This window comes from Capra hircus, chromosome 15 (genome assembly GCF_001704415.2).
Source record: "Capra hircus breed San Clemente chromosome 15, ASM170441v1, whole genome shotgun sequence".
In the NCBI taxonomy this organism is placed as follows: domain Eukaryota; kingdom Metazoa; phylum Chordata; class Mammalia; order Artiodactyla; family Bovidae; genus Capra; species Capra hircus.
This window is the reverse complement of record NC_030822.1, coordinates 54543896-55120611: the sequence shown is the minus strand read 5'-3', so window position 1 is coordinate 55120611 and position 576716 is coordinate 54543896. Positions and strand designations below refer to the sequence as shown.

At 44.3% G+C, this 576716-nt stretch overlaps 8 protein-coding genes, 1 non-coding gene and 1 pseudogene across 12 annotated transcripts; 2 read left to right on the top strand and 8 right to left on the bottom strand.

Annotated features, from left to right (window-relative positions):
- BUD13 (BUD13 homolog) lies at positions 182004–208613 on the bottom strand. The gene is made up of 10 exons (XM_018059751.1): positions 208408–208613; positions 206361–206454; positions 204461–204545; positions 200761–201489; positions 198817–199121; positions 196876–196981; positions 196378–196516; positions 195891–196075; positions 195569–195650; positions 182004–182410 (listed from the first exon to the last, which is right to left on the bottom strand). Exons 1-10 carry the CDS (start codon positions 208548–208550, stop codon positions 182317–182319), a joined length of 1962 nt encoding a protein of 653 aa, XP_017915240.1. The 5' UTR covers positions 208551–208613; the 3' UTR covers positions 182004–182316.
- Positions 210534–219564, bottom strand: ZPR1 (ZPR1 zinc finger). The gene is made up of 14 exons (XM_018059750.1): positions 219345–219564; positions 219001–219162; positions 218508–218598; positions 218093–218163; positions 217057–217143; positions 216788–216910; positions 216519–216566; positions 216277–216343; positions 215799–215869; positions 215021–215110; positions 214443–214553; positions 213669–213755; positions 211958–212023; positions 210534–211151 (listed from the first exon to the last, which is right to left on the bottom strand). Exons 1-14 carry the CDS (start codon positions 219513–219515, stop codon positions 211017–211019), a joined length of 1380 nt encoding a protein of 459 aa, XP_017915239.1. The 5' UTR covers positions 219516–219564; the 3' UTR covers positions 210534–211016.
- On the bottom strand, positions 221648–224344 carry APOA5 (apolipoprotein A5). Its single transcript, XM_018058993.1, has 4 exons — positions 224333–224344; positions 223763–223819; positions 223528–223633; positions 221648–222801 (listed from the first exon to the last, which is right to left on the bottom strand). Exons 2-4 carry the CDS (start codon positions 223809–223811, stop codon positions 221850–221852), a joined length of 1107 nt encoding a protein of 368 aa, XP_017914482.1. The 5' UTR covers positions 223812–223819; positions 224333–224344; the 3' UTR covers positions 221648–221849.
- Positions 233511–234813, bottom strand: LOC102179579 (annotated as a pseudogene).
- APOA4 (apolipoprotein A4) lies at positions 257316–260252 on the bottom strand. Its single transcript, XM_005689482.3, has 3 exons — positions 259937–260252; positions 259446–259572; positions 257316–258439 (listed from the first exon to the last, which is right to left on the bottom strand). Exons 1-3 carry the CDS (start codon positions 259983–259985, stop codon positions 257473–257475), a joined length of 1143 nt encoding a protein of 380 aa, XP_005689539.3. The 5' UTR covers positions 259986–260252; the 3' UTR covers positions 257316–257472.
- On the top strand, positions 265368–268017 carry APOC3 (apolipoprotein C3). Its single transcript, XM_005689483.3, has 4 exons — positions 265368–265454; positions 266080–266147; positions 266296–266419; positions 267719–268017. The coding sequence occupies exons 2-4, from the start codon at positions 266093–266095 to the stop codon at positions 267831–267833; spliced, it is 294 nt and encodes a 97-aa protein (XP_005689540.1). The 5' UTR covers positions 265368–265454; positions 266080–266092; the 3' UTR covers positions 267834–268017.
- On the bottom strand, positions 269815–273149 carry LOC102179867 (apolipoprotein A-I). Its single transcript, XM_018058922.1, has 2 exons — positions 273090–273149; positions 269815–270654 (listed from the first exon to the last, which is right to left on the bottom strand). The coding sequence occupies exons 1-2, from the start codon at positions 273147–273149 to the stop codon at positions 270070–270072; spliced, it is 645 nt and encodes a 214-aa protein (XP_017914411.1). The 3' UTR covers positions 269815–270069.
- Positions 280244–282289, bottom strand: APOA1 (apolipoprotein A1). Its single transcript, XM_018059749.1, has 4 exons — positions 282108–282289; positions 281847–281909; positions 281511–281664; positions 280244–280911 (listed from the first exon to the last, which is right to left on the bottom strand). Exons 2-4 carry the CDS (start codon positions 281887–281889, stop codon positions 280311–280313), a joined length of 798 nt encoding a protein of 265 aa, XP_017915238.1. The 5' UTR covers positions 281890–281909; positions 282108–282289; the 3' UTR covers positions 280244–280310.
- Positions 288277–552443, bottom strand: SIK3 (SIK family kinase 3). Of its 4 annotated transcripts, none has more exons than XM_018059745.1 (25): positions 552171–552443; positions 408050–408166; positions 404400–404463; positions 370343–370504; positions 339914–340038; positions 339158–339281; positions 320660–320778; positions 320003–320113; positions 319640–319783; positions 319180–319257; positions 318629–318738; positions 317111–317264; positions 316730–316885; positions 313353–313423; positions 310982–311125; positions 307103–307253; positions 306254–306379; positions 305901–305986; positions 305373–305482; positions 304012–304351; positions 302362–303239; positions 293463–293626; positions 292436–292568; positions 291200–291370; positions 288277–290493 (listed from the first exon to the last, which is right to left on the bottom strand). In XM_018059745.1, exons 1-24 carry the CDS (start codon positions 552441–552443, stop codon positions 291213–291215), a joined length of 4098 nt encoding a protein of 1365 aa, XP_017915234.1. In that variant the 3' UTR covers positions 288277–290493; positions 291200–291212. The 4 variants fall into 4 exon arrangements, with proteins under 4 accessions (XP_017915234.1, XP_017915236.1, XP_017915235.1 ...); XM_018059747.1 differs by having other exon boundaries at positions 302362–303059; XM_018059746.1 differs by lacking the exon at positions 310982–311125.
- TRNAE-CUC lies at positions 296350–296421 on the top strand. The gene has a single exon. It is a non-coding gene; the product is annotated as a tRNA-Glu (tRNA).

Sequence of the window (576716 nt, the reverse complement as noted above, 5' to 3'; positions counted from 1 at the left end):
GCTGGGACATCTGAGCTACAGCCTCCATTATGCACCAAGAGCATGGCCTCACCCAGGCTCCTGTACCTATATGATGAGAGGAGCTGACTTTAATTCCCATGGTCCCCTCCCACTCTCCTACTCTCACACCCTGCATGTCCCGGACTGTCTGAAATCCCAGCCTGCTGGGTGGTTTGAGAACCAAACACAGTGTGGCTGTGGAGGTGGATGGGTGGGGATGATGGCTGATGGCTGGGGAACAGAAATGACCTTAGGAGCCCCACTGGGAAGGAGAGGACAGATGCCCGGGTGCAGCCTCAGGTGGGACATCAAAGAGCCCTGGATGGCTGAGCCAGGCTTCTCCCAAGGGCCTGAGGCCACCTGCACTATCAACTTTGTAGCTGTCTCCATTTGAGTTGGAAATGGTGGGCTTTTTGTAGTCTTGACTTTAAGATCTTCAGACCCCTCCCTCTGCTCTTTTCCTTATGAAAGTTTTCCTCGCCCAGCGTATGTAATATCCAAAAATCAATTGCTTATTTTCCTGTCTGTTTAGAAATGAAAGTGGGATTAGAGGGGGAGCCTGCAAGCCGGGAGACAGCCCCAGGCTGAGCCAGAGGCACTGGAAGAGAGAAGGCCGAGGCAGCTGGCTTCTAAGCTGGGTTGTGAAGGAGCAGAGTGCTTGGGGTCTCCGAGGGCCGCAGGGTTGGAAAAGGCCCCAGAGCTGAGCTCTCGGTTGACAGGGCCACCCACTTGTCTCCCCTGCGTTCCCCCACCCCCAAACAGGGCCTGGAGCACCAAGCTCCCTTGAGGCCACAGCTGAACTAGTAGCTGGGCTAGATTAGCTGGCTCCAGCAATGCACATGCGTGCTCAGTCACTCAGTCGTGTCCGACTCTTCACGATCCTGCAGATTGTAGCCCACCAAGCTCCTCTGCCCATCAGATTCTCCAGGAGTGGATTGCCATGCCCTCCTCCAAGGGATCTTCTTGAACTCGCGGGCATCTCTTATGTTTCCTGCATTGGCAGGGGGGTTCTTTACCACTAGGGCCACCTGGGAAGCCCAGTTCCAGCAATAGTTGGTCTTTGCTGCTGCTGCTGCTGCTGCTGCTGCTAAAGCAAATCAAACTTATATGTAGGCTGCCCATATGCCCTCAAACCAGCTCACCAGGAAGGCTGCGTCCCAAGAAATCTCTATGACTGAGTATGGTTGGGTCTAGGGAGCCATGAAGGGAGACTTCCAGAAAGTTCTAGAGAGAAGTAAATAAAAGAGCTCTGGAAAAACTGTGGGGACAGTTAAAAGATCAATGGTTGGCAGAGGCTAGGAGGGAAAGAGGGTTATATAGATAGAGCACAGGGGATTTTTAGGACATTGAAGCTGTTCTATATGATGCTGACATATATTTGCCAAAACCTGGAGGAGGTTCAAAGCCAAGGGTGAACCTTACTGTAAACTGTGAACTTCATTAATAATAATAATGTATCTATATTGGTTCATCAATTGTAACAAATGACCCACACTAATGCATTATGCTAATAATACAGGCAACTGGGTGAGAAGGAAGTATATGGGAACTGTCTGTACTTTCAATTCAATTTTCCTGTATATCTAAAACCACTCTAAACAATTAAGTCTATTTATTCATAATAATAATAACCGGCAAATCTGGAAACGACCCAATTGTCTATTATCAGGTGGCTAACTAATGGAACATGCCTACCATGGAACACTGCTCACGCAGAAAAGGACCGAAGTGTCCCCTCCCCCTGGGGACACACATATAGCCCTGGGTTCTAGGACAAAGCCACTAACATGCTGTGTGGCCTTAGTAGGCAAGTCACTTAAGGGGTCACATTGAGGCCCCATGTAAACCTCCTCACTCCCATCCATATCCTAGCCTCACTCAATGTGAGATGAAGGATGAGATGAAGCTACATTTGACCTAAGAAGGAATAAGCTCTCCACAGTGCCTGGCTCCTTGGAGCCCTGATGACTTCACCCTCTCAGCCAAGTACCCAGGTTTCCCTTGAGCCTGGCTCAGCCAGCACCCAGATCAGCAGGACCACAGGCCTGGCATCAGCAGTAGCAGCACGTGCCCCTCCCCACAACCCCAAGGCATCAGCTGCTCTGGAGTCCCAGCTCACCTCTCCCTCCCACCCCAGCTCTCCCCCTGCTCTCCCGACTTGTCCATACATCACCAAGAATGCAATACCCTTTAAAAAAACCATTTTGCTCTGAACTAACAGAGTCAGGCCTCATTGTTCCCAATATCACCAAGCAATTTCTGAGCTAGAGGAGTATTGAATTGGAGCAGGAAGATAGGCAATTCGGCAAGGTCAGCTGATGGGGTGCTGAGTGGGGGTCGAGAGCCCCGGGGAGGTGGGAGGAGGGGCTCAGCTTGGAAGGTGGGAAGAAGGACGCTGGGGTCTCCGGAGGTGGAGGCAGAAATGACACCCTCATATTTTCCATCTCTGCCCTTCCAACCCCACTCACTGTGTTCAACTATGGGTTCGCCTGGAACGTAACTTCTTCACCAACTGACAAAATCTCCTTTAAATTATGCCCTGCCCTAACAGCTCGATTCTCCTTGCTGCAAGGTTTTATAGCAGAAATCCAGCCAAAGAACCATTTGAGCAATTCCAGATCCTGGAAAACATTGGTCTGGCCCTGCCTGCTCAAGGACTACAAGCATCCTTCTGGGAACATCCCCAGGGTCCCTCTTCTAACCCAACCCCTCGCCTTGCCTATCCTGACATTTGGCTCTTGCACAAATTCAGTGTCTCCCACATCCATTTAGTTCCTAGATCACACACTACAAACACAGCATGACGCTCTGTACGTTAACAACCTAACGCTATTACAAACTACACTTATGAAGAGGGACCATATCTATCTTTATATCTTCAGTCCCAAATACGGTTCCAGATACACAGTAAGGTCTAAACAAATGTAAAATGAACAGAATACTCTAGAGGTTGTACAATTCCGGGCACAGAGTTGATTGAATGCCATCAATTATCTAAAGAGACATCCAAAAACTCATAAGGGGAAGAAATCCATTTCCCACATCACAGAGTAGCGCTGCCCAGCAGGATTCTCTGCAATGATGGGGATGCTCTATGTCTGAGCTGCCCCACTGCCTAGCCACCAACTACCCAGGGCTATTGAGCACTTGAAGTGTGGCAAGTGTGACCGAGGAACTGGATTTTACACTTTAAATAGCCACAAGCTGGATAGTGCGATCCTAGAAAAAGGCGTCTCTGGAAATGGGCTCACAAATGAAATGAATGTGAAAGCTCCTATTAAGAGCTTGGCGCCATGGCATGGTGTGTGACACAGAGCGTGGTCTAGGGTTCGGATCCCTGTCCCCATGTTTCTAGTAGCTTATTTAACTCTCTGCGCTTCTGTTCCTTGTCAGAATAACAAGAAACACATTTGCCATACAGGATCCCTATGAGGGTCAAATGAGTTACTACATCTAAACAGTATCTTGAATATGCTGCTGCTGCTGCTGCTGCTGCTGCTGCTGAGTCGCTTCAGTCGTGTCCGACTCTGCGCGACCCCATAGACGGCAGCCTATTAGGCTGCTCTGCCCCTGGGACTCTCCAGGCAAGAACACTGGAGTGGGGTGCCATTTCCTTCTCCAATGCATGAAAGTGAAAAGGGAAAGTGAAGTCGCTCAGTCGTGTCCGACTCTTAGCAACCCCATGGACTGCAGCCTACCAGGCTCCTCCGTCCATGGGATTTTCCAGGCAAGAGTACTGGAGTGGGTTGCCATTGCCTTCTCCGAATATTATGAGTACTCTACAAATATGAATGGTTCCTATTACTGGCATTAAAAACGTTTGTTGAAGATACACCTCCTGGGACTTCCCTGGTAGTCCAGTGGCTAAGACTCCATGTTCCTAATGCAAGGGGCTCGGGTTAGACCCCTGGTCAGGAAACTAGACCCACACGCTGCAGCGAGGAGTTCGCATGACACAACTAAAGATCCTCCTGGATACTGCCACGAAGATTGAAGAGCCTGTATTCCGCAACTAAGACCCACAGCAGCCAAAAAATAAATTTTTTAAAGATACACACTACTTACACACTATATATAATAGATAAACAAGAAGGACCTGCTGTATAGCACAGGGAACTCTATTCAATATCTTGTAATAACCTATAGTGGAAAAGAATCTGAAAAAAATAGAGACAAATATATATGTATATATCACTTTGCTATACACCTGAAACTAATACAACATTGCAAATCAACTATACTTCAATCTTTAAAAAGTGTGTTGGTCTGAATGTGCATCTAGCAGAGAATCTTTGCTAATGTTTATCCGTCAATTACCAAGTGTCAAGCACTGTGCTAAGAACTTGACAATCACCCTAAGAGTGAGGTATGATTGTCAACACACTAAAGGTGAGCAACAGAAGCTAAAAGGAGGTCAAGTGAGGTTCCAGATCCCAACAGACAATATGCCTGATTCCACAATCCCTATTCAACCAGTTTCCTCATCTACAGAATGAGTCTTAGACTAGTATCTGTATTACAACTTCAGCAGGTGGATACATAGGATAATGCAAACGACCTGTGCTTAGCCTAAAGAATGGCCCCCACTAGGGGCAGTTTGACCCCCAGTGTATGGAGATGTTTGCGGGTATCACAACCAGGGGCATTTGGGGGGTGCTATTTTACTGGCATCTAGTGTGTGGAGGCCAGGAATGCTGCTAAAATTCCTTCAGTGTGTGGGACAGACCCCACAACAGAGAGTTATCTGACCCAAAATGTCAGTAGTGCCAAAGATGAGAAACACTGAGCTAGAGCCTCATAGTGTTCAAGACAGCACTGTCAAGGAGTTGAGAGAAGGCAACTGAATCTGCAAGATTTCAGAAGATGCACTTTTTGTTCGGATCCTGGAACAGCGGTGCTGTAGCAGGGCGGTGGGTTCTGGAAAATGGCTTCATTCTTCAACTCACAGACGGTTACCGCTGGCCACAGGACAGAGCAATGTGCCTGGCACCATGGGGGCTTGTGCTTAAAAAACAAGATCCCCACTCTCTAGACACCCGTGATTAAGTTTTACCAATGCAAGGTAAGGAAATAGAGGAGGAAGAACCAGGGAGCTGTCATCCAAGACTACCGGGGCAGGGGTGGGGGGGCGAAACTGTTACTGAAAGGAGTGTGTGGGGTCGGCTGCCACTCCATCGCACGCCCTCGTTTCCCCAGTGAGGAGCGCAGAGGGTAGAGAAAGGGTCCTGAACCACGGACAACACGGACCAAAAGCGTGGAGTTCCTGAAGAGGCCAATCACCCCCTATAGCCCAGTTTTTTTTCTATATTCAAAGTATGAATGATACATTCTGCCCCTCCATTTGACTGCAAGCTGCCCAATTTCCAACCAGGTGAGCATGTCCACCAAACACCATCGTCAACCTCAGTACCCTTTACTGAGTGTTTACCATGTGTCCTATTGCACTGAGAGAAAAATCTCATTTAATCTCATAACAAGCCAGTTTTACAGATGAAATAACTGAGTCCGGCCCCCAGACTACCAGACTCTAAAGCAACAATCTTAATGCTATATTTGATCTTTATGCTATACTTCCTCTCTTGGCATCAGACTGGGATCTATACAACCACGGGCCCATTTCACGCTCTGCCCCTCCACACAACACAACTGGACCACCAGCCCTTGCTGTGCCCTGACCCACTGCAGAAATCATAAGGGTCTATCAGGTCCCAACATTATCTCCTGGCATCCAGGACTGACATGGGAGTTTGGCTCCTTTGGTCCGTGGATAAAAGCCAAAGTCACAGCTTCTCCCCACTGGGCAGAGGACCTGTGCATGGCACTCAAAATCCAGCCCATGGAGATAAGAGGTAATGAAACAGTAACAGTGCGTGGCAGCATAAGTGCTGGAATTAACAAAACTCTGTGGGAGTTTGGCGCTCTCAACCTGAGTGCTTAGAGATCAGGAGACAGACAGAGAGCAGAGAGGGTTTCATCAAACCCACCCACCTGCCCTGGAACTTGAAGGAAGGGGAGGAATTCTCTTGACAGAGTAAAACGTGGGGGGAAAGGCATTCCCAGCAGAGCGACTGGTGTGAACAAAGGCAGACATGGGCAAGGCAGCGAAAGTGGACAAAGGAGGATTCAAGTTCGGTGGGAACAAGATAGGACGCTCTTGTGATTTGGACAAATGAAGAGGGACTAGACAGTGGGCATCCCAGAGCATCCTCTAGAGGGGGGCGGGTTAGTGTGAGTGATGCTTCAAAAGGGATTTGCGAGTGAATTATTTATGGTGGTAACAAACAAGCACTCATTTAGCTTATATCCCACATTATACAAACATGGCATTGCACTGCGCAAGTTAAGGCCCTAATGCCACTCTAAATTAAATTCATCAGTGTCTTAATTAAGATCTATATTTAGTTCTTAATTAAAGGGGAGAGAAAAATCCACGATGTTGCATAGCAGAGATTTGAAATGGAGATAAACCGTCTTTCTGTCAGTATACTGGGCACATGCCCACCCACTCTCAAGACTCAGCCCCCTACGGGGGGTTGCAAACCTTTAATCCTTCCTTCGTTCCCTCTTTCCTTTCTTCCTCTTCCAGTTCTTTCTTCTTTGATCTCTTCTACATCTAATTATTGAGCACTTACTATGTGTCCGGCACTAAGCTTTGATTGTAGGGCATAGTAGGGAATAAACTAGAGACAGTCCCTGCCTTCATGAACTTGCATTCCAGAGAAGATGGATACATACATGTCTCAGCTTTGAAAACTGCCTGGGTCTCCATTGCTCTCCAGGCTTTTCGCCAGGAGAATCCTGGTGTTCAGACACCCTAGGTGATGCCATGACTGATGCCTCCACGCCGTCAGACAGGGAGAGCTGAAGAATGGCCATGTGGATCCTCCAGTCCACTACCTCCACCATGCTGGCCAAGCTCCCACGTGGACCAGTGGCAGGGCAGGCCTTCAGTACTGAATTCTGCTCTCCCATCTCCTCTAGCAAAGGATGGAGGCTTGTCAGAAGGATAAGGAAGGGGTCATGAGCTTCCCTTCAAGCCTAAGATTCTAGGATTCCCTATACCAAGTGGGGCGCTTTCCTCTAGGAGTGGCTTCACTGGACAGGGTTTCTGAAAGAAGATCACAGAACCCAGAACATTACAACCACACAAACCCATGCACCTTGGCGATCTGAGTTTCTGGGAGGTCAAGTGACTTGTTTAAGGAAACAGAGAGTTAGCCAAGGGCAAGAGCTAGAATTCACATCTGCTTTGGGCCAAGGACTGTATCCAAGGGGACATAAGAACAGATAAGGTAGGATTCCTGCCCTCAGGATGAGGGGAGCTAGTGCAAATTGGAAGGAGGAGACTTGAAGTTGGAGGGGCAGCCATGTGGATCAGCAATCAAATTCACCCATCCTCATCCCCCAGAAAAGGGCGGCCTGGGCCATGCCAGGGCACAGAGCAGGTCTGCTGGGGAAGGGGGGTCGGATCAGATCATGACAGCACAATGCCAGGATGCCAGGACAGCGGCTCCCCTCGCTGGCTGAACCCCTGGAAGCATGAGGACAGGCTTTCACCAGGGCAAGAGGCACGCGGGCTGTGCTAAAGATGTCAGAGTTGGTTAGAGAAAAGAGAGGGGGCACAAGGGCATCCCCGTCGGGGAAACAGACTGCACAAAGGTACAGAATCAAGGAAGCGGGGCGAGCTAAGCAAACCTCAGCGATTTTTGTGTGGCGGGAGGGGATGGGGCTGGCGAGGTGGAAAGGGTTGGCTGGAGCTGGCCTGGGGAAGGCCTTGAACGCCAACATTTCACTCCTCGGCTCAGCCTCAGGGCAGCCTCGGAAGGACTGCTCACGGCTCACTCTCAGAGCAGAGATACCAGGAGGCGGGCGGTCCCTCGCTAGAGTCCGGCTCCCGCGCTGGCCAGCCCCACAGCTCTCTGCGCCTCCAGAGCAGAAAATCGACAGGCAAGCACTCCGCTTCACAGCACAGCCTAGCGCTGTCACGGAGAAAGGTGGCGGTGGATTACGTTAAAGGTAGCGACTTGCTACCCGGGAAATGGCGCTAAAACCCAGAGACTCGGCGGCGGGTGCAGTGGATCCAGGGAGCGGCCAGGGCGGGTGCCGAACGCGCCGGGAAAGTGAACTTGGCACAATCCGCGCATCAAAGCGGCGCAGCTGTGGCTCGAGGAGCCGGCTCAGCTTTCTTCTCTCAGCTCTCCTCTCTCCGATTAATCAGCGGCTACAGCGCGGCGCTTTGATCCCCGAAATCAAACCCTCCGTCTGATGGGTGACTTGATGTTATGCTAATCCGAGCTGATTGAGCTGAGATAATTACACTTCATCCAGGTTTCCTGGGAGTTCCGAATAAATATTGATGCACATCTGTCCCCGGCTCAGGTGTAGCGGGGAGCTTTGCGCTGGCAACAGTTTCGGCCGGCCGGGGAGCGCGCGCGCCGCCGCCAGCCGCCCGCAGTCGCCAGCCTCCGCCGGCTTTCTCCGCTGGGCGGGGATGCTGCGAGCCAGGCGGGAATCCCAGAATCTCGCTGCGCCCGGCCCGTTAGGTGCCCGGGAAGCGGGGACGAAGATCTGGCCCTTTGCGGTTCGGGGCCTGGTTTGAATTTCAGCGCCTCCTTGTAGGCTGTGTGGTCTTGGACGTGTCACTTAACCTCACTGAGCCCCGGAGCCTACGCATTTCTCTGGATTGCCAGGGAGACTAAATGAGGTGCTTGCGAAGAGGCTGCCGTGTGCCAAATTAGGCTTGGCCTGTCTGCAGGGCCCTGCCCACCGAGAGCCCGGAGGCGCTGGGAGGAGACATCCTCCCAGACAACACTCGCGCGCCAAGGCTGCGCGCTCCAGACTATAGAAATGAATAATAATGCAAGCGTTTCGGTGGCGCCGCTCCTCCCCGTGGGCTAATTAGGTCGTGTTTGTAAAGCACTTCGAAGACAAAACGCGCCCCAAGTGTTAATTATCGTTAGCCCCTTCCCAACACGCTTCCTGAGCAGCTCGGGGAGCCGGGAGAGACCCCTTTGCCAGGTTGCTCCGCAGGAGCAGGCTGGGCAGGAACCGAGCCCCGGATCGCGGGAACCACCGCCGGCCGCAGCCCCCACCCCTCTGAGCTTTAAATCCCTTTCCCAGGCCCTCCAGAGATCTGGACGCAAGAATAAAGACGGGAGGGTGGGGCGTGGGGGGATAAGGCCGGCTGGGGGATGGGAAAGCTTCGGCTCCCCTCTACCGGGGTGACGTGGGTGTCAGAAGCTGCGCTGAAGACCGGCCAGGCAGAGGCTAGGGACATGGCGAGAGGGGTGCGCAGAGCTAACACAAGCTTCCTCTGAGAACTGCAGGGAGGAGCAGCGCTAGGTCCACTGGACACCCCCGCCCCCCAACCGCCCAGCCCTGACCCGATCTGTCACTAGGTCACTGGGTCAGGGGGTGAGGAGGTGTGCAGTCAGCCAAGAGCTCTGGGGGCGGGGGCAGGTATGACAGGGCTGCCTCATCCTTTAGTCACGGGGGGCACAGAGCCCATTATACTTTCAGGGGCCCGAGGAAATGTTTTAATTTCTTTTAAAATCAGAAGAGAACAAATGAACTTTCAGATAGAATAAAATGTTCTAACACATAATATCAATTTTTTTTTCATCTTTATACCAATACAGTTGTAGAGTAGAATTTTTTTTATTTCTTGTTGATGAAGGAAGAGACCCATGAGTGCCAGGGGTCACAAAAGTTGGAGTGCAGCCTGGGCAGGAGGATAAAGGATGTGAGGAGGGAAGGTGGTAACAGGACCCGGAGCCTAGGATGCCTCCACCAGGAGATATGACGACCCGGGGAGCAGCCAGAGCCTGCAGTGGACCTGGCTCCTCACTGGGAGCGCCCAGAGCCCTGTGGAAGCAGCCTCTGAATCAGCCCTAGACTTACCATGGTGATTATGATTGACACTGAGGCAATGCTCCCTAAAGAGATGGAGCCCCTGCAGGCTGGGCCCTGCCAGGAATTAGCTGGCTGGGCTCATAATGGGAAAAGGGAAGAGGACCCGCCTCCTGTGCTTTGGATAGAAGTAAAAAATGTAAATGAGATTCAGGTGAGTGCATTTATTTTATAGCCAATATTTGGGCACTTTTTGATCCTGAGTTGGGAATCTTCATTCTTGTCCAAAAGTGCAGAGGAAGAGAAGAAACAAAAGGAGAAGGACCACTCTGGCCAAGGCTCACTCTTCTCCTCTTGTCCTATCTCCCTGCCATTCAGATGCGCTACAAGGTCCCAGACTCTGTGTGTGGTGAGCAAACGGCCCCACCTGTAGTCAGAGGCCCCGTTCACTAATCCAGAAATTAAAGCGCCAGGAGAAAACAGACTAATCAAATTATACATTCCTGAGAACCATTTATAAGCCGGGTACATTCTTTAATCTTAATTAGAAATCTGAGCGGCTCCCACCGTCTCTGTAATCAACATTTAAACAGTGCTGACCCCCATGGCGCTAACCTTGAGAGCCACACACGGGTAGGTAAGGAGAGCTGGGGGCTGTTCCTGCCCGCTCTCTGGAGAACAGGTATTTATGGGGCTGCAGGCAAGGTTGAATCACTTGGCTGGCCCCATAACACCCCAAGTCCACCCCCTAAGAACACACATACAGAGTCTCAATCCAGTTTACCCCAAATCACCCCCACTCTGAATCAAGACCAGGTTAAATCTCTCACCTATCAATTACAATACCTTTCTAATTGACCTATACGCTGGACTCCAAGCTGATGATCTTTCTACAAAGCACACTTGACCATCGGAATTCCTTCAAAACTCCTCCAAGATTTTTTGGAGCCTTCAAAACACAATACAACACCTCTCCCTCCCCAGCATAGGCTTTGTGATCTAGCTCCTCCCTACCTCTTTATCCTCATGATACTGAAGGGGTTCAAAGCATACCACCCCAAAACACACAACTCTTCCATAAGGATTATTTTGGGCTGAAGGTAATTTTTAAAAAGCAGACACAGACTTCCCTGGTGGTCCACTGGTTGGGAGTCTGCCTGTGAACTCAGGAGACACAGGATCAACCCCTGGTCTGGGAGAATCCCACATGCCACGGAACAATTAAGCCCATGTATCACAAACCCTGAAGCCCACAGGCTCCAGAACCCAGGAACCGCAAGAACTGAGCCCACATGCACCCTAGCCTCTGTGCTCCGCGAAAAAAGAAGCCACCACAATGAGAAGCCCAGACACAGCAGCTAGACTGTCGTCCCTACTTGCCGCAACTAGAGAAGAGCTGCACACAGCAACGAAGACCCAGCACAGCCAAAAATAAATAAACAAACAAATAAATAAAAAAATTTTTAAACCAGACACAAGGTAAATTCTCTGGCCTCCCCTTCTCTATCAGGAAAAGCAGGATGATTCTTAATCACTGGAGACAACTCTAGACTCTTATCAGCCCAGAGATGACACTGGAGGAATCTACATAAAAAATCTTGCTAACACAACCTTCATCTTCTATTAGTTTCCTCCATCTATTTACCTTCCCACAGTTTCTGCCTTCAAAGGGCTAAACCCTTGTTTCTTTGTCTTATCACTTCTCTACAAATTTATCGTCCCCTGTCAAGATGCTATGTAAGTCCAAGTTCTAACCACCCCTTTGAGTTCCTCATCACTGAGTTCTCCTACATGTGGGCATGATGAAAACATCAATAAGCTGTCTTTTTTCTCCTTAATCTGTCTTCTGTCAGTCTAATTTCCAGGGTCCCAGCAATGAACCCAAGATGGGCAGAGGAAAAGAAAGTTGTTTTTCTTTCCCTACAATACTGAACTACCATCATTCTCTGTGTATACCAGGCACTTTAACTTTCTGTGCTTTTCCTCATATTGTGCATCCCACCAAAAATATTTTCCTCCAGTTGTAACAATCTAGTTAGCTGCTACTTAGCCTTTAGAATCTCGCAAAGAAAACACGTATCCACACAAAGGCTTTGCATAGGAAGGGTCACAGTAGCATGATTCATAATAGCCCCAAACTGGAAACAATCCAAGTGTCCGTCAACCAGACACTGTATAAATGAAATGTGGTATATCAATCCAGTGAAATACAGTTCAGCAATAAGAAGAAACAAACTACTTCATATGTTAGAAGAGTGAGCCTCAACAACATTATGCTAAGTGAAAGAAGCCAGACATACAAGACTGTGGATTGTATGCCTCTATTTACTTGAAATTTCCAAGATCCTGGATCATCTTCACTACTATTAGTCTGAATTCTTTTTCAGGAAGGTTGCTTATCTCCATTTCATCATTTTTCTGGGATTGTATTTTGTTCCTTCATCTAGGACACAATCCTCTGCTTTTTCATTTTGTTTAACTGTCTGTGATTATGGTTTCCATTCTGAAGGCTGTAGGATTGTAGTTCTTCTTACTTCTGTGGTCTGCCCTCTCACCTGAAATTTCCAGAAAAGGCAAACCCATAGAGGCAGAGAGCAGACTGGTGCCTGCCTTGTCCCGAGGGAAGGGGTAGTCATAGACAGTGTATAGGGGCCCTGGGGCTGGTGGAAGTGTTCTAAATGGACTTGTAGAGAGAGTTTCACAACTGCTTAACCTTACAAAAATCACTGAGTTGTATACTTACAATGGAGGAGGCTTTATGGTATAAATGAAATTAACAGTAAAGCTGCTCATCAGTCAAGCTAATTGATGGTTGGATGCAGAGATGAATGGATGGGTTTGTAATGAAACAAGCATAATACATGGTGAGAGTAGAATCTAGGGGATTGGTGGAGTGTTCACTGAATATTCTTTCAGCTTCTCTGTATGCTTAACATCTTCCATGATACAGCGTTGGGGGTGAGGAGTCCTTGCTGAGGCCTCACTTTTTTAAAGCCTTTCTCTTTTGTCTCTCTTCACTCCACACACCCACCCTGGAAAGAACTCATCACTCCCTCTCATTACTAACCTTGTTTCCCTTATGAGGTTCTACCCTTGTAAAATTGATCTTTGTCCTGCCCAGGGTCACTGGAGGAATTTGCAAAGATGAAGCCAGAGGATTTCACTGCTTTAGAGATCAGAATATAACAAAACCTGTACGGGGGTGGAGAGTTGTTTTGTCTTGTTTCAGTAGTTTAGCAAAATTTGCTTTACCCTTTCATTTCTGGGGCAGATGCTCAGTTTCCAGAACAAGACAGCACCCCTTGGGATGAAAGAGATCAGTGAACAGCTAAATGTCTACTCCCCAAGATGCAGCAATCAGGAAGATCTGTGGCTGGACTCATAGCCTGCAAAATGTAGGTCCCTAAAATAGAATTATCTTAGGATTTTCATAAAGAGGTGTCCACATGAGTAACCTAGGCCCAAATCAAGGACACAGAAGTGCCCAGGAGAACGCTAGCTTGGGCAAATTATGTAAGTGGTGCAGAACTTCCTTGAGATCCTTGGGCAGTTTCTACTTCTGGTAACAATGGCAGAGTGTATGAGCTTGATCGGTAAGTATGAAGGGTTGAAGACTAAGTCTGGGGCCACACTGTTTTCTGGCAGGCGCCTGAGGAGTGGAGGACAGGAGCTTGTGGGTTCTGCAGGGCACTGTCAGCTGTGAGAAGCCACAGCAAGCCACAGCAAGTCACAGCACTGCTGGCCGCTTGGGATGCAGCTCTCTGCACCTGGCAACAGAAAGAGGACAACCCTATTTAGACTTACATCACCAGGATTACTATACAGTTCAAGACGCTTGGGGGGACCTCAAGACAGAGGCCTCAGACTAATTGCTAATCAGGAAAGTATACTAATGGCAACCAGATTTTAAATTGTGCCCCAAGTTTATGCAGTGGTTCACATCAGTTGCAACAGTATAGACCCCATGCCTATGTTTCCTCGTGTATCTCTCCAACTGGAGAGTAAGGCCTGCGAAGACAGGGACGGCATGTCATTGGTCTCTACATTCTCAGCACAGGTCCTGGCACATGGCAGATGCCAGTCTGGAAGCCAGGAATCCCAATCTGTGGGCCCTGCTCAGATACCTGCCCACTGCATGACATCTAGCAAGTTCCTAGAGCCTGGACTTTCTCCATCCTGTGTCAACAATGCCAAGAAGGGAGCAGGGACAGAGTGCTTGTGGAGGATCTGACATCTCAAAATGCCACCACATCTCCCAAGCAGTCAAATCTGAAACTCCAGAGGTCCTCATGACACCTTACTCTCCCATGTTCTTCCCATCTAATCAGTAACCAAGCTTTTCAGCTCAGTTCAGTCCAATTGCTTAGTCGTGTCCAATTCTTTGCAACCCCATGGACTGCAGCACGCCAAGTTTCCCCATCCATCACCAACTCCCAGAGCTTGCTCAAACTCTTGTCCATCGAGTCGGTGATACCATCCAACCATCTCATCCTCTGTCATCCCCTTCTTCTCCTGCCTACAATCATTCCTAGCATCAAGGTCTTTTCTAGTGACTCAGGTCTTCACATCAGGTGGCCATAGTATCAGAGTTTCAGTTTCACCATCAGTCCTTCCAATAAATATGCAGGACTGATTTGCTTTAGGATTGACTGGTTTGATCTCCTTGCAGTCCAAGGGACTCTCAAGAGTCTTCTCCAACACCACAGTTCAAAAGCATCAATGCTTAGGTGCTCAGCTTTCTTTATAGTCCAACTCTCACATCCATACATGACTACTGGAAAAACCATAGCTTTGACTAGATGGACTTATTGGCAAAAAATGTCTCTGCTTTTTAATATGCTGTCTAGGTTTGTCATAACTTTCTTTCCAAGGAGCAAGCGTCTTTTAATTTCATGGCTGCAGTCACCCTCTGCAGTGATTTTGGAGACCAAGAAAATAAAGTCTGTCACTGTTTCCATTGTTTCTCCATTTACTTGCCATGAAGTGATGGGACCAGATGCCATGATCTTAGTTTTTTGAATGTTGAGTTTTAAGCCAGCTTTTTCACTCTCCTCTTTCACTTTCATCAAGAGGCTCTTCAGTTCTTCTTCACTTTCTGCCTTAAGGATGGTGTCATCTGCATATCTGAGGTTATTGATATTTCACCCGGCAATCTTGATTCCAGCTTGTGCTTCATCCAGTCCGGCATTTCACATGATGTACTCTGCATGTAAGTTAAATAAGCAGGGTGGCAATATACAGCCTTGACATACTCCTTTCCCAATTTGGGACCAGTCTGTTGTTCCATGTCTGGTTCAAACTGTTGCTTCTTGACCTGCATACAGATTTCTCAGGAGGCAGGTAAGGTGGTCTGGTATTCCCATCTGTTGAAGAATTTTCCAGTTTATTGTGATCCACACAGTCAAAGGCATTGGTGTAGTCAACAAAGCAGAAGTAGATGTTTTTCTGGAACTCCCTTGCTTTTTCTATGATCCAGTGGATGTTGGCAATTTGATCTCTGGTTCCTCTGTCTTTTCTAAATCCAGCTTGAACATCTGGAAGTTCATGGTTCACATACTATTAAAGCCTTGCTTGGAGAATTTTGAGCATTACTTTGCCAGTGTGTGAGATAAGTGCAATTGTGCGGTAGTTTGAACATTCTTTGGCATTGCCTTTCTTTGGGATTGGAATGAAAACTGACCTTTTCCAGTCCTGTGACCACTGCTGAGTTTTCTAAATTTGCTGGCATATTGAGTGCAGCAGCATCTTTTAGAATTTGAAATCCTAAAAATACTAAAATTTTAAAAATTTTAAATTTAAAAAATCCAATAAAGCCAAGGTTTTAAACTCTCACAAGTCTGATATTTGTCATGCTGCTACTGCTAAGTCACTTCAGTTGTGTCCAACTCTGTGTGACCCCAGAGACAGCAGCCCACCAGGTTCCCCCGTCCCTGGGATTCTCCAGGCAAGAACACTGGAGTGGGTTGCCATTTCCTTCTCCAATGCATGAAAGTGAAAAGTGAAAGTGAAGTTGCTCAGTTGTGTCCGACCCTCAGCGACCCCATGGACTGCAGCCTTCCAGGCTCCTCTGTCCATAGGATTTTCCAGGCAAGAGTACTGGAGTGGGGTGCCATTGCCTTCTCTGATATTTGTCATGTCTCAACATAAATATTAATGGTTCCCCATCTATCTGTCAATAAGGCTGAAATTCCCCAGCTTGGCATCCAAGGCCCTCTGTGGTCTTCCCTAGACTCTCCTTTCAGCTTTGTTCACTAGCACTCTTCTCTGGGTACCTCCCCGACTTTGTTCTTGCCACCCTCTTCTCCTGAGTGGTTTCCCTCTCCTGAATCAATTTGTCCATCCTTTGATGACTGTTTCAAATATCAGCCCCCTCAATGGGAACACAAAGAGCCACCAGCTTTAGTGCTAAAAGACTGCATTGGAAACACAGCTTGAGTCTGCATCCATGGATGGGCTCTTAATACTTGTGCTTGGAGATGAACTTTGCCCTCCAAACCTAGGTCTTTTCCCTTTCCCCGACTGAGGAAGAGAGGAATGCAGGCTTCCTGCAGACAGGGCAACCCTGACAGCAGAGAGAGGGAGGGTGCCCAAGCCTGTCCTCCCATCTCATCAACTTACTGGGAGAGACAGAGTGATTGTGAGCACAGAGGGAAGAACAGAAACTACTCTTATCATTGCTGCTGAAAGAGTCACAGTTCCCACACTGCAGGCTGGTAAAATGCTGAGTGAGGGAGAAAGCGATTCCTCCCACACTGCCATATGCTCGTTCCAGGGCAGTGAGCCAGAGCCGCAAGACACATCAGTCTGTATGGAAGTGGATCCATGAACAGCTCCCTTGTGAGGGGCACATTCATCCGTTCTCTGCATGTCATAAACAACAGCTTCATCTACATGCAAGCTTGGCCACCCTGTGCTATTTCTGTAAATGTTCTAACTATGACTCAGATCTTTCCCACTCATTCTCTCCCATACTCAAGTTTCCAAAAGAAGATGGCTAGTACCAGTGATTCTAGAGCTGACTGATCTCCAGTATCTGGTCCTGAATCAGCAGCCAAGACCCAAGGGTCTGGCCTCAGATGATGGTGCAGGACGAGCACCCAGATGCATCTGCATCTCTGCCCTGACCTCTTCTCCCCTTCAAAAAAAAAAAAAATTAATAAACTTCCTAACAAATAAGGTGTCCTCTGAAGCTACTCTTTTTTTTTTTAATTTTCCAGCTAATAATTTCGTTTTTAAAAAATTTTAGGCCTTTTCGTTCTACTGCTCTCAGCTGAGAAGTTGGGCTCTTCGCCGGGATCATTCTTCCTTCCCAAATTGCAACGTCAGTCTCAATGTGGGTGTTCAAGTCCCTGTGACTTTCTGGGGGTGTTTTGTGGCTCATGCTGACTCTGCCTCCATCCCTTAACCAAATCCAGCATTTAGATAGTCACGGTGGAACCAGAAGCTCAGCCAAATGATGTCAATCTGCAGTGTGGAAGGGCACTGCACACTAGGTCAAACCCCCCCAAAGATAGCTCCCTAATTGTTACTGTTAACTGTGATCTTACCAGCTGGAAGCAGAGGAAGGTCAGCCCATTATCAGAAAAAAGTCTTCTACATAGAAACAACCTAAATACCCATCAACAGACAAATGGATAAAGAAGATATGGTATACATATACAATGGACTACTACTCAGCCACAGAAAATGAAACAATGCCATTTGTAGCCACAGTGATGGACCTAGAGACTATTATACTAAGTGAAGTAAGTCAGAAAGAGAAAGACAAACACCATATGATACCACTTATATGTAGAACCTAAAATATGACTCAAAGGAACATATGTATAAAACAGAGACAGACTCACAGACATAAAGATCAGGCTTGCGGTTGCCAAGGGGAGAGGGTTGGGGAGACGGATGGATTGGGAGTTTGGGATTAGCAGTTGCAAACTATTGTATGTAGAATGGATAAACAAAAAGGTCCTACTGTATAGCTCAGGGAACTATAGTCAATATCCTGTTCAGTTCAGTTCAGTTCAGCCGCAGGGCCATGTCCAACTCTTTGCGACCCCATGGACTGCAGCACGCCAGGCCTCCCTGTCCATCACCAACTCCCAGAGCTTGCTCAAACTCATGTCCATCTAGCCAGCGATGCCATCCAACCATCTCATCCTCTGTCATCCCCTTCTCCTCCTGCCTTTGATCTTTCCCAACTTCAGGGTCTTTTCCAAGGAGTCAGCTCTTCACATCAGGTGGCCAAAGTATTGGAGTTTCAGCTTCAGCATCAGTCCTTCCAATGAATATTCAGGACTGATTTCCTTTAAGATTGACTGGTTTGATCTCCTTGCAGTCCAAGGGACTCTCAAGAGTCTTCTCCAACACCACAGTTCAAAAGCATCAATTCTTTGGCATTCAGCTTTCTTTATAGTCCAATTTATAGTCACATCCATACATGACTACTGGAAAAATCATAGCTTTGACTAGACAGACCTTTATGGGCGAAGTAATGTCTCTGCTTTTTAATATGCTGTCTAGGTTGGTCATAGCTTTTCTTCCAAGGAGCATGCATCTTTTAATTTCATGGTTGCAGTCACCATTGGCAGTGATTTTGGAGACCAAGAAAATAAAGACTCTCACTGTTTCCATTGTTCCTCCACTACTTGCCATGAAGCGATGGGACCAGATACCATGATCTTAGTTTTTTGAATGTTGAGTTTTAAGCCAGCTTTTTCATTCTCTTTCACTTTCATCAAGAGGCCCTTTAGTTACTCTTCACTTTCTGCCATAAGGGTGGTGTCATCTGTGTGTCTGAGGTTATTGACATTTCTCCCGGCAATCTTGACTCCAGCTTGTGCTTCATCCAGCACAGCATTTTGCATGATGTACTCTGCATATAAGTAAATTAGCAGGGTGACAATATACAGCCTTGACATACTCCTTTCCCAATTTGGAACCAGTCCGTTGTTCCATGTCTGGTTCTAACTGTTGCTTCTTGACCTCCATACAGATTTCTCAGGAGGCAGGTAAGGTGGTCTGGTATTCCCATCTGTTGAAGAATTTTCCAGTTTGTTGTGATCTACACAGTCAAACGCTTTGGTGTAATCAGTAAAGCAGAAGTAGATGCTTTTCTGGAACTCCCTTGCTTTTTCTGTGATCGAACGGATGTTGGCAATTTGATCTCTGGTTCCTCTGTCTTTTCTAAATTCAGCTTGAACATCTGAAAGTTCACGGTTCACGTATTGCTGAAGCCTTGCTTGGAGAATTTTGAGCATTACTTTGCTAGTCTGTGAGATGAGGAGAAAAGGAAAGATATACTCATTTGAATGCAGAGTTCCAAAGAATAGCAAGGAGAGATAAGAAAGCTTTCCTCAGTGATCAGTGCAAAGAAATAGAGGAAAACAATAAAATGAGAAAGACTAGATATCTCTTCAAGAAAATTAGAGATACCAAGGGAACATTTCATGCAAAGATGGGCACAATAAAGGACAGAAATGGTATGGACCTAACAGAAGCAGAAGATATTAAGAAGAGGTGGCAAGAATACACAAAAGAACTATACAAAAAAGATCTTCATGACCCAGATAACCACGATGGTGTGATCACTCACCTAGAGCCAGACATCCTGGAATGCAAAGTCAAGTGGGTCTTAGGAAGCATCATGACGAACAAAGCTAGTGGAGGTGATGGAATTCCAGTTGAGCTCTTTCAAATCCTGAAAGATGATGCTGTGAAAGTGCTGCACTCAATATACCAGCAAATATGCAAAACTCAGCAGTGGCCACAGGACTGGAAAAGGTCAGTTTTCATTACAATCCCAAAGAAGGGCAATGCCAAAGAAGGCTCAATGTCCTGTGATAAACCATAATGGCAAACAATGTGAAAAGAATGTATAAATAGGTGTAGTGGAATCATTTTGCTATATAGTAGAAATTAACGCAACATTGTAAATCAGCTATACTTCAGTAAAATAAATTTTTTTAAAAAGAAAGAAACCCAAAAGACCCATTCCCTGGCACCACTCATGGGGGAGCCCAAGTCCTTCTGATCAAGGTCCCCTCCTCCCCAAAAAGAAAGAAACCTTCTCATCAGACAGTCAAGCACACAGGCTAGAGGCGAGCATAAGGCAGGTTTCTCCTTTGCTCTGTGCCAAGTCCCACTTGACTAACATCTGGGATTCTGTCCTGCTCCCCTTCTCCTCTCAGGCTTCAGGCCTCTCTTCTTCCCTCTCCGAGCCCAGCTGCTTCTTCCTCTGACCTCTGGCTCAGAAACTCAGGTAATAGTTTCTATCCAGTTTTCCCCTAGATGGAAATCAAAAGAGGGTCCAGGTTCTGCAAGTCTTACATGTAGGATGAAGACACTAGCCCTCCCAGAAACAATACCCAAGAAGAGAAAGCTTCTCTAGCTCCACAGGTCTTAACCTTCACTATGAATCAAAACCACCCAGAACAAAAATGACTGAGGTCCAGGTGCCACCTTCAGTCTCCAGGTAATTTTGAAGTTGAGAACCACTGTGTTGATATTGATCATCATTCATGGTGTAACTGCATAATGCAACGGAAATACACGATTATTGCTAACAGAGTCTCTGCCATTTTCTCCTCTCTAACCAAAGTCCTCTTCTGCTGGATTTAATCCAGGTGCCCAGGATGGAGATAGGTCTCCATCCCAGGAAAGGGGTCCAGATCATCATCAAACAGCCTTCCATTTCATGCAGCTATACTAACTTGGGGCTAGAGGGCAAGAGTTTATGGGTTGTTTCTTTCCAGCTCTCAATGACAGAAAGTAATACGAGGCAGTGTACAATGAGATGGTAGAAAAGAGATCACCACTGCTGGCACCTCCTCTTGCCTCTCGGCCTGTTAGAATCTGGTCAAAGACGCCCACTGACCTGGGGGTTTCAGCCCAGCAAAAGGGCTGCCCCTCTGCTAGAACTGGAAGGTGGAAGAGGGAAAGAGAAGTAGTTTAGGGCCTGAACAAAAGGCTGAGGAGGCAGGCCTAGAAGGCTAGATTCTCACTCTTCAGAACTCTTCCAGGCCCCTAGGGGAACTCTGGATTGCGCCCTTGGCCCCAGGAGCTCAGGGTTCTCCCATACAGGGTTCTCAAGTGAGCAGCCCTGCCAGGGGCCCCTGTTTCCTGGGAGAGGACTGAATGCAAGGGGACCAGCTCAGGCGTCCTCCTCCATCCTTCCCATTTACTTCTTGGTTCTCAGCATCATAAATCTGGCCCAGGCTCCTGCAAATACAGTTTCTTCTCAGTTATTTGCTGACAGACTCTGCTCCAGGGCTGCAGCAAGGAGACCAGAGTGGTGCAGGAGGGACCGCAGTGTGTCAGATGAGTGTGTGTCTATCTAGGGACCAAAGTTAAATACAGATGCTCGGGTTGTGTTCCTGGGTGTACTGATGCTCTCGGGCTCCTTTTCTCTGCAGCACTTTTTGTTCTGTTCCCCCTGTTGCCTCTCCCCTTGTGGGGAGGCAGTTGTGATCAGTTCCGTCCTACAGACAGAGACTCCAGTAGGCAAGGTCATTCTCCCAGTTAATGGCAGGGCTAGGATGATAATCTGAGCTTCCTGACTCCCATCTCCACACCCTCCTTCATCTTTTCCCTGGAATATTCTATTAGGCTAAAGCGGTGAACACCAACACCCAGTCCAGAAGGTTGTTTTCCCAGGGCCATTTCTCCCCATGCCCAACCCCAACCCCACCCCGATTCTAACTCAAGGATCTGCCAGACAAAGTCCTCCACTAAAAAACCTGATCAAGAGACACAAGTCTTGGGTCTCTTTGCAAGAAGGCAGTCAGTGGCAGACCCTGTTCTTTTCCTGCCCCACCAGTGGGAATAGTCACTGTGGCTTCTACAAACATCTAGTCAGTCTTAAGGAAGCTGCTCAAATGTCACCTCCTCTGAGAAGTCTTCCATGCCTTCAAGTACCTTCCTCTCTGTTCCCTCTGCCCTGGATTCCTGCTCCTCAACATTTTATTATTTCTTTTTCTCCAGTTATTTTTTTTTTTAGATTGACCTCTACCAGACCGTAAGCTCATTAGATAGGATACTGCCTTACTCACTCTGATGTTCACTGTAAGATAGGCCAGAAATATCCCCAAACCAGCTCAGACTGGAGGTCTTGGCAGCCCTTCTAGAACACTTGCCCTGGATCTGCCATGCCATCTCCCTGGAAAGCTCAGGATGTGGACATTTCCCAGTGGGGAGGGTGACCCAGGTCTACCCTGAAGCCCTTCTCCATCACTAACAATCTCATCCAAAGCAGACATCCCCAAGTTGAGCCTGTTGGATCTCAGGGTTGAAGAACAACATGAGGCAGGAAGGTGCCACCCCCAGGGCCAGCCAGGGAGCCACCTCCCATCACAGATCAGGTTAACTGCTCAGTTCAAGGTGAAATGAGGGTAGAGGACCCTGATGGGCAGTGTTATGATGATGTGGTACCATGCATGGTCAGAGGCGCACGAAGAATCAACTTTTGCATATATGTCTACCCAGAGCCTCCCTCTTCCCCATCTCCCCCATAAGGTCAAGGGCAGGCTGTTTCTAGGTGAAGATAGGGACTCAGCTATTGGCAGCGTGGCCTGTGTATAACAGATGCTGGAGCCTTGCATGCTGAATAAATGAATGATGAATGAATGAAACCTCCACCCTCACCGAGATCCAGGCTGAGCACCTCAGCAAGGAAAGGAGGATCAACCATGGGATCCAACCCTGAGGATGCCCTGCCTGGGCTGAGAACAAGAGCACCAGGCGGCTTATTGGGAAATCAATAAGGAGGCGGGCCCCGTCTGGGTGGCTGACGCGCTGTATACAGGCCTTGTGCAAACACAATCATCTCCTCCGTTATTAATGGGCCTGCTCGCTGCCTCTTCATTAGTGCTCAAATATCAACAGAAAAGCGTTTACTTACCATGGGCTCCTGCTCGCGCCGAGCAAATTTGGACAGGGCTAGTCAAACAGGGAGCTTGTTGTTGGGCTAATGACAGAGCCCAGTGTAAAGTTTAGCAGCAGCAGGGGCAAGCAGGGAAGGCACTGGCCCACGCCTGACCCCAGGGGCCCCCACAGGAACCGGCTTGGGGAATGGAGCGGGGCCGGGGAGAAGTATGAGCCACACGGCCATGGTTCTCCTGAGCCCCTCACACCACACGGTCAGTTGTGATCTCCTGGGATTGTCACCTTGATCCTGGGAATCAGACTTGGCAGGGATTGCAAGGCACCACAGAGCAGTGGCAGAGGGCATGGGCTTTACAGAGAGACAGCAAAGCACAAATGCCAGCCCCGGCTAACAGCATGGCTAATGTGTGGCTGTGCTTGTGCTCAGTTACTCAGTCGTGTCTGACTCTTTGCGACCCCATGGACTGCAGCCCGCCAGGCTCCTCTGTCCATGGGATTCTCCAGGCAAGAGTACTGGAGTGGGGTGCCATTTCCTTCTCCAAGGGATCTTCCTGACCCAGGGATGGAAACACATCTCCTGCAGCTCCTGCATTGGCAGGCAGATTCTTAACCACTGAACCACCTGGGTATGGCTAGAAGCGAGTTATTTTCCTGGGCCTCAGTTTCCTCATCTGTAAAATGGGAAATGTGACAGTGCTTTTCTCCCAGAGTTGCCATGAAGATTGTGAGATGGTGCCCAGCCCAGTGCTCAAGCCCCAGCATCCCATTTTGAAGATGAGAAAACTGAGGCTTGAATGAATTTGAGACTTGCCCAAGGTTGTGTGCCTAGGAAGTAGCAAAACCAGCCTGGGGACCACAAGTTTCTGAGCTCAGGTTCAAAGAACTGTCCCCAGGCATCTCCCCCAGGTTCTCTGCTGTCGACGTGCACCCAGAGCCCAACCCCAAGACTCCATCCCACCTTGGGTAGCCTGAGCTGCCCTGAGTGCTCAGCGTGGACCAATCTAAGCTGATCTTCCCAGACAGTCCTATTCCCTGCTCTGGCCCCCATTCTCTGTCTCCCTGCTAGAGCACTGACTGAGAGTGGGGGTCTCTGGAACTCACCTTTCCTTCTGACTCGCCCTGGCCTCTCAGCAAGTGTTGTTCCTGCCCGGAATCTCCCAGAACAGTCCACCTTGTTCCTATGAGGGAGGAGCCTTGCAAGCGTCTTAAGTGGCCTGAGTCCCGAGTCCCTCTGCCCAGTGGCCCAAGCTCAGGAGAGGTGTCCCAAGCACATGCTTAAGGTCACAGACACCCATTTAGTGTCTTCCCCAGGGGCATCAGAGGCTCTCAAGCTCAACCCTGGAGTCACCAGGAAGAATTAATCTCTAATGGCTGCAAAATCAGGGAGGGCGAGGGGCGTGGGCAGGGAGCAGAAGAGTCTATTCTCAGAGCTGCACTCTCCCCCTTCCCACTGGACCTCGCATCACATGCCTGCTTGCACATCTGCCGAGCTTCTGTTGGGCACCAGGGCACCCCCGTGCTAGGTCTTACCCTGTCTGCGATGTTTGGGTTTGTCCTGGGGGTGTGCAAGCAAACGTGCAGAGTGCTCAGAGCTATGAGGCCCAGAGGAAGGGCTCAGGGGGCAGGGACAAAGCAGGGACTTGGTTCTGCCTAGGGGAATTGAAGACGGCTTCCTAGAGCTCGAAGGGTGAGAACGAGCTTCCAGTCAAGGAGAGAATAACACCTTCCCCCTGACCTGGTCACAACAGCAGCAGTGCTGATGAGAGGCACGAAAGAGCATGACACAGACAGCTGTGAGGCTAGGGGAGTAAAACGGGACCAGTCCTCAACGACCCGCATATCCCACTTGGGTGGTAACTCACAGGTGTGCGAAGCTAACAGCATTCACTCGGGCTTGATGGGAATGCTTTCCGTGACAAGGAACTCATCCTCTCACCCGCCAATTTGCTCTGAGTCAGTGTTTTTGCACTGAAGCAATACCCACCCCCACCCTACATCAGCCCCTGGGCAGTGCAAGGAAGCAAGTCCTCATTCGTTCTACGGAGCAGCGACTGAGCGCCTGCTGCATACTGGTGCTGGGTACAGAGACGTGAAGAAGAAAGACCAGCCCTGCTCTCAGGGAGCTGCATTCTGCAGGGGACAAAAGGAGACCATCCTCGTGAACAGACACACAGCAGGAAAATTTCCATCAGAGAGAATGCTGGAAAAGTAAGGAAGTGTGTGCTGCAGTGGAGAATGCTTGTCGAGGGGACGAGGGAGCAATTTTGGCTTTTGTGGTCATAAAAGCCCTCTGTGAAGAGGAGAAATCTAAATGTGAGGTGAGAGTCAGTGAAAGGACTTCTGGGTTTGGGGGCTTGTCAGCTGGACGTGGGGTGGTACCCAGTACGGAGACGGGAAGACAGTGGGCAGGTAGGGATGAGCAGAAGCGCGAGTCAGTTACCACCCACGCCTCAGACAGACCACCTGTCCACCCATCCACACACACTCGGGCGCTGATGGGTGCCTGCCTGCACACACATGTGCACACATTTCCATGCACACCTGCTCACTTCCTTGCTCTGTGCCTGCACTCACACACAGACCTAAGTGTGGGTCTCTGTCCCTACAGTAAGGAACACACTTGCAGGGCATGTGTGCAGCCCAGGGCTGGCCATCGTCACAGAAACCAGGCGGCTCAGGTGCACAGCACACAGACACGCACGCTTGTCATCCTGCGTGCCCTCATGCCCACACCCTAGTCCTCGCCACGCTCACCAGTTCATCTGCTTTTTTAACCTCAGCTAATGTGAAAGTCCACCCCAGGGTGATTGGACTGGGTTTCTCCTCCAGAGGGAAAGAAATCCTGTTGCCTAAGTCATTTGAATCTGTGGCAATGAAAGGTCTCCTGACCAGAAAGAACAAGAAAATGTCACTGGCTGATGGGAACAATTTTAATGCAAAATGCCACCTTCTAATGATTGCACCTCTTGCCGCGGCTGCCAGCAGAAAGACACTCAGCTCTTTCCCAAGGCCCAGGCTTTGATCAAACAGTTTTGTACTTCCCTCTGCCTCCCCTTTCCCCAGAACTGTGAGTGTCTCCAGCCAACCCTGGCTCCTCCCAGCACCAGCCCAGGCCTCCACCCGGAGGAGGCAAAGGATGCCCCCTGGATGGCCCGCCATGGGCCCTCTGTAACTCCCCCACCTTCAGATCCCTAGGCAGGGACGAGGGGCTCCGGCTCCATCTACTTTGACTCAGGAGCCAGGATGAGGGGCTCTCCTTAGGGCTCTCACAGTCCCCCCACCTCCCCTGACACCACACTCCCCTCTGGACAGAACCTCCTCTCGCTTCCTCTCCAGACTCAGCTGCACTTAGAGAGGTGGGCTGCTTCCCACCTTGTTCACCACTGCGTCCTCAGGACCGAGCCCAGGTCTGGCACACATCATAGATGCTCCATGATATTTACTAAATGGGTGAAGAATAATGGAATGAAGGAACACAGGAACCACGCTCCCCTTACGCAGGGCAAGGGCGAACACATCCGCTTTTTCCCAGACTGCTCTGGTCCAATGGGGCCCGCGGGGTGCACTCAGTCACTCCCTCTTCCTAAACCATCCCAGGTGGTCCCTCCCGCCCTTCAACACTCTCAGAGCCCTCCCCCTCCCCTCAGCTCAGCAGGGAGCTTCATCATTTCCCCTGGTCCCCCGCAGCCCCACCTCACCTCTCATCACAGCAACTCCACTCCACAAACATTCACACTTCTCATTCTGGGTTCTCTACCTGCAATGCCGTTCTTCACCCTGAGAAATCCTGTTTATCCTTCAATCCTCAGTCTAAGGATACCTCCTATGGTATGCAGAGTTCTAAAATGTGCCCCTTTGATATTTCAATGGCACCTCAACCTAGGTGTTGCTATAAGGAATTTTGCAGAGGTAGTTCAAGTCCCTAATCAGTGACCTTAAAATACAGAGATTATTCAGGTGGCCTAATCTAATCATTAAGCCCTGTGAAAGCATAGCTTCTTCCCACTCATCCCAGGAGGGAAGTCAGAGAGATCAGAGGCATGAACGGTTGGCTTGACAGCAGAAGAGGTCTCAGGGACTGGACCAGAGAGCAGCCCCTGGGAGCTGAAAGTGACCACCGGTCAATTGCCAGCAAGGAGGTGGGGGCCTTAGCCCTACAGCTGCCAACAACCTGAATGAGCTAAGAAGTAGATTTTTTTCTAAAGTCTCAGCTGAGAACTCAGCCCAGCCAGCATGTGAGTTCAGCCTTGTGGATACTCTGAGCCAAGTTGGGCTTCCGACCTCCAGATCTGGGGAATCATGAATAGGTAGGTGGGGGAGGTGCGAGCTTTTCATCATTTCTTTTAACGGTGGTAAAATACACGTAACATAAAATATACCATCTTAGCCACTTTTTGACGTTCAGTTCAGTGGTCTTAAGCACATTTACATTGCTGTGCTGCCAATTTCCAGAGTGCTCTCCACCTTGCAAATAGAAGCTCTGCACCCATTAAACAGCAATTCCTGGTTCCCCCTCCCGGCAGTCCCGGGTAACCACCTCTCTCCTTTCTGTCTCTGTGAATTCATTTGTGCTGTTTTAGAGGACTCAGCGTGTGTGATTTATCTTGCAGCGTGAGAAGAGCAGTCCACCTCCTCTCTGAAGCCACGCTGATCTCTCTGATGATGCGCGTGACTTTCTCCTCCAGGCTCCCCAGCTATGCAGACACTAGTAGGGGCAGCATCCGTGTCCAGGTCCGGGTGGGGAAAGAGAACCTGGGAGTCCCCTTGAGAGTGGGGCCGAGAATGTATTCATCATTGGTCCCCCGTGGTGCCCATTACCACGTGTGTGCTTAGTCACTCAGTCGTGTCCAGCTCTTACGGACGGGAGCCCACCAGGCACCTCTGTCCATGGGATTTCCCAGGCAAGAATATTGGAACATGTTGTCACTTCCTTCTCCAGGGGCTCTTTCCAACCCAGGGATCAAACCCACATCTCTTGCATTGGCAGGCGGATTCTTTACCACTGCACCCACCATGATGCCCATTACCGTAATAGCTAATAAAAAAGACAGCTACCATTTTCCCATTTGTTAGCCATCTATTGTGTTTGGTAATAAGCTCTTATATAAACCTCACTAGAAAACACCAAGGAGGTAGTATTCATGATGAAAATAATAATCACTGTCATTTACAGCATGCTAAGTAAAATGTTTTATATATATATATATATATATATACACACACATATATTCTCATTTAATTCTTACTGCCTTATAACATCAAATTTATTATTATCCCATTTTAGAGATGATGGGAAAGACTCAGAGAGATTAAAAATAACAGTAATAACTTGTCCAGGATGACACATAGCAAAACCAAGTAGTAACCAGCAGGTTGCGCTTCATGGAATTATACCCGTCGGGACCAAGAGAACAAGGCTGTGTGGATGGGTCTTGTGGAGTGTGATCAGAGATGCTCAGGGCTGGAAGAGACCTTGGAATTAATCTCTGGAGATTGGGCAAGACCCAGTGAGAATGCCAGAGGGCACAGCAGGGCGAAATCAGGGTCAGACACTGAAGCTGGGCCTGAAACGGGCAGGATCTATGGGGTCTTCCCAGGATAGAACCACAAGCTTCCCCATCCTCTGCCTACCTCTAGTCTGCAGAAAAATTTTACCCAAAGAATAAGTTTAATCAGAGGAGTAGGAAAAGGCAGAAGCAAATGAAAGCAGTCAAACAAGACCAAATAATAATAGTTTAGTCATTAAGCAAAGTCAAGGACCTTTAGTTCCTCCTGAAGGACTATAGATAACATTCTGAGCCTTTGAGCTGTTTTGTAGATACTGAAACCCCTACTGGGTGAAAGAAGTGAACTGCAAGATGACCAGACTGTAGCTATGACATACACTGCCACAATTCCAAGAACTGGCCTCAAAAAATGGGAACAAACTGACCTTGAACTGAAGATTGTGTGCATGTGCTAAGTCGCTTCAGTCGTGTCCAACTCTCTACAACCCGCCAGGCTACTCTGTCCACTGGATTCTCCAAGCGAGAATACCAGAGTGGGTTGCCATGCCCTCTTCCAGGGGATCTTCCTGACCCAGGGATCGAACCCATTTCTCCTGCATCTCCTGCCTTGGCAGGCAGGTTCTTCACCACTAGCACCACCTTGGAAGCCCCGAAATGAAGACGAACTGTACTTAACACAGTCACAATGGTGCTGATCATACCCCTGCATGACTGACTTCAAAATGATTGTGGACCTGATTTGCCACTCTGCAGGTAGCACCCTCCCCCCATATTTACACCCCTGAAACTCCCCTTTCAAAGCTGTTGTCCCCTGATCAACAGAAGGGTGGCTGGCCTTTGGACACAAGTCCGCCTTTTCCCCCAGTTGCCAGCTTCCAAAGTAAAGCAAACTTTCTTTCCTACCAACACTTGTCTCTCCAACGTTGACTTTCAAGTGATGAGCAGCTGGACCCGAGTTCAGTAACAAGACCTATAGTTTCAAACCAGGTGGAGGGAGGTGGAGGGAAACTGAGAAGATGGCCATCCAACCTCCAATCCCCTTCTTCAATCAGAGTAATTCCTTTTTAAACTATCCCAGGTGGCACTAGCTGTAAAGAACCCGCCTGCCAATGCAGAAGACATAAGAGACTTGGGTTCGATCCCTGGGTCAGGAAGATCCCCTGGAGCAGGAAATGGCACCCCACTCCAGTATTCTTGCCTCATGGACAGAGGAGCCTGGCGGGCTCCAGTCAATGGGATTACAAAGAATCGGACATGACTGAGTGATTGAGCACAACATCAACCAAATGTCAGAGTCCCAAATAAGGTTCTAAAACAGTTTCCACTGCTAAAAACATAGTCTACTGCTACTGCTACTGCTAAGCCACTTCAGTCGTGTCCAACTCTGTGCAACCCCATAGACGGCAGCCCACCAGGCTCCCCCGTCCCTGGGATTCTCCAGGCAAGAACACTGGAGCGGGTTGCCATTTCCTTCTCCAAAACACAGTCTAAAAACCACTAAACTGTTCGAAACCTTACTATGAAGACATTATACTTAATTACCAAGGTTCAGATTGGTGAAGTCTCTTGTCTAAGCTTATAGACTTTGTGTGATCAAACCAAGACTAGACAAGTCTTCTCGCATCACCTTTTGAGTCACCAGGAAGACCTTGCAGTAGACAACCAATTTTCCTAAATTCCCTGGGGTTCTGCCACTGGACTTAAAGCTGTTCTTAGCCAAAAAGACTGATAAGCCAAAAGGACCCCATACATAGAATGAGAGGTGGCCTGGGAGTGAGCACGTGAGGTGCCAGTCTCAACTCTGTCCCCATCCATTTGTGTGACCTAATGCAACTCACTTTTCTTCCTTGGACCTCAGTTTCCCCTTCTGTGAAATGAAGGTGTAGGCTGGGTATTCCTATCATTTTTCCAGCATCGATGTTATATGAGGCTGTGGTTCTGTGGTCACAGGAAGGCCAGCAAGGAAGAAGCTCAGGCCAGCGGCAGTGACTCAGCACTCCCTTCCAGCTCTCTCTATTGCCACCCCGCCCCCACTAAAAAAATGACGAGAGACATTAAAATACAAAGCAGCCTCAGACAGGGAAGTGGAGCGCAAGTACACAGACCCAGGCTGGAGGTGTCAGCACCAAAGGAAGTAATTTAATAAGGGCCCGCTTGGAAATTATATCACCCCAAATAATATAATAAACCCTAATTTACTCACATTTATCTCCCAGAGTTTTTTGGGGGAAGCATAATCTTGCCTGCTCTACAGTGATGGATTAGCGCAATGGAAACTCCACTGGGAAATAAAAAAAATACATCTTGTAGTTTTTGACGCGTTATTATTCAGTGTTATCTCATATGCCTCATTCCAGGCCCATTACTCATGTTCACTTTTTCCCTTCTGTTTTTTCCCCCCTCCCTTCCTTGGAAATCGGGGCCAGAGGCACGGCTGTCAGCACATAGCATCACTCAGCCATTCGCCTGAGCATCCCAACAGGGATTCCTGGGTTGGGCAAAGGGTGGTAGGAGGAAGCCGGGGTGACCTTCTGGAAGATTCTCTGGGGGATGAAGGACATTACTGGTGGTCTGTGGTGACATGCTGCTTCATCTTTGCTCCCTTCTCCTAGCCAGGAGTCAGAGCTGCAACCACAGTTCTCCACGAGCCCAGCTGACCCCAGCAGTCTGAACGGACACCAAAGCCCTCTAATCTCCAGCTGACCACCAGGCCTGGCCTCGGATGGCTCTGTCTGAGCTCACTAGGGGAGAGGAAGCTACCTCAAGCAAGTGAGGGGATCTTATCAGAAAGATACAGAGGGAGCCAGAGGGGAGGAAGCAGAGCCAGGCCTTGTAAGGAAATTAAGCAGGGTAAAGAAGCAGGGATGTGGACCTTCTGTCGTTCCCCGTTCTCTTTGCTGTGGCTTCACATTCATATTCTCTGTGTGTGTGTGTCTGTGAATCTATTTCTAGCGTCACTCTCTAGAAACCGGCTTTCTTTGTACTTGATTTTAACTGGTCCACCCAGGTTCCTGGTTCTCCATCATCTCTGTGCCCAACCAATCATCCTTCCCCATCTCCATTCAACTAACTGGGTCCTGGCTCTCCATTTCCAGGAAACAGCCTCTGGGTGGCCCAGCTTGGGTCAGGAATCCAGCCTGGTCTAGGCAGCTATGGAGGCAGAGAGGGGAGGGGTGGGGGAAAGGGAATATGGCAGTTTCTTGACAGTCAGGTCCAAGGCTTCAGGGGGCAGTTCTGTAAGAAGGAGATGCGCATCAGGTGGGCATACTAAGAGGTGACGGCTATTACTTAATCTTTCTAAGGCTCACTGTCCTTACCTATAAAATGGAGCTGGTGATAGAAGGAAAGAGGTAATATTGAAAGAAGGAAAAGAATATTGTAAGGGGAATTGTGCTGTGCAGCCTGCCCCACTCAGGTTTTCCCAGTATGTACTGGAAGGCCCTTCCCTTTCTGCCCTCTGAGAAGAAGCAGATGGCCCTCTTTTCTCCTAAGCAAGTCCAAGCTGGGCTTCCCAGGTGGCGCAGTGGTAAAGAATCCGCCTGCCAATGCAGGAGATGTAGGAGACGTGGGTTCGATCTCTGGGTCAGAAAGATCCCCTGGAGAAGGAAATGGCCACCCACTCCAGTATTCTCGCCTTGGAAACCCCATGGACAGAGGGGCCTGGGGGGCTACAGTCCACGGGGTTGCAAAGAGTCGAACACGACTGAACATGCAGGCAGGGAAAAGTCCAGGCTACAGGGGGAGCGACAGGAACCGCCCGTGTGGTTAGTGCTGCTTTGGCAGGCGCCTGAAGGCAGCAGTCCGCAAACGGGCTGTCCCCAGGAGAAGGAAGAAGATCGGGAAGGCCCACGGCACCCTGGGAGATGCCATGCATAATTGCTAATAAGCAGGCGTGACCGAGTCTTAACAATAATTAAAGTTACCAACTGCGAACTTGTCCATTTCGGGGTCTAATGGTTTTTCAGCACATTAAACATTAAAGGAGTAATCACCTCACACACACCGGTGCCTATGCAGCGGTCCTGTGTCTTGCCTGCTGATGGCAGAAACGGCTGGCAGAGCCCCAAGCAGAGCTTGGTGGGGGTGTCTCTTCACCTACCCGGGGATTCCAGGGAAAAAAAACCCTATGAGACCACCCCCTGCAAGCCCTGGGTGCTGCCTGCGAGAGCTGGCCTCAGCTTGGATGGGACATCTCCATGTGGTCCTCTGAGGTCTGAAAGAAGTCAAGCCCCTAGGTGAGCAAAGACCCTCCAAAGTCCCGTTGCCACCACCTCTCCTCCCCTACCACCAGTCCACTGACCCTCACAACCATGCAGACCTCATCCCTCGTGGGACAGGACAGGGCCTCCTGGACATTCAGATAGACAACCCTCTGTAACTCTGTGCACTGTGTTAGGTTCTCATGCGTTTCCTCTTATTTCATACAATTTGTGGGGTAGATTCTGTTATTCCCATCTTGCAGCTGAGAAAATGTTGGCTCAGGGAAGCTGATGAATTTGCCCAAGGTCACACAGCTACGGAGGAGGTACAAACGTTCAAATCAAAGTGTAACTTCTCCAAGGTCTGTCCTGTTTAGAGAAATTCTCCCAAACGCATTGGTCAGACTCCCATTGGGCTGACTCTTCATGCGCCCCGAGAAGTACTTCTGGCCACAGGGGTGAAGGTGCTGGAACTCTTTATTGGGCTTCATCTGAGGTGCAGTAGAAGAGACTCTTGACATGGAGTTAAAAGACCTGGGTCCCCCGAGTTCCAGTTGTGCTCCTATTAACACTACAACCTTGGGCAAGTTGTTTAACCCTACTCATGCCTCAGTTTTCTCATCTGAGAAATGGAGAGAATATTTTCTGCCTCATAGGATTTTTAGGCGGGATCAAAAGAGGAGGCTGGCATGCTGCAGTCCATGGGGTCGGAAGAGTGGGACACGACAATAACAGTGAAAAGAGATAGTACATAAGACCTAGAAAGCTGAAAATCATCACCACTCTTGGCCTTCAGACACCATCCTGTAAGGACCAGACAATAACACATATGTGGATTAAAGTGCAAATAGGCCCGCCCTCCATACATTTCTCTGCATGTATGTACACGTGTGTTCTTCAGTTCTACTGTCTCCTAGCATGTGTATGTACAGCCCTTGCCTTTTATGGAATTCCTGGGAATGGGGAATTCAAGACCAAGATTTCCATCCCACCCTGGCTCCAGCACAGCTTCCAGCCAGAGGCAAAAATTCCTCCCCACCCACTCCTGGCCTCCCACGCTGCTCCTCAGTTGCCGCAGGGCCCCTTACTCCAGCAGACCCCCAGCCCACCCTCCCTGGGCGGTGAGTCTTCAGACCTTTCCTACTTCCCTTCTGAGATGTACCTAACCTGTGGTACTCTCCTAACTAATATATTTGCAAGTTACAAGGTCTTTTAAACTTCTCCCAGACTCTCAAAGGCAATATATCTTTGGGAAAATGGGGACAAAATGGCCTGGAATCTCTCAGAAACACTTTTTTTTTCCCTGGCTCGCTACATGGCATGTTGGATCTTAGTTCTCTGACCAGGGACTGAATCCAAGCCACAACAGTGAAAGTGCTGAATCTTAGCCACTGGACCACCAGGGAATTCCCAGAAACACATTTCTTAATCCCCTCTGCTTCCGCGGATCTGTACCCAAACACCATAGTCACAGACCAGCCTAGTGGTCTGTGAGCTGATTCACTGGTACCCCAAATTATATCATCTTAGAAATGATAGTGTCCACGCCATGGTTCCTGGGTTTTGGAAAGGTCCTGCCCATGGTCCTGGATTATATCAGCAGATATCTGAGTTCTGAACCCTGACTGGGCCCTTGGCCCTATCCAAGGTGCTGGTATTTTTCTTGGTTGCTACAGACCCTTCGTGGGAAACAAATGCCCATTTGGACAAGAAGACCTATTATCATGAAGCTGTTTCAGACAGTGGATTGAGGTGGGAAAGCCACAATCCACATTTTCTTGTTAGTTCAGTATTTCCCTCTTGAAATGGGGGCAAGAATGATGACTCACGAGAGCCACTATGAGAACTGTATCTGGTAACATATTGAAACACACAGCAGACATCCCTTTCTTTTGGAAGAAAACTGACCTGTATCAACCCCTAGAAATCAATCTCTCAACTCTCTATAGAAGCAATTCCACCTCTTCTGTGAAGCTTTTCCTGGCACCTGTCCCATCGTCAGGAACCTAATCCATAGCTTTCCCCTGGGATTCCCACAGTGCCGTGCACACGCCTCCCCCCACCCCCAGCGCCGACTCACTACATTGCATTATATTTATCCATGTGCTCTTGTGCTCGTCTGCCTTCCCCTCTGAATTGCAAGGTCCTCAAGGGTGAGGACCATGCCTTACTACTTGGCATGCCCATGGCGCTAGGTACATGAACACGTGAGTCCAGCCATAGAGGACAGTGCTCTTTCTTTGCAGAGAATTTCTCATCCATGCCCTATCTGTCCCACTCAGTTTGCACTGCCCTTGCCTGCCCTAGCTTCTCTATGCTGAGCCCACTCATCTCCCACCCTTGGAGCCTCAGCCTACCCCACTCACTCGCACTGAATTTCTCCAAAGCCGTTTCTTCTGTCATAAGGTGCAACTGATAATAACCTTGGATAAAACCTCTTAGAGTTCTTGGGGGTGTAATTTTCAGTTCATAAATGGTATCCAGCAGGGCACAGTGGTAAAGAATTTGCCTGCCAATGCAGGAGATGCAAGAGATGTGGGTTCAATCCCCGAGTCGGGAAGATCCCCTGGAGTAGGGAATGGCAACCCACCCCAGTATTCTTGCCTGGAGAACCCCATGGACAGAGGAGCCTGGTGGGTTATAGTCCATGGGGTCGCAAAGAGTCGGACACAACTGAGCACACGCACACTATAAAAACACTAGGTGTCACCCCACCCTTTTCACTCTCTGCGTTTCCCCTTCATCCTGTTCATCTCCTAGTGCCTGGAACCCCCACTCCTTTGCCCAGGACCTTATGCTTTCCCTGTGTCAGGATAGGCTGGATCCTCCTGGAAAAATTCTTGATCAGGCCTCTGCCACCATCCCCTCCACTTTCCCTGAAAATGGGGCAGAATCTCTTGAGAAGTGCCTAGACGTACACTGACTTCTGTGCAGAGAATGGCATGCTGAAGCTAGCTCCAGGGCAGCCTGAGCCTCCTGGTCTCTGGGAGGCAGCGGAGCTGAAATTTCCTAGCATCACATCCCCCGACTTTCTCGGCAAGCTGCATTCTCAGCCCGGCAGTGCCCCCTTCCAGCCTCGCCCACTCTGGCTCGGCTGCTTTCTGCCACTGCCGTGGCCACTCCTGCCCAAGAAAGCCTTTAACAGGTCTGCCCTAGGTCTGCCCTAGGTCCAAACAGCCTCAGCTCTCTCCCGGTCTCTAGCCTCGTGCCTTCCTCCCCTTCTTTCTCTCCCCATTTCCTCCACCTGTCCCTCCTTCTTATGCAAAATCCCAGTCTTGCTCTTAATGCAGAAATGGAATTATCTACCAGAATTTAAAAGGACAAAGGCATAGACAGCCAAATGGCAGCAGGCTTTCCTCTCCTTCCCTTTGATAAATTCCCTGCCTGATCCAGCAGTCTTTCAATTACGTGGATTAAACTGTAACGGAGAGCTCTGGGGGATGGGGAGGAGCTGCCTGGAGGAGGCTATAAGTTCTATCAGAGCGAGCTGATGGCTCCAAGGGGGCTGCCCCGCCCACCAGAGGCCGGACAACTTCCTTCAGTGTCAGCATCTCATGCACCTCTTATTACCACCCAGCAATTTACAGCCTGCAACCTCTTTTTCATCCTCATTACCTCATTTGCTCTTAACCGGACACTCTGAAGTATCTATCATAATCCCTATTTTATCAATAATAAAGCAGACTTAGAAAGTAGTTGACCAGAAGTCACACTACAGAGCTTAATCCTGGGAAGTCAGGGTACTCCCCATTGCTCCCTGCCTTGTCCAGGCTAATAGCCACCCCATCACACTGGCCATGAAGTCCCCAGGGAGCTGGGAGGGCAGAGAGCTTAGAGCAGAGGCATCCTTGGACATGCATAACTGAAAGTTTGGGCAGGTGACTCCACGAGACTTGAGAAAACAAGCAGAATTCAAAGGCAACAAAAAATTCTTTTCTGTAGAATTCAAAGGCAACAAAACCCTAGACTCCACAGAGAAAGCATCCTTGGTTTTCCAGGCTCCAATACTAGGGTGAGGCTATAGCCGGCTGAAGGATGATACATGGGGTAAAGCTGAAGTAGGTGATGTTGCTATGGAGGAGGGTTTTTCCATGAGCTCCACCTAGGTCTTTTCTGATGAGACTTCTGCATGGAAAATGATCTCTTGGAAGCAGATGGTTGGCACAGATGAGAAAACAAGTCATTACCTAGGCAGAGCAAGGTAACTGGGAAGTGACTTACCCAGGATCAAACAATAGAACTATCAAAGATCTTGGAACAGGATCTAGGTCTCCCAGGATTCAGTCCTGAATCCTTCCCACAGCATCTTATACTGGGTCAAACTGATGAGCTCTGGGGGAAGTGACTTAGCCAGAACCTAGGAGAAACTCTGGAAGATTGAGAAACCTTAGAAATATAGATATTATTTAGTTAAGATCTTTTAAGTATTCTTTATTATATAAAATTAAATACCTTCCAAAATTGCAGGGACAGTTTGCACTTAATTAACTTATATGCAGAGTACATCATGTTAAAAGCCAGGCTGGATGAATTGTAAGCTGGAATCAAGATTGCCAGGATCAATATCAACAACCTCAGATATGCAGGTAACACCATTCTAATAGCAGACAGCGAAGGGGAACTAAAGAACCTCCTGAGGAAGGTGAAAGAGAATGAAAAAGTTGGCTTAAAACTCAACATTCAAAAAACTAATATCATGGCATCTGGTCCCATCACTTCATGGCAAAAAGATGGGGAAAAAATGGAAACAGTGGCAGACTTTATTTTCTTGGGCTCCAAAATCACTGTTGATGGTGACTGCAGCTGTGAGATTAAAAGCTGCTTCCTCTTTGGAAGAAAAGCTATGACAAACTTTGCTGTCAGTCGATAGTCATGTACAATTCTTTGCGACCCCATGGACTGCAGCACTCCTGGCCTCCCTGTCTTTCACTATATCCCAGAGTTTGCCCAAATTCATTTCCATTGAAATGGTGATGCCATCCAACAATCTCATCTTCTGTCACCCTCTTCTCCTTCTGACTTCAATCTTTCCCAGCATCAGAGTCTTTTCCAATGAGTTGACTCTTCCCATCAGGTGGCCAAAGTGACAAACCTAGACAGCATATTAAAAAGCAGAGATATCACTTTGCCAACAAAGGCACATACTGTCAAAGCTACGATGTTTGCAGTAGTCATGTACAGATATGAGAGTTGAATCATAAAGAAGGCTGAGTGCCAGAGAATTGATGCTTTCCAACTGTGGTGCTGGAGAAGACTCTTGAGACTCCCTTGGACTGCAAAGAGATCAAACCAGTCAGTCCTAAGGAAATCAATCCTGAATATTCATTGGATGGACTGATGCTAAAGCTGAAGCTCCAATACTTTGGCCACCTGATGCAAAGAGCTGATTCATTGGAAAAGACCCAGGTGCTGGGAAAGATTGAAGGCAGGAGGAGAAGGGGGTGACAGAGAATGAGGTGGCTGGATGGCATCAATGAATCAATGGACATGAGTCTGAGCAAACTCTGGGAGATAGTGAAGGACAGGGAAGCCTGGAATGCTACAGTTCATGGGGTCGCAGAGAGTCAGACATGACTTAGTAACTGAAAAACAACAACTGTTGCATGCAGGGTGCTTTATAACAGATATTATGGGAGATAGAGAAAAAGAAGAAGACAGTGTTCAGTCTTCACCAAGTATACTCTATAGATGCACACTTAGTCATTCCATCAGCATTCACTGACACTCCACTAAGGATGTTAAGAAGATCAATATGGAGAGGATCCCTGTCTTCTGGGTGTTTATATTCTGGTGAATAATCATAGCTTAGTGAGGCTTCCCTTCCCCAGTGGCTCAGCAGTAAAGAATCCACCTGCCAATGCAGGAGATGCGGGTTCAATCTCTGGGTCAAAAAGATCCTCTGGAGAAGGAAATGGCTACCCACTCCAGTATTCTTGCCTGGAGAATTGATGGAGAGAGGAGTCTGGCGGGCTACGGTCCATGGGGCCACAAAGAGTTGGACACGACTTTGGAAGGAGTGATGCTAAAGCTGAAACTCCAGTACTTTGGCCACCTCATGCGAAGAGTTGACTCATTGGAAAAGACTCTGATGCTAGGAGGGATTGGGGCAGGAGAAGGGGACGACAGAGGATGAGATGGCTGGATGGCATCACTGACTCGATGGACATGAGTCTGAGTGAACTCCGGGAGTTGGTGATGGACAGGGAGGCCTGGCATGCTGCGATTCATGGGGTTGCAAAGAGTAGGACACGACTGAGCAACTGAACTGAACTGAACTGAAGCAACTGAACAAGAACAATCATAGCTTAATAAGCATTTACTACATGCTGGAAACTCTGCTGAGTGCTTTACCTCTAGTATCTTACATAATCTGCACAAGAGATCTGTCATTGCTCATTTTACAGATGATGAAATTTGAGATTGAGAAAACTGAAGAAACATGCTGGAGCGCAGTTACTAGTGAACTTAAACAATCTGGGATTTGAAGCCCAGCAGTTTATCTTCAGTGGTCGTACTTATACTTGCTTTACTACTGTGTTTTATTAGTGTGGAAAGGCTCTGAGGAACGTATATCCTCCCAAACACAGCCGTGCAAACCACTTGGCCCCTAGGCTGACGATGTTCCCGGTCATTGGTCCCCGGGGGCCTAATGAACATCATCATATCATCACTATAATTTCTAAGCCTATCATGTTCAGCTTTAGATTCAGCCCTCTGCAGCCCCTTTATCCTGGTAATGATTTGTTGTTGTAGAACTCATTGCCGCAAGCATGAGGGATTCCAAGCACCCTCCCTGCAATATCCAAGGCCAAGGTTGGCCCAAGCCAGCCCTCTCTTCCTGGCCCTTCTGACTACAGCCATGGAGTGACAGAAAGCTGTAAGCAGCCCTGGGGCGGCAGGGGTAGGGGCATTGGGGTGGGGGAGGGGGAGATGTCCTTCCAGAAAGACAAATGGCCTTGTATTCTGTAGAGATGGCCCTGATGCTCAGTGGCCTTTGGCTTAGTGAGTGAGCACAGCACACAAATAGGTCAGTGCTGTCAGGAGGGCGAGTAAGTGGGGGCCCAGGTAGGGAGAGGTGAACCTTGTCACCGCAGGGGAGCAAGCCTGTGACAGTAGTTTAGCAGATCTAATGAGCAGCCCAGCTACCCCCCATCAACCCTGACACCTCTGTTTCTGCAGGCAGCAGCACCTGTCTATCTGTCAGGCCAGGCCCTACCCCTACTCGTCCCCCTCCCTGGCCAAAGAAGCAGCCGTGTGACAGTGAGACGCAGAGCCAAATCGGGCGCTGAGCCAGTCCCCCACCTCAGAAGGGCACTTCTGCACAGTTGCATGGGCCCTGGGCATGGCAGAGGCCAGAGATGGGGGGTGGGGGTCCTTTTGATAAGCCAACACTTACCAAGGACCTACTATGTGCAGGCGCTGGGCCAGTCTGTTTCAGGGATTTGGGAATGAACAAGACTCAATCCTATTAGGGCTCCACTACAGCCAAAAGGCGGACTCTGATAGCTATTCTCTACCATGGGAGTACAAGAGAGAGCCACCACTCCAAGTTCAGAGACATGGGGAAGGTTTCATGGAGGAAGCAACTCTGAGATGAGCTTGAATAACAGGTAGGATTTTGATAGGCAGAAAAACACCAGAACCAAGGAGGAGTAGCAGGAGAGCATGGGATGTCTGGGGATGCTAGGAAATCAACTTGGTTAAACCACAGGACAGAGGAGGTATACCTAGAAAGGTAAGTGGGAATCCAGTGATGGAAGGTATTGTACGCCAGGGGAAGAAATGTTTTTTACAAGATAAAATTATTTGATTTGGGTAATGACTTGGTGAGAACTGGGGGGAAGGACCAGATGCAACCAGGAGAGAGAGGTTTATTGGAGAAAGAGCCACTGGACTTTACTACTCCCCAGTAAGGGAACAGAGAACAGAAAGAGCAGTGTATCCCCTAGGATTAGGTATGGCTGAATATAACAGAAACCCAAGATAAAGTGCTTGTCCCTAAAAGAAGTCTAGAGGAAGCCAGTCCAGGGTTGACATGCAGCTCTAGATAACTATGGACCCAGGCTCCTTCTCTTTCTGTTCTAACATCCTAGCATACAGTGTTCATTTCTAAGATTACTTCATGAACCTGAATAGCTGCTGAATCTTCTCCCATTGTTTCTACATTTTAGGCAACAGGAAGAAGGAAACAGAGAAGGCAAAACTCTCCCTCTGAGACAGTTCCCTTGAAAGAACCCTCACACTTTCTCTTTCATCACTTCCTCTTACTCTCATTGACCAGGATATAGGCAAATGGCCAATACTAGCTGGAAAGAAGGGTGGAAAGGGAACCTTTTGGATGGAGCCACTGTGCCTTGAATACATTTATGATCTGTCACTGGGGCAAAAGGACAGATGGCTATTGGAGGCCAAGCAGTAGCCTCTAGCACAGGAATCAGCAATACCTCTGAGACTGTCAGAGCAGGGACCTGGGAGGATGATGAGCCCAGGGCCAAAACAGGGGAAAAAAGAAGTTTTGGAGTGAAGCTAGAGCCTGGTTTTGATGCTAGAGAAAAGATAGTTGCTTCAGAGTCTCTGCTTTACCCTAACAGCCAGGGTCTCCTACTGAGCTCCCCACCATTCTTGGGGTCAAGCCTTGGAGATAACCCTCAGCTACAGAGGATGAGTGGAGAAGAATGGGTGGAAGTGAGGGCTTGAGAGGACCAGAATCCCTTGTCCAGACCTGACCGGGGAAAAGCATCATCATCTGGGGGTTGGCATGTGGACAGGCTGACAGCTCATGCCAGGGGCTACCAACTGCAGGAGGAAAGCAGGTAAAAGGGACTCAGAACTGAGTCACAGGAGGAGGCAGATGCAGTGCGTGAGATGGGAAGCTACCTCCAGGAGGCCTGTCCTGCAGGGAACTTACACAGGGGGCTACCCTGCCTAGCGGGTTTGTCCCAGTGAGCTTGGGACAGGCAGATTCCCCTGTCCCAGGACATCAGGCCGGCCTTCCAGGGCTTGACTTCTGGACTGAGTCACACCCCATGTGACATCCCTGAGGGAGAGTTGGGATGTGGGGAAGGGAAGGTCTGGATAGCTGGCTTCAGTTTGCTCTTCCCTCCCTCAGTCAGGCAAAGGACATGGGGCCACAAGCTGAATGCCTTCTAGCACATGTGTGTGCTTTAAGTACAAATGAATGGGAGTATCACCCCTTCTTCCATTCCCATTAGGATCAGCTATTTCTCTTTCCAAATGTACTCACACCTTGAAATATTTCTGTTCACCCCAACATAAATTTATGTCTTACAACAGAAATCTCTGGGTTTCCCCAAATGTCTAACATAGGGACGGGAAACAGATTTCAAATCACCTTCCAGTGCCAATAACTCCTTAGTCGCTGTCTGAGATGCTGTGTTGAGAAGGCTTCTGAGGACTCTTCTTGACTCAGTGGGGAAACGTGCTGTAACCTAGTTTGATGTCTGCCATGGGAAAGTAAGATGGGATAGTGCGGCAGACTCCAGCTTACTACCACCCCTGGTGTAGCGCATAACAGGCACTCAGTAAGTGTTTAGTCAATTAATGCATGAGCTCCAGAGGGTCAAAGGAAGGGTCATCCTTTCTTTCTGTAACTGCCTCCCCCAACCTGGGTCTGGAGTAACCTCATACCATTTCGTCCCAAACCTCAGTCAGGTGTCCAGGCAGAGTGACCTCTAGAAGGAATTTTTTGGACTACTAAGTGCAGGGTTCTTGGTAGGCAGCTCAACTTTGTCTCTCTGAGACTTTCTTCCTGCACCCAGGGCTTAATACCTTGGCCCAGAAACCCATGTCAGTCTAGGGGCGTTCTGAAGCCAGAAATGGTTGTTATAGGAAGGGACAGCCAGGCCTCTGTTCCCTGAGACTCTAAGTGGAGTCAGGCAATTCTCAGAAGCCCAAATCTTGAAGGTTCAAGAGGATACTTCAACTAAGGTGGCCCAATTCTCATGCCCAGATCCAGCCTGCAGGACTATTAGAAGAGGTCATCAGGTTTTCCCCCAATCCTCTCCTAGCAGACACCCAGATGGACCTCTCTGCTAGCAGGGTTCTGTTCCCCAGCCTCACAGAGCTTCTCAGCACCCCTGGTTCCAATCACCCAGCCCTCCCTTCCCCTGTCCAGGCAGAGCTCAGTCTCATGCTCCACTGGGCAGCCTGGCGCCTCTGCCTCAACTCTCCTGAGCCCTCCGACGTTAGCCAGCTAACGAGAATGGATCTGACAGAGCAGGATTACCCACTCGGAGGGAGCCGACTGATTGTGTTTACTCCCAAACCTGGCCCTATTTAGTGGTCTGTGTGCATCATTAATCTTCTTCCACAATCCGTTCCCCATCTGCTCCCACTTTTTAATGAACTGCCACTTGTCGCACTCAATAAAATCAGCACTTTGCGAGAATTTCAGCAACGATGGACGGACAGGGAAAGGCAGGAGACAACCAGCAACAGGCAGTGGGGGAGTGGGAGGGAAAGAAGGCAGCGATAGAGATATCCCTGCGGGTTCGGAAACAGCATCCGATCTGCATGGGCAAATGAATCATAGCACACCTGGTGCTCTGGGCAGCCTTGCCCCCAACCAAGGCTCTAATAACCATATCAGACCAGGGCACTGGCAATTCTTACACCACACCCTGTCAGGGTGGGTTTGATCTGAGCCAGCCTGCTTTACACAATTATTTTCCTGGTCGTGAATGGCGTAGGAGGCATGGGGATGGAGTTTTCCAGACGGGGCTGCCAGCTCTGGGGATTCATCCGATACCAGGCTATTACCTCCTGATTACCTGACTTGGCAGTCGACCCACTCTGAGCTGTGAATCAACAGCAGGAAGGGTGCATGGGGAAGCTTAGGCTGCAAATTGCACTTTTCAATCACGTGTCAGAGGTGTAATGAGCGCTCCATCCAGGGGCTCCTAGGATGGGGAAGGGTGGACGGGGCTCATGAAGATGGGTGTCCCTGCTCTGCTTGGGAATCTCAGGGCTGGAGAAGTCACCACCAGGGTTATCTAGTTTGAGGTTCAAGAAGAAACCTGAGGGCTAAAAAGGTGCTTCCCAGGTGGCACTAGCGGTAAAGAACCCGCCTGCCCGTGCAGGAGACACAAGAGACGTGAGTTCGATACCTGGGTTTGGAAGATTTCCCTGGAGGAGGGCATGGCAACCCACTCCAGTGTTCCTGCCTGGAGTAGTCCATAGGCAGAGAAGCCTGGTGGGCTACAGTCCATGGGGTCGCAGAGAATTGGACACAACTGAAGCAACTTAACACTCAAAAAGGTGAAGGAACTTGCCCAAGGTCACTGCCTCAGTCCCCAGGGGTGGCTCTAACAAACTACTAAAAACAGGTGCCTGAGAAACAACAGACATTTGTTTCTCACAGCTCTAGAGGCTTAGAAGTCCAAAATCAAGGTTCCAGCAGATCTGGTGTCTGGTGAGGGCCCACTTTCTGGTTCATAGATGGCCATTTTTTCCCCATGCCCCTGAGTGGCTGAAGGAGCAAGGGAGCTCTCTGGGGCCTCTTTCATAAGGGCACTATTCCCTTTATGACCTAGTCACCACCCCCCAAAGGCTCTAATCCCATCATCTTGCAATACCATCACATTTGTCGTTTTGTTCAGTCATGTCTGACTCTTTGCGACCTCACGGACTACAGCATACCAGGCTTCTTTGTCCTCCACTAGCTCCCCGAATTTGTTCAAATTCATGTCCACTGAGTCAGCAATGCTATCTATCTCATTCTCTGCCACCCTCTTCTCCTTCTGCCTTCAGTCTTTCCCGGCAACAGGGTCTATTCCAATGAGTCAGCTCTTTGAATCAGGTGGCCAAATTATTAGAGCTTCAGCTTCAGCCTCAGTCCTTCCAATGAATATGCAGGGTTGATTTCTTTTAAGATTGACTGGTTTGATCTCCTTGCAGTCTCCATCACATTGGGCATTAGTATTTAACATGCTGGGCATTTAGAATCAGGGAATGACCAAAAGAGTCAGTCTATAGGGGGGACACAGTGGCAGTCAGCATGCGGACCATTTGGGGAGGGGGAGGTTGGATCCCAGGGCTGACCTTCTCTCACATGAGGAGTAAGGCGTAGGAGTCAGACTCTGCCTTCTTGGGGACCCTTTCCTTTAATATCAGAGGCTCTAATATCCTCTTCCTGAAGGCTCTGTCTCAAATAGTTTCTGGATATTTGCTGAGCAGGACAGAGAAGTATTGGGATCTAGAAGCAGTCTTGGCCTCACTGGCCCAGGTGTCTAAGAAGCCTGGGCCTCATGCACCCACCGAGTCAATGGCTGCCCCACCCTCTCAGTCTGGGCCACAGAGCTCCTGTTTCAGAGTTTGGTCAGTCAGTGAATCTGTACACAAGTATGAACACCTATCATACCACAAGCTACTGACAAATAGGCCAGATGTACAGTCTGCCTGCAGCTCAAGGGGCTTTGGACTTGCAGTTCAAGGGGTTTCCCATCCAGAACTTGAGTTCCCCATTGGGACCCTGGTCATCCCCTCCCTGACAAATAGGATTCTGCTCCTGGGGCCTGCCAACACCGCGTGGCTCTGCACCCCGCACCCCACCACCACCACCGCCACCACTGGACTGCCAGCTCCATCAGGCAGAGTCGTGAAGTGTCCTGTTCATGCACTATCCTCAGCATCCCAAGCAGTGCCTGCCAGGGGCCCAGATAATTATTTATTGAGGAGGCAGATGACCAAGGGCTTCCCTGGAGGCTCAGTGGTTAAGAGTAAGCTGACTGCCACGGCTAATGAAGAGTTCACATAGCAGTGAAGACCAGCGCTGTCAAAAATACACGATTAAGTTAAAAAAAAAAAGCAGATGGCCAAGTAGATGGATGAAATGAAGGCCCAGAACCAGCTCACTTTGCATGTCGCCTGCCTTTGGGGTCTTAGAGGCTCCTTCCTCCTCTCTCATCCCCTTGGTCTCTCTAAGGCTGCTCCCATAGCCCTCTCAGTATTGAGCCGGGAAGGGCTGGAGCTTGGGGGTCCAGCCCTGAAGCTGCATCCTTCTCCTGAGCCCAGCCTGCCCTGGACCGCTTTCTCCCATGCCTCACCCACCAGTGCTCCCCAGGTCCCCCTCGCTCAAGGTGGAGTCACCAGGAGTGTGAAAGGAAGATGGTCCTACTCACAGTGTTTGCTCTGGTCCCCAGAGCCGCCCTAGCCTGGCTGACACTGCACAGCCCTGTTTCTGCTCCAGCCGCCCTCCCTCTTCAGCACAGACGCTCTGGGTTCAGAAACAGTGTGCCTACCCCCAGATTTTGCCCACATCTGTGAAAGAAAGTACCACTTGAGACAAAGAGTCCCTTGAAAGTCACAACTGAGAGAGAATAGAAAGGAAAGTCAGAGTGTCAACTTCCCATTTGCAGAAATGTAGGGAAGAACCAGAGACCAGTGGCTCCCTGGTCCTTCCCCAGCCCGGGGACATCAGAGAAGCAAGAGGGAGAAACAAAGGCAAGAATGAAATAGTGACTGTGAGACAGATGGATAGTGCCCCACGGTGCCTTGGGAAGGAGATGCCAGCTTACCCCGTCACCACCATGGGGCAGAAAATTCAGAGCAAGCCCAGGGTGGGCCATCAGGAGAGTTACATCCAGGCGGACATTGAGAGCCCCCCCACAACCACACACACACACACACAAATACACACAACCACACACACCCATACACACACACCATAAAGACTAGGATTAAAACTTCAGGCAGTTCCCTGGGGGTCAGGGTCACCTAGCAGAGAAGGGGATGGTGGTGGTTCCATAGATTGGACACTGGCTATACTACCAGGGTTCTGCACATTGATGTTCACTTATCCATCCTCCCACCACCCCCAACAAACCCTAAAGTTACCTGAAGCGGCACCAGGTGGGGGCGAGATTCACCTGCTCCCTGCTCAGTATGTGTAACAGACGACTGACACCTCTGGAGAATATCAGTTCACAAAGGAAAATGATAAAGTATCTGAAGAAGGCAACCCCTTTTTATTAAAAAAAAAAAAAAAGACAAGAAAGTACAGCAGACAAAAATTGAATTAAAAGAATAAACAGAACAAGAATTTAAAATAACTTTACAATAATGATTCTCTAAGAGATACGGGAAGGCACTGGTGAATGAAGCAGGAACACACAGCTTCTAAAAAGAGGCAATTGAAAATTCCAGCAGGATAAACATCATGGTTGAAATAAAGAAGTCAGTAGATGAGCTGAACCGCAGAATAGATTCAGCTAAAGAACTAGAAAATGAGATCAATGTTAAACAGTACCATAAAGGGATAAAGAGTTGTAAAATGTAAAATAAAAGTAAAGATATACGAAACACAGAAGTAAAAATGTCAATATATATTTAATAGGAATCCTCAAAAGAGAGAAAAATGAACAGAGGGGAGAAATATTTCCAAGGAATAATGATTGAGAACTCATAATTAAAGGAAGTTGAAACACCTCAGATTGAAAAGGCTTATATAGTGCCTCATACAGGATGAATCTGGGTGGGGGGGAGTGTGGAACTCTAGACATTTTATTGAGTAACTTAAGATCAAAAGTAATAGGTAAAAGTTTTAAACCTTCCAAGAGAAAAGAGCAGATAAACTACATATGAACAAGAATCAAATCAATGTCAGACTTTTCAATAGTGATCCTAAATACAAAAGAAAAAAAGAGCAATACAGTAATATTTCCAGTGTGCAGAAAAAAAAACTTTAAACCTATAATTTCATATCCAAGTAACTCCTATTTAAAAATAAGATCAAAATGAAGGATAGTAACAGGCAGGTGAGATCTCAGACTATTCTCTTAAGAAACTCTTGGAGAGGGTCAGTCAGTCAGTTCAGTCGCTCAGTCATATCCAACTCTTAGCAAGGCCATGGACTGCAGCACGCTAGGCTTCCCTGTCCATCAACTCCCGGAGCTTGCTCAAACTCATGTCCATCAAGCCGGTGATGCCATCCTACCATCTCATCCTCTGTCATCCCCTTCTCCTCTCCTCCTGCCTTTAATCTTTCCCAGCATCAGGGTCTTTTTGCAGGTGGATTCTTTACCACTGTGCCACCTAGGAAACCAGACTGCAACCATCACAATCTAGAAGTAAAATTTTAAGCAAATCTAACATGGTAAGACAAGCTTCCCAGATGGCACTAGTGGTAAAGAACCCACCTGCCAATGCAGGAGACACAAGAGACACAGGTTCAATCCAGGAAGATCCCCTGGAGGAGGACATGGTAACCCACTTCAATATTCTTGCTCAGAGAATCCCATGGACCAAGGAGACTGGTGGGCTACAGTCCAAAGGGCTGCAAAGACTCGAACACGACTGAAGCGACTTAGCATGCACGCACGCAACACGGTGAGACAAGGTGAGAATCACCACTCAAGTGAGAGATACCTGTTAAGGACTATATTCAGGGGAATGGAAAAATATGAATATACTTCAGAACTTAAGGGGGAAAAGGTCATCAGAAGTCTTAAAAGGGGATTTCCCTGGTAGCACAGTGGTAAAGAATCAGCCTTCAGTGCAGGCGATGCAGGTTTGATCCCTGGTCCAGGAAGATTCCATGGGGTCCGAGAAGATTCCACGTGCCACGGAGCAACTAATCCCTCATGCTGCAACTAAGACCAAATGCAAATTTTAAAAATAAATAAAGAAGTCTTAAAAGGGCAACCGACAGAAAAATTAAAAATAGAATGAATTACTTTTGACCACTCAGCTTTTACAAGGTTATGCTACAGTAACAAGCAACTCCATCTCAGTGGCTTGCAACAATAAAGGTTTATTTCTCATTCAGGTGTTGGCTGCAGGCCAGCTACTGCAGGTGTGTTTGATATATCTCCCCATTCCAGAACCTGGCTGACGGAACAAGCCTTATCTCAGCCTCAAGGCAGAGAAAAACGTGCAGTAAGGGAACCACATGATGGTACTTAATGCTTCTGCTCAGAAATCATGGTCAGATCTTTCTGACTCATATTCAATTTGTCAAGTAAATCTCAAGCCATGCTTGATGTTAACAGAATAGGAAAGTATAATCAACTCATAGAGAAAGGCAGCAAGTCACGGCACAAAAGGCAGGAATGTATAATCTTCCTGAGGGGAGGATGGTCACATCTTTGAAACCAGGAAAAGAAAATTCACTCTAATTCATATAAGGCATAAAATGGGAGAGGGGCTAGAAAAGTATATAAGTCATGACATAAGACAGCAGAAAGGAGTACTAAAATAAATAAAAATTATAACAGAGATAGGGGGCTTCCCTGTGGCTCAGTGGTAAAGAATCGCCTGCCAGGGCAGGAGACACAGGTTCAACGATCCCTGGTTTGGGAAGATCCCACATGTTGTGGAGCAACTAAACCAGTGTGCCACAACTATTAGCCTGTCCTCTACAGCCCATGTGGAGAAGGAAACGGCAACCCACTCCAGTGTTCTTGCCTAGAGAATCCCGTGGACAGAGGAGCCTGGTGGGCTGCTGTCCATAGGGTCGCACAGAGTCGGACACAACTGAAGCGACTCAGCATGCATGCACGCAAAGGAGAAGGCAATGGCAACCCACTCCCGTGTTCTTGCCTGGAGAATCCCAGGGACGGGGGAGCCTGGTGGGCCGCCGTCTATGGGGTCGCACAGAGTCGGACACGACTGAGCAGCAGCGGCAGCAGCTACAGCCCGTGAGCCACAACTGCTGACGCCCATGCGCCCAAGAGCCCCCTCAACAAGAGAAGCTCCTCAACAAGAGAAGCCATGCAATGAGAAGCTCACGCGCATCAACAAGGAGCAGCACTGCCCCCTCAGCACCCACACGCAGCAACAGAGGCCCAGCGCAGCCAGAAATAAACAAACACTTTTTTAAAAAAGAAGTAAGTGGTGACATTCAACTTTTTTAAAAAAATAACAAAGATATGGAATCACATATGTGTTGAATTTTCTTGAAAAAAGCAAAAGCCAGTAATATATTTTCTATAAGGGATATGTTTAAAAACAAAATTTAGTTCTCCAGCCTGGATAAGGTAGTGTAGACCCATTTTCCTGCTCTTCCCCAACTCAGTGCTATAAAACCTAGAAATCATGTCAGAAGCAAAGGTGCTGAAAGGCTGAGTTCACATAGGACCCTGAGACTCCTAACAGAATATATAAAATGTCCAGGAAACAATTTAAAAGTCAACCGTCATACCAAGAATCAAGAAAAATCAGTTTGAATTTTAAAAGGCAGTCAACTACGCCAACACTGAGATGAATCAGATGTTGGAATTGTCTGACAATATATTTCTAAAGAACCATCATAAAATGCTTCAGTAATCAATTAGAAATTCTCCTGAAACAAATGAAAACAATAGACAATCTTAGCAAAGATTAAAGTGATTTTTTGAGAAAACCAAAGGACATTCTAGAGTTTTAAAATGACAGAAATATTTTTAAAGAAAACCTCAGTGGATGAGCTCAGTGAAAGAGTAAAGATGATAGAGGATAAAATCAGTGAACGTGAGCACAGATAAATAGATTTCACACAATTGAAATGATGGAGAGAAAATACAAAACAAAAAACAACAAAAAGAAAATGAGCAGAGCCTCCAGGATGTGGGGAATAATAACAAAAGATCCAACATTCAAATAATCAGAGCCCCAATTTAAAAGAAGAAGAGAGTGTGGCTGAAAGATTATTTAAAGAAATATGGCTGAAAACTCCTCAAACATGGCCAAGGAAACAAACCTACAGATTCAAGAAGCTGAGCAAACAGAATAAACTCAAAAAAATTCAAGCCAAGAAGCATCATAATTAAACTTCTGAAAACCAAAGACAAATCAAATTTTTGAAAGCAGCCAGAGAGAAATGGCACATGACCTACAGGGGAACACCAATTCAAATCCACCAAATGACAGTGGGTTTTTCATCTGAAATCACGGAGGTCAGAAGGATGTGGCGCAACATTTTTCAAGTTCTCAAAGAAATGAACTACCAACTACAAATTCCATGTCCAGTGAAAATACTCCTTTAGGAATGAAGAGAAAATAAAGATATTCTCAGACAAAGAAAAACAAAAAGAATGCTTTGCTACCAGAGCTGAGACCTACACTTAGAGACCGACGAAAGAAATTTTTTCAAACAGAAAGGAAATTATTTTAAAAGAAGAATAATCTTGGAGCATCAGGAAGGAAGAACAAAAAATAATGGTGCATACAAAATACTATCTTATTCCTCATACTTGATGACTGAAACAGAAATTGTAACATCACCTGATACTCAAGCTCCTGAAATTTGGAGAATTCATGCAAACACTTCAAAAATAATTTACACCACTTTTACACAGCTCTACTAAAAACAGAAAAGGAGGAAATTTTCCCCAATTCGACAAGGCCAGTTTTGGTAACAAAACTAGACAAAGAAAGTACAAAAAAAAGGAAAACTATGGACCAGTATCTCTCACAACTAGGAAAAATCCTTAATAAAATGGCAAACTGAATCCAACAACATATAAAAAGAATTATACATATGACTGAGTGGGATTTATTCTAGATTTGCAAGGCTAGTTCAGTATTCAAAAATCAATCAAAAGTCCACTATCAGTGAGCACTCAGAAGCAGAAATTTAAGAGCACAATACCATTTACTTCAAAGAATGAAATATTTAGGCATAAGTTTAACAAACTATATGGAAAATCTGTATCCTGAAATATACAAAATGCTGGTGAAATACATTAAAGAAGATCTGAAATAACTGAAGAGACACACCACGTTCACAGACTGGGAAGACTCAACATAGTAAAGATGTCAATGCTCCTGAAATTGATCTATAGGTTGAATGCAATTCTTATCAACACGTGTGTTTGTAAACAAAGAAACAGTAAGATGAGAGAGTGTGAGATTTATTATAAGGAACTGGCTAACATGATTCTGGAGGCTGATGAGTCCCAAGATCCACTGCTGAGAGGGAAGCTGAGAGGGGGACTTCCCTGGTAGTGCAGTGGCTAAGACTCCACGCTCCCAATGCAGGGACCCAGGTTCGATCACTGGTCAGGGACCTAGATCCCCCATGTTTTTCCCCAGCTTTGGTTTTCAGATGTTTAATTATGATGTTTCTTGTACAGCTCCTGTCTGAGTCCATGCCTGAAGACAGTGGAAGATTGATGTTTCAGCTTGAACACCGTCAGGCAGAGAGAGAACAAATTCTCCCTTACTCAATTTCAGTTTTATTCAAGACTTCAGTGCTTTGGATGAGGCTAACCCGCTTTAGGGGAGGGTAATCTGCCTTACTCATTCTAGGGATACAAATGTTAATCTCATCTGGAATATCCACACACCCTCACAAACACATCCAGAATAATGGTTAATCAAATATCTGGGCAAGGTGATATATGAAAAAAAGACAAAAATAAAATTTAAAAATTAACCATCACAGTAGACAAGCTTATTCTAAAATTCATAGTTGGCCCTCCGTATGCACAGATGGGGAACCCACAGATATGAGGAGCTGACTATACGACACCAGTCGATATAAGAGAGGAGCATCTGAGGATTTGGTACCTGCTTCACGGGTGAGGGGTGGGGGGGGGCAGAACCAATGTCCTGTAGATAATGAGGGATTACTGTATGTGAAAGGGCATAGGCTCTTGAATTGCTAAAACAATTTTGACAATGAAGAATAAAGTGAGAGAAATCACTCTTCCTGATATTAAAAATTACTTTATAGCCATAGCAATCAGGACAATGTGGTATTGACAAAGAGATAAACACATAGATCAATGGAACACAAGAGAGAACCCAGAAATAGATCTACACCAATATACTTAACCGATTTTTGACAAAAATACAAAAGCAATTCAATGGAAGAAGAAGAATGTTCTCAACAAATGATGCTGGAACAATTGGATGTCCATAAGCAAAAAAATGAACTCTGACCTAAATCTGACAGCTTATAGAAAATTAACTCAAAATGGATCACAAATTTAAGTATATAGTTGTAGAACTATAAAACTTTTATTTGAAAAAAAAAAAAGTATGAGAAAAATCTCCTGGTTCTAGAGCTGGGTAATGTGTTCTTAGATTTGATACCAAAAGCAAGATTTGTAAAGGAAAACCCTGATATATTAAATTTTGTAGATATTAAAAACTTTTGTTCCATGAAAGTCTACATGAAAAGTTACACAATGGAAAGAATATTTGCAAACCACATCACAATAAAAGAATAGCATCTAGAAAATGTAAAGAAAATACACATGTACAATTAGAAACAACTAATGTTGGAGAAGTTGGATGCCCATAAGCAAATATACACTTGGAAAATGAGCATCCTACATGAACAAACACTTCAAAGAGGACAAACAGATGGTAAACAGGTACAGGGAAGATGTTTAACATCATTAACCATCAAACAAACGCAAACTAAAACCACAATGAGATGTCGCTGTCTACCTCTCATGACTAAAATAAAAAACAGGAACACCACCAAATGCTGGGAAAGATGTGGAAAAACTGGGTCACTCATACATTGCTGATGAGAAGTAACATGGTACCACCACTCTGGAAAATAGTTTCTTGTAAAACTAAACAAGCAATTACCATGTAGCCCAGCAATTCCACTCTTGATCTCAGAGGGGGGGAGAAATGTATGTTTACAAAAAAAAAAAAAAATTGTATCAATTTCAGTCAGTGTGCCTCCCCTAACACACTGATATTAAGACACACCATTTTATACCATAGAGAATACATATGGCATAAAACTGAGTTCTTTATCACTTAGAATTTCATTCTGTGTTTACTGAAAGTGCTTTTTAAGATATATTTAAACATACAGATTTTTCTTACACCGCATTTGCAGATACAGTAAGAAATTTAAAGAAGCTAAATAAATCAGTTAAGTTATTTCTAAGACTCTTTCACATTCATAACCTAAGTCTTCTGAAATGCTTCCTTGATTCAGAATTGTGAATGTTTGTGTTTTCCCACCAGAGAAGGCAATGGCACCCCACTCTAGTACGCTTGCCTGGAAAATCCCATGGACAGAGGAGCCCGGTAGGCTGCAGCCCATGGGGTCGCTGAGGGTCGGACACGACTGAGCGACTTCACTTTCACACAAATAACAGCTTAGTTGGTAATAGCCAAACAATGGACGTTTCAGATGTCCTTCAATAGATGAAGGGCAAACTGCAATGCAGACACACCATGGAACACTATGCTTAGCAATTAAAACCAATGAACTATTGGGACTTCCCTGCAGGTCCAGTGGTTAAGACTCCCCACTTCCACTGCAGGGGGCACAGGTTCGATCCCTGGTTGGAGAACTAAGATCCCACATGCCACATGGTCTGGCAAAAAAACAAATTAGAATATCAGTATATCATTTTAAAAAAAAAAGAATGAATTATGGATATATACAACTTGGATAAATCTCCTGAGAATTATGCCAAGTGAGAAAAGTCAATCTCAAAATTTTACATATTACATGATTCCATTTAAATACCATCTCTTTCAACAACAAATTAGTGGTTGCCAGGGATTAGGAATAGTTGGGGAGGGAAGATGGAGGTAGATGTGACTGTGAAAGGACAATAAGGATCCTTGTGGTAACAGAGCTGTTCTGCATCTTGACTGTGGTGGCGGACACACAAACCAACAGGTGTGATGAAACTGTAAAGAACTAAATGTGCACACACAAAGATATAACCATCCACACCCACACAAATGAGTACAAGTAAAAGTGAGAACATCTGAATAAGGAATAAGATTGGTGGATTGTACCAATGTCAGTATCTTGCTTGGGAAATTATACTACGGTTTTATATAACATTATTATTAGGGGAAACTGGTTAAAGTGTAACACTGAATGGATCTCCCCATATTTCATATAATCTATGTGAATCAACAATTATCTCAAAAATTTTAATTAAAAAAATCTATAGAAAAGTTGAAAAATAAAGATATGATATGGCAGAAATGGAAGACTGTCAATTATATTCATTCTTCCCCTCTTCTATATAACACAATTTCAACTGGACACATGGGCTTCCAGGAATAGACTACATTTCCCAGCTTCTTTTGAAACTAAGAGTGGCCTATAACTAAATTCCAATCTTGGGATGTAGGCAGTAATAATGTATTCAACTTCCAGAAAGTATTCTTCTTCTTTTTTCCAGGAAGTATTCTTAAAGAAAGGGTGGCACTTCCCTGAGAGTCCAGTGGCTAAGATTCCGTGATCCCAATGCAGGGGACCCAGACTCAGTCACTAGTGGGAGCTAGATCCCACACACTGCAATAAAGATCGAAGATCGTGTGTGCCATAACTAAGACCCAGCACTGCCAAAAAAAATAAATAAACAGAAATTAAAAGAAGGAAAAAAAGAAAGCAGGCATGCCCTTCTCCTTCCCCTTCTTACTAAATCATGAGCACAAAGGACATAACCTAGGAAGGACTATGTCCTTGCGGAAAGACTCTGGGTCCCTAAGGACTTTATGTAGTTGCCATAACTGGTCTCATCTGCCTGTGCTTAATTAAAAAGAAATAAACTTCTATTGTGTTTAAGCAGTACCAGCCAAGGTTTCTTCTGGCTTTTATGAAATAAATGTCTACATTTTTGGGACACTGGTATTTTAGGCTTTCTCTGACTACAGTTGAATCTGAACCTAATTAATACAAATAAAAGAGATTCCATGGAGAAATAAATCACAGGTTTATTTTAAGACCAGGTAGAATTCCAGGCCAAAAAGAAAACTACAAGAGACAAAGAAGGAAGTTATAAACTGTAAAAGAACAACCAGTTCAGTTCAGTCGCCCAGTCATGTCCGACTCTGCGACCTCACGGACGGCAGCACGCCAGGCTTCCCTGTCCATCATCAACTCCCGGAACTTGCTCAAACTCATGTCCATCGTGTTAGTGATTCCATCCAATCATCTCATCCTCTGTCATCCCCTTCTCCTCCTGCCTTCAATCTTTCCCAGCATCAGGGTCTTTTCTAGTGAGTCAGTTCTTCGCATCAGGTGGCCAAAGTATCAGCGTTTCAGCTTCAGCATCAGTCCTTCCAATGGATATTCAGGACTGATTTCCTTTAGAATGGACTGATTCCTTTAGAATCTCCTTGCAGTGCAAGGGACTCTCAAGAGTCTTCTGCAACACCACAGTTCAAAAGCATCAATTCTTCAGTGCTCAGCTTTCTTTATAGTCCAACTCTCACATCCATACATGACTAACAGAAAAATCATAGCTTTGACAAGATGGACCTTTGTTGGCAGAGTAATGTCTCTGCTTTTCAATGTGCTATCTAGGTTGGCCATAGCTTTTCTTCCAAACAGCAAGAATCTTTTAATTTCATGGCTGTAGTCACCATCTGCAGTGATTTTGGAGCCCCCCAAAATAAAGTCTCTCACTGTTTCCATTGTTTCCCCATCTGTTTGCCATGAAGTGATGGGACTGGATGCCATGATCTTAGTTTTCTGAATGTTGAGTTTTAAGCCTACTTTTTCACTCTCCTCTTTCACTTTCATCAAAAGGCTCTTCAGTTCCTCTTCATTTTCTGCCATAAGGGTGTTGTCATCTGCATATCTGAGGTTACTGATATGTCTCCTGGCAATCTTGATTCCAGCTTGTGCTTCATCCAGCCCAGCGGTTCTCATGATGTGCTCTGCACATAAGTTAAATAAGCAGGGTGACAATATACAGCCTTGAAGTACTCCTTTCCTGATTTGGAACCAGTCTGTTGTACCATGTCTAGTTCTAACTGTTGCTTCTTGACCTGCATATAGATTTCGCAGATGGTAAGGTGGTCTGGTATTCCCATCTCTTTCAGAATTTTCTACAGTTTGCTGTGATCCACACAGTCAAAGGCTTTGGTATAGTCAATAAAGCAGAAGTAGATGTTTTTCTGCAATTCTCTTGCTTTTTCTATGATCCAACAGATGCTGGCAATTTGATCTCTGGTTCCTCTGCTTTTTCTAAATCTAGATTGAACATCTGGAAGTTCACAGTTCATGTACTGCTGAAGCCTCACTTGGAGAATTTTGAGCATTGCTTTGCTAGCGTGTGAGATGAGTGTAATTGTGTGGTAGTTTGAACATTAATTGGCATTGCCCTTCTTTGGGAGTGGAATGAACACTGATCTTTTTCAGTCCTGTGGTCACTGCTGAGTTTTCCACATTTGCTGGTATATTGAGTACAGCACTTTAACAGCATCATCTTTTAGGATTTGAAATAGCTATAGCTCAACTGGAATTCCATCAATATATCAGGACAATAAAGATCATGAATATACGTGTGTTTAATAATACAGTTGCAAAGGCTATAAAGCAACAGCTGACAAGTACTATGGGAAAACAAGACACATGAAAAATGCAGTTAAGGAATTTAACATAGTCCTCTCAGAAACCAACAGATCAAGAAGACAAAAACGATAAGATAGACTTGAATAATAGAACTGATCATTTTGAACTGAGATATAATGAAGACCTTTACACCCAAGACATGAGGAATGTGTATTATTTTTTAGTTCACATGTGCGGTGCTGTGCTTAGCCACTCAGTCGTGTCCGACTCTTTGTGAACCCATGGATGGGAGCCCACCAGGTTCCTCTGCCCATGGGATTTTCCAGGCAAGAATACTGGAGTGGGTTGCCAAGCCCTCCTCCAGGGGATCTTCCTAACCCAGGGATCAAACCCAGGTCTCCCGCATTGCAGGCAGATTCTTTACTGTCTGAGCCACCAGTGAAGCCCTTAGCTCACATAGGACACTCCAAAAAATACACCTTGAGCTAGGCTACAAAGGATGATGATTCAACTATTTCCAAAGACCATAATAAAAATAGGAATCAATACAAAAGACAGGCTTTTATTAATCTCAAAGGTATAGAAACTGAAAAAGCAAGCTACTTAATAACACTTTATATTAAACAGGAAATAATAGGGGAAATTACAAAATACTTAGAACTGAATGACAATAAAAACACTACATGTCAAAATTTGTAAGACTAAAAAAGACTTTAGGAAAATCAATGGCTTTAACTATACTTACCAGAAAACAACAAAGATGGAAATAATGAGCTAAGTAACTCAGGAATTTGGGAAAAAAAGATCACCGAGTAAACTCAAAGAAGAAAACTATAAAAGAAAAAAAGGGATAAAAATCAATAAAATGACTTAAGTTAAAATGTCACCTTATTGCAACTCCTAATGAATTAATTGATCTAGCTGTTTATCATCAATGGCTCCTAAAACCAATAAAAGAGAATCAACCAGACACTGTCATTATGTTCCTCTTAAAGGGAGAACATAACCCACTTACAAGGCAGTCATGTAAAAAAATGTGTGTATACATAGATATCAATATGGATAGACAGGTTAAATGTAGATAGAGATAGATTTAGATATACGTGTATAGACAGATAGGTCAAATTTGATCGACTTTCTAGATCTAACTGCAAATTTGATGGAAATTTCATGAAAGCTCAATCACCTCTAAATTCAATGAAAGTTCAATCAAAATTCTAACAATTTTTTATAAAGCTGATAAATTGATTCCAAAATTAATATGTAGAAAAACGAAGGTTCGAAGTCCACAAATAGCTAAATCAATTTTTTGAAAGAGCAAAGCATGGTGATTTGCTGTAGCAGATATTAGTACATAATATAGAGCTATATAATTTTTAAAATGTTTGCTTATAACTCAAGAACAGACATAAATCCAATGGAGAAGAAGAGAAAATGCCTACATATATATAGGAACTTAATATATGATCAAGATAACATCACAAATTAGTAGGAAAAGGATGACTTATTTTGTTGATAATTTTCCAAAAAAAGCCTCTATCTCATACCATATACAAAGGTGAATTCCAGGAAGATTAAAGACCTAAAATTGAAAGGCAAAATAATAGGTAAAATAGAATAAAAACAAATACAACTCTTCTTGTGATCTTTGTCAGGGATGAAACTTCATCATCAAAACCCAAACAGCAAAAACCATAAGGCAAAAACCGACTGACTTGGCTATAACTACCAAAGATTTGTACTAACTGAAAGGATGCTGCATTCATTTTGAAGGGCTGCCATAAGAGAATACCACAGCTAAGGAGCTTAAAACTGAAATGTGTTGTCTCATCATTCTAGAGGCAAGAAGTCTGAAGGCAAGGTGTCATCCAGGCTTTTTCCCTCTGAAACTTTTAGGGGAGAATCTTCCTGTGCTTCTTCTCGCTTCTGGTCTTTGCCAGCATTCCTTGGCATTCTTTGATTTGTAGGTGATCACTCCAACCTCTGCCTTTATCACCACAAGGCCATCTTCTCCCTGGGTGTCTCTGTTTTTGTATGGTATTTTCCTCTTCTTATAAGACAGAAGTCATATAGGATTTATAATCATAAGACCTGATTTCCAAATAAGGTCACATTCACAGATACTAGGGGATATGACTTCAACATGTCTTTCTGGGGAATACTATTCAACCTACTACAGTCTACCCTATACTCTCCACCCCAAATTTACATCCTACCCACATGTAAAATACATTCACCCCATCCTAACAACTCACAAGTCTTAACTCATTCCAGCAACAATTCTAAGTCTAAAACCTTATCTAAACATTATCAACTCACCAAGTTCCAAATCTCATCATCTAAATCAAGTATAGATGAGATTCTGGGTATGATCCATTTGGGGACAAAATTCCTCTCCCTCTGTGGACCTGTGAAGCTAGAAAGCAAGTTATCTGCTTCCAAAATACAATAATGGGACAGACATAGAATAAACACTCCCATTCTAAAAGGGAGGAATTTAAAAGGATAGAATGGAGTAGGAAATGACAACCCTTCCAGTATTCTTGCCTGGAAAAGTCCACGGACAAAGCAGCCTGGTCAGGTACAGTCCTTCTGGGTCTCAAAGAGTTGGATACAACTAAGTACATACATACAAAGAAATAAAAAGGCCACCACTCTCAAACAAGTCTGAATCCCAGAAGAACAAACTCAAGGTCTGAAATTAATTCTCTGTGGCCTGATGCTCTGTCCTCTGGGCCTATAATGATAGCTGTTGCCTCTTTGGTCGCTGCCTTTGTATCTCTGGATCTGTGATCTCAAAGTCACTCATCTTTTTCTTCAAGAGTAGCACGTTTGTGGTTGAATAGCTCCATCCCCTACTTTCCCTTCTATATTAACAGAATCCCAGAAGTCTGACAGCTTTCTTTGTGTTATGTAGTCTTTGTCCCTTTCAGTGCAAGCTGACAGTGTTTCCACCAGTATAAATTTTCACAAACCTTGTGTGTCTCCTGTGTATGTCAAAGACAACTATGCCATTAGACACAACTGTTTCCCACAGAGACTCTCCGCGTAATCCTGCCTCTATTCCTGGCTTCTGCTGAGATCTGGTTTGACCCATTAGTCATCTACCTAACTCTTTTCAGCAAAATGCTGTCCAAGGCACACCCTTGGTGTGCTCTGCAGAGTGTGCTTACTCAACATTGAATTTTCTAATTTTGACAATCAGGAGGAGCCAAGAAACTCCCAAACCATCAGGTTCTGGTTCCTTAACTTTGAACAGTTTCTTTCTCAATTTATCTCTTTCCTCTTGGAACTTGCTATCAGCAGTAAAGAGAAACCAGGCCACACCCTCCACAATTGGCTTGGAAATCTAAATTCCTAAGTTGAGTCCTGATTTTTGCCCAACAACAGAACATAAATCAGCCAAATTTTTTTACTACTTTATAATAAGAATTGCTCTTTTTCCAATTTCCAATAACATGGTCCTCATTTTTTCTCAGGCCTCACCAGAAACACCTTTAATGTTCCTACTTCATGCACCATTCTATTCATGATGATGACTGTGTTCTCCAAAATGATAGAAGCTTTCTCAACTGCGCTCTTCTCTCTGAGCCCTCACTAGAATAGCCTTTAACATTCATATTTCCACCAACAATCTCTTCCATTTAATATAGGATTTTTCTATAATGAACCCCAATTTCTTCTAGCCTCTGCCCATTACCTAATTCGAAAGACACTTCCACATTTTTAGGCTTTTTTTATAGCAAATACCTCACTACCCAGTTCCAAAATCTGGACTAGTTCCCTAGGGCTGTCATAAAATAGTTAAATAAACTAGGTAACTTAAAACAACATAAGTGTATCCTCTCACAGTTCTGGAGACTAGAAGTCCGATGTCAAAATGTTGGCAGGACCATGCTATCTCTGAAGGTTATAGAAAATAACCCTTCTTTGTCCCTTTCAGTTTCTGAGGGCCCCAGACATTCCCTGGTATATGGCAGTGTAACTCCCATCTCTGTCTCTGTCTTTATGTGGTTTTCTTTTACATCTTTCTGTGTCCTCTCCTGTTCTTATAAGGACACCAGTCATTAGATTTCATCTTAAGATCCTTAACTAGTTACATCTGCGCAAAGACCCTATTTCCAAATAAGGTCACATTCTGAGGTTCCAGGTGACATGACTTCTTGGAAGACACAATTCAACCTACTGCAGATGCTATGGACAAAGTTAATAAGCAAGTGATTACTGATAGAAAATATTTTAAAGTCTAAAATCATTAAAGATTACTATCTCTAACACATAAGAAGACTGTGAATCAACAAAATAGAAAACCCTAAAGAAAGAGGCAAAGGATATGAGTAGGCAATCCACAGAAGCAGAAACTCAAATGAATAAAACTTTTATAAAGAGCTATTAGATCTCATTAATAATAGGAGAAATTAAAACAAGTACATTCTACTTTATGTCCACAATTTTGGGTAGAAAAATCAAGCTTGGTAATACAAAGTATTGGCAAGAATGTGGAGGAATGGGACGCTACGTAATTTATATTGGCTTTCAATCTTGCTCAGAGTAAGACCCACAAAGCCTTCCATTTCCTGGTCCAACTGCTTCTTCAGCCTTATCTCCAGCCATCTTCTGTCTCCCTCTCTCTGCTGCAGCTCACCAGCCTCCTTGCTGTTTCAAGTGCGCCAAGCACACTTCAGCCCCAGGGTCTTGGCACTTGCTTCATATGCTGAGAATATACTTACCCATTCACAGCATGACTCCTCTTTCCCTTGAAGTTTATGCTCTAATGTCACTTTTGAGGGGGGAGGCTTCCTTGACCACTCTGGTAACAGAGGTCAGAGGCTCCCCCTTTGCCTGAGGTTTATTTCTCTCTATCGCAGCACCGACTCTCTGACACTATGTTTTGCTTGTTTGTCTGTTTATTGTCCATCTCACTTTACTAGAATGCTCATTTTGCTTTGCTCACTGCTGCATTCCAAGTCTAGAACAGTGCCTGGCATAGGTGCTCAATAAATGTGCTGAAGGAACAATGAACTATTAATATTTATCGAGAAATTACTGTGTATCAAATGCTTTCATTGAATCCTTTCAACAGCCATATAAGTTAGTCATTATTACTTCCATTTTACTGACTTGGAGACTGAAGTTTAGAGGGTTTAGGCAATCTATGAAAGGTCAAAGAGCTAGCGAATGATTGGGCTGAGACTTGAGCTCAGCCTGGTTGATTCCAAAACCCAAGTTCTTAAACACTTCATCATACTTCAGTCAATCACCCACAGGGTTCATAATTCTCACTTGGTGGCCGTGAATGTCCATGGCTCAGATCTCCTGCTGTGGGAAACACAGCTCCCATTCCTCTAGATCCAAAACCACATTCATGCCGAGGGCCTGCAGCCAAGCACAGCTGACGGGCTCTTCTCTTGGTAGCTTTGGCTGGGAACTCTCCATCAGCCTAGACAACGCCTTTTTAGAGCTGTGCTGGGTCTCAGATTCTTCCTATCCAGTCCTCCTTCCTCCCCCCTCTCCTTTCCCACAGTCACACTACCTACTCCTGCTCTCTCCTCTTTGTCCTTCACAAAGTATCCCCTAGGGAACCTCCTGCACCCCAAATCCCACCTTGGCTTTCACTCCTAACATACTCTTGGGGATGATCATGAGTCAGCCAGCACAGTACCTACCATAGCTGGACATACACCCTCCCCCAGTTCAGTTCAGTTCAGTCGCTCAGTCGTGGCCAACTCTTTGCGACCCCATGAATCGCAGCACGCCAGGCCTCCCTGTCCATCACCAACTCCAAGAGTTCACTCAGACTCACGTCCATCAAGTCAGTGATGCCATCCAGCCATCTCATCCTCTGTCGTCCCCTTCTCCTGCCCACAATCCCTCCCAGCATTGGGGTCTTTTCCAATGAGTCAACTCTTCGCATGAGGTGGCCAGAGTACTGGAGTTTCAGCTTTAGCATCATTCCTTCCAAAGAAATCCTAGGGCTGATCTCCTTCAGAATGGACTGGTTGGCTCTCCTTGCAGTCCAAGGGACTCTCAAGAGTCTTCTCCAACACCACAGTTCAAAAGCATCAATTCTTCGGCGCTCAGCCTTCTTCACAGTCCAACTCTCACATCCATACATGACTACTGGAAAAACCATAGCCTTGACTAGATGGACCTTAGTCGGCAAAGTAATATCTCTGCTTTTGAATATGCTATCTAGGTTGATCATAGCTTTCCTTCCAAGGAGTAAGCGTCTTTTAATTTCATGGCTGCAGTCACCATCTGCAGTGATTTTGGAGCCCCAAAAAATAAAGTCTGACACTGTTTCCACTGTTTCCCCATCTATTTCCCATGAAGTGATGGGACCAGATGCCATGATCTTTGTTTTCTGAATGTTGAGCTTTAAGCCAACTTTTTCATTCTCCTCTTTCACTTTCATCAAGAGGCTTTTTAGTTCCTCTTCACTTTCTGCCATAAGGGTGGTGTCATCTTCATATCTGAGGTTATTGATGTTTCTCCCGGCAATCTTGATTCCAGCTTGTGTTTCTTCCAGTCCAGCGTTTCTCATGATGTACTCTGCATATAAGTTAAATAAGCAGGGTGACAATATATAGCCTTGACGTACTCCTTTTCCTATTTGGAACCAGTCTGTTGTTCCATGTCCAGTTCTAACTATTGCTTCCTGACCTGCATACAGATTTCTCAAGAGGCAGGTCAGGTGGTCTGGTATTCCCATCTCTTTCAAAATTTTCCACAGCTTATTGTGATCCACACAGTCAAAGGCTTTGGAATAGTCAATAAAGCAGAAATAGATGTTTTTCTGGAACTCTCTTGCTTTTTTCATGATCCAGCAGATGTTGGCAATTTGATTTCTGGTTCCTCTGCTTTTTCTAACATCTGGAAGTTCACGGTTCACGTATTGCTGAAGCCTGGCTTGGAGAATTTTGAGCATTACTTTACTAGCATGTGAGATGAGTGCTATTGTGCAGTAGTTTGAGCATTCTTTAGCATTGCCTTTCTTTGGGATTAGAATGAAAACTGACCTTTTCCAGTCCTTCAGCCACTGCTGAGTTTTCTAAATTTGCTGGCATATTGAGTGCAGCACTTTCACAGCATCATCTTTCAGGATTTGAAATAGCTCAACTGGAATGCCATCACCTCCACTAGCTTTGTTCATAGTGATGCTCTCTAAGGCCCACTTGACTTTACATTCCAGGATGTCTGCCTCTAGATGAGTGATCACACCATCGTGATTATCCAGGTGGTGAAGATCTTTTTTGTACAGTTCTTCTGTGTATTCTTGCCACCTCTTCTTAATATCTTCTGCTTCCGTTAGGTCCATAACATTTCTGTCCTTTATTGAGCCCATCTTTGCATGAAATGTTCCCTTGGTATCTCGAATTTTCTTGAAGAGATCTCTAGTCTTTCCCATTCTGTTCTTTTCCTCTATTTCTTTGCATTGATCGCTGAAGAAGGCTTTCTTATCTCTTCTTGCTATTCTTTGGAATTCTGCATTCAGATGCTTATATCTTTCCTTTTCTCCTTTGCTTTTCACTTCTCTTCTTTTCACAGCTATTTCTAAAGCCTTCCCAGACAGCCATTTTGCTTTTTTGCATTTCTTTTCCATGGGGATGGTCTTGATCCCTGTCTCCTGTACAATGTCATGAACCTCCATCCATAGTTCATCAGGCACTCTATCAGATCTAGGCCCTTAAATCTATTTCTCACTTCCACTGTATAATCATAAGGGATTTTATTTAGGTCATACCTGAATGGTCTAGCAGTTTTCCCTAGTTTCTTCAATTTCAGTCTGAATTTGGTAATAAGGAGTTCATGATCTGAGCCACAGTCAGCTCCTGGTCTTGTTTTAATTGACTGTATAGAGCTTCTCCATCTTTGGCTGCAAAGAATATAATCAATCTGATTTCGGTGTTGACCATCTGGTGATGTTTCTCTTGTGTTATTGGAAGAGGGTGTTTGCTATGACCAGTGCATTTTCTTAGCAAAACTGTGTTAGTCTTTGCCCTGCTTCATTCTGCATTCCAAGGCCAAATTTGCCTGTTACTCCAGGTATTTCTTGACTTCCTGCTTTTGCATTTCTGTCCCCTATAATGAAAAGGACATCTTTTTTTAGGTGTTAGTTCTAAAAGGTCTTGTAGGTCTTCATAGAACCATTCAACTTCAGCTTCTTCAGTGTTACTGGTTGGGGCATAGACTTGGATTACTGTGATATTGAATGGTTTGTCTTGGAGACAAACAGAGATCATTCTGTCATTTTTGAGATTGCATCCAAGTATTGCATTTTGGACTCTTTTGTTGACCATGATGGCTACTCCATTTCTTCTGAGGGATTCCTGCCTGCATTAGTAGATATAATGTTCATCTGAGTTAAATTCACCCATTCCAGTCCATTTTAGTTCTCTGATTCCTAGAATGTCGACGTTCACTCTTGCCATCTCCTGTTTCACCACTTCCAATTTGCCTTGATTCATGGATCTGACATTCCAGGTTCCTATGCAATATTGCTCTTTACAGCATCGGACCTTGCTTCTATGACCAGTCCCATCCACAGCTGGGTATTGTTTTTGCTTTGGCTCCATCCCTTCATTCTTTCTGGAGTTATTTCTCCACTGATCTCCAGTAGCATATTGGGTACCTACTGACCTGGGGAGTTCCTCTTTCAGTATCCTATCATTTTGCCTTTTCATACTGTTCATAGGGCTCTCAACGCAAGAATACTGAAGTGGCTTGCCATTCCCTTCTCCAGTGGACCACATTCTGTCAGACCTCTCCACCATGACCCGCCCATCTTGGGTTGCCCCGTGGGCATGGCTTAGTTTCATTGAGTTAGACAATTCTTTTCCTATATATATATACACACACACACAAAAGAAATGCATAACGTTTCTCAGAGCAACTGCCAGAAGTGACTGCAGATAAAATAGCAGAGGCTGGAGAGTTTAGAGTGTCTGTGTTAGCTGCTACTTTCATTGTGAAAAATGCTGGGTCTGGCGACCACAAGCCCTATCTGCCCCATTGGAGTCACAAGAAGCCACTGCGCCTGCCCAGAAACCAAGAAAGCAGACGGTGAGAGCATCACTGAGCAAGAAGAGCACTGTGGACAGTTAACTGAGGCCCACAAGGAGTGCATGAGAGCCCTGGGACTTAAGATATGAAATGCTGGGACTTCCTTGGCGGGCCAGTGGTTCAGAATTCGCCTTCCAATGCAGAGGACATGAGTTCAATCCCTCATCAGGGAACTCAGATCCCACATGCCGCATGACAACTAAGCCTGCGAGGCACAACCAGAGAGCCCACCTGTCCTAGAGTCCACAACAGAGAGCCTGTACACAGCAATGAAAGATTCTGTGTGCCACAGTTGAGACTTGATACAGCCAAGTAAATAAACGTTTCTTTAAAAAAAGATACGAAATGGAGGTCTGCTCTGGAAATGAATAATTCCTGAAAAATGAAGAAGATTCAATATGTGGCGGTTCTTTGATCAACAATGATAAATGAAAAAGCATCTAAAGTTTTTTTTTAAAGGAAAATATCCTTGGTCCAAAAAAAGAAAGAAAGAAATGCATATATATTGTCACCAAAAGACATGCACAATAATGTTCACAGCAGCTCTATTCATAATAGCTCAAAACTGGAAACTACCCAAATGCTTATCAACAGTCAGATGGGTAAATAAATCATGGTATAGTCACACAATATGACCTTATACAGCAAGGAGACTGGATAATCTACAATTACTCACAACACGGATGGATCTCACAAACAGAAGATTGACTAAAGGAAGCCAAGGCAAAAGAGTGCAAACCATGAGATTCCATTTATATAAAGTACCAAACCAAGCAAAACGAATGCACAGTGTTAGAATTCTGGACACTGCCTACCTTCGGGGGCTGGGTGGGGTGAAGACTAGGAGAGTAACAAGGATTTCTGGGCTGCTGGGGATGTTTTGTTTCTTGACCTGGATAGTAGTTAAGTGGTTTGATTAATTTTTTTTTTTTTTGAGAATTCCCCACTTACAGTATGTGTGTTTTTCTCTATGTACATTATACTGCATTTTAAAAATATTAACGAAAAATAGAAGATAGGGCCAGTGTTGAATAACACTCACCAGAAAGACAAAATCACAAGCCTACTGATAACCTCTAACCCTGTTCCTGTCAGGTATCCTCCATTCTTAGGGTCACTTCCAGACTCAGAAATGTCCCTTTCTCTTATTCTTGATGGCCAGTCTGCCACCAAGTCCTGCTGCTCACTTCTTCACAACATCTGTCGACTTTGACCTGATTTTTCGTGTGTTCCTGCTGTCACTGCTCCATCGGATGCCAAGGCTCAGCAGAAGTTAGCTTCTAACTAGTCTCCCAGCCAGGGCAGGGACTAGGTGAGGCCAGCAAAGCACCCAGGGGGCAATATGTAGGGAGGCATCATTCTCAGGGTGCTGCAAGCATGCAGTTGACAGCAGAAAGCGATGTTTCTTTAAATTCTCCACCCAGGCACCTGGCTCACCTCCCACTAGTCCCTGCCCTGTCCTGCTGGATTAATCTTATTTTCATGTCCCGCCCCTGTCCAAAGGTTTGCCATTGTTGCATCCTCATACTAAATTAAGGATGATCCTGGGCAGGTCATACTATCTCCCTTATCCTCAGTTTCTTTACACATACAGTGAGGAGCGTGGATCTAAAGACAGCAAATAGAGCTCCTTATTGAGTACCAAATCAAATTGTTGTAACAGCCATCTGGAGCATTTGATTCAGAAAAATTCTGAAGACAAGTACAGATTCACTGAAGAAAGGTGCTGTGACCAAGTCCTGATACTTGGCATGAGTGAGAAAGAGTACAGTCTTGAGGGGAACTCCTCCGGTGGTCCAGAGGTCAAGAATTCCCCTTCCAGTGCAGGGGATGTGGGTTCGATCCCTGGTCGGGGAACTAAGATCCCACATGCCACAGGACAACCAAGCCTACACGTCACAGCTAGAGAGTTTGTGCCTCACAACTGCTGAGCCTGCACTCTAGAGCCCATGCTCTGCAACAAGAGAAGCCCACAGGTTGCAAGAAAGACCCAGTGAGCTGCAAACAACCAAAAGAAAGACTATACGGCTGTGATACACGTATCGGGCGCTTGCCTTCAGTAACTAAGAACAAAGGTTTTATCCTGGCATTCTAGACCCTCCAGGACCTAGTCTCGCCAGACAATGGTCTTATTTCCTAGAGAATCAAGTCTAAAATGTTCAGCCTAGTTTCAAAATGCAGTCGGGAGAAGCACCCGGGGCAGCTGCGCTGTGCCAAGTGGCACACGGTCACCTGCGGTTGTCACATCACTCTCAGGCCCACTCGGGCAGAGCTCCCATTGGTCAGCCCTTGGGCTCCCGCTGGGCTCATCTCCATTTCCAGAACCTAATTCCAAAATATTGTTCTGAACTCCCTCCAGAGAGCTGATTTATGCCCTGGTTAAGGGAAAAGGAACCCAAAATATTGTACCCATTTGTTTGAGCCATGGATGGTTAAACAGGGTCATCTCTCACCCGCTGGCCAGCCTGGTCCTCTCAGCTCCTCCGGCAGCTGGATTTGATAGCTCGGCCCAGAAGTCAAAGGCCAGCCTACAAGCCCAGAGAAATGTCAACCCAGGGCCTCTGGAAGGTGCTCCCCCCTGCCCAGGACTTGCTGACTTGCTTACGGAGCTTTCTGAATTCACAGCGCATGTGCACACACACACACAAGCCCAAAGCGCATGACTCACTAAATGGGGAAATCTCCCTAGTCCTAATTTTCTTTTTTTCCCCTCTTTCCACTCAAAATGGAGGTGGCTAGGCTCTGCCTGGTCTGGCACACCCAGCACTCTCTGGTCAGAGAGAACCCAGCTCCCTCCAAACCCTTATCTCTCCTGAGTGGACACCTACACACAGCTACCCAGAAGGCAGATATACCTATAGACATGTAATTCAGAGAGATCTGTGCTCTGCTTAGGCCATATACCAGGAAAATGCAAAACAGAAGTGGTTAATTCTCCACAGTGAAGTCTGGATGGCTTCTCAGAGGAGGTGACTGAGGTGGGTCTTACAGGATAAGCAATAGCTGGCCTAGAAGGGCAGAAAGGGAAGGGAAAGCTTGTGCCAAAGATGTAAGCAGGAATGAAGTCAACATATTACCCAGCACCTACTGGAGCTCAAAACCCCAGGACAGGGATTTCCAGTCCAGGACCTCATTTCACCTGCTTAGGCATGAAGGGCAGAAATCTTTGCTCTGCCTTCACCAATCAGGAAGAATTTCCAATTATTCTAGGAGCTCCCTAGGGTCCACTGTCAGACCCTCTCAGGAACATTCCTAACATCCCTGTTCAGGGCAGACCCATGCGGTACAACACGGTGGGTGAAAGAGTAGGGATATAAGATTTCTAGAGGTTGGAGGCCCCAGAGGAGAATGAGCATCTCTGCATCCCTTTCCCCTGGCCATGCCCAGCAAGTGGTCCTGTCCTCTCTGCTTCCTGCTGAGCTCACCACTGTCCATCCATTCACGGGCCATTCCTGTCTGCTTCTTGGTTGACACCAGGGGATGGGACATGTGATGGAGGAAACAATGGGAAGGAAGAGTGATCCTCTCCTGAGGCCATGTGACTGGTGGGTAGGGGCCCATGGCCCTCCTAGTGAGGGAAGTGAATAACCTGATTCTCAGGAAGAGACTCCAGTAGAGTCAGCTAGAATGAGGAGAACTTGGAAACTGTGTGGAAGTAATGTCTGAGCAGAGAGGGTAAGAGGGACAGCGGGGAGGGATGAGGGAAGGGGAGAGGCAGAAAACTCCTTTACCACCATCCAAGAGTTCTAGCTACTGGCTCCCCACCACCAGCACACAACTACAGGCACCCCTCAAAGCCCTCTTCCTCCACAGAGCCTTCCCAGAGTACCCCAGCCAGAAGTGCCAGAAGCACAGCCAAGGTTGAGGACCACTCCCTCCAGACAGGTATCTTAGGAAGCAGAACCCTGCAGTGGAATTAACAAAGGCTCAGGAGGCTCAATCTGGGTTTCACTTTCAGTTTCACATCAACTAGATGGGTGCCCTTGGGCAGCGTACTCATCCTGAACAAGGACGACCTTCGCATCTGCCAGAGAGCAAGTGACCATGATATGCCTTTCTCTCAATATTAAGAGGATTACATAAGATATTCACAAGGCCCCAGAACTCAGTAGATGCTTGATACATGTATTTCTCTTGTAATATGCTTCATTTTCAAGCGCACACCTCACCTTCTCATCTAAACTGCAAGCTCCAGGAGGGCAGTTTTATAAAACACACACACATACACACAGTGCCAACACAATGCCTGGCACATGGACGGCTCAATATATGCCTTTCAGAAATAACTTCCAGAGCAAGAGGGAGGGAAAGGAAGCAAGGAGGCAGAACCTTGAGAAGAGAGCTTTGCTCCCAGCAAGGCTGGGCGAGGCTGAGTCCCATCCTTCTCATCTAGTTGTAAAGCGTCTGTGTTCATTATTTTAACAGTTATTCGTGATCAAACGATTTGGTGTTAATGTGGATCTAATGTATAAATCCATACGGGTCCCACAGTCATTTAGCATTAATTAAACGAGGCCATTATAAGGCTGGGATTCCGCCGGGTTTATTGCGCTTAGCAATTAATGGCAGGAACCACTTGGCCACTCTGCTTTCGGTCTGGTCCCTTTTACCTCGAGTCACGGCTGCCCTGGGATGGAGAGCAGCGCCCTGGCTGGGGTGCAGAAAGATGACTGACAGGTGGGGAGCTCCCTAGAGGCCCAGCCTTGCCCTGGAGAAGCTGATATTTCATTAAGAAGAAATGAGGGCTGCATTGGCACAGCACTGGCCTGGGAGCCTGCTCTAACACTGCTGACTGGCTGTACAACCTTGTACAAGAAATATTCCCCCTCTGTTCTGCATCAGTTAATTCAGGAGCCTGGACAAGCCAAGCTCATTCCCTCTGCCTGGAACATATCTCCTTCTGCTTTTCCCTGGCTGCTTCATTCCACCATCCAGGTCTCGGCTCACATATCCGCTTATCCAAGAAGCCTCCCGACCACCTATTCCCGGCCACCCCACTAATCTGTAGCATGCTTTCTCGTTTTATTTTCTTCATGGGACCTGTACATGAGTGCTCAATTGCTTCAGTCATGTCCAACCCTTTGTGACCCCATGGACTGTAGCCCGCCAAACTCCTCTGTTCATGGCGATTCTCCAGGCAAGGATACTGGAGTGGGTTGCCATGCCCTCCTCCAGGGGATCTTCCTGACCCAGGGATCACACCTGTATCTCTTGCCTCTCCTGCAGTGACGGCGGGGGAGGGGGGGGTGGTTCTCTACCTCTAGTGCCAGCTGGGAAGCCCCATAGGACCTATAACTACCCAAAGTACCTCAGGGGACTTCCCTGGTGGTCCAGTGGCTAAGATGCCTCTCTCCCAGTGCAGGGGGCCAGGTTCGACCCCTGGTAAGGGAACTAAATCCCACACGCCATAACTAAAGGGTTCACATGCCACCACTAAAGATCCCACATGCCGCAGTGAAGACTGAAAACCTGCGCACTGCAACTAAGATCTGACGCAGCCAAATAAACATTTTTTTAAGTGTCTCACCATTTGTATTCATTTATTTGCTTGTATATTATGTCTGTGTCCTCCCACCATAAGCTCCACAAACCAAGGACTTCACTGGTCTTATTTATCACTCTAACACCAACTTCCCGAATGGCACCTACTCTGTACACAGCACGTGTGTCTCGTACATGACAGGTACTCAGAAAATAATTTCTCCATTGAATGAATCATTAGGTGACCACTCAGCGCCCTCCAAGATGGACACTCAATGGCTCTTGACATCTGGGCCCAGGAAGCAAGGGCAGATTGGGGGCAGATAGAGATGGGTTAGTCAGGAAGGCTGGTGGGGGAAGGGTGGTTGGGATAAGTCCTAAGGGGCTGAGCAAAGCCGGCCTGGAGGGGAGGAAAAGATGGGTGTTGCCTTCAGCAGAAGTCAGACAGGATCCACGATGGTGGAGAGCGCTGAGTCTCAGCAGCCGCTACCCCTTTGGGCTTCCAGCCAAGACCATTTGGTGAAACTATATTCATAATCACAATAAGGAATCCTCTGTGGACTGGGACACTTTCTCTTCAAGGCACCAACCACCACGCATATCACTTCACATTATTCTCCTGCCATCCTCTTATTTTCTGTTGCTTACAACACTTACAAAATTAAAAACATTAGTTTTCGATCTGTATGTCCTAAGTCGTGTCCAACTCTGTGCGACCCCATAGATGGCAGCCCACCAGGCTCCCCTGTCCCTGGGATTCTCCAGGCAAGAACACTGGAGTGGGTTGCCATTTCCTTCTCCAGTGCATGAAAGTGAAAAGTGAAAGTGAAGTTGCTCAGTCGTGTCCGACTCTTAGCGACCCCATGGACTGCAGCCCACCAGGCTCCCCTGTCCATGGGCTTTTCCAGGCAAGAGTACTCGTGTGGGTTGCCAGGCCCTCCCCCAGGGGATCTTCCTGACCCAGGGATTGAACCCGTGTCTCCTGCATCTCCTGCACTGGCAGGTGGGTCCTTTACCACTAGTGCCACCTGGGAAGCACTTTCCAATTTCCAGAAGACCTTTTCCTACAAAAGAATCCAGTACGTTTCCGATTTTGCAAAGGAGAAGACTCAGGGAGATGAAGTAACTTGTCCCAAGTCACTCAGGGAATAATGCTGCTGCTGTTACTGCTAAGTCGCTTCAGTCGTGTCCGACTCTGTGTGACCCCATAGATAGCAGCCCACTAGGCTCCTCTGTTCCTGGGATTCTCCAGGCAAGAACACTGCAGTGGGTTGCCGTTTCCTTCTCCAATGCATGAAAGTGAAAAGTGAAAGTCAAGTCGCTCAGTCGTGCCCGACTCTTAGCGACCCCATGGACTGTAGCCCACCAGGCTCCTCCGTCCATGGGATTTTCCAGGCAAGAGTACTGGAGTGGGTTGCCATTGCCTTCTCCGAATAATAGATAGCCTGAAAAACTCAAACTCAAAACTCAAAAATTGTCTACAACCCAACAGCCTGTTTTCCAGATGAGGAAACTAAGGCAGAGAGTACCTGGTGAGATTACGACCACCCTCACATACACCCAGGGAGGCTAAGCTATTTGGAGGGTCAGGTGAGGCCTGATGAAGACAGGGGGAAGGGAACAATCTCCTTTCAAACTGTAGCATGGAGATGGAGATTAGCCCAAATGAAATATTTCATTATTCTAGTTCAGGGAGAGAGCATCAGAGAATCATGGTCTTACAGATTCCAAGAATTTTTAAGCTGAAAAGGATGATGGAGATGTCTCTTATCTCTTTATACTAAGATCAGATATAGGGCTCAGTTCCCTGTTCTAAGCTCTTTGACTTATCATTTCTGAAATGAAAAACGTGACATCATGCACAAAGTGGGCCGGTGAATATCTGATGCAGGGTCGAGTACTGAAGGGAGACGAGCGAGGCAGATCAGGGCTAACAAGGCAAACAGCCGCCTCCACTCAGTCTTAGTGTTAGGGTCTGATAGGGAGTGGTGGGGACTGTGGTGGAGAATATAAACCTGTCTGAGGTGGGTATCCCTGTAGCCAATCATTGCTATACAGGCATGCAGGCTCAGTGTTACCAATTCTTTTTTTTTTTTTTTTTAAGAAATGCCAGAAATAAAGATCTTTACAAGAAAAAATTTTACACGCAACATAGCCCAAAATTAAAAAAAAAAAAAAGAGTCTAGAATTTTAAATGTTGGCACGTAAATGTAAAGCACTGTGTGGGCCAGACAAAATATGTCTAACAGCAAGTTCCATCCGCTGACACTTGTAGTTAAGGGGATAAATCAACCCTGTTCAGACCCTTCATTGTACAGAGGGGACAACTCCAAGACTTAAACCATGGTCCTGAGATCACAAGCAATTAGGGGCAAAGCTTAGACCCTACACCTCCAGATTTCTAATCCAGTTCTTAAACTGTAGACTCAGGGAGCAGACATCTGAGAATCCAGTAGGTTTGGAGACACATGACTATGTGGTTTGATGCCCTGAATCCACACATTTCCATCTAGCCCAGTTCCTGGTCCAGAAGTCAGGTCCAATCTCCCACCTGACCAGGAAGGCCTTGTCCACAGAAGATGGGCAAGGGTTGGAGGCAGCACCTCCTGCTCTTCTTCCACCCTACATCCCGGGAGGCGCCCCCACCCTCTTCACAATGCCCCAGCCTCAGGCCACTTAGGATACAGCACTGTGGCACAAGCCAGCTGTCACTTGGGCACTTACAGGCAGAACCGTGGAAAAACCAAACCACTGTTATTACACTTAATAGCCAGTTTCCACATCATCAACTCACTGGAGTCTGAGAGGCGCTGTTAGGGTGTCAGCTCCCTCAGCCTCACAAGTCAGCACTAGTGGGGGACACAGGTGGGCTGGGCACCAGCCTCTGGGAGTTATTCTGTCCCCCCTTGCCCATGCACACAGAGGACACTCACCCAAGGGCAGCCTGAGTCTCCGTCCTGCCCTCTCCCTCCACCCACAGTGCTCAGAAGCTTAACAGCTATACCAACAGCACCCAGGGTTTGGAGCAAGGCCAGAACCCCAGAGAAGGGGTCTCTGGGCCCTGACCAGGATCTGAACAGGAAGAAGGAGCGAGGCTTAGCACATGGGGGCCCAGGGTCCAGAGGAAGAGTGTCCAAGACTGGGACTCCTGGGGTGGGATCATGATTCTGCTGTGTGACTTTGAGTAAGTTACTTCATCTTTCTGAGCTCCTGTTGCCCCATTTGTATAACGTGGTGCCTCAAAGCTTTCTTATAAGGGATCATTAAATAGTGACCAGGATGATGTACATACTCAGTAAATGCCAGGTGGCCTTGATGGTAGAGAATCTCCCTCCAATGCAGAAGACCCAGGTGTGATCCCTGGGTTGGGAAGATCCCCTGAAGAAGGGAATGGCAACCCATTCCAGTATTCTTGCCTGGAAAATTCCATGGACAAAGAAGCCTGGAGGACCACAGTTTACAGGGTCACATAGAGTTGGATACGACTGAGCAACTTTCTCTACTATTGCCAAACTATGATTGAGCAGAAAGATGTAGTTTGGCTGTCCTGAACCAGGGGAAAAAGGACAAGCACAAGGATTAATTAGAAATAAGGGCACTAAGAAATGTTTCTGAAAAGTTTATGTTTCTGAATTTCTAAGCTACTGAGGAGAGGAGGTCTTTTAGAGCTGCTGTTAAAACAGCTAGCAATAATAAAACCTAACATTCTTCTCAGTGCCTCCTTTCAGAGAGGAGAGACTTCCGAGAGGTTAATTTACTTACCTAAGGTAATCCAGCAAGCAAGTCGCAGAACTGGGCTTGGAGGCCAGGCAGTGAGACTGGAACTGAGATTTCAGCCATCCTTGTCCACCCTCCTCCCCTCTCCCCTCCCAGTCCTGGTATCAACAGGGAAGCCCTGCTGGGATGTGGGGTTGGCAGAGGGACAGGACAGCAGATGGGCCAGGCTACAGTTATCCGGGGACTTGAGGTCCTAACCCCAGACTGTTCTGCACTGAAACAGTAAACGACCCTGGAGGTTTAGGGAACAAGTCTGGGATAGAGGCCAGGGCAGAGGCCTCCAGAATGCAATGATCTTCCTGTCACTCTGGATCGAGCCCACATGAGCCACACCTTCCGTGAGGCCCAGCCAAAGCAGTAGTCCCCACTGGGAGCCCCGGAGAACAAAGGACCAGCCTCCTTCCCAGACCCTGGCGCACACACACACACCCTGCTGGATGGGCCCCTCCAGCAACCCGACTGTAGCGCAGGCCTGAGGCAGTGTAGTGCTGCCACCTTTTGGCCACATGCTGCACTGCAGCCCTGCGTGCCCTACGGGGTGAACTCAGCCAGAACCGCAGCCCCCAAGGGCACAGGCCACCAGCCTGTCTTGCAGGATCCGCGTCTGGAGGGGGGTCCTCCTCTGTGAGCCCTGGTAGGATGGCTTCTTAGCCTCAGCCATGGCCCAAGACTCCAAACCAGCCCAGGCAGCCACAACGGGGCCCTCTGCCCTAGGAGAGGGACCGGGTACTCACTCAGGCCCCAAGGGGCCCAGGGCACCCTGAGGTTGCCCGTGCCCGACCAATGCCTGGACTTGTGCTGGGAAAGGCTGAGAGGGAGAGAGATCACCTCTGGAGACCTAGGGCAGGGGAGGTTCATGCCAGCATCTCTGAGGTGCCCAGAGAGCCAGGTGCCCTCACCTCTAGCGGTGAGAAGGGATGGCGGTTAATTAATGAGTATGATTTTGTTAGTTTGTTTGCCTATTTATTTGTTGGGCTGTGTTTATTTCTTTTTCTTCTTTATGCTTTACTGGAATTTTACATTTTTCTACAATGCCCAAGTAAGCCTCAAGAAATAATGATATGTTTATAAACTTGTATGTGTTAGTCACTCAGTGGTGTCTGACTCTCTGCGACCCCATGGACTGTAGACTGCGAGGTTCCTCTGTCCATGGGATTTCGCAGGCAAGATTAGTATTCTTGGCCTGGTTAGCCATTTCATTCTCCAGGGGACCTTCCCAACCCAGGGACTGAACCCTGATCTCCTGCATTGCAGGTGGATTCTTTACCATCTGAGCCACCAGGGAAGCCCGTTTATAAACTTACCTGAAAGTAAATTGGCTTTTAAGTAAAGACACAATAATTCTAAAGCAAAAAGCAACCTTTTTCCAAACCCCTTTCTTTCACAGGTAAGAAAAATGAGCTCAGAAATGGTGACTTGCCCGAGGTCACACCAAGAGTCAGTGGAGAGTCAGAATTGGAACTTCTTTCTCAGGACAGGCTCATTCCTCCTTGAGAGTGGACTGTGGCTTGCAAGACCACTCCAGTCATGGTGTGATCCCCTATTAATCTCACAGCACCCATTTTTCTGTTTACTGTCTGCTCCTTTCATGTAAGCGTTGTGAGGACAGAGACCTCACTTGCATTGCTCACTAAGGTATTCCCAGCGTCCATTTTGAGTCAGTGAATGGAGTTAATCAGGGAAGGCTTCCAGGAGGAGGTGAGTTATACACCCATTTTTGCAAAGGCAATGGTAGGAGATCAACAGAGATGATGCGAAGCATCCCAGGAGGTGGAGGATGGCTAGAGCTGGCACCCAGTAACTGTGTGCTCCCAAGTTCTCATGGGGGAGGAGGAAACGGGAGAATGGCACGGACTGTCCTCCCACACACACAGGTTGGGGAGGGATGTTTTTGCTCATTCTGGGAATCTGGGACAGAAGTTGGAAAGAGCTCCTCTCTGGAACCAGGAAGGACTCACTAAGAACTGAAGCTCAGGGCAGCCTAGCTCGGGGCCTGACGGGGCCTGGCTGAGCCTGGTTGACGGCACTGTATGGGGTCTGACCAGGTCTGAGCAGCTGGGCCTGGCTGAGCTGGCAGCTTCTTCCTTGCTCTTGTGCTCAGGAGCACCTAGCACCACCATCTCAGTCTCATCTCCCAGGGCTTTAGCTTACAGCAGGGGTCCCCAACCCCCAGCATATAATGCCTGATGGTCTGAGGCGGGGTTGATGTAATAATAATAAAAATAAAGGGCACAGTAAATGTAATGCACTTGAATCATCCTGAAACCATCCCCCCACCCCACCCTACCCCTCAGTCCATAGGAAAACTGTCGGCCACAAAACCAGCCCCTGGTGCCCCAAAACTTGGGGACCACTGGTTCAGAGACACATGGGAGAGAAGACCAGAAATGCTGAAGCTAAGGGGAAAACAAGAAGGGGTCCAAATTTATGCAAGGTCTTGTTTTTAGGGCCCTTTATAATATCACTATTAGTTTAGGAACATAGCTGCATTAAGATGTAATGATCATGTTGAAATATAGAAGCCATTTACTGTGTTTTAGTACGGATATGAAAGTCTGAGAGAAAAATGGAAAATTTTCAACAGAAGGAAATGGACACTTCCTAAAGGATAAAAAATGATTCTCTTAATTCTTCTGGAAAAGTCCCTCGGCGTGTTCTTTTTTGGAATAAAGAAGCTTTACTTCCCCTCTAGAATGTCACATGACACCTATAAAGAAGGAGGCGGAGGGGCCATGCAAGTCTCTGCTCAGGAGACACAGGTAGTAGGCACTGCCGTGCACCCGGGCTCTCACCAGGCTCGTCCTGTGCACCCCCTGACGTGACAAAAGGGACACGTGCAGACTACAGACACATGCCGAACCCAGGGAAGGCGGGCTGGCCGGCCTCGACGTCGCCTGGGTGTAGGTGAGTGCACCAGCTGCTGTGGGTTCCTGCCCACGCCCCTCCCCTACTCGCCTCGGGCAACTCTGGCTTCCACTTTACATATCCTCCCGCAAAGCCCTGTAACACCAAAATCTGAAGAGATGGGGTGCTGGTAAGGGCCCCTCGGGGGTGGGCAGGGGTAACTCTCTTTCTGTTTCTGATTCAAAACCGTAACTCTGAAGACGGTACAAAGGCCCAATGATAGAGATTCAAAGAAACCCAGAGAGAGATGGGAAGTGAGAGACAGGGAGAAAAGGAAAGATGGAGAGGAAAAAAAAAAAGAAGTAGGGAAAAAAGGAGAGAGAGGATGAGCCAGAAACAGGAGAGAAGCCTACAAAGCAGGAGCGACAAGGAAGCTTCTTGCGTAGGGGGGTTGGGGGGTGGTGGGGAGGGTGGTGGACGGGCTGCGGCAAGAGAGGCCGGAGAAGGAGACAAAGGGATGAGCCAACAGTGAAAGCAAAGGACCAGGGAGGAGGAAGCCCGCACCATCTCTCCAGGAGGCCCCAGCCCCTCTTCCACCCTCCCCGCAGGCACAGTAAGAAACAGGAGGCGGGAAGAGGAGGCAGAGCCCTGCAAAGTCGCTGGGTAACCTTGGAGACGAGAGCCAGGGAGCCAGGCGCAGGGTGGGGCGCCGCAACAGGAGGGAGACAGAAGACCCGCAACAGGTCCGGGCCGCCGCGGAGGGGTGGGGCGGGGAGCAGAGGCGGGGGAGGGGCCCTTGGCTGAGCTGGGGGAGGGGGAGCAGAAGCTCCGGGAACAGCCCACAGAGGCCTGAGGAGCGGAACAAAGAGAGGTTTTGCTGAAAACCAATTTAGGGAAGAAAGCGCAAGGAGTTTTGGGAGGCAGTAATAGGAATGGAGGAAACACAGTGGAGATGAGGCCAGAAGAAGCCAGAGCAGATGGCTGTTGAGCTGAGCCAGGAGGGGCCAGGGCCCTGGGGCTGGGCAAGAGGGGCGCAGGCAAAAACACTCGCTGCCAGCTGGCCGGGAGGGGCTCCGATTTCTGACCCTTTCCGTGAAACTGGGGGCATCCCTACACATCCACCCCCAGCTGGGGACGCAGGCTCTCCGCATCCCAGCGGGTTGGCTTGGGGGCCATTCCACTCACCGTGTCCTAAATTCTTGCTGAGCTCCTACTATGTGCCAGGTGTGAGCCGGGCACTCTGGGGACGCCCTGAGCCTTAGACAAACACATGCCCTCACGCACTCTCATTGGCTAACAGACACGGGCGGGTACTGACAGCTGGGGGCACATCCCAGAAAGCCTCCCCTGGATGCTCTTAAGCCTGACTTCAGAGGCTGGAAGGGCCTAAGATAGAGTGGAACCGCTTGTTGGCTGGAGGGCCGCAGGAGGCAAGAAAGAAAAGCCTGCTCTGAATCCACAGCTGCTGCCGAGCTGTGTGTTCTTGCGCAAGTTACCCAAGTTTTCTGAACCTCTTTCTCCACCTTGCAGAATTAAGAATTATCGATAACATCTGTATAGTGCCTGACACACAGATGCTCACTAAATGTCAGCCGTTATTGTTATAAAGAATAAATAGGAAACCTGTATTGTAAACTCCTGCATTATATGCTAATGTGTTACAAAGCAATGGCGCATACAGATACAGGGGCTTGCGGTTGGGTCTAGAGCCACACTCCCACAGTGGCCTCCGGGGACCTAAGTTATAAACCCAGGAAAAGCAGGTCTCCATCATCCCCTGCCTCTTCCCACACTGACACAGCCATGTGGCTTCTCCAGGTTAGCAGGCGGACACGACTGAAGTGACTTAGCAGCAGCAGCAGCAGCAGGCAGGTCAGAGGCAAATGGCATTTGCCTCACCTGGCCTTACCTCAGTCCACCACTTACTACCCGGCTTATCTTGCATAAATAACCTTGAGTCGTTGCCTCCATTGCTCATCTGTAAAATAATGATAAGCCTGGCTTCTTCAGGTATTATTCTCGTGGCATGGAAAAGAGTTTCACTGCATGAAAATCAAATGAGAAATAAATACACGATATCAAGTTCAAAGCTGAAGTCCTGGAACACCTATCCCTTAAAGACCGGAGAACAGGTCTGGCTGAAGCTCTCCCATTTTTTATTTACCTTCTGACTCCCAAGTTGCCCATTTCCTTTGAGACCTGAAATAATTTGCAGGAGGAGCTTAAAAGAAAAGGTTAAAAGTAAAAGGCAGGGGGACACTGATCCCTCCTGTCCCGTGACAATTCTGAGTTGAGGGCTTGTCTACAGAGCAAACTTTGATCTTTGGCTTTGATCTCACTCATCGTCTCACAACGCTGGGTTACTCATCAGCTACCTTTGCTCTGCTAACCTCTCTAAGCCTCAGTTTCCTTCTCTGCAAAATAGGGGTAATAACATAATGAGGTCTACAGTGTTCTGCGAGAGTTAAATGGGATCACAGGGGACCAGGCCTGGTGGGCCCTCTTCAGTGTGCTGGATGATTGAGATGATGATGACATTAGCTCCAGGGGGGCGCACACGTGCTGAGTCGCTTCAGTCACGTTGACTCTGTGCGACCCTGTGGACTGTAGCCTGCCAAACTCCTGTCCATGGGATTCTCCAGGCAAGAATACTGGAGTGGATTGCCATGCCCTTCTCCAGGGATCTTCCTGACACAAGGATCTAACCCGGGTCTCCTGCATTACAGGCGGTCTCCTGCATTGCAGGTGGATTCTTTACCTACTGAGCCACCAGGGAAGTCCCGGCTGTGATACCAAATCAGGTCATGTTCTTGCAGCACAGAATATAAACAGCTCAGATGGAGGTACATTCTTCTGAGGCCTTCTCCTCAGGTAATAATTGTAGGGAACCTCAAGAAATTCTGACATGGGGTAGACTCTATCCTCCTCCCTACACACCTATGTCCCTCACTTTCCAGCCTTCATTCATCTCTGTACCCATGAATACACCTCCCACCACAATGCCTGCACAGAGTGGGGTAAGGACATGTCAGATGGATGTGTGGGCAGGCAGATGAATACATGGATGGGTGGATGAAAAAATGAATGGATGGGTGGATGGATGGATGGGTAAATGGGCAAAAAAATATGGATGATTAGATAATGGATAGATGAATTGATGAATGGATGAATAAATGGATAGATGGATGGATGGATGGATGAATAGACAGATATAGGGATGATTAGAGGATGTCCTTCACCCTAGGCCTCATGCCAGACGTCATTCTAGCCCTTTCTTGGTGCTCAGTGTGGACAGAGAGAATTCCTCTCTTGCAGAAAAGAGACAGAGGAACATCAACCATCCCACAATTTGTTCTCAATCATAATTAAACACATCTCTGATGAGTTCATCAACCTCACCTAATTAGGCTGTCTTAGAGCCGTCTCTGCCTTAGGGTGTGCTGAGGGAGGCTGGGCATTTCTCCCCTAGAAGCGAGGAAGGAAGGACTCTAGTTAGATCTAGAAGCCTGTGTCCTTCACAGTTCAGGGGGCCCAGCAGCCTGAGGGGAAAGCCCAGGCAGCAAAGTGGGAGACTTACACTGTGTCCTCAGTCTCCATGGAGTCTTAGAATCCTCTAGGGTGAAGGCTGGGAGACAGGAAGGGGAGCAAAGATTCCTCACTGGGTACCCCACCACTGCCCTCGGCCCAGTGACGCCTAGAAGTCACCCAGAGAAGAGATGGGGCTGGTCAATAGCTTTTGGTGTCATGGAAAGAACCTGAACTTGAGAGTTGGAGGCCTTGGCCTGAAGACTCAACCATGTAAATGCTGGCTGTGGGCAAGTCATAGGACCTCTTGGAGCCCCATTTTGGTGAGGAAGTTGGATTGGCACCTCTCAAGACTCATGAGTCCAGGAGATAAGCTTCAAGGTCACTCAGGAACTCATGATCTGGACACCAGGATGGAGTAAGGAGACTTCCACCCCCTGGCTGGCTGTCCAGGGCCTCAGTGACTCAGCCTTCTGAGCCCCTTCTCCAAACCTGTAACTAGTGTTAGGAAAGACACCTTAACAGAGCCTGCACCTCAGACCAATGGGGAGGCGGATAAGGTGCAAGTTGGCAAGGAGGCTGTGACAGTGAGGGGAGCCTCTGAACAGGCCACACACCCTGCTTTCCCTACAGATGTGCTGCCCTGGAGGGAGCCGGTACCCTCCCCTCCCAGCCCTGCACCTTCTGGGAGATGGAAATGCGGGCCACTGCCTAGTGCCAACAAGGAGCTCTTGGTCACATCCTCCTCCACCAAGTCCTCAAGGGCCAGGCACAAGCTCCAGCCACAGGGAAAGAGGGCTGAGCTGCCAGTGTAACCCCGTCACCACCTTGAACCCTGAGCCCCGCCCTCTCTGCTGTGAGTGCCACCTGGCCAGCGCAGACAGCCCTGGGAAGGACATGGAGCCAGGCCAGATCCCCAGCACGGACAGCGGCTCAGAGTGCTTCAGCTCCACCAGGTCAGACTCCACCAATCAGAGGACGAGTCTCTCTGAACCGTGGCCTCAACAGCTCTGAAACAGATCCAGGAAGGTGGAATGAGCAATGCAAATGGCTAACCCTCACCTTCCGCTAAGCCCAGGGAAGGACGACAGGAGGCCGGCATCGCCCAGGCATTTCTGGGAAGGGTGGAGACAGTATCTGTTAGGACACTTTGCCTCCTTCTGCGCGCCAACCCAGGCTTCTCACTCTGTGGCCGTGAGCACTCCCTCCGGGCCACAGGCACAGCTCCGAAAGCCTGGTCATTGCAGAGAGAAAGGGCTGAACCCAGGGAGGGGCAATGGCTTTTTCCAAGAGGCAGCAGTGAGGAGCGAAGAGCTCTTCAAGGCCAACTGGGCTGTGAGCCTCAGGGACAGGGGCTGACATGCAGGCTGCAGGCCACCGCATCAGACTCGCCTTGGTTTTGCTGATCCACAGGAGGGTCTCTAGGCAGACAACGGATGGTGGCTTGAGCTGTGTCTGGCTTGGGACTGGCGCCACCTGCCCTCATCTTGCTCCTGCCATGAACCCGCCATGTGATCTTCCACAGGGGAACAAGCCCTTCTGTGTCTAAGTTTCCTGGTCTAATTATGTGGGGCATCATTTCTGCTCCACATTCCCCTCAGCTCTTGGCTTCCTGGGAAGTAATGGCTCTGTGTCAATCAGAGACAGCCAGAGCTGCCAACAAGCCAGGGGAACACCTGCCCCTCCCAGTTTTGCAGCTGTGGAAGAGGCTCAGATAAGTCAGGTGACTTCTCCAAGGTCACACAGTTGTTGTACTAGAATGTAGATCCAAAAGCTCAGTTCAGTTCAGTCGCACAGTCGTGTCTGACTCTTTGCAACCCCATGGACTGCAGCATGCCAGGCCTCCCTGTCCATCATCAACTCCTGGAGCTTACTCAAACTCACGTCCATTGAGTCGGTGATGCCATCCAACCATCTCATCCTCTGTCATCCCCTTCCCCTCCTGCCCCCAATCCCTCTCAGCATCAGGGTCTTTTCCAGAGTCAGTTCTTTGCATCAGGTGGCCAAAGTATTGGAGTTTCAGCATCAGCCCTTCCAATGAATATTCAGGACTGATTTCCTTTAGGATGGACTGGTTAGAGCTCCTTGCAGTCCAAGGGACTCTCAAGAGTCTTCTCCAACACCACAATTCAAAAGCATCAATCCTTCAGCACTCAGCTTTCTTTATAGTCCAACTCTCACATCCATACATGACTACTGGAAAAACCATAGCCTTGACCAAAAGCTCACCACTGTACAAATAACAGAAACAATGGTTCCATAACAGGTGTTTGCCCCAGTGGTCATCTGAAGCAAGTTACAGATCTTTCCACTGAAAAGTACTCATATGCACCAACATGCAGACTGCTCATGCGACCTAAGGAGGCTTGCTCCTAAAGCTAATTCAGGGATTAGCTGGTAGTCGAGGATTCCAGCTCTGCCACTGTGTGACCTTGGGAAATTTACTTAACCTCTCTGTGCCTCATTTTTTCATTTTTTTATAATCAAAGAGGTCAGTAATAGTACATGCCTCCTGGGTTGTTTTGAGGATTGAATGAGTCCTATACACGTCAATACCTGGAACAATGCCTGGCTCATAATAAATGCTAAATTAGTGTTTGCTATTATTACTCCCTGAATAGTTTCAGTTTCCCAGGAGCAGCCATCCTTCTTGGGGGGTGGGGGTGGGGAGGGGGCTCTTTCAAATGTCCAAGTGTAGCTGCTCAGGTCTGTTCCAACTTCCAGCCTCACCTGGGCTGGGTCAGTAAACCTGTGGGGTGAGGATCCTTCCACCACCAGGTAAATCCCACCCCCCCTACACCCAGGCCTTGACCATCCCTCACTTGCCCAGTGCCCACCTGAGTAGCTGCTGCCAGCATTTCCAGGAACCCAGCCTTTTTCCTCCCCTGCCCTCCCCACTGCCCAAGAATCAATGCAATCCCCTAAAAGCTCATAACTCGGAGGTAATTATAAGAAGCATCAATTACCCAGCAATGTGGATTTCATGAATTCAATTAATTTGCATGGCGATCGATACGGGAGGGTTTGCTAGGGTCCCCGGGGGAAGTTAGGACATTGTTCTGCACGCTATTGATTTTACAATGTAAAACAAAACCTCTCTCCTCGAATTCATAGATGCCCATTCATTCATATTAACTTTCAGATCATTTATTTTTGTATGTCTTTCAACTCTGTTTGTTGCTATCACACAGATGCAGAGTATTACATTGTAGGGAATAATTGAATCAATATAGTCATGCTACGCCAGGCTTCCCTGACTTGAGGAGACGCTGGTCGGCAAGCTACTCTTCCTCGTACTCCTGCCCTCTGCTGTCCCCAGCCATCCCCTCACCCCACCCCACCCCAGCCAAACACTCCCTCTCCCAACAGGCCACTCCCTGAACCTCCATCAGACTTAACTGCTTGATTCAAAATAGAGTGTAGCTAGAGGGATGCGGTCAGACAGCAGGCAGAACTTCTCAAGCCCAAGAAGGGTTGGCAGGAATACAGGACTCCCTTTTCCAAAGGATCTTTGGAACCAAAAACATTCAAGCAGGATGGTGGCCTCAGTCAGGGGTGTGGACTCAATAACCCCTCAGTGACCTGTGTCTCTGCTATTCAGAGGACAGGCATTTATATCCTGAGCTGAGGGAAGAGTATTTCGTCTCCTTCCCCAGAGGCACTGAGATCGAGGAGACAGCATTTCCCCCAAGTTTTCCCACCCTCATCTCACAGAAGAGGCCAAGTTTAATAGGAGGGGTGGCCATAAAAAAAGTATCAGGCTGGCTTCTGTGGTGGCTCAGTGGTGAATAATCTGCCGGCCAACGCAGCAGACATGGGTTCCATCCCTGGTCCGGGCAGATCCCACATGCTGAGAGGAACTAATCCCGTGCACCACAGCTATTGAGCTTGTGAGCTACAACCCGGAACCGCAACAACTGAAGCCTGGAGTCCTTGCTCCACAACAAGAGAAGCCACCCCAGTGAGAAGCCCAAGCACAATTACAGAGCAGCCTCGCTCGCCGCAACTAGAGAAAATCGCCCACGGCAACGAAGACTCAGCACAGCCAAAATACCAAAAAAATACAATTATATATACAAAAGTAAGGGGCCAATCAATCTTAGGCCCCCATTCTCCCCAACTCAGGTGTCCCCAGCCCTGCTGTGCTCCTGAGACCCGGCCCCTCCCTACCCAATGGCCAGCCTCCCCCAGGCCTCCCTGAAAGAGGCCAGGATGTATTCTCAACAGCATCCAGAAACTGACATGAACACGCAGGTGTGCGCACACACAAACATGCACACACATACACACCAGTTCCAGATACAAGGCTGGGGGCCCCCAACCCAGCCACACCCTCGCGGAGAGCATGAGCTGGGGCTACCCCACCTTCCTCCACAAAGCTCCAACTCAGCAAAGCGCCCTCAGCACCCCATGTCTGGAGAAGAAGAGAAGCCTTTTTTTAATTTGTCTCTGTCCCCCGCCCCCGTCAGGATATTAGACAGCTAAACAGCCCGGCGCCTGTTTCCTTCAGATAACCAGTTCCTGACGAGCCCCCTAATTGTCCCCAGAATCTCAGCGCCAGTGTATAGAGTAGGTCATTTAACCAACAGTACACACAACTAAATAAAAATCCATTTTCCAAGAGAAAATTCTATTCTTATCAGAGTTTTGCAAGAGGGTTGCAAGCGGCCCATGTTAATTGAAGCTTTGATGTTTGTAGGAGGAGGCCTCTAATCAACGCCACAAAGAAGGCTGATTCACAGCAGTGGGCCCACGGCAAGGACCAGACTCCAGGGAGCCAGTGACGGGGCCAGGGAGAGGGTAGAGGGCTCAGGTCAGTCACTGGACACCACAGGACCCAGGTAGTGCCCCAGGCCCAGGGCCAGCATGAAGACACCAGGAGGCAGGCAGCTGGGTCAGAAAGATCACTGAGGTTGGAGGTGAGCTGGGGCCCAGAGTCAGACAAGCCGGGGTCAGGAACTTTGGGATTGTTCACCTGTGGCCTAGGGTAAATCACACAACCTTTCTGAACGCCAGTTTCTCCTCTGGATGATCAGAACCCTCTTCACCTTCCCTGAGACCCATTTGATGATGATCAAATAAAAATAAAATCCAGAAAAGGAAGTTTCATCTTTGAGGATTCTGTCAGCCAGCTAACCACCACTTTACAATCTAGAATAGGGGTCCCCAGCCTCTGAGCTCTGAGGTGGAGCTGACGTAATCATAATAAAATGCACAATAAACGTAATACTCTTGAATCATCCTGAAACCATCCCCCCTTCCGTGGGAAAATTGTCTTCCATGAGACCAGTCCCTGGTGCCTAAAAGTTTGGGGACTGCTCATCTACAGAGTACACAGTCACGTTAAGCTCACCGCTGACTGCTCTGTGCTTACTCCTTATCTCCCGAAATCTTCAAAGTGGGGAATCGGAACCTTTTTTGCAGGTAAGGAAACTGAGGCTCAGAATAGCTAACTGTCTTGCCCAAAACCTCACAGTAGAAAGCGGCAGAGCTGGGATTCAAACCTGCTATCTTCATCTCCAGCAGATTTCTCTTATCTGAGCTGCTTCTCCTTAAACGAGGTGGGAGGACTCGTCCACCCTTCCTCTGTCTCCCCCGCCCCCGCCCCCACAACCCCCCGACTGCCCTCTCCTAAACCTGGCAGTGATTGACATAAAGGCATGCACATGCGTCATTTCCCTGGCTCCTCACAGCAACCTCCAAAGTAGGCAGGAGGTACCTGGAAACAAGAAGAGGAGCCTTGCAGGAAGGTGTGCGGGTTAACGAGGTGATATTCGCAGGGAGTCAGCTTCGTCTGGACCACAGCAAGCTCGCAAGGACTGGCAGCCCCAGCACTGTGATGATATGACGACGCTGGTGGTGACGCCAGTTTTCATACCTAGTAACCCTGGTGGCTCAAGTGTAAAGAATCAGCCTGCCAATGCAGCAGATGTGGGTACAATCCCTGGGTCAGGAAGATCCCCTGGTGAAGGAAATGGCTACCCACTCCAGTGTTAATGCCTGGAGAATCCCATGGACCAAGGAGCCTGGAGGGCTACAGTCCGTGGTGTCACAAAAGAACTGGATATGACTTCGTGACTAAATAGCAACTGAGCGCACCCGGTCCCTTCCACACAAGGCGCAGAGACCAGTAGCAGCTATATCACCCCCGTTTTCCGCATGCAGAAATTGAGCGCAGAGGATGTCAGAGAGTTTTCCAGGCCACATAGGCAGAGAGCGGCAGCACTGAGATGTCTGGAACCTCAGATTTCAGCCACAAACCCAAGACCAGGCCACTGTGGCCCTATTGCCCAGTGCCTTACAAGGCTGCTGCCAATTAGGGTTGAGGTGGGAGGGAGGAGGAAGAAACCCAAACACAGGGCTGCCTGGATGCTGTGGATGAAGTCATGTCCCCCTACCAAGCGCCAGGCCCCCCAGTGTGATGGTATTTGGAGGTGGGGGGTCTTCAGGAGGTGAACAGGTTCAGATGAGGTCATGAGGGTGGGACTTTCTTGATAGAATTAATGCCCTTGTAAGAAACACCAAATCTGCAGGCACTCTGATCTTGGACTTCCAGTCTCCAGAACCATGAGAAATAAAGTCTGCTGTTTAAACCACCCCATCTATGGTATGTCAACATCACAGTTCATGCACATGAGATGTGACAACTAGTCCTGGGGACCAGCTGAGCAGTCAGGGGTATGGATGGGACAGAAGAGAGGACTGTCATCCTCAGGGGCCTCAGAGGCTGGAAGAGGGCAGAGGGCACATTAGAGACCTATAGTCATGCTCAGGCCCAAGCCACAGAGGCAGTGGTCCCCAGGGGGAGAGAGGGTGGGAGAGAAGGAGGAGGTAAGCTGGGGGGCAACGAGGTGGAAGTGTCTTCAGAAGAAGGAAGAGGGGATTGGATGAATTTTCCAGGCCAGATTCAGTGAACAAGAGTTAACACTCATTCCTTCAGCACCGCTTACCCTGCCAGCTCTACACCAGGGCCCGGGGCCTTAGACATGAATAAGCATTGATGAGCGGCACTCACTCTAGTGCGAGTCGTGTTTCAAGCTCTACGAGTTTAGCAGAGGTCTCCCTGGCCCTCAGGAAGAGGAGGTCACTTTAAGCTGTCATTTCAAGGCTATGTAGGGATGAGCTCGGCAGGGAATCAAGAGATGAGAGGTTGACCAGGAACCTCCACACCCATGACATCATTTAACGATTTTACCTGCTGGGGTAGACCAATCATGAGAAAACCAAGACCCAGAGAGCTCCTATGACTTGTTCAAGATCACAGGGCTTGCAAGGAGCTAGACTGAGTCCCCACTCCAGGTCTCTGGACCCTGAGTACAGAGTTTTTCTCTACTGCACCAAGGCTTTTAGGTATGGAGTGCAAAATGTAACGTAGCTAGTTTATAATCAGGAGTTAAAACAAGGTGTCCAGACATGGGCACTGGCCTGAGGCTTCCCTACAGGGCCCTGGGACCCTAAATCTCCAGCAGGAAGTCCTGTGCCCAGCTGTGTCTACAGAGTGTTGTGATCCCAAAAGGGAAGGGAGGAGGTGAGATCAACCATTGTAAGGCGAGCTGAGTGATTTGTACAAGGGTAGAGGCCTCTAGCTTCTGGCTGTCCAGTTGCTGGTGGAGCCTGGAGAAAGATGATGGAGATTCAGTGGACCAACTGCTCTGAGTCAAGGCCAAGGTGGGTGGGATGCCTCAGGACACATAAACCTCCTTATGCTTAACCAACTCAGCCTATCTACTTGCTTTGGTAGCAGTGAAAATTTTTGCTATGTGCTGATATGCCGAGAGATAAAGATTGCCCCACGAGGGGCTTCCCTGGTGGCTCAAATGGTAAAGAATCCGCCTGTGATGCAGGAGACACAGGTTTGATCCCCGGGCTGAGAAGATCCCCTTGGAGTAGAAAATGGCAACCTTCTCCAGTATTCTTGCCTGGAGAATTCCATGGACAGAGAAGCCTGGCGGGCTACAGTCCATGTGTTCACAAAGGGATGGACACAACTGAGCGATTAGCACTTTCAAAGATTGCTAAGTATTTGGGAAAACCCTTGTAAAAGCAGTGGAGGGTTCACGATCTGGGGCGCCTGATTATGAGATCAACTCCCAAGGAAGCCTGAGCAACTCAAAGTCTCCTGACCGGCCTCCTGACCCTCTCTGTGCATCCCCTTCTCTCTGTTTCCTCCCTGAAGCCAGAGCAGACAACTCCGGTCACGTCACTCCCCACTTTAAAATCCATCAGTGCTTCCCTCCTGCCTAAGGGATAACAACCCCAAGCTTTGCCCACAGATAAGACCCTTCCTCATTTCCTCCTTGATGCCTTTCCAGGAGCCTCCAGTTTGTAAGCCCTCCTCATAATCAATGCCCCTATCAGACAGTTCAATGTGTGCCCAACCTGATCCCCTGTATGCTGTTCCCTGACCCCACAACAGCCCACCACCACCACTACCCTTCTCCACCCATGCCTGATAGATTGTATTAAAGGCCACCACTCTAAAGAGGCAGAGTATGATGAGTGTGTGCTAAGCCACTTCAGTCGTGTCTGACTCTTTGTGACCTTATGGACTGTAGCCTGCCAGGCTCCTCTGTCCTAGGAATTCTCCAGGCAAGAATACTGGAGTGGGTTGCCATGCCCTCCTCCAGGGGCTCTTCCCAACCCAGGGATCAAACCCGCATCTCTTATGTTTCCTGCGCTGGCAGGCAGGTTCCTTACCACAAGCACCACCTGGGAAGCCCAGAGTATAATATTACCCCACTAAAGAGGAAGAATATATTTCTTTTCCCCTTGATCTTGAGTTCAGACATATGACTTGCTCTGGCCAATGGAATGTTAAAGGGAATGACATGACTAAAGGCATGAAAAGTACTTGTACAATTCAGCTGACTCTCTTGTGCTTTTTCCATCATACCTGCTGGTCCCAGGAGAAAGAGAAGAGACTCATGGAGCAGGACTGCCTGACTAGGTCCAGCCCAGATCAGCTGACTCTCAGCCAGTTCACAGAAGCATGAACTAAATAAGTGGTCATTGTTATATGCCATGGAGATATTATAGAGGCTTGTTACACAGCAGATGGTAGTAACAGCTAATTGATACATCATTTTAACCTGAATCATTTCCATCCATTCGTCAGACCTCACCTGAGGTAGATGTCATTTCTTCTCAGAAGTCTGACCTGAACCCCTCACCAATTTAAGGTCAGGTGCTCCCCCTCTACTCTTGCCTAGAAAATCCCATGGACGGAGGAGCCTGGTAGGCTGCAGTCCATGGGGTCGCTGAGAGTTGGACGCAACTGAGCGACTTCACTTTCACTTTTAACTTTCACACACTGGAGAAGGAAACGGCAATCCAATCCAATGTTCTTGCCTGGAGAGTCCCAGGGACAGGGGAGCCTGGTGGGCTGCCGTCTGTGGGGTTGCACAGAGTCGGACACGACTGAAGCGACTCAGCAGCAGCAGCTCCCCCTCTGGGCTCCCCTGGCACCTGGCATTTACCCTTTTTCCAGCACTTCAGCACAAACTGGGTGACCATTTCCATTTCACTTTCCTGTCTCTCTTCCTGAAGTCAGAGATAGCATGCTATCCACAATTTCTGACACAGAGGAATTCAATGACTATTTGCTAAAAGAAAAGGAGAAAAAAAAAATGGAGCTGGCCTTTTCCGAGTAGTGGAAACACAGACCTCTCACTTTTCCACCCCGCCCACCATCATCATGGAAAGACTCATGTGAGCTCTCTGCTCCTCTGATGGCCACTTGCCCACAGGGATGTGCATACTCAAGCCCCACAGTTACTCAAGCTACATGTTTCTACCCCTCTGCTCCCTTAGTGACGAAGCGCTTTCTGAACCACTTTGCTCCATCTTTCTGCAATATCCTCCAGCAAATCAAGCATCCCCTTCTTGGGATGTTTTCAATCTGTTTTATGTTGATTTTAATTAAAGAATTCGAAACTGAACAAACAGTTCCTAGCAGGTGGCCATACAAGTGTGAAATAAGCAAACTGTTTTATCTGCCACAAACTCCGCTAGTAAATTTCTTCAAATTAATCCAAGCCTCCGAGAGTCTGCTGATTCCAAGGAGAAAGTTAAGCAATCCCAGCCTCCAAATATTTGCTTTTGTTACAGCTCCTGGAGCCAACGATGAGTGGTGTCCACCTTACTCCATCCTCATCTACCTTGTCTCCCAGGCCCATCACTGGCACTCCATTGGCCCAATCCATCTACCCAAAACAAGGCTGGTGTGCACACACCACCAGGTTCCACGGCCAGAGCTCCAGTGAGTGGTCAGATCCCAGGGGAAAGCTCCAAGCCCTCTCCCTTCTGAGTACCAGCACCTCCCAAACAGCCACACCCCTGCCCACCCTCCCACTCGAGCTTGGTCCATCTTATCAAAGCTTGCCCACCCCCAGGAGGAACAGACTTGGGGGCTCAGGACAAGGCTTGCTTTCCTCCCCCTGGTATAGCCCAGGAATGAAAGGAGCCCAGGGAAAATTATATTATCCAGTGCTGACAAGGGCATAAATAGATGGGCCCTCCCCTTCACCACTGATGGAAGTATAAATTCACCCAGGCTGTCTGGAGGCCAGTTTGTTTTTGTGTATCAAAACCAAAATTTTAGGCTTTTTTTTTACTTTTGGATCCAAAAATTCCACATGTAGCACTTTATCCAAAAAAAAAAAAATCACCAATGTGCAGTGGCAAATGCTTACCTCCAGAGCTTTTTATAACAGCAAAAACTGGCAATAATTTGTTGTTCAACAATTAGAGACAGGTTAAACAAATGATAGTACAGCCATACAAAATAGTGCAAAATAATATTTAATAATATACAAAGTAATCATGATTTTTGTGGGAAAAGCAGTTTACAAGGCAATATGTACAGCATGAATTCATTTTCCTCTTAGTTTTTATGTATATACACATATATATGTTATACACATGGTATAAATATGTTGTATATCTACTGTTCCACATATGTAATGTGTGTGTGTAAACAAATATGAAAAAATGATGGAAGGATATAAACTAAAATGTTAACAATGTCTAAGTGTGAGGATACGCGGCACCTCCCTCATTTCTTTTTTTTTAATCAGTATACTATTAATTTCCTAATTTGGAGAACCCTGGCTGTGGAGTCAGGAGACCTGGGTTGTGACCAGCAAAGACACTAATGCAAATTTAGTGTCATGCCATCTCCTAGTTTAACCTTAAAGCAGACTCTAGAGTCATTAATACCTAACTCACTGTGTCACATTCCTAATCCACATACAATGTGGAAAAGAAACCTGGTCACAAGGCTGCCCGGCTTCCATCTTATAGTTCCACAGTCTGTCTGGCCCTACGTCTGGAAGAGAAAGACGGGCGGGGGGGGGCATAGAAGGTACAAGTTCAACAGCACAGCATCATGTGTAACCTGGTTTCCCTGGTCACACCAGCTTCAGAGCCATCAGCATCTACACTGAAGAAGCATCCACTCTGTGCCAGGCACTATCCTATTACACACTTAATGCAAAGGGACAGCACTAGCGTGATAACTTCCACTTCTGCCCCACTGCAATTGCTAGACCACCCCTGGGAAACAGTGGTATTTCTGACCATCCCCAAGAAATATGTCACATGTGCTGAGTACAAAGTACTGGTCTAGTTGGCCACCCACGGGCATCCTCTCTGCCAGGTGGTGCCAACCTTTCCCCTGGATTCCTCCCCACTGGCCAGTCCTTGGGACTGACACTGGTCCCCTCTGCTCACTCCAGGCTCTCAGCCCAAGACGGGTCACATCTGCAAGGCCATTGACCAGCAAGGAAAGAAAAATCTCTGTATTAGTTGACACTAGCTGCTATGCAGATAAATAACTAAATCTCATGGACCAAACACAATAAAAGTTTATCTCTTGTTCACAGGACAGCCCAATAGGGAGTTGGCTCCCTGCCAATTCGTAACCCCAGGCTCCATCTATCTTGTGGTTCCACCTTCCTCTAGGACTCCAGAGTCTTCCCTGTTTTACAGCAAATGGAAGAAGAGAGCAAGGATTGCACAAGGGAGGTCCTAAGGGGCCCTGGCTGGAAGTGACCGCATTACCCCTGTTCACATCCCATTGGTCAGGACTCAGCCATATGGTCACATCCAGTCACAGTTCAGTTCAGTCGCTCAGTCGTGTCTGGCAACCCCATGGACTGCAGCACGCCAGGCTTCCCTGTCCATCACCAACTCCTGGAGCTTACCCAAACTCATGCCCGTCGAGTCAGTGATGGCATCCAACTATATCATACTCTGTCATCCCCTTCTCCTCTGGCCTTCAGTCTTTCCCAGCATTAGGGTCTTTTCCAATGAGTCAGTTCTTGGGATCAGGTGGCCAAAATATTGGAGCTTCAGCTTCAGCATCAGTCCTTCCAATGAATATTCAGGACTGATTTCCTTTAGGATGGACTGGTTGGATCTCCTTGCTGTCCAACGGACTCTCAAGAGTCTTCTCTGACACCACAGTTCATCAATTCTTTGGTGCTCAGCTTTCTTTATAGTCCACCTCTCACATTCAAGGGAGGATCACATCTAATCGCAAGGGAGCCTGGGAAATGTAGTCCAGGCACCTGCAGCCCAGAGAAGCGTGGCTGTGGACTCTGGTAAGCAATAGGCGGTTCTGCCCCTCTTCTGTCCCCACTTTCTGAGTGACACTCTTGGGGGTTTCCCAGCAGTGCAGTCTCACATTTCAATGCCATGTGGAGTTTCTCAGCAGCGGCTCTTTCTCACCAGCCTCTTCATTCTTCCTTGGGGCCCAGACACATCCTGGGGGGAAGGGGAGACCAAGGATGCAACATATCACTGAGGACACAGTGGGCCCTCCAACCCACCTGCTGAGAAGAATTGAATAAAATGTCCCCCTCAGTCCCTCACATCCCAAATACTTAGAAATCGTAGGTCTCCTAGGACCACAAAGTTGCCAGGAGCAATGACTTTGCTTTAGTCTTTCTTCTGGGCTTCCCAGGTAGCACTAGGGGTAAAGAACCCTCCTGCCAGTGCAGGAGATGTGAGAGACGCAGGTTCTGTCCCTCGGTCAGGAAGATCCCCTGCAGGAGGGCATGGCAACCCACTCCAATATTCTTTCCTGAAGAATCCCATGGACAGAGGAGCTTGGTGGGCTATGGTCCACAGGGTCACAAAGAGTCGGACACAACTGAAGTGACTTAGCATGCATGCAGTTTTTCTTCCAGGCTTTCCTCTTCTCTTGGCTGCAGGACTTGTCCTTCCTGGTTTTCCTTCTGCTCCTCCGACCTCACCTCCTCTGCCTCCTGTCAGGGGTCCTTAGCCTCCTCCTTCAGTGACAGTGTTTCACAGGCAGCAACTTCTACCCTCTCTCCCTTCCTTCTCCTCTTCCAGGTCTTTTTCCCTGAAAGACTCACCTCCACCCCCACCCCAGGCAGTGCCTTTCCTCAAGCCCTCATTTCTGGCCCCGACCTCTCTCCTAAAATCTGGACCTGAATTTCTAACCACCTGCTTGTTACATGCACCTCCACGTTCCAACACAGCATATCCAAAGTTAGGCTCACCATCACCTTCCTGAAGTCTCCTGTCCTTCTTCTCTTGGTTAAGGAGTTCACCACAGACCCTTGCACCTGGGAGAATCCTGGGAGCAGCTCTGTCTGACCCCACAGCCAGGTGGCAACAAGCCCACCAGGTCTGGCTCCAGCTACCTCTAGACACCATTTTCTCAATACCCTGACCTGCACTTTGACCCAGAACACCCATGAGACTCCTGTCTGGTGTCTTCCCTACCAGCCTTCTCCCTCTAACCCACCCTCTGAGAGAGACCAAAACACAAATTTCACCATGCCACTCCTTCCAAACATACAAGATGTGGGGATCTCCAGGAAAGGCCAAACTCTAGTGAGGCAGGAAACACAGTCACCATCTGGACACCCTCCCAGCTTTCCACTCCAGCTCACCTCTGTCAGCTTCTCCTTCTCTAACTGCATCCTCCACCACACCCTCCCTGAGGCCCACTATACCCAAGACCTTTTTAGTCCTGAGCCTCACATCTGCGCTTTCCTGGTGGCTTGATGGTAAAGAATCTCCCTGCCAATGCAGGAGTCACAGATTTGATCACTGGAGGGATCAAATTGGGTCAGGAAGATCCTTGGAGAAGGAAATGTCAATCCACTCCGGTATTCTTGCCTGGGAAATTCCACAGACAGAGGAACCAGGCGGGCTATTGTTCATGCGATCGCAAAGAATCAGACACAGTTGAGCACCTAAACAACAACGCACCCCTACATTCACGCCTCCAGGACTTTACATGTGGAACTGTTTCCTTTCCACCTGGAAAAATTCTAAACATCCCCCTAAACAGATTCCCCAACACACCCTAATCAAACAAGGCAAGTACTCCTAGCCCTGTGGTCCCCCCATACTGCTCTCTTCCTTGCAGCCACTGTCATCACTGCTTGTTACACTTGACCATTTCCTGTCTAATTCTACCACTGGACAGTGAGTCCCTGGGGGCCCAGCACAGGGGCCAGTGTTTGAAAGGGCACATGAGGCTTTCAAAGGAAATGAGGTCCCCTCCTGAGGGCAGGACACTGATAGGAGCCACACACAAACTGGGAAGTTTAGGGAAGCCTGGATTTCTGCCTGGACCCTGTTTCCCAGTGGGGCCTGGTGAGGCCTGGCTAACACCCCTCTCTGCTTCCCTGCCAAAGCCACCTTGGCCGTAACCTTGAAGGCACAAAGCCAGCAACAACCCTCTCAAATCAGCAGGCACTGCGTGTTGATGAGCAGCCAAGGGGCAGGAGGGGCAGGTGGCCCACACCCCCCTTCCTCCTCCTGGGGGGAGACAGCAAGAGGGGATAGCAAGGAACAAAAGAAATCCTTCCCCTTCATCTCCTGATCCCTGCCCTCTCTCAGAACTGCTCACTGGCATCTCGCAAAGATCACTGAGCCAACAATTTCCAGGACTACTGCTCCGATGTAGTTGCAGGCTGAGCTCGGAAGCCAGACCCACCATCCTCCATGAGGTTGCCAGGCTGCATTCCCAGCCCAGGGGGTCCAGACCCTGCACCCAGCCAGGGATGGGGGGTGGGGCTGCTCCTTTCCCAACCTGGAATCAGGGAAGCTTAAGGATCCACGGGGGTGACCCCACAGGTGCCACGCAGGTACACAGCATCGCCCCCACATCCACACACGCATACTGGGGTCCCAGGTACGGACATTTATTACCTCATCTATAGGCAGCAAGTACAGAGGCAGACACACACCCAGGATGGGATTCCGATCTCCCCACTCACCTGGAGCGAAAGCCTTTCTGATTTTCAGTTTCTTCATCTAAAATATGTGAGTAATCATACCTCCCTTGACTCAATAGTAAAAGATGTTTAAGAAATGAAAGTTGGAACTTCCCTACTGGTCCAGTGGCTAAGACTCCACACTCCCAAAGCAGGAGGCTTGGGTTTGATCCCTGGTCAGGGGACTAGTGCCCACATGCCGCCACTAACAGTTCATGTGCTGCAACTAAAGGTTCTACATGCTCCAAGACCCAAGGCGGCCAAATAAAATAAACAAATAAATATTTTAAAAATAGATACCTATATATGATAGCATCCTATTAAGCCATAAAAAGTGAAATACTGTCATTTGCAACAACATGAACAGACCTTGAGGCTATTATGTCAAATGAAATAAGTCAGATGGAGAAATCAAAGATTGTATGAATTCACTCATATGTGGAATATATTAATAAAAAACAAACAACAAAAAATAAAATACATAAACCAATCAAACCATACATAAACAAACACACAGATACAGAGAACAGAGTAGTGGTTACCTAAGGGAAAATGGTAGAGAGGGTGAAATGGGTAATGAGAATCAACAGGGTGGTGATGGATGGAAACTAAACTTTGGTGGTGAACACACTATTGTGTATATAGAAGTTGAAATATAATGTTGTACATATAAAACTAATATCTTATTCTAAGTCAATGTTACCTCAATGAATTTTTAAAATTTTAATTCAAATGATATAATAGAACATAGAATAAAAATTAAAAGTCCCACACAAGAGAAAATGGAATAGGCAAACAGAAACTCAGAGTAATGCAATGTGAGAAGAACTCAACTTCCTTTTGCTGGCTTTGAAGACAGAGGAAAGGACCACAAAGCAAGGAATGTGGATGACCTCTAGAAGCTGGAAAATTCAAGGAACTAGATCCCATACACAGCTGACAGAAAGGAATGCAGCCCTGCCAACACCTTGATTTTAGCCCAAAGAGACTTGTCAGATTCTGACCTACATAACTGTAAGATAAAGAATTTGTTATGTGGGCTGCGGAGCTTGCAGTAATTTTTTACAGCAGCCACAGAAAACTAATACAGTCACTCAGTCTATGGGGCAGTCAGGATCCCAACCCAAGTTAGAATGAGTCGACAAGAACTGCTGACTTACAGGATGAGGGGTGTGAGAAAAAGAATGAAGTCAAGGATGACCTCAGGGTTTTTCCTGGGAGCTGCATTTAGGAAAGTAAGAAGACTGTGGGATGAGAGGGTTTGGGGGAGAAAATTAGAAGCTGAGTTTTGGACATGTCATGTTGACAACGTTAAGTGTTGAACTGGAGATATTGAGTAGGCAAGTGGATATAGGAAGCTAGAGATCAAAGGTTAGAAATATAATGGGAACCATGGTCATGAAGAAGGTGTTTAAGTCCAGAAACTGAATGAAATCACCCAGGAAGAAAGAGAAGTCCAGGGACTGGGTCTGAGAGTTTGGGGAGATGAGGAAGAATCATCAAAGAAGATGAGGAGGGGCATTGGAGGGCCGGATGAGGTTCACTGGAGCCTGAAAGCCCTCTTCTTTAGAAAACAATCTAAACATTTTGGAAGCTAAAAGCTGAAAGGCAAGATAAGTGATGAGTGACTTAGTGGACCCAAGAATGCTGAATCCCCAGCTAGCAACTGGAGAAGCTGAGAATCAACACAATTTACACTGCAAAAGCCTCAACTGACACCATCAGATATCTTTGCAACCAGAAGTTGGGGGTTGGGGGGGGACACCTAATATAAGAAAGATTAGATAAATGCTGTTTTGAAAAGCACCTAGCTGTGAAGCCATCAGCACATTCATGTAAACCTCTCTGAGACTGCTTCCTAAACTTCAGATCTACTCAACAGGAATGACTGCCTATCACACAGGGTTATTTTAGGAGGAATGAATCAAATAGAAAGAATTGTCCACACTCAAGGTCACCACGTGCTCTCCTACCATTCTCTAGAACTCATTCCAACCAGGCTCTTGTCCCCAAGTCCAGGAGACAGCTCTCATCAAGGTCACTAATGACGTCTGCATTGCCAGGTCCAATGGTTAGTTCTCTGTGCTCATCTTACTCATCAGACTATTTGTCACAAGTGATCCACTCTCTCTTCCCTAAAACCTCTTCTTCACTTGCTTCAGGGCTACCACTCTCACCTAATTGTCCTTCAACTTAACTGGGCACTCCTTCTCAGCCTCCTTTTCTGATTCTTCCTTCCCCACTCTATGCTGATATGCTCCTGCCCCACCCCCACCTGTGGCAAAACACTGGAGGTTTATTCTCTGGAAACGGAGTAAAACACAATCTCTGAACGAGGGGTCAACCAGCACAACTGAGGGGATGAGCACCAGACCATAAACAATGAAAATTACTTATTATGTAATGTTAAATATAGGGTCCAGAGACTTCCAGTCCTGATCATCCATGTGGTTCCAAAATGCTGACAACTTTTATCCTTCAGGCAGAAGTTTGGTAGAGACTCTCTGGGGACCAGTCAGAGGACAGACCTAAGACACTGACATTCCCCAACAAACAACCACTGAAGCTGACAAGCAATTTCCTCAAACTCAAAGCTTCTAATCAGCTCTTTGATTTTGCTACTGGAACCTGAACAGACAGTAAAGGATTATTAGATATTTGAAAGAAAAAAAAGCCTCTAATACAAAAGATAGAAGCCAAAGTCAACAAATGGGAAAACGTAACTCAGAGGAAACTATGTGGAGAAAGAAAGAAAATGTTTAAGCATTAATATTCTCAGAGATAAGAGAAGATACTGCACCCACAAAATAAGAATAGGATGTTAAAAGAAAAAAATATTGAAAGGGAAAAAAAGACCTTTTGGAAATTTCTGATAGCAAAAATGAGAAATTCAACAGAAAATATTGAAGATAAGATTGAGGAAACAGCCCAGGAAGTACAGCAAAAATGATGGAAAGCAGGAGAAAAAAATAAGAAATTTAGAACACTGTTTCAGGAGATTCAACATCAAATAATGAGAGAACAAGGAAAAAAAGGAGAGAGAAATTACCAATAAAAGAATTTATGAAAATTTGCCCAAAGAGTATGAATTTTCAGACAGAAAGGGCATACCATACACTGAGCACAACTGATGAAAATCAATTCACACTAAGACACATAACTGAAATTTTGGAATACTAACAAGGTTAAAGAGAAAACCCAAAATGGAAAAGGAAGGGTGGTCGCAGTAAAAGTTTCAGGAATAAGCATGGATTTAGACTTCAATAACACTAAACTCAAGAAGACAACAGAGCAATGTGTTTAACATTCTTACTGTTCAGTCGCTAAGCCGTGTCCGACTTTGCAACCCCATGGATGCATGCCAGGCTTCCATGTCCTTCACTGTCTCCCAGAGTTTGCTTCAACTCATGTCCATTGAGTAGGTGAAGCCATCCAACCATCTCATCCTCTATGGTCCACTTCCTCTCCTACCTTCAATCTTTCCCAGCATGAGGGTGTTTTCTAATGAGTCAGCTCGTCACATCAGGTGGTCAAAGTATTGGAGCTTCAGATTTAGCAACAGTCATTCCAATGAGTATTCAGGGTTGATTTCCTTCAGGGTTGACTGGTTTGATCTCCTTGCAGTCCAAGGGACTCTCAAGAGTCTTCTTCCGCACTACAGTTTAAAAGTATCAATTCTTTATCATTCAGCCTTCTTTATGGTCCAACTCACATCCATACATGACTACTGGAAAAACCACGGCTTTGACTATACATACCTTTGTCAGCAAAGTGATGTCTCTGCTTTTTATTTGAAACTTAGAATATTGCATCAGTTGGGATGGGCTTAGTTATGCTGTAGTAATAAAAAACTCCAAAATCAAAGATGATGCATGTCCATTTCAGTTCAGCAGAACCTAGGTTGTTGTCAGTCAGTCAGTTCAGTTCAGTCACTCGGTCGTGTCTGACTCTGTGACCCCATGAATCACAGCACGCCAGGCCTCCCTGTCCATCACCAACTCCCAGAGTTCACTCAAACTCATGTCCATCAAGTCGGTGATGCCTTCCTCTGTCGTCCCCTACTCCTCCTGCCCCCAATCCCTCCCAGCATCAGGGTCTTTTCCAATGAGCCAACTCTTCACATGAAGTGGCCAAAGTACTGGAGTTTCAGCTTTAGCATCAATCCTTCAAATGAACACCCAGGACTGATCTCCTTTAGAATGGACTGGTTGCATCTCCTTGCAGTCCAAGGGACTCGCAAGAGTCTTCTCCAACACCACGGTTCAAAAGCATCAATTCTTCGGTGCTCAGCTTTCTTCACAGTCCAACTCTCACATCCATACATGACCACTGGAAAAACCATAGCCTTGACTAGATGGACCTTTGTTGGCAAAGTAATATCTCTGCTTTTCAATATGCTATCTAGGTTTGTCATAACTTTCCTTCCAAGGAGTAAGCGTCTTTTAATTTCATGGCTGCAATCACCATCTGCGGTGATTTTGGAGCCCCCCATAATAAAGTCTCCCACTGTTTCCACTGTTTTCCCATCTATTTCCCATGAAGTGATGGGACCAGATGCCATGATCTTAGTTTTCTGAATGTTGAGCTTTAAGCCAACTTTTTCACTCTCCTCTTTCACTTTCATCAAGAGGCTTTTTAGTTCCTCTTCACTTTCTGCCATAAGGGTGGTTTCATCTGCATATCTGAGGAAGTGCGCTGGCTGCAACGGACTGCGCGGAGAAGCACGGGGGAGAGGAGCTACCCCTCGCCCAAGGTCAGGGGCAGCGATGGAGAGTGCCAGGCTGCGTCAGCACAGGAGCAGCCGAGAGGAGCTACCCCATGTCCGAGGTCAGGGGAGGCGGCAGAGAGGAGCTACCCCATGCCCGAGGTCAGGGGAGGCAGCTGAGAGGAGCAACCCCACATCCAAGGAGCGGCGGCTTCATGGGCACAAGAGGGCTGAGAGGAGCTATTCCACGTTCAAGGTCAGGAGGGCTGGCCGTGAGGAGATACCCCTCGTCCAAGATAAAAGAAACCCAAGTAAGATGGTAGGTGGGCAGATAACACTGAAACGATAATCACAGAAAACTAGCCAATCTGATCACATGGACCACAGCCTTGGCTAACTCAATGAAACTAAGCCATGCCATATGGGGCCACCCAAGACATGGTGGAAAGGTCTGACAGAATGTGGTCCACTGGAGAAGGGAATGGCAAACCACTTCAGTATTCTTGCCTTGAGAACCCCATGAACAGTATGAAAAGGCAAAATGATAGGATACTGGAAGAGGAACTCCCCAGGTCAGTAGGTACCCAATATGCTACTGGAGATCAGTGGAGAAATAACTCCAGAAAGAATGAAGGGATGAAGCCAAAGCAAAAACAATACCCAGTTGTGGATGTGACTAGTGATAGAAGCAAGGTCCGATGCTGTAAAGAGCAATATTGCATAGGAACCTGGCATGTCAGGTCCATGAATCAAGGCAAATTGGAAGTGGTCAAACAGGAGATGGCAAGAGTGAACGTCGACATTCTAGGAATCAGCGAACTAAAATGGACTAGGTTGTTGTAGTTACTACCTATTTCTATGGCAGAAAAGAAAACATGACAAATGGGTCACACCTCTTTAAAGAACTCTATAGTAAGCGCTATACATCATACTTGTTCAAGTTTCCTAGGCTACATGGATTTGCCTAATTCCATAAAGAACCAGAAAGTGCAACACTACCGTGTGCCCAGAGAAAGGACTAAATACACATAATTACCAGTCTATCCTCTGATCTCTATCTAGTGAGCAACCTCACTCTCCTTACCAAGCAACCTTACTCTCCTTACCAAGGAACATATACTGACCATCTCCCCAAAGGGCAACAACCCAAAAGTTCCAGGTAGAAATAGTAACAAATACAAAGCTCCATATCTCTCAAAGTACAACCCCAATATATCACAGGGGTTACAAGATCCTCCTTTCTTAATCTATAGGCCCATGAAATAAATAAGTTTTATGCTCCACATATCCAATATACAGTGGTGGAACAAGGATAGGATAACCCCAATAACCAGTACCACTCAGAAAGAGAAAGAATGGAATTAGCCAGAACTCTGAAATCCTGCTGGGCAGACACTTTCAGGGCCCCATTCCTGGGAGCAAGGCTGTTGCTGGATTAGGCTCCCATTATGCTCCCTGTGAGTAAGTCTTTTGTCCATTATACTCCATTGCTCTTTCCTCTATAAAATTCTTTTCCATTATTTTGTTTGACCACAACTGAAGTAAATATAGGAGAATATGAACTTTTTGAGAGTTAAGCCTCTTTCTCAGATCACTTCCTACTGATAGAATTATTTTAGGTTCTTAAATAGTCTTTCTCAGAAAGACAAATGCCTTATGACATCACTTACACATGGAATCTAAAATATAATACAAATCAATGTACCTATGAAACAAAAACAGATTCTTATGGGGCAGCCAGAATGGGAAGGGAGTTTAGGGGAGAGTAGATACATGTATATGTATGGCTGAGTTCCCTTGTTGTCTAACTGTTAATATGTTTTACTCCAAAATAAAAAAGTATTTTTAAAAAATGGACTCAGACAGAGAACAGACATGTAGTTGCTAAGCAAGGGGGCAGGGGATAGGTTGGGAAGGAAAGAAGTGGGAGTTTGGAATTAGCAAAGGCAAACTGTTATATATAGAATGGGTGGTATTGTACAGCACAGGAAACTGTATTCAATATCCTGTGGTGAATCATAATGGAAAAGACTGTGAAAAGAATATGAAAAAACAATATATATAACTGAATCACTTTGCTGTGTACAAGAAATTGACATGACATTATAAATCAATTATATTTCCATAAAATTTTTGAAAAACAGTCTTAATATAGACTGGTATTCTTTTGGCAATACTTTTTATTTTTTTTAATTTTAATTATTTATTTTATATAAATTTATTTATTTTAATTGGAGGCTAATTACTTTACAATATTGTATTGATTTTGCCATACATTGACATGAATCCGCCATGGGTGTACATGTGTTCCCCATCCTGAACCCCCCTCCCACCTCCCTCCCCATCCCATCCCTCTGGGTCATCCCAGTGTACCAGCCCTGAGCACCCTGTATCATGCATCGAACCTGGACTGGTGATTCATTTCACATATGATAATATACATGTTTCAATGCCATTCTCTCAAATCAAATGCCCTCTCCCACAGAGTCCAAAAGACTGTTCTATCACCTGTGTCTCTTTTGCTGTCTTGCATACAGGGTTATCGTTACCATGTTTCTAAATTCCATATATATGTGTTATTATACTATATTGATGTTTTCCTTTCTGGCTTACTTCACTCTGTATAATCAGCTCCAGTTTCATCCACCTCATTAGAACTGATTCAAATATATTCTTTTTAATGGCTGAGTAATACACCATTGTGTATATGTACCACAGCTTCTTATCCATTCGTCTGCTGATGGGCATCTAGGTTGCTTCCATGTCCTGGCTATTATAAACAGTGCTGTGATGAACATTGGAGTACGTGTGTCTCTTTCAATTCTGGTTTCTTCAGGTATATGCCCAGCAGTGGGATTGCCGGGTCATATGGCAGTTCTATTTCCAGTTTTTTAAGGAATCTCTACACTGTTCTCCATAGTGGCTGTACTAGTTTGCATTCCCACAAACAGTGTAAGAGGGGTTCCCTTTCCTCTACACCCTCTCCAGCATTTATTGCTTGTAGACTTTTGGATAGCAGCCATTCTGACTGGCGTGAAATGGTACCTCATTGTGGTTTTGATTTGCATTTCTCTGATAATGAGTGATGTTGAGCATCTTTTCATGTGTTTGTTATCAATCTGTATGTCTTCTTTGGAGAAATGTCTGTTTAGTTCTTTGGCCCATTTTTTGATTGGGTCGTTTATTTTTCTGGAATTGAGCTGCAGGAGTTGCTTGTATATTTTTGAGATTAATTATTTGTCAGTTGCTTTGTTTGTTATTATTTTCTCCCATTCTGAAGGCTGTCTTTTCATTTGGTTATAGTTTCCTTTGTTGTGCAGAAGCTTTTAATTTTAATTATGTCCCATTTGTTTATTTTTGCTTTTATTTCCAATATTCTGAGAGGTGGGTCATAGAGGATCCTGCTGTGATTTATGTTGGAGAGTGTTTTGCCTATGTTCTCCTCTAGGAGTTTTATAGTTTCTGGTCTTACATTTAGATCTTTAATCCATTTTGAGTTTATTTTTGTGTATGGTGTTAGAAAGTGTTCTAGTTTCAGTCTTTTACAAGTGGTTGACCAGTTTTCCCAACACCACTTGTTAAAGAGATTGTCTTTAATCCATTGTATATTCTTGCCTCCTTTGTCAAAGATAAGGTGTCCATAGGTGCATGGATTTATCTCTGGGCTTTCTATTTTGTTCCATTGATCTATATTTATGTCTTTGTGCCAGTACCATACTGTCTTGATGACTGTGGCTTTGTAGTAGAGCCTGAAGTCAGGCAGGTTAATTCCTCCAATTCCATTTTTCTTTCTTAAGATTGCTTTGGCTATTTGAGGTTTTTTGTATTTCCATACAAATTGTGAAATTATTTGTTCTAGCTCTGAAAAATACTGTTGGTAGCTTGATAGGGATTGCACTTAATCTATAGATTGCTTTGGGTAGTATACTCATTTTCACTATACTGATTCTTCCAATCCATGAACACAGTTTATTTCTCCATCTATTTGTGTCCTCTTTGATTTCTTTCACCAGTGTTTTATAGTTTTCTATATATAGGTCTTTTGTTTCTTTAGGTAGATATATTCCTAAGTATTTTATTCTTTTCATTGCAATGGTGAATGGAATTGTTTCATTAATTTCTATTTTCTCATTATTAGTGTATAGGAATGCAAGGGATTTCTGAGTGTTGATTTTATATCCTGCAACTTTACTATATTCATTGATTAGCTCTAGTAATTTTCTGGTGGAGTCTTTAGGGTTTTCTATGTAGAGGATCATGTCATCTGCAAACAGTGAGAGTTTTAATTCTTCTTTTCCAATCTGGATTCCTTTTATTTCTTTTTCTGCTCTGATTGCTGCGGCCAAAACTTCCAAAACTATGTTGAATAGTAGCAGTGAGAGTGGGCACTCTTGTCTTGTTCCTGGCTTTAGGGGAAAGGCTTTCAATTTTTCACCATTGAGGATAATGTTTGCTGTGGGTTTGTCATATGTAGCTTTTATTATGTTGAGGTATGTTCCTTCTATTCCTGCTTTCTGGAGGGTTTTTATCATAAATGGATGTTGAATTTTGTCAGAGGCTTTCTCTGCATCTATTGACATAATCATATGGTTTTTATTTTTCAATTTGTTAATGTGCTGTATTACACTGATTGATTTGCAGATATTGAAGAATCCTTGCATCCTTGGGATAAAGCCCACTTGCTCATGATGTATGATCTTTTTAATATGTTGTTGGATTCTGTTTGCTGGAATTTTGTTAAGGATTTTTGCATCTATGTTCATCAGTGATATTGGCCTGTAGTTCTCTTTTTTGTGGCATCTTTGTCAGGTTTTGGTATTAGGGTGATGGTGGCCTCATAGAATGAGTTTGGAAGTTTACCTTCCTCTGCACTTTTCTGGAAGAGTTTGAGTAGGATAGGTGTTAGCTCTTCTCTAAATTTTTGGTAGAATTCAGCTGTGAAGCCGTCTGGTCCTGGGCTTTTGTTTGCTGGAAGATTTCTGATTACAGTTTCAATTTCCAGGCTTGTGATGGGTTTGTTAAGATTTTCTATTTCTTCCTGGTTCAGTTTTGGAAAGTTGTACTTTTCTAAGAATTTGTCCATTTTCTTCCAAGTTGTCCATTTTATTGGCATACAGTTGCTGACAGTAGTCTCTTATGATCCTTTGTATTTCTGTGTTGTCTGTGGTGATCTCTCCATTTTCATTTCTAATTTTATTGATTTGATTTTTCTCCCTTTGTTTCTTGATGAGTCTGGCTAATGGTTTGTCAATTTTATTTATCTTCTCAAAGAACCAGCTTTTGGCTTTGTTGATTTTTGCTATGGTATCTTTTGTTTCTTTTGCATTTATTTCTGCCCTAATTTTTAAGATTTCTTTCCTTCTACTAACCCTGGGGTTCTTCATTTCTTCCTTTTCTAGTTGCTTTAGGTGTACAGTTAGGTTATTTATTTGACTTTTTTCTTGTTTCTTGAGGTATGCCTGTATTGCTATGAACCTTCCCCTTAGCACTGCTTTTACAGTGTCCCACATGTTTGGGGTTGTTGTGTTTTCATTTTCATTCATTTCTATGCATATTTTGATTTCTTTTTTATTTCTTCTGTGATTTATTGGTTATTCAGCAGCATGCTGTTCAGCCTCCATATGTTGGAATTTGTAATAGTTTTTCTCTTATAATTGACATCTAATCTTACTGCATTGTGGTCAGAAAAGATGCTTGCAATGATTTCAGTTTTTTTTAGTTTACCAAAGCTAGATTTATGGCCCAGGATGTGATCTATCCTGGAGAAGGTTCTGTGTGCACTTGAGAAAAAGGTGAAATTCACTGTTTTGGGGTGAAATGTCCTATAGATATTAGGTCTAACTGGTCTAGTGTATCATTTAAAGTTTGTGTTTCCTTGTTAATTTTCTGTTTAGTTGATCTATCCATAGGTGTGAATAGGGTATTAAAATTTCCCACTATTATTGTGTTATTGTTAATTTCCGCTTTCATACTTGTTAGCATTTGTTTTACATATTGCGGTGCTCCTATATATTTATAACAGTTATATCTTCTTCTTGGATTGATCCTTTGATCATTATGTAGTGTCCTTCTTTGTCTCTTTTCACAGCCTTTGTTTTAAAGCCTATTTTATCTGATATGAGTATTGCTACTCCTGCTTTCTTTTGGTCTCTATTTGCATGGAATATCTTTTTCCAGCCCTTCACTTTCCATCTGTATGTCTCCCTTGTTTTGAGGTGGGTCTCTTGTAGACAACATACATAGGGGTCTTGTTTTTGTATCCATTCAGCCAGTCTTTGTCTTTTGGTTGGGGCATTCAACCCAATTACTTTTATGGTAATTACTGATAAGTAAGATCCCATTGCCATTTGCTTGATTGTTTTGGGTTTGAGATTATACACCCTTTCTATGTTTCTTGTCTAGAGAAAATCCTTTAGCATTTGTTGGAGAGCTGGTTTGGTGGTGCTGAATTCTCTCAGCTTTTGCTTGTCTGTAAAGCTTTTGATTTCTCCTTCATATTTGAATGAGGTCCTTCCTGGATACAGTAATCTGGGCTGTCAGTTATTTTCTTTCATCACTTTAAGTATGTTCTGCCATTCCCTCCTGACCTGAAGAGTTTCTATTGAAAGATCAGCTGTTATCCTTATGGGAATCCCCTTGTGTGTTATTTGTTGTTTTTCCCTTGCTGCTTTTAATATTTGTTCTTTGTGTTTGATCTTTGTTAATTTGATTAATATGTGTCTTGGGGTGTTTCACCTTGGGTTTATCTTGTTTGGGACTCTCTGGGTTTCTTGGACTCAGGTGACTGTTTCCTTCCCCATTTTAGGGAGGTTTTCAACTATTATCTCCTCAAGTATTTTCTCATGGTCTTTCTTTTTGCCTTCTTCTTCTGGGACTCCTATGATTCGAATGTTGAGGGGTTTAACATTGTCCCAGAGGTCTCTGAAAATTGTCCACATTTCTTTCATTTTTCTTTTTTCCTCTCGGTCTCATTTATTTCTACCATTCTATCTTCTACCTCACTTACCCTATCTTCTGCCTCTGTTATTCTACTGTTGGTTCCCTCCAGACTGTTTTTGATCTCATTTATTGCATTATTCATAATGTATTGACTCTTTTTTATTTCTTCTCTGTTCAGTTCAGTTCAGTCGCTCAGTTGTGTCCAACTCTTTGTGACCCCATGAATCGCAGCACGCCAGGCCTCCTTGTCCATCACCAACTCCCGGGGTTCACTCAGATTCACGTTCATCAAGTCAGTGATGCCATCCAGCCATCTCATCCTGTTGTCCCCTTCTCCTCCTGCCCCCAATCCCTCCCAGCATCAGAGTCTTTTCCAATGAGTCAACTCTTTGCATGAGGTGGCCAAAGTACTGGAGTTTCAGCTTTAGAATCATTCCTTCCAAAGAAATCCCAGGGCTGATCTCCTTCAGAATGGACTGGTTGGATCTCCTTGCAGTCCAAGGGACTCTCAAGAGTCTTCTCCAACATCACAGTTCAAAAGCATCAATTCTTCGGCACTCAGCCTTCTTCACAGTCCAACTCTCACATCCATACATGACCACTGGAAAAACCATAGCCTTGACCAGATGGACCTTAGTTGGCAAAGTAATGTCTCTGCTTTTGAATATGCTATCTAGGTTGGTCATAACTTTTCTTCCAAGGAGTAATCGTCTTTTAATTTCTTCTAGGTCCTTGTTAAACCTTTCTTGCATCTTCTCAATCCTTGTCTCCAGGCTATTTATCTGTGATTCCATTTTGACTTCAAGATTTTGGGTCATTTTCACTATCATTATTCGGAATTCTTTATCAGGTAGATTCCCTATCTCTTCCCCTTTTGTTTGGTTTGGTGGGCATTTATCCTGTTCCTTTACCTGCTGGGTATTCCTCTATCTTTTCATCTTGTTTATATTGCTGCATTTGGGGTGGCCTTTCTGTATTCTGGCAGTTTGTGGAGTTCTCTTTATTGTGGAGTTTCCTCACTGTGGGTGGGGTTGTATCAGTGGCTTGTCAAGGTTTCCTGGTTAGGGAAGCTTGTGTCGGTGTTCTGGTGGGTGGAGCTGGATTTCTTCTCTCTGGAGTGCAGTGAAGTGTCCAGTAATGAGTTTTGAGATGTCAGTGGGTTTGGTGTGACTTTGGGCAGCCTGTATATTGAAGCTCAGGGCTATGTTCCTGTGTGGCTGGAGAATTTGTGTGGTATGTCTTGCTCTGGAACTTGTTGGCCTTTGGATGGTGTTTGGTTTCAGTGCAGGTATGGAGGCATTTGAGGAAATCCTATCGATTAATGTTCCCTGGAGTCAGGAGTTCTCTGGTGTCCTCAGGATTTGGACTTAAGTCTCTTGCCTATAGTTTTCAGTCTTATTCTTACAGCAGCCTCAAGACTTCTCCATCTATACAGCACTGATGATAAAACATCTGGGTTAAAGATGAAAAGTTTCTCCACAGTGAGGGACACCCAGAGAGGTTCACAGAGTTACATGGAGAAGAGAAGAGGGAGGATGGAGATAGAGATGACCAGGAGGAGAAGAGGGGAAATCAAAAGGGGAGAGAGAGCAAGCTAGCCAGTAATCATTTCCTATGTGCTCTCCACAGTCTGGACCCCTCAGAGATGTTCATGGAGTTACACAGAGAAGAGAAGAGGGAAGAAGGAGAAAGAGGTGGCCAGGAGGAGAAAAGGGGGAATCAAAAGGAGAGAGACAGATCCAGCCAGTAATCAGTTCCCTAAGTGTTCTCCACAGCCCAGAACACACAAAGAGATTCACAGAGTTGGGTAGAGAAGAGAAGGGGGAGGGAGGAGATAGAGACGACCTGGTGGAGAAAAAGGAGAGTCCAAAGAGGGAAAGAGCAGTCAAGCCGGTAATCTCGCTCCCAAGTAAAACCGGGTACTTAAGATTGGGTTCTTAAAGGTACAAAATTGATAACAAATACCAAAAAGCAAAGATTAAAAATCTAGAGTAGAGGTTGGATTCTCAAAAATACAATATTAAAGAAAAAAACAAAGTCACAAAAATTATAAAATATATATATATGAAGTTTGCTTTAAAAAATAGGGTATTTTTTCTTTGCAAAGTAATAATAGGTTATAAAAATAAAAATTAAAGGAGTAATAGAGGACTTAAAAATAAAAATTTTTAATTTAAAAAATGATAATAGTAAAAATATATCTAGGACTTTCTCAGGTGTTGTTGTGGACAGTGTGGGGTCAGTTCATTTTCAGATAGTTCCTCGATCCGGCTTATACTTCTTAAGATCTATAGGCCTCTTCCTATGCAGTCGGTGCTATCTGCAGGGTTTTAATCTATCACACCTGTCACTTCCAAGGCGGTTCCCTCTGTTTGTTTTAGCTTCTTCTGTTTGCTGGTCTCTTCGGTGTCTAATTGCCACCCTGACACAAGGGGGCGGTGGTGGTCACTTTTTAAGGCTCACTTGTTCAGTCGTGCTGTGGGGAGGGAGGAACACTGCAAACAAATAACACTGGCGTGTGCTCGCAGTGTCTCGGCCACACTGGGTTTGCCCCTGCTCACTGCGTGTGTGCTTTCCCAGTGTACACTGCTTAGGCTCTAGGTTGCTCTGCCAGGAACTGTCTGAGGCCAGCCCTGGGTTGTATGCACTTCCCAGGTCTGAGCCACTCAGGTTCAGGTTCTTGGGTACTCCACAAAGGCGCAGACTCGGCTGGGCCTGTGTTTTGTGCCCTTCCCAGGTCCGAGCACCTCAGGTGACCAGGTGCTTGGCAAGCACGGTTGCCCCCAATTAAAAGTTGTGACTTATTGCCTCCTCCATTCCCGCCACTCAGTTTTCTGGGTGTGCAATCGGCACACCTTCTCAGGTGTGCCATGTTTCTCTTCTGGGGAGCTGATCTCTGGTTGTGACCCTCCTGGCGGATGTCAACCATCCAGAATCCCAAGAAGTCTTGGTTAGCAACAAAGCCTGCTTGCAGTTTGGTAGATGATGCCTCTCTGGGGCTGCGATTGCCCCCTTCCAGCTCTGGCTGCCCTCGCCTGCCTGTCTCTGATGGGTGATGGGCCGGTCTGCAGCTGTCTAGCTCTGCTCAGTTCTTTGTTCTGTGAGCCAGCTTGGCGGTGTCTTAGGGCTTTTCACAGGATAGCTATCCCACAGTTTGGGTTGCTATCTCAAGTTAGTTCCCTCAGATTGCCCTTGGGGCATTCAGGCCCTGTCCTTACCCTAAGCAATGCAGCCCGTGCCTCCCTGTCCAGCCCCGGCTTGCTAGTGGCGGATGCAGGCATCTGCACTGCTTCTCCACTGGGAGTTGCCATTAGGCACGTAATCTGTGGGTTTTAATTATTTATTTATTTTTTCTCCCGGTTATGTTGCCCTCTGAGGTTCCAAGGCTTGCCACAGACTCACCAGTGAGAGTGTTCCTGGTGGAACTTCTCTTCCAAGTTCCTTGGAAACTTGTCTCTTTTTTAAGACTCGCTTCCCAGGATGGATCTCCGCCCCTACTTCTTTTGTCTCTTTTTATCTTTTATATTTTTCCTACCTCCTTTTAAAGACAATGGGCTGCTTTTCTGGGTGCTTGATGTCCTCTGCCAGCTTTCAGAAGTTGTTTTGTGGAATTTACTCAGCGTTTAGATGTTCTTTTGATGAATTTGTGGGGGAGAAAGTGGGCTCCCCACCCTATTCCTCTGCCATCTTAAGACCGCCAATACTCTTTCAATATCTTATATTTTTACCTATTTGATTCTTTCAGCAGTAGAATCCAGTAATCATGCCCACATTCTTTTAGAGACATAGTTTCTAAAGTTTTGGTCTTTTTCTTATCTCCATATTTTCTGTCTTTACCTAAAGATCAGTGCACCTTGAGCCTATCCAGATTTCAAGGGAGATCCATGGTTTTACTATTTCCCTTGAGACATTGGTCTTATCAAAGTAATAACTGGGTGCCACATCCTTGAAGGATCTTTATCTTAAACATCTTACCCTAGTCAGTTTCTAACAGAGGGAGTGAAGACCATGCCCTTATTTTGGCCTTTTCCATAACAATCAACTTTAAGTGGCCTTTCTTATTCAAAACTTCTGTTAATTTTATCTCTTATTATTTGGACTCCAAAGTTAAGTGGCTTTCCTGACTATTTCAAGGCTCTAAATTTTTGGAGGGGCTTCCCCTGTGGCTCAGTGGTAAAGAATCTGCCAGCAATGCAGGAGCCACAAGAAACCTGGGTTCAATCCCTGAGTCAGGAAGATCCCCAGGAGGAGGAAATGACAACCCACTCTAGTATTCTTGCCTGGAGAATCTGATGGACAGAGGAGCCTGGCAGACTACAGTCCATGGGGTCGCAAGGAGTTGGACATAACTAAGTGATTAAACAGCTACAGCAGCAAATTTTTGGAATTCTCTATTCATTTTTATTTCTGCTTCTATATTGGACAATTCTTTTTTGAGAACACTCTAATGATTTTGCCAAACATAGTCAATAATAACCAATCATATGCTAACATATTGTTTTCCCACACCTTCATCTTGAATTTAAATTTCCTTAAGAATGTGATCTGACCCCCAGACAATTTTATTAAGTATCTCCCACTGCATAATGTAAACTGTCACCTCTGTACCCTCTAATAAAGTTCTTTATAGTTCACTGTTCAACCCCTAGGCCGGGTTATTTTTTATATAAAGGGTTCTTTTTTTTTTTTAATAAGTACCCTGTTTCTAAGCATCTATATTGATCTGTCAGGATGAGCTAGATTATAACATGACAACAAACAACTCCTGAATCTCAATGGCTTAAAACAATGAAAGTTTTACTTCTTTTTCTACTATATGGTGGGAGATATATATCTCAATTCATTCTCACTCAGGGACCCAGGCTGACAGCATCTCCAGCATCTCAAATGTATCAGTCACAACAGCAGAAAGGAAACACAGTGAAGTACATACCATCTCTTAAGGCCTATGTTCAAAGACAATCTTCTACTCACATTTTGTTTTCTAAAGCAAATCACACTGCAATGCCTAAGTTCAAGAAGATAAGGGCATGCAATCCTGTAATGAATTTGTGAATGACATTAAATGCTAGTGTAAATTCTATACCCAGCTAGGCTGTCATTTGATATGAAATATAATAACTAAAATGTTCAATTCTGTAAAATCTCAGAAAGTTTATCTTTCTTCTATACTGTTTCATAAGGCTTCAGAGCAAAACAATAGAGTAAGTCAAAAAAGGGGGCAGGCATAGACAAAGCAAAGGGAATCTCCTAGATGGAGACAGAGATCCTAAATAATAAGTACCCACAACACACAGAGTTCATATTGGAGAAGTATGAATCAAGAGATAGAATGTCCTCACAATACCTTTCCATTTGCACCATGGATCCAAAATTACCAGAGGATGCACTTTATCAAAACAAAGAAGAAAAGCAAGACAGAAAAAGACATGAGATTTGGAAACAATTAATCTAATCCAAGAAAGAGACAAGGAAAACCAGAATGGGGGCAAAAGAAATACCCAGGATGATTGGAGAGTAGCCTGATGACCTTAAGAGTCATCAGCCCAAAAAGAAGGAAAATACAGGTCTGCAGAAGGGATGTCTCTAATTATTTTTAATGAAAGTAATAGATTTCCTGATGAGACTGGCCTTGTGGTAATAATACTGAGAGGCTATAATGAGGGGTAGAAGAATTAATAATGAGTAAACATAAAACTACATAAATTAAAAACCAGGGCAACTTTAGGAGAAATTAGAAGAAAGAAAAAAGTATACAGCTATTCAGTTGTGAATAGCTGTATAGATATATGATGTATATACTAAACGTTGATATATTTAAAATTGCAAATAGTGATATTGGTGAGTTAAGTAAACATTTATCTATCATAAATAAAAGTGGATGGATGTCTAAAAGTAGTTAATTAAAAGATGCCACCCCACTCCAGTATTCTTGCCTGGAAAATCCCATGGACAGAGGAGCCTGGTAGGCTGCAGTCCATGGGGTCGTGAAGAGTCGGACACGACTGAGCGACTTCACTTTCATTTTTCACTTTCATGTACTGGAGAAGGAAATGGCAACCCACTCCATTGTTCTTGCTTGGAGAATCCCAGGGACGGGGGAGCCTGGTGGGCTGCCGTCTATGGGGTCACACAGAGTCGGACACGACTGAAGCAACTCAGCAGCAGCAGAAGAATGAATACATATATACATAATACAAATATAGTGTGTGTGTGTATATATATATGTGTGTGTATATATATATTAATATATATATATGGAAAAAAATGTTAAAACAGAGATGTTGCCTCTGGGGAGGAAGATTGGGGAGAGGAGAAAAGGATGGAAGAGGAAACCACTATATTTGATTATAAACTTCCTGGTATTATTTGACTTTGTAAACTATAGGCATATACTGCCATCAAGAAAATTAAAATTAAAGCCAAACAGAATCCCACACATTTAGGTAATTCTGATGTGCAGGTAGAGATTCAACCAGTCCATTCTAAAGGAGATCAGCCCTGGGTGTTCTTTGGAAGGAATGATGCTAAAGCTGAAACTCCAGTACTTTGCCTACCTCATGCAAAGAGTTGACTCATTGGAAAAGACTCCGATGCAGGGAGAGATTGGGGGCAAGAGGAAAAGGGGACGACAGAGGATGAGATGGCTGGATAGCATCACCGACTCAATGGATGTGAGTTTGAGTGAACTCCAGGAGTTGGTGATGGACAGGGAGGCCTGGCGTGCTGCAATTCATGGGGTCGCAAAGAGTCGGACACAACTGAGCGACTGAACTGAACTGAGAGAAATCTCTGTCCCATCCACTTTTTTTTAATATTTATTTATTTGGCTGCGCCAGGTCTTAGTTGTGGCATGCAGGACCTTCGATCTTCACTGCAGCATGTAAGATTTTTAATTGCAGCATGTAAACTCTTGGTTGCAGCATGTGGGATCTAGCTCTCTGACCAGGGACTGAACTCGGCCCCCTTGCATTCAGAGCTCAAAGTCTTAACCATTGAACAAGCAGGGAAGTTCCTGTCCCATCCAATACTGAAAACTGTGCAACTTTCCTTGCTAAGTAATTGTTTGACTCCAACTTGAATATCTCCATAAAAAAAAATTCACTATACAAAATTCTACCTGTACAATGTAATTTTTTACAACCCTAATTTTTATAATATATCTGTTACAGATACTGGAGGATAAAAATACAGAGATCCTACAAGGCTATACTGGCCCAGTCCACTTCCAGGGGTTAAAGTAGTTAGAAAAGTAACAAATGTCTCTTAATTCTCCCGCAGTGAGTGATTATTCAAGAGGGTGGGGATTTTCATTGGGCTAGAGCCCACTGCCCTAGCAATCACAGTGGAAACAATCTCTCTCAGAATGGAAGGGAGGGCTGAGGAGTTCTAGGAATTTCACATTTTAGGTCTCTTCCTCTGGCTTTGACTAATGGCACAGCTTATACTACCCTGAAGACTCCCAGAAGCTGAGGTGGTGAGACGTTTCAGAAGAGAGGGAGCTAGATGAAAGACTTATAAATTGTACAGGCTTTTGGATCTAGAAAGTAGATTTCAAGCTGGGAGACCTGTTTTTAATGCATCATTTCCCTCGTCATATCCCCAGGCAGCCTACTCCATCCCCAGGAGCTGCTTGAAGGGTTTCATGACAGAGGAAGTAGTACAGCTGTTTAAAGCACTGATTTTCAATACTGCAGATTAATGAATTATACTTTTTAAAACTCAGTCCAAAAGAAACTAGGGAGGTAGTAACAAATAACAGAAATGACAGAAAAACAAATAGCAAAGATGTAGATTTAAACCCAACTGCGTTGACAATAACATTAAATGTAAATCATCTAAATACCCAAATTAAAAGACAAAGATCATAAAGCTGGATGAAAAAGCAAGACCCAACACTTGAAACATAAAAGACACAGCTAGATTAAATGTAAAAGAATGGAAAGAGATATAGCATGTAAACACTATTCAAAAGAAAGCTGAAGTGGCTCTACTAATATCAGACAAAGTAGTTTGTTGGGCAAAGAATATTAACAGGAAAATAAGGACATTTCATAATGATAAAGAAGTCAATTATTCAAGAGAACATAGCAATCCTAAATGTGTCGATCCCTAATAAAGGACATCAAAATATATGAAACAAAAACTAACAGAGATCTTTAAGTATAATACACCATATTAACAAAACAAATACAGACAATACCCAACATATAATTCAACTTAAGATTTTTCAAGTTTAGGATGGTGCATAAGTGGTATTCATTCAGGAGAAACTGTGCTTCTAATTGTGAAGTCTGATCTTTTCTTGGGCTGGCGATGTGCAGCATGCTACTTTCTTGTGATTCAGGGCAGTAGCAGCAAGTCTCATCTCATAGTCAGCCACGCAATCATGAGGCAAACAACCATTTACTATGATACAACTAATCCGTTTCTCATTTTTGGTACAGAATTCAATAAATTAGAAGAGACACTTAGTAGTTTATTATAAAATATGCTCTGTCAGATTGTTTTTTCCCAGCTGTAGACTAATGTAACTGTTCTGAGCACATTTAAGATATGCTAGGCTAAGAAGAAATTCCTTAGAAGAAATGGAGTAGCCCTCATAGTCAACAAGTGAGTCCAAAATGCAGTACTTGGGTGCAGTCTCAAAAATGCCAGAATGATCGCTGTTCGTTTCCAAGGCAAACCATTCAATATTACAGTAATCCAAGACTATGCCCCAACCACTAATGCCAAAGAAGCTGAAGTTGAACAGTTCGATGAAGATCTACAAGACCTCCTAGAACTAATACCAAAAAGATATGTCCTTCTCATCACAGGGGACTGGAATGTGAAAGTAGGAAGTCAAAAGATATGTGGAGTATCAGGCAACTTTGGCCTTGGGGTATAAAACGAAGCAGGCAAAGGCTAACAGAGTTTTGCCAAGAGAAGGCACTGGTCATAGCAGACAATCTCTTCCAACAACACAAGAGATGACTCTACACATGGACATCACCAGATGGTCAATACCAAAATCAGACTGATTATATTCTTTGCAGCTGAAGATGAAGTTCTATACAGTCAGCAAAAACAAGACCAGGAGCTGACTGTGGCTCAGATCATGAACTCCTTATAGCAAAATTCAGACTTAAACTGAAGAAAGTAAGGAAAACCACTAGACCATTCAGGTATGACCGAAATCAAATTCCTTACGATTACGCAGTGGAAGTGACAAATAGATTCAAGGGCATAGATCATATAGACAGAGTGCTTGAAGATCTATGGACAGCAGTTCGTGACATTGTACAGGAGGTGGTGACCAATACTATCCCCAAGAAAAAGAAACACAAAAAGGCAAAATGGCTGTCTGAGGAGGCCTTACAAGTAGCTGAGAAAAAAAGAGAAGTGAAAGGCAAAGGAAAAAAAGGAAAGATATACCCATCTGAATGCAGAGTTCCAAAGAATAGCATGGAGAGATAAGAAAGCCTTCATTAATTATCAATGCAAAGAAATACAGGAAAACAATAGAAGGGGAAAGACTAGAGATCTCTTCAAGAAAATTAGAGATAACAAGGGAACATTTCATGTAAATATGGGTACAGTAAAGGACAGAAACAGTATGGACTTAACAGAAGCAGAAGCTATTAGGAAGAGGTGGTAAGAATACACAGAAGAACTATACAAAAAAGATCTTCATGACCCAAATAACCATGATGGTGTGATCACTCACCTAGAGCCACACAACCTGGAATGCAAAGTCAAGTAGGCCTTAGGAAGCATCACTATGAACAAAGCTAGTGGAGGTGATAGAATTCCAGTAGAGATATTTCAAATCCTAAAAGATGATGCTGTGAAAGTGCTGCACTCGATATACCAGCAAGCTTGGAAAACTCGGTAGTGGCCATAGGACTGGAAAAGGTCAGTTTTCATTCCAATCCCAAAGAAATACAATGCCAAAGAATGTTCAAACTACTGCACAATTGCACTCATCTCACACACTAGCAAAATAATGCTCAAAAGTCTCCAAGTTAAGCTTCAACAGTACGTGAACCGAGAACTTCCAGATGTTCAAGCTGGATTTGGAGAAGGCAGAGGAACCAGAGATCAAATTGCCAACATCCGCTGGATCACAGAAAAAGCAAGAAAGTTCCAGAAAAACATCTACTTCTGCTCTATTGACTACGCCAAAGCCTTTGACTGTGTAGATCACAACAAACTGTGGAAACTTCTTCAAGAGATGAGAATACCAGACCATCTTACCTGCCTCCTGAGAATCTGTATACAGGTCAAGAAGCAACAGTTGGAACTGGACATGGAACAACAGACTGGTTTCAAATTGAGTAAGGAGTACATCAAGGTTGTATATTGGCATCCTGCTTATATATGCAGAGTACATCAGGCAAAACGCTGAGCTGGGTTAAGCACAAGCTGGAATCAAGATTGCCGGGAGAAATATCAATAACCTCAGATATGCAGATGACACCACCCTTATGGCACAAAGCAAAGAGGAACTGAAGAGACTCTTGATGAAAATGAAAGAGGAGAGTGAAAAAGCTGGCTTAAAACTCAACATTCAAAAATGAAGATCATGGCATGTGGTCCCATCACTTCATGGCAAATAGATGGGGAAACAATGGAAACAGTGAGAGACTTTATTTTCTTGGGCTCCAAAATCTCTGCAGATGGTTACTACAGCCATGAAATTATAAGACGCTTAGTCCTTGGAAGAAAAGCTATGACCAACCTAGACAGCATATTAAAAAGTAGAGACATTACTTTGCCAACAAAGGTCCATCTAGTCAAAGTTATAGTTTTTCCAGCAATCGTGTATGGATGTGAGAGTTGGACCATAAAGCTGAGCATTGAAGAATTGATGCTTTTGAACTGTGATGTTGGAGAAGACTCTTGTGAGTCCCTTGGATTACCAGAAGATAAAACCAGTCCATCCTAAAGGAAATCAGTCCTGAATATTCATTGGAAAGACTGATGCTGAAGCTGAAGCTCCAATACTCTGGCCACCTGATACAAAGAACTGACTCATTGGAAAAGACCCTGATGCTGGGAAAGATTGAAGGTGGGAGGAGAAGGGGACGACAGAGGATGAGATGGTCGGATGGCATCACCGATTTGACAGACAAGAATTTGAGCAAGTTCCAGGAGTTGGTGATGGACAGGGAAGCCTGGCATGCTGCAGTCCATGGGGTCGCAAAGAGTTGGACAGGACTGGGCAACTGAACTGAACTGAGGTTAAGCTATGATATTTGGTAGGTTAGAGGTATTTGACCACATTTTCAACTTAAAGTATTTTCAACTTACAATCAGTTTATCCAAATGCATCCCCATCATAAGTCAAGGATGATCTGTATATAATCATCTCAGTAGATACAGAAAGAGTCATTTAACAAAATTTAAATCTATTTCTGATATTTTTAACTCTCAGCAAATTATAAATAGAAGATAATTTCCTAAACCCAATAAGGGCATTTTAAAATTCCTGTATTTATATAGTGGTGGAAGACTGAATGATTTTCTATTAAAACCAGGAACAAAGCAAAGATGTTAGCTCTCACCACTTCTATTTAACATTGCACAGGCAATCCAAGCCAGTGCAATAAGACAAGAAAAAGGAATCATGGCACTCAGATTTGAAGTGAATGTTAAAACTGTCTTTATCACATGGCAAGATAGTCTCTGTAAAAAAATAAAATCAATTTACAAAAAAGCTATGAGATTAAGAGAGGCAGGATACAAGGCTAAATATAAAATTATATTTCTTTTTTTGTGCGTGCAATAATGGTCACTAATTTTATTTCTTTAAATCATCGCCATGACCCTAAATGGTACCATGACTGAACTATTATTTGCAATGAACCAAGGCTTAGAGGAAACAACTGTATTTCTATATACTGAGAATAAACAACTGGAAGATAACACTGAAAAAGTAATTGTGCTAAAAAAAAAAACTTCAGGGACAAATTGAACACATTGCTGAGAGATATAAAGCAAGCCTAAATAAATAGAAAAATGAAACATGTTCATGGATCACAATACTCAGTATTGTTAAAATGTTACTCCTCCCCCAAAAGACCTATAGATTCAGTGAAAGCCTTATCGAAAGACCAGTGGGATGTTTTTAGAAATCAACAGCCTAATTCTAAAGGAAATGCAGAAGACCTAGGATAGACAGGAGGGACACTTGGAGGACTTATACTACTTGACTTCAAGACTTATGATAAAGCTACAGTAATCACGGCAGTGTAGTAATGGAGTAAGGATAAACATACAGTTTAATAGAATAGAAGAGGCCAAAAATATCACCAGCACATATGGCCAACTGATTTTTCACAAAGATACCAAGTAAATTCCATGGGAAAAGAAAGTGTTCTCAACAAATCGTGCAGAAAGAGAGACAGGAAGACTGAGGGTGAGATTGTGAGAGAGAACCTCAACACATATCTTATACCTTATATTTACAAAAGTTAACCTGAATCATGGACCTACATGTAGACCTAAAACTATAAAGTTCTAGAAAAAAAATATGTATTACCTTGAGTTAGGCAAAGAGTTCTTAGGGCACAAAATCTAACTACTAGAACTGAAAGACACCTTTAAAATTAGATCAAGGCTTGTTGTAGGCAAATAAAAGAGCTACTTTACACAGTTGATTCCAACTATTTTCAGTCCCTCTCTGCTGTCTCCTGTAACACCCTCCCCTCTTCCATTATCCAAACTTTATCATAACCAACTCTTACTTACGGTCCTGTCTCAGCTTCAGTGTCATTTCCTCCAGGAAGCCTTCCCTGACACCCTAAACTGGGTCAAGCACTCCTCCTTTGATTACCACTTAGCCCTCTCTATTGTATTGGCCTGTATCACTCTCTAGTTTGGAAGCTCCAAAGGGAACTCAGATGGTATTTGCCTTGCTTACTCTTATTCTCAGTGCCCAGCACATGGTAAATCCTCAGTACATTTTATTGGATGAACAATTGTGTGATCATATTCCTTTTTTCAATTTTTATTGTTATAGAGTAAACATAACATAAAAATTACCATCTTAACCATTTTAAGTGTATAATTTAGTGATATTAAATACAGTCATAATGTGCAACCATCAGCACCATCCATCCCCATAACTATGTACGTATATAGTGATATACATAGGTAGATATACCAGCTTTCATTCACTGATGGATACTTAACATCGTTTCTTGGCTATTTCAAATAACCCTGCAATAAACATAGGAGTGCAAATATGTCTTCAAGACTCTGCTTCATTTCTTCTAAGTATACACTTAGAAGTGGAAGCGCTAGATCACATGGTACTTCTATTTCTGTTAAGGAATTTCTGTACCATTTTTCCATAGAGGCATACCAATTTACATTTCCACCAACAGTGCACAAGGACTCCCTTATTTCACAGCTTCACCAACACTTGTTACATCTGGTATTTTTGATGAAATCCATGCTAATTGGTGCAAGGTGATATCTCATTGTGGTTTTGATTTGCATTCCCTGATGATTAGTGATGTCGAGCATTTTTTCATGCACCTCTTGCCCATTTGTACGTCTTCTTTGGGAAAATGCTTATTCAGCTTCTCCATCCATTTTTTTAATTGGATTGTTTGTGCTTTTGCTACTGAATTGTATCAGTTCTGTATGTATTTTGGATACTAACCCCATATGAGATACATGGTTTACAAATATTCTTTCATTCCCTAGAATGCCTTTTCATTTTATTCATTGTTTGTTTTGCTGTGAAAAAACTCTTCAGTGTGATGCAGTCCCACTTACTAATTTTTGCTATTATCGCCTGTGCCTCTGGTGTCATATCCAAAAAAGAAAAAATAATGGCCAAGACTAATGTGAAGGAGCACATGTCATTTTCTTATAGGAGTTTTATGATTTCAGGTCTTATGCTTAAGTCTTTAATCCACTTAGCATTAATTTTTATGGATGATGTAAGATGGGAGTCCAATTTTATTCTTCTGTATGTGGGTATCTAGTTTTGACCTACTGTCTTCTAGCCTCCGAAGTTTCTTATGAGGAGTCTGCTGATAATTTCATTAAGGATGCCTTTGGATAGGCCATACTTTCTTATTTTTTTGTATGTCTTGTGATTTTTTGTTGTTGTTAAACACTGGACATTTAAATCTAATAATGTCGGAACTCAGAATCAGATTCTCTCCTTACCCCGGGGTTTGCCGCTTCTGTTATTATTTTGTTTGATTGTTGCGGGTTGTCTCTGTGTCAAGGATCACCTAAGATGTAAACTTATAAAGTTTTCTTGGGTCTTTTCTGAGCCTTTCCAAGGGCAGGCACTATTGCTTTCTAATTTTCCCCATATATGGATTTGTTTCTAAATGGCCTCATTTTTAATACCTGGCTCCCAAAGGGTGGAAAAAAGGAAGATTAGAGCATAAAAGGTACCAGCCCCTTAAATACCCGGTAAGTCACTTCGGTCAGAGGGGAGGGGCTTGAAACAATAGAAGTACAACAAAAATGGCCACCAGTCCTCTTGTTCACACCTCCGTGATCAGAAGCAGCAATCAGAGCACAGAGCCCCAGTTTTTGGAGGACAGGGTCCTTCTGGCCCACTCTGGCTCCTGCAAGCTGTGTGCAGGCTATTCCAGAAACATGTGCACAGCTGCCTGTTGAGACTCTAAGAAAGGTAAGGTGATTTGCCCAAAGCCACACAGCTAGCAAAAGTTAACCTGACTTCTCATCAGGTTCTCCTTCTCCTTGGTACACTGCACTCTCTCTCGACTCTGGCACCCCAAGCTGCCTCCAAGATACATAAGGGTGATGGGATGGACACCCAGCCTCTGTCATCCACTCTCTTACCTCTTACTCTCCTTGCCTCACTCACCCTGATCCCCTTCTTCTTAGCCAGAATGCCTAGGTAATGTGATGGGTAAGAATAGACATACAGGGTTTGTATTTCGTAGTCATTGGCTGTGCAATCTTGGGCAAGACAATCAACTTCCCTGAGCCTCAGTTTCCTCAACTCTCAGATGAGGATCAAATAGTATTTACCTCAGAGGGGTACTATAAGGACTTGGCACAGTGCCTGGCACAAATCAGCTCTGGTTATCTGCTTCCTACTGTTTCCCTAACACATGGTATCTTCACGTCTCTCTTCCCTGGTGCCTTTCTCTCTTTTCCTCCCTCTGTATGCCTGTCTGCCTACCTCCCACACAAGCGGCAGTTTCCTTCAACATGCTGGGCCCTGCCCAGGGGATGAAGATGGGCCTGTGGCTGAGACTTCCTGGATCAGAAAAAGAACTTATTCCAGGCAAGGAACCACAGTGAAACTGTACACATGAACACCTTCCTCACCTGTGCCAGGTAAGGCTTTGGAAGAAAGGTCGGAAAAAGCTGTGCTGTGGGGCAGAGAGGGGCTGAGGGGTGGGGACAGCCCTGAGAAGACTTGACGTGAAGTGAGCTGGGGGTCCCAGACCTGGGTGAGGAGAAACAATATGGGATGAGAGTGGCCAGCACCCAGGCATCAAGGGCACAACCGTCAGGAAGCAGCAGAGGGTAAAGGTTAGCTCCCTGGCCAATGCCCAAGGGTCAGCTCATCCACCAGCAGGCACTAACTGAGGGACCTCTATGCCAGGCTGTTATCAGGGTGAACTACAGGAGCTCCAGGCCTCCTATAGGTGGAGGGTCATCAGTCAACTGGAGAGGCATCATGACCTCAGCATCCCAGGGACAAGGAAGAACTAGGATTGGTCTCAGAAGACCGAGGTATGGAGGAATGCACGGCCATTAGTAGTCAAGAGACATAGAAACCATACAGTCACTCTGAGCCTCAGTTTCCTTATCTATAAAATCTAATAACAACATCTGTCCCCCTGGATTGCTGTGGAAATTAAATATGGAGATAACAGGTAAGAGAGCACATGGTAAATGACAAGAGGCTCTGTGATATTGGGTGTTATTATTGGGCAGGCTGGGAGGTCGAGCTCCAGAGCTTCCCTTCTGGATTGCCAGTCCACCACCATCTCCCTGTCACACAGGACCCATTCTCAACAGGGATGCCAGGACAACGGACACACTCCAACTCAATGTGGCAACAAAGTCCGGCTGAGCCCCTCGGCGACTTGCTGCCTGACCTGGGGCTATTCCACCTCTGGGCCTCCATACCTTCTTTATTCCAAGGTGGCTGGACCACAATGTCAAATGTTCAGGACGTCTGCCAGCCCATTTTGTCTTCATGTAGACTGCATGAAATCAGCCATGGTGGGAGTCCTTACACCACAGAAATGGGCAAACACTTCAAACCCAGGTACCGTTGTTGAGACTGGCGTTCCAGAAGCTCCTCCTCCTGGTGGCTGCACACGAACAGGCAGCTGGCCCTGACAGCTTGCCTGGCGCGCTCGGCATCCACTGCTTCCCAGGGACTCGCCCCTGATAAATATGGATGCACACCTGGCGGCAGCAGGCTCACTCCCCACAGACACCCCCACCCTCCGCCCGCTGGATCGCTGGGTGCAGACCAGGAGGAGAGGGAGGGAGGAAGAGCGGCGGCCGTGTGCTTGTCACTTACAAGCTCTGGGCCCCGCCTGGCTGTGTACTACATGAGCCCCTTTCTCCCCCTGTATTCCTGATCTCGCCTCTCTTCTCTGCCAGCGTCAAGACAGGAAGGGAGTTGGCCAAGCCTGCAGCATCCCACCTGCTCTGTAACTGAAAGGTGCCACCAAACAGAGCCCTGTCCCCTCCCTGCTGTCCCCTTCAGGACCCCCACAAGTGTACGAGTCGTGCTCAGAAGGCGTCTCCTGCATTGACTGCAGTGTGCCTGCTGCTCCAAGAGCTGGACCAGAGACACTTTGTCCCCCTCGTGTGTTGTCCCACACCCCCCACCACACCCACATGCCCCTAACCTGGAAGGCGAACCAGCTCCAGGTGAGACAGCAAAGGGAGGGAACTGCGGCAGGCGGAGACCAGGCTCAGCCCGACTCTGTTTCCTTCCAAGGTTTTGCGGGGCGGTGGGGGTTTGTCCTTGCTGCTCTTTTCTGAATCAAACCCTTGGGCACGTATTCACTCCCTGTGACACATTGAACTGTGTCCCTTAAAACTGCCACATAGACATTCCAGCCCCCAGCACCTCAGAAGGTGACAGTGTTTGGAGATAAGCACTTCACATGCATGCGTGCCCGGCCACTTCAGTCGTGCCAGACTCTTTGTGACCCCGTGGACTGTAGCCCACCAGGCTCCCCTGTCCATGGGATTTCCGAGGCAAGAATGCTGGAGAGATCCCCATTTCCTCCTCCAGGGGATCTTCTCAACCCAGGGATCGAACCATGTCTCCTGCGTAGGCAGGAGTATTCGTTACCACTGAGCCACCTGCTCTAAGAGATAAGTTGGAATGAGGTTGCCGGGTGACTTCCCTGGTGGTCTAATGGTTGAGGGTCCACCTGCCCACGCAGGGGACACAGATTCGATCCCTGCTCCCACTCACAGTGGAGCAACTAACCCCAGGCACCACAGCTCCTGAGCCTGAGCGCTGCAGCTACTGAAGCCCGGGCACCTGGAGCCGGTGCTCCGCACCCAGAGAGAACACGCTGCAGTGAGATGCCCGCACAGCACAGCCAAGGGCAGCTCCCCGCCCCGCTGCCCCGGTCTCCACAACTAGAGAAAGCCCAGGGGCAACAGCGTAGATCCAGTGCGGCCAACGATCAATTAACTAATTTTGAAACACTGAGGTCACTAGGATGGGCGCTAACCCAGCAGCACACGTGTCCATATACAAGGACATAGAGAGACGCACTGACGAAGAGGTTGCGAAGACACGGGATGAGACGGCGTCGAAGTCGGTCGGCCTGGAACGGCCCCCACCCACACACACACACACAGAGCCCTCCGAGCAGCCAGCCCTGCCAACACCCTGGTCTTGACTTCCAGCCTCCAGAGCCAGGAGACAGCACATTTCTGAGTTGAAGCCACCCCATCTGCGTTACCACAATCTTAGGAAACTAATTCAGTCCTTTCCTCTGAAAGGGGAGCGAGAGAAACTGAGTCTTGGTTTCACGGTTTCCAAGCGTGCTCACTCTCATGTCCATGTCGGATCCTCACGTCACCTGACTCCTTAGGCCCAACAAGTGCTCCTCAGCCCATCTGATGGATGAGGTACCTGAGGCCCGGAAGCAGGGGCTTCCCCAAAAGTCTGCACCAAAGTTAACCACCAAGCTGGAACTACAACCCGGGCCTCCTCACCAACACCCAAAGGGCCTTCCTACATCAAGACAAACATCTAAGTTTATACAGAATTCTGGGAGGCTGCAGAGTTGGGGGCAGGGAGCACCTCCCTTCACCTGGCCCTCCAGCCTGCACTCACTCTCTGTGGCATCACCCAGGCAGCCTTTAATCACCATGATGTCCGGACACCACCCCAGACCAAACGAATCAGAACCCAGGGGGTGGGGTTGAGGCAGTGATAGCTTTTACAGCACAGTAACATGATTCCCATGTGCAGCTGGGGTGGAGAAGCCCAGCCAGAGGGTTCCAAGGTGGGTCCTGGATCAGGAACAGTGGCTCACAAAGCCGGCAACCAATGATGTGGCAAGGGGGATGCGGACCACTCCATGGCCCCACTCCATCCCAGAGGGGGCCCAGCAGGCAACGACACTCAGAAAATGTGAGATATAAATTAAGGTTTGAATTGGCACTCACTCATTCTGTACAAAGGCGAGAAATGGTCAGGGTTGGGAGAGATTCTTTCAACTCTTTTACTTTACTGGGTTGTGGGGGATCCTTTAAATATCAACAGAAAGAAAAACAGTGTTTTTGCTTTAAGTCTGAGGCCTTTACTCTTCCATATAAATCAAATGTAATTGCTTGTTATGAAAATGAAAGAGCTGCCCTGAAGTGCATGCTGGGCACGAGTTAAGTGGCCTTACAGTGTCTCTTCTTCCAATAACCCTACCACACAGGTACTATATGATTCCCATTTTACAGAAAGGGCAACTGAGGCTTGGAGAGGTTATTTCACCAACCCAAGGTCACTCAGCAATTAGATGGTGGGGCTGGGATTCCAACCAGGAGGTCTGGCCCCACGGCCCATGATAGTGACCACTAGATACACGCTATTCTACAGTCTTTTAATGTTCATACCCACTTTTGTAGAAGATACTAAAATAAGTATCATGTTAAAATGTTTAAACAAAATGCCTTTTTCCCATTTCTTCAAAATTTCCAGAGGTTTTTTTTCTTCCCTAACTCAGGACTGAGGAGCTCAGGCACTCGTAGGACCCAACCTAGACAGGCAGCAGTACAGGCACCCCCATGCACAGCTCTAGGAACCCAGTATGTCACCCCACCAGCCCCAGTTCCCATCCCTAGCTGGACCCTCTGTGGTCTGGAAAAGACGGAAACGTGAGCTGGGACTGCCCTCTAGTGGCTGTGAGACTAACTGCAACCAACACTTTTACATTTTCCAGGTCGGGTGCAAGTGCCCAGAGCTCAAGAGAAAACGGGAACCTGCACACCCCATGTGGCAGCACTGGATCCCCAAGATACCAGGGACTGGAGCTCGGAGGCCTAGATGATGCGGGCTCAAGAGGCCAAACCACACCAGACTCCCACTCACCCCCTCTGATGTGAGCATTGGAAGTCTGGAGGACGGCTTCCCTGGAGGGCAGGATTCTGGCCCCAGGGCAATGATGGAAACCCTGAAGGGAGGTCCACAGCATTCCCCAAACGACCCTGCCCTCCGTGCAATGTTCTCAACCACTCCTCTCCAGGAGAGAACTCAACCCCTCACCTAAATCCTGCTGGCCCAGCACTCCCCGCTCCAGGACACCTGCTCTGAGCCCTTCGTCCCCCACCCTCCCCTAGGCTGACAGTTATCTCCAGAGGGGACACCAGGTACCTCTCGGCAATAGGCCCAGAACACTGTTAATGACATCAGTCTTCCCCTCCCCCAGCCCTCCTCCAGCAGACTGGGAGCCCCTGAGGGCAGGGCTGAGACTTGGATGTCTCTGGTATCCACCTAGCCACAGGGGGGAACACCAGGTCCATGGGCAGCCACATGGCAGGCTCCTGCCCCACCCTCTCCATGACCCAAAGGAGGGAAGGAGGGTTCCCACCAGGAAGCTGGAGGAAGAGCTGGCTCTCAGGGCTCTGCTCCCCGCTGAGCTGGTGGGGGGCAGGGCGGGGGAGCTGTGCTGGCTCCGACCCGGTAGGGCTGTGCCTGAGGGCTGGGGGGCAGATCCCTCACAGTTTCCAGCAGGGGAGGGGAGGAGTCCCAGGCCACCCCCAGCCCACCTGAGGCAGCAGGGACCCCCCCAACCTCAGAAGCAAGCAGACTCCCAGAGTGTCTGCTCCCACTCGCCAGCCTGAGGTCCCTCCCACCCCACCCCAAGGCCTGAGCGCAGGAGCGGCCTTCAGGCTGTCGGAGCAATGCCAAAGGCCCCATTGATATTCCCAAGTAGAGGACTTGTTAATATGGAGCCTGCCTCTGGGGACATGGGAATGCTGGGGTGAGAGATGACAAACTGGCACCCCGTGGCCAGGCTGAGAGCATGACATTCACTTACATCTCGATCATCAGGGCCTCCTCCACAGGCCTCCCAGCCACTGGGGCCCCGACCATCATAGGGGCCATGAGGGTCGGGGGTGGGGAGGTGTCGTCAGCCCTGAGAGGCCCTTCTGGGCTCCAAGAAGCCCTGGGATGATGGAGGTGGCCAGGCAGTCCTATGTGCAGCCGGGGATGGGCCCCACAGCAAAGGGGAACAGGGGTAGGGGGCAGAAGGGGGACCCAGGCCCCTACGCAGACATGTGCGTGCATGTGTGGTAAGTTGCTTCAGTCGTGTCTGACTCTTTGCGACTCTGGACTATAGCCCACCAGGCTCCTCTGTCCATGGGATTCTCCAAGCAAGAATAATGGAGTGGGTTGCCATGCCCTCCTCCAGGGGATCTTCCCAACTCAGGGATCGAACCCACATCTCTGAAGTCTCCTTCACTGCAGGTGGATTCTTAACCGCTGAGCCGCCAGCAAAGCCCACGAAGACATGAGTGAGGCCCAAACCTGAACATTCCTTGGGACAAAACCCCTGCTTCTGGTTCCTGTGAGAGAACCAAAGAAAGCCACCAGGCCCGTCTTAGGCCCAGCTGCTACCTAGGGAAGGACATCCAGTGTCCTGCGTCTAAAGAGGGTCAGGATGGTTTCTCCTTAGGTCCCGGCCCAGAGGACAGGCTCAGAGCTCTGCACACACACTCAGACACACACAAGCACACGCACACACCACAACTCAGACACTGGGCAGGGCACACAGCCCGGCACTGCAGAGCGGCGGGCGGGGGTGCGGTGTGAGTAATGGCGGGTGCAGGATGCACCCGAATCCTGATAAGGGAGAATAATAACTTGTCAAAGATATATATGATATGTGTTTGCTTTCCCGACGGAATATCTATGGGGCTAATTCATCAAGCCGGCGGGCTGGCTGGAGACCCACGGAGGGAAGAGAAGAGCAGCACGTGACCGCAGGCCCCAGAGTGCCGGGTGCTGGGGAGGGGAGCTGGCCCGCCCAGGCTGGACTCCCACCAGGGCCCTGAGAAGCACTGAAACCTGCCTGGGCATGGGTCCCCCGGGGCCCTAATGCTAGCCCCCGAGACAGTGGGGTTGGAATCCAGAGCAGACGCCCTGCACTTGGCAAGCCCACTGTTTCTCCCATGCTTCTTCTCGCCTCCCCTTCTCTCCTGCTGTGCAGCCTGCGGAAAGCCTCTGGTCTGAGAAGTTGGAAGGTGATCAGAATATGTCTCCATTCTTGGAGAGAAGATAACCGAAAACGCTCTTGGGGAGAACAGAGCTGAGAGGGGGGTCCTAGCTGGTTCTCCCTGCCCTCCTCATTACCCACCTCCCAGCCCCACACTCCCCCATAACCCTCACACACCCCCACACCCCACCAACTTCTCTAGGCTCCCACAGAAGGAGGGAAAGAAAGAAAGAGGGGCTGCTCCCTTTGCCCAGGTCGTTTCAAGGACACTGAGGCCAGAAAACCCACCTGGAAGCACAGGATGCTCCCCCAGGAGGCAGAAACCTCCTCCCCAGAGAGGTCTTTCATCCATCTACACCTTCACATCCCCAGGGATTAGGGCTTCCTCTCTAATCCCATCTCTTCCTTTCCTTCCTCCTCTCTGTCACAATAATTTTAAAATCTGAATTAGCGTGCCTCATGGAAGGCCTCCCCCGGGCCTCTGCCCAGCCCCTGCCCTCACCCATCCTCTGCCCTGCAGGCCCTCGGGGGGCATCTTCCCTAACTCGCTGTCACAGGGCTGTGTGCTGTCATGTCCCACTGAGGTCTGCCCCCTCCCCCCACCCCATCAGCTCCAGGCTGACATTCACCCTCCCCGTGTACCTACTCACTCAAAGACTAGAGCAAACAGACGGAGAGCCCAGCCACTGCAGAGCTGCTGCTGTGAAAATACCGAAACACCTCACTCGGGGCTGGTGAACTTCCCAACACCAGCTCTTCCCTCCCCTACCTCCCCATGATCCAGCAACTGAAGGGTTAACTTCTGGCACAGCTCAGGGGCCTCCAGGACCCTGCCCAGCTCCTGGCCCGCATCCATCCCAGCTAGCAGGGCTGCTGCTCAAGCCTGTTAAACACTGTGGCTCCCACCCTGGAGAGTGCACCTGTGGTCCATCCTGCGGGGATTATGACCTGAGAGTTCCAGCAAGAATCTCCACTGGCCTCCTCCCTTCCTCGCTCGCTCCCTCCCTTCCTTCCTTCTCTCCCCCTCCATCACTCCTTTCCTCCTTCCCTCCTGCTTTTTTCCCTCCATCTCTTCCCCTTCCTGTTTGAAGCCTGAGGTCTTCCTGCCGGCACCTGCTCCTGGCCCTCGGCTCTGACACAGATCTGAGAGGCCTCCGAATAGTGCTTACAACAGCCCCTGTCCCATCCGTCCCAGGACCACTCTGGCAGCGTCTGGCATCTCCCAGATCCCAGAGGCCAGGAAATATGGGGACCAGGCTCCAAGAGGGCCAGCCCCGCTCCACTTCTCCCTGATGGACAGCGATAGCCGACCCCCTCTCTGCTCCTCGGACCCTCTCCCCAAACCCCCGCCCTGTCCACAGAGGGCAGGCCCTGGGCTAGAGACTTGTGGCCTGTCCCCCTCCCAGGTCGTGGGGAAGGGTGAAAGAAAGCGGTGGGGGGGGGGGGGGGCAAGCCCCTGCCAGTGCAGCTTGAAGCTGGAGAGCAATTAACTTGGCGTTTTCAAACAAGGGCAGAGGAAGCGGGAGCCACAGGACTGAGTCAGCACATCAGAGAGGCGGGTGCCAAGCGGCTGGCTCAGCTCGTTAGCAGGACAGGGCTGAGCCAACGAGAAACAAGGTCAGGGAAGAGGGGGTGGGAGTCCCCCAAATGGAAAAGGGAAGGGGAGCGAGGAAGATGGCTGCAGGCCCCTCCCCATCCCCACCTGCAGCCAGCCTGGATAGGTCCGGGCTGCCAAGGCCCTAAGACCAGCCCTCAGCTCCTTTCCCCACCCCCACCCCCGCAGGCCCTTCCACCGTCCACAAATCAGCCAACATTCTCCATGCACTGTATGCGCTCCATGACTGGGAGTAAAAGTGACAGACACTCCCTTCCACGCTCCCCCCAACAACACAAACACACAAGCTGGCTTCCCAGGGGGATGTCACCAAGGGCCTGGGGCTGAAGAGCAGCACAGGGCTACAGAGGATGACTTCGTGGAGGAGGTGGACTTTTTAGCAGCTACATTTGAAATAAAGTCTGCACATCCAGTCCTTTTCCAGAAAGGAAACAAAGCCGCTGAATCTGGCCATCTGCTGAGTGCTCTCTCAGATGCCAGGGGCACGCACCCGCATCACCTCTGAGCCTCACGTCTTCCCGCAAGGTTCCTCCCACCTACGGGGAAGCATAGCCCAGGGCTTACGTGACTCGCCCAAACTCGTACAGAAAAGGGCAGAGCTGGAGATTTGTACTTGCATTCATCCACGCCAGAGGCTGTGTTCTTTCTGACTCGGTGCTTCCACAGGTCGGACTCAGCTAAGCTCAACAGAGGAATGTACTGGAGCAAAGGCCCAGATGCAAGAGTGAATAAAGTGAGTTCTAGCAACTAGGCAACCCGATCCAGTATTCTTGCCTGGAAAAATGCCATGGACAGAGGAGCCTGGTGGACTACCGTCCATGGGGTCGCAAGGAGTCAGACACGACTGAGTACTGAGCACACACACAGCAACTAGGCTGTCGACCAGGCTTGAAGCTGGGCTGAGCATATGTGATGGTTGATTTTATGTGTCAACCTGAATAGAACCAAAGGGCAGAGGAAGGGAGAATTTGCTCTTAGCTTGAGCTGGGACGTCTGCCAGTGCTCCTGGTTCTGGGGACTAGACGCAGACTGGGACTTGCACCATCGGGTCCCCAGTTCTCTGACCTTCTGACTTGGTGTGAATTACACCACAGGCCCTCCTGGTTCTCCTGCTTGCTTACGGCAGACAGGGGGACTTCTTGGCCTCTATAAGTACATGAGCCAATAAATACAATAATTAAATAGATACATTTCTATATCCTATTAGTCTGCTTCTCTGGAGAACCCAGACCAACATAGCATCCCCAGGACAGGGTGCGGCTCTCAGAGTTACTGACACTGCCCTATGGGTGTGTCACAATTTGGGGGAAGGTAGATCTCCTAAGCTACCCAGCAAAGCATCCTTGTAGACAGGATCCAAGAACTTATCACGAAGAACTTATATCACCATGACTGCCAATTCTACTGGCCTTGACTAATCTTGACCCTTGAGAGAGGGGCTATTTCCAAGAGACTGTGTGTAGTTCTCTCTGGTCCTGATACTACTGCTTTTTTCAGGAAGGTTTAGGGAGAAGGCTCAGGGGCCACAGCCTTGGGAGGGGTGGTGGGGGGAGGCCAGTGATGGTCAAGAATGGGGCAAAATCTGGAGTCAGCCAGGCCACAGCCATGTCAGCCATGAGGTGCAAGGTCTCAGCTAGATGAAGGAGCAGGAGCCAGGGGGCAGGGGACCTGCTGCTCGGCTGAATTCCTGGCCTGAATTTCCCATCAGCATCAAGCTAAGAAACTGCCTCCTCCAGGGCTCCCAGCAGAGCTCGGCCCCCACTCTACCACTGTCCTTTGTCTCATGACTCAACCTGTCCCCACAGCCCATCTCTCCTGATCGAAATGTGGAAGGATTTTCCCTTTCCTTCATAGTCTGCCCAGGCAAGGTTAAAACATTCTGCAAAAGACTTTTACTAGAAAGCACAGGGCAGGTAAATACAAAATCACGCAACGGACAAATGCCCCAAACATGTGTTGAATGATGAAGAAATCTCACAGGGTTTTGGCAGAGTAAGTGTCCGTGTCCGGAGCACTGTGAATGCTGAGTGCACCTTCGCTCAGTGAGCAGGTTCATGAAGGGATGAGCAGGCCACCTGAACATCCTGCCTGATGCTAAGCATGGCTCTCCTCTTCACCCAGGCTCATCCTTCTCACTCTCAGCTCCACACTACACTGACCTGTTAACCCCCTGCTGCCCTCCACCTGACTGACAGACAAGCCTTGCCACAAACCCACCTGCCCTCCTGCCAGACTCCTCCCTCCACATTCTGCACTGCGCCCCCTCCCACCTGAGTGACCACACCCCCCAAGCCCCCATCTGCGGTGGACTGAGCAGTTCCTGGCATTCACTATGTGCCAAGCACAGTGCTGAGTCCTCTATGTGACCCATCTCATCTGATCCTCATGCGCTGTACTCAGGCACCAAAGACACTCAGTTTGGAGATGAAAAACCTGGAGGTTAGAGAAGGCCAAGGTCACACAGTAAATGTAAGAGCCAGGACTCAGACCCCTACCTGTTTCCAAAACCCATGCTCTCTACCACCAAGGGTAGTGATGGTGGACCCCTGACACCACCAGCCTGCCTCCTCAGATCTTCACCAATCATCAGATTCAATAATACCAATCACACTGAATTTGCCCCAGAGACACTTGTTCAATAAATACTGAGCACCAACCACGTGTTCGGGGCTTCCCTGGCAGCGTGGTGGTCAAGAACCATCCTGCCAAGCAGGAGACTCAGGTTCAATCCCTGGGTCAGAAAGGCCTCCTAGAGAAGGAAATGGCAATCCACTTCTTGCCTGGAGAATCCCACGGACAGAGGAGCCTGGCGAGCTATAGTCCACAGGGTCACAAAAGAGTTGGACGCGACTTAGCAACTGAACAACATCCACCATGTGCTCAGTGCACACATACATGACGGGCATCAACTCCCTCTCCCGGACTCGTCACAGTCCTTGAAGTGGACACCACCTTGCCTGGGGCAGGTGGTCTCTGACCAGGGACCTCCCATCTCCAATGCCGGGTTCTCAGCATCAAAGTCAGGAGAAACCCCTCTTATTTGGCCCCGCCTCTGGTAATCTGCAGTTCCCAGCTTGCTCACAAAGCTCATCTGCCCACCAGGTCCTATCCACCAAGAACAAGCAAACACAAGCGACCCTGCTTCCCCAGGGCCTCTCCAACAAGTCCTCATTCAGGCAGCCCCCAGGGAGAAGGCGCCCTGAAGCCCTGACACTGTCCTCTTGCAACATCAAAAGCATTTCACTCACTTCACCATTGAGACAGCATCTTCACCAAGACAAAGCAGCATGGTTTCCTGAGAATGGTACCCAGCAGGCGAGGGTCAGAGGTGGGCAAGCCATTCCCCTTGGAAGGGGCAAGCTGTTCTACGTGGAACATTCTTGTGTGGTGACTGTTCCACCCCTGACTTTGGAGACAAGGACACCTCAGACCCATCAGAGAAGGCTGGAGACTTGTCTCTCCTCCAAAGAGATGGAGCCAGGAGGTGGACCTAGCCTCTCTGTTCCCAAGTTCAGGCCTCCTTCCCTTATCATCACACACTCAAAGTTACAGGGAACAGGCCAGTGTGGGGGCAGGGCAGGGCAGGGTGAGGCCGTCCTGAAGTCCACTAGAGACATCCTGGCCAGTGGTGTCCTAGCCCCAGGAACTTTCCAGAGGGTGTTGCTGCCACACACACCTGTTCTGGCAGCTGGCTGGGATGGGGCTTGTCTGGATGAGTGTGGGGTGGTGGATACCTCATGTGCCTGGGGCCCAAAGGTTTCCATCTGAGGGAGGGTCTTTTTCTCACAGCCTGCCCAATGCAGAGGCCCGGGGCTGGGTGGGAGGGCAGGGGCGGTATGTGGCCCAGATTGTCTTGAGAGGCCCACAGTCTCGAGCAGCAGGATCTTGTGGACGAAGTGGTCACCTACACCCAGCACAGGCGGATTAGCAGCAGCACCTGATTCACTCCCTCTCCCTCTGCCCCACCCCTGCCCTCAGCTGGGCCAGCTGTCCTCTTCTCTGGCCGAGTCTGGGGAGTTTCTCGTTGTAAATATCATGCCTCGGCCATCCTCCACACACACGCTTCTCCAAGGACCTCTCCCCTTGACGGCACTGAGCCTCCCCTTCCTCACTCCCTCCTTCCCTGTCTCAGCCACTGGAGATCTGGCCCATCATTTAAGAACCAATTCAAAACTCGCTTCCTCCATGGCCATCTCTCCCCCAGCTCTGACCACTTCCCCAGAGCCTCTCTCATCACACCGTGCCCTTCCAGGGCGCTCACCTCGCTCCATCCTGAGCTTCCGTGACATCTGTACGTGACATCTGTCCTCCGAGCACAATGTCCCACACAAAGCTCAAAACTAATTTTCACTTGAATAAGTCTAATGCATTCATCGTCATGCTACAGGCAAGGAAACTGCAGCTGGGAGAACTTGAAAAGCTCCTCGAGGTCACATGTTGGCCAGCCGGTGCTGGAGGCAGCTTCGGAACCCATAAAAGCCTGATTCCCACCCTGTCCTCTTTCCTCGACCCGACACTGCCTCTTATTACCTACTCGAATCAAGCCAGGACCTCAGGCTCAGCATGGGTGATTTGTGATCGTAGGCACAGCACATACAGAAGAGTATAAATATGTATGTGCTTGAAAAAAGCAACAATCACCTGATTCTCCACCACCTGGGTTAGGACACACAATGTTATTAGTGCCTTAGAAGCCCTCATTTCCCCAGCCCCGTCTCTTGTGACCCGCCCCATTAACCACTGGAGTTAAGCACTATCCTAACTCTCATATTAATCATCCCCTAGCTTTACTTTACGGCTCTGTCACTTTTATGTGTCTCCCTAACAACGCACTGCCCTTTGCTTACACAGCTAGGTTTGTGCTTGCTACTCGGCTTTTCAAAACTAAACAGGATCTGTGATCTCTTCAATGATTAACAGTGTTATATTCAAGTTCGCCCAATGTGGTGAACTCTGAGAAGACGCCTATTATAAAAGCAGACCACACACACACACAAAATAAAAAATCAGACCACAAAAGCATGTATAGAGTTCTCCTATCAGATAGCACCAGCTCTCTCCTAAAACCCACTTTATTTTAGGCACTGAATTAATGATATACAAACGACATTCAGAGTAAGATGGAATTAGCCTATGTCTTGAATTTTTTTTCAGGATTTTGTATGTGTGTGAAAGAGCCAACTGCTCAGACCCTTGCCTAACAAGGCTGTTTTGATCCCAGCTGTCCGACAGCAGGGACCTGCTCTTGTGTTTGGAGACAGAAAAGAGGCTCCAGAAGGATGTAGAGAGAAACAGGCTCAGAGGGTCCCCCAGACCTCTCCTCGCTTCCCGCACAGCCAGCCCTCACCACAGTGGCTTTGGCCCACAGCTGCCCTAGCCCAGGGACCTGGTGGCAGACAGGAACAGACCTACTTTGGTTTCCATGGCAACTGCAGGCATCGGGAGGCTAACGGAGTGAGCCGCAGCCAACAAGGCAGCTGGTTTGAAGGGTGTTGATCTCTCTGCGGACCAGCAAGGCAGAACCACCAGGGACCAGAGGCAGCAACCAAGCCAGCAGGAGCTGCAGGAGCTGGGCATTCAGAGTCTGCAGAGACCTGTCTTCAGAGCTTGCATATTGGGGAGTGCACATGTGTCCACTCACCCATGACCATCTCTCACCTATGACCTCTCACCCACCCACTCAGGCAGAGGTATGTGCTGAGAAATGCACATCCACACTGCACCGTGAACACATGCTCACAAACTCAGACACCTGTTCACACCAAACACGCCCCACTTCCACCCTGCACCATTTCCACACTCAAAAACATAGACCCCTGCATACAAACGCACATTCGTCTACAATATATAAGCTGTACCCCTAGAAAGATCCAGACTCACCCCAATGCACATTCTCTACACACACACACCTGCACAGATGGCGCACACACTCACCTTTAGATGCACACAGCCCACATTTACAGGGAGAAATGCACACTCACCTGTATGCTTGTGGGGACATTCACAGCACACACACGTGGACTGAGATCAGAGCCTCTGGATGCTAAGACTCAGAAGCTGAGGAGCCCAGACTCCCTGCACCAACTCAGAAATGAGATACAGTCCCAACTCAGCAGCATCACAGAGCCCCAGCCACAACTCTCCTTGCTTGTTGTCTCATGAATGGTGCCCCCCACTGAGGAAGTCTCTAATCTTCTGTTTATTTACTCAGAGTAGCTCTTTTTTATGAGCTCCATAAACACCAAAAGGACAGAAACCCGACAATCCTCTCGTCGTGCAGACTTGACATAAAAATTCTGATAACAGACTCAGAGGCGCATGTTCCTTGTTGCGCTCAGCTCTGTGAAGGGGCTGCCCACCCCTGGTTCACCGCCCACTGGCCCCAGAAGGCAAGTAGACGAGGCCTGCTGGTTGCACTCCTAGGAAAAAGGGACACCTCTACAGAAAAAGGGACAAAATCACAGAGCTACTCAGTGCTTAGCTCCTGAGCTAGTGGGGAAAGCTGACAACCGCAGCCTCCATCTACGGAGGCCCTTGACAGCCAGAGGTCATGTGGGCACTTGGGGGAAGGGTGGGGGACGTTTTGTAGAGAATTTCTTGAAGCATATGTGAATATTTGTGGCATTATTTCAATGCTGCCCTAATGATCATTTAAATAATATAATAGAGAAATGGAAAAATTATATACCTGTGTATATATTTCTGGCTTCCCAGGTGGCACTAATGGTATAGACAATGCAGGAGATGTAAGAGACTCGGGGTTCGATCCCTGGGTCGGGAAGATCCCTTGGAGAAGGAAACAGCACCCCACTCCAGTATTCTTGCCTGGAGAACCCCATGGACAGCGGAGCCTGGCGGGCTACAGTCCACTGAGTCGCAAAGAGTCAGACATAACTGAAGTGACTTAGCACAGGACAGCACATATATTCCTATTACAATAATGGTGGCTAATGCAGGCACAAAATGCCAATAAATGCTAAGCTACTGCTATTACTGTGATTTTAAATTGATACTGAAAATCATCTAGAACTCAAAATTTTGGGGTTGTGGAGATGAACCTCCTTATTTCATAGAGTTTTAAACACTTTTCAGATTTAGCGGCAGCAGGATTGGCGCCGTGTGGTACTTTACAAAACAGTTTCACACACACCGTCTCCTTGGTGTCTCCGAGCCTCTCCTGTGGGATAGGCATCAAGCTGGAGTGTGTGCGGGGTGGGGGGTGGGGGAGGTGTTGGGGGAGGGTCACAGATTAGTAAAACCCAGACCCAGATATTGGGAAGCCCACAGTCCATCAGGGAAGGAGTCGGGGAGCCACATTGAAACCGCAGACTCTGCAGCCTTGTGCATCACAAAGGCCAATGCAAAGGGCATTAAGCATAGGGAAAGGGATCATGTGTTGATGGGGAAGAATCAGGATGAATCAAAGAGGACTGAGGGGAGGAGGTCACACTTAAGCCAGGCTGAACTCACAAGTGGGTTTAGACAAGCCATGTTCATGGCTAGAAAGGAGAACTGAGGCCCGGGCACAGCTGTAGAACAGTGCGGTGGTCGACGTGGGCAGCTAGACTCAGGGGTCCAGGAGGGTATGGAGAAGAATGGAGCCACAAAGGTGTCAGCAGTAAAGAATCGGCCTGCATTGCAGGAGACGCGGGTTCCACCTCGAGGTCCCAAAGATCCCCTGGAGGAAGAAATGGCAACCCACTCCAGCATTCTCACAGGTAGAAGCCCGTGGACACAGGAGCCTGGTGGGCTACAGACCAGAGTCAGATACAACTGAAGCAACTGAGTATGCACAAAAGTAGACTCAGGTCACATTCAGAAAGGCCTTGCACCACAAGCCAAGGAGTCTTCCCAGTGAATCATTACCTGTGTGAACCCTCCAGACCTGCGGAGGTACCTGGGTGTCCGACACATGTCTGACGCAGGGTTGTGGGATATGACTGGGAACCTCGGGGCCAAACAGAAGGGTTCAAACTGCACCCTCCCAAGAACAGAGCCAGAGCGCAGGTCTGCACCCTCGCACCCAGCGCTGCGCCTGACCCATACAAGGCCCTCCATAAATGTTTGCTGAACTGCGCGGTGCCGCGGGTCACGCAAGGAAAATGGAATTAAGAGTCGGGTGACCGGGAGGGCTGGTTCAGGCCCATTATTGACTGGCTCCAAGACCCTCGACCAGAGATTTAACCTCTGGTTCTTGATTTCCACGCTGGTAAAACGAATCCGATAATGCCCTGACCTCCCTGGCTTAGCTGTTCTGTAGCTCACAGGCAGGAACCGGCTGAAGGCGCAGGAAGGCGCAGAGGGTGGGCCCAACGGGGGACCAGGCGGGCCGCTGCCGCCGCCCGGGAACCATATACTGGAAGAGCTAGCTCAGCCATCAGCAATTACCTGTGCTCCAAACCGACACCTGCGCTGCATTTCCGTTCAGGCAGATGGTGCGATCTGGCCGCGCGCCCACGCAGCCCCGACCTGGAAGCTCGCGAACACGCCCTACAGCCGGCTGGGCACCAATGGGAGGGGCCCCTGCGGGAGCGGCTGGGCCGGCACTTGGAGAGGACTGGAACCAGCCAGACCACAGGATGCCCAAGGCACCCTTTCCCTTCCTGGAATAGCGCCCCTCTGCCACGGCCAAGGCAGCGGCAAAGCCAGCCTTTCCCCAGTTCTCTGAAAGCTGAGCAGGGAGTGAAGCTCTCTGTTTCCCACGGTTGGGGGGAGAGGGGAGGGGGCAACTGAGGCTCGGAAAGATTAGGGGACTTTAGGCGGACACAGAGATGTTAATAAATAGAGCCAGATGGAAACCCAAGTCTCCCAAGCTCCAAGCCCACCGTTGGCTGGCACTGCCCCAGTTCCTCAGACCACTTTGGCCAATATCTGGAGAGGACAGGAATTATTCCTTCACCCAAGGCTAGTTTTGCCTCTTTCAATCACAACTGCCTTGCCATTTCCCGTGCCACCCGGCCGACTCCTGAACCACCGTACCACCTCACATCCCCCAAGGTTAGTGGGGATCTGAGCTAAGCATAAATCAATATGTTCCCAGTAAACTACCCAACTGTTCTTGTCCTGCTGCTGGAAGTAACTGGGAGCTAACCCTACTACTATGGAATTTTAGACTCTGCTATTTGGAAAGAACATTTAAAGAAATCTCATCTAAATGCCGAGCCGGGGTAGTATCACCACCACCAAGGGCTCAAAGGGCCTCAGCCTACATAGCTCCCAGAACGCTGAGCTCATCTTTGCCCAAAGCTGGTGATTAGAAAGTTCTTGCTTTTCTTCAGCTGAAACCCACCAGTCTCCCTAAGAATCCAGCTGTCCCTCTTGAGGCCACAGGGTACAAAGCAAATCATCCTTTCTTTTCACAACCCAGCCTCCATTAGGAGGCCGCCTTCTCTCTTCCTGATTCAGGGGCCCCAGTTCCTTCAACAATTCCTCAAAAGGCATGGTTGTGAGTTTCTTTCTCAGGCTCCAGACATACACCTGTCTGGTCCTGTCCTTCAGAGCTCAGCACAAACATGTGTTCTCATCACGTCAGACACCATGTTGAAAGGGCTATCAATGTCTTTCCTACGGCATCTCACTTACTTCATCAGTCATCTCGCCAACTCCTGAGGACGACCCCATCATTATCCCCGTTTTTGCAGACAAGGAAACTGGGGAGTGAAGAACTTGCGGATGCAGACAATTAGCAGAGCAGTCCCTGCTGCTGTCTGTTGTCCTTGCAGCTCCAGCAAACGAGAGCTCTGGACCTGGGGTGGGGACTTCCGGCTTTGCATCCCATTCTCCCACTTAGGACTGTGTGCCCCGGGCGAGCCATGCATATGATTCTCCTGGTCTGTAAAATGGGGGCCATTACAGTGCCTACCTGCTAGGCTGTTTGGAGATTAAAACAGATTTCCAGATGTGTTCCTAGGCCTGATACTCCCCACTACTCCCCCCACCCAGGAGTCCTATGTGGGGACTCACAGGGACCACAGCAAATGAGGGAACCCACATCCTATCTGGGGGTGCTGGGGCTGCTCTCCAGGAGGGAGCCAGGTTCAAATCTCCAGGTCCCCCACCCGGCCTGGAGTCACTCTCTAAAATGATTTGTCAAGTGACAAGCAAAAATATATTACCAATTTAAGAGTGTGATTTGCCTGCAACTTTTTAATCCTCGGGCTGTTGTTGAATAGATTAAAGTGTCTGCTTTGATCCATGCATTTAGATGGAAACATAAATATAGCCATCACTTATTCTCTCAGCTGCCAGGATGGGTGTCACGCTGCATCACGCCAGCTTCCGACCCAACCAGGGTAATGTATGAGAATGACCTTTTTGCCATTCAAATCCCTCTTGACTTTTCTGCTCTGACTGACCTGAGCTGGCCGCTGCTGACTACTGTGACCACTGCTCAGCTGGGAAAGGGTGGAACAGCAGCTACCCAGACGCCCCAATGCCCAGAACTTCCCCCAGCTCGGCAAGAATAAATCTCCGGAGAAATAGATTCTGAAGAGGAATTTGGTACATAGATCTTCTGTCAGCGGAGCAGACTCTGGCTCAGCCGTTTTTCAGGCTCACTGCTTATCCAGAAATACATCTATTTTTATGTGGATCTCTAGCGAGATTTCCTCTTCCCTCCTAGGGTGGGAGGGGGCGCAGGCAACCCAACAGGTCTGGGAGTGTGGGGGCGGGGCATGCGGTGGCCTCAGGGGGCAGGCCAGGCCCAGGATCTGTCTGGGGAACGCTGGGGCACAGGCGGAGGGAAGCGGTGCTGAACCCTGGGCCTCCAGGCCTTCCTCCAGCCATCCGCAGGCATCCTGCCCCAGCCCTTCTTGGAATGTGGGCCAGCCTCCTGGAGCCTCCATCACCACGCCAGCCCCTCTGCACCTCCTATGCCCATGTCCCAACCCCCGATCCTGAGGTCCACTGAGATCTGAGCTGTGGACACCTCCCAGGCCCACAGGGCCGCGCAAACTCGCACTGACACGCACACATCGAGGGCCCGCGTCGGCGCCTGCGAAGACTGCGCCCGTCCTTTGCTGCTGGTTTATTCCGGGCCTGCCTGTTGGCATCCGGCCACTGCAAACAGTGGGAGCCGGCTCTGAGCAGCCCCGCGGACCAGCGGGTGACATGGCTGGCGGGGGCTCTGAGCAGTGTGCTGTGGCAGGCAATTAGGCCTCAAACAATGGCTCTGGAAATGTCAGAAGTAGCGGGGAGGCCGGGATTCACACGGATGTTTGGCACATGGAGGGCCCAGAGGGTTGACACTGCGCTGATGGAGCCAAGAGGAAGTGGGGAGACAAGGGTGCTCTCCATCTCCCAAAGGTCCCTTTGGCCTCCTTTCCCCAGACCCCTGGAATCAGATAACTCCTTTCACTCCAGCAGCTTTTGTGCTGTGGAGAACCACCCCCTCACACACACCAGATACTCAGGGGAGAGAAGATGGTTCCAAAATAAGAAGGACCCCAGGATGGCTACCTCTGCTGCCCTACTTGGCCTGTTCTCTGTCCCCAAATTCCGTTCTAAGAAGCCCGCAGCCCATGCCCAGCCAGGCCCACCCAAGGCCCCGGCTCTGGACTCCAGCCCCTGCCACTTTGGGGACCTTGTTCCTGAATCATGCCCCTCCCTCTCCTCCAGCAGTGCCAGTTACTTCCTCTGCTCTGTTTTCCTGGCCTTGCCCCACCCCCCTCCATGCTGACATACAGTGCCTGTGGGCCCCACTGAGCCTGGTGGGTGTCCCCACTCTCTCTCTCCACACCACCGAGTCTCTCCTCCTGGTCTCACTGAGAAATACCTGTCCCCCGTAGAGAACAGATTTTGGTTGCAAAGCGGGAGAGGAGGCAGGGAAGGGATGGATTGGGAGTTTGGGGTTAGCAGATGCAGACTATTATACATAGGATGGATAAACAAGGTTCTACTGCATAGCACAGGGAACTGTAGTCAATATCCTGTGATAATAGGAAAAAGAATGTGTGTGTGTGTGTGTGTGTGTGTGTGTGTGTGTGTGTAACTGAATCACTTTGCTGTACAGCAGAAATTAGCACAGTATAGTAGTGGAAATAAACTGTACTTAAAATAATTTTTTTGAAAAAGAAACACCTGTCCCCGTCACCACAATCATCCCATCACCGACTGCCCAGCGTTCATCCCACTCTCCTGCCCACCCTCTGCCCTTTCTAACCCTGAGCACCAGTGCCGCCTGGCCCCACAGATGGGCCCTCTCCTAGCTCGTCTCCTTCCTCTCCAGCTGCCCAGCTGTGCCTGCTCTTTCACTCTCTCCAGCTCTTCTTCCTCCCCCCATCTCTTGTCTGGTAACCCCCCAGTACTCTAGTCCAGTTTCCTTTCTATCCTGTCTCCCTTAGACATGACAATCTACCCCTACACCCCCTCCCCAAGCCTTCAACCACAGGTTTCATGGGAATAGTTCACAAATGAGTATCACCTGGTCTAACATTTCTGGTGAGTGTTCCTGACTCTGAGATATAGGGGCCCATGTGCAAGAGCTGGGGAGGGGCTTCCAGGACATAAGAGTGGCCCCAACTTACATACAGCAAGGGAATGGAAGGGGGGCTCAGTCCTACAACCACAAGGAACAGGATTCTGCCTACCACCTGAATGAAGCTAAAAGTGAATTCTTCCTAGAGCCTCCTCATAGGAGCCCAACCAGCCGACACCTTGACTTCTTGTATAACCCAGAGCAGAGAAACCAGTCAAGCCAACCTGGACTTCTGACCCATAGAACCATGACATAATATGTCTGTGTTATTTTAAGCTGCTGATTTTGTTACAGTAGCAATGTAAAACTTATACACCCCACCATTATCCATTTAGCAAGCCACTGCTATGAGATCACCCGCACACTGGAGTACCTTTCAGGATTCCCAACCAGATATCACATATGTCCCAAATCTTGAGATGTTCAAGAGTCAGCCTTCAACTATACACTAGCTACATTCACATCCTCCAAAACTGCCTCAAGCATTCCTACCTCCGGGCCTTTGCTCACACTGTGCCCTAGTGAGGAATTCCTTCCCCTGTCTTCTCCCCTCTGTTATCCAAATCTGAGTCCCCCTCCTCCATGAAGCCTCTGAAACCTCCCCCCTGAGAAGCCTTGCTCCCGTGAGGCTCTTCTCTTGGCCTCACCCACTGGGCACTGGGTACACACAGCCTTGAGTTAGTGTCTGTCCCTCCTCAACACCCTTCCCAACCTGATGGCAAAATGACGCCTGTCCTTTCTCTTAGACCCCCATGGTGCCTGGCACAGTTCTGAGTTAGAGTAGAGGTCAACAGAAACTTGCTGAGTAACAAACAAAATGGAAATGTTCCAGCCACTGTCCTATTGAGCACTTAGATCCCAGGTGGAAGGACACGAGGGACTGTCCAGCCTGGACCTAACTGCCAGGGACCAAGAGAAAGGGGCAGAGCCCTCAGGCCAGGTAGAAGGGCAAGAACAATTCCAAACTGCATAGAGCCAGGCAGAAATGATCCTGTGTCAGGAGCAGGTGAGCCAAAAAGAGGTCCCCAGGTCAGACCGGGGAGGTCTAGGGACAGGGGAGGAGAGCAGGAGGGAATACCCAATCTGAGCTCAGTCAGGACCTGCAAACTAGCCATCACCTACCTCCCTGGCAGTGCAAGGGGACAGTGTGGGCTGTCACCAAGGGCCAGTCAGACACCCACAGAGACCATCAAAAGGCTGAGGAGGGAGGGAAAAGAGGAAAGAAGAAATTAAGAAGACTGGGCTGGAAAGGGAAGCGGGAGAGAAGACAAGGAAAGGATGTGAGGAGGAGAGAGAAGAGAAGTGGGAGGAGAGACCTGGCCTTCTCCCTCCATGGCCACTGTGGAAACACCACCATCCCTAGAACACCCCTAGCCCATGGGGTTAAGGTGAGGTGAGAAGAGGGCCACATCCCACCCCCTTGGCCACCACAACTAAGAAATTATGTAGAGTAATTAATCAAAAGCTAATGAGAAATGTGTTTTCTCTCCCAGCCTAGCCCCACATCATATTCTTATTAGCTGAGGTTATTACAATAGTAATCATGCATGCTCCAGGCGCAAATTGGGTTTTTTGCTCCACTGCCACCAATTTAGAAAACCATTAATGGCAAGATAAAGCCCCCATGGCTCACACCAGGCCGAGCTCAAGGAACTGGCTGCCGGTTCCTGCTCCCACTGCCACGCACCCACTGTCCAGAGAGGGTACCCCCCCACACACCCAGGGCAGCCCCAGGAATCAGAAGGTCTGACCAGCAGACGGAGCCAAATATTGGTGGGCTGGGAGGGGTTCTGGGCCTGGAATGTGAGGACCTTGGACTTTACACACACACCCTCCAGTACAATCACTAAGGCAGGGACAGTCCTCATGAAACAAAGCATAAATGTGAATTTGCCTCTGGGGTCCAGGTCATCCCAGGTCATCACCATTAACAACCTGTTCTCTAGAAAGGGTTGACCACATTTGTGATTCTGAAACACAGGTAGACAATCAGGTATGGACTTTTAATGAAGTTTCCACTAGTAAAGACAAGGGTAATGCCTGGCCTAGCTATTTTTTATCACTTACGATTTAAATGTTTGAACCTGTTGTCTGTAGACGTCCCCTCAAATAATAAACTACCTTAAAACAAATCTGACTTTGAAGTCTCTATCTACTTCTCATTATCTGTTCAGCTTTGAGCAGAACTCTTTGCCTCTCTGATCCCCAGTTTCTTCATCTGTAAAATACACCTTCAAAGACATGCTTGCATCTTTTGGTGAACTCTGTTGAGCACGTACTAAGTGTCAGGCATGGTGTGATGTGCTGTTGATGAAGGGAGTCTCCCTAAGAATGCTGGAGACAAAAGAAACACCCAACATGTGTGATTCAAAGCAGAACAGAACATGTGTCACGAGAGAGGTATGAACCAAGTACTGTGAGCATTGAGAGCAAGAAGGTACTCCTTCCAGCTAGGAGGGAGGCCAGATGTGTTGGAGACGATGTCTGCTCTGGTTTGGAAGGACAGATGGAATGCAGAGATGAAAAGATAGGGCATTTCTTGCAGAGGAGATGACCCAAGTAGAAGTCTGCAGACAAAAACACTAAGAGTGAAAATGATACAATAGACCAGCTGGACTTAATTGGTAACTATAGGGCATTACATCCCCAAACAACAGAATACACATTCTTTTCAAATGCACATAGAATGTTCTCCGGGATGGGTCACATACTAGGACACAAAACAAGCCTCAACAAATTTAAAGTGACAAAAAAAAAATTATATCAAGCATTTTTCTGACCACAACAGTATGAAACTAGAAATCAGCTACTGAAAGAAAAAGAGAACAGAACAAACACATGGAGACTAAACAACATGCTACTAAAAAAACCAAAAGGTCCATGATGAAATCAAAGAGGAAATCAGAAAATACCTTGAGACAAATGAAAATGGAAACACAACTTTCTAAAAGCTATGGGATGCAACAAAATCAGTTCCAAGTGATACAGTCCTTCCTCAAGAAACAAAAGAAATCTAAAATAAACTACCTATCCCACCTAAAGGGAGCTTCCCAGTGGCACCAGTGGTAAAAAAAAAACCCACCTGCCAAAGAAGGAGCCATAAGAAAAGTGGGTTAAATCCCTGGATTAGGAAGACCCCTGGAGGAGGCCATGGCAACCCACTCCAGTATTCCTGCCTGGAGACTTCCATGGACAGAGGAGCCTGGCAGGCTACAGCCCCTAGCATCATAGAGAGTCAGACATGACTGAAGCAACTTAGCATGCACACATGTATATTACCTAAAAGAATTAGAAAAAGAAGAACACACAAAACCCAAAGTCAACAGAAGGAAGGAAATAATAAAGATCGGGAGAAGTAAATAAAACAGAGATCAAAACTAGAAAAAAATCAATGGAACTACAAGCTAGTTTTTTGAAAATTAAACAAAATTGATAAAACTTTAGCCAGAGTCACTAAGAAAAAATGAGAGAATGCAAATAAAATGAGAAATAACAAATAATAAAGAGAAGAAATAACAGCCGATACCAGAGAGATACAAAAATCATGAGAATACTGTGAATAGCTATATGCCAACAAGTTGGACAACCTAGAAGAAATGGACAAATTTCTAGAAATATACAGATTGCCAAGACTAAATCAAGAAGAAACAGACAATTTGAACAGACCAATCACTAGAAGTGAAGTTGAATTTGTAACAAAAAATCTCCCAGCAAACAAAAGTCCGGGACCAGGTGGTTTCACAGGGAATTCCACTAAACATATAATGAAAAACTAATACCTATCTTTCTCAGACTATTCCAAAACTGAGGAGGAGGGAACACTCCCAAATTCATTCTACAAGTTCACCATTATACTGATACCAAAACAAGACAAAGACACCACAAAAAAGTTATAGGCCAACATCTTTGATGAATATAAATTATTAGCAAACTGAATCCAACAATACATAAAAAGGATTATACACCATGATCAAGCTGGATTTATTCCAAGATTACAAAGATAGTTCAACATTCACAAATCAATGTAATGCACCACATTAACAAAACGAAAGACATACATCACATGATTATCTCAATAGATCCAGAAAAAGTATTTGATAACATCCAGACGGCCGGATGGGCATGAGTCTGAGTGAACTCTGGGAGTTGGTAATGGACAGGGAGGCCTGGCATGCTGCAATTCATGGGGTCGCAAAGAGTCGGACACGACTGAGCGACTGAACTGAACTGATTCAGGGTAAAAATTCTCATCAAAGTGGGTATAGAGGGAACATATCAAAACATAACAAAGGCCATTTATGACAAACCCACAGCCAACATAGTACTCAATGCCAAAAAGCTAAAAGCCTTCCTGCTAAAGTTAGGAATGAGATAAGAGTGGCCACTCTCACTGCTTCTATTGAACATAGTATTGGAAATCCTGTCTACAGCAATCAGACAAGAAAAAGAAGTAAAAGGTATCCAAGTTGGAAGGAAAAAGGTTAAACTGTCACTATTTGTAGATGACATGATAGACACAGACAATCGTAAAGTCTCCACACAAAAACTATTAGGACTAATAAATGAATTCAGCAAGGTAGCAAAATAAATATGCAGAAATCTGTTGTGTTTCTTTATACTAGTAAAGAAATATCAGAAAGAGAAAGTGAAAAAAATCCCATTTTAACATCAAGAAGAATAAAACACCTAGGAATATATTTAACCAAGGAGGTTAAAGACCTACACTTTGAAAACTGTAAAACATTAGTGAAGAAAACTGAAGATGATTCAAAGAAACTGAAAGATATCCTATGCTCATGGATTGGAAGAATATTGTTAAAATGGCCATACTACTCAAAGCAATCGACAGATTTAATGCAGTCCCTATCAAAATACCCATGACATTTTTCATAGACCTAGAACAAATAATCCTAAAATTTATATGGAATCATGAAAGACCCAGAATTGCAATAGCAATCCTGATAAAAGAAGAACAAAGCTGGAGGTATAACCCTACCAGACTTCAGACTATGCTGCAAAGCTACAGTAATCAAAACATCATGGTATTGGCACAAAAACAGACACATAAATCAATAGAACAGCATAGACAGCCTGGAAATAAACCTACACACCACAGCTATGGTCTATTAATCTACAACAAAGGAGGTAAGAATATATAATAAAGGAAAGACACTCTCTTCAACAACTGGTGCTGAGAAAAACCTGGCAGCCACATGTAAAACAATGAAATTAAAACATCTCTGGGGGAAAAAAAAATTTCCTCACACCATATACAAAAATAAACTCAAATGGTTTAAAACCCTAAATATAAGCCCTAAAACTACAAAACTCCTAGAAAACAAGATAGGCACAATATTTTTTGACATAAATTGTAGCCATATTTTCTTGGCTCAGTCTCCTCAGGCCAAAGAATAAAAGTATGGAACCTAATTGCATTTAAAAGCTTTTGCACAGCAAAGGAAACCATCAACAAAGCAAAAAGACAATCTATGGAATGGGAGAAAATAACTTCAAACAAAGAGACCAAAAAGATGTTAATATCCAAAATATACAAACAGTTCATACAACTCAATATCAAAAATAAAAAATAAATTAAAAAGGACCCAGTTTTAAAAATGGGCAGAAGACCTGAATAGACATTTTTCCAAAGAAGACATATGGATGTCTAACAAGCATGTGAAAAGATGCTCAACATCACTAATCATTAGAGAAAAACAAATTAAAATCACAATGAGGCATCACCTCACACCTGTCAGAATGGCTATCATCAAAAAGTCTACCAATAACAAATGTTGGAGAGGATGTGGAAAAAAGGAACTCTCTTACACTGTCGGTGGGAATGTAAGTTGGCACAGTCACTATGGAAGACACTATGGAGGTTCCTTAAAAAACTTAAAATAGAGCTACTATATGATCCAGCAATGCCCCTCCTGGGTATATACCCAGAAAAAATAAAACCACTAACTCAAAAAGATATATGTACCTCAATAGTCACAACAGCACTGTTTCTATAGCCAAGACATGGAAGCAACACAAGTTCCCATCAACAGACAACTGGATTAAGAAGATGTGGTATGCATATACAATACAGACTGTAAGCCATAAGAAAGAATGAAATACTGCCACGTGCAGCGACATGGATGAACCTACAGAATATTATGCTTAGTGAAATAAGTCAGACAGAGACAGATGAATACTGTTATCACTTATATGTGAATCTAAAAAGCCGTACAAATGAATACATATGCAAAACAGAAACAGCCTCACAGATACAGAAAACAAACATAAGATTACCAAAGGGAAGAGGGGAGGGGAGAGGGGCAAATCAAGGGTATGGGATTAACATATTCAAACTCCTATATATAAATAGATAAGCAAGAAGAATATACTGTATAACACAGGGAATTATACCCATTATCTTTTAATACCCTATGCTGCTGCTGCTGCTGCTAAGTCGCTTCAGTCGTGTCTGACTCTGTGCGACCCCAGAGATGGCAGCCCACCAGGCTCCCCAGTCCCTGGGATTCTCCAGGCAAGAACACTGGAGTGGGTTGCCATTTCCTTCTCTGAGGCATGAAAGTGAAAAGAGAAAGTGAAGTCACTCAGTCGTGTCCGACTCCTAGCGACCCCATGGACTGCAGCCCACCAGGCCCCTCCATCCATGGGATTTAATACCTTATAAGGGAGCCATGAAATTAAAAGACGCTTACTCCTTGGAAGACAAGTTATGACCAACCTAGATAGCATATTCAAAAGCAGAGACATTACTTTGCCGACTAAGGTCTGTCTAGTCAAGGCTATGGTTTTTCCTGTGGTCATGTATGGATGTGAGAGTTGGACTGTGAAGAAGGCTGAGCGCCGAAGAATTGATGCTTTTGGACCGTGGTATTGGAGAAGACTCGAGAGTCCCTTGGACTGCAAGGAGATCCAACCAGTCCATTCTGAAGGAGATCAGCCCTGGGATTTCTTTGGAAGGAATGATTCTAAAGCTGAAACTCCAGTACTTTGGCCACCTCATGCGAAGAGTTGACTCATTGGAAAAGAGTCTGATGCTGGGAGGGACTGGGGGCAGGAGGAGAAGGGGACGACAGAGGATGAGATGGCTGGATGGCGTCACTGACTCGATGGATGTGAGTCTGAACTCCGGGAGTTGGTGATGGACAGGGAGGCCTGGCGTGCTGCAATTCATGGGGTCTCAAAGAGTTGGACACAACTGAGTGACTGAATTGAACTGAAGGAAGTACAATTTGCAAAAATACTGAATCACTAGGCTGTATACCTGAAACTAACACAACATTGTAAATCAACTGTAATTCAAGTATTAAAAACACTGAAAGTGAGTAGGCTCCCTCCCCTGAATCTGGAGAAGACCACTGCTGGAAGGGTCTTCCCTCTGGACCATCCTCGTCTTCTACCATAGCTCTACCCTCTACACTGCGCATTCACGGGTGACACTGGCTGGACACAGCCAAGGGTGGCATGGGAGAGGGGTTACATCAGGACCAGTTCCTAGAAAATCTATGACACCCTCAGCAGGAGCACCCTCAAACTACACACACACACGCACATGCACACACACGCATGCACACGCACACATGCACACGCACACACACACATGCACACGCACACACACACACACACATACCTCCCTTTATCTGCCTCTCCCGCTTGGCCAAGGTTCAGTACAGCTCATCAGTATCAGTCAGCTCAGCTCTCCCCCTTCCCCCCCTGCCAGGACTGGGACACAGCTGATCACCAAGGCTTCCTTTCCCTCCCACAGGGACAGCACAGCTGGAGTGGCTCCAGGGCTTAGCTGAGGTGGATAACAGGGAGGGAACGGAGGAGTATGGGACTAAACACTTTGAATCACAGGCTCAATGACCCGAAGGCCTCTCTAGCTCTTGGGCTTCCCTGGTAGCTCAGATGGTAAAGAATCTGCCTATAATGCAGGAGACCTGGGTTCGATCCCTGGATTGAGAAGTTCCTCTGGAGAAGGAAATGGCAATCCACTACAGTATTCTTTCTTGGAGAATTCCTGGTCATAGGAATCTGACAGGCTACAGTCCATGGGGTCACAAAGAGTTGGACACAGCTGAGCAGCTAACACTTTCACTTCCACTAGCTCTTGGTTGGACTGAACCTCTGTAATAACAAGAACTCCTACCAAGAAAGCACTTCATGATACAAAGCCCCTTCCCACTCTCATTACTTTAGTCTCCAAACAACCTGGGAGACAGACTTTTTTTTTTCCCATGTCTTTCTTCGTTGGCCTACTCTAACATTCACAAGGGAAGCGACCATGTCAGCTTTGTCATGCCTATATAAGCCCACTGCTGCCTACAGCACCCATCCTAGAGCTGGCATTCAATAAATGTTGCTGCCTGGATGGATGCATGGATGATGGATGGGACAATAATGGGTGAACAGGCAGATGGATGGTGGATGAATGGATAATTATCCCATTTACAGTTTAAAAAACAGAGGCCTTAAAGAGAGAAAGTAACTTACTGAAGACCTATATCAGACAGCTACCAGCAGGCCAGCACCAAGCCCCAGTTCACCAGCTCCCCATCTGGCACACTTCCCAGCACCCAAAACTGTCTCTCTCATTTGGTTTCTTGAATGTGCTTAGCCAAGAAATGCCATCCTTCTGAAGCTCTTATTCTAATCCTTTCTCTGGCAATTTTTCAGAAACCATGCTACTGCCAACTGGGCTCCCACAGTAACAGCAGGGTCCCCAAAGCCCAGTGACCGTGGATTAGAGACAAGGAAGCCCTCTGACCATCTCTGTGAACACACCTGACTACTGACTATGGAGGAAAGATAGACGGTGGTGTCTGGAGCATGAGGCCTCACGGAAGAACCAAGAACCGAGTACAGACGGTGCAGGGTGGACACAGCACGGCTTGCAATCACATAGATTTGACTCAAAATCCAGGCTCCTTCCCTCCACAAGTGTCTCCCCTCCATCTCACTGAATCTGGTTCCTAACCTCTCCAAGTCCATCTCCCTGTCCACACTTTTCACACATTTCTCTGAAGTGTGAATCAGTGAGGAGGTGAAGTCATGGGCTTGTCTCAGTTCCCTGGTTCCCTCTGGCCTCCGGGCCTCTTCACTCTGAACGCTGCAGCCCAGCTGTTAGCTTTCCAGGCCTTCCCCGCCCCACTCTGGAGGCCTTCTCACCGCAGCCTCATGGCTCTGCCTGGGGTCTCACCCACCATCCCAAGGTTGGGGCGTTCTTCCTTGATCCTGCTTCCATCTCCACCTCTGCCCCCACGGGCCACATCAGGGCCCTTTCTCCTTCAGCTCCTGTGTTTCTGCTGCAGCAGCCTGCTTGCCCTTTGCCCCCAAGGGCCACTCCTTGGGCTTCCGAGAAAACTTCCCATGGTGAGTTCTGTCCCTCCCCAGGAGACCACTCAGATCCCCACAGAGACACTGGGCAGGCCCTCTGGCTCCCATTGTACCTGTTGTTCCCTTTGTTTTTCTAAAAACCTCAGATGTTTTTTGCCAAGACCAGAGTAGAGTCCTTTGCCTCGGGTCCAAGAGCCCCAAGAAGGCCCTCAATATACTTTTGGGCTTACAGCAACAAATACACATTTTTTAGGAATAGAAGTCCATAGCTGAAGGGTTCCCTGATCCCAGAAAGCTTAAGATTCACTGCCTGGAAACCCCAAATTCTCTTCCATCTCATCCATGATAGCACAGATCCCATTCTTCGTAACTCAGTGTGAATTTTGCCCTTCCAAAGCCCACTTGACAAGATTCCTCCTACCTGGCCCGACATCTACATGAATTTTGGGGACATCACAGACTCTTGGTCCCTTCTCCATGGCCTTGGCCTCAGCACAAGCCATGGCCTCTGCCACACCATCCTTCCTACTATATCTCCCCCCAAACAGAGTCCTCTGGTGTGTTCTGTCCCTGGAGAGTCTCCTTGTTGAGGACGGGATTCTAAAACAGTGGATGCTACATCAATGCTGTGACCATTAGAAGTTAAAGGGCCTTTGGTTACAGCAGGTGGGAATGGGGACTCTGGTACAAGTGGGGATCCCATGGAACCCTGGAATAACATCTTAAAGAGATCCCAAGATCTGATCCAGCCAATCATTCAAAAACCCACTTCAAGTAGCTTGTTCACTGTACGTGACACCAGAGATAGACAGACACACGAGATATGGCCCATTGGGATGGCGTTAATGTGGCTCCCACTTTACAGAAAAGGCAACTGACATCAGAGGGGTTGATGGCTTGTCTAAGGCCAAACAGTTGGTAAGTAAAGGAGAGCAGCCAGTAAGACCCAAGCACCCCATCTTCTTAGGTTCAAGAGTCCACAGCACACACCCCGACCTGGAGGCCCCAACTGTGACCCTGCAGTCCAGCCTCTGCCACCCACTGTAGATACGGGGTGATGGGAGGTTGGCCTGGGAGTGGGCAGACACTGGAGTTACCAGGTCTCCCTTTTGCCTGAGACTCACAGAGGGCTGGTGGGAGAGAAGCTGGAGAGACACAGCCTGTGCATGCAAATGGGGCAGCTGCATAATTAATCAACATCAAACAGTTTCATTAAGAGATGGAGCTTTGCGGCTGTTTGTCTTGAAAAAAAAAAAAACCTGAAACAGCAGGAAGGGGGACAAGAGAGGGGAGGCTCAGACTGTTGAGGCTCCACTCAGAAGATAATGACGCTGCCCTCCGGGGGCCACGGGGTCTGCAAGTGGTGACCAGGTCTGTTGGGAGAGCAGGCTGACAGCCCCCAGGATGGCTTTAGCCCCCAAATCTTAGGCTTGGAGCTCCCAAAGGTCATCTTACCCCTCCTGGACAGAAGTGGTATCCCTCAGCAGTCAACCTGCTAAGAACTGCACCACCCACCTGCACCCAGACCTCTTGCCAGAGCTAAGGAAAGTGGGTATCACCAGACCAAGCTCTGGGACCCATCTTGGAATAGCAGATTCTCTGGAAATAGAGAGTCCCAGCTTCTGAGCAGTGGGTTCCCCAGGCAGGGAGCAGAGGCTCTCACACACCCTGGGACTCACTGTTCAAAGTCTCCAAATGATCGCAAAGTACTGTGTGGGACAGAGAGAAACCAAACCAGGGGACCTATTTATCCCGAAATCTCTAGCTGTCCCCTCACCCCATGTGCCAACCTCTTGGCAGGGCAATGAGAGCAGGGCAATGAGAACTCGCCAAACCTTCCTGGAGCTAATGTCACAAGGCTGGAGTCTCCCTAGGCATCCAGCTGTGGCTAAGTGGCGCCCCCTGGCTAAGTTCCCACAGGCCAGGAGGTCACCTCTCAGAAGAAATCCTACCCACTCTTCATGATCTGGCTCTGCTTCTCTTTCCAGCCCCTTCCTCATCCCTATATTCACTGTTCCATCCATATCAAAGCACGTTCCCCCAGGAGCCATGCCCTCTCCTTCCATACTATTCTTTCTGCTGGAAAGGTATTCCTGTTCCCTATGTTCCCCGCCTAGCAGACTCTTCCTCACCCGACAAGGTCCCTTTCAAATACCCCTTCCTCTGTAGAGCCTTCCTGGATTCCCATGCCCTTATACAAGGTCAGGTATCTTCCTGCCTGAGCTCTACATAATTTATGTTCTAATTATGTGTTTATTTGTCAGATTCTGGCCATGAAACCACAAGCTCCATGAGGACAGGACCATATCTTTCCTCATCTTTGTATCACTAAGACCTGGGCTACACTTGGTAAGTTGTCAAATGAATACATCTTTTGAACTGAAAAAGATCACAGATTCCTCATCCAGATGCCTGACTTCTGACAAATGTTTAACCAACCAGAATGAGAAGGTTATTCTCTTTCTGAATAGATCTCAAATCCCTAAGATTGGGAAAAAGTGGAGGTGGGAGAAGAGACTGTCACTTAGCAGGTTGTGTTTCCAGGATCATGAGTGACAGTTCCTAAGAGGTCACTGCCTTAGGCTGAGTACTGGACCATAATAAAAGCCCAGTTTGCTGGGCCCTTGAGCTCTCTTTCCAAGCCGAGTGCTGCTCTGGGGTGACACAGGGTGTCATCTGGGAATGTGGTGGGGGGAAGTGATTTCAGTGCCCCTGGACTCCCACGGCCACGAGGCCTCTCCCGGTAAGGAGCCTCTCCTCTCCTGCAGGCTGGAGCTCTGACCAGGAACCAGCTCTGTACACCTACTCAGGTCCTCTTACCTTCTCTTCTGCATCCCCTTTCCTCCAAACAGCTGACTCTTTGTGACTTAAGTCTTCCTGAGATGGCCAAAATGGAGAGGATCCATTTTAAATTAACAAGGTTATTAGTAGTTAATTACCTAAGATATCATTGTAACTGAAAAGAAAAAGAGAAGCAAGAGGCTCATAAACATTCCCAGGCGCCTGTTCTCTTCACTCTCACTGAGAGGAGGAGGCGGCGGGAGCAGAGCCCCCTACCCGACGTGGGTGCTGCCCACACCATGGCCTTTCTTTCTCTCAGTATTTCCCCAAGTGCTCCCGCCCATTTTCCAGGGGTATTTGGTGAGGGAACCAGACCTGGGGGGAGTAAGCTGCCTGCCCCACATGCACTTCTTCTGTTGAGAAATGCTCAGCAGAAGCTTTACAGGTACAGGGAGATGTATTTTATATTGAGGGTGTGGGAAGGAGGCACAAATCTGAGGACTCCGGTCAATATTTTTAACGATTTTTTAAAATAATTTACTTATTCTTGGCTGCGCTGGGTCTCCATTGCTGGGCAGGCTTTTCCCTAGCTGCAGCAAGCAGGGGCTACCCTCTAATTGCAGCACACGGCTTCTCACTGCCACAGCTTCTCTTGTTGTGGAGCCTGGGCTTAGTTGCTCCACAGCATGTGGGACCTCCCCGAGTCAGGAGTCAAACCCATGTGCCCTGCATGGCAGGCAGACTCTCTACTACTGAGCCACCGGCAAAGCCCCTTTCGACTGAATTTTTAATCTCAGATTGTCCCTAGTTATTCTGTAATTAAGCATGGCTGGCATACATCAGCATTATTGATTTTTAGTCCTGAATTCACTGTCACCGGAGATACCACCGTGGTCAGGGAACATCTCCCTCCTCCCCACCTTCTCCTGTCCCTGTCAGGGCAAAAGGCCGCAGGGAGGAGTAGGGCGCAGAGAGGACACAGAAGGAGGAGCCCGTCCCTCAGACTGGCCAGCCAACCCCAGCTCCTGAGGCCAGGATGCCCCACCCCAAAGCCTCTTAGCAGAGATGCCTCTCCTGCAGAAGCTCCCAGAGGCCATCCTGTCCCTGACACCTCCTGGAAGGGGCAGAGACCCACAGACTCCATCAATGCTTGCCTCACAACTGTCTCCCATTCTCACCAAATTTTTCCCTATTTAGGGTAAACCAGCTGGAGGAGCTAAACTGAGAGAGCCCAAAACCCTTCTACCCCTGCAAAAAATCTCCCCCAGAGGCAAGCGGCAGGTGCAGATGTCCACACACCCCTGGGCCAGGGCCCTGACAGAGGCACGGCTGGGTCTCCCGCAAGGAGGATGGATGGGTGAGCTCCAGAGGGAAGGCAGCCACCCAACTGCTTCAAGTTTCTGCAGCCTCGAGATGCCTGCTACACCCCTGGCCACCCTCCCAGTCCTCCTTCCTCCCCACCCGCCCCCCAACCTCCCTGCCAGACCCTGGCTCCCCTGCCCTAGGCTAAGCTCCCTCCCCTCTGAACCTGACTCTCCTGAGCAGCATTTAGCGCCTCCAGCCCCCAGGAGCCACAGTGGTCAGGAGATTCCCCACCTCCACCCAACCCTCTAGAGGCAACAGGAAAGAGCAAAGCAGGGAAGGGCAGAGCGCATGGAAAGCCCACACACCACATACACATGCAGGTATGAGTATCTGGAGTGTAACATCCATGCGAAGAAGCGCACCTTCCACCAGGATTTTTTTAACAGCATTTACTATGTGACAAGTAAGTAACATTATTGGTTGCAGTTTATGAACGAAGAAATTGGGATTCCGAGACTCTAATGTGTCCAAGGTGAGAGAGAGAGAGATGAACCGAGAGATATGAACCTAGCAGTCTCTCTCTAAACTGCCTGCTGCTGCTGCTGCTAAGTCGCTTCAGTCATGTCCGACTCTGTGCAGCCCCATAGACGGCAGCCCACCAGGTTCCCCCGTCCCTGGGATTCTCCAGACAAGAACACTGGAGTGGGTTGCCATTTCCTTCTCTGAGGCATGAAAGTGAAAAGTGAAAGTGAAGTCGCTCAGTCGTGTCCGACTCTTAGCGACCCCATGGACGGCAGCCTACCAGGCTCCTCCGTCCGTGGGATTTTCCAGGCAGGAGTACCGGAGTGGGCTGCCATTGCCTTCTCCTAAACATCTCTAAATAGCCTAAACTGCCTCTGTGACATGCATGGTGTTGTGGCGGGGAGGAAATGGTTAGGGAGCCAAGGTGTAACAAAACGTTCCTCTGTCCATTCCACGCGACAAGGCCACTGCCCAATATAGGACCTGAGTCCTTTCTCCTCTCTTCCCCCTGCCCCAGGTGGGAGCGAGGGGTCAGAGCCCCTGGTCAGGGGGAAACCAACCCACCAGCAGGTCCATCCGTTCTCAGCTGCTGAGTTGTGTCCGACTCTTTGCCACCCCATGGATTGTAGCCCTCCAGGCTCCTCTGCCCATGGGATTCTCCAGGCAGGAATACTGGAGTGGGTTGCCATTTCCTCCTCCAGGGGATCTTCCCGACCCAGGGATCCAACCCAGCTCTCCTATGGCTCCTGCAGTAGCAAGTGGGTTCTTTACCACAGACCAACCGGGAAGCCCAACCCGCCAACACAGAAACCCCAGTCATGCCCTCAACCTCTGGCTCCCTGTCCTCTCTGCCCTTCCATCCACGCTTCCAAGGGCAGAGGGACCCAGTCTGGCCCCCGTCTCCCTACCTGCAGGGCTGCGCTCCCACTGAGTCTGCACTGTTCAAAGTCACCTTGCAAGTGTCTCCCGAGTTGGGGAAGGCAGCCAGTGGGAGAAAGGCAGACGGGCCACTGATATGGGCAGCAAGGAGGAGCAGCTACAGTGAGCAGGGGGGAGGAACGGGGAGGCCACCACACCATCTGGAACCTGGACTGTGGGCAGGTTCCAAGGATGAGCCCAGAACCTCAGCCTGACCCCGGGACTGGCCTGCGGGTCTGGTGGGCCATGGCTGTCACATCTGGAACCTGCAAGGGCCTGGGAAACTGGAAGGAGTGGATCTGACACCTGCAGCTTGCCTGAGAGGATCGATGCTCCCAGGAACCAGAGCTTCACTCCAAAGAAACTGTAGGCCCCGCCCTTTCTTCCCTGGGAATGGAGACAACAAAGTAAGGAGGGCAGGAAGGAGCCTAGAGCCCATTGCCCCACCCTGCCCCCAACCCCCACCCATCTCTGGTTGGGAACTGCCTCCTCCCTGGTTCTCTGAGGCTCTGGACAGGCAGCAGTGGAGTCGGAGCCCACAGATCTGCCTTCAGATCGCTCCCTGCCTCTTACTGACTCTGAGAAAAATCACTGAACTTCTCCAGGTAACAGTTTCTCTAACATGGGAAACCACCCACCCTGTGGTTTATGGCAGCAGACAAAATGCTTAAGACACAGTTGGCACTCAGCAAATGTTAGTTTCCACCCCCTCTCCTTCCCACGCCTTCCCACTGGAGAAACTCTCTCCCCCTTGGAGGGCAGGGCCGGGCAGTGGAGGGGCTGCAGACCCTTCTCTCGGCACCATCCCTAGCTGGCACTGGCACTCTGGGAGCGAGAGTCTACCGGAAACCCTGCAGGAACAGTGGAATCTTGGGGCCCTGTGTCGGCACATTCTTGGGAACATGCTGGAACATATGAGGGGAACACCACATCCCCCTGGGCACACGCTGAGATACTGTGAGGCATCTGGGGTCGGACCAGCCTGGGCACAACTGGGAGCTTCCTGGCAGGTACTGGAGTGTTCCTGGGATCCCCACCACGAGTGCTGGAGGCCTTATGGGGTCTCCACTGGAAAGATACTAGGGCACAATGAGGACACAAAGGGGCCACTGGAGACACTGAAAGGTTACTGGGAAACTCTCTGGGGTGTCACTGGGAGCAAAAGCACAGCCCCAGGCATCCCCAGGGCAATCTGGGACCACAGGGGCACAGCGCCCACTGGGGCCCTCTGGGGGCCACCAGGGGCTCCTCATCACAGCTTCCACAAGGCATTCACTCTTAGCTGCTCTTCTCTTGATGGGGAGCCTGGGGTGGGGGGTCGGAGAGGGAGTCTACCCGGGAGCCAAATTCCACCTGCGCTGCCCCAGAGAGGGGAGTAAGCAGCTGGACCTTGGGCAGCAGTCACCAACTTGCTCTTCTGCCCCAAAGTCGGACCCCTACAGCCACCCCTAGGTGAGAGAATACCCAGGGCTCCAGGAGGCGGGACTGCTGGCGGCAAGGACCCTCTCAGGGCTGAAGCCATGAGACCTGCAGGGTGGCTGGGAGGGGCCTCATCAACCACAAGGCCTCCTCTGTGTTCCCAGAGCTGGAGCACAGGGATCTGGAAGGTACTCACAGAGAACGGCCTCCCTCTCTGTGGCTGCAGAACTGGAGGGAGGTTAACAGCAACCCAAGCCAGGCCACAGGCTCATGAGTGGGAACCCACGACCCCACAGGAGCCTGCGGAGGAGGCGATGGGGACACAGGCACAACTCAGCGTCAGAGCGCTAACCTCAGAGTCCTGCTACACGCAGGCACACAGTGCAGCTGCCCACTAACAGAAAGGTCGGAAGGGGAAGGTTGAGGTCAGCTTGCAGGAAAGGCTCAGGCTCCTTTTAAAGATCTAGATGTGATCAGACAGAGGAAGAAAAAAAGGCAAGACAGACAAAGCCCTGAACTTGAGCACGTTCAATATCAATGAGCAGGCTTTCAACATCTTCTACGTCCCAAGTGACTTCATCAAACATAGTCCTCACCCCCAAGGTGTCCCCAACAACACCGGCATCTCTCCTTCTGCCCCACATCCCTCCTCTTCTCGGAGAACAGCACCCCTCCACATCAGAAGCCTGGACCCCGCTCTGCTCATGACCACTCAAGAGGCCAGATCCTGCCTTTTCTGCCTCATGATTTTTCTCTCCCCTCCTGCTCAGGCCCCACGCCACAGCTACAGTTCACTTGCAGGCAGATCGCCGAGGGGTTGGGACCCTGCCTCTGGCCTTGCCCATCTCCACAGTGTTGGAAAGCGGTCTTTCCACAACCATTCTGGTCATCTCTGCCTCCTGCACAAAGCCCGCTCTTGCCACCTCAGAGCTCACAAAATACTATCAAAATTCCATGGAATACAATGCCCTTCAGCCCAATGGCTCCCTAACACAACCTGTCCTCCAGTCCCTCGTAACTCCTTGTCAATCTCTAAATTTCTGTTCCTCTCGCTCCCCTGGGCCTCTGCGCATGCTCCTCTCTTGTCTGTCTCCCACAAATCCTCAAAACTGTCTGTAGCTTTTCATCGCCAGCCCTTGGAACACGGAAGTGACTGAATGAATGAGGGGGTACTCATGGGAAAGGATAAATTAAAAATCTCATGAAAGGACAAACTGATCTCTCGGGAGGTTGTAGTATCTTCCCCATCATGACAACGAAGAAACAGATGCAGAGAAAGTAAAGCAACTTGCCTGAGGTCACACAGAATCAGCAGCCTCATCAGAAAATCCCTGATGGAAATGCCCAACACAAAGGGAAAAACAGAGTAAGAACCCAGGATAGGGGACTCTCCTGGCGGTCCAGTGGTTAAAACTCCGTGCTTTCACTGCAGGGGGCGGGGGTTTGATCCCTGGTCGGGGAATCAAGATTCTGCAAGCCATGAGGTACAGCTAAAAAAAAAAGAACCCAAGCTGGGTTCAGGAGCATCACAGACAGGTGTCAGTAGAGGTCAAGGAGCTGGGGGGCTAGGGTTGTGAAAGGTCAGGTCAAACAGCTCCCAGTGAAGGAAGGGGCTTCAGAGACTAGGAGGTTTCAGAAAGTTATCACTGGAATGCCAGTAGGGAAACAGTGTCCTTCTCCAGGAATCAGAATAGGGATGGAGTGAAGACAGGATACCAGGATGGGGGACATCAGCCAGTGCTGCCCGTGGTGACATGGCTGTGAGTGGGGCAGTCACTAAGCTTGCACTAATGGGGACTAAGCCCATGCGGGCTGGGGGGTGGATATGTATTCATTCAGAAATTTGGGGGCACACAGACCAGACCTCCAGCCTGTGCAAAGCAAATCTCAGCTTCTTAGCCCTGCCTGGAAATGGCTACTGGGGAATCTGGGATCCTTGGGAGGAAATGAGAACTTGGATGACCCTGCTGTCTCTTTTCCCCACCCTCTTTCTGCATCCTCCCGACCCCAGCCCTCCCCAGGAGCCTCCCCTGTGTCCAGCATGCACTGCCCCTTTGTGTGATCAGAGCCCCTCACCAGGCCCTTGACCTGCTGGCCTGTTCTGTGGTCTTTGGACATGGAAGACCACCTCCTCGAGGCCTATGGTGACTTGGGGAGAGCAGCGGGATGGATCAGCCACCTGCCCCAGGCCTGGCTCCAGCCCCGTCCACACCTGCTCAGGACTCCGGGCTCCAGAGGTGGTGGGAGGCGGCTGTGCTTCAGCTAGTGGGCATGTTTTGTTAAAGGGAATCCAGCCGCTGCCCTGTTTCAGCCGATGGAGAGCGGCCTGCCCTAGAAAGCTCCAACGGTGCTGCCAGGCCAGAGGAGCTTGGCCACTGAAGCAGCTGTTACACATGCCCGTCTGGGGCGGTGTGGACTTGGAGAAGAGTCACTCAGCTCAAGGCACTGAGTTAGTTCCTCCATGCCCGCCCCCAGAACTGGGGAACCCTGGACCCAGGCAACACTGTGCACCTGCCCACCCCCACTGGAACCTCCAGGACTGCTCTGTGTCCCTTCACTAGGCCTGTGTGGCTGAGCCAGGATATGCCCACCACCCAGAGGCCTGCTCTCCATCACCTCCGACCCAGACCTGAGGGAGCAGCTGGTACAGGCAGCAGAGGAGCTGTCGGCACCCATCCTTTCAGGGGGACTGGCCTGCGTCCCCAACCTCCACCGCCGTCCAGCCAGTCCAGCACGGCGCTGAGGAGGAGCAGGAGGAGGCCTGCAGATCAGCACGGCCCCCACTCCTTCGCCCCTAGCAGCACTGAGCCCCATCATCGGGCGCTAATTAAATCCTCCTAACGAGGAAATAAGGATGCAGGAGCCGGCTCCACCATGGCCTCCCCAGCCCACCGCCCTCGCCTCTCCAACGGACTTATCGCTCGTCACAGGATGTTTACAATAATTTTTAATTTGTGCAATTATTAATCACTTTTCTATCTGCCTCATTTGCATAATAATTAGTCATCTCACTGTTTGGCATGCCCGTGAATGACAGTGCTTTAAATTGAATTAAGATTTTAATATTCTATTTTCCTGCTTTCTTCCCCCTCCACACACTAATCAAAGTCAGATTTGGCAGCCAGAGGGAGGGTGGGGAGGAGGCTGGCACGCACTGGACTTGGCCCACTCTGTGCTCCTGAGAACGGTCTGGGAGGAGGGCTTGTCTGGAGAAGGCAACAGCAGCCACCCCTCACCACAGACCCGACACTTGAAGGGTTAACCCAGTCTTGCCTAAACTACAGAGGTAATGAATGAGGAGTGGGCAAAGGCACCGTGGAGGGAGGGGTCTCACTGGCCCAGTGGCCCCAGAGATCAGAAAAACATTTTCTTTCCTTTTATTTTTCCAAACAGGCTGCTTTTTGTTAAGGGGTAGTTGCAAAGCACATTACAGGCATGTAATTGATCCCCGGTTGCTAGTCTAGGTTAACTTTGATGGCTCAGGGTCCCCCAGATAGGAAGCCGGCTGGAGCAGTCTAAAACCCATGGCCATTCTTCAGATGGATCTAGAAAACAAATCTCCGCTGCTGAGTTTGGTTCCCCAACTCCCCTCAAGATTAGCCACCGCTCCACACACCAGCAGACCCTCTGCCCAGGCTCAGCGGGGTGCCTTTGTGGATAGAGCGTGAGTTCTGGTGGGCCAGGGGCAACAAGCAGGGGCACACTGCCCTCTGTCAGGAGGCTTTGGGGGGTTTCTTTCTCCTTCTTACCCTCTAGCCCCTCTCTGACCACCCCAGGAATTCAGCTCCAACCCCGCCTCCCCACCACTATCGCTTGTTGCCATGGTAATCCCAAGGCTGCCCTGGATACCCATTGCTGCTCCAGAATTCTCTGCTTAGGCTGGCAGCGCACCCCACAGCCTGCTGAGAACGCCTCCCCTTTGCCGTCGCTGAGCACAAAAGGGCGAGGAGCAGGGGCATGATCACCCACACGCGGTCTGCAAAGTCAGACACTGGCCTCTCCCTTCAGGTGGGTGGGGAGGAAAGATGGAGTGGGGTGGGGCTGGGAGGCCTTCCCCAGGCCAGAGTAGGGGGAAGGACCCTGTCCCACCACAGAAATTCCTTCCTCCCAAGGAACAGGGTCTCCCAACCCTGCCCTTACAGTGCAACGGAGGGAAGTCCCCCAGACGGAAAAGAGGGAAGTAGGGTCTTGCTGCCAGATTTCAAGCTGGGTGAGAGGAGGGAGGGCTGCATGTTTCCAGGGGAGCCCTTCTCCTTCTCGGGATCCCACGCTGCTCTGTGTTCCCCAACTCCAGGTCAGTCAGGCCGGTCTGGTAGAGAATTCTAGACATCCCAGGGTCCCCCCCATCAACCAGCCCAGGGTATCCATTGGCCCTCCAGTCAAGTGCTCATCTACCTAGGAGGGCACCAGTCTCTAGGACTGGTAGCTCCAGAAACCACTTGCCCAGTCTTTGCCTGAAGGGGCAGGATGAGAGTTGCCAGGACTCAGGGGAGGTACAGTCCAACCCACAAACTGCAGGGAGAAACCGGGCCTCGGGGCTTTGGGCTTCAACACCGAGAGGGTGCACACAGCCCTCTCATCACATTGCAAATCAGGCTCAGATGAGCCGGATGGACTTCACTCTCTGTTGCCCTGTCACTCAGGGGCCCCAGCCCTTACCACACCCAGCTTCCCCCACCACATCCAGCTCTCCGCTCCCCTTCAGCCCAAGAGGCCAAGAGGGCCCCAAAGACAGCGAGACCTGCACATACAGCTAGTGCTGCAGCGCCCTCTGCCGGCCACCCTCACCTCCCACACCCGACCTTGGCAGGAAGAGAAAGCCCCTCCGAACCAGGCCCACCAGGAATGCCAGTCATTGACCTGGGAGAGGCCTGGTTTACACCCGCTGTCTCAGCACAGTTATTAAGAGCTCACATGCCGCTCACTCTCACAGTGGTCCTGGTCGGGATGATAAACTAAATGCTCTCCCTAATCACAGCCCAGTCCAGGTTCCCAGAGAGCCTGGGGAGACGGTAGAGAAACTCCAAGTATGGAGATAAGCAATTTCTCTACCCCCTCCCCGAGTTACTCCCTTTTAGGCTCACAGGAGCCCTGCCCTGGGCCAGAGGAAAGGCGTCTTTTGACAGTCCTGCCTGGAGAAAGAGGGAAAGTAGGTCCTTTGCATCAGAGGAAATGCTTGACAAAAGGAACCTACAGAAGATACTGTAGAAAACTCAGCAAAAGCGTAGGTAGCCCGAGGGAGTAAAGTGTTGTTTCCACATGTGCCCAGCAGGTGGCAACACAGAGCAGTCTGCATCCGCCCATATCCAGGGCAGCAGGGCAGCCTGACCCAACAGGTTGCCTTCTCCGGTTCTGAGATGTGGCCTCTGCCCTCTACAAAGCCTCTCTCTCCCCTTTACTTTACACCCGCTTTTCCCCAGCTGACTTCTAGCCTGGACTGCAAAATTCAATAAATGAAGACACGACAGCACACACACACACACACACCACCCCCCCCCTCAACCTAAGAAATGGAGGGAAGTCAGAGCCCAAACCGGGGGTCACAGAACTCCTGGATCCCCTCCTCTCATGCCACTGCCCGGCTGATACAAGGTTCCTAGGGAAACCCTTCTTCTCTACCCATCTGGGTTAAGATACCTATGCACCGAGGTATAGAGCCCACTGTGTTTCTTTGGGATGGGAGTGGAGTCAAGGAGCTTCCCCAGTGGCTCAACAGTAAAGTACCCACCAGCTATGCAGGAGCCACAGGAGATGGGGTTCAATCCCTGTGTCAGAAAGGTCCCCTGGAGGAGGAAATGGCTGCCCACTCCAGTACTCTTTTCAGGAAAATCCCATGGTGGCCTGGTGGCCATAGGGTGACAAAGAGTCAGACAGGACTGAGCTACTAAACACACTGGAGTCACAGAAATCAGGGAATTTCTATACCTCTGTCATTTAGAGAAGTTAATACAAATTGGGTATAAAGTAATATACAACCGCCCACTATCTACACCAGGAACCAAGAGTGGTGGCATGAGGGGGACTCGGACAGCAATAACTCCGCCACAGAGCAGTGTGATCCGTGGGAAGAGAGAACCCGGCAGGCACACAGGGCTTTTCCCGCACTGCCTTCCCACTCTCAGGCGCCTGCCGCCTGCCCCCGCGTGAAGCACATGGCCCGACCCTGCTGGAGGCAGCTGAAGTCACGTCCTGCACTCAAGTGCCTTCTGGTCTGGCTGGTTGGCCCTTGGGCTCAGTCCCACGCCTCCACCAATGCCAAGGCTCTCCCAGCATGTATGTGCGTGCTAAGTCCCTTCAGTTGCGTCCGACTCTTTGTGACCCCAAGGACTGTAGCCTGCAAGGCTCCTCTGTCCATGGGATTCTCCAGGCAGATACTTGAGTGGGTTGCCATCTCCTCCTCCAGGGGATCTGCCCCACCCATGCGTCACACCCGCACCTCTTGCGGCTCCTGCATCGGCAGGCAGGTTCTTTACCACTAGTGCCACCTGGGAAGCCCTGGCCAACGTGGGATTGTTCCCCCTTTGCCTCCCACAGGAGAGGATTATGATGAAAAGGAAAAATACGAATCACAAAATCCTTACAAAGGTTTCCAAAAATGCTCTACCTATACTTGCATATCACTTGTTGAATTCTGGAAGTTCACATTTGCCCAGGTCTTCTGAAACCTCAACCAAGCATTTAGTTGAATTCAGCAAGTATTTATTAAGTGTGTTTCCTATTTAGTAAAGTCTACGCCAGGTTTCATGTTGGATGCTGCAGACTGTGCTCTCTGACTTTAGAAAGCTCTAAGTCGGGCTGGGGGGGAAAGCCACATTCACTATCACATAAAGAGATTAACACTAGAGTCAGATATGAACAAGTGTTATGGGGGGTACGCCTGAAGAGGAGGCATTTCATTCTGCCTCTCTGCCCATAGCTAGGCGGCCAGGGAAGACTCCACAAAGGAAATGACATCTGAGCTTGGCCCTGAAGGAGAGTAAGGGAGGAGGTTCTGCTTGGGGAAGGAAGAACAGGGCAGAAATGGCAGCGTGGAAAAGCACGGAGGCCTGAACCAGTGGCACTGGAGCAAAGGATGCGGCAAGTCCAGACGGTACAGGGGAAGGGCTCACAGGTCAGGCCCCAAGGGCCCTTGGCAGAACACTGAGGAGACTGGACACATCCTGCAGGCAAGGCTTCGTCCTCAGCCGACCTCCCACGTGACCCCAATATCCTCCATGGTCCCCGCCAACAAGGGGAAAATCATGCTTCCCATCCCTGGTTCCCACAAAAGCTACAGGCTCCCGGTCCCTGGGCCTGGGATGGCTGGCAGAGCCACTCCATGGATATATGACAGGAGGTCCGTGTGCTAATCAGGCATTCACCTCACGTTGCAGACATGACCGTCAGTTAGCAAGCTGGTCAGAGATTAAGCTGCGTGAGGGTACCTGAAAGCACCAAGCCCGCTTTGGCCTGTTCTCACCTAGAGCAATTCCCTCAAGACTCATTCATTCAACTGGACAAGAGAGCACAGGCTTTGGTAGCGCTGTGGTCTTTAGCCTCAGCTTCCTCATCTGCAAAATGAAAATATTAGCATCAGATTTGTTCAGTTTTTATGAGATTAATGTATGGAGAGGCCTGACGCATAGTAGCCCAAATTAATGAAAGCTATTAGTTCTGAGGGGTAGTGCCTCAGGATATAAGCTGGAGATTTGAAAGTGGGTAAGAGACCTGAATAAGCAAATAATAAATAATAATCAGAAAATGAGTAAGAGTTCTGGCCAGAGGAGCTCACGACTCATAAAGCAGCATGATGAATGTTGGGTCCAAAGTGCCATTGAGACCCAGAGAAAGGCTGAGCAGGCGAGCAGCAGCGTGCCTGGGAGCGGGAGCGCGAGTCTGTATTCTTTTAACATTTTATTTATTTGGCTGTGCTGGCTCTTAGTTGCAGCATACAAGATCTTTGATTCTTGTTGTGGCATGTGAAATCTTTAGCTGAGGCGTGCAAACTCCTAGCTATCACATGTGGGATCTAATTCCCTGACCAGGGATTGAACCCAGCCCCCCTGCCTTGGCAGCATGGAGTCTCAGCCGCTGGACCTCCAGGGAAATCCCATGAGTCTGCATTCTGAGTTCTGAAGCAGAAGTGGGAAGACAGGCCCTTCCAGCCTCTGCCCCATAACCTGGGGGTCTCCCAGCACCTCAGGAGGTTGCTTGAGTTTGCCTTTGTCACCACTTTCTCCTTAGTACACATCAAAAGGCTCCTCACATTGTGACTCACAAGTTAGCTCCTCTCCAGCATGAGGCCATACTGGCCGGGCTAATCTGTTGAATAGTTCCTCCAACCTATTGAGTTCCCCCTGCTCTTTATGGCTCTGACCCAGCCTGAGACCACCCTTCCAGGTTAACTTGAGCAGGCCTCCAAACCCCTCCCATGACCCGCTTGGTCCTCTCCTCCGGTCCTTCATCCTCTTCCTCCCACCTCCTCCTCTCCTGTCAGCCCCTAGCTGACATGACAGGGTGGTCATGCTTAGTTCTGCTGCTGGACGGGGTGTGAAGGGAGGGAAGAGTCCCTGTATAAAGCATCTGTAAACACAATTAAACCCTCTAAGTATGAAGAGTAATTTCCTACCATCTTATTATATAAAAATTGTTTTGTTTCCTTTCTTACACAAATTTCAATACAGAACTCTCCCTCCTGTTACCTTAACCTTATGGCTCCAGGGAGGGAAGCAAGTAGGGCATGGGAAACAGTGTGTCCCAACACATTCAAAGTGTTGTCAGGTAGAGAAGGGGTTTTGAGTCTATTTCTGTAAGCCCCAAAACGGAGGATGCAGACAAATGGTGAAGCCACGGGAAACGTGAATGAATGTCACTGGAGCTGCCCACGAATGGAATACATTCTGTCCCAGGAGGTGGAGACAGGGAGGAAAGTGCTTACACACAGGTGGGTGTGGCCCTTCCCACAAATATGACTTGCCTTTGAACTCCGGCAGTAGAGTGGGTGTGACGGTTAGATCTCTTTACTTTCCAACACTGATTCTAGGATTAAGACAAACAGCACTGCCCCTTCACGAGACCAGAAATTGGGACAGCAGTTGAGCTAATAAACTGAACTGATGGAAAATACTTTTAAATTAATTGGTGTGATAGAGGGTAGTGTATGAAGTCCTTTAAGGTATCTTCCAACTCTGAGATTACTCTTTTGTGATTACAGGTTCTGAAAGAGTGTCAGCCACTGGCAAATCCATACAGCTAAGATGCCAGTCAATCTTCTGTCTCAAGATAACAGCTGGTGGGTGTGTGTATGTGTGTGTGTGTGTGCACTGGGTGGAGAAGGGAGCAGGAAAGGACAGGCATCTGAAGGGCCAGAGCTTGGGCTCATATACCTCATACACTCAGTGGAGATCCAGAGTGTGTGTGTGTGTGTGCAGAAGGCAGGAAAGGACAGGCATCTGAAAGGCCAGGGCTTGAGCTCACACACTTCACACACAGAGTAGAAATCCAGAGTGGGACTTGAGGCTGGCAGCAGACACCAGGCCTGAGCAGGCCCACGCCTTCTCCCCCTCAAGCTGCAGCCTTCCTGTGTTAGGAACACAGCAGCCGCCGCTTGCCCTGCAAAGCCAGTGCAGCGGCGCTCACATTCACGGAGGCAGACACAGCACTCCAAGTCACCAGAGCTCAGAACCATGCCAATGTGCCAAAGCATGGGCACTCAGGCGGGAGCGAGGGACAGAGGACAGGGTCAGGCGCAGAAGCTAGTGGCAACACAGCCCAGAAAGCCAGTGGGCCCAAGTGCCCACCTGCAGCCTCTCTGTGGGCTCATGTCACTGGGGGTGAGGGTCCAGTTACCCGCCCCAGGACTGCCATCCCACTTTCATACCTGTCCCCAAAGCACCCGCCTCTCTTCTGCACTCTGATGTAAGGTTGACAGAAGAGGACACAGGACACTCCGTCCTGGGTATGGTTCTGGCCCAGGACTCACCCGGACCTTGACGGGTCGAGGGAAGTCCTCTCACAGAGTTCTCCTTACCTGCTCCCCACTACCTACCGGAGGTAAAACGGCCCTTCAGCAGCCTCTTTCTCCATCCTAAGGACACCACATACCCTGCCCTGCCTCCTCCATCTCACTCTGGCCAGTCAAAAATGTTCTTTCTTCACTCATCAAAAAGGTGCTTAGAATGAGCAGCAGCGCACCCTTTCCTCATCTGCCACCCTCAAAATTCAAATGCTGAGTCAGTGTAGCTGGAAAAAAGGCCACCTTCTGCCATCTCTGAGGATCTGGAGGGCTTTCCGGTGGCCCCATGGGGGTGTATCCTTACTCACAGCTTTAGAAGCAGGCAAGGAACAAAACCTCTGGGGTTCTCACCTTCCTGGGTTCCTAGATCACTCTTTCCTCTGCCCCTTAGGAATCACAGACATTACCACAAACACATCAAGCTCTGGAGCCGGGTAACGGCCTATCTGGGGCTCCACCAACCTTTCAGTGAGTCCACCCCTCCTGAGCCAGCACTACTCCCAAGGCCAAAAAAAAAAAACAAGAGAGAGACAGAGTTGAAATACTAATTAAAAAGAACAGCTTTTGAAATGCTGTATCTCCTCAGATGCAGAGAAAGCCCCCATCTAGTTCTTACTGATCCAACCACAAATAAACTAAATCTGGGTCCTTGCTGGACATACGACCAGCAGCAGCCCACTCCTTCCCTTAACGCAGTAATGGGTGAGGGACAGCTGGCAGGAGGTGGATGGGGAAGAATCATGGGAACAAGTCAATCACGCCTCCTCCCCTTGATCTAGACACTCCCTCTCCTGGGGACAGAAGACCCGACCCATTTCAGTACCTTGCTTCAAATGGCCTAGCCCTCAACCCCACCCAGCAAGAGATGCTGGCTCACCAAGCCCTGCCAAGGAAAAGCCATCCTGCTGCTCAGGTAAGGTCAGGAGTGAGGTGAGAGTGGAGTCAACAGGGGCACGTGCCACTGATGCAGCAGGCACCTCTCGAAATATCCTAACAGTAACATTTTAAGAGAAGATACTATCTATGAAGCACCTACTACATGCCAGGCACTATGCTAGGTACTTTATTTCAGATCCTCTCAAATAAGGACATTGTGGCTCAGAGAATTTAAGGAACTTGCTAGATAGGAGCACCCGCCTAGTTTCTGCCAACCTCTCACTCTAGGAGACACATTCCCACCAACTTTCACTATTAATGAGCGGAAGATAAGAAGGACCCTTCTGAACAGAGGCGGAAGTGAACTTCCCGCGATGGAGAAGCAGTAAGAGGGGGTTGCTTTGCAGGAGTCAGAAGCCCAGAATGAAATAGCCCCAGAAGATATTAAATACCGCCTGGAGACCCTTCCCGAGGCTCCACTCCAGCTACAACACCTAAGCTACTTCGGCGAGCCCAAGCCTCCATGGATTCCCCTCAGTACAACCTATGGAGAAAGCCACAAGCCTTGGACTTACCATGGAGAGGAGCCCTCCCATTCAGGTGAGACTTAGCATGGTGGGGTGCAAGGTAATAGGGGGCAGAGTGGTACTCTGCATAAAGCAGAAACGGATCCCTCTGTCCCCAACCTAACCAGGGCACCCCTGTCCCCTAGGCAGATCCCAGGCATGGGAAATACCAACCCAGCAGAACGCAATAAGTGGCAAGTGACCCTGCAAGAGGCTCGCAGGCCATACCTAGCCACACTGTTGGGCAGGACCCCTCTGGAAGGGCACCCACTACCCTATCCCAGCCAACTCTCCTCCTTCCGGTTTGGCTGGACCAGCAGCAGCTCTGTAGTCCAGGCTGACAAAGCTCAAATTACCTAAAAGGGGCTGCAAGGCCACTCTGAAACTCCACACGAAGGACTCTCTCTCTGGTCTCGGGGAGATGACTCTAAAGGTCAGGGGGTGGAAGGGGCAATATGGGTATACATCTGGGATCTGCGGTGCTTGTGCTCAGTCACACAGTCATGTCTGGCTCTTTGCGACCCCATGGACTGTAGCCTGCCAGGCTCTTCTCTCCATGGGATTCTCCAAGCAAGACTACTGGAGTGGGTTGCCATATCCTCCTCCAGGGGATCCTCTCAACCCAGGGATCGAACCCAGGTCTCCTGGGTCTCCTGCATTGGCGGGCAGGTTCTTTACCCCTGAGCCACCTGGGAAGCCCTCTGGCATCTGCTATTTCCATATAACAGGCTTGGCTCAGTTGCCCAGCTGGCATCCACATCCCCGCCTTTCATCTCATACCCTTCCCACAGACAGGCGCGCTGCACACTCTCTCACTCCCCTTAGGTGACCACTACCTGACCGCTCATCAGATTGCCTTCCAGAACTCTCCCCTGGGTCAGTCCATGTTCCCGGTTTACATCCAGGGGAGAAACATTGCATCAGTAATGCATCCAGACTACAGGGACTGTGTCAACCAGCATCAGAGAGACTTCCAAGCTCCAGAGTGCAATCAAGTCCTCAAACCCGACCCAGACAAGAGCAGCCAGGGGATCAAGTGAGTGACCCGAACTATGGGCAAACTAGTAATTTTGCTATGGGGGGAAGGGCCAGAGGAGGGCTCTGTCTCCCGTAGGTAGCAACTTCAGAACTTCTGCCAGTTGAGGGACGTAACTGGAGAAGGCAATAGTGCGAAGGACTAACTGATAATCTTGCATCTGCATCTAGTGGGACCTCTAACCTCAAATAAGTGTTGAGCAAGGACAAGCTGCATGCTGTTCATAACCAGGGGTGGTCAGCTCTTCTCTTAGGCATCTTGGGAGATGTGAACTCTAATTGCAAGCCAGGAGGTAGGGCAGCCAGGCTTATCCAGTGCCTGTGAAAGTATTGAGAATCGAACATTCCACTTGTCCAATCTTGTCTTAGCTTCTCCGCTATTAAAGCCTGATTCTCTAGGGGCTTGGAATGGCCCTCTACATACCTCTGACTCACTCCTGAAAGTTAGAAGGCCCAGCTCCAACCGGAAGCCAGTAACATGCACACAATGCAATACAAATGTTACAGAAACAGCCATCCTATTCTAAGCTGGTAGTCACTTCAGTCTTGTCTGACTCTTTGAGACCCGCCATGGACTGCAGCTCACAGGCTCTGCTGTTCATGGGATTTCCCAGGCAAAAATACTGGAGTGGATTGCCACTGCCTTCTTCAGGGAATCTTCCCAACCCAGGGATCAAACCCACGTCTCCTGCACTGAAGGTGGATTCTTTACTTGCTGAGCCATTGGGGAAGGCCTTCTAAGATGGCAGATGAAAACAGAACCTTCACCCCAAAGTGATCAGGGACACCAGCCTAGCAACAGAACCCCCCCTGCCCTGCCCCCTCCAGCAAACATACTTCCAAGCTCTTGTTTCCTAAGACCACATTCTCTAAGCTGAAGCCTCAAACTACCTAACAGGGTGATTCAGAAATTCCCTCTCTTGCCCTATCCCTCAGCTGCAGGTGTCACATCCTCTCTGCCGGGTCTCAGCCTGATAACCTGGGAGTATGAAAACAAATGGAGACAAAATACATTTTTGTTTCCAGAGAAGAAATAATTGTTCATTTGAAATGACCTGAAAATACACTGCATGATTTAGGCAGGCACACAAATGACCAGCAAAGCAAGCTCGCAAAGGCCCCATTGCCTTTGTATTTGGCATCACTGGACTGGCTCAGAGTTACAGACTCAGACCGACAGAAATATTTTTTACCCCATGCAGCAAATATATCCAGACCGTGCGGAGGCTCCTGGCTCCTGTCTGGCAGCCCACTACGCATAGGCATGAGAAGCTGAGCTGGCCGAAGCAGGAGACGCCCATCCTGGGTGGGAAGAGGGCTGCCAAGTTTGATGGAGACACAGTGACCAGGGTAAAGTGCCCAAGCTCTCTGTCAAAAGGAATCACATAAAGATCCTAGCAACTCCCTCATCCCAAGATGGCGTGCAGGGAACAAACAAACAAAAAAAAAGAATTTACCCTGCCAAGATACCCCCATGCCACTTTTCTTGAGAAATCCAAAAACTTGGCCTTCCCAAATCCACAGCCACTTACAGACATATGCGTGACATATGGTAAGAACTTAACAAAAGATAGCAATTAAAATCATTGTTGCTGCTGTTATTATTTCCCCAGACATACATTCCTCTCTTCCCAGATGTCTTATCTACCTCCTCTCCAATCCCTGGAAAAAAGAGTCAAGGTTAACTGCCCCTCTAGTACATTCAGGCTCCTCAAAGCCAAGCTCCAAGCCGGAACTCGCAGCAAGCAATGCTTCCAGGACCGTGGGACTCAACCCAGAGCGCACCATGGAGACCCTCGTCACAGAGGTGATGAGAATGCGCTGGTAAGCGCTCCTTCCGTTGGAGGGGACTGTCCCGGGACTCCCCCTTGACCTCTCACCTGGACACCAAGGTGAGGAGGGATGGGGGAAGAGCTGCTGAGCGAGGAGTCTGATGTTTAAATCCAGGGTCCTTTGCAGTTCAGAGAGATTCTGGGCAAGTTAATCTCTCTTGCCAAAAGAAAGAGGAAGAAAACAGGCCCTGCTTATTAAGCACTGCTGCTGCTACTGCTAAGTCGCTTCAGTCGTGTCCAACTCTGTGCGACCCCATAGACGGCAGCCACCAGGCTCCCCCGTCCCTGGGATTCTCCAGGCAGTAACACTGGAGTCGGTTGCCATTTCCTTCTCCAATGCATGAAAGTGAAAAGTGAAAGGGAAGTCACTCAGTTGTGTCTGACTCTTAGCGACCCCATGGACTGCAGCCTACCAGGCTCCTCCGTCCATGGGATTTTCCAGGCAAGAGTACTGGAGTGGGGTGCCATTGCCTTCTCCTATTAAGCACTAGACATTGCATTTTGACCTGTGACTCCTTTCAGTTCCTCAGCTGACAGAGGGTGCTGAACACAATATGCAGGAAGAAGACTGATTCCTTTTTTGGCACACTGCTCTCTGTCCCCTCCCAAGGGTACGGCTTCACAGGCACCAGCTGAGGATCAAACGACCACCAGGACCTCCTACCTGCCCTTATTTTCCGAAAGGGTGAACCTGTGTAAGCCCAAGGTCAACAGCATCAAATGTGAGACACACATACTTCCTCTACTGAGCAGAGGAAAACATTCAGGTACAAAGGAGACGCTGAGTCATTCCCAGGTAAGTAATGTCACTGGCACGTGGCAAAAAGGCCAGCGCCATGGGAGACGAGACTTGGCTCCAGCCTGGCCCCATGATATCTCTACTTGTTTTCACAGGTCAGTCCAGCTGCCCATGAGCCGGTTCCAGACATATTTATGCCAAAAACAGGACTCAACACTGAAAAAAAGAGGGAGAAAGAGAGAGAAATTGGAAGAAAGAAACTACCCAAATAACCTACGCAGAAATGCACAGTTCAGAACACACATGTCTTAACAAACTCAAACATAAAACTCAGGCCTCAAGATAGATACCTCACAGCCCAGACTTGGCCTTCTCACTGGCATTTCCCAGGCAAACCCTAACCCTAGTCCCGCTCTTTGACTAGGGTGAGTAATCTCTTTAGACAGGAATAATGCCCTCTGTGTCCTAGAAGGTCAGTGCATTCCAAGAAACTTGAGGAAAAAAGAGATCAGAGTTTTTCCCTCTTGCTAATGAGCCAATGGCAAAGCATTAAGGCTTCTCAAATCAGTATCATCAATTAATTATATTCTATTCGGGATATGGCCTCTGCTCACTACTAATTATTTCCCTTCATATTTTTTGAGATATATTCCACATAATATAAAATGTACTCTTGTAAAGTGTACAACTCTGTAGTTTTTAGTATTGCTCACTGCTCCTTAAATCTAAACTTCAAACTGAAGAAGGACTAGGAAAAGAAAGAGAACAAGAAGGTCTGAATATGATTAAAAATTAAAAAAATTATAAGTCTTCCATGTAGAGAAAGGTTTCCAAAGCTCAAGTAAGGTAGATTCTGTTCAAAATCTAAATAGTAGGTTTGTCTCTTGAAAAGAGTTACCAAATTGAAGTCAGGATTCTATTTCTGGATCTAAGGTAGGGATGAGAAGTAGAGGAATCTGCAACTGAATTTAGCCATATATATCCTTGAAAGATTCTGTGTGTGTGCTTAGTCGCTCAGTCATGTGTGATTCTTTGGGCTCCTACAGACTACAGCCCACCAGGCTCCTCTGTCCATGGGATTCTCCAGGCAAGAATACTGGAGTGGGTTGCTATTCCCTTCTCTAGGGGACCTTTCTGACCCAGGAATCAAATCCAGGTCTCCTACATTGGAAGCAGTTTCTTTACCATCTGAGCCACCAGGGAAGCCCCTGAAAGATTCTACAACTTATTATTTTGAAAAAAACCTGCATGGACCCAGGGCCCTGCTTCCCTAGTCCAGAAAACATGTACCACACTGCCCTCTAGCAGCCAGCCTGGGGAATCACATACAGCTTTCAGCTGAACAGATCTCTGCTCTAAGGATGTACTGTGCTCATACATGTAAAGGCAGAGAAATTGAGGGGAGGAGGAATTCACACATTTTCACCAATGTCCACTAAACATAAAGCTTATCTGGGATAGACTCTGCTTCCCTTCTACCTCAGTCTCTGCTTGAAAACAGGTGATAAATTCTTTGGTTAAGGAGAAAAAATTTGATTAAGATTTTCAAAGCATCTGAATCTCTCGGTCCATTCACCCTGCTGTAACAAAAATACCATAGCATGGCTTTAAAAACAAGTATTTCTTACAGTCCTGGAAGCGAGGAAGTCCAAGATCAAGGCACCAGCAGACTTGGTAACTAGTGGGGCCAGTTTCCTGGCTCACAGACAGCTAGCTTCCTGCTGTGCTTTCACACGACCAAATAAGGCAAGAGATCATTCTCGGGTCTCTTTCATAAGGACTAATCCCATTCTCAAGGGTTCCACCCTCATGACCTAATCACCCCCTAAAGGTCCCACCGCCTAATACCACCAGCTTGGGAGCTAGGGTTTCAACAACTCAATTTGGAGGGGAGGGGGAATACAACATTCAGTCCGTAACAGCCTCTTAAAGTGAGTTCTTCCCAAGAAACAGTGCAGGGCCTCACAAAAATGAAGTTAAAACCTGAACGCATATGGAAACAAAAGCCAGCTGCAGACAAGAGATGTGACGACAGGCTAGAAGTTGAATGCACTTGCTGCCACTCAGAGGAAAGGGACTGGCTTCAACACAGCTTACGAAAGGATAGACTCAAAAGGTAGTAACTTAAGAGTGGGATCCAGTGTCCACAGCCTATACTCCCTGGGGCCTTTTTTAAAAATAAACTTTTTATTCTGGAAAAATTTTAGACTTATCGAAAGCTGTAAATACAATACAAAGTTACTCGTTACTCTTCACAAAGATTTCTTGACAGCAAATTTATATGCATTTTTCAAAACTAAGATTAACAGTGGCATAATTCTATGAAGTAAACTCCAGACTTTATTTGGATTTTACCAGTTTCACCACAAAGTTCTAGCCTTGGGCCTTTTAAAAACAGGTTTATGGCAAGGAACCAGAGGACCAGATAGTCAGCGAAGAGCCTAGTGTTAACACTGGGTCCTAGTTCCAACTCTGCCCCATGCTAACTACAGAAACTTCAAGTTTATTTTCTGAGCTGTTTCCTCTCTAAAGTACCTTTTCTCACAAATGCTGATGCTAGACACAAGTTTAGCCTTCATCTCCCTACCTAACCTCTTGTCTGACAGCCACTAACCAACTAGAGAAGAGATATTCCTCACTTGGTAGTGACTTCAGCTGAGACTCCCCAGTTAGAGAATGGAGTCTCCCTGGGATTTTCAGATCTTAAAATTATTTTAATAAAATCCATGCATCTCTCAAATGCCTGGGAGGGCAGAGAGCCTTTCTTCAGGACTGCAGCAGAGAGAACGGCTGTCCCAACAACATTCAATTTCCCCTTCTTCCTGGGTGTACATTTCTCAAGCTCCTTTGCATTAAGAGGCAGCCATGCAACTGAGCTGCAGCTAACAGTATGTGAGGGGCAGTATGCCACTTCTAGAGCTTGCCCATGATATCCACCAAGCAACCCTCCAAGCTCTGCTCAACTCACCGAAATGGCGATGCCCCAAGCAACCTTGGAAGCCATGTTAATGTTGACATCAGCCTGGTCCCTAAATGACTGCATGGAGTAGGGATCCCCCCTCCCTCTGCCCCAATCTGAAACTTCCCTGGACATGAGTGAGGAGGGAAAACAAACTTTCACTGTTCAGGCCGGTCCATTTGGCTGTCACATCCGTTTAGCCTACCCCAACTGATACATGTACTAAACGTCAGTTCCATTACAGTAAGATCTTGCTTTCGGATGTATGCTTAGAGCCGCAGGCACAGGGAACAGAGTGGATCGCGTGCCTGAGTTTAGGACACATTATCTCATTCATCCTCCTCTGTTTCTCTTTCCCTCTTTCATCCCCCTCTCTAGTCCCATTCTGTTCCCTCCCACAGATCCCATTCTAGTGAGTTAAGGTATAAATTCTCCTTTAAAACTGCCTTCTGTGTTTCTGTTGTTTTCTGTGTTCAATTCACTTAGCTAATTTTTGCTGTAAATTCCATTATTCCTTCCTTTCCTCACCTGGAGTCTGTCATGTCCTAGTAGCTGCATCTGACTGCTTTTTATAATATTTCATCATATGCATGCACCACACTTTTTACTAATCAATTCCTTTATAGACAGGCATCTGAGCTGTTTTCAGCTTCTTGCTACCCAAACTACATATAGATAAACATCCTTATACCTAACTCCTTGTGGATCCGTGCAAGTTTCTCTGAAGGCTAAAGCCAGGAGTGGAACTGCTTTGATGAAGGGTATGCACAAACTTAATGAATCAGTTATCTACTGCTGTGTACAAATTACTTCAAAATTTAGCAGCTTAAAACTAATAACAGCCACAGAATGAGAAGAAATATTTGCAAATCATCTGATAAGAGAATTTTTACCAGAATATATAAAGAATTCTACATAAGAGTGTGTGCATGTATGTGTCTGTGTGTGTGATAAACAACTCAGCTGAAAAAATGAGCAAAAGATTTAAATAAACATTTTCCAAAATATATATATAAAGATATTCAACAACATTAGGCATTAGGGAAATGCAAATCAAAAACACAATGACATACCGCTTTTATCAATACTTACTGTCTTTTTGATTACAGCTAGCTTTATACCTTTAGGATAGCTATAATCAAAAAGACAGAAAGTAAGTATTGGCAGGAGTTCCCTGATGGTCCAGCGGTTGGGACACGGCACTTTCACTGCCACGGCCTGGGTTCAATCCCTGGTTGGGAACTAAGATCCTGAAAGTCATGCAGTATGGTCAGAAACAAGAAACCAGAACTGGCAAGGATGTGGAGAAACTGGAACTTTCTTACGCGGCTTTGGACGTATGGTAGTTCTTCAAAAAGTAAAACATGGAGTTACCACGTGTGCCTGTGGCTCTGTCGCTTCAGCCATGTCTGAATCTTTGTGATCCTATGGTGTGAACCCCACCAGGCTCCTCTGTCTGTGGGATTATCCTGGCAAGAATACTGGAGTGGGTTGCCATTTCCTCTTCCTGACCCAGGGATTGAACCTGCAGCTCCTGCATTGCAAGCAGGTTCTCTTCTGCTGAGCCACCACGGAAGAAGCCCTGGAGTCACCATATGGAACCAAAAATTCTACTCCAAGAAAAGTGAAAACATAAGTCCATACAAAAACTTGTATATGAATATTCACAGCAGTATTATTCACAAGAGCCAAAAAGTGGCTACGCAATGCATGGAAAATTAAAGATGTGTTATACCCACACAAGGGAATACTATTCAGCCATAAAAAGGAATGTAATGTGGATACATACTACGACACAGATGAGCCCTGAAAACATTATGCTAAGTGAAAAGAGCCACATACAAAGGCTACATGTTATATGACAGTCCATGCACACATTATATGAAATGGACCTAAAACAGAAAAACTGCCGGTTGCCTAGAGCTGGGGGAGATGGGGACACGTAAAGAGCGACTGCTAATGGATACATAAAGTTCCCTGAATCCAAAATGTTTCAAGATTAACTATGATGAAGTTATAGTTCAACTCCACCATCTACTAAAAACCACTGAATTGCTGTACACGTTAAACAAGTAAACACTATAGTTATGTGAATTACATCTCAAGCTGTTAATAATCAATAACTACTACCTCAGTTTCTTTGGGTCAAGAATTTGGAGCTGGGTGATTCTGACTCAGGATCTCTCACGACATGGTGGCCACGCTGTTGATCAGAGCTATGCACAGCTCAACGCCTGAATGCAGTTGAAGGACCCACCTGCACAGCGGCTCACTCACGTGGTTGATAACCTCGTGGGTCTACCGGTGAGGCCTGTTATTCTCCGCATGAGTCTCTCCCAAGGGCCACATAAGTGTCCTCATGACATAGTAGCCAGCTTCTTCCACAGCAAGTGATCCAAGAGAGTACAAGGCAGAAGCCTTTACTGTCTTTTTCCCACTCAGTCGCAGGTCTCCAGGACATCCTGTCATGTACCCAGGTCAGTCCTATTCACTGTAGGGAGGGGACGACACAAAGGCTTAACTACCAGGAGTCAGGGATCACTGGAGGGCCATGTTGGAAGCTGGCCATCAACAGGTGATGGCTAGGAAGACAATGACAGCGACAGCTAACAATTCTGTGACACATACTATGTTCCAGGCGCTGTTCCAGGTGCTCAATAAACCTGTAAGGTGGGTAACATCTCCATTTCAAAGATGAAGAGACTAACACACAGAAGAGTGGCTTACCAAGGTCGCAGTTTCAATAAAAGACATACCTGGGATTCAAACTCAAGACAGTATTCGATCAAAAATTCTGCAACACTGCATCCCAGATATTACTTACTTTCAGTTAAGTGCTGCCCATTTGTTCTCCAGAATGGAGGCCCTAGGTGAAATCTCCCATGAGTATTGATTCCCCATGAGAATCCAGTCCCTTGCTTACTTTTACTAATAGATACAAAGTAGAAACTCATTAACGTTTGATTTCTATTTCTCTAATTACAAGTGGTAATATACTTATTACCCATTCTGGTTTTCCCTTTAGATTTCACATATGCATATCCTTTGCCTGTTCTTATTTTGTGTGTTTTCTTTCCAATCTGCAGTAGTTCCTTCTATATTCAATCTCTAATAAATGTAATCCTTTGTCAGTTTTAGACATTAGTATATTTTCTCCTAATCTATACCTATCTTTAGCTTTGACTACTGGGTGATTTGGTGACTAGAAATATTTAAATATGAATTAGGCAAAGTTATCAAACCTTATGGATTGTGATTTAGAGATCTAACTTAACAGATTTATCCTTATTCCAAAGTCACAAATACATTCTCCATTTTTTTTCTTATTGGCCTTAGTATTTTAACTTTCATTTAGGTAAATTCACTCTGGAATTTGTCTTTGCTTTATATGGTTTAAGGGAGATATCCAACTTTATTTTTGTCCATATAATAAGCCAATTTTCTGAGCACCATTATCCACCTCTTCCCCACTAATTTGTGACACTACCTCTATCAGATACCATGTCTCCAAATATCCATGTCCATTCCAAAGTCTAGTTTAGCAATAATTCTTATTTTCTAAATGGAATGATCTATCACTGTGAAAGTTATTACTCATCCTGCCTCCTAGATGAATGAAAAATCCAACTACCAACCCCCAAAACAGAATATCCAATTAAGAAAATTATTTTAAAAAAATAAATGTGTGTTTATTAAAAAAGGAATACCGTAACCAAGAACAAGCCCTGGGACACAGAGAAATCAACACTTCCTCTGAAAGCCAGCATCCGGCAGTGTCAGCACACCTGAGATGTATGGGTCCTTAGTCCAAATATTACGTCTCAAATATTCTTCTGTAGTCAAAATTGGCATTCAACAAGTTGCTGGTCTGTGTGGCCCTGATTATTAGCATAGACGACTGTTACAGCTGAATGTCTGTAACAGCTGCCCTATGTCCACTACCACAACCCACAGTCACTCCCACAGCCTCAAAAAAGTTACATATCCTCAACACTCCACTTGTAGGCAAGCTCCTCCACCGCCTTCTTGCTGGCAAGCCTGGCAAAGCGCTTCTGTTCAAATCCATTGGATCTGCAATCAAGAGATACTGATCAGCCAGAATCCTGAACTGAACATGTACGTTTGAAATAAAGAACTCATAATCTAATGAACAAAAAGGAAAGTGAAAATATTTAAGACATAAGCAACAGAATCAGAAAGACAAAATACATAATCCACCCTTTTATTAGTCCTTGTTCAGAGCTTTTTCCCCTCTCATTTTGACAACTGTTTCAAATATGTACCACTCTCTAAAGGTCCAACTCACTCTCAACTGATGTCTACATATTATACTTTATCCATGCATTACACAAACATTTAGTGACTTCTTATTATACTCAGTACTGTGTCATGAAAACAAGTATAACATAGCACCTGTCCTGATATACTCATAGACTAGTGGAGGAGACTGACATTTAAACAAATAACTAAAACAAAAGGCATAGGTTATGGGAGAAATATGCACTGGGTATCAAAGATGCAGAAAAGGGACCTTGCTCAGCTTGGAAGTAGGGTGGACAAGAATGATCAGGAAAGGCTTCATGGAGGGGGTCCTTATGCTAAGTCTGAAAAGACAGAGTGAAGCAAAGAGTCAGAGGGGTTAGGAGGGCATTTCAGCACACAGCACAGCAGAAGCAATGAGAGCAAAGGCACAAAAATAAGAAATGGTATGGTACACGCAAGGAACCAAAGTCCAGTTATGTGGCTGGAGCTCAAGTACAAACAGCAGCACGAGCCACAGTTAGAGAGGCAGGCAGAGGCCACAACATAGTAAGCACTACAGGACAGAATGCGAAGCTCAGATTTCACACCATGAGCAAATTCTTTTAAAAACTTTTCATTGGCATATAGCTGATTTACAACGTTGTGTTAGTTTCAGGTATACAACAAAGTGAATCAGTTATACATACACATATGAAATGAAAAATGAAATGAAAGTCGCTCAGTCGTGTCCGACTCTTTGTGACCCCATGGACTATACAGTCCATGGAGTGCTCCAGGGCAGAATACTGGAATGGGTAGCCTTTACCTTCTCCAGGGGATCTTCCCAAACCAGGGATTGAACCCAGGTCTCCCATTCATGTATCATGTATCACCTCCTCGAGGTAGCATTCATTCCCTGATCACAATCTCCCAGGGCTGAATCTAGTCTTCCTTTGTGCTCCCAAGGCACCCTGAACACCCTCTGTAGTAATACTTAGCAAGTAGCACTGAAATTATTTACTCGTCTGTCTTCTGTAGATAGAAAGTGAGTTGGTGTGCTCCAAGACCGTCTTTAACTAATTGTGAGACCCTGGCACCTAGTACACAGCTGCTTATGTTATAACGTGTGCTAAGCGTTACTGAACTGATAGGGATGACAGGTTTCCCCCTTTCTTCAGGCCTTACCTAAGGGATGAGTTGGGTGAGTAATGAAAGGCTCAGGAAGAAGTGAAGCTTATTAAGAATGGCATCATCTCCAACCTTAGAAGCATGAGCGGTGTTCTAGAGCTCAAGGAAACCACTTATTCCTCTTGCCTGAGAAATAAGTACTTAAGAGAATCAACACTACTATGATTATACAAAAGTCCTATGAATAACAAACCAAACTCTAAATAAAATCAAAAAAGCAAACTGCAAAAGAACTTACAGTGGAAAGAGCTTTAGACTAAAGAATCAGATGTCCCAGATCTTATTCCAGCCTTTTCAGGTGAGCTGAAAAACTCTAAGTAAGTTGTGAAGTTTATCAGAGGCTCAGTTTCTCTTTAAATACTGTTAAGTTAGATTAACTGACCTTATGGGTTTTTCTAACTATAACATACTATAGATTTATTCTAGAAATATTCACTTCCAAAAATAGACAAGAGTAGAAAAGGCAATGAAAGAATTAATAATCAAAAATAAAGCAAGGATGAGAAAGAAAACTAAAAAGGAAAACTCTAGGAGAAAATATGAAAAGTGTGGGATAACTACAGGGAGAGATGGAGACAAATTATACCAGTAAAAAACCAGGTCAAAGAGAGTTTCTAAGTTTTGGGTCCAGAAATTTGAAAAAAAGAAAGAAAAGAAAGAACTCAATATAGCAGGGATTATCTTTAGGGTTGCGGCTATAAAAAGATCTACTTCTGGCTACATAGCAAATGAGTATTCTGAAAAATCCTGCTACCAAAGAGCTGACATACAATATCCTGCAAACCAAAGCAGGAAACAAGCCTGAAGCCACAGCCAACCTGACAGCACCTGCCAATATCAGGAACTAGTGCTCTGGATTTAGATGGCAGCTTGAGGGACAGAAGATAGTGCCTTGGGCCCATACACAGCAGCACAGTAGATTCCAATCATGGCAGAGAACTCAAGCAGACTAACCTACTCTCAGGGAACAATTATAAAATCTGGACAAAATACAGTATGTGAAATATTTGAAGGCATGAGTGACCAAAAGCAGGCAGAACTTGAGTGGGCATTTACTGTGGGAAGAGATTTGTGAAGCTTTTCAGTGGAGGGCACTTCCCAAACTGCACAGCTCATGCAGGCAGAAGGCCACAGGCTTACTGGCTTTAGGTATGAGTGCAAAGTGGGCAGAGCAGCCAAAAAATCAGAGGCAAAATGGGAGGAAGAGACACTGAATGGGAGGAAGCTTCAAAAGGGACGAACCTCCATATCTATATACAAACTGAACCCAAATTTTTGGCTACCTGCTAACCTGTGCTCGTGCAGGGGAAACCCCAATGGGCCCACTGAAAAAGCAGCAGCTAGAAACTAAAACTGAGCAGGAATTCAGTTGCTGCCACTATGAAGGAGATAAGTGTTTGGAGTTCAAATACACTCAAGTTAACTGTCTGCTGGAATAAAAATCAACACGCCTCAAAGGAATTATTAGAATTCAAAGTCTCCACAATGTATCATTCATAATGTCCAGTATAGCATTTTTAAATGACCAGGTATGTAAACACAGTAAAATGTGATCAAACTCAAGAAAAACTACGAATAGAAACCAATGCTGAGATAACCCAAATGTTGCAATTAGCAGATAGGACTTCAAAGCACCAATTATAAATATTCTCAAAGGAAAATAAATTGATTCACAATAAATGAATAGGTAGGAAATCTCAGCAGAGAAATATGTCAAATGGAAATTCTAGAGTTGAAAAATATAATACACTAGCTGAAACAAAAAATTCAGTGTATGAGTCTAATAAGCTAAAGATGGCCGATGAGTCAATCAACTTGAAATGAGATCAATAGAAATTATTTCATCTTAAGAACAGAGAGGAAAATCATGATAGAAAAATGAGCAGGGATTCAGACAACTGTGGTATAATATCAAATAGTGGAAACAGTACAATTGGAGAAGGGAAAGTGGTTTTAAAAAAATAATAAATGGGCAAAAAAATAGCCAAATGTGAAAAACATGGACTCGTAAATCCAAAAAGCTCAACAAACTCAAAAAAGGATTAACACAAAGAAAAACTATATGTAGGTACATCACAATCAAACTGCTGAAAACCAAAGACCAGAAGAAAATTTTGAAAGCTGCCAGAGAAAACCAATATATTATAATGTGTGTATGTTGAGGTTGGGGGGAGTGGGACAATTAAACAAACTGACTTCCAACTGGAAACAATGGTGGCCAGAAAGTGATGAAAGATCTTTAAAGAGCTGTCACTGAAGTCTGGAACTGTCAATCCAGCGTTCCATGTGTTGGTTTGAAGCCTCAGGAGTTTCCTGGGTGCAATCTGAAATTGGCTCCAATACACGGAGGACAAGGAAAGACCAAAGAAAGAGACAGACCAGTCCAGATTGGCAGGTGGCAGGTTTAATAAGCAAGGGAATTTACATAAAAGGTTTTTTGTCTTGGGCAAGCCCACAAAAAAAACAGATCTCTGCACCTGCCTCTCAGAACATTAAATGTTTATATAGAGTCCTTATGGGTTCAGTCACATATTCAGTCCAGACGATCTCAACACCCTACTCTCTCAAGGCTGCGTCCTTGAAAAAGCTGCAGTATTGGAAGAGTAGGCATGATGCACATTCCAAGGACAGGGGAGAGATAAGGGCCTCCAACTGCCTGGGTCCGGTTTATGGGTCAACCAATGGTCACATCCTCTCAATAACCTCCTCCAATACTGCTAGTGAAACAATCCTTCAGAAACGAAGGTGAGAAAAAGTTCTCTGATTTAATTAACAGAACTATGCCAATGCCAACTCCTGCCTTTGATAATGTACTATGGTTATGTAAGATGTTATCACTGGGAGAAACTGGCTGAAGGGTACACTAAGAGTATATTTTTCAGGTTTTTCTGAGGCCAAGACTATTCCAAATTAAAGCTTTTAAAAAGTAAAGGTGAAATAAAGACATTTTCATTTCAACAAAACTGTATGTGTTGCCAATGGGTCTGTACTGAAGGAATATTAAAATTTCCTAATTTCTTTAAGAAAAAAAGAACAACACCAGAAATGATAACTATATGAGTAAATACTAACAACTACAATTTTTTTCTTTGGTTTTCTTAGTTTCTTTTAAAAATACACAACTGCAAAGTAAAAGTTTTACCACTGTATTATGAGATCTATTATATTTTTTAAATAACATGTACAAAAAATGTATTTTTTAATGCACAGTTTCAAAGAATAGCAAGGAGAGATAAGAAAGCCTTCCTCAGTGATCAGTGCAAAGAAATAGAAGAAAACAACAGAATGGGAAAGCCTAGAGATCTCTTCAAGAAAATTAGAGACAACAAGGGAACATTTCATGCAAAGATGGGCATAATAAAGGACAGAAATGGTATGGACCTAAAAGCAGCAGAAGATATTAAGAAGAGGTGGCAAGAATACACAGAAGAACTGTACAAAAAAGATCTTCATGACCAAATAACCATGATGGTGTGATCACTCATCTAGAGCCAGACATCCTGGAATGTGAAGTCAAGTGAGCCTTGGGAAGCATCACTACGAACAAAGCTAGTGGAGGTGACGGAATTCCAGTTGAGCTACTTAAAATTCTAAAAGATGATGCTGTAAAAGTGCTGCACTCAATATGCCAGCACATATGGAAAACTCAGCAGTGGCCACAGGACTGGAAAAGGTCAATTTTCATTCCAATCCCATAGAAAGGCAATGCCAAAGAATGTTGAAACTACTGCACAACTGCACTCATCTCACACGCTAGCAAAGTAACGTTGAAAATTCTCCAAGCGAGGCTTTAATAATACATGAACCGTGAACTTCCAGATGTTCAAGCTGGATTTATAAAAGGCAGAGGAACCAGAGATCAAATCGCCAACATCCACTGGACCATAGAAAAACCAAGAGAGTTCCAGAAAAACATCTATTTCTGCTTTATTGACTACGCCAAAGCCTTTGACTGTGCGTGTGGATCTCAACAAACTGTGGAAAATTCTTCGAGAGACGGGAATGCCAGACCACCTTACCTGCCTCCTGAGAATCTGTATGAAGGGCAAGAAGCAACAGTTAGAACCGGAATTGGAACAACGGACTGGTTTCAAATAGGGAAAGTAGTACGTCAAGGCTGTATACTGTCACCCTGCTTATTTCACTTCTATGCAGAGTACATCATGCAGAATGCTGGGCTGGATGAAGCACAAGCTAGAATCAAGACTGCTGGGAGAAATATCAATATCTCAGATATGCAGATGACACCACCCTTATGGCAGAAAGTGAAGAGGAACTAAAGAGCCTCTTGATGAAGGTAAAAAAGGAGAGTGAAAAAGCTGGCTTAAAATTCAACATTCAAAAAACTTAAGATCATGATATCTGGTCCCATCACTTCACAGCAAACAGACAGGGAAACAGTGGAAACAATGAGTTTTATTTCCTTGGGCTCAAAAATCACTGCAGATGGTGACTGCAGCCATGAAATTAAAAGACACTTGCTCCTTGGAAGAAAAGCTATGACCAACCTAGACAGCATATTAAAAAGCAGACACATTACTCTGCCAACAAAGGTCCACCTAGCCAAAGCTATGGTTTTTCCAGCAGTCATGTATGGATATGAAAGTTGGACCATAAAGAAGGCTGAATGCCAAAGAATTGATGCCTTTGAGCTGTGGTGCTGGAGAAGACATTTGAGAGTCCCTTGGACTGCCAGGAGATCAAACCAGTCAATCCTAAAGGAAATCAATCCTGAAAATTCATTAGAAGGACTGAAGTTGAAGTCAAAGCTCTAATACTTTGGCCACCTGATAAGAAGAGCCAACTCATTAGAAAACACCCTGATGCTGGGAAAGACTGAAGGCAGGAGGAGAAGGGGACGACAGAGGATGAGATGGTTGGATGGCATCACTGACTCAACGGACACAATTTTCAACAAACCCTGGGAGAGGGAGAAGGACAGGGAAGCCTGATGTGCTGCAGTCCATGGAGTTGCAAGGAGTCAGACATGACTGAGTGACTGAACAACAACATGAAAATAATAGCAACAAAAATAGATTAAGTGGAAATAATACAGTGTTGCAAGATTCTTACATTTCATGTGAAATAGAACAATTATAACTATCAGTAGGCTATGATAAGTTAAAGATATATATTGTGAATCTTACAGCAAAAACTGAAAAAAAAAAATTGCAGAGGTGTAACTAAAAGGAAAACAAACCAATTAAGGTTCAAAACTAAATCCACACACCTGAAGTCTAAAACACTGACAATATCAAATTCTGGATAGGATATGGAGCAACAGAAATCCCCACCCTTTGCAGTAATGTAAAATGATATAGCCACTTTGGAAAACAACTGGCAGTGTCTTATAAAAGTGAACGTGGTCTCAACAAAACAAAATAGCAATTGTTGGGTATTTACCCAAGTAAATTGAAAACTATCTCCACATTAAAAGCCATACACAAATGTTTATTGCAGCTTTATCCACAACGTTAAAAACCAGGAACAACCAAGATGTCCTTCAACTGGGGAATAAACAGGCTGTGGTATACCCATACAATGCAATACTCAGTGATAAACAAGGAATGAAGTACTGATTCATTCAAGAACACAGATGAATCTTAAGTGCATTTTGATAACTGCAAAAAGTCTGACTCCAGCATTGGTGGTATAGTGGTCAGCATAGCTGCCTTTCAAAAAGTCTGACTCAAAAGGTTACATACTGTATGATTCCATTCATGGTAACATTCTGGAAAAGATAAAACTACAGGGATGGAAAACAAGAGCAGAAATTGCAAGGCGTTGGTGGAGGAGGAATAAGTAACTAAAAGGTAACTTACACAGGAAATTTTAAATGATGAAACTATCCCATACAATACTAGGGTGGTGAATAAAGGACTATACTCGCTTGTCAAATCCAATAGAACTTACACCAGAAAGAGTAAACACTGATATAAGTAAATTATAACAGAAAAAAATTACCCAGGACGTCTGGGGCAGGGGAGGGGACTGATTCTTTATGTCTACACATGGAAGAACTACACATATATTCATGCTTAGATGGTAAATGAGTTTCTCATTTCTAAAGTTCTCAAGTTTGAAACTGTTTTATGTGCATCTTGGGATGAGCAAAATGAATAGTGGATGGTGGGTGCCCCTTTCTCAATGTTGGGGAGGGAATTTATAGTAAGGAAAAAAAGAAAGGTAATACTTGGTAAGAGTCAGTTACATCAGTATGAACTCATATTTATATATGCATATACATAACATACTTCCAGAGGGACACAGAAACAATTATAGATACGTGTGTATACACACATACAGACTACTATACATGCATTACTAAGCTCTGTTTGCTGAGAGGATCTAGAAGCAATGACACTCCAGTAATAATAAGCATTCTAGCAGTTATATCTTGGTTTCCAAATACCATTCTCCATTAAAAGCTGCCAGGTTTCTTAGAGAAAAGGCAATTCCTTAGAGAAAAGGCAGAGAAAACACAAGGAAGTAAAAGAACGCTCAAAAAGGAAACGGCTGGGGCAGTGAAAGGGACACCCGACATAATTTCCAGTATTCAAGGCATGGAACAAAAAAGATAACATGAGCAACAAAATAAATAACATACTAGATTACAGTACAAAGTATAACATAAAACATACATGAGTCCATACTAATATAAATAAATGACAGAACGAATAAATGGGAGGTAAAACAGATCTTCCTTACAGAAAAAATCTAAATAATACATGGAGATACCCTTCCATAGTTCTTCTGAGTATAAGCTGAACTCAGCAACTCACTTCCAGAGAAGAGAGTATAAAAGAAAAAGAAGAGTAATTTTAAAGTTGAGAAACCCGGCAAACACTCACTACCTTAACCGAGTGATTCCGGTTAACATTACTAGTGAAGTCATGTGGATATCATGTAACCCCTAAAATGACGTGATGAGAAGGACATTTCACTACTGTGGAATTCTCTGCAAAAACCCATAACATCCAGGCTAACCATTCAAAAAACATCAAACAAAGTCAATTTGAGGAACGTTTCACAAAAATACCTGACAACACCCCCACAGAACTGTTAAGGTTACAAAAAGCAAAAAGACTGAGAAACTGTTACAGAGCAGAAGAGACTGAGGAGACAGGACAACTGAGGAAACAAGTACAATATGGTATACTGAGATGCATCCGTGAGCAGAAGAAATTAATAGAAAGCTGATGAGATCCAAACAAAATCTGGTGCGTTAATAATATGCTAATGTTGGTTTCCTAGATTTGATTACTGTATCATGGTAATATGGTAACAAAATTAGATAAGGTATGTACAAGAATTGTTTGCAGATTTTATATATATATATATATATATATATATATATAAAACTATTCCAAAACAGATAGAATACAAATACTTTTTCAAAACACTGCCCCGAAATAACTGCAAAATACACATTATCTTCAAGTGCAAATGGGGCATTCACCGAGGTAAACCATATACTGGGCCACTAAACATGTCTTAACAAATTTAAAAAGATCAAAATATTATAGCATTAATTTCAAAATATTAGAGGATATTCTCTAACCTCAATGGAATTACATTGGAAATCAATAAGATATCTAGACTAGTTTAAATGTTTGGAATTCTAAAATACACTTCTAAGTAATTCATGGGTCAAAGAGTGAACCAAAAAGAAAATCAAAAAATATTTTGAACAAAATCCAACATACATTTCTGATGAAAAGACTTTCTTTAGCCAACTGGGAATAGAAATTTCTCAACTCAATAAAGGAAATTTATCCCCCCACCAAAAACTGTAGTTTACAAAATTTAAAGGTGAAAAGACTGAATTTTTTCCTCCTAAGGTTAGCAATAAGGTAAAAGATGTCTGCTCTGACTACTTCCACACAACATATGCACTGGAAGTTCTAGCTAGTATAACGGCAAGAGAAAGAAACAAAAGGCATCTGGATGGGAAAGGAAGAAATAACACTGTCTATATTCACAGAAGACACAATCCTCAAGGTTCAAAACCCGGTAGAAGCTACAAAAAGCCATTGTATGAAGTGACCTTTGCTTCAAGGCAAGTGGCTGATATAATATTGGGTTGTTGCTAATGATAAAATTGTAGCTTTTGAGCATAAATTAGAATTTTTTTAAACTTTAGCTTTGGTAATATGGTAACAAACTACCACAGATTCCTTTAGCTTCTAGTTATTTAAAGATTTTCTGTGATGAGATCAGAGTTAATGTTAGTATAATAATTATCTGATATTGTACATGAAATATGTCAACATTTGAAAGGCCTGAAAAACTCAACAAACTAATGAACAGTATATGATGCTATAAAGTCACATATGAGTAAAAGATCAAAACAAAGTAGAAAAAAAAATCAATACATTTTAATCTAACAGAATGAAAAGATTTTTGATGTGGTTTCTGATTCCATATTATAAGTAATCTTTAAGAAACTTACTGAGTTTTTGTGGAGTATTAAAAAAAACTCTAATACACCTTCCTTTCCTAACTACCTGTGTATAAAGTTGAATTTTCTTACTATATTTCAACTAAACATATTGCAACAGATTAAATCCCAATGTATTCTATTAGCCCAGACATTAATGAGAGTTGCAAAAATGCAAATCAAAGCTATTCTTCTCACATTTTCATTCAGAAAATATAATTATTTTTCTTTAAAAGCAGGGTAACTATGCTATTGTAATGGCTTTTTAAAAAGAATACTTTTAAAACTACTTAATTTCTAATAATTTGGCCTTAGAATGTGGAATGAAGCAGGGCAAAGACTAATAGAGTTTTGCCAAGAAAATGCACTGGTCATAGCAAACACCCTCTTTCAACAACACAAGACTCTACACATGGACATCACCAGATGGTCAACACCGAAATCAGATTGATTATATTCTTTGCAGCCAAAGATGGAGAAGCTCTATACAGTCAACAAAAACAAGACCAGGAACTGACTGTGGCTCAGATCATGAACTCCTTATTACCAAATTCAGACTTAAATTGAAGAAAGTAGAGAAAACCGCTAGACCATTCAGGTATGACCTAAATCAAATCCCTTATGATTATACAGTGGAAGTGAGAAATAGATTTAAGGGCCTAGATCTGATAGACAGACTGCCTGATGAATTACGGATGGAGGTTCATGACAATGTACAGGAGACAGGGATCAAGACCATCCCCAAGAAAAAGAAATGCAAAAAAGCAAAATGGCTGTCTGGGGGGGCCTTACAAGTAGCTGTGAAAAGAAGAGAAGCGAAAAGCAAAGGAGAAAAGGAAAGATATAAGCATCTGAATGCAGAGTTCCAAAGAATAGCAAGAAGAGATAAGAAAGCTTCTTCAGCGATTAATGCAAGGAAATAGAGGAAAAGAACAGAGTGGGAAAGACTAAAGATCTCTTCAAGAAAATTAGAGATACCAAGGGAACATTTCATGCAAAGATGGGCTTGATAAAGGACAGAAATGGTATGGATCTAACAGAAGCAGAAGATATTAAGAAGAGGTGGTAAGAATACACAGAAGAATGGTACAAAAAAGATCTTTACCACCCGGACAATCACGATGGTGTGATCACTCATCTAGAGCCAGACATCCTGGAATGTGAAGTCAACTGGGCCTTAGAAAGCATCACTATGAACAAAGTTAGTGGAGGTGATGGAATTCCAGTGGAGCTGTTTCAAATCCTGAAAGATGATGCTGTGAAAGTGCTACACTCAATATGCCAGCAAATATGGAAAACTCAGCAGTGGCCACAGGACTGGAAAAGGTCAGTTTTCATTCCAATCCCAAAGAAAGGCAATGCCAAAGAATGCTCAAACTACCACACAATTGCACTCATCTCACATGCTAGTAAAGTAATCCTCAAAATTCTCCAAGCCAGGCTTCAGCAATACGTGAACCATGAACTTCCAGATGTTCAAGCTGGTTTTAGAAAAAGGCAGAGGAACCAGAGATCAAATTGCCAACATCCACTGGATCATGGAAAAAGCAAGAGAGTTCCAGAAAAACATCTATTGCTGCTTTATTGACTATGCCAAAGCCTTTGACTGTGTGGATCACAATAAACTGTGGAAAATTCTTCAAGAGATGGGAATACCAGACCACCTGACCTGCCTCTTGAGAAATCTGTATGCAGGTCAGGAAGCAACAGCTGGAACTGGACATGGAACAACAGACTGGTTCCAAATAGGAAAAGGAGTACGTCAAGGCTGTATACTGTCACCCTGCTTATTTAACCTATATGCAGAGTATATCATAAGAAACGCTGGACTGGAAGAAACACAAGCTGGAATCAAGATTGCGAGGAGAAATATCAATAACCTCAGATATGCAGATGACACCACCCTTATGGCAGAAAGTGAAGAGGAACTAAAAAGCCTCTTGATGAAAGTGAAAGAGGAGAGTGAGAAAGTTGGCTTAAAGCTCAACATTCAGAAAACGAAGATCATGGCATCCGGTCCCATCACTTCATGGGAAATAGATGGGGAAACAGTGGAAACAGTGTCAGACTTTATTTTGGGGGGCTCCAAAATCACTGCAGATGGTGACTGCAGCAATGAAATTAAAAGATGCTTACTCCTTGGAAGAAAAGTTTTGACAAACCTAAATAGCATATTCAAAAGCAGAGATATTACTTTGCCGACTAAGGTCCATCTAGTCAAGGCTATGGTTTTTCCAGTGGTCATGTATGGATGTGAGAGTTGGACTGTGAAGAAGGCTGAGTGCCGAAGAATTGATGCTTTTGAACTGTGGTGTTGCAGAAGACTCTTGTGAGTCCCTTGGACTGCAAGGAGATCCAACCAGTCCATTCTGAAGGAGATCAACCCCAGGATTTCTTTGGAAGGAATGATGCTAAAGCTGAAACTCCAGTACTTTGGCTACCTCATGCGAAGAGTTGACTCATTGGAAAAGACTCTGATGCTGGGAGGTATCAGGGGCAGGAGGAGAAGGGGAAGACAGAGGATGAGATGGCTGGATGGCATCACTGACTCTATGGACGTGAGTCTGAGTGAACTCTGGGAGTTGCTGATGGACAGGGAGGCCTGGCGTGCTGCGATTCACATAGTTGCAAAGAGTCGGACACGACTGAGCGACCGAACTGAACTGAATTTCTAATATGGTAAATATTAACAGACATAACCCACATAAAACTTCCTGGAGTCCTAACTAATCTTTAAGAGTATAAAGGGGTCTTGAGATTACAAAGTTTGAGAGTCACTGTGCTACATAATAGAACAATGTCCTTTAGCAGGGAAGAGAGGGAATCTAACAGGAAGAGGCACTGACTGCAGATAGGGGCACATACAATTCACCCATGATAGCATACAGAAAGTTAAGTGTATGTGGGCACAGACGTGGGTAGGTGAAGAGATAAGGTGGTAGGGATCAGTGCGACATTACAAGTGACTCACTCCTAAGGCAGTGAAGAAAAGCTTCAAGAGCTACATTTTAAAGATACAATATACAGAAGGCTACAGACTAGCACCCATCACTCAATCCCCTCTAAACCTTAAGAGAATATCACCAGAAGTGACCAACATCAAAAAAAAGGTATCTATCTGGACCATTTCGGCTATTTACCCAGAGCTTTAAAAAGCTTTGAAAAGGGAAAGAGGAGAAAGAGGAGTGATATGAGCATGGGAAATGGGATTTGACAAACAGAAGCAAGTACACTGCACATTACTAACCTTGTGGTTAGAGCAGAGAATGAGGCAGAGTGTACAATGATTTGAGAACAGTCAGGGAAGGTTAGGGTTACAAGGAAGAGAAAACAAAACTGTAGGAAATACTCAGGCTTACCTGTCCACTCCATCCCAGCGATACCCTGGCCAGATATTGAATCTATTGGGAGGGGGCGCAGGGCCACTGTAGCGAGGTCTCACTAAAGATAGGAGAGAGAGAAAAGTTAGTTACCTACATAATTTAATTCAGAGCTGAACAGTAGTGAGGAAAAAAAATTTTATACAGAAATCTCTGATTGAGTTCAACTTAAATTCCCAAATACAAGGAATTTGAAATTATACAGGAACACCTTCTTTGCACATATTTAGTATCATCATTCTAATGATTCTCTCTCTTCACATACATCACCTCTATCTCTGATGATTCCCAGAAGGCTCACCTTTCTTATTCTTGTTCTCCTTGGCCGCCTTCTTCTTGATGAAGTTGGCCATGGGGTCCCCCTCTCTTTCCTGTTCTCTCAGCATCCGATCCAAATCTTCATCATCAATATAGCGGGCCAGAGGCTTCTGCATTTCCTTCACTGCATCCTCCACATTCTGTTGCTGCTGCCGGGTCTGGGCAAGCCTGGACAAAAAGAACCAGGAGTGTCTGCTATCCTGTGTAACATCTCTACTCTTACACTGAGATGGACCATACTGCCTCCTCTTCCTAACAGTCTATGGCAAATACTGAAAAAGGTAAACTTCCCAGAATACCAACCAGAAGTGTGAAACATGTCAGTATTGTAGGAAGCAGACTGAGCACACTGAAGCTCCCATTGCTGAAAACAGCTTTAGAGGCAGAACAATGAACTAACTGTCAGGAGAGGAGAGAAATTATTTCCTCCAGTAACTGCAGTCTTGTGTGCCTTTCAGTGGCTCTCTTACCCTTTGCCCCACTGAGCATACAGCTCTTCTCTCTTCGAGTCCTTCTCTGCTTTTCGCCTCTGCTCTAAACGTTCCAGTTTCAAATTCCTCTTACGACCAGACTTATCTCGAAATACAGTTTCAGCATGTTGGAATTCAGCTGCAAAGGAAAAGTACACTTTTAAAGATAAACGAAAAGGTGTCAAAATCAGAAATAACATTCTAACAGCTGAAGTCAACCAATTAGTGTTCTGATGCAGGATAAGAACTTTCACAGCCAGACCACAAGTAGTCCTTACCAACATCTAAGTGCATACTGGTGATGATTCTGAAAATTAACATTTTTTAAGAAGGAAAAGATTCACTTGAACCCAATGAGAAGTTAAAACAAAGCAGAAAACCAGAACTGAAATTTGATAGCAATTAAAATTTTTAAATATCAGGTAAATTAGCTATATATTTTTTTAAAAGTAAAAGCTACATAAGCCTCAACTGGTCTCTGCACTTTCACGTTTTTACCTTCAAACGCCATGGTCTCTTGGTCCCGTTTCCTGAGCTCCTGCTGCTCTCGCTGTATGTCAGTTAACACCAACCCAGTTTTAGCCCCAGAGTACATGTGCGCAGCCTATGCAACGGAAAAGGGAGCATCCAGCATTAATGAGACAATGTGGCAACAGGCCCCGTGGTGTACAGTTACGTCTGAGGATCAGCAATTACCAAACCAAAAACACTACCTTCTATTCTCAGTATCAACCATAGGATTGGCAAAATAGAAGATATAAAACTGAATTTCATGGAAAATTAACAGTACTGCTAAGTTTAAGTGCAAACAGAAACACAAACCAACAATCTACTAAAGGGAAGGCTGAAAAAGGTTAAACTTTTAGTCGTTCAGTCATGTCCAACTCTTTGTGACCCCATGGACTGTAGCCTGCCTGGTTCCTCTGTCCATGGAATTCTCCAGGCAAGAATACTGGAGTGGGTAGCCATTCCCTTCTCCAGGGAATCTTCCCCACTCAGGGATCAAACCCGGATCTCCTACACTGCAGGCAGATTCTTTACCATCTGAGCCAAAGGGCAGGCTAAGCATCTGTATTTCTGACTTTTCAGCATATAAATTGCATACATGAAGACTCTCAGGTCACCTGATCAGAAACCTCTATCAAGCTCTGAGCCCTTCAGTAGAGATCAGCACTGATAAAATATTCCATTTAAATCACAAAGTCAAGCAAACCTATCAATTTCAAACCTGAAATTGTGGCTATATGTCAGGATAATGACAAGATATGACCAAATCCAACCTTTTTACTAAAACCCACCCTGTATCAAAATAACAAACCACCCCACAATCGATGTATATAAATTATATCCTAATATCCTTAAGCAATGTGCTAGGTACTTCCCTGGAAGTCCAGTGGTTTTCAACCCTTGGCTGGGGAACTGAATAAAGATTCAGCATACCATGCGACATGGTCAAAAAAAAGCAATGTGCTAAATCTGATTCATATTAAATTGTCCGTGGACTAAGCAGATACATAAAAAAGACACTGGGTCCAGCTGAAACACTGACCTCAGTCCGTTCCCTACATCCTGGGTTAGGGACTGACTGGTTCCTACCAGGACTACACGGACTACAGAGGAGTCTGTGTCGTCCCGAAAAGTCTGTGTTGAGGTAACATGGACATCACAGCCTCTTTCTTAACCAACTCACTGGAATAAGAGTTCTTTTTTTGTTTTTGGAATAACATTTCTGTACTAGTACTGGTGTTCTTTACAACACAATTACTTGGGGTTCATGTGGATTTTGTTAAGTCAGCCTTCATCGCAGATTTAAAATAATACAAAACTCTTACTTCCCAGGCGATATGATTTTTAAAGTCATTTTATATTTTAAATGCCTCTCTTTAAGCTCTGGATACACAGACCTACAGTCCAATTTATAATAGTAAATGGCTTACACTAAATGGTTACTTTGTCCCAGGCCCTGGGCTAAGAGTTTTACTTACACTACCACATTTAATTCTCAAAAGAACCTGAAGTATGTACTACTATCACCTATATTTTAAAGATGAGGAAACTGAGGTTTAGAGATATTATGCATCTTGCTCAAATCTCACATAAGAAGTAGAATTCCATGTGTGATCTGTTTGATACAAAGTTCGTGATCCTAGGTCCACTCTGTAAACTACGTTCTCAGTTTGTTCATAAAAAATAGGAAGTTTTGTTTAAGCTATTAAAATGAGATTTGTGGAACTGAGAGAACATAAAGGCAAATGCTATTTAGGAAATCTGCTCCTTGCAAGTTCCCCTGGGCTGAGTTAGACAGTCTTGCCTTCAGAGAGAAGAAAAGCGCTCTAGAGGTCCTGTGAGCTAGATTTCTCTGGCTTGGATCTCTGAGACCTGTACAGAGCTAGGAGATGAGTTACTCCAAACCAAGACATGGCTCCTGAAAATTCTTACCTTCTTTCCCAGAGGCTGGCTCCTTCGAGGTGGAGACAGATCAGAATCAGAAGATTTGGCCCTCTGCTTTCTCCTTGGTGGAGAGAGGTCAGAATCAGAGCTCTGATGCCTAGGTCTATTCCGCGGAGGTGACAGATCGGAATCGGAATCCTGGGGCCCTGAACTCTGTTTGTGCCGTGGAGGAGAAAGATCTGAATCAGAGGTTTTCCTACTGTCCCCTGGGTAGGAAGAAGAGTCCAATGTGTGACTCTGATGTTTCCTGGGTGGAGAGCTTGTGTGATGTTTCCTATGGGTGGGGGAAGAGCCTAGAAATTGAAGAGTAAAGATTTTAATCCCCTTGGCAGAATCTAAAAAATAATGTACCAGGCTAATGTTCAACATTCATTTAGTCCTCTTGTGAGGAACTATCACTAACCTAAACATAAGTATAAATGACAAGGGGGAAGAGCAAAGTCAGAGATAACTTTTAAAACCAATGGGTGCGGTTCTATTCCCAAGTTACTAGTTACTAGCACTAGTTACTGTGACTAGCACAAGAAATCTCAACATCCTCATCTGTGCCCTATTTACCCACACACAGAGTGGCCAAAACAAACTGAACTCAGGGCTCAGTGGCGTTGTTAGTCGCTCAGTCGTATCCGACTCTTTGAAACCCCATGGACTGTGGTCCTCCAGGCTCCTCTTCCATGGAATTTTCCAGGCAAGAATACTGGAGTGGGTTGCCATTCCCTTTTCCAAGGGATCGTCCTGATCCAGGGATTGAACCCAAGTATTCCACACTGCAGGCAGATTCTTTTACTATCTGAGCCACCCAGGAAGCCCTAGCAAGTTAAGATGACCTAGAATATATTAGAATATATTCTGGGTTTCCCTGGTGGCGCAGATGGTAAAGAATCTGCCCGAATGCAGGAGACCCAGGTTTGATCCCTGGGTCAGGAAGATACCCTGGAAGAGGAAGTGACAACTCACTCCAGTATTCTACTGGAGAATTCATGGACAGAGGAGCCTGGTGGGCTACGGTCAGAAAGAGTCAAACACAAGTGAGTGACTAACACACACACACAGAATATATTCTGAGGTCTTCTGACTAAAACATAACAATGTATTTGAATTAAAAACTAAAGCAGTACCTAGGGACAAACGATGGAGCAAACAAATTTCATCGCACAGGTGAGCTGTAGACATAGGCATCACAAATCACCTCCCCCAAAGGCAATCTGCAATACCTATCAACAGTCCTATAAGCAAAGAACCCCCCTGAGCCAGTAAATCAATTTCTACTTTGTACCCTAGGAAACGTATCTTGAAGCACTTCAATTCCCAGAAAGTCTATCTAGAAATAGATACAGAAATCCAGAACAGAGCAACAGTTTGTGTATAAGGATGTTCATTACAGAATTACAGAGGAAAAGGTTTAGAAATAACCTAAAATATGCAATATTAGGGGAATGGTTACTGGAACACCAACAAAAACTATATTAACAAAGAGATATTTTATGACTCAGGAAAGATAATGCTAAGTGAAAAAAGCAAGCAAGATTACACATGCAATATTTACTTACTGCCTAGACACGTCCGAACTGCATCAAAAATTATTAGAAAAGAAGACTAAAAGAACACTGGCTACAAGAGAGAGACTGCCTCTGACTGGACTGAATTGTGTGTGATCCTTTTCTGCATTTCTATACATTCCAAAGTTTCTGCAACAAACGTAGTATTTTCATGAGGTGGGGAAAATGAACAAAAATATATATATATAAACTTCTACCCTACTACTGTTAATTTTTAACTCTCTTCAGCCCAATCTCTCACTATTTCCCTCCAGTTTTTAAAACTCCAAAGCTCCATTCTCATTTCTAAAGACCACAAATACCTAGTAAAGCAACTAAAAGATCCAAAAGAAAGCACTCTAGGAACAAGTCCCTCTCATGGACAAATGCTCACCTTTAGAATCATGTTGCTTACTTCCAACATGGGATATTGCCTGCTTTTTTCGTGAAGGAGAGAGGTCTGAGTCATACTCATATTTGCTATTCTTTGGGAGTGATGGATGAGAAGGTCCTGGCCCCTTCCAATGTGGAGAAGTTTTGCTAGAGCTTTCTGGGGCTTCACTGCTTTTGGTTCTGAGCAGTGAGTGAGGAACATTAGCAGCCAAGTCAGTGGAATTATGATGGGCCCTCCTGAGCTGTGATCTATCCACAGAGTCAAGAGTCCTTCTAGGTTGAGCTGTGTCAGGGGAGCAATTACGGGCCCTTCTGGCAGGAGAGAGATCTGAGAAACTGTGGTAGGTCCTCCTAGGAGGAGATGAATCTGGGGTGTCATGACGGGTCCTTCTAGGAGGAGATGGATCTGGAGTATCATGACGAACCTTCCTCGGAGGGGAAGAATCCGGAGTGTCATGACGAACCTTCCTAGGAGGAGATGAATCCGGGGTGTCATGACGGGCCTTCCTAGGAGGAGATGAATCCGGGGTGTCATGACGAACCTTCCTAGGAGGAGATGGATCCGGGGTGTCATGACGAACTCTTCTAGGAGGAGATGGATCCGGCGTGTCATGACGAACTCTTCTAGGAGGAGATGGATCTGGGGTGTCGTGACGAACCTTCCTAGGAGGAGATGACTCCGGGGTGTCATGACAGAACTGTCTGAGTGAGGGTATATCTTCACTCTGGCCTAAACACAAATAGCAAAGAATCAGATTCCCACAAATGCTCTGCCACCCCTACAACCAAAGTTTCAAAAAACACCCCAGCAGGATACATCTCAAAACTACTAAGAAAGCCCAAAAGGTATGCACAGCTACTTCAGGGCAGTAAAGTAGCACTCATGAATATCCTAAGAAAAACCACTCACGTTTGCCTAACAGGTCATAATCTGCAAGGCACTTTAAATGTATTTTTCATGTTGTATCTTGTTAGGCAAGCAGGGCAGGTACCCTTGTTTTACAGACATGAAAACAGAGACCCTAAGAAGCTGAGTGGTTTCCTACCTAGGGGTCACTGCTACTAAAATGAAGAGACAGGCTAGAACCCTGACCTTCTAATCCCAATCCAGTGCTCTTCCCCAAACCTTATTTGTATGGAATTCTCCATGAGAAGCTCCCACTGATATCTAACTTAGGCAATTCAGTTTGCACCCACTCTTCTCTCAAAAGGCAACCTGAATAATTCCATGCCACATCAAAACGAAATCCTGTGAGCTATTTAATCCATGCCATTGTGCTCCTTATCAAAAGCAGCAAGAGCACCAGAAAGAAAGAAGGATCAGCACTTTATGATCACCTGCTGCATGCCCATGTCTATACAGATTATTTCACTTAATTCGCACAACAAGCCTAGGAGATAAATATTGTTCTCTTCATATTATAGATGAAGAAGCTGATACCCAGAAAGACTAAGTAATTTGCCAAAATCATACAGTTAGTAAGTGGTGAAATGAATATCCAAATCCAGACCTGTGTGACTCCAGAGTCCACAATCTTTAAAATGGAAACAGTTTGAGACTTTTGATATCCAAAGACATAACAGAATGAAATGTTTATAGCAAATCCAGAGAGTGACAAAATCCAGTTTCTCTTCTTCTATCTCTTATCCCTGAGCTCCCTAAGCAAATATAAACTACTAAAACTTGGGTGAGATCCAATGAATATTTGTTAATGGGTGAATTAAAAAGTCACCTCCTTTACTTTGGAGAATAGGCTCCTCTCACCAGAATCCACCCTTCAAAGAAAAGTAAAGATACCTGTAGGGTGTATGCATGCGAGTTAAGTTGTTTCAGTCATGTCCAATTCTTTGCAACCCTATGGACTGTAGCCTACCAGGCTCCTCTGTCCATGGGATTCTCCAGGCAAGAATACTGGAGTGGGTTGCCGTGCCCTCCTCTAGGGGACCTTTCTTCCTGACCCAGGGATCGAACCTGCATCTCTTGTTTCCTGCATGGCAGGAAGGTTCTTTACCACTTGTGTCACCTGGGAAGTACCTGACAGTAAATCTAATTCACATGGTTGATAAATCCCCCTGTAATATTTATAAAAAGCTGGAGGTATAACCCTCCTGGACTTCAGACTATACTACAAAGCTATAATAATCAAAACAGCATGGTCCCAGTACAAAAAGAGGAATATAGATCAATGGGACAGAACAGAGAGCCAGAGATACACCCCTATACCTATGGTCCATTAATCTATGACAAAGGAGGCAAGAATATATAATGGAGAAAAGACAGTCTCTTCAATCGGTGGTGCTGAGAAAACTGGACATGCATGCAGAACAATAAAATGAAAACATTCCCTCACACCATATATAAAAATAAACTCAAATGGTTCAAAAACCTAAATGTAAGCCCTAAAACTACAAAACTAGTAAGAATAAATATAGGCGGAACATTCTTTGACATAAATCATAACAGTATTTTCTTGGCTCAGCTTCCTTAGGTAAAAGAAATATAAGCACAAATAAACAAATGGGACCTAATTACACTAAAAGCTTTTCCACCACAAAGGAAACTACCAACAAAATAAAAGACAAGCATACAGAATGGGAGGAAATATCTGCAAATGAAGCAACCAACAAAAAATAAAACCCAACCCAATCAAAAAATGGGCAGAAGACTTAAATAGACATAATTCCAAAGAAGACATACATATGGCTAATAGGCACATGAAAAGATGCTCAACATTGCTCATTATTAAAGAAATATAAATCAAAACCACAATGAGGTAACTTTCACTGCAGGGGAGCATGGGGCTGACCCCTGGTCAGGGAACTGAGATTCTGCAAGTCATGCAGCATGACCGAAAAAAGGAATACAAGATATTTTTTTCTTAATTACTAATAAATGTTGGAGAGGATATGGAAAAAAGGGAACCCGAGTGTAAACTGGTGTAGTCACTATGGAAAACAGTATAGAGGTTCCTTGAAAAACCAGAACAGAACTACCATGTGATGGAGCAATTCCACTCCTGGGTATACATCTGGGAAAAATAAAAAACACTAATTTAAAAAGATATATGCATCCCAGTGTTTACAGCAGCACTATTTCTATAGCCAAGACATGGAAACAACTCAAGTGCCCAGCAAGACACAACTTTTGGTTTAAGAAGTTGTGGGATACACATACACACACACACACACACACACACATACACACACACGAATATTCTTCAACCACGAAAAAGACTGAGATATTGCCGTTTGTAGCAACATGGATGGACCTAGAGAATATTATACTAAGTGAAGTCAGACAGAAAGATAAATATTATATGACAGATTTTACATGTAGAAACTAAAAAATAACACAAATGAATCTGTATACAGAACAGAAACACACTTATGATTACCAATGGGGAAGGGGGAAGGAATAACTTAGGAGTATGGGATTAACATATACAAACCACTACACATAAAATAGATAAGCCATTAGGAATTACTATACAGGCCAGGGAACTATATTCAATATCCTAGAATAACTTATATGAAAAATTATCCAAATATATATATACACACACATAACTGACTTTGCCATATACCTAGAACTAACACGATATTGTAAATCAGCAATACTTTAATTTTAGAAAAAAGAAAAAAAAGATAAAAGTCTTCCCCTATTAATGAGAAATTCAGATTTATCTGTTACTGGAACTCACTCCCCAGAAGCTTCCATTTAGCACTGGAACGAAAGGCTTCCATCTGCTTTACCTCTTCTGGCCGCTCATCCACAAACTCAGCCACCTGTGGAAGTGAGAACAACATTTTAAGGAAATCCACAGGACCCAGCCAAGTTGCAGTGCTATCTGAAGAACCTGAAGCTATGACGATTCCACTCCTAACAATACATGGCTCACAAAGACTCAAAACAGCCCTGAAGAAACAGATAATGGTCCTCAGTTACGTGTGCTCCATAAACATGTGAATGTCACTGAATGGTTTAATTATAGATCTTTCTCGGACTCATCAATTTCCCTCCAGATGTTCATTTCTTTTATTACAAACCTTGTTATTAACCTGCCTGGTATAACAACTGCCACTCAAAGTTAAAAGCTAAACTCCTTTTACCTGTCTTCCACTCCATTCAGAGTAAAAACACAGGCAGGGTTCCTGTCATACTTATCATTCATTAAGGAATCTGGACTCCTCATGAACGCTTTACAGTAGATCACAATGATAGTTTTTCTAGAATCCCACCAAAAGAAGTCATTAAAATGTACAAAGACTCATAGAATCTTTAGAGCATAAGACCATATTTCCTATTACCCCAATTCCCAGATAAATCTGGAACTTCCCTACAGTATCCTTGTTAAATGATCACTCACGTAGTCCCTCCTGACAGAATCAATTCACTGACAGGGAACTCACGTTACTAGGTGGTCCGCTATATCTGGGGGCTAGAAAGTTCCTCATTGTATTGGACCCGTATCTACCTTCCTGTAACTCCTATCGAGTTACAGGCCTCTGATGCAAATGATCCTCTTTCCCCATGACAGACCTGCAGCTATGAGCAAAGCACTGGTTTGCGCTTTACTTATATGATCTCACTCAGTCTTCACAGAAGCCCTGCAAAGAAAGGCTCCACGCTACCAAGAGCAAGTTATGGCTCAGAGATGTAACCATCTCCTTTCCACCTTGTTTCGCAGCAATTCTGAGCAGAAGTCCCATGGCCATACCAATGCTAACTTATTTACCTATGCTTTTGACCACCTGGCTCTTACTTATCCTTCAAAACTCAATTCAGGTATCTCCATCCTTCAAGGAATCTCCCATCTTCATGGGCTAAACAATGTGCTCCCTCCCTTGGGTTCTAAGAGCACTTGGCACGCATGTGAGGGGCTTCCCCACTGGCGCAGCTGGTAAAGAATCCACCTGCGATGCAAGTGATACAGGAGACACAGTTTAATCCCTGAGGCAGGAATACCCCTGGGGAAGGAAATGGAAGCCCACTCCAGTATTCCTGCCTGGGAAATCCAGGGACAGAGGAGCCTGGCGGGCTACAATCCATGAGGTCGCAAAAGAGTCAGACACAACTTAGAGACTAAATAACAATAATGTATGTACACTATATCTCCGACACTCATCATACTGCTGAAATTATTTGAAACTCCGTCTCCCATTCTAAGGGTACGACCTCTAAAGTATAAACACTATATTCTATTAATCTACATATCTGCTATACCTAGGCAAAAGTATACAATTTTAAAGTTTAGTTTAATCAGTAAATAAAAGGAGCAAATAACGCTTCCTTTCACTGAAACTAAACAGTGTTTTTAAGGTAAGTTCCAACAAATTGAACCATGGCTAATTCTAATCATGACTCTTTATCACTGACACTGAGGAATCTTTGTGATCAGTTCCCACTTCTAGACAGATGGAGCCCTCCATATACAAAGACTGTATATAGGCATCATCAAAGAGAACTATTTTAAAATAGCTCCTGGAAAATGTCACCTCTTCTCTGACCTTAACTTTCCTCCTTACTATCTACCCTGCATTGGGAGCCGAGATTAAGAGGCTTGCATTTCAAAGTCCTCAGAGCCTCAAAAAGATACACACCACAGGCAAATCTCCATCATCTTCCTCTTCCTCCTTTTCTGCTTTAGTGGTTGAGATAGATGTCCAGCTCACGTCATCATCCACAATTCGCATTCTAAAGGTGAAAAACAAAAGACCAAAACAAGAAGAATCATTCTTGGGTAACAGCCTACAAACATTCATCTCTGGTTTTAGGCTAAAGTTCAAAATCCTACAAGATCCTATGGTCCATTCTTTGCCAATATGGCCAGTTTCATCTTGCACCACTGTCTCCTCAATTCACTACTCACTAGTCAACTTCTGATGCCTAGAATAAGCCAAATTCCTTTCCATATCAGTTTCACATATTTAGTTCCTTCCCTCTGCCTAACCTACTCTTCTTATTCTTTACTGGGAAAGTCTTAGTCATTCTTAAAATCCTAGCATATATATAAATTCCTTGAGCAGACCTTACAAAACTATTCCCCTCACCTCTCCCAACTAAGAAACCGTTACACATTCTTGGAGTACTTTCATTTATCACAAAGGAAATAAACCAACTAGTTGCATAATTAGTTGTTTAAAGACTATATCCCCATTAAACTATAAGCTCCGTCAAAGTAGGGACAGTGATATCTCATTCACAGTGATAGCCTCACTGTGATAGATGAAGTACTCAATAAATGTTTGTTACACGGATCAACTATGGATGAGTTCAAAGAATAATGACTGCCATGACGTAAACCATTATTACTAACAGTTATTATTTGAAAAGCCAGATTACTAATCACAACAACCATTTAACATAAGTGATATAATTCAATATTACTCTGACTTTAAAGATGAAAACACTGAGGCTTAGAGAGATGAAATACCTTGTCCAAGGCCACACAACTCATAAAGTGGCACAGCTAGGGCTGAAAGACTGATCAATGTTACTTCAAAATTCAAGACAATTTCACTACAAGGCACTGCCTCCAGAAAATCCACACAAGTCAGAGGGGTCAGAAGACAGCAAGAATAACGCAACAACCAAAGAGTTAACTAACTAAATCGGTTAGTTCTTTGGAACTATTTGACTTTACAGAGTATATTAGTTTCTTAGAGCTGCCTAACAAAGGACCACAAGCTGAGTGGCTTAAAACAACAGAAGTCTATTCCCTCACAGTTCTGGAGACTTCAAGTCTGAAATCAAGCTGTGTGCAAGGCAATGTCCACCAAGAAAGGCTCCAGGGAAAGATCTTTCCTTGACTCTTCCAACTTCTGGTAGCCTCTGTCAGCTGCATAAATCCAGTCCAGCCTCAGCCTCCCATCTTCACCTCGGAAGTTTTCCCTCTAAGCCTGTTTCTGTATCCAAATTTCTCTTTTCTTAAAAGGACACCAGTTTATACGGGACATCTTAACTAATTGTATGTGCAAAGACCCTACTTATAAATAGTGTCACATGCTAAGGTTCTGGTTTGGAGGGGAGGGACAATACTCAACCCAGTACTCTAGGCCACAGAAGTTTTCTCGTTTGAAAAGCGGAGATAGCAAAAATATTTACTTCTTAAATACTGTTATGACTCTCAAATAAAATCAGGTCTAAAGTACTTACAATGTTACCAGGCACATGACGAGAACGGTATAAACGTTAGTTGTTATTGTTGACAGTACCAAGAGTAACAGGAAGTGAGCATAGGTCGCGACCAGAGTCCTCGGCTTAGGCGAACCCGCACGGGCAGGTTCCGGCCGCTAATATACCAGCACAGAGCCTTGGGATTCGTTTCACCTTTATTCTCAGGAAACAGTATCCACTCTCTGAGGGAGAACGGAATGCTACAAAGGCGGGAAAAGACTAATAAAAGTCACACACTGAACACACTGAGATACTGCCTGAGATACTCCGGCCTGAACACACTGGAGATACTGCCCAGGGGCGCGAGCGGCGGCCTGAGGGCTCCGAGCCCAGGCAGGGTCAGGCGAGCCGGCAGGGGCGCGGGGCCTCCGGGGCCGCCGGCGAGGAGCCCAGCAAGCGCCGGGCGAGGGCGGAGCGGGAAGGTGAGGGGCGGCGGGCCGCGCGGACCCCACCCTGCCAGGGCCAACTCACCCCTTGCCGCCGGCCCCGCTGGGCTTCGGCCGCTTTTTGCGACGCTTGCGGCCGGACTCAGGGCCCCCGTCGACGCCGGCATCTGCCCCAGACAGGTAACGCTTCAGGTACTCGGCCTTGGAGAGCGGTGGAGCTGCCGCCATGGCAGCGGAGGGAGACGGGTCAGGGCTGGGGACAAAACTGTTGAACGCGAAACGGAACAGCGGCGAGCCGGGGGCGGGGCCAGGGCCGGAAGTGACGGTGTGTTTGGAAGTGCTGGGCAGACTTGTGCGAGTCTCGGAAACTTGGAGGACTGAAGAACAGGAACACGCACAATTCTGGGGCCCACTCTACATCCCCTCTGACCCGGCAATTTCTCTTCGTCCTTCCATCTGCTCAAACAACTGTGCAGCAAGTGCTGTAGTTGTCGCGAGGATACATCCATGACTCCAATAAGACTTCTGCCCCCAGCAGCTTCAGAAGCACCAGAGTAGGAATTACACGAACGTGAGCTCTGGAGTTGCAGTCCATCTACGTTAGAGTTCTGGCTCAATAACTTGCTAATGTGAGAGGCCTGGGGCAAGTTACTTAACAAAATGGGGATAATAATGACATGGAACTCAAGGATTAGGTGGACTAAGATAATATTACTGTGCAAAGTGCTTCAAACAACAACTGACACATTGTGTTTAAGTAATTTTTATTAATATGTTTAGGAGGAGAGGAATCTGCTTTAAGGGGCTTTCAAGAGAGGAATTCACGATTCCAAACCCAGTATAATTATGATGAAAAATATGGTAGTTTCTCACCTATGTAACTTACCCGCATTTGATACCGGTTGTCCCTAGATTTTGTGCAAACTCTTCCCAATGAAAAGAACCTAGATCTATTGATGTTTTCAGCATGGCAAAAGAGAGAAGCTAGAGAGAATGAATTCTAACACTCAAGTTTGGAAAGATTTTTCTTCTTGAGGTTTTAAGAGCTGTGCTTGAATTATCTCATTTAACCCTCACATTTCTCACATGGTTTTATTACCTTTACCTTACAGATGAGAACACTGAAGTTTGGAGAGATTAAGTTGCCCAACTTCACATAGCTAGAACATATGACCCTTGGGATCAGAGACGCAAGAGGTAATCCAAATTTTTTGAAAAATAAGTTAGTTTGTATATTTACCTATCTCACCATATGCTCAATTTTTTGGTCACTGTTTTAAGAGATATATATTAGTCAATGAGGCATTATTATACTTAATAAATAAAAACGCATATCTTGGGACACAGGTTCAAAAAATATACATGATAGACCAGGTTTGAGATTACTGCCCTGACGCCTGAACTTTAAACCTCTGGAATACTGAGTGGTCACAGCACAGCCTAAGGAAGACAAGAAGGCTGAGTCTCTTAGGGCCTGTGAGAAGGGGGCACTGGGTTGATAGGGCCTCACTAGCTGGAAGGCCCCACAGGTCCATTCACAACACTGCCTTGGCATCTAGTCCACTTTAACATATTTCCAGCTGAACGCCACAGCCCAGCGTCCTCCCTGGTGTCAGTAGGCATTGGGAAAGTCTCACAGTTTTGCTCCAGGAATGTTACCAGTAGAGTCCTCTCAACCCCATCACCTCCTGCCCATTTCTGTCTTCAGTTCCACCTCTAACCATTCTACTCACTACCAAACCTTAGCCTGACAAGACCAAGCTCAGGTCTTAGGCCTACCTCACAGGGCTCAAGGATCAAATGAATTCACAACCAGTGGCATGGCCAAAGAGGGACATGGATTCAATCCCTGGTTGGCCCTTTCTCTGCAGTTCCATCTAATAAGGCAAATGCCCTGCCTTCCCTGGCACTACCCAGACCCCTTCCCTGCTTGACATTCCTCCATAACATGGTCAGTCATCTGACACTGGTCTCCTTATTGGCTCTGACAAACCCCCACCCGTTCTGTCAACTCTCCCCGCTACACTTGAAGCTCCATGAAAGCAGAGCTTTATTTTCTTCAGTTCTATGATGTACCTGGCACAAAGCAAGCACTCGAACATCTACTGAAGGAGTGAATGAAATGCCAGCTCCACTCCCCAAGTTACAGTTGCTCCACTAGAGAAAATTTTCTTCAGGAGGTTGAATTCTACCAGCACATCAAACAAAGAGTGAATTCAGAGGCCAGTGCCACCATTTTAATGAGAACTTCTTCACCGGTCCTAGACTCCCTCCCCTCAGAAGACTCTTACTGTTGAAAGTCAGTATTTTATATACCCAACCCAACTCCCAAACTCCAGATGTAGATGTCATCCACCTTCTCCCAACTCTTGAGAGTTCCAGCCCAATATGAGAGAGCACTGTGTGGAGGGAGGGTAAACACTTGAAAGGAAAAAAGTGACAGTGACATGCCCGATGGTTCGTTTCTGGGTTTCTTTCCACGCCAATTCAAATCCTTCAAAGTAAGGTCAAGTAACCCAAGAAGTTTGTATTTCCATCACAAACTGTTCAGAAAGTGTGCCCAGATCTCCGACAGACCAGGTGTCCTCCCTGCATGGGCAAGGCCTGGTAGGGGGGCAACTCCAGCCTTTTCCAAAAGCAATAAATAACCCCATCGTCTGAGTAGCACTGGAGGCTGGCCAGGAACCGCCACTGCTACCGCTGGGCAGGCAGCCCTGTCTCATAGCCCTCTGTCTTCATGTCGTTGAGCCCCAGCTCCTCGTTTTGGTCAAATGTGCGCTTATAATGCTCTACCTTCATCTCAGGATCATCTTCAGGTGCGTACACATTCTGCAAGGCCAAGGACAGACCATCAGTGCCTCTGCCATCCTCCCATCCCCCTCCCCCTGGCAACTTCCAAATTGCCACTTTATCAAGACCTTAATGAGTTTTTATTCTTTTTTTTGCCAAGCGGCACGCAGGATCTTAGTTCCCCAACTAGGGACTGAATCCATGCCGCCCTGCAGTGGAAGCACAGAGTGCTAGCCACTGGACCACCAGGGAATTCCCTTCGTTGTTTCGAAGGGCCTTCAACACCCAACAACTAGGCTCAACTCATGGGCAGCAACAGAGCTCACATGAGCTGGGAGGGGGACTGCAGGGAGAAAAACTTTCTATATGCACCTTCTTACAAAGAAGGTAGCATACTCTTAATTGTGGAGCAATCTTAGAAAAGTTTTACCTGATCCATAATAACTACTCAAACTACTTAAAGTTACCATCAATCACCAGAATATCCCCCTTGTCAGCTTAAAGTTTCCCATCTTGGCCTCTGGATGAGGCACCATTTCTCCTCACTCTACAGCCAGATTTACAAAATGAAAACTCCATGTTGTACTGAGAGCTGGGACTCCAGCTAGACTAGAGAAAGAAGGAACCTGGGAATCTCCTTTTTTCCCTCTTGACACACAGTCCCTTCTACCTCCCCCCTTCCTCCCTTATGTTCCAATTTCTGCTAAAAGCTTCCCTGATAAAAAGCAGTTCTATTTAGAATTGAGTGTCTCTGTTTCTGGAGAAGTGATATATATTTAAGGAATTATATTTAAGGAAGGTTCGAAAAGACATCTCTATGAAATACCAGGGAAGGTCTACTATACCTGCAAGTAGCTATTTCCTGCTGGATCATCCATAATAAAGTGAGCCTTCAAAATACCCTCCAGGATCTAAAGGAGAGAGAATTCAGCATGATCATGTAAATCTTACATAGCTCCTTACAGGAAAGAGCTGTGTCTGCCAGCCTAATTTACAAGCAACCTAATTTACACTGCAGAATCCCCCAAAGTTTTAAGAACTAGTGAAATGAAGGTACCTCTAGAGGTGGAGTGGAGAGGATCTAAAATAAGAGTCTTTGTCAGTTATTTAAGAAGCATCCCTATTGCCTCTCTCACCCCAAACAGATCAACAATTGTCCCTCCTCCATCCCAAAAGCAGATAGAGGATGCTGTGGAGAAGTGAGCACAGAGCACTATGGCCTGGGGGACACTGACCCAGTGGAGGGTAGGGCAGAAGGAATCAAGAACAGGAAGTTAAGTGAATGCAGCCTTATTGGAAACATACACACCCCCAGTCCTGTTCCCACACTGGGTTCTCAGAACACTGCCAGCCAAGCCTTCACCTGCAGGCCAGGAAATGGAACATGCACTGCTGGGAATTTGACCAGCACAAGAGGAAACACTTAACAACTCAAGCATTGGAGTCACCTCAACAAAATGGCTAAGCTGAATCCTCCTCCAATGACCCAATGTCAACAAGACTCACCCCACTCGGGTGGTTTAGTCCTCTACTTTTAAATAGACAACCAAGGATTACCAGACATCTGAGCAAAGCCCCTAACACTGAAAGATAGAAATCAAATGGGGAAAAAAAAACTTAGGGAGGAAATGGAACCTATGCAAGAAAAATTAAACATAAGAAAAAAATATTAATATTCTCAAAGAGAAAAAAATACTACATCCTTAATACAACAGGATGCTATTTTTCTTTTTTTAAACCTGGCAGAAAGTATTGAAAGACCAAAAAAAGCCACTTGGAAAATCAAAATGTCAGTGGAAATGAAAAACTCAATTAAAGGGCTGGAAAATTATTCTCCGACAGTAGAGCAAACACACACAAAAAAAAAAACAGGACCAAAAAAAAACATTACAGACAACCAGACAAGTCAGTCTAACATCCAAAACATAGGGATTTCAGAAAGAGAACAGAAAAGAAGCAATAGAGCATTTTTTACAAGCTCCCTAGTACTGAGCCACATGACTTTCCAGATTTAAAGAACCCACCAAGTGCTTAGCAACAGTGGTTGAAAACTGACCCACACCAAAGCACATTCTAAAATCTCACATCACAGGAGACAGAAAGGTATCATAAGATAGGTCACAAACAAAAGATCAGGAAGCAGAATGCCTTCCAACCTCTCAACAGCCAAAGTGAGAAACTGAAAGACATTAGCAGGAAATTAGAAGACTTTAGAAATTCAGATAAAAAATTATTTCCACCCAGATTCTATCTCCAGCCATTCAGCTAGTACAAGAGTAGAATAAAGACAGTTTCAAAAAAAAAGAAAGTTTCAGACATGCAAAATCCCAGGAATTCTACTTTCCATGCACTTTCTCATGATGCTACTGGAAAAGATGCTCTAACAAAAAAAGGGAGAAAACCAAGAAAGGAGATGGCGTGGGATATTGGAAACAGGAAAACATGTTAGATCGCAACATGTTAGATGTTTATATGTGGCAAGAAGGGGTGTATAGGCTCCTGTTTGTTCACTGGAACCCCAGGACCGTAAACACTGACCAACCAGAGTCCTCTCACCTGGTCCAACTTCTGACTAAACTCCTGCAGTTTCTCCGTCTGGCCAGGACTGGAGCTGTCACCCAGTGTGAAAGGGTTCTTGGTTACCTGCAATAAATGGCATCCAAATTGCTAGAATACTGGCTCACTGTTTGTTAGGTTTAACCATAAACCTGATGGAGGCGGGGGTCTGGTGGGGAGGGCTGGAGACCAGGGATGCCTGTTGGGGAGGTTTGGTGTCTATTTATTCTACACCACCTTCTGACCTAAGCAGCCACTCCTAAGACTGTGTGGATTAATCTGCCAAAGTGATAATGGGCAACATGAAACAAAAGCTACAGAAAGGTTCTTAAATATGAACTCTAGTCCTTGTTTGAAGAAGCACAAAGTAAAGTTCAGTTACAAAGACAAAATACCTAACAACTGAGAATCAATTAAGTGAAATGATTCACTAAGAGAACAAATATATGGGTTAAGGCAACACATACATATACATGTATGTTCAGGAGTTTCAGGTACTAAAAGGACCCTCGTCCCCCCATCTTATAGTGAAATAAATGACTTACTCAAAACCAAAAACATATCTAAATCAGCCCAGAGTCAGGCCTGAGATTTTCCACTCTGAACTTTCCATAAACTTAATGTCATAATCTAAAATAATGTTTAACTCAAATCAGCTTAAAAATAAAAGCAACCTCGGTTATCAGCTCCAAAACCCAGGACCTCTGAGGCCTCCGAGCCCGTTCCCCCTCAGCCACACTGTGAGGCTGCATGCACTGTGCTCAGGGTGCTCACCAGTTCCCGGATGTCTTTCAGCATCCCCTCCAGTGTGGTGAACTTGCCCCCAAGGACAGCCATTCCCAGTTCAAATTCCAGCTCTGGGATTTCCACACGGCATGTCTCAGACTGCAAGGTGAGAGATCAAATTAGGCTTTAAATCAGGAGCCCCTGCAGAAAGCTAACCAGAGTCCTCCTGCCAAATTAATACTACCAGTAACAGTTTGGGGACAAAGTCAGCTGTCCCAGTTTTGTCTGAATCTCCAATTAAAGCCAGACTCACTCCTGAGGCCAACTTTAAAAGGGGACATTCTGAGTCATGGCTCTAAGCTGGCAGGCATCCTGTCATTAAGAGTCCAGAAACAAGGGCCCTTACAGACACTAGAGGCAAAAGGCTGCCAAGTCATCAGAAAGCATTCCTGGGTCACCTTCTGAATCTGCACCTCCGACCATCCATTAACTCTACTCAGGGATCCTCAAACCCAAGGGAGTAAGGAGGTACCTCCCAACCCCAGGACATGACTGGAAGAAGACAAATTTCCACTTGACACAGACCCACGTGTGAAAGAGAGCCACGTCCCCATGCAGGCTGTCACCTTGAGCAGATCTCTGGTCATATCTGAGGGATCGGTGATGTGGAAGGTGATCCTGGTGCCCAAGGGCTCCACAGCTCCTCCAGATTTCACCTGCACAGACAGCAACAGTGTCAGCAGCAGCAGCAGAGGAGATGCCATCCTCACCCAGTGCGAGGAGTCTGGGGAGGGGGAGGGGATAAAGGCTTGGACCTCCACTCAGGCCCACTACTGTCTTCTAAGGACGGTGCCTCCTGCACCCACAATGGCAGCAGTCATTCATGCTGAAATCAGAGCGAGTGGGCCAGAAGCAGAGTGCCTAGCACCAGCAGCCTGCCAAAATGTACCCCAGATTGCCAAGAAACTGAATTCACCTTGAAAAAAATGACTCAAGGTTGAAAGGGACTTTTAGCTGCATCTAATGGGTAGATTCCCTTTATAGTTTTTCTGGTTTAAGAATTTAAAATGTATGCTTGAATACACCCAGGAAAAGGGAATTTACAACCCTCCAAGGCAGACTGCTCTATTTTCAGACAGACCCAGAAAGCTTTTTATTATTAAGCCAAAATCTGCCTCCCTGTACTTTCACCCCTCTGAGAGGTGAGTCAAAAAAATGGGTCTCTCTTCCATATAACTAACTTTGAATGTCTTCCATAAGTTATGCTATTTCTAACTTTTCTTCTCTAAGCTAATTTCTAGTTGCTTCAAGAGCTCTTCACCCTAAGCTGCTTTAGAAAGGAAGACAGTTCAACAGGGGTTACCCTCAAGTTAGGCTTCTTCCCAAACGACGAAGCCCACCCACCTCGTTGGTCCGATGGCCGCAGTTCTCGCAGTTGGTAGCCATGATGATAACCTCCTTAAAGTGAGGGATTTCTGGAAGAGGGAATTAAGGAAATCTGCTTCCAGGAGAGCAAGACCATCCACTGGGACAGAACAAACCCAAACCTCCCACACAAACAGATGTTGGTCCCAGGACTGCAGGAAACAGATCACAAGCCTACATCACACAAGTCCCCAGAAGAGGGCAAGGTCACCACCCACAGCGATCCCCGCTCATGGATATGCGACAACGTGGCTCAGACCACACACAAGAGCCTAGAGACCGTGGCCTAATTCTCTCTTTGAACCCCAAAGCCAAAGTGCACAGTCTCGTCAAAGGCAACATCCTCATCACTCAGAATAAAGCATATGCTTTCTTTGAAGGAAATATTTTCCAGACTGAATATAATGTTCATGCCTGAGTCAGATGAAGAGCAACCCAATGGCCCGATGAAAGATACGAACTAGCTTCATGTTGGTCTGGGCTGGAGCATTGCATTCTGGGCAATTTGTGTTGAACTGGAGCACCTGGAACACAACATGGGGATGCAGGGTGAGCCCTCCCAGGCATGGGAACCCGCTCAGGCTACAGACATTCTACTGGTACGCTGGTGGCCACCCGTGCTGTTGGTCAGGAAGAGACACTGAACGGTGTCAGTCTCAGCCCACCACTGCTTCCTCCACAAAGGCCAATGTGACTCACTTCATTTCTGATATCTTCCTCTTCCGGCTTCTCTTCTGGTGCCTCTGCCTGAAGTAAAAGAGACGCAAATCAAATGTTGGCACACGGACCTCAGCCTCCCCTGGAGGTGAGAGAAAAAGCTCCGGCTTGCTTATGTCACCTGCCACCTTGTGGGTGTAACAAGGAAGTCAGAGAGCAAAGCCCTAGTCAAGGGGAGAACAGAGCTGATGCCAAGTAACCCAGAGTGCAAGGTAATTCCAGAGCATTCTTTGTTGCTTCAATGCACTCACCTGGAGCCCCAGCATCTCCTCCTGCTGCAGAGTCCGATTATAGTGTGTGATCACCAGGGCATCATCTTTCCGGGGAGCATGTGGGTTTTCCACAAAGCTGTTCCCTGAGGGATCATCAATGATCTAACATGGGTAAAGAGAGAGCAGTTACAACAAGAAATCACATAAAATCCTCCATCTAAGACTGAGGCACCAGGAGAAAATCTCAGACAGTCTTATTGGTCTCTCCTCCCCTAACTTTAGGGCACCTGGAGTCCCTCAATACTCACTAATGTGAAAGGAGAGGCCACTTGCTTTAGCTCTTTCAGTTTGGCAATGAATTCATCAATTCTTTCAGCCACGGCTTCTTCGTTCGCCTGACAGGAACAGAGAGTAGATCAGCCCTGGTGACAGATAGACCTTATGGCCCCATCACTTCCAACAAGAAGTCACGACCCATCTTAGTGTAACTGAGAATACACTCGGGCTTCACAATAAGTAGCAAATAAGGACGTCCCTGGGGGTCCAAAGGATAGGAATCCGCCTGCCAATGCACAGGACATGGGTTCGATCCCTGGCCTGGGAAGATTCCACGTGCTGTGGAGCGACTAAGCCCAGGCACCTAGAGCCTGTGCTCCACAGCAAGAGAAATCATTTCAATGAGAAGCCTGCGTACCACAACAAAGAGGAGCTCCCACTTGCCACGACTAGAGAGAGCCCACGCGCAGCAGTGAACACACAGTGCAGCCAAGAATTAATTAATTTTAGAAAGTAAATAAATAAAAGTAGCAAATAAGTTTGAAGTTTATGGGTGGTGCCAGACAAGTCTCCTTTTCTCACTCATTCAACTGTTTAGTCCAGACATTTGTGCCAGGTAACAGAAAACAGAAAATAAACAAGAACCCTTTCATGGGGCTCTGTTTAAGAAAACCAGAGACTTATCTGTCCACTTAAGAAGACAGATGACTAAATTTTTAATTATATTATTTCACATAAATATTTGTATATATAAGATGTCATAATAAATATAAGACACAATGGAGCACTCAGGAAGCACAGATAAACCCAAGGGTGTTAGGGAAGGCTCTTCAGAGATAAGGGTACAGTGTCTGTCTGAGAAGAGGCCTCAATGTACAGTGGAGGAGGGGAACTAGAAAGGACAGTGGCACAAGACATGTAACATCCAGGCAGCTATAGCGCCACCATTCACTTCCCCTCAAAGTTCTTCAACATTCAGTCAGAGGCAGTTCAGCCACATGGGAAGGTGAACAAGTGTACAGAAGAAATTATTCCCTGAGCTGCTGCAATGAGAAAACCCCAGCTCACCCTTCGAGTGGGCTGATCCTGCTCCAGGCCAGAGATGGCGCGGCTAATCAACCCTTCAACAGTAGTCAGAGCTGGTGAGTAAGAACAAAAGAAGCTGAGGTCAGGCTTCGCTTTGCCATCAAGTGCCGGTATTACCCTGGGCAGTTCGCTGAACTGTCTGGGCCTTGACTTCATTCACCTCTGGTTAAGAGTGATTATTACAGACAATTCTGTAATAAGTACGTCACAGTGTTACTATCACTATATACTACCTTAAGCTACTTTATCTAAGCTCTCTTAGGTTAAACCAATGAAGATCACAAGGATGTGGCCAAATCCATACATAAGCCACTACACCTGGCACCAAGAGTTTTGCAAGACAGTAAGATTCATGAACAGTGCATGAACAGCACAAACACTCTGATCTTAAATATACCTCCTTTCTGGCTGAAGGCAGGAATTTCAAAATCCAGCTCTGGTATCCTTGTGGTGGCAGAGTCAGTCTTCACTACTTCTCTGTCCATGTCCTGGGTAGAACAAAAACCCTTCAGTCCACAGAAGTCAACAATACAGGAGCCCCCAGCCCAGCTGTTTTCTTTCTTCTCCCTGCTGGGGGCAGTCCAGACTGCTCCTGCGGAACAGCACCTTGATGTGAACCAGCTACCCAACTGGTTCGAGTACTACTCATAAACTACTGCTCATTTGATACCTTCTGATACTACGCTTCATTTGATACCTTACAAAGCATGTTCACCAGTCTTACCGCACCTGAGCAGATGATGGCACCAACGCCATTTTACAAAGGAGGAAACTGAGGCTTGGACACTTCAGTGGATTTATCTGAGGTCTGACCACCTGGACCGAAGCTCCCACTCCAGTCCCCACGCTTTCCCTAGGACACCAGGGTAACTGCCCTGGGCCCCTCTCACCTCCTGAGCCCTAACAGTCAGAGTGTAGCGCACTCCCTGGTCCTGGATCCTGCCCGCCGACTGGATCTCCGTGTTGTTCCAGCCACAGTGCTCGCAGGAAAAGGAGCTCACGATTATTTCTCTGAAGAAGGGGATCTTGGTGAGCAGGAGGCGCGTCATGCCCTGAGGAAGCAGAAAACAGTTAAGGAGAGTACCAAGGAAACTCTCAACCTCCCATCTACTGAGCCCCAAGCGTGCCTCGCCTCCAGGTCCCCAGTTGGGCCAGCCTGGCAGGATCGCCGACCCCCGCTCCTCCCCGCCTCTGCCCAACCCTCCAGCCGCCAGCGGCCGCACCCCCGTCTCACATTGCGGTAGCAGTTCATGCACAGCGACTCGATCTCAGTGGGCTGCTGCTCCTCGTCCTCAGCACTGATAGGCCGGAACAAGTGCCCGGGCCCGGGATCCCGAGCCGGGGCGGGCGAGGGAGCGGCAGCCGCCGCCGGGAGCCCAGGCTCCACAGCTCCACCGGCCGACATCACCACGCGAAGATCAGGCCTCAACTTCCGGCTTTTGCCTCCCTCTCTTGGCCCCACCCCTTCCGCCGGCACTTCCGCCAGCTCTGCCCACATCCTCCCGCCCCCGCCCCTTCTTAAAGAGGCCGCGGACTCTTCTCGGTGACATCCGGCCTGGTTCCCCAGTTGCCGGATTATTCGGTCCTGACTTACGAAGCCCGCCGGGTCCAGGCTTTGCCTCCACCTCAATTCCGGCGTCACTGCCCCCAGGGCGACCTCTCAGACCCAGGGCAGTTTTATAGATCGTTTGCAATAGCTCCGTAGCACAAGGTTCTAACTATTGGTCCCCAAGTCTAACTACAAGAGCCTTGACCACAAGAGGCCTGGCCATCCATAGGTATCCCCGAGGAGGTGCACTCCGACCTGGATTTGCTTGGATCCACCTTTGGGCCACATGCTGCATCAGCTCTAAATTACCCTTCGTTAGTCCCTTTATCATTCTCTCCCTATCTGTTCTTCTCACTCCCTATTTCTATCCAGGTAAACCCCTGCCCAAATTCCAGCCTCAAATACACAGCCTTCACCCACCTTTACTCCTGCCCGGTCATCCCCACCACATTGGACCTCAGCTGACTCACCCCTCCTGGTTTCCTAACAGCCTGGTTTCTTTTGGGGGTAAACTTTCCCTGGATACGTTTCCCCCAGTTCAGCTGCTAAATCGAGGGTGTCATGGGAGAGGTCCAATCTGCAGGCTTATGAGGCCAGACTGAGGTGCGGTTCATGCTGTGAGGGAGTGTGGCAGTGAGAACCCTGTGCCGGGCAGGCTGAGCTGGAAGAATGCTGCCCAGGACGTCCCAAGGGTACAGGACTGGGTGTGCTTACCCTCTCCTCTTCCTTCCACTTCACCCTCCCTTGATTTCCCAGGGAGCTATAAGGAGCTGGGTTGCTACCGAGTGGTGAATCTGTACATAGGGAATGGTGGAGGTGAGGGGATGTAAGATTTTGAGGGTTGTCAGTTGAGAAGATTGTCAGTCATAAAAAGAGACCTTGTCAAAAAAGAGGCCATTCAGAATCTGGAACAGCAGAGACAACAAAGACAGGCCGCCACAGGAGCCTGTATCTTATGCACACTGTCCTGCGATAAGCGGATGGGTACACCGTGCATGTACAAAGGAAGGGTCTCTAGTGTGCTCAGTTGCCTCCGACTCTCTGTGACCCCAAGGACTGTAGCCCGCCAGGTTCCTCTGTCCATGGGATTTCCCAGGCAAGAATACTGGAGCGGGTTGCCGTTTCCTTCTCCAGGGGACCTTCCTGACCCAGGAATCGAACCCACATCTCTCGAGTCTTCTGCATTGACAGGCAGGTTCTTTACCACTAGCGTCACCTAGGAAGCCCAAAGGGTCTCTAGCCCAGGCACAAACACCTGTCAGCCCAGGCAGAGCAGCAGCCCTCCAACAGAACTGGACTGGGAGGGCGTCAGTGAGAAAGAGTAGCGAGGGACTGGAGGGGGTGATGGGGAGCTTTGGTGATAATGGTGAGGCCACTGCTTTCAGACATAGTCCAAATGAGAGTCACACCAGGCAAATAAGCTTCCATCATAATAAGCATCTATTTCACTTGTGTCAGAAGTCTAGACTTCCACCTGGAAGTCAGGAGGGAGGGGCCAGAGATGGGGAGGGCACACAGTAGGCTCCGCAGAGAGTTTAAGAAGCCCCCATAGTTTGGAGGGCTTGGTGGACTGTTTAGATGTAGTGTTATATCAGGAAATCCAGGCTACGCTCACCTCCCTCCCATCACAACCCACATCATTTGGCCCCACCAGCATCAGCCAGCAGAGATACACACACACACACACACACCCCATCACAGGTTCCCCTTATCATCTTCTCTTTCTCCCTTCTCTTCCTCCAGCAGAAGCTGTCATGACAACGCTGGGGAGAAAAGAGCTCCTCTCTGTGGACTAGCTGTAGTCGTGGCCACCAGGTGGCCAGAAGTGATCAGAACCAGACCCTGGGATAAAGGGACACAGGCCTCCAGCACCATGGCAGCAGGCTCACAGGTCATGAGCTCCTACACAGAGTATCCCTTTTCTGCCCTCTCGTGACCCCAGAATGGAGCAACTCAGGAGGATTCCCAAATGAGCACGGGAAGCCGGATTTGCAAAGCCTGGTGAATGTAATGCATCCGGATGGGGTAATTGCAGGAGGCCCCGAGGCCTAAGATGACAGCCCTTTGGTTGGCTTCAGCTATCCTGTGCAGGACCCTCCACCCTCTGCCCGACTGGCCTCTGACACGCACATAGCATCTTGTTAGAGGCTCAGATCGCGGGCTCCCCGGAGCGCGTGGACAAGTAGACACTCAGGGCTCTCCCCGATGGCCTGGACTATGGTCGCGAAGGCTGTAGTTGATGTCTTCCCACAGGTCGTCGAAGCGGGCCTGCAGCTCGCTCCGGGCCTTGCCTCTGTCGGCTTGGAGGAACTCCGGGGCAAAGGCACTGTGGCCTGGCGGAGGCGGTGCCAGCTGCTGCTGGACTTGCTCAGTCTCTCGGTCAATGGCGTGAGTGAAGGCGGCTATCTGCCGGAAGGTGTCCTGGCGGAAAGCCTGGAGTCGTTGGCGCACCTCCTGGGACAGCACCTGGGGATCCGGTTGAGCCGCTTCCTCCGCATCGTCCGCGCGGGCACCAGCAAAAGCGCTGAGCTCCTCGCGCAGCTGGTCTAGGTTCTGCTGGATGCGCTCGTGCAAGGCCTTGGCCTTGAGCGTGAGCTTGCGGGAGAGCATCTGCACGCAGCGGCTGAGGCGCTCGGGGCTGGCGATGGCGTGCGGAGCCACGCTGCGGTGCAGCTCCTGCACGTGGTGCCCGATGCCGGACACCAGGCGCTCGGCGTAGGGGTGGAAGAGCGCCTTGACGCGGCCGGTATGGTGCGCCACGCGGTTCTGCAGCTCCTGCAGCAGGCCCCGCGCCTCGTCCACGCCCCCCAACAACTGGGCCTTGGTGCCCTCTCCGACCACGCGCAACTGCTCCTGCAGCTCGTGCACGCGCAGGGCCACCTGCTCCATCAGCTCCACCGTGTAGGGCTGCAGCTGCCGCCGCAGCCCCTCCAGGTTCCAGCCCACGCGCTCGTGCACCTCCGCCATGTAGGGCTCCAGACGCGCCCGCACCTCCTCCAGCTCCTCCTGCAGTTGCTGCCACATGCCCACCGGGTCTCGTGGGAGCCCGGGAGGCTCCCTCCCCTGCCCGTTTAGAGGGCCCAGCTTTTCCAGGAACTTGTCCATATCGCTGAGGTCTGGCTCAAGTCTGTCTTTCAGGCTCCTGGGGGAGGGGACAGACAGTCGAGCCATCAGTCTGCTAGCCCACTCACCTCTGCTCCAAAGACGTCGCTCACTGATCCTCTGGGGAAACCAGGAATGCAGGGCGGTGGTCCCAAGCCAACGGCGACTCCTAAGGCAGGGATTACAAATGTGGCAAAGATCAACAATGATCTGGACAGCACACGTCCAGGTCAGCACTGCTCAATTCCTTGTGCACAGAGGCACCTGGAATCTCACATATTCCTTTCGTTCTGGAAGCTGCAACCGGGAGTCCCCTCCCCTGCTCCCTGGTCCCACGTTCCAGCGGGCATGAAGGCAGCAGATACAGAGAAATCAGAGGCGGCTGCCGGCAGAGGGTGCCAAACAGCCCAGGACCGCCAGGATAGCCGGCAGAACTAGCACCGCTCTGTTCTCTTCCAAGGTGGCGCTAGTGGCAAAGAACCCGCCTGCCCCTGTAGGAGATGTAAAATACGCGGGTTCGATCCCTGGGAGGGGAAGATCCGCTGGAGGAGGGCAACGGCAACCCTCTCCTGGAGAATGCTATGGACAGAAGAGCCTGGTGGGCTATGGTCCATAGGGTCGCAAAGAGTCGGAGATGACTGAAGCGACTCAGCACGCATGTTCTCTTCCCAGGGAGTACTGGGAGGTTGAGGAACCGGGCAGAAGCAGCCATCCCACCCTCTGGTGTCTTCTCCCTTCTCCTGCACCCCTTGCCCTGGCCACTCACGGGGGCTCTCGTGCCAGCTTCTGCTGCTGCTCCACCTTGCCTTTGTCCCCGCTGCTCTGGCTGAAGTAGTCCCAGAAGCCTTTCCGTGCCTCTGTGGCTGAAAGCACTGTGAAGAGGGGGGTGAACAGGGGCTGGGTTTCCTCCCTCAGAGTGGAGGAACCCTTCAGTCCACCCACACCTCCAGGGAGAACAGTCCACCCACACCTCCAGGGAGAAGTCAGTGTTGAAGACTCACGTGAGAGGAGGGCCAGAGCCCAGGTCAGAACTGCAGCCGCGCTTGCCATGATGTTCTCTGAGAAGAAAGGTGAATGGAGGCCTGATGCAATTGAAGAGACAAAGAAGGGACACCTCCCAGGGGACTTGCCCCATGGGGGCCCTGCCCCCAAATCTGTTAACCCTTCCCTGGGGTGTAGCGAGCACAAGCTGTCAGGGCTCAAAAGGACTGACCTAGTTGAACGTGGCTGCAAGGGAAGGGATATCTTCCTGGGATGGAGTGGGATGCTCCTTTTTCACCTCATCAGATCATATGGAGTGTGGAGCTCAAACTGCTTAGTAAAATTTCCCTCCCATCCACTGCCCCCAGACCCCAGGAGCGGCTCCGTCAGCCACTTTTGCCCCCATTCCGCTGCTCACTTATTCCTGCTCCCATTTCACTATTGGGAAAACTGAGGTTGGGGTGGAGGGAAGAAGAAATTCTGCCACGGTGCTCCAAGAGGAGGTCCTTAGTTCTTAGTCCCCACCCCCAGCTCTGCTCAATCACCTCCCTTAGGAAGCCGACCCACATCCCTCTGCCCCGGCTGCTCACCTGCTCAGTTCTGGGCACAGAGAGCAGACATTCCGCTTTATAGTCCAGGGCCTGGGCCTCTGGCAACAATCGCTCTGAGTAAATACCACGTGGAGGTTCAAAGAGGGATGACCTCAGCTGCCTCCCCATGCTTACCTCCCTTTTCTGGCACCTAGTGGGTTAAGAGGTTAAGAGGAGGTTACCTCCCTTTCTGGCACCTAAGGGGTTAAGAGGAGAAGGCAATGGCAACCCACCAGTACTCTTGCCTGGAAAGTCCCATGGACTGAGGAGCCTTGTAGGCTACAGTCCTTGGGGTCTCGAAGAGTCGGACACGACTGAGTGACTTCACTTTCACTTTTCACTTTCATGCATTGGAGAAGGAAATGGCAACCCACTCCAGTATTCTTGCCTGGAGAATCCCAGCAACAGAGGAGCCTGGTGGGCTGCCGTCTATGGGGTCGCACAGAGTTGGACACAACTGAAGTGACTTAGCAGCAGCATGGGGGGTTAAGAAGTGCCCTGGTATCTGGGTGCTTCCCCAGTAGAAAAATGCTTCCTGGAAAGTTGTACAAGGTGTGGGCCTGAATTCCTCATGCAAGTTCCCCCTGAACCCTCGACCTCCAATCTTCCTGCAGACCTGCTGGCTGGCCCACCGAAAGATACAAGCCTGTTTGTTGCTGAGGGCCCTGCTCTTACTCAACTGCCCAGAAGCACTGTGTCCCCAGACAGACAGGGACAGTGTCTAGCTGCCAGCCTGAAACTGAGCAGCCCTTGACAGCTCTACCGGGAGCTACTCAGACAGCCTGGGAAGAGCCAGCATCAGTAGGCTTGAAGACCCACCCACCTCCCACTTTATGAAATAATCCTGAAACAAGCTGGGGGAGTTAGACATAGTGAGAGGCATCTGGGCCAGGGGACATTGGGCCCAAAGAGTGGGAGCAAGAAGAGGATTCTTCCTGTGGGGAAGGCTGAACCCTACCTACAGGGCCTCTGAGCAAGAGAAGCCAAAAAGCCCAGTCTTCCTCTGGTGAACACCCACTCCATGTACTTAAACACATACATTCATACACTCCTGACTGTTGCTTCTAAATGTATCTTTTTTTAAAAAAATCTGTTTATGGTTGTGCTGGGTCTTTGTTTCTGTGTGCAGGCTTTTCCCTGGTTGCAGCAAGCAGGGGCTACTCTCTAGTTGTGGTGCATGAGCTTCTCATTGCGGTGGTTTCTCTTGATGGGGTGCACAAGCTTCAGCTGCTCCATAGCATTTGGGATCATCTCAGACCAGGGTTCAGACCCATGTCTACTGCATTGTCAGGCAGGTTCTTTACCACTGAGCCACCAGGGAAGCCCTGTAAATGTATTTTGACTTGATCTCCTCTCCTCCATTTCCACCACTGGTAGCATCCCTGCCCACTCACCTCTCACCTGGACCACATTCGTGGCCCCCGGCAGGTCTCCCTGCCACAGTCCTACCTATTCAGTCTACTCTGCTGTGGCTGTTCCCAGCCCACTTCCAGCCTTTTCTTCTGCCACACAAACCCTTGGCATTCCCTGAGCATGCCACCTCTTTCAGGACACTAAGCATTTGCACCTACCATTCCTTCTGTTTGAAATATCTCTTGGTGAACTTATATTCATTTCTTTCAGTGTTAGTTTGTATTAGTTAAGGTTAGGCTCAGCTGCAAACAACAAAAAAAAGGAGAAAATGAATAGTTTAAACAAAATGGATTTCTATTTGTCTCTCATGTAAAACATAGGCCAACTAAGCCTCCTTCTGTCTTGTTGCATTATCATCTTCAACAAAAGCTCATGTCCAAGTTTCAGCTGCTTCAGCTCCAGCCATCAAATCTACCTCCCAGCCAGCAGGAAGGACATGTTCCCTCCCTTTAAATACACATCCCAGAAATTGTTCTTACCACTTTTAATGACATCCCATTAGTCAGAACATAGTCACGTGGCTATACTTAGCTGAAAAGGAAAATGGGAAATGTAGTCTTTATTCTGGATGGCTGTATTTCCAGCTGGGAAAGAGTGGTATTATTCAGGAAGAAGAGAAAAATGCTTCCAGGAGGACAAGAGTAGGCTCTGCTGCACAGCTCCAATATCACTCTAAATGCACTCTTCTGCCCTCACCCATATCTGGAGATGGACGATTCCACACTAACCATGGAACATTTTGTATATTCCTGGAGTATAGCACTTACTATCCTGCAGTGCAATGATTTGTTGACATATATGGGATTTCTCTGAGTACAGGGCCTTTGTCTAATTCATCTCCATGTCCTCCTCTTATGTTTGGCACATCACATAATACATAAAACTGAGTGATTGAATTCATTTATTCAATTGATTAAGGAATTAAGGTTTAGGGATATTAAATGAGTGTCCATCATCACCCAGTAAAAGGTGCAGCCAGAATTGGAACCCAGGTGTTTATCTCTGATAGCTCAGGACAGCATGGGATGGGGCAGAAAGGGTAAAGAGACCAGGAGCTGGTTAAGAAGGGCCTTGTGCAAGCGGTCACTGTAGGTTACGTGATGGAAAGATCACTCTGGAAGGCTTTAGGACAGAAGGCGAAGAGACTGTTTGGAGGCTCTTTTGAGTGACCTGAGAGATGATGAACTCTCTGAACTCAGGCATGGCAGTGAGGATTGGTAGGAGATAATATATTTGAAGGGATTGAAGTAGTGAACTGATAGTACCTACTGACTGATTGGATGAAAGAGATGGAGAGGAAGGAATCCAGATGTTTCCCAGGTTCCTGGGCAAGTAGGTTGATGACTGCATAACTTGTGTCCATTCAACAGATGAACAGGAACAGTTAAACAAAATATGCTATATACATGTATACAAGGGAATATTATTTAGCCTTAAAAGGGAATGAATTCTGGTACCTGCTACAAAAATGGATGGATCTTGACAACACTATGCTAAGTGAAACAAGCCAGATAAAAGGACAAATCTTGTGTGATTCCACTTATACATGCTACCTAGAATAGCCAAACTCAGAGATAGAAAGTAGATCAGAGGTTATCAGGGACTAGGGTAGGGAGAAAGGAACACACATATACCACTCTTCTTTAGATTTTATTCCCATATAGGTCATCACAGCGTATTGAGTAGAGTTCCTTGTGCTATACACTAGGTTTTTATTAGTTATCTGTTTTACATATGGTAGTGTGTATGCGTCAATTACCACAATGTTTTTAAAAAATCCTTTCTGGTACTCTAGTGCTTTTTGCTGAGGCTATGCTATAAAAGGTGGCAAGAATACTCAAAAGAACTATACAAGAAAGATCCTGATGAAATTCCAGCTGAGCTACTTCAAATCCTAAAAGATGATGCTGTAAAAGTGCTGCACTCAATATGCCAGCAAATTTGGAAAACTCAGCGGTGGCCGCAGGACTGGAAAAGGTCAGTTTTCATTCCAATCCCAAAGAAAGGCAATGCCAAAGAATGCTCAAACTACTGTACAGTTGCACTCATCTCATACATTAGCAAAGTAATATTGAAAATTCTCCAAGCTAGGCTTCAACAGTATGTGAACCATGAACTTCCAGATGTTCAAGCTGGATTTAGAAAAGGCAGAGAAACCAGAGATCAAATTGCCACAATCCACTGGATCATAGAAAAAGCAAGACAATTCCAGGAAAACATCTACTTCTGCTTCATTCACTACACCAAAGCCTTTGACTGTGGATCACAACGAACCGAGGAAAATTCTTAAAGAGATGGTAATACCAGACCACCTTTCCTGCCTCCTGAGAAACCTGTATGCAGGTCAAAAAGAAACAGTTAGAACCAGACATGAACAACAGACTGGTTAAAAATTGAATGTGGTCCACTGGAGAAGGGAATGGCAAACCACTTCAGTATTCTTGCCTTGAGAACCCCATGAACAGTATGAAAAGGCAAAATGATAGGATACTGAAAGAGGAACTCCCCAAGTCGGAAAGTGACCAATATGCTACTAGAGATCAGTGGAGAAATAACTCCAGAAACAATGAAGGGATGGAGCCAAAGCAAAAACAATACCCAGCTGTGGATGTGACTGGTGATAGAAGCAAGGTCCAATGCTGTAAAGAGCAATATTGCATAGGAACCTGGAATGTTAGGTCTATGAATCAAGACAAATTGGAAGAGGTCAAACAGGAGATGGCAAGAGTGAACGTCGACATTCTAGGAATCATTGAACTAAGATGGACTGGAATGGGTGAATTTAACTCAGATGACCATTATATCTACTTCTGTGGGCAGGAATCCCTTAGAAGAAATGGAGTAGCCATCATGGTCAACAAAAGAGTATGAAATGCAGTATTTGGATGCAATCTCAAAAACAACGGAGTGATCTCTGTTCATTTCCAAGGCAAACCATTCAGTATCACAGTAATCCAAGGCTATACACCAACCAGTAATGCTGAAGAATCTGAAGTTGAACGGTTCTATGAAGAGCTACAAGACCTTTTAGAACTAACAACCAAAAAAGATGTCCTTTTCATTATAGGGGACTGGAATGCAAAAGTAGGAGGTCAAGAAACACCTGGAGTAACAGGCAAATTTGGCCTTGGAGTACAGAATGAAGCAGGGCAAAGGCTAATAGAGTTTTGCCAAGAGAACGCACTGGTCATAGCAAACACCTTTTCCAACAACACAAGAGAAGACTCTACACATGGACATCACCAGATGGTCAACACCGAAATCAGATTGATTATATTATTTGCAGCCAAAGATGAATAAGCTCTATACAGTCAGCAAAAACAAGACCAGCAGCTGACTGTGGCTCAGATCATGAACTCCTTATTGCCAAATTTAGACTTAAATTGAAGAAAGTAGGGAAAACCACTAGACCATTCAGATGTGACCTAAATCAAATCCCTTATGATTATACAGTAGAAATGAGAAATAGATTTAAGGAACTAGATCTGATAGACAGAGTGCCTGATGAACTATGGATGGAGGTTCGTGACAATGTACAGGAGACAGGGATCAAGACCATCCCCATAGAAAAGAAATGCAAAAAAGCAAAATGGCTGTCTGGGGAGGCCTTACAAATAGCTGTGAAAAGAAGAGAAGTGAAAAGCAAAGGAGAAAAGGAAAGATATAAGCATCTGAATGCAGAGTTCCAAAGAAGCAAGGAGAGATAAGAAAGCCTTACTCAGCGATCAATGCAAAGAAATAGAGGAAAAGAACAGAGTGGGAAAGACTAGAGATCTCTTCAAGAAAATTAGAGATACCAAGGGAACATTCATGCAAAGATGGGCTTGATAAAGGACAGAAATGGTATGGATCTAACAGAAGCAGAAGATATAAAGAAGAGGTGGCAAGAATACACAGAAGAACTGTACAAAAAAGATCTTCATGACCAAGATAATCACGATGGTGTGATCACTCATCTAGAGCCAAACATCCTGGAATGGGAGTCAAGTGGGCCTTAGAAAGCGTCACTACAAACAAAGCTAGAGGAGGTGATGGAATTCCAGTTAAGCTGTTTCAAATCCTGGAAGATGATGCTGTGAAAGTGCTGCACTCAATATGCCAGCAAATTTGGAAAACTCAGCAGTGGCCACAGGACTGGAAAAGGTCAGTTTTCATTCCAATCCCAAAGAAAGGCAATGCCAAAGAATGCTCAAACTACCACACAATTGCACTCATCTCACACGCTAGGGCATGCTCAAAATTCTCCAAGCCAGGCTGATTCAGCAATACGTGAACCGTGAACTTCCTGATGTTCAAGCTGGTTTTAGAAAAGGCAGAGGAACCAGAGATCAAATTGCCAACATCCACTAGATCATCGAAAAAGCAACAGAGTTCCAGAAAAACATTTATTTCTACTTTATTGACTATGCCAAAGCCTTTGACTGTGTGGATCACAACAAACTGTGGAAAATTCTTCAAGAGATGGGAATACCAGACCACCTGACCTGCCTCTTGAGAAACCTATATGCAGGTCAGGAAGCAATAGGTAGAACTGGACATGGAACAACAGACTGGTTCCAAATAGGAAAAGGAGTACATCAAGGCTGTATATTTAAGCCTGCTTATTTAACTTATATGCAGAGCACATCATGAGAAACACTGGGCTGGAAGAAGCACAAGCTGGAATCAAGATTGCCAGGAGAAATATCAATAACCTCAGATATGCAGATGACACCACCCTTATGGCAGAAAGTGAAGAGGAACTAAAAAGCCTCTTGATGAAAGTGAAAGAGGAGAGTGAGAAAGTTGGCCTAAAGCTCAACATTCAGAAAATGAAGATCATGGCATCTGGTCCCATCACTTCATTGGAAATAGATGGGGAAACAGTGGAAACAGTGTCAGACTTTATTTTGGGGGGCTCCAAATCACTGCAGATGGTGACGGCAGCCATGAAATTAAAAGATGCATACTCCTTGGAAGGAAAGTTATGACCAACCTAGATAGCATGTTAAAAAGCAGAGACATTACTTTGCCAAAAAAGGTCCATCTAGTCAAGGCTATGGTTTTCCAGTGGTCATGTATGGATGTGAGAGTTGGACTGTGGAGAAAGCTGAGTGCTGAAGAATTGATGCTTTTGAACTGTGGTGTTGGAGAAGACTCTTGTGAGTCCCTTGGACTGCAGGGAGATCCAAGCAGTCCATTCTAAAGGAGATCAGTCCTGGGTGTTCATTGGAAGGACTGACGCTAAAGCTGAAACTCCAATACTTTGGCCACCTCATGAGAAGAGTTGACTCATTGGAAAAGAGTCTGATGCTGGGAGGGATTGGGGGCAGGAGGAGAAGGAGACGACAGAAGATGAGATGGCTGGATGGCATCACCGACTCGATGGACATGAGTTTGAGTGAACTCCAGGAGTTGCTGATGGACAGGGAGGCCTGGTGTTCTGCAATTCATGGGGTCACAAAGATTCGGGCTTGCCTGTGACTGAACTGAACTGAACTGAACTGTATATCAAGGGTGTATATTGTCACCCTGCTTATTTCACTTCTATGCAGAGTACATCATGCGAAATGTTTAGCTGGATGAAGCAGAAGCTGGAATCAAAATTGCCAGGAGAAATATCAATAACATCAGATATGCAGATGACACCACTGTTGTGGCAGATAGCAAAGAACCAATGAGCCTCTTGATGAAAGTCAAAGAGGAGAGTGAAAAAGTTGGCTTAAAACTCAACATTCAGAAAATGAGATCATGGCATCCGATCCCATTACTTCATGGCAAATAGACGAGGAAACAATGGAAACAGTGAGAGACTATTTTCTTGGATTCCAAAATCACTACAGATGGTGACTGCAGCCATGAAAGAAAGCAAAAGATGTTTGCTCCTCGGAAGAAAAGCTATGACCCACCTAGATAACATATTAAAAAGCTGAGACATTACTTTGCTGACAAAGGTCCATTTAGTCAAAGCTATGGTTTTTCCAGTAGCCTTGTATGGATGTGAGAGTTGGGCCATAAAGATAGCTGAGCACCAAAGAATTAATGCTTTCGAACTATGGTGTTGGAGAAGACTCTTGAGAGTCCCTTGGACTGCAGGGAGATCCAACCAGTCCATCCTAAAGAAGATCAGTCCTGAATATTCCCTGAAAGGACTGATGCTGAAGCTGAAGCTCCAATACTTTGGCCACCTGATGCGAAGAACTGACTCATTGAAAAAGACCCTGATGCTGGGAAAGACTGAAGGCAGGAGGAGAAGGGGATGGCAGAGGATGAGATGGTTGGATGGCATTACCAACTCAATGGAAATGAGTCTGAGCAAGCTCTGGGAGTTGGTGATGGACAGGGAAGCCTGGCATGCTGTAGTCAATGGGGTGGCAAAGAGTCGGACACAATGGAGCGACTGAACTGACGGAAGCTGTAAGTATGCACTTGATTGTCTGAATCATCATCATCACCACCGTTTCCAAGGTCCTTTCTGTGGTGCAGAGGAGACACCTGGAACCACTTTTCCCAGAATTCCCTTCTCTCTGTGGGCCTAGATAAGAGTTACCAGTGTAAGATGCAAGGGTAGAGACCATTATTCTTCATTGGTTGTTGCAGGCAGATATACAGCCAGACTTGGAGTTCAAAGCAGCTTCCAGACGACTTTTTCTTCTTTTTGTAAATTTTTATTTGTTTATGTGTTTATGTATAGCTGTGCTGAGCCTTTGTTGCAGCTCAGGGGCGCCTTGTTGCTGTGCACAGTCTTTCTCTAGTAGCAGCGAGTGGGGGCTGCTCTCTAGTTCTGGTGCTCGGGTTTCCCGTGGCAGTGGCCTCTCTTGTTGCAGATTATGGGTTCCAAGGTGCCCAAGCTCAGTATTTGTGAGGCACAGGCTTGAGGCATGTGGGATCTCAGTTCCCAGAACAGGGATCGATCCTGTGTTTCCTGCATTGGCAGACAGATTCTTAACCACTGGACCACCAGGATAGCCCCCTGGGTGATTTTCTTAAGAATCACTCTCATTGGCTTTGCAAACTAAGATAGTTAGGTGAGCTTCCCGTTTGTAGGGGCTTCCCTGATAGCTCAGTTGGTAAAGAATCCACCTGCAATGCAGAAGACCCCATTTTGATTCCTGGGTCGGGAATATCCGCTGGAGAAGGGATAGGCTACCCACTCCAGTACACTTGGGCTTCCCTTGTGGTTCAGCTGGTAATGAATCCACCTGCAATGCAGGATACCTGGGTTTGATCTCTGGGTTGGGAAGATCCCTTGGATAAGGGAAAAGCTACCCACGCCAGTATTCTGGCCTAAAGAATTCAGTCCATGGGATCACAAAGAGTTGGACACAACTGAGCAACTTTTATCTTCCCATTTGTAGCCACTTCCAGGTGAGTTTTTGAGAATCACTCCTTCTAGAACTAATAGAGAGGATCACTCCTTCAGCCCTTCCAACAGTTTTATCAACCTTTAATTTTCTACAATATAGTCTTTCACACTTGAAAACCTGAGTGGCTTCTGTTTTTCTGGCCAAACCTAGAATAATACAGTAGGTAGATGCAAGACACACACCCATGCCTTCCTGTTTGATGATATTTTATAGTTTTAGTTTTAATATGTTTGGGTCGGTTGGAGGTATTTGTATATGTGTACATGTTAGGTATACACATATGTGTGTGAAACCATTTTATTTTCTTTTATTTTCTCTGTGTATTTGCAAAACACGTAGGGCCAACATAGAAAAAAAAAAAAAATAATAAAACCTCTTGTGAAAAAAGTTACACTTACAAAAGAAAGGCCTGCAAGGAATTAGTGCCTTAGCCCCTCAGTGCTATAGCAACTCTGATTGGTCCAGGGAAGTAAACAGACATATAGAGGGAGAAGGCCTCGAAGTGGGCCTCGAGGGGGAACTCAAGGGCAGGAAGTGGGTCTGGGTGGAGGGAACAGCCCCCACTGGTGGCCATAGGGTGAAGGTCAGGGAGGGCGAGTGTATCCATCCATGAGGGGGCATCAATAGAGGAGGTCCATGCATACCATGAGGAGGCACAGGACCTGGGAGACCCATGGTAGAGCCAAACAGAGGCCCTTGGCAGGGGTGGGCATGCTCATGGGAAAATGTCCAGGGTGAGGCATCCCAGGTGGTGGTTGGGGTGATGGCTGCCCCCCAGAGACAGGGGGCCCAGCATGGGGCTGTCCCAAGCCATGAGGGCTATGGTGGGCCAGCTGCATCTGAGACATCTCTAGATGGAGCTTCCCACCCATGGGTGAGGATGTGAGTGTCCGTGTCCAGGATGTCCAGCCCCTGGGGTTCCCGGTGATGGGGGGCCATGTCCTCCAGCCCCAGGAGGCATAGGTGGTGGGGGCATGGCTGGGGGTATCCTAAGTGGAAGGGCCCCAGGAGGCGGTACTGGGGGTGGGATGGAGCCAGAAGGAGGCATGCATGGAGGAGGAAGCCCAGACCCCAAAGATGATACCACAGGATTGGGTGCAGAGGGTGGAGGGGGTGCATTGGCAAACAGCTGATGAGGGTGGTCAGCCTGGGAGAGTGGTTCTGTGCTGCCCCAAGTCGTTCAGCTGCTGAGCCATGGCACTCGCCCCTGGAGTCCTTCTGTGTCCTCCCACAGTGATGGGGAGGTTATAGAGGTACTGCCCATTCATGGCTCAATCGCTGCATCCAAAGCATCAGATGAAACTGAACTAATAAAGGCATAAGCTTTGGAGTTGCCTATGTCAGGGTCCCACAAAATCTTGGGACTTTGCAAGATGAACCCATAGGCACTTAAAGTATCATAAAGCAACTGGGTCCAGGTTCCCAATGAAAATGTTGGTCCCCACATCCAGGTTTTTGCTGTGAGCCCACCTGTATTGGCTTTCCATAGAGTTTGATCATGTTCATGATGTTTATGGCTGAGTCAGCATCTTCCTCACATAAGAATTCCACAAAACCACAGCCTTGGTGCTGACCAGTGACTCTATCCTTTGGCATGTGGATGTTGACTACAGGCCTTGCCTGGAGAGTTCATTCCCACAGCAGCGGTTTACTAACCTTCCCATCAAGGGCCCCCATGCGGCATCCTGGTTCCACTTGGACAGAGATCGGCCTAGTGGCCATGGTGGAAAAGCTCCCGCTGTCTCCCATTTCAATATTTTTAAGGTTTTTTAAAGTATATAAACCACTTTTAAAGTCTTTATTGAATTTGATACAATATTGCTTCTGTTTTATGTTTTGATTTTTTTGCCTGCAAGGCATGTGGGATTTTAGCTCCCTGACCAGGGATTGAACCAACATCCCCTGCATTGAAACGTAAAATCTTAACCACTGGACCACCAGGGAAGTCCCTATGAACCATTTTAAATAATTGTATACGGAGTGACACTTCCCCTAAATACTTCAACATACATCTCCTAAGAATAAGGACACTGGACATAAACAGAATACCACTATCACACCTACGAAGGGTAACATAATTCTTCAATATCATCTCATGTACACAATATATTCAAGTTTTCCCAGTTCTCTCAAAATGGCTTTTCTAGCTGTTTTCTCTCTGTCTTTTTTTAAAATTCAGGATCTAACACACTTCCTCAGGTTTTTATGTCCCTTAAGAATATTATTCACCAGCCCAGACACTGACTTCTTTTGAAGAGTCCAGAGAAGATGATATGAATTTAACTAATTTCCTCATCATTAGATTCAGGTTAAAAGTTTTTGTTCAGGTCTTTGGATTCAAAACCCAATACCCTAAAAGCTCTTCCTTATAGAAGAAAACAGCTAATACATGTGAATAGAATGCTGTATTCTAAATTGCTATTTTGCAACCCTCAGGGAATATTTGATTCAAGCAAGGTTCATCAATAAATGCTAAAACCATTAGATGAAACATTATTGAGGAAAGGGTTGCATACATGCCTTCCCCACAGATTTCCTATCAATCACTAAACTTTACTTTTGTAGTGGAAAAATCTGGTGGGTTATCTTAAACAAGTGATCAAATTTAACATCATCAAATAGTGGGACAACCAGATATTTTGATAATACAACAAGGAGAGTCAGATAACTCTATGAAGTGTCTTGAACCAGATTATTTCCACAAAACTTGTTTAAGCTTCCTTGTCTTCACTGTTTTCCTGTTGCATAGAGTGTGCGCTTAGTCACTTAGTTGTGTCTGACCCTTTGCGACCCCATAAACTGCACCCTGCCAGGCTCCTCGGTCCATGGAATTCTCCAGGCAAGATACTGGAGTGGGTTCCTATTCCCTTCTCCAGGGGATCCTCCCAACCCAGGGACTGAACCCAGGCCTCCCATATTGCAGGCAGATTCTCTACTGTCTGAGCCACCAGGGCTAGCTGGGTTTCACAGACAGCTACACTTTTGGAAGAGAGTTAGCCATCTGGTTTTTTTTTTTTTTTTTCTCCAGTTCAATAATTGACAACGTAACCTGGATGTAGAGAAAAAAAAATTTAATGTATATTTATAAAGATGAAAAGGTACCTTGTTCTTGGACTTCCTTGGTGGTACAGTGGATAAGAATCCACTTTTCAATGCAGGGGATACGGGTTCTATCCCTGGTCTGGAGAGATCCCACATGCCGTGGGGCAACTAAGTCCGTATGCCACAAGTACTGAGCCTGTGCCCTGGAGCCCATGAATCACAACAACTGAAGCCTGCATACCCCAGAGCCCATGCTTCATAGCAAGAGAAGCCACTACATTGAGAAGCCCAGACACCACCACGAGAGAGTGGTCCCTACTCTCTGCACCTGGAGCAAGCCTGAGCGCAGCAACCAAGACCCAGAGCAGCCAAAAATAAATAAAATAAAAACAAATAAATATTAAGAGGCATAAAGAACAGAGTTTGAAGGCCCAATATATTCCTACTAGGATTTCTGCAGAGATAACAGAGACACTTCAGAACAGACAATATTCAGAAGATGATGACTGAGAAATTTTGAAAACTGAAGAAAGTTGTGAGCTGAATCATCACATATAAGGAACATCCCAAGCCTTGAGTAAGATTAAAATTAAATTAAGACAAATACAGATCAAGACACATTATAGTGAATCTGCAGAACATCAAAGACAAAATATCTTAAAACCAGCCAAAGAGAAAAGACTAATTATCTACAAATGAAAATTATTAGACTCTCAGCAATATATTTTCAAAGGACTGAGGTAAATGAATGGCCAACTAAGAATCATACTCAAGTAAACTGTTATTCAAGGGTAACAGGTTAATTTCCGAGAAGGACTTTTATCACTTACAGATCTTCATTCAAAGAACTACTCAGGGACTTCCCTGGCTGCTCAGTGGAAAGAATCTGCCTGCCAATTCAGGAGACATGGGTCTGATCCCTGATCTGGCAAGATCCCACGTGCTGCAGAGCAACTAAGCCATATGCCGCAACTACTGAGCCTGTGCTCTAGAGCCCAAGAGCTACAACTTCTGAGCCCACGCGCTGCAATGCTGAAGCCTACTTGCCCTAAAGTCTGTGCTCCACAGAAAGAGAAGCCACCGCAATGAGAAACCAGTGCACCGCAACTAGAGAAAAGCTCCTGCAGCAATGAAGACCCAGAATAGCCATAAACAAATAAAGATGTTTTTAAAAAGAACTACTCAGGATCTGAAATGGAAACAGACCCAGAGAGAAGTGGGATACAGGTAACATGGAAGCAATAAACAATGAAATTAATAACTGTTTAGGTAAATTTAAAAGCATTAGTGATTTTACATGTATTTATATAAATATATATATATTTAAATATACATATATTTAACCAACTTAAGATGAGCTTTTATAACTAAAAATTGGCAAAATATTAGAAATTTCATATAGTTCAACCTAACATAAAACTTTTTTTTTTTTTTTTTTTACTTTACAATATTGCATTGTGTATGGCAAAACATAAAACATTTTTATGGGACTTCCCTGGTGGTTCAGTGGCTAACACTCTGTGTTCTCAATGCAGGAGGCCCAGGTTCGATTCCTGGACAGGGAACTAGATCCCACATGCTGCAACTAAGACCTGGTGCAGTCAAATAAGTAAGTAAATATATTAAAAAAAAAATTTAAACATTTTTATGAGTAGTTTTGTCTCCCTTATTCACTGTTGTATTTCCAGTGCTCAGAATACCTCTTGCCACATGGCAAGGAGCCTCAATAAATGTTATCGATGAAGGGACTGCTTAACAGGAGCTGTTGGAAACAACAAAGAAATTATTAGACCAAAGTAGTGTGGAAAGTGAGAAAGGAGAGGTCAAAGTGAAAGCTTTCTGCAGTCTTTGCATTATTCAGAAAAAAAGATAAGAATATTGATTATCTTTAGACTTTGTTAAGTCAAACAGAGAGATTAAAATTTCAAGGACAACCCATTAAAGAATACAAAGAAGAGATAACTTTCAAACTAGCATATGGGAAAAAGAGGCTAAAGAACATCAGATTGACTTCCAGTAAAGGCTGATGGATTGATTATATGCATTAGTCTCTGCTCTTTTCTCAAATCCCAATAAAATGTCACAGAAGTGTACTTTAAAAAAAAATGCATAAACCCACAGAGAATTAGAGACAAAAGGAATTTTGGGAGCTGAAAGACCTGTAGATAGATGATAATAACTGAACACACCTGAGAAGATGGATTTTGAAGCAGCAGTGGAGAAAGTCCAGGAAACCCCCAGATCTGTATCACTAAACTCCTGAAAGCTCCAGTCATTAGCAGCCACAGATTCTTTTCAGCTGGGTTACTGTCCTTCCCCCAAAGCAGCAGGAAGCCAGAGGTTTATTCTCTGGAAAGAGTGAAAGAGCAGTTCTCTGGCCTGGGGAAAACGAGATATTCTTGTGGCCAGGATTTCTATGCCTAAAAACAGGATTTAAGTAAAACTTTATATATTGAGTTATAAGACTCCTCTCTCCACACACTATCCTTCCTTTTGGCCAAAATGTTGGCCTGTTTGGCTAAAGCTAAACAGAAAGGAGACTGGAACATTCTCCCTGTGTAATCAGACTAAGCCAAGAAAATATTAATAGGCCTAAACACACACTTTGGAGGGGTTTTGTGGTCAAGATGAAACACTATAAAGTGACCCATGGACTCAAGGCTTCATATCAGCTTCATTTTTTTCTTCTAATTTACCTTGAAATTTTTCTAACATATAGAAAAATTAAAAGAACAGTACAATGATCACCCTAATACTCTCTATCTAAGCCCAGTAATTGTTAACATTTTGCCATACTGACTTCCTGTCTATATATACATATTTTATATGTATGCTTCACCCTTTGGAAGTTGCAGGTAGCATGTGCTTTTCCCCTAAACAACTTCAACTTGCATATTCTAAAAATTAAAGACACTCTTCTACAAAGCCATGATACTCTTATCTTTCTTACCTAAGAAAATTAATAATAATTCAATATCATTGGATATACAGTTTATGCTCAAATTTTCTCATTTTTCATTTAATAAGCTTTTTATTATTGCTTTATTATCTTCTCAATCAAGATCCAATCAAGGTGAGGGGAGGGATAAATTAGGGTTTGGGGATTAACATACACATACCTACTATATATAAAATAGATACCAACAAGGACCTACTGTCAACAGGGAATTCTACTTGATATTTTGTAATATGGGGGGGAAGTCTGAAAAAGCACGGATAAATGTATATATATCACTGAATTAGTTTGCTGTATATCTGAAACACAATATTGTACATCAACATCAACACAATATTGTAAATCAACTATTCAGTTCAGTTCAGTCGCTCAGTCGTGTCCAGCTCTTTGCGACCCCATGAATCGCAGCACACCAGGCCTCCCTGTCCATCACCAACTCCCGGAGTTCACTCAGACTCATGTCCATCAAGTCGGTGATGCCCTCCAGCCATCTCATCCTCTGTCGTCCCCTTCTCCTCCTGCCCCCAATCCCTCCCAGCATCAGGGTCTTTTCCAATGAGTCAGCTCTTCGCATGAGGTGGCCAAAGTATTGGAGTTTCAGCTTTAGCATCAGTCCTTCCAAAGTACACCCAGGACTGATCTCCCATGTCCAAGGAGCGGTGGCTGCGTGGGTGCAGGAGGGCCGAGAGGAGCTACTCCACATTCAAGGTCAGGAGGGGCAGCTGTGAGGAGCTACCCCTTCTCCAAGGTAAGGAGCAGCGGCTGCGCTTTGCTGGAGCAGCCGTGAAGAAATACCCTACGTCCAAGGTAAGAGAAACCCAAGTAAGACGGTAGGTGTTGCGAGAGGCATCAGAGGGCAGACACACTGAAACCACAATCACAGAAAACTAGCCAATCTGATCACATTGACCACAGCCTTGTCTAACTCAAAGAAACTAAGCCATGCCATTGGGGCCACCCAAGACGGGTGGGTCATGTTGGAGAGGTCTGACAGAATGTGGTCCACTGGAGAAGGGAATAGCAAACCACTTCAGTATTCTTGCCTTGAGAACCCCATGAACAGTATAAAAAGGAGAAATGATAGGATACTGAAAGAGGAACTCCCCAAGTCAGTAGGTACCCAATATGCTACTGGAGACCAGTGGAGAAATAACTCCAGAAAGAATGAAAGGATGGAGCCAAAATAAAAACAATACCCAGCTGCGGATGCGACTGGTGATAGAAGCAAGGTCTGATGATGTAAAGAGCAATACTGCATAGGAACCTGGAATGTTAGGTCCATGAACCAAGGCAAATCAACTATACTCTAATGTAAAATAAAAATTAAAAAAGAAGATTCAGTCAAGCTTCATGCACTGCCCCTGTTTGTCACTACTCTTTAGTCTTCGCTAAATTATTCCCACATTTCAAAAAATGACGTTGACTATTTGAAAAGACCAAGCCAGCTGTCTTGCAGAGTGTCCCACATTCTTAAACCATCTGATGGTTTCTTTGTAGTGTCATTAACCTTGTTTCCCTGTCTTCTGTATTTCCCACCAATTGGAATCCAACTAAAGACTCAGTTATGTTCAGGCTATGTTTAAAGTATTTCTGGCAAGAATGTGCTAAGGAGAAGGCAGGAACTTCACATTATATCACATCAGGAGAAACGCAGTGTCCAGGTGTCCCCCTGTTAGTGACCCTGAGTTTCATCACTTGTCCAGATGGTGACTAGGAGGTCTCTTAGTTGTGAAGACATGCTGTTTTCCTTTGTAATTAACATATGATCCCTTGGCATTCTTGTTCCTTGGCAACCTGATGAATTAGCATACATTCAAGATCTTTCTTTGAAATGATTATTTCATTGGAGGAGCTGCAAAATGGTGATTTTCTATCATTTATTCTACATGTGTTAGCTGACATTCTATAAAGAAAAGCTCTCCCTTATCAATAGGGGTGAACTACAGTTCTTCCTGAACATCAGGGTAAATGCTTAACTATTTCCTTTGATCAATTTATAGAAGAAAGTGAAAGTCACTCAGTCTTGTCTGACTTTTTGCGCCCATGGACTATACAGTCCATGGACTTCTCCAGACCAGAATACTGGAGTGGGTAGCTTTTCCCTTGCCCAGGGGATCTTCCCAACCCAGGAATTGAACCCAGGCCTCCCACAGTGCAGGCGGATTCTTTACCAGCTGAGCCACAAGGGAAGCCCAAAGGAAATGTTTAAATAGTCTCCTCAATGGTGGTAAATTAAATTTTATCTTTATCTTTTGGTTGTCACTTTGGACTCAGGGAATTATTTTCTTTTTCAATTTTTGTTACAATTCCCAGTCATTACAATACTGTATAGCTACATTTGATGCTTAATCTCTTTTTAGAAATTTGGCTAGTGTGAGCCCTTTCAAGCTACTCCTGTGTTCTTTTAACACATCCCATTTATAAGTCAGAGTTCTTTAGAGAGACAGGACCAATATCTAAAGAGACTTATTATCAAGGATGCTGAGAAATCCCACAATCTGCTATCTGTAAGCTGGAGATCCAGGAAAGCTGGTCTAAGCTCAAAGGCCAAGAACCAAGGGAGCCAAAGGTATAAGCCCTGGGATGAACTCAAAATCCCAAGAAAAGGAGGTAGGGTGGGGGTGCTGATTGTGTTAATCCCCAGTCAGAGTCCAAAGGCCAGGAGCTCCAGTGGACAAGAGCTGGAGAAGGTGAAAGTTCCAGCTCAAGCAAAGAGATGGAATTTGCCCTTCCTCTGCTGTTTTGTTTTATTCATACCCTTCAGTGATTGGATGTGGAGTCTTCTCTGGTGGTCCAGTGGCTAAGACTCTGTGCTCCTCGTGGGGTAGACCTAGTTTGATTCCCTGTCAGGGAATTAGATCCCACATGCTGCAACTAAGATCAAAGATCCTGAGTGCTACAACTAAGACTCAGTGCAGTCAAATAAATGCATAAGTTGTTTTTTTGTTTGTTTGTTTTTTAAAGACTGGATGATGCCTACCCACATTGGGGAGGGAAATCTTTATTTACTCCACCAGGTCAAATGCTAGTCTCTTTCAGAGACAGTCCTACAGACACACTCAGAAATAATGTTTACCAGCTACCTGAGCATTCTTTAGCCAGTCAGGTTGACACTTCGAATGCTTCCTTGATTTCTGATGCAACTAGATTTCCCAAGCTCACCTTGTCCTTAGTTTGCCCCAGATCTGGATCAGCCATTTCTGCAAGGGGACTTGGTTTGTTTTAGTGAAAAATGGTATTTATGAACCAGGTTCCAGTGCTTAGCATAGTGTGCTCATTGCCATTGGGTTGCCTTTGCTTGTAGGCTCTTGCAGTTAATCAAAGGTATGAGATATATGAAAAAATTGATGACTTCATATAGATATTTCTAATTCAAATTTTTAACTGCAGGATCTTTCTTTTAAAAGATTGTTTTATTCCTTTTCTCTTATGTATTAATTTGCTTTAAGCTACGATACACATAAATAGTTTCTTTTAGTTTATCATGTGTCTTTTAACTTTGCGTATTGATAGAAATATGATCTTTTGTCCTGCAAAATATTTTTATTTTTGTATAGTCAAATTAATCTTTTCATTCACTGCTTTTGGATTTAAAGTCATAATGAGTGTGTCACTACTCTCAAGTTATAAAGTGAATCCCCTATATTTTCTCTTTAGTACTTGTATGTACTTGTATGTATCTCGCATGCATTTGAAGTTTATTCATCTCATTTATCTTTCATGCTTTGGAGTGTATGGTATGAGGAATGAATCCAACTTTATCTTTTCCCAAATAGCTATTTAGTTGTTTCAATGCTGTCTCCCCATTAATCAAGATCTACTGTTTCTCACATACTAAATTTCCATTTGTTCTTGGACCTACTTCTGGACTCATCATTCCGTTCTATTTGTTTGCCTCTTCATATGCCAATACCAGACTGTTTTACTTTAGAGCTTTGTGGTATGTCCTATGAGCTCTGTAAGAGTTTCCCACTTACAAGCAGACCATCAAGAATCATAGTACATCTAAAGAGAGTCTCTCATATGAAAAATATGGGCTAAAATAAAAAGTAGAAAACAGCAATGTACAGAAAAATAGTCTTTACAGGGAGAAGAAAATAAAAAAGGAAAAATGCAGACGGATGTAAGAAAAGATATTTTAACCATAAAACCAGAATAGAGTTTTTCTTTAAATATTAACATGGATGGTCAGGGGGAAAAAAATAGCTCTTGGAAATTTAAAAAATTATAGAAATAAAATAAATCAAAATAAACAAGCCAAAACACAATAGGAGGATTACAACATAAAGTTGGTAAAGATGAAAATTTAGAATGTAAGAGAACCAATCCTGGAGCTGTAACTTTCAGACAATAAGAGTTCCAGCAAGAGACAGAATAAGGGAAACTATCAAGGAAATTACTCAGGAAATTTTCTCTGAACCGAAGGAAATGAGTTGCTAGATTGAAAGGGCCCATTGAGTACTCTCATGCCTAGTGCAGTAATTGCAAACAGACCCACACCAGAGCATGACCACAAAGAGAAAAAGAAGATGTTATGGGACACAAGTCCCTGTGCCTGACACACAGGGAGGCCAAACAAATGGAAACGTTGGAGTCTGGAGCAGAGGGAGATTTATCACAAGAGCCAAGCTAAGAGAATGTGTGACTCATGCTCAGAAACCTCAAAATCCCCAGTGCTTTTGGGGACAAGCTTTTAAAAACAAAATAAGGGTTAGGGGTTGCGGGGTGTGTGATTGGTCGGTGGTAGGGTAACAAGGGCGGTGTTCCAGGAATCTCATGCTCAGCCTGAAGTTACCATCCTCCACCTGGGAGCTGACTCCTTATGAACTCCTTATTGCAAACTTCAGAATTAAATTGAAGAAAGTAGGGAAAACCACTAGACCATTCAGGTATGACCTAAATCAAATCCTTTGTGACTATACAGTGGAAGTGACAAACAGATTCAAGGAATTAGATCTGATAGACAGAGCCTGAAGAACTATCGATGGAGGTTCATGACATTGTACAGGAGGCAGTGATCAAGATCATCCCCAAGAAAAAGAAATTCAAAAAGGCAAAAAGGTTGTCTGTGGAGGCCTTACCAATAGCTGAGAAGAGAAGCTAAAGGCAAAGGAGAAAAGCAAAGATATACCCATTTGAATGCAGATTTCCAGAGAATAGGAAGGAGAGATGAGAAAGCCTTCCTCCATGATCAGTGCAAAGAAATAGAGGAAAACAATAGAATGGGAAAGACTAGAGATCTCTTCAAGAAAATTAGAGATACCAAGGGAACATTACATGCAAAGATGGACACAGTGAACACTTCATGCAAATATGGACACAGTAAAGGACAGAAATGGTATGGACCTAACAGAAGCAGAAGATAAAGAAGGGGTGGCAAGAATACACAGAAGAACTGTACAAAAAAGATCTTCATGACCCAGATAATCATGATGGTATGATCACTCACCTAGAGCCAGACATCCTGGAATGTGAAGTCAAGTGGGCCTTAGGAAGCATCACTACGAACAAAGCTAGTGGAGGTGATGGAATTCCAGTTGAGCTCTTTCAAATCCTAAAAGATGATGCTGTGAAAGTGCTGCACTCAATTTGCCAGCAAATTTGGAAAACTCAGCAGTGGCCACAGGACTGGAAAAGGTCAATTTTCATTCCAATCCCAAAGAAAGGCCGTGCCAAAGGATGTTCAAACTACGACACAATTACACTCATCTCACACACTAGTAAAGTAATGCTCAAAATTCTCCAAGCTAGGCTTCAACAGTATGTAAACTTCCAGATGTTCAAGCTGGATTTAGAAAAGGCAGAAGAATCAGAGGTCAAATTGCCAATATCTGTTGGATTTTCAAAAAAGCAAGAGAGTTACAGAAAAACATCTATTTCTGCTTTATTGACTATGCCAAAGCCTTTGACTCTGTGGATCACAACAAACTGTGGAAAATTCTTCAAGAGATAGGAATACCAGACCACCTGACCTGCCTCTTGAGAAACCTATATGCAGGTCAGGAAGCAACAGTTAAAACTGGACATGGAACAACAGACTGGTTCCAAATAGGGAAAGGAATACATCAAGGCTGTATATTGTCACCCTGCTTATTTCACTTCTGTGCAGAGTACATCATGAGAAACGCTGGGCTGGATGAAGCACAAGCTGGAATCAAGATTGCCAGGAGAAATATCAATAACCTCAGATATGCAGATGACACCACCCTTATGGCAGAAAATGAAGAAGAAGTAATGAGCCTCTTGATGAAAGTGAAAGAGGAGAGTGAAAAAGTTGGATTAAAACTGAATATTCAGAAAACGAAGATCATGGCATCTGGTCCCATCACTTCATGGCAAATAGATAGAGAAACAATGGAAACAGTGAGAGACTTTATTTTCTTGGGCTCCAAAATCACTACAGATGGTGACTACAGCCATGAAATTAAAAGACGCTTGCTCCTTGGAAGAAACGCTATGACCAGCATATTCAGTTCAGTTCAGCTCAGTCGCTCAGTCATGTTTGACTCTTTGCAACACCATGAATTGCAGCACGCCAGGCCTCCCTGTCCATCACCAACTCCCGGAGTTCACTCAGACTCACATTCATTGAGGCAGTGACGCCATCCAGCCATCTCATCCTCTGTCGTCCCATTCTCCTCCTGCCCCAAATCCCACCCAGCATCAGAGTCTTTTCCAATGAGTCAACTCTTCGCATGAGATGGCCAAAGTACTGGAGTTTCAGCTTTAGCATCATTCCCTCCAAAGAAATCCCAGGGCTGATCTCCTTCAGAATGGACTGGTTGGATCTCCTTGCAGTCCAAGGGACTCTCAAGAGTCTTCTCCAGCACCACAGTTCAAAAGCATCAATTCTTCGGCGCTCAGCTTTCTTCACAGTCCAACTCTCACATCCATACATGATCAGCATATTAAAGCATATTAAAAAGCTGAGACATTACTTTGCCAACAAAGCTTTGCCTAGTCAAAGCTATGGTTTTTCCAGTAGTCATGTATGAATGTGAGAGTTGGACTATGAAGAAAGCTGAGCACCAAAGAATTGATTATTTTAAACTGTGGTGTTGGAGAAGACTCTGGGAGTTCCTTGGACTGCAGGGAGATCCAACCAGTCCATCCTAAAGGAAATCAGTCCTGAATATTCATTGGAAGGGCTGATGCTGAAGCTGAAACTCCAATACTTTGGCCACCTGATGCGAAGAACTGACTCACTAGAAAAGACCCTGATGCTGGGAAAGATTGAAGGCAGGAGGAGAAGGGGATGACAGAGGATGAGATGGTTGGATGGCATCACCACCTTGATGGACATGAGTTTGAATTAGCTCCGGGAGTTGGTGATGGACAGGGAAACCTGGTGTGCTGCAGTCCATGGTGTTGCAAAGAGTCAGACACAACTGAGTAATTGAACTGAACTGAACTTGGAACTCAGGAAAGGTCTAGAAAGCTGAATCCTTTTTCCTACAAACAAGAAACAGGAGACAAAGAAAGGATTTGAACCCAGGAGGGCCCCACAAGAGTCCTGCTTGGTTTCAGAAAAGCAGGGATAGAAAGTATGTGTGTGTACAAGATGTGTGTAAGTGGAAAAGAACCCAATTTCCATTAACAGTTAATGAATAATCATAAACCTGGAGCTAAAATAAACCTAAAACTGAAAGGTCAAGAGTAATAACACAGGGTTTTCTAAGAGCCAAAATTTATTTTTGCAGAGTAGAAAATGGAGATAAGCTTGAGGGTCTTCTGTCATTTCATACTAACCTGTAGACATGTCTGTACTCTGGTGATGTAAAAACAACATTTTAAAGTCCATAAAAAAATTTTTTAAAGAAATACAATACAACCAGGAGAAATACAAGCAGGAAGACAAAAGAAGCAAAGTAGTATGGTGGTAAATAAAAAATAATATGATAGAAATCAATCAATAATCACAATAAAAGGAAACAGATTAAACCAGCCCATGAAGTATCAAATCTAGAGCTAGACTGACTGGGTTAAAATGCTGGCATAGATTAGCTCTGGGACCTTGGGCAAGTTAACTTCTCTGTGCATCAGTTTCCTTATAAATAAAATGGAGACAACTATAGTATATAATATAATTGATAGGTTCTGTGGGAAATAAATGCTTTAATACATTAAAAAATAAAGGCACATATAGCAATCTTTGGCACGTAGTAAGTTCTGTGTAAGAATTTATCATGGTAATTATTATTATTTTCACATCAGATTTTACAAAAATTCCAGTCATTTGCTATTTAGGCAAACTTACATCACAGAAGGGCTTCCCTTGTAGCTCAGTCAGTAAAGAATCTGCCTGCAGTGCAGGGACCCAAGTTCGATCCCTGGGTCAGGAAGATCCTCTGGAGAAGGAAATGGCAACCCATTGCAGTATTCTTGTCTGGAAAATCTCATGGACACAGGAGCCTGGTGAGCTGCAGTACACGGGGATGCAAAGAGTCGGGCACAACTAAGCAACTAACACTTACTTACTATATCAGAGAAAGTAACCTTTAGCAAAGGGTAAGAGGAGGGTGGTAGGCTTTAAAAAGACATAACAGACAAAAATTAATCAAAAGAAAGCAGGTATAACAATATAATATCAGAACACATAAGCTTTGGATCAACAAGGATTAGTTGAAAGAAAAAATCACCAGGAAAAGATGTAATCTAACAGTATAGCCTCAAAAGACAGAAACAAAAAACTGCCAGGTCTCATGGGGAGCTTGACAAATTTGATAGGTGATTTCAGTTCCATTTTCTCAAAATTGATAGACTCATAGTAAAAAGATGTGAACAGTAGTCAAAAAACTTAATGTTTAGGGACTTCCCCAGCCATCTAGGGGTTAAGACTCTGCCTTCCAATGCAGAGGGCTCAGGTTTGATCCTTGGTCAAGGAACCAAGGTCCCACATGCTGTAGGGTGTGGCCAAAAATTAAAAACAAAAACAACAATATATAAAGAACCCTGCACACCCCAGAAAACAGAGAATTTTTATCATCACAAGTATATACCTCAAGAGAAATCCAAGCATTATTTGTAATAGCAATAAAGAAAAAATAAAAAAACATGTACAAGATCTTGGTGTAGACAGCCATTGACACTGAGACCAACATGGTTGGGAGCTGGAAGGGTGGGATCACTTCCTGTGTTCCAGACACTCTGCTAGTTCCTGGAGGCGAAAGTGGCACCACCTGAAACTCACCTGAATAACACTGTGAGCCCCGGGATGTTCCAAGTGCTACACAGCAAAGGACAAGTTCTCCGAGTGACAAAGGGAGGAGGTGCGATGCCCAGCATGAGAGCAGGCATGGAAGCCAGAAGCTATGCAATCCATAGCTTGTTGGGAAAACAGCGTAGTGCTCAGCATGGCTAGAGCGTGGTGGTAGGAAGCAACCCTGAGGGTAGCCTGGGCACATCTGCCCATCTCAGTGCCCCTCAGAGTCTGGCCCAGCAGAATTTGAAAAGCCTTGATAACAATAATCCCTCTACTGAGAACTTCCTGTGGGCCTGGTGTTTACCTTTACTGCCTATAATGCTCAAGTCAACATTCTGAAATAGATATTGTTTTCCTCATTTTACTTACAGAAAAACTGAGGCTCCGAGAGATTTAGGAACTTGCTTGGGGTCTTGCCCTGGGCCCATCCTCAGTCTGTCTGACTCTGAAGTCCATGCCGAATACATCATCTCACGTTCAGGGATAAGACACAACCTTGCTCTTGGGACCAGAACCACACAGAGCCTCTATATACCTTACTGGGGGGCCCAGGCACCTGTGAGCTTAGTAGATGGTCAACTAGGTGTCAGGGATTTACGATTCAGTAGGAAGAGGGCTGTTGACATGCAGGGAAGCCAGGCTCCACGTGTAAGCTGATGTGGGCACAGGAACAGTAGCTCAGGGCCAGCCAGAAGAGGGACAGCCAAGTCTAGGGACAGCTGTCAAGTCATCACAGGGAATGGAGTCCCCCTCCCTCCTTGTTCCATCCCACACTTAAATATGCCGCCTTCAGTGCCCCTGCTTTCCTGTCTCCTCCAGAGGTAGAAGCAGCTCTAGTTATGGCTACAACAGCAGGTTCTTGGGTCTTTAGTCTTGTCACCATGGTCTCCACAGGCCGTGATCCATCGTGCCTGAGAAATGCCCCACTAGATGTTTGTGTCAGGAAAGCCTGCTGGTGATGCAACAGATAGGTGGGAGCAGTGACGAGGACTCTGATACCACAACATGTACTCAGCACATTTTGAGTCAACACAGAGATGGGAGCCAAGAAAGATAAGGCTTTTAGTTGTTTGAGTGTTGTTTATGTAAACCCTCCTTCGTCACCAAAGATTTGAGGCTGCTGGCAGGGAAAACTGAAATGATGATGATGATGAGAGAGAGGGAGAAGACTCTTAGGACGAGTGAAAATAAAAATTGTGGGAGAAAAGCATGACCTGATAAAGCACAAGACGTGAAGGACACAGGCACGGGCAATAAGGGATGACAAAGCTGCAACAGTTGACTTCCACATTGGCTTTGGGTTTCTTGGAAATCCATGCAGAGGGAAATTCAGCCAGTTACATAATTGTTGTAAGCAGAAGAAGGAAATAGGTCAGAAACACAGGGAAAATAAAGCTTTTCCAAACAGCGAGCAGCAAAATAAACATCTTGATGAAACTTTATACACACAGACTTTTGAATCAGATTAAAAAGTCGCTGAGAAATGGCAATTTTGCATAACGTCAAGGTAAGGTAGTTCAAATATCTAAACATCTGATGACAAGATCTATGGATAGAATAAAGAGTGCCTGAAATTTTTTAGTAGGAATTCTTATCTTTTAAAATATTAGCTAACATTAATAAATACCTTTTTAATTAATGTGTAAGAGCCTGGTGGGCTGCTGTCTATGGGGTCGCACAGAGTCGGACACGACTGAAGCAACTTAGCAGCAGCAGCAGCAGCAGCAAGAGTATATCATAGAGAAAGCATACATTACAGATAAGTAAATATATTGTCCTGGACTCCCCGGTGGCTCAGTGGTAAAGAATCCACCTGTAATGCAGGAGCTGCAGGATTGATCCCTGAGTCAGGAAGATCCCCTGGAGGAGGGAATGGCAACTGCTCCAGTATTCTTGCCTGGAGAATTCCATGGACAGAGAAGGCTGGCGGGCTACAGTCCATAGGGTTGCAGAGTGGGACGTGATTGAAGTGACTTAGCATGCATGTATATATAATCACCAGTATTCCCATCGTGAGCATGTGTATATTTTCCAATTTTTTATCTAGGCATATTTTTAGTTATTTTTTACAAATTTATTTTTATGCAGTCAGACTGTTTAGTAACCTGATTTATTGTTTAACGAGTACATCTTACTTATAATCCATGTCAATGAATGTTCATTCACAATTTGATTTTTAATTGAAATTAATGTGGATGTATCATAATTTAAATGGTTCAGATAGAAAAGAATCCGCTTGCAATACAGGAGACCTGGGTTCAATCTCTGGGTTGGGAAGATGCCCTGGAGTAGGGCATGGCAACCCACTCCCGTATTCTTGCCTGGAGAATCCCCATGGACAGAGGAGCCTGGTGGGCTACTGTCTATGGGTCACAAAGAGTCGGAACAACTGAGCAACTAAGCACAGCACAGCATATTATAATTTAACAATCTCTTCTTGTACAGTGTTTTTTTTTTAATTTCTAAAATTATAACCACTGTAATGAACATCTTTATAGCAAAATGCATGCATTCTGTAGTTATTTGTTTTATGTTAAATTTTAAATGGAAGAAAATTTTCTGAACAGGTACATCCCTATTCACAAATCCTTTGTTGTAATACTGAGACCTCCCAGTAGTTGGGCCAGGTAATCTCCCAGGTTAAAACCAGTGGTTTAGACTCTAAAGGAAAGATGCACAACGAAGCCTTCAGCCATTTTCTGTCTCTGTCATGTACTTCCAGATATACATGGCAAACTGAGTGCATATATCTAATATATTTTTCTCTGAAATTTTCCTCAAAATATGGTAAAGAGATTTTTTTTTCTAAAAAAGAAAAATCCATGAGGACAAAAACAAAACAAAACAAAAAAAAGACCACAGCAAAAATTTAAAAGCTAGAAATTAGGCAGACAAGTTGCAACTAATTTAGTAGGACTGAGAAAACTGATCTGAAGTTAGCAATGGGGAAAGATAAGTGCCAACCTAATTTATTGCACTGAATTCTCAAAGGCTAAGGAACTGTAATAAATCTGCTATTAACCAATGTTACACCCATGTATGAACTAATAATAGCCCCCCTTTTCTCAAGACATGCTACAGCCATCTACCAGAAGTCTGTCATAATAAATATACAATTCCATTATGCCTACAGTGTGGGAAAGGTGCTCTCAGAATTGTGCAGTGCACAGCTTGCCCAGCTGTACATACCAACCCTGACATGGAGGCACCAGGGACCACTAAAAATAGAGATGAATGAAGAGACTGTTGTAAAATATGAAAGAATGGTTAAAACTACTTAAAAAGAAAAGTTAGCGTTTCTTTCTAACCTTGGCAGAAGACTGAAGGTTTATCCTCTGAAAAGGGGAAGACTGAATATTTGTGGAAGGAGAATGCCAGGCAGAGTTGAGGACAGAGGTTATTGTACCAGAAATAAAGTGTGCCGTATAAATGTTGAGTCCTATCCTGCTTCTTCCACTTGGCCACAGGAACACTGACACCCAGGCCTTTACTCTCCAGGCAGGAGAGAAGAGGAAACCGCCTAGGAAAACAAAACCAGCTCAAAGGAAAATATATAAATATTTTTACATTGGGAGTCCCCCAACTAAACATTCCAGTGGATGACCCAACAGAGAAGCTCACAGTACGTGGAGCTCCAAATCAGCTTTTAAATCCCCACTTTGCAGTAAGCAGACAAGCAAACATTACCAGTCATTTGAGGAACAAGCCTAACATGAAAGATAGAGAACAAAACAAACAGACGTTAAAAAAGAAACTTGGAACTTACCTGGTGGTCCAGTGGTTAAGAATCCACCTGCCCGTGTAGGAGACACAGGTTTGATCCCTGGTCCAGGAAGATTCCACATGCGTGGGGCACCTAAGCCTGTGCTCCACCACTACTGAAGCCCCTGAGCCCTGGAGCCCATGCTCCGCAACAGAAGCCTTTGCAATGAGCAATGCCCGCACCTCAACTAGAGAATAGCCCCTGTATGCTGCAACTAGAGAAAATGCGTGTAGCAATGAAGACCCAGCACAGCCAAAAATAAATAAATAAATAAAAGTTTTAAAAAAGGAACTTGGAGAAAATGAGACTATACGGGCAGAAGAATTTTTAAACATACCATTAATATCATTAGAGTTAAAAGGATATATTACATTGATGAAACGAGAACATACCATAAAAAACTCACAGAATTGAAAAATAAAAGTAACTCTTGCAAATTAAAAACACAGGTGCATAAACGGAAAACTGAATAAAGAGTGAGGCTGTCTCCCAGAAAGGAGAGCATGCAGAGATGGAAGAAATGAGAGAAAAGATAAGAAAATTAGAAGACCTTGTTCAAGAAGTTCCTATTATTAGAAGAGATAGGGAAAAAAGTGGCATAATCACCTTAGAAAACAATTCAGCATGACAAAGATGAACATAGACATACTGTACAATTGAACAGGAAAAAATAGTTGTTAAATTCATTCATTTATTCAACAAATATTTACTAAGCACCTACCAAGTGGGGAGGGATTGGGGGCAGGAGGAGAAGGGGACGACAGAGGATGAGATGGCTGGATGGCATCACTGACTCGATGGACATGAGTCTGAGTGAACTCCGGGAGTTGGTGATGGACAGGGAGGCCTGGCATGCTGCAATTCATGGGGTTGCAAAGAGTCGGACACGACTGAACTGAACTGAACTGAAGTAAGTCATTTTGCTGGGGACTGATTATACAAGAATAATAAACAGACAAGATATAAATAAAGACAAGATATAAGACAGATATAAACAAAGACAAGACATAAGACAGATATAAATAAAGACAAGATATAAAAACAGACAAGACCTCTGCTCTCTCAGAAACTAACCAAGATTCTTCATCCCAAGGCAGCTGTGGAGTCTGGCAGATCTCAGACTAAGTCTTGTCTACAAGGTTTGATGTTTTATGCAAGGAGTCTCTGGATAGATGATCTGTGGGCAGAACATGTGTTTGAAGGAATTATAATCATTCTGTAACTTAAAAGAGGAGTAAAAATTAGAACAAAGCTATGTTTAGGAAGAACCAGTTTAATTTTGGTAGTCTTGAACAGAGTTGTCCAAAGATAGAATCAATTGTTTTGCAAGGTGGTAAGTTGGCTACTAGTGCAGGTGTTCGGTACTAAGCAGCACGGAATTTTCCTGGTGGCCCAGTGGTTGGGAGTCTGCCTGCCAATGCAGAAGATACAGGTTCGATCCCTGGCCCAGGAAAATCACATATGCCTCAGAGCAACAAAGCCCATGAGCCACAACTACTGACTCCACACTCTAGACCCCACGTGCCGCAACTGCAGAGCCCTCTAGAGGCCGTGCTCTGTAACAAGAGAAGCCAACACAACGAGAAGTCCATTCACCACAACTGGAGAAAGCCCACCAGCAGCAACAAAGACTCAGCACAGCCAAAAATAAATAAACAAATAAAAATTTTAAAATTATGAAGCAGCATTCATTCACTCAACGATTGCATGGCGGCCATGTTCCAGGCACTGGGGTATGCACTGTGTATTCATTAGCTATTGCTGCAAAGCAAATCACCCCCAAACCTAGTGTCTTATGATGTCTCACCATTTCTGCCAGCCAGTGGCTTGACTGTGTGGTTCTGACTCAGGATGTGTCATGAGGTTGCAGGCAGGACGTTGCCTGAGTCTGTGGTCATCTGAAGGCTCCACCAAGGCTGGAGGATCTGTTCCAAGGTGGCTCACCCACACAGCTGGCAAGTTGGTGCTGGCTGTTGAGGAGGGGCGGTAGTTCCTTCCTATGTGGACCCTCCACGGGGCTTCCTATGATGTCCCTCATCACAACATCACAATGGTGACTGCCTCCCCTCAGAGTCGAAGAGAAAGCAGGTTGGAAGCCACTGTGGCCTTTATGCGCGACATTTGGGAGTTAGATACCATGACTTTCACAATAACCTGTTGATCATGTTGGTCAGCCCTCTTTAATATGAGAGGGATCACATGAGGTTATGAGTACCAGAGATGAGGATCAGTCTCAGAGGCTGGCTACCACACTGTAGACACAACGATAAATGAACAAGTGGGGTGCCTAACCTCAAGAGACTGTTAGTGTAGAGTTAGGATATTTGTTACAGATGATGTTAAAGGAACCAGACTGAGAGACAGGTGGATTCCTTCAGTCTTAACATCCTGTGACTTTGTTCTTCTAGGTCTTGGTCCTTTCCTCACTGTATCACTAGGCCACCATCTCAGAACCAGCAGCTCATGTCCTCATTCCTCTGACATGGGCAGTTCTGAGGTCTCCATTATTAGCTGCTTGTCACTACACAGCAAGATAACCAGGGTCCCACCCTTGGGCTCCCAGATACAAAAGTCCCCAGAAAACCCCACGCTTGTTGTTTCTGTCCCCAGAATCTGTCACTGCCTGCGTCCCTCCTCCCAGAGCACAGCATGTCCTATGATGATGCCTGGAGGACACGGTGTCCCTATGTGGGAGCTGCTTTTGACCAGCCCAGCAAGCCCTCAACAGCAGCTACGCCCTGTGGTTTCAAGAGGAGAGAGGCCCCTCCTTTCCCCTGTTGTGTTCTTTTCTCACCAGTCAGAGCCATGCCAGCCACCAGACAGTGGCATGTGACCCCTCGGACGTTCTCAGAGTACTTTTGACCTTTGAGCTTTGGGGATAGACGCAGGGGTATGGTTAAAATGTCTCAGCCTGGTCCACACCAGTCCTGGCTGATGCTCCTTTTTGGGGCACCAACCCATGTGCACAGAGGATTCTATTATCTTTAGGTCACCCAAGGAGCCAGAGGTAGCTGCGGGGCTTCAGTCCTAAAAGTCTGGGGGCACTGCTGGGATATATTGATGTGGGCTGCACCAGAATCCAGAAAACGTCCTTCCATGATACTCACAGCGGACTCTAAGTGCACAGTTTTCCTGTGTGTAAGTGCTGCAGCCTCACCAGGTGGTCAAAACTGGATTCTAGAGAAACTCTGGCGAGTATTTATTAATATTTGTTTCTAGATAGCTAGTGGAAGTTGCTGTAACACAGGAAGCTCAACTTGGTGTTCTGTGACGACCTAGAGGGCGGGGATGGGCTAGGGGGTGAGAGGGAGGTTCAGGAGAGAGGGGACATGTGCACACCTGTGACTGATCCACATTGTTGTATGGCAGAAACCAACATTGCAAAGCAATTATCCCCCAAATAAAAATAAAAAAGAAATGAAATTCTGATATATACCCTACAACACAGGAGTCCCCTGTGAACGTTATGCCAAGTGGAAGAAGCTAGGCACAAAAGTAAAACTATTGTATGATTTCACTTACATGAACTACCTAGAACAGGCAAAGTCTAAGAGACAGGAGAAGCCATCAGGAGAAACTGGAGTGGAGGAGTGGTAACGGGTAATTGCTTTATGGACACAGGGTTTCTGTTTGGGTCACGAAGAAATTTTGGAGACAGTGGTGATGGCTATACAACACTGTGAATGTATTTAATGCCTCTAAATTGTGCACTTAAAATGGCAAATTTTGTGTTATATATATCATACCACAATAAAAATAATACTAAAACCTCATAAAGTCCCAACACTACATAAATCTATGAAGTAGAAAGCAAAATCCCATTCTCCTGCAAACAGACCTGTTGAATTTACCATCTAGGCCCAGCGAGTTCTTTCTTCTGTGGCAGCCCCTTGTGCAGAGTGCATCCCCCCTTCTCTCTGGGGTTCCGGGCGGAGCTCACTGTTCTCCTTATACTGGGCTCACCCTGGAGGCACCACAGCCTGATAGTTAAAAGCCAAACTCTCGAGCTGGATGGCCTGGGCTCCAATCTCATTCCCACCACGGCTAGACCATGTGCTTCACCATCCTGAACTGCCTTTACCTCACCTGCTGCGTCTCTGAAGTCTCTGTCTGTTGTGAGGATTATATGAGTCAATGTGGTACAATTTTTAAAGGCACCTAGCACTAATGCTTGTCAACTTTAGGGCCATCTGTGTATTTAAAAGTTCTAGAAGCTTCTGCCACGGGTTGCTCCTCATTGGCCACCACTTTCGGGGGTGGGGCAGGGCATAGCTTCCTCTTTCCTTCCTTGATGTCCCTTGGTGTTGTTCCCTTGAAAGGCCTAAACTCCATTCTGGGAAGGAAAGAGCAGATGTCAAGTCATTTGGGACCAAAGGCTTGAACTGGCTCTTCTCTGGGGTTCCCCCCTGGGAGAGCCCACCTCAGTCCCCAGCTGGCTGTGCGGGTGACACTGCTTGGGGCCGAATTCCTCTCTTCCCCTGCCTCCTGCCCCATTTACATTTTTTTTAACGTTTAAAATCTCTCAGTCGTGTCCGACTCTTTGAGACCCCATGGACTATACAGTCCATGGACTTCTCCAGACCAAAATACTGGAGTGGGTAGCCTTTCCCTTCTCCAGGGGATCTTCCGAATCCAGTGGGTGGCAACTCCAGCCCCAGACCAACAGGCCCCTTTGCAGGAGGCTCCTGGGCAGAGTTCACCAGGGCCCCCAGGCACCTACTCCTCCCTACCTCCCAGGACTCTGACACATCTCTGGGCCCCATTCCTTGACTCTGGAGATCACGGATTTAGTAGTCAAAAAAACCTCTGAAATAAGCATGAATCAATTTTATAACAGAAGTGAGGTGAGGTGGGTGGAATAAACCAAAATTCACCCAAATAAGTCAAATTAAAGGCACAGAAGATCTTAGACGAGGAGGGACAGTCTTCCCCACTGTGTCGTGAGCTCCCCAGAGCCCAGGACCACGTCCTGACGACATTGGTGGTGCCCTTGGGGTGAAGCTGGGTGTCAGATTCTTTACCACTGAGCCACCTGGGAAGCCCACCAGACCACCAGGGAAGTCCAAAGCATGACATTTTTATCCACCTCCCCTTAGGACTCTCCCCACACTTCTCAGCACACACTGGCCCCCTAGTCTCATCTCCCAGCCCCTCAGTCCTTCTAAGCGTCCCCTGCTGACCCATCTAAGCTTTGCTAACGGTGCTCCCTGCGGCCCTCAAATCCCACAAAACCAAGAAGCCCGACTGTAACCACACTGGGCTAGTTTCTCAGCAACTTTATTGAGAAGCGAGAGGTAGCATCACTTTCCACTGGACATGTATCTGCAGGTCTGTACAAGAACTGCTTTGGAACAGACAGACAGACAGGGGGCAGGGCAGGGCAGGTGTCAGTGGTGGGGCGGGGGCACCAGGGGCAACTCAACCCCCCAAAGGGACGGGCATCTCCTCCTGCGCGGGGAGGGCGGGGGCCTGGCTCTCCTTCTCCTTGAGGGTGTTGAAGAAGCTGCTGACCTTGTCCCTCAGATCCTTCTCCAGGAAACTCAGGTGATCTTCCACGTCCCCCGCCAGGGGGCCCAGCTTCTGCCTGAGCGCGTCCAACTGCTGCACCATGGCTTTGTTGAAGGTCTCGCCATAGGGCCCCACGGTGCGGCGGAAGTCCTCCACCTGCTGGTCCAGGCGGCTGCTCAGCTCGGCCAGGGACTTCTGCAGGCCCTCGGCGTTGCCCGGCTGGCTTCCACGCACGCTGTTGACCACGGGCACCAGCCCCTGCCGCAGTTCCTCGGCTTTGGCCGAGATCTTGGCCTTCAGCTCCTCGGCATGCTTCTTCATCTGAAAGGCCAGGCCCTCCAGCTGGTGGTTGAGCTTCCCCTGGACGTCCTGAGCATAAGGGGCCAGGCTGCGGCGCAGTTCCTCCACGTTCTCCTCGATCTTGGTCTGGAGCTGGTCCGCGTAGGGCGTCAGGTGCCCCTTGAGCTCCTCCACCCGCTGGTTGACCGTGGCCTGGAGCTCCTCGGCGTAGGGCGCCAGCGAGGCCTGCAGCTGGTCCAGGTTCTGCCGCATCACCGTCTCCATGCGCTCCGCGTAGGGCGTCAGCTGGCGCCGCAGCTGCTGCGCCTGGGTGTCGACCTGGGTGCGCAGCTCCTCTGCGTATGGTCCCAGGCGCTGCTGCAGCTCGCGCACGTTGTCCCCGATCTTCTGGCTCACCTCGGTGGCGTGGGGCAGCAGTCGGGCCCGCAGCTCCTCCAGCTCCTTGCGAATCTCCTCCTTCAGCTTCTCGGAGTCCTTAGTCAGCCGTTCATGCAGTTCCGTGGCAAAGGGCACCAGCTTCTTCTGCAGGTCGTCCGTGTAGGTGCTCACTTCCCCAAGTTTATCTTGGAAGAGGGTGCTGCGGGGAAAGGACGCAAGGGGGCCACCATGAGGCTTGGCATTCCTGCCTGCGTGCTAAGTCGCTTCGGTCCTGTCCGACTCTTTGTGACCCCGGGACTGTAAGCCCGCCAGGCTCCTCTACTGCGACCTTAGCTCCTTACATACCACTCACCTTCCACACACCTGCCTAAGACAGGTGAGCATGCAGGGTACTGAGTTCACCCATCTTTTCCCTGTGACCTTCCCTATGGTGGATGGTGATTTAAACAGATAGATGTAATCGACTAAGGTAATACGTTGACCTTGTACCTCTGGATCTCCCCTGGAGCTTGAGTCACAGTATCAATTATTACCTATCATGTGAGCTGGAGCAGTGGGCTTGCCTCTCCTTATCTGTAAAGTAGAAAGAGTGGACTTTGAGGTCCTTCTCACCCCAGGTGTTGCTGTGACAGAGATCGCATGTGATGTTCTGGACCTCTTCTAGCATCTTCTAATCACATCGGGTGCTGGTTTCCCTGCTGTGTAGGCACCCCCAGAGGCTTCCCAAATATCCTCACCCCTCCCCTTCCTATGATTTCACAGAGGCCTGTCCTGGAATGTATTAGAAGCCAGCTCACATGACATTTCTCTCCCTCCCTTTCTTCTGGGAGCCTCAGTGCTAAGATGTGGCCATTTGTTACACTCTGGAAAGTTAAAGTGGGAGATTCCCTGGTGGCCCAGTGTTTAGGACTCAGCAGTTTCACTGCTGAGGGTGGGGGTTTGATCCCTGGTCAGGGAACTAAGATCCCACAAGCCACAGGGCATGCCAAAAGAAAGAAAAGTTAGAGCAGGGATTATTCAGTCCAGCCTTCCTTATTTGCACACATGGATCCCAGGATCCAAGTCTGGAGACCTCTGGTCACCCAGTGAGTTGATGGCAGGGCAGTGGGTATCCTAAGCTCAGGTCTCCCGCCTCCGAGTCCAGCCCTTGCCCACATGTTGCATGGCCTTTAAGAAGCCCTTCCTGCCAGCTCTGCCCCTCTTACTTGAGCTGCTGGGTGAGCTCAGACTTCTGGATGTGTTCCACCGCCTTCTTGGCATTGTTGCCCAGCTGGCTGAAGTAGTCCCAAATCACAGTGGCCACCTGGTCGGCATTGACCTCCGCCTCGGCTCCTGGGTGGGAAACAGCAAATTCATGAGCGCCGTCTCCTTCCTTGCCCCCCTGCCCCAGCCCTGAGCTGCAGACTGATTGTCGGCGGGGAGCCCAGCCACTGATTTTTCTCTGTGCGCTTGGCTAGTTAGAAGCCACAGGGGTATGTAAAGCCGGGGTAGTACCCATGCCAGGGAGCCCAGCACTGTGAATGGACAGCACTCCTGAGAGCTGAGTGGCAGCTGGGGAACCACCCGCCCCCAGCTGTGGGCTGACAGGCACTCGGAACTGTCCTCTCGCCCTGGCCCCAAACTCGCCACCTTTCCCTGCCTGACGCAGCAGATGGGTCCTGCTTAAGAGTGCCATCTGAAGGCAGCTCCTACTCACCGGTGACAGCCACCAGGGCCAGGCTCAGGACCACAGCCTTCAGGAACATCCTGGGCTCCTCGCTGGGCTGGGAGAGTCTCTTACTGCACCAGATCCTTCCTGGATTCAGAGGGGCCAGAGGAGAGGTTCGCAGGCAGCTCACTGTACTGCTGGTGGAACTGATTGAAGCTCAGAACCAGTCAGACATTTAAATCCTCACTGGGCTGCCCTCCTCACCTTCCTCCCCAGTGTGACTCCACGCTGGAAGGTGACACATTCCCAGGAGGCCTCTTGGACTTTGGTGACCCTTGGACAACGTGGAAGCTGATGGCAGACTGAGGCTCGGGCAGCATTCAGAAGCAGCTGTTCCGAACGTGTGCCCCACCCATCGTGGAAGGGGCCATGAGCCAAGGGAGGAATGAGACTGAGGGAACACCTGAGCCCGGGACTGATAAACGACCCAGAAGCCCTGTGGCCGCTCGGGGTCTATGCTTGGCTTGGGTGGGGGGTGGGGCGAGGCAAAGTTCACACTTCCTCTGTCTGCCCCAGTGAGGAGGGACCCCCACTCCCACATCCCCCAAACCTGACTCCATCTCAGAGCACCAGGCTCTGGACTGGGACACCCAGGGCCACAGAGGGGATAAGAGTCAAGACCTAGGGTTCTGGTCAAGGTGAGCCCGGGAGAAGGCAGCCCCTGCCAGCCTTTGGGAAGGTGGGTGGAGTGGGGGGAGACCCTGTGTTGAAGGTGTTAATTGTAAGTGTGCTTCACGCCCCACCACTGCCAAGTGTGACACTTTGGTCTAGTGATTCAACTTGGCCCAGCTCTGGCCTCATTTTCTCCTTTAAAAAACGTGATTGTTGGATGTATTAAAAGAGATATCACTGGTGAAATGCGTAGTATTATGCCTGGCAGAGTGAGCACTAAAAAATAGTCATTATTGTTGTTAATAAGAATATTAACTATTTTCTGGATTTGGACCAAGCGAGGAGTACAGTGGCATGCTTGCTGCTCCCGTGAGAGTGTCAGAGACCCCACACTCTGGGGGGCATCAGGCAGGCACAATGCAGGGTGAGGGGCAGACTGGCCCGAGGTCTGATTCCTGCCCACCTCCTCCCTGGGTGGGAGCGGTCAGCTTGTGATGAATCACACGACCTGAGGCTCTCAGGGGGCCTCTTATCAGGAGACGGGGAAGGGGGTGGTGGTGGCATCCGGATCTTCTACGTGGACTTCCAACATCCTCTGCAAGTGAGGTCACACACAGAAAGACATCCACCAAGAAGGTGGCGCATCCTGACCAGTTTGTGCCCCTCTGCTGGACCATACAAATCACCTTGAGTGACAAGGAGATGAAATCCACCGAATTGCACTGTTGGCTGCCCTCCAGGAATGCCATGCCCCACACGTGGATGGGCTTCTATAATCTGCCACTGGAAGAGTCCACAGCTGGGCTGATCCTGACTTCCCGTGTCTCCACTGTTTCATAGACCAGGGGTGACTTGATGTGTTATGGGGTTGAAGATAGCTAAAAGGCCTTCCAGTGCTTGTACCCCTTCTGTAGAATCTCCACTACCTGGCACTGTCCCATCCCAGCGATCGTCACCCCCAACATCAGGGAGCTCCTCCTTCCAGGAGCAGCCTGGGCCATCTTGCAGTAGTTTATTAAGGCGTCTGATGCTGGAGTTGGACGCCTTGGCTTTGCGTGTGGGCTCCGCACATACTGACTGGGTGACTTCGGCCAAGTCTCTTAACCTCTCTGAGCCCCGTGTGCCTCAGTAGGGCATAAAACAGTGCATGCCTTCTGGGCTTCAGGGAGTCAGGGAGATAATCTGAGTAATACTGGGAGACATGCCTGGCCCACAGTCAGCGCTTATCAAGCACGAGCCGTGTTTTGCCCCTGAAGACTTCACCGCGCTGCGACACTCCCAAATCAGGCAGAGTCCTGCCTGGGCTGGGAGCAAAGGTCTCGCTCGCCTCTGGCCTCATCCCTTTCTCCCTCAATGGGCCAGAGGTGAGCACGCAACAAGTCACCAAGGACTCTCAGTCGAGTTTGCCCTCACTGAACAGGAGCATGTGTTTTTTATTTTTGGCCACAATGTGTGGCATGCGAGATCCTAATTTCCCAACCAGAGATCAAACTTGCGCCCCCGGCAGTGGAAGTGTGCCATCTTATCCACAGGACAGCTGGGGAAGTGCCAGAGAGCATGCTGTGTATCAGTCTGTGAACAGATTAGTTCTGGGCGGTGGGAGAGAAGGAGAGGCCCCTGTGCACTGTCTTAGATTGTTTGAGATGCTGATGGAAAGGACGTGAGCGCCGGCAGCTCCAGCAGATCCTGGCTGGCCCTGTGAGTCAGGGCACGGCCACATGGGTGGGCACAAAGGGCTATGTGACGTTCGGTGAATCATATCCCTTTCTGAGCCTCAATCTCTTTATCTGTACAACAGACAGACCTAACGGTCAATGAGGTGACGAGGCTGAGACTCTAGCATCACCTATGGCCACCCTCCTGCCCCCAAAACAGAGATCAAACTGGTGGGCAGCCCGAGCCCAGAAGCAGGAGGGAACGACTCAGGCCCAGCCAGGGACGGGCAGATCACATGGACACAGGTCCCCGTGTTTGCTCCACACTGGCCGTCCACCCAGGGCAGAACTCAAAGGGGATGGCTCCTGGGTGGGAAGATCTGGGTGAGATGCTAGGAGGAACTTCCAGCGCAGAAGGCCATGGTGAACCAGGGCCTCTGGCTGGCAGGGCTGAGTCAGCGCTGCCCAGTCCAGCCTTGTGGCAGGGGCATGGGTCACAGAGGCTCGTGAGCTAAGCCTCACTCGCACACAGGTGGAAGCAGAGAGATTTAGTCTAACCCTAGAGGACCACTTTCGGCCCCAGCTGGTCAGACCTTCTCCTCATCCTCCCGCCCCTCCTCCCTGCCAGTTGCCAGGTATGGGGGCCAGGGCTGGAGCAGCATTCTCATCCCAGGGGAGCTATGCTTGGGGGAGGGAGAGAAGAAGGGAAGGAGAGGCAGCTTAGGCTGGGCCACTGATCAGACCCTTCCTCAGATCGCCCCACTGAGACCCACCCAGAGCTGCTGGGAGGGGCACAGGCATACAGAGGCCAAGCCCTTGGAATGAGGTAAGGCCCCAGGGCATGTCTGAACCCAGCTGCAGAGGCCCACCCTCTCCGGTTCTCTACCCAGCTTGACACCACACCGCTGGGTCTCTCTGCCCACATCTTCTGACCTCCCTGGGCTCACTGGCCCATTGCCACCCAGGGGAGAGAGGGCGACCTCCTCCAGAGGCTCCACACACATGGAAGGAGAGTTGGAGGAACCAGGGCCAAGGGTTCTAGCCAGTCCAACCCAGCATGCCCCAGCCCAGCCTGGAATCTGGATTCCCACTGTGACCCTCACTTCCGGGGAGAAGGAACAGATCAGAACAAAGAGGGAAGTGGACATGGCTGCCCTCTACCTCCCCAAAGTCCAAATCCTTCAGGACCTCCCAGTCACCTTCCTCCCCTCCCCACGCCATCACCACAGTCTGTGCTGAGGAAGAGACTGAAACTGATGCACTCTGAGTGACTGATAACCTCCAAGGGTCTCATCTTTCCATGTGGTTTGGTCCCGGTGTGCGTATTAGAAGACCTGGATTCTGGTTCCCAACTCTGCCATGGATGGAATATGGGCACCTGGCTATGTCTCCAGCCCTGCCTTAGGTTTCTGCCTATCAAATGGGGTTAATAATGTCTGTGCTGTGCTGTGCTTAGTTGCGTAGTCATGTCTGACTCTTTCCAACCCCATGAACTGCAACTTGCCAGGCTCCTTTGTCCATGGGGATTTTCCAGGCAAGAATACTAGAGTGGGTTGCCATGCCCTCCTCCAGGGGATCTCCTCAACGCAGGCATCAAATCCAGGTCTCCCACATTGCAGGCAGATTATTTACCACCTGAGCCACCAGGGAAGCCTGTGAATCCTAGAGCAGATAGCCTGTCTCCTCAAGGGGATCTTTCCAACCCAGGAATCGAACTGAGGTCTCCTGCACTGCACGCAGAGTCTTCACCAGCTGAACTACCAGTGGAGCCCAATAAGGTCTACTTCGCAGGACTCATTTGCATTTTAACAGATAACCATGTATAAGTGAAAGGAATACATCTCTAAGGGAAAATTTCAAGTTTCAGCCACAGAAAAAGAATTCTGAAGGTAGAGCTAGGTCACTTTCTCAGGCCTGTGACTTCCCACGGTGGGTTTAGTTGCTTCTTCCCGGTAAGATGGCCACCTGCTAAAAGCCCTAATTCTATATTGGAGGCACCTCCTGTCTTCAGACTATGCTGTCTAAGGAAGGACAGGTGTTTGGGAGAAAGAAGGAGAGATTTATCAAGCCCCTTCATGGACCAGCTGCTTTTACATATCTCTTCTATTTCACCACAATTCTGGAGTATCAATGTCCTAGCCCCATTTTACAGAGGAGAATATTGAGGCACTGAGATGTTAGATCTCTGACCCTGGGTCATATCTGTAGGTGCCAAAGGCACCATTTAAATCTAGAATTTCTTGGCTCTGAGACCTCAGTGGAAGACAGAGCTCCCTAATGCTGCCATCCAGGCTGCAGCTCCTGGTATGAGCCCAAGGGGCACTTCACCTCAGGAAGAGGCTGGGCATCTCCTGGACAGCTGACTGTCCCTTCGAGCTCATCTGGCCCCTCTCTCCACTACACCAGCCTCACCACAGGCTTGGTTGCCTCCCCAGCCACAGGACTACGAGGACTGGTATGTCTAAGCTGAGGAAGCTGAGGTCTGAGGTCGAGAGGTACTCAGCGCTGGCCTCAGGCCCAGCGGCACAGTCTGCCCCCTGGGGACACTATCAGTGAGTCCAGAGGGCAAGATGAGGAGAGGGGGTGATAAAACAAAGGGCTGGGGCTCGGCAGCCTTTGACCTTCTCCCACCAGCTCCTGTAAGAAAGGGATCAGCTCAGGAAATTTTCGGGTCAGCTGCACCTGGGACTGATCCTAGGGAGGGGGCTGTGGAGCCTCAACTGTGTCCCACCTCTGCACAAGCCCCTGCCCTCAGGCCTTCTGTGAGTTCACTCTAGACACCCCAGCCCAGCCAGCTGAGTTGTGTCCAGTCTGAAGAAGCCAGTCCCCCTCTCACATTACCCCCACTTTGCAGGCTGTTGGCAGGGCTTAAAGTGGGGAAGGACCTGGAAACCAAGGGCAAAGGGATGAATGAGGTTTGTCTCCCAATCCCTTCTCCCATCTCACCAGCCTCTCCCTGGGGAACCAGGCTGCTCAGAAATGGGGTCTCCCCGGATCTAAGCCATAGGGGTAGCAGAGAGCGTGGTGGGCCCCCTCAGCTTTCTAGAGATTTCCCAACTCCTAGCAGGCCTGGGTGCCTCTGGCTACCCTCTGTCAGGGCCTGGTCTAGATTGATCAGCAGGTGACCTTTGCCCGGCTGCCTGGGCCCTCACGCTGCCCTGTGTCCTGGGGATAATATAAAACAGGTCCAAACCCTCTTGCCTGCGTACGCAGTTCATCCCAAGAGGCAGCTGCTCCAGGTAAGGCTCCCTGGGGGTTGCGGGGAGGAGAGCAGGATGGGGAGGAGCAGATGGGGGTCTGTGCCCAGCCCAGCCAGCGAAGCCTGCAGAAGCGCTTGTACAGCTGAGGAAGCCTTAAGGCTTGATGGATGGGGAGACCGAGGTCCCTAGGGGGTCACTTGACCGAGGTCCCTAGGGGGTCACTTGCCCAAAGCCACACAGAGCCTAGTGGTGGAGCCGGGACTGCCACTGGCTCCATTTTCTGCTCGCTCTGCATGTTTAGGATTAGAAGAAGACTCAGACACCTCAGTCGTGCCCCAGACAGAAAACCTGAGCCCTGGCAAGGGCAGAGAGTCACCCAGAGTCACTCAGCGTGTTAGTGGCAGAAACCTGGCCAGAATCCAGGTGTCTTGATTCCTGGTCTGGGGGGTTCCTGCTCCATGACCCCCCTCGCTCTCTCTGCCTTGGGTCCCCAAGTACCCTGTCAGAAAGCCCATAGCCTCCCCCATATTAGCCCTCTCTCCTCCCGACTTGACCTGGCTCAGGCCCTGTTTTAGGGACCACCACATCTCCCCAGGGAGGGCCGCCTGGTGGTGGTGGAGGGGGTGGGGACTTGAGGAACAGCTCACAGGACCCTTCCCTGCAGGAACCAAGGTGCCATGCAGCCCCGGCTACTCCTTCTTGCTGCCTTCCTGGCACTCCTGGTCTTGCCCGGTAAGCAGCCAGTGGGAACTGGGCTGGGCGTGGGAAGGGGATGGCTTGGCAAGTGGCTGGGGGATACCAGCCCCCAGTGGGGGGCTGATCAGGAGCCAAGGGCTCCCCAGAAGCTGATCCACCCCACTCAGTCGTGCTCTTCTCCCAGAAACTACCAAGGCCGAGGAGGGATCCCTGCTGGACAAGATGCAGGGCTATGTGAAGGAGGCCACCAAGACCGCCAAGGATGCCCTGAGCAGTGTTCAGGAGTCCCAGGTGGCCCAGCAGGCCAGGTACACCCTCACTTTCCTGCCTTTGGTTGCTGCCTGCCCGGGACTTGGTGAGAGCCCCCATAGGGGTCCTGTGTCTCTCCCATGTCCACTTAGGACCTGCGCCTCGTTGAACCTGCTTTCTCTCTGTAAAACAGGCTCCCTTGCAGGGAGAGATGATGGAGAGGCACAGCATCCCACCTCGACACCCTTTGTCATCTTCCTTTCTTCCTCCTTGCCCTCATTTCCATTTTCCTTTTCTGATAATCTGGAGGTTTGGATCCACCCAACGCAATTTTGGGGGCTTCCCTGATAGCTCAGTTGGTAAAGAATCCACCTGCAATGCAGGAGACCCCGGTTCGATTCCTGGGTTAGAAAGATCCACTGGAGAAGGGATAGGCTACCCACTCCAGTGTTCTCGGGCTTCCCTTGTGGCTCAGCTGGTAAAGAATCCGCCTGCAATGCGGGAGACCTGGGTTCGATCCCTGGGTTGGGAAGATTCCCTGGAGAAGGGAAAGGCTACCCACTCCAGTATTGTGGCCTGGAAAATGCTATGGACTGTACAGTCCATGGGGTCGCAAAGAGTTGGACACCACTGAGCAATTTTCACTTTCAAGGCAATTTCAGCCCAGTGTGTGTGTGTGTCTGTGTTTCTGACTTGTTTCAAGTCCTTGGGCGCATGTGAGCAGAGGTCGGTCCTTCCTCTCCCTCCTTGCCCCTGCCCACCAGTCCTTTGCTATCCCCACCCAACTTCCCCACCTCCACTCCATCCTCATTGGCATTTCCATAGCAGAGGTGTTCACAAACACCTCTAGTCCTCAGGACCCACCGTAGAGTGGATGTTATTTCTCCATTTTGCAGACTAGAAAACCAAGGCTCACTTAACCAAGTGACCTGCTCCAGATCACACAGCTATCAACCCTCTGATGACTGTCCAAATGACAGACTGCCTCCCTCTGCCCCACCCCGCCTGGAGCCACCAGGATGTACAATTCTAGGGGGGATCACTCGCCTCCACTAGAATGGCAGTCCTGACCTTACACATCTCCCAAATCAGTCACTCCTCTCCAGCTTGCTTCAGATCCACCATCTGCCCGCAGCTGGAGAAACTCGGGTTGACCTTGGTTGGGTTCCCATCATTACCCTCAGCATCCTCTCCTGGGGTGCAGCTATAGGGGGTCCCAACCTTGGGGCATTGCTGGGTGGGGTTGAGAGGGCTGGGAGAGCACCAGTGGGGGGAGGGTGGGAGTGCCATAGTTGTCACTGCCCAGAGACAACTCTCACTCCCACCCCAGCTGCTCCCCTCACTTTTTTGACCTTCAGAGACTGGATGACTGAGAGCTTCAGCTCCCTGAAAGACTACTGGAGCTCGTTCAAGGGCAAGTTCACTGACTTCTGGGAATCTGCCTCCAATCCCTCCAGTCCTGAGGCCGCCTGAGATCTCAGTACCCCAAGTCCCCCTGTCCATCCTACTAGCTCCTTGGGTCCAGCAGCCTCCCAGGGCTGCCCCCAAAGGTCACTTACAAGAACAGCATTCTCAGTGACCTCCCGCCCCACCCCAGACCTGGCCCACCCCAGGGTGTGCTGGCCTTCCAATAAAGCTGGATGAGAAACTGCCGTGAGTGGGGTGTCCTGCACTTGCCATGTTTGGGCCGAGAATGCGCTGGGGTTCTTCTGTGGGTGGGCTCGGGACTGACTCCAACTCAAGCAGGCCTGGGACTGGTGCCCCACCCACCTCTTAGCAGCTGGGTGGAGCAAGGTAGGAATGACCTTACCTCGCCTGCCTGCACGGACAGTTTGGCGTGGAGGATCAAAGGGGATGCTAGGTCTGGCAAGATTTGAATACACTCTCAAGTACTGTGTAGCATGATTGAGTGTGTGCTCTGTGCCAGGCCTTGCACCTGGCATTTTACATCATTATCAGAGTTGAGACTGTGTGTCTTCATCAAAATTCTGGGGTGGACGTGCACTGCCTGGGCTTCTTGCCCCCACCTCCCCCAACCGCACTTGGGGGAAGGAGGCCAAAGGGGGTGGTGGTTAAAGTAAGATACCCCACCACCCGTCAGATGTTCATGTAGGAGAGTTCCAGAACCACAGACTACCTGAGCAGCTCCCCTCCCTGCTCTTCCAGTGATAAGACTGAGGCTCCCAAGTGTGAAGGCACTTGCCCAGTGTCACTGAGTCAGCAAACAGCAGAGCTTGACCTCAAGCCCAAGTGAGCTGCCATATTCTGCTCAGCTGACACAGAGAAAGGCGTAGTTACTCCTACTGTTGTTTAGCCACAAACATGCACATGGTGGGCGGGGTCGGGGGGTGGTGGTGTATACCTGAGTGTGAAGAGGGGCTTGCTGGGAACACTCAAGTCCATACAAACTAGAATGGATAGCAACTTTTTTAAAGAAACATAATCACAGATGCTCAGGAGTACATAGGTCTAGAAAGGGCAACCTAGCCCAACCTGCTGTTCAATCTTGGAAATGACCCCACGTTTCCAAGCTCTAACTTCTGCATCCATCAGTTCAGTTCAGTTCAGTTCAGTCACTCAGTCATGTCCGACTCTTTGCAACCCCATGAATTGCATCACGCCAGGCCTCCCTGTCCATCAGCAACTCCTGGAGTTCACTCAGACTCACGTCCATCAAGTCAGTGATGCCATCCAGCCATCTCATCCTCTGTCGTCCCCTTCTCCTCCTGCCGCCAATCCCTCCCAGCATCAGAGTCTTTTCCAATGAGTCAACTCTTTGCATGAGGTGGCCAAAGTACTGGAGTTTCAGCTTCAGCATCATTCCCTTCAAAGAAATCCCAGGGCTGATCTCCTTCAGAATGGACTGGTTGGATCTCCCTGCAGTCCAAGGGACTCTCAAGAGTCTTCTCCAACACCACAGTTCAAAAGCATCAATTCTTCGGCGCTCAGCTTTCTTCACAGTCCAACTCTCACATCCATACATGACCACAGGAAAAACCATAGCCTTGACTAAACGGACCTTTGTTGGCAAAGTAATGTCTCTGCTTTTGAATATACTATCGAGGTTGGTCATAACTTATCTTCCAAGGAGTAAGCATCTTTTAATTTCATGGCTGCCGTCACCATCTGCAGTGATTTTGGAGCCCCCAAAAATAAAGTCTGACACTGTTTCCACGGTTTCCCCATCTATTTCCCATCCATTTAATCTACCTAGGATCTGGGAAAGGATGCAGTGAAACGATGCATAGAAAAGCTTCTTGGAGACTGGAATATGCTAGTTACTGCAAGAGATGGTGATTGTTTTTCTGACTCAGGTCAGAAACAACGGGCCTGACAGGTCTGTAGCCCCAAGGATGGGGCTGGCACGGCAGGGCCTAAGGAAACTGCAGCTTTTCCTGAGCAGACAGGGAGGGTGAATAGTGGCAAGAGGCCTTGGTGAAAAAGGAAAAGGTAAGAGTTTTGTAAAGTGTATTTTGAATTAGTAAGGGAGGAAGGAGCAAGCACCAAGCCCTTCATTTGAACCTGCCCTAATCCTTCAAGTCCACAGGCTCGCTGAAGTCCCTTCAACCTTGGCTGCCCTTGAGCAAGAGGGCTGGGGAGCTATGTCCTCTGCCCGAGGGAAACGCTGGGGACAGGGAGCCCACTGCTCCCAGCAAAGCCAGTACTTCCTGCTTGAAGCTCTTTCAGGGCACCTGCATTGGATCATCCGTCACTTTGCCTGGTTCTCTATTTCCATCCTGTTTGAACCTTCCCGGCGGAGGTCCTCCAGCGCCGGCTTGGCCTTCTCGCCCAGCGCCTTCAGCTGCTCGGTGGCCTTGGCGTGGTACTCCGCCAGGCTGCCGCCGCCCTCCTTGAGCGCCTCCAGGCGCGCGGTCAGCCGCTGGCGCAGGTCGTCGCTGTAGCGCGCCAGCTGCTGCCGCAGCGTCTCCACGTGGGCGCGCGCGCGGTCGCGGAGCTCCTGGGCCAGCGGGCTCAGCTTGTCCTGCAGCTCCTGCACCTTCTGGCGCGCGCCCTCGCGAAACTCCTCGCCCAGCGGCGCCACCTTCTGGCGGTAGATCTCCACCTCCTCGTGCCACTTCTGGAACTCGTCCAGGTAGGGCTGCACCTTCTGCCTCACCTCCTCCAGGTCCTTGTGCATCTCCTGCCTCAGCGACGCTGTCTCCTTCTCCAGGTTGTCCCAGAACTCCTGGGTCACCGGGCCCAGCTGTTCACGCACTTTGGACAACGTGCTGGCCAGGGTGTCCCAGTTGTCCAGGAGTTTCAGGCTGAAAGGGGAGAGAGAGGAGGGCTCAGGCTACACCTCCTGGGCCCCCTGGCTGCCCCCAGAGCTGCAGCCCAGCGCCCGTGCTTGCCCCGTGTGAGACCTGGGCACACCTGTGCCTAAACGTGGGGTAGCTGGGGACAGATCCTTAGCCTAGCGTCTCCCATCCACGGTCTGCCCCCCACTCCCCACTGCATCCCATTGACCAGATGGATGCAGGAATTAGAAGGAGATAGAGCTGAAGCTGGTTTTGGTGCCTGATCCTGTCTGTCCCCAAAGGTGGGCCTTTTAAGGACCTAGTCTCTACTCTTCCAGCCCATCCTCCTCTCTGAAGGCAGCCTCTGTTGCTGGCTGGAGCTGAGAAGGGAGTTAAGAATAGGAAGGGGAGGAGTGCTTTGCAGAAAATAGCAACCAGACAGCACTGGTCTGCCCCTACCATCTCACGGTAGTTATTAAGGCTTCCAATGCTGGGATCAGACTCCTTGGGTTTGTGTGTGGGCTCCATACATACTGACTGTGTGACCTTGGGCAAGTTTCTTAATCTCTCTGAGCCCCGTGTGTGCCTCAGTAGGGGATACACTAGTGCATGCCTCTTGACTACCGGGTCAGGAAGGTAAGCTGAGTAATGCTGGGAGCCATACCTGGCCCACAGTCAGCGCTCATCAAGCATGAGCCATGTTTTGCCCCTGAAAACTTCACCGCCTTGCAACACTCCCAAATCAAGCACAGTCTAGCATGGGCTGGGTGCAAAGTAGGTGCTCACCTCTGGCCCCACACCTTCCCCAAAACCGGGCCAAAGGCAAAGAGGGCAGTGAGTCACCAAGGACTCTCAGTTGAGTTTGACCTCCTTGGTTGGGATCATGGGTTTTTTTGTTTGCGTTTTGGACACATTGTCTGGCATGCAGGATCTTAGTTCCACAACCAGAGATGGGACCTGTGCTCCCTCGAGTGAAAGTGCAGAGTCTTGACCACTGGACAGCCGAGGAAGTCCCGGGGAGCATGCTGTGTATCAGTCCATGAACAGGTTACTTCTAGGGTGTGGCAGAGAATGAGAGGCCCCTGTGTCCCCTCATTTGAAAAGACCCTGATTCTGGGAATGGTTGAAGGTGGGAGGAGAAGGGGATGATAGAGGATGAGATGGTTGGATGGCATCACCGACTCAATGGACATGACTTTGAGTAAACTCCGGGAGTTGGTGATGGACATGGAGGCCTGGCGTGATGCAATTCATGGGGTTGCAAAGAGTCGGACACGACTGAGCGACTGAACTGAACTGTGCCCTGTCTTAGATTGTTTGAGCTGCTGATGGAAAGGACGTGAGCGCCGGCAGCTCCAGCAGACCCTGGCCCTGTGAGTCAGGACACGGCCACATGGGTGGGCACAAAGGGCTATGTGACGTTCGGTGAATCATATCCCTTTCTGAGCCTCAATCTCCTTATCTGTACAACAGACAGACCTAACGGTCAATGAGGTGATGAGGCTGAGACTCTAGCATCACTTATGGCCACCCTCCTGCTCCCCCAGGAGAGATCAAACCGGTGGGCAGCCCGAGCCCAGAAGCAGGAGGGAACGACTCAGGCCCAGCCAGGGACGGGCAGATCACATGGACACAGGTCCCCGTGTTTGCTCCACACTGGCCGTCCACCCAGGGCAGAACTCAAAGGGGGTGGCTCCCGGGTGGGAAGATCTGGGTGAGACACTAGGAGGAACTTCCAGCACAGAAGGCCATGGTGAACCAGGGCCTCTGGCTGGCAGGGCTGAGTCAGCGCTGCCCAGTCCAGCCTTGTGGCAGGGGCATGGGTCACAGAGGCTCTTGAGCTAAGCCTCACTCGCACACAGGTGGAAGCAGAGAGATTTAGTCTAACCCTAGAGGACCACTTTCGGCCCCAGCTGGTCAGACCTTCTCCTCATCCTCCCGCCCCTCCTCCCTGCCAGTTGCCAGGTATGGGGGCCAGGGCTGGAGCAGCATTCTCATCCCAGGGGAGCTATGCTTGGGGGAGGGAGAGAAGAAGGGAAGGAGAGGCAGCTTAGGCTGGGCCACTGATCAGACCCTTCCTCAGATCGCCCCACTGAGACCCACCCAGAGCTGCTGGGAGGGGCACAGGCATACAGAGGCCAAGCCCTTGGAATGAGGTAAGGCCCCAGGGCATGTCTGAACCCAGCTGCAGAGGCCCACCCTCTCCGGTTCTCTACCCAGCTTGACACCACACCGCTGGGTCTCTCTGCCCACATCTTCTGACCTCCCTGGGCTCACTGGCCCATTGCCACCCAGGGGAGAGAGGGCGACCTCCTCCAGAGGCTCCACACACATGGAAGGAGAGTTGGAGGAACCAGGGCCAAGGGTTCTAGCCAGTCCAACCCAGCATGCCCCAGCCCAGCCTGGAATCTGGATTCCCACTGTGACCCTCACTTCCGGGGAGAAGGAACAGATCAGAACAAAGAGGGAAGTGGACATGGCTGCCCTCTACCTCCCCAAAGTCCAAATCCTTCAGGACCTCCCAGTCACCTTCCTCCCCTCCCCACGCCATCACCACAGTCTGTGCTGAGGAAGAGACTGAAACTGATGCACTCTGAGTGACTGATAAACCTCCAAGGGTCTCATCTCTCCATGTGGTTTGGTCCCGGTGTGCGTATTAGAAGACCTGGATTCTGGTTCCCAACTCTGCCATGGATGGAATATGGGCACCTGGCTATGTCTCCAGCCCTGCCTTAGGTTTCTGCCTATCAAATGGGGTTAATAATATCTACTTCACAGGAATCTATTTGCAGTTTTACAGATAATCAGGTTTCAGTCAAAGAAACAAATCTCTAAGGAGAAATTTCAATTTTCAGCCACAGATAAAGAATTCTGAAGGTAGGGCCAGGTCCCTTTACTGGGCCTCTGGTTTCACATGGTTATGTTTAGTTGCTTCTTCTTGAGAATTTTCGGTAGGTAGAATAGGGAAAAGGAGTCCAAAATGGTGGTGGCTAAAAGACAAGGAAGGTCAAAGGAAGGTCCGAGGACCAGAGTGAAGACTTCAGCAGCACTCCTGGCTAAGCCCAGTTTGCACAGGGCTGCCCAGGTGGAGGGAAAAACGTATGAAAAGAGGAGCCAAAGCACTTTTCTCCCTTTCTTTCTCTCCCGCGTGCGTGCGCCCTTTCTCTCTCTCTCCCTCCCCCGCGCGCTCCCCCACGCTTTTCTCCTCGTGTCTTTAGATCAACGTGTCCTCATGCCTCGAAGATGGATTTCCCTGCCATCTTCTAAATAAAATAGAGCTGTAACACTGAGCTGTAACACTGATTTGTCTAACAGCTATAAAATGGTCCTTTCGAGACCTGAGAGCTATAACACGGTCTATCCAAGACCTGAGAGCTGTGACTCGCCGAGGGGGCTTTAATGACCGTCACTCCAAATCTTTGTTGTGACGAGACAAAGAACCGAGGAATAGACACTCGCGTGACAAGAAGAAGGCTGCCTGCCAAAAGCCCTACTTCTACATTGGAGGCTCATCCTGACTTTAGACTATGCTGTCTGAGGATGGACAGGTATTTGTAAGAAAGGAGAGATTTATTGAGCCCCCTTCGTGGTCTTTGTACCTATTTCATGTATATTTCACAAGAATTCTGGCCTTCCCTGCTGGCTCGGCTGGTAAAGAATCCACCTACAATACAAGAGACCTGTATTCCATCCTTGGGTCGGGAAGATCCCCTGGAGGAGGAAATGGCCAACCATTCCAGTGTTTCTGCCTAGAGAATCTCATGGACAGAGAAGCCTGGTGATTTCTGGGTGGTCATAAAGAGTCAGACATGAGTGGCCAACTAACCCTTTCAGAAACTTTTACAACGCTAGCATATCAGAGGTCTAGCCCCATTTTACAGAGAACATCAAGGCACTGAGATGTTAGCTCTCTGGCCCTGGGTCATATGAGTAAGTGCCAAAAGCATCATTTAAACTGAGATTTTCTTGACTCTGAAGTCTTCACATCCAGAAGACAAAGCCCCCTGATCCTGCCATTCAGGCTACAGCTCCCAGTATGGGCCCAGGGGACACTTCACCCTGGGAAGGACCCAGACCTATGCTGGACAGATGACTGCCCCTTAGAGCTTGTCTGGCCCCTCTCTCCGCTAGACTGGCTGCACCACAAACTTGGTTCCTTCCAGCCAGGGGACTACGGGGACTGGTATCTCCAAGCTGAGGAGGTTGAGGCCTGAGGTCGAGAGGTACTCAGCGCTGGCCTCAGGCCCAGCGGCGCAGTCAGGGTAGGGCCTCAACTAGGAGCCCGGATCCTGCCACCTGGGGACGTTATCAGTGGGTCCAGAGGGCAAGGTGAGGAGAGAAGGCGGTAGGATAAAGGCTTGGGGCTCAGCAGCCTTTGACCTTCCTCCACCACCCGCTGCTCTGGGATCAAACAGTTCAAGGAGGCTTTTGGGTCAGCTGCACCCGGGACTGAAGCTCAGAGATGGAGATCCTGGGGAGGGGGCTGTGGGCGCTCAACTGTGTCCCATCTCTGCACAAGCCCTTGCCCTCAGGCCTTCTGTGAGTTCACTCTAGACACCCCAGCCCAGCCAGCTGAGTTGTGTCCAGTCTGAAGAAGCCAGTCCCCCTCTCACATCACCCCCACTTTGCAGGCTGTTGGCAGGGCTTAAAGTGGGGAAGGACCTGGAAACCAAGGGCAAAGGGATGAACGAGGTTTGTCTCCCAATCCCTTCTCCCATCTCACCAGCCTCTCCCTGGGGAACCAGGCTGCTCAGAAATGGGGTCTCCCCAGGCCCAAGCCATAGGGCTAGCAGAGAGCCGGGTGGGCCCCCTCAGCTTTCTTGAGATTTCCCAACTCCTAGCAGGCCTGGGTGCCTCTGGCTACCCTCTGTCAGGGCCTGGTCTAGATTGATCAGCAGGTGACCTTTGCCCGGCTGCCTGGGCCCTCACGCTGCCCTGTGTCCTGGGGATAATATAAAACAGGTCCAAACCCTCTTGCCTGCGTACGCAGTTCATTCCAAGAGGCAGCTGCTCCAGGTAAGGCTCCCTGGGGGTTGCGGGGAGGAGAGCAGGATAGGGAGGGGTCTGTGCCCAGCCCAGCCAGCGAAGCCTGCAGAAGCGCTTGTACAGCTGAGGAAGCCTTAAGGCTTGATGGATGGGGAGACGGTCCCTAGGGGGTCACTTGCCCAAAGCCACACAGAGCCTAGTGGTGGAGCCGGGACTGCCACTGGCTCCATTTTCTGCTCGCTCTGCATGTTTAGGATTAGAAGAAGACTCAGACACCTCAGTCGTGCCCCAGACAGAAAACCTGAGCCCTGGCGAGGGCAGAGAGTCACCCAGAGTCACTCAGCGTGTTAGTGGCAGAAACCTGGCCAGAATCCAGGTGTCTTGATTCCTGGTCTGGGGGGTTCCTGCTCCATGACCCTCCTTGCTCTCTCTGCCCTGGGTCCCCAAGTCCCCTGTCAGAAAGCCCATAGCCTCCCCCACATTAGCCCTCTCTCCTCCCGACTTGACCCAGCTCAGGCCCTGCTTTAGGGACCAGCGCATCTCCCCAGGGAGGGCTGCCTGGTGGTGAAGGGGGTGGGGACTTGAGGAACAGCTCACAGGTCCCTTCCCTGCAGGAACCAAGGCACCATGCAGCCCCGGTTGCTCCTTGTGGCTGCCTTCCTGGCACTCCTGATCTTGCCCGGTAAGATGCTGGAGGGGACTGGGCTGGGGGCAGGGACGGGGCAGTTTGGCAGGTGGCTGGGGAATGCAGGGCCCCGATGGGAGCTGGGCAGGAGCCAAAGGTTCCCCAGAGGCTGATCCACCCCACTCAGTGCCGCTCTCCTCATAGAAGCTACCAAGGCTGAGGAGGGATCCCTTCTGGACAAAATGAAGGGCTATGTGAAGGAGGCCACCACAACTGCCAAGGATGTGGTCCAGAAGACCAGGTATGCCCTCACCTCCCCGCCCCCAGCCCTACCTGCCCCTGCTTGGTGAGAAGCTTGGCAGGGGGCTGTGGCTCTCTGAGCTTCCTTTCTCTCTGTAAGGCAGGCTCCCTCGCAGGGAGAGATGACGGAGGGGCACTGCATCTTGCCTCTCCTCCCTCTGTCATCCTTCTTTCTCCCTCCTTGCCCTTACTTCCATTTTCCTTTCCTGATAATCTGGTTGGAGGTTTAGCCCCACCCAACTTAATTTCCAGAGAAGGCAATGGCACCCCACTCCAGTACTCTTGCCTGGAAAGTCCCATGGACGGAGGAGCCTGCTAAGCTGCAGTCCATGGGGTCTTGAAGAGTTGGACATGACTGAGCAACTTCACTTTCACTTTTCGCTTTCATGCGTTGGAGAAGGAAATGGCAACCCATTCCAGTGTTCTTGCCTGGAGAATCCTGGGGACGGGGGAGTCCGGTGGGCTGCCATCTATGGGGTCGCACAGAGTCGGACACGACTGAAGCGACTTAGCAGCAACTCAATTTCAGCCCAGTTTGTGTGTGTGTGTGTGTGTGCCAGTGTGTGTCTGTGTTTCTGACTTGTTTCAAGTCCTTGGAGCATGTGAGCAGAAGTCAGTGCTTCTTCTCCCACCTTGCCCCTGCCCACCAGTCCTCTGCTATCCCCACCCAACTTCCCCACCTCCACTCCATCCGCATTGGCATTTCCATAGCAGAGGTGTTCACAAACACTGTTACTCCTCAAGACCCACTATGGAGTAGATATTATTTTCACCATTTTGCAGACTAGGAAACCAAGGCTCACTTAACCAAGTGACCTGCTCCAGATCACACAGCTATCAACCCTCTGATGACTGTCCAAATGACAGACTGCCTCCCTCTGCCCCACCCCGCCTGGAGCCACCAGGATGTACAATTCTAGGGGGGATCACTCACCTCCACTAGAATGGCAGTCCTGACCTTACACATCTCCCAAATCAGTCACTCCTCTCCAGCTTGCTTCAGATCCACCATCTGCCCGCAGCTGGAGAAACTCGGGTTGACCTTGGTTGGGTTCCCATCATTACCCTCAGCATCCTCTCCTGGGGTGCAGCTATAGGGGGTCCCAACTTTGGGGCATTGCTGGGTGGGGTTGAGAGGGCTGGGAGAGCACCAGTGGGGGGAGGGTGGGAGTGCCATAGTTGTCACTGCCCAGAGACAACTCTCACCCCCACCCCAGCTGCTCCCCTCACTTTTTTGACCTTCAGAGACTGGATGACTGAGAGCTTCAGCTCCCTGAAAGACTACTGGAGCTCGTTCAAGGGCAAGTTCAAGTGACATCCGGGAATCTGCTTCCAATCCCACACAGTCTCCACCGTGAGGCCGTCTGAGATCTCAGTACCCCAAGTCCACCTGTCTATCCATCCTACTAGCTCCTTGGGTCCAGCAGCCTCCCAGGGCTGCCCCCAAAGGTCACTTACAAGAACAGCATTCTCAGTGACCTGTCGCCCCACCCCGGACCGGGCCCACCCCAGGGTGTGCTGGCCTTCCAATAAAGCTGGATGAGAAACTGCCGTGAGTGGGGTGTCCTGCACTTGCCATGTTTGGGCCGAGAATGCGCTGGGGTTCTTCTGTGGGTGGGCTCGGGACTGACTCCAACTCAAGCAGGCCTGGGACTGGTGCCCCACCCACCTCTTAGCAGCTGGGTGGAGCAAGGTAGGAATGACCTTACCTCGCCTGCCTGCACGGACAGTTTGGCGTGGAGGATCAAAGGGGATGCTAGGTCTGGCAAGATTTGAATACACTCTCAAGTACTGTGTAGCATGATTGAGTGTGTGCTCTGTGCCAGGCCTTGCACCTGGCATTTTACATCATTATCAGAGTTGAGACTGTGTGTCTTCATCAAAATTCTGGGGTGGACGTGCACTGCCTGGGCTTCTTGCCCCCACCTCCCCCAACCGCACTTGGGGGAAGGAGGCCAAAGGGGGTGGTGGTTAAAGTAAGATACACCTGGGCTCTAGTCTTGGCTCTGTCACTTCATATCAGCCTCAGTTTCTTATCTGTACAGTGGGTACAATGGTACATGGTCCATTGTAGGTCTGTTGAGAATGTATGAAGGCACTGAGAGAGTGCACAGCACCTGGCACCTCCAAGGCACCTGGCAAATGGCTGCCCTTGTCACTACAGGCTGAGCTGACTGTCCCCTTGGGGCCAGGACTGGAGTGGGGGCCCTGTGTCCTGGGAATTAAGGAGGGGCGCGAGGTCACCCAACACAGGCTGCAGCCCTTGTGTCCCCACCACCCATCAAATGTTCATGCAGGAGAGTTCCAGAACCACAGACCCCCTGAGCAGCTCCCCTCCCTGCTCTTCCAGTGATAAGACTGAGGCTCCCAAGTGTGAAGGCACTTGCCCAGTGTCACTGAGTCAGTAAACTGTTTGACCTCAAGCCCAGGTGAGCTGCCATATTCTGCTCAACTGACTCAGAAAAAGGCTTAGTTACTCCTATTGTTGTTACAACGTAGCTCAAATGGTTAGGAACCAAAAAAGCCCACTCCTTTTTGCAGTTAAGATACACTGGAGATGGAGGAGGGGTAGATTATCCAGCACCAAGGGCAAAATGCCCTGAGAGGAGAGGGAAAGAGAAGCCCCCTGAGTGCACTGCCCAGATCTTTGCATCTTAAAGCCGCAAGCATGCACATGGTGGGGGTGGGGTGGGGAGAGGAGGTGTGTACCTTAGTGTGAAGAGGAGCTGGCTGGGAACACTCAATTACATACAAACTTCAATGCCTGGCCTTTTTTTTTTTTTTTTTTTAATAATCACGGATGCTCAAAGGCACATATTTTTAGAAAGGGCAACCTAGGGCATCCTGCTATTCAGTCTTGGAAATGAGTTCACATCTCCAAGCTCTAGCTTCTGCATCCATACCACCCAGGATCTGGGAAAGCATACAGTGAGATGATGGATATGAAAGCATCTTGGAGATTAGAATGAGCTAGTTACTTGCAAGAGGTGGTGATTATTTTTCTTAGGTCAGAATACAGGGGCTGGCAGGCTTGGAGCCATGAAGATGGGGCTAGCACTGCTGAGCCTGAGGAAACAGCAGCTGTTCTGGAGCTGGGTGGGAGTGTGAGGAGTGGCAAGAGGCCCTGGTGACAAAGGATGTGTTTGTTAAAGTACATTTTGAATTAATAAGGGAGGAAGGAGCAAGCGCCAAGCCCTTCATTTGAACCTGCCCTAGGAAGGAACCACAGGAAGGTTACTGTGGGAACCTTGAAGCCCACAGGCTCATTGAGGTCCCTCTAACCTCAGCTGCCCTTGAGCAGAAGGGCTGGGGAACTATGTCCTCTGCCGGGAGAAACACTGGGGACAGGGAGCCCACTTCTCCCAGCAAAGCCAGTACTTCCTGCTTGAAGCTGTTTCAGGGCACCTGCATTGGATTATCTGTCACTTTGCCTGGTCCTCTCTTTCCTTCCTGTTTGGGCCTCCTAATGAAAGAGCATCTCCTACCCCACTCTTCAGCCCCCAGACGAGCAGTCCCTGTAACACTAAGGCCCTGAGAGGCCAGTGTTTGGAGCTCAGGACTCCACTGGGACATCACCAGGTGTCCCTGACCACTACCCCCTGGAGGCCCCTCCAGGATCCCCCCATGCCCATTCTCCCCAAACAGAATTTTTGGCTTTTGGAAAACTTTATTGTTTAAAAATCATCATCGAATCTTCAAACAACAACAACAACAACAAAAAACCATCACGCGCGTTCCACTCCGGAAATGTTTATTCTAAGAAACCGAAGAGATGGCCAGCGTGGGGCAGCCCGAGGCATCTCACTGGGCGTTCAGCTTCTTGGAGGCCTCGTCGATGGCGGCCAGGATGCTGACCTTGAGGCTCTCCAGCACGGGCATCAGGCCCTGGCGGAGGTCCTCCAGCGCCGGCTTGGCCTTCTCGCCCAGCGCCTTCAGCTGCTCGGTGGCCTTGGCGTGGTACTCCGCCAGGCTGCCGCCGCCCTCCTTGAGCGCCTCCAGGCGCGCGGTCAGCCGCTGGCGCAGGTCGTCGCTGTAGGGCGCCAGCTGCTGCCGCAGCGTCTCCACGTGGGCGCGCGCGCGGTCGCGGAGCTCCTGGGCCAGCGGGCTCAGCTTGTCCTGCAGCTCCTGCACCTTCTGGCGCGCGCCCTCGCGAAACTCCTCGCCCAGCGGCGCCACCTTCTGGCGGTAGATCTCCACCTCCTCGTGCCACTTCTTCTGGAACTCGTCCAGGTAGGGCTGCACCTTCTGCCTCACCTCCTCCAGGTCCTTGTGCATCTCCTGCCTCAGCGACGCTGTCTCCTTCTCCAGGTTGTCCCAGAACTCCTGGGTCACCGGGCCCAGCTGTTCACGCACTTTGGACAACGTGCTGGCCAGGGTGTCCCAGTTGTCCAGGAGTTTCAGGCTGAAAGGGGAGAGAGAGGAGGGCTCAGGCTACACCTCCTGGGCCCCCTGGCTGCCCCCAGAGCTGCAGCCCAGCGCCCGTGCTTGCCCCGTGTGAGACCTGGGCACACCTGTGCCTAAACGTGGGGTAGCTGGGGACAGATCCTTAGCCTAGCGTCTCCCATCCACGGTCTGCCCCCCACTCCCCACTGCATCCCATTGACCAGATGGATGCAGGAATTAGAAGGAGATAGAGCTGAAGCTGGTTTTGGTGCCTGATCCTGTCTGTCCCCAAAGGTGGGCCTTTTAAGGACCTAGTCTCTACTCTTCCAGCCCATCCTCCTCTCTGAAGACAGCCATCTCTGTTGCTGGCTGGAGCTGAGAAGGGAGTTAAGAATAGGCAAGGGCAGAGTGCATTGCAGAGAATACTGACCAGACAGCGCTGGTCTGCCCCTTGCTGGGGGGCCCTGATCCTGCTTGTGGATCCCACTTCTTGCTTCTATGAGGCCCATCAAATAGGAGGTGGGGATTGGGCCAGTCTGGCTGCTTCTTCCCACAGGCTTCTCCATCCCCCAGCACCGACACCCCCGACCCCTGCCCCAGGCACAAGCGGGTTCTTACTTGAGCTGTTTTCCCAAAGCGGAGGCTTCAAATTGGGCCACATAGTCTCTGCCACTATCCTTGATTGCTTCCACATACACGGTGGCAAAATCCTTCACCCGATCCCAGGACGACTGTGGCTCATCTTGCTGCCAGAAATGCCGAGCCTGGCTCCCTGGGAAGGAGAGGGGAGACCCAGATCAGACCAGCTCTGGGCTGGGATCTGAGCAGAAGTGCTTAGCAGGGGAGAGGGGTGCAAAGGAGTAATTCTGCTTCCTGGGCCCAGGAGGGTGGTCCGCAGGGGTTCAGGGAGAAGCCTCCCCCGAGTCTTTGGCTCCCTAGGTTGGGGGCACCTACCCGTCAGGAAGAGCACAGCCAAGGTCAGCACCACAGCTTTCATCTTGAAGGGATGTGGGTGACCTGGAAGAGAAGAGGGGCCCAGCTGAGCAGGGCTTGAAGAAGCCCATGCATCCCCTACTCACTCCAGCCAGGGAGGAGGAGGCGGGGCACAGGGTGGGGAGGGCCAGGGGTCCAGAGCCCCCAGCCTGGGGTAGAGGCTCCGGCCAGCATCCCAGAACCTCAAATGCCTAGAGCTGGGGAGCGGGTAGCAGCACTTACCTCAATGGCCAGCAGTCTAATCAGCCAGCTCTCCCCCAGCCTATTTATGTGTCCAGGCAGGGCTGGGCTCAGAGGCTGATAAGCCCAGCCCAGGCCTTGCTGCTGCTCACTGGTCCTGGCGATGTGGAACTCAGAGTTCAAGGATCAGCTCTGTCCCTGGGGCCAGACAAATAGAGCAGGCAAACAGGAAGCTACGGGGGCTGCAGGGCCAGGGATCAAGGGTTCCAGTAGGGGTGGGAGGGGTGGGTACAGGCTTGCAGGTCCCCAGAGTCGGGGTCAGCCGCACCGGCCCGTCTCCTCCGTGGGGATTGTGTGCCTGCCATTGTCCATTGTGCCATCGCAGCGGGTGAGAGGAAGGAAGGAGGAAAAACACAGAGGCTGCCAAGGCCGGCTGGGACTCCTCCACTCAAGAGGTATTCTCCCCTGCTGGCCCCTCGCATTCCAGGGTGATTATCTCACCCCCACCCTGCCCCAGCTTCACAAAGGCAGCAGAGGTTTCTCCCATCAAGGCTGTCCCATCTCTCTCTCACCCCCACCTCGCTCTAGGCCCTCGCAGACCTCCCAGACTGGAAAGCAAAGGGAACCTTGTGCTTGGAGGCTGCCTGAGGAGAGAGAGGAGGGTACGCAGTGGCCCCCAGATTTTCAGACGTCTAACATTTCCAAACACACTCTAGAGACCAACACAGAGTTGCCAACTTTTCATTTTGTCATCTTACGCACCGCCACTCCCAACCTGACCCACACCCTACCATCAACCGTAACCAACCATAATCTCTTCCAAACCGATTTTTTTTCAAGTCTCTATTGAATCTGTTACAATATTGCTTCTGTTTTATGTTTTGGTTTTATGGCCGTGAGGTGTGTGGAATCTTAGCTCCCTGACCAGAGATTGGTACACCCCCTGCATCGGAAGGCGAAGTCATAACCACTTATCCTCCCACAGAAATTCCAAGATTATTTTTTAAAGAACTTCCGTGGCGATCCAGTGGTTAGGATTAAGGGCTTTCCCTGCCAAGGGTCTGGGTTCCATCTCTGGTTGGGGAACTAAGATCCCTCAAGTGGAGAGGCATGGACAAATAAAAAAGATTTTTTAACACCGAAAAAGGGCATGATCTCTGAATAAAGGACAGTCACTTAAATGGGATACATAGATCTTTGCATTGTTCATTTTGGCCTTGCATCCCACACAAGTGAGAATGGACACCATCCCTGAGGGATGGCTGTCGAGGAAGGACCTCTGGACTGCTAGCGGCAGGAGCCTGTTCTCTTATTTCATCCATTTTTGCCTTCAACTTGCAAAATCCTGGAGGAAGCTCATGAGCCCAGTATGCAATCTGAGTTTGGTTTCCTATCAGTAAAATGAAGACAAAAATGGGGGTGGCTGGAGGACAGACCCAGGGAAGTTGATGCTGTGTGTTCACTGGTGTTTGCGGTGACATTTCCTGAGATTTCTCCTGGAAGGTGTGAGACCCCCAACACCAGGTCGCCGGCAGGGCCTGGGTCATAGAACCTGTGAGCATGCAAGCAGACAGGAGTTTTGAGATCAGCCTCTCTCCACCCCCATCTCCAGATGAGGAAACTGAAGACTGGAGGGATTTGCCCAGTGTCCCTGATCTCCCAGGGCATGGGAGGCAGGGCTGCACTTAGAACCCAGGTCTCCGGACTGAGGACCCAGGGCAGAAATGTGTCCTGTGCCACCTACCCAGGAAACTCCCTAAGGTTCCAGAACTCAGCCAGGGGCTACTGTCTGCCAGATGCCAGAGTGGCAGGGCTCCAGGCCTCTCCCACTCTAGTAGCCTCATGCCTTTCTCCTCAGAGGGGAAAGCTCTGGAGCTGGGCTACCTTCAGTTTGAATCCCAGCTCTCCCACTTGTTAGCTGAACCTCCCCCACACCTCAGTCGCTTATCTGTTAAGCGAAGATAACAATAGTCATCTCCTAGAGTTATAGTAGGCGTAGCAAGTGGATGGAGAATAATGTCCCCCTATCCCTGCCAACATGTCCATGTCCTGCCCTCTGGAACCTGTGACTGTTCCTTTAAGTTGCAGAAGAGACTTTGCAGATGTGATTATAAGTCCCTTGAGAGGGTCTTCCCTACTGGTTCAGTGGTTGAAGAATCTGCCTTTCAACACAAAGGACACTGGTTCGATCCCTGGTTAGGGAACAAAGATTCCCAAATGCCCTGGGGCAACTAAGCCTGCACACTGCAACTGCTTAGCCTGTGCCTTCTCGTGCCACAGCTAGAGAGTCTGTGCATGACAGCAAAAGATCCCATATGCTGCAACCAGTAAATAAATATTAAGGACCTTGAGATGGGGTGACTCTCCAGGGTTATCCAGGTGGTCCCGTGTCATCACAAGGATCCTTACATACACAAGAGGGAGGCGGGGGAGGCAGAGTCAGAGAAGATGGGAGATCAAAAGCAGAGGTCGGAGGGATGTGATTGTTGGGAGGGGACCATGAGCCGAAAGATGCAGGCAGGCTCTAGAAGCTGGGTGAGACCAAGAAGAAGAGTTTCCTCGGAGCCTCCAGGAGGAATCAGCTCTGCTGATGCCGTGCTCTAGACTTGTATGATCCTTTGTGGACTTTTGACTTCCAGACCCGTGCTGTAAGATAATAAGTCTATGTGGTGTTAAGCACTAAGTTAGAACATGCATGGCAAAACTGAAAGTGCCTGGCACTGAGTAAGCAGTAACTCTTCTGCACCCCAGCACCCCAGTTTCTGGCCTTGTGTCCCCTGCTCCCACTGAACACATTCACACTGGCAGACCAGAGCTATGAATGACTTCAGTCTCTGGTGGCGGAAGTAGGGGAAGGGGAGGAATCACATTTTCTCCATGTGGCCTCGACACGCAAATGCCCAGATGAGGGGGTGACCTCCACCCCCCCCGCACCCCGCCGCCCCAGGGGACCCAGCAGGGAGGAGGGTTGCCACTTGGCCAGCCTAGTTCCCAGCCTTTTGTTAAGAGAGTGGGAGGGAAGCCGGTTCCCTGCTCAGGGCAGCTCAGGTGTGTCTGGGGACGAGAGGCTCCTTTCTCAGTCAGCATACAGGGGACCACAGAAGCTTAATACTTGGGTGCTGTTTTGCCCTGCTTTAACTGAAATGATTGTGGCAAACCTAGTATCTGACAGCTGCCAGTTCTTCAGTGGCCAAAGCATTTTCACGATAAACTGAAAGGCCAGCAGGCCAGATATTCTCCTTGTTTGGCCCGTGAGAAGCCTGCAGCTGAGAGCTGCTAAGAGTTGCCTTATTACCTTCAGCCATCAGTGTTCAGTGCTGGCAGGAAGGGAGTCAGGGGCCTGGCATCTAGCTCTTTGATGGTTGCCTGTAGGCCAGCAGCAGCTGGGCCTCCGACTCCCAAAGCCCTTTGGGAGTTTGATAATATCTTACCAAGCTGGAAGCTTTTTTATTTTTAAACTTTTTATATTGGAGTATAGCCAGTTAATGTTGTGATAGTTTCAGGTGAATAGCAAAGGGACTTAGCCATATATATACATGTATCGATTCTCTCCTAAACTCCCCTTCTACCCAGGCTGCCACATAACATTGAGAGTTCCCTGTGCTGTCCATTAGATCCTTGTTGGTTATCCATTTTAAATATAGCAGCATGTACATGTTGGGCTTCCCTTGTGGCTCAGCTGGTAAATAATCCGCCTGCAATGCAGGAGACCTGGGTTCAATCCCTGGGTTGGGAAGATCCCCTAGAGGAGCGAAAGGCTACCCATTCCAGTATTTGGCCTGGAAAAGTCCATGGATAGTCCACAGGGTTGCAAAGAATCAGACACAACTGAGCGACTTTCACTTCACTTCAAATGTTGATCCCAAATATCTCTTCTTCCAGTTCTTCCCCTCTCCCCGGCTACCATAAGTTCATTCTGTGTTTGTTTCTGTGGAATCTTCCTTTTTAAATATGTTGCTGTGTTGTTAGTCACTCAGTCATGTCCGACTCTTTGCAACCACATGGACTGTAGCCCTCCAGGCTCTTCTGTCCATGAGATTTCTCAGGCAAGAATACTGGAGTGGGTAGCCATTTCCTTTTCCAAGGGATTTTTCCAACCCAGGGATCAAACCCAGGTCTCCTGTATCACAGGCAGGTTCTTTACTGTCTGAGCTTGTTCACTAGTGTGTCTGCCCCATCTCACTGTAAGGTGTTTGGTTTAAGTCGGCCCATGCCCCTCCGTTACTAATATTTTGGAATAAGGGAGACTTTCTGAACAGAGGCCGATGGGAAAACCACAGCCAACAGCAAACGGAGCATGTCTCAGGACCAGACTTGGGGTCCATCCAGTCACTGTCAGAGGCACCAAGTACCCCGGATGGACTAGCTGTTAAGTGGGTGCAGGGCCCACCAGTGTCGGCCCTTAGTCCTACCACCCTGTGCCCCTGATGTGGGGGTCTCCCCAGTCACCTTGCTGGAGTGGGTCCCCTGGTGTGTGTGAGAGTGTGGCTGGCTGGCTGGCTGCAGGAGTGGATTTTGCTCAGAAGGACTGGCCACTCATTTCACAATTGGTGTCTCAAGGTCATACTGGTCAGTCTGCGCTGGGAAGACTCTGTTCCCTGCTGGGTCTGGCACATAGCAGACACTCAGCAAATATTTGCCCAATGAACTATTCTGCACCCCAGAATCCAGAGGGTTACTTGAAAGAGCGGGCTTGGAGAGGAGACGCAGGAGTCTTGCGCATACAGCCTGTTATCAGGGACCCTGCTCAGAACATTTACTCTGAGTGTTTATGGTGCAGGTCTTGAGGTTGGGAGGTCTGGATCATTTGGGGAGGGAGGAGATCCCCATCACCACCACCCCTGTTCACTGTTTGATAATCTTGTTGCAGCTCCTGGTGATAGACAGAGCCCCAGTTTAGACCCCAGCACCGGGCATCATAACCAGCAAAGAATCTCTCCTGCCCTCCGGCTTAGGAGACTAAGGTCATGGCAGAGCAGGAATGGAGGTCTAGCTCTTCGGTAGGTACACCAGCCTTCTGAATCCTTGATCTGTGCAGGTGGAGTGGGGCCGGTGTGGTGGGGAAGGAGGCTACCTCAGAGTCAGAAAGATGAGCAAGGACCTGTTGGCAAGGCTTCCACCTTCACAGCTCAGACCTCTGGGTCCACATCCAGCAGGCAGGGCCAAGGCCTCTGACCTCATCTCCAAGGCATTTGGGCTGCTTGCAGCAGGGCGTGGCACCTTCCACAGAAGGTTCTTCCAGATTACTTGAAGGCATCTGGTTTATCTGTTTGGTTTCAGAGACACTCTCAGCCTTCCAAGGGAGTGTGTACAGACTTGAAGATTCCCCACCCCTTACCCCCAGCCCTTTAAAAAAAAACATTTTGTCTTGGGGTAGAGCCCGTTGATGGAGAAGGCAATGGCAACCCACTCCAGTACTCTTGCCTGGAAAGTCCCATGGATGGAGGAGCCTGGTAGGCTGCAGTCCATGGGGTCACTAAGAGTCGGACACAACTGAAGTGACTTAGCAGCAGAGCCCATTGATGGACAAAGTTGTGATAGTTTCAGGTGAACAGGGAAGGGACCCAGCCATACATTAGAAGACCCTTCTTGAGAAGGCTCTTTTCTGCTCTCAACACTCCCACAGTGACCCTCTAGTCACGTGGACTCAAAGATTTTCTAGGTTCCCGCCTGTCCCTTGTCTTTCTATAAGCTCAGCATTTCCAGCTGCAGTGATCTTTCTTCATAGAAGGCTTCTAGCAGCTATTTGTGAGCCATGGCTGGGACCCTTCAAGAAATTCTACCCTGTCCTCTGGAGTCCAGGTATGGAAAAAGGGGAAAACTATAGCAAAAGTCCCCTTCTATCTTAACACTTAGTTGGTGTCCATATCACTGGGTTGACTGAGGTCACTCCACAGACGCCCCAGCCTCTGCCAGCTCTTTGAAGTTCTCCTTCTACTCCTTCAAAAGTATCCTCTCAAGGAATGTTTTCCATCGGACTCAGCAAACTGTAGTGTTCACTTCTGAGGGGGCAGAGTCCAAGCCAGGTGTCTGATGACCCAGCATGAGGTCCAGTGCAGGCTTCTGGAGAATGCTCCTCTCTCAAGGCAGGGTGAGATAAAGCAGAGCTCACGGCCCCACCCTACACGTCCTCAGCCTCCCACATTCCAGCTTCCAGCCTGAAAGTTTCTCCCAACTAGACTCCAAACACAAGGCTAGTAACATATCAGCATAAGATCATAGTCAGGTGTTTTATTTTCACAATCCCCTACTGTCCAACCAAGTTACCAAGCTATAACTGCCCACCAAAAAATGATTAAAGGTCTTACTGCAGCTTGGGTCTGGAGATTTTTTTTAATCTTTTTAGTTCAACATAAATGAGAAAGAAAAAATACTCTGACATTTTCAAAGAACAGAAGTAGGAAAGTATATTCATATACGTTCAACATATACTGCGCATATTGGTTACTACAATAAAAAGCAATGATTTTTTTTCAAAAGTGTAGTTTGCAAGATGGCACGGTTAATAGGCTCACTGGCTTTCGTCTGGGTGCTCGCTGTGGGGCAGCAGTCTGCTCGTCCATCAGTTCCGTGAACTAAACAGGCTGAGTGTGTGGTGGGGGCCGGCAGGGGTCAGAGCGGCAACGAGCCCAGAGAAGTCAACAGTGGCGGTTCGGGCTCTCTCAGTTGCTTCCAGAAGGTGAGTAGCTGGTGGCTCCCACCAAGTAGAGGGGATGTGGGGACCATGGAAACACGGAGAGGTCCCAAGAAAGGCTCTTGCACTGCAGAAACCCACTCGAGGGATATTGGGTCCAGGAGCTGAGCTGCCAACATCAGAGAGAAGGACAAGCTACGTGGGGGATCCTGGCAGCAAAACCAGGATGGCCATGCTGGGCACCCGCTTTCTTCTGTGCAAATTCAGGATGAAAGATGAGGAGAGGCCAGGGGACCTGTTACTCTGCTTCCCCAGAAAAACGGATCAGGAGTATTTAACATCTCTTCCTTGTTTTGAAGATCAGAAGGCGATAACCCAGATCTTCTGCCAGCCCCCCAGCCAGCAGAGGAGACTTTGGTTTCTAACGGTGAAGTAAAATAAAGATAGTGACGCTAACAATAGCTATCGCATACGCACTGCTTCAGCAGGGAGGCGGGGCAGGGAAGGAGACCACCACATCTGTCACTGGCACGAGTGAGAACTGCTCACAATTACAAGGTCTAAATAAAATACTTTGAACAAAAGGTGCAAGTCACAATTCAAATAGAACAGAATCTGGTTAAACACTTCTCTTTTAAACAAAAATTTCTTTTGCTTGTATTTATTAATAATAATAACAATAATAACAATAATATCAACATTTACCAAAAACAATTCCTACATGATCAAGAATTAAAATAGGGGCTGAGGATGCGCAGAGAGGAGGTTAGGAGGGTGGCAGGACCCAAGACAACCTCCTGTTCTTCTTGCCTGTGACAAAGAGGCTGAAAGGGAAAAGCATTATATATATATAGATATATATATGTATGTATTATGTATGTGTACAGATACATACACATATATATGGAGAAACAATCCTTGTTATATCACAATATAACATGAGAAGGAAAGGTGACCCCAAAACACAGTGTGCCACTGTTGGGAGTTCAGTCTGTGGGCAGAACCAGCAGGACGATAAAGGCAACCAACTTTCCGAATTACAAGAGGGGAGCTGAGTTACACACCAGAGAGACATTCTAACCAGCAACCCATCAATGCCAGGCCACGCTCAGCCTCCATGCTAACATTCTCATGTGATTTTGGCTTGGCCAGACATGTTTTTCAGTGAAGCCCAGCAGAAAAGACCTCTCCAGGTTCAGGCTTGGGGTGTCTCTTTTTGCTCTCCAAGGGCCAAAGGCTACTGCCCCTTCCCTCTTATCTCTTTCTCCAGCCACTACATTCCAGAGTATGTTGCCCTCTAGCTTTTGCTTCTGCGTAAGAGCAGTTCAGGGACTGGAGGGCGCTCTGCAGACAGAAGCTGGGGAGGGGAACGGCTCTGGGCCCCGGCCACCATACGCTAACTGCTTTGCTCTTCTGTCTAAAAAAAAAAAAAAAAAGGGAGAGAAAAGAAAAAAGAAAGAAAATCACCTCCCAGAGAAAACATACCTAAAAACAAAAACAACCAAAAACAACCCAAACCAAAAACCAAACCAAACCATCAACTCAAATACACCAAATACACTTTCACAAAAGGTGGCAAACATGGATTTCCTGTTTATTTCCTTGGTGACTTGGTCATACAGGCGAACATGGCAAAACCCCCCTCAGATCCCAAAAGAACAGCACACTGATGAACCAAATGGGAGGAAAGGAGCCGACATTCTGGGTGGAGGGAAAACAATGGCAATTTGGCGCAATGCTGCTAGATACTGTTGGTTTAAAATCAACCTTTTCATTTCCGCACTGTACATAAACCTGCAACAGAGCAGACACAGAGAATTAGTTTGAAGAGACAGACTCAAATATTCCATTGAAAACTTTCAAAGAAATGGTTCACTTTACCTCAGGTATTTTAAGAGGATTTGCTTTACTGAGGCTCTAATACAGATTTGCCAGATGGCTTAACTTTCAGCGAGTCTTTTCTGTCAATGAATTTTCAAAGACAGAACTGATACTGCCTCTTATGTTTAGGCATTACTCCTGCAAAATTGGCCAGGTGACCTGTTTTCTACTGCTGGCCTCTGATCACAAATTTCTGGTATATTTTTCCACTTGCAGCATAGCCTTGGAAAAGATCTGGCTAGACATGTATTCTTGCTGAATTTCATCCTTTAGGACTGAGTTCAAGAACCACCTCCTTTTCCATTACCGTGGCCAGAAGTCCGGTCTGTCCTCTGAAGCTCACGTATTATTTGAAGGCTATGGCACCTATAACATGCCTTATCCCCAACAGTTCGACCAAGGGACCATGGCCAGTATTTCTTCTAAATGCCCCCATCTACCCCTCAAACAATTAGCATGGTGCTTAATGAACGAGCAGAAAGATGCAAAAACCTTGGCCGGAGGAGTGGTGGTGTCAAGGTCACTGGCTCAAAGTTCATGTGGAAGGAATCTCCTGATGGGATCAGGAGCTGACAGTGAGCCAAAGGGCTGGTTTGGCTCCGGCCAGGGTGATACTCACTTTCCATCTTTCGCTACACGCCTGCCTGTTCCATGCTGAAGGACACCTCGGGGTGCTTGTAGCTGAGCAGTATGTCTGTGATGCACGTGGATGGGTAGCAAGAGGAGTTTAAATGCTGGCTGCCATCTGTCAGGTCTGGGCGCTCCTGACCTCCAAGACTCTCCCCGCATTCTGCAAGACCAGAGAAAACTTGGGAGGTTTGCAGGGAGCTTGGGTGGGGGGTGGGCAAGAGGTAGAGAGAGGAAAGAGAGAAGTCTGAAACTTCTGCAGCCCTAAGTTCCAGTTCAGAGCAGGCCCTCGGTTTGGTTAGTGACCACAGCTGGGAGCCAGGCTTCTTCCTGTTGCCCCCACTGTCCATTTCCCCCTCTTCTTTACTGTCTCCCATTGTCAGGCACCGTCAGCTCCCGTGGTGTGGGATAAGACAGCCTCGTGCTGACAGACCCTGACACCTGGGCACACTCTATGCTCAGGGCATGGGCCTAAGCACTTTAAACTCCCAAGCACAGGCTTCCCAGGTGGTGCTAGAGGTAAAGAATCTGCTTTCCAATGCAGGAGACCTAAGAGACATGGGTTGGATCCCTGGTCAGTAAGATCCCCTGGAGAAGGAAACGGCAACCCACTCCAGTATTCTTGCCTGGAGAATCCCACAGACAAAGGAGCCTGGTGGGCTATACAGCCCATAGGGTCGCAAAGAGTCGGACAGGACTGAATGAGTGAGCACGCATGCAGGGAAGCTAGCAACTGCTCCCAGCACAGTCGAGGGCATGGGCTCTACTCTTTCTGTCACTTTACAGAGGAGGAGCTTGGGGGTCAGAAAGGTTAAGCGCCTTAACCTGTGGAGCCAGTAGAGAGCAGTCAGAATTAACTGCAGATCATCCACTCCCGGGTCTGTGCTGTTATCAGCTCAGATCCCCTCCCTCTACTGGTTTTAACGGGAGGCAGACATTAGGACACGGTGCCTTCTCCTCAGAACCAGAACAAGAGTAACTGAAGGGGCATCTGAACATGCATACAGACAGTACACTGACGGGCCTGTGCTGTCAGGAGCGGGGCTCCTCCGTGCTCTCTCACTCAGTGCAGGAGAACTGGGGAAAGGCGGCGTCCAGAAGCCCACGGGAATGCTGTGGCTTCCCATGGGCTCTTCATACAAGAGGGGAGCAGTCACTGGTGAAGAGGGAAGGGGGGCCCCTCTAGAAACTCCTTTGGGGTACCTGCCCCACGCATAATGCCCCTTACCCTCGTTCTCCCCGTCCTGGAACTGCTGGCTCCCCATGAGCGATGACTGACTGAGAACTGCATCTGACATCCGGGCAGAACTAAGTGCTTTCCCTGCCACGAGACTCATGCCAGGCAAGTTGTCCAGCTGCACCTGCAGAAAACAATTATTAAAAGAAGTAAGGAGATCAGAGAGCATGCCATAAGAGACTGCTATGCCCTCCAAAGGAGCCCAGGCCAAGGGTGGCCGCAAGCACTGTCCCAAGCACTGCTACCCAGGCCCCCTTCCTCTGCAGGGCTATCCAAAGGGGGATGCTGTGGGGGGAACTGAGGCTGGGGCGGGGGTGCGTGCGGGGAGGGAGGGGCTCAGGGAGTCTCAGCTGGCGCCCTTGACATCTACTTGGCGTTCCAGTACCAGGTTTCTGACCTGGCTCGAGGCCATGAGCAGTCTCTTAGGGCGGCAGTGTCCAATAACACTCTGTTCGAGGACAGGGGATGTTCTCTGTCTGCCCCATCCAAATCGAAAGCCGCCAGCCACAAGTGGCTACTGAGCCCTGGAATGTGACTAGTGTGACTAAAGAACTCGGTTTTACGTTTTATTCTGTTTTAATTACATTTAAAATTGAAAGGTCACATGTGGCTGGTTGTGGCTGTATTAGTGCCGCCGAGGAGTCTGCCCTAAGGCAACAAAGCTCTGCCAAGTGGACTAGCTCCCTTGAAGTCTGAATAAATTCAAGGCAGCTGCCAGGATAATAACTGAGAGTCTGCAGGCTCATCTGCTGGGGCATGGGTTTCAATTGTTTGGGGAGAAGTTCAATAACTAAGACTAGAGGAAATGGATGCTCTTGATCCTCAGCTTCAAATGTGGAGCTCGGCGTCAGCAGAGATTCTCCTGGAATTTCAGGCTTGTTACAGTGATTCAGAGACATACTCCCTGAGTGCTCAGGGGCTCTGGACTCTGACTGAGGAGAACGAGAGACACCACCCCACATTGCTAAGTTCTGCTTTCAAAGGTCCCGCTTCCAAGAAGCAGGAGGGGCCGACGTACATAAGCATCGTCGCTGTTCTGAATGGTGTGATGTCTCTGGAGGGTGCGGGGCCTCTGGTGCTCACTGGCTGAGGGGTGTGCAGGGTACCCAAGTCCATTGTGATCTGGCAGCTCCATCGCTTGTCCAGGAGAACTTCTATCCATGCAGTTCCCTAGGACAGACTCTGAGGAGACAGAGTAAAATAGGGTCAGTCAGCAGACCTAGCCTTTCTCTCAGTCCACTCTCAACAAAGCAGCATCTTGCAAGGCACAGTGGGCCAGGGTGAGGACCACCATTGGCAGACCAGTCCCGGACAATCCTCAGCTGGCTGGTGACGCTCGGAGGAGCCTGGACCAGCCTGCCAACTCTCAGTCCTTCCTGGGGCTCTCTCTGCAGGGATCGTTCCCTTACAAGAAAAAAATCCATGTATTAGTAGTAGGCTGAACCTTTTTTTTTCTCTTCATTTCTCTGTTGATTTGACAGTGCTATGTTCCCAAACCTAGATGCACAAGAGAATCATTCCTGGACCTTCAGGACCTCTAGCCTGGGAGAATGGCCTCCACCCTGTGGAGGTCTCTCTCTCTTCCCCTGGCTTCCCCTCCGTACCCCACCCAGTCCTCTCCTCTCCTCTCCTCCTCCGACTCCAGCCCCAACTCCTTTCAAGGGTCCTCCTCTCTTTACCTCTCTACCCTTGACCCTTTCACTCTCCCCACACTTACTTTGGCAATATCATCTATTTTCATGGCTTCAGCTACACTGCTTCTATGTAAAGAATTACTATACGCTCTTTTAAGCTCCAGATTCAAAATTCTAAATATTTACTAGATATCTTTCCCTGGATGGCTGAACAACATCAAACACTTCACAGGTTCAGTTCTGAACTCACCAGCTTTCCCCACAACCAACACCTCCTTTCCTAATCTTCTGGGTATGAGCTCATGGAGTCCCTGCTGATTCCTTACTCCTGGTTCCACATCACCTGAAGTCTGAAGAATCTGCCTCTCCAGTGTTGGTCACTTTAATCTCTTTCTTTCCAGTCTCATTGCTTCCACGAAAGTTTGGTTACCTCCTGCCTGGATCACTATAATAGGCTCCTAATCATTCCTCTTCCACGGCCCTACAAAGATGAACCTTTCTATAGTGGAGCCCAAACCCCTCATTTTCACTGGCCCAGCCTCTCTCCCAACGTCCCACACAACTCACCCCTACATTCTAAGCTCTGGTCAAAGGGGACCACTCACGATTCAATGCATTTGCTTTCACCTTTCTCTCTCCCTGGAAATGCTTAATCTTCTACTTCCATTCCTGCCAGTTCTAATCAACGTATCCTTCTAGGTCCATCTCAAATGTTACCATTTTTATGAAACTTTCCCTTTCAAACAGAAATAAATCATTCTTTCCTTTCATTGTCAGAAGACTTTATTAGACTTTGATTATGCTAACATTATTCCTGGCACCATCTTCAATTGTCTACTTGTGTTAATGTTTCATATTAAACTGTAAATTCTTTGAGGACAAGAATTATTACACGCATGTTTGTGAGCCTTCAGTATTCCAGAACACTGCCCAATACCAGTGTTTCATAATATTCTAACTGATACCAATAAACACTCTCTTAATATAGGTTAGTCACCTGTCAGAGTCAGGATGGTCAAGAGTACCAAGGCCACACCAAGGTTGACAGGGTCCTCCTGTTGGCACCTCTGGCTCCAGTCCTTAAGAGTCCAGCACTTGAACATGTGTTTTCTTTGGTTGGTTGGTTTTTCTGGGTTAAAGTTCCCTGGCAACTACTAGGCTTATCTCACAATGAACGGTACCTTGGTGAGACCAAGTTTTTAAACAAATTTTAATGGGAAACACAGTCCTAATGCTAACTGCACCATCCCAGTATCTACGTGAATAATGAAAGCAACACGGGCTGCTTGAGTGATGTGTAAAGTATCTCAGGTCTCTATATTCAAATGGTCTCCTTAACCATCGTGGTGAGGCCAGGGCTTAGGGGCTGGGCCGGGACAGGAAGGGAGGGGAAGGAAATGATAGGCACTTTGCTGGTAACGCAAAGCACTCTGGAGGAACGGGAGAGGAATGGGAGCTTCCAAACGACCGAGAGGAAGGCGAGTGAGACTAAGCTGCTCCGTGGGATGAGGTCACCCACCCGCCAACCAGCCTGATCCCCGTCAGTGGGCACAGCGCATGTGCTGGCTGCAGGTTCAAATGAAGGCCACCGGGAGGCAGTGATGCAAGGCTGCCTCTGGTGGGTGGTATGTATGCTAAACCTCCCTCCCTGCCATCTCTCTCTGTGAAACGGGTTTTTATTCCTGAGAATGGGGTTTCTCCACATCTGAACACCCCCCTCCTTTTGGCCCTGCCCGTGGGAAGGTCCCATGGATTCTGTCCTCATCTGCTCTCTTCACAGCCTTCAGGTCTGGTGCAGACAGATGGAGCCCTTCTTGACAAATCTCACGATAAGCCCTCCTGACTCCCACGCCTGGGGCTCAGAAGCACTCGCTCTGGGGTCAGGGAGCCCCAGGCCTGGATCCTGGCTTCACCAGAATTCCTGGGCAAGTTACCTGACTTTACTGGATCTCGCTTCCTTCATCTGCAGAACAGGACTTACTCCACAGGTCTATGAAGTGCTTACTTGAGTTTGGTCCTCTATAAGAGCTCAGTAAAGACTGGTATTATTTACACTCATTTCAGAGATATTATTTCTGAGAGGATGGGGCACAATGAACCAGCTGACAAAAACAAACAAGATGATTTTATCACAGAATCCTACTTCGAGAAATATGGGGCTAATTTACCACGGGTAAGTGAGCAAGTGAGCTACTGAAAATTTAATTTCCAGAAAAGAAGCCTCTAGTTTAGGAGATATAAATGTGAGTTAAAAACTAGATGAAAGGGAGTTCCCTGGTGGTTCAGTGGTTAAGACTTGGCACTCTCACTGCTGGGGCCCGGGTTCAATCCCTGGTCAGGGAACGAAGATCCTGCAAGCCTCGTGGCCGTGCGTGTGCTCACTCAGTCCTGTGCAACTCTTTGTGACCCCATGGACTGCAGCCACCAGGCTCCTCTGTCCATGGCATTTTTCAGGCAAGAAAACTGGAATGGGTTGCCATTTCCTCCTCCAGGGGACTTCCTGACCCAGGGATTGAAGCCAGGTTTCCTGCATTGGGGGGTGGATTCTTTACCACTGAGCCACCTGGGAAGCCACACAGCACAGCCAAAAATAAACTTAGACAAAAAAGAAGCATATTAATAGGGGTTGGGTAGCAAACCAGGGGTCTTTCTATTCAAATTTCAATATAATTCACAGGTCAAAGGTCAGGAAGGGTTGGCACCCTTGGCTAGGCAGATACGCTTGGAAGGGGAAGAATGTGAGGCAAGAGGGCATAAAGAGAAGAACATAAGGCTAAGAATTCAGGGGATTTGAAGTCAGGTTCCAGCTCCATCACAGTATATGAACTTGGACAAGTCATTTAACCTAACCTCAATATCCCTATCTGAAAAATGAGGGTTGTTTGGGGGCTCAAGAGACAATCGGTGTCAAAGGGCCTTTCATAAATTGGAAAGGACTACACAAGCAAAGTAATTATTTTTAGTAAGAATGTTGAGTTTAGAGGGCCCTTGTGACTCTACAGAGGAGATCCACTGACCAGTTTGGCAAGGGAGGCACTGCGTGTAAACAGACCAACCTGTTGAGCAAGGAACAGGAAATTGAGGCTCAAATCTTTGGCATTCCTGATGCCAATTCAGCAGCTGGAGGAACTGTCAAGCTCACCAAAGGATGCAGAAAGAGGATGCCAAGAGCAGGATTCTCAGGTATTTACCTAAGCAAAGCTGAGAAAGTACAGAGGAGGCGAAGACCATCTGATCAAACAAGGGGAAAAAATACACAAACAGACACAATGCACCCCGCCTGCCTACCTAGGGAGCCGTGGGGCAGCTTGCACTACTCTGTGGAATCTGTCAGCTGACTCGTCCTTACTCACTGGGTCTTAAGAGAAAAGGAGAGAAGTGCATGTGTGCATAACCCTCTCAAAGGTGCTGGGGGGCGAACCCTCCCAGACTGGGGTCAACCCATTTGACCCCTCTATGGGGCCTGAAGTCCTCCAGGGCTGCTGAAGCTGAGCAGGCTCAGGGAAAATGTGGTCTTCTCTGTGAGTTCAAGCTGGTAATCTCACTGTGTAAACTGGTTATGCTATCATATTTATTTGCAAAGTAAAAAAAAAAAAAAAAATCAAGTGTATGTAATAACTAGTACATAGGGGGAGATAAACCTATTTCTACTCCTGGAGGACAGAAAGGGAGATTACAGACAGCATGGGGCATGTCTAGCCCTGACCTTCTACATATTTCAAACAGACCTCTGGCAGGCTGCCGGCTCAGCTCTCTGGCAGTGCCTGGCCCCACACTGATTGGTGGCAAGTGGCCATAAAATAAGTAACTATGGCCATTGATAGGACGGCATTTAATTCTCCTTGACTAACATCAGCAATCCCTGATAATCTACCCTTAAGAAGTTTTAGAAGGATGACACTAGCTCTGCTTCTTATAATTACACCTTTTACAGCATTCATTACACAGTGCTTCATGTGAAGGCTGTTTATGAGCTTGTCTGCCCCCATCCCCCCCCCAGCATAAGCTCCCTGAGGGCAGGTTCTCTATCTTTTCATCCCTGCATTCCCCACTGGACCTAAAATACAGTCTTAAGTGACCTAATCATGCAATAAATTTTGTTGAATTTGCTCTGTCATAGAAGCAACAGATGGGATGTCTGGGGGCTAGTGTGTAACTACACAGATATAGAGGTATCATTAGAGGAGGCAAGAGGCATTCCTGCCACCCACAAAGATAAACAAGGACAAGCTGCCCCCATGTGCCTGCAAGGTGGTAGGGGGAGAGCATCACAACCCTTTCTTGGCAAAAGGGATGGCAAATTATCTGATGATTCTTTGTTGATGTCAAACTGCAAGCTCTCAAGTTCTTAAGAGTAGAAGCATCTCAGGTTAGGGCTTCCCAGGGGGCTCAGTGGTAAAGAACCCGCCTCCAATGCAGGAGACGTGGGTTTGATCCCTGAGTTGGGATGATACCCTAGAGGAGAAAATGGCAACCCACTCCAGGATTTCTGCCTGCGAAATCCAATGGACAGAGGAGCCTGGCGGGCTACAGTTCTTGGGGTTGCAGAGAGTTGGAGACAACCGAGTGACTAAACAATAACAACATGTCAGGTTAAAGCAGGGAGAGACTGTGGAGTCCGGTTTCTCCTGTAAAAGGGATCATAAAACATATGCCCAGGGTGGTTGTGAAAAATAAATGAGTAACTGACTGCAGGGCACCAAGCCCGGAACAGCCGTACTACAAACACCTTCTTGGAGCGGGCACCTAGCCAGCATCCCTCACTACACAGATGAAGATGGGGGGAGGGGTTATGTACCAGGGGGTCACAGAGGAAGCTCCTGTGTTTAAGGTAAGGACAACAGGGACGCCTCAGTATAAGAAGTAGTTTTAAACATGCAGACATACATTCCCGGAGGGTTTCTAATTCTGGAGCAGCTTTGGGCTTCCCTAGGCCATTTTTTCCTCTACTGCATTATCTAACTGTACTGGATCCTAAACCCATGTGGTAATCAATTGGGGGCTTTATTCATTAGAATTGTGTATATCATTCCAAAAGTCTCAAAACAGAAGTGGAAAGAGGTTAGAAAGAGGCAAGGTAATAGTATTCAAGAAAAGGCATAAGCTAAGTTAAAGAGTAAATTGAGACTAAACTAGGTAGACACAGGAAGGATTATCTCTAGCACATACTGGCAAGGGGGACAGGAGAGATTATGGCCTCTAGGAAAGGTCTGATCAAAGGTCAGGAAACGGAGATCTAAGAAAAAGGAGGATTTGGGGGAGAAGCAACCCTGATCATGGTAGTGAAGAATCCACCTGCAATGCAGGAGACCCAGTTTGATCCCTGGGTCTGGAAGATCCCCTGGAGGAGGGCATGGCTACCCACTCCAGTACTCTTGCCTGGAGAATCCCGTGGACAGAGGAGCCTGGTGGGCCACAGTCCATGGGGCTGCAGAGTCAGATGTGACCGAGTGACTAAGACTTTCAAACCAGATCATGAGGCAACAAGAACAGGGTATTTTTCAGCTGAAACCTTCAGGGGTGTATTTACAGCTGGATTCTTCCAGAAACCTAGAGAGAAAGAGAAGCATGCAGAGAAGAGTGGTGGCGATGGCGGTGGGTATAAGAAGGCAGGGAGGAAGGAGAGGGAGAAGAGATCGCAGGCACTCAGCTTGGGGAACGGTAGGAGGGATCTGTCAAGAGAATCTGACTCACGTGTTGGTCTGAAGTGAACTGATTTAAAGCTGCTGGATCCAGGTCAGACTCTGGGTTTCAGGAAACCTTTGCCCTTAGCTTCTAATTCCTTCCTGTAGACTGCGCTTCAAGGAAGGCAGCTTGTCTCCCCCTAAAACATTCCTGAGACACTCTCACCCATGGTCTTTCCTGATGCTTCTCCCCTAAATCCAAACAGCAAAATCCTCTTCCTCCACCAAGTCCATGCGCGCTCAGTTGCTCAGACGTGTTGGACTCTGAGACCCCATGGACTGAAGCCCGCCAGGCTTCTCTGTCCATGGGGATTCTCCAGGCAAGAATACTGGAGAGGGTCACAAGCCCTGGGATCTTTCCGACCCAGGGACTGAACCTGCGTTTCCTTAGTCTCCTGCATCGGCAGGTGGGTTCTTTACCACTGGGCCACCTGCGAAGCCACCAAGACCTCACTCAAATGTCACTCACTGTGGGAAACCTGGCCCTGCTCTGAAAGAGAACCAGGCTCCCCTGGCTCTGGTGCTCCCGTAGCGCCTGAACCTGCCACGCTCTGCTTCTCTTTAGGCACTAAACAGACCCACAAGCCTGCCAAACGGGGTGGGGTTCCTCTGACAATCGGAGGACACAAGCCAATTCAAGCCTCCTGGTCTCTCTGTGTATAGTTGTCACAGAGAAGAGAAAACTGAAAGGAATTGAGAGAGAATCATTTTTGAAGAAAAATATTTCAAAGGTTCTTTTCACATACGGCAATGTGAAAGGGGTGAAGGGGTGGGGTGTGTGCACTGTTTGCTCACTTCTCCTTCCTGGAGTCTTGCACACGCGGCGTGTGCTCAGGACACATCTGCTGGAGTGGAGTGAGCAGCTCTCGGGTTCAGTGCCACTTCCTAGCTGTGGACCTTGGGGGGAGTTACTTAATCTGTGCCTCAGTTGTCTCACCGGTAAAATGGGGATGGGAAGAGCTGTGAGGATTAGGTGACTTTGCGTGTGAACAGCCTCTGGTGTGTGGCATGTGAAACACGCTAGGGAAACGTCAGCTCGCCTCCTTTTCCGATGAAAGCTGCCATTCACACAGGAAGCTTTCCCAGCATCTCTGATGCCATCAAGCTGCCTCTGCTAGAACACTCCCAGCCACAGAAAGCTCCCAGTCTGCTCAGCAGCCTCTTCTGGAAAGTTCTTGTGAAGGCTTCTCTGGGGGTTGAAAGCTGCTGCAACGTCCATCCTGGTCTTGGCTCTGCCTCATAATATGAATCCAGAGAAATCTAATCCTTTTCCATATGACAAGTACGATGGCTCTCCTGAGTTTTCCCCCCAAGCCTAAACATCCCCAAGTCTGTCAGCCAATCCACCTATGACTTGGTTCCAAAACCTCCCTCTAGCCTACGTCAACTCAAAAATACAGCAACCACAGGTGGACACAATACATCTGACTGGTGCAGACCTCACACTGGATGGTACCCATCTGCTCAAAAGCCCAGGATTTAATGGGAGTTTATGGAACTGTATCCCTATTGGTGCTCAATGAGCACAACCTGAAGGTACCACGCCCTCTTCACATAAACTGACTAAGGGTCAGGTCTTCCATCCTGCCCTGTGCCTGGGGACCCGACTGCCCCAGGAGCTGAGTCTGGTGTACTGACTTTAAAGTGCAGGGCAGGACAGGCTTCAAGAAAGGAGGGTGCGGAAAGTGCCCAGTTTCAGGGCTGAATATTTTATGGAGAAACCTGCTTTCAAGATCTGTGATGATAGGATGGATGTCAGTCCAGATTTGGGGTACGGTGAATGCTACGACACTAATGAAATGACATTTTCTGAGCATAACTCACTGATAGTGACTCCACTCTCCTTCCAAATGAAAATGAATGCCCTCATTAATTATACAGTGATACTAAATGAAACAGCATGGCATCCCTTGTGATACTATAATATTCTGTACTTAGCTTATTAACAAAGTGATCAGAATAGTAATACCTCGAATTATTTAAACCATACATTCAGATTATCAAGCATGCCTCTCTCTCCCTGTGGCACACACACAAGCATTATGTATCAACATAAACACACGTGTGTATGTTTTAATCTTCAAAAATACTCTGCAAAGGACCGTTATTCCTCCTGCCGTTTTTTACGGATGGGGAAGTAAGAACCTGAGGGTTAAGTGACAAGGTCACTGCACTCATCACAGAGGCAATCTGGGACCGAGGGACCTTGACGTACTCCAACACTGTTTACTCTAAACCCTGTTTCCCTAGCACTGGCTGACTTTTTTTCTATCACAGAGGTTAAAGCTAGCTATTTTGATGACAGCTGAGAAATTCTGGATTCTAAGGAACCACAGTCTGAATATGGGAAAACAGGTAATACATCTTGCTGCCCATCATCTGTGTGTTCATTTTCTATCACTCTCTTTTAATTCTGAAAACAGATTCCCTTTCCCCATCAGATACCCATTTCCTATGTGCTTCTCCCCTAAAAGGTCCCGCAAGTCTTCTCAGGAATTCTCTCTTAGCAACCCAGAGTACCAGCTGAGAAAGGTAAACACTGCTGAGTTCACTGGAGGAGGGCAGGCTGGCCCAGAGATCGACCCTGCAGCGCTCTTACCTCGGCTGGACACCTTATTTCTAGTGAAGGCAGCAGCCGGCTGTCGGTACGGATGGATCCCCAACTCCTGCGCGTGATTCACGGTTCCCAGGAGAGATTCAGGGTCCCCGGGGCCGCCTGTACTCAAGAGCAGGGGGCTGTCATGGCAACCTTTGGTCAATGTGTTCCCGCTCTTCCTATCCGGGAAGCCGTCCTTGGCCCCCTCGCACGAGCACTCCTCCTCCATGCTCTCCGAGTGCACGAGCGCCGGCTGGGGAGCGTAACCGTGGGTCGGGGTCGGGGAGGAGACCTGCGAGATACATTCTTGCGCCCTGATCTGCAGAAGGTGCTGGGGGCTGGTGTGGTGGTGGTGGTAAGAGTCAGCGTTCTGATACGGCAAAGCCTGGCGCTCCGCCATGCTCTGTCCCCCAAGGCCGGGAGCCAGACTCCCGGCGTCCCCCTGGTTCATGTGCCGGAACAGCTCTTGGTATTCCTGCTGCTGCTGCTGCTGCCGCTGCCGCTGCTGCCTTTTGATGAGCTGTGCAAACTCCGCCGGGGGCAGCCGCATGTCCGAGTGGCCGGTGAGTGAGTGCCGGGGGGAGAGCAGTCCCTGGAGGATGTGGGGCACCTGCTGGTGTCGCGTGTAGTCTGGCGGCGTGGGGGACAGCAGGGCCTGCTGCAGTGCCGATGTGGTATAGTGCGGTGGCTGCTGATGCGCACTGGGAGGGAAGGTGGGGAACTGGTCAAGCGGAGGGACTTTCAGGGCTTGGGTGGGAGGTAACCCCGCTCCTGGTGAAGGGTTGTAGCTGCTGGGGGAACCCCGGGACTGGTCCGAAAACAGGTGGGGGTGTATATGCGCCTGGTCGTAGTTAGCAGGGGAGAACCGAGTCACGTTCAAGCTGCAGACACAAAAGGGAGTGAGTACCAGGCATCCGTGTGACAAGTGGCTAAGCTCCCCGGGGACGGCTACCAGTCCTCCTCAGCAGCGAGTCTCTGCTGGTACGGAGAACCACGGGGCCACAGGGAGGATGGGGGCGTAGGCATTACCCCCACCACCCCCTTGGGCTTGAGGGTAGCCACATCACTTGAATTAAGATGTGCCCATCTCTTAGAATATGAGTGATGGAAAGAAATAATCCTAGAACAGAGAAGGGGGGTAACTGAAATTTTTACCTACTCCTCTAACTGGCCCTTTTCTTCTTTGCAGACCTATAGTCAGGTGGTAGTGGCGTTTAGTTGCTAAGTCGTGTCTGATTTTTTTGTGACCCTATGGACTATAGGCCACCAGGCTCCTCTGTCCATGGGATTCCCCAGGCAATAGTACTGGAGTGGGTTGCCGTTTCCTCCTCCAGGGGAATCTTCCTGACCCAAGATCAAACCCACATCTCTTGCACCTCCTGCATCAGCAAGCAGGTTCTTTATCACTGCACCACCTGGGAAGCCTATATAGTAAGGTAGCTGCGTCATTATCCTCCTGCATCTCACTAGCATTTTGATCTTGAGTCAATATGTAGGTTTCAAGTCCATCCCAAGCCCACGGCCTCACTTTTAGTCAGGCTGAAATGAGCACAGCCCAGTCAGAGCCCTTCTGTTCTCCCCTCCTCCTACTAAGGGGCTTCCTCCCACCTGGGTCCCCCGGAGAGATGGCCGGGAGACTCTGGGCAGCCTCACCTGTGGGCCTCCGCACTGTCGGCGCTCAGCTGCTTGGACAAGGGCCGGTGCCCATAGCTGAGGGCGGCCATCAGGCTGGTCCGGAGCTGCATCTGAACCTGACTGGTGTTGGGGCTGATGGAGACGCCCCGGCCTGCAGAGGTGGCAGCGGCCCCAGGCATGCTGCTGAGCATGTCGACAGGCTCCTGGACTTGGATGGTCACCTGCTGTGACTGGGGAGGCTGCTGTATGCCCAGGCAGGTCAGTGCCACGTTGGGAGGAGGGGAACAGTTCTCAGGCTGCTGCTGGAAGATGGCACTGCGGGAGGGGAAGCCTTGAAACTGGGAGGAAGATGTAGCACCTGGGGAGAAAGGAGCCCCAGAGTGACCACATGCCCGGGTTACCTGCGGCCAGGGGCCACTGAGGATGCTCAGCTCGCACACCACCCAGAGCAGGGCTCCTCCAACTCCAGGGCATGGAAGCTTCCTCTGGGGGATCTGTGAAGACACACACTCCGGGCCCAACTCTCAGAAGCTGACTCAGTAGGTAAGGACGGGGCTCCAAGAATTTGCAATTCCAGGAAACTGCCTGTTGATCATTCTCTGAGTAGCTCTCACTCAGGGCAACGCTTCTCAAACTCTAATGCACGTATGAAGGGCCTGGGGATCTTGCTAAAACACAGATTCTGATCCAGCAGGTCTGCGACAGGATCTGAGATTTTATTTTTCCTGCTGATGTTGCTGGTCAGGGACCCCACTCTGAGTAAGAAGGGCTTTGAGTCCAACTCAGGCTCTTCAGGGGCTCTAGACTGAGTGGCATTACTTAAAGAGATACTCAGTTTTCAGAACGCTATCCCCTCAGAATGCTGGCCTCTGAAGGACCGTATAAATTAGGGCCCGCTCATCTTTGCCTCCATCTGAACACCCACAAGAGAGGAGCCATGTGCCCAGAGGACCACCAAACTCAGGCGTGACAAGAGGGAAGGTTCTGGTAGCAGCCCATTCGTTTGGTACAGTTGGAGGGGACAACTGTATGTTGATGAAACATATGTTATGAAAACATCAATACCAGTCAACCACTATTTGAGAACTATATTGTTCCAGGGGCTATTTTAAGTATTATACCTAACATATGCATCTCATAGTAATATTATCCCTGTCTTACATTTGAGGAAGCAGAGATGCCCGGAAGTTAAGTAGTCTACCTGTGGTCTCACAGCTAAGGAGCTGGCAGCAGCAGGAGCCAAGCCAAGGCAGCCTGGCACTAGAGCCACTCCCTTACACAGCATGTTGCTCCGTTACCCCAACCAGTGGCTTGGGGCAATCAAGACGAAGCCTCACTTCTCCTGTGGCTCAAAGCTCAGAGAAAACCTCTGCACTCACCGTGAGACTGTATCATGGCGCTGCTCATGGGGGGAGGGCTGTTACTGGGCTGTCTGAAGAGATGGTTGTTGGGGTGGTTGGGAGGTGGGCTGGAAGGCTGAATCCTTAACCTTAAAAAACAACAGAACCAGATGAGTAAATACACTTCCTGAGGTGACAATATAACCTTGAAGTTAGTTTCAGCCATCTGATACCCACAGGCAGAAACTCCATTTTTAGTTTTGATAAGCTTCCAGGCTAGAAGGCCACCCACCACAGTCTACTGAAAGCCTGTCTACATCTTATTTTCCCAGATGTCCCCAGGAGGCAGGGGTCACTGTGGGCCCGCATCTGGCCTCCTGCGTTAGGTGTCAGATTACATGGTTCATGGGGATAAGAAAATGAAGTGGCACAGGAAGTCAGGATTTTAGAAAGCTGCCAAAATTTAAATTGGTCTTCCTGCTTTTCAGATGGGTTTTTCCAAGGTGACTGCTATAGTCAGTCATGTGAGTTAGGCCAACAGCTTAGGCAAAGACCATGTTTCATTACCTCTGGAGCTGGTGGGTGAGGAGGGCGGGCTGATTTTCACATGCAGCCTGAAGAGGTGGAGAAGGTTGAGGAGGACAGATAGAGTCCTAAAATACATGCAGGAAAGGAGAGAAAAATACTCGTGAGCTTGAAGACTAACCAGAGCCATTCTCGGGAAGGGAAGAGACTATCTGCGACTGAGATTTATGCTCCCGCCGTTCATCGAAAGGCTTGATTACCTGGACCCAAACATGGCAACCACACAAATAACTCAACTCCACTCTGCCCTGCGTGATCTCCTCCAGCACTGACAGGCCCATCAGCCTGCGAGCAAACTCCAGACAAGTTGGAGAAAGCGGAGAGGGAAGGCCTACTTGAATCTGCTGCTGGAGAATTTGGTGGTGCTGCTCCTGCTGGTATAACATATGCTGCTGCTGGGTCTTCTCCAGGGTTCTTTCATCAATCTGCCCCCCGTACATCTTCTGCAGCTGCTCACACTCCTGAAGGGAAAGCAGTTCATACAGAGGGGATACAGCCAGGCCTACCCCATGCAGTGCTGCCAGCAGACGCAGAGCTGCCCTGGGTCTCATGGGCAGAGGGAGCCCACAGAGAACTGTGTCCTTGATGAGCAACTAACCCCTTTAGGTGGGCATTTGTGTACTAAATAAATTCACGCTCTGTGCTGGCTCCATGAAGGGAAAAACACCAAGATGGCCTGGCTACGAGCGAAGGTTCCAGTGTGAAATCGGTGTACAAAGCACATGCCACTCGAAGCTTGGTCGTCAGGAAGGCAGAAAGGAAACCGGCCCTTTATAGAAGCCTGGAGGTACACCTCCTTCCTCCGGGAGCACCACTCCATACCAGCTGGAGAGTATGCCAGGTGGTAAGAACGCAGAGCAGGCTCCAACAAGACCCAGTGCCCAAAAGTCACAAGGGGAACACCAGGGTTGCTTCAAAAGACATTTCCGGGTGCTTCCCACTGAAACCCAAGCCCAGAAATTTCTCTCTAAGGAACCACAGAGGCAGGAGGAAAATTAGTCCCTTCCTGGGGAAAGCTGGACGTAAGCAGAAGGAAGGAAAGCGTGTAAGGGCTCTCTGCTTTGGCACCTCTAAAACTGCACTGCTGCTCTGAGGGGGCCGAAAGCTTAACACCCGTGTCCTCCTGCAACACTGGGCTCTGCTACCCATGCTTCTCCAGAGATGCCTGCCGCCTCTAACATTACCTGCTGCAACTGTTTGATGCTGCTGTTGTTGCCCATTTTTTCCAGGTGAGCTTTGAAGGCCTGGATGCTTGCAGCCCCATCTGAGAACCGGCGCACAGGGGAGAAACGCTCCGTAGGGAGGTGCAGGGTGTTGGAGTCCTTGTAGGTGGAGCTGAATATATGGGAAGAGAAGGTTAGGGGCTAGGACTGAGGGTTTTGACCAAATCACTTAGGGATGCTGTTCCAGATGAACACAAAGCTGCCGGCTACACGCGCAGCCTGGCATATTACGCCATTTCCATGCCATCTCCAGAGGCCAGTCGTTTCCCTAGCCTGCCTTCCCTTTAGAGGCCTCCAAGTGACCATCTTCTATTTCTACTTACCTTGAGTTGGCTTAATGTCCAAGCCTGGGAAGGTCCTGGGATCAGATACATCCAGTTCTTACAAATACACTGGGTCAGAGAGAGGGGAGCTTCACAGTAGCCCTCAAGCCCAGCTGTATAGGAACTCCTCCTTTTACAGTCATGTCTCTATCTAGTGCCTTTAGAAACCTAGAACAAACCTACCCATGTGACCTAAAGTTTTCCCTGAGTAGCAACCTCTGTATGACTGACCAGAGGGAAACTACAGTCAACTTTGGGGTCAAAGGTCTGGCCTGGAATTCATAGGTTTTTTATGCTAGAAAACACAAGGTGGAGCTTAAAGTGGGGAAACTGGGGGCCTCTGATCCCCAGATGGAGACAGCCCATCCTTAAGAAACGTGGGCCTGAAGATCCTGCACATACCTGGTCAACGCAAATAACGTTATCTGCTGTGAAAGGTAACTTCTCAGAGCAGTGGCACCCTCCCAACCTGCTAATGAAAGAGGAATCGTGTGGATTACCTTCAAAATGACCCCCACTGCTCAATAAGAACAAAGCCAGCGTCTTACAGAAAGAAAGAATGTGCTATCAGTAAGGAACGCCTAAGACAACATGAGAGTTAGAAGCTAAGACCTATACTTGTTACCTAATCAGAAAGAAATGTTTATGGGTTGAAGTAAGCAGATAAAAGACTGCCAAGGCAGCATTCCAGCAGCTGATGGAAAGGATCAGGGTTTCAGGTCCAGGGCAGAGATGACATCACACTGAGCTGTGGGCGAAATGATGTGCCACCTTGCCAGTTACTCATTCTGGACAGAAGCGGAACCAAGGCTAAGAAAGCGGGTGAACAAGCAAATTCAAGTGTAGCAGACAGGGAGGGTCTAGGAGGGGCTGATGAGTGTGCAGAGGAGCTAAGAGAGTTCTGGCAGCAGGGAAAAGCCCTCCACCTTCTAATGATGGCTCCTGTTTGAGACTCCACCTGAAGCTTGACACAGCAGTGAGCTGATGAAATGAACACAACATATATCTGGGTTCGGTAACACGAAAGACAGATGAGTTTGGAAGACACACTCCAGAAACAGTGATCATGGGAGCTGGTCTCAGGGGTATTTCCTCAATATTTCTTATTTCTGTTTCTACTCCAGGTGTTTGGAGTTAAAGTAAGCAGGTACTATTTTCTCCTAGAATTTGATTCTTACACTTTCAGTATTTTCTGATGATCGACACATTTCTGATTCACTCAGAAATCTGTGTTCTTCAAGGAGTTAATTATAGTCTGTCTGTACAAAACACATTCTCTCCCATCCCAGGTCCAGGTATTTCATGACTTTTCCAGAAGATCGGGTTGTGAACAGACTGACACCCTGGGCAGCCCAGCACAAGGAGCTTCAGAGGAATAGTTCTTAGGTAGCTGCTCATTTTGGAAGCACTGACAGGATCAGTTGTGTTTTTTTTTATTAGCAATCCCATTCAAACTCAGGACAGCCTCATGTCAGGCTGATATTCCCACTACACTCTTCAACCAGGGACTTGGCTCCCCACCTAGATAAAATCCATCTTGTATTAGTTAGGTTTTTTTTGGTTAATTACACTTAATTTTTCTTTGAATTTATAAATTACACAATTCCAGGATTACACATTCAGATACCTCTTCTGTCTTCATGTTGGACTTCATCTACAATACCCCAGAAGAACAGACATATCTGCTGTTCCTGTGTCATTTCCTCCAGCAAATGAAAGGAATTCAATAATCCCCCCAGGCCACCCATTCTCAGTGCTGGAGAGCCTTGGGAAGTTTCCCTTTTGCCCTGAAGACTTGCTTCAGTCTCTTGTGTAACCATGCTTTTACAGCAACTCCATGGAGACGTGCTGAGTCTGCATAAACACCGCCCCTTACACGATCGTCACTCACAGAGTATTCATTCCAGTTCAAACTGGCTTGACCACAGGGAACCCTTGAAACACTCTAAGAGTGTTTGCACAGAAACAGACAGCAGACAGATCTCCAGCAGGCAAGGCCTTGACAGTGACCAGGCAGCGAGGAAACCACACAAACGGAGCTGCGGGCCAGTGTGGCCTTCCTTTCGCAACAGGTGTAAACACAGTATCGGGTCAGTGACAAAGGCAGACTGTGGTGATGTGCTCATCTTCATGCTTGCCCCACAAAAACATGGCCTGAGGGGCACCTGAATTAAACAAGGATTAAACCAAAGGACGGAAACTAAACAACAGAGCCTGGCAAAGGCTGAAAAACTAAGTGTGGGCTGTCAAGGAAGGAAGGATACAGGGAGAAATAGAGCAATGAAAGTCTATCAGGTGACAGTATAGAGCTCAGAGTTATTGAGAAATCACAGAAAATGTACGGGCAGCTATTGATCACCCAAAGTGATGCAGAACTGTAACAGTGAGGTTCCTGAGAGATTCTCCTTAGAAAACCATTGTCTGTACCACCGGAGCTTTATTTGAGAAATGTCATTCATGCTATTCCTAACAGACCATTTGTACCATATTATTTATGGTCATTTATGAAAGCTTATCTTTCTTCTTTCTGAGTTCCAACGTGGCACTAATGATGGTTCAGTTTGCTCAGAGGTCACCTGTCTCTGCTGATTACCTATGATGCCCAGTGGGTAACAAGACACAATAAAAACACTGTGTCAAGCTTGCCAGGGTGAGTCTGGCTGCAAGACTGAGTAACAACACATTTATAAACTTAATTTCCTCAGAATCTGCTTTCCAAACTTCCCAAGTAAGGCTGCTCTTCACTGTCCTCCCATAAAGACTCTAGCGACTGGTGGTGGCTTTGAAAGTGTGGCCCGTGAGCTTGGGGACAGCTCTGGAAAGGACTAAGCTAAGATTTTTGGTCATCACAGAGTTCACAGAAGATAACCACCTTCTTAATCCAGCAAGGTGTCACTCCCCTCGTTCCCAGGCTTACTTGAACTCAATTTTGTGAAGTTCTCTCGGCAAGGAAGGCTACACTTGTTTTTATGTCTTTAAGAGAAAATGAATTATAAATTTATCAGAGACCTACTCGAAGATTTTGCCAGCAGAATACTGCAAGGATGGCTTTCAAGCACAACACTCAGGAGGATGCAGTGTCTCCGCTCCACCACTCACAAGGGAATGTGTTTTCCCCGAACCAAGCACCTCGTTCAGGGGTCACATGACAAGAAATGCTCATCCTTCTGATGGCGATGGGTTATTAAAAGTCAAGCCTACTGATGTGGTTACAAATCCTATCTCCAGCTGGTCTTCTGAGAGCTTCACCCACTTGCAGGTTTCAAGTTCAATTTCATCTATGAGTCAACGTCTAGAGTCATGAGGAGCAACTGCAGGCAATAAACACGTCTCCGAGGTAATGGGAAAGAAGCGTCTCCTATGGCCCTGGGCACGGCTGAGTCAAGGAGCTGAGAAGACGTAAAGTTCGGGATGCTATTTAAAGCCACGATGCTAGTCATCATGTCTGTAGGACCAGCCAGAAAGGGGCCTGTCCGATGGGCCTCAAGGAGCTCCCACGGCTCACGTGGCTACTCACCGATGCTGATCAGGTACCAGGTGAGGGGGCCAGACCCGGGAACGGAAAGGCTGCTGTCCTAGCTGCCGCTGTAGGTCCGGCGGGATCTCAGCTGTAGGGCTGGTCATGGCCAGTGTATGCCTTTTGGACCTATTTGCCAAGTACCTGCAACAAGCAGGAGCACATTTCACAGTAAAAAAGAGACAGGAATACTCCTCAGCAAGAAGCATTAGAAGTTAATCCAAAGCACTCAGAATGAAGTGGCGCCAGAGCACAGAAAGGGCTCAGTGGCCAACAGACTCCTGACTGGATGGAAGTGAGACGTGTCCCAGAAGGCCAACAAAAGCTGGCTTCCCACTGAAGCAGCTCAGTGTCAGACCTAAGAGTAGCCGTTAAGAGAAGAGAGGAAACAGATGTCGCTCACGAAGTGAATCAGTTTTCCTGACTTCATTCCATTCAGGAGAAGAATGTATTTTCTGCTAGTTAATTCTGTTCCTTGGTTTCCCTCCACATTTCCAAAATACAAGTCAGAGGAAATGAGCCCTAAGGACTGTTCCTAGAGATGAGCCAAGAGAGAGAGTCAGATGGGCTTTGCGTATGTCTCCTGAGGCCACTGGCCACCAGGGTCTGAGGCTGACCTTGCTACAAATCATGGAAAAAGATCCTTTTGCGTGGGGCTAAGTGAGTTCCATCACCAACCCTTTCCTCATGCCCCAAGACTGTAACTCCATCGTCGGAGAAGAAAAACTGATGCTGTCCCCAGGGGACCAACATTCTCTAAAGGATGAAGAAATGAAACCACATGGAATGTTTAGAACTGTTTTTTAGGGGGAAAAAAAGGCAAGGCAAGAAAAGAGAAGTTTCACAAGCTGAAGAGTTCACAAGCTGATCACTTTTATTCTGAAGGTCTTTCAGATCCACCACTAATACCATTAATAACGCTTTGGTCCCCCTTGGTCTGGATGATGACTTCCTTCACCACTGCTGCTCTTCTTGGGCATGAATAAAAGAAGCATCGTTCCTTCCATGACATCAAAAGGGACGGGCATTTTACCCTTTAAATGCTGGTCTTTAAAGAAGAAAGGAGGAGCTGGAGGGGTAAAATGTAAGACAAAGAAGATAAGATGAAATACTGCTATCTGATTCGAGTAGGAAGGCAGTAAGTTTCCTAATTTCTCTTCATGACTCCAGCAGGGCCCATGTGCAACTTTATACACCCTGTGATCAGCAACCTATCGAAATAATAACATCAAGAAAGAAACAAAGTCAACACGATTCTTCTATTGGCTATTCTGTAGAAGGAGCTTGCCCACCTGCCAACACCCCTGTTCTCCACTGTTCTTTCCACACGGGACCAGCTTCTTTTTGGACAGCAGCTCTCATGCAGAGCTATTAGCGGGTAGAGAAAGGACACTGGCCAGCAACCATCCGGGTAAGAGGTCTTGTTTCATTCATTCTTAACTACTTTGCCCATTTCAGCTAAAACCAGTTAACAAGCTAGAGAGTAATTAGTGGTATGTAAACTTGCCAGAGGGTAGGTAAGCCATTAGTGGTTTAATATCCATTTGATAAAAACACCCGAAGTTTCCCCAAGAGCCCATGAAAACCATTTTATTTCAACTTCCCTCAGGGGAAAAAACATATAATCTTGAAGAACACCTGTATTTCTGGGAAAATACATGCTGGATTCTGGTCAACCCCCGCCCTCCCCGAAAAATAAGAAAATCAACTCCCACAAGGGATCATGCATGAAGCTGGAGGACCACGGCTAATGGAACTGAGGTCAAATGATCAGCACAGCATGCCTGATGGTCACTGCCGTTTTCTGTGAATTAGGCATCTCTGCAAACAATGGATATTTGCATCTGTCCCTGGACCGAATCCCATATTCTTTTTTCAATATCTCTTTGTTGATACAAGGGGATGGCAGAAACACAGCAAACAGTACAAGAGGTATTCATTCTCCTGGAAAGGAAGAGTCCATGCCAGCGGTCCATGGCCAGACTAGCTAGGATCACTGTCATCCCAAATCTCCAATTCCTTTTCAGTAACAGTTCTTGGCAGGTAGGAGCAGGCTTTGTGCCTTGTGAATACTATCAGAGTTGCAATATGAAGGCAGGGGGCAAGGAAGGAAGGAGGGAGGAGAGAAAAAGTTCTTATGGTTATTGCTGTCACTTAGGGGACTTCCAATGGTGCTTACAGAAGTGACATTTTCTGGGTAGTCTTCCGTTACTTCCGTGTGGGGAGGAACATGCCATCTGGCTTGAGCAAAGAGACCACACAAGTGTTGAGGCTGCACTGGACCACCTCCTTGGGCAGAGGTGACCTTTCGTTGGTCGCAGGGGGAGCCTGCCCAAGGACGCTCTGCAAGCACTGCCAGATGCCACATTACCTCTGCACAGCTTCCTGATCTGGCTCCCCATCCGAGCTCTCCTCGTCCACAGGGGTGACTGCTGGCACTGCCTGAGGAAAGACAGGAAGGAAAAGCTCAAAGCGGCGCTTCTTCCACAGCAGTTCTTACTCTGGACACTGGGCTCGGGGCAGGCCTCTCGGGTACTTTATTTTTTTTTAACCTGCAAAGCTTTTCTAGGATCCCTGGGTTATACAGAACATTCACAGACCTTTCAATTGTCCCACTGTTACCTTGCTCAGTTGATTTGAATTCCTCCAATTCATCTTCCTTCCTTCCTTCATTTATCCAATAAGTAAGCTGAATGCCCACTATGTTCCAGGATAAAATGTGAATTAATAAAGTTCTTTCCCCTGTTTTACAGTCCAGTGGAGGACAGAGATAGGCAGACAAAAGGACAAAATAGCATGAACTAGTCATGGGTGTGTGGGGACTGAGCAGGGCACTTAAGAGAACGTGGCCCCAAACCTGAGGCCTGAAGGATGAGTAAGAACGAGTCCGGCCAAGAAGGAAAGGGGTCACAAGCGTCTAAGGTTTCTAGGCTGAGAGAGAAGAGAAGGCCGATGGGTGTTTGAGGACCTGAGAATATAGCAGGAGTTTGTTTACCTGGAATAACTAGGAACTGATTTGTTGTTTCATGTTAAAGTAATTCCCAGAGTTTAGACATCCTTAATGCCAGAAAATACTCTTGCCTGGAAAATCCCATGGATGGAGGAGCCTGGTAGGCTGCAGTCCATGGGGTGGCTAAGAGTTGGACACGACTGAGCGACTTCACTTTCACGCATTGGAGAAGGAAATGGCAACCCACTCCAGTGTTCTTGCCTGGAGACTCCCAGGGACAGGGGAGCCTGGCGGGCTGCCATCTATGGGGTCGCACAGAGTAGGACATGACTGAGGCGACTTAGCAGCAGCAGCAGCAATGCCAGAAAAGCATACTGGTTTTCTAAAAGTCCACTGTAGCACATAACATATAATTGTGAAGTTCCAATGCAATGCTTTAAAATCACTGTCACCCACCAAAACACAAGGACGGCCACAATATGCATGCGTTATGGTGACGCTCCCTGGCTGCCTGTAGGCTGGGACATCGTATAGCCTTGACAGCTACTCACAGCCTGGGGCTCACGGAACCACCACGCCCCAAGCACTGAAGCAAAAATCACGCTTCCAGTATTACAAAAGAGCATTTTTTAATGGGCAGTAATTGTAAAAACAAAACAAACTTTTAAGATGATTCCATTGTCGGAATGCGTCTAGGGTTTCCGGAACCCTGACTACGGTTCTGTGAGGCTGGAGGGAACAGGGTTATGCAGGAAGTGGCTGCAGACAGGCAGGAGAGGAGCCCTGCGGCCAGTTATAAACGGCCTTGAATACCACATGAAGAACTTTATTCTGAGGAAAGGCAGTGGTGAATCACTAAAGGTTTTAAGCAGGGACATGATGTTACAAGATTTATATTTTAGAAAGCTGGCCTGCTTTAGTTGCAGCGTGAAAATGTCGGGTGACAAGAATGAGGAGCCAAGCCTGGAACCAGGAAGCCCATTCGGCAGCCACCGTGTTAATCCAGGCAAAGGATGACAGCAGCTTGAGTGGGGAAAATGCAGTGGGGATGGGACAGAAGATAAACACTTACTTTACAAGCATGGCATAACTGCTTTGATGTGGGGAGTAAGGGACTGGGAAGAATTAAAGAGAAAACCCAATTTCTTAGCTTGTCTAACCAGGGGAGTGATGGTGCCATTCCCAGTCACCCAGAGGGAGACACAGGTTTCATAGCATCAGGACGTGTTCATCTGAGGACATGCTGAAATAAAATGGTGAGGACTTGCCAAGTAACCCACTAGATCTGTGCAGTTGGTAATCATATAGATAGGAGTGCAGGGCTCAGAAAAGCACTGTGGGCCGGAGAATCTCTCAGTGACAGAAATAGGGAAGTGGAGAGGATCACTCAGAGAAAGTCTGTAAAATGAAATGGAAACAGGACCTCAGACAGAACTGTGGGTTTCTAGGAAAAAGAAGAAAGGGAACCTGAAAAGGGGAGCTAGGAGAAAAACACAAAAGAATAGGGTAAAAGACCATTTTTCAAGGAGAAAAATGGTCAACAGTAAAGTCCAAAAAGATAAAGATGAAAAATGTCCACCGGAAGTTTGTTGGTGACCTTGGCAAAAACAGTTCCAGTGGACAAAGGCACTGCACCTCCCATAAAGCTGTTCTGGACCCTTCCAAATCTACACTGACCTGGCCTTTCCCTAAGTGCCTCTGCCACCTACAGGCCCACGGTCCTCACTCCAGCACTTCATCACACTGGCCTATTACTGTTACTCCAACACTTCACATATGTGGATCGCATCTTCCTGTTATAGTATAAGCTCAGTGAGGCCAGAAACTGCAAATATGAATTCTTCCCTTTTCTCAACAGCCATGTTACTGGCACAGTGGACCTGTGTCAATCTACAAACTGTTTCATTACTGATCTAAGATACGGTAGGTAAAGTAGCAGAGAATAATATTTATAAACCTTTATACCAACTTAATGGAGTAGTATTTTCTATTGCGCCAAAGAAAATTTAGCCTTGTAGTTCATATGTTTTAAAATTTTAATTTTTCTGATAATAGGGAAAACAAGGTCCTCAAACTAGAGAGACACCTTAAGAAGCACTGCCCTGAAATACCCAGTGAGGGCTGTGGATACAATTAGCACTCAAGCCTAATGTAGCATGAGATTTAATGGATGAGTAAATGAATGAAGGAATGAATCTATCTATGGCAGGAAAATAATCAGAAATAAACAGAAACCAGGGGAAGAAAAGAATCTTTGTGATCATCATATTAGAAAACATGTGATCGAGAGATGCCAACTGTCAGCTTAGAAGCCAAATCATCAAGGGATCCAGCTGGCACCAAAAGTGTGAGGTTTAATCAAAGGAGGAAGAGTTAGTGAGAAGGTAAATCTGGAAACCAGTCTAAAAAGCAATTAAGCCCAGAGAAAATTATTAGCTTCCACTGCCCTCTTCCATGGAAATGTGACCTGCGGGAAGGCCGGGCCTGTGACTATGACTCCCTGACTTGAAGCGGGCAGGGTTGCAGCCGCCCTTTACTCAACTGTCTACAAGAGGCTCCCCAAAGATGAGTCCCTCCAGAAGCAGGATGCAGTATGCAAATTATTTGGTTAAGTGAAGAAGCTAACCAAAAAGTAAGTCTGGAAAATTCTATTGGCCTGAAAAAAGTGGAAATGACAGTGAGCATTGCATGTTGAGGGAAAGAAGACATTCAGACGTTTAGGTTGGAGACCCTGAGTTCCAAAACCTCTTTACCAAAAGCCTCTGAGAAAGTAAGCAGGGCTTCATGCTGCCACTCACTGGTGTCATGGTGACAAGAGGGGAGGGTCCCCGTGGGCGCTTCAGCAGCTGCTGGGCATGGAGCTGGATGTTGGCACCTCCATCTGATGCCCTCCGGCCAAGGGGCCCCATTCCATTCAGCAGCTGCAGGGTGGGCGGCTGTAACAGGGACTGCTCCTGCAGGAGGAGAAGGGGAGGGATGGTTTGGTGAGGTGGGGAGAAAGGAGGAGAGAAGACAGCAGTACTCCAGTCTACTGAAAGGAAGGGATCCCATGATGGTGACATAGGCGAGAGAAAGCATCCTTCTAAGGACACCCTGAAATCCTGGGGACGGTCTCTGCGTTTCCCAAAGGCAGCTCAGACGAGCTCTCTGGGGGCGAGCCCTCTCCCAGGTCCGGGTACCTTGTATTCCAGCTGCCCGGTTGGCTGCAGATTTTGCATGGGCAACAGGTTGTGCATGAAGTTCATGTTCGGGGCCACCTGCAGGAAGGGAGCCTGTGGGCTGACTCCAGGAAAGCCAGGCAGCAGCTTCTGCAGATCCTCCATGACCTCCGTGCTGACGGGAAACAGGACGATGGAGAAGTCTGGTTACAATTCTCCCTCACAACCTAGAGCCCCAAACTGAGGGCACTGCCAAATTCCGCACGGTTTAGTTTATCTTTCTACCTTCCTCCTACATGTGTTATTTCTCTCCAAGGTCCCAGAGCGAGCAGAAGTGTGTGGAGCCAGGTGTGTGGAATCTGGCTCTCTGCCATTTCACTATCTGTGGCAGGGGATCACCATTCTGCACTGACCACTCATGTAAAACCAACAGCTCTGCGCCAACAGGAAACACTGGCCCCCGTCCAGTTCAGGTCTCCGAGGCCTGGAGGTGAACAGCAAGTAAGGGAGGACACGGGCCATCCATTCAAACAATGGCTGCCCCAAAGTAGCAGCTGATCCACTGGGGAAAGAATGCTGTCAGCGCCATCAGGGCTGATGCGCAGATAAGCCGTGAGCGGGCAGGGCTGTGGAGCCCCGACAGAGGGGTTTATGGCACACTTTACAATAAGAGCTCTTTCCACTAACAGGGTGACACGGGGCCCCACCCTCCGAAGCTGACATTGTCTTCGGGGCCAGAATGCTCCCCGATTGCCTGTTTCATCGTAGGCTGAGAAGGTGAAGCAAGCAGACCAGTAAGCAGGGGAGGCTCTTTTGGAAATGACTCAAAGGAAAAAGAAACCAGCTACGCTCCGAGCTGAACTCTCCAGAGGACTCTTGCCACAACCTTCTCTTCCCTACGCAGGAGAAGAAATAGCCAGAAAAGTGGCATGGCTATTTTTAATGGTGAGAATCTTCAAGTGTTGAACAAAAACCAAGAGAGCTGGCCTTAAGTCCATTCCTCCAGTGTGCAGGCAAGCAGGGGACACAAGGAAGGGCTGTTCTGGGAAAACACTTTGGAAAACCGGTACTTACTCGGCATATTTTTGGACTTTTGTTCACATAATTTTTTTCACTGAATTTAATTTTTTACATCTATAAATTCTATCCTGCTGTTTGTCCTCACTTCTTAGATGAGTCTTCCATTAAAATATATGGCAAAAAATATCTCTAAAAGCTGTCAAGCACAGATGCATTTTCAGGGGTGCTTTTATGTGGCTTAGATCAAAAGACCTCAGTCTTTGCGGGAAAAGACATGCTACGCTCTTCACCAAAGTACTGTCATCGCCTGGCTCGATGGCGGCTTTCAGCCCACCCTCCACTAGTGACAGCTCTGTGATCCTCAAGTCCAATCAAGTCTGATCTACCAGGGAGCCTGAAGAGATTAACCACATGTTTTGGCCATTGTATCAGATCTCACCTGGGAGATACAAAGGAGTAGGGAAAATGTGCCACGGGAGGAACTGAAAGTCAGATGGGAATTTTCTGCCAGACACTCACCGGGGGTCGGCCACGCCCACTGTGTGCCTCCTCATGGACAGATAGCGGACCAGCGCTTCAGGGGAAGGCTCTTCACCCTCGTCACTGTCCACGTTCACCGCCCCGTCCGGCTGCGGTGAGGGAAGCACGAACAAATCAGAAACAACAGGGAGTGAGAAACAAGAAGGAAGGAAAGGGGACCTCCCAGGTGGTCCAGTGGCTAAGACTTTGCCTGCCGGTGTAGGGGACACGGGTTAGATCCCTGGTCCAGGAAGATCTCATGTGCTGCGGGGCAACTGAGCCCCGTGTGCCGCAACTTCCAAGCTCACACTCTAGAGCCCGTGCTCCGCAACAGAAGAAGCCACCACAACCCGAAGCCCACCCACTGCCGTGAAGAGCACCCCCACTTGCCGCCACCAGAGAAAGCCCGAGAGGCAACGAAGACCCAGCATGGCCAAAAATAAACGGGGAAATGAATAAATAAAATATATAGAAGAAGTAATAAGGAAAGGCAATGAGGCTATAGGAAAGAAAGCAGGTTCAGCTGACAGCCACCAGGGGCTGCTACTTGCCTCCACGATTTGATTCTCTGGGTTGATGAGCTGCACCTGGGGGACGCTGATGTTCATAGCAGTACCAGCTTGCTCCGCCTGGAAAGCAGCACGCACACATACAGGCTTTTCAACACCAAAGGGAAATCATAGAGGCTTTCAAAACATTCTTGATGGCTAAAGTCTAGGTTTCTACTTCTGAGTTTTTGGTTCCTCTGCTCTTAGGAGCTACAAGGAAGTATTCTTTAGCGAAGACAGTCTCTCGCAATGATTTACGGTTTCTTTAAAAAAAAAAAAAAAACTCAGCTATTGGTGCCCCTTCCAAGTGCTGGAACATTCTTCCACCCACTCTGTCAAAGAGAGGCTGAGTTCTTTGCTTGGCCTCTGAGAAAGGAAGAGATGGCAGCTGGGAGGTGACGGGTAAGGAATAGCAGGAACTTTCATACTAGTCCTGAATCTGGTCACTGGAGTTATCACCCACCTGGAGGTTGACTGGCGCCTGGAAGGCCATGGTTCGGGGCATGCCAGGAGGTACTCCAACACGCAGGGTTTTATGTCTCTTATGCCGGTCACACAGCAGGCTGTAGATTGCACTATAGTGATCATAGGCATCTGATCGTAACGACTACCGAGAGAAAAGGGGAAAGAGCAAAAACCCTGGTGAAACAGCATGTCAATGACCAAAACTCTTTCAAAAGTAACAGCAGAAGAGCAAAGCGCCTTCAAGGGGCAGAGGGAGAATGGGAGGAAAAGAAAAGATCCAAGTTCCCAGGAAGAAGGGAACATGGGAAAGACAGGGAAGAGGGAACATAGCCTCCACCCCGGCCTCTGCTCACTCAGGTACCTGCAGTGTCCGCTCTTTGTCCAGTCCCATGTCTTCCATGGCTAAGAGGACATCCTCATTCAGAGGGTCCATCTGCCTTTCTTCCTTCAGCTGCTGGCATTCGGCTATTAACTGTAACAAAAAAAGGCAAGCCATCAAACTCCCAATTAACTACGTCAAGATGGCAGATCACATATAATGAACAGGCTGTTCCATGCTCCCTAGCTTGTGATATTTTTGGCCTTAGATGAAGCCTAAGCAAGAAAGCCCTGGGTACTCAGCTAGGAGCAGACAAGATGGGTAGGCCACTGTTTTCCTGAGCTCCTGGGGTACCTGGGATGGCTACGATGATTTAAATAAAGGAACGCTGTGGAATCTGTTGGACTATGCACAGTGAGGGATAAGAGTAGGTGAACAATCCTGTGGGAAGAGGCTGTACTGTCCCAAGACGCGGGAAGGGATCCGGATGTGAGGACACGTGGTCAGGAACTGGTAGCACTACTCTGCAACAGCTCAGCCAGTTAAGCTTCCTTCTTGCTGGCTTCACTTGCTTCAGGATTACACAACAGCTTGCATCCAGGCCTGCCCTTCTAGGTCCTGGCCTGGTTACAATCTTATGCAAAAGAGCCTGCAGCAGCCCGAAGAGGCGTTCCTGGGGGCGAGTGGGAGCCGGCTCACCCTATCGAAGTTGGGGTCCGCATCCCCTAGCTTCATCCACTTGTGCTTGCAGATCTGCTCCATGGAGAGGCGCTTGTTGGGGTCCAACACCAGCATGTGGCGGATCAGGTGCTCACATTCTGCAAGAGACACGGAGCCGGCCGTCAGTGCCGCTGGGGGAGGCTCTGCGGGGGCCGAGGAACAGGGGCAGGGCGAGCAGGTGGATTTCCTAGCTGCTGGCTTCTCATCTGTTTCTCTCACTTCGTGATCCTTACCTCTGCCATGGCTTACTCCAGAAGGGACCAGGCAAAGGCAGGAAGAGGTGGAGGAGAGGGAAATTCAACTCTGGGCTGGGAGCGGAGGGAGTGGGGTCCTGGTTAATACCTTCACTAAAAGTCGGATTAGAAAAAAGTCTGGGGATAATCCCTGGATTTCATTTACTTATATTTTGTAGGGCCCCATTTGCTGCTATTAAGGAAGAGTTTCAGTGTCTGAAGACATTCAATGCCTTACAAGGTCCCCAAAATACAGTCAGCGCCTTCCTCCTCTCTGCATCCCGATGTGCACACTACGCTTTCAGTGTAGGGTCCCAGGTGTGGGGAGGAGACAGGCATGGAGCCTCCCTACCACACACCCTAGGCCTTACTGATAATTTTCTCACGTTCGCAGGGACATACAATTGAGCTCTGAGCTAAAGAGATTCAGACCAGAGAGGTGTCGAGCTCATGTCGCAGAATACACTGCAAAAAGAATGATGGCTCCGAAATCAAGATGCCTACATTCTGATTTCAAACCACCCTCTGTTTCTAAGTGTTCTCATCTGTAACTTGAGGGTACTGATGATGACGTGGGGGTAGCACGTGTGATGAAACTGAACCTAGATACTGATGATGATAAAACAGCAGTATGCAGACACTCTGCTGAATACTTCACACATATTTTGATCTCATTTAATCCTCACAGTAATCCTAGGAGGAAGTAACGATCATCATTCCCACTTTGGAGACGTTAAAATTAGGCACAGAGAAGTCAAAAAACTTGCTGCAGACCACTCAATAGGTTAGATTTCAAACCAGACAGTCTCTGTGGTTGGTGATCTGAATCACACCCCATCTCACCCAGAACCCGCGGAACAAAGTCTGAAGTCCTCTGATCTCGCCTCTGGCCACGCGCCCTCGGCTCCCTGAGCTCCAGCAGCACAGGCCTTCTTTCCAGTCTGTGCATGTACTTAACACGTTCCCACCAATGCCATTTACACTCACCGTATCCCTTAGTCAGGACGGCTGCTCCCCAACCCTCACGTGGCTGGCTCCTTGTCATTCAGGAAGGAACTTAAATGTCAACTTTCTCAGAAAGATCTCTCCTGGCCACCTCATCAACCTCAAGGAGGCGTCCAGTCGTGCCCTATGACATCACACTAATTTCCTTCAGACTAATGACTTCCTTGTGAAATCACCTTATTTATTTATTGCTTATTGTCTAACCCCCCGCCCCACGAGGCCTTTTTTATTGCTGTTTTCAGTATCAAACCTGCAATGCCAAAGATGATGATTATACCTAGTAGGAGTTGAATAAATAGCTGCTGAATATATGTGAATAAGTAAACATTTATTTAAACTAATCAAACAAAACTGTATGTGAGCAAATGCTTTTAAAAACTATAAAATTCTCCGTAAGATACAAGATTGTCTGTTTCCATTTTACTACAGCTGTCCTGAAAACAAAACAAAACAAAAACTGGCCAGGGATAGTAACAACATCAATATTAAAGAGACTTTAATAAATGAAAAGACTTTTTATGTACAAGGCACTGTGCTTACCAACTTTATTTCATTTAATCTTAACAACACCCCTGTATTAGATACTGTCATCAGCCCCGTTTATAAAAGAATAAACAAGTTAACATGATCAACCATTGCTACGGTACAGCAGAGTAAGGACTTGAGAGCTATGCTCTTAGCTTACTTTCATGTGGATACCAACTGTCTGATGTGTTTTCCCTGAATAAATTCAACTCTGAAACCTCACAATTTCTGCACCATTTGGCAAACATCATTCTATGTCACCATCATGAAAGGAATACAAAGAGTAATTAAGACAAATTACTCAATTTTTAAATTTATTCTAACTTGAAAAAAAAAACAAAGCCTCTATATCAAAATGATTTTATGGCCGTCATCAATTTGTTCCAGCTTTATGATTAAAAGTATAATCAAATGCAGTACAGCGCTCAAAGTCTGTAGTTCCTATATTCCTATAAAATACATGCCATCTACAGCATTAAGCTTTTACGAAAATTATGTCTGCAGAGTAAGCAAGGCTAGAATCTACAGCTGCAGCATCTGTGTGGAAGACAAGTATCATCACCACATACCTTTATGGTCTGCAATTACCTGAGAGGAAAAAAATGTTCTTGATTTAGAAAGCTGCTAAAACTAAAGACCCGGGTGTACGGAGAAGGCCTGGGCCTGATTCCAAAGCTATGCAAGTATCGTTCAGACCACTAGATGGCACTCTAACTGCTCTGTTTTCTTTTGGTTTCCATGTAGTATCTAGTGCGTTAGTCCTGAATCAGATGACCGATGCTGAATGATGTTCAGTTATAGGCTTGCTTTAAAACGGAATTTTAAAGGTATTTTCTTAAAAACAAACAAAATTTAACACCACTGTAATAAGTCCTGAGTGGAAGATGTATCTGGTTCAATTTCAGGATCTTGAAATCTCTTTTCAGCCATCCTTAACTATTAGTTGGTTTCAGATGCCTTGAAAAATCTCCAGAAAAATGCAAACAAGAATTTGTACACAAAATTTTGCATCTACCTTTTAGTCCATGGGAGGAGACCACAGACCCTGTGTCACAGATTCCCTAGGCCTCTACAGGTCCCAGGCTGAGGGGCCTGTGGACATCTTGCTGCAGTGGCAACAGCTGAAGGACACAAGGTCACATCTGTGCTCCCGACATGCTGTCCAGCAGCCGAAGAAGCAGAAACCTCACACCCTCCACATGCCGCACAGACGGCAGAATATGACAGAATGCAGAAAGCCAGGGCATTACCAACTCATGCTCCTTAAGCATCCCATATAGCTCAGGAAAGGATGTTCAAACTATTAAGGCACCATTCTACATGAAACACGGAAAGAGGGTGAAAGCAAAGGGAATAAATGCTCTCAGACCCAATAACACAACCAACCACCGGACAGTCCATTAAAGTGAATGGCAAGAAAACAGGGCCCCAGATCAAAGAAGACAAACACCAACTTGCCCAGATGCCAGAGAAAACTGTATTTTAATGTCAAAAACGGCCCCATCGCTTGTTCCTCCTCCAAGGGCAGCCTTTGCTACTGAACGGAATGGAAGCACTGCAGCACCGCAGGCGGCTCTGCCTGGGCCAGAGGGGGCTGCTTCAGAGCTGCTCTCACCAGCTGCTCGCAAGCCAGGGCAGCACCGGCGCCCCCCAACCCCCGCCCCCGGAAACCCAACGCCACCAGAAAGGGGGAGGGCGCCCAGCTCAGGCCCCGCCCCATGGTGCTGACAGGCATTTGGATGGCTTTGTGGAGAGCGGGCTCCTGTATGGGCAGGGTCCTGAAATGGGAATTCAGTTCAGACCGCTTCCTCAAGTAGTAATTCCTTCTGAGGCCGGGTCTTTAACATCTTTTTCCTTTTTTGACCCTGATAAAAAACAACTTTCTCTAAGAGGCTGTAAGTATTCAGTCTGAAGGGGAGAAAAAAAAAAAAAAAGGATGAAGAGGGAGTTTAAAACCAACTTGAAATTCACCCGAGATACTTAGTAGAAGCTCTGTCTCTATTTCCAAGACAGAAGAAGAAATATTAATAGAATCACGTAAGAGAAAAGTTCCTGATTAAAACTCTGAAAACATGCCGCTGAAGGTTAACAGCCACGAGGCTGATTTTTCGGGGAGAAGAGAAGGTGCAGGCAGGAAGGGCACACGGAGCGCTCAGCAGCATCTGAAGGGCACACGGAAGACAGTGTGTTTATACTGTGCTGCTCCAGGGCCTTGAATCTGGAATAATTAGAAGTGACAATTTCAACGCAGGAAAAATCTTTTCAATTATTAGAACTGATCCAAAGTACGAGATTAAGGTCCTAGGGATTTCAGGAGGGGCCCCTTAGAGAAGTGAGGCGGGGTTGGGGGGGCCGTCAAGTCAGCAAGGCCACACCTGGAGCACAGCTGACTACTCCTTTCATACATTTGTATTCTGAGTAAGGTTTCACTTTAAAAATTAAGTCCAGAAGCAACGGGATAGGATAAACTCTTTGGTCCCCTTCAACTCGAAAAAGCCACGTAACTATGAAATGAGAACAATTTGACCTGTGAAATTGTATCTTTATTGTCACTAGAAAATTTCCATTTAATGACTAGTTTATATTGTATTTACATTACCTATGTAAAGTTTCAAAATGTATGGAGTCATTAGGATCCAACTCCTTATTTAATCTTGAATAATTAATAGGCAATGTTAAGCCTTTCTCAAGCCTGGCAAAAAAATCGCTTTTTCCTCTTGCTCTTCTAGTATATCCAATCCCAATCTGAGAACACTAGGATTGAGCTCAGAAACTACCATCTCATTGGCTTCTAAGCTGTCAGTACTCAAGGCAGAAGCTCCACTGCTCTTAAGAAAATGAATCCTTTCAGCAGACTCCTCTTCTATTTCCATAACAAGCTCAGAGGTCTTCTTTGTTTTTGATTAGAAATGTCTAATCAGAGGCTGGCGTCTGTGATGTCGTTAGAAAGGGCCCCCAGTATTGGTGTGAGGAAGACTGGGGGTCCCTGAGCGTCTCACTGAGCTCTGCATCACCAGGGCCTGCACAGCACATGGGGTGAAGTCGGTTCTCAGTGATGCCAGATGAAAGAAGCACTGGACAAGACGACTGCTACAATTCCTCCTAACAACTTTAACAATCTGACTCCAAGAACCCACAACAGAACAGGCATTCTCTGTGCTTCAAGCTGGAAAAGCCAGCCAACTGTCATTTTACAGAACATTCAAATGTGGCACTGTTTGGGGGCAAAAGCCTGGATCAGATGATTTCCAAGGCCTCCCCTTGTAGCTTTAGAGTCCGCTGTCTCATTCACACAGAGGGTGCTTATTTACCAATTGTTTCTGAGGCTGCCCAGAGTAATGTGTAAATCAGATTACCACATGAGGAGGCAGCTGCGTATGATACAGCCATAGCGCCTAGGTTATGATACAACAAACCCAAACAGCTCTTGGCAGATCAGATCTTCTCCATAAACCCTGCGGATGTGTCTGACAGTATTAATAATATGTCTTTACCCTCTTAAGAGAATGAAGTGAGAGAGAAGAGTGAGAAACAACATAAGGAAGGAGGGAATGGAAGAGTAATAGAGAAACTCTTTCAAAAATATTATTTAGTAATAATTACTAACATTTCTTGTGCACCATATAAGAGGTAGGCAGAGTGCTAATTAAAACAAATGAACCCTCGAAGTTAGCTTAAGCATCTAATTTACACACTAGTCCTTGTTAGTACTATATCTATTATACAAATAGAGAAATGAAAAATCAGATAAGTTAAGAAACTTAACCAGCTAATAAGAGGCAAAACTAGGATACAAATTCTGGCCAGTCTCATGCCAAAGCCAGAGCTTTTAACCCATACAGTACCTAAATTAACTGCTGATATTTTAGGTAGCAGCCAGCATATCTTTATAAACACGTATCAAATCAATTTCATTCTTCCTCCCATAAATCAAATGCCATGTACTCTCCACAGGTTCCATCACAGCAGAGTCACCTATAAGTCCAGTCCATAGAAAGCAAGCCAGGTAATCAATTCAGAAGGCTATGAACTAGCTGGCAGACAGTGTCATGACAAACAGCAAGTCGCATTAGGGTGAACTGAGAAGGCAGGGGTGGTGGTGAGGCTGAGATGCGCTGCAGAAGAGCAAGCTTGGCTGGCGTGCCCTGGTGGTCGCATGGTGATGGGGGTGGGGATGGAAGGCTGGCAACCACAGGCTTCCCCAATCAAGGAATCAGCAACAGGCAGAAGGGGCAGGCAAAACTTCAGGGAACCGGCCCTCAGAATCTTTAGGCTGGTTCTCTGATGCAGGAAATGCCAACTGTCCCTAAGCCCTTCATGTGCTGCCAAAGAATGGGATATGACAAGGCAATCATTTTCAGCTCTGTGGGCAGAGGAGTGGTCTGAGAGGAACTGAGTCATAGATTCTTTCTGACCACATAAAACTGCTTGGAGCTGGGGGAACAGGAGACATCTGTGTGCCAGGAGGCGCGGGGAGAATGCGAGCAAGAAGCAGTTACCCAGGAAGTTCATGTTTCGTACAGGTGCTTGGAAGAGGGTATGCTGTGGTTTCTCACCCTCTTTCCAGTCCATGCTAGACTCATCTGCTGTGTGCGCAGTCATGTATGACTCTTTAGCGACCCCATGGACTGCATGTAGCCCACCAGACTCCTCTGTCCATGGGACTTTTCTGGCAAAAATACTGGAGTGAGTCGCCATTTCCTCCTCCAGGGGATCTTCCCGACTCAGGGATCGAACCCACGTCTCCCTGGTCTCCTGCACTGGCTGGCAGATCCTTTACCCACTGAGCCACCTGGGGAGGTCAGTCAGCACCAGGTGTGCTCAAAGGCAATGCCAAAACATCCAGCCCGAGAGCTCTTTGCTTTCAATAATTTTAACCAATTTCTTAGTCATGTTCAATCCTCCAGAGCAATTCAAATTTCAAAGAGGGCTCTGTTTTTGTCAAATCTCAAAAATCCAAAAAAGCAGCAAAAGTAAACTAGCTAAAATGTCTGTTTCCGTGAAAATGACTTAACTTGATTTTTTTTTTAAAGTTAAATGGCACTAATTTCTTATGCTTTTCAGAACAAGAATACAATGTGATATACAGCCTGATTCTATTATCCGTTCACTTTGGCCAGCTCAAGTACCCGTGTGGGAGAGAACTGATATTATCATAACAAACAGAACAAGACTGATGACTGACCCACAATGACAAATGTATGGAGCAACATGGCTGTGATAAGAGTTAAATACTGAATTAATAAATTAAGGCTTAAAATTTAAAAAAAAAAGTCATAAGTATTTGTGCCAAGATACATTTTTTTTGGTATGAAGCTGGCCAGAGTTAGGAATCCTCACTCTGCTAGTGGACTGAGTCCTAGAAATAACTTTTTTTAACATGCCCAGGGAAACCCTTGCCACGTCTGGTAGTTCAGACAGTAAATAATCCTCCTGAAATGAAGGAGACTCAGGTTTGAACCCAGGGTTGGGAAATGGCAACCCACTCCAGTGTTCTTGGATGGATGATCCCATGGACAGAGGAGCTTGGCAGGCTGTAGTCCACAGGGTCACAAAGAGTCGGACATGACTGAGTGACTAACACACAGAGAAGGAAACACTGTCATTGTCAGCTAAGCTCAAAGCTGTCTTATGAAGTCACTATTTTAAAATCTGCACAATGTAGACCAATGATCTTGCAGTAAGGCACTTGTATGTATAAAGAACATATATTACAGTGAATATGCTATCCTATAGATGCATTTATACACTGCATAAATGTTAAATATAATCATACAAAATACAGCGGTTATTACAATGAAATTTTGTTATATTGGACAGTGCTAGAACAATGGTGCTGTAGGTATCAGAAAAATTAAACTCTGATACTTTACTATCACAAGAGAAATACATAAACATTTCTAACTTTATTTAAAGTAATAGTCAATACCACAGTTTTACACAACGAAAGAAACTACATAATCTTGGAATTAACTCTAATGGAACTTACTTTATAATAACGTTGGCTGTTTAAAACAGTTTACTCATAATAAACAAGCATTGAGATCAACTCCTCTAAGAGAAATGACACTGAGGAAAAAAATGTCCTGTTTTGAAACCGAATGTTTTTAGTTCTTTTGGGGAAAGAGAAGTGCGAGTCCCAGTACCAGAGAATTCAGCAAAATTCCTACAAGGATAGCCCAACAGCAAGAGATCAGACAAGGAAGTGGAGAGTCATTTAAATACAAATTCTACCCCAAAACGCTGGTTTCCACAAATTATTGTAATGTTCTGGAACAGAAGGGAAGCTCCTTACATCTATATTCTCTGATACCCTTTCTGTGGCTGAACAGAGTCAAAGGGAGATGACTTGGCACAATTTAGCAAACACTGGTGGGTGCAGATGAGGAAAGCTTCTGGTGGGAATCAGGCTGCGAGGCTTTCTCTTTGAATTTAACAAGTTCATCAACCTGAGGCAGACTGAGGAGAAAACAAGTATTTGACCCAAAGATCTCCATTTGTTAGAAAAATAACATCTATTTCTTGATCTTTCCTTATTTTCAGCTGTTCTTCTTGGTGGCTGAGATGTTGCCAAAATTAAGATTTAGAAATTAGGAGTCTCTGGCTTAAGGGCTGGGGGAGGCTTACATTTACCTGTAGCCCTCATTTTGAAAAGATCCCAGCATGTTCCACTGTTACACTGTTCACACTGTCCAGTGTGTAGGTCACATCTTTAAAATAAAAATTTGTCATTTATACTATCTTACTATTCAAATCTATTTTAAGTCCTAATAGCAAGCATTATAGTGGAAGAAAATTCTGGCTCACTTATACAGAATCCAATACACAGTACTTGATACTAAAACTTTTTTCCCTCTGTAAGTAATTCAGATGGGCAAAGATATCCATTCCAGAACTCTCCTGATACCTGGAATCACTCGTCAGAAATGTACTCGTTGAGAATTAAAATACGATCAAAGACACCTGGGTAGCTTTGAAGCCAGCTTGCAAGGGCTCAAACAGCTCTGCCCCTGCCTGGCTGGGCGGTTCTGGGGGTGTTACTTAACCTTACCATGGCTTGACTGTCTTGTCTGTCAGGTGACAGTGCGGGCCTACCTCATAGGGTTGTTTTAAACATGAGATATCAGCAGGCTAATGCAACAGTGTCTAGTACTGAGAAAGTGTTCAATGGCTGGCTGTTAGCTACTATCCCTCTAGGACATCTTCCCTGACTCTATTTTCCTGTATCGGGATGCTGAAGAGAGGAGACAGTGTGTCTGAAAAGGATAACAACAATAAACCAGGCAGCACCCATATGTACCTCCTGGTTTTCTATTGTCTTCGGTGCAATCACAGGCAAGAATTCTGGAGTGGACTGCCATTTCCTCCTCCAGGGAATCTTCTAGACCCAGGAATTAAACCATGTCTCCTTCACCTCTTGCCTTGCAAGTGGATTCTTTACCTCTGAGCCCCTGCGGAAGCCCCCCCTAAGTAGCACAGTGTTCCTTAAAAAGGCATGGAAGAACTGCTCTGAGGACTCTGAGTCCTTGAGTATATAGAGACTGATGGGCGAGTTACTTTAATCTCCTGTCCCAATCCCTCTAAACAAAGTGCTTTTAGCCAAGCAAGATGTTGTGTGGTTCTTGATGAGTAAGCCCATCAGGGCCAAGCTGTTTGCATCTAAGTGGAAGCTTTTTGGCAGTAGCTGCACAGTAATCTCCTGCAGAAGCATTATGTAAGCCTGGGTCTTGCATTCTGAATGATAAAATGCTTATGCAATATTACAATTAATTAAGTCACAAATGACGTTTAATCAATACGGACTCAAAAATATTGTCCACAAGAGATCTCTACATACTTGCCGTCAGTGCAGTTTATTCCACTGTAAATTAATTTTCCTTCAGCTAAATAAATGACTGATCTTACTATATTTGCTAATAGGTGGTATAACTGGTGAATAAGACAAAACAGGCTTTAATAAGTAGGCCTCTCATGCTTTTAAAAATATACTGGTAGTGATTGAGCTTGATGCTCAAAATATTTACATTGCTGGCTTCCCTCAGTGGGAGCGGAAGTCAGAGAAAGAATTTGCGAACACATGTGGCCAGGTCAGGTCTCACCTTCTGCAGAGACTCAAAACAAACAGCAAGTTTCAACTTCTATAATTTAGGCTCAGGGTTTCATCAATACCTAACAGGTCTTTGGAATGCTCCAAGAAGCTTAACCCAGAAACACCAGTCTAGATCAAACATATTTTACTTAAGACATTGAAAGCCAACTCGATTGCAGAGCAAACCCTTTTTGAACTAGAAATCACTCGACCTGGTCATTTATATAATAACCTATATAACAAAAGTACATAAAGCCAGTTAGTAATTCAGATCATCAGTGAGTTACCTATCACTTTATTAATAATAATAAAATGTAAGAGTCTGACAGAAGATTCTACAGGTAAGTGGTGATGATTCAATTTTTCATTAAAGGAAAACTTATTGAATGTTTACACCATGCCAGTCACCTTTAAATTTTATGGAGGATGCTGCCGTACCTGTGAAACACAGTTCTGATAAAAAGGAGTCTGCATTCTAGGGGCGAGGAGAGGAAGACAGATACACAGTTCCTGAACTAGGTGGTATGAAATCGATCCACCCCAAATAAATCCTTGTAAATTTATACCCCTGTCATTCCAAATTGAAAGCATGTCTTCAGTGTATCTCGAGATGCCCATGAAGGGAAGTTTGTATCAAACAAACAAGACCAGGCCCAGAAATATCCACTAACTGCAAGGGTACTTCATTCCACACATTACTGACAATAAAGAGATGCTTAGAATTCTTGAACTAACTATATCCATTTGTATAGTATGGCCTCCCACACAGCTGTACATATTCTGGAATTCAATTTGGCTAGAAGAAGCTAGAGGATGGGGCCTTCCCCACTCTGCTACCCAAGTGCCCATTAAAAAAAAAACGACACTGGTTCAGCTGGAGTTTCTAGACCCTTTTGGCAGAAAAAGGGATCAACTCAGTTCAGGTCTATGACAACAGCCTGAGGAAAAAAAAGGGCCCTGTTCTGTAGGACGCCCCCAGCTGCATCATCTTCCGTAGCACAGTGACAGCAGCCCTGATAGGCTGCAGAGTGGCTGGCTCCAGCCTCCAGGTAAGTAATTCACTTTGGGTCTAATGAGGTACAATTATGTCCAGAAACTAGAGGTGTAAGCAGAAGGACTCAGGGACAGACTCTAGGTTTCCTCTACATGAATTTGAACCTTTCTGGTACCTGAAGGACGTCTAAGCTGAGCAAAGACAAAACCATCTGACGCGCTCCTTTTCTCCCGTGGCTTATCCTGACAGAAGTCTCTGAGGGGCCCGGGGTTCGGCCCTGTGATGGTGGGCAAGGCCAAGCACACGTCTGTCCCCGAGGGCAGAGAGAATACACTGGTAGCACGGCAACTGTCCACTCATTTCCTAGACGGGGTTCTTGTTCCTTTCCGTACTTAATCTTACCAAAAAATGTTATTCCTATAGGGAATTACTTGTCCAGGATTCAGGACTGATCACGTTTAGGATAATTATGTTGGCATTCTCTAAGACTTTAAACTTTCCTGCTAACTTATACCATGCTATAAATATTAGTTCTTTCTAAGTAGTGAAGATGTTGTGCAGTTTATTTCTAAGCACTAACAGACTTCGTGGCTGACGGTATGGCTAGCTATTCACCAGCATCCGCTGTCTGAAGCCACGTCTGCTAAGACTTGAGTGAAAATCCTCTGCCACGCTGTGGGGGTGGAGGGGAGAAGGGATCCGAGCTGCTCACAGCAAACACTGTGGACACTGGAAAAGCAGAGGAAGCGGTTTGTTTATCTCGCCCTTTCTTTCTAACAGTGTGGTGCAGTAGAACAAACACTGAGTTTGAGAACTGACTTAGTCATTTATCACCTGTGTGTCTTCAGGCAAGTCAACTAACTTCCTTAAACGCCAGCTTCTCAAACGTCATTGGCAAAATGATAAACACTATGTGCCAGTACCAACTCCAGAGGACAATTACCTAGCTCAAATTAGATCAAGCGTAGGAAGCACTTTGTAAACCTGAAAGCCCTAAAGCAATGTACGTTATGGTTACTGATATTGTTATTGGAATTACCTGGTAGTAAGAAACCCATGCATTCATGCATGTATTCATTCATTTAAGAGACATTTACCGGGTGCCTACCAGGACCCATGCACTGTCCAAAGCCCAGGGAGTACAGCAGTGAACAAAAACAAAACCTCATTACAGTCAAGAGGCAGTGGGGATGCGGGACGGGGACACAGTAAACAATGTCAGATGGTGGCGAACGCCATGAAAAAGCGTGAGGCAGAGCTATGGAAAGGGAATGAGGAGGGCGTCAGGAGAGGCCCCTCCAAGGGGGACAGTTAAGCAGAAACCTCAAGTGAGGTGAGGAAGCCATGCGAGCACCTAAGGAAACAGGAATGCATGCACTTGGCAAGTGTGAGAGGCAGCAAAGACGCCTCCGTGACTAGAGCTCAGGGCCTAGAGCAAAGAAGAGCAGGAAATGAGATTAAAGACTGGGGCCCACCACAGTGCGCCTCATGTCGGCCATAATAATAATGACTTTTGGAATGGTTTTCCAAGTGTAAATGAAAGCCACTGGAGGGTTTTAAGCAGAATTCTATTTACTTACTGTTTACTAAATCCTACCACATGCCAGAAACTCTGCTAGGCTAGACACAACTGTGAAAAAAAAAAAAAACATGTTTTGTCTTTACTTTCTCTAAGCTCACAGTCTGGTGTGGAAGACACGGAAAGAAAGAAATTATTATAATGAAATGTTTGGGAAGTCCCATGAGGGAAGAAAGAATCGTAGGCTAGATTTTCTAGACTTTTATCTCTATCACATCTAACTTCTTGCTCTGGAATACAGGAGAGGGTGGCATGGGGTGGGGGGAGAAGAAGCATCCCAGGAGCAAGGAAGTCCTCCCGAAAACATAACTTGTTCGGGGAACTGGAAGGAACTTAGGGTGACCAGACGTAGAATGGGGTCTTGGGCTGAAGAGACAGGCAGGAGCCAGGTCACAGAGGTGTTTCCATGCCATTGATTTTCAAACAGCACTCATGTGATCAATCTAGTAAGTAATAGTCAGCATTTTTAATGTAAAAGAATAAAATATGTTAGAATGCACTGCATATAGTAAAGATGAATTGTGCTTTTTTTTTTTTAAAAAAAAAGAAAACTTTGTTCAGTTGTATGTATATATGTATTTTCTAGGTCACAGTATAACTTGCATTTTTTACTATGGTCATGGTCAAAAATGAAGTCAATGCTCTAGCCATGTTAAGGAGTGAAAGTTAGGCTAGAGGAAATGATAAACTACTGAAAAGCTTAAGCTGGAAAGTGACATAAGCAGATTTGTGTGCAAGTGTGTGTGTTGTTTGTTTTGACATATGTATTTTAGAAATACTACTTGTGCAACTGTGTGGAGACTGCATTAGAGGATAAGGCTGGAGTCAGGCATCCATTTAATTGGCTATTATTTAATCCAGGTAAGAGCCACTGCAGAAGTGTCTATAGGAATGGAGGGTGGGATGTTCAGGGTTTGGTAAGTGAGCAGCTGCAGTGAGGAGTCAAGGCTAGTTTCTGTCTTGGTCAGACAGTGACACCATTCACTAAGACAGGGAACACAGAATAGAGCAAATCTAAGGAGGAAGTTAAATTCAGTTTTGAAAATGTTTCCACTGATGTGAATTGAAGACATGCCAGTGAAGCTGATGGTAGCAACTGATTGGATATATAAGCCCCTCACCCCAGAGGAGAGGTCTGGGCCAAAGAGTTAACTGAGTGTTAACTGGGGACATCATTGCAATGACGAAAGCCATGGGAATGAATAATATGCTCAGAAAGATGGTGTGAAGAGCAAAGATTTACAGGATGAGCAGAGAGACATCTGGCAGACAAGGTGCAGTCAGGGAGACAGGAGGAAAACTGGAGAAAGTCGTGTCTGAGAAGCAATGGAAAAAAAGGTATTTTAAAAAGCAAGGAGTGGCTGATTCATTTTGCTGTACAGTAGAAAGTAACAGAACACTGCAAAGCAACCATGCTCCAAGAAAAATTAATAATAAAAAAAAGAAGTGACTCAACGATAAGAAAATACACAACTCAATTAAAAAACGGGGAAAACATTTATACATACGCCAAACAAGACACGCAGATGGTAAATATGCATATTAACTGCTAGCCATCATACAGCATTAAGGACTTACAAATTAAAATAACAAAGGTACCACTTTACACCTGTTAGGACAGCAAAGACCCAAAGCACTGATAACACTAAATGCTGGCAAAGATGGGGAGCAACAGGAACTCTCACTCATTGCTGGAGGAGATGCAAAATGGTACGGGCACTCTGAAAGATAGTGTGGTGGTTTCTTACAAAACTAAAGATAGCCTTAGAGTATAATCCAGCAACCCCACTCCCTGGTATTTATTCAGGTGAGCTGAAAACTTACATCCACACAAAAACCTGCACGTGGACATCTGCAGCAGTTTTGTTCATAACTGCTAAAATGCGGAAGCAACCAAGATGTCGATCAGTAGGCGAATGGATAAATAAACTGTGTATGTCCAGGCAATGGAACACTATGGAACATTAAAAAGAAATGAGCTATTAATCCACGAAAAGACACAGAGGAACTTTATACACGTATTACTAAGTGAAAGAAGCCAATCTGAAAAGGTCACACACTACACGATCCCAACTATACGACATTCGGCAAGAGGGAAAACTGCGGAGACTGCGAAATGATCACCGACTGCGGGGGTTAAGGGAGCGGGAGAGGGTGAACAGGCACAGAGGAGTCTCTGTATGACACCAGAACCACAGTCAACAGTGGACTTCAGCGATAATTCAGTGTAGTGTCACTGCAGGCTGATCAACTGTAACAAACGTCTACCTCAGATACTGACAGCGGAAGATAGCTATGATGACCTAGACGCCGTATTAAAGAGCAAAGACATCATTTTGCCAACAAAAGAACAGTCAAAGCTATGGCTTTTCCAGTAGTCATGTACAGATGTGAGAGCTGGACCATAAAATAGGCTGAGCATCAAGAACTCATGCTTTCGAATTATGGTACTGGAGAAGATTCTTGAGAGTCCCTTGCACTGCAAGGAGACCAAACCAGTCAATCCTAAAGGAAAGCAACCCTGAATATTCATTGGAAGGACTGATGTTAAAACTGAAGCTCCAAAACATTGGCTGCCTGATGCAAAGTGCTGACTCACTGGAAAAGACCCTGATGCTAGGAAAGACTGAAGGCAAAAGGAGAAAAGGGCGGCAGAAGATGAGATGCTTAGAGCGCATCACTGACTCAATGGACATGAATTTGAGCAAACTCTGGGAGATAGTGTGGGACAGGGAAGCCTGGCGTGCTGCAGTCCATGGAGCTGCAAACAGCTGGACTCGGCTTAGCGACTGAACAGCAATGAACAAATGACAGTGCAGGAAGCTCTGAGTGTGCGGGTGGGGCGGGGGCGACCGCGGGGGCTCTCTGCACTTCCCGCTTAACTCTGCTAGGAACCCAGAACTGGTCTAAAAAATAAAGTTTACTTTTAAGAAAGAAAGCAAGCAGTGGTGAACTTTCAGTGTTTAGCTCCAAACACTGCCATGCAGTCATTAAGATAAAGCCTGAGGGTATCTAGTAGATTAGGACAAGATCACTGGTGATGCCTGTCAGAGCAATCCACTACACCCTTCTCTGCTTCCTTGTAGGGTAAACCAGAAAGAGTTGCGCCTATTTCCTTTCTCTCCATTTCCCATCTATTCTTTTTTGGTTGTACTGACATGAATTAGAGCTTTGCTCCTTCTCCACCACCAAATCTGTACTTCAAGATCATCAATGATCTTCAAATTTCTAAATCTGATATTCAGGTCTGTGTGGCTGTTAGCATAACTGATGCTATCTTGGGCCCCTACATTCCTCCTATCCTTCCACTGACTGTGCCCCCAAGTCTGTGGCGTGCAGTAAACTGCTTCCTTGTGTCAAGGACTGTGTAGTTACTGGACGCTGTTTCATGACCATGAGGTCCAGGTGGCCTCTATGCTCTGGTATCTCCAAACAGTGATGAAGAGCTTGGCTGACATATTCCTGGTGCCCATGAGACTAGTCACCCATTCATAAATCTTGACAGGAGTGTACTTCCTGTTTCTAAGCACATACCCTTATATTCTTAGGTTAACTAGAAAACTGTCCCCTTCACAGTGCAGAGTACAGCTGCAAATGCTTCTGGATCGCTGTCTTTCTGATCCCACCCTGTGAGTAAGTTACCCTATAAAAAACTGACCCTCTGATCAACACGAGGCTGCCTGCCTTGTTTTCCTGTCTCAATGCTTTCTTAGTATGATGGGGCACTTTTTGTCCTCTCTGTCCTCCGACAAGCTCTATCATCTGACCCATCAGGGGCACTCCACACCGTTCCTCATTCCTTCTCCTTGAAACATCCTCTTCCCTTGTTTTCCAGGACACAAAACGCTCTGGCTTACCTTACTAACCATTCCTATGCTGATCCCTGTTCACCGTCCTGATCGCTGAATGTTAGCATGTCCCAGAGATTAATCTTTGGACCTTTTCTCATTCCTACATCCATGGCCTAAAATGTGATCTTATTTCAGAGCTTTAAATCTTATCTAGACACTGATCATTCCCAAATGTGTATCCATAGCCCACCACTCCCAACCAAGCCCTACTAATTTCAACTGCCCATACCATAACTCAACTTAGATGTCTAATGGGCATCTCAAATGAATACATCTAAAACCTCTGTCCAAAATGGAAGCAGTCTTCTCTAGCCATTCCCACCTCTATTAGCAGTAAATCCATCCTTCCAGTTGCTCAAGCCAAGAACCCTGGAGTTACCTTTAATTACTCTCTTTCAGATCAAATCCCACATAAACGTTGCTGGAGCCAGACTGCCTAGGTTCAAATTCTAGTTCAGTCACTTAGTAGCTGTGTTATCTTGGGAAAATAGCTAAACGTCTCCTGGTTTCAGCTTTATCACCTATAAAATGGGGGCTAATAGTCTCATGTATCTTATAAGGTTGTTAAAATAATTAAATGAGTTAATGTTTGCAAAACGCTTGGAACAGTGCCACACAGTGCATATTATCTCTTGAATCTGAAGGCTTCTTACCACCCCAATCTCTACAGTCCAATGTGGGAACTAGCCACCAAAATCTCCTACTAACTGGTCTCCCTCCTTCAGCCCTTGAACTTTTCAACCAAGAGAGTTGGCAGAGTGATTTTTTTTTTTATAAAAAGAACAAAAGTCACCATAAAATTCTTTCAATACTTTTGCATGCTTGAAATTTTTCATAATAAATAATAAAAGTTAAAGAAAACCCAAAGTTAATGCCATTCCTTTGTTAAAATCCTCTGATTTTTCGCATTTCACTCAAGAGTGAAAACTAAGGTCCTTACACTGACTGACCAGGCCCTCAAAGTGAGCTTTCTCCTGCCCCTCTAACTGCACCTCTCCCGTCCTCTCTCTCATTTCTTTCTAGCACAGAGGCTTCCATCCTGTTCCTTAGACATTCATGTATGTTCTCTCCCCAAGGCCTTTGCCCTCTCACTGTCCCCTCTGCCTGCAAAGCCCTTCCTCAGACTGCACAGCTCACACTCTCCCTTCATCTTCTCCAAGTCTTCACCAAAACGTCTGTTTTTCAGGGAAGGGGTTCCCTGCCATACCTTTACAAATAAACATCCAACCACCATCCCTAACCTACCACCTGGCTCTATTTTATTTTTCCCATGGCTTTTTTCCAAAATGCACTTTAGAAACAACATTTCTGATGTTGATTTCAAATGCAATTCTTGTTTTCTTTCTAAAACGTAATTCCCATGTGCTTACACTCTGCTCCCAACCCAGCTGACATCCACTCTATAGGTTGTACCTTTAACTGAAACCATGATGAAGCAAAACTAAGCAGACTGCTTAGAGCGTTGCCCCAGAATGTCCCTTTCTTATGTGTGCAAATAGACAGTGATGAAATACTGTAGATTCTGGGTGCCTGTTTTCAGTGATACTTTTTTCTAAGAGCTACTGCCCACTCATTCAAAAAGTACTTTTTTATTTGAGTTGGGGGGATAAATGTCACAGAAGCAGGAAATGTAATATCAGCCAGACTAAGATGCAAAGCCTGCTTTCCCCTTGCCATTTATTACCACATCTCAGTGGAGCCCCCAGTAAATACTGGATTGGCCAAACAATTTTACCATTTAAGTATTACAGAAGAACTCAAAAGAACTTTTTGACCAACCCAACAGAAATATTATCCTGAAAAAGGGAGAAATAAAACAGAGATGAACCAGGACTATCATCTACTGCCCTGCTACTATGTGCTGGGCCTATTAACTCTCCAACATTATTTAATTTAGTTCTCATAGTAGTGGTCCTCACAAAACTGTCAGCCTTTTATTAATGAGGAAACGAAAGCTCAGAAAGACTTAGTAATCTGCCCACCACACTAGCAGCCCTGCACAGAGTCTAGAACCAAACTTGAGCGGGGTTATCTGAAGCTAAAACCTAGACACTGTGTTCCTATAGAATCGTGCCTCTAGAGGTTCAATTCAGCAAACTGTTAAATGGGCCATGTATACCCCATCACTCAATTCTGGGATAACTTAGCATGTCTACTGTTCAATGAACCCAGTCATAGCTGTGTGCTGGCATCTCCCTTACCTGTGGACATAAAAAATGGGATGCGAAACTTTCCACTCAACACCCGGGCCCGCAGATTCTGCAGTGTGCTCCCATCAAACGGCAGGGCCCCACACACAAGCACATAGAGGACGACTCCGAGGCTCTGCATCGCAAACAGAGAACATGTCTGATCAACCCCATCAGAGAAACAAGAGAGGTCACTATAGTATGTGTATGAAGAACTGGTGATGGACAGGGAAGCCAGGCATGCTGTAGTCCATGGGGTTGCAAAGAACTGGACACAAATGAGCGACTGAACCGACCTGATGAAGAGAGTGGTGAGCCATGTGCGATTAATGGGACAAACATTTCCTTTTCTTTTTTTTTTTTAATGAGAAATAATATGGGGCATTGTCAAGGCCAATCATCTTTAGAATATTTAGCATTCTTCTTTGCTTCCAGACATTAATTTTGGGGAACATATCTAGAATTTCTCTCAGTACTCATCCGAGGGAGAAGGCAAGTGGCAACAACAGAAAGAATTTCTGTTCTTGGCAAGGGCATCCGTCCAAGCTTGCCCTTGGGATTTTTTTTTTTTTTCATCTTTGCAGATGCAAATGGGGAGATGGAAACCTGTGGCTCAGTCCGTATGACAAGGGTTGGAGAACAGACTTTGTACAAAGAATTGAAAATTCAAACAGGAGATCAAGATCTCAGTCTCATCCAGGATGAGGACAGCTGCCGTCAGACTAGGGTAACTAACGCTGCAGGGGAGAAGAGGTGGCAGTCACATACCCAGATGTCCACCTTGGGTCCGTCATACTCCTTCCCTTCGAAGAGTTCAGGCGCGGCATAGGGCGGGCTGCCACACCAGGTCTTCAGCAGCTGCCCAGGGGTGAAGAGGTTACTGAAGCCAAAATCTAGAAAGACAAATGGACACCACTCATGTGATCTTGACCAGTGAAGACGAATTTCTAGTCACTAGAATAAAGATTCTGGATCCTTAAGTTTGAATATCAAACATGAAAAGAAAACTTTTAGAAATTATATAACCAGCCACTTAAATTTAAAATAACACTGAAACAGAGTGTTACTTTCCAGATGGGCTGGAAAGTAAAAGATATCTGATTAACTGAAAGTAAACATGATTGGTTTACATCAGTACCCAAATCAGTACCATTTCCTTCATAAATCTGGACTGAGGTGAGTGGTACCTTTAAGAACAAAAACAAAATTGGATAAAGACTGATATCAAGACCACATCAGAATCAGGAAATAAATGTTAAGTCTACTCAGCTGGACCCACGATTTTCAGATTATTTTTACTTCTTGTGACAAACACATTTATGACCATGAGGGACACAGTGAACTTAAAAATTAGACAAAGTGACTTTATTACCATTAAGCTGGCTTATTCAAGATAAAGAATACGCAATTTATTTGCAATCAAACCAAGAATGTTTACATTTTAACTTCAACTTCCCCTTTTCATTTCTCCCCCTCCCACTGTGTGAAGAGAGAGTAGAAGGGAGATTGGAGGGGTAGAAAGTGGAGAGGAAGACGAAGAACTTAAATGAGCAAAGACAGCAGCCGAAGGACAGAGTCTCACTGACTCGGAAATACTTCTCTGCACACAGATATTCAGAGCAACGACTCCAGGTAAGGCAGGCTGAAGCTCCGTCCTTTCCCAGGCCTGCCATTTCCCCACACTCCCAGCACCTCTCAGAAGCTCCTCGCCCTCTCCTGGTACCCTCAATGACAACTCTGCCTCCGTTTGCTACTTGCTCTTCTTCCTCCTCTGGAAGGGGTTTTCTAATGAGGCACGTGCTGATTTTGAATGTCACTGCTTCCCCTATGGTTTCTCAGGACCAGCTCTTCTGGGCCCATAGCTTCCACCATCATCAATCACGTTTGGTAATGATTCTCCAAATTTATAGCTCTGACCCTGGTACCACTCTTAAGTCTCTGCTGTGGCCGTCTAGTACTTGCCTGGGAAGAAATATCTCAACCTTGCCATTTTCCAACATCAAACTGCTCTTCCAACAATGTTCCCGTGTTCATTTATGGAGCTACCATCATATTACTAGGAGCACTGGGGTCTTCATGCCTCGCTACCTCTCATTTCCATTTCAAACTGGGGATAATTTACTGCTTCTACCCTGTGTGTCCCGAACATACCTCCTTCTTTCCATTTCCATTCCCCCATCTCAGCTCATACTCTATCGTCTCTCATTCTCTTGACTGGCACTCTTGCTTACTGCCCTTTGCTTGCCGCTAAGGCGCCCATTTCGAGCAGGGAGCACAACACAAGTCGCACCTCACTCCTCCCCACTTAGAAACACCTGGTGGCTCCTTTCTGCCCAGCTCTCCTCGCATTTAGGGTCCTTCACGACAACCCAGCTCCACCCTCCATTTCTATCCCATCCCTGGGCATTCTAGCATTGCTGGACTATGCACATCCTGTGTTTATGTGCTTCTCTTACGCGACTTCCTTTCTGTGCCATGCCTTTTCCTTTCCTTGCCACTTTAGAAACTGCAATTATTTTCAATGCCCAGTCAAATATTACTTCCTGTATGAAGCCTTCACTGACTCCTGCTGCAAAACACCACGGCAATGGCTTCCTCCTCTGTGCTTCCCTTGGCCCTTTGTCTGTACCTCTACAGCCCAATCGCAAGCCTCATGCTATACTGAGTTGTATCGTGTGTTTATATCCTCCACTAGTTAGTTAACTAGGGACACTGTTTTATTTATATTATTCTCCAGACAGTGTTTTCATACATAGCAGGGACTCAAGAAAGGGCCACTAAATTAAACTGCAATAAAATTGCAATAAAAGTGCTAGGCCAATCCTCTTGTCACCTCCTGCTTACTGGAGCCTTTTTAGACTGACTGGCAGCTGGCCAGCTCCTATGGCCTCTACCTCCTAGCCAGCCCTCCAAGATCACAAGGGGCTGTAGAGGTGGGACCATTAGAATCACTAGAGCTACTTCGACAAGAGAAATCAAATTCTCTCATTCATTAATGCAAAATAAATGCCTCATCTGTCAAGTCTTCCTGAATCTCCTATAAGAAATGTCCTCTACCTTCTCTGCATTCCCTTATTACTTTGTATTCCTCTATTTTTGTTAATTCCACATATAAATATCTTATTTTTCTAGCTCCTTTAAAAACATACTATCCTGTCTCTTTAGGCTTCCCAGGTTGCACTAGTGGTAAAGAACCTGCCTGCCAATGCAGGAGATGAAAGAGACATGGGTTCGATCCCTGGGTTGGGAAGATCCACTGGAGAAGGAAATGGAAACCCATTGCAGTACTCTTGCCTGGGAAATCCCACTGTCAGAGGAGCCTGGTGGGCCACAATCTGTGGGGTCGCAGAGTCGGACAAGGCTGAGCACGCACACACATACCTTTCTCTAGTAGAGGCCTGCCCCCTCTCTGCCTAATTCCTTAAAAATACTTTTTTTCATCTCTGACTCTCATATTACCTAACAAACAGTTTAACTTAAACACAATAGGTGCTTAACAAATGTTGAGTTGAATGCAACTGCCATTAAAGCCCTACCAACTAACCTTTGACATTTGAAGCCCAATCATTTTATCAGTTGAAGTCTTTAACTTTAACCTATTTTTCTTAAGAGACTGGGGATAGGCTGCTAAAAATCCCAACAAAGGTGATTCAACAGAGCTGGTACTTTGGGAATTATTTAGACAGAGGACTCGTGATGTATCTTTAATTGGCTGGGAAAGACCTTCACCGGATCCTTTCCCACGACTAGCTTTTCTCTGCACAGTTAGGAAGACATGTTGTGTGATTGGATAGCAAAGTCCAGAAGAGAAAGTCATGGAGTATTCTGCTTGTGTTTTGAATGGAGGATGCCACAGGGCAAGCAATGAATTAAAACCACTTGATTTTAAAACTTCCTAATAAGCAGCTTAAAGTATGTAAGGGAAATCTGTCATTTTTAACTATGAATGCTCTATCTACAATTAATCACCTTTCTACTCTTTTACTCTGCTGAGGAGGAGAAGTTACAGAGCAAGAGCTTTTTTTTGTTTGTTTTAATCTACCGAACAGGAAATCTTTACAAAGGAAACAATATCAAAGGAAACCATCTTCAGCAATGGCTACAGGCTTAGATTGCTATTAGGTGTTTATATGAAAAATGAGTGTGCAAGAATGAATGACTGATCAGGGTCTGACATCTAAAGAGGCCATATGGGGGAAACACCTGCTTCCACAGCATGTTACAGCCACACAGCTGCTTTCAACAGCTAGACCCAAAGACTGACAGCAAGATTCAACCACCACCATCCCTCCACCAGCTTGCCTCTCTTTCCTATTAAAGAGCAAACAAAAACCCTTTAGTCTTGTAAATGTGTCATGGGGTCTCCTCTAATCACTCTATATATTACTCTTACTGCTAACCCTAACGGTTTTGCACATTTAAGCAAAATCTGCTTCATTCTGCTTGCCATGACCCTTTCCCTGCCATGAACACCAGCTTCCTCCAATGAATGGTCCTGGCAGAGGTCAATTCATCCTTTCCTTTTTTTATTATTTTCTGTTGTGCTGGGTCTTCATCAGTGCTCATGGGCTTTCCCTAGCTGCTGTGCGCAGGCTCTAGGCACACCAGCTTCAGTAGCTGTGGTTCATGGGCTCAACAGCTGTTGCAGCACACAGACTCAGTTGTTGTGCCTTGAGGGTTCTAGACTGTGGGCTTGGTAGTTGTGGGTACACGGGTTTCGCTGCCCCATGGCCTGTGCAATCTTCCCAGACCAGGGAAAGAACTCATGTCCCCTGCATTGGCAGGCAGATTCTTATCCACTGGACCAGCAGGGAAGTCCCAATTCATTCTTTAACGTACCAAACCTAACAGAATCTTCGATACACATATTATTACTACAAATGCAGTTTTACTGAAAGTAGACTGCTGCCGTGTCTTCACTAGTGCCTCATCACAAGTGTCACGCATTAATCCTCAATACAGCTATGCAACCGCTAAGTTAAAAATTCTGGCCAGCTCACTGTCCGTTCAGCAAAACCATACCTTATTTTCTGAACATTTAAATTACTAAGAGAAATCTCAAATTAATAACATATATGAAATTTGGAGCTCACTGTGAAAGTTTAATTCCTTCTAATCAACACTTCAGGGACTGAATAACTGAGAAGAAAAGAATTCCTCCTCTATTCTTTCAGCAGCTTAGCTTCCTTGAGGGGGAGGGGTTTGCTAAGCATAGTTAAGAAGACTGGCAGGGAAAAATGAAAGCAGTTAAAATTCAAACCAGTCTATTTGGGGTTTTATTGGTAGTTTAGGGAAGGCTGAAGGGACTACTAGTGGGATATAGAGGTATACTGGGATAGGTGGGGAACAGACAAGACATGGAACAGAATCACTAAGATTTGTGTTGGTTTTTAGTTATCTACACATGCAGGCAAATGAAAAAAACTGCAAGATGACCCAACCTGGAAGCAGAAATTCTCATGAAAATTTTAAAGCAATGGAGAATTCTTGCTGGCTTGGATCAGAAATGTCAAAGAAGCAAGGAAAGAAAAGCTTTTAGAATTTAAGTTTGATCAGTTACCTTGATCCTAGAAAACCAAATTTCCCTTCAATGGAATAGGCTTGTTCATGTTATTTTGGTTCAGTAGCAAGCTGGAATCAAGATTGCCGGGAGAAATATCAATAAACTCAGATATGCAGATGACACCACCCTTATGGCAGAAAGTGAAGAAAAACTAAAGAGCCTCTTGATGAAAGTGAAAGAGAGTGAAAAAGTTGGCTTAAAGCTCAACATTCAGAAAACTAACATCATGGCATCCAGTCCCATCACTTCATGGCAAATAGCTGGGGAAACAATGGAAACCAGTGGCTGACTTTATTTATTGGGGCTCCAAAATCACCGCAGATGGTGACTGCAGCCATGAAATTAAAAGATGCTTACTCCTTGGAAGGAAAGTTATGACCAACTAGACAGCATATTAAAAAGCAGAGACACTACATTGTCAACAAAGGTCCGTCTAGTCAAGGCTCTGATTTTTCCAGTAGTCATGTATGGATGTGAGAGTTGGACTATAAAGAAAGTTGAGTGCATAAGAACTGATGCTTTTGAACTGTGGTGTTGGAGAAGATTCTTGAGAGTCCCTTGGACTGCAAGGAGATCCAACCCGTCCATCCTAAGGGAGATCAGTCCTGGCTGTTCTTTGGAAGGACTGATATTGAAGCTGAAATTCCGATACTTTGGCCACCTGATGCGAAGAGTTGACTCATCTGAAAAGACCCTGATGCTGGGAAAGACTGAGAGCAGAAGAAGGGGAAGACAGAGCATGAGACGGTTGAAGGGCATCACCGACTCAATGGACATGAGTTTGGGTAAACTCCACAAGTTGGTGATGGACAGAGAGGCCTGGTGTGCTGCGGTTCATGGGTCACAAAGAGTTAGACACGACTGAGCAACTGAACTGTACTGAACTGAAAGCTGCTCTTAATCATGTCTTTCAGTGTTTACTAAAGCTTTTTATTCTTAATGTCATCAGCAGGGTCTCTAACTAAGTTCTTCCATTTCCTTCACTCATGTATCAGTAGATCAACGTGTTGGTTCCTATGAAAGAACCGAATGCAGAAAAGATATGTTCCTATTGAAGGACTCAAAAAAGAACTTAAGTTGAGTGAACTGGATCTAGAAAAGCACAGGGGGAATATGGAAAGGGATTTTTCTAAGTGGTGGTAGGGGAAAAGCAGAGCAAAAGGCAGATCACTTGGAACTAGTAAGCTAAGTTGAAGCAAAAATAAACTACCCTAGGTACGATGTAAGGTTCACAGAGGTATACGGCAAGAAACAACACTACACAGTAGCAACAGGCCAGATTTCTCCGCGGTGCTAGAGAAGACTCTTGAGAGTCCCTTGGACTGCGAGGAGATCCAACCAGTTTGAAAGAAAATGAACCCTGAATTTTCACTGAAAGGACTGACAGTGAAGCTGAAGCTCCAATCTTTTGGCCACATGATGTGAAGAGCTGACTCATTGGAAAAGACCCTGATGCTGGGAAAGACTGAAGGCAGGAGGAAAAGGGGACGACAGAAGACAAGATGGTTGGATGGCATCACCGACGCAATGGACATGAGTTTGAGCAAGCTCTGGGAGATAGTGAAGGACAGGAAAGCCTTGTGTGTTGCAGTCCGTGGGGTCACAAAGAGTCAGACACGACTGAGCGACTGAACAACAAATACAATATGTGGTCTTTTGTGACTGGCTACTTTCAGATCTGCAGATGACACCACCCTTATGGCAGAAAGTGAAGAGGAACTAAAAAGCCTCTTGATGAAAGTGAAAGAGGAGAGTGAAAAAGTTGGCTTAAAGCTCAACATTCAGAAAACTAAGATCATGGCATCTGGTCCTATCACTTCATGGCAAATAGATGGGGAAGGAGTGGAAGTGTCAGACTTTATTTTTTTGGGCTCCAAAATCACTGCAGATGGTGATTGCAGCCATGAAATTAAAAGATGCTTACTCCTTGGAAGAAAAGTTATGACCAACTTAGACAGCATATTCAAAAGCAGAGATATTACTTTGCCAACAAAGGTCCGTCTAGTCAAGGCTATGGTTTTTCCAGTAGTCATGTAGGGATGTGAGAGTTGGACTGTGAAGAAAGCTGAGCGCGAAGAATTGATGCTTTTGAACTATGGTGCTGGAGAAGACTCTTGCAAGTCCCTTGGACTGCGAGGATATCCAACCAGTCCATCCTAAAGGAGATCAGTCCTGGGTGTTCATTGGAATTGACTGATGCTGAGGCTGAAACTCCAGTACTTTGGCCACCTCATGCAAAGAGCTGACTCATTGGAAAATACCCTGATGCTGGGAGGGATTGGGGGTGGGAGGAGAAGGGGATGACAGAGGATGAGATGGCTGGATGGCATCACTGACTCGATGCACATGAGTTTGAGTGAACTCCAGGAGTTGGTGATGGACAGGGAGGCCTGGCGTGCTGCGATTTATGGGGTCTCAAAGAGTCGGACATGACTGACCAACTGAACTGACTGACTGACTTTCAATTAGCATAATGCTTTCAAGGTTCATCCACATTGTAGCATCTATCGGTAGTTCACTCTCTTTTTTTTTTTTTAAATTATGAGTGATAGTCCATGGTATGAGCATACCACATGTTATGTATCCATTCATCACTTGATGGATATCTAGATTGATTCTTTTGGTAGGGGGTACCATGGCATCTGGTCCCATCACTTCATGGGAAATAGATGGAGAAACAATGGAAACCAGTGGCTGACTTTATTTACTGGGGCTCCAAAATCACTGCAGATGGTGACAGCAGCCATGAAATTAAAAGACACTTACTCCTTGGAAGACAAGTTATGACCAACCTAGAGAGCATAAGCAGAGACATTACTTTGCCGACTAAGGTCCGTCTAGTCAAGGCTATGGTTTTCCCTATGGTCATGTATGGATGTTGAGAGTCGGACTGTGAAGAAGGCTGAGCGCCGAAGAATAGATGCTTTTGAACTGTGGTGTTGGAGAAGACTCTTGAGAGTCCCTTGGACTGCAAGGAGATCCAACCAGTCCATTCTGAAGGAGATCAGCCCTGGGATTTCTTTGGAAGGAATGATGCTAAAGCTGAAACTCCAGTACTTTGGCCACCTCATGCGAAGAGTTGACTCATTGGAAAAGACTCTGATGCTGGGAGGGATTGGGGGCAGGAGGAGAAGGGGACGACAGAGGATGAGATGGCTGGATGGCATCACCGACTCGAAGGACGTGAGTCTGAGTGAACTCCGGGAGTTGGTGATGGACAGGGAGGTCTGGCGTGCTGCGACTCATGGGGTCGCAAAGAGTCGGACACGGCTGAGCGACTGAACTGAACTGAACCATAAATAATGTTGCTATGAACATTTATGTAACTTTTTTTGTGGATGTGTGTTTTCATTTCTCTTACATATATACCTAGGAGTGGAACTGCTGGGTCACATGGCCAACTCCATATTTAACCTTTTCAGAAACTGCATGGCTGCAACACTTTACATTCCCACCAACAACGTAAAAGAGTTTTCCATATCCTCCCTGACACTTATTACTATGTTTTTATATTTTTTAAATTACAGCTGTTCTGGGGTGTGGGGTACCTTGCCACGATTTTAATTTGCATTTCCCTGATGGCTAATGATGCTGGGCATCATTTCCTGTGCTAATTGGCCATTTGTGTATCTTCTTTGGGCAAATACCTATTCAAATCTTTTGCCCATTTTTAGATTGCATTATCTTTTTTTTTCCTGAGCAGCATGCAACATGTAGGATCTTAGTTCCTGGACCAGGGACTGAACTCTGTCCTTTGCTATGGAAGCATGGAGTCTTAACCACTGGACCACCAGGTTCCCTGGATTATCTTTTTATTATTAAGTTGTAAGAATTAATTTATATTCTCTGGATACAACTCCAGAGATATGATTTGCAAATATTTTCTCCCATTCTGTGGATTATCTTTTCACTTTCTCGATAGTGTCCTTTGATGCACAGAGGTTTTTAAATTTTGATGTCCAATTTACCCAGATTTTCTTTTGTACTTACACTTTCAGTGTCATAGCTAAGAAATTACTACCTAACCTAAGGTCACACAGATTCACCCCTCTGTTTTCTTCTACTTAGTTATGCAATGAGCACCTGTGACCCCACCACCCAAATAAAGTACTGATATCGGAATAATTATTTATGTCAAATCATAAGCAGTACTCATTCCGTTTCCTATGTCCTCTTCCAACCATTGATTTTCAATGCTGTCAGCATATGAGGATTATCAATGTATTTAGAGTGATCCACAAACTTCACCTCAGACCTACTGGATCTCCTGGAAATAATTTAGACATCTGAATGTAAACAAATGAATAAAACAACTCTTCCTGAAAATGTTTGAGAACTCTTATGGTCATGAAATGGTCGGATGGCATCACCAACTCGATGGACATGAGTTTGAGCCAGGAGTTGGTGATAGGCAGGGAAGCCTGGCATGCTTCAGTCCGTGGGGTAGCAAAGGGTCGGACATGACTGAGCAACTGAACTGAACTGACGGGTAGTGAGGAGTCACTGGGACTTCTGGTACACGCAGATGTAGTAAAATTAACCTGAAAGCAAGACTGGATTAAGTATGGGGTGGGACTTCCCTGGTGGTCCAGTGATTAAGACTCCATGCTTCCAATGCAGGGGATGTGCGTGATCCCTGATCAAGGAACTAAGATTCCACATGCCACGTGGCGTAGCCTAAAAACTAAAAAAAATTATAAAAAATGTATGAGGAGAAGTAGAAGGCCTGTGAGAAAGTAGAAACAGTGAAAATGGGGCAACTCAGAAATTATTTTGACGAAAGCTTGGAGAGTACTTGAGAGGACATAATACACAGGATAAAAAGGAGGAGAAGGCACAGAGTATTTGATTTGGGAAGAAAAAGATTTTTTTTAATTTGAAAAGGTGAAAAGTTCAGGTTAAGAAGGTGAGAAGAAATTCAAGTGGAGATGTTCTGACAAATTGAGGTGTGGTAATGAATGGATAAAAGTGTTTTGAAAGAATAATGAAAAAGGAATGGCTGGGAGTTACGGCCTAGGATACCAGTAAGTACTTCCTATGCTATAGGTACAGGATCAGAAAGAGGACGGAACAAAAGGAAGAGAGAGAGCTCTTATAACAAGGAAGCTGAGAGAGGGGAAAAGTATGTCAACGAAGGAAAAGGTGGTCTGCAGCAACCATGTGATGTCATCCAAGTACTGTACAGGTACTTCCATCTGAGGGAAAACTATGATCACATATAAATACTTGAGACAAGAAATCGTGTAACTTCCCCTCAGAAGTTTTGATAGTTAATCTGTCTTAAAAGAAATGCTAAGTCATAGGAATGAACTATGAACATAACCCAGATTCATTCTGAATCATCCAGAATGTCACACTATGAATAAGATAAGGCATTTCTTACTAAGTTGGATGACAACCAATTAATAATTCTGAACTCAGAGTAAATTCATTCAGGGTACTGAGAAGTGAGTAATGTGGGCCATGCAGTGGAGCAGCAAGGACTCTGGCGAGTCAGGCATCCTGGGCTGCCCTGGATCTTTCTCTCCCAGGGCTGCAGCTTTCCCACTTGTGCAGCTCCTGGAATTCTATGGAATAAAGTAAACACATTTCTCAAGCGACTCTCCATCAAGTGCTGGGTTACAGAGTACGCGTGTCTGTGTGTGCGCGGTCGAGCCTGACTCTTCTCACTCTTTGCAGCCCTATGGACCGTGGCCCACCAGGCTCCTCTGTCCTTGGGATTTTCCAGGTGAGAATACTGGAGATGGCTGTCATCTCCTCCTCCAGGGGATCTTCCTGACCCAGGGATTGAAGCCTCCTCTCCTATGTCTCCTGCAGGCATATTCTTTACCGTTGAGCCACTGGGGATTAGATGAGCATTATTTTTATTTCACTTCTGGGAAAGTGAGGGTCATTAAGTATCATGTTCAAATTCAAAGGTTAAAAAAAAAAAGACTTACTAAGAACAAGGTTCAGCCTAAAACGCCAGCCTGGACGCCCTCAAAGCCCACACTGTGCTTTTAGCATCATGCATATATTTATACTGAGGTAAATGTACATCCCAGAATTACTTTTATACTGCTTCCAAATTCCTCAGTTATTATATACTACTGCTTTTCATTTTATTCTTGATTGCCAATCCTTTGCTATACTTAACATAATTCCCAAAGGCATACAAGCCTTGAAACATATTGTTTCTCAACAAGTTGCTTGAAAAACAGTGCACTGAAAAGACAGTAGGCACTGTATAAAACTGGGGAAAAGATTAACTTCTCAATGAATGCCATAGGTACATCTGATTTTTCCTATGGGAAAAAATTAAATAGGACACTTTCCTCATATCATATTCTAAAATCAATTCCAGGTAGATCAACTTAATACAAATGGTAAAACTACAAAGTTTTTTTAAATAAAGTAATAAAGGAAATTATAGCTTCAGGAGATGGAAGGATTTCTTAAACAAGAAACAAAAGGCACACATCATAAAGGAAAAGATGGTAAATTTGGTGACATTAAAATTATACTAAAATGTGTGTTCATTGAAAGATATTTTAAAGAGAATGAAATGAGAAATCACAAAACAAAAGAAGCTATTTGTAACACGTAAAACAAAAGACTCATGTTCTTATTATTGAAACAAAAACTCCTATAAATCAGTAAGACAGACAACCCAGTAGAAACATGGGCAGAAGACTTTTTTTTAGTAGTTTTTTAGTAGATACTTTCAAAAAGCCAAAAGATATAAAAGGAGTTCAATCTCACTATTAAGATAAAATTAAAATCTAAATCCACAATGAGATAACCATTACACACTCAGTGGTTTCAGAAATATTATAAAGTGTAATAATGTCCAGCACTACTAAATATAAAGTGAATAGCTAACAGGGACCAACTGTATATAGCACAAGGAACTTGACTCAGGGTCCTGTAACAGCAAAATATGGGAAAAAAATCTTAAGAGGAATGCATATGTGCATACGTATAGCTGATCCACTTTGCTGCGTACCTGAAACTAGTTGAAACAACTAGAGTTGTAAATCAGTCAGTTCAGTCGCTCAGTCATGTCCGACTCTTTGAAACCCCACAGACTGCAGCACGCCAGGCCTCCCTGTCCATCTACAATTCCTGGAGTTTGCTCAAACCCATGTCCATTGAGTCGGTGATGCCATGCAACCATCTCATCCTCTGTCATCCCCTTCTCCTCGCGCCTTCAATCTTTCCCAGCATCAGGGTCTTTTCCAATGAGTCAGCTCTTCCCATCAGGTGGCCAAAGTATTGGAGTTTCTGCTTCAGAATAAGTCCTTCCAATGAATATTCAGGACTGATTTTCTTTAGGATGGACTGGTTGGATCTCCTTGCAGTCCAAGGGACTCTCAAGAGTCTTCTCCAACACCACAGTTCAAAAGCATCAATTCTTCAGTGCTCAGCTTTCTTCATAGTCCAACTCTCACATCCATACGTGACTGCTGGAAAAACCACAGCTTTGACTAGACAGACCTTTGTTAGCAAAGTAATGTCTCTGCTTTTGAATATGCTATCTAGGTTGGTCATAACTTTTCTTCCAGGGAGCAAGCATCTTTTTACTTTATGGCTGCAGTCACCATCTGCAGTGATTTTGGAGCCCCCAAAAATACAGTCTGTCACTGTTTCTACTGTTTCCCCATCTATTTGCCATGAAGTGATGGGTCCAGATGCCACGATCTTAGTTTTCTGAATGTTAGCTTTAAACCAACTTTTTCACTGTCCTCTTTCACTTTCATCATGAGGCTCTTTAGTTCCTCTTTGCTTTCTACCATAAGGATGGTGCCATCTGTATATCTGAGGTTATTTATATTTATCTTGATAATTTTGATTCCAGCTTGTGCTTCCTCCAGCCCAGTATTTCTCATGATGTCCTCTGCATATAAGTTAAATAAGCAGGGTGACAATATAACAACTTGACGTACTCCTTTCCCTATCTGGAACCAGTCTGTTGTTCCATGTCCAGTTCTAACTGTTGCTTCCTGACCTGCATACAGATTTCTCAAGAGGCAGGTCAGGTGGTCTGGTATTCCCATCTCTTTCAGAATTTACCAGAGTTTGTTATGGTCCACACAGTTAAAGGCTTTGGCATAGTCAATAAAGCAGAAGTAGATGTTTTTCTGGAACCCTCTTGCTTTTTTGATAATCCAATGGATGTTGGCAGTTTGATCTCTGGTTCTTCTGTCTTTTCTAAACCCAGCTTGAACAGCTGGAAGTTCACGGTTCACGCACTGTTGAAGCCTGGCTTGGAGAATTTTGAGCATTACTTTACCATCATGTGAGATGAATGATACTGTCCAGTAATTTGAGCATTTTTTGGCATCGCCTTTCTTTGGGATTGGAATGAAAAATGACCTTTTCCAGTCCTGTGGCCACTGCTGAGTTTTCCAAATTTGCTGGCATATTGAGTGAAGCACTTTTATAGCATCATCCTTTAGGATTTGAAATAGCTCAATTGGAACTCCATCACCTCCACTAGCTTTGTTCATAGTGATGCTTCCTAAGGCCCACTTGACTTTGCATTCCAGGATGTCTGGCTCTAGGTGAGTGATCACACCATCCTGATCATCTGGGTCATGAATCTTTTTTGTATAGTTCTTCTGTGTATTCTTGCCACCTCTTCTTAATATCTTCTGCTTCTGTTAGGTCCATTACCATTTCTGTCCTTTACTGTGCCCATCTTTGCATGAAATGTTCCCTTGGTATCTCTAATTTTCTTGAAGAGATTTCTATGATCACTGAGGAAGGCTTTCTTATCTCTCCTTGCTAGTCTTGGGAACTCTGCATTCAAATGGGTATATCTTTCCTTTTCTCCTTTGCCTTTCGATTCTCTCCTATTCACAGCAATTTGTAAGGCCTCCTCAGACAGCCATTTGACCTTTCTGCATTTCTTTTCCTTGGGGATGGTCTTATCCCTGTTTCCTGTACAATGTCACGAACCTCTGTCCATAGTTCTTCAGGCACTCTGTCCATCAGATCTAACCCCTTGGATCTATTTGTCACTTCTACTGTATAATCGTAAAGGATTTGATTTAGTTCATATCTGAATAGTCTAGTGGTTTTCCCTACTTTCTTCAATTTAAGTCTGAATTTGGCAATAAGAAGTTCATGATCTGAGCCACAGTCAGCTCCCGGTCTTGTTTCTGCTGACTGTATAGAGCTTCTCCATCTTCGGCTGCAAAGAATTTAATCAGTCTGATTTCAATATTGCCCATCTGGTGATGTCCATGTGTAGAGTCTTCTCTTGTGTTGTTGGAAGAGGGTGTTTGCTATGACCAGTGTGTTCTCCTGGCAAAACTCTATCAGCCTTTGCCCTGCTTCACTCTGTACTCCAAGGCCAAATATGCCTATTAGTCCAGGTATCTCTTGACTTCTACTTTTGCATTCCAGTTCCCTATAATGAAAAGGATATCTTTCTTGGGTGTTAGTTCTAGAAGGTCTTGTAAATCAACTATAGTTCAATCAAAACAAAAAAGCCCAGCACTGATGAGGACGTGCAGGAACGGGAACTTACACAAATCGACAGACTGGTTTAATAACACTCAGTGAAATCTGAAAACATTTATACAGTACAACCTGGAAACATTACTCCTCAGTCTAGACTCTTAGATGTTTAAAAATGCACATGGGATGTTTAAGGGTGCAATATTCATTGCAAGATAGCAACAGTAACAGTTTCAAACTGAAAGCAATCCAAATATCCATCCAGGGATAAAATGGAAAACTAACTTGTGGTATACTTCTATCACGGAATACTAGACAGAAATAGAAAAGAATAAATCCTAGCTATGCAGACATGGGTAAATCTTGCAAACAGTGTTGTGTGAAATAAAACACAAAGTCATATATTCAGCATGATTCCATTGATAAATAGTTCAAAAACAAGCAAACTATTTTAAGGATGGGCCCACTGCACATTATATTTAATATAAATGGCACCTCTTGGAACAAAACTTCTGAGAGATATATTGCACAGGTGGTAAAAACTACTTTTAAAAAAATTATCAAGCAAAGAAGTGATTAACATGAATATCAAGACAGAGTTACCCCATGGGGGAAGAATGAGGTTTTGACGGGGTGCCCAGCTAATTACATTATCTATTTTTTGACCTATGTGGTAATTTGCACAGGTGTTTGCTTTATAGAGATTCATTAAAGTGTACACATGTGGTTAATGTACATTTCTGTTTATATACATGATATTTCATAATAAGCAAAGAAAACAATAGGATCCCTTTTTCTCCTCTACTTCTATTTTTTGCCCTTAGGGGCCATTTCACTGGCTCTAAGCTCCATTATCCACATGGCTCAGGAGGGGAGGGATCAGGCTGTTTTTCTTACCTGAGTGTGAATCTCCAAGCCTTGAACTGTGAGCAGTAAATTTCTGTTGCTTTTAAGCCACTTAGTCTGCAGTATTTTATTATTGCAGCCTGAATGGACTAAGACACATTACTTATAAATAGTTTAAAAATTCATTTTAAACATTTTTATCTATACTGTCATCAACTCCCTTAACTGGACAAGAGTTGCCAACAAAGAACAACACTAAGGAGATTTAATTTTCCTTCTTTTCCTTCCATATGGCCAGCTTTCCCTCCCCTCTGCATTTCCCCCCTGGCAACCATAAATTTGTTTCCTACATCTGTAACTCTATTTCTGTTTTGTAAATAGGTTCATTTGTCACACCGTTTTAGATTCCACGTATAAGCAACATCATATGATACTTGGCTTTTCTCTGCCTGACCTACTCTACTCAGTATGATAATCTGAAAGCCCATCCATGTTGCTGCAAATCACATTACTTCACTGTTTTTATGGCTGAGTAATATTCCATTATATATACACACATATATATCATATCTTTTTTATCCATTTCCTCTATCAATGGAAATTCAGGTTGCTTCCATGTCCTAGATATTGTAAATAGTGCTGTGTATTTTTTTTTCTGAGGAGAAGGGGACAGAGGGTGAGATGGCTGGATGGCATCACTGACTCAATAGACATGAGTTTAGGTAAACTCTGGGAGTTGGTGATGGACAGGGAGGCCTGGAGTGCTGCAGTCCATGGGGTCGCAAAGAGATGGACACGACTGAGTGACTGAACTGATTTTTTTTTCTGATGATAACTTTTTAATTACTCAATTATCTCCCAGAGGTAAGAAGCCAGTAGATGTGCAGAGCCTAAGCATTTCTTTACCACCTCAGGCACTTTGTATTCAGCCACCATCTTCTTCTAGCTTTCCAGAACTATCGTCCACTATGAAGTGCTGTATGGCCCCAGTTCACGTCAGCCTGGGAGCATTCTAACCCAGGGCACAAGAGAAATAAATCACAGCGTCACAGGCTCTGTTCACACAGTGCAGGATGGAGAGCAAGGGTCTCTCTCAGATAGGGAGACGCAGAAGCGGGGCAATGTCCACAGGGATGAAAAACAACAACAGCAACAACAAGAGTAACACAGCAACTTAGACGAGAACACGTTCAGTGCACATTCCACGGTTCGTGAAGTTGCTCAGTCGTGTCCGACTCTTTGTGACTCCATGGACAGTAGCCCACCAGGCTGCTCCATCCATGGAATTTTCTAGGCAAGAGTACTGGAGTGGGTTGCCATTTCCTTCTCCAAGGAAAGTATGGTTAAGTATCTATATATTTTGCAGTTTTGAAGGTGAAAGTTGCTCAGTTGTATCCGACTCTTTTCTCCAGGCCAGAATGCGGGAGTGAGTAGCCTTTCCCTTCTCCAGGGGATCTTCCCAACCCAAGGATCGAACCCAGGTCTCCAGTGCACTGACAAATGTCAAAGAAAGGAAGGGGGAGGGGACAAGAAAACCCCATCAGACTTTCTGTGCTCTCACAACAATATGGGAGAAACTAATTACAGCATACCTACTTGATAGCAGTCACTAAATGTGACTATAGGGAGCAGCATGGGGAAAGTGTTTGACATAATATGAAAGATTAAAAAAAAATTTTAAATGGTACATACAGTGATTACAACTATAAAAAAATACATAGAAAAAAAAGGCATTCAAAATGATAATGATAGTTTTAAGGTAGGATTCCAGTTTGAAAACTTAAAAAATCTTTTGTTGCTGTTTAAATTTCCTATAGTATACTTATATTACTGCTTTAGTACTCTACATTAAAAATTTTTTAGGGACTTCCCTGGTGATTCTGTGACTAAGACTCCATGCTCCCGATGCAGGCGGTCCAGGTTCGATCCCTAGTTGGGGAACTAGATCCCACATGCAGCCGCTAAGAGTTTGTATGCCACAACTAAGACCTGGCCCAGCCTAATAAATAAATAACATATTAAAAATTTTTTAAAAATATAAAGCCTTTAATAATAGGAACTAAAACACTGAGCAGTCTTAGAAAATTCTCAGGTACAAAGATGCCAAAAGACACTTTTATGCCCTTTACTCTTTATTTTCTAGCAACAGGAAGAAAATTATGACCTACAGATTCAATATTACAATGACGAATATTCTAAAGAGTTACAGAAGGAAAGGGAGAAACAAGAGAAGAAACTGGTTAAAGTAAATGCTCGCCCCTCACACAACAGAAGCCCTGTGGGCGGAGCTGTTCTCTTCATGTGGCCTATGGTCACTTATTTCTCCACTCACACGTGGTTCCTAACATAATTGGTTAAGTCTCTTTTCCAAGCCCCGAACACCCTGGTTGGTTAGCATTTGTCTGCAGGCTGGAATGGTATCTTACATCCCCTTCTCTTAACACAGAGCAGCAGACTTTAATTTGAACCATATGCCTGTCTTCTAGGGATGGTTTAAATGCCAGAGCTTTACTATCCAGTTTGAGACTTGAAATCCTTTGTTCTAGGCAAGATCAGGAGCCTGGGGCTATATAGGGCAGTGATACTGTGGCCCTAAAAGGAAGTACATCATCAAAGGGGTGTGTCTGTGTGGTAAGGGGAAAGAGGCAACTGGTGGCATGAATTTAAAAATCAGGACAACTGACTGTAACAGGAAATTTTCTTATTTGGTCTACCACCTCAGAGTAATGCCCTTGACTTCTTTTCTGGCTAACCAAGGAGAAACCCAAAGCAGATGGGACAGATTAGGGCTAGCCTGCAGCCAGCCCCACAGGGTGACAGTGTCTGTGAAGGTGGACGGCAGCAGAGCTACAAGCGACAGCCAACGCCTCCAAGACTCACTCGCGCTTCATCTCACTGCCTCGATGTGCGAAGTAAGCAGCTTAGAAGTATGGGGCAGAGGAAAAAAGTGAAGTGGGAAAATAACTATTTATCCTGAATAAACAACCTCACCAGAAAATACTGTGACTAGACCCTTCATGTTTTAAAATCTGAAAGTTTCTGAAAACTTATAACCCCAACGCTGCACTTGCAACTAGAGACAAAGATCAAGAATGTAAGTAATTCTGGCCCTTGATTAACTTTTCAATGGACTAATAAGGACGGCGTAGGGGCCACAAGCTATCGGGTGCACAAACTAAAAATGACTTGAAGAACCAAAGATCAAGACCTGTGAAAGAACACTTTATAAACGGGATTCAGACTGTTACATGGACTACTAAGATAGAAGTGAAGTGAAGTGAAGTCGCTCAGTCGTGTCCAACTCTTTGCAACCCCGTGGACTGTAGCCTACCAGGCTCCACCATCCATGGGATTTTCCAGTCAAGAGCACTAGAGTGCGCCCGTGATACAAATCATGCTTTCCCTACACAACATCACTAGACTAGGGATCATGTGACCCAAACGCTTTATCTGGAATTAAACACAAGAGTCAACTGTGCAGATCTCAGAATATTGGTAGTGACGGAAGATGAGTTCCAAAGTTCCCAGGAGTCTCCATATTAGTTTGCTCTTAAAAATGGGTCTTGGGAAGTCCTGTGTTTAGCAATCCCTCCAACCTCTGGCTGAACTTCCTAACTAGGAGCTAATAGGGAAGTAATGCCAAAAACTACTGACTCACAGCCTGAGCATTTATACTCAAGAGAAATTTCTTCATGGGAAAAAAAAAAATCAAGTAATCAGCTTCTGGAAAGGGGGTGGGCACTGATTTAGTTTAAGAAACCAGAGAAGGTTGGAATTGAAGGAGATGAGAGATAATTCTCAGGAGATTGAGATAATATATGTACCTTCCTGGAACGTGTTAGAGAGCTATTAAAGGGCCATTTTGTGGCTGCTTCTAGATTATACGACATATGAGGCTCCTCTGCACCCATCACTTAACCTTAGGAATCTCCTGACGCTCTGCAGCTTCCCAGCACTAGGTGTCTATGCAGTATGCTATCTCTGCAGAAAATTAAAGTTTAAAAACAAAAATGCTGAACCAACACTACATGGGTATTTTCAATGAATGACATGCATTTTCCCTCAAAGTGTTAAAATATCATAGCAGTTAGGAAAACTGAACTTGGCTATTTTTAAATGAAATAACAAATGAACCCTCTCCACTCTATTACAGATAGCACTACTCTTCTCATGAAAAACAACCCTCCCCCAACAAAACATATGGATGTGAGAGTTGGACCATTGGATGTGAGAGTTGAGAACTGGACCATAAAGAAGGCTGAGTGCTGAAGAATTGATGCTTTTGAACTGTGGTGTTGGAGAAGACTCTTGAGAGTCCCTTGGACTGCAAGGAGATCCAACCAATCAATCCTAAAGGAAATCAGTCCTGAATATTCATTGGAAGGACTGATGCTGAAGCTGAGACTCTAATACTTTGGCCACTTGATGCAGAGAACTGACTCATTGGAAAAGACCCTGATGCTGGGAAAGATTGAAGGCAGGAGGAGATGGCTGGATGGCATCACTGACTCAATGGACATGCGTTTGAGCAAGCTCCGGGAGATGGTGAAGGACAGGGAAGCCTGGCGTGCTGCAGTCTATGGGGTCGCAAAGAGTCGGACACAACTGAGTGACTAAATCACAACAACAACCCCACAAAACATAAGACCTTTTCATCAAACTCTGGTACAGAGTAGACGTATACAGGAAAGGGTTGTACTAAGACACTTTCTGTAAGACCTACAAACAATATCCATTGGAATTCTTGGAAACATTTATGCATACTCTTATAGTCATAATTCTAAATCATATCACTTAGAAAAATAAAAGTCCAATCATTCAATCAGGTAAGTTTCTAATACTGATAGGAGAGCCCACTATACAAATTTTTAGCGCCTTTTACAGACCATAATGAATTAAGGTCCCCTTAAATTCTCAACAAAAATTAAAGATACCAAATAGAAATATAGTATATAGGTACAAGTTAAGACATACAATCTGATACACAGAAAGCTACTTTTGGAGAAAAGTTGGTATGATCACCTATAAGATGCTAAATTGTCACCTAGAAACTAAGTAGAATGGATTGGGAGTTTGGGACTAGTATTAGATGCACGCTATTACATACAGGATGGATAAACAATACACTATGTTGTAAAGTAATCATCTTTCAATAAAATAAAGTTCACTCTAATATTATTCAAGGAAAGCAGTTTTGCCCACTTAACAAATGACTCAGTAATGTCTTTAAATTATGTAATGGAAGCATTTATCTAAAATTGACACGTTCGGTTTGGAAGTCACCGGCACACTGAGGTTGTGCATGCACGCGTGCTCAGTTGCGCCCAACTCTCTGCGACCCCAGCGGCTGCAGCCCACCAGGCTCCTCTGCCCATGGGGTCTCCCAGGCAAGAATCCTGCAGTGGGTTGCCACTTCCTTCTCCAGGGGATCTTCCTGACTCAGGAATCGAAACTGTGTCTCTTCTGACTCCTCCACTGGCAACTGGATTTTACTACTGCACCACCTGGGAAGCTCCACATGTTGAGATTATAAATTGAGATTACAAACGGTCAAAAAGTTTTCATGAGCTTGTATTCAGAATGCTTACATTTTTTAACCTAAAAAATAAACCCTATTATCTAAATTATTTCCATATTTTGTTTTTAAATGGTAAAATGGATAAGCAAGTTTAGAACTTCTTTGCAAATAATACACAATAATGTGGGCAGTCTTTATTCCCAATAAAGCAAACTAGATATTATATGTGTCCGTGTGTGTGTGCATACAAAAAATTCAGCTCTTTAATACTTAGAAACATCTATAAAAGATCTGTGATCAATGAAGATAACCTATGACTTAGGCAAGGTTTGTATTGAGACATTGTAGAATTATCATTTCCTTCCTCGTTAATTAAATTTTTAACATAAATGTTTCTTATACTTTATATACTATCCAACAGTCCATGCAAATCTAACAAAATTTGATGAAAAACCGCACATTGGTCAGCACTATCAAGGGTCCCCAGCCACTTCAACTGAGCAATAATCATGATGACTGAGTTACAAGCAGGCTCCTTAGCTCCTAGCCAGCAGGTGGACTCACCTGCTTTACTGTCACAGGCTCTCAAACCATTCCATATAAGAGACGGGAGATCTAGACCACTACCCCATTTCTTTACCACTAATGGTGGCTCAGACAGCAAAGAATCTACCTGCAGTGTAGGATACCTGGGTTCGATCCCTGGGTTGGGAAGATTCCCTGGAGAAGGGAATGGCAACCTATTCCAGTACTCTTCCTGGAGAATTCCATGGGCAGAGGAGTCTGGTGAGCTACAGTCAACAGAGTCCCGAAGAGTTGGACACAACTGAGCATCTAACACACACACACAATTATCCCCCAAATGAATGACCTGCAATTAATAGCAGTTTGTGTAAGAGGAACCTAAAGTTGGGGAAGAAATTCTTTATTCTCCATCTCTCAAACGGGTTCATGTCTGCGTGTTCTAGGCATAATGCTGAAGTATGCCGAGAGTTATGTGAAACTATAAGCCAAATAAAATACATCTTCTGGGGGTATCAATTTTTTCCCTATGTTAAATAAAGTTGAATAATTTTAATATTAAAACAAATGTAGATATGACATTGAGGAGGACACAAAATGTGCATGAATTTAAAGATAAAACATGTGATTTACAAAGTGAGCAATTCCAGACTGTGTAACTAGCCCCCAACTTGCCCCCCCCAGCCTCTGTGAGTTCATCTCTGTGTTAGGAAAACCAGTGGGAAAATCTGAGAGGTGATGCTTTGTACTGGTAGCATAGCTATTGTTAATGAGACCCCAAAAACAGAAAATTGGTTTTGATCCTAGCAAGGTGCAATCGCTTTTCAAGATCAACAAGACCTTACACTTATAACCCAGAACTATGACTGGCAAAAATCTGCTCACTTAAATTTTAACTTCACAGAGTTTTTGTCAAAAATCAACTATGTGTACCTGAAACACCTTTTGAATGAAAGTACATTAATATTTCATTGTGAAGCTCCAGTCTTAGCAATATGATTCAGAAGAGAGAATTCCCCCAACTGCATTTTCTCAAGGGTCAATATACACGACGGTTGCTTAGCCCTGCTAGTTGAGAGCCCTCACCATTTCAGGGTGTGAGTACCAGGTGAGGCAGTATGACTCCTAGGCTCCATTGCTGCTGCTGCTGCTGCTGCTGAGTCGCTTCAGTCGTGGCTGACTCTGTGCGACCCCATAGACGGCAGCCCACCAGGCTCCCCCGTCCCTGGGATTCTCCAGGCAAGAACACTGGAGTGGGTTGCCCTTTTCTTCTCCAATGCATGAAAGTGAAAAGTGAAAGTGAAGTCGCTCAGTCATGTCCGACTCTTCGCAACCCCATGGACTGCAGCCCACCAAGCTCCTCTGTCCATAGGATTTTCCAGGCAAGAGTACTGGAGTGGGGTGCCATTGCCTTCTCCGTAGGCTCCATTAGGACCCAAATTTGGGAAAGTTACATGGCCTGAGTCTCAATTTACTCCCTGTCAACCAGGGAGGTGTACTGAAAGATTGCCGAAATAAAGGGTATTAGTATCATGACGTAAAATTTTGGAGTGATATGATGAATATTGCTAACTACTTTTTCTGACCTCTCGGGGATATTCTCAATCACCAAGCTACGGAAGGAGTCTCAGAAACCAAGGTTTCCAACCTTTTTTTTTTCTGTAGGACTATATCTCAGTGTATTCATACTGGGGGTGAAAGGTCAATGAAGTTATTACCAACTGTTTTCGTTTCTCACTTTTAAAAAATGAAGTAGTCTAGATCTCACTGCATTAAAGGTCAAAAATTTCCACAGTACCTTAAATCCATGCACTGTGGAAATTCTTTCCAAAATATTGGCTTTGCTGTAGCTGAACTTCAGATCTTTGCTGTCTACTGATTGCCAACTAAAACAATAACACCGGAGTGGAAACCATCTCATGGAGGCCATTCTGGGAGTCGACATTTAAAGAAAAAAGTTTCCAACTTCCTTAGGTTAAAAAAAAAATTTTTCCACAATTTTCAAAACATTCTCATAGCGTCTGAGTATTTCAAATAACTTTGCTTCATGGAATAAGCCAGCTACATTTAGGCAATCTTTTATAAATCTAGAAATTTCTCTATTTAGTTCCTATGGACAAGAATTAAAATTACTTTCAAACAGCAGTGCATCAACTGTTAAAAATAAGGCAACAGCAGATTTCTTTGATAGCTTAATATAATCCGTCAATAAGGAAATCTGATTTCTCTATTTCTAAACAAATATTGACTGCAAGTTCCCTCTTCCTGGCCCAGTTATATGACTGGTTACCCAGTCCCAGAAACTCTTCCTTGCTTGCATCTCTTGTGTTTGCTGCCCTTTCCTCCCTTCCCAGGTCCACCACCTGGGAATCTTACCACTTCACAGGCCTTCCCCACCCCACCCACCCCCATTCAACAAACATTTATTGAGCACCTACTATGTTAGACCATTGAGGAACACATAATAGAAATGAGCGTGGGAACTCCCTGCTTACAGTCTAGTGGAGGAAATACCCAAGAGGATGGATATTTCCGGGAAAAGGCAGATATCTGAAGCGGCACCTTACAGACGAGGGCTAATTAGATAAAGCTACATCCCATTGCCCCACTATGAGCTTTTGCTTCCTCTTTTAAACTTTTATTTCTTTTTTAAGAGTACACTTTTACAGTGCTTTACAATGTTGTGTTAGTTTCTGCTGCACAGCAACATAAATCGGCTGTACGCATTTCACAGGCTTTGAACTGATCTTCCTATTGCCTTCCTGTCCCCTCTCCCTACTCTCACTTTTTTTCCCCTTATCCACCCTGAGTCTGATTTATTAAGCCTAGAAGTCAAACAATCTTGCAATCCAGTATAAATACCGCCCTTCCCCACAATCTCAGGCATGCCTCCCCTCCTCAAGTCTTCCCCCTCGCCAAGCTTTTCTGCAGACATGCTGTGTGCACCCTACTGCTGTTCACGCTGCTCCAGCTCAGGTTCCCACTGTAACCAAAATAAAGCCCCCGATCCTCACCATGCGCACAGCGCCCCACGTGAACTGGCCCGGGCCAGCTCTCTCACTTCATCCTTCCACTCCCCACCTTATTTATCATCTCCAGCCATGTGAACCTGTCTCTTATCCCCTAAACATGTTACCGTCACCTCACTCAGGCCTTGGCCTTGCTCTTCCTTCTGTTTGGAAGGCTGTGCCTGTCCTGGGTATCCTCTCACAAGGCATTTTACCACTTTCACAAGTCCTTATGAGAACTTTTTTATTTATTAAAAAAATTTTTTTGGCTGGGTCTCGCAGTATGTGGGATCTCAGTTCCTAACCAAGGATCACCCAACCCCCACTGCCCTCCTGGCTGCACTGGCATTGTGGAGTCTTAACCACTGGACCACCAGGGAAGCCCCGAGAGAGCTCATTTGTTCATGTGTTTACTGTCTCTCTTCTGGAATCAGAATGTTAGTTCCAAGGGACTATTTTACCTGCTGCTGTACCCCCAAGGTCTGCACACAGCATGTGCTTTATTGACATTTGCTGATCCTATTGGCGTTCTCTCCTTGACACCTATCCATAAAGAAGTCTGCTCATCCTTTAAGACTCACCTCAAGGGCTCTGTTCTCAAAAGGATGATTCTGTCCTCAACACTGCTATATAAAGTTCAGACCCACAGAGTTCTTGAGCACCCACTGCAGGACACGTACGTGCAAGGCAGTGGGAGTCAAACAGTAAACAGATCTGCTGACAGTGCCTGTGGCAGTTGCTATCTAATGGAATTTTGCAAACTCAAGTGGTTTCTTCATGCTCTGAACTCTGTGGTAATTGGACTATCAATTAACATGATAATGAATCACAACGTGCTATGTAACATCTCTCGCTACCGTATCAAACTGTAATTTGGTAGCTGTTGACCATGCTGCCACCCAGGGATATGAGGATGTGCTGAGGGAGCCATGCTGTGCCTCCCCCATCTTGCATCTGCTCCTCTGTGGTCCTCACACATCTGAGGCAAGAAAAGAGAAAGATTAGAGACCAAGAAACCTACTCTTTTCCCGGCGATGAACTCCATACAAGAAAGGGCTTTGCATGAGTGCTCTTTAAAAGAAATTCAAAGTTTTAGCAAGTTAAAGGTCTTTGGGAAACTCTAGTTTTCTAAACAAGCTATACTTGTATGCCAAATATGAAATTAAATGATATGTGTGAAAATGCTTTGCAAAGTACTTTTTATATGTGCTTGTCTTCAGTCCCTTAGTTGTGTCCAATTCTGTGACCCCATGGACTGTAGCCCGCCAGGTTCTTCTGTCCACGGAATTCTCCAGGCAAGAATACTGGAGTGGGTTGCCATTCCCTTCTCCAGGGAATCTTCCCAATCTTCCCAACCCAGGGATCAAACCCACATCTCTTGCATCTCCTGCACTAGCAGGTGGATTCTTTACCACTGAGTCACTGGGAAAGCCCACTTTTTATATACATAAAGCATAATCTCATTGTAGTCTACGCATTTGCTGCCCAAATAAGACTGTAAATTCTTGAGGGAGGGAGTATGTTCTCAGCCTTCTTTTCTCTGTTCCACGATAGTGGAACATAAAGCCTTTGTTAAGAACCGTAAAGATTTTAGATATCCACTAAAAATTCTTAGACTTGGCCATTCTGTCTTTCAGAAATAAAATTTCTTTATTCTGAAAACAATCAATGCTTATTCTGGATTGCTAATGATAGAAACACCTTTCAAATAATCCTACAGGAGATAGGTTTGTGACCAGCATTAAGAAGCCTTTTTAGATTCTAAAACCAGAAAGACAACAAAGTATTCACCTGGGCTTCATTCTCTCTAGAACTAGCATAGAACAAAAATTCACAGCTAAGAGTTTAATCACAAAAACTCTTAAACCATGGATCTTTTAATGCCTGTAACTTAACCTCAGATATGCAGATAACACCACCCTTATGGCAGAAGGTGAAGAGGAACTTAAAAGCCCTCTTGATGAAAGTCAAAGAGGAGAGTGAAAAAGTTGGCTTAAAGCTCAACATTCAGAAAACTAAGATCGTAGCATCTGGTCCCATCACTTCATGGCAAATAGATGGGGAAACAGTGTCAGACTTTTTTTAGGGGGGGCTCCAAAATCACTGCAAATGGTGATTGCAGCCATGAAATTAAAAGACGCTTACTCCCTGGAAGAAAAGTTATGACCAACCTAGATAGCATATCGAAAAGCAGAAACATTACTTTGCCAACAAAGGTCCGTCTAGTCGAGGCTGTGGTTTTTCCAGTGGTCATGTATGGATGTGAGAGTTGGACTGTGAAGAAAGCTGAGTGCCAAAGAATTGACGCTTTTGAACTGTGGTGTTGGAGAAGACGCTTGAGAGTCCCTTGGACTGCAAGGAGATCCAACCAGTCCATTCTAAAGGAAATCAGCCCTGGGTGTTCATTGGAAGGACTGATGCTAAAGCCAGTACTTTGGCCACCTCATGAGTTGACTCACTGGAAAAGAGCCTGATGCTGGGAGGGATTGGGGGCAGAAGGAGAAGGGGACGACAGAGGATGAGATGGCTGGATGGCATCACCAACTCGATGGACTGAGTTTGAGTGAACTCAGGGAGTTGGTGATGGACAGGGAGGCCTGGCGTGCTGCGAGGCCTGGGGTCGCAAAGAGTCAGACACGACTGAGTGACTGAACTGAACTGAATTGAAATTTACCTCTTGTGTCCAGGAAACACATATTCTGTTGAAGAGGGCAAGTACAGGCTTTTATACCTACTAGATTTTTACAGCAGTACCAAGAGTATCACATGTAAACTGTCACATTACTTCATAGGAAAAGTAAACAAATTCCCGCAAACACAAACATCCCTAGAACAACTTATTCATCTAATTTTGTACAGCATACATGACCTTTTCATCGAAACCACTAGGTATAAATAATGGCCTTGTGGACACAGGGTGGGAAGGGGAGGGTGGGACAAACTGGGAGAGTGACAATGACCTGTGGACACCGCCATGGACATATATGCGTTGCCATGTGCAGAGCAGGGAACCAGCGGGAAGCAGCTGTGCAGTGCAGGGAGCTCAGCTCTGTGATGACTTAGAGGGGTGGGATGAGGGGGTGCGAGGGAGATGCAAGAGGGAGGGGATACATGTATGCAAATGGCTGACTCACTTCCTTGTATAGCACTAACTAGCATAACACTGTAAAGCAATTATATGCCAATAAAAAAAATAAACCACTACATAAATATTGACATAAGGAAAACAAACTCCTTAGATTTCCAAATCTGAATTTTTATTAATTCCATGTTAATTTGCTACTATAACATATACTATTCTTTTTAAATGAGGTGCCTAAGACTAACAATATTTTAAATAAAATTAAAAAATCCTCTTTTCTTTCTCATGTGTTTCTTTTTATATGGTAGTTCTTTCTTACCAAGACTTACAGTAATTTGTCAAAAAGACTATTGAAAAGATCAAGGATCTGAAAGTTACTTTGGGCTTTGAGAATAAAAACTGATTTCATTACTTATCTGACTGTGTCCCGTCACAACCCTCCAACACACCTCTCCAAAACTATTCATGCTGTGGTCAGCTTCAATTAGAAGCATTTCTCCCTCTGGTCCACTGAACTCAGAGAAGGCTTTGGGGGTGAGAATGGGCATTCTGTCTAACACGTGTAGGAAGAGAAACTTGGGCAATGACTGAGAAACTTGAGTAATGACAGCATGCAGGAAAGAGCGCAGAGACAATGTCCGCCAGCTTAGAAGAGCACAGAGCCACCATGCTCATTTAGTCTCTGCTTTGCAGCGAAAACTAACAACAAAAACAGAGCCTTTACATGAGTGAAGTAAAAATCCTGCCAAAATATATGTATTAATACACAGCCCAAAGCTCAATGCCAGCATCCCTGGGAGTCTATAATTACACATCAGCAGGTAGAAACTCATATTGTGACTACATGGGTTTAACAAAGAAAGCTTTAAAAAAATCTCCTTATCCAAATATTTGTCAGTAGAGACCCTAAATTCAGTTGTCATCAATCCCTGCTTTAACACCTGGCTTTTCCATGCAAAAATTAAAAACCATACAAATTGCCCGTGTGTGTGTGTGTGTGTGTGTGTGTGTGTGTGTGTGTTAGTCACACAGTTGTGTCCAACTCTCTGTGACCCCAGGGACTGGGGCTCACCAGGCTCCTCTGTCCATGGAATTCTCCAGGCAAGAATATTGGAGTGGGTCACCATTTCCTTCTCTAGGGCAAATTGCCCTTAACTAAACCAAAATGGTTCTAAATTCAAAATCAAGAACAAAAAAGCATAACAATTTTTTCTTGATCTTTGGTCAATAGAATAAGACTGGAGCAGAAAACCTGGGCCTTTTTTTTACTCACTACCTTAATTACCAATCCAAAGAGCCCTACAATGACATTTGTGGCTGGCTGTTACTCAGCCCTTCAAAGATGTCCCTGTCCTAATCCGTGGGACTTGTGAATGTGTTACCTACTTTCGCAGACACGATTAGGTCAAGGATCTTGAACTTCATTTATTTAAAAAAGGATCTTTTTTTAAACTTCATGTATTTATTCATTAAAAACTTTATTTATTTATCATTTATTTGGCTGTGCTGGCTCTTGGTTGTGGCACTTGGGATCTTCCATCTTCGTTGCAACCTGTGGGATCTAGTTTCCTAACCAGGGGTGGATTGTGGGCCCCTGCACTGGAGTGTGAACTCTTAGCCCCTGGACCACCAAGGAAGTCACTAGGTTAAGGATCTTGAGCAGGAGAGACCATCCTGGAGGGCCCAATATAATCACAAGGGTCCTTTCAAGAGGGAAGAAGGGGGAACAGATTAGGAGTGAGAGATGTGACAACGGAAACAGGAGGAGGAAGGGTGATGTGAGAAAAGGGCTGGAGCCAAGGAACACAGAAGGACTCCAGAAGCTGACCAAGGGAAGGACACGAATCCCCGAAAGCCTCTAGATGGAGCCAGTCCCGCCCCACCTTGATTTCAGCCCCACACGACTCACTCCAGATTCTGGACCTCTAGAGCTGTAAGATAATACACTTATATTGCTTCAAGCCACAAAGTGTGCAGTCATTTGTTACATCAGAATAGATAATTAACACAACATTTTATTATACTTTTAAGGATTGTGAAGCTTAGTAGGTATCGTTATCATTAATTCAACTGAAGCTACAATAATGACAAAAGAGAGTTTGAAATTGTGAGGCCTTTCCCCCTGCCCGGCCTTGTGAGAACTGTCGGCATCTAGAGGGCTTTAAAGAATATAAAACCGATATACGGGCAAAGGAAAAACTTAATTTCATTTAAGAAAAAGAAAGTATCTAATTCCTGTCTACTGTATATTGAGCACATATAGGACTCAAAGAGCTCACATCTGAAAAGTTCTAATCAGCCCAATTCAGATAAACATAAGGCTAGGTGAATTCCAAGGATGTGAAAGCAGAGCCTGGAAAGGGGCAGTTATGTACACAAAGGAAACTGTCAGAAGAATCACCAACCTACATACAGGGACTCTGACCTCTCATGTATAATATAAACTTGAATTCTGAATTACCATCTGGTTAAGGAGGGAATCTTTAGAACTGTTTCTTACTTAGGTTTTTAAAGACAGTTATATTCTAGCTACACTTCTGTTTTCTATATGAGAGTCCCTTCCTTTTTTATCTGGGAGATGAGGGACATAAAGTGTAATACCAAAAACTGTCAGAAAACAAAAATGGCTTATTTTCATATCTATCGTTTCCATGTAGATTGCAGTCACTTTCTTCTATCAATAGGTGGTGAGCTTGCATTGGTTAGGCAAATGCTGGCAGTTTACGAAAACTAAAGTATGAGGAGACTGAGGCAGTGAAAAGTGCTTTTTCAGGCACTGTCAGGTGAACAGATGAGTGAAATTTGACGATGGAAAGAGATGGATTGCCTTTAAACCACAATAAGATCTATTCTTAAAACCACAGTCTTAAGAATAAGCATGGTCTGTATCAGCAATGACACAAATCAACCTTCTCAAGTGAGGGTGGGCATACAATTTTATGAGGTCTGTTTACTACCTTATTTGATGTTGTATTCCTTACTTAAAAATCACTTTTTCTTTTTTCTCCCCAACCTAGCTGTATCAGAAACTATGTGAAAAATTTACATAAGTGTATTTTGAAAGTTTATTAATTTTCAAGCCACACACACACACACACAATCCTTTTCACAACACTTCTTTCTGAATAGATAGAAACAAGACAATCCCTTGCTTTAAGAACCTTGAAGGAAAAGCTCCTTTATTCCTATTGCACATCCTCAGCACACTTCTCACCTGCTATCTTGATATTCAGATTGGCGTCCAGGAGCAAATTTTCAGCTTTTAAATCACGATGAACAATGTTCCGACAGTGACAAAAATACACGGCTGCCACGATCTGTTTGAACTTGCGACGGGCCTCCTTTTCTGCCATCCTGCCATGGGCCACCAGGTGGTCTGTGCCAAAGAAGAGTACCGTCAGTTCTCGTTGGGGACTGGTGTGATTTCAAAAGGTAGACAGAGGAGGGCTGCAAGTGGGCCCAGCACAAGAGTGAGTCAAAGAAGTGACACAAACAGATGGAACGCAATGCACTCGCAGTCTTGATTCGTATCTATACAGTTCATTAGAAATCACACTCCATCAAGTATAAATCCCATTACACATAGAAGAGCACACTCACCCTACCATAAGAAAGGGAGAGTTGTGAGGGACACGCGTAATGGTTTTCTTCAAGGATAGTAATACTCAACACCTTCCTGTTCACAGCTCCATTGCAAAAGTTTACAATATACACAGCAAACATGCACATGAGATAAGTATCAGTATCAGCAATATTTCCTGTGCTAAAGAGTGAGTCAAAAAGCAGAGTCACAGTAATCAATCGTTTCAGGAGAGAACAGACAGAAATTAGTCATTGCTAAGGGGGGAAATCCTGCTTTATATAGGCCTCTGTTCAGGCTGATCTCTTTTGCTCTCAAGTTTTACAACTTGACATAAAAATGTATGTATTTGGTGACTATTCTCTGGAATGTACAGCAATATGCCTGCATCTTTACATGTTTATTTACTGTGCCTACCCAATATTTTAAAACTGTGTTTTGAAGCTTTACTGATAACATCAATAGAAAACCAAATGAAGTTTCTACCACTTTAAATGAAATAACCCCATTGGCTATGTTGCTAACTAAGGTACAACAAAAGAATTTACATGTGATAAACTTTGTGTAACTCTAAATCAGGCTAGCTACTATGTTTAAAAAGGAATTGGTTGATACGTATCATAAGTTCTATAACTTTTTTCTAATCATGGCAGTAGGTTTATATATTAAACCAATGACATGCATATCCTAACCCAGCTCTTCGTCTAACAACAAATACGGGTCATGACAGCTGATGGGATTAGAAACGTGAGTGACACAGTTTGCTCTGTTTGAACTCTGTAATAGCCTCTCAGCACTATCCTTAAACCAACTGATCCAGCTTGGGAAAAGATGCATTTGCCATCATAAGCATCCTGAGATAGTGGGAAAGTGAAAAATTAGACAGCATAAGTGACTACATTATTGTTTGTTTTCTAATAGTAGTTTCAGTAACACTATCCGATTGTTTCGGCACCATATCAAAACCCCATGGGACCAGTCAGATATTTCTTTCTTTCACCACAGAGAAGACCTCTGAAATAAAATATATGCTCTAGTAAAGACTAACAAGATTAAGAGCTTAGGACAAGAAATGGGGGAAGAGGGTGTAAAGAAGAGGGGGAAAAATGGTAATTCATCTACACAGCAGATTTTCAAACAATTCGAACAACATTCTGACCACAAAGAAGATAAGACTTTGGAGACCAAATACAACAGTAATTTTAAGAACAATGTTATAAGCAGATTATTTAAATTATTAAGGAAGACTCCTCAAAGAAGCTGCTATAATTGTTAAGAGTTACCAGTGACCCACACACAAAATCTTTGAAGCATTTCCCTCAAAAACAATCATTATTATGGCCAAGATTACCAATTTAGTAGAAATAAAGAGAAAACAAGATGACTTTAGCTCAGATATTAAAAGGACTAGGATACAGCTTTCCACCAGAGTTTGGAGGTGGTGATAAATGAGCTCACACATTGGTATGTTTAGGCTTCTGGTATGATCTGCCAAATGAACTTCAAACAACACAAAAGCCTCAGAGAGGGACAAGGAGTGAGCATACGCTGCTGAAGAACTGGACATCCATCAGAAATGGACCCCATGCACCACTGCAAGAGGCCATTCTCTAACAGTACCTGCTCCTTTGACCCACTACTGCTCTTAATCCAAGGCCTAATTATTCTAATAATGTGTTTTAGCTGCTAAACTGTCTAATTAAAGAGCTTTGAAGAGACAGCTATTCTTGAGAAACACAAAAATAAGCCCTTATGAAGGTTTACCATCAGAAGCTCATTTGGCCAAGCCACCCATTAATTAAAATGCCCAGGAGACATTCATCTGGCAGTAAATACTAATTACCAGAACACATCAAAGAGCTTCTTAAACACAACAGAATGATTAATTTAGCCATTTCCAAAATAAGTGATTTTCTTTTATTAAAAATAACTCTTTATACTTTCCAAGTACTTTGTTTTCCTAAAATGATTGGAAAGTTCTCAAAAATGTTACACAGGCCAGGAGCTGGTGGAATGCAGACTAATTCTGTTTTATCTCTAGAATGACACATTGGTTGTCCTTGGATGAATCATTTATACTGCCAATATCTCTATCTCTTGATCTGCTAAACAGAAATTCTGTTACATGCTATGGCCAAAGAAACAACAGCATATTTGGGAATATACTCGTACTTTGACTAAGAGTTATCATATATGACAAAATTTTAACTTCCAAAGACATTTTTTTTAAAGCTATTTTAAAAAAAAAATTCCACTCAATACTACATAAATGCTATTTCAGCATTTGGTTAACAGATCGTAAGGATCTTTGTTTAGGATACTGTAGTGCTCAAAACTGATTTTTATTATTATACACCAACTGTCAATGTTACATGGTTCTGGTTACAAGGTATCTGTGACAGCACACTGGGTGAAACAGCTTAAGTTATATAGCACTTTCACTAAAGAAGGCTTCCCTGGCGGCTCAGATGGCAAAGAATCTGTCTGCAATGCAGGAGACCTGGTTCGATCCTTGGGTTGGGAAGATCCCCTGGAGAAGGAATTGGCAACCCACTCCAGTATTCTTGCCTGGAGAATTCCATGGACAGAGAAGCCTGGCAGGCTACAGTTCATGGGATGGCAAAGAGCTGGACATGACTAAGCAACTAACACTTTCACTTTCTTTCCCTAAAGATATCTACAGTATCCCTATAGCTATGAATATAAAGATACACACAATTTACTTTTTTTAAAAATATGTTAGCTGTAAACATCACATGTTTTTTCTGAGCCATTGTGTTTGATGTTTAAGTTTTCTGGGGGAGTGTTGTGTTCTTCCCCACATATTGGACCTTCATACTGGCTCAATGTCATTCAGACTTCAGCCTCCGCTTTTATTTTTGCCCATCTTATTACCACCACTCCCCCCCACCTACCAACCCACAGTCCTTGTTAGTTTGCTTTCAGTGTAAACCTTAGGGTATAGTGGGTGTGCCAGGAAGCCAACAGCCTGCAGTGGTTTGCAGTCCCTGCTGAAATTGCCTTTCAGCTGCCTGCTGACAAATGGCTGCTTTATGTTCATGAATGCTCCATAGGCAAGTAGCAAAAATTCTTCCAGTTCAAATATGATATTTAACTTTTAGCGAAGAAACCCAGAGCAGGAGGCCAGCATGGACTTAACACAAAGTCACAGCACTGGAAAACACACTGGGGTAATTTCAGAAGGCAAATGATACAAAACAGCTCCTGAACCACTTCAACATTCAAAGTAAAACACATTTTGAAACTTGTCAGGAGACACCCAGTTGCAAGGAACTCTAAAGAGTTGTTCTGCTTCTTCTGGACAGCTTAGTGAGCTAGTTCTCCGAAATACTGGGCAAGATCCCACCCACATCACTAGTCCCAAGCAACCCACCCTGCTCGGACACTAGCTTCCTATATTCCTAGACTCGTGCCCCCACCCACTCACCCGAGTCTAGACAATATGCAATCCGTCACAGTAAACCCCTTTTCACCATCAATTAACTACTAATCTACTTAGTTCCCACTGTACCTGCAAATTTAAAGGTATCCTCTATCATAACTTCAATCATTTCAACCCTGACAAAGATGAAGTGACTCTCAATTAGAAGGAGAAAACAGTTCTGTTTTCTAGCTCTTATTACAAGAAATCTATGAAATAAAAACTATAAAAACAAACAACAAAAAAGGAGTCTAAGTTGTCTTTCTCACTTTTCAATCACCACAAATCACTTGGCACTGGGTTTCTATAATCTTTTTTATCTGTTTTTCCTTACAAAATTAAAAAAAAGAGTCAGTGACACTAAGGGATTTATATACCCCATGAAGAGTATATTATTAGAAGCAGAGGGAATGAATTCTGAAGTTTCAAAAGTATTCAAGCACCAGCATTTATAAAGTTTGCTTCAGAACTGACTGCTTGTAATTTTGTCCCAATCTGACTCAAGAAGAAATATCTTGTGGTACATTTAGATTCTAACCTTTCAAAGAGCAAAAATACACACAAGGCAGTCTTAACGTCCCTAGACCAGCTCACTCGAGTGTCAGAGGCATGCCACTAATGGGGTAGTGGTGGGGAGCCAACATTTCTTAAAATAAGTCACTTTTCCACTATAAACAGACAGTGTCTCCATTTGTGTGCTAGGTCTACGACTCGTAACTGACCCAAACACTAGCTGAAAATGAACATACCCTGACAGCAGGTCAAGCAACAGGGCAGAGACTTTTCATTTTTCATGATGAAGAAATAACTCAGTCTTGAATGGGGAAAAGGTGGCTTGCGTGCTAAGCTAGGTGGCTACCTGCAAGGATCTCTGCCCATTCCAGGCTAACCACAGCTAGCAGTTCTTTGCTGTGCCACTCGGTTCTATCATTTCTTCTTTCTACACCCATGGAAACAACTTCCTGTTTATCAAACACACGCTTCTTTCCAAAAGAGCCAAGGCGAGGCCAAGATAATCCAGCTGCCTGGTAGCAGGTTAACAAGAGTGCACTCACTTAAATATCACACTGTCCCTAACCCTTGGACGCCCTGAGCTGCCAGGCACTAGAGGAAGAGGGCCTGTTATTTGTTTTTCCTTGACAAGAATCCAACTACCTCATACCAGGCTTCTCTACTTGTTGCTTCTTTTTCTTACCATCTCTTTCCTTCATCCTTCCAGTGGTCCAAGCCAAAAACCCTGCTGTTGTCTTTCCTTCTCTTTCTCCCATTCCTCACATCCAGTCCACCAGCAGATTTTATCAACTCTGCTGTCAAGATACATCCAGAACTCAACTATCGTCACCCCTATCCCCGCCCTACTTCAGTGCCACCAATTTAGTCCAATAGCCATTACCGCCCTCTGGATTGCTGCAAAACCTCCGAATAGTTCTCCTAAACAGTACCCCCGATTCTATCCCCCGGCCCACCGCTATCTACTCGCAAAACGACAGCCAAAGTAGCAAGCTTTTTTCCCTGACCTTTTCTTTTGAAATAATTACAGATTCACAGAAGCTGCAGAGATAGTACAGAGAAATCCCATGTATCAGTCACCCCGTTTCCTCCAACAGTCCAATCTTGCGTAATTACAGAACGATATCAAAAGCCAGAATTTGACATGGTTGGAACACGTGTATACGCCGATGTCATCTTATCATACATACAGATTTGTGGAACTACCACTGCGACCAAGATAAATAATTATTTGGAGTTACTCATTACTAAGTATTCTTACAGGTATAAACACAAAATGCATACTACTTTTTTCTGTCTATCCCAAATACTAAACCTTTTGCTTCAGTGTTCTGAGAAAACACTTTTTTTGTGTGACACATCACACAATCTTATGTTCATCAAGATAAGCTTTAGTTCTAAAAGTTTTAGGCTAGAACAATTTCTAGTTTTTCCCATGCTTCCTTACTACATAGAAAAGAGACCTCTGCATGTGATGGATGCTTATTAATTATAGAGTAACACTAGGAAAAACCATCAGAGGATAGACTATAAACTTTCATAAAAACTATTTTTTTTTTTACTCTTTAATTTACCACTAACAAAGTCTGTAAACTAAGCATAGTTTATGTTAAGGCTATTAAAAATAAGCCAAGTCTAGCTCATTCTTTCAAATGATTCTTTAAAATCACATCTCTGAAACTTTCCCTAACATACTCATCTACCCTAGTAGAAAGTGAAAGTGAGGTTGCGACCCCACAGACTGACTATAGCCTACCAGGCTCCTCCATCCATGGGATTTTCCAGGCAAGAGTACTGGAGTGGGTTGCCATTTCCTTCTCCAGGGGACCTTCCAAACCCAGGGATTGAACCCAGGTCTCCTGCATTGTAGGCAGACGCTTTACCGTCCGAAGAACTGGTCCATATTTTATATCAAATGGCATTTAGTCCATACACTCTGTAACATCAGTGAGCAACTGTATTACAGCTGTTTCTCAACATGTATACCTCCTCCTCTAGACCAGGGGTTCTTTTTTTTTTTTTTTTAACCTGAGTATAATTGCTTTACAATGTTGTATTAGGGTCTGCTATACAAAATGTGAATCAGCCGTAAGTATACATACATCCCTCTCTCTTGAGCCTCCCTCCTACCCCACCGCCACCCCTCAAGAGCACTGAGCTGAGTTTCCTGTGCTATACAGCAGCTTCCCACCTATCTATTTTGGTAGTCTACATATATATAAAACAATGCCACTCTCTCAATTTGTCCCATCCTTTCCTTCCCCCACTGTGTCCACAGTCCCTTCTCTAGCTCTGAATCTCTATCCTGCCCTGAAAATATGTTCATCAGTACCATTTTTCTAGATTCCATATATATGCATAAATATAAAATATCTGTTTTTTTTTTTTTATTTCTGACCTACTTCACAGTCTATATGACAGACTCTAGGTTCATGGATATTTAGCAGTAAAGCGAAGTCATCAAACTGTAATTTTTTAAGCATTAAGCACAGGCAGCTCCCTCATATTTTCGGCAGGTTGCAAATATAAATGCTAAAAAGTCTGATATTAAGAAATAAAACAAAAAAATGAAGAACAATGAATAGGAAATTAATTAGAGAAGGAAATAGGTTATTTTATGAAATCCTATAATACTTACTGACTTGTCAATAAAGCCTTATAAAACAGCTAGTTTTTCTAACCAAAGGGAGTAAATAATTTATATAACTAATATAAACTATAAACTAATTTATATAACTAAAATAGTATTTTAGTTATAAAAATATATAGAATGCTATGAGGATTAAACAAGAAAAGCATGTTACAACAGCCACCACCCAGCACATGGCAATGTATTCAAATAAACAATGTGATAGTGTTCTCAAACATGTGGGAGGCTGCAAGCTAACACATGTAACACCTAATATCTAGTACATGTTGCTGTTTGGTTTCAGTCGCTAAGTCGTGTCCGATTCTTTATGACCCCATGCAGGCCAGGATTCCTGTTCTTCACTGTCTCTCAGAGTTTGCTCAAACTCATGTCCATCGAGTCAGTGATGTCAACCAACCATCTCATTCTCTGTTATTCCCTTCTGCTCCGGCCTTCAATCTTTCCCAGAATCAGGGTCTTTTCCAATGAGTCAGTTCTTCGCATCAGATGGCCGAAGCATTGCAGCTTCAGCATCAGTCCTACCAGTGAATATTAAGGGTTGATTTCCTATAAGATTGACTGGCTTGATCTCCTCGCAGTCCAAGGGACTCTAAGAGCCTTCTCCAGCACCACAGTTCAAAAGCATCAGTTTTTCAGCGCTTAGCCTTCTTTATGGTTCAACTCTCATATCTGAACATAACTACTAGGAAAACCATAGTTTTGACTACGGGGACCTTTGTCGGCAAAGTGACGTGCTGCTCCTTAACACGCTGTCTCGTTTTGCCGTAGCTTTCCTTCCAAGGAGCAAGTGCCTTTTACCTTCATGGCTTCAGTCACCACCTGCAGTGATTCTGGAGCCCAAGAAAATGAAATCTGCCACTGTTTTCATTTTTTCCCCATCTATTTGCCATGAAGTGATGGGACTGGATGCCATCAGTTTTTTGAACGGTGAAGTTTAAGCCAGTTTTTTCACTCTCTTCTTTCACCTTCATCAAGAGGCTCTTTAGTTTCTCTTCACTTTCTGCCATAAGGGTGGTATCATCTGCATATCTGAGGTTGTTGATTTTCTTCCAGCAATCTTGATTCCAGCCTGGGATTCATCCAGTGTGCCATTTCTCATGATGTGCTCTGCATGTAAGTTAAATAAGCAGGGTGACAATATACAGCATTGACATACTCCTTTCCCAATTCTGAACCAGTCAACAACCATTTTGTTTAATGTCCGGTTCTAACTGTTGCTTCTTAACTTTCATACAGGTTTCTCAGGAGGCAGGTAAAGCAGTCTGCTATTCCTATCTCTTTAAGAACTTTCCACAGTTTGTTGTGATCCACACAGTCAAAAGCGTTAGTGTAGTCAATGGGGCAGTAGATGTTTTCTAGAATTCTCTTATTTTTTCAATGATCCAGTGGATGTTGGCAATTTGATCTCTGGTTCCTCTGCCTTTTCAAAACACAGCTTGTACATCTGAAAGTTCTCAGTTCACTTACTGCTGAAGCCAAGCTTGAAGGATTTGGAGCAATATCTGGCTAGCATATGAGATGAGCACAATTGTGTGGTAGTTTGGACATTCTTTGGCATTGCCCTTCTTTGAGAATGGAATGAGATCTGACCTTTTCCAGTTCTGTAGCCATTGCTGAGTTTTCCAAATTTGCTGGCATAATGAATGCAGCACTTTAACAGCATCGTCTTGTAGGATTTGAAACAGCTCAACTATAATTCCATCACCAACACTTGCTTTGTCTGCACTAATGCTTCCTAACACCCACTTGACTTCAAACTCCAGGATGTCCGGCTCTAGGTGAGTGTCCTCACCATCATGGTTACCCAGGTCATGAAGACCTTTCTTGTACAGTTCTTCTGTGTATTCTTGCCACCTCTTCTTAATCTCTTCTGTCTCTGTTAGGTCCTTACCGTTTCTGTCCTTTATTGAGCCCATCTTTGCATGAAATGTTCCCTTGGTATCTCTAATTTTCTTGAAGAGACCTCTAGTCTTTCCCATTGTATTGTTTCCTCTATTTCTTTGCATTGTTCATTTAAGAAGAAAATGAACAATGCATCTTTTCTCCCCCTTGCTGCTATTCTTTGGAACTCAGCATTCAGTTGGCTATATCTTTCCCTTTCTTCTTTGCCTTGCACTTCTCTTCTTTTCTCAGCTATTTGTAAAGCCTCTAGTTATACAATTTGGTCTTTTCCATTTTCTGATCTGTTGGTGTCTGAGAATCCCATAAGTAAATGGCTGTGTGAGAACTTCCGGGTTCCATACATGTTGGCACCTTTAGGAAATGTTATTTTTAAGGCGCTGAGAATGTCCATAATAAATCATACACCCTTCAACACAGTACTGTTAAGTTAATAATTTATTTTAAATGCCTATGAATTCTGCCTGGTATTCAGGAAACTTTTCTTGATAAAGCGCTGGATTTATGACTTCATGGTCTCAAATAGGAAGTCTGGGGATGTATATCTAAAGAAATCATTCTGTGGAAATTTAAAATTATGAGTTTAGTGGTTTGCAAAACTAACCAGTTTCCCAGTTCTGTTTGTAAAGTTAAACAGACCCATATTGTCATGGTTGCCCCTTTATAATACAGTGCCAAACAGTATGCAATAATCATTTCAATAAATCAATTGAATAAGCAATAAATGCTCATTTAATAACCATTTATTGAAGCCTAGTACATTGCTTCAGCACTTCCCTGTGGCTTAGCGGTAAAGAATCCGCCTGTCAATGCAGGAGACACCAGTTTGATCCCTGGGTCAGGAAGATCCCCTGGAGAAGGAAACGGCAACCCAAGTATTCTTGCCTGGAAAATCCCATAGACACAGGAGCCTGGAGGGCTACAGTCCTTGGAGTTGCAAGGAGTCGGACTCGACTTAGTGACTGTGCATGCAATGCCAATTACATTGCTTAGAATTCATAGTCTTTAATAAGTCTTTCTCTGTTCTTACCCAGAAAACAAAAAGGTATTTTTCCTTCCATGTCAAAAACTCCTTGAGCTAAAATGTGTATGGAATAACATGAAAATTCCATGTCTGACTTAGTTATCTTTGTGAAACAATGAAATAAATTTGTTAGACACTGCATTAAACAGTGAACACACAGATAAGATTCAAATGTCACAATGCGATCTAGTGACATTCTTTCATTCACTTTGTCTTTCATTCAACAGATCAATAAATATTTAATAAGCATATATTCTCTATGGGAACTATTCTAAGTACTGTTTATTAGCAAGGCTCAAAATTTACAAAGTCCTTACTCTTATGAGGCTTATAGTTTATGAGGCTTTATATACGTCTGTTGTCAATAAAAACCAAGAAGACGAATAAAACAGAGAAGGAACTAGAGAGTAGTGGGCCAATAGGAAGAGTGAGATTTCAGACAGTATGGCTAGCAAAGTGAAGTGAAGTCGCTCAGTCATGTCCGACTCTTTGCCACCCCATGGACTGACTGTAGCCTATCAGGCTCCTCTGTCCATGGGATTTTCCAGGCAAGAATACTGGAGTGGGGTGCCGTTTCCTTCTCCAGGGGATCTTCCCGACCCAGGGCTTGAACCCGGGTCCTGCATTGTAGGCAGACACTTTACCGTATGAGCCACCAAGGAAGTCTTCTCTAATAAGGTAAACATTTGATAGGAGACCTGAAGGAAATGGACGAGAGAGCCATGTAGATATCTGGGGAGAGTATTTTGGGAACAAGAAATGGAATATATGAAGACCTTAAAGTGGGAACATATCCAGAGCTTAACAAACAAGAAAGAGATGTCAATAAGAAAAGGCAGGAGAGTACTAGGTGCTGAGGCCACAGAGGTTGCTGGAGACCATGTAACACAGAGGCTTACAGACTATGCACTTATTCCAAACAGATGAAAAGAAGGGAAAGTCGCTCATTCATGTCCAACTCTTTGTGACCCCATGAACTATACAGTCCATGGAATTCTCCAGGCCAGCATACTGGCCTAGTATGGAGTAGGTAGCCTATTCCTTCTTCAGCACATCTTCCCAACCCAGGAATTGAACCAGGGTCTCCTGAATTGCAGGCAGATTCTTTACCAGCTCAGCTACCAGGGAAGCCCCCAAAAAAGAGAAAGCTGACAGAAGTAGAAAGCTGAGTGGGAACATTCCACTTTTACTTTAAAAGAATCACTCTAGCTGCAATAGAGGAATCAGAGCAGATTCAGGGAGACTGGATAAAGGCTTCTGCAGTAATCCTAGCAAGAGATGACTATGACTTCCATCAGGTTGGTACTGGTTGAGGTGATGGTAAGTGACCAGATTCCACATATATTCTGAAGGTAGTCACCACGATTTACTGACGGCTTTGGCCTGAGGTATGAAAGTAGAAGAGAAATTAAATATGACTCTATAGAAGCTTCTGGTGTGAGGAACTAGACACACAGAGCTGTGGTTATTGAGAGAGGAAAGACTGGTGAAAAGAAAAAGCTGGTGAATGGAAACCAAGAGTTCAGTCTGCACATGTTAAGACATATGGTCCATCAGACCAAGGGGAGATATCAAGCAAACAGCTGAGTATATAAACCGGGAATTCAGAGAACAAGCCAGACTGGAGATTTAAAATTTGGAAGTCAGCAGTTGCTTGGGACATAAAAATCAACAGGAGAGTAGATGTGCATAGAAGAAAAGAGGTCCAAGCAACTGAACCAGGCAGCTCTCCGAAATTTAGATGTCAGGAGGATGAGGAGGATCTGGCAAAAGAACCACCGAGAAAAGTGATCAGTCAAGAGACTACTGTCTCAATTACTCAGTCTGGTGTAAATCAATGACACAGAAACATAAAAGAAAAAATAAAAACTCACTGCAAATAGTGCTACAGTAGAGGTGTGCTCAGAGGAAGAAGGGAAAAGGCAATAACTCTAGCACAATCAGGGTAGAGTTCTCAGAAAGCATAACATTTTGAGAAGGGTTATAAATGTTGAGTAGCAACTAATCGGGCAAAGAAGCATGGCTGGGCTTTTGTATCTTGTGTTCTGACACCTCCCAAACAATTTCTCTGTGGAAGCCCTTTAGAGACCTTGCGAAGAAAAAAAGGACAGTATTCTATATGGGATTAGGAAATTTAAGTCCCCACTAGCTTCATACTAGAAACATGTGAGGGCATCTGATAAACCCCTTTCTGTCTCTTTTGCCTTCACATTTATCAATGTGTCTGACTCTTTGTGACCCCATGGACTATACAGTCCCTGGAATTCTCCAGACCAGAATACTGGAATGAGTAGCCATTCCCAACCCAGAAATCAAACCCAAGTCTCCCACATTGCAGGCAGATTCTTTACCAGCTGAGCCACCAGGGAAACCCAAGAATATTGGGGTGGGTAGTCTATCACTTCTCCAGTGGATCTTCCCCACCCAGGAATCAAACCAGGGTCTCCTGCATTGCAGGAAGATTCTTTATCAGCTGAGCTACCAGGGAACCCCCTTATTAAAGACAGTGAAACTCATTGCACAATCCACAGCTCCACAGAGTCTGCCAGTTGCTTAGGCAATGTCCATAGCCTTGAGGATAATTTATCTGATAATTTAACCTCATGTTTACCTGAACTTTGTCTCCAGCGACCTATAACTCCACCAAAATTCAGCAGGTTTCTTATGGCCACACCTTGAACTTGTCTCTGCCTGATAGTTTTATACCTCTGAAATTCTAAACTTCAATAGTTTACGCCCCTCTCTCTCAATATAACCTTCTAGATCAGCAATGTTGAATAGAAATAAAATGTGAGCCATTTACATAATTAAAGGTTTTCTAGTAGTCACATTCTAAAAAATGATTCATTTTGAAATTAATTTAAAAAATTTATTTTATTTAAACTAATATATCAAAAATATAATCACTGAAACATGTAAACCACATGCATATTGGCAATGAGAGGTTATCTTCTTTTTTTCATACTAAGTCTTCAAACTCCAGTGTGTATTTTACACTTACAGCATACCACATTTCAAGCCATCCGTTGTCTATAGTCAAGGCGAAATGTAATTTTACCAAAATAAGAATTGGGTTCAATAGGAAAATGTTTTACACTGTGTATAATAAAGAACTGGCCTTGCCCAACATGATAGACTGGCTTTATCCTTTGGTTTAGAGTGTCTCTGCCTGGGGACCTCGGGTCATACCTGATAGTCTAACAAGATGAGTTAGCAAGGGACTGGCCATACCTACATGGTCTTAGGGTGTGAGCTGGCCACACTAGAACAAACAATGTGACTTAGGGTGGGAGCTTTGGGTCAGTTGGCCTGGAAACTGAGGTCAACCATGTAAGTATTCAATCAGTCAATCAACCTTTCCTATGTAAAACAGAAACTCTGAACACAGAGGCTCAGGTGAGCTTCCCTATGGACAAGACTCTGCATACTATCACATATCAACACCAGGAGAGTAAGACATTCTGTGGGGAGAGGAAAACAAAAGTTCCATGTTTGGTACTTCTCATGGACTCTTGTTTCTTCCCTTAGATGATTTTAATCTGAATCCTTTCATTGTAATACACTGTAACTGTGAGTTAAATAGCTTTCAGTGAATTCTGTGAGTACTTTTAGCAAATTATCAAAGGTGACAGGTGGTACTGGGAAATTCCTAAACTTGCAGTTGGTGCCAGAAGAGAGGATGGACTTGGGTGCTCAACTTTGAAGCCAGCTAACTCTCTGAGTTGTCCTAAAACTGCTTCAGTTTTTAAATGTTAATTCAATTCAAAATTCAGTTCCTCAGCTGCACTACCTATTAATACATTTCAAATGCACACAGTGGCTACAGTAGTGGGTACACTTTCAGACTTTCATCTCTTTGATCTTGTTATGCCCAACACACTTGCTTTTTAACTTCATCTAGATCTCCAGCGTTTAAAATTCCTCCTATTTACGATCATTCATCCTGATCTCACTTGCCTTATACTCCTTTGAGCCTAAGCCCAATGACCTACACATTATTTACTTTATTGTTAGTGGTTTGAATTTCTTTGCCAACTGTCTCTCAAATTATTACACATGATTTTATGTCATGTTAGTTACATCTCAATTTTTTAAAGTTTTTTTAAGAAGTAAAAAATGTTTAGAATATTGCCTGGTACATAATGATGCTGTGGACATGTTGTACAAGTCTTTAAACTGATTAGCACTTTACAAACACTCATATAATCCTCACAACAACCTTTGGAGATAAGTGGTATCTTCATCATCATCATTAGTATTACTATTATAATAATCTTCATTTTAAAGACAAAGGTAGTGAGGTTAAAAAATTTGCTCACTATTACAAAGGCAGTAAGTAAAGGAACTGGGATTTGAATCACAGCAGTCTGACTCTATCCATATTCTTAACCACTAACAATGCCACTTTAACTCTATCTATAATCCATTTCTCTATCCCCATGGCCATTACTCATCAGACAATTCTAAGTTCTCATCTATTTTACTGCAGTAGCCTTCTAAGTGCTCTTACAGACCCCTCTCCTTCAAATATATCCTTATACTGCCATCAAAATACCCTTTCTTAAACAAGTCAAACTGAATTCTGGCCCTTGCTTAAAGTTCTCCCATAGTTCACAATCATCTAATAATGGAAGAAACTCTTAGTGGCCACAGACTTATTTATTTAAATGAAATCGCAGAAAGTGAAGAGGAACTAAAATGCCTCTTGATGAAAGTGAAAGAGGAGAGTGAAAAAGTTGGCTTAAAGCTCAACATTCAGAAAACGAAGATCATGGCATCCGGTCCCATCACTTCATGGGAAACAGATGGGGAAACAGTGGAAACAGTGTCAGACTTTATTTTTGGGGGCTCCAAAATCACTGCAGATGGTGACTGCAGCCATGAAATTAAAATACATTTACTCCTTGGAAGAAAAGTTATGACCAACCTAGAGAGCATATTCAAAAGCAGAGACATTACTTTGCCGACTAAGGTCCATCTAGTTAACGCTATGGTTTTTCCTGTGGTCATGTATGGATGTGAGAGTTGGACTGTGAAGAAGGCTGAGCGCCGAAGAATTGATGATTTTGAACTGTAGTGTTGGAGAAGACTCTTGAGAATCCCTTGGACTGCAAGGAGATCCAACCAGTCCATTCTGAAGGAGATCAGCCCTGGGATTTCTTTGGGAGGAATGATGCTAAAGCTGAAACTCCAGTACTTTGGCCACCTCATGCGAAGAGTTGACTCACTGGAAAAGTGAATCACTTACTCTGATGCTGGGAGGGATTGGGGGCAGGAGGAGAAGGGGACGACAGAGGATGAGATGGCTGGATGGCATCACTGACTCGATGGATGTGAGTTTGAGTGAACTCCGGGAGATGGTGATGGACAGGGAGGCCTGGCGTGCTGCGATTCATGGGGTCGCAAAGAGTCGGACATGACTGAGCAACTGAACGGACTATGTGGATATCAATTTAATTTCTATCTAAATGAAATTTTATGTGGCATATTGGGTATAAAAGCAGAAATGCTCCTGTTGAATATGAGGGAAACATGGGAATAGGCTGAATGTATATATGGGCAAAGCACGACTCTTTAGCTCTGCCTCACATAACTTCTTTCTCAGAGATGGCATCTTACACATTTCCAAATAACCCTCAGAACTTTTGGGATAACCTGAAAACCACTAGTCTATCACTTAATCCTGTGAGAAACTAGTTCTAGTTCTGCGAATATACCAATTTTTCACATGCTTTAGGGTCTTTATGTACGTTATCCCCCTGGAAAGGTCATTTCGACTCAGCGAACTTCTCATACACGAAAACTCTGTTCAAGCTTCGCTTCCTTCACAGAGACTTCTCTAACCTACTCCGTACTCCAACAATTGCAAACAGTGCTCCCCACGGTCGTCACATTCCTAAATGAAGGCATCCTGATGACGCACAACATAGTACTTGAAACTGAAGAAAATACTCCAGACATGGTGTGGCTGCCACCAAAGGTAAGCTCACTACAACTCTTCTAGCAAATCTGAAACTGAACTTGGAATTAGGAGCCAACTACTATTTGAAGCAGTTTTGTGTTTTGATTAGCCAAGGACTCTGGGATAAAGTTCCTCATTAACATTTACACCTAGAGCAGAAACTTCCAAGCATCATTATTCATCACTTCAAGTAACCATGCAAAACTCTGGATCAAACCAACCACCTATGTTTTGCACTCCGATATCTAAGCTGCCAAAAACTGCTAACAAACACGGAAGACAAGCCACACCAAAGTTAATTAAGATCAACAGCTGCCAGCCTGTTCAAGCTGCCTATAAATCCTTCGACTTGTCTCCTGCAGCAATCTCTTTCATTTCCCTCAGTTGCTATTTCAAGATCTCATCTCGGCATACAAGTGATTTTCTTACTTCTTGAAAATTAGTGACTAGGTATTCAGATTCTAAATCTTAATCTCCCAAGTATCAATCTCACACAAATACTTCAGCAAATTTACCAGCCTTCAACTCTATGTCTACCCACTTCCTCTCTTCTCACACAAAACTAATCCCTCACTGATGCACTAGAATGTATCCCCTTGTATCTCCTTGTGGTAGTTCCCAACTCTCTCTCATTCCTTCCCATTATAGCCAACTTTCTCAAGAGTCATTATCACAGTCTACTTCAAATTAAGGCTGACTTGATTCAAGTAAAATACAGAACGTTACTCCAACAGAACTCCATTTCCTCAGACCTCCTTTAGATACTTACTTATATCAATATCTGTGAGAAATCCAGAAACAGTGTCACAGTTACTTTAAGTCATTTTATACCTTTTAAAGAAATTAAGAGAATAGAAGAGGGAAAAGTTATATTTATGCACTCCTTTATTTCCTATACATTCATCTTTCCTGATTTTCTTCATTTCCTCCTGTGGCTAGGAGTTACCGTTTGGCATCACTTGCTTTCAGTCTGAGCATTTCCTTTGGGATGGCTTATAACAGCAGATTTGCTTATACAAGAAACTCTCTTGTCTTTATTAACAGTTATTTAGGAATGACTTTATTTTGCCTTCATTTAAAAGGATATTTTTGCTAGATACAACATTTATGGTTCAGTTTTTTATTTTGGCATTTTAAACATGCCAATCAACCACCTCCATTTTTTCTGATGAGAATCCAGCTATAAATCATATTGCTCTTACCCCATATGTGATGAGTCAATTTTCTCTTGATGCTTCAAGATTCTCTTTGTCTTTCAGCAAACTGACAATGATGTGTCTAGACGTAGATCTTTTTGCAATTATCCTACTTGAGATTCAACGAGCTTCTTGAGACCATAAATTGATGTTTTATAATACACTTTTAAAATCTCTGGCCACTATTTCTTCAAATATTCTTTCGGTCCCTTTCTCTTTTCCTATCGGACCCAATATAAACATGCTGGTAAACTTGATCTTGTTTCATAGATTTCAAAGGCTGTGATTATTTTTCTTCAATGGTCGTCTCTCTCTTCTTCAGATTGGATTATTTCTATTGATAGTTCCTCAGGGTTTTGTTTTTTTTTCCCCTGCCACCTAAAATCTACTCTTGAACTCAACTAGTGTATTTTTCATCTCAGTTATTGTGCTTTTCTAGAATTTCTATTTTCTTCTTTTTTAATAGCTTCTAAAGCCTTATTGAGATTCCTTATTTATTAAGTCACTGTCATCATATTTTCTGTTAGTATTAAACATGATTTCTTTGTTTGGACAAATTTATAATAACTGCCATAAGTTTTTGCTAAAAGCAACATCTAAGCTCACTCAGAGAAAATTTCCATTGACTATTTTTCTTTCTGATTTTGGATCACATGTTCCCAGGTTTTCTTTTCTCCCTCTTTCAGGTTTTTTTAAGGAAATTATAAAATTTATTTATTTTTAATTGAAGAATAATTGCTCCACAATATTGTGTAGGTTTCTGCCATACATTAACATGAATCAGCCATAGTCCCTTTCAGTTTTATTGCAGTATAACTGACATATAGCACTATATAAGTTTAAGGTGTATAGCACCATGATTTGACTTACGTACATCATGAAATGATTACCACAATAATTTTAGTGAACACTCATCATCTCATATAGAGTCATATAGACACAAAGTTAAAAAACTAGAAAATAAAATGTTTTGTGATAAGAACTCAGGATTTATGGTCTTAACAACTTTCATACATAACAACGTTAATTTATCATATCGTACATTTACATTTCTACTACTCACATACAACTGAAGTCTACTCTTTCACTGCCTTCAATCAATTCCCACTCCCTTGAAACTTTTTTTAAATAAAAGTGAGTATTATAGATAATATACTTAACCAGTTCTAGATTATTATCTTTCCCCCTGAGGATTATTGTTCCTGTTGCTCATCCTTGTTTTTTTTAGTAACCCTCTAAGAAATAAGAGGGCTAATCTGAGAATCTGTCTCTCTGTGGTATGTAGCCATTGATATCTCTGCTAGTTTTTAAGGTTCTTGCTTTTATTTTTTAGGATGGCTTCCTGGAGGTCATTCCTATGTCTATATCACTTAGTCGTCAAGACAGTAGACCTTTCACTTTCTGCTGACAAATTTATTGGTGGATTCAGGAGTTCATTCAAAGTTCAGGAAGTCAGCCTCAGCTATAAACACTGCTGGGCTCTCTCAGGACTTGCTAATAGATGCCAGTCCCCTAGGGAAACCAGAGCGGAGAAGGCAATGGCACCCCACTCCAGTGCTCTTGCCTAGAAGGTCCCATGGACAGAGGAGCCTGGTGGGCTGCAGTCCATGGGGTCACTGAGAATTGGACACGACTCAGTGACTTCACTTTCACTTTTCACTTTCATGCATTGGAGAAGGAAATGGCAACCCACTCCAGTGTTCTTGCCTGGAGAATCCCAGGGACAGTGGAGCCTGGTCGGCTGCCGTTTATGGGGTCACACAGAGTCGGACACGACTGAAGTGACTTAGCAGCAGCAGCAGCAGCAGGAAACCAGAGATGAATGGAGAAGGGTATTCCACCCTGCTATGGTTCTCTCAGTAACAAGGTCTCCCTACTAGATTACTGGCTAGTGGGCCATACTGCTGCTCACCCCTAGCAAGGCCACAACACTAGCTTGCAAGGCCTCGAGCCCACTACATTCGTTTTCTACCAAAATTACTATTTTCACTGACAACACAACTGAGCATGAGTTTTTCGTCTTTCATTCCAAATCATCTGCCTCTGGCAACAAAGATCCTAGTCACAAGGCCAGCTCGCCCTGGATCACACCGCTTCCCCTAGAGGAAGAGGTGAAAGATGCAGGGGCTCACGCAAGAAAGCCAAGCCTCTCATGTTCTTATCACAAGCTAAACGCTCTTCACAAGTTAAGCTTCTCAATTCGATGCTCGCCATTCGTTCATTTACAGAACCCTAAATGAGTGTTTCTGACAATTTAGTCTAGTTTTATATTTATTCATTGGAGAGAAGATATTCTTGACTCTGCTATTGTCACTTTTCGGTTAAGTTCAGTTGCTCAGTCGTGTCCGACTCTTTGTGACCCCATGAACTGCAATGCACCAGGCCTCCCTGTCCATCACCAAATCCCAAAGCTTGCTCAAACTCATGTCCATCAAGATGGTCATGCTATCCAACCATCTCATCCTGTCATCCCCTTCCCCTCCTGCCTTCAGTCTTTCCCAGAAAGTCTTTTCCAATGAGTCAGTCCTTCCCATCAGATGGCCAAAGTATTGCAGCTTTAGCTTCAGCATCAGTCCCTCCAATGAATATTCAGGATAGATTTCCTTTAGGACTGACTGGTTTGATCGCCTTGCAGTCCAAGGGCCTCTCAAAGAGTCTTCTCCAACACCACAGTTCAAAAGCATCAATTTTCTGGCATTCAGCTTTCTTTATGGTCCAACTCTCACATTCCATACATGACTACTGGAAAAACCAAAACTTTGGAGAAGGAAATGGCAACCACTCCAGTACCCTTGCCCAGAAAATCCCATGGACAGAGGAGCCTGTTTGGCTACCTCCATCCATGGGGTCAAAAAGAGTCAGACACGACTGAGAAACTTCACTCACTTAACTAGATGGACCTTTGTTGGTAAAGTAATTGTCTCTGCTTTTTAATATGCTGCTAGGTTGGTCATACCTTTTCTTCTAAGAAGCAAGCATCTTTTAATTTCATTCTGCAGTCACCATATGCAGAGATTTTGGAGCTCAAGAAAATAAATTCTGTCACTGTTTCCCCGTCTATTTGCCATGAAATGAAGGGATGGGATGCCATGATCATAGTTTTTTGAATGTTGTTTTAAGCCAACTTCTTCACTTTCTTCTTTCACTTTCATCAAGAGGCTCTTTAGTTCCTCTCTGCTTTCTACCATAAGGGTGGTGTCATCTGCATATCTGAGGTTATTGATATTTCTCCCGGTAATCTTGATTCCAGCCTATGCTTCATCCAGCTTGGCATTTTGCATGATGTACCCTGCATGGAAGTTAAATAAGCAGGGTGACAATATACAGCCCTGGCATACTCCTTTCCCAATTTGGAACCAGTCCGTTGTTCCAATTCTGGTTCTAACTGTTGCTTCCTGACCTGCATACAGATTTCTCAAGAGGCAGGTCAGGTGGTCTGGTATTCCCATCTCTTGAAGAATTTTCCACAGTTTATTGTGATCCACACAGTCAAAGGCTTTGGCATAGTCAATAAAACAGAAGTAGATGTTTTTCTGAAACTCTCTTGTTTTCTTGATGATCCAGTGGATGCTGGCAACTTGATCTCTGGTTCCTCTGCCTTTTCTAAAACCAGCTTGCACATCTGGAAGTTGTTGGTTCATGTACTGTTGAAGCCTCACTTGGAGAATTTTGAGCATTACTTTGCTAGCCTGTGAGATTGAGTGCAATTGTGCAGTAGTTTGAACATTCTTTGGCATTGCCTTTCTTTGGGATTAGAATGAAAAGTGACCCTTTCCAGTCCTGTGGCCACTGCTGAGTTTTCCAAATTTGCTGGCAAACTGAATGCAGCACTTTCTCAGCATCATCTTTTAGGATTTAAAATAGTTTAACTGGAACTCCATCACCTCCAACTAGCTTTGTTCGTAGTGATGCTTGACTTCACATTCCAGGATGTCTGGCTCTAGGTGAGTGATCATACCATCATGGTTATCTCGGTCTTTTTTGTGTAGTTCTTCTGTGTATTCCTGCCACCTCTTCTTAACATCTTTTGCTTCTGTTAGGTCCATACTGCTTCTGTCCTTTATTGTACCCATCTTTACAAGAAGTGTTCCCTTGGTATCTCTAATTTTCTTGAAGAGATCTCTAGTCTTTCCCATTCTATTGTTTTCCTCTATTTTTCTCTATTTTTCTTCATTGATCACTGAGGAAGGCTTAATATCTCTCCTTGCTATTCTTTGGAACTCTGCATTCAGATGGGTATACATTTCCTTTTCTCCTTTGCCTTTAGCTTCTCTTCTTCTCTGAGCTATCTGTAAGTCCTCCTTAGACAACCATTTCGCCTTTTTGCATTTCTCTTTCTTGGGGATGGTCTTAATCATCACCTCCTGTACAAAGTCATGAATCTCCATCCATAGTTCATCAGGCACTCTGTCCATCAGATCTAACTCCTTGAATCTATTTGTCACTTCTACTGTATAATCGTAAGGGATTTGATTTAGGTCATACCTGAATGTTCTAGAGGTATTCCCTACTTTCTTCAATTTAAGTCTGAATTTTGCAATAAAGAGTTCATGATCTGAGCCACAGTAAGCTCCTGGTCTTGCTTTTGCTGACTGTATAGAGCTTTGGCTGCACAGAATATAATCAATCTCATTTCGGTATTGACCATATGGTGATGTCCAAGCTTAGAGTTATCTCTTGCGTTGTTGGAAGAGGTTTGCTATGACCAGTGCATTCTCTTGGCAAAACTCAGTTAGCCTTTGCCCTGCTTCATTTAGTACTCCAAAGCCAAACCTGCCTGTCAGTCCAGGTATTGCTTGACCTCCAACTTTTGCATTCCAGTCCCCTATGATGAAAAGGACATTTTTTTGGTGTTAGTTCTAGAAGGTCTTGTAGGTGATCATAGAACCATTCAACTTCAGCTGCTCTGGCATTAGTTTGGGGCACAGACTTGTATTACTGTGATATAGAATGGTTTGCCTTGGAAACGAACAGAGATCCTTCTGTCATTTTTGAGACTGCACCCAAGTACTGCATTTCAGACTCTTCTGTTGACCATCACTTTTATTTATTTTCAATGATTATGTCAATATGTCTTTTAGAATTGAGTTATTATATAATATTTATACACTCATAGTTCACCCCATTACATTCTGATTTCTATTCTTACTACACTAGGGAAACAGCTCTTTAAGACTACTGAGAACATCATCACAAAGTCAGAAGTTACTTTTCTGTCCTTATCGTAGTTGACTTTTCTACAGCATTTAACACTAATACTTTTTAAAATTTCTATTTTCCTTGGCTTTTTAAATATTAATTTATTTTAATTGGAGGATAATTACTTTACAATATTGTGGTGGTTTTTGCCATACCACAATCGTCTTTCATCAACAGTGGCTTTTTCATATTTTGTGGCCTCATTTTCAACTTAAATACTGATGGTATGAAGGGTTTCACCCTTAAACCTAGTCTTTCATCCTTAAACATACTGATGACTAACCACTCATCCAGGTTGCTCCAGATGGCATTATTTCATTCTTTTTTACGGCTGAGTGGTAGTGCATTGTATATACATAACACATCTTCTTTATCCATTCCTCCACTGATGGAATAGTCCATCGTATATACGTACCCCATCTTCTTTATCCATTCCTCCATTGATGGACATTTATGTTGCTTCCATGTAGTGTATTGTAACCAGTGCTGCAATAATCACTGGGGTGCATGTAGCCTTTCAGGTCAGTTTTCTCTGGATATATACCCAGGAGTGGGAGTGCTGGATCATATTGCAATTCTATTTTTAGATTTTTAAGGAACGTCCATCCTGTTCTCCATTGTTTGTACCAATTTACATCCCCAGCACTGTGTAGGGGTGTTCCCTTTTCTCCACACCTTCTCCAGGTTTTATTGTTCATAGACTTTTTGATGATGGCCATTCTGACCAGTGTGAGGTGACACCTCACTGTAGTTTCAATTTGCATTTCTCTTATAATCAGTAATGTTGAGCATCTTTTCATGTGCTTTTTTGGCCATCTACATGTCTTCTTTGGAGAAATGTCCATTTAGATCTTCTGGTCACCTTTTTTTTATTGGGTTGTTTGGTTTTCTTTGACATAGAGCTACATGAGCTGTTTGTATAATATTTTGGAGATTAATCTCCTGTTGGTTGCTTCGTTTGCAAATATTTTCTCCCAGCCTGTGGGTTGTCTTTGTGTTTTGTGTATGGTTTCCTTTGCTGTCCAGAAGCTTCTCAGTTTAATTAGGTCCTATTTATTTTTGTCTTTATTCTCATTACTCTAGGAGGGGGATCAAAAAAAATTGCTGTGATTTATGTCAAAGAGTATACTGCCTATGTGTTCCTAAGAGTTTTATAGTGTATGGCCTTGTATTTACGTCTTGGATCTATTCTGAGTTTATTTTCATGTAAGCTGTTAGAAAATGTTCTAATTACATTCTTTTACATGTAGCTGTCCAGTTTTCCCAGCCTGACTTATTAAAGAGACCGTCTTTTCTCCACTGTATACTCTTGCCTCTTTTGACATAGGTTGGGCATAGATGCATGGGAGATGATCATGTTATCTTGTGTTTTCTTTTATTGATATATATGACATGCACACATATCCAATATTCATGTATGGATGTGAGAGTTGGACCATAAAGAAAGTTGAGCGCCGAAGAACTGAAGATTTTGAACTGTGATTGCTGAAGACTCTTGAGAGTCCCTTGGACTGCAAGGAGATCAAACCAGTCAATCCTAAAGAAATCAGTCCTGAATATTCATTGGAAGGACTGATGTTGAAGCTGAAGCTCCAAAGCATCGGCCACCTGATGCAAAGAACTGACTCACTGGAAAAGACCCCGATGCTGGGAAAGACTGAAGGCAGGAGGAGAAGGGGACAACAGAGGACAAGATGGTTGGATGGCATCACCAACTTGATGAACACGAGTTTGAGCAAGCTCCGGGAGTTGGTGACGGACAGGGAAGCCTGGCATGCTTCAGTCTATGGGGTCACAAAGAGTTGGACATGACGAGCAACTGAACTGATTATATTCATGAACTCTGATACGGTGAACCAACCTTGCATTCTTTGCAAATAAATAAATTCTACTTGGTCACAGTGTATAATTCTTATATGCTGCTGGATTTTGTTTGTAACTATCCTTTTGAAGAATTTTGCAACTATGTTCATAAGAGATACTGGTCTGTAGTAGTTTTTTTATTTCCCTTGTGATGTCTTTGTCTGGTATTGGCATCAGGTATATGTCAAGTATCAAGTATACATACATCACGTACACCTCCTCTTCTATTTTTTAGAAGAGTCTGTGAAAGTTTGCTGTTATTAGTAATTCTTTTTTAATATTTGGTAGAATTCAGCAGTGATGCCCTCTGGACATGGACTTTTTTATGTGTGGTTTATGATTACTACTTCAATCTCTTCACTTGATATAGATATATTCAGATTGTATATCTCTTGAGTCAGTTTCAACAGTTTGTATCTTTCTAGGAATTTGTCCATTTTATCTAAGTTATACAATTTGTGAATATATAATTGCTCAAGTATTCCTTTACAACTGTTATTAATTAAAGATCATTAGTAATATCTCTTCTTTCATTTATGATTCTACTGATTTGAGTGTTTCATTTTTTGCTTGGTCAATCTAACTAAAGATTTGCCAATTGTGATGACCATTTCAAATACGCAGCTTTTGGTTTCATTGATTTTTTTCTATTCTTTCATTAACTTCTGCTATAATTATTTCCTTCCTTCAGCTTGTTTTAGGTTTGGGGTGCTCTTACTCTTTCATTGTCTTAAGATAGAAGACTAGGTAACTGATCTTTCTTACTATAGGCATTTTATGGTTATAAACTTTTTTTTTTACTTTATTTTACTTTACAATACTGTATTGGTTTTGCCATAGTTATAAACTTTTATAATTTTTCAGTTATAAACTTCCGTCTAAGCACTCTTTTAGTTGCAATCCATAGCTTTTGAAATACTGTCCTTACTTTCATTCATTTCAAAGTACTTTCTGAATTTGCTTTTGACTTATTCTTTGACTCATTGCTTACTTTAAAATACACTGTTTCAATTTCACATATGTGTGACTTCCCCAAATTTTCCTACTATTCATTTCTCATTTCATTCCATTGTGGCTATAAAACATTTTGTATTACTACTAAAACTGAATAAGTTTAAATTTTATGGAGGTTTGTCTTATGACCTAGCATATGGTCTATCCTTGAGAATGTTCTGTGTTTACTTGATAAGCATGTATATTGTATTGCTATTAGATGGAGTATTCTATCAGTATCTGTTAGGTGTAGTTGGGTGTTGGTCGACCAAGTCTTATTTTTCCTTGTTGATCTTCTGCCTAATTTTTCTATCCATTATTGAAGGAGGGTGTTGAAGCTTTCAATTGTTGTCACTGTCTTTTTCTTCCTTCATTCCTGCCAGTTGCTGTTTGATATATTTTGGTGCCCTGTTATTAGATACATATGTTTATAACTGTTACAGCTTACTATACTAATGTATTACCTTCTCATCATATCCCTTTTCTTTTTTTCCATCATATCTCTCTTTATATCTAGTAAGTAGAAAAAGAAAGTCTCTTGTGTTTAAAGTCTATTTTATCTGATATCAACATAGATATTCTAGCTTTCTTATCATTGCTATTTGCATGATATAACATTTTCCATCCTTTCACTTTCAGTTTATTCAGTTCAGTTCACTTCAGTCGCTCAGTCGTGTCCAACTCTTTGTGACCCCAAGCCTCACAGCATGCCAGGCCTTCCTGTCCATCACCAACTCCCGGAGCTCACTCAGACTCACGTTCATCGAGGCAGTGACGCCATCCAGCCATCTCATCCTCGGTCGTCCCCTTCTTCTCCTGCCCCCAATCCCTCCCAGCATCAGAGTCTTTTCCAATGAGTCAACTCTTTGCATGAGGTGGCCAAAATACTGGAGTTTCAGCTGTAGCATCATTCCTTCCAAGGAAACCCCAGGGCCGATCTCCTTTAGAATGGACTCGTTGGATCTCCTTGCAGTCCAAGGGACTCTCAAGAGTCTTCTCCAGCACCACAGTTCAAAAGCATCAATTCTTCGGCGCTCAACCTTCTTCACAGTCCAACTTTCACATCCATACATGACCAATGGAAAAACTATAGCCTTGACTAGATGGACCTTTTTTGGCAAAGTAATGTCTCTGCTTTTGAATATGCTCTCTAGGTTGGTCATAACTTTTCTTCCAAGGAGTAAGCATCTTTTAATTTTATGGCTGCAGTCACCATCTACAGTGATTTTGGAGCCCCCAAAAATAAAGTCTGACACTGTTTCCCCATCTATTTGCCATGAAGTGATGGGACCAGATGCCATGATCTTCGTTTTCTGAATGTTGAGCTTTAAGCCAACTTTTTCACTCTCCTCTTTCACTTTCATCAAGAGGCTTTTTAGTTCCTCTTCACTTTCTGCCATAAGGGTGGTGTCATCTGCATATCTGAAGTTATTGATATTTCTCCTGGCTGACGTACTCCTTTTCCTATTTGGAACCAGTCTGTTCTTCCATGTCCAATTCTAACTGTTGCTTCCTGACCTGCATACAGATTTCTCAAGAGGCAGGTCAGGTGGTCTGGTATTCCCATCTCTTGAAGAATTTTCCACAGTTTATTGTGATCCACACAGTCAAAGGCTTTGGCACAGTTAATAAAGCAGAAATAGATGTTTTTCTGGAACTCTCTTGCTTTTTCGATGATCCAGCGGATCATGTTTATTGGTATCTTTAAATTTAAAGTATGTTTCTTGTAGATAGCATACAATAGACCACGTGTTTTTATTCAGTTTAACAATCACTGCCTTTGCATTATATTATCCCACCCATTTACACTTAATGTAATTACTGATAATGGATTTACGTCTGCTGTTTTACCTTTTGTTTTCCATATAGTTTGTCTATTTTAGTCTTCATTACTGCTTTCTTCTGCATTAAGTGAATATTTTCTAACAAAGCATTTCAATTTCTTTAATGACTTTTGCATTGCAATTTTTGAGGGTATTTTTTTAAGTAACTACTTCAGTGTTTCGCATGTATATTTTATCTTACTCAAATGAGGTTCTGATTTTATACCAGCTTAATTTTGATGGTTACATAGAAGTGTTTCTCCTTTATAGTGTCATTTCTTTTACCCTCTTTTCTAGTGTTTCTATAATAAAATTACATTGATTAATGCTACAAATCCAACAATACACCACTATAATTACTTCTGTGTCATCTATAATGAATTCCTTAGGCTAATGCAGTTTTTCTCACACACACACACACCACCTCCAGTGTGCTGCTATTGACAAATATATTACACTATAGCCTTAATAATGTATTTCATATTTATTTTTAAATACATTAAGAGAAAAAAGCAGAAAGTATGTGTCACTTCTGTCTTTTATGATTACATGACATTTATTGGTGCCCTTTTTTTCTTGTATGAACTCAAATTACCATGTGAGGTCATCTGCTTTTACCTTGAAGAACTTCCTTTAGCATTTCTTATAATGTGGCTCTGTCAGCAACAAAATCTCTCAGCGCTTGATTATCTGAGAAACTCTACTTTGCCTTCATTTTTGAAACACAGGTTTACTGGATATAGGATTTTAGTTAACAGGTTTTTTTTCTTTTTCTTTCAGCACTTTACAAATGCTATCCTATTGCCTTCTGGCCTCCATCATTTCTGCTGAAAAGTCTACTACCAAAACTTAAGGAATTGCCTTTAAGTGATGTATCATTTTTCTCTTGATGCTTTCAATACCTGTCTTTAACTTCCATTACATTTACTATGATATATCTGTTTGTGGACCTCTTTGTGTTTACTACTAACTGGATTTTGAAGAAATTCCTAGATATGTAGGTTATTGTTTTTCAATGAATTTGTGACGTTTACAGCCATTACTTTCCTGCATATTTTTCCTGCTCCTTTCTCTCTTCCTTTGGTGCTCCCATTATACATATGTTGGAGCATTTGATTGCACCTCTCATTTCTCTGAGGGTCTGTTCATGGTTCTTAACTCATTTTTCTCTTTGCTCTGCAACTGGCATTAACAAGCCTGTGTGCATGCACGCCTGTATGCATGCATGCTAGGTCGCTTCAGTCGTGTCCAACTCTTTGCAACCCTATGGACTGTGGCCCACTAGGCTCCTGTGTCCATGGGATTCTCCAGGCAAAAATACTGGAGTGGGTCGTCATGTCCTTCTCCAGGGCACCTTCCCAACCCAGGGCTTGAGCCCATGTCTCTTATGTCTCCTGCATTGGCAGGTGGGTTCTTCACCACTAGTGCCCCCTGGGAAGCCCTATAACATGTCTGCTGCTGCTGCTGCTGCTAAGTCACTTCAGCCATGTCCGACTCTGTGCAACCCCATAGACGGCAGCCCACCAGGCTCCCCCGTCCCTGGGATTCTCCAGGCAAGAACACTGGAGTGGGTGGCCATTTCCTTCTCCAATGCATGAAAGTGAAAAGTGAAAGTGAAGTCACTCAGTTGTGTCTGACTCTTCATGACCCCATGGACTACAGCCTACCAGGCTCCTCCATCCATGGGATTTTCCAGGCAAGAGTACTGGAGTGGGGTGCCATCGCCTTCTCCTATCTATCTACAAATTCACTTCCTGTTCTGCAAGTTCAAATCTATAGTTAAGTCTCTCTGATACACTTTAGTTATTTTACTGTTCAATTCCATAATTTCTTTCAATTATTTTTTATAATTTCTACATTTTTACTGATATTCTTATTTGAGTGACCCTGTAATCATATCTTCTTTCACCACTTTAACTGTGGGTTCCTTTAAGTCTGTGAACATTTCCATTATGGCTAAAGTCTTTTCTTGATAAATATGGTCACTCTGACAGGCAGTTTCTATGGCCTGCTTTTTTTTCAGTAAATGGGTCATACTTTCCTTTTCAGTAAATGGGTCATACTTTCCTGTTTCTTTATATGCTTCACAGTTTGCTATTGTTGGAATATAGATGTTTTACATAATACATTCTGGCACCTCTAGGTGCTCCACCCTTCTGGAGAATATTATTGTTATCTGTTTGTTTAGTGACTGACTGGTTTGTTTTAGTGAAGTTTATTCCCCTATACAAGTCAAATCCTCTAAATTTAGGGGAAGTTTATTCCCCTAAATCAAATCCCTTACGATTAGAAAATGGAAGTGAGAAATAGATTTAAGGGAATAGATCTGATAGACAAGAGTGCCTGATGAACTATGGACAAAGGTTTGTGACAATGTACAGGACACAGGGAGCAAGACCATCCCCAAGAAAAAGAAATGCAAAAAAACAAAATGGCTGCCTGAGGAGGCCTTACAAATAGCTGTGAAACAAAGAGAAGTGACAAGCAAAGGAGAAAAGGAAAGATATACCCATCTGAATGCAGACTTCCAAAGAACAGCAAGAAGAGATAAGAAAGCCTTCCTCAGCAATCAGTGTAAAGAAACAGAGGAAAACAATAGAATGGGAAAGACTAAAGAGAAACACTAGAGACCTCTTCAAGAAAATTAGAGATACCAAGGGAACATTTCATGCAAAGATGGGCTCAATAAAGGACAAAAATGGTATGGACCTAACAGAAGCAGAAGATATTAAGAAGAGGTGGCAGGAATACACAGAACTGTACAAAAAAGATCTTCACAACCCTGATAATCACGATGGTATGATCACTCATCTAGAGCCAGACATCCTGGAATGTGAAGTCAAGTGGCCTTAGGAAGCATCACTACGAACAAAGCTAGTGGAGGTGATGGAACTCCAGTTGAGCTATTTGAAACCTTAAAAGATGATGCTGTGAAAGTGCTGCACTCAATATGCCAGCAAATTTGGGAAACTCAGCAGTAGCCACAGGACTGGAAAAGGTCAGTTTTCATTCCAATCCCTAAGAAAGGCAATGCCAAAGAATGCTCAAACTGAACTATCGCACAATTGCACTCATCTGACACACTAGTAAAGTAATGCTCAAAATTCTCCAAGCCAGGCTTCAGCAATACATGAACCGTGAACTTCCAGCTGTTGCAGCTGGTTTTAGAAAAGGCAGAGGAACCAGAAATCAAATTGCCAACATCTGCTGGATCCAAAAAGCAAGAGAATTACAGAAAAACATCCATTTCTGCTTTGTTGACTATGCCAAAGCCTTTGACTATGTGGATTACAATAAACTGTGGAAAATTCTTCAAGAGATGGCAATACCAGACCACCTGACCTGTCTCTTGAGAAACCTATAGGCAGGTCAGGAAGCAACAGTTAGAACTGGACATAGAACAACAGACTGGTTCCAAATGGGAAAAGGAGTACGTCTAGGCTGTATATTGTCACCCTGCCTATTTAACTTCTATACAGAGTACATGATGAGAAACGCCGGGCTGGAAGAAGCACAAGCTGGAATCAAGATTGCCAGGAGAAATATCAATAACCTCAGATATGCAGATGATACCACCGTTATGGCAGAGAGTGAAGAACTAAAGAGGCTCTTGATGAAAGTGAAAAAGAGTGAAAAAGTTGGCCTAAAGCTCAACATTCAGAAAACAAAGATCATGGCATCTGATCCCATCACTTTATGCGAAATAGATGGGAAACAGTGGAAACAGTGGCAGAGTTTATTTGGTGTGGGGGGCGGCTACAAAATCACTGCAGATGGTGACTGCAGCTATGAAATAAAAAGACGCTTCCTCCTTGGGAGAAAAGTTATGACCAACTTAGACAGCATATTAACAAGCAGAAACATTACTTTGCCAACAAAGGTCCATCTAGTCAAGGCTATGGTTTTTCCAGTAGTCATGTATGGATGTGAGAGTGGGACTATAAAGAAAGCTGAGTGCCAAAGAACTGATGCTTTTGAACTGTGGTGTTGGAGAAGACTCAAGAGTCCCTTGGACTGCAAGGAGATCCAACCAGTCCATCCTAAAGGAGATCAGTCCTGAGTGTTCACTGGAAGTACTGATGCTAAAGCTGAAATATTTCGGCTACCTGATGCGAAGAGTGGACTTATTTGAAAAGACCCTGATGCTGGGAAAGATTGAAGGCAGGAGGAGAAGGGGCCGATAGAGGATGAGATGTTTGGATGGCATCACCGACTCGACAGACATGAGTTTGAGTAAACTCCGGCTGTTGGTGATGGACAGGGAGGCCTGGTGTGCTGCAGTCCATGGGCTCGCAAAGAGTCAGACATGACTGAGCGACTCAACTGAACTGAATTCCCCTATACATAGTGATCAGCTTCTGATGCTATTCCTCAGGGAAGCACACATCCTTGTTACATCCACAATTACCATCAGACCACTGGATCACCATGGTTTGGGTATAGCTCTCTTCCTGTCTTTCTTTAACCATGCCCAGCTGTTAAAATCCAAAAATTGTGGCTGGTTGCTCTATTATTTTCAACAATGCCCTAGAGCATAAACCGGTCTATAAACAATCTAATCAAATTCTCGTTCCTTTGAAGGAACAGGTCCTAAAATTAGTGTTTGATTTTTCTTCTGACCTTAGAAGGCTCTTGTGATGTTCTATTCCCTGGTTCTTGCTTGCAACTAGCTGGCTTATAGTTTAGCCTGCTCAAATCTCCTCTGAAATGCCTTTTACCACAACCTCCACTGTTTTTATGAGTGCCTTCAGGCTTAAACTTCTTCATTCTCTGTTGCAAATGAAGTCAGTTCCTACGGGAAGAAATTAGGAGCTATATGTGTTATGGTGTGTTTCTCCCTCTGGACCAATCTCTGAGCCAGGACTCTGAAGCTAGGCATGGGGACAATGGCAAAGCTTTCTTTGAGTAACGCTCCCTCTCTAGGAGCAGAGTTCAGTGCAGAGAAAGGGCGCAGATTCTAAATTCTCCCTGCTTGCCTCTCTTGAGATGACCTACTAGTTTATAACATAAAGCAAGAATGAGCTGGGTCCCAGTATTCTCGGAGTGCCTCACCCAAACTCTACAAGTATGACTTGGGCAGACGAAGGAGTCCTCACTGTTCAACTGTTCTAACCCATGATTCAGGAATAGGTAGCCAGGGCAGGATGAGAAATGTTTATGCCCCGTTCCTCCAGGAAGAAATCCATCAGTCTAGGTGAAAAGGGGAGGCCAGAGGGAAGGCCTGTGGTCTTGGCTGGAATAACCCTGCTGAGTTGGAATCTCCACCTCGCTGAGCTGGCTAGAAGGGAAGAAGGAAGTAGCACTGGCTTAAAGACCACAAGCTCTCTTATTTCTTACCAAATTTTCATAGATGTTCTTGAATAAATATTTCTTCAGTTGCTGTTCACCCTCAGAACCATTTCCAGAGACTTTAAATGGCGAAGTCTAGGGGTTTTTTAAATTACTTTCACCGGTTCCACTGGGGAGGGCAGCAGAGTGTCTCGCATTCTCCTGCCAGCAGTCGATCAACCACTCGCTCTATTACCCGGAGGTAAAGGAAGCAAAGTGCTAGGGCTCTCTATGTGCTATCTCATTTAATCGTCACAACTACAAGCGAGATATTACAGATCTGACTTTACAGGCCATGAATGTGAGGCCTGGAATCCAAGTGAAAAAGCAAATAGGTGGCAACAATGTGATTCAAAACCAGGCGCAGCTGCCTCCAAAGCGCATATTCTTGATTAAACCCATCCTTTCATCTCTGATACAGATACTTTTAAAAACGAGATCTCATGAGACACTTCTATCCTTGTGCAGGCACACAGTCATTTCTTTTGGTAACAGCAATTTCTTCCTCCTCCAGATCTTTTATAATAATACCATGAGAAGTACCATTCTATTTCCTCATGCCATGAGCTATGTTCCTGGCACAAAGAATCTACGACCATGGCATTGTCATCTTTTCTGTACTTTTGAAATTTGTTTTCTAAGGAACAAGGCAGATCTAATGTGCAGTGTGTTTGGTTCTTTGATTATTATGAATGTTAAGATGACAAGGTCTCTTTGCTCCCAAGATTGCCATTATACATAAGCAAATACAAAGCCAAGTGAAAACGTCATTAGGAAATGATACCTCTTTTTAAAAAGACTCACAAAAAAAAAGACTCACACTTATTTTGAAGATTATTAGATATAAAATGATCAGCTTTCAGTTTAACATGATATCAAAAAATTTTCAGTCACAACTCACCAGTCACTAATAAGAAAATGCCACTTAATGGTGATTTCATGCTTTTTAATATATATTAGGCACTTAGCAAGTGCCAATATCTTAAAAATTAAAAAAGTTCTTACCATCCAGACTTAAACCAAATCAAAATCTAAAAAAACAAACTAGATAAACCTAAACTACATAAGAAACCCTTTTCTATATTCACATGCCAAGAAGAAATAAAATTAAAAAATAAAAAGACATGTCAATCTAGGTTTGAAAGTTTAGTCTTTATTTGGCTCCATTTATCACAGCTACCAAAAGAAAAATTGAGGGGGGCCAGTTTTTACCACCTCAAAATGACATTATTTCCTGGTAACAAATTCTCCAGCTTAATTCTAATGTTGTGCTAAGTGTTAGAGGAAAAAAAAAACACAGTTACTGAACACAAAATCTCCTAAATTACAAGAATCACCAAAGAAACTGTGAACACATGGTAAGGAATAAAATTACATGTCATATTTAAGTAAACGTTAAAGAATGCATTAGGGTGAGACTGTTTGCTCCGAGAGACTCTTTCATATACAGCAGGGGCCCACCACATTTGAAGGGGTTCTGTCACATATTGTCACCCCAACTAGAATCTGGCAATAGGAAAGACCCTCATGTTCAGAGAAATGTTTTGTTTCTGAAGATCTTTAATCTCAACTGTCAACACCTGACCGAAACAAACAAACCACCTTTGCTAAGGAAACAAAGATGGTGAGAACTTCAAGAGGCGACTCAAAAATCATTGAAACTGCTTTGCTGGTAGAAGATGACAGCACTGAAGGACAGCCTCGAGTGCCAGCTGTTCAAGTGACAAAGGCGGGGAACAGCTATTCTAAGTTTGCCGTACTATGCTCAATCGCTGTTTAAAGAATGCAAGAGGTGTACTTACCGAATATTTCCCCTCCACTAGCATATTCTGTCACCAGATAAATCATCCGCTCTGTCTCCATGACCTGGTGCAAAGGCAGGAAAGTGAGAGTGATACAAATGAGAGGCTGGCGGCACAGCGAGAGGGACCGACAACTCTTTCTTTTGTCGTGTGAAGCGCTAACAATCATTTCTGCCTAAAGGAGACTTCAAACTTGCAGAGCTGGGAGGGAACAGATATAAACGTCATTAAGAAGGGGGGAAACAGGTATCCCTCCAAGTTCCTAAAAGTAGGAAATATTTACTACTTGAGAGAGACAGTGCTTGCCTTGTCCCAGCAGGCCTCGGCAATCTTTTAAGCTCCACAAAAAGACACAAAGACACTGCCAAGAACCAAAAAGTTCACATTTGGTCACCTGAAGTTTTGGATCATTGATCAGTTGAAGCGCAAAAATGTCCCTCCCAAAACCTAACCAAAATAAAACTTAGGGAGAACAACTGGAATCACTTAAGAACTACACAGATATTACATATAGCTGTGCTTTTTAAAAAATGGAAATGACAACTTTCCATTCAACAACCTCAAAGATATAAACTACTCATTTGTATTTTAATCTTAGTCTTTATTTTGCTACTTTTCTAAAAATTTGTGGTGTGTTATCAGCTCCTTCTTCCTTTTTACCTTTTCGTCAAATATTTATTAAAGTATTAATATATAAGTATAAATGTTCATTATATACATTTTAAAGACCTAGTATATAAACAAAAGACCAAAGGTTTTCCTCTGTCTAAGCCCTTCCATTATTCCATTAAGCCCTTCCATTTATTCCCCAGAGGAAACTCTGTTAATAGTTTATTTTATATCATTCTAGGGTAGTGGTATCCAACAGAAATACTATGTGAGTCTCACATACAATTTTAACTCTTCTAGTAGCACATTAAAAAAGTAAAAAGAAAAAGGTGAAATTAATTCTAATATTATATTTTACTATCATTAACATCATTTCAAACACTTTTAATTGTAAATAGCTCCGGTTTTTATATTTAAATTAATATTAAATAAAAGTAAAAACCCAGTTCCTCATTCAAGCGAGCCACATGTTAATACACAACCACATGTAGCTCGGGACCATCAAAGTAGGCAGCACAGTTCTATACTTTCACTATACTTGACAGTGAATTATTTTGTCAAATCATTCCCTAGTCACTTTGACATCTCTATACATTAATACCATTATAACAATAGATCTATCTCTTCTTTTAAATGGCATCATAGTACTCCAATGTATGCATACACATTATTTTAATTTTTCAATGAAACAACTGTCATTTTTCTCACTTTAACTTAAAAACTCTCTACAGACTGGTGATACTAGCCCACTGTTACATGTATCGCTTCCAAGCTCTCTATATGTTGGCTCATGTAACAAAAAGTAAGTATCCTAAACATAAGTAAGGGTTAAGGAAAAATAAAACAAGAAAAAAAAATGTCACATTGTATATCTCCTTTATACCAGGCCTTTTATGGACTTCCCTGGTGGTTCAGATGGTAAAGCGTCTGTCTACAATGCAGGAGACCTGGGTTCGATCCCTGGGTCGGGAAGATTCCCTGGAGAAGGAAATGGTAACTCACTCCAGTGCTCTTGCCTAGAAAATCCCATGGATGGAGGAGCCTGGTGCAGGCTACTGTCCACGGGGTCGCAAAGAGTTGGACACGACTTCACTTTCACTTTATTGACTGTAAATTTTTTAATTTTTTTAAATTTTGTTGAAGTGGAGTTGATTTACAATGTTGTGTTTAACTTTAGACTATTATCTTTTTTATTTTTAAGCTTTCCAGGAGTTCAAAAGCTTCCCTATATAGTTATCTAAATTTGGTTTACTCTGGAAGCCCAAGGAGACTGAAGCTTTAGCAAATGACATAAAAACTACCTTAATGCATACTCACCTTGGCAGCTCAGAATCTCCCATTAACAATATCAGCTGCCAGACAGCAAAATTCAAGCCTAAAAAAGGGCAATGTTCAAAGCCAGGGTTGAAAGTCTTTAAATCTGAAAGGCTAATGAAATCTTGGGCAAGAAAGGTTAACTTGCAGATTTCAGTGGTAAGGTTAATACCTATAAGTTAACCTCTTAAGGAAAGTCAGCCTTTATAATGAGCTCTACAACTATTAAAAGATGATTTATTTTAAAAAGTGAGGTCAAGAAGTTTACTGTCTGTCAGGATAGGAAGGAAGCATCAGCTCTGAACTTGCAGACACAGCTCTTCAGGCAACCCCAGGAAACTTTCATGGGTTTCCTTCTCAGGCACAATGGAGGTGTTGCTCAATATAACTTTGTGTGATAAAATTTCAACAATCCTGCTCCTGCTGATCTAATTCATTTCATGGCATGAGCAGGTGACGCCAGACAAGAGCCCTAACACTATAGTCTTAAACATACATTAATATCACGACATGCTTTCTTTTCCATAAAAATAGCAGACTGAGAGGTTGCCTGTTGTGCCTCAGATGTAACCTTTCCACTCTTACACATGATCCCAGGTCTGGGCCAGTAACCATTTACTGCAGACTAACAGCAGCAAACGAACTGAGTGGGTGGCCACTTCCTGCAGAAGGAGGTGTTGGCTGTTCTGGTAGAGAGCAGTGAGTAGGGCTGGCCTCATACACAGGCAGGGCTCATGGTTGCCAACACACTGCAATTTGAGAAGCATCCCAAAGCCCCACCTCTCCCAAAATATCCCTTCCACCTGCCTGCTAAGGCAAGGTCCTCCTCTCCTATCTGGCTTAAAATTCCAGCCATTAGATTCACTGCTTTTGCAGTAAGGCTAAGGAATCATTTTTGATGATGGCATGAAATATGCATGCTTCCTGGGAAGCTAAGTAAAGTAGAATAGAAAACTCTGCCATTATGCAGAGTCAGTCTCTTGGCTGGGCTTCTGTGGTGGCTCAGATGGTAAAGAATCCACTTGCAATGTGGGAGACCTGGGTTCGATACCTGGATTGAGAAGCCCCTGGAGGAGGGCATGGCAACCCACTCCAGTATTCTTGCTTGGAGAATCCCCATGGACAGAGCAGTCTGGCAGGCTACAGTCCACGGGGTTGCAAAGAGGCGGACATGACTGAGGAACTAAGTACGCATACACAGTCTCCTGGTTATCAAGGTAATCAAGCGCAACCTTAGAAAAACTATGTCTGGGACCCTATTAGAGTTGAAAGGAGACAGGTTCGACTGGTACAACAAGCCACACTGAAAGTATCCTTTGTGATAATTCATAAAATGATCACAGACATTGGTATTTCAATAATGCTGTGAAAGTTAATATTATTTTAATCTCTTTAAATTCTCTGTTCCTTTTGGGTTTCCCATTCTGCTTTAAGATTCTGACCTGAATAAATAGGTTCTCGTCATATTCTAAATAATCTTTTTGTGTAACTCTAAGAACGGCATCCAAGCTTCCCTAGGTGCTAGAGCTTACTAGTAAATCCCCAGGGGAAACTGAAGTACTGAGTTGGGGGATAACAGGGTGGGGAAATAGCAGGAAGAACATACGAACATAGAAAAAAAAAGTCGCAGATGTTCACCCACCCACCTTCTCTTCAAAAGTGGCCACAGACACAAGTGGCCACCATGGGCTCTTTGCTGCCCTGCACTACACCACTAGGGGTCCTACCTGGTAAAGCCTGATAATGTGGGGGTGGCAAAGCATCTTCATAATTTGAACTTCTCGGAAAATCTTCTTCAAGTTTTCTTCGTCCAGCTGGGTCTTATCAATGATCTTGATAGCAACCTGACAACAGAGAAAGAACATTCACTCATGCATTAGTAAAAAGCATTTACTAAGGAAAATTAAATCCACCTTAAAACATATTCCACAAAATACAAATTGCCATTATCTTGTTTACAGGACGTCAGTGAAGAAAATAAATTTACTCTTTTTAAAAAGACAGGAAATGGATTCCTAGCAAGTTAGTCTCAAAGGAACAGACTCCAAAAGCTAATGGGTCTTCTGCCATTTCTTAAATTGCTCCTACAGTAAAACCCCAGAACAAAATACTTCATTACCCTGCAGATGCGGTTGCAATCTAGGGAAATCATGCTTTGGTGCAGAGAACAATATGCAGGGCTTCTTATTAAAAGAAGCAGCTTATATGATAAGTAAATGATGACTTGGTAAGGTCTGACTAGAAGTTCCACAGGTGCATCCCACATCGCAGGAGGTGCTTCTGTAATTCAGTAACAGTGAGAGTAGCAAGGGTGGTGGTGGTGGCGGCAGCAGCAATTACTATATACTGAACTATATACTCTCCATATACTCTCCATTATACACATAGGATTACTATATACTCTCTATATACTCTACATTATACATATACAATTACTATGTACTCTCTATATATACACTATTACTGCATATATACTCTACATTATATATACAATTACTATCTACTATATATATACTCTATAACTATATACTCTATATATATACACAATTACTATCTACTATATATATACTCTATAACTATATACTATACTCTATATTATATATATATACAATTACTATATACTATGTATATGCTCTATAACTATATACTCTATATTATATATATACAATTACTATATACTCTCTATATACTCTATATCATACATATACGATTACTATATATATACTCTATATATATACACTGTAACTATATATACTGTATATTATATATATAAATTACTATCTACTATATATACTCTATAACTATATACTATATATACTTTATATTACATATATACCATTACTATATACTATATATATACTATATAACTATATACAATCACTAAATACTATAATATACTCTATAACTATATACTATATATACTCTATATTATATATACACAATTACTATATACTATATATACATATATTATATATATATACACTATATACTTAACACTTACTATTTGTCAGTATATATATATACTATATAATCATTAGTGCTTTGTAAATACTAACTCATTCAAACCTTACAACACTCCATATTATTATCAACCCTGTTTTACAAATATGGAACCTGAGACACATAGAGATTCAGTAATTACCCAGGACTAAGTAATGGAAGGACTGGTGCTGAAGCTGAAACTCCAGCACTTTGGCCACCTCATGCGAAGAGTTGACTCATTGGAAAAGACCCTGATTCTAGGAGGGACTGGGGGCAAGAGGAGAAGGGGCGACAGAGGATGAGATGGCTGGATGGATGGCATCACCGACTCAATGGACCTGAGTTCGGGGGAACTCTGGGAGTTGGTGATAGACAGGGAGGCCTGGCGTGCTGCAATTCATGAGGTCACAAAGAGTCAGGGACGACTGAGCGACTGAACTGAACTGAAGTAATTTATAGCTAGTATGTGGTAGACCAAAGAATGAAACCCAGGTAGCTCAGCTTTAGAATCAAATTCTTAATGACAATCCTAAAAAAATCTTTAGGAGACCTTTCTGTGCTGTATATATACAGCTTCAGCATAAAACATCTTTCTACTTTGTTCGTAATTCTTAAGTTACTCAGCAGCACACATTTAAAAACAGAATAAATGATGAAAGGCATTTTTAATCTATTAAATCTAAACTTCCTCACTATTCTTAAACATTCAATATGTTGGGTTGCCCCCAAATATCTCTATGTCTTTTTCAACTACTCAATCAGTATGTGCTCAACAAATATTAGCTGGATGAAGGATAAGGGCTAAGCAAATTTAGCACCTTTCAATTCCTAAAATTATATGGGTCTATACACTGGGGGAGGAAAAGAAAATTTACACTTTATTGAGAAAAAAAAGATAAAGAAAAGCAGGGAAGCAAAGATGTCAATAATGAAAAAAGTTCAGACCAAATAAATACAGACAGTACGGAACTATACACAGTAAATGATTCAAATGTAAGAATGACCAGCACAACAGCAACTTTCTTTGGAGTTGTTTCTGATGTTAGGTTAAGGGCTAATGGAAGGAAGGCACAAGCAGAGCAATTCAAGCTCAATTCAGAGTTAAGCTCTGCCTTGAACATGGAATGTGATCAAATGAGGTGGATGTGGCTTGAGCTAAGAAGACTAACCAGACACAGCCTTCACTTCAGGGACCTCACAATCGAGCAAAGACAGGCATATGAAACAGGCAACCATTCAGCTCTGGAAGTAGAATGAATACAGCCTGTACACGGTATAAGCAGAATGGGGGACGAAGTATGACCTTCAGCTGGGGGAGAAAAAGTAAGCACAGGTACAGACTTCACAAAGAGAGAGAGCCTGAGGAGACACAGAATTGAGATGGGCAGAAAAGAGGGAGAAGAATTTTATAAGGAGCAATAGCACAAACATTAACAAATCTCACCAGCTAATTGATCTTCTAATAAGCTGTCCTGAATCCTACGGCCCCTAACCATTTCTTCTTCTCATCACTGTGGGAAACCACATATAGGACCTTAACGCCAGCAATTAGTCTGGCATCTGCAGCTGGTTCTCTAAGAACAATTCCCAGAACAACAGCAACAAAAATCATAGTAGAGACAGGAGCCTGGCAGGCTACAGCCCATAGGTTCACAATAGAGTCAGTCACAACCGAGTGACAAACACACTGACTTTTTTCATAATTTTAGAAGTAAATTCAGAGAGATTTTAATATAAAAAAGCATCAAGTCCCTGCCTACTTTATACTGAGATTTAAGCTTCCACAAGACACAGGGAGGTGCAGTTTTGCCTAGCAGCTGAACATGGCGTCAAGCTGACTGGGATCAAAATCTTGAATTTGTCTGGTAACATATAACCATATAACCAACATATAACCAAGTTATTTAATTTTTCCATGGCTCCTTATCTATAAAGTGTAGGCAACAATAGAAGCCACTTTAAAAGTTACTGAGGATTAATTGAGCTAATGAATGCAACCTTCTTATATAATGCCTGGCATGCAATACACATTCGTTAGAGGTACTGCTTTTGTTATTATTTCCTTTTTTTCTGGAATCAAGCCTTAAATGTTAGGCATTCTTTGGCAAGGATTAGATTTGCTTCACTAAGTGACATAGTCCTGGATCTGCAACACAACTCCTAAGGGGTGAGTTGGGGGACTAGCAGCAAAATAGCTAACAATTTGTGGGCAGCATTCAGAACAGGCTGCTTCCAGCTGATGTGGGAAGAACACGGAAGAAACAGAACTGGGAAGAAAACACATTTCATTCAGCAAAGTCAGACTGAGCCACAGGATGGAACCCACAGCAAGACCTGATCCTGAAGGCTATGTCAAAGAGAAGGCAGGAGCTGCTTCCTCCCTCCTCCTCCTTCTTCTGCCTCTTCAAGGCAGGCTGGGCCCCCTTCCATCCATGCTAAGTAGCTAACACAAGGGAGGAGGCCACAGGACTACTCTGCACAGGCACCTAATGGGACCACTTACTAACAGAGATGGGAACTTTCTCGTACTTAGCTCCTACCTTAGCTGCAAACTGAGGAGTAGAAGTTTTCTAAATAGCAATTCCTTAAAACAAAATACCAGTGAAACAGAAACTACCAAGTCAGAGATCAGGTAGCTGGCAAGCAGGTAGTTCTAATTATTTCAAGACTACTTGAAGAGACCAATGACCATAAATTTACAGTTATAGATTACTGGAGGCTATATAATAAAGTCTTTAAAAGTAGTACATACTAGTTGCTTGAAAAATAAAGTGTGCCAATAACAAAAGGTAAATGGGCAGGTAAACAGAAGATAAGACTCTCAAAGAATGTTTTTAGGTTAGTGTTAAAAATCTATGAATCACATACTTGCACATACATATGAAAAGCATAACAAATAAAGAGGGAAATTTCCAACACATTACCAGCAGACCATGTATTTAAGTTTGACTACTCTACACAGAATCCTGCCAAGAGCATGATCTTGTGAATTGACAACAGTATTAATTAAACATGGTATTATATCAAATACGTTGCTAAAGAGATACAGATTATTGGGAGTCCTTAAGAATTTCCTTACCCAATATATTTCCACAAATTTCTTTTTTAATATACAGGTGGTATAAGGAAAAGTTAAACTTATATTGTGCCAAATTTAAAGTCCTAGTTCTTTACTCATTCTAGAAGGGGAAAACAGCCATTTCCTCCTGTTCTCACTTCTAAACCACAGTTCCTTTAACTCTTACCTAATTTTTCTAAGTGCAGTAATGCTCTTAGGGAATGAAGTTCAAGAAAACAGTGTTTTCCTCACAACAGGCAATAATTCACTCACATATTCTGATGTCACATTCACAGGCACGATAAGGTGGCAATAAAAGCAATGAGCCACGAAGAGATTCAGTATGAAGGTCAAAGCAGACCACCTTCCCTCCTTACCCACCAGACATAAGCAGGTCTCTTCACTCAGGGAGACGCTGCGATCAATGAGCAGCTTAAAAAAAAGAAACTACTTAGGGAGAAAACGCAAAGACCACAATCGCTAAAATTCCTCCAGAAAGAGAAAGAGCACTCTCTTAAACTAGTACGCAGACGCACGCATAATCATGTCACAGAATACAGTAAACAAACGGAATGCTTTTAAGAAGAGAAGACATTATAACAGTGCAGAGAAAGAGTTTTTTTAATTTTTATTTTTTTCTATATTCTTTTATGAAAAGAAGTCTACCTCTCATTGAAATGCACTAACATTTAGGCATTCTACCATTGTTAATTATTTTTAAGAGGCTATCTTTATATTAACTTCTGTAGCTAAGCTTGTATTCTCTTATTTATACGACAAAACTTATCTAGTATCTAGATTACTCTCAGCTCAGGTCTAGAATCATTTTATGGTTTAGATTAGTGCTGTGCAATGGAGTAGACACCAGTCACATGTAACTAATGAGCACTTGAAATGTGGCTAGTTCAAACTGATATGCTATACATGTAAAAATACATATCAGATTTCAAAGCCTTAACAAGAAAAAGGGAATGCAAACTATCTCACTGATAATTTTTACATTGATTACATGTAGAAACAATATTTTGGATATAACAAGCTAAATAAAATATATTATTAAACCTAATTTCAATAAAAAGGCAACCCTATGGAATGGGAATTATATTTACAAGTCACATATCTGATAAGGAGTTAATATCCAAAATATAGAAGGAATTCATACAACTCAGGTACAGAAAAAAAAAAATCCAATTTAAAAATAGGCAAAGGACCTAAACAGATATCTTTTCAACGAAGACATACAAATGGCCAACAGGTACATGAAAAGGGACTCAACATCACTAGTCATCAGGGAAATACAAATCAAAACCACAATGAGATACCACTTCCTGCCTGTTAGGACGTCTACCATCAAAAAAGACAAGATAACAAATGCCAGCAAGGAAGTGGAGAAAAGGGAACCCTTATACACTGTTGGTGGGAGTATAAACCGGTCCAGCCACTATGAAAACAGTATGGAGGTTCCTCAAGGAATAAAAAGTAAAACTACCAGCAGTCCTACTTCCGAGTATATATCCAAAGAAAACTAAATCATTATTTCAAAGAGATTATCTGTCTTGCGATGTTCACTCAATAGCCAAAGTATGAAAATTACCCAAGTGTCCGTCAACAGATGCATGGATTAATAACATCTGGTGTATGTATACCACAGAATATTATTGGGCGTTAGAAAAGAAGAAAATTCTGTCATTTGCAACAAATGGATGAACCTGGGGAGGACATTATGCCAAGTGAAATAAGCCAAAGACAAATACCACATTATCGCACAGTATCACTTATATGTAAAATCTTTAAAAAAGAAAGAGTGAGCCAAACTCATAGAAACAAAGTAGAAAAGTGGCTGCCAGAGGCTGAGGAGTGAGGAAAATAGGGAGAGGATGGTAAAAGGGTGCAATCTTTCAGTTACAAAATGAATAAGGTCTGAGGATCTAATGTAAAAAATGGTGACTACATCTGATATATGGCATTATATAACTGAAATTTGTTGAGAGTAGAACTTGAATATTCCCACCTAGTAGGAAGAAAAGATAACTATGTCAGATGATAGATACGGTAATTAACTCAACTGGAGTAAATCCTCTCACAATATATACATATCAAAACATCATATTGTATACTTTAAGTATCTTACAATTCTATTTGTTAATTACACCTCAATAAAACCGAAGGGAAAAATAAACAAATGGGATCTAATTAAAATTAAAAGCTTCTGCAAAACAAAGGAAACTATAAGCAAGGTGAAAAGACAGCCTTCAGAATGGGAGAAAATAATAGCAAATGAAGCAACTGACAAACAACTAATCTCAAAAATATACAAGCAACTCCTGCAGCTCAATTCCAGAAAAATAAATGACCCAATCAAAAAATGGGCCAAAGAACTAAATAGACATTTCTCCAAAGAAGACATACAGATGGCTAACAAACACATGAAAAGATGCTCAACATCACTCATTATCAGAGAAATGCAAATCAAAACCACAATGAGGTACCATTTCACACCAGTCAGAATGGCTACAATCCAAAAGTCTACAAGCAATAAATGCTGAAGAGGGTGTGGAGAAAAGGGAACCCTCTTACACTGCTGGTGGGAATGCAAACTAGTACAGCCACTATGGAGAACAGTGTGGAGATTCCTTAAAAAACTGGAAATAGAACTGCCTTATGACCCAGCAATCCCACTGCTGGGCATACACACCGAGGAAACCAGAACTGAAAGAGACATGTGTACCCCAATGTTCATCGCAGCCCTGTTTATAATAGCCAGGAAGCAACCCAGATGTCCATCAGCAGATGAATGGATAAGAAAGCTGTGGTACATATACACAATGGAGTTATTACTCAGCCATTAAAAAGAATAAATTTGAATCAGTTCTAATGAGGTGGATGAAACTGGAGCCAATTATACAGAGTGAAGTAAGTCAGAAAGAAAAACACCAATACAGTATACTAACACATGTATATGGAATTTAGAAAGATGGTAATGATAACCCTGTATGCGAGACAGCAAAAGAGACACAGATGTATAGAACAGTTTTTTGGACTCTGTGGGAGAGGGAGAGGGTGAGATGATTTGGGAGAATGGCATTGAAACATGTATAATATCATATAAGAAACGAATTGCCAGCCTAGGTTTGATGCAGGATACAGGATGCTTGGGGCTGGTGCACTGGGATGACCCAGAGGGATGGTATGGGGAGGGAGGTGGGAGGGGGGTTCAGGATTGGGAACACGTGTACACCAGCGGCGATTCATGTTGATATATGGTAAAACCAACAAAGTAAGGTAAAATACTTTGTAAAATAAAGTAAACTTTAAAAAAAAAAAAACTGAAGGGAAACCTAATTAATATCACAAGTCTTTAGTTTAGAAAATATGATTACTCTAAAATTAAAATTATATAGGTGGCCTTTATCTCACTGGACAGCACTGCTCTAGATAATGCCAATGAGCCATCAGTTAGAGCAGCTATTCCACGAAAACGACTTCTGAAATACCTGACCCAATACTGAGACTTGCCAGTCACCCATCTCGAAGAAACTTGGCAGGCTGCAAGGAACTCAATGCTCCAGCACTGCCTTGGGGAGAATCTTAGAAAAGGTCTCAAAGTTGCATTCCAAGAACCCAATTTAGTTCCATTAAAAAATGTTTATTGAATAACTGCCTGGCTTAAGGCAACACACTTGCACAGCTCCCTAGCAGCTACTGATATTCCCCACTGGGATTCTGTGAGAGAAGGAAGTCCCACACTCAGCCGCACAGCAGTTCTCAAACTTTTTGGTCTCAGGATTCCTTCTTTTAAAAATTACTGAGAACCTTCAAAGAAGGTTTGTTCATACGTGTAATATCTATTAATATTTACTTAGAAATTGGGTTTAAATTAAAATCAGAACGGAAGATTTTAAGACAGAAGAATACCCAAGCACACACTGCACCAGCCGTCAGGGAATCAGACCATCAAACATCATGTAGTCTTTTGAAATCTCCACTATGTAACTGTGAGAGAGTGAGAGTCAAAAATAAAAATATTGTTTGAATATTTATAAAACAGTTTTGACCTTGAGGACTCACTAAAAGAATTTTGGGGACTCATTGAAAGAATTTTGGAGACTCTGGGGTCTTTGGATCAAATACTGAGAACAATAAGGCGTTGTTGTATGTAATGAATTAACTTCTCTCCTATAAACGTAGAATGGTACCACCTTTGGGAAAACTGAGAAAATCGTCAATTTTTTTTTTCCTGTTGGACTTAATTCTTTCCATAAGGCTTAATTCGTTCCCAGTTTAAATGGCTTCTAGAAAAGGAATTTATTAAATGTCTTTACAATCAGCCTTGATGAAAAGCTTTTTTTTCTTTTAAACTTACTAGAAAATAGAACTGTCATCAGGAAAACAGGTTTAAAGAAACCCCAAATCACCACAGACTACAGAAATCAGACTAAAAGGTTAACCCTTATAGCCTACTGGGCTTCCCTTGTGGCTCAGCTAGTAAAAATCTGTCTGCACTGTGGGAGACCTGGGTTCGATCCCTGGGTTGGGAAGATCCCCTGGTGAAGGGAAAGGATAGCCATGCTAGTATTTTGGCCTGGAGAATTCCTGGGCTGTATAGTCCGTGGGGTCACAAAGAGTCAGACACGACTGAGCAACTTTCACTTCTCTTTATAGTCTAGTGCTAGGCACTAAAGGGCCAGGATTAAAGGTCTACCACGTGGCTACATTCAGGATGTAGGCTGTTCATATTCTTGGGGAGATCCTGACCTTTGCACTGGAACCAATCAAGGATTCCGTATTTTAGTTTATAAGAAATAAATCAAGTACTAAGGGGCAAAGCAAAGATATGCATTTGAAAAGAACTCATTACTCTACCCATTTTACATATCATCACAACTGTTTCTGGGAAAATATGCAGCTGTCAAGCCTAAGGAATGACTGAGCCATCAGGATTCCAGCCAACTCCAGACAGGAGGACTCAACAGGACAACCAAGGATAAGATTTAGTCAGTTCTCAATGAACCGCAAAGGAAATACAGTTGACCCTCGAACAATGCGGCTTTGAACTGCTCAGGACCACTTATACATGAATTTTTTTTCAATAGTAAACACTATAGTTCTAAACAATAAACTGTGGGAAATTCAGAAAGAGATGGGAATACCTGACCACCTGATCTGCCTCTTGAGAAACCTGTACGCAAGTCAGGACAGTTAGAACTGGACATGGAACAACCGACTGGTTCCAAATAGGAAAAGGAGTATGTCAGCCAGGAGAAATATCAAAAACCTCAGATATGCAGATGACACCACCCTTATGGCAGAAAGTGAAGAGGAACTAAAAAGCCTCTTGATGAAAGTGAAAGAGGAGAGTGAAAAAGTTGGCTTAAAGCTCAACATTCAGAAAACGAAGATCATGGCATCTGGTCCCATCACTTCATGGCAAATAGATGGGGAAACAGTGGAAACAGTGGAAGACTTTATTTTTTTTGGACTCCAAAATCACTGCAGATGGTGATTGCAGCCATCAAATTAAAACACGCTTACTCCTTGGAAGGAAACTTATGACCAACCTAGATAGCATATTGAAAAGCAGAGACATTACTTTGCCAACAAAGGTCCATCTAGTCAAGGCTATGGTTTTTCCAGTGGTCATGTATGGACATTGAGAGTTGGACTGTGAAGAAAGCTGAGCACTGAAGAATTGATGCTTTTGAACTGTGGTGTTGGAGAAGACGCTTGAGAGTCCCTTGGACTGCAAGGAGATCCAACCAGTCCATCCTAAAGGAGATCAGTCCTGGGTGTTCATTGGAAGGACTGATGCTGAAGCTGAAACTCCAGTACTGTGGCCACCTGATGCAAAGAGCTGGCTCATTGGAAAAGACCCTGATGCTGGGAGGGATTGGGGGCAGGAGGAGAAAGGGACGACAGAGGATGAGATGGCTGGATGGCATCACCGACTCGATAGACATGAGTTTGGGTGAACTCTGGGAGTTGGTGATGGACAGGGAGGCCTGGCGTGCTGCGAGGCCTGGGGTCATAAAGAGTCGGACACGACTGAACGACTGAACTGAACTGAACAGTTCTAAATGTTCCATGGCTGGTTGACTCCTCAGATGTAGAGGAAACAGGGATGCAGAAATCCAACTGCTAGTTACATGTGGATTAATCCCCACAATGTTCAAGAGTCGATTAAAGTTTTAATAAAAGAAACAAAAGAGAGTCAACTATAGTTTAAAATATCTAGCAGGTCTTTTAGGTGATTTTTTATTTTTCTATACTTCTTTGGGCTATATACTAAACAGAGAAAATAAAATAGTTCATCAATGCACAACGTCTGGGAGATACAGAAGTGAGAGCTTACCTGAAGAGACAAAACATACCTGAAGTAAGAAAATGATACATGCATTCTTCTTGGAAACATTTCTAAGATAGAACCACGTGCTTGTGCACTCAGTCTGGTCTGACCTTTTGGGAACACAGCCCACCAGGCTCCTCTATCTACGGAATTTTCCAGACAAGAATACTGGAGTGGGTTGCATTTCCTACTCCAAGAGATCTTCCTGACCCAGGGATCGAACCTGTGTCTCCTGCATTGCAGACTCTTTACCACTGTGCCACCTGGGAAGCCCCAAAACATGGTGTGTTGGCATAAAAATAATTAGTAAGTGGGAATTTTCTGGTGATTACTTGGAATTCAAGGCATAGAAGAAAAAATTTTAAGGCAAAAAGAAAATAATTTCTCAGTTTCAATGACTCCCATCTGGTTAATATTTACCCTCTCAGAAAAAAGAAGTCCTAGGTGTGTCTCTAACACAATGGGCAACTTTCTCAGACTAACTGACGTTATTATTATTGTTATTTAAACATTTAACATGGTGCCAACAATACTCTGTATGTTTTTGTTGTTTGTTGTTCACTCTCCATGTCCAACTCTTCGCAACCCCATGACCTGCAGCACGCCAGGCTTCCCTGTCCTTCACCATCTCCCGGAGTTTGCCCAAGTTCATGTCCACTGAATCGGTGATGCCATCCAACCATCTCATCCTCTGTTACCCTCTTCTCCTCCCACCTTCAATCTTTCCCAGCATCAGGGTCTTTTCCAATGAGTCAGTTCTTTGCATCAGGTGGCCAAAGTATTGGAGCTTCAGCTTCAGCATTAATCCTTCCAATGAGTATTCAGGGCTGATTTCCTTTAAGACTGACTAGTTTGATCTCCCTAGACTATCTCCAGAGTCTTCTCCAGCACCACAGTTCAAAAGCATCAATTCTTTGGCACTCTGGAACAATAAACCAACTTCTGGGCTGTAGGTTTACCACTTGAGTGAACGGAATATAAAGATATTTTTAAATATTTATTTATTTACTTGACTGCATCAGGTCTTATTTCCCCGTAGCATTTGAGAGCTTAGTTCCACAACCAGGGGACCACTTGCACTGGAAGTGTGAAGTCTTGACCACTGAAACCCCAGGAAAGTCCCTAGGAGGGGGATTTAGAATGAGACTGATGATTCAATTCTAAAGTAGCTATTTTTTTAAATGCCCTGAAGGCTTGCTTAAAGGAAGGGCAGAAAAGAGGGAGGGGCCCAAAGAAGACTGGAGGGCAAACTGGAACTTTGAGAAGAGGGAAGGGGCTGGGCAGTAAGAGCTAAATGGTTGAACAAAGAAGTTCTAATAGTTTAGAGGCTACCAAAAGAGAAGACTGAAGAAAATGGCATAGTGAAACAATAGTAATTGTTACAGAAAAGTTCTGAAGAAGAGAAATAGGGAGCAGCGGTTAGCCCATAGAGAAATTTAAAGTTATGCTGAGAAATTAAGCTATGAAAGACGAAATTTTCATCCTGGAGAAGAAGGATGGGACACGTGGGTAAAGAACTTGGCAATGGCCTGGACTATGAGGTTAGAAGGAAGCAGAAAGCGGAACGGATTTCAAGATGAATTTTCTTAATGAAGTACATGCTACTCTTTCCTGGAGTACCAGCTCATAGGTAAAACTAACACAGACCCACAGAAGGACTGTGCTCTTCCCAAGGATGGCATTTGTCGAGGAGTCTGTGTACTGCTAGGCACGTTTAGAGGTGGCACCTAGAACACACAAATCTTTTTAAAGCTCTGGCTGGAAAGAGAGCTAAACTCAACTGGCAGAGCATAACTTTTTTAAACTTCCCCAACGGAGATTTATTAGGTTGAATATCTTGCTAACCTTGCAATGAATGGTAGTGTTGTTTCCAGTGCACAAAGTCAGCAACAGTTCATATTTTAAATTGTTTCAAATTATATTAATATGCCCCCAAGGCCTAATAACATAGCCTGCAGTAGCAGGAGGTTGAGTGAACCAAACAGTTGAAAACCACTCTAAATCCCTCATCTCTTTACATGTCCCAATTATTTGGCAAAGAAGACTAAAGGAAAATAGGAAGCAATCTCCATTATCAGAGAGCATTTTACCCTATTTCTGAAACTCTTACCTGTCACATATCCTTAGACGTCAGTACTGTGAACTATTTGTCAAAATGTAGATCTTTGAAAAGCCAGGCATTTCTAGTCTGAATGGTTATAACACTGGGCTGCCTGTCTTCCCTGTGGCAGCCCAGAGTTGAAGGGCCAGCTCCCCTGTGCCCATCAGGAATACTGCACCCAGTATCTTCTGAAGGGCTTTCCTAATGCCAGCTGCAAACCATCAGTGCTGACAGGAAATGCCCTCCTGGGATTCCACCAAAATGGGAATGTTTTGTGTGATGGCTTTTTGCATATATGCTGACTTCAATGAGTTCCTTATATTAAGTAGTCATCACATTTTCAAATCAAACAGATTTTATTTCCATAATGAAGGTTTGTGTTTCATGTGCTAAATGGTGAAGTTTTGGTTCCTTAAATCTCTCCCCCTGGATAGTCTAATGGGAACATTGGTAAATTGTCAAATTTCTGATATTTATTTTAAAGGCAGGAGGAGTAATGTTGATAAAATTGAAAAAGGGTTTCAGCAGAATGTAACTCATTATTATACAGGTTATAATTATTATTTGATATATCACATATATGTCAACATCACTGTGGTGTGTGCGCGCCAAGTAGCTTCAGTCACGTCTGACTCTGTGTGACCCTATTAACTGCAGCCCACCGGGCTTTTCTGTCCGTGAGATTCTCTAGGCAACAATCCTGGAGTGGGTTGCCATGCCCTCCTCGAGGGGATCTTCCAGATCCAAGGAGAAAAACTGTATCTTTTATGTCTCCTGCATTGGCAGAAGGGTTCTTAACCATTAACGCCACCTGGGAAGCCCAAGATACTGGAATGGGTTGCCATGCCCTCCTCAAGGGGAATCTATACCCACAATAAATGTAAAAACACAACTACATGAAGTATGTTAACATTTAATGAGACTGCTCATCCTTCTCCTTAGCAAGAACATCCATCCTAAATTCTGACTTTCTAAAACAGTCCTAAATTGACATTACAGTACAAGTCTAGAATTCTGAAAAGCTACTACAAGTAACGGCAAGGATTTTACTATTAAATAAGTGATCGTAATTGTGTATTCACGAAAATACTGAGAAGTTAGTAACAGTGAGGATTTTTACAAGCATATACAATTTAAGCAAAAACCAACCTATTTATCACACTGTCTACAAGGCCCTCTTTTGATCTTACGACAACACTGTGTTTAAGCAAATGGAGATGTCTCCTAATTCACTGCCAAAGAGACCCAAAAGAATCTCCAGACATCAGAAATAGTTTCATTTAAGACAGACATATTTGCATAAATATCTTTTTAGAAAAATAACAGACCATGGAAAACTCCATCAAAAAAATCACAAAGAATAAGATCTATGAGATGAGAAAAATGAAGGGAAAATAGAGGGAGGGGGATAAAATGTTTATTGATAATGACTTCATTCTGAAAATAATTATCCCTTCCTATTTAGAAGTCTGTTTGAGATCTCTGGGTCACAGATTTCTTTAGATGGCACACCGGCATTCTCTGAAACAAAGTCAAAGAAATCTCTAATAAGTCAAATGTACTTGTCTGAGTAGAAGATGGCACAGAATAAAGAGTTCTATGTAGGGAAGACATAAAAACTAACATACAGAAGCAGAATCTTTTCCTCTCTGAACAAAATCTCATAGAAATTCTAATACGGAAGACAAGGAGTGGGAGAAACGCCTACTCTGGTTAACTCTGGGTAAAAGGTTCAGAGACAGACAAAACTCATCAGAACCCTAGGGCTGTGGAGAACAATTTAGAAATTTCTGGAACAGCAAAAAGAGCAATGGACTGAGAACTGGGATCTAGAGCTCAATTCCCAACTCTACCTCTAAGAAACGTTTGGGACTTTGGGCAAATTACTTTCCCTTTACAGTCCTCAACGTCCTCACTGACTAAATGAAAGGTGTAACTGTAGGTGACCTGCAAACTGAGTTATCAGACAAGCTCTCACCACGCCAATTTCTAATTAGATCTCTGAGAGACTTTGGTACTGCTTGTTTAAAAGTTTCATTTTACTGTTTTTAATTTCAAAGTTCATTCACATTGAATAAATCAGAGACCACACAGTTCTCAATCTTGAACACTCAAGTCATCTAGTTTTATAGTGCTATATAGAGTAGGACCATATCATAAGCAGGAAGATGCATTTACCACATGGGAGATAACCTCAGTGAGTAAACTCGTAAGTATCACCTTTCTCACTTAAACAGCAATTTAATACATTAAAACACAGCACCACTGCCCAACTGGGAAAGTCTTGGCATTTTTATTGCTAGTATTTTCACTACTGGTAAAGTCAATCTCTCCTGCAATTAATACTAACAACACTTATCATCAGTAATACAATTTCCATTCCACTTATACAGCAAATAATGGTAGACTAAATGAAATGGAATGTGTCACAATTAAGTCAAATTAATTAAACCATAAATTATAGCCAAATTAGGAAGATGCAAATATAGAAACCAAAAATCCAAGTCTAAGAATCTTATCCAAATTTGAATGTTCAAAGGTCACAAAAATAGAAGCACACCAAAGATTGAAAGAAAATCAGTGTCATTAGAACAGAGTAAAGAAGGGAGACCAGACTGAGGAAGGCCTCACAGACCATGGTAAAGAAACTGATCTGGAGAACTTTATCCTGAAAGTTACAATTAAAAAGTTTTAAGTAGTGGATAACATAACACCTGAATGTCCCAGAAACATCTTTAACACATAAAAAATCTAATTTCATTATCCCTCTTTCTCATTTCCTGATTTCCATAAATGGCACTATCCTTTTTCCAGTTAGGAAACGACAAAGAGGTTACATTACTTCACATCCCCACCAGTAAAGCAAGAGAAGGTTCTAATTTCTCTACTTCCTCACCAAGACTTATTACTGTCCATCTTTTTTAAATTAAAGCCATCCTAATGGATATGAAGTGATATTTCATTGTGGTTTTAATTCTCACTTTCCTAATGACTAGTAATACTGATCATCTTTTTAGTTTGTTTATTGGCTAGCTGTACACCTTTGTTCATTATTTACTTAGCAATTATTAATTATCAATAGTAACTACTAACAGACCAAACCAAAAAGAGTTCTGCTTTTTATTCATTTATTAGGGGGAACTTTTTTTATTTATTTATAAAAAAATCAATGGATAAAGCAAATATTAAAAACTGAGATGATAATAAGCTACCAACTTAGCAAAACAACAACAGGAAATAGAACTAAGAACTAGAGTAACAGCTACTGGGCAACTACAACAACTACTGAAGGGGATGACTAGTCCAAATGTTTATTCCAATTGATTCATTCATTAACTTAAGTACCTATGTGAGATCCTAGCTACTACTTTTAAAAAGGAATAAAAGGACGGAGGCGTTCACAAAATCAAATGTATAAAATAAGACAAATTAAAAACAAATCAATACATTCTTTCCTCCTTAGTTCTCAACGCTATAGCACCCTTGGGAAATGACCAAACATTTCCAGATCAGCAGATACACAAAGAATTCATTGGTGTCAATTCCCCTAGTCTACAACCAACACTCACGGGGAAACTTCTATAAGACAGGCACAAACTGTGTTAGATTTTTCAAAGAAGAGATATAGGAAGTTCTGGCCCTCACCTCCCCAAATCTCTGCTTTTTTAATGAAAAAAGGATAAAGAAAAGTGAGGGTTTCTTTGTCCTCTGGTTCCTCCAAAGTAGGTCAGGTTTGTGCATAATTATTGGCTTTCGCATTCCTTCAGAACAAGAAGAGAAGTCAACGAACGCATGGAGAGTTTTAAAACTGCAGACTCAGGCTTGATGTAGAGGCAAGAGTCCCGCTGTCGCTCACCAAAAAAATAAAGAACAGTCACTTGCTTTTAAAAACTAACAAGCCAATTTTAAGACAGGTAGGATAAGGGCCCAATTTCTCATTCTAAGGCTACAACCAACTGAAATTGAACTTGTGGATAAATCCTCTTTGTTTCATCTTCTTCTAGTTATGTTCCCTATTGGGCAAGATTAACATGAAGAAACTTTGAAAGATAAATTCAAAATGTCTTTACTGGGGGATTTTATATGCAAGAACACTTACCAAAGCTCAGTGAAGAACTAGCACTTGCATTACCAAATATTTCTTAGAAAAATAATCATTCTGGGGTTCTTATTAACAATATGCTCATAAAAATTTTTATTGTGAAATACGTCACGCACAAACCGCATTTCCTTGTGTGCTCTTCTATTCTAGACCTTATCCCAAGATAATGACCATCATAAAATTTTATTATTCTTCTGCTTTCCTTTACAATTTTACTATGTATGCATCATGAAACAACATGTTAGATTTGCCTGCCTTTCAATTTTATAGAGCATCATCTTATCATTTTTAACTACCTTCTCTGATCCTTATAATGTATTTACAATATTCCTCTGTGAAGATGCATGCAGTGATACCTAATTAACATTATGCTAAACAGTCATCCTTTGACAAATAGCAGTTCAGTTCAATTGCTCAGTCGTGTCTGACTCTTCGTGACCCCATGAATCGCAGCACGCCAGGCCTCCCTGTCCATTATTTACTACTTTATAGTTGCTGGATGTTTGGGCTGCTTACGTTTTTACCTATTATGAACGGTACTTTTAAATACTCATACTTAAATGCGAAAGTTCACTAGGGTATAGATTTAGGAACCATTAAGTAAAGCCCAATTGTTTTCCAAAATGGTCACACCCAACAGTGGGACTGTTCCCACTGCTCCATATCATCACCAATAATTCTTATTTCTCATTTTTCCTAGTCTGGTAGGGGGTGGGGAGCAAAGAGTTCCTCTTTGTTTTAATTTGCATTTCCTTGATTATTGAAAATGTTGAGGATCTTTTCATATGTTCACAGATCATTTATTTCTGCTTCTGTGAAATAAACTTGTTCATGACTTTCCCACTTCCTTTTTTGAAAATATTTGAAAAGTTCTTTAATACTCTGGATCAACTTTGTCATTACATCTTCTCTCAAGTTGTGGATTATATTTGCACTCTTTATGGTGTCTTTTTTTCAGTAAAATTTTTTATTGAACTATATAACAGGTATAAAGAAATGTCTCCAAATTACAAGTATAACCCACACACGAAAAAGCAACTTGACCCTTTTGGCTCTCTGAGCAGCACCAAAGCTGTCAGCAAGAACAAGCACCTTACAAAAGGTGGCAAAACAGGAGTCAAGAAGAAAGTGGTTGATCCATTATCTAAGAAAGATAGGTATGATGCAAAAGCAGTATGTTCAATATAAGATAAACTAGAAAAACACTAGTTACAAGGAACTCAAAGAACAAAAATCGCATCTGATAGCCTCAAAGGTAGTGTTTTTGAAGTGAACCTTACTGATCTACAGAAGGATGAAGCTAACATTTAGCAAAGTCAAGCTAATTACTGAGGATTTGCAAGGCAAAAACTGCCTGACTAATTTCCATAAAATGGATCTTACCTAACAAAAATGTAATGCCATTACATTATAAAATGTCATGCCGTGGTCAAAATGTCAGACCATGACTGAAGCTTGTGTTGACGTCAGGACTACAGATGGTTACTTGCTTCATCTATTCTGTGCTGGTTTTACTTAAAAAGACAAGAATTTGATTCAGAAGACCTCTCACACTCAGCATCAACAGGTCCACCAAATTTGGAAAGTGGTGGAAATCATGACCCGAGAGGTACAGAAAAATGTACTTAAGGCTTCTCACAAGGCTGGTAAGCTAGCGCTGGCTGACAGCTTAGGCCTCCATCCGTCTCCACACGGGTCCCTCCATGGACTGCGTGGGCTTCTTCGCAGCACGGTGAGAAGATGCAAGAATATGCATCCCAAGAGAGACAGGAAAAAGTGTGTGGCATTTCTATGACTTAGCCTCAGAACTCACAGAGCCACACAGTATCACTTCTGTTGTGAATTTTGTTGACTGACTTTTGGCCAAAGCAGTCAGAAAGGCCTGGCTAGGTTTAGGTTTAGTGGAATGAGACAGGCACTACTTTTTTTTTTAACTTTTAGACACTACTTCTTGACGGCAGACTATAAAGGTTCTAGAAGGGCACACTGGTCAGGAAATGTGGCAGTCATCTTTGGAAAATATAAACCTGCTATACCTGACTGACTCACAGTTGCTTGTTTTCCTGTGCAAGCTCACACTTCTTACAACTTTATCCATTAAAATGTTTTGGAGGTCTACAGAGATTTAAATTTGATTCTCCCAAGGCAAATACTGGATAATTAACACATGCATATGGAATACAGAAAGATGGTACTGATAAATCTATCTGCAGGACAGCAACAGAGATGCAGACAGAAAACAGATTTGTGGACACAGCGGGGAAAGAAGAGGGTGGGGCAGACTGAGAGAATAGCACGGAAACAAACATGTTACCATATGTAAAACAGATAGCAAGTGGGAAAAAACTTCCTGATTTTCCCAGACACCGAGACTCACAGCCAACCAGGAGTGCTATCAACAAGGTTACCAGCTGAGAGATTTTCAGGCCTCACAGACAGTGCAAATTCCTGGTTGCAAATCCATGTGAGTGCAAGCTTCCATTTAGCCATTTCTGGGGGGATACTATTCCCACTTCTCCATTCAGATCCAAGACATTAACAAACAAGTCTCTGTATGCAGGTAATTTTCTCTCCTACTTATCCACTGAGAAGTCACCTTTCTGGGGTCTGAGTTTTACACAGTGCTGTCTCCAATATGACCTCCCATTCAGCCTGGGCACTATTTCCTCCTCTTGTCCCTCCCTTTTAGTCTAATTTTCTAAGAAACCTTTGGCACAAACTGTCAGTCCTCACTCTACATTGTGAAATCATGCTTTCCAGTCCTCTCAGGGATTTCCATTGTTTTTCTCACATAAGCTCCAATATTTCACATATATTTTTCTTTTAAAATGTTCTGGCCAGAAGGGAATTCTCTGCACATCTAATCTACCATATAACTGTCAAAGAAATCACTCATCATTCATTTTAAGCTTTTTCACTTATTAAAAAATGATAAATAGTGTCAGGAATGCATTTCTATTTTTAAAAGACAGCTATGTAAAAATATTATATTTACTTGGATGGAAATGCTTTGGGAAATGTCCTTAATGAATACACTTCCCATAAAGCAAATCAGAGGGAACTCACACTTATTAGAAGTGGTAAGTTATGTCCCAGATTCTTCATATCTTTTGAATTCTTACTGAGGTTTATGCCCCTGTACATTGGTTTTTTTGGTTGTTTTTTTTTTTTTTGGCCACCCTGCAGCATGTAGGATCTTAGTTTCCTGACCAGGGACCGAACCCTCTGCATTGGTAGCATGGAATCTTAACCACTGGACCACCATGAAATTTCCCCCCACCCTGCCCAACACCATACATATTTTAAACATGGTTTAGAACTGCAGTACAACCCAAGGTAAAGGAAACTGTACTTGTTTCAAGGAAAAAACAAACTATGTCTAGAGCCAATGTCTTAAGGTTTAAAATGAAAAAGATGAGGTCAATGTTTTATAGAAAGAGGCAAATTCAAGTTCTCTTTGGCAAAATGAATTAACTGAATTTAATATTCACACACATTTTTTGAAACATATTCTTAAGACTAAAAGAAACAGCTGTTCATGAAACAAAGGAGATGTAAGCCACTGGAATAAAGCCTTAGCATGTTAGATCTCCCCACCATGCTGAAAGCAATGGCTACAAATTACCATATTCCTCCCAAAGATGACAGCCAAACGCTTATATCCCTGAGGAGAAATAGCCATTACAACCCTTAGTCAGCACTGGCAGGAGGCTTAACAGCTAATCGCTGAACAGACCATTTATTGTGCTTCATCTTGTGCAATATGACCTTTCCAGCTCAGCCTGCTAAACACCACAGTGGTCCACAAGGAGAAAATCCACATGGAAGCAAACTCCGAAATGCATGTACCCTATAGGCAGCATGCTTCTCCAAATTCTCCGTCCCACTTTGCTCTACTCCCCTCTGGGTCATAACAGAACTTGGCAAATGTTAGAATTTGCTATGTATAAACTCTGGAGCTCAGATTAGAAAACTCAGCAAAGTATGCATTTGGCACCAGCAAAAATGGGTTGCTTTGTGCATCGCTTTGGATTTGCTAACTTAGGATAGCTACAGTTTCAAAAATGTGTCTACAACTGTTGAAATCAAAAAGAATTGCTTAAGAGGCACGTGTCACACACATCCCAACACAGGCTTACAAGTCTTCTGAGATCATCCTATCCATACCAACAAAATACCAAGGCCATTACACAATCTGTGGTTTCTTCTCATAGTTGAAGAAATTAATAGCTTTGAATGCAAAACTCAGATAGCTTTACTCTGAGATATTCTCTCAGCCTTGGAGCTCTGTGTATAGAATCCTACATTACCAGTTACCAGACTCCCCAGCAGAGGTCTACAAAAGGTTCTTTTCATTCACTAGCAATCTTTCTTCACAGCAAAACTTCAAAAATGTCTTTTGGAAGAGTTTTCCATTTACAAAAAGAGTCTCCAACAAACCCCTATTGTATAGTAGTTTGTGCTTACCAAGTTGACAAAATCCATCTACACTATATTTTGTCATATTTTGTTCAGAGTTCTCTTCATTATATTAAAGTTAGCATCCTAATAAGGCAGAGAGTACGCAGGATACACTAAGCATATGACATACCAAGTTTTAAAGGGTTGAACTTGGAAGAGATAATTGCTCAGCCTGAATTACAAGTAATCTGACATACTGATTTGAAGAGCAAAACTATATTCTAAAGTTTTAGGCAATGTAAACCTAATCCATAACACAGTAATGAATTTTCCCATCTGAGTATTAAGGGCATTCATATAAATGAATTACAGCCTAGAAATTAACTAATTGATCACATTAGAAGAGTTAATAAGAGCCTGCTTGTCCATCTGCACATGAAAATGCTCGTCAGTACACATTTGGCTATAACCTAATCTGTTTTGATTGGTTTTACCATCAAATTATTTTGGCCTCTATTTGTTCACCTTCATCTCTGGACGCTCCTTCATACGTGTCACATAAAAGCAAACAAGTAAACTTGCACATGTGACTTTAAGGGGCTACCTTTTAAAGAAATTTTGCATTTATTTAGAGCAATATGTACATGCATAGAGACACTTGTTGTTCAAAAAAATAATATTTTTAATCCAATTCCTTAATACAAAAAAATCAGTGCAACTAATACCTATTCAGTGAATAGTGTAACTGCAAATAAAAAGGTCTTCATTTACCGCTACGTAGCCTGGGTTGGGAAGATCCCCTGGAGAGGAAATGGCAATCCACTCCAGTATTCTTGCCTGAGAAAACCCATGGACAGAGGAGCCTGGTGGGCTACAATCCTTGGGGTCACAAGAAAGTCAGACACGACTGCGCGACTGAGCGACGAAACAGCAGCAGCAACAACAAGAAACCAAAGGACTTACTAGCATTAACCCCCATCCAGTATTTCAGACACAAGGATTAGGAAGAAAATGCATTATAATCTCAGATACCACCATCAACCAGGTCTGGGTTTCCACAGGGCCGTGGTAGCTCACTTCACTGAGTGAAGCAATCCACCATTCTGGTGGGCAAAAAAAGCAATGACCTATTCACTATATTTTGGATATACATTTTTTTTCTTCCTCCTTTTTCCAGAGAACAAATTTTTACTTACACTCTGAACTTCTAGCTTTTGATATCAAGGAGACATTCTCAATGTTATTAATGGTGCAGAAAGAAGAAAAGAGCCTGGTTTTGAGTCAGGAGACTGCAACTGGAATCTCAACTCTACCACTTACTTCTTATCTGTAGAACAACCACTTGAATAAAGTTGCTATGAAGGTTAAAAGGTAAATCGCATAGAACAGTAACTGGTATAGAAGAGATCACTGATATGGCTGAGGTAACTATTATCGTTGTTATTAGTACCAACACTATTACTATTATTCTACTTATCCCTGATTGAGTCCTTACCCTATACTCCAGCAAATCCACACTTTCATCACTTTCTTTAAGTCCTCTAGCCAAACTCAAATTCCTAACTTTCAGCAAATGACTCACTTTTGTGCTTGATAGAGAAAACAGACACTAAGAATTCCTTCAATTTCTTTTATGTCCCTAGACATTCTCATGCACCCAAACTTGCCTTTTCTTTTCCATTCTAGAAGAGGCAAGTCTTTCCTCTAACCTCAAGCGAGTAATAAGTGCCCAATAATTGCCAATCACTATCATCCTCTCCTCCTCAATAAAAGGAATAGGAATTTCCAAACTCCACATTACAGAAATTAGTTGATGCTCCAATTTTAGGGTTAGCAACTACCAACACTCACGTGATTATGCAGAATGGCTACTGGTTTTACAAGAATCGATTGCTCTCTTCTTCATCCTCAAAGTCCATTTAGCTGACATATTGGAGATCAAGTTCTCATAAAATAACTACTGGTTCAAACTCACAGAAACAGGAAGTAGAATGGTGGTTGCCAGGGGCTGAGGGGAAGGGGAAACAGGGAATTTTTTAACGGGTAAAGAGTTTCGATTTTACAAGATAAAAAAGTTTTGGAGTCTGTTTGCACAACGATATGAATATACTCAACTGTATATTGTATATACAGTTGTATACAGTATACTGTATACTGCCTGTATACAGTACTTAACTGTACACTGAAAAACAAGTAAAATGATGTTTTATGTTATGTGCTAATTTTACCACCACAACTTATATATATACATTGGAGAAGGCAATAACAATCCACTCCAGTATTCTTGCCTGGAGAATTCCAAGGACAGAAGAGGCTGGCACACTACAGACCATGGGGTCACAAAGAGTCAGACACGAATGAGCAACTAACACTACACTACTATATATACACATACAGATTGGTTCCAGCTCGGGGCCACCCCACTAGGACCTCTGACAACCACTACCTTGAATTCATTTTCTGGACCCCTATTCAAATTAGGGTGAAAGTTCATTTAGCCATTTCAGTTTGTTCAAGCAAATTCCTGGCCAACATCTAGACAGAAACTTATATGACCTGTGTTTTTATGAAACATTAAAAAGATGGCATGTATGGATGTATGAGTTGGATCATCAAGACAACAGTGCTGAAGAATTAATGCTTTTGAACTGTGGTGCTGGAGAAGACTCTTGAGGGTCCCTTGGACAGCAAAGAGATCAAATCAGTCAAACCTAAAGGAAATCAACTCTGAATACTCATTGGAAGGACTGATGTTAAAGCTGAAGCTCCAATACTTTGGCCACCTGATGCGAAGAGCTGACTGACCCTGACGCTGGGAAAGGCTGAAGGCAAAACGAGAAAAGGGCAGCAGAGGATGAGACGGTTAGACAGCATCACTGACTCAATGGATGTGAATTTGAGCAAATTTTGGGAAATAGTGAAGGACAGGGAAGCCTGGAGTGCTGCAGTCCATGGGGTCACAAAGAGTCAGGCAGGACTTAGCGACTGACTAAACAACAACAGAAAAGATGGCATGCTGTTGAGGTATATTTGGTGTGGGGGGGTCAGGATTGGATTCATAGAGATAACAAGTTCAGCATCTGCATCCATCCACCCAGCAGAAATAAGTATTAAAATAATTCTCCAAGAACACTACTCATACTCCCAGTGGAATGATCCAACGTCGACGTATAGGATGCTTGGGACAGAGGTATGGAAGAGAATAAACCTCTGGTAGAAAACTCTCTGAACATACCCTGCTTCAGTGGAACTCATCAAACATGACTCATGGTGTAGGAAAAAATCTGACTTGAGATGCAAATATTTATAAAAACTATGGCTTAAAAGACCATCTATTTTAGGAGGGAAAATATGCAGTAAATCTAATAGCAACAAACTCAAACACAGGGTGAAAAGATAATAGCAAACCATTCAACCAGGATGAGAACCTGTACTTTTGAGGGCTATTTCTAAAACGTAAAGTATTTGCTCTTTACCTCAAGATGTTCAAGAACCATTATATAGAGAACAGAGCGTGTTAAACACATGCAAACACATACAAACAAAGCTAAGTTTGGCTGTAGTCACAGAACCCACCCATAGTTTCGGTGGCACAGCTCCCACTCACCTCATGAAGTAAGGGACATTCTCTCAACACAGAGCCATGCAGTGGTAACACTAGAAAGGTCTCTGGAGATACATTATTCTAACACACACCCCTTGTTTCACAGATGCAGAAACTGAAGCACTGAAAAGATAAGTGAAACCTAAGTACAAAAGAAACCATGAGATCCCAGCATTCAGTAACTTTCTAATATACCAACATCAATTTATAAAAAGATATGTTGGTGATAATCTTTAAAAGAATGCATTCACAAGAGCCACACACCATCATAAGCCCTGGGAAAAAAATTACCGAACTGTGTGATAATTTTACGGAGAAAACTACAAACGTTAGTAAAGGACCGAAAACAAGATACACATTACGTCCATAGGCCTCAGTGCCTAATTTTGAAAAGACCTCCATTCTCCCCCTCGCCCCTAAAGAAGCCACACTGCAGTCTCCCTTCCAAATAAAACTACAGTAAACAAAAGAATATTCTTCTACATTGTGGTGATAATGCCAAGGGCACACAGGGGAAAAAAATATGAGGATAAGCCAGGAAATTAAGTCATCTTACCCAAGCAGTTTAAAATTTAAATGCAAGTTTCTAGTCTATAAGGCCTAAACAGCAGCACCCCTCCTTCCACACACATTATTTCTGCAAGTTCAAAGGTCCCTCAGATGATCTGTGTAGTCATGCAATTCTCTACATTTGCTTTTAAAATCAGTAAAGGTTTTTAAAATGGGAAAGTGAACTTTGGAAACAACGGGGGCAGGCCAGTAACTATTTAACATTGTAACTTCACAGCTCACCACATACTTAAAGTCTGCACTTGAGTATTAGGCCAGGGTGCTTCTTGAAAACACCAGCAATACAAACTATCCTTCTAAGCCCCTGAAGATCAAGAATAACAAGATCAGCACTGCCCCCACCCCCACCCCCAGAGCCAGGAGCAAAAAGATACTTATTATAAAATCCTAATAACAGTTACATACTAAAAGAAAGGCAAAGCAAGTTATTTTCGGTTAGTAGTCTAAAGATAAAGAAGGGACTGAGTAAATTAAAATGAAAATTAAACCCGACCCTGTGGAATTAACTTTAGATTACTGTGGGTTCTCAACTAAAAATTCCATGTGGAGATTTTGACATATAAAGAAAGAAGAGGCAGGACCATTAACAACTAAATCTTTCACCTAAGCAAGATAGTATCTGACAGTTTAACTCAAAAAGATAACTAAAAACACACAAAGGGCTTAAGGTTTAAACCTTACTGCAAACTGGGAAGTAAGCAATTGAAACTTCTAATAACTTCCAAGTTTCTTTAATATTTTATTACATCAGATTCAAAGATGCTGAAATTTAAATTTCAGTTTGAAGACAGGGCAAAGGTTTTTTTCCCCCCTCACTCAGAAAAAAAGAAAAAAATGGAAACAGTAGACGTTCTCTGAGAAGGCAGTTAAGTCTGCATTTTAACAGTGCAGTCATGTAAAGAAAAGTCTGTGGCTGGGTGCTTGGCAAGCAATACACCACAGTGTTTACTATTAACAATACCTATCACTGTAGGGCTCCGGACTAGCCAAGGAGCAACACATCTGCACCGACTCTGCCAGTCAGAGGGGAGGACTTGCCTGAGTTAGAAACTACTACAGGGGCCAAGCGTCTAGACTTGAGGAGGAGGAAACCTGCCAACATCAGACAGCTTCCCGTGATCAAAGAATGAACATTGTTCCCTCTTTGAGAGAGAACTGCAGAAAATGCTATGAATGAGACCCAATGGTCAGAAAGCTAACCAAAGTTGGGTATGTCCTCTATACATGAATGAGCAGAGCAACAAGTCTAAAACTCACTGGCCTTCAGAATACAGATTTGAATATTTCAGTGTAACAGGACAGATTATTTCATTAAAACAAATATTTAAAAGTACATTAAAAAAAAAACATTATTTCTCTAGTTTCTTCAAGAACACAGGCAAAAGCCCAGTGAACTATATCCCTAGAATCAAACAGGAATAATTTCTTTGACAGGCTCCCAATTCTTAAGCCTTAGCTTTTCCTTAAGGCGCTCTCTCTCTGCTTAGGTTGCTATTCAATCACTCCTCCCAGACCCAGATATTTCCAATCAGACTGTAACAGCTTCCATGTCTGTATCTCCAGGCTTCACATTTCCAACCATCACTCCCTGGATATCACTCTCACGTTCTCCATTGTAATGTAAAGTTTAGTGCATCCATAATTAAACATCATATTTTTTCTTCCCCTGTCAAACCTCCTCTTCTGCTCTGAATTCCCTTGTCACCTAAAAGCATTGTTTGGATAAAGCAATAACTAATCTACTTACCACAAGTCTCCTGCTTCACCTCCCCAAACCGTTAATCCCTCACATTCCAAAAGTGATAGAAAAAGTGTTTCTATCATGAAAACAGCATCACAAAATGGTCACTACTATTCAAAGTCTTCTGTGTGAAGTACTGGGCTTTATATATATTATCTCATTCAATCTAATCCTCAAACTAGTTCACTCTGTGAAACAGTAGGGATACTAGGAGTATGCCTACTACTAGAACATAGTAGGCATTACTGTGCTTGTTTTACCAACGAATTATCCAAAGCCAGAGAAACAGCTAATAAGTGGAAGACTAGGAGTTCAATATCAGATACTAACCTAATCACTATATAAAACTACCTCAGTACAGATTTTAAAGTGAGGTATGGGGAAAAACCAAGTATAATTTGATCACCCTAATAACTAATTCATCACTTACCATACAGTTTCAGTCATGAAGTACATATAATTTTATATTATTAGAGATGTACTCTCAAAACATGAATCTAATCTAAAAGACCAAATAAAAAACTGTATTTTGGTGACTGCTTATTGCGTAAGTGATAAAGTCAAATAGTAGTTCACAATCTGCCTCCAACCTGCATTTCAATTATATCATCCAATATTCTCACTACTTACTGCCCGATTCTGCCCTCCCCACACCTTTTGGCACTAAACAACGTACACAGTAATTCTCATTCAGTCTCCTAAGACAGGGTCTGTGATCAGTTTTTAATGTTTTAGTGCCTGACTTCTTCAGGCAAAATTAATTCCTCTCTCTCCTTGCTTTTACAGCAGATCTGTCATTCCTAACTTATAGCACACACATATCCATGCATATATCCACTCATACACACACAGCATCACATTATTATAGATCCCCAAAGAGGGAGTCATCTTATCTTTCCACCTATTTAGACACACATACAGAACTTCATTTATTTCGTACCTATAGGGAGAGGCATTTGTGTAGCAATTTTTACTATTTCTTCTTTTCTTAGCCACTCCTTACCTACATACACTCCATACACTCATGTTTTTTAGTTAAATTACATTGAGGCCAAGGTGAAATATTTCCATATATAAAAGTACATGATAGGGCAACTACCACTACAGTTAGGATCACCCATGTAGTACCTAATACATATTAACTGTACAAACTGTTTTGTTTGTATTTAAAGAAGTAGGGCTCTTCAGTGTGTGTTAGGTAGCAGAAATGGACACTTCTGTGCAGGACAGGGAGGTGACAGGGTCAAGGAACTGGGATTCAATAAGTATCACTAAAAGACCGAATGGGAACAACAGATTTTTAGATCTTTACTTCTTTTCCCTTCCCAACAGTAACAGAAATGCTTTTCATAGGCACAAATTGAATAAAAACAACAGAATATCCTATAGTAACCAAACTATGCACTATTTCCACTATTTCCACATTATTTTCCCTCCACAACACCTTGCATTACTAAAATACTTTCATTATAAAATGTCTAGTTTAACTGGAAAACATTTACATTTCTTTATTACTGTTTAACAACAGCACAAAGAAGACACTATGGGCAAAAGAATAAATGTTGCCTTTTTATGGCAGAAACCCTGAAACCCAAAAACACAGGTTACTTAGCTTCTATAAGCAATTTCTTTTCTCTCTCTATCCTTCTAGTATATTCTGAGAAGCATCAGGAATGAAGACTTAAGAAAACATATATATTCTTCCAGTGCAGACCTGAAGCAATGGGGAAAAAAATAAATAAACCCAAGTGATGGGGGGGATGGGGAGAGAAGGGGGGTATAAGACGTCAGCAGGGTGCTAGGGAGGCCAGGTTGCCAAAGAAACCAAACAGTACAGAATAAGAGGGAAAAACCTTTAGTCGGAAAACATCTGAAACGCTTTTACAGGGGCTCAAACCCTTGTCCTAAAAGATATACTACAGAGACCAACTGCCATGAAGGACAAAGGGACCTACAGAAAGCACACCAAACGCCAAGCAACTGCCTCTTGTAAATTACGCAGCAACATCAACAAGAGTGACTGTGAGTGAATTCGGAATCCACCACGAATCTTTCGACTACTGAAACCCAAAATGTGTGTGTGTGTGTATGTTTTTTTTTTGAAAGAGCTTCTGTCAGCTGAGCATTTAATTAAGTATAAATGGTATATTTAAATAGATATAAAAACCATTACTCCTCATATAATCTGAGCCAGGTAAAGAAACTCAGCAAACCAGAAACACTCGTAAAATTCGCTAGCCTCCTCTCTCCCTTAAAGTCCAGTCTACAGTTGTTTTGACTTGTCATAGTTTAGAAAGAAAAAAGTGAAATTACAAAGTATTATTTACAAGCCGCCAGTGGATTACTGGTTTTGAATGAGTCTTAAATGTGCGAACCAACTTGAAATCTCCAAGCCAAACCTTTGTGCTAAGGCCACTAAATTGTGTTGTAGTTAAGGAGATATGGGATTAATAAGGGAAAAAAATTACACAGAAGAAAAGAATGTTCAGTTTCTTTTCTCTGGAAAACATAACAGTTTAGAGCATGGTGGTTAAAATCATGGTTTCTGAAGCCAGATTGGCTGCTCCACTCCGTATCAGTTTTGTGACCTTAAGAAAGTTTCCTGCCCTTCCTGTGCTTCAGTTTTCTCACCTGTTAAGGTAAAGAGAGGAATAATAGCTAACTCACAGGATAGCTGTGAGATTTAAATATAATACTGATTAAAGCACTTAGGACAAACAGTGGTTGGTAAAGATTCAATAAATGACCACAAATTCCTTTGAGCTTATCTAATTAAGCTCCTCATCTTGATCATGGTTATATATACTGGAAACCTGTACTATCACTGTGAGACTACACTTCCTAAAATCCTCCTTTCACAGTGCCACAGGAACTGTGTTTACTCACAGCCTCAAACTATGGATCTGGCTTTCAATACCCTCTGACACCTGCTCCCTCAACTTCTCCAATTACTGCCCCCAAACAATCAGTTTTAGTCTGGCTACTCTTCACTTGGCTTCATACAGAAGACACCTTTTTGCTTCTGCCTTTGCAGCAACTACAGTCTTTTTAAAAGATCTACTTTCCAGGCACCTCTTACCACTACTTTCTACTTGTGCAAATATTAACCTTTTTTTTTTCTTTCATTTTTGGAAAGCTCTTTAAATGACTGGCTAGAGAAAGGGTGCTGGATTCTCACTTCTGCTTCTGAAAATATTAACTGCTAATACCCTTCCAGAACACAGCTCAAATTCTTTGAGAAGACTCCCGTACTCTGACCTCCAAGTGATCATTCCTAATCCTCTCAACAACCTAACTCCTGAGAATAAACCCTGACTGCTCTCTACTTGTATCTGGTCAGTTCCAACTATACAAGGTAACAATCTTAAGGGCAGAGACTAGGTCTTCCCTCAAACGTCATCCACAGGGTCCAGCAAAATGCTGTGCACCTTGATAAGTCTTTCACTCACTTGTTTTTAAATTGAAAATAAGGAACAAAATCTTGTTCAATAAACGGTAAATCTCCTAATTCTACAGTATAGCTTAACTCTAAGAAATTGGAAAATATTTTCTTAAAAACATTTAGGATTCAGAAAAATATAAATTTGTATATAAAACTTGCCCAAACCCAGTGGCATGAGAAGAGGCAGATTCAACGGGATGAACATAATGGCATTTCTCTCTCCTGGATGTAAAAAAAAAAAAAAAAAAAAAGCCTCAGAAATCTATTTCACTATTCTTAAGTTGCTAATGGAAGCGTGCAAGTCTATGTTCTCTGATCAATACCACATTTATTCACAGCTACGTCATGGATGATCATTTCACTTTAATTCATTATCAAAATGAAATCCAGGATCTATCCTAATGCAAGCAATCTTATTTCTCCCTGACGTTAACAACTTGAGGAAACAAGATTCAGAGGAACCACTGGCCACGATTACTAGATTACTTATCCTGAGACTTCTTTGCCGCCAGTATTTCTTCGTTTTGCCATGTACTCAACTCCTTGGCATCTAGTCTGGGCTTGACATAAATCCACACAAACGAGGAGATGTGCTGAGCAAAACTGGTGATACACTCATCTGGATCTAATGGAGCAGGCAGTTTACTAGATGAGCAAACCAGATCCAGGCAAAGAAGACCCTAACCAGCAAATTTTCTCATACTTACATCAATAGTTCATTCAACAAATATGCAAGGCACTCAATGCATATTGACTTCAATGTACTATATACTATATGTAAGGCACTTAGCTCAGTACTATGGATGAAAAGTACTTAAATCACAGACTCTATACTGGCTCAAATTCTTAATAAAAGGCATATGACATTTACTACTAAAAAAGCAAATATGTCATGTATCAATTTATATTTCACTTTGATTCAGAAAATGTTTAAGGTAGCTTACATAAATTCACATTAGGTAAAACATAAAATGATGAAGGGGAAAAAAGAGAAAATGAGATTAGAAAGACAAAATAAAGAAAAAGAAGTCTGTAACTAAAATGAGAACATTAAGACTTTTAATATTTTTCCAGAGTCGGGCAAATGTACAATGTAAAGAAAATAGAATACTATGAGTCTGAAGGAGCAACGGACCTCATCCAGCCAGTCAGTTAGGGAAGGCTGCCACTCAGAAGAGCACGCAGTGCTGACTAAGAATGCTGACCACTTTTTTAAATAACAAAGTAAAATTGCATACTGTTACCCTAAAACAGACTTCCCTGGTGGCTCAGACGGTAAAGCATCTGCCTACAATGCAGGAGACCAGGGTTCTATCCCTGGGTCAGGAAGATCCCCTGGAGAAGGAAATGGCAACCCACTCCAGTTCTCTTGCCTGGAAAATCCCATGGATGGAGGAGCCTGGTAGGCTACAGTCCATGGGGTCACAAAGAGTCGGACACAACCGAGTGACTAAAAAAAAAATAAAAAATAAAAAACCCTAAAAAAAGGGTTTATACCAGAGGCTTTTCTAGACAACTCCCAAACAGAACTGATCATCTCCCACATGTGCCCTTCAGTACTTTATGTAACTATTCTTCCAGGTTTTTTCACTTTCTTTGTAACGCCAAAGCTTAAACCAATGTACCAAGTGCATAGTAGGTGCTTAGTGAATGAAATAATTTAACAAACCAATTATTTTCACGGTTCCACTAACCTCTGGGGTCAATTAAAAGTTCTTCCCCCCATTATAGTTTTAGAAATGCCCAGGAGACACAGAATAGATTAAGACAGTGGTACCTCATTAGTGTTCAGTGGTAGTATCCTAGGAGGGTACTATATATAATAACCCAAAGATGAGCCTGGGGGCTCAAGGGAAGGTAGGTAAAGACTGACAACCATTGTTTGAAACATATCTGGAATTCTTCCTCTTACCTAGGATACATTTTGGATGTAAAGAAAAGCAAATGTTTAAAATCTCAATTTCACCATAATGAGAGTCAGGGACTTCAATCATGGTCTTACAGATAAAGAAACAAATGGCCAAACAAAGGTATGGTTTTCATCACTCCCTCAACAGACCTGAGTCTCAGAAAAGCCCCAGCCTGGCACACACAAGTCTCATAACCTAGGGCTTTGCTCTTGCACAACCCCAAGATCACCAGACTTTTTCAGAAATAGTCACAGAATCATAAACCTGTATGTGTGCAGTTACAAGAAGTTTTTGCTTGATAAATACAGTAAAAAGATAAATTACTGGCCATATAAAAATAGAAATTCAGCCATAATGCTAAAGTAGTCCAAAAAGCTGCTTTTAATGAAACTAAAAGTGGACAGCTAGAGAACTAATTTTATCACTGATCCATTCTGAATAAATCAAAGAGAATATTGACAGCTATAGACACTACTACCCTCAAGAACAAAGGGAAATGAAATCAAGCAACATTTCAAATCAGATTCCAGATTTATATAACTAACAGTTTTTAGCTTTTACTTCAAAAGATTTATGAAAAAAATACATATATTCACAAACATAAGGGAATCAAAATTGCCTGGAGTTTGACCATATAGATAAAAATGTTAGAAAAGTCCTGCAATCATAGGTTCAGGTGCAAAGTTTCAAGTGTCTGGTGTTTGTTTTTTAACTGGTAGATACAGTTGACTTTTAGGGCTATCACTTCTTCTACAGGAAATTGCAATAACAGGACAAGTGTTTGATAATTAAGCCACAGACAGATGTCTGTGTTCCAATTATCGTTCTGAACAACTTTTCTGAAACTGCAACTTCAATTCCTCTAAGATTCTTTAAAATCTGTACTTCTTCTAATCTCAGGGTAGATCAGCAATTCCAAATAAATCACAGTCCTAACTACTACCTAGTCAACCCTGATGAACACTCGTCTTTACATCAGTTTGAAGTTCAACATATTTGTAGGTCTTATTAAACCAGTAAGAGTATAATCTTTGTGAGACAAAGCAGGCAAATGATTCTCTAAGAAGGTCTTTCTTTGAAAAATACTCTTCTTTTTTTGGCTGTGCTGGGTCTTCGTTGCTTTGCGCAGGCTTCCTCTAGTTGTGGTAAATGGGGGCTGCTCTCCAGCTGTGGCGTGCAGGCTTCTCACTATGGTGCCTCTTCTTGTGGAGCACAGGTTCCAGGCTGGTGGGCTCAGCAGTGGTGGCACGTGGAGTCTTCCTGGCCTAGGGATCAAACCCACATTCCCTGCATTGACAGGTGGATTCTTATCCACTGTGCCTCCAGGAAAGTTCCTGAAAAACAGTCTTGATCTGAGGAAGCAATTCAGTAAAATGCTTCATTTTTCCATGATCCAGTAATCTGGTTTTAAACACAAATCATCTTAGCACACTTTGCTTTAATTTAATGTTTTGCCAAAAGAATCCCATAAACTGGCCGTGGCTAAATAAAAATGAGGAAAATTAGTAATCATTTTTATCATTCTCACATCATGTGCCCTTAGCTTGCTTGCTAACTTCACAACATAAACTCTTCTCTCAATTCATCAAAAGCTGAGCATCCAATCACCTTTCCATGTTTTTTAAAACACTATTTTATTTTTTCATTACAAAGCAATATGGGAAGGAAGATGAAGTCTTTTAGTTGTGTCCTACTCTTTGCAACCCCATGGACTGTAGCCTACCAGGCTCCTCCATCCATGGGATTTTCCAGGCAAGAGTACTGGAGTGGGTTGCCATTTCCTTCTCCTGGGGATAGGGGATCTTCCTGACCCAGGGATCGAACTCAGGTCTCCCGCACTGTAGGCAGATGCTTTCACTGTCTATGTTTATTATATAAATTTTAGAAAATGCGTATCAAAACAGACGAAGAAAATCACTCATGTCACTACCCATGGGATGCAATCACTGGCACTTTGTGAACAGCAGTCTGCCACCTGCTCTATGCTCTCCACCTCCAGCTGGCTCCAGCATCTCCCCACCTTCTCCCAGGTCCTCCTGGATTACCTATACAACACTTCACCCAAAATTCCTTGATTATGTCTGCAGTTTTTTCCCACATGTATAGCTACCAACACAAAAGTGAAACTATGTTATACATACTTACCATATGGAATATGCTTTCCCACTTAAGAACACATATTGTTTATCTTTCAATGTCTTTAAATAGTTTTCTACAACATTTGAAAATGTGTCATAATCTAAAATTGCTCTTCCAGGATCAGACTTCTCCAGTTTTGTTTTGTTTCATTTTGTTGCTATTCCAAACAATGTTGCAGTAAATATTCTTATGGGTACATTTTTGTTTTGACCTAGAAGTACTTTTATGGGCTTCCCTGGTGGCTTAGCCTTAAAGAATCCACCTGCAATACAGGAGTTGCAAGAGACAGTTTTGATTCTTGGGTCAGAAAGATCCCTTGGAGGAGGGCATGGCAACCCTCTCCAGTATTCTTGTCTGGAGAATCCCATGGACAGAGGAGCCTGGTGGGCTATGGTCCATAGGGTCACAAAGAGTCCAACACGACTGAAGTGACTTAGCACATACGCACTTACTTCTATAAGACAAACTTCTGAAAATGAAACTGCTAAATCAAAGAGAAAGCTGAGCGCCAAAGAACTGATGCTTTTGAAATGCTGGAGAAGACTCTTGAGAGTCCCGTGGACTGCTAGGAGATCCAACCAGTCCATCCTAAGGAAATCAGTCCTGAATATTCATTGGAAGGACTGATGCTGAAGCTGAAACTCCAACACTCTAGCCACCTGATGCGAAGAACTGACTCATTTGAAAAGACCCTGATGCTGGGAAAGATTGAAGGCAGGAGGAGAAGGGGGTGACAGAGGATGAGATGGTTGGATGGCATCACCAACTCAATGGACATGAGTTTGAGTAAACTCCGGGAGTTGGTGGAGAGGGAGGCCTGGTGTGCTGCAGTCCATGGGGTTGCAAAGAGTCAGACAGGACTGAGGGACTGAACTGAACTGAACTGAAAACAAAGAGAATTTACTTTTAAAGTTGTTGACATATTATGGATATGCGCTATACTGAAGCTGTGCCCTGTTCCCACAGCAACACTGAGTATGAACTCTTTTTAAATAAAGTCTTGCCATTTTGGGAAATAAAAATGAGTATCATTGTAACTGACATTTCTTTGATTATGGGTGATATGCCTTAGAAAGCATCACTACAAACAAAGCTAGTGGAGGTGATGGAATTCCAGTGGAGCTATTTCAAATCCTGAAAGATGATGCTATGAAAGTGCTGCACTCAATTTGCCGGCAAGTTTGGAAAACTCAGCAGTGGCCACAGGACTGGAAAATGTCAGTTTTCATTCCAATCCCAAAGAAAGGCCGTGCCAAAGAATGCTCAAACTACCGTACAATTGCACTCATCTCACACGCTAGTAAAGTAATGCTCAAAATTCTCCAAGCCAGGCTTCAGCAATACATGAACCGTGAACTTCCAGATGTCCAAGCTGGTTTTAGAAAAGGCAGAGGAACCAGAGATCAAATTGCCAACATCCGCTGGATCATCGAAAAAGCAAGAGAGTTCCAGAAAAACATCTATTTCTGATTTATTGACTATGCCAAAGCCTTTGACTGTGTGGATCACAATAAACTGTGGAAAATTCTGAAAGAGATGGGAATACCAGACCACCTGACCTGCCTCTTGAGAAATCTGTATGCAGGTCAGGAAGCAACAGTTAAAACTGGACATGGGACAACAGACTGGTTCCAAATAGGAAAAGGAGTACGTCAAGGCTGTATATTGTCACCCTGCTTATTTAACTTATATGCAGAGTACATCATGAGAAATGCTGGGTTGGAAGAAGCACAAGCTGGAATCAAGATTGCTGGGAGAAATATCAATAACCTCAGATATGCAGATGACACCACCCTTATGGCAGAAAGTGAAGAGGAACTAAAGAGCCTCTTGATGAAAGTGAAAGAGGAGAGTGAAAAAGTTGGCTTAAAGCTCAACATTCAGAAAACGAAGATCATGGCATCTGGTTCCATCACTTCATGGGAAATAGATGTGGAAACAGTGTCAGACTTTATTTTTGGGGGCTCCAAAATCACTGCAGATGGTGACTGCAGCCATGAAGTTAAAAGACGCTTACTCCTTGGAAGGAAACTTATGACCGACCTAGATAGCATATTCAAAAGCAGAGACATTACTTTGCCAACAAAGTTCCGTCTAGTCAAGGCTATGGTTTTTCCAGTGGTCATGTATGGATGTGAGAGTTGGACTGTGAAGAAAGCTGAGTGCCAAAGAATTGATGCTTTTGAACTGTGGTGTTGGAGAAGACTCAAGAGTCCCTTGGACTGCAAGGAGATCCAACCAGTCCATCCTAAAGGAGATCAGTCCTGGGTGTTCATTGGAAGGACTGATGCTGAAGCTGAAACTCCAATACTTTGGCCACCTCATGCGAAGAGCTGACTCATTGGAAAAGACTCTGATGCTGGGAGGGATTGGGGGCAGGAGAAGGGGACGACAGAGGATGAGATGGCTGGATGGCATCACCAACTCGATGGATATGAGTTTGAGTGAACTCCAGGAGTTGGTGATGGACAGGGAGGCCTGGCATGCTGCGATTCATGGGGTCACAAAGAGTTAGAAATGACTGAGTGACTGAACTGAGCTGAACTGAACTGATATGTATATAAGGTATATCGAATATTAGATAATTGTATTTTCTCATTGCTGTGTAAAATTTCTATCAGCTAACTTTTAGTTGAAAAGCCTCTTTGCCCGACCTCAGAATTTTAGCAGACTTACACAAAAGGGGAAAGTACACCATAAAATAACACTTCTGCTATTCCTGTCTTTGAAACTATTTCCTCAAACCTAATGTTGGGAAAGATAATGTCTATGCTCCAATATAGAAGGCATACACAAGAGAGCTGACATAATACCTTAAAAAATAAAATCTATCTGCAATTAGCTACACACTGCTAGAGTTTATAAATTGGATCAAGCCACTTGGGGATTTGTTTTTTAACTACTTTCCTAGACATCCCTTTCAAAATCTTAACAGCATTTTAATACACAATCCTGTCATGGAGCCAATAAATAAAAACACAGGAGAAGCATCAACTCTTTTCAAGGCTGTCATATTACTAACACTTTAATGACAAAGCATCACGTTAAAGTGATATATCTTATAAAAGTAATATCAAATCCCATTACATTACAACTTATTCATCTCTTGCTACCTTGCCCAAACCAACCTGAAAGACAAAGTCATTTTCAGGCTCATGATTTTCTCTAACTTGCCCGACTCATTTAGACACTGAGTTGGCCTTAGCCAGCTCCAAAGTGATGGCTTGGTTTTTAATGAATGCATTTCTTAACGTTTATTAATGTACTTACTTGATGCCAGCATAGCTGGAGGGAAGATAACAAGTCCAATGAGATCATTAGGCATTGACACCAGATTATAGTAACATTAGGAAATGACAACAGGTTGCTTAGTAGCAGTTTTCCAAATATATTCATATTAAAAAAAATGATAGTAATCTTCTCCACAGAGAATCACAGACTAAAATCTATTCACAAAACAGCATTCATTGATCTTTCAGCAAAGGAGCTCAACTAAAGAAGTTGACCTTCTTGGCAAATTTTCCTATAAATAGGAACTAGAATATGGGATATCACTATTCCCTCTCCCCAAAGTTCTCCTACCATCAGATGGGTCTGGGAAACAGCAGGGAAACCTTCTTGTCCACAGAGGTTCATGTTACTCAAATATACTACTATCTAAGTCTGTGTCATAACTCATTTCCAGGTCATCTTTCAATGTATGGACAATGCAAAAATTAATCAAGGAAAACCTCACTAAAATGGAGTCAGGAGGCCAGAAGAGGGAGCTCTCATGCGCGTCCCACTGGTTACCAGTCCTGAAGCCAACAGAGAGAGATGTACTCTGCATCTCCGACAGGAGGTGCAACTACCACTGCCAGCGGGAGGGAAAAAGATTCTCCCCTCAGTCCGTGAGGGACTCACAACTCAGCAAATGAAAAGCCATTATACTTCAAATTCCTAGTTTCCTCCAATGGATTTTTTCATATATAACCAGCCCCTCCCAACTTCCCCTTCTCCTCTATAAAAGAGTTCCCTCTCCTTTGCTTTACCAGCCTATCATTTGTGGTTCGCCACAGTCGCATGTTCCGAATTGCCGTTCTTTGCTGCTCCCAAATACACCAGTTTCGCTGGTAAAATAACTGGCTGTTCTATTCTTTTAGGTTAACGAGAAGAATTTGGCATCTGTCTCTGCCTTTTCCATCCTAGTTACAACCATTCTAGGCAACTTCCCATAACTATGACCATACTGCCAAGGACTTTTATCTCCATTCTGCTTTGTTGCCCAATCCCGTTCCTGGATTAGTCCATAATCCATAACTACTCCATGGAGAAGGCAATGGCACCCCACTCCAGCACTCCTGCCTGGAAAATCCCATGACGGAGCAGCCTGGTGGGCTGCAGTCCATGCGGTCGCTAAGGGTCCGACACGACTGAGTGACTTCACTTTCACTTTCATGCATTGGAAAAGGAAATGGCACCCCACTCCAGTGTTCTTGCCTGGAGAATCCCAGGGACGGAGGAGCCTGGTGGGCTGCTGTCTACGGGGTCGCACAGAGTCGGACACGACTGAAGCGACGCAGCAGCAGCAGAACTACTCCAAGTCTTGAAGTCGCAAAGTCCAATATCTGCATCGTTAGGCAGATTTTTCTAATTTCTAACAATCACAATACTTGTCCTGCAAAATTTTGAGAAATGACTAACAAGTTCAAACAAGCACTCAAAAAACTGTTAATTATCCTCCCTTACCTCACTGTTCCCCTTACAGTAACATCAACAGATAGTCTTCAATCTCATTAGCAACTTCAATCGTTATTTGGCCCTTCCTCTTCCCTTTTCTCCGAACCGCAGTTTATCTTCTCACAGAAAAGCTCCTATGACAAGTGCCACCTCCTCACCTAGCTAATACCCAACTCCCTGCCATCGACCTCCCACTCCAGCTACCCTGCTGAAATTCTCCTCACAAAGGTCACCAACTGACCAACTAATACCAAATTCAGCAGATACTTAGTCTCTATCTTAATGACTTGCCAGCGGCATCTGACAAAAATGACCACTTCCTTCTTTGAAGTCTTCCTTCTGCTTCAAAAAATAAAGCAAACAAACAAACAAACCCCCCCCCCCCACCTCTCTGGCACCTCCTTATTATCTACTCTATTCCTCCTCTCCCAATCCTCCACACAGCAGCCAGAGGGGTTTTTCTGAAGATCTAATGTGATCATGACACTCTCTAGCTTAAAACAGTTCACTTGCTCGTAAGCAAACTCCTCCACATAATTTATAAGGTGACTGTTTAATTCCCTGGCCTCATTTCTGACAACCCACTTCCTTGCCCTCCACAATTCAGCCACACTAAATGATCCATAGTTCCCTAAACAAGCTAAGGTTTTTTTCTCGCCTACTCCAGCCACTTTCAGATACTATTTCAGATACTATTTCCTCAACTGAATCACTTTGTCTTTCCAATCACCACTCCTACATCTCGCACAACTTTACTTAGCTTCCACTTAGACTTTTCTAAAAGAGGTTTCCCTGCTCCTTGAGGATGGGTTAAGGTCCCAAGCTATCATAAGCTCCCTGTTACAGGATCTGACAACTGCAATTGCCTATTATTTGTCAAATCTCCCCCTAGACTGGAAGCTCCCTGAAGGCATTATCTTGCTCACCCTGTTAACCCAAAGTACAACTAACTCTATGTCTGATATACAACAGGGACTTAATAAACATTTCTCAAATAATGAATGAATAAAGCGCACCTTTCTCTGCACCCTTAGGACAATTCCCTTATTCAGGTCATTGTTTCTTGTTTGAATGATTACAACAGCCTCCTAATAATGAATGCATCTCCTAATTTATAGTCCCCCCACTTTCAATCCACCTTCCATGTTGCCACATGAATTAATAAAAGCAAATTTGATTCTATCTGCCCACTTCTTAAGAAATATCAGAAGTCTCCCCATCATCTATGGGAACAAATCCAAAATCCTCAGCATAAAATTCAAAGCTCCTTCAATATCTGGTCTCCGCTAACCCATCTTTCTCATCGCCTGCCACTTCCTCACACTGTCATTATGCTTTGACCTTATGAAGCCATTTACAGTTTCCAGAACTTAGCATGCTTTTGCAAACCTGCCTTTGCATCTATCCTAAATTCCCCTCCCCTCTTTGTAAAGCCTACAGTCTGAACATGATAGTAACATCTAAAAACTTCCTGACTCCAGAGTAGATGCTGACTGTAAGTTGCAAATATAGGGATGAAGTATTAGTCTCCCAAGGCGGGGGTGTGGGGGGGAGGGGTGGGTTGGTGGGAATAGCATCTATCTTAGATCATTTCCCCAGACAGAAGCAGAATCTATTTACATACTTAAGTTACTTTCACTGGGGTCCATCTGGGCAACAACTTTTTCACAATGCACATGCATTACTGAGAAAAAAGTGCCACATTCTGGAAGAAGAAAACAAGAACATTCCACAATACTGGCTTCATGATAAATACACTTTAACCTAAAACAGTATGAAGCAGAATTCTCAATATAATAAAATGCTTGTCACTAGCAGTTCTTTTATGGAGAACATGTGGGAGGAAGGCTTGTCATCTGACAGTATCTACCAGGTTAGCATTATGCAAGTATCAGAAATAACAAGCAGAAAGTACCAGCTACTGTCACCAAAAAGTCTGTATCCCTAAGTGAACTCTACTGTGAAATGAGATGGAAGTTGTGTTTTTCCTGTTCTAAAACCCAGCATGCTCACATTCCTTACAGGTAGCCAGTACTGGTAAAGAACAAATTTGCCAGCATGAAAAGCAGTCAGTGTTCTGCCTTAAGTACACATGACTTGTCAAGTAAATGCTGCCTTTGTAGTAGTTGCTAGAGGAATAACCAACAACAACAACCAAAAAAAAAAAGAGAAGAATTAATCCGACTACTACATTAACATCTCTTTCCCCATGATATTGATTTTTGCTACACTGAGTCTCCTGGAATGATGAGAAATTCACAAAGATTTTATCAAGTCTACACTATTCAAAATATGACAAGATTTATATAGAATCACCAAGTTATATGTGCCCAACACTCATTCCTCTCTGTTTAATGAGTCTTTCATGAATAAGACCATAGAAGAAAGGCTTGACTCAGGGATATCTACTTCAGAACTCAAGCTCTATGACTTAACTAGTTTTACATTTTGTAAAATTTGCTTAATATCTCAAAGCAGTTTCTTTTAACGTAAAATGAACATAACAAAAGCACCCAGCTTATGGGCTTCCCTGGTGGCTCATCTGGTAAAGAATCCAACTGAAATGCAGGCAATCCCAATCAGATTCCTGGGTCAGGAAGATCCCCTGGAGAAGGGCTAGGCCACCCACTCCAGTATTCACGGGCTTCCCTGGGGGCTCAGACGGTAAAGAATCTGACTGCAATGTGGGAGACCTGGGTTTGATCCCTGGGTTGGGAAGATTCCCTGGAGAAGGGAATGTCTACCCACTTCAGTATTCTTGCCTAGAGAATCTCCATAGCCAGAGGAGCCTGGCTACAGTCCATGGGGTCACAAAGAGTCAGACACAAATGAGCAACTAAGCACAGCACAGAACAGTACCCAGCTTATAGGGTTGTTATTAGGATTAAACACGGGTCTGGACTCTTTGCAAACCCATGGACTGTAGCCTGCCAGACTCCTCTGTCCATGGAATTCTCCAGGCAAGGATACTGGAGTAGGTTGCTATTTCCTTCTTCAGAGGATCTTCCCAACCCAGGGATCAAACTCAGGTCTCCTGTATGGAAGGCAGATTCTTTTACCGTCTGAGTCACCAAGGAAGTCCATATTCAAAACAATGCCATGTATAACAGTAAGCACTCTGTGTGTGTGCATGTATATGTGTTAGTTACTCAGTTGTGTCAGACTCTTTGCCACCCCACAGACTATAGCCCGCCAGGCTCCTCTGTCCATGGGCTTTCCCAGGCAAGAATACTGGAGTGGGTAGCCATTCCCTCCTCCAGGGGATATTCTCAAACTAGGGATCAAACCCTGGCCTCCTGCACTGCAGGCAGATTCTCTACTGTCTGAGCCACCAGGGAAGGATACAGCTATTCTTACTATTATTTAAATTTTCTCAATATATCTGTTCTATTGCTTTAGGTAGGTAAACATCACAGGAGGTTATAAATTTCCTCTTTTTGGAGAATTCATATTTTGGGAAATTGAACTGAAACAATCCAAGCTGAGAGTCTAATGTTCAAAATGCTAAACTGTGATTAAATGTGATATTGTCTTCATCTGGGCATCTAGAGAAATGGTGGAGAAGGAAAAGTAAATGAAGAAATCAGACTAAGGTATTTATTAAATAACAAAATGCTACCATAGGAGCTGTGTACATTAAAAATCCTCTCCAAGCAACTTCCTATCACCCACTGATTAGAAACAAATTGACGGGCTCCCCTGGCGGCCCAGTGGTAAAGAGTCTGCCTGCCAGTGCAGGGGACATGGGTTTGATCCCTGGTCCAGGAAGACGCCACATGTCACGGAGCCACACGGCCCGTGCACCACAGCTGCTGAGCCTGTGCTCTGAGAGCCCAGAGCCGCCGCCACTGAGGCCTGCGCACCCACAGCCCGAGCTCCACAGGGAAGGCACCCCAACAAGAAGCCTGCACCCCGCAAACACAGCAGTTCCTGCTCGCCACAGCTAGAGAAAAGCTTGGGCAGCAACAAAGACCCAGCACAGCCATGAATAAATTTTAAAAAAATGTTTAAGGAACAAAATTGATAAAATACAAGCTGAATTAAGCTAGTCTGAACTAGTGAAGACTGGAGCTTGTCCTCAGTTAAGCTTAGACAGGTAAGGTCACTGAATGATGGCACCCAGGCTGAAAGGGGAAGGGAGAGGTAAGGGAACCAGGCATTGATACACACACACTGAAAAGTGAGGGTGAAAGCCACTCAGTTGTGTCCTGCTCCCTGCAGGCCCAGGGACTGTAGTCTGCCAGCCTCCTCTGTCTGTAGAATTCACCAGGCCAGAATACCGGAGTGGGTAGCTGTTCCCTTCTCCAGGGGCTCTTCCCAACCCAGGGACTGAACCCAGGTCTCCCACATCGCAGGCCGATTCTTTACCAGTCTGAGCCACACTGCTAGACATAAAACAGATAATGAGTAAGAATCTGATGTTTAGCACTGGGACCTCTACTCATACTCTATAATGGCCTATATGGGGAAAGAATTAAAGAAAAAAAGAATGCATATGTGTATAACTGATTCACTTTGCTGTATACCTGAAACTAACACAACACTGTAAATCAACTATGCGCCAATAAAAAAATTTTTTAAAGGACACTATCTCATGGTCCACATTTTCTCTCTTACATTCCTGGGCTCCACTTGCCTTTCTTTCACTGATGTGTTTCTTGGCCAACAAACATAAGACTTGTGGAAAGCTAAAGTAAACAAGATCATTGAGAAATCTCAAGACCCTCCAAAAACTGTCCGGTTTTTGAGTCTACTCAACTCAGAGAAATGCCTGTTCCATTTAGGAAACTCTCCTTTAAAAGTGGACATTTTCAGATATCACAGCCCAATGGTAAGGAACGCAGCCCTCCACACACTAACCTTCACGAGCCAATACTGGAATCCCAGAGAAATGCAACTTCAGCCAGCTATATAGCGAAATGGGTTTCAAGTTTAAAACACCCTTTAAAATAAAATGCAAGTACTCAATGAAAGGGTGCAAGTTTACAAGGAAAAAGACATAAATGACTATCATCCCCACCATATGGAAACCTGCTGTTACTCATACTGGCTTAAAGATCCTATTTTCCAGTCTCATTAAATTAGTGACTTTGAAACCTCATGAAGTTACTACTTCCTCCAGGAAAAAGAGTGAGTACATATCAGGTGAAATATCAATTTCAGAGGAGTAAAACTATGCTCAGTGAAAACAAGGTAGCATCTTCTCAAGACAACAGGAAGAATGAGGAATACTTGAAAGAACAGGGAAACCTCCCTAATTCAGAAAGAGCAATCTTGTAATCTGTCTGAGATGAAACTAAGTTTAAAAATCAAGAAAGCTCCGCTTTCTTTTACTAATATTTTTAGAGGATCTCTTAGATAATTGCATTAATAGAGAATTTAATGTTTCTACAATAGCATATTTGGAGCGAGTTTTCTAGTTTTCAGTTTTCTTACCAATTCTAACACAGAGATATTCATTAATGGAAGAGATTCATTTTCAAACTACAAAAGTCCACGGTACCACGAGCCCTAGTTCTATTATATTAACATTAAGAACTACTACCACTATTATAACTTGTAAAACTAAGCACCAAGTGGTTCAGAAATTAACCTTAAACTGCAAAAGATAATAAGGAACACTATGCGGGCCAGAACCTGAATGTTTCTTATAAACAGACAGTGCCAAGTTCAGAGTCAGTATCCTACAGACTCGACAGTGGTCAGTGCATTGATTCTGAGTCCAAACCACTGGAGTTTGAATCCAGCTAAGTCATTCACTAAAACTGGGAATTCTGGAGCAACCACCTTGATTTAATTATCTCTAAAGTGGGTATAGTAATATCTACTTCACAAACTGACAGAAGAATAAACAAGAGCATGTACTTTATGTGGTACATATTAAAAATCTTATTTTATATTATCATTTTTCGCTGCTTTTGATAACACAAAATATCATAACCCCAAGAACATGATACTTACACAACCATCCCGTCTAAAATGGCCCTAGGAACGATGTTTAATCAGCATCAGTCAGGATACCTGACACGGTATGCATGTCATTCATCCCCACTGTGGGGTTAGGATGAGGCAACAGGGGAATGAAAATGCATTCAGCAAGGAAGAATCATGATGCCACAATAAAGCAGAGGAGGAAGGGAGGGAGGGAGGGAGGGGAGCAGAAAGCAGAGGCTGATTAATGAGTAAATACAGTGTTCCTTGAACTTTGCTCAAGCTCAAGTACTTAGGTCTGTACTTTCATTTAGAGTCAACTGCTAACACAGACATGCACACACTCACTCATGCAGAGGACCAATGAATTAGAATACAGAACCCTCGCTTGTTCTTCGGCACAACTGGGTTAGGATCTGTAAAAAATGGAATATAAAATGCAAAACCAGCATGACGTGAAACTAACAGAACTTTATTAAGTAAAGGTAAAGGAGAAGACTCAACGGATGCTTCTTATGGACTGTTAGTTTTCATCATAAATGGGCAGAGACTCCATTCCGAGCCAGAAGCAGAATCCAGTGAGCTCTACTATCAAGCGTTGTGGTCAACCTTGCGGGAGGACTGATTTGAAGTCTCCCCTAAGTACTCCACTCAAAGTGTACTCAAGACAAAGAAAGGCTCTTTATATTAAACCATGAAGGAGGGAAGTGAGTGAAAGTGGGAAGTAAAAAGAGAACAGAGTTAAAAGAACAGAACCCAAGATCTTCACAATGTGAAACAGTGAAATGTAAAACACTTTGGTGGGGTAGGAACTGTTGTTTTTGCAAATACAGAGTATTCTGGTTCAGGCTATCCTAACCCCTCACCTGGAGACTGGATAAGAAAAATGCACAGTTGGCACTCTGTTCTATTTTTTCCCCAAAAATGAAAACAGCAACTTTCACAGAAAAGCCCTTGTCTCAGATTAATCTTGTTATGGAACATTACACAATTACCATAAAGGAAAATGAACTGATTTGAAAGGAGTCCTAGCAAAGCCATCAACAAGGGCAGACCAATGAATTCACTGAAAGAAAGAACCTGGAATTGCGTTCTTTTTATAAGCCTCAACACTGGATTATCATCCATAATTTACCACCACCCTGTCAAACCTACAGTGTTCCCTTTGGCGTTTCTTCTATTATATTATAACACTGGCTTCCTACTGAAAGCAAAAGGATGAAAAATAATTATCTGGTAAACTAAATATTCTGACATACTGACATTTAATATAAGCCTGCTAGCTTTCTATTCACCAAAACTACTCTCCCATTGCACATCAATCAGAATCAATAAATCTGTATTGAATACTCAGGGTTGAGGGAGAGGATATATATATGTAGGGCACGTGCCAGTGTACGTCTATTCACAGCAATTGTGTGGGTCCTAAGCAACTGGTTTTTCTAGTGGGCATGTATGGATGTGAGAGTTGGACTATAAAGTTGAGGGCTGAAGCGCTGATGCTTTTGAACTGTGGTGTTAGAGAAGACTCTTGAGAGTCCCTTGGCCAGCGAGGAGATCAAACCAGTCCATCCTAAAGGAAATCAGTCCTGGATGTTTCACTGATGCTAAAGCTGAAACTCCAATACTTTGGCCACCTGATGTGAAGATCTGACTCCCTGGAAAAGACCCTGATGCTGGGAATGATTGAAGGTGGGAGGAGAAGGGGACGACAGAGGATGAGATGGTTGGATGGCATCACTGACTCAATGGGCATGAGTTTGACTAAGCTCTGGGAGTTGGTGATGGACAGGGAAGCCTGGTGTGCTGCAGTCCATGGGGTCGCAAAGAGTCAGACACGATGGAGCTACTGAACTAAGCAACATAATCTGTACAGCTTCTTGCACCCCCAGGACTCAAAATTATGTTCTGGTGTATCATAATAATTTTCAGACTATGAGAATTTTTCCTAGAAATTTAACTTTAGGCAAACTCTTAAGAGTTTAGAATATGAATTCAGTGTACTGTCACGTTGTTCAATCTTCCTCGCTAAAAAAACATACATACCTTCTTCTTTTCAATAACTAATCTATCACTTATGGAAAACATTTTAGAAAGAAACATGTTTACAACATTGTAAAGCAGCTATATCCCAACAGAAAGAAAGATGTTTGGCAGACAGAAAACCCAGTTTTATAAGCTGGGAGGGAGAAAGACATTTTTTAAAAAAGCCTGACTTTGAAAAAAAATCCTGAACTATAATCATAAAAATTGGATTTATTCCAAAACAAGTAGAAAATGCAAACCTTAAGCCTAAATGACTGCCAAAGGAAAATAAACTGACATTTACTGCTATGTGCTTTTTTTTTTTTTTCTGGTTTAATCCCTACAAAAGTTCCAAGAGGTAAGTAAATTATCCCATTTTACAGCTGAGGAATCTGAGGCTGAGAAAGGTTAAGTAACTGGCCTAACATTAAGCTAGAATTTTGAACCCAGTATTTTCTGACTCTAAACTCTCAATGTTTCCTACTTGCAAACTCATGTTAATAAAGAAGCAAAGGAAGAAAAGGCAAACCTATAAAAAACCAATTCACATTCTCTATGAGGAGTCAAAACCTGGGATTCAATTAAGCACACTAAACATGTATGCAACATGCATACTTCCCCAAGAGCCTTTTCTACCTAAAATGACACTACGGTTTCTTTACAAAGTATATCAATCTCGGAACTTCCCTGGTGGTCCAGTAGTTAAAACTCCACCACTTCAGTGCAAGGGGTTCAACCCCTAATCAAGGAACTAAGATCCCACATGCCATGAGGTGTAGTCAAAATATACATGCATGTTTGTGTGTGTGTGTATGTATACACACACTTCCAAGTTTCAAAATTACTTCAAAATCCTGTTGGCAAGGGGCTTAATTCTATACAGTTAACACACAAAGTAAGGAAACTAAAATGTTTGATTAAATAAACAAAAAACCAAATCCATCAAGTTGTTATGGCTTCTGAACAAGAAAACTTAATTACAAAAGGTTTAAATTTTTAGCAAAATTACTTTCCTGAAGCATTTTATTAGTCTGCAATTATACCAAATCCACATAAAGCAACCCAAAAATAATCTATTCCAAAATCAGACTAACTAAGGGTAGGAAGACAAAGATATGAGTCAGTATTTTTAAGAAACTATAAAGGATAAAATCAAAATTTATTGTAGAAAATGTACCTTTACATAAACACCATAAGAGTCACAACTGCTTATAGGCCATCAATCTTAGCATACTTATCGAAAATTTTATCCAACTGGATGTTCACCTACTCCTCAAGAATGTTTTATTCAGTTATTGTGTTTTAATGCTGAATCGGTACCACTTTTGTTTCTCAACTTCTAGATTAGTATAATCAATCCTACAAAACTTTATTTGGGCTTCCCTGGTGACTCAGTGGTAAAGAATCTGCGTGCAATGCAGGAAAAGCAGAAGATGCGGGTTCTATCCCTGGGTCGGGAAGATCCCCTGGAGGAGGGCATGGCAACCCACTCCAGTATTCTTGCCTGGAGAATTAATTCCATGGACAGAGGAGCCTGGCGGGCTACAGTCCACAGTGTCTGGAAGAGTCAGACACAACTAAAGTGACTGAGCATGCATGTGTGCATGCAAAGCCCATAAACTGAAGATGCATTTGGGGGGGAAAACTTATATTAAAATCATGAAAATTTTAGAATAACACTAATGACAACAGCTGCTATTAGTTTATCCCCAAAGAGGCTGATTCTGGCTGCCCTGAGAAAAGGCCACACCAGCATCAAGGGAACAGGGCAGAGAGGCTTCTACCATGGAAGCCCAATCTCCAAAAAGCCTCCTCCAGACAGGCTTCCCAATGGGACTGTTTAAGCATGCTTACATGAGTATTTACGGGTGTGTTATGATTACATTATTAATTCCAAGAGGTAGTTTTGGGTGAGTCATTGTTTTGTACCATTCAGAGAAGAATTTCTTTCCAATGTTACACAAAATTGAGAGTGGACTATTCCTAAGTGGTTATTTTCTACAGAAATTAAACAGAGAAAATTCCTGTTACCCAGAATCAGAAATTCTGTTGAGACTGGTGAGATTCACAAAGAATTCAACATCATTTATCAGCCACGTTTGGCACTGAGAGAAGCTAAGGAGGCTTCATCCATACATAAAATTCTGAAACGTATAACTGAACCACCACCATAGAATTAGGTTTCCTATTTCTGAAGATTAGAGAAGGAAGGAAAGAAAGGGAAGCAAAATGAGGCTTCACTGCACTTGGAATTTACTCCTTCCCTTCCCCTTTCCAAATACCTACAGTACACTCAGCATCCATACAGAACGTTTAGAGATTCTTCTCCACAACAGAATAATGGGATGGGAAATCGAACTTCTCCCGTCCTGGCACAAAAGCTGTGACAGGTGTGCCGTTCACAGAGAGAGCTGATAAACTAGAGACAAGAGGGCTAGGCTGCTATGTTCTCATGGGTACTGGAGGTGAAGTGTGCGAGACCTGCTGAGAGAATGCCAAAACCTTAATTTTCTCTCCACCTAAACACCCTCTTCCTGTCCCTAAGAACGGTGCCTGTGACACTACCAGACATTGTTTCAGCTTACTGTGGGACTCCTCTCTCTTCTCAGTTGGCTTACTGACTGGGTCATATGCCAACCATGCTTCCACTCCCTGTCCCCAAAGCCCCTGTCCTACTGAATTTTTCCTTTAAGTGTTTAAACACTATTCCTATGGAGGAAGCTCAAGGTTATCTAACCCCACTTCATTAAATTATATGAGTCAACCTGAAAAATGACTGCTATGTTCTTTAAAGAAATATATCTATATACTTTGGAGATGAAATATGAAATCCCCGCTCACCCTGCCCCCTTTTCCAAGTTGAGGCTCTCTGTATAAGTTTTGTACTAAGATTGCAGATGTGTTGCAAATAGATTAGTCAGGCTAAACCACAATGAGGGGAGAAGGAGTAATGAAAAGGAAGGCTGAATGGGACTGTTTAAACACGCTTCTATGAGTATTTACGGGTGTATTGTGATTACATTATTAATTCCAAGAGATAGTTTTGGTGAGTCATTGTTCTGTATCATTCAGAGAAGAATTTCTTTTCACTGTTACACAAAATTGAGAGTGGACTATTCCTAAGTGGTTATTTTCTACAGAAATTAAACAGAGAAAATTCCTGTTACCCAGAATCAGAAATTCTGTTGAGACTGGTGAGATTCACAAAGAATTCAACATCATTTATCAGCCACTTTTTGGCACTGAGAGAAGCTATGGAGGCTTCATCCATACATAAAATTCTGAAAGGTATAACTGAACAACCACCATAGAATTAGGTTTCCTGCTTAGTAGTTTGACTGTCAATACAACCCCAATATGGATATCTCTCAAATTCTTAAAGAACTTTCTTATGCTGTCAAGGGCCAAACAACATCATTTACTAAATTAGAGCAGAGTCAATGGCCTCTGTACAGGCCTACAGAAGAGCTAGAATCCTCACTATACAATCAAACTTGAAAGAGTTAACTTTTCCAAAATTGTCTGTGGTCTAGCCTTATGTTTGAAAGCCTTTTGTACTCTGTTCTGTGCTTAGTCACTCAGTCGTGTCCAACTCTTTGTGACCCCGTGGACTGTAGCCTGCCAAGCACCTCTGTGACCTATTTTTTCATCCTTGTTTAATGCTAAGCTGATACATTTGCTGTCCCTAAAGATGAGCCATACTTTCCTATCTTTCTTTCATTATCCTGTCTGGAATTCCATCCCCAAGTCTCTTCCCATATGTAAACAGAATCCTTCTCACAGCTCAATCCTAGCTCATCCTGGAAGCCCTTCTTCTCTATTACTGTCAACCAAAGTTTCTCTGTCCCTCCTCACAAATCCTGCAAAGGTCATTACCTAGATCACTCATTTGGATACTGAGTAATACAAAGCAGTCAATATTGTATTTTCAATGGAAAAGATTTTGGAATGAGAAAAGCCCTTTAAAATCATTAGACTAGCAGGTGCCCAACTTTTTCATCATCAACAATTTTTGTTGTTATTTCACACCTTCCCCCAACCCTTGCTTATCATCACTCTTTGGCCCCTTAGTTAACATCTAAAGGTTGGGGTTTTTTTTAACTGTCTACTAAACTACAATTTAGTAGAGCACCTGACCAGAGCATCTGACCTGCCTCTTGAGAAATCTATATGCAGGTCAGGAAGCAACAGTTAGAACTGGACATGGAACAACAGACTGGTTCCAAATAGGAAAAGGAGTACGTCAAGGCTGTATACTGTCACCCTGCTTATTTAACTTATATGCAGAGTACATCATGAGAAACGCTGGGCTGGAAGAAGCACAAGCTGGAATCAAGAATCGCTGGGAGAAATATCAATAATCCCAGATATGCAGATGACACCACCCTTATGGCAGAAAGTGAAGAGGAACTAAAAAGCCTCTTGATGAAAGTGAAAGTGGAGAGTGAAAAAGTTGGCTTAAAGCTCAACATTCAGAAAACGAAGATCATGGCATCTGCTCCCATCACTTCATGGCAAATAGATGGGGAAACAGTGGAAACAAGTGTCAGACTTTATTTTTTTGGGCTCCAAAATCACTGCAGATGGTGACTGCAGCTATGAAATTAAAAGACGCTTACTCCTTGGAAGGAAACTTATGACCAACCTAGATAGCATATTCAAAAGCAGGGACATTACTTTGCCAACAAAGGTCCGTCTAGTCAAGGCTATGGTTTTTCCAGTAGTCATGTATGGATGTGAGAGTTGTACTGTGAAGAAAGCTGAGCACCGAAGAATTGATGCTTTTGAACTGTGGTGTTGGAGAAGACTCTTAAGGGTCCCTTGGACTGCAAGGAGATCCAACCAGTCCATTCTAAAGGAGATCAGCCCTGGGTGTTCTTTGGATGGAATGATGCTAAAGCTGAAACTCCAGTACTTTGGCCACCTCATGCAAAGAGTTGACTCATTGGAAAAGAGTCTGATGCTGGGAGGGATTGGGGGCAGGAGGAGAAGGGGACGACAGAGGATGAGATGGCTGCATGGCATCACTGACTCGACAGACGTGAGTTTCAGTGAACTCCGGGAGTTGGTGATACACAGGGAGGCCTGGCATGCTGCGATTCATGGGGTCACAAAGAGTCGGACATGACTGAGCGACTGAACTGAACTGAACTGAAACTACAATTATCAATAAACTAAGAGTTTACTTTTTTTAAAAGGGTATTAAAGGCTTTTATCGTAAATCAGAACTTCTTTATGTTCAACTCAGTTCTCACACAGAAAGGATATACAAGAGTTTGGGATTAACAGATACACACTACTATATAAAATAGACACTATATATAAAATAGATAACCAACAAGGATTTACTGTATAGCAGAGGGAACTATACTCAGTATCTTGTAATAACCTATGATGGAAAAGAATCTGAAAAAGAAATACACATGGTTTTCCCTGGTGGTTCGGCAGTAAAGAATCCAACTGCAATAGAAGAGACACGGGTTCACTTCCTGGGTCAGGAAGATCCCCTGGGGAAGGAAATGGCAACCCACTCCAGTATTCTTGCCTGACGAATCCCATGGACAGAGGAGCCTGATGGGTTACAGTCCACAGGGTCGCTTGAGTCAGACATGACTTAGCGACTAACCACCCCAACCGTGTGTGTGTGTATGTATGTGTTTATATATAGTTTTTTCACCTGAAACTAACACAGCATTGTAAATCACCTATATTTCAGCTAAAAATTTTAATTAATTAAAAAAAAAAGAAAGGATATAAAACACCAGTTAAAAACAAAGATACCTGATACTTTGGTTAACTCACACAGCTTAAACATGGTCAAAAATGCATAATTTCTCTCAGCTCTAAAAGAAAAAACAGCTGCCAATGCTATTTACCAGATTTTGAGGAACCAAAATCAAGAGCCAATGACTTAGGCCAACCGCCTTATTTTTCCACAGGTAAGTGACAACGTCCATTTCAAGAAGGAAAAGAGCAGCCTAAAGTCATAGAGGGAATGTTGCGCTAGGCCTCTAGAACGAAATGCAAGTCATTAGATTCTCAGGCCAGTGTTCTGTTTATTATATGATACTGACTGTTCAGGGCCTCATCTACACAAACAGAATGCAGATTATTTTAGGGAAGGATCCCTGCCCTACATATCTTTGTATCTTCCACGGACTCTTCTATATTACTGAAGTTACAATGACTTCTTAGTCACTCAAAAAACAAGAAGTGAAAAAAGCCTAAAGTGAAGTCACTCGGTTGTGTCCAACTCTTTGCAACCCCATGGACTATGGTCTACCAGGTTCCTCCGTCCATGGGATTTCCCAGGCAAGAATACTGGAGTAGGTAGCCATTTCCTTCTCCACGGGATCTTCCGAACCCAGGGATCAAACCCAGGTCTCCTGCACTGCGGGAGACTCTACCATCTGAGCCACCAGAGAAGCCCGTCACTAATGATATCTAATCAACTAATACATAATCATCTAATCATTTCAACTCTTAAGTAATTTAAATGCTAAAAACAAAGCAATAAAACATTTAGAAGACAATATTAGAGGTTATTCTCATGACTTTACGTCACAAACAAGACAGAAAGCACTAATCATAAAGGAAAATACTACTAAATTTCATTACATTAAAATTAAGAACTTGTTTATCAAAAGATACCATGAAGGGTGAAAAGTCAAGTCTCAAAAAGGAAAAAAGATCTGTTTCAGGTACAAACAAAAAAAGGGCTCATATCCAAAATATATAAAGAAGCATCACAGTCAAGAGAAAAAAGACAAAAATAACCAAACAGAAAAATCTACAAGAGACTCAGACATCATAAACGACGGATAAACTCATGAAGAGGTGCTCCTATTATTAATCAAGGAAATACAAGCTAAAGCCACAGTGAGATACCACAACATTCCCATTATACTAGCCAAAGTTTTTAAGCCTGACAATAACAAGTGTTGAAGAAGATGCACAGCAACAGGAACTCTCCTATATTATTGGTGAGAATATGAACTACTACAACTATCTTAGAAAGAAGCCAGACAGTATCTAGTAAAGCGGAAAATAAGGCAATCCCGTGACCTAGTTAGTAATAACTCCCTTTCTGGGTATTTGTCCCAAAGAAACAATGATGATACGCATCAGAATACATACATGAGAATGTGCTTCCCAGCAAATTCAAAATAGCTACTAACCAGGAACAACTTGAAATGTCCACCAACAGTAGAATGAATAAACTGTGATACAGTCATGCAATGGAATACTACACAGTAAAAGAATCAACCACTGCTATAAACAGAGCGATATATACAAAATCTAAAATGGGATGAAAGAAGCATACATATTTTGTAATTCCAATTACATAAAGCCAGAAACTAGGAAAACTACGTTGTGCAAAGATGCACATTTAGGAGGCAAAACCATGAAAAAAAAATGAGTATCAAAAGTTAACATGTTTACTGGAAGCAGTACACAAGAAACTGGTTTCTGCCATGCTAGGAACGTTCTATTTCTTGATCTCTGTGTTGTACACATGAATACTGTATTATAGCAGTTCATGAAGCTGTCAGTTTTTGTGTGTACTTTTCAGTATGTCTATTTTCCTTTCCTTCCACAAATATAGGTTTTAAAAGAGTTAAGCATAGGCTAAGTACATAGTAAGCACCCAGCAGAACAATATTGTAAGATTTCTTTTTAAGGCAAAATACTCTTGAATTGACATGACACACCCTGGGAGAATCAAAGTACATGTGAGCATGAAGCAGTCACATACAAAGCAAAAGTGTTTGACTCCAGACTGAATATGTCAATATCCCATGGAAAATAAACTGGTTGTATAGCTCCTTTACAGCTAAAGGAGGCAGACCCTATTAAAGTCCATATATGAGAAAGTACACAGTTCTTGCAGGCAGATAATATGGATTTCAATGTTAGCTACTTGGCCTTGAGCAAATTGCTTAATCTCTCCCAATCTCAGTTCCTCCATCTGTCAAAGTAAGAAAATACTTGACTACCTGGGTAAAGCATATCACGAAGTTCAAATAAAACAATGTTTGTAAAAGCACTTCCTGAGTGGTAATATACAAAATATATGGCTTTATTAAGCTATTGCACAATATTGTTTTCAGTCAGTTCAGTTCAGTCGCTCAGTCGTGTCCGACTCTTTGCAACCCCATGAATCGCAGCACGCCAGGCCTCCCTGTCCATCACCAACTCCTGGAGTTCACTCAGACTCACGGCCATTGAGTCAGTGATGCCATCCAGCCATCTCATCCTCAGTCATCCCCTTCTCCTCCTGCCCCCAATCCCTCCCAGCATCAGACTCTTTTCCAATGAGTCAACTCTTCGCATGAGGTGGCCAAAGTACTGGAGTTTCAGCTTTAGCATCATTCCTTCCAAAGAAATCTCAGGGTTGATGTCCTTCAGAATGGACTGGTTGGATCTCCTTGCAGTCCAAGGGACTCTCAAGAGTCTTCTCCAACACCACAGTTCAAAAGCATCAATTCTTTGGTGCTCAGCCTTCTTCACAGTCCAACTCTCACATCCATACATGACCACTGGGAAAACCATAGCCTTGATTAAATGGACCCTAGTCGGCAAAGTAATGTCTCTGCTTTTCAATATGCTATCTAGGTTGGTCATAACTTTTCTTCCAAGGAGTAAGCGTCTTTTAATTTCAGGGCTGCAATCACCATCTGCAGTGATTTTGGAGCCCCCAAAAATAAAGTCTGACACTGTTTCCACTGTTTCCCCATCTATTTGCCATGAAGTGATGGGACTAGATGCCATGATCTTCGTTTTCTGAATGTTGAGCTCTAAGCCAACTTTTTCACTCTCCACTTTCACTTTCATCAAGAGGCTCTTTAGTTCCTCTTCACTTTCTGCTGTAAGGGTGAGGTATGGGTAAATCAAACATAAAGAAGAAAATATCATGGAATCAAAAATGAGTACTTCATACCCTACCTTTCATTGAGGATGTAGGAAAAGAGGATGCCTCGAAGTTGGCGTAAAACACGAGAGGACAGGAGAAGAAGGACGGAATCCCAGATAATGTGAAACCTGAATAGCACCTTAGAGAAAACCTGCAGCTGATACCTAAATACAACAGTATTCACTAGTTCTGAACAAACCTCAATTTCCAAAGAGAACACCACTCATTAAATACCACTGACCGCGTCCTAAAACATTATCTTCGATGGCAGGAATTGATCTTTTAGAAGCTTTAGATGTAACACAAACAGAACAGGAAGGAAAGAACCCCCTGCCAGTACAATCAACTCCAATCCTCAGAAAGTAGGCAAATGTTGCTGGGAAGAAGGCAAGAAGAAAAAGAAATGCTGGGACCATATTGTCCAGAGGACAGCAGTTTTGAAAATGTGAAAGACTGGATTAGTATACATTTTAAAGGAAATGAGTCAATCACAGAATTTCAGAAATGGAATGGACACCAGCCATCATAATAGAAGTCCTAATTTTACAAATGGAAACATATGATGCCTCAAAAGAATTCAAAGACAAACTACAGACTGGGAAAAAATATTTGCAAAGATACAACTGACAAAGGACTGTTATCTAAAACACACACCCACAAAGAACTCTTCAAACTCAACAATTTTTTAAAAATCTGATTTAAAAGTGGGCTGAAGACCTCACCAAAGAAGACACACAAATGGCAAATAACCATGTGAAAAGACACTCTATGTAGCACGTCATCAGGAAAACGCAAATTAAAACAGCAATGAATTATCACTACACACCAATTAAAGTGGCAAAAGTCCAAAACACAGACAACATCAAATGCTGACAAGGAAGTGAAGCAGCGGGAACTTTTTTTCATTGCTGATGGGAATGCAAAATGGTACAGCCAACTTTGGAAGACAGTTTGGCAGTTTTTACAAAACTAAACATAGTCTTACTATACAATCAACAATCATGCTTCTTGGTATTCACCCAAATCAGTTAAAAATTTAGATCCACACAAAAAAACTGCACACGGGTGGTTACAGCAGCCTTATTCCCAACTGCCAAAACTTGGAAGCAACCAAGATGTCCATCAGCAGGTAAATGGATAAGTAAATTGTGGTGTATCTATACAGTAGAATATTAGTAATAAAAAGAAATGAGCTATCAAGCCATAAAAGACATGGAGGAAACTTAAACACATATTGCGAAGTGCAAGAAGCCAATATAAACAGGCTACTTACTCCTTTATTCCAATTATATGACATTCTGGAAAAGGCAAAATTATGGAGATAATAAAATGATCTGTAGTTGTTGGAGTTAGGGAGAGGGAGCAATAAATAGGTGGGTCCAGAGGAGTTTTAGGGCAGTGAAACTATTCTGCATGATACAATCTATAATGCTGAATACAAGCCATTGTATGTTTGTCCAAACCCACAGAACGCACAACACCAAGAGGAATCTCTACAAAGTAAACCATGGAACTTTGGGCAATAATGATGTGTCAATGCAGGTTCACCAACTATAACAAACGTATCACTCTGGTGGGGGATATTGATAGTGGGAGAGGCAATTCATGCGCTGGGATAAAAGGCTATAGGAAATATCTATAGTATCTTCCACTCAGTCATGCTTTAAACTCAAAACTGCTCTAAAAAGTAAAGTCTATTAAAACACTTTAATTAAAGTCTATTAAACAGAAAAAAAGAAAACAACAACAACAAAAGAAAACAGTTCAAAGAGTAGAAATGACCTACTGAAGGTCACAGTAAGGGGCAGTTTTACTAATAAATAACTATAAAGCGAATTCAAAAAACAAAGTTCCCATAATAAAGTTAAGACTTATTCACAATTAATAAAGCTCATTAGAAATCAAGATCTCCCCCTCTCCTCTTCTCCTTTCACTACTGAAGCTAAGAAATCAAGTTTTTATAACAGACTGCAAAATGTTGATTTTAGCCCCTTAAGGGCCAAATTCTCATTCATTCTGACTCTGTTCACTACTAAGAAATAAAGCTTGACTTTAGGGAAGCCAAAAGCAAAATCCTGCAGTTACAAAACTTTCTAAATGATAATGGCAGATACTGGAAATGACATTTTCAAAAAATCTGATACTTTTAATCATTGAGGTTCAAAGTGGAAACTATATCAGGAAAATTAATATTCTTTTTTTTTTTTAAGGAATCTTAATACTCTTGAAGCTGCCCAATAGGTGATCAAATGGGGTAAGAATGAAGCTAATTTAATTGGGAAATTATATTAATTGTCTATTGACATCCTTTTAAGAATGAGAAACTACTAAAAAGATGGAGGTAAACTTGAGACTTTAGGTTTGGACAAATCCAGAAACTGTAAGTAATTGTGAATAATAATTATTAAGAGTCACAATCACAAGACTAAACAAATAGAACAGGTTTAAAAAAAAACACACACACACACCTGAAATCACTGGAACAGTATTTTAAACGATGTTTTTTTTCCTTCCCTTAATAATCCTTTCAAAGAATAAAGGGAAACTTGCTATTTTGAATCTAAGTGGTACAGCAGTTTCCAGTGGGCACATATCAAACCAATTAAACAGAAGCCTCATATGCCCCACACAATTTCAGGAGCAGTGAAACTGTAGATCAGTGGCCTTATGTAAAGGCACAGTGACGTAAATTCCATCTCCCTTGACACAAGATAGGGGTTGGATTAAGAAGCCTGCAGGAATTTCATATCACATTTCCATTCTTCAGGACTCATTCATTTGTATTATTTTGCTGTGACCTTGCTCTCCAGAGACATACATTACCAGGACAAGACACATAATCTCTGTTAACCTGAAACTACTCTACTAATAGGACTTTCGGCCTAGCAGAACCGAAGGCCGATGTTGTTTCTTCTTTCCTTAATATGAAATAAAACTACTTTTTCCAGAAGGTACATGGATAGTACTGTTTATATTGAACATTGTGTCCAATATTAGAAAAAGAAATCATTGTTAATAACGGCAGGACTACAAAACAAAATCACTTCCTGCCCCTGTATTTTCCTTAACAAAAGAGACTACAAAACAAGTGTGTACTGATACTACTGAACCGTAAGGGGTGACACTACTTCTACTTGAAAGGGAAGGAAAATTCAAAGTGACACCTTCCCCCAAAGAAAAGCCCCATCTCAACCACATCAATTACTACAAGTCCTGAAACAAAAACAAATACACAAAAAAGAAAAACAACCTCCCAAACCAGAGGCCTGACTACATGAGCCAGATGAAACCATATATTCGTTTGTTCAGAAAAAGTAAGTCTAACAGCCAACTTGGCCAGTTCTCCCAAAGCACACACCCTTGAGAAGAGCCTGGGTCATTCCCGGTCATTTGGGCAGTTTCTCCACAAGAAGATCAAGCACACTGCGTGTATAGTGAAAAATAAACATTAAACCTCCAGAACTATTTGCACAAAAGAAAAATGGGATCAATCCGGGTTGAGGAGTGGTGCTTATCAAAGGTTAATCACGTAGTATGAGTCTGCTCAATCTCCTTGGTAAAGAGCAAATGGACAGAACCCACTCCTTACCCAGAATTTTCCAAACATTAACCAATGCCCATAGCAGCCTATTAAGGTAAATGAGGTTTTGCAAATAGGGAGATATGTCCTGAGGATACCAAAAAGAGAGGACCAGGCCCCTGGGCCAACGTGCTCTGTGCTTTTGACTTGGTATACAGATTACTCAAAAAAAAAAAAAAAAGACTGCCCGAGGCCTGCTTACCACTTCAGTATAGAAAGCGGCTCTCAACTCTCAATTTCATATATAACAGACTATGTTTTAAGATACAAAGTCTATATCAAAGGTGGCAGGGCTGCTTTGCTTATCACTTTGTCAATGATTCTCAAAAATTTCAGTAATTAGTTAAGGAAGATTTTCTGCCTACATATATATATATATATATATATATATATATATGGTGACTATAACATTTCTCAAGTCTCACTGAATAGTATACTGAAAATCTGTGCATTCCCCAGTATGCAAATTTAAAAAACCTATTTTGTAGATTAAAGCATCAAAGATCATTATTTAATAACCCAACAAGGAAGCACCAAGGGGAAGCCCCGTATCATACCACAAAAAGACAAAAATCCCAGTTGATAAGCTCGCTCTTTTTTTCCTTCAGCCCATATCTCCAACTTCTGGGCACTAATTAATCCTTAGGAACCAAATGGCCGCAGGACCTTCACAGCCTCCACTAAGCAGAGAGGAAAGGTTCTCAGGGCAGAGTGCACAGAGTTTCATCTGCCTGTGAGCATGTAAACCACACTCATCAACTAGAGTTGCCTCAGATATCAGGCAAAGTAACACACACCATCCCTATGTCAAAGGCATCATGGAAAAAAGCAAGTATCTCCTCTGAGGAAGATTAAGTAGAAATGAATTGAAATTTCATTGATAATCACATGGCCCAAATTAGTCTCTCATAATTGTCAGTGAGATTCTTATCAGACTGTGCAGAGCAAGCTGAGGAATGTAAAATGGCATAAATGTAAATAAGTTATATACAAATAGAAATTGCCACTTTCATTGGCAAGTAGCTAAAAGAATATTTCAGCTGAAAAGCCAAGTCTATTTTGTTCAGACGTAAACACAGAAATGAAATACATAAGATGATCTGTTTGAAGGGTTAATAAAAGCACATTTTACTATAAAATTTTAAAAGGGGGGGTGGAGTTCCTTCTTGACAGAAATGCCAACTTTAAACATTGGCCAGCTAGAGAAAACACAAATGACACCTAAGATAACTGGTATAAGCTAAAGTATATGTTTGTTTTTAAAATAACTCTTTAAAAGAACTCCAGTGCAACTCCAAAGTCAGTCATTCTTACTAGCAGTCTTAAAAAAAAAAAAAGCATTATCAACATTGGCTCTATAAACATCAATTACCCATGCTCATTTCTGACATGTGCCTCTCTCCCCTAAAGACTATTAAATACAGCCACGTCAGCATGTAAGGGGATTTCCCTTGCGGCTTAGCTGGTAAAGAATCTGCCTGCAATGTGGGAAACTTGGGTTCAGTCCCTGGGTTGGGAAGATCCCTTGAGAAGGGAAAGGCTACCCACTCTAGTATTCTGGCCCAGAGAATTCCATGGGCTGTATAATCCATGGGTTCGCGAAGAGTAGAACACGACTAAGCAACTTTCGCTTTCACTCAGTGTGTAAGAACAGACTGCCTTGGAAGATAAACAGGGCTTCTATAATGCTTTGTAACACTGAACTGATGTAAGGCTGCAATGTCCCCAAGGGCTCATCTGGTAACACTACCAACGTCAAAGTTTCAGTATTTTCCAGTCACCTAGGCTGAAACATGGTCTTAGAAATCATCTAATACAGTTGTTTTCAAACTGTTTAAAAAAACTGTGGAATCCTTCCTCCTTTAAAAAGAAAAAAGTTCCCATCAGATATCCTTCTACCTTCTTTTTGCCTCATCCTACTAAAAAGATACAAAATCACCCATCAATAATAATAGATACAGAAAAAGACCTGCAGGTCAAGTCACTGCACCCCACATGCCCACTCTGTGCCCAGTCGAAACAGCTTTCCCCATATTTCTGTTCTTATTCACAAGCAAACCAGGAGGCTACTCTACAGAATCCTGGGACTCCGGGTAAATAGAGCTTGGAAAAAAAAAAAAATCATTGATCTGGTTCAATCTTTCACTTTACAATTAAAAGCAAAATGAGAGGCAGCATGGGATAACTAAAAAGGAGACCATGGAAGAAACGTCAGTTCTGTTCCAAGCCCTTGCTAGGTATGTGACCTTGAGCAAATCTCTTAAACTCTTTAAACTTCCTCATTATAAAATGGGAGTAATCATATCCTTGCCCAGTATTTTTTGCAAAATCGTTTTGTGAACAGCAAAGCACTGCTCTGTGCACCATGACATACGGTAAATGGTCACTAACGCATGACTAAACAACGATGACCTCTGATCTTGTCCGCTGTTGATGTGCTGAAGGGGAAAAAAAGCCCACATAGGGCTGAATTATAACTTGAGGGCATATACACTGCTCAGAACCCAACCATTAATTTTTTACAGTTAAGAATGTCCCCAAGCAATCCATGGTTGAACTCCAGGTCAAATGTAAATACAATCCGATGAAACAATCTAACCTACAAACTGTACACTAATAAAGGACTGTTTGGGTACATCTCTGCTGTGAGCCTTATATTTGGGTGCTGGCCATTTAGTACTCGGGCTTCTCTCTGGTCACTGAACGTCCCACTCGTAAGTTTAAAATGAGTCACTGCCATTTCAACTGCTTAAAGGGTAAGAAGGAAACAGTGAAAATAAAGCCAGAGATAGCATTAAAACGGAGCATGAATGGGAAGAAAGTGTGTGTGTGTGTGTGTGTCTGTGTGTGTGTGTGTGTTATTCAAAGAATTTCTAAGAGCAATGGAAAGGTTCTTCTCACCAGAAAAAAAAAAAGTTGGAAAATACTACCAATGTAATTCTTTTTTCAGAACACAAAAATTACATTTTAAAAGTTGTGTTTATAAGCTCATGCATATTCATAAAATGATTCATTTGGTAGGAACATATAGTCATCCAGAAGCAGTGAAAAAGCTACAGTTTTAAATGTTCAATCTACTCATCTAGACTTAAAGGTTATAGTAGCATTTCTGGAAAACATATTACTCATCACTGCTCTAACTATACATCTCTGTATAGAAAACATGGAAAACAGGGTGGACTGGTAGTACACAAGTTTGTCACTGACAATGGTTTAAAAAGTCAAACCACATGAGAAAAGAGCATGGAACTCTGTTACCAGCTGCATAGTTCATCATCCTGGAAATTTCACATCACAGACCGTAAGCACACGGACTACTTTCAGGGAAGGCTGTTTTCTGGCAGCCTGACTCACCCTACCCCATCTTCAGTGTCTAAACATGTGACGAGACAATGCAAAAATTAAGCAATAGGTCAATAATGCAACCAAATTAGAGCAAAGCAAGGTAAACTGATCTGGTAATTGATGGGTATGTCATTCCTAAGTTCTGAGTAATTCTCCTCTTATTTCAATGAAGACAGCACACTACACACATGCAACCTGAATGTACAGGATGCTATTACCGATAATAATATCAACTAAAATTTAGAGAATTTATTGTTTAGAAAGCACAAATATTAAAGAACTGAAACCCAAAGAAAGGAAATGACTTCCCTAAAATTATGAAGACACTGAGAAATTAACGGTAGGACTCAAAGTCAAGGGCTATGACTCTAAATTCTGTAATTTTCCTTAAACTATTTTTCGTTTATCAACATGAAATCTTTCATTCATGAAACCTTTCATTCACTCATTCATTCATTCCTTTATCTAGTGAAGAAATATTTATTCAATATCTGTATGTTACACTATTCTCTTTCTAAGGAAACAAAAAGCATATGCCTGCTTTAGGCGGTAAGGAAGTGTATGTTGCAACCTAGCATAATGGTCCAGGAAAGATTAACCTGTTAAAAAAAGATGCCAGGGTAGGAAGTGGCAAACAGAAATGGACATGCGGCACAATGGGAACACAAATGAGGAAGCCCTTAACTCTTCCTATAGAGAGCAAGAGAGAGGCCCACAGGGAGTCCTAATGCTGCCTGAATCTTGGACCATGAAAGAAGTCCAGCCAGCAGATAGAGGAGAGAGGGGACGTGTCAGAAAATAACACCACAATGGGCAAAGGCATAAAGGCCAGAAAACTGATACATAACGTGAGGGAAGCAGCTCAGCACGTGTGTGTCTGTGGGTCCTCAGGTGCGTCCCATTCTTTGTGACCCCATGGACTGCAGCCCCTCCAGGCTCCTCTGTCCTTGGAATTTTTCAGGCAAGAATACTGGGGTGGGTTGCCATACTCAAGGGGATCTCCCCAGCTCAGGGACAGAACTTGCCTCTCCTGCATCTCCTGCATGGGCAGGCAGATTCTTCACCTCTATACCATCAGCTCAGCATGACTGGGAGCCATATCAGGCACCACTAGCAAAGAAAATGGAAAAGAGGCAAGGGCCATGGCAATCAAGACCAAGCTCACTGATGGAATGCTAAGGAAAATGGGCTTTGTTTTACTGGAAATAGAAGACAGTGAAGGTGAGTAACATGCTGAGACACAGGCTTTAAAAAGATCACACTAGTTTTAGTGTAGCGGATGGAACTGGGGGATTAAACGCCAGAAACAAGCAAATCAGTTAAAACTCTACTGCATTGGTACAAAAATTGAGTGCACATATTAAGGCAGTAAGGAGGATGAAGAACAGGTAACACATTAGAGATCTAATTTAGAAACAGAATCTTAAAATTTAGTGACTTGCAAGAAGCGGCCAGGCAAGGCTTCAGAAATAATCTAGGCTAACTCTCAGATTTCTGGCTTATACTTTTGATGAAGAAGTTGTCTTAGTTAGATAAATAATGAGTTCCGCTTTAGATAACTGAATTAAGTCTGTGATATCTATGTAGCATAAAGTCAAGATGTCCAGGATACAGGTAGAAACTGGGCCTTAAAACTCAGAAGACATACAGGATTTAGCAGTCATTTGGGAGTAAGTTGCTCTTGAAGACATGGACCTATTGCCGGTTAGCCTGGAAAGAATATAGAGACAGGAGACGAAGAAGAGAACATTAAGGAACTCTACGAAGAAGATGGAATATGAGGGGACATACACTGAAACAATATTTCTGTGAAGTATTCTGCATTTGGTAATGTGTAGTTTTCAAAGGTCTCTTAAGAGGCACACACCTGATGACCCAGTAATTTCACATGAAAGAGTTTAAGGAAGGAATCAGAAATCCTGACAGTGCTTCAGGCAAAAAAAAGTTCATCATAGGATTATTTATAATAGCAACAGAATGAAAATATGTGGGGGCTTCATAAAAAGACAGATTTATTATAAAGCAAAACATGGATACAGAAAGGAAAAAGTAAAAGCTTAATGAGCTAATAGGGTGACCGTTCTTGTAACTGACACCTGGGTCAAGAAACAGAAGGCTGCCAGCCGGCCCAATCATAACCCTTCTCTGTCCTCCAAAGTGCCCACTACTCTGACCACTACTCCTGAGGATCACTGTCACAGTAGTGGGTACTTTGTATCTGCTCCTTGTCTCCTAACAGTTTAATTACTCAAATGTGCATTTCTAGACAATACTGTTTAATTTGGCAAAATATTTTAAATATATAAGAGAGGAATGGTCAAGTACATTGTAGTACATCCATATAATGAGTGTTAAAGCTATTTAAAATTATATTCATAGATAATTTTCAGTGATACAAAAAAAAAATTCACATTGGTTGAAAAGAGCAGGACACAGCCCCTATATTCAGTTAACTATGTAAAATTAAAATGCACAGAATAAAAAAAGAAAAGGGTATAAAATACAACAAAATGTTAGGGGAAGTTATATACAGGGAACAATATCACTTGTGTTTTTTGCTTTCTTCTTTAGCCTTCCTTTTTGCATGTACCAAATTAAATAATGTTCATGGATTACTTTTTTCTTCTTTTTAAATGAACTCTTTTTTTAGCATATCTCACTGAGGCTCTACTTTGCAAATCCTGAATGACTAATAATGCTGAACATCTCTTCCAGTACTTATGCGCCATCTGCATATCCTTGTCAGTCAAATGTCTCTTCATGTCTTTTGTCATTTACTAATTGGATTGCTTTTTACTACTGAGTTGTAGAGTTCTTTATATATTGTAGACACTAGTCTTTGTTGGATATGTGGTTCACAAACATTTTCTCCCAGTCTGTAGTTTCTTTGCTTTCTTTTTTTTTCTTTCTTCCCAGTCTTTTTTTTTTTTTTTTTTGGACAGTCTTTAGCAGAGCAAAAGTTTTTTGGTTTTCATGAAATCCAATTTGTCAAATTTTCTTTTCATGAATTCTTTTGATATCTGAGAAGTCTGAGAAGTCATTGCCTAGCTCTAGATTCCAAAGTTTTCTCTGTTCTTTCCCTAAGTTTTTTAGTATTATCCTTACATTTAAATCTATGATCCATTTTGAGCTAATTTTTACATAATATATGAAGTTTAAGGCAAAGTTCCTTTTTTTGCTTATGATGTCCAATTGGTTCAGCATCATTACTGAAAATGCTTTCTTTCCTCTATTGAACTGCTTCTGTATATTTGTCAAAAATCAGTTGGGCAATGGGTAACAGGTACAGTGTTTCTTTCTTAGGTGATAAAAATGTTCTAGAATTAGATAGTTCTAGAATTAGATAGTGGTGAGTGGTGTACAACTCAGTGAATATACTAAAAATCACTGAACTGTACACTTTAAAAGGGAAGATTTTTCTGGTTTGTGAGTTATACCTCAATTTAAAAAAGCAACCCACTGAAGATAGAGGTATAGGTCCCTATTCTATAATTCCTTGCTCTCTCCTCTTTCCTCTGATCTATGTCTGTCCCTCCTCCAATATCACACAGACTTAATTACTAGGTAAGAAGTCCTGAAGTCAGACACTGATTCTTCCTAGTTTTTCTTCATATATAGCTAATCCAGTTCTTCTGTCTTTCCACAGATATTTTATAATAATCTTGTCTATATCTACAAAAAAAAAATCTTGCCAAAGTTTTATAGGAATTGTAGTAAACTTGTATGTCAATTTGAGAAGAACTGACATCTTTATTGTGCTGAGCTTTCCAATCCATAAACACAGTATGTCTCTTCATTTATATAGAACTTTGATGTCTCATCAGATTTTGTAGTTTTCAGCATAGAAACTTTATTAGATATACAGTTAAGCATTATTTTTAATTTGAGAAACTGTAAATGATATTGTATTTACTTAGTCTTTTAGTAAACTAAACACGTTCTCTATTAGTATAGAGAAGTGCAACTGATTTTTGTGTGTTTAACTTATATCTTGTGACCCTGCTACCACACATATTATTTCTAGGAGTCTATCAGTAGATTGTTTTCCACATAGCCAATCATGACATCGGTAGATACAAAGATTTTATTTCTTCCTTTGTGCCCAATATGTTCTTTATTTCTTTTTCTTGCCCTACTGCACTAGGTAGAACTTCCAGCAATATGCTGAATAAGAGTAATGAGAACAGACATCCTTGACTTATTCCCAGTCTTAGGAGAAAAGCACTCCATTTTCACTGTTAAATACAATGGTAGATGTAGTTTTTTGTAAAAGTTTTCTATCAAGTTGAGAAAGCTGTGCTCAAAAAGGCTGGATCCTTCTAAGATTGTTATATATATAAAAGAGCCTGCAACTCATCAAGGGAAAGGCAGCTACTTATTTCTCTCTCTCCCTCTCTTATGTGTATAGAGCCAAATAGCACCCTATTAACTTCACAAGGCAAACCACGTACTGTCTAAGCAATCCACTCTATGGTAAATTATCTACTCTTGACTCTTTACCAATGCTAATTAAATTCAACCATGCTGTTTCCTATCAGGCATTTCCTACCAGCATAGCCTTGTCATAAAGATAAGATAATAACTTTCTGTTTTAAACTGGTAACTTGAAAAATTAGATTATTAAATATAGTAATGGCAGAAACTACGCCACGCACTGCTTATACTCCTACTGTGCCTTTGTAAGAGCCAGAAATAAATAAAGCTGCTGATTTAAGTCACTATTTTACGGCACCATTATATAGTTTTGAAAAAGAAAAGGTCAAATGTTTCAACCTCTTCAGTAAGAATTATCATACACTACATCACCATTCAAGTATGCTAGATATTTACAACCTATAGAGAAACAGAGTTCGTTTTCCACTTCTCAAATATCTCATCCAAATAGTAGAAATGGGTTTCTTTTTCACATTTGGTAACAGGAGGCTAGTTGAAAAGGAGAAAAAGCCCCTTTCAAGTTATAACAACTAAAGTCTTAAGACAGAGCAAAAATAATAAAAAAAATTACTTGTCTACTTTTTGTAGATTCCTTAGGAATCTTTCCATTGACTAATATTCTATTAATAGTCTGAAGCATTTAAAATATTCTCTCTCTCCTGGCTATCATAAAGTGAGGTGGGGATGGCTCAAAATGAGCAGACTGGCCTCTACTCAGGGAGTGTGTGTGTGTGTGTATCCCTTACGCTTTGTACAGACAAGCTATAAAATAAAAATTAAATGTACACAAAGTCAGGTCCACGTTACAAAACTTCTTACAGTCATTGTTTATTCTGGAAGTCAGACTAAGGCACAAAGTAAAGCATTTTTCAAAGACTGTATTTTCAAGCCACTAACTTAGAAATGTTGCATTATATAAAAGTACTCACCCTGTATATGTCAATATGACTGAAAGCAATAAGCATCTATCATTCCAAGTAGGAGAGAAGTTATAAATTCCCACCCCAGTGCCAATAACTGCTTAAGTGCTTACTCTTAGTTTGAGTTCTTCTAGGCCTAGAACCCCACTGACCCACAGTAATACGCTAAATAAACAATGGGCCTAAAGCTTTACTAGTTCCTAGTCACCAAAAAGAAAAAGCTGTATCTACTCCCCAGGTTTCATTTTACTTCTAACTGGAACACAAACAAAAGCCAAAAGGTAAACTCAAAAAAGGGAAGGGAGCAGGGAATGGCTTTGAGCAATCAAAAAAACTCAGAAAGTTCACGTAACTAAACTCATGCATTATATTTTACATAAAAATTATTATTATATTTCATTTCCACCCCACAGCATATTAAAAGAGGAAAAGAAGAAAAGGGAACCAGGAGAGAAAAATATCTGTTAGAGTGAGGAACGAGACAGCAGAAGTATTACAAAACAGAATTCAACAAAACGTTTAGTTCATTCAATTAGTGGGAAAGAGCCCTATACACTTTTAGCACAAAATATCATGTTCATAGTGATGAACCTAAGTTATCAAATAAACTTAAATTATACTCAGTATGTTCTTTTTTTTTAAAGAAAATATCAAATATACATATTAGGAAAGTATCACTATTAAGCTCATGAGTTAAACAGATCTTTAGATTAAATCATGTACTACTGGCTCTGTAACCTTAGACAAGTTACTTAAATTTGCTAAGACTGTTTCCTTATATGCAAAATGGAGCTAATAAAACATACCTTACTGAGTTGTTGTCTGGTACTAAGAGCAGGGATCACAATAAACTGTGGAAAATTCTGAAAGAGATGGGAATACCAGACCACCTGACCTGCCTCTTGAGAAAGATTTTATTTCCTTCCTTCGTGCCCAATATGTCCTTTATTTCTTTTTCTTGCCTTATTGCACTACGTAGAACTGTATGCAGGTCAGGAAGCAACAGTTAGAACTGGACATGGAACAACAGACTGGTTCCAAATAGGAAAAGGAGTACGTCAAGGCTGTATATTGTCACCCTGCTTATTTAACTTAGATGCAGAGTACATCATGAGAAATGCTGGACTGGAAGAAACACAAGCTGGAATCAAGATTGCTGGGAGAAATATCAATAACTTCAGATATGCAGATGATACCACCCTTATGGCAGAAAGTGAAGAAGAGCTAAAAAGCCTCTTGATGAAAGTGAAAGTGGAGAGTGAAAAAGTTGGCTTAAAGCTCAACATTCAGAAAACGAAGATCATGGCATCTGCGCCCATCACTTCATGGAAAATAGACGGGGAAACAGTAGAAACATTGTCAGACTTTACTTTTTTGGGCTCCAAAACCACTGCAGATGGTGACTGCAGCCATGAAATTAAAAGACGCTTACTCCTTGGAAGAAAAGTTATGACCAACCTAGATAGCATATTCAAAAGCAGAGACATTACCTTGCTAAGGTCCGTCTAGTCAAGGCTATGGTTTTTCCAGTAGTCATGTATGGATGTGAGAGTTGGACTGTGAAGAAACCTGAGTGCCGAAGAATTGATGCTTTTGAACTGTGATGTTGGAGAAGACTCTTGAGAGTCCCTTGGACTGCAAGGAGATCCAATCAGTCCATTCTGAAGGAGATCAGCCCTGGGGTTTCTTTGGAAGGAATGATGCTAAAGCTGAAGCTCCAGTACTTTGGCCACCTCATGCGAAGAGTTAACCCATTGGAAAAGACTCTGATGCTGGGAGGGACTGGGGGCAGGAGGAGAAGGGAACGACAGAGGATGAGATGGCTGGATGGCATCACTGACTCGATGGACCTGAGTCTGAGTGAACTCCAGGAGATGGTGATGGACAGGGAGGCCTGGCGTGCTGCGATTCATGGGGTCACAAAGAGTCGGACACAACTGAGCGGCTGAACTGAACTGAACGGAAGAGCAGCACAATTACTAGTCATTTCAGCTACTACTGCCGTCACTATCACTACCACTGTTATTCACATTAGAAGCATTTCTGACAAATGGTTTTTATTGAGGTAGATACGCTCAGTCGTGTCCGACTCTTTGTGACCCCACAGACTGTAGTTTGCCGGGCTTCTCTGTTCATGGGATTTTCCTGGCACAAATACTGGCATGGATTCCCATTTCCTCTTCCAGGGGACCTTTCTGGTCCAGGGATCAAAACCGTGTCTCCTGTGTCTCCTGCATCACAGGTGGATTCTTTACCACTGAGCCACTGGGGGTGGCAGGAGGGATAATTACACACAATAAAACACACACATCAGTATGCCTTTTGATGACTTTTGACAAATGTATGCACCCATGTAACCATCACTCCAATCAAGATCTAGGGTATTTCCTCTATAAAGTTCTCTCCTACTCTTCTACTCAATTCCATGCATCTACCCAGAGACAACCACTATTCCGATTTCTGTGACCATCACTTAGTTTTACCTGTTCTATTACAGAAATAAATGGAATCATAGAGCATGCAGTTTTTTTGTGTCTATGTTCTTTTATTCAACATAAAGTTTTTGAGATTCAAGTTTTCTTTTAATTTACTTTACTAAAATCATTAAAAAATTATTCACTATGAATATACCAAAATTTATTTATCTGTTGGCTGTTTCAACTTTGGGGCTATGATCCACATTTTTTTTAAACCATCAATTCAGTTCAGTTCAGTTGCTCGGTCACATCTGACTCTTTGCGAGCCCATGGACACAGCACGCAGGCTTCCCTGTCCTTCACCAACTCCCGGAGCTTGCTCAAACTCATGTCCATCCAGTTGGTGATGCCATCCAACCATCTCATCCCCTGTCATCCCCTTCTCCTATTGCCTGCAGTCTTTCCCAGCATCAGGGTCTTTTCCAATGAGTCAGTTCTTCACATCAGGTGGCCAAAGTATTGGCGTTTCAGCTTCAGCATCAGTCTTTCCAATGAATATTCAGGACTGATTTCCTTCAGGATTGACTGGTTTGATCTCCTAGCTAGCCAAGGGAGTCTCAAGAATCTTCTCCAACACCACAGTTCAAAATCATCAATTCTTCAGCACTCAGTTTTCTCTATGGTCCAACTTTCACATCCATATATGACTACTGGAAAAACCACAGCTTTGACTAGACAGATCCTCGTTAGCAAAGTAATGTCTCTGCTTTTTAATATGCTGTCTAGGTTGGTCAGAGCTTTTTTTCCAAGGAGCAAGGGTCTTTTAATTTCATGGTTGCAGTCAGCATCTGCAGTGATTTTGGAGCCCAAGAAAATAAAGTCTATCACTGTTTCCATTGTTCCCCCATCTATTTGCCATGAAGAGATGGGACCAGATGCCATGATCTCGTGGTTTTTTTTGAATGTTGAGTTTTAAGCCAGCTTTTTCACTCTTCTCTTTCACTTTCATCAAGAGGATCTTTAGTTCCTCTTTGCTTTCTGCCATGCGGTAGTGTCATGTGCATATCTGAGGTTACTGATATTTCTCCCTGCAATCTTGATTCCAGCCTGTGCTTCATCGAGTCTGGCTTTCACAAGATAGGGTACATAATTAAGATTCATTTACCAGTAATATTCACTGTACAAAATCTTACCAATAATAAGAGAAGCATTAAAATATAAAATGCGGATATTTCAAGGCTTGTAGAGGGCTCTGTAATGATTAAAACATATTTCTCAATAAATATACAATTGAGATCTCATTTACTCACACAGCAATCTTTCAATATATATGATGGATAATTTTTCATTCTGCATATGATAAAATCCTCAACACTACAAATAAATTAAAATCCTATACTAAACACGAGGAACTTCCTTTTCCTGTCAACTCAGGTTGACCCATCTGATGGAGAACTTCAGCAACAGTCTTATATGATATTCAAACTCCTGATACAGATCTAAACGATTTTCTACCCAAAAAAGGATGGTTCCCATCCATGCCTAGTACTGCTGACTGCAGCTATGTATTTTTGCCAGTGTCCTTTAATGTTGGTTTACAAGAATGAACCTTATTTTATGGGATGAGAGAGAAGCACATGTTTAAAGAATTCATCTCTTCTCTCCGACATAAATCACAGCAGGATCCTCTATGATCCACCTCCCAGAATACTGGAAATAAAAGCAAAAATAAACAAATGGGATCTAATTAAAATTAAAAGCTTCTGCAAAACAAAGGAAACTATAAGCAAGGTGAAAAGACAGCCTTCAGAATGGGAGAAAATAATAATAGCAAATGAAGCAACTGACAAACAACTAATCTCAAAAACATACAAGCAACTCCTGCAGCTCAATTCCAGAAAAATAAATGACCCAATCAAAAAATGGGCCAAAGAACTAAACAGACATTTCTCCAAAGAAGACATACAGATGGCTAACAAACACATGAAAAGATGCTCAACATCACTCATTATCAGAGAAATGCAAATCAAGACCACCAGGAGGTACCATTACACACCAGTCAGAATGGCTACAATCCAAAAGTCTACAAGCAATAAATGCTGGAGAGGGTGTAGAGAAAAGGGAACCCTCTTACACTGTTGGTGGGAATGCAAACTAGTACAGCCACTATGGAGAACAGTGTGGAGATTCCTTAAAAAACTGGAAACAGAACTGCCTTATGACCCAGCAATCCCACTGCTGGGCATACACACTGAGGAAACCAGAATTGAAAGAGACATGTGTACCCCAATGTTCATCACAGCACTGTTTATAATAGCCAGGACATGGAAGCAACCTAGATGTCCATCAGCAGATGAATGGATAAGAAAGCTGTGGTACGTATACACAATGGAGTACTACTCAGCCATTAAAAAGAATACATTTGAATCAGTTCTAATGAGATGGATGAAACTGGAGCCGATTATACAGAGTGAAGTAAGCCAGAAAGAAAAACACCAATACAGTATACTAACACATATACATGGAATTTAGAAAGATGGTAATGATAACCCTGTATGAGACAGCAAAAGAGACACAGATGTATAGAACAGACTTTTGGACTCTGTGGGAGAGGGAGAGGGTGGGATGATTTGGGAGAATGGCATTGAAACACGTATACTATCATGTAAGAAACAAAACGCCAGTCTAGGTTCGGTACAGGATACAGGATGCTTGGGGCTGGTGCACTGGGATGACCCAGAGAGATGATATGGGGAGGGAGGTGGGAGGGGGGTTCAGGATTGGGAACTCATGTACACCCGTGGTGGATTCATGTCAATGTATGGCAAAACCAATACAGTATTGTAAAGTAAAAAAAATTAATAAATAAATAAATTTAAAAATTTTAAAAAAAGAAAGAAAGAAAAGAAAGAATTCATCTCTTTAGTCATTCTTAAATAATTAACTTTACTCATTCTTAAATAATTTTTGTACAGCAAAAACCCATGTTCTGGCTGATAATAATAATGCAATTTCTCTCAACAGAAATACATTCTAAGTCAACTCAGGGAAGAAATTCTGCCACTTTAGTGAAGACCCTATCCTCCCTGAATTTAGACAATGACTAGGGCTTCCCAGGTGGCTCAGTGGTAAAGAGTCCACCTGCCAATGCAGGAGATGAGGAGACAAGGATTTGATCCCTGGGCTGGGAAGATCTCCAGGAGGAGGAAAAGGGAACCCACTCCAGTATTCTTGCCTGCAAAATTCCATGGACAAAGGAGCCTGGCAGGCTATAGACTCCATGGGGTCGCAGAGTCAGACACAACTGAACACTCATGCACACAGGCTTGGAACTAGTTATCTAAAGACAGTGGTTTTCAAAATATGTCCAAAAAACATCAGGGTTTAGCAAACATTTACATTACTTTCACTTATTAAATAAACCGTAACTATGGGCTTCCCTCGTGGCTCAGATGGTAAAGAATCTGTCTGCAATGCGGGAGACCCATGTTCAATCCCTGAGTTAGGAAGAGCCCCTGGAGAAGGGCATGGCAATCTACTCCAGCATTCTTGCTTGGAGAATCCCATGGACAGAAAAGTCTAGCAGGCTACAGTCCATGCAATCGCAAAGAGTCGAACACAACTGAAGTGGCTTAGCACACATAGCACAACTATTTCTTCAATGACAAAGATGCACACAGATGTGTTATATGCCAACTGTAATAAAATGGAAACAAGTTCCAGGCAATTTCACCTTCCAGGTTAACTTGCTTTTGTGAAGGACTCAAAATAAGGCTTCTCCAGCCATTTCTGTCCACTTACTGAATGTTCTTCTTCTTCTTACTCAGGACTGTATACACCCACTTACGTAAAGTGATTCTAGCACACACAGAGGCTGCACTCCTAACTGTCAGGCAACACTGCCTCAGCACATGCTCTACGTGACGTAACATGGTTGTTACAAAATAAGTGAATCTATAACGTAAAGGTTTGGGTCCTTATGTCCTACTTTTATATTTATGATAGCATTGTGATAAACTTTTGGGCTATTCCAGTGGCTCGGTGGTAAAGAATCTGCCTACAATGCAGGAGACTCATGTTCGATCCCTGGTTTGAGAAGATCCCCCGGAGAAGGAAATGGCAACCCACCCTGGTTCAAGAAGATCCCCTGGAGAAGGAAATGGCAACCCACCCAGTACTCTTTGCCTGGCAAATTCCACGGACAGAGCAGTCTGGAAGGCTACAGTCCATGGGGTCACAAAAGAGGCAGACATGACTTAGCAACTAAACAACATCATCATAAGCTCCTAATCCTTCTTCAATCACTCAATGTTTGCAGTAAGGTAAAATGATTAATCAACCATATCAATGAGCCATATCAAAATATGATTTAAATTCTGGAATTTAAGAAAAATAATAATGGATGTAACAAGACTGATCCTATTCAAGGCAAGTTTGACAACTGGTATTAGAAACCAATGCCAACCAATTCTTCAACCACTATCAAATACATTGATAACACATTATATTATGAAATGATAAAATCTCCTATCAATAAATAAGATAATAGCAATTTGTCAGTGAAAATCACCTTTTACAGCAAGAAAAAGTACATATCTCAGCTTCTTGATATTTTAATGAAACCAAATCTTATAAAATCAATTTGTGATCCCTGTTAAGTTATGACATAGTTGGAGGGTGGGGAGCAGGGAAAAGTAAGCATAAAAAGAAAAGCTTGATATTACTGAGAGGCAAAGAAAGCATTCAAATAAAATTTAATTCTAACAATGAAAATATCACACCGTTGTTCAAGATAAGTTTTTACAAAGAACAGGAATAACTAGTAGACACTCTGAAGGAAAAGCTTATTAAATCCCAGGTGGCGCTAGTGGTAAAGAACTCGCCTGCCAATGCAGGAGACATTAAGAGACGCAGGTGGAATCCCTGAGTCAGGAAGAAAGCCTGGAGGAGGGCACGGCAACCCACTCCAGGATTCTTGCCTGGAGAATCCCACAGACAGAGGAGCCGGGGTGCTACAGTCCATGGGGTCGCAAACAGCTGGACACGACTGAAGCGACTTAGCATTCACATATGCTACTAACACTGTAAAGAAGTTTATTTGATGATTACAGTACTGTTTAAATATGATTATAACCATTATTAGAAAATAAGATATTAGAGGAAAACATCTACAATATCTGAACAACTGAATGGCTAAAATTATGTGAAATTTTTACACTTTAACTAAGCAAGGACATGGAAAATGTTGAAAATTTCCAGTTTTTTAAATAATAGGTTCATGCAAGCAATGATGAAAAGGGCTTATCTGTAAAACATCATATACAACAGGAGGGAAAAAATTAAGCAGTAGTTAGACAACTTTTTACTATGCCCTCAAATAAGCTGGTTAAAACATAATGAGAATGTACTAGTGGTAATAAAATAACGACAGGAAAAACTGTAGTAGTGGCTCTTATAAAAAGCTATTACCTAAATATAGTTTAAGTAAGAACGGCATGCTCCATAGACCAGCATGAGCTGTTAAGAAAATGCCAGTATGATTCAAACTATTCATTTATTAAGGCATGGTCTTTACACTGCAGCTGCTAAGTCACTTCAGCCGTGTCGGACTCTGTGCGACCCCATAGACGGCAGCCACCAGGCTCTGCCATCCCTGGGATTCTCCAGGCAAGAACACTGGAGTGGGTTGCCATTTCCTTCTCCAATGCATGAAAGTGAAAAGTGAAAGTGAAGTCGCTCAGTCGTGTCTGACCCTCAGCGACCCCATGGACTGCAGCCTACCAGGCTCCTCCGTCCATGGGGTTTTCCAGGCAAGAGTACTGGAGTGGGGTGCCATTGCCCTCTCCTGCAGACTTTACAGTTATTTGCAAGCATATAATGAGTTCTAGAATCTCTTTCTTCATTCTGAGAAATTGGTTAGTCCTACTATAAATAGTTCAAATAAAGCCCACTCCTCAAAACAAATTAAAGGTAGGAGGAGAAGGGGAGGACAGAGGATGAGATGGTTGGATGGCATCACCAACTTAATGGACCTGAGCTTGAGCAAACTTCGGGAGATAGTGAAAGACTGGGAAACCTATCGTGCTGCAGTCCATGGGGTCGCAGAGTTGGACATGACTGAGCTACTGTAACAACAACAATTTCAGAGCAATACAAGCACAGTAATGGTTAAGGGCATTAGATTTGAGCCTATCTCTGTCACTTACTCACTATCTGTAAACTCGGTATTGGATACTTTAACTCACTGTGCTTCAGTTTTTTCATTTGTAAAGTAGATATGAAATGTTTGTTGTGGAAATCAATACATGTAAAGCTCCCACCAGGAGTCTAGGGCTTGGGTTAGGGTTAGGGTTAGGGTTAGATGTTGCTGTTGCTGTTAGGCAAAGAGCTCTAAACTTTTTTTTTTGCCATTTACAAGGACTTTCCTGTGTAAATCAGGATTTCTTTTGATACTGTGCAACAAAACAAAACACAAAAATAACCTAGAGCTCCATGAAGGGCAAGGCATTGGTGGTTTGATGGCATAATAGAATTCTCGCTTCCCCTAGCAGAGCTCATCAAACACAGACTGACTTTCTTAAACATTCGGCAAACTTATAAACAGATTTATACTAATTTATCAGTTTCACACTGATTAGGGCTCCGGATAAAAATTCATTTACAAAACCTCAGACTAGGTCAAGGAGCTCAGGATAGAAATGTTGGCTATAAAAATGTTTTTTGAGAAAGCAACCCAATCAGAAGTGGTCTTACACTCAGCTTTTAAAATATCTGATATAGATAACAGTGTTAATTCACCCAAACTTAAAACTGCATGCTCCAAGGTGAACCTATTTTCAAAAGAATAAAACACTTCAAAAAATGTTTTGGAGGGGAAAAAAAAGACAATGAATTATTTTCCTTTCTGGTCTGTGAGAAACAAGATAATCCTAGTAAGGAAGGTGTGTGAGGCTCGAATAAGAGAATTGTTTTCAGTGTGAGAAGAGAAACAATAAAGAAAAAAATACAAAATTAAAAGGGAAAAATAAAGCAATGTCATGTGTATTTACAATTTAAATTTTTAATTAAATCAAAATAAATTATCTTCCATGACACCATGCAGAGCAGACAACTGTACTTCCCTAAAATCCAAAAATCCATTATTTTTGTATAATATAGAAACAGGAAATAAAATTTTCAAAAATAATAAGGTAATAAATTGCTCCTCATAAAAACACAAAAAATATGTAAGTTGTGTTTTCCTGAAAGTTGAGATACTGTGGTATGAAGACATTTTGCAAACTGTTCTCAGAAAAAAATAACTGTAACAAAAGGACACATGGAAGCTACGGGGACTATCCGTGGGTTCATGGGCTCTTACAAAGCTTTGGAAGGTCTACTCTGATTCTACTTAAAGAAGAGCTAGCATTCTGACTCTACTTATAGAAGATCCAGGGCTCCTGAAGGAAGAAAAGCCTTAAAAACTAAGGTAGCAATCATCATGGGAAATATTTTAGGAAATAACTTGAGGCTTGTGTTTTCCCCATAATTTTTTAGAGGGAAGAAAAAAAAAAAAAATGAAGATCTAACTATATCTTCTCAAGAGCTCAAAATAGTTTCTTTAAAGTAGAATTTTGGATTTTTCTCCCCTAACAAAAATATCATATTTTGTCATTATGCCATCACAGGCAACTTGTATTAATGTAGCATTAGTTCCTTCAGAATTGTTACATGCCACCAAGCCAAAGTCAGCACAGAAAATACACTAAATGATTGTTTGGCAAAATAGTTAGAGCTCCCAACAAGGCAATGACGAACAAAAAAATAATTCTTATGAAAGTTGGGGTATTACATAAAAGTATGCAGATTCCTTTTAAATGTGAAACCCCTGATTCATTAAGAAATAAATCCCTTAGAAGAAAATTCAGAGCACCACATCAACCAGATCATTCATTTCTAATGTTACAAGGTGAGTGTAACAAAATTAAAATGTGTTTTATACAGTATTAACCAGTCATGTAAGATCTTCATGTCAAATGTCTGCCTGTTTACCTGCTTCTGTCTTTAAAATATTTGGTGATAAAAATTAAAGCAAAGTAAAGGATACGATCACTTTCTCTCCAAACCAAAAAACCACTCAAGTACTTCTCTAGGAAGACTTTGCCGCCCAGAATCTTGGTTATGTCTATGGCAAAAGAGATAATGGCTTTTATCAAGGCCATAGGCAAACACCACGTGGCCCGAAAAGTCTGAAAGATTCTGAGGGTTCTTCTGAAGTGTTCTAAAGGATGTTCTTGCCATCTGAGACGCAAGAAAACTTCCCAGGGTAAATCCAGGGAAAAGTAAGAGTCACTATAAAATGTATGCCAAAATTGTTGTTGTTTAGTTGCTAAGTCAACCCCACGGACCCCATGGACTGTAGCTCACCAGGCTCCTCTGCCCATGGAATTTCCCCAGCAAGAATACTGGAGTGGACTGCCATTTCCTTCTCCAGGGTTTCTTCCCGACTCAGGGATTGAACCTGCATCTTCTGCCTTGGCAAGCGGATTCTTTACCCCTGAAACACCAGAGAAGCCCCATAAAATGTATAGGGAAAAAAAAATTAGTAACAGCTCTTGTCCTCAAGCAGCTTAACATTAACAATAAAAGTCAACTACAAGAGATAACACAAAGCAAAACAAGATTAATTGCCACATGACTCAGAGACAATTAAGCAAGTTCAAAGGAGGGAACAGATCACCTGAGCCAGAATAAACAGAAAACTCCCCTAAGGCTGAGAAGTCTTTAAGCAAGGCGATGGGCAGAAGTTCTTAGAAGGAGGAAGGCCACTGAGGCACCGCCTCCACTCCCATCCCGACAGAGAAGGCCACACTCAGTGTGGATCTGACCCCTTTTATCACCATAACCAGCTAACATGAATGAGGATGGAAAAGACACCTGACTGACTTCCAGGTTCCTGCCACTCCCAAATAATACAGCAAGCGTCAAGACCTAAAGTGGGCACAACAAACTTCAATGACTCAGGCTAGGACCAGCTGTAAGTGAAGTTCTGGTTAAACAGAACAACTGCCTGCTTTGAACTTGAATCCTCTGTCAGTAGGGTAACTGCCCTAGATAGACATCTTCCAAGGCAAGGCAGAAACTGACAAAGACATGGCAATCAAGCGGTAGGAAAAAAAACTTGCCAAACAACAGGACCACCACAGAGCAGTAATTCAAACGCTGCCTTGGTTGCTCTGCCAAGAACAAGTTAAGTCCTATGCTAAATACCTTTCCTCTGTTTTCACATGGTCTCTCAAATGCTGAATGCATCAACAAATCATGCCACTTAAGGAGTTCTAAAATGTTTTATGATTTCTCTTTTTTGTTGTGTATTATGTGACTGAGATCTGTTTTGTTTAAAATTCTGAATCAAAAGAAAGCAGTAAACCTTAGCTAGAATAATTTATACCAGATATGTGAATTTACATTTCAGACAAAATTTTTTAAAACAGAAACATCCTGTCTGGGGACTCTTCTTATAATATTATTGACCTGACTTGGCCTCAAGACCACCTTTTCCCTTTCCAAGCACAATCTTCCTGTTTTCTCAGCCTCATGTGAACCTGCTCAACTAAACAAAGAACCACTCAAAGTAAACTGCACAGAACACCAACTTCAATAATTTATAGCCAAACCAACACACCCCTGGCTTGAGTCTAGAATAAATTACTACAAGCTTCTTTACTTACAATGACTCTCCATTCCTCTTATCTTTACTAATAATCTCATATTTCTTCCCTATACATGAATCAAAACTAAGATTCTTTGAAATATCTCACACATTCACACAGAATCACTCAGGTCAGAATCACCTAGGCTCTACATTGAGACCACGGCAATTCTCGGCACAGGAAGGTGCTTTTTAAAAGAAAAAGCATAATCGACAAAATAAATCTTATTTGATAAATAAAAAGATACCCATCGTCTTCATATTACAGACACCAAAAATAAAGCTCAACGATGAGAAAATATTCAGAACAAACTCAATTTAAGACAGGCTTGCCATCAATATATGATATTTGTAGGTACAATGTACACTAGAATTTTTAATATATACCATAAATAGAAATGTTTTCTCTTCTCAGCAGTTTAATTTTGATAATTTTTATTATAAGATAGTACTTTTATTTAAGAAGTAAGGCCATTTTGGGCTTCCCTGGTGGCCCAGTGGCTAAAAATCCACCCTGCAATGCAAGGGACACTGGTTGGACCCCTGGTCTAAGATCTCATGTACAGCAGGGCAACCGAGCCTGTGGGCACTACTACTGAAACCTGAGTGTCGGAGAGCCTGCGCTCTGCAAAGAGAGAGGCCCCTGCAGTGAGTAGACCACACTCTGCAATTAGAGAGTGGCCCCTGCTTGACACCACTGGAGAAAGCCTGCGTGCAGCAATGAATACCCAGCACAGCCAAAAATAAGATACTTTTTTAAAAAACAAGGCCATTTTGTAATTACTTCAAAATACTCATGGAATTTTCCAGGCAAGAATACTGGAGTAGGTTGGCATTTCCTACTCCAGAGGATATTCCCAACCCAGGAATCAAACCCCACATCTCTTGTGTCTCCTGCATTGGCAGGCGGATTCTTTACCACTGAGACACCTGGTGAGCCTACAAAAGGCAATAAGGCATGAGATTTTCATGTCTATCAAAAGGGCTGATGAAAGCACTGAAAATTTCTGATCGATGACTAGAGCCACAAGCTTGAGTAACATAGCCCAGTATCTCCCACAAAAAGTGAATTTACTGAATATGAAAAATGTTGGAATCTAATACTTTGAGCTCTTAATCTAGTGCTCATTTATTTGCCCTGAGATAGAGAACAAATAACTTAAATGTTGGACTATCAGCTTCCCCAAATCAGAAAATAAAACAGTGTGAAGTAAAAAAGAAAAAAGAAAATCATAAAAGACAGATCTATTTACTACTTTGAAATCTGAAGGTCTAAGTTCAAAGGGACTTTTTTTTTTAAGAGAGAAGTAGCTAGTTTTACATTAAGTTAAACTTCCTGTTTTATAACTAGTATCAGTTGACAATATGTTCTGGGCACCAGGCTAGTGTTTTCCATGATTATCTGATTTAATTCTCATAAAAACACTAATGAAGTAGCTACTGCTATTTTACAGAGGAGAAAAATGAGGTTTAGAACGGTTAAGAAACTTGCTAAACTAATAAATTAGGAAGTTGAAACTGCCATACAGGTATCCAGACTCCAAAGCCAGGACTCATCACTATTCAGTTCACAAAGAAAGCAGCAGTCTCTAGCATAGCAATGAATCTTCTTGGCTATAAATAACATCCTGCATCTCCCCACACACTCATCTCTACCACTCCCTTGACCCACCTCACTCTTGCTAACTGTTCTTAGTCATTTAGAACTTCTTACATGGCCAGATAAATGTCAACTTCAAAAAGGCAATAACGAAAGTAACTGAACAATTTTGAAACACAGCTGATGGGACTCTTTTCCATCAGCCTGCACATTCATTCATTCATTCAAATATTCACTGAGGACCTACTTACTATAGGAAGCAGTGTTATGTTGTGATTAAGGGCATGAGATTGCTTAGGGCATTAGGTTCCTGGCTCTATCACTAGCTTAATATGTGATTTTGAGTAATTTACCCTACCTCTCATTGTCTTAGCTGCCTCATCTATAAAATGAGGATACCTATAGGACTGTAGTAAAGATTGATCACATAACATTAGCTTGTATTATCACACTCTGTGTGGGGGATAGTTAAGCTAGGAGCTATGGATGATATAGGTGGTATAGAATGGCATGCCCTCTCTTCTCAAGCTTGCAAAATATCTGCATAAATAACCACAGACCAATCTGCAAATATCACTACAGGTATTAATAGATAAATGCTGTCCGAGGAAGGAGAGATTATTTCTAGCTAAAGAGATCAGGGGAGGTCTAATGGAAGAGCTAACACTTTGGCTAGACCTTAATATAAAGGTAGAGAACATTGCAAGCACAGAATATAATCATGGAACAGTAAAGAAATTGAGCTTCAGTGAGGAATTAGCATGGGTGAGTAGTGGTGAATAAACCTCAAAATGTAGGTAAGATCAGGGTCCAATTATCAAGAGACCTGAAACTCAAAGAAGGAGTTCAAGTAAATACTATCATATTTTAAAATGTACACTAGTACTAATATTCCCTTCAAGTGGGATACACAAATGCAAATGAGAGAGCAGAGAATTTATTCCCCTAATTGAGGGGTCAGGGGGTGATGATGGAGAAATGGGAAAGTGGAAAAAAATTACCAACGCAAGAGGACCTATACAAACCCAGGCTTACAGGTAGCACAATTATATATACATACCAGCTTTTTTCAAACTGTACTGTGGTCAACCAAATTTGAGAAAAGCCACACGCTCCACCCCATTTCTCTCTTCAGTGATTCACAAGGCACACTAGTATTTTAAGAACTCTCAGATGTCCTACAGCAAAAAAAGCAGACTAATTTTGTTCACTATTATATTTTATTGTGGAACCCTACTAGTCCTCCAACTTACCTAATGATTCTTTTCCTCCTAGAACATATATTTAAACATTGAGGGACACGAATGCTCCCCTGAACTTATTTTGGAAAACTGGGATACTAAGTATCTGGTAAAGTGGGGTGGGATCACAAGAGAAGAGAAAGAAGACATCCTGCAGCTCCACAATCACCTTCCGAAAGACCATCATCACACACTATTCTGGAAGTCTCCCTTACTTGTTTTATCTAAAGTGGCAAATAAACCAACTCAAGAAGTCCCATGAGCATCATATTTTTTTTTTCCCTACCTTGAGAACAACAAAAATTTTTACTATAACCCAACAACAGTACAACTCAAATTAACTTTTAATTTCCTCGCCCCTAGAATTTTATAGACGTGTTTTCCTTTCCCAATCTCCACCCTCCCGAAAGAGAAAGACTGTTCATGCCAACTCTCAGGTCTTTCCAAGCTTTTTCTTTCCCATTCACCATTCTCTAGTCTTTCATCCACAAGCGATTTTCCCTTTACAGGCCCACTTCTGTCCTATATACCTCTCTCCTCTTTATTTCGCCCAGGCAACTGCTGAAATTATTATCTTGTGCCTTTGGGCTCTCAATATGATCAGGAAATGTGTTCGACACAGGACTTCTCAGGTAGCACAAGTAGTAAAGAAACCGCCTGCAGGAGATGCAAGAGATGAGGGATTGGTCCCCGGGTCGGGAAGATCCCCTGGAATAGGAAATGGCAACCCACTCCAGCATTCTTGCTGAGAAAATTCCACGGATAGAGGAGCCTGGTGGGCTACAGTCCATGGGGCTGCGTAAGAGCCAGACATGACTGAGCATGCAGGCATGGCAGGGATGACAGACAGGAGAAGCAGATACTACAGTTTCACCATTCCAACCCCGAGCAGACACTGCCCATCCACCACAGCACTCCTTCCCACTAAATCCGCAGTGCTCGCCACAGCTATTCCCAATCTCCTGAAAGTGGCACTGATTTACAGACAGGTTCCACAGTTTCCATCTGCATGCTTTAGATTCTATCTGCTCAAGTGTGAAATGCACTAGCAAACACAACTTACAGGTTAGAAAAGAAACACAGATTGTCTTGAGGCTCGGGTGGTGTCTTACTAGACATCTACATGAGTCTGGGTTTTAAAAGTCAGTATCTGCATCAGAAGTGCTTAAGACACAACACAGGGCCTTACCAGAACAGTACCACAACCCGGAACCTCCCTCCACTTAACACACGTAAGGATGAATGAAAACAAGGAGAATAAACTTTGAAATAATTTTGAAACATTTTACCTTCTAGGAGGCTTTCCTCTACTATGACTAACTGAATGTCTTCCATAGTATGTATTTCATTATCATTTCTCCCTGAGTTGAAGTTCATCTAAACATGTAATTAAGGAAAACCAGTTGGCAAATATGGTCTAAGAGCAAGCCCTCTTTTAAAATAATTAACATCAGTCTCTGTCCAACTAAAAATGTGGAGTGCAGCAGCATGAAGGAAAATATAAGATTCCTTCAGTGATGGCACATCACTAAGCTAATTAAGATAAGTAAAAAAAAAAAACAAAAACCTGTTTACTTAGTAGCCACCAAATTCTATAAGGAAAATAACTGTTGGTGTAATTATGCAGTTTTGTATCTCATTAACTACCACAGTGGAAGATTACCTATTGTGCAACAATTATATCTGGTAAACCTATGAAATCTGAAGCTACCATCATAAAGTCGTGTTTATACAGCTCTTTAGAACCGTAAATCTTTTTTTCCCTTTTAAAACTAAGATATGCCCACAAGAGTCCACCAAACAGACTCTATATTCAAATCACAAATCACTTCCTTGATCAGAGTTTCTCTCACCTGGGAAACTGGAGAAACAGGAGTAGCTTTTGATTCAGCAAAAAGCCTTGCATCCTGCCTCACCAAGATGCCCTGAAACAACGCTAGAAACTACAGAAAGTCTAATAACTTTAATAAAAGACAAACAGAATGGAAAAGGGAAACAGGCAGTTTCTAAACTGCAATCCACTTCTACTTTTTCCATCTCAATATTAAATCCATACTTACCATATAAACAAAAACCTATTACCAAGTAACAGTAAAGGGAAACGTCAGTCCTCAGCACCTCAGCCTAGGTTCCTATACTGTCCCCTCAACACAGTGAAGTTTAATAAAAACTTTAAAATAATACTGAAATCTATCTTACATTCAACTCTTATAACCAAGAGTAATACCACCACCAATCAGGCAGCCAACTCCAAGTGACATTTTCATGGGAGTTCCCCAAAATGCCTGAAGTCTTCATAATCCTGCTAAACATACATATCACATTTTTAACACAACTCAAACACAACAAAGCTTAGTTTCTCTACCATGTCACTAGTAGGACGAACATTAAACTGAGCTTCTCAGTCACAGGGCCAGTGTCTTACTGTTCAATTATACTCTTGCCTACAAATCTAGTTTCTATTTTCCTAGGTTCCAAACTTCAGTTTTATTTTACAGTATTATTTATACCTACTACCTGTCAGCACTTCCAATCCTTGGTAGAACAAAACCCAGTATAAATAATGCCTTAATCACCTTTGTGTCCTCAGTATTTAATGCAGTGCCTGGCACATAAGTTCTTAATTCATGTTTACTGACTTGAAGACAACCGCTGCAGAGCTATTCTAGCTCAATAACCTACCTATGACAATTGGCCATAGCAAACCATAGCAATGTTATTTACCGACCTGAATCAGAAGCCACACGCCCTCAGCAGGTATTCTAGACGATGTTTTTGTCAATGAACAAAAGGAACGTCAAAACTGTTAACTGTTCTAATCCTCAAATCTTTTCAAAGGAAAAGTAATCATTTCATTTTTAAGTAATAAATACAAAAATTCAGATTTTCAGATTTTTATTTTATTTACTTACTTTTCTGCTTATTTTCACTTTCAAGACTTTTTTCCTTTGAGTAGATGACAAACTTATTTAAATGCTTACAAAATAATTTAGCATTTATAAAAACCCACCTCAGTGATCACAGCAGACCTGTATCAGTCTAATTCCATACATGACAAAGAATAGTATATCTCTATAATATAATTCCTGTTTGGATAAGATTATGAGTCCTGGTGACTATATTTTAATTATGACTCATTCAGACAAGCCAAGACATACTACTAAACAAAAAGTAAACTGCTGACTTAGAGATCTGATGAGACAAAACACTGTAGATTCTGCCAGGCAACAACAGTGTTTCCCTCTTCAGCAGCAAAAGGCTCCAAGCCTGGTCAGTTTACAGACTGCTTCATATTTTGTACTGCCAAAAAAAAGAAAAAAATTTTAACCTAAAAATTTTAGGTTCCAATCTAAGTATCTATCTGACCACGGCAAATCAATCAAACTGTCCAATACTGAGGATAATAAAGGACAATAACATCTGCAAATCAGCCATAAGAATTTACTCAAACAATGGAGATGATGTTAAGAACAAATACAGGAGATAAAGACTGGCAACAGGAGTTAACAGATAATATATCTATATGCTATCCTAAAGGAAATCAACCCTGAATATTCATTACAAGGACTGATGGACAGGGAGGCCTGGTGTGCTGCGATTCATGGGGTCGCAAAGAGTCAGACACGACTGAGCGACTGAACTGAACTGAACTGATGCTAAAGTTGAAGCTCCAGTACTTTGACCACCTGACGAGAAAAGCCAATTCACCGGAAAAGACCCTGATGCAGGGAAAGGCAAAAGGCAAGAGTACAAGCAGGCAGCAGAGGATGACATGGTTAGATAGCATCACCAACTCAATGGACATGAATCTGAGCAAACTCCGGGAGATAGTAAAGGACAGGGAAGCCTGGCATGCTGCAGTTCATGGGGTCACAAAGGGTCGGACACAACTTAGTGACTGAACAACAACAATTTGTATATGTTAAAACTACCACAAGTTAATTCTACCCACATTATTATTCTTAACATCCAAAGATACAAAACAGTAGCAAAGTAGTCTCTTCCAAAAGTTGTTTAGAAAGAATCTGTCAAAATATAATCAAATATCTGCTTACTGACGGGAAAAATCTCTGTTCACCAGCCAAGGGATTTTGGGGAATGAGAACTGCATGTGGCATCTCCCCTCCACATTGTAGTTATTCTTGTACTACAAGAGTATCGGTTTCAGCATGTAAGCTTCATAAGCCCCCAGGAAAGCCATTCTAGTGGAGCTCTTCCAGAAAGTTTCACATTAGCTCCATAAAGAACCCAAGAGGCCCAGTCCATGACAAGAGTGAACCGTAATGGCTCTCTTGGTTTCCACCTCTGACCCTTAAGAGCAAAGCTTGGAGCTGTCTGTAATCTATAATCCACTTTAATATGCTGCTGAGTGAGTGAGTGAGTGAAGTCGCTCAGTCGTGTCTGACTCTTTGCGACCCCATGGACTGCAGCCTACCAGGCTCCTCCATCTGTGGGATTCTCCAGGCAAGAATACTGGAGTGGGTTGCCATTTCCTTCTCCAGGAGATCTTCCCAACCCAGGGATCGAAGCCGGGTCTCCCGCATTGCAGGCAGACGCTTTACCGTCTGAGCCACCAGGCAAGTCATTACAAAATGCTACAGCATTACAAAAAAGTGGCTTTCAATAAAGGCCCTGCTATGAGTCTGAGTGAACTCGGGGAGTTGGTGATGGACAGGGAGGCCTGGCGTGTTGTGATTCACGGGGTCGCAAAGAGTCGGACACGACTGAGCGACTGAACTGAACTGATGAAGCTAAAATTGGGATTCTCGGTTACTAATTTTGTGTACAATTTTTCTAATTCTTAAAAAAGTAGAGGAAATTCTCCTTCCTCCCCTCCCAGATAAAAAGGGCAGGGGTGGGTGGTGGACAACCCACACTTCTGACAGGCTGCATAACACACTGTCTTAATCACACTTCAGATAAATGACAAGTAGTAGGTTATTCTTCTCTACATTACGTTAAGCAAGTAATCTGCTCCAGTATTTTGGGCATTTAAAGTCTGCTACTGTTATCACTTCCAAAATTAAGGCACTGTGTGAAAATGTATGAAGTGGCTGGTTCTTAATTTCTGAGCTAGATCATTACCCAGTTTAAACTTTTTTTTATAAAGGAAATTTGAGTGCAAATGTGTTTAAAGTGATTTGGCCAAGGTCACAAGGCCTAGGGGTAGTAAGGGCATGAACTGGGATCTCCTGACTCTGGTCTCACGTTCTTCATGACCACAGGGACCAGACAATGAGAGACAGCTCCACTATTCATCAGTGCTGAGTGCAGTGGGCACTTTTCCTATCCATCTGTCTTTTAAGAGATACAGTCCCTCTCTGTTCTGCACAATAGCGTATGTGGAAACAGAGCACATATGAGCTAAATCACTATTCAAGGGTCATTTTAACAAGCACGATGCAACACTGAGGCACAATGTCCATACTAAATAAGCAGCAAAATACAACCAAATAAAGGCTTTATTTAAGCCAAATGTGCATAGGTCCCCATTCTATCATTTCACTAAAAAGTTTCTTGAGGGCAGATATATGGTTTCTTGTTGATCTCTATATTCTTTGGAGTATTATCTTTCAAAAGTTTTCCTTATACACCCCCTAAAATAAAACTGGGAGGAAAAAATCCTTGAATATTTTTAAGTTGATACTGAAAATCTTTTCATAAGAAGTTTAAATCATTGCAAACACTGTACTTTCCTTTAAAGTAAACTGGCCTTTATTTAAAGGTCAATTTAAAACTGACATCTAAAAAAATAAACGATTATGTCATTAATTTAAATACATCCAATGAAATCTAAACACTTGAGCAATTTGATAACCACCATCCTCCATTTCAAAACTATAATAGAATCCTCATTTCTTATATGAAATGTTACATTACTTCTTTCTCTCCTTGAAATTATATTTCTATTCTTCTTCCATAGTATTTCATTTTAATATAATTTCTTTTATCATACTTTCCTATAACAAAAATATGAGTATTGTTTTTTATTTAAAGTACTTCTTTTGGATTGAGTTCCTGTTACTTTTATTGTAGTTACAATTGGTGAAAACAAGGCAAATACATATAGCTCAGTCGTGTTCGATTCTTTGCGAGCCCATGGACTGTAGCCCTCCAGGCTCCTCTGTCTATGGGGTTCTCCAGGCAAGAATACTGGAGTGGACTGCCATGCCCTTCTCCTGAGGATCTTCCTGACCCAGGGATCAAACCCTGATCTGCATTGTAGGCAGGTTCTTTACTGTCTGAGCCACCAGAGAAGCCCATAAGTTTTGATAACTAACCATAAAAATTAATTCTTTTTTTGGAGATTCAGCTCTTACTCAGATGTATGGAAAAGGGTATATACCTTGATAAAGGGAAGTTTCATACTTGACGTCAAAAGTTTCATACTTGACATCAGTGTCACAACTATCCCTTTGTTGGAACCCTGGAGAATTTTACACCTCAGAGAAACATACATTGGGGAGATTTAAGATGAGTGAAAGGTAAGGATTTTTCTTTTGTAAATCAGAAGAGCTGGAGATCAAACCAGTCAACCCTAACGGAAATCAAACCTCAACATTCATTGGCAGGATTGATGCTGAAGCTAAAGCTCCAATACTTTGGCCACCTGATGGAAAGAACTGACTCACTGGAAAAGACCCTGATGCTGGGAAAGACTGAGGGCAGGAGGAGAAGGGGGCCACAGAGGATGAGATGGTTGAATGGTATCACCGACTCAGTGGACCTGAGTTTGAGCAAACTCCAGGAGATAATGAAAGACAAGGAAGCCTGGCATGCTGCAGCCCATGAGGGTCACAAAAAGTCAGGCACAACTTAGCAACTGAACAACAACAACAAAGGGAGGGTAAGGAAAGAGAGTGAGGATTATGCCAGTATTGTCTTCAGACACATCAATTTCAGGGAAGAGTGTAAAAGATGAACACTGAGAGCTCTCAGAACCATCCAGCCTAGATACCTTTAGACATGGACTCCAATCTGAAGATCACTCCTCTAAAGCACTCAGCTGGCTTCATTTACTGGAACTCACTAAAATGACAACCATGCCTCACAGACACAAAGACTCACTGCACATTACCTGCTATTAGGCAAATTTTACTATTTTTCCACATCTCTCATACATTTATTTAAATAAGACTAAAGTCTTATTCAGATATGGCAGTGTGATTTATTTTTAAAACAAACACATAGTTCAGCCTGCCAAAGAATAACTGAGCAAGATGGCTACCATGTGGTATCCCTTCTACCCATATAATGGCTTTTATACCACAAACACACAGATTACTTGGAGAAAAACTAGAAAGTGCTTTTAAGCAAATATGAGAAAAAGTATGTCACTGATAAAAATTATATTTTTGACTTTTATGAAAACCCAAACTGATTTAATTTTAAAAATTAATAAAAACTTTTAAATGCATAATGCCTATTTCCTTATAGTTCACAACGAGACAGATTTCTCAAGATCTGTGAGGTACACATCCAAGACAAAATGGCAAGAACTTTAGCCTAAATTTAACAGGACAGAACCTGCTCTGTTTAAAACATTTCTTGATCTCTGTACGCGTTAAGATATTTGTCTGAATTCTAAGAGAAGGTAATTCCATCCTTATCTGATCTGCTCCTACTTCTGTTCTGCCCACTAGTCTCACAGGGCACTGAGCAGCTACCAGGCTTAGGTCTGACAAGTCACACACTCCCTGCTCCCACTAACCTCTGGCCCTATTTGGAGCTCAAATGTAAGTAATCTTACACTCATGTTCCATCACACCAGGCAAACAAGACCATAAACCAGATCACAATTTAATACAGGAAGCTGCAACTGTATTTTTGAGATACAATTCACATACTATGAAATTCACCCTTTTAAAGTATATAATTCAATGGGGTTTTTTGTGTGTGTGTGTGTATCTGGAAGACTGTGCAACTATCTCCGCTAATTCCAGAATGTTTACATCACCCACAAAAGAAGTTCTACACCCACTAGCAGCCACTCTCCATTCCCTCCTCTCTCATCGCCTTGCAGCGCCTAACAACCACCATCCACTTTCCGTCTCTGTCATCTGCCTTTTCTGGATATTTCATATAAAGGGTATCATACAGTATGGGGCCTTTTGTGCCTGGCTTCTTTCACTTAGCAAAACGTTTTCAAGCTTCATCCATGTTGCTGTGTTATCAGTACTTCATCACTTTTTATGGCTGAAATATATTCCACTGTATGGAAATACCTCATTTTGTTTTTTCATTCATCAGCTGATGGGTATTTGGGTTGCTTCCACTTTGGGGCTATTATGTATACCGCTGCTATGAACATTTGTGTACATGTTTTTGTGTGAACATATGTTTCAGATTTCTTGGGTATATACCTAGGAGTAGAATTGCTGGGTCATATGGTAACTCTATGTTTAACTTTTTGAGAACCTGCCAAATTGTTTTCCAAAGTGGCTGTACTGTTTTATATTCCCACCAACAATGTATGAGGATTCCAATTTGGAAAATAAACTTTATTTTCCAAAATCTCTTCCTTTACAAGCCTTCTGCCTTCTTTAAAAAATGAGCCTAAGGATAACACAACACTGTAAATCAACTCTACTTCAATTTTGAGGAAAACAAACTCTTTTTCACAATGCATTGTGTGTTTTAACACTAGCTTATTTTTAAAAATAATCTCTGTAAGAATATAAGCATTAAAGGAGAATATAAATGGTATGGCTAAAAATATATCGAGAGTATCTTAACCGATATATTAGAATATTCACATCTAAATGAGGACTGTGCCTCCTTTAATTACTTTAGGAGGTTATTCACCCATTCCCTCTATGGAAACTCCTCTTTTGAAATTAATTTCAAGGCCGGTTCATAAAAGCAAATAAAAATCAGTCTTACAATATCATATAGCCATGCCTTTTCACTATTAAGGACCACACACCATACTACCCAGTTTGATCACCCATCTAGTTTGTTTTACAGACATGAGTTCAAATGACTTCTGGCCACTTCCACAAGTCCAATACAGCCCTTAAAAAAAAAAAAGTGGGGGAGAAGGAAGGAAGGAGGAGACAGATAAAAAGAAGAAAAGAAAGAAAAAAAAGAAAGAGAAGTTTAAAGAGAAGTTTTTTCCTTCCACTGAGAATATTCTTTAAAATGAAATTTCAAAATGGATCTTGTATTATACTACAATTATATATTATCATTGGGGGAGGCTGGCAGAAAGGTACACAGTACTTTATGTACTACTCTGCGATTTCTTGAGTCTATAATTATTTCAAAACGAAAGGGTTTCAAAATATATATCTTGAAAGAAGGGCAGAATTTCAAAAGAAAAACGGGAAAAGAATGGAAAACACTCCCAGTAGGTAAAAAGGGAAAACGTAATTCACATTACGCAAATCACAACTAGCCCAGATAATCTACAAAGTTCATTCTAGCGTACAGTGGAATATAAAGTAGAAAAGATAATAGGAGCCAGACTGTAGAGCATCCTGAATGGTAAAGAGTTTAGAATTTACCCTGTACACAAGGGGGTACTCTTGGAGGATTATTTTTAATGCATGGAAAAAATCAGAACAGGACTTCTGAAAGATTAACATGGCAGCAGTATAAAGAACAGACTGGAGATAAAAGCATAAAGGTAGAAAGACCAGTTACTATTGCAATAGCCCAGACATGCTGAGGTGTCAGGGGCTGGCAATGGAACCAGACCACATGGGACTTAATGACTTAATATTCCAGAATCATCTATAAAGAGCCCAAATCTGGCATTCATTATAAGCTCTATATTATGTTTACAATAAAGAAATCTCTTCTCTGAATCATTAAAAGGGAAAAGTTTTAACATTTTAATAAAGTTGAAAAGGTAGAAACAGCTCTACCTATACTCAACAAACCAAACAAACAAAAAGGCGTGATAGAAAATACTTTCTAGCCTTGAACTGTGTCCCTTTAAACAAAAAACATTAGCGGTTCTCTCACATTCTGGGAGAAACTTCTGCAAAGACCACAGGCCATCGGTTGCATTCTGCCTACTATAGGTAGGAAGCTTCGTTGCAATACCAAATTTCTGGTCAAAGAGCTCACTGAGGTTAGGAGCAAACAGTTTTGTGTCTCTAATGCCACACTTGCAGAAGCAGTCATTTCCAGAAGAGGTAAGATGCTGGCTGATGGCTAAAACATGGGAGGATCCAGTGCTTTATTATGAGTCAAGCAAACAGCGTGACAGAGTCAGTGTTTACTGGGGGCTCCTGTGTACTTGACACCAAAGACACAGAGATGACTAAAACACAAGCTTCACCTTCAAAGAAGCCACAATCTACTGGAAAAAACATAACAAAAAAGCAACTGTAATAAAGAGGGAAATGCTATTGTGAGGTATGTAAGAGATGTTCTGAGAATAATAATAATACTACCCAATATTTAAGAAGTACTTTGTATGTGCAGGTTCTATTCAAAGCATTTTTCCCATATTAATTCACTTAATCTTCACAGTGAGAGCAACATTATCCACTTTTTACAGATTAGGGACACAGGTTAAACAGTTTTATTCCAGTTCTACAGCTACATTATTAACCAAGACAGACTGACTCATCGACTTTACCCACTATAAGGCCTCTTTAAAAAGGACCAATTAATGTTACCTGGAAGGACAGTTAAGACTAAAGAGAATAAAAAGAGTAGATTAACGTATTTATCAATGTATCCACCCACCACTGAAGGATGACCAAGAATTCACCAGATGGCTGAGGAGTTTGGGGAGGAGCTATGGGCACTTATTCACAGGGAGTGGTTGAGGGGACAGCAGCCCAAGCAAAAAGAAAGGGGCAGCCCCAGCAGGGGAAGGACGAAGGCATGAGAGTTGGGAGTGCACGGGGCAGCTGCCCAAGTGTCAGCAGACAGCGTAGGACCCACGGGTCCCAGGAACAAGGGATGAGGCTATAAAGACTGGGAGGTCGCAGGCCTTCCAGGTCCACATGTCACATAAGAAGGACACATCTGAGTCCTTTACTGCTGAGTGATATGAGCAGATCTGCCTTCAATAAAGATAAATCCTGGTGAAAGGTGGGAGGTAGCCTGGAGACCAGGAGACCAATTAGGAAGTTACACAATAATTCTGTGAGAAATGATAAGGAGTGCATGAATGCAAGCAGAGGCTTCTGAAGTGCTGATAGAATCAACAGTAGTTGGTGACTAACTGCAGGTAGAGGATAAGGAAGAGGAGGGAGACCAAAAAAGGCATTTCTCAGGCTTTTGCTCCGGGTAGAACAGGCAAAATGAAGACTGACTCTTAAGACGAATAGTAATAATTAATAAATAATAATAAAGTCCTTTTATTTATCATCCTTTCAAAAATGGAGAAGTTGAGGCTTAAATAAGTAATTTATTTAAGGTCACATTTACTAAGCATTGAAGCCAGAGAACAACTAAAGACTTCAGACAGAGTTTAAGTTTGGCATGGTATCCAGTGAAAAAGTGAAAGTGCTAGTCACTCGGTTGCCTCTGACTCTTTGCAGCCCCATGGACTACAACCCACCAGGCTCCTCTGTCCGTGGAATTCTCTGGGTAAGAAGACTGGAATGGGTAGTCATTTCTTCCTCTAGGGGATCTTTCCGACCCAGAGATTAAATGCATGTCTTCTGCACTGCAGGAGAATTCTTTACTATCTGACTCACGAGGTGTCCAAATATGAGTCTCCAGTAGGCAGCTAAGTATCTTTGTATGGACCTCAGGAAAGCTAGCAATCCTAGAGGTTTATTGTTCTTGTTCAGTCGCTAAGTTGAATTCGACTCTTTGTGACCTCCTGGACTGCAGCATGCCAGGCTCCCCTCTCCTTCACTGTCTCCTGGAGTTTGCTCAATGTCATGCCCATCGAGTCAGTGATGCCATCCAATCATCTTGTACTCTGGTGCCCCCTTCTCCTCCTGCCCTCAATCCTTCCCAGCATCAGGGTCTTTTCCAATGAGTTGGCTCTTCACATCAGATGACCAAAATATTGCAGCTTCAGCATCAGTCCTTCCAGTGAATATTCAGGGTTGATTTCCTTTGGGACTGACTGGTTTGATCTCCCTGCAGTCCTATGGACCCTCAAGAGTCTTCTCCAGCACCACAGTTTGAAAGCATCAATTCTTCAGCACTCAGCCTTCTTTATGGTCCAACTCTCACATCCAGACATGACTACTGGGAATACATAGCTTTGACTAGATGGACCTATGTTGGAAAAGTGATGTCTCTGCTTTTTAATATGTTGTTTAGGTTTGTCATAGCCTTCCTTCCAAGAAGCACACATCTTTTAATTTCATGGCTGAAGTCACCAGCCACAGTGATTTTGGAGCCCAAGAAAATAAAATCTGTCATCGCTTCCACTTTTTCCCCTTCTATTTGCCATGAAGTGACAGGACCAGATGCCATGATCTTCATTTTTTAAATGCTGCTTTTTAAGCCAGCTTTTTCACTCTCCTCTCTCACCCTCGTCAAGAGCTCTTTAGTTCCTCTTCACTTTCTGCCATTAGAGTGGTATCATCTGCATATGTGAGGTTAGAAACGGTTACAATAACAACACAACTACATTATTATCACCATTCCTACTACTAGTATTTACTGAGCACTTGCTGTAAATGAGACCAATTTACGTGTTTCACATAGATTATTTCATCTACTCTACATTGATACTGAGGTAGATATCACTATCCTCAGAGAAAAAAAGAGAAGTGAAGTAAACTCTTCTGACCTCTCAGAAAATAATGGAATCGGATTCAAATATAGGTCTTTCTGATCCAGAGGAGGCAGAGATGGGAAAGAGAGCCTGAATGTGAGTGGGGAGGAAGAGCAAAGAACTGAACCCAGAAGAATTTAATCACTGAAAGAGCAAGCAAAGAAACAGAGTGGCAATGGGGCTTAAGAAGTAGTAGTCTCAGAGAAGGAAGAGAGGAATCAGAAGGCATTTCTGTTTTGAAAACGAAAGGAGAGGGAATTTTTAAAAAGAACCCCCTTCCTCTGTCCGTGGGATTCTCCAGGCAAGAACACTGGAGTGGGTTGCCATTTCCTCCTCTGGGGAATCTTCTGGACCCAGGGATTGAACCTGCATCTCTTATGTCTCCTGCACTGGTAGGTGGGTTCTTTACCACCAACACCATCTGGAACACCCTTAAAAAGAACACGGTAGTTACCAGTGTCAAATGATACAAAGAGCTGAAGAAAAGCCCTATAGATGCCGAGGATCTGTTAGAGCAGGGGTCCCCAACCTCTGAGGATAAGATGGTTAGATAGCATCACCAACTCAGTGGACATGAATTTGAGCAAACTCCAGGAGATAGTAGGGCTTCCTGGTGGCTCAGACAGTAAAGAATCTGTCTGGAATGCAGAAGACCCAGGTTTCAATCCCTGGGTTGGGAAGATGCCCTGGAGAAGGGAACAGCTACCCACTCCAGTATTCTTGTCTGGACAGAGGAGCCTGGCATATTGCAGTCCATTGAGTCGCAAAGAGTGGGACACGATTTAGCAGCTAAACAACCACCACCCCAGCCTCTGAGATCTAATGCCTGATGATCTGTGGTGGAGCTGATGTAATACTATTAAAGTACACAATAAATGTAATGGGCTTGAATCATCCCAAAACCATCCCCTAACCTCTGGTCTGTGGAAAAATTGTCTTCCACAAAACCGGTCCCTGGTGCCGAAAAGGTTGGAGACTGCTGTGTTAGGGAATGGGCAGAGAGAAGACAGCCAGCAGAGAAGGAGAGATGTTAAGTGGAAAATGACTCATTTTTAAAGTCCCACAGAAGCAGCAGACAGACAGGAGGACAGTGACGGTGCCTGCACAGAGCACAGGCTCCCTCCCAGCTGCTGCTCAGAGCAGAAACTGGATGCAGAATAACCTGCCAGCTCGCATCAAAATTCCAAATGCACACGCCTTTTGACCCGTTCTGCTCTTCTAAAACTTGTCTGTGCATTCATATCCAAGCAGGTATAAAGCTATGAATCCAAGGATGTTCCCCGTTCAGTAGTTTTGGGAATATGAAAAAACAGAAATAGAAGTTCATCAGTTAGGGTACACTGCCGAGGGCCTGGGTTCAATCCCTGCAAGGGGAACTAAGATCCCACAAGCTATGCAGGAGAGCCAAAAAACAGAAGAAATAATGCAGAGATATCCCTTACACTCTTTACCTAATTTCCCTCGATAGTGATATCTTCCAAAACTACAGTTCAGTATAAAACATTAGCTCTTAATATAAAAACAAACTCAGAATAGTATGCATATTATATATACTCCCCCTTTTGGGTATTTAAAGTATCCATACAGTTTGAATATATATAGGAGGAGACATACATTTAACTGTTAATAGTTGATACCTCTGAAAAAATGGTAATGGTTAAGCAAGAAAGAAAATGGAAGAATAGAGTTACACTAATTGTTCTTACTTACCAAATGCGTATATTGCTTTTAGGATATCAAAGGTAAACAGGTAGAGGGGTTAACTTTTGAAATAAATAGGGCATGTATTCTTTCGATCAAAGGAATTTTTCATTTTCAAGCAGAAGGGGAGGAAACTGAGGACCTTCACACTGAAAGCCTCTGTTCACTCAATTAGGCAGAGAGGTGGCTGTCACTCATTGTGTCCTAGCCTCCTCACTTCCGGCTCTGTTCTAGGCCCCTGGAGAATCCAGCATTAACCAGACAGGTGCCATCTCTGAACTCAAGGAACTCAACGCCTACCAAGGAAGGCGGACATTAGTCAGAAATGACACAGTGGTTATAGCCACTGTGTTAGGACCACCAGTACAGCACAGCACAGCAGTTCAGAACACAGGCTCTGGGGCATGGCTGCTGGGGTTCAAGTCCCAGTGCTCCTACCAAATGGCTATGTGACTTTGGACAAGCGACTTAACACTCGCCACTTCAGTTTCCCCATCTGAAGTGGGGACAATTCTAGGCTGTGGAAACTAAGCAAGTTCACATGTATAAAGTGCTTGGAAGGGTGTCTGACATAAAAACACTCAAACGTCTACTGTTATTGTTACTCTCATGACCATTAACTATTTCAGGGAGAATTTAATCTATCTTCAGGCCATGGAAGGTTAGGAATAAGCCTTTCCAAGGAAATGATATATATATCTCAAAGAGGAGTCTGAATTAAACAGCAAAAGAGAAAACCTGTCTGGCCGAGGAAAGAACATATATAACTACCCTATGCTAAGAATGAGCTTGGCATGTGAAGGATCCGAAAAAAAGCCCGTGAAACAGGAGCTCTGAGAAGAGAGAGATGAGGCTGGGAAAACAGAAAGGGCATGTTAAACTTAACATTTTATCTTTACCTGAAGAACAAAAGGGATCACACAAGAAATAATAGATTTGCTCGATTTCCTTCTTTTTATGAAGATCACTTTGCTGGAGTATATGGAATCTTCTGTTTAGAAAGAACAGTCGTTCTGGTGAAGGAGAAATGAAATCAACCACAGACAAGTAAGAAGACTACTAAAGAGACTAGCAAGCATATTTGGGAGGGGGGTGCCTCATGAGTCGGTAAGAGAACAAGTGAATACGGTTCAGTCGTTTCTTGAAGCTCTATGGCAGGAACACAGGAAATGGGCAGCACTGTTCACCCACAGCTGGAGACCTGCACGACACACGGGAGAGAAGAACAAAGGTGCAAGAGAACCGAGGGCACCCATGACTCATCGCAAGTGACCAACTATGGTGTCCATATTCGCTATAGTAATCCCAGGAGCAGTATCACAGATCTAGAGACAGAGAAGTTTTAACGGGCTGGAGGCCTCCGTGAAATCAGAGAGTAAGTTCAGCAAACGGCAACCTGAGAGGCCAGGAAACCTGTTCAGAGAGCCAAATTTCCAAACTTATGATTTCAGAGGTGGAAGTCTGACTGGCCACAGAAAAAGACTGCTACAGACCGGTGGAGGGACAGATAGTTGCGACAAAGAAGATCCAGCCAGAATGAGATTAGGATCCTGGACAAGCAAACAAGTTGGACATTAAAGGCACATGAGATCATGGAAGGAGTAAGAATAAGCTATTTCCAAGGATAAGAATTAAATTTTCAATTACATTACTAAATAGAATACCACAAGGAATGTGTTTTAAAGTATCTGGAATACAACAGGGATGCCTTCTGAAAAATAAAGCTTCATGTATTCATTCAGCCAAATAATCTCCAAAGATGTCCATGCTATAAGGCATTCCTGATAAAAAGCTCTTAGGCAAACAGAGAAGGAAACTTGCTTGATTATTTGTCACAACTGGAGATCAAGCCTCAAAAACTGGAAGGAAATATTTGCAAACATAAATCTAATGAAGGATTGGTATCCAAAATATACAAAGAACTCTTAAAACTCAACAGAAAAAAAAATTTTTTTAATGGGCAAAAGATCTCAACCTCACCAAAGAAGATACACAGACATATGAAAAGATGCATGCTTCAAAAGTTATTAGTGAACTGCAAATTTTAAAAAAAGATTATCACTATGACCTATTAGAATGGCCAAAATCCAAAACACTGGTAACACCAAATGCTAGCAAAAATGGGAAATAGGAACTCTATTTCATTGCTGGTAGGAATGCAAGATGGTACAGTCACTTTGGAAGAAAATTTGGCAGTTCCTGACAAAACTAAACATACTCTTACCATATAATCTAGCCATACAATCATACTCCAAGATATTTACCCCAATGAGTTGATAACTTAAGTCCACACAGAAATCTGCATGTGGATGTTTATAATAGTTTTATTCATAATTGCCCAAACTTGGAAGCAGACAAGATAGCTTCAGTAAATGGATCAGCTACGGTATATTCAGACAATGAAATATTATTCAGTGATAAAAAGACATAAGCTACCAAGCCTCAAAAAGACACGGAAGAATCTTAAACGCATACTACTAAGTGAAAGAAGCCAACTGAACAGGCTACATACTCTTACGATTCCAACTATGAGTCCAGAAATCTGGAAAAGGCAAACTTATGGAGACAGTAAAAAAGGCCAATATTTGCCAGGATTGAGGCCTGGAGGAGAGGGGAAGAGATGAATAAGTGGAGCATGGGGTATTTTTAGGGCAGAGAAAGTATTCTGTGTGATACCACAATTGTAGGTACATGACATTATACATTAGTCCAAATCCATAGAATGTACAAGATAAAATGTGGACCCTAATGTAAACTATGGACTTTAGTCTAAAATAATGCTATCAGGATTGGCTCATTAGTTATAGCAAATGTACCACACTAACGCAAAGATGCTAATATTAGGGGAGACTAAGGGGAGAGGAAAGGTAAGGAGGTACATGGAATTCTCTACATTCTGCCTAATTTTTCTGTACATCTAAAACTGTTTCAAAATTAAAGCCTATCAATTTAAAATGAAAACTGAACTAAGAGCATTACCATGTGAGTCACACAGGAGAAAATAACATCTGCTACTGGTGAAGAAATACGTCCAAGTGGTGAAGGGTACAAACTGCCTGAGCTTGATCTGGCTCTTCTACTTGGTGGCTGTGTCACTTCGGGCCGTCATAAACTTGCCTAAGTCTCAGTTTCCTCACTGGTAAAGGGGGTGCTAATCATCAAGGAGTTAAGACTGACTCTATACACGTACAGCACTCAGCATAGGGACCAGAACACGTCAAGTATTCAGTAAATATTAGCTCCGTGTTACTCAAACTCAGGTCTGCAAGCTTGCAAACCAGCATTACCCGGGGGCTCGTGAGAAACGCAGACGCTCAGGCGTGCCCAGACTTACTGAATCTGCTTGTTAGTGAGATCTCCCAGGGGATTTCCATGCCTATAAGGCTGAGAAACACAGCATCTCAGGCGGCATTACTAGCATCGTGGCTCTTCTTCAACATCACTAAAAAAGGAGTATAAATACTGGAAGAACCCAAAGTATTGTTTGCTGATGATTATGAAAGGCTAAAAAGGGAGAAGTAATTGTGTAATACTTAATAAATTTTGAAATATATGCTAAAGTGACAGTGATTAAAACATGTAGTACAGGTACACAGTAAGTAGCCTTTATTAAGAGTATATGTTAACGAGACCATTTCAAACATGCAAGTAAGTGATAAGTTACGAGGAGAGTTGGTTATCAATATTTTCAAAGTCAGATCTTTATCTCATATTATACTGATATTCTAAGTGGATTAAAAACCTAAATATTAAAAATAAGTTTACAAAGCACTAGGAGAAAATATAGGACATTTATATTCCTAAGCACGCGTAAAACCCCAAAATCATACTAGAACTGTAGTTTTTTAAAAAGACTTATATGACAAAAGATACTACAAAAGTCGAAAGTTAAACAATAAGCTCAGAGAAAACACACTATACATAACAGGATTAATAACTATAATATGATTTTTTTTAAGTCCTATACATGAACAAAAAAAGTCTTTCAAAAACCCAACAACAACAAAAAAATAGAGGCGGAGGAATAAAGTAGGCTTCACATGCAAAGAGAGTAAACAACAAAAGCTGCAGTAGAACAGAACAAAGAAATTTACCTACAAATATTTGGATATGCACAGAAAAAGACATGGAAGTACATGTGTCAAACTGTTAACAGTAGTGAAATCTAGAGAACAAAATGTGAGAATGGGGGACTTTCTTTTCCTTTATAAACTTCTGCACAAACTGACATTTTTACATTGCAACGAGTTTTTTTTACCTTATCATTGTTTAGTTGTAAAAGAACAAATACTGAGTGTTGGAAGTTTTAGCATAAAAGGCAAATACTTTCAAGAAGAAAGCTTTCTGGCTTTCCCTACAACTACTTAACCTCAAAATCATATGACATTTGGAAAATATATCTTCGTATTATCAAAATTTTCCTAAGAATTCTTAAGCAAAAATATGCCAATTTTTTGTCCTCCCCACATAGACCACTATCTTCAATTTCCAGTGGCCCTCTGTTCAAAGCCAGTTCCAACCTAACTTCAAAAGTGAAGTGTCTAAACCAGACAAGAAATTTAGCAACATAACATCAAATATTGATATGGAACCCACATGTCCAAAATATGTCTAACAGTAACAGACAGCAACTGTTTAAGAGTAACTGCAAGTAACTCCATACCCCCTTCAGTTTCAATTCTGAATCAGTTCTCACTAATCTGGAAAAAAGTTTTTTGAACCATTTGTCACCTCTGACTAAACGCAGGCTTCAGCCCCTAAATCATTAAGTGTGGAAAAAGTACATGCCCTCAAGAACTGCCAATGGAAGGGTTTTTCCAGAAGAAGCAGTTCGCACACACAGCCGGAAAATCTTGTATAGAGGGAACTTAGCTACCACTTTAATTCCCTCAACCAATTTAGAAACTACTGGAAGTAAATGACTAAGAAGTAAAACATATGAGAAAAGGTGAAAAAAAATTTTTTACATATTAAAAACACACAAAGTGGTTCAAATTTGTTTGTTTTTAAAAGTTGCCTTTTGCTGAAATTAGAATATTACATTCTTCTGCTCTGGATGAAATGGAAATTAGTTTTCCTAGTTTTCTATAATCCACTTACAGCTAATTCTGTAGCTGCTATCATGAATTATATTAATATGACTACTTAGAGGTTTTCTTACTACTATACTTAGCAAAATGCATTACACACAGGTTTGCCTAACTATTCTTTACATCATTAGACCTGAATTTAATAAATATATACTACTAGTTGTTGGAATTCAGCACCCTCACCTTTCCCTAATATTGTCACCAAACAAGTTGAAGCTAAAATAATCAGCATCTTTGTCTCAGAAGATATGACCATAACCACAATGAAACCTTAAACTGGTGAGGTTGGAATCCTTGCACAAAGCAAAGCAAAGATTCACTACCTTTCACCGTTTACGTATACTAATAACAGGCACAGCACCTTGGTTTCTAAAGCGTCCAGAGGCAGAACCACTAAGCAGGGCAGCACCCTCTGCTCAATCTAAACTCAGCTGCCAGGCTATCTGCAACCAAAACAAACTGTAGGACCTGGTTTCCCTTTTTCAAAAGGTAAATAATCCCTTTGGCCTGACTTATCAATAAAGATGTGAGTAAAAAGAATTATCAGGAGGAGAGAATTCCCAGGTTTTAAGTTCTTAAGTTCTCAGTGAAGTTTCTTAAGATTCCTCACTTAGAAGAGAAAGACAAGCCTTGTCAGTAACACTAGAAAAGGCACACTCTACTCCGAGAAAAACAAAACAAGACAAAAACCTCTTCAGGTATACTGATAACTTTATTATACACCAATGGGCATATCATCGGAAAGATCTAGGGGGAAAAAAATGTGCCTGTAAAAGTACAGCATTAAACATTCAGACTGGTCAAGAGAAAACAGACTCAAAACTAAGGTCAAAATTCCTCAGTATTTTTAAGTTTGGGCTTGCTCCTGTCCCAAACAAGCTCTTAAGCTTGCTCTGAGTGTAATTTGTCAGTAACTGCCAAGAAAAAAAATTTAAACAACACAGAGTGCTTGTTTTATCCAATTTATAATATACTTCTTTATCATCACAGAAACCCTAAAAGTTACATAACCCTACATCTTTTGTAATTATCTTCTAAAGACAATTACAAAGATAATTTATTTTCTAGAGACAATTATATTGTTATTTTATTTTAAATAAAAAACAGCATACATTTTACAGTCTCCCTTTCTTAACTGCTTTTTCTTTATTTTTTGAGATTCAGTTCAGTCACTCAGTCGTGTCCGACTACTTGCAACCCCATGGACTGTAGCACACCAGGCTTCCCTGTCCATCATCAACTCCCAGAGCTTCCTCAAACTCATGTCCATAGAGTCAGTGATGCCATCCAACCATCTCATCCTCTGTCCTCCCCTTCTCCTCCTGACTTCAATCTTTCTGAGATTACTGACTCTCAAAACTGGATAACAGAGACTCTGGAGGAAACTAATTTTCTTCCAATTCAACTACCAGGCATTTTACCTTCAGCAGTAGTTTCGTATTTGACCATCACTCACATTTCTTCTCTACTGATAAATACTGCCACAGGTTAGGAGGAACAATACAATTCAGCTCAACAGGTAAAGGATCTACTTGCAATGCTGGAGATACAGGAGGCATGGGTTCGATCCTGGGTCAGGAAGATCCCCTGGAGGAGGAAATGGCAACCCACTCCAGTATTCTTGCCTGAAAAATCCCATGGACAGAGGAGTCTAGCAGGAGACAGTTCGTGGAGTCACAAAGAGTAGGATATGCCTAACTGACTAAGCACACAATATAACTGAGCATGTTATCTTTCTAGATTTTGTACTTATAATTACTGGCTGCTACCCAGATCTTGACTGTCTATTCATACATCTACAACAGCCTCTTTTGGAAAAGGCACAGAATTTCAACTTAAGTTCTTTCTACAGAAAAGGCAGAGTAATTAATAACTAAATGGCCTACAAAAAACACTCAAAATATTACTTATAGTTAATTAATAGATCTGAGGGGACAACAGAGGATGAGATGGTTAGATAGCATCATCGATTCAATGGACACAAATTTGAGCAAACTCCAGGAGATGGTGGAGGACAGAGGAGCCTGGCGTGCTACTGTCCATGGGGTTACAAAGAGTCGGACACAATTTAGTAATAGATCTTAAGTGTATTTGCCTTTTAATTGCTAAAAATCTTGTGCTATAGAGAAATCAGGAATGGATCCCACAGAAAATAACTTGTCTGTTAATGATCACTGGTGGCTCAATGGAAAAGAATCCTCCTGCAAGGCAGGAGCAATGGGAAGGAATGAATATTCCATTTTACTTACAGCAAGTCAGACAAGCTATAAACTTTTGAAAATCATGAGAAACAAATTTCAAAGCTTATACTGAAGTTCATTCAAGAGCATGGAAACTTAAGTATACTATAAGATAAACTATTGTACGTAAAGGAGTTTATCAAAATTTATTTATCTGTTACATCAACAAAGGGGCTATTTTCACACAAATCTAGCACCTTTCTTCAATATCTTCAAATCTTTTTAAATCTTCATAAATTGATTTTAGTAAACTTTATCCCTTGAAATAAGTTTGATTAATTTTTTTTAACTTGTATCAATCTAAGATTCCTGACATCTATACTAAGGAGGGAATCTGGTCTTCACTAGAAAACATGATTTTTCTATAAACCATGTTAGATACAGATGGGTATTACTGCACAGAAATTATTTTTTTAATAGTGTTAAAATCTGATGGTTAATAAACAAGACATTGCCACTGTCCTGGGTACCTGAGAAGTAGCTGGAAGACAGTTTTCATGGGCTCCAGTTATGGGTTAAAGGCAAAGATTTCTTAGAAATGATACCAAAAGCACAATTCATAAGAGAACAAATGGATAAACTGGAACTCAAAAACTTTTGCTCCTAAAAGACACTGTTGATACATGTATAACTGATTCACTTTGCTGTACACCTGAAATTAACACTGTAAATCAACTTTCCCTTGTGGCTTAGACGGTAAAGAATCCACTTGCAATGCAGGAGACCTGGGTTCAATCCCTGCATTGGGAAGATCCCCTGGAGGAGGATATGGCAACTCACTCTAGTATTCTTGTCTGGAGAATTCCACAGACAGGGAGCCTGGCTGGCTTCCAGCCCATGGTGTTGAAGAATCAGACATGTGAAGTGAAGTGAAGTTGCTCAGTTGTGTCCGACTCTTTGCGACCCCATGGACTGTAGCCTACCAGGCTCCTTCCTCCATGGGATTCTCCAGGCAAGAGTACTGGAGTGGGTTGCCATTTTCCTTCTCCAGGGGATCTTCCCGACCCAGGGATCGAACTTGGGTCTCCTGCATTCCAGGCGGATGCTTTAACCTCTGAGCAACAAATCAACCATACTCCAATAAAAATTTTTAATTAAAAAAAAAAAAGACATTGTTAAAAGGATGAAGAGATAAATCAAAGAAAGGAAGAAAATCTTTGCAAAGCATTTATCAGATAAAGGACTTGTTTCAAGAACATACAGAGTGCTCAAAACTATTAAGAAAACAACCCAATTTTTTAAGATTGAACAAGTATTACTACACTTCACCAAAGAAGATACACAGCTAGGAAGTAAGTACACGAAAAGATGTCAATATCATTAGTTATTAGGAAAATGTAAATTAAAACCACAAGATAGCACTCCACAATGATTAGAACTGGAGTGGCCAAAACTTCATCATCCTAGTGTTGGTGAGGATAAGGAGAAACAGGAACTCTCGTACACCGCTAGACAGAATGTAAGATAGTACAGCCGCTCTGGAAGACAATTTGGCAGTTTCTTAAAAAGTTAAACACACACCTACCAACCATATGATCCAGCCATTCCACTCCAAGGTGTTTACCCAAGAGGATAAAATGTAAGTCTACCCAAAATTTCACATCACGCCATAGCAGCTTTATTCATAATAGCCAAAACTACAAACAATTCAAGTGTTAGATACAGAGGAATGCATAAGCAAATCCTTTTACAGTCCTTACAATGCAACAGTGCTCCCACATACCACTCAGCAATAAAAAGCAACCAACTACAGATAAAGGCAGCAACAATGAAGGATCCTAAATACAGGATGCTAATGAAAGAAGAGTACATCCTGGATAGACTGTTTACATGAGAGTCCAGAAAAGGAAAAGCTAACCTATGCTGACGGCAAATCAGTGAATTTCTAGGGGTAAAGAGGGGTGAGAATGGATGCAAAGGGCACAAAAGGAACTTCTGGGGAGAACAGAAAAGTCTTACATCTTAATTATATGACCACTGTTTGGGTGAGTTTATCTGTCAAAATGCAAATCACATACTTAAAACAGTTCAATTTTACTGAATGCAAATTATACATCAATCAAGTTGATTAAGAATATTAAAATTTTATTTGGGAGAAAAAGATCTATAAAATTATCATGTTTCCTAAGGTGTTTATAGTACTATCCACTCAATACTTTCAGATCACTGACACAAAAAAAATCTCAGAAAAGGCTGGGCTCATCACCCCATTCTATAAACCGCAGGGCGGTGGGGAAGTAAGATACATAGTGGTAGCAATCAGAGCATGAGTCAGGAGCATAATATTACAATGGGCAGATTTATTGATGGTAATGAAACAACTACCACCAAACAGAAGTGTTGGGTCCTGATCTGCTGAAAAAACTGGCAAGAACCATGTTTAAAATTCAAGAGTTGGGAATTCCCTGGAGGCCCACTGGTTAGGACTCCACACTTCTATTTCAAGGAGCACTGGTTTGATCCTGGTTGGGAAACTAGGATTCCACATGCAGGATGTGGGACGTGGCTGAAAAAATAAAGAAAGAAAAAGAGAAAAAGGAAAAAAATAGTAATAATAACGGCAAAGAAAAATATATACTGCCAGGAAGAACGTGGGGCAAGAAAATGCCTAAAGTCAACATTGAGCACTACACAACTCAAAACAAATACCTTTAATATAAAGTGAAGGGAGCAGAGGAGTTCAACACCCAAGATACTGACCTGAACCCAGATCTGCCACTGTGTCACACTTTATTAAGGTCATTGACCCTGGGCGATAGTGAAAGGCAGAGAAGCCTGGCGTGCTGCAGTCCACGGGGTCGCAAAGAGTCGGACAAGACTTAGCAACTGACTGACAAAACCTCTGAGCACCCCAGTGTCCCTCCCCTTTTTGAAACAGAATAAAGTATGGTCTCTGAATAACCCTTTTGAGACACTGCAACAAATAAAGAGTTTATGTGAAAACAAATTTAAGTTATACAGGAAAGTTATATTCTCCATGCAAAAGCATGCAACTAAGAATATCTAAATTATCATCAAACTAAATTAATAACTAGGTATATTAAGAGTCAAAAATGGCTCCGCACCTCAAAATGGCTCCCTACAGACTATAAAAGCAAGCCCAGCTGCCTCAGCCAAAAAGCCATATCCTTCATGAAAGTGACCCAATCTCATCTATCTAAAATATCTCATGTATCAATCCAAATCCATTCACTTTCCCCAAACGTAGTATCTTCCCTCCCTGGACACACTGTGCCCCTACTTCGGTCAGCAATCCAACTCTTCTACTGTGTTTAAAGGTGATCCCAAAGTCACTGGCCTAATAAAAACTGCTTATCCCTGGGGGGAGGATAATTTAGGAGGCTAAGATTAACATCTTAGTGAACAAAAACATTCACTCCTTTTTCTTAATTTCTAGCGCTTGCTCAGAACTATAAAATGTGGCATTTAATTTTAAACCATATTTTCCTGTTCTCTAATCTTGTACTGCTTTTTAAATCAGTATTTCTTCACCTACAGAAAGGAAGAGACTTAGAGATGGACAGTATGACTTCCGTCCTGCTGTAAGGCACCCCACTGTTGGGAAGACGAAAGTAGAGCTTGCTGCTTTCTCAATGACACTGTATTACAGACAGTCTCCCAACCTGAAAGGATGAAAATCTTAAACCAAATTCCATTTTGGCAACATCAGCAAGAATCTATAGTTTTACTTGCTCTATCTGGAGTGAGTTAGTAATGCTCAAAATTCTCCAAGCGAGGCTTCAACAGTACGTGAACCAAGAACTTCCAGATGTTCAAGTTGGATTTAGAAAAGGCAGAGGAACCAGACATCAAATTGTCAAGATCTATTGGATCATAGAAAAAGCAAGAAAGTTCCAGAAAAACATCTGCTTCATTGACTATGCCAAAGCTTTTGACTCTGGATCACAACAAACTCTGGAAAATTCTTAAAGAGATGGGAACACCAGACCACCTTACCTGCCTCCTGAGAAAACTGTATGCAGGTCAAGAAGCAGACTTATGGACATGGGGAGAGGGGAGGAGAGGGTGAGACGGTATGTAAAGAGTAACATGGAAACTTACATTCTATTCAGTTCAGTTCAGTCGCTAAGTCGTGTCCGACTCTTTGTGACCGCATGAATCGCAGCACACCAGGCCTCCCTGTCCATCACCAACTCCCGGAAGTCACCCAAACTCATGTGCATCAAGTCGGTGATGCCATCCAGCCATTTCACCTTCTGTTGTCCCCTTCTCCTCCTGCCCCCAATCCCTCCCAGCATCAGAGTCTTTTCCAATGAGTCAATTCTTCGCATGAGGTGGCCAAAGTATTGGAGTTTCAGCCTCAGCATCAATCCTTCCAATGAACACCCAGGACTGGTTTCCTTTATGAAACTTACATTAACATATGGAAAATAGATAGCTAACGGGAATTTGCTGTACGGCTCAGGAAACTCAAATGGGGCCTCTGTATCAACCTAGTGGGGTAGGATGGGGAGGGAGATGGGAGGGAGTTTCAAAAGGGAGGGGATATATATATACCCATGGCTGATTTACGTTGAGGTTTGACAGAAAACAGCAAAATCCTGTAAAGCAATTATCCTTCAATAATAAATAATTAATTTTTAAAAATTAAGAAAAAAAAAAAAAGAAGCAACAGTAGAACCAGACATGGAACAATGGACTGGTTTCAAATTGGGAAAGGAGTCCATCAAGGCTGTATACTGTCACCCTGTTTATTTAACTTATATGTAGAGTACATCATGCAAATGCCGGGCTGGACAAAGCACAAGCTGGAATAAAAACTGCCAGGAGAAATATCAATAACCTCAGATATGCAGATGACACCACCCTTATGGCAGAAAGTGAAGAACTAAAGAGCCTCTTGATGAAAGTGAAAGAGGAGAGTGAAAAAGCTGGCTTAAAACTCAACATTCAGAAAACTAAGATCATGGCATCCAGTCCCATTACTCTGTGGCAAACAGATGGAGAAACAATGGAAACACTGACAGACTTTATTTTCTTGGGCTCCAAAATCTTTGCAGACGGTAATTGCAGCCATGAAATTAAAAGACGCTTACTCCGTGGGAGAAAAGCTATGACCAACCTAGACAGCATATTAAAACGCAGAAACATTACTGTGCCAACAAAGGTCCGTCTAGTCAAGGCTATGGTTTTTCCAGTATTCATGCATGGACGTGAGAGTTGGACCATAAAGAAAGCTGAGCACTGAAGAATTGATGCTTTTGAACTGAGGTGTTGGAGAAGACTCTTGAGAGTCCGTTGGACTGCAAGATCCAACCAGTCAATCCTAAAAGAAATCAGTCCTGAATATTCATTGGAAGGACTGATGTTGAAGCCTGCAGTACTTTGGCCACCTGATGCAAAGAACCAACTCATTGGAAAGCATCACCCTGATGCTGGAAAAGACTAAAGGTGGGAAGAGAAGGAGATGACAGAAGATGAGATGGTTGGATGGCATCACCGACTCAATGGACATGAGTCTGAGCAAGCTCTGGGAGTTGGGGATGGACAGGGAAGAATGGTGTGCTGCAGTCCATGGGGTTTCAAAGAGTCGGACATGACTGAGCAACAGAACTGAACTGAACTCATCTGGAGTTAAGCTGGAAGAAGGCAGAAGTGTGGTTGTGGTGGTGGTTGACTCACCAAGTCATGTTCAACTCTTGCGACCCCATGAACTATGGCCCACCAGGCTCCTCTGTCCATGGGATTTTCCAGGCAAGAATACTGGAGTAGATTGCCATTTCCTTCTCCAGATAATCTTCCCAACCCAGGAACTGAACCTGGCTCTCCTGCATTGTAGTCAGATTCTGTACTGACTGAGCTAATAAGCGAAGCCCAGAAGTGTAGGTTTGACAATTCTATTTCTAAGTTGTTAGGCTTTTTGGTTTTTTGTGGATTTCAGTATTTTTGTTGTTGTTGTTGCTGTCATTATAATGGGAATTTTCAAATACGCATTTAAGTAGGAAGAAAGAAACTGTATAATGACCCTCCTGTACCCATCAGACAGCTATAACAATTGTAAACACATAGCCATTTGTACCTATATTCCTGACCTCTTTTTCCTTCCTCTCCCGCGCAGATCCCAGACACCGTATAATGTCATCCACATTATATTAGCATAAATTTCTAAAAGGTAAGTACTTTTTTCTTTTGAATACAACTATAACATTACTCGGAGAAGGTGATGGCACCCCACTCCAGTACTCTTGCCTGGAAAATCCCATGGATTGAGGAGCCTGGAAGGCTGCAGTGCATGGGGTCGCAAAGAGTCAGACACGACTGAGTGACTTCACTTTCACTTTTCACTTTTATGCATTGGAGAAGGAAATGGCAACCCACTCCAGTGTTCTTGCCTGGAGAATCCCAGGGACGGGGGAGCCTGGTGGGCTGCCGTCTATGGGGTCGCACAGAGTCGGACACGACTGAAGCGACTCAGCAGCAGCAGCAGCATAACATTACTATTCTACCTAAAAAGACAGTAATTCCTTAGCATTAAATATCTAGTCAATGTTCAAATCTGTTTATTGTCATATAATAATTGTTAAATATTTCGAGCACAAATTGTAAAAACATAACGTATTTCTATGTACCCAATATTAAATAATAAAACATTACATAAACAACTGAAACTCATCCGAAGTACTTTTTATACAATTTTTAAATCAAATGGTCTGTTTAAGTCAGGATCTCAGATTACTTCAGGAGAAAAAATGGTTTCTTCACTCCTGCTCTTTGGCCTTCCTTCAATTTCACAGCCAAACTCTCTTAATTTTTAGGTGTATGCAGAAGGGCATTTCCATCTCCCAGTCCCCACTGCTCTCCTTCTCAATCAAGAAAACAGCCCTCCTCAGGCCTTATACTGAAGTCTGCCATTACCTCAGAGCTTTCGGCACAGTCAGAAAAGCATTCAGTCCAATGGCACAGCCTCTTTCCTCCACAGGTGAGCGGCCACATTTCATTTACCACTCCATGGCATTTTTAAAAGCATTTTACTTTATTTATTTGTAATTGAAGGATAATTGCTTTATAATATTGTATTGGTTTCTGCCATCAAAAAAGTTTTGAACTCCACTGTCATATAAATGTAAATAATGTAGGCCCCATTAAATGATTACTTTTCGGTTTCTATGACTATCTCAGGAGCTCAATTTTAAATTTTAAGTTCTTACACTGTCAGCTTCCCATTTTAAGTTAAGTTATTATTAAGTTAAGTAACTTACTTAAAATTACTATTAAGTTACTTCGTGAACTAAGGTACAGTAGGTAGGGCATTTAAACCCAGAAAATTATAAGCACAATGCAGACAGATCAACACTGGGTTGGCTCTCTTCCTTAGCCATGAAATTCATCACTCACTAGCCACAAAGGGAACCAAGTAAGATGCTATATAATAATCAGCTCAAAAACAAACTCTTCACTAGAAAATAATATAAATGCAGACAGTGAATCATTGGGGTTATTTTCTTTCATTGTGACTATAGGTTAATACAAGCGGATAGCAAATGTTAGGTGAACAACTGGGAGACAAGAGGGGGAAAAAAGCATACTCTTTCTAACTACTTCTAAACTCCAAGAGCTAGTAAGTTGGACATTCAGCAGGGACTGATGAATCAAAACCCCTTTACCATCCACATGCTTGGACTTAGCATTGTGGAGGGCAAAAATCAACACAGCAGTCTCGGTCTTTGAGGAACTTACACCTGCAAAAAACCTACTTGCAAAAGCAGGGAGTCAAGAAGCACCTGGAGTAACAGGCAAATGTGGCCTCGGAGCACAGAATGCAGCAGGGCAAAGGCTAACAGAATTTTGCCAAGAGAACGCACTGGTCATAGCAAACATCCACTTCCAACAACACAAGAGATGACTCTACACATGGATACTACCAGATGGTCAACACCAAAATCAGATTGATTATACTCTTTGCAGCCAACAATGGAGAAGCTCTGTACAGTCAGCAAAAACAAGACCAGGAGCTGACTGTAGCTCAGATCATGAACTCTTTATCGCCAAATTCAGACTTAAACTGAAGAAAGTAGGGAAAACCAACAGACCATTCAGGTACGACCTAAATCAAATCCCTTACGATTATACAGTGGAAATGACAAATAGATGCAAAGGATTAGAGCTGATAAACAGAGTACCTGAGAACTATGGATGGAGGTCTGTGACACTGTACAGGAGGTAAGGATGAATACTATCCCCAAGAAAAAGAAATTTTAAAAGGCAAAATGGTGGTCTGAGGAGGCCTTACAAATAGCTGTGAAAAGGAGAGAAGCTAAAGGCAAAGGAGAAAAGGAAAGATATACCCATTTGAATGCAGAGTTCCAAAGAATAGCAAGGAGAGATAAGAAAGCCTTCCTCAGTGATCAGTGCAAAGAAACAGAGGAAAACAATACAATAGGAAAGACTAGAGATCTCTTCAAGAAAATTAGAGATACCAAGGGAACATTTCATACAAAGATGGGCTCAACAAAGGACAAAAATGGTATGACCTAACAAAAGCAGAAGATATTAAGAAGTGGCAAGAATACACAGAAGAACTATACAAAAAAGATCTTCATGACCCAGATAACCATGATGGTGTGATCACTCACCTAGAGCCAGAAATCCTGGAATGCAAAGTCAAGTGGGCCTTAGGAAGCATCACTATGAACAAAGCTAGTGAAGGTGATGGAATTCCAGTTCAGCTGTGAAAGTGCTGCACTCATATGCCAGAAAATTTGGTAAACTCAGCAGTGGCCAGAGGACTGGAAAAGGTCAGTGTTCATTCCAATCCCAAAGAAAGGCAATGCCAAAAAATGTTCAAACTACCGCACAACTGCACTCATCTCACACGCTAGTAAAGCAATGCTCAAAATTCTCCAAGCCAGGCTTCAACAGTACGTGAACCGAGAACTTCCAGATGTTCAAGCTGGTTTTAGAAAAGGCAGAGGAACCACAGATCAAATTGCCAACATCTGCTGGATCATAGAAAAAGCAAGAGAGTTCCAGAAAAACATCTACTGCTTTATTGCCTATGTCAAAGCCGTTGTGTGGATCACAATAAACTGTGGAAAATTCTGAAAGAGATGGGAATACCAGACCACCTGACCTGCCTCTTAAGAAATCTATATGCAGGTCAAGAAGCAACAGTTAGAACTGTACATGAAACAACAGACTGGTTCTAAATAGGGCAAGGAGTCCGTTAAGGCTGTATACTGTCACCTTGCTTGTTTAACTTATAGGCAGAGTACATCATGAGAAACGCAGGGCTGGATGAAGCACAAGCTGGAATCAAGATTGCTGAGAGAAATATCAACAACCTCAGATATGCAGATGACACCACCGTAATAGCAGAAAGCAAAGAACTAAAGAGCCTCTTGATGAAAGTGAAAGAGGAGAGTGAAAAAGCTGGCTTAGAACTCAACATTCAGAAAACTAACCTTCATGGCAAATAGATGGGGAAATAGTGGAAACAGTGACAGACTTTATCTTTTGGGGCTCCAAAATCACTGCAGATGGTGACTGCAGCCATGAAATTAAATGACACTTGCTCCTTGGAAGAAAAGTTATGACCAACCTAGACAGCATATTAAAAAGCAGAGACATTACTTTGCCAACAAAGGCCCGTCTAGTCAAAGCTATTGTTTTTCCAGTATTCATGTATGGATGTGAGAGTTGGACTATAAAGAAAGCTGAGCACCAGAGAATTGATGCTTTTGAATCGTGGTGTTCAAAAGCACAAGAAGACGACTCTTTTGAGAGTCTACACAAGAAGACTCTGTGGAAAAGACTCTTGAGAGTCCTCTGGACTGCAAGGAGATCTGACCAGTCCATCCTAAAGGAAATCAGTCCTGAAGATTCACTGGAAGGACTGATGCTGAAGCTGAAACTCCAATACTTTAGCCACCTAATGTGAAGAACTGACTCATCTGAAAAGACCCTGATGCTGGGAAAGATTGAAGGCAGGAGAAGGGGACACAGAGGATGAGATGGTTGGATGGTATCACCGACTCAATGGACATGAGTTTGAGTAAGCTCCGGGAGTTGGTGATGGACAGGGAGGCCTGACGTGCTGCAGTCCATAGGGTGGGAAACAGTCAGACGCAACTGAACTGAACTGAACTGAACTCACACTCTGGTAAAACTAGATTAATGTGTGTTTATAAGCACTAAATTGTGTAAAGCAGACTTAAAGCAACGGAGCTCATAAAAGGGATGGGTCGACAGAGGTTAGAGAAAGTCAAAGAAAACGATGTGAAGGTCAGAAGAGCTGAACCTTGAAGGCAGGGCATAGCAGGATCAGCAACGCTAGGATACACGTAAAGTCATGAGGGTACACACCATAAGCCTGGCACACAGCCTGGAACATTTAAATATTTGCGGATGAACAGGACAAGGAAAAATAGAAAAGAAAGGGAGGAGAAGAAAAGATAGGCATTCCAGATAAGAGATGTTTTTTTTAAATAAGATTAAACATGGCAATTTCATGAGGCAGTAAGGAAACACAGAATGGTAAGAAATAAGGTAAAAATAGGTAAAATGAACCCAACCCATTCACGATTTTAAAAGTCCAAGACCAAAAAGACACCGGCACCTCGGTGTTCACTGCAGCACTGTTTACATTGGCCAAGACATGGAGACAACCTAAGTGCCCATCAGCAGAGGAATGGATCAAGAAGACGTCACGTGTGTGTGCGCGCGCGTGCACACACACACACACACACGAATATTACTCGGCCATTAAAAAGAATGAAATAAGGCCATCTGCAGCAACATGGATGGATGCAGAGACTGTCAAACTGAGTGAAGTCAGTCAGACAGAGGAGGAAAAATACCATGTGGCATCCCTTATCTGTGGAATCTATGAAGAAATGATACAAATGAGCTTAAACAAAACAGAAAGGGACTCACAAACTTAGAAAACAAACTCACGGTTGCTGGTAGGGAAGGAATAGTTAAGGACTTTGGGAAGGTCATGTACACACTGCTCTACCTAAAATGGATAACCAACAAAAACCTACTGTGTAGCACATGGAGCTCTGCTCAGCGTTATGTGGCAGCCTGGATGGGGAGGGGGTTTGGAGGAGAATGGATACATGCATGTGTATGGCTGAGTCTCTTCACTGTTCACCTGAAGCTATCACAACATTGTTAGTCAGCTATACCCCAATACAGAATGTTTTTGGTGTTAAAAAATAAACTTAAATTTTAAAAAGTCAACGAAAGAGATATAAAACTGATCTCATATTAAATACCAAAATGAGTATGTCCAGAAAGCACATTCTGTTATGTCTCCACTTTTCAAGAACACTAATAAAAAGTGTAAATAGCCATTTTTCCTTAAATGGTCATTCATCTTTGTCATATTATTGGGCATAACCTAGAAACCATGTTAATATTTCCCCAGAGAACTAATACCACTAGCTGGTACAGATGAGTAATTTTTTTCCTGAATATTTTTACTATCTGGAAATGTGACTGGGTTATCACTCAGGTCAGCCTCTTTGGTAGTTGTGTAATCAAATGTCGGAGACACACCACAATTAAAGCAAGAGACGGCTGAGGGCAACCTAGCACAAAAGCCAGTGACTAATGCTGAATCACAGCTTCCAAGTGATACTTCACCATGTCAACCTCCCATACCAACATCCCCTTCAGCAGTCCTTGGAAGTACAGCAGAAGTATTATCCAATAACTATTCTCCAATATTTTGCAGGATAATGCTAAAGAATTAAGAGTAATAAAATCTAGTAGAGTCTTCAGCCTATAAGCCAAACTTTGTTAAGCCAAGGAAATTCTTACCTCCTCAAACTTCACAACTGGAGAAGAATTCATGACTGTGGCATACACTCTGTGTATATAGTAGATCCCCCAGATATTCCTCCCCAACAAAACATTCCAGGTCCTGGCTACCTACCACCAGCTACGGTCTTCAGCATGTGTGTGTGTCAGTCGCTCAGTCATGCCCGACTCTGTGACCCCAGGGACTGTAGCCTGCCAAGGTCCTCTGTCCATGGAATTCACCAGGCAAGAATACTGGAGGGGGCTGCCATTTCCTTCTCCAGGATGGTCTTCAGTGGCAGCTGTCTAATCTCTATAGACGGACTTTAGGAACTGAAGCCTCATGAGGGAAGGGGACAGTGGAGATTACATGATAAAGCTACACACGCAACGTAAGTGCACTGCTTCCATCCATATTATAAGCATGTCCAGAGTGAGTCTGGCCAGCTGGGAGCATCGCCAGTCATTTTCCTTAGCATCGCTTCTGCTCCTCCAGCCCGAATCACGCAAAACAGGCAAGCTGTCCGGTTATACATTGACGCTGTTATAATGACAGTGAGAGAATTCTGGTTAGTTTTAATTTCACTTTTCAATTTGCGTGCCTAACACCTGGCATAGTGGAAAGAACAAGAGCCTTGGAGTCATACTGACCTACTTATAAATCTCAGCTCTACTGCTTAAAAAGATATGTGACCTTGAAGAAGCTACACAACTGAACCTCAGTTTCCTTTATGGAAACTAGGTATAACAACAGCCTCTCTGCAAAACTGTTGAGAGGTTAAGCATGAAATTATGTGTAGTATCCAGAATACAATAGGCACTTAGCTTATGGTAATTATGATGGAAGGCTGGTGAACACACCTATACTCAGGTTTCCAAATAGTATTAACTCTATAATGAAAGCCTTTTCAGCCTCATTCTCTCTAGTCCACTTGTGAGATGACTTACCTACCCTTTTATAATTTCATCTGGTCTCTAGAGGAAAAAGGCTCCCTCCCAGAAATCAGTCTTGAGGTCAAAACCGGCTTGACCTCACAGCCATCTCCTTGCAATGCCGTCACGTCCTGCCTGACTCTGGGGCCTCTAGAAAATCCTGTTTTCTCTATTGCCTATTTCTGTTTCATTGCCTTAGGCTACATGCATTCTCTTACCAGATTTCGAATGCTCAGTTTTGTCCCCCAGTCTATTCTAAGGCACTCTGAGGTATCCAGTTTCTCAAGAAGGACCACGTTTCGGACTGCTATACTACTATACTCCAAGAGGGCAATCAACCCAGCAAGTTCTGCCAGTGCCTAGAACCTCTCTATCTCTGTCACAGGCGGAATGCCAGCTCTTCTCTCCCAGTAAACGGGATCCTGACTTCTAGAACAACAGGCGCATCCCTCTCTCTCTACTTCATCTTATTCTCCCACCATTCCCCTATATCCCACAACAGGAGAGAAAAGTGGAAAGATAATTCAAGTCAGAGTCAAAAGACCTTGATTCTTCTGCTCTACTTCTGTTACTCAAATTTGTTCTTCTTTGTAAAATTCTGTGCTTATCTCACAAGATCGAAGTAAGGCTCCAATAAGATATCTGTGAATATGTGATGCAGATCTGAGATATTACTATAACTATTACAAGTCTCTATTATGACTTAACATTTATTTTTGAATATAAAACCCTAACATTTTTTAACTCCTCTAGCATTATTTATGTCAGCAAAGGATAAGAAGTAACTCAAATAGCCATCCATTAGGGGACTAACCAAAAAAATATGTGTAACATCCTTTCATAGGAATACTGTATAGCATCTTTTTTTTATTAGAAAGCTTCTTATATACCTACAGGTCCTAATCCTGAAGATATAATAGTGAAAAAAGATGCAGATCAGTGAGTATAATTTACTACAATTTTTTTAAAAGAGGGGGTACAGTAAACAGATACACACGTTTACTTGTAAACACATGAAATATCACAATATAGATAAGACACTTCCCTGGGCTTCCCTGATGGCTCAGTGGTAAAGAATCTGCTTGGCAATGCAGGAGATGTGGGTTGGATCCCTCTCGGTCAGGAAGATCCCCCAGAGAAGGAAATGGCAACCCATTCCAGAATCTTGCATGGGAAATCCCAAGGACAGAGGAGCCTGGCAAGCTACAGTCCATGGCACTACAAGAGTCAGACACAACTTAGCGACTAAACAAGCATCTAAGACGCTGATCATACTGACTGTATCGGCATCCAGTTAGCCACGGGGCATGTGCAGGAAGAAAACTTTTCTGTGTATTTCTCTCTTTTGCAGCTTTTAAATTTTTGAACCCCTAGCCTCTGGATGGGAAGAGATGGAAAACCATCTCTTGACACAACTATAAGCCTAAGAAATAATATGACCATTAGTGAGGATGACAGGATATCTGACAAGTCATTTCCAGGGCCAGCCCCAACTTCACAATTACCACCACCTGAAACAAACTGCGTACCCTTCCATGATCTCATTCCTTGAAGTGACCAGAGATAATTTATTCCTTCCAGTCAAACTTCCTGACTACGTTATTGTGTGTCCATGTGCTATGCACTTCCACACTCAACGCTATTTATAAAATTTATTGTCTTAAGGGATCTACTGCAAAGTCTTAGACGGGCCCTCTGAACCATAACATTTTCCACCTTCAAGTCTGGTCAGGAATCATTCCAATGCCAACTTTACTGAACCAAAGACTGAGCTCTTCCTCTTAATTACTCCAGGTTCACCACAGGATCCAAGTAAGTCATTCATTTGAGTCTCCATGGTTAAACGATTCTACTGCAGATCATCCCCTGACTTACAGAAGAGTGAATTCTGTTCCTCTAATCTGGTGGAAAAACACTGCTTCCAAACCGTGCAAAATAACTCTTCCAGGAGGATAAATGAAATGTACTGAGGCAACATCCTCCCAAATGTAAACTATAAACAATACTGCCTTAAACATGACTTTAATCAGGAATGACATCCCAGGAGCTGAAACACTGCTCAAAACAGCAGCAGAAACTGCCTCCATTCTCGCTGTCCTGTGGCGTGCAGGGTATCCTTGAACCTAGATTATGAAGCGCACACCACTGAATATGAGCTTCATCCTTTGAATATTCCTTTCACATTCAATCCTTGTTCTCACTTTCTGGTATGGAGATCCAAAACCTCAATGCAGTACAGAATGAAATGCTGGATTACTTTAGTGCAAAAAGGTGAAGCCTCCAAAAGTGTTCTAATTAGGATATCTCTTCAATGAAAGCATATAGAAATGTGCCGACTCCTTCTCCCTTCTGTTTCCAACAGCTATTTGCTTTCTCAGGAGCAAATCTTCAAACACAAAAGCCAACCACCTAGCAAAGCTCAAATACAGACAGGTGTTTTCCAAGCACAGTTAAATCTCAGGAGTAACTAGTCATGATGAGTAACATCTACTAACAAGGTGCTTATTGGTGTGCTGGGACAGTTAACAGCCTAAAAATCCCTCAGTTATGACCAGCGTTGATAAAAATGAGAAATAAAACTAAAAGAAAAGCAAGCCCACTTTCCACCAACAGAAAACTTACAAAAGGAAGAATCACACAAATCAGCTAGTCCTGCCACACAAAACCCCTTTTATTCTAGGGTGGAGACTAAGGGCCCCAAACGAACCTATTTGAGTATTTTTCTACTTTAACCCTACTGAAGCCCATGGATAGGCTTACCAAGAAAAAGTCTGAGAGAATTGGACAAAACAGTTTCTTTTTTAAAAACACAAAATGAGTAATCATCTGGAAATATAAATGAGCAGTTATTTAAAATTAAGAGTTTCATTGAAGCACTCTAGAACAATGTTCCACACAGTAAGTATGCCCTGCTCGATCAGCTTTCACCAGACTTCAAGTTTCTCTGCTTTAAACTTCTTTAATACTCACAAGATCCTACAGTTGGTTCCTGCATGAGACAGACATGACAGAAAATCCCAGTGCTAATATCAGACTATAAGAATTTTTAATGCTACCAGAGAAGAGGTTATTCAGCCATGTTACCTGGACTTCACCCAAGTCATATCCTTTGAATCAATCTATTATTGCAAGCCACAGGAGGCAAACAAGTCAAGCACAGGTGAGAAATCAAGGTCACTAAACTGAATTCTATTATAGCACTTTTAGGTAATATCTTTTTCACTATCTGCTTTGACTTCAGCTGGGTGCCAGCATGATTTCTTGATGCCTTTTCTACCACCTACCATCTCTCTGTGTTTTCTGCATTAAAAGATTGTGAGGAAAATGCTATGCTTTTCTAGAGATATCCAAGATTATAAAATGAGAGGTTTTTTTTTTTTTAAGACACTTAGTATGTCAAGTCAGAACTTGACATAATAAGTATGTCATATCCTAGGGAAAGCTCTTTAGCAAGTAATACTCCCAAATCATCTCTACTTTGCAGGCTCTTAGAATGCATTAAATGTTTAAGAAGTTAAATGAATGTTCTCTACAGGATAGCAAGGACTTTTACTAAAGGAGATTACAAGGTTTCCCAAACTGGTATTATATTTAAGAATGTTCAACACTGGCCTTCCAAATGTACTTTAAGTACTATAAAGCTATAATAATTAAAGCTATACAGTATCAAAGAAAGTAAAGACAGCACAATCAAACAATTATGAGTTCAGAAATAAACTGAAGTATCTGGAGATTTTGTAGACAAAGTAGCTTTTTAAATCAAAAGGGAAAAGATAGATTATTTAATAAATTTTATTGGGACAACAAACAACTTGTTCAGTCGCGAAGTCGTGACCGACTCTACAGCCCCATGGACTGCAGCATGCCAGGCTTCACTGTCCTTCACTATCTCCTGGAATTTGCTCCAATTCATGTCCACTGAGTCAGTGATGCTATCTGACAATCTCATCCTCTGCCACCCTCAAACTAGACAACTGGGGGAGAAAAAGATAGATTCACTCATTCAGTAAGTGGAGGGCCTATCACTTGCAAGCATTGGTGCTAGATACTGAAAATAAGAACAAGGGAAAAAACTGCACACTCCATCCCCCTCAAGGAGCTCCCAGTCAAGGGAAAATAGAAAGTCATTAATAACAACAAAAACAAATGCAAAATCACAACTCCAATAAATTCCACAACTAATTCCCTTTTCACTTGGTTTAAACCAAAATGCATTACAGATGAAGCAAAGATCTAAATTTAAAAAGAAAACCATAAAAAGTACTTGAAGAAAACATGGGTAAATATTTTCACAAGATTAGGATAAGAAAGAAAACGAGAAGCCAGAAAGCATAAAACATAAAAATCTAATGTACTGTAAAATGTAAACATGAAAATATTTGTATTTTACTTACGTACACATTGTCAAGACAAACACAGAAACATCAGTATCAGTTCAATCGCTCAGTTGTGTCTGACTCTTTGCGACCCCATGGACTGGATCACGCCAGGCTTCCCTGTCCATCACCAAATCCCAGAGCTTGCTCAAACTCATGTCCACCGAGTCGGTGATATTGTCCCCTTCTCCTCCTGCGTTCAATCTTTCCCAGCATCAGGGTCTCACAGGTAACTAATTTCCCTAATATTCAAAAAGTTATGCACACTTTCTTTAACTATTTATTTTCATTTATTTATCTGGCTGCTGCAGGTCTTAGTTGCAGCACATGGGATCTAGTTCCCTGACCAGGGATCAAACCTGGGAGAACTCTCTACCTCGAGAGCTCAGAGTCTTAGCCACTGGACCACCAGGGAAGCCCAGCTATGCACATTAATGAGAAAAAGCCAAAAAGCCCAACAGAAAACTAACCAAAGGATACAAAAAATTCCAAGAAAAAATATGAATAGCAAATAGACAAATGATAGTCAAATTTAGTAATAATAAATAACTCTTACAAAGTAAGATGACATTTTCTTACCTGTTAGACTCACTCCCTAAAAAATGGCTGGTTGCCAGGGTTTAAAGAGGATAGAAGAAGCACTTCATACATACTCTCCACTGAGTGAATTAGCTTGGCCTTTCTTGGAGGGCAATTTGGCAACACTAGTAAAATTTTAAGCACTCATACTTTGACTTGGGCACTCCACCTCTAGTGACTTATTCTATTAAATTACTGAGAAAATGAAGAACTTAGTTTCTAACGTTGTATATATCATAATGGAAAAGAACACACAACTTTTGGGAAGTTTACTCTAGTATAAAACTCTTGATTTTTAAAAACTAAACTAAATCTGAGATATGAGTCTTCTGGAAAATAAATAATCCAAACAAATGGAATAGAAAAGAAACACTAGTACACATACACAACTATAAATGTGCAGAAACTGTTAAGTGACATATAATTTATATTAAAAAAAAAAGCTGGAAACAACCCTAAACCTATCAATAGGATACTACTTAAATATAGTACATCCATAAAATGGAACACTCTGCCGCCATTAAAAAAGATTGTGCCTAGGACAAAATGCACTGACATGACAAGATGAGGGAGATATTAACTTAAAAAGTGAGTAGCAAAACCACTATATATAAAATAAACAACAAAGACATGCTGTACAGCACAGGGAACTATAGTCAGTAGTCTGTAATAACCTATAATGGAAAAGAATCCGAAAAAGGATAAATACATACATTACTAAATCCCTCTGCTATATACCTGAAACTAACACTACCGGTAAATGAACTACACTGCAATGTAAAAGACAGAAAATCCAAGGTATGAAAACACAGGCAGTACATGCTCTGACATCAGTCCCAGCAATATTTTTTGAATATGTGTTTTCAGGCAAACGACATATTCAATAAGGGGTTAATATCCAAAATATACAAAAACTCATACAGAGCAACAGAAACAAAACAAACAACCCAATTTAAAAATGCGCAGAGGACCTGCATAGAAATTTTTCCAAAAGAGACATACAGACGGCCAACAGGTACATGAGAAGATGCTCAATGTCACTTATCATCACAGAAATGAAAAACAAAATCTCAGTGAGATTTCACTTCACACCTGTCAAAGTGGCACAACAAAAAAACAAAAAATATTAATAACAAGTGCTGATGGGGACGGGAAGAAAAGGGAATCCTCATCAGCTGTTTATGGGGACATAAATGATACAGTCACTATGAAAAATAGTATGGAGATTTCTCAAAAAAATTGAGAGAGAACTCTACCATATGATCTGGCAATTCCACTTCTGGGTACTTATTTATCCAAAGAAAACAAAACCACTAGTTAGAAAAGATACAGGCACCTTTCTGTTCACTGCAGCATTATTTATAATAGCCAAGATATAGAAGCAACCTAAGTGTCCATCAACAGATGAGTGGAAAAAGACACAGTGTGTGTGTGTGTGTATATATATATATATATATATATATATATAGGAATATTATTATTCAGCTAAAGCAAAGAAGGAAATACTGCTGTTTACAACATGGATAGATCAGAAGGTATTATGCCAAGTGAAATAAGACAGAGAAAGATAAGTACTATATGATTTCACTTATGCATGGAATCTAAAACCTAAAACAAATAAACATAACAAAACAGAAACAGACTCATAGATACAGAGAACAAATAGGTGGTTGCCAGAGAGATAAAGGAGTAAGGCAAGAAGACAAATAGGTGAAGGAGATCAAGAGGTACAAGCTTCTGCTGCAAAATAAATGAGTCAAGAGTATGTAACGTACAGCGTGGGAAATACTGTCTGTCAATAATTATGTAATACCTTTTGTATGGTGACAGATCTTACCTACACTTACGGTGATCATTTTAATACTATAGTAATAATGAGTCACTATGCTGTAGAACAAGAATTAACATGGTATTGTAGGTCAATTATATTAATACTTCAAAAACAAACTCACAGAAAAAGACATCAGACTTGTGATTAGCAGAGGCAGGGGTAGGGAGAGGAGGAACTGGATGAAGGAAGTCAAAAGCTACTTCAAGTACAAGATAAGTAAGTACTATGGATGTAATGTAAAACATGATAAATATAACTAACACCGCTATACGTTACATATGAAAGCTATTAAGAGAGTATATCTTAAATAAGCCTTAGGAAGCATTACTACAAACAAATCCAGTGGAGGTGATGGAATTCCAGCTGAGCTATTTCAAATCCTAAAAGATGATGCTGTCAAAGTGCTGCACTCATTATACCAGCAAATTTGGAAAACTAAGCAGTGGCCACAGGACTGGAAAAGGTCAGTTTTCATTCCAATCCCAAAGAAAGGCAATGCCAAAGAATGCTCAAACTACCTTACAGTTGCACTCCTTTCACATGCTAGCAAAGTAATGCTCAAAGTCCTTCAAGCTAAGCATCACTGGTAAATAAACCAAGAACTTTCAGATGTACAAGCTGGATTTAGAAACGGCAGAGGAATCAGAGATCAAATTGCCAACATATGCTGAATCATAGAAAAACCACGGGAATTTCAAAAAAACATCTACTTCTGCTTCATTGACTACGCTAAAGCCTTTGTGTGGATCACAGCAAACTGTGGAATATTCTTAATGAGATGGGAATACCAGACCACCTTATCTGCCTCCTGAGAACCTGTATGAAGGACAAGAAGCAACAGTTAGAAATGGACACGAAACAATGGACTGGTTCAAAACTGGGAAAGGAGCACATCAAGGCTGTCTACTGTCACCCTGCATATTTAACTTCTATGCAGACCACATTGTGCAAAACGCTGGGCTGGATGAATCACAAGCTGGAATCAAGACAGCCAGGAGAAATTTTAACAACCTCAGATATGCAGATACCGCCACTCTAATGGTAGAATTTGAAGAGCAACTAGATGAAGGCAAAAGACGAGACTGAAAAAGTTGGCTTAAAAATCAACATTTAAGAAATGAAGATCATGGTATCCAGTCCTATCATTTCATGGCAAATAGACGGGGAAAATGTGGAAACAGTGGCAGATTTCATTTTCTTGGGCTCCAAAATCACTGCAGACAGTGACTGCAGCCACAAAATTAAAAGATACTTGCTCCTTGGAAGAATCAGTTCAGTCAGTCATGTCTGACTCTGAGACCCCATGGACTGCAGCACACCATTCTTCCCTGTCCATCACCAACTCCCAGAGCTTATTCGAACCCATGTCCATCGAGTCGGTGATGCCATCCAACTATCTCATCCTCTGTCATCTCCTTCTCCTCCTGCCTTCAATCTTTCCCAGCATCAGGGTCTTTTCAAATGAGTCAGTTCTTCGCATTAGGTGGCCAAAGTACTGGAGTGTCAGCTTCAGCATCAGTCCTTCCAAAGAATATTCAGGACTGATTTCCTTTAGGATGGACTGGTTTGATCTCCTTGCAGTACAAAGGACTCTCAAGAGTCTTCTCTAGAACCAACAGTTCAAAAGCATCAATTCTTTGGTGCTCAGCTTTCTTTATAGTCCAACTCTCACATCCATACCTGACTACTGGAAAAACCATAGCCTTGACTAGACGGACCTTGGCTGGCACAGTAATGCCAATGCTTTCTAATATGCTATCTAGGTTGGTGATAGCTTTTCTTCCAAGGAGCAAGTGTCTTTTAATTTCATGGCTGCAGTCAACATATGCAGTGATTTTGGAGCCCAAGAAAATAAAGTCTCTCACTGTTTCCATTGTTTCCCCATCTATTTGCCATGGAGTGATGGGACAGGATGCCATGATCTTAGTTTTTTGAATGTTGAGCTTTAAGCCAGTTTTTTCACTCTTCTCTTTCACTTTCATCAAGAGGCTCTTCAGTTCCTCATCACTTTCTGCCATAAGGGCGGTGTCATCTGCATATCTGAGGTGATTGATATTTCTCCTAACAATCTTGATTCCAGCTTGTGCTTCATTCAGCGCAGCATTTTGAATGATGTACTCTGCATATAAGTTAAATAAGCAGGGTGACAATATACAGCCTTGACATACTCCTTTCTCAATTTGGAACCAGTCTGTTGTTCCATATCCGGTTCTAACTGTTGCTTCTTGACCTGCATACAGATTTCTCAGGAGGCAGGTAGGGTGGTCTGGTATTCCCATCTCTTTCAGAATTTTCCACAGTTTGCTGTGATCTACAAAGGCTTTGGCGCAATCAATAAAGCAGAAATAAATGTTTTTCTGGAACTCTCTTGCTTTTTCTATGATCCAACGGATATTTGGAAGGATAGCTATGACAAAAAAGCAGAGACATCACTTTGCCAACAAAGGTCCGTATAGTCAAAGCTACAGTTTCTCCAGTAGTCATATATGGATTCGAGAGTGGGACTATCAAGAAGGCTGAGCACTGAAGAATTGATGCTTTTGAACTGTGGTGTTGGAGAACACTCTTGAGAGCCCCTTGGACAGCAAGGAGATCAAACCAGTCAATCCTAAAAGAAATCAACCCTGAAAATTCACTGGAAGGACTGGTGCTGAAGCTGAAGCTCTAATACTTTGGCCACCTGATGTGAAAAGCTTACTCACTGGAAAAGACCCTGATGCTGGGGAAATTTGAGAGTGGGAAGAGAAGGGGGCAGCAGACAATGAGATGGTTGGATGGCATCACTGACTCAACGGACATGAGTTCAAGCGAACTCTGGGAGATAGTGAAGGACAAGGAAGCCTAACGTGCTGCAGTTCATGGGGTCACAAAGTGTTGGACACAATTTACGACTGAACAACAATATCCTAAGAGAAAGGATTTCACAAGGAAAAAAATGTTTCCAGTTCCTTAACTTTATTTTTCTTTAACTTTTTAAATCTATATGAGATGATGGATGTTCACTAAACTCATTGTGGTAATCATTTCACTAGGTATGTAAATCAATTATGCTGTTTACCTTAAATTTACACAGCAATGCATGTCCTTTAAATCTCAATAAAACTGCAACACTAAGTAAAAATTAAAAATAAGCAGCAGAGTATGCGGCATGATCCCTTTTCAATGAAAAACATAAAATTCTAATATATGAATAGAAAAAATCTGGTTATAAAATGTGAACAGTGTTCTCTCTAGAGAGAAGGAATGTTCACTTTAGACATTATACATTTTGGGTAGAGTCTGATTATTTCATAAGGCACGTATATCAGAGAGATACAAAGATTTTTTTTAAGAGACTCTGAGGCTGGGACTTCCCTGGAGGCCCAGTGGGTAAGACTCTGTGCGTCTACTGCAGGGGGCATGGCTATCCCTCGTCAGGGAACTAAGATCCCACATGCCCTGAAACCGGAAAAAGAAAAAAGAGAGTACCATACCAAAGTGAGAAAATGGTTCAGAATGAACACAAACACATTCATAATAGAACACACAATTTCAGAGTTAGAATAACTTTACAAATAAAGAAACAAGAACATCAGAATTTTAAACTTTTGGGCCGCAAACAAAACCATCAGGAAAGTGAAAAGACAACCTACGAGATGGGAAAGGATATCTGCACGTCATGTATCTGATAAAGGACTTGTATCCAAAATATACAGACGTCTTACAACTCAACAATAAAAAGACAAATAACCCAACTAAAAGATGGGCAAGGAATCTAAACAGACCCTTCAAAGATCTACAAATGGTCACTCAGCACATAAAAAGATGCCCAACACTAGGAGTCACAAGAGAAATGCAAATCAAAAACCACAAGGAGCAACCACTTCACAGTGGATGATTAGATCAAAAAGAAAGAAAATAACAAGTTTCAGTATGCATGTGGAAAAACTGGAAGCTTCATACACTCCTACTAGGAATGCAAAATGGTGCACCCATTTTAGAAAACAGTTTGGCAATTCCTCAAAAAGATAAACATGGAATGTTTATGATGCAGAAATTCCACTTCTTGGGCATATATGTCCAAAGTATATGTCCAAGAGAAATGAAAACATATGTCCACACAAAAATTTGTACACAGATGTTCATAACAGCACTGTTCATATTAGTCAAAAAGTGGAAAAATGCAAATGTCATCAATTCATGAATGTACAGAATGCAATATATTTGTACAATGGAATATCATTCAGCCATAGAAAGGAAGGAAATTCTGCCATATGCTACAACATAGATGAAACTTGAAGACATGTTATATGAAAGCAGCTAGACACAAAAGGCCATATGTGATAAGATTCTATTTATATGACATGTCCAGAATGGGAAAATCTATAGAAACTGATTAGTGATTGATTAGAGCACGGGGAGAGAGGTTGAAGACATGAACAGTGACTGCTAATGGGTGGCTGCTTCTTCTAAGGGGAATGAACATGTTCTAAAATGGCTTGTGATGATGGTTACACAACTTTGTGAATAGGCTAAAAGCAATGAACTGGGTGAACTGTACAGCATGTGAATCTCAATAAAGCCATAGAAAACATAGATACATTAAAAAGAAAGTGGAAGCCCCATGAGGTTAAGTGATGTGCCGAAAGAAAACTGCCAGGCTAGTAAAAACTGAAACTGGAAATACGTGGGCTGACTCCCGCAGCAATGGGCAGCTTCCTTACTGCAACTGATTGGCCAAAAAGGTTCCCCCGAAGAGTCAGAAAAGCAGAAAATGCTGCTACTAGCATAAGGAAAGGAAGAGGTTAGGTCACACAACTGAAATGTTGTTTTCAAATTTTAATGTGACTCCAAAATGGGTTCTTGGCCTAAAAAAATCTAACAGCCACTGATAGAAGAGGTTGTGACTCAGTATAACAGTGCCCCTTTTACTAGGAGCTCAATTAGAGCAGGGCACGGGATGCAGCTGCTGGCTGAAAAGGAAGAAGGAAAATGAGATCAGAAGAGGCACGAGAGGCTGAAATCACCGGCCACTCTTCTGCATATGTCAAAGAGGTTAGTGAGTAACAATGCTTCAAACAAGTTTTATTCGGGGGCGGGGGGCGGGCAGAGGGGCAGTAAAATCCTATACAGAGATCCAAAAGTATCATCTGAAAATTGACTTACCTCCCCGAATTACTATACACATATAAGATATTTAGGTATAATGAACAGGGTCTCTCTGCAGCTGACTTGGACACAAAGATCATTGCTGGAATACAACTGCCCCATTTGACAAGAATAACAATATCACTGTTGATGTAGAAATTGAAAGTAAGCCAAGAACATACCATCACTAAAAACATTATTTCAAGGGTTTAAAAAAAGAAAAATGAGCTACCAAAAAAAAAAAATCATCTATTGTCAGAACATTGCTTATGCAACATTAAAACATTCTGACGGAAAGGACAACAGGAGGCAGGAAGCAGAAAGAAAGAAGAAATCCTGCAGGTGCCCAACTAATCCTAACAAGAAACAGCTCTGAGCCTGCCTTCCACAATAACAATCTTGTTCCCGTGGTACATGAACCAAGATTTCTCTCGCCAGGAACAGAAAACAACCGACTACATGAAAATGTCAGCTTGTTCCATGGAACACTACACTGGCAGCGAACAGATACAAAGCTTTCAAACGACAAAGTTTTGGCTGTTTCCTCACCAAATTTTTAACATCGCTGGCCCATAGTCAAATTCAGTCCAGTTTATGCAAACTCTTAACACAAGTGGACAAAAATACCATGCTGCAGAATACACTATAAATAAAAGATTCTATAAAATATCTTGTCCTCAGATTTCTAACAATTTGGCTCATTTATAATTATAAAATTTGTATAGAAGCTCTCTTAACCCAGCACCATCTCTCAACCAACCTGAAAAAAATTACTGATGCTTCCCCTTCCCTCTGTAAAATAACAAGCCCCAGCAATGCAAACCAGACTCAAATTAATAGCCACTCATTCTAATCCTGGATATTTTTCCTGCTCCCATCCATTAAGTTGCATGCTTACCAAGAATTAATTGTTTTTTTCCCAAATCTATTTATACCAGTTGCTCTTGTTATTACAGCTATGCAATTTAATTAGCTATATAAACTGATGAGAAACCCAGGAGAAAAGAAAGACATGCTTCTTTGAAAATTAGGCTGAATGTTTAAAATGACTTGGTAAAGTCACATTACATGTGGATGCATGGATGTTCAGTTGCTAAGTCATGTCCAACTCTTTGCAACTCCACGGACTACAACACAGCAGGCTTCCCTGCCCTTCACTGTCTCTCGGAGTTTGCTCTAACTCCATTAAGTTGATGATGCCATCCAACCATCTCATCCTCTGTCGCTTCCTTCTGTTCTCAATCTTCCCCAGCATCACGGTCTTTTCCAATAAATCAGCTCTTTACATCAGGTGGCCAAAGTACTAGAGCTTCAGCATCAATCCTTTCAATGAATATTCAGGGTTGAATCCCTTTAGGATTGACTGGTTTGATCTCCTTGCTGTCCAAGGGACTCTCACGAGTCTTCTCCAGCACCACAGTTCAAAAGCATCAATTCTTCAACACTCAGCCTTCTTTATGGTTCAACTCCCACATCTGTACATGACTACTGGAAAAACCATAGCTTTGACTACCTGGTCCCTTATCAGTAAAGTGATGTCTCTGCTTTTTAATACACTGTCTAGGTTTGTCATAGCTTTTCTTCCAAGGAGAAAGCATCTTTTAATTTCATGGCTGCAGTCACCATCTGCAGAGATTTTGGAGTTCAGAAAATAAAGTCTGTCACTTTTTCCACTGTTTCCCCATTTCTTAGTCATGAAGTGATAGGACCGGATGCCATGATCTTTGTTTTTTGAATGTTGAGTTTTAAGCCAGCTTTTTCATTCTCCTCTTTCACATTCATCAAGAGGCTCTTTAGTTCCTTTTCACTTTCTGTCATTAGAGTGGTGTCATCTGCATATCTGAAGCTGTTGACATTCCTCCTGGCAATCTTGATTCCAGGTTGTGATTCATCCAGCCCGGCAATTCACACTATGTACTCCACATAGAAGTTAAATAGAAGATACACAGCCTTGATGTACTCCTTTCCCAATTTTGAACCAGTCCATTGTTCCATGTCTAGTTGTTGCTTCTTGAGCTGCATACAGGTTTCTCAAAAGGCAGGTAAGATGCTCTGGTATTCCCATCTCTTTAAGAATTTTCCAGTTTGTTGTGATCCACATAGTCATAGGCTTTAGCAGAATAGTCAATGAAGCAGAAGCAGATGTTTTTCTGGAACTCTCTTGCCTTTTCTATGAGCCAACAGATCTTGGCAATTTGATCTCTGGTTCCTCTGCCCTTTCTAAATCCAGCTCGTACATCCGGAAGTTCTCAGTTCACGTACTGTCAAAGCCTAGCTTGAAGGATTTTGAGCATTACCTTGTTTTTTTTAAGTGCAACAAATGTAAAAGATGGGGACAAGAGGGAGAGAGAATCAAAAACTCAAGAAAGAGTATATGTCCAAAATGCTTCACAAAATGCCTTTAAATTGCTTTTAACAAGCAAAACAAAACTGGAAATCATAAATGATGAACTATGGATATGTTTAACACAAATAAGATGGCAGAACTCTAATCAAGATATCAATATACAGAGAAAGGCCTACGCAAAAGATTAGCAAACATGTTTCTTAGACAAACTGCAAAAATAAAAGAGGGGAAATCTATAAAGTAAAATAAATAATTCTTTTTAAAAATATAAAACTTAAGGGACATCAATCAATTATAAAGTATGGACTTTATTTAGACCCTGATTCAAATAAACAAGTACTGTTAACAAAGAAAAAAAACTAAACGTGTGTGTATATAGTAAAGTCGCTCAGTCGTGTCCGACTCTTTGCAACCCCATGGACTATAGCCTAACCAGGTTCCTCTGTCCATGAGATTTTCCAGGCAAGAATACTGGAGTGGGTTGCTATTGTATATATATGACAATCAGAGAAATTTTAACACTAATTTGATACTTAATGACATCAGAGAATTATCGTTAATTGTTTTAGGTAGGATGATAGTACTGGGGTTATGTTTTTTTGAAAAAGAATCCTCTTCTATTTAGAGACACATGCCAAAACATTTACAGATGAAATAAGATTCTGGGAATTGCTTCAAAATAAACTAGGGAGAAAAGAGAGGCTGGAAGTGATATGTGCGAAAGACTGACCATGAGGTGATTAACTGCTTTTAGTGGGTGGTAGGTTAATGAGGGGTTCATCATATGATTCTTTTTACTTTTGCTTACATTTGAAATTTTCCATAGAACACTTTTTTAAAAAGACTAGTGGTTTAATGCATATTTATATTTTAAATTAAAATAAAATATTAAAAGTATATAGGTATCATTATTTCTGACTTCTCTGCTTCATTCCTTTCCCCTAATTAAGAAAATCATAACCCAAACTTATTGTATTAAAGGCCTTCTATTGGAAATAAAAGGGCATATTGTCAGATGCCCAAAATACAGCAGTGGGTAAACCCAAACACTGTAAGAACAATAGTCCATATGGCCCAATTACCATTGAAAACCTCTTAAATAACACATAAAATACAGTAAGTACAACAAATCCAGACATAATAAGACTGGTGCATCACCACATTTATTCACATAATTATTTCCTTTATAATTTCCTTTATCAGCTTCTTACCATTAAAAAAAAAAGAGGAGCAATTTACAATTTTCATCAATCTCAGAAATTCTCCCTCAGGTCTACCAAAAAAGTTATTTAAAAATCAAAGGTTCAGGTAATCAGAATCTTTTTCTCATCAACCTTTCTTCTTGCCTTCAACAGCTCCTCCAATTTAAGTTTATACCTCTTTGTGAAAGATCAGGAGAGAATGATGATTCACAAAAAACAACTTAAAAGATTAGAGTCACACTTTTTTCCTTCCTCAGCCAGGTCTGGTTCAGAACAACGACCAGGCAGTAGCTCCAGCCCTCTTTTAGTGGGTTCCACATCTATCACCCAAGGTTTACAGGTGCAGCAGGGAGTAACAGCCCTGCCTTCCAAGAAAACAAACGCAGAAGAGGAGACAATAAAGAAAAAAAAACTTCTGGTGGGCTAACCCTGGCTCAGCCTTTCTGGAAAGCAATGTGCCAATATATATATCAGGTGTCTTAAAAGCATGTGTATTCTCTCACCAATAATTTCACATCCAACAATCTATCTTGAGCAAAAAGCAGAAATGCATCAAAGATTCATACCCAAAAATGGTCACCACAGCAAATTTCTAACAGTGAAAAACTGGGAAGAACCTTAAAACATGAAAAAGGTCAAAAAATAACAGCGATCGTACAATGGCAAAGGTCCGTATACAAAGGTCCTTCTAGTCAAAGCTGTGGTTTTTCCAGTAGTCATGTACGGATGTGGGAACTGGACCACAAAGAAGGCTGAGCACTGAAGAACTGATGCTTTCAAACTGTGGTACTAGAGAAGACTCACTGGAAGGACTGATGCTGAAGCTGAAGAAGCTCCAATACTTTGGCCACTTGATGCAAAGAGCCGACTCACGGGAAAAGACCCTGATGCTGGGAAAGATTGAGAGCAGGAGGAGAAGGGAGCGACAGAGGATGAGATGGTTGGATGACATCATCAACTCAGACATGAGTTTGAGCAAATTCTGGGAGATGGTGAAGGAGAGGGAAGCCTGGTGTGCTGTAGTCCATGAGGTCGAAAAGAGTTGGACACAACCGAGAGACTGAACGACCACAACGATACAATGGCAAAGTACACATCCATCAAAATTGATGTTTACAAATAGTTTTGAATGATGAGAAAATACCTATAATGATAAGGGGGAGGAATAAAATAGAGTATCAGTATGATCCTAATTATATACTACAAAAAATTAATAACTATTGCCTGTGGGTGACAGCATGATGGGTGATTTTTTTCCTTCTGCTTCTGTTTCCCCAATTATAACTGGAAAAAAAATAGAGCAAGGTGGTAGAAGAGAGCCCGTAATAATAAGCAATTGGGTTGAAATAAGACAATTTACACTCCAGACCTCTTGTAGTCCACCTCTATCAGGTCTGAGCTGCAAGCATTCAACTGTTCCTTTAACTGAACACTTTGCCCACTCCGAAAAGAATAACATTTATCCTCTTGTCTTCTAGTATCAGTAGTTGCTACTTTTTGCCTATAGATAACACAAAAAATACTACAAACATCATATATTAATGCATATATATGGAATCTAGGAAGACTTTATGGATGAACCCATCTGCAGGGCAGCCATGGAGAAGCAGACATAGAGAAAAGTCTTATGGACACGGGCAGCGGGGAGGAAGGGAGGGTGGGATAAAGGTGCGGATACACTCCCATATATAAAACAGATAACGAATGGGAATTTGCCGTATGACTCAGGGAACTCAAACCAGGGCTCTGTGACAACCCACAGGGATGGGAAGGGATGGGAGCTGGGAGGGAGGTTCAAAAGGGAGGGGACATATATATACCAATGGCTGACTCATGCTGATGTATTTTGAAAGTCGCTCAGTCATGTCCAACTCTTTGTGACCCCATGGACTTATACAGTCCATGGAATTCTCTAGGCCAGAATAATGGAGTGGGAAGCCTTTCCCTTCTCCAGGGGATCTTCCCAAACCAGCGAGCGAACTCAAGTCTCCCACATTACAGGCGGATTCTTTACCAGCTGAGCCACAAGGGGAGCCCAAGAATACTAGCTGATCCCTTCTCCAGTGGATCTTCCCAACCCAGGAAACAAACCGGGGTCTCCTACATTGCAGGTGGATTCTTTACCAACTGAGCTATCAGGGAAGCCCAATGGTGATGCACAGCAGAGGCCAACACAATATAGTGAAGCAATTATCCTTCAATTCAAAATAAATAAAAAAAATTTTTTAACTACTACTTGAATTAATTCATTAACAGTAAGGCCCAATAAAAGTAACTCCCTGAAATTAAGGACCGGGGACAGAAAAATACTAGTTGCTTTAATCAGATCACTTAGTATAAAGAACAAGTGGGAACCCTAGCAAACAGTATGAAGTTACTTCAGGAAACGCCAGCAGTAGAAGACAGACAGGTGGGTCTGCAAAGAAAAGCTCCAAGGCAGAAGAGGAAAAACAAGGCGCTGGCTGACTACACTGACTGCACCCGTGGGACCTTCTCAAGGCGGCAACCCACGGGGAGCCTGGGTATGAAAGAACTTTCCCCTCAAAATAAGGGACTTGAATTTAAATTGCAGGATTTAGTGAAATTATACTGAACTTATTAATAATGAAAGTTTGAAATATGCCAAAAATAACTTGCCCAGAAAGGTGGTAAAATCTCTTTACCTAGAGATTTGTGAGAAAAAAGTAGAAAATTACTTTCCTTTAACATCTTAACTGGAGATAGAAAATTTCAGTAATAAAACTCAAAGATGCATTAAGAGTATTAAAAAAATTAAGTCAGATCTCTTTTTTTTAAATCCTTACATTTATTCCCTAAATGAATATTTACCAGCATCATAGTAGGCACTGGACATACAGCAGCAAACAGCAACTTAAAATGCCTGCCCTCATGGAGGTGACATTCAGTTATCACAGTGTGTGTGCCTCCTAACAAGCCCTAAAAGTTAGGTATTTTCTTCTTTTAATTTTTAAGTAAAATGATTTTTAGAAATTTCAAGCATGTGGCAACACTGCCAGAAAACAAAGAGCACCTAGCATTTGGACTGATCGAGAGAAGCCCTTAATAAATATTAGCCACAAAACTAACAAAACTGTGTGCATGAGGCACTGGGGTGGCAGGAAGACAACTTCGCTACATACAAGTCTGCACTTTTTGAATTTTGTGCCATATATCATTCATTCCTAGTTTTTGATAAACAATTTTTCAAAAGTTTATTCGCTGGCTGGATGGAATGAATTAAATGAAAATCTTCTTCTCTAAAACTTCAGTCTCAAGAAACGTGCTAAGGTAGCCTAAAATTTTGCATTCAAGTTTTCTGGAGAGAGCAAGGAGAAGTAAAGCATACTACTGGTAAGTACAGACTGAAACTAACTGAAACTAGGCAGAAATTTGAGGATTTCTCAGAAATTCCAAACCAAAACCTAAATATAGTGTAAGATAACTGGCCAAAAGTATCCAACTGAGTGAGCCCAGCCTACACAGTGGAGCTTAAACAGGCAATGGGTTTGAGTCTCCTTCCTTTTCAGTTTCTGGGAAACGAGGCTGAGTATTTGCAATCTGATTCCTAAGTCTCTGAGACAGTAAATTCTGAGATGAAATACTTACCAGTGTGGCTAAAGATTCCTGGTCTACCGTGGATCACATACCTCCTAAATAGAAATATGTTCCTAACATAACTATGCCACAGTTCATCCAACAGTTCTGTCCTCAGCTGATGGAATTTTTAACTCTAAATAGATCCAAAAGAAACTCTTTGAAGCTAATACATCCAAAACCATTGAGGGCTTCTCAAAGACACTGCCAAAGCCACTTATTTAACAAGTATTTATTACCTTGGAACAAAAGTCCATGAGAGTGTATCTAATTTTCATCCTCTAGATGTTATCAGTTATCCATAGACAGTATGACTATACTATTATACCAGAAGGGACCAGTCTGCTCACTGTTAGAAGGAGAAGGCAGGGACTCACCTGATGGGTGAGATCATTCACATGTGGAACAGGCCAGCGCTTTCGGATCAGAAATTAGAACCATGTAAGGGCAGCTCTACATAAATGGTCCTCTTGGCCCTCACCTGTATCATCAATGTATGTATCTTGGTGACTAGTTCTCTTCATGAGTTATAAGATGGCACCATCCCCTGGAAACTGGTAGTGATCTGGTAAATAGAGAGTCCATCTAAGAAAGGTACCTTCAAAGACATACCAGACCAACCCAACACAGCAAAAGTATAATTACTCATATTCCCTGGGTGTGAGCTAGATATAGCGGCAAAAGAAAACTATATAAGGCAGACTGTGTTTATGGTCATTGCTTTTTCTGTGCTTCTTTACTCTCTTTTTACTTCTCCTGCATTTGTTAAGTCTTTACTGAATTTGTTACAATACTGTTTCTATGTCTATTGGTTGTGAGGTATGTGGGATCCCAGCTCCCTGACCAGGGACTGAACCCACATCTCCTGTGTCTCCTGCACGGCAGGTGGATTCTTTACTGGCTGAGCAAAGTCTGAGATTCTAAATTCTGTTAATTTCATCTTTCCAGACTCTGAAAAAAAGAGTTGGAATAGAACATCTCTAAGATCTTTTTTAGTGCTCCCCAAATCGACAACTATTTGTTAGCTGATCATGTTTACTTTGTATGTAAAATGTATGCCATTCTCTTAATAGTGTGAAAGAACAGAAGTTGTTAAAATTTAACACCTCCCCTATCTGAAGAAATGAATCAGGAGAAGCTGTTTTACCCTAAGCCAGAAAATATCCAAAATGAGGTTTTTAAGACATAAGTTAGATAACGTCAGTGCTCTGCCTTGATATCCCCTGAGGTCAATCCCTTATTTCATACCCAATTCCATAAAATGGCCTGTAAGACCCATATGATCTGGCCCCTATCTAACCTTCTGATCTCAATTCCTCACCATCCCTTCTGTCACTGACTAAGCTCTCAGGCATCCTGACCTTGGGCCTAAACTTTAGACAAACCAAGTTCATTTCTACCCAAAGGCCACTGCACCTGCCATTCCTTCTTCCTAATCTTCCCAAGCTGGCTCTTTCTCATTATTCACGTGATCAGCTCAAATATCACCACCCTGGAAAGGCCTTCCCTGACACTCAATCTGAAGCAGCATCCTGCCCCAGACACTCTCTAGCCCATTTATTTTTTTCATAGTATTTGTCACTATATAAAGTTATTTGTTTACATGCTTCTCATCTGTCTCCTCCCATAAGAAAATAAGTTCCAAGAAGGCAACAGCTTTTTTCTCTCTCTTTCATGGGGTATTCAAGAGCCAGAGTAGAACCTGGCACAAAATTTGCATTCAGTAAATACCTGCTGAATGAATGAATGGATAACAGAAAAGTTCCATTACTATGCAGAGAGGTTTTAGGTGTTTTTTAGACTTACAGAGACACTGGTAGAAAGAACGCATATCTTTTTCATTCCAGAGCATCCATTTTGTTCTCTTTTATGCCACGAACTAGAAAACATTAGCCAGACTGATGCCTGGAAAATGAAAACAGCACTTCTGGCACAGAAATAACTAGTCTGGGCACCTCTGGCTTGAGCCAGATCTCTGACTTTCTAGGGAGCTGGCACCAAAGTCAAAATGTTAAACAGCTTTGATGCTGAAAGTGGAATGCTGGTATTCTGACTCTGGAGAAACTAGTCCAAATCATTCTTAGCTCTTCACAAAGTTTCAACAAATCTCTATCAAAATGAAGTAAGTCATCTTTTAACAGTCATTTCTAGATTATCCAGAGATGGAACTATTCTCCTTCAATGTAACTAATATTCATCTCTAATTTCAATTTCTTTTTTACATAATTCTCTTTTCTATTTACTCATGAATCTTGTTTTCAGCCTTCTAACGAGCACAAGTATCATCCTTAGAGTAAAAACAATACTATTAGCCCGCTTTGAGTTGTTCTTCTCATGGAAATGAGTGCGCTAAACCGCAAGGCACACAAATGTGTCCTGGCTGATCAGTATTTGGAATGGGGTCATGGGGCAAAATGTTTTCTCTGCGTAATATCTAAAGTTAAGAATCCTGACCTTGGCCTTCTAAGCAGCACACTCTGCACCCAAGTGCAAATGTGTCCTTAGGCTTGTAGGAATATTTCTTCACACTCTCCATGAAATTTTAGGAGTTCTCTGGCGAAAACACTGCAAACTCTGCTCTGTCACCAATGTGACAAAGTGTAGCTATACAAACACCCGGAGTATTCAAGGCAAACCAAATAAAAGCCAATATTAGGGACTTCCCTGGTGGTCCAGTGGCTAAGACTCTGAGCTCCCAATGCAGGTGAGCCAGGTTCGACCCCTGGTCAGGGAACTAGAACTCACATGCCCCAGCTAAGACCCAACGCAGCCAAATAAATAAATTAAAAAAAAAAAAAAAAAAAGCCAATATTAGCCACAGTTTTCATTAGACAAGTCTCAGAAGTGTTTGAAAAATTTAATGGGAAATTATGTTTTAAATGTCAATTTCATGAAATTAGCCCAAAGTCCACAGGAATTAAATCTACTCTCTCAAAGAGGCACCTGAAATAATAGCAAACTATTTTTTTACCCTGAAATCACATCATCAGGATAACATCTACCTACACAAAACAAATGACACGTGCACTCATGAACTGTTCCAAAAGGGGTGAAGAGCAAACAAAGGGAACTATACGTTACTCATCTTTGTCCCAACAGTATCTGATGGTGATGATGAAGACGGTGATGACATCTACCACATGCCTACTAGGTGCCAGGCTCATTTGTTTCTCAAAGTTTCACATATGTTATTTTATTTAATCTTCATAACACCCTAATTTGTGAGCAAAGTATTGATACTATTGTCATCTCATTTTATACATGAAGAAATCTAAGCACAGACAGGTTAAATTACTGTAACCTACCAGGCTCCTCCGTCCATGGGATTCTCCAGGCAAGAATACTGGACTGGGTTGCCATTTCCTTCTCCAGGGGATCTTCCTGACCCAGGGATGGAACCCGGGGTCTCCCGCCTTGCAGGCAGACGCTTTAACCTCTGCGCCACCAGGGAAGCCCATTAAAGTAGCAGAAGATCCAAACCCAGCCAGTCCCATCCAAAGCTCAAGTTCTTCCCACAAACCAATAAACACGCAAGTGATGTACACTTATTAAAATGCAGTTTTAAAGTGTCTGACCAATGGCTTTTATAGTCATGGATACTTTCTTTTTAATGCATACAAAATATACCTACTCTTTGTTCCCATTCATCCAGCCAGTGAAGGTATAATTAGGCACAGGCAACCCACTATAAACAACTGACAGTAGAAAGTCTTTTTTTTTTTAATCTTCTAAATATTTCATAGTGTCCTACCAAAAGAAGAGGACCAGAGAATCTCAAACCGAGGCTCCTCCACAAAAGGGAACTCAAAGAAGGTGGGACAAAGACAGCCAGGGTGAGCTGCTGACCAGAGTATGTCGCAGACGCACATTCTCTCCTGGTAACAGCTCTGCAGTGGCGCTGTAACCACTGCAGTGCTGCCAGTATTAAGTCTGAGCTCATGGATGCCGTGCTGCAAAAGTCACCAGCAACAGAACAGGAAAATATTTCCCATTCTCTACTTGTTTTATTCATCCCAGGGTCCTGATCTAGGAGGTTAGAGAGTTAACAAAATTTGGGAAAGGGCCAGCTTTACCACTTATTGTTGGACGGAGCATGGTAGCTTGGTCAAAAAATAAAGTTTACTTTAGCCTCTTAGTCTGTGGAAGAGGTAGTGTGTGTAAGAAAAGATGACCATAAATATTTCTCTAATGTTCAGAAAACACCTACTACCTAACCTCTTTCAACCAACACAAATATCACCTGAATTACCTGAGTCTGATGGTTATACGAAAAACCCAGACCATTCAGTGGCTGACAGGGAGCATAAAGAAAAAAAAAAAATCACATACCTCTAAAAGACAAAACAAACAAATGAACAAAAAGATACATTCTGAAAACAGAAGAGGGAAAAAAATAGGTGAAAATAGGTGACTCTCTTTGGTCCCAAGTTACCTGACTGCAGAAGTAAGATAGACGCTGCAGTGCACAGGAGAAAATCTCTCTACCTGAGTAACTGAACAGCAGCTTCTGCAGCTGCCAATACCCAGGCACCTTCCTCGCCATTATATAACCCAACCCTGGCCTTAATAGGCCATCACACCGTATGTCAACAGTTGTTAGACACATCTGAGCTGCAAGCATCTGAGAAACCTTTCCAAAGTGGATTCAGATAAGCAAGAAGCAGGCCAAAATATGTTCATCATTTACCCAGAGCACATGACAACTCCTTGTGAATTAAGCTTCACGCGTGTCGGCAGAGTAATTTAAGCAGCGAAAGAGAGGGTGCCTGTAACTAGGAAATTGCACACTGCTACAGAAACACAAATGAGTGCTGGTGTGGTCCCGTCACACATGCAACTCATTGTCCAAGCCGTTTCAGCCTCATTCAAGATTTTGAATATTTCCATACATAGGAATTGCATAACTGCTGACCACAAATGATCAAAGATAAAAACCAACATAAACAGTGACACCCGTTTATAAACAAGCTGATGTTTAAAATGCTGCAGTCCTAAAGGATACCAACAACTTAGAGAAAAACTTAGACACACACACACACTGGAAAATTAGAAAGCGGGCAGGCCAGCCATAATTAGCCACCGGCTTTGCTGACTACTGAAGATAGAAATGTCTCCATTATGTATAAAGCCAAGAATCAACTGTTTGCAATTACATTTACAAAAACATTGAACCCTCTGTCCCAGATTTTTTTAATCATTATTTTGGTGTATCCAAGGGCTGGGCAATACAGAATTCTTTAAATCATAGATACCATAAACCAGGCAGCCAATTAAGTTCACAGAGTCCATCCCCCAGAGGTCAGAGCAAAATAATCATAGAAGCCCAAGTGATTACTTAGGTGGGAGGGGGAGGGTGTGGAAAAGGAAATACCAAAACAAGGAACGAGGCTGGAACAATTAGAGCTGTTTGTAAACATAAATTTGTCTGGGCTAACTGTAAACACAATAGGAAACACTCGGAGGGGCAGGGATGCACCAGAGTCTTAGTTCAGCCTACTCCGTGTCAGGGTCTGAGGGTAGCGTCAGGAAACCTTGGACTCTGGTATCTCATTCAGCTCAGACCTGTAGACTTGAGGCCCTCTGATAAAAACTGAAAAGAAAAAAAAAAAGGCTGAAGGGGGCCCCCCCAAGAGGAAGTGAAACTGACCAATCAATTTTCCACAGCCACCCACCCACCCCACAACCCCGGTAAGAAGGGCCCTTTAGAGTCTGACAGAAAAGAGGGAAAAAGGAACTTCGGGTAGTGAGAGGGAGAGACGGCAGAGATAAGTCACTGCCTTCTGAAAACAAGAGATTGCCATACAAGCGAAAACAAGGACCAAAGACTGGGCTGAGGAGGTGAGGGGAATTGATGTGGCTTTGGTAGGAAGCAGCAGCAGCTGTAAGGGTTCTTCATCGAGCTGAGGGAAACACAAATTGCAGTTTTAAATATAATGAATGACTTCACCGAAAGTGTTCATTCAAGTGAGAGATGGAGCAAAGAAAGAAATCTAAAGTATAAATGGGTTCTGGGAGTCCTATCCAAACCAAGCAGTTCCTCCTGGTGTCTTCGATGCCAAGACTCCCAATGAAGAAGGCCACAGGAAAGAACTAACCATATTTCCTCCAAAAACGAATTTTGTAGGTAAAATTTTAAACGTGTAAGATATGGCTTCCTAATTGACCTTGCCAATTTCACCACCACTGCTCCACAAATCCCTTGGGAACCAAAGGGCCCAAAGAGTGTCCAGATTCTTCACACACCTCCCCAGTCTCCAGGCCCCCTCCTCACCACTGACAGCCCACCCTGTGTTCTGTAAACTATATGGTTCTGGACCCTCCAACAACTAAATATAACCAGCAATCCAGCTCTCCCAAATTGTTTAACCCCTGATTACCTAGGGCCACCACAAAGCAGGGGTACCCCTGGGTCTCTGTTCCCTGACCCCTTTCCTGTGGAAAAGCAAAGTAATTTTTTTCCTCCTTATTTCCCCATTTTTTTCATCGCCTCCTCCAATAATCTTGTCTGTCCTCAGTCTCTCATTCCCACCATCTAGCAGTCTTGGGAGACCAAATGCTGACTGGTGCTGCTGTCATAAGGTACCAGGTCCCTCATACCTCCCAGTACCTTGTACCCCCCCTCAAGACCCCAGCCATCCTTCTTCCCCTCAAAGCCCACCTGTGTCAGTTTCACCCTTGTTTCCCCCATCCTCCTGGTCCACGTTTCCTATCCCCCTGCCCTCATTCCCGCAGGATTTCCTAATTTCTGGTTTCGAAGGCTTCTTAGCTTACTGTCTCCTGGCTCCGGGAGAGTTCCAAATGTCTTCTTTCTCATCACCCCTGCTACGACCCTCCGTACAGCCCGGGGAGCCCCCTGCCCATCCCCGGCTCCCTAGTTCCCCAGGTCCCGGCGCTTGGTGGCTGCTCTGCGCCTCCTCTGCTGTGCAGTTACCCTCTCCCGGGCCCCCCGGTGCCCCCCGCCTCCTGCTCTCCCTCTCCTCACTCTTGCCCGATAACCCTCTACCCGCTTCCCCGGTCCCCAACGCACTCCCGAGCCCCGCTCGCGGCGCCGACCCCTCCACCTCGGTGTCGCGGGGCTCCCTTTCCCCCGCCACACTCGGACGGTCCCGGGCCGCGCAGCCCCGCCGCCGCCCGGTCCCGCCGCGCCACTACCTTGGCCTTAGTGACGAGGTGCGTGGCCCGCTTGACCACCGCGAAGTTGCCCTTGCCGATGGTGCGGTCGATCTCGTAGTAGCCGATGCGGGCAGGCACCGGCCCGCGGGAGGCCGGGGCTGGGGGACGCGGCGGGCCAGCCGCCGGGGGGACAGCAGCGGGGGCGGCCGGGGGTCCCGGGGCGGGCGGAGGCAGCAGGCGGCCGGCCGGCCCGGCTCCCCCCGCTCCGGCCCCGGCAGCCCCGCCAGCTCCGCTCGCCGCCGCCGCCGCCATCTTGTTGTGCAGTGAAACCTCCGGGGCCGCGGGGAGCCGGCCGGGGGGGGAGAGGGGGCGGGGGGGGGGCGGGAAAAGAGGTGGGGGGGCGGCGGACGTCACTCCAGGAGGCGGAGCGCCCGCGCCGCCGGGGCCGGGAGCCATGGCAACCTGTCGTCACGTGCCGACGCGCGTCACTGCCCGGAGCCATGGCAACCATGACCTCACCGGCTAGCTCGACCTTCCCGCGTGGGCCGGGTTCCTCCCGCGCCGGCTCCCGGGTGCCCCCCTCCGGGGAGGAGACAGTGGGTACCGCAAGTGTGCCAGCCAGTTCCAAGCCAATGCAGCGTTGCCCAAGTCGGGGGGTGCTTGTGCCTGACCCAAAACCTGCCCTCGATCCTCCCAGGAACTGCTAATGTCACCCCCTACTGTGACCTCTGTCCCAGTTCGGCAGTCACCCAGCCTCCTTTAAAGCAAAGTATTTCCTCATCATCAAAAATATTAGCACTGTCCCACTTTAGCCCTTGAGGCCCCAAAGGCAGGAACAGCTACATTACTGAAGCAACTGTAACCAAGTCGGTAACGAGGCAAGGGAATTCTTCAGTAAAATTCCTTCCTCTTACAACCTGGTACAACCAATCTAATTGTCACCGAATGTAGAAAATAGGGAAAGTAAGATTTGCGTGTTCAAGGGCGGAGAAACCAGCCCAAACACGCATTTCAGTCATTGGGTGGGTGAGGGCCAGAGCAGGGACGTCATTTTCCTTCCTCCCACCCCTTCTCTGAACAATTCTATAGCTAGATCATTGTCAAAAAGTGCCTGCATCCTATTTCTGTCACTTGTAAAACCCTGGTGAAGCAATGTGCGCATTGTCCAGTGAGTCACCTCATGGTTAAGGACGATCGGTCTGTTGGGCAAAATAAATAAGTAAATAATAAAATAAAAATTCCACCCCTACCAGCGACTCTCCAAGGACATTAAAGGTGATCAAATCAAATTCCAACAATAAATCTCATATCCCTTTTCTCTTCTCTGTTATCTGCTTTTCTGCGCCCTCCGGAGCCCTCACCAGCTCCCCCCTCCTTTCTCTCCTCCCTCTATTAAGTAGATTGGCTTTAACAGCTTCAGGTAAGGCTGGGGAGAGGTAGGCTACTTGGCTATCAATAACAAGATGTTCTGGGCAGGCAAGGGCTTCCTCAGTGGCTCAGGGGTAAAGAATCTGCCTGCAAAGCAGGAGACTTGGGAGATGTGGTTCGATCCTTGGATAGGGAAGATCCCCTGGAGAAGGAAATGGCAACCTATTTCAGTATTCTTGCCTGGGAAATCCTGTGGACAGAGGAGCTTGGTGGGCTATATCCAAAGGATCACAAAAAGTCGGACACAACCGAGCTTGCACACATACTGGCATGGCAAGTGGGGAGGAGAGAAGGCCATGAACAGGCCAATGTTGAAATGTATCCCACTTTCCAATCCTGATTCCTCTGTATCTATGTCTCTCTCAATGGCAGAACTGTGTTGTCAGGTCACTACATGTACAATACTGAAAACTGACACCCAGTGCACTGTGAATGTGTGAGAAGCAGAGCACCTATTTACTCTATCTGACCGAAAGATATTTATTAGCTCTCTGATTCCTCAAGTGACTGTGAGTAATCGCTGGGACTAGGACAGGACAGGGAGGTCATTCCACAATTGCCTTGAATCAATCCCCTGGTGGCTGTTCCAAATTGCCAACACAATTAACACTAATTGGCTTCTTTACTAGCAAATGAGGATAAGGATGAAGTGGTCCTCAGCTTCTGGCACTGGTTAAGACCTTTCATTGGTTGAGCTCATTCAATCCCAGATAAATGATGGTGTGCAGCCAGCCTCTTTTACCATTTCGACCTACTCACCTGCCTCTAACAGGAACTGTACATTAACTTTGGTGCCGGGCCCAAGGGTCCTAGTTCTACTATCTTCCCTAAGGAAAGGAGGAGGAGGGTCTCAACAGGAAACTTATGAGAAATAAAGCAAGGGGGAAAAAATCTTTTGCTCTGAGGGTTGCAGGAGCAGCACTGAAACTATCAGCCTAACAGCTTCTCCTTTGCTTGTAGAGATCGTTTGAACATCAAGCACAGCAACTTTTGCTGCTCCCTGAAGGGTGTCAAAAACAAAGATGCCTCTGGGGAGAAACTAGAAAATGGAGCATTGGTCTAACTCCCCAGGGAAAGAGGCAGATAACTCTTGTCTGTAATAATGGCCAGACGGTGTACGCTGTGTGTTAAGTGATTTTCCCTCTTTGCCTGTATGGATAGAGGCCAGTAACTGTGCCCCATTGAGACTTGGACAAAGACTTGCTAGAGATTTCCCTGAAGAGTCTTTGGTGAGAAGAATATAGAAAATTAGGGAGGGGATTGATCAACGAAGATCATCAGAGAAAAAGGAAAACTGTTTAAATGTATGCATTTAATAATTATTTATTGAATACCAAGACTGAGTTAAGTCTGGGGAGAAAAACAGTCAGTGTGTGGTTCAGTTGCTCAGTAGTGTCCAACTCTTTACGACCCCACGAACTATATAGCCCGCCAGGCTCCTCTGTCCGTGGAATTTTCCACGCAAAAATACTGGAATGAGTTGCCATTCCCTCCTCCAGGGGTTCTTCCCAACCCAGAAATCAAACCCACATCTTTTATGTCTCTTGCATTGGCAGGAAGAATCTTTATCACTAGCGCCATCCGGAAAGTCCACTCACAGTCAATAACAACAATTTGCCAGGCACTATGCTAAGCAGTTTTACTTAAATGAACTTAATCCTCAACAACCCCGTGAGACAGGATATGTTATTATCCCCATTTTGCAGACAAGGAAAATGAGGCACAGAAGGATTAAGGGAGTTGACCACCATCATAGAGCTAGAAAGTGAGTCCCAGAATTAGGATTCAACCCCAGGCAATTTACCTCTGAAACAGAGATCCTCCCCCACTAATTATAACTAGTAGCTCTAGGAAAGCAGCTAGTAGGAAAATGCAGTAGCTTGCAGGAAAAGCAGTTTCGTCCCCAAACTCAGTTTAGACCTATGGGAGAAGAAGAATTGAGAGTTCTGGAGAAAAGGACAGAGCAGGCACCAGATCATATCAATAAAGAATGACAGGGATTTCCCTGGTGGTCCAGTGGCTAAGACTCCATGCTCCCCATGCATAGGGCCTGGGTTCGATCCCATGTGCCATAGCTAAGACCTGGCACTGCCAAATAAATAAATAAAAATATATTTTTTTAATAGAACAGATTTTTTAAAAAATAGCAGATTGCAAAACTGATCGACGTCTGCTTCACTTGCAAGTAGATCCGTGAAGAGATTCACTGCTTATTGTACCAGTGTTTTGCTGCCCTGGAAAATGGGTGGGAAAGTGTGTTCCTGGCCTGCTGCAGATTCAGAGAGGTGGCTTGGGGGCTGAAATTCTTGGAGCCCTGCAGTCCAGGGTGAAGGCAGAAACTCCACCACCTGGCTCCCAATCCACCTCCATAACCAAAGCACTCTTTTCTGCAAAAGTGAAAAATAGACTCAAAGATGAAAGTGAGACATTTCCTTCGTAATATCATTGTGTTTTGTTTCTAAAACTTGAAAAGGGCAAGCCAAGGCATTCTTGATGGATAGGATAGGCCCTTAGGAACTTCTGGAAGCAATGCAAAACCTCTGAGGACTCAAGGTCTGAGGGGGGAGTGATATAAGCCTTGGGAGGGAATATATTAACTCTTTTGGGTTCTATCCCTGGATTGGGAAGATCACCTGCAGGAGGGAAAGGCTACCCACCCCAGTATTCTGGCCTGGAGAATTCCATGGACTGTATAGTCCATTGGGTTGCAAACAGTCGAACACGACTGAGTGACTTTCACTTTCACTTTTATGATTTTAAAGTCCCTCTGAGCCTGTCTGCAGAGCAATTTACCAGCAACCCAGAAGGAAACTGCAGCCTCACCACATAGCTCCAGAGTCTCAGAAGTATCAGGACCTTGAAGAAAATCTAAGCCCTCACTTTTCATTGTCTCAGCTCATTACCGCTCGGAAAGAAGCAAAGTATTATTCAGAAATTCTGTGGGCCAAAAGGCAACATCGTGCAGTGTTTGCATGTCACATATTGCCAAACAAGGCAATTGTTAGCCAATTTTTTTAAATACTTATTTACGTATTTGGCCATGCCGGGTCTTAGTTGTAGCACGTGGACTCTTTAGTTGTGGCCTGTGGGATCTAGTTCCCTGACCAAGGATGGAACCCGGTTCCCTGCACTGGGAGCACAGCCTAAGTAAGCCACTGGACCACCAGGGAAGTCCCTCTTCACCAGTTTATAATCTATAATTCCGCCATCACACAGAAAGCCGGGCACTGTGGTATGCACGTTGTTGAGGCGTTCGGTGTGCCCTGGTTCTCCAGGAGCGCTGAACGTGTGTCTTCTCTCCATCACGGCAGTGCTCTGAGTTACCACCTCAGCTACGTGACTCTTACCTTGCCTTTCCTGTCCCAGACCAACCCAGTTATGTCCAAGCGCTTCCTCTGGGCGCCCAGAAACAGGTCTGAGCAAAATAAGTACATACTCTCTTGCTGTAAAATGTCCTGGGGAGGGGGCTTGAGAACAGCTAATAAGCTTTCGATCTAGGATTTTCTGTTCAGCTTGCTCACATTTTTCTTCTTAATGGAACCATTTGAGCTAAATGAAACAAAAAAAATTGCCCTTACTACTTTGCATATGTTCTAGGATACAATTTAAGCATTTTTAGATTATTATTAAATAAAGATGACTTTTTAAAAAGATTTTCTGCATTCTCAGATGTGACTATATTATCATTTGGGATCGATATTTTCCTTAGGTAAATACACCTGTTGTTTTATAAGGAAAATCACTGGAAAAAACATATTTAGTAGAGAAAAAGAGTTCATTCAGAACAACTTTTTTTTACAAAAGGATATGCTCCTTAATGCAAGTTACACTTAGTTACCCTATAATCAACTCCCAAATATTTACACTAATTTAGAAAGAAGTGTTTAATGATTTGTTTCTCTCAAGTGAAAAGTGTGATATTCAACAAACATTAAGATTTTGGCGTTATGTGGATCCTTTTTTCCTCCTTGAATATAGAAGTGTATCTCAAATCTAGGAATTCACCATATTTCGTAGAAAATAAACGTGTGCTTCCAAGGTCTATCTCAGACAGAAGTTCTTTATTTCCCTAGTTCTAAACTGACAGAATTGCATCTTTCCTCTTTTTCCTTATTCTTAAAACAAACAAACAAAAAAAAACCATTTATTTATTTATTTGGCTGTGCCAGGTCTTGGTTACAGAACATGGGATCTTAAGTTGCAGCATGCAGGCTCTTTCTTAGTTGCAGTATGTGGGATTTAGTTCCCTTACCAGGGATGGAGCGCAGGCTCCCTGCATGGGGAGCAAGGAGTCTTAACCACTGGGCCTCCAGGAAGTCCCTTTCCCTTCATCTTCACATCTCCCCTAAGAGGCCATCCTCTCTGCTGCACCTGCCTTGGGAATTGCCTCTGAGTTTTTAGTGCTTACCTTCAAACAGACTTGCATTTTTTGGAAAACAGTGCAAGAGACATAGCTTTTATTGCAGTTTCCCTACATTATAATTGGGGTTTGCTTAAGTTTTCTACCAGCCTTTCCAGATACTGGCTAAGAAAAACTTGTACTATTGGGATTGATTTCTATAGGTAGCTGACCCACCTTTGTTTGCTTCATCTCCACCACAATTTTCTTCAATTAAACTAGAAATCTTCACCCATCTTCATCTTTAAACCCAAAAGAAACCCTTTCCCTTGTCTGCAGAGACACCTGCTGGTCAAAGTTCTAAACTACATGATGCCTAGCAGGACTCCCTCATGCCACTACAGCCTTCTAGTCCTTTCTGTTTCAACTGCAGGCAGTTGAAAACCACAAACCCACAGCAGGAGCCAGGATGTTGGAATCCAAATGGAAGCTGGCTCCAGGAAGCTGGATGTCTTTGCGGCCAAATAGAAAGTACAGTGGGCTAAAGTTACAGTGGTACTTTGGGCTGGGATAACAGCCCACAACTGCGGTTTTATGCCACCCAACGATGTCTCCAATTATCCTCAGAGTCCTCATGGCATTTTAAAAGATTACTTATTAAGGGTGAAATTATTTCTGTTGGTTCTTATTTTCAAAATAATTTTATACTCCTTTGACTTTTTTAAAGGGCAGCCTGGAACAATGAGTGAAAAGAGCAAGGGTTAGACCATGCTTAGATAGTTAGACCTAAGTTTTCCGAAGGGCTTTTCCATTTACAGACTCATCTCTGAGCCTCAGTTTCCTTTCGTGGAAAATCACTCCTAATTCATGGGGTTTTTAGGAGAATCAACTATCATAAATACATAGAGGGAAACTTCCCTGGTGGTCCAGTGGCTAAGACTCTAAGCTCCCAAAGCAGGGGGCCCAGAGTTTGATTCCTGGTCAGGGAACTAGATCCCACATGCCACAGCTAAATGATACCACATGCTGCAACTAAAGACCCGGCGCAGCCAAATGAACAAATAATTTTTAAAAATAAATACATACACACATAGAGGGACCTGGATTAAAGTCTGTACATAATATGCATTCAAGTATTAATTTTCTCCCTTGCAGCACTAAAAACATATAAATAATAACATGCTGCTTTCCAAATAACTTTCACAAGATTAGGAGGATTGAGAATAGAATTAGGGTTTCAAAAAATGGATTAACTTCAGAGTTAAAAAGAGAAAATTATAGTTTTAAATGTTTTAGTTGGTTGGCTAAGCACGCACAGTTCAGTCTCTGGAAGTTGGACTATCTGTGTTTATGGTGGAAACCTACGTGTCCAATGACAACCGTCTCACCACTTCATAAAGTAGTTATTATCCCACTTTACAGATGGTCAGTTTACTTGACCAGTCTGATGACTGTCTCACACAGCTAGGACATGGTGAATCTGGAAGCAAATCCAGGCCTTTTGATCTCCAAATCAAGTTTCCCAAACTTTAGAGTATCCCAATGTCTATGGTCTGTTTGTTTGTTTGTTTAAAATACTAATGGTTTTTCCTTCTAAAATTTAATGTATATATGTAAGTAAAATACTAAAATATTTATACTATTGCTACACAACAGTCTACTTGAGAAATTGTGTGTATTCCCAAGCTTTCTGCAGAATGCAAGCACTCTTTGAGAACACTGTAGGAGCTCACTGAGAAAGAAAACTTATTCCAAGCGGCATTTTTTTCTTCTAAAATTCATTTAAAATCTTATAGGGGGGACTTCCCTGGTGGTTCAATGGTTAAGAATCTGCCTGTCAACATAGGAAACACAGGTTGGATCCCTAGTCTGGGAAGATCCCACACGCCTCAGCACAACTAAACCTGTGTGCCACAACTACTGAATCTGTGCTCTGGAGCCCAGGAATTGCAACTACTGAACCCACGTGCAGCAACTGCTGAATCCCATGTGCCCTAGAGCCCGGCTCCACCACAAAAGAAGCCACTGCAATGAGAAGCCAGCGCACCGTAATGAAGAGTAGCCCCTGCTCGCTGCATCTAGAGAAAGCCCTCGAGACAACAAAGACCCAGCACAGCCATAAAAAAACAAAAACAAAAAACCTTGCAATAGTGATAACTGGTGTTCTATGAATAATTGCTAAAATTATTATTAATCTATTGTAGCGTTTTTTTAACAATCTAACTTACTTTACATGAATGGGTGTCTAATTAGATAACAATCCCCAGATAGGCAGGAACATATTTGTTTAGTTCACCACTATCCAGGTCTTAACACTGTGCCTGGGATATCATAAATGCTCAGTAGATATTTCTTAAATAAATTAATGCCTCCCCACTAATTGTGGTTTCCTTGAGGCCAAGGACTTCTGTATGTGCAGAGCATTTCTTCAGCACTTTATTTCAACATGTCCAGAGTCTAATACAGTGCTGGTACCTTGTAGCACTCAGCATATGCTGGCAAAAGTAAAGCAAGAGAAAGACAGGAAAGTTTTATCCAAAAGTGTGTATTCTCTATTCTGAGCATTCAGGCAAACATAACTGGTTCTCTAGGGCTGCCATCCAAAATCTAAGTTTGTTCTGAGCAGTTTATCTTGCAGAAATGTGACGATCCCAAGGCACTACTTAAGAAGCCAAAAGAAAAGTGAAGGGTTTGCTGAGCCATCAAGCACCCTCCAGAAACTTGAGCACATAGGACTCTGTGCCTGCCAGGAAACAGAAAGCTGGGAGAAGGGCATGGGAAGGGGTAGCTGGCAAAGATCTCGTTTGGACCTTGATACAAGAGAAAGGAAAGATGAAAGAGTCCAAACTATCATTAAATCATGACCCCAAGACTGCATAAGAGTTAAAAATAGTTTCTCCAAAGAGGTAGTTTAATCTTGTCGCCAGGACAAGTGGGATGCTATTGATTCTATTTTTTCACTACTGTTATAACAAATAATAAGATGCAAATAACAAGACGTCTAACAAGTCGCCTTGTAACCACGTTTCCAGGGAAAATAAAGCCTTTTAAAAACGCTCCTGTCCCCTCTTTCTACTTCTTTTAACCTTGTGTACCAGAGGTTTCAGAAAGGGTAATTAGGCAAGAAAAAAAGAAATAAAAGGCATCCAAATTGGAAAGGAAGAAGTAAAACTACCTCAGTTTGCAGATAACATGATCTTATGTATAGAAAATCCTAGGGAATCCACTAGAAAACCGTCTGATCTAATGAGTTGAGCAAGGTTGCAAGCTCCAAGAAAAATATACAGAAATCAATTAGATTTTCATACGCCAGCAATGAAAATTCTGAAAATGAAATTAAGATAACAGGCCCATTTATAATAGCATCCAGAGGAATGAAATACTTAGACAGACATTTAACGAAAGAAATGCAAGACAAAAAGTCACATATTGTATGATTCCATATACGTATTTCATATAAGTGTGCAGAACAGGCAAATCAATAGGGACAGAAAGAAAAGCAGTGGTTGACTAGGGCTGGCCACATCAGGCCAGGGAGAGGAATGGAGGATGGTTACCACTAGATGCAGCATTCCCCTTTAGGGTGATGAAAATAGTCGAAACGTAGGTTGTGATGATGGGTGCACAAGTCTGAGAATATTCTAAAAACCCACACATTGTACACTTTCAATAGGCTAATTTTATGGTATGTCAATTATACCTCAATAAAGGTGTTAATTTTTTTTTATTAAAGGAAAACTCAGCTGGAAGAAATTCTCTACCAATAGTGACCCGCTAAAAGGAGTTCAATAAAGAGGGGTGGGGGGTGGACTCAAGCTCTTCATGCAATCACCAAGGTCTCTCTGTAAGAAGAGGTGCTTCCAGGGAAGCCAGCGGGAAGGGTTAGTCTGAACTACTCTCTGAGCTGTAGAATTCAGATTCAGAGTCAGTTTTATTTCTATAAAGAACACACACTGCTGGGGAAAGGATTGTATGAGAAATAACTCAGGGAGGGAGACTTTCACAGGAGAAAGAAATAAAATGTCTATTTCCATTCATCTCTGCTATGAACAAGAGCTCTCAAAGAAGACTTCCTTAGTGGTCCAGTGGCTAAGAATCAGCCTGGCAATGCAGGGAACACAGGTTTGATCCCTGATCCAGGAGGACTCCGCATGCCACGGAACCACCAAGCCTGTGCACCGGAACTACTGAGCCTGGACTCTCGAGCACGTGCTCTGCAACAAGCCACCACAATGAGAAGCCTGAGCACCACAACCGGAGAGGAGCCCCCACTCACCACTCTAGAAAAAGCCCACAAGCAGCAGCGAACACCCAGCACAGCCATAAAGAAATAAATAAATAAAGCCCCCAAAAATAACCCACCATAAAAAACAAAGAGTCCTCAAAGATTTAACAAAAACCCACTTCATAGGCAATGATTGAAACGGGCCACACAGCTGAGCCCACTGATTCTTGAGAAAACTGGCAAACTTGCCCTAAAGTCCCGGAAGACTCCCTCATGGTTATAAAAAACGCAGCTGATTCGGTGGCAGTAACAATGTCTGCTTGCTTCTGTCTATCCCTTGTTGATAGACCCCAAGGGTTGTCTCATTTGGAGGTAGTCTCGTGAGCTGAATTATGCTCAGCTACCATGTGTTTACATAATACCCTGTATGTTGGAGGAGGTCATCAAAAAGATATGACTGCTGGTTGACCCTCCAAGTGGGCACCTGGAGGCTTCTTGCTCCCTCCCCTGTCCTTGGAATGCCACTCTGCCTACTGTTCCTACTGTAGGAGCTGCTCCAAGATCACAGCCTTAAGAGACAGCGGTGTTGTTGAGACTGGACTGAACATGTAACTGAACCCAGTTAAGGCCTCTATGCAAACTTTTAAGGTTCTGGTGTGGGGGTGTGGAAATCTAGTCATCTCATTGGTTTTTCAGAAATTACTTGGTTCTTTGTTGTTTTTCTTTATTTAGTTTTATTATGTGGCAGTGCTGGGTCCTTGTTGTGGCACACTGGCTTCTCTCTAGTTGCCGTAGGACATGTGGGATCTTAGTTCCCAGGCCAGGGGTCAGACTGGTGTCCCCTGCATTGGAAGGCAGATTCTTAACCACTGGACCACCAGGGCAGTCCCAGATCAATTTATCTTGCCTGCACCCAAGACAAGCATCGTAAGTTTCCTTGCTTATTAAACCTGCCACCTACCAACTTGGAGAGGTTTGCTTCTTTCTTCCGTCTCCCTTGCCCTCTGTGTAAGGGGGACGATTATTAAACCAACCTTGTCAACTTGGGGGAAGTTGAATATGCATACAGCTAAAGCTGGGGTTTCATAGAGGCAAAGATGCAGCCACAGGACCAGCTGTTCCAAGTATTTGACAGACCTAAGGAGATCATGAATTACAACTCCTCCAGGAAGGGGTTTGAGGTATGAATTGGGCAAAGAACTAGAATAATATTCACTTACCTCGCCAAAATAATGGAAAGAGGTTAGCAGATTTTCCATAGAAGACAGTACAGCAAGGCTGTGCAAAGTTTATCAAAAGTAGTGGGATGAAGTTAAAAATACAGAGCAGACCACTTAACTTCAAGTTATAGAAACCAACAAGCCGTAAACACCTCCAACATTGTGTACATAACAGCTTCAGTGAAATGAGCTCCTTGCCTTTGAGAAGCTGGTCTAAACTTTTTTCCTGTAATTTGCAAAGATAGTATTATGCTGTAGTTGGTTTTGCAGCAAAAAAATCCCTTTCCCAGGGAAATAACCAGGGCATACTTTAGCATCTGATAATAAGAAATTTATGATAAGCACTTAGGAAGAGGGATAGATGGAATTTTATGGCTGATAAAAATGAATGCTAGGTAGTCGTGAGACTGAAAGCAACAGAGAAGGAAACTAGGATGCCAATTCAAATTGATGAAATGAGAACATTTTATACCAGAAAGGATCCTGGATCTTGTTTTTTAATCCCCTTACATTGCAGATGAGAAAACTGAGCCTTAAAGGGATGAAGCTATGAAAGGACTTGTCTAAGCTCACACAGTTGTTAGCAGGCTTGGAATCTGAAACTACATCTTCCGACTCTCTCCTTATGAAGCCAGTACTTTTGCCTTACGATGTTTCCTCCCACGAGCAGGTCAAGAAAAGCCTAGAAACCAAAGGACCCAAGCAGCAACAAGGAAAACCCTCTCCTTACAATGATCATGGCAGGCCAGGGAGCTGAGAATCCAAGGCAAAGCAAGAGTGGGCTATGAGGTCTGAATTGGTTAGCTCAGGTTGCCAGAACAAAACAGACTGGGTGACTGAGACGACGTCAATTTATTTCTCATAATTCTGGAAGCTGAGAAGTCCAAGGTTAAGATTCTAGCAGATTCCGTTCCAGGAGGAAGGGCTTCTTCCTGGCTTGGAAACAGTGGCCATCTTGCTGTGTCCTCATTTCTCAGAAAAAGAGAAAGTGCTCTCTGGTCCCTCTTCCTGTTCTTACAAGGACACTACTCCCATCATGGGGGCCCCACTCTCAGGAACGCATCTAAACCTAATTACCTCTCAAAGGCATCACACTGAGGGGTCGGGGCTTCAGTATATAGATATAGAGGTGGGGGACACAAACATTCAGCCCTTAACAAGGTCTCAGAGGTCCAAGTGAGAAATGACCCCAAACGCAAGACAGCAAGTTGAGAAAGGAAAGGAAAAGGATGAAGCAAAAACGGGTTGTCTTCGGTCCTCTTTCGCGCTTTCTGCTGAGATGGAGAGGATAGACAGAGGTCACATAAAGGAAGGTTGAACCTAGATTGGGAGTATGAGCACTGTGTGTGTGTTAGCTGCTCAGTCGTGTCTGACTCTTTGCGACCCCATGGACTGGAGCCTTCCAGGCTTCTCTGTCCATGGAATTCTCCAGGACACTGGAGTGGGTAGCCATGCCCCACTCCAGGGGATCTTCCCAACCCAGGGATCAAACCCAGGTCTCCCGCATGGCAGGCAGGTTCGTTACAGTCTGAGCCACCAGGCAAGCCCCGTGAGTGCTGTGATATTCCCAGTGCGCCAGCAGTGCAGCAATGGAAAGAGACGGGCGCTGGAGTCAGTTAGCAGATGGTCAAGGCTCAGCTTCACGCTGAGTGTCTTGGCGAGCTTGGACAGCATGGAGTATCTTGACTGCAAAATGAGGCTACTAATACCCTAACCACAGGGTGGCTGTAAAAACTAAATGAGATAATGTTTGTAAAACTGCTTTGTACATTATGAAGAGTTGTGTGGGTTTGTTTTGCTTAAGGTTCAGATAGTTGCGAGACTGTGCTAATGTTACAGATGGGAAAGAATTGGAAAACATGGCCTCTGGTCTCCAGCGTCTTGTGATCCTATAAGTATAGATAAGGCATGTGTGTGTGCACGCACGCTCAGTCACATCTGAGTCTTTGCAACCCTATGGACTGTAGCCCGCCAGGCTCCTCTGTCCATGGGACTCTCCAGGCAAGAATACTGGAGTGGGTTGCCGTGCCCTCCTCCAGGGGATCCTTCCAACCCAGGGACTGAACCTGTGTCTCCTGTGTCTTCCACATTGCCAGGTAGATTCTTTACCACTGAGTCACCTGGGAAGCCTATAAATAAGGCTCACAACCTTGAAAAGCTGCACAGGGTTGATCAGGGTTCTCATCTCTTCTGCTGCAGGTGTCTCAGATACGGCTGGATGTGTCTGGTTAGCATGTAGGGTGGCTTTGAGGAAGTCTTTTTGTGAGAAGCTTGTTGTGCCTCACTTGAGAGACCTCCTCCTAGGGGACTACGGAGTCAGGTGTGATAGGCTCACAAGAATTAGTGCCTTGGTCACCTGGGTGGAGTCTGATTGTTGTTACTCAAATGCAACATTGTCCTAAACACTTAAATGAAAACCCAGGCCTCAGAGAAATGACAAGTCTGCAGACATTTAAAGAGCTGTTTCCTTATCTCTATAACACACTGGAGTTCACACAGCCTGTTTGAGGACCCCTCTCTGAGTGCATAACACAAAGAGCGATAGAAATTACTCCCTATTCCGCTACGGAACAAGTGCTGCTTTGATACTCAGTAGGCGCCCAGCGGAGCAACGGGAAAGACCAAGAGAACCTGGAAGAAAGAGCAGAGTCGTGGCAGTGCCAGCCTGCAGAGGTGTCAGTTTCCAGCAAGGGCGGCAGCGCAATAACCGAGTGCAACAGTGCGGGCATTGTTCCCATCAGAGCAGCGACAGCCCCCAGCAGAGACTGCCATGCCAGGCGGCATGGTAGGAGGCGGTGTCCAGAGGCCAGCACAGAGCAGCTGCAGGTCTTGATCCAGCACTGTGGATATTTCAGGGATGGAGGATGTTAGACAGCCTATGGAGTGTCCAGGAACATTGGAGTGAAGTGGGATTTGCAGAGGGCTGGGGTCCCTTTATTATCAAGTGAGCCATAAAAGGCCAGCAGGAAGTTCACATAATACAGAGTCATTTCAGATAACGACAAGTTCGCTAGACTGGATTCACTGGCGTCACAGACGAGGTGGCCACTGGACCTTGAAGTTGTTTACCGGGCCTGCTTAAATACTGAAAGATGCCTCTTAGCCCACGAGTCAGAGAGTAAACATTCAAGGAGTGATTCTCCAACACCCAAAGTGCCAATTGAGTTTAAAAAGAGCCCTTTTTAACACCTCTGTGCCAGACTAAGGGCTCGGTAGGGAGACTCCCTCCCAGGTAATTCTTGCCATTTGCCTATACCCAGAGCAGCCGTTGCCTCTGCTTTTTCCAAAGAAAGCCTTCTCTGTGTTCTATCTTGCTCCAGGGGCCTAAAGGAGACAGAGGTCCCTTAGCTCTTCCCCTGGTGAGTAGGTTGGTTGAGTCCCTTACGGCTCCCGGGAAATTCAGAAACCAGTGGTAGCCGATGATGCGGTAGAGCTAGATTATCCGTGGCCCTGGCCCGCTCAAGAGTCCCTGCAAAGATGGCTGCCAGGGTTGCTTAGGGAACCTGCAGCAGTAAATCTCAAGCGGTCTGCTGGTTGCCATAGGCAACACTCTATCTTCTCTGAAAACAAGAGACAGGTGTTCCCTTTGCATCCTTAATACATTGGGGATGAAGCTATCGGGGTAGGGAGGAAAAACGATCGTCCTTAATCCTGAATTCACCTTAATGAATTGGAAACTGAATCTCCTTTAGGATTTCCTATGGTGGAAAGGATTTTTCAGTCTCCTGTTTCGGAAGAGAGACAATAACCGGCAATCTAGCTAAGTGACAAGTAAATCAGAGGAAACTTGATGATGATAAAAATTTCAAGGTTTATAAGCTTGTGGTTTGGGAAACTTAATGATGATAAAAATTTCAAGGTTTATAAGCTTGTGGTTTGGATGTAACCAAAGAAAAGGGTGTAAATCAGTACAAAGGTTCTTCATCTTTAGTGCCTGTAATAACAGGTGTAATAATCGCTTAGCAAATTTGCCTCAGGGATTCTAATTCAATAAGTCTGAGTTGAGGCATAGACAGCAGCAGCCTTATCTACCCTTCTTTCCCCCACTGTTAAGAGTTTGCAGGCAACTGAAACTTTGGAGCCTTCAACAAACTTGTTAAAATGGTTGAGGAAAAGCTAAGAAATTCATGGGGCCATAGGAGCCTGAAGACTTGATTTCCTCCTTGATTGCTGATCCTTACCCCTGATAAACGCTTTCCCTGACCCAGACATCATCTCCAGCCACCACTGCTGGGGCTGCGGAAAGTTTTGTATACACCTAGAACAAAAGGGCGGAGAAGGCAATGGCACCCCACTCCAGCACTCCTGCCTGGAAAATCCCATGGACGGAGGAGCCTGGTGGGCTGCAGTCCATGGGGCTGCTAAGAGTTGGACATGACTGAACAACTTCACTTTCACTTTTCACTTTCATGCATTGGAGAAGGAAATGGCAGCCCACTCCAGTGTTCTTGCCTGGAGAATCCCAGGGACGGGGGAGCCTGGTGGGCTGCCATCTATGGGGCCGCACAGAGTCGGACATGACTGAAGCGACTCAGCAGCAGCAGCAGCAGAACAAAAGGGATGAAACAGCTGTTGGCAGGGTTTACCAGTGCATTCTTCCTATTGCTATAGAATAACTGCACTCCAGACTACAGATCCTAGAAGTCTGACAAGGAGAAAACTAGAGTAGCAGGTAAATTCAGAAAATTCAGGTAGCAGTCCTCCTCTAAGTATATAAGGGTGAACTTCAGGCTTCTGGTGACTGTATATATACTGCCCTCATGGCCTTCAAATCACAAAGCCCTTGATTAAATTATTATAAAATTAATTCTGACCACATCCTTTACTTAGTTCTGGTTACTGGTTATCTTAGCTCAGACTGCCATAACAAAACACCATAGAGTGGATGACTTATACAACAGAATTTTTTTAAAATTGAATTGTAGTTGATTTATGACGGTTCAGGTGTACAGCAAAGTGATTCATATATATATGTTTTTATTCTTAATATTTTTTTCCATTATAGCTTATATAAGATATTGAATATAGTTCCCTGTGCTATACAGAAGGTCCTTGTTTTTATCTCTTTTATATATAGCAATGTGTGAATGTTAATCCCCAATTCCCAATTTACCCCTCTCTCTTCCTTTCCCCTTTGGTAACCTTAAATTTGTTTTCTATGTCTGTGAGTCTATTTCTGTTTTGCAAATAAGTCCATTGGTAACATTTTTCTAGATTCTACATATAAGTGATATCAATAGTCACTAAGTCGTGTGCAACTCTTACGGCCCCAAGACTGTAGTCTGTCAGGCTGCTCTGTCCGTGGGATTTCCCAGGCAAGAATACTGGAGTGAGGGAGTGGGTTTCCGTTTCCTTCTCCAGGGGATCTTCCTGACCCCAGGATTGAACCCATGTCTCCTGCATTGGCAGAGGGATTTTTATTTCTCACAGTTCTTAAGACTGGAAGTCCAAGATCAAGTTACTAGCATGGTAGAGTTCCGGTGGGAACTCTCTTCCTGGTTTGGAGAAGGCAAAGCAGAAAGCCAGTGAGCTCTAGTTTCTTCCTCTTCCTATAAGGACACTAATCCAATCATAAGAGTTCTAGCCACAAGACTTCATCTAAACCTAGTTACTTCCTGAAAGCCTAGTCTCCAAGTATTACATTGGGAGTCAGGGCTTCAGTGTGTGGGAAATACATCAGTTAATTGCTTTATTTATTTAAATTCTCAGAGTTCCATCCTGCCCAGGACACTTTCCCCAGTCTCTACCTTTTAAAACTTTTTATTGTGGAAATTTTCAAACACAGAAATGTAAAGAGATAGTACAATGACCCCCTGTTTGCCTATAATCCAACTCAATTATCACCTCTCTGCCATTTTTTTTCATGGGTCCCAACTCCCAATACAACACAAGGGGTTTCTTTGAAGAGAGAAGCTGTTTGCATGGTATTTCTAGCATCAGGTAAAATGCCTGGCTCATAGGCACTTAAGAAGTTGTTTCTGAATCAATCCACTATGGAAATGACACTGTACTACTGTGCTAGATGTTACAGGATGTACCAAGATAAATTAGATCCCTGTTCCTGCCCTCAAGGAGGTTATAATCTAGAGAGGAGCTAATGGAATCTACCTCATGGTGGGTCAGAAACACCTGCCAGAAAGAGGGTGCTGATTGCTCTGACACCGAAAGTACCTAGGTGTCTATTCACTGGGGCACAATCAGACTTTAATCAAGGAGTTACTTTCCTACCAAAGGAAAAGACTCTTGTTCTCCTCATCTCTACCAGAGAGGTGGCGGGAACACCAAGGGCTCAGATAAGCAGTCAGAACAGAAACTTGCAAGGTCAGATGAAAAAAGAACTCATTCCTGGGAAACAGGCATTTCACAAGAAGTGATAATATGAGCAAACCTCTTCTGAAAGAAGGTGGCCAGAGGCTGGGTCCTTGAAAGGGCAGGTAAGCAATGGCAGACAAGGAGCTGGAGAACTATCCACTAACAATAAGGGCCCTGATGCCAGAGGTCATATCCTAGCCTAGATCGGATAGAACAGGAATAGCTGGTTAAAATAGAAAGTGAAGTCAGAGAATCTGAAAGAGATGGGGGACGGCCAGAGGAGACGAGAAGTTTTCGGGCCATATAAGCTTAAACGGGCTTCCCTGATGGCTCAGATGGTAGAGTTTGCCTGCAATGCAGAAGACCTGAGTTCGATCCCTGGGTTGGGAAGATCCCCTGGAGAAAGAAATGGCAACCCACTCCAGCATCCTGGCCTGGAGAATTCCAAGGACAGAGAAGCCATGCAGGCTACAGTCCGTGGATGTGAGAGCTGGACCACAAAGAAAGCTGAGCACCGAAAAATTGATGCTTTTGAACTGTGGTGTTGGAGAAGCCTCTTGAGAATCCCTTGGACAGCAAGAAGATAAAATCAGTCAATCTTAAAGAAGATCAGTCCTGAATATTCATTGGAAGGACTGATGCTGAAGCTCCAATACTCTGGCCATCTGATGTGAAGAACTGACTCATTAGAAAAGACCCTGATCCTGAGAAAGACTGAAGGCAAGAGGAGAAGGGGACGACAGAGGATGAGATGGTTGGATGGCATCACCGACTCGATGGACACGCAAGCTCTGGGAGTTGGTGATGGACAGGGAAGCCTGGCGTGTTGCAGTCCAGGGGGTCACAAAAAGTCGGACATGACTGATCCTCTGAACTGAACTGACTGACTTTGTGGAAATCCCTTCAAATCAAGGTATAGATCTAATACATTCTTTTCTACGGTTGGGTAACATTTCATATATGAATGGTCCACAGTTTATTCAAACATTCCCTGTGGACAGTTATTCTGCTTGCATCTGGTTTTTGCCATTATAAACAATGCTGCCGAGCACACCCTTCTGCTTATTTCCTCCCACACTGGTGCTTTTATTTCTGTTATGAAAGGAGGATTCAGTTGGTAGCTAGGAGTACAAGCCCTGAATTCAGACAGCCTAGATTTGAAACCCAGCTCTGCACTTGCGAAGTGTGTCTCCTTGAGTGAGTCACATGATCTCTCTGTGCCAGCAGTTTCTCATCATTCCCCACCAAAAATAAGGATAATAATAGTACCTACCTCGCAGGGTTGTTGCGAGGATTAACTGAGATAATGCATTATTGTGCACGGAACAGAACCTGGCACTAATAAATACTCAATAATGGTCACCTTACCTTTACCTGTTATGAGATAGATCCCTGGCACTGATATTGCTTGCTTGAAGGGTGCATACATTAAATTTTTTTTAATGTTTTTTAATTCAATCTTCCTATTTTAAAATATATTTTACTGTTAATTTGTGTTAATTTCTACTGTACAGCAAAGTGATTCAGTTATACATTTGTTGTTGTTGTTTAGTCCCTAAGTCGTGTCCGACTCTTTAAGACCCCATGGAATGTACCCCACCAGGCTCCTCTGTCCGTGGAATTTCCCAGGCAAGAATACTGGAGTGGGTTGCCATTTCCTTCTCCAGGGGATCTTCTTAACTCGGGGATAGAACTCGTAACTCCTGCGTTAGCAGGCAGATTCTTTACCGCTGAGCCACCAGGGAAACCTCAGTTATATATACACACACACACACACATAATTTTTCATATTCTTCAAGATGTTGAATCTAGTTCCCTGTGCTATTCAGTAGGACTTTGTTGTTTATCCAGCATTTTATATTTTAACAGATGCTTCCAGATTGCCTTTAAAAACTCAATAGGGTTCATATTTCAACCACTATGAGAGTCCTTCCCTTTCTACTCACTGTCAGCAGTAGGCATTATTACTGTTTTTAGTTCTCGCCAACTTGATAGGTATAAATGACAGCATTGTACTTGAATTTGCATTTCTCTGACTGCTGAAAAAATGAGCATCGGTTTATACGCTTTCTTGTCATTTGTATTTGATCTTCTGTGAATTGTCCATTCATATCTTTTGTCTACTTTTCTATGTGCTGTCTTTTTGTTACCAAATTGTAGAAATTCTTTACATTTATGCTTCATAGTCCTTATACGTTCTTTCTACTGCAAAAACATTTATTAAAATATTAACAGTGTCTCTTTGTTTAGGTAATCTTTTCCACAGTTTTTGAAGGGTTTTTGGTATTGTTAAATCTATCCCTTTTTAGCTCCTATGCCTTCTGTCTTGATTTACTGGTTATGTAACATTTAGCAGGTAGGGGAAGCCTCTTGATGAACGTGAAAGAGGAGAGTGAAAAAGTTGGCTTAAAGCTCAACATTCAGAAAACGAAGATCATGGCATTTGGTCCCATCACTTCATGGGAAATAGATGGGGAAACAGTGGAAACAGTGTCAGACTTCATTTTTCTGGGCTCCAAAATCACTGCAGATGGTGACTGCAGCCATGAAATTAAAAGATGCTTACTCCTTGGAAGAAAAGTGATGACCAACCTAGATAGCATATTCAAAAGCAGAGACATTACTTTGCCGACTAAGGTCCGTCTAGTCAAGGCTATGGTTTTTCCAGTGGTCATGTATGGATGTGAGAGTTGGACTGTGAAGAAAGCTGAGCACCGAAGAATTGATGCTTTTGAACTGTGGTGTTGGAGAAGACTCTTAAGAGTCCCTTGGACTGCAAGGAGATCCAACCAGTCCATTCTGAAGGAGAGCAGCCCTGGGATTTCTTTGGGAGGAATGGTGCTAAAGCTGAAACTCCAATACTTTGGCCACCTCATGAAAAGAGTTGAATCATTGGAAAAGACTCTGATGCTGGGAGGGATTGGGGGCAGGAGAAGAAGGGGACGACAGAGGATGAGATGGCTGGATGGCATCACTGACTCGATGGACGTGAGTCTGAGTGAACTCCGGGAGATGGTGATGGACAGGGAGGCCTGGCCTGCTGTGATTCATGGGGTCGCAAAGAGTCAGACACGACTGAGCGACTAAACTGAACTGAACTGTGTGTGCATGTGTGTGTGTGCATGTGTGTGTGTGTAGGTGCCTAAATTTTCTCCTATAACTTATACTATTGTTTACTTTTAAGTGGAATTTACTTGCACATGATGTGAAGTAATAACTTTATTTTCCCACTAGGCCACTTTTCTCCAATAAATTCAACTAGCATTTTAATGTATAAAAGTATCATATATTTTGGATTTATTTCTGAGTACTCTCTACTGTTCTCATATATTTTATTACCAAGGTTTTATAATAAAATTTCTGTTGTAGCTAGTTTATCACTGTTGCTCTTTTTCATGATTTTCTTGGATATTTTATTATTATTTTTTGGCCACATCATGCAGCATGAAGGCTCTTAGTTCCAGCCAGGGACTGAACCCATGCCCCCTGCATTGAAAGCACAGAGTCTTAACTGCCAGAGAAGTCTGTCTGCTATTTTTAAATATTTTTTCTCCCACATGAATTTTAAGATAATCAAATTAAAATTTAAAACTCTGTTATAAAATGTCACGAAGTTTGCAACTATCTCCAACAAAATATGCATATTCCTACATATAGCACCTTCCAAAGGTATAGACAGAAACACATGCTTTTTCACTGCACTATTTGCAGTACAATCTAATATATTCTAATACACAAGCAATTTTATTTTCATATAGGAAGCAGAAGAGGATATATTTATTTTAATACGTAAATAAGACAAAATATTAACAATTGTTGAATCTAGGGTGCATTTTTTTATTTGAACTATTCTTGCAACTTTTCCATAAGTTTGAATTCTTCTAAATAAACAACTTGGGAGGAATAAAATAATAAATCGCCTGGGGATGTAGAGGGGGAGATAATACAAATAAAATACAACTAAAAGTTGATAATTACTTAAGCTGGATGATAGAGACATATGGACTCACTGTATTATTCTCTCTATTTTGTGTATTTTTATAATAAGAAGTGAATTTTTTAATTGAAGTGGGATTTTCATTGGCACTCCATTTAATTTATGTAGTAAGTTGGTGACATCTTAGTTGTGTTAAGTCTTCCCATCCAAGAGCACAGTAGATATCTTCTTTTATTTGAGTCTGGTTTTTTGTCCTTTGGTAAGATTTATCTCGGAGAAGGCAATGGCACCCCACTCCAGTACTCTTGCCTGGAAAATCCCATGGATGGAGGAGTCTGGTGGGCTGCAATCCATGGGGTCGTGAAGAGTCAGACACGACTGAGAGACTTCACTTTCACTTTTCACTTTTCACTTTCATGCATTGGAGAAGGAAATGGCAACCCACTACAGTGTTCTTGCCTGGAGAATCCCAAGGACGGAGGAGCCTGGTAGGCTGCCGTCTACGGGGTCACACAGAGTTGGACACGACTGAAGCGACTTAACAGCAACAGCAACAGCAAGATTCATCTTGGGCTTCATATTGGTCATTCGCTGCTCCAATTAGTATTTGCTAAGGTTCTTACCACAGGTCAGGCACCATTCTGGAGGCCTGGCATCCATCAGTGAGCAAAAGGAAAGATCTCTGTCTTTTTGAAGCTTAATATTAATGAGGGGAATTCAACAGTAAGCTATAAAAGTAATAAAGAAATTAACAATATAATATGGTAGAAGATGTCAAATGTGATGCATGAAAGTAATTACAGCAAGATAAAGGATTCAGTAGTACCAGGACTGGGTGGTCTGCAAAAGCTTTATAGATGGTTGCTGCTGCTAAGTCACTTCAGTCGTGTCGGACTCTGTGCGACCCCATAGACGGCAGCCCACCAGGCTCCCCCGTCCCTGGGATTCTCCAGGCAAGAATACTGGAGTGGGTTGCCATTGCCTTCTCCATTATTAAATAAAGACTTGAAGGATGATGAGGAAGAATGGATAAATGTATATGTAAGGCTGAGTTGCTCTGCTGTCCACCCCAAACTATCACAACACTGTTAACTGGCTATATTCCAATACAAAATAAAAAGTTGTTTTAAAAAATATAAGACTTGAAGAAGGTGAGGGAGTTAGCCAAACAAACTGGAAGAAATATATTTGAGGAAGAGGGAAATGTTTATGTGCTGAGAAGACCTATTAATAAAGAGTGGAAAATGATGACTTTTAGGACAGAGAAGGGACAATTTCTGGAGTGATGTCCTCCAGTAGATGACAGGGAGGGTATCTGGGATGCAGGGTTACTGGGAGGGATTGGTTTATGGCAGGAAAACAGATAGCTTACCTGTGATCACAGGTAGAAAGATGTGAGTTGTGATGTTGGGAGTCTATGAAAGTCTTCTGTTTGCTTAAATTTTCTCAGCAAAATAAGAAGTAAGATCATGATGTGGATGGGAGTTAGCATGTTTTGAGGAGAGAGAAGCTGTGACATTCTCATCAAGAAGAGTGGATAAGTGAATGAAATAGGGGTATATACCATCGTTCCTAGCAACATTAGCACACACTTGAAGTTCACGGGACTAGTAAGCCTTGCTATATCTTTTCTCCAGTCACTTTTAGCTGCTCAGAGCAAGTGAAAAGTTTTTATGTATTCAGAGTTGTGGTTTTGCCAGATAAATATGACAAACTAAGACAGAGGCAAGAGGAACATGGAACAGCATATGAAGGTTGCCACAGTCGTTCAGCATGCAGGCCAGTGTCACCATGGGATCTGTGCCGAGAAAAAAAAGAGCAACTACCCAGACATCACTGGAAGGTTTTTTCAAGAGGGCAGATAGAATGGAAGCCAGCAAAGAACCAGAACCTGAGCCAGCAATGTCAGATATGAATGAAATTGCAGCTTGCCCTCCATCTCCTATTGCTGATGATCCTTCAGCTCTACCATCTCCCACCTCCTCTCCCTCCTCCATCAGGAACTCTGATCTGTTCACTCGATGCCAGCCCCTGTATGCCAGCTGTTGTACAGTAGTACAATCGTGCTGTATTAGAAGATTAAAAATACGTTCTTCAAAAAAAGAGAAAGGAATAAGAGAGTTTTAAGTATACACAGAGATTTGAATACAGTGGTTGATCATGGAATTTAAGCTGGGTACGAAAAGGAGAAAGGCCATTGAGGAAATAAGATACAGTGAAAAGGTAATAGGAGGACAGGAGTTCCAAGAGAGTGAAAATTTATAAGTGTCAGGGAACTGAAATGAGTATGGGGGAAAGAAAAGAGTGACAGTTGGTTAGAATGGCATGGCACTGATGAAAGCCTAAGACCAGTGCGTTCTCTTGGTAAAACTCTATTAGCCTCTGCCCTGCATTATTCCGTACTCCAAGGACAAATTTGCCTGTTACTCCAGGTGTTTCTTATTTCCTACTTTTGCATTCCAGTTCCCTATAATGAAAAGGACATCTTTCTTGGGTGTTAGTTCTGAAAGGTCTTGTAGGTCTTCATAAAACCGTTCAACTTCAGCTTCTTCAGTGTTACTGATAGGGGCATAGACTTGGATTACCATGATATTGAATGGTTTGCCTTGGAAATGAACAGAGATCATTCTGTTGTTTTTGAGATTACACCCAAGTACTGCATTTTGGACTCTTTTGTTGACCATGATGGCTACTCCATTTCTTCTAAGAGGTTCCTGCCCACAGTAGTAGATATAATGGTCATCTGAGTTAAATTCACCCGTTCCAGTCCATCTTAGTTCAATGATTCTTAGAATGTCGACATTCACTCTTGCCATCTCCTGTTTGACCACTTCCAATTTGCCTTGATTCATGGACCTGACATTCCAGGTTCCTATGCAATATTGCTCTTTACAGCAGCAGACCTTTCTTCTATCACCAGTCCCATCCACAACTGGGTGTTCTTTTTGCTTTGGCCCCATCCCTTCATTCTCTCTGGAGTTATTTCTCCACTGATCTCCAGTAGCATATTGGGCACCTACCAACCTGGGGAGTTCCTCTTTCGGTATCCTATCATTTTGCCTTTTGATACTGTTCATGGGGTTCTCAAGGCAAGAATACTGAAGTGGCTTGCCATTCCCTTCTC

Excerpts from the sequence above, each read along its gene's own strand:
- BUD13 (XM_018059751.1), bottom strand. The coding sequence starts at position 208,550 with ATGGCGGCAGCTCCACCGCTCTCCAAGGCCGAGTACCTGAAGCGTTAC. Across the intron at positions 199,122-200,760 it reads TAAGCAACATGATTCTAAAG|GCTCTTCCCCCACCCATAGG; the intron begins GTGAGCATTTGT and ends TTCAATTTCTAG. Across the intron at positions 196,076-196,377 it reads TATGCTCAGTGGGGCAAAGG|GCTTGCCCAGACCCGGCAGC; the intron begins GTAAGAGAGCCA and ends CTTTTTGTCCAG.
- ZPR1 (XM_018059750.1), bottom strand. The coding sequence starts at position 219,515 with ATGTCGGCCGGTGGAGCTGTGGAGCCTGGGCTCCCGGCGGCGGCTGCC. Across the intron at positions 216,567-216,787 it reads AGGAGATGCTGGGGCTCCAG|GCAGAGGCACCAGAAGAGAA; the intron begins GTGAGTGCATTG and ends CTTTTACTTCAG. Across the intron at positions 215,111-215,798 it reads GCGGCCATCGGACCAACGAG|GTGAAATCTGGAGGAGCTGT; the intron begins GTGGGTGGGCTT and ends CTGTCTGTGCAG.
- APOA5 (XM_018058993.1), bottom strand. The coding sequence starts at position 223,811 with ATGGCAAGCGCGGCTGCAGTTCTGACCTGGGCTCTGGCCCTCCTCTCA. Across the intron at positions 223,634-223,762 it reads GGCTCTGGCCCTCCTCTCAC|TGCTTTCAGCCACAGAGGCA; the intron begins GTGAGTCTTCAA and ends CCCTCTTCACAG. Across the intron at positions 222,802-223,527 it reads AAGCTGGCACGAGAGCCCCC|GAGCCTGAAAGACAGACTTG; the intron begins GTGAGTGGCCAG and ends CCCCTCCCCCAG.
- APOA4 (XM_005689482.3), bottom strand. The coding sequence starts at position 259,985 with ATGTTCCTGAAGGCTGTGGTCCTGAGCCTGGCCCTGGTGGCTGTCACC. Across the intron at positions 259,573-259,936 it reads GGCCCTGGTGGCTGTCACCG|GAGCCGAGGCGGAGGTCAAT; the intron begins GTGAGTAGGAGC and ends TTTCCCACCCAG. Across the intron at positions 258,440-259,445 it reads GAGCTCACCCAGCAGCTCAA|CACCCTCTTCCAAGATAAAC; the intron begins GTAAGAGGGGCA and ends CTTTCCCCGCAG.
- APOC3 (XM_005689483.3), top strand. The coding sequence starts at position 266,093 with ATGCAGCCCCGGCTACTCCTTCTTGCTGCCTTCCTGGCACTCCTGGTC. Across the intron at positions 266,148-266,295 it reads GGCACTCCTGGTCTTGCCCG|AAACTACCAAGGCCGAGGAG; the intron begins GTAAGCAGCCAG and ends CTCTTCTCCCAG. Across the intron at positions 266,420-267,718 it reads CAGGTGGCCCAGCAGGCCAG|AGACTGGATGACTGAGAGCT; the intron begins GTACACCCTCAC and ends TTTGACCTTCAG.
- LOC102179867 (XM_018058922.1), bottom strand. The coding sequence starts at position 273,149 with ATGGCGTGGGGAGGGGAGGAAGGTGACTGGGAGGTCCTGAAGGATTTG. Across the intron at positions 270,655-273,089 it reads AGGATTTGGACTTTGGGGAG|CCTGAGCCCTCCTCTCTCTC; the intron begins GTAGAGGGCAGC and ends CAGGAGGTGTAG.
- APOA1 (XM_018059749.1), bottom strand. The coding sequence starts at position 281,889 with ATGAAAGCTGTGGTGCTGACCTTGGCTGTGCTCTTCCTGACGG. Across the intron at positions 281,665-281,846 it reads GGCTGTGCTCTTCCTGACGG|GGAGCCAGGCTCGGCATTTC; the intron begins GTAGGTGCCCCC and ends TCTCCTTCCCAG. Across the intron at positions 280,912-281,510 it reads GCTTTGGGAAAACAGCTCAA|CCTGAAACTCCTGGACAACT; the intron begins GTAAGAACCCGC and ends CTCCCCTTTCAG.
- SIK3 (XM_018059745.1), bottom strand. The coding sequence starts at position 552,443 with ATGGCGGCGGCGGCGGCGAGCGGAGCTGGCGGGGCTGCCGGGGCCGGA. Across the intron at positions 320,779-339,157 it reads CCCATTTTTTATGTCCACAG|AATGTGAGCACCTGATCCGC; the intron begins GTAAGGGAGATG and ends TGTCTCTTGCAG. Across the intron at positions 316,886-317,110 it reads CCGGGCAGCTGGAATACAAG|GAGCAGTCCCTGTTACAGCC; the intron begins GTACCCGGACCT and ends CTCCTCCTGCAG.